The sequence below is a fragment of the Myotis nattereri genome (assembly GCF_964212035.1).
Source record: "Myotis nattereri genome assembly, chromosome: 8".
Taxonomy (NCBI): Eukaryota; Metazoa; Chordata; class Mammalia; order Chiroptera; family Vespertilionidae; genus Myotis; species Myotis nattereri.
Window position 1 is genome coordinate 35,123,856 of NC_138083.1, and position 555,737 is coordinate 35,679,592.

Sequence of the window (555,737 nt, forward strand, 5' to 3'; positions counted from 1 at the left end):
AATTCCCAGTCAGGGCACATGCCTGGGTTGTGGGCTCAATCCTGGGGATCATGCAAGAGGCAGACAATCAATGATTCTCTCTCATAATTGATGGTTCTATCTCTCTCTCTTTCTCTGTGAAATCAATAAAAATATATTTTAAAAATAAAAAAATTTAAAAAAAATAAAAAAAAGAATTGGTATCTGTGTTATCACCAGCAACTGTGATCCAGCCAAGCCTTGGCCAGCCTTGAAATGACCCTCCCTTTCAAGAGTCAGCAGTCAAATCACTTAGCACTTAGGGCTTGACAACAAGGGAGCCTCAGGGCTCAGCCTGCTAAGCCACCTTCTGAGAAACCGCTCATGTGGGTCCTGGATTAGCAGAAAGAAGTCAATGGCTGCCCCACCTCTTAGGGTTGAGGGAGAGAGAAAGGACAAGGAACCAGGAAGCCACAAGGGGACTTCAAAGGCTACATCCTGGATGTGCCCCGCCCCACGCCTGGAGTAGGGTTCATTCCTTGGGTCCAGAGAAACCATTAGCAACCATTAGCAAAATCAAGGGCCACACCCACTAATGGGTGTCACAAATTTCAACTAAAGGATCATTCACTTTCCCTCAAATGTCCAAGAAAAATAAGATCCAGGACAGTTGGGTTTTGTCCTCCTTATCATCTCGTGTAAAACCCATGGTTCTAGTCTCTGGGAAAAGGTCAACTATTGTTTGTTCTATGCATCTGACATTTCAGCAAATCCCAAAATGGGGCCTTTGGCAACCAGAACTACACTTGAGGTCCACAGTTTGAGAACCGCAGTGGGGTTGGCAAGAGCCAGGCAGCAAACATGCTGAGCCTGCTTGAAGGCAGGAACCCAAACCAATGCCCCCACGTCAAGTGAGCAGAAGCAGACATTAGCCACGCTCTCTGTCAAAATCATCTCCCTCTCCCACACTCTTCCTTTGTAAAGCTGTGATACACCACACAGCAAGATGGTGACAAGATGCACAAAATCACAAAGATCCTAGTGGTAGGAACTGAACAGATGACTGAGAACAACCTCTTAAATAGGGGAAAGCCTGAGGCCCAGGGAATGGGCTCTAGAATTTTGGGAGCCATTAAATAAAGAACAGGTGAGAGGAAGCCTCACATAGAGACTGAAATTTCTAAAACAGAACTGAAAGGACAGCGGACATCTGAGAACATTTCACTCTCATCCCAGAGGCCTTCTGGGAAAGGAACGGGGGCTGAGCAATTTCTGTAACAGCCATGCTTACAATCCCCAGGCCCGCATTCAGGCTCTCGCCCACTTCAGACACTGTGTACTTTCCAATCCTCCTGCGTCCATCACTTATTCCTAAATCTGTGCATGTTTGAATATGTCCTATCACACACACCTGAGGTAAAATATTACTTAACAGGGAAACACCCTATCCAAAGTGACCCATGCCCTCCCTCACAAGTCCTTGCCCTAGAATTGGTCTCTCAATGCTGAGTGCATAGCATGGACAGGGCCCAGGACTCGTACCTTTCTAACAGGCTCTCAATGAGTTGGCACCTGTATATAGCCTTACAGACTGCTCTACACTGCCATTCAACCAGCACCCACATGACTCAGAGATAATAGGTCTTTAAAGATTTAAATAGAAATGACAGTACTTGGACAGACAAGCCCTCTGAATAAGGTCTAGGCACCATGAACATCTCTCAGAAAGGCACTGACAAATGTCACAACCATTAGCAGGTGCTGATCTTGGAAATCAGCCTGTATCACGCCTCCCTTATCAGCACACTTGAATGGCATCCCTTCATGTCTGATCACTTCCCCTAGAGACATTGGTCTATAAATGTGGGATGCAGCTTTCCGGCTGACAGTCCCAGCAATAGCAGGAGGAGAGGCAGCTTCCGAAAAAGGTCGCCCATCAACACCGACCCATCGACACTGGGCAAGGTAAGAACTCACTAAATCAAGTTCACAAAAGAACGGGCTGAAATTCGGAGGTGGAAACAAGCTAGGACAGTTCATCAGAGGACGAAAACTAGGGTTTGCATTTAGAATCTCTTCAGCCACCTCCCTACTAAGCCACACAGCACTCTGCCTAGCACAGTAGGTGTCGCAATTGCTGGTTATGCAACTGCTTTTAGAAAAGGGGGATTTGCTACTGGGACTCTCCAAGGGTCCCACTAAAGACAATGTATAACAATATTGCCATCAACTCAGTCACAGGCACAGAATTTTATTATTTTTTCCTCACAGGACACTTACATGTCACCTGAGACAGTAAAGACCAATTTCACACAGAGGAGGGTAAAATCAAAAAAATAATGAAAATGTGACTATTTTTTTATAACACCTAATTTGTTCAATGTGAAGGACTGGAATTGGCTTCTGGTTATGTCCTTCCCAACATTTCTGCAATAGCGATTCTGCTGATGATGCTGCTAAGTGGCAGGCAGCTAGATCTGGGCAATGCCTACCTACCCATGGCAAGAACAAAGGTCCCCAAGTCTGATTTTTTAAACTTGTCTGGAGAGAAAAATCCAAACAGAGAGAACCTCCAAAGTCTACTTGCTTCACTGAGGGCAAACGCCCTAAGACACAAGCCTCCATGTTACCCATGATTCTCAATGACAGCCAGACTTTGAGAATCATGGTAAGGGAGGAATCTGACAGCCAGGAAAGGAAGTGATCCCACTGAGTGAACAGCTGAGCTCAGAGTCAAGTGGGGCTTTCCTGTCTGGGAGTGCACCCAGCTCTCTGCCTTCAGCTGGAAACAGCAGTAATAATACTACCTAGTGCCTGGACTTGCTGGGAGGATTGTATAAGATGTTGCAGATGTTAGCACAGTAACAAGTACAAACACTGACCAGTACTCAATAAGGATATATGTACAGCCGAAACCGGTTTGGCTCGGTGGATAGAGCATCGGCCTGCGGACTGAAGGGTCCCGGGTTCGATTCCGGTCAAGGGCATGTACCTGGGTTGCGGGCACATCTCCAGTGGGGGATGTGCAGGAGGCAGCTGATCGATGTTTCTAATTCTCTATCTCTCTTCCTTCCTCTATGAAAAATCAATAAAATATATTTTAAAAAAAAAAAAAGGATATATGTACAGACCCATCCCATGCAACAGAGGTAGAGTTGAGACTTACACATTTATACAATCACAGCAGTTATGGCTGCTCAACCCCAGCCAAGAGGAAGAGGCCATGTGACCTGCGGTCAACAGGATCACCCATTGCCCTGCACACAGAACGGGCCACAGAAGGGGGATGGCCTGGTTAACTCGATCATTCACTCACACAGGGAGCCCGATTTGTGCTGAGAACTAGTACAACTGTGTGAACTGGCTCATGCCACCACTGAAACATACCAGTGCTCTCCCAAAACCAGAACAGGCCTCAAAAGACAGAGTAGCCCTTAGATGGTTTCACTCACAAGGGGATGGCTCTGGCCTCTGCTAACTGAGTTAAATTGCCAAGACAGCCCAAATACCAAAATGGTGAAGAATGCCAAGCCTGGGAATGGTTGATTGGGTGGCTGAATGATCCTGACCATGGTAATTACTAGGGGGCTGGACAATGAGCCAATCTGCCACCTGTATATAGTGGTGCCTGCTTATATAAGTTTCACCATCTGAATGATGAGGACACAGGCCTTCCTTCTCAGGGTTTTACAGAGAGTTTAAAACAGCTCATATCACATCATTTGTACTTCAGAAAGAGATGGGCACTTGGTAAGCTCACACCAACAAAGACACTGCTTTATACATTACCTGACCAAAAGCAGGGAGAGAGCTTGACCACTGGAGAGATAATATAGGGTGTCCCAAAATTCACGCAAGAAGTAATTTTGATAGAAAACACAGGTTTATAATTAAAAATTGTAAATTTTTTATTGATTCATAAAGTATACAGTATAGGGTTATGTATGGAATAGCACATTGGGTAAATGGCCTCCACGGCTTTGCTGGCACATACGCAAAGCCATGGTCTTCATTGGTCTTCATTGTCCCTGCTCCTGGGCCATCATTGGTACTTGGTAATGCTTATCAAATTGAAGGGATTGAAGTCAAAGGGCAACAGATATTAGAATCTGATTCAATAAACCAAGAAAATTAGGCTTTTATTTTTTGTTGTTGTTAATGCTCACGCAAAATTCAAATCTTGTGTGAATTTTGGGACACCCTATATTTGTAGCTGAAGCATTCAAAACTCTCCAGTTACCCAGAAGTTGACTCAGACCACTCCAAGGATGTTTGAGTCAAAAGGGCTGGCAGGAGGATGTGGGACGCCACAGGTAAGGCCTATAGTAAAAGGGCAGGCCTGTACTCAAAGGATGCCACCAGCCCGTAGATACATTTATGCAAAGGTGAATAGAAGTGAAAAAAATGCCCTTATCAAGATATTGACTTCCATGTGATGAAACATTGCTCCTTGAATACACTATGCAGGCTAGAGTACCTGCAATGTGAATGACACCCCCCTACAAGAGGTAGGATCTTGTGTGTACATCCATTATAAACATACTGGCAGCTCTATGGTCCACTGGGAATGTGGTGTCTGACGAAGCCCTCCTTTGCAGATATCAGCCGCCAAGATGCTAACCCTCCTGGCCCTGGCCATCACACTGGCTGTCCAGGCACAAGCGCTTGACCTGTTGACCCCACCTTCAGTGCTGGGAGAACTTCCTGTCAAAAGACCCCTTCCACTTCCCGTACAGTTCCGCAGACTTCTCCCAGCTCCAAATGGTTCTCCCCCTACAAGACGTCTAGCTGAGACTCCCCCTGTGGTCAAGAACATCATGTCTAGCAGCAAGCTCTATGACTGTAAGTAAAAATTATTTCATCTATAGTTTGACTTTCACATCCCTCACAGTTTCTCATTTCCAAATTCAAAGACTATTCATTCCTTCTTAACAGTGATTCTCAAAGAGAAGTGGTAGAATCAACTCAGGAGCTTGTTAACCAAACAGCTGCCTGGGCCCTGACTGGTGGCTCATGTGGTTGAAGCATTGACCCATACACCCAAAGGTTGCAGGTTCGATTCTCGGTCAGGGCACATACCTAGGTTGCAGGTTCAGTCCCCAGTTGGGGTAAGTACAGGAGGCAAACTATCAATCTTTCTCTCTAACTTCAATGTTTCCCTCTCTCTTCCTCTCTCTCTAAAAAATCGTGTGTGTGTGTGTGCGGGGTGGGGGGGGGGTGTTAAAAAGCATATACTCAAGTGAGATAAATCCCTGGTTAGGCTCGGGCTGCCTGTCGCTGTGTCCAATAACAAAGGCAGGGTAGAATCATATTAGGTGTTTATTGAGAAGGCTAGCCAACCAAAAGACAGGGTGCTTACAAGCATCAAATCCTGCCTCCAGCAAGGTGTAGGGGGCAGGATTATTAGGGGGAAGGGGATAGGATGAGGAATACAGCTACGTGCAGGCCTGGGGGTCTGCAGACATTAGCTATTGTAATTAGTCATCAGGCGATGAGATGATGTTTTGACTCCTGGTGGGTTGGTATGACCATGCTTATTTGTTCTGCTTGCTGGATTCACAGCTGAGTCACCTCCTTAATCGTTTTGCACAGGCCTTGAAAAGGAAACTTTAAGAAAAACTTAACCCCTATTCATATATTAGAAAGTTAACCCTCTATTCACATAAGTACTAGTATATGTGTTCTAAGATTTAAAATAATGATTATTTTTCATATTAATTCAGGTGCTCTAGCTATTAGATTATAAATCCCCCCTACCAAGATTAAAAAAAAAAAAAAAAAAAAAAGCTGCTGGGGCCCCACTCCCAGACATTCTGCTATAGCAATAGCACAGCAGTACTGATTTTCTTTCTTTTTCTTAAATTTTTTAAAATATATTTTTATTGATTTCAGAGAGGAAGGGAGAGGGAGAGAGAGAAACATCAATGATGAGAGAAGAGCATTGATCTGCTGCCTCCTGCACACCCCACACTGGGGACCGAGCCCAAAACCCGGGCATGTGCCCTGACCGGGAATCGAACCATGACCTCCTGGTCCATAGGTCCGTGCTGAACTACTGAGCCACACCAGCCTGGCTTTTTTTATTAATTTTTATTTATTGATTAGAGAGAGAGAGATTTGTTGTTCCACTTATTTATATATTCATTGGTTTATTCTTATATGTGCCCTGGCCCTGAATTGACCCGCAACCTGAGGGATCAGGGCAATGTTCTAACCAACTGAGCTACCCAGTCAGCAGTAGTGGTTTTCTAATAAGATCAAGATGATGATGAGGCTCTTGTCTGCAGTCCACACATTGGTTAGGACATGTCAAAGCAAGCTTGGAGAAGGGAGCTTTTGGATCCAGCAACCTCTCCATTTGCCTGCCTTTTATGACTCTTATCACCTGAACACTGCCAGGAAATCTCAGTTTCTCAATGCTGGGCCCAGAGCTCAGCCCAGACACCCATAGGTGCTTAAAGCATCAACCTGCTTGACAGGAGCCAGAAAATAAGAAATCCAGGCCCACGTCCAAATCCCTTGACCAGCTTCGTGCTCAAGCTCCCTTCTCAGTGTGGACTTCTGTCCCCCAGCTATTTCCCAGGGCCTGAGGACAAAGTTAGTCAGGAATTGCAAAACTTGGCAAAGAAGTTAGTCCATTTGGGGAATAAGAAGGGAATAGGACTCATCATCAAACAAAGGCCACAGGTAAGTCCTCATGGCTACCATTATCGGCCCTATAGTCATGGCTTAGGTCAACCTTCCAGCATGACAGGCCAGGGTGACAGAAAGAAACTCGGCAACTGCCTACTGACCACAACTCACCCATCACTGCATTTCTCTAAGAACATGTACCCCACTCTTCTGACCATCCTGCCTTATTATGCAATACTTCAAATATACAGAAAAGTTCAGACAGTGGTACGAAGGACAGCTATGCACCCATCAAGCAGTATTTGGCGGTAGTGGTGGTGTTGGTGAATTTCATTGTCAAGCATACAAACACTGAAAAGATATACGCAGCAAATACCTTTGTAATCAAAATCTACATTCAGAATAAAACCAGGCATTGGGCTGAAGGTAATGTGACCTGGTTAACTCGATCATTCACTCACACAGGGAGTGAATGTATATTCACAGTCCTGTATATTCTTCCGGCCTCCCCTCTTTCCCAACCAGAGGAAGCTTCTAGCCTGAATGTTTTTCCCTTGTCATTTCTTTATTGTTATGTCATATGGCTACTCACTCTGAATCTAAAATTTGCACTACATGTCATAAAGTTTCTCAAAAGGTGGCCTGCTTGACTGTCTCTCATATGTATGTATGTGACATGTTTTATCTATGAGGAAGTTCTGTCCATTCTGCATTTCTCTGCAGAAATGCAGTGACATTCTGCCTGATAAATTCTCCGGGATATAAACATCAACTGTGTTTTTGTCCAATTGTGTTCCACTCTGAACAATGCTGACCAAAACACTCTTGTGTGGGTCTGGAGGTTCATACATGCAAAAGATGGAGGCGCGTCCACATCACCCCACACAGGCAAAGGCCCTCCAGACTGCAGAGCCCGGGGCACACGGAAAGCAGCAGCAAGGCCCCAAAAGCCATGGCCTACAAGCTTCACAGGGGCTGGTACTAACAGACTTCTCCCTCCTGCTACTCTACTGGAACAAGAATCTTGTCCCTCAGTCCAATTCACTTTCCTGCTAGGCAGCCAAGGTTGACTGTCGTCCAGGTGAGACAGCTCTTCTGAGTTCCTTTCTCCAGCCATCAAGGGCAGCGTAATAGGATAGGACCCTGTGACTTCAGCTCTACTACTTGGCTCTTGACCGTCCTTTCCTTCCACACCTTCTTCTAGGATTCGAGTTCTCCCTGACTTGCTTGTCTCCAGTGTGGAGGCAAACCCATGGTTACCGCCTCCTCCACCCTGATGATAATGCTGCAGGTGCTGGCTCTCCAGCTGGGAAGGTTCCTCTGACTAAACCAGCTGTGCAGCTAACAATAGAAATGTGTCTCTTCACCATATTCAGATCTGAACACCACCCTGCCACCGCAGATTGAGAAGATGCTGATGTGTGCAGATGTGGATCTGGCCGGTGTGCTTGGAACAGTGTTAGACACAGTGTCCAACCTGGACGTGCTGTCTCTGTTAGACCTCTCTTCCTCCCTCAATATCCTTGGTGACAGTGGCCTTACTGGTGTCCTGGGCAAGGGGAGCAACAGCAAGTCCTCAAAGTCACCATTGCCTTCGCTCTCAAAAGCCACTGATGCTGTCAGCAACCTGCTACCCTTGGCCCAAGGAGCCCTGAGTGGCCTACTACCCAACACTGTGGCGGGGGATCCTGCAAAAAAAGCTGACCAGGACTCTTCTCTTCTCTCAAACCTTCCCCTGCCCCTGGGTGGTGTGCTCAACAAAGTCGGCGAGCTCAAAGAATCCACCGAAGGCGTACTAAAGAGTGCGGTGCCAAGTGGCATCAATGATGCACTCTCGGGCGTGCTGGGAAACATTAACGTGAAAGATCTCTTGATAGGGTAAGTGCTTCCTTGCCCCTAAGGTACGGCACATGAGAAAAGTGATGTTTGGGGATACTGAAGTTCAGCCTCCTACAAACCCATGGAAAGGGACAGCCATGTTTTCACAAAGCAATATTCCAGCTCTGTGTCCTTTGGGGGGAAATATGAACAAGATTTCTTGAGCGTAAGGAACGGGGCGGCTGACAGGACTAGGCCATCCGGGGGATGGATGGGTTGGTAGGTTGTTAATTGGCTGCTTGAAAGGCATTTCTCCTGCTGTTCAGGTTGATTACTTGAGTCAGGACTGACTCTGGATGCTGTCATTTTGCAGATTAGAGGTTCAAAAAGCGACTGTGGAGAACATGGTGTTGACCATGACAGATGATGAGATCCTCGTTCAAGCTGTGACTACCGCCTTCATAGGTGGAAAAGGGTGAGCCTGTCTCCAAATCAGTCTGCTGAGTTGCCCTGGACAACACCCTTAATATCCAGTATCCAAAGGGCCAGGCAGGGACAACACAGAGAAAGGCAGGATGTCTGAGGATGGGGCAAATTAGGCACTGGGCACAGCTGCCCCTCTCCTCCAGCCCAGAGGACCAAGGAGGGATAATGACTCCATGGAACTCCATCTTCAAAGAGTGTAAACAAAGCCAGAAATGCAAATTCCTTGTGAAACATGCACATTTATACAGATGGCCAATGTAGAGAGAAGCCACAGAGTGCACCTCCTACTGACCGCACTGGATTCCTGGGAAGTGTAGCTTCCAAACCACCTGCACTCTCCAAAGAGCAGCAGCCCACTCTCACAAACACTGTCCTAGGCAGTTGGGGGAGACAGAGATGTTTCATTGCACTCCAGAAGCTACCAATGCAAACATGCATGCATGCACATGTTCATTCATCCACCTATCATGTACTACTTTGTACCAGACACCATGCTGGGCACAGAGGGAGGAACTAAAAGTGGGCCCTGTACTTGGTGAGAGTCGACATGTGGGAGAGGAACACGTTCACAGGACAGGCCCAGGGCACACAGGAAGGCATAAGAAGGGCAGGAACCCCCCTAGGAGAAGAAAACTCCTTGGACTAACTCCCAGCACTGATATCTCTCACTGACTGAGCTCCATCCAGGCACTTAACTGAGGCACTCAACTTCCAAAGTCTCTTGACAACCTCATCAAGAAAGCAGTCCTGTCTCAAGATTGGGAAACCAGTTGAGACCCACAAACTGCTTATAAACCTTGCTCAATGTCACACAGCTGACATGTGGCAGTGACAACACCTGAATCCAGGCCTTCTGCCTCCACAGCCCATGTCTGTGACCAACACCATTAGCAGTGGTAGGAAGAGCCATTTGTCTTCTTCAGAGCATGTGACGTTAATAAGACCAGGTGTGGTAAATGGTGGGTTTTCTTACGCTGTCACTCACACAATAGACAGCTGGGGTGCTGGGCACAAAGGTGAACCTGTAATGGGCATCCAGTTACAAGGAAGCCTGGTGCCTCCAGGAAAAAAAGACTTCCTGAAGTTTGGTCAGGAGAGGGATTTTCCAATGTTTATGGAATGCCAGCCTCTGAGTCCTGTGTACTGGGGATGTTCAACCTTGGCTCATGCTCATTAGAAAGCACCAGACTTTCCCTCTCTATCTTGTTTCCATAGATAGAGGTTTCACCTCTATCTTGTTCTCCACAGCCTGTTAGGACCTGTAATCAGCATACTGGGATTTCAAGTAAATTGCGATGTGACTCTGAAAATTGGTGTTTCCACAAACGACACCCAGTGTGTCAGCCTCCAAGTCCAGGACAAGGTCATCAAGGCTACGAAAGTGTACCTTCAGTTGGTGAAGACGTACGTGAGACCATTTTTCTCATTTTCTGGATCAACAAGCCTGTATGTTAGAATGTCCCCCTGGTACACAGGAGGTTACCCTCATAGATCAGCTCAGCCAACCCAATGCTTTCAATGATCTATAAAAGAGACCCAGAGAAGGGTCTCTGCTTAAGAACAGACCACTATGTGGAAACAGCCATCCCTCACTTGGCCTACATTCTACCTACTAAGCACACATTTTATTTTGTTCCAGTTTTGTTGCATAGCCATGCATTTACCTGGATCAAAATTCAAAAGATACAAAAGGCTATTCAGTGAAGTCTCTGCCCATCCATATACACCAGCTGGCTAATGGTACTCCCTGGAAACAACCAATGAATCTATCCTTTTTGTTATCTTTCAGAGATATTTGCATTGGCAATAAATATGCGTGAACATGCACACACTCTGAAATGGGCAGATATTATAGACGCCTGTCTGCACTCAATTTGTTTCACATAAAACATTTTTTTCATGGAATTAGTTGCATCAGTAAATGGCTTCTTATGTTAAATCTACCTAGAACTCCATTATGAAGATGCACTATAATTTATTTAGCAGTCCCTTATGAAATAGTGGATTTTCTTCCAATTATTAACTTTCTGCCCAACTCTAATTACTAAGGTACCATACATATCTGCTCATTAATGTGCACAGTATCTGAAGGATAAATTCCTCCATGTGAAACACTGGGTCAGATGTCCAGCTTTGGTGATTTTCCCAGGTATCCTTGCTTCTTCCTTCATGACTATAACCAAAGGTGAAAGGGCTCAGGTGGTTGCAAATTGTAAGCAGCAGGACATCATTGCAGCTGTATCATCAATGGATGGATTATCTCCAATGTGGGACAAAATCCAGAAATGCAAAATCACACAGCTCTCCACATGTATCTTCCCAGGGTCACAGATACTTTGCCTCTCCCTATCCCTCTGCCCTTGGATGATGTCATTCCTCAACTGCTGACAGTTGCCATAAAAGAGAAAGTAAGTCATAGGAAATGGGCGGGCACCACCACAAAGGTCTATGTGATTTGTGGGAAGACAGGAAGAAGCCCTTTCCTCAGCTAAGACCTGATGCTGGGAAAGACGTGGGGAGGACACATCAGCCTCCAGGAGTCCAGAGGCTGGGGGATGCAACATTCCCTCTGACCCCAGCAGTGGGATAGGACAATGCTCAAGCTGGCGGGGACAGGGGGAGAGGATGAGTTCTGCCAAAAAGAAGGCCAGGAAATAGAAGAGGGAGAAGGGAAGGAGGAGAGGGAAGAAGGAGAAGAGGAGCTGGGGTGTGGAGATGGGTGGGACGGCTGCATGTCCTCTGCAAAGCTAACTGGTGGTTAATTCACAGATGAAAGACTCAACCTCATGTGACATTGACCTCAGTGATTTCAGCGAATGCAAGAACTGTGAGTACAAACACCTGACTTCCCTGGGGCTGCCCGGTCAATGCAGGGAGACGGCCAAGCCCCATAGGAATCCCGTTGGGTGACAGACAGAAGATGGGGCTGTGAGCTGCAACACTGGGTACCTCCAAGCATCCAACCAACTCCTCAGCACACTCAGGGCACACAATGTGGCAGCCTACCTGCTTCTCCAAATTACTGAGACTCATTATCAGGACATAAAGGGAAAAAAGCCCCTTAGAGGCTCGGTGGTAGCTCCCCAGGCCCAGATGGTTTGCAAAGTGCACAAGTGCAGGGAGCCTGAGCAAGGAGCAGTTCCAGGCCCTCACACCAGGGAGGCTGAGAGGCAGAAATTCCTTTCAATGTCCCAACCATCCCAGAAAATTGGAATAATAGGAGTTGGTGAGACAGCAGCCAACAAGACAGTCGAATGAGGAAAACGGTGACATTTTACAATGCCCAGAGTAGAAGAAAAACAGAGTCTGTGCAAGGAACCTTTTCCTACCTGTGGAGGTTTTCATTCATTAAAAACCATTAATAGAATGAGATGTTTATTTAAATTTGTCACCAGGAAAACAATAAATGATGAGGGGGGTAGAACTAGGGAAGGCATATAAAAGAGTAAAAAAGTTTAAAATCCCTATCACCCTTAGATATTCCATTCTTAATAAATGTGCTTCATGAGTGTAATATCTGACAAAAAAAAATAATAACTTCTTTTATGTTGGCTCAAACCTCAGAGGTTGTATATTCCCACATTTATTTCAACCCCAAAGTCCTATATCTGTGGCCAAATCAATTACTAGAGTGGAGAGGGTGGTGAAATCAGCATTTGCCTCAGTGTTGGTGTCCTACCTCCGGCTCCTACACCCCATTCCTCTGGGTGGCCTGGGACCCATCACTTAGCCTCCCTAGGTCAGCCTTGAGTCAAGGGATTGGATCAGATGAATGCCAGCTGTATTTCAGCTACAAGTGGCAGAAAGCACAACACAAACTGGTGTAACAACAATAAAATCGTCAGTCCTGCACATTCAGAGACGGTACTAGCGTCAGCAGTGGCTCGATTCCGGGCCCAAAGGATGACACCAGAATCCATGTCTTGGCTCCACCACTTCTGGGTGGGCTCTATTTTGGCTCCATGTGGAGGTCTCCCATCTACCAGGAGCTTCACCATCCAATTCTTTCTGGAATAGCTCAAATGACAATCACCGAGAAATAACCACTGGGGCTCCCGCTGGCCTGACTTGCTCCCTATCCCCATCCTCAGGGCAAGTGCTGTGCTCAGGGAGATGGAAGACACAGCTGGCACCGCCTGTGCCTGCAGCCAGCTTATATATTAAGAGTATAATTAGTTATTTTATCTCCCCACAGAGAGACCTTCAGGCAGCAAACTAAACCCAGCACGTGGGATACTAAAGAATTTCCGAGAATGAAAGCACTCTGAAATATCTCTGAAGAAATATGGAGTGAGAGCATCCTTGTGATTAAGGAGCCAAGTTCAATAGTGTTCTGAACATATCAACTACTCTTTGGAATTTCACCAGTGCTACCTTGAATTAACAAGTGCAAGAAAATCAAGAATAGGGTTTTGGGCATTTTGTAATCATTTCTTTAATAATTATCCTGTTTTCATGCAGAAAATGACTCACGTGTCTTCAATTCCTACAAAAAGGAGTTTTGTAGTGTGTTCATGTTAAGTAAAAGCACTACACATACTAAAATCAATAATGAGCCCAGCCAGTGTGGCTTCGTGGTTGAGCGCCAACCCATTCACCAAGATGTTGCCTTTTCAATTCCCAGTCTGGGCACATGCCTAGGTTGTAGGTTTATTCACCATCACGGGGTGTGCAGGAGGCAGCTGACTGATGTTTCTCTTCCCCCCCCACCCCCCCCGCCCACCCCCCGCCACCTTCCTCTCTCTAAAAAATAAACAACAACATTTTTTTAAAATCAATAATGCGAATGATGAGGCAACAATGGCCAGGATTAATTTATCTAGGGCACTAAGGGGCAATCATGACCATGATTAAGACTTTTCTTCCCATACCTGTGCCCTCCCCTCTCCAACTCGAAGTGCTTTCTTTTGCCCATTGGCCCAACATGAAAATCACACTAGGATCCAATGTCCCCATCACCACATGTTACACAGGGAAAGGCACAGACCAGATGCTAAAAGATATATGAAACAGAGCAAGTAAGAGCCTGGTGCTACCATGAGCAATACGGCAAAGGATCTAGGTCCCAGCTCAGCAACTGCAGGCCATGCCAAGTGGCTGTTAGAGGAAGCCAAGCCAAATAGGAAACCTGTAAATAAAGAGAACTCCAGAAAAGGGTGCTGAGAAACACAACTGTGACCTCTATACCAGGCAGAGACCCTCCGTCCTATGTCCAGTGTCTGCATAACATATCTGCTCTGGAAACAAAAGAGCTCAGACTGTGGACACCAAGACTAGAGGTGCCAAGCAGGACCAGAGACTGGGCTTTCCTCACAGTAAAGGGCAGCACCCCACAAAATAAAGTCCAAATCACACTATCACATTCAGCTCTGTCCAAACCGTAGGACTTGATTTCTTCCCAGGCCAGTACCTCACATAGTCAATCCCATCTTGGAAAACGGCAGTACAATCCACCCAGCTTTCCTAGCCAGCCACTTGAGAATTGTTCTCCATTCCTCCCACTCCCAGGAACAGATCCTGTCCTGTTGATTTTTCCATTTTTCCCCATTTTTCTGTTTCTTTCCATCACCATCCTAGTCCAAGTCAACAACATCATTTAGTAGGGCTACTGACTCCCTGCCCTTGTCACCTATAATCCATCCTCCACCTGGCAGCCAGAGTGCTCTTTATAAAAATACACATTCCCTACTTGAAAACCTTCCAACCAGTGCTCATGAGTCTATGAAAAAATCAGAACCCTCATGCATTGCTGGTAGGAATGTAAAAATGGTTCAACCTCTGTGGAAAACAGAATAGGCAGAACATAGAGGAATTTTAGGGCAATGAAACTATTCTGTATGATACTTTAATGGAGGATACAAGTCATTATACATTTGTCAAACCCCGGAGTGTATACCAAGAGAGAACCCTTGCATAAACTATGGACTTTGGGTATTAATGGTGAGTCAAGGTAGATTCATCAAATGTACACTCTGATGTGGGACAGTGATAGTGAGGGGGCTATACATGTGTGAGGGCAGGAGGTAAATGGGGATTCTCTGTGCTTTCCAGTCAATTTTGCTGTAAACTTAAAACTGCTCTAAAATAATAGATCCTTTTTTTAAAAGTTAAAGAAAAAGAAGATCTTGAATAAATAAACTATCTTCCACCTGAAGGCCTAGAGAAAGAAGAACCAACTAAACCCAAAGGAAGCAGAAGAAATGAAATATAAAGATTAGGGCAAAGACTAATGAAATAGAGAATAGAAAATCAAAAGAATTGATGAAAACAAAAGTTGATTCCTTGAAACAATCAACAAAATTCACAAAATTTTAGCTAGACTGACAAAGAAGAGAGAAAACTCAACTTACTAAATCAGAAATGAAAGAGGAGCTATTACTACCAATCTTAAAGAAATAAAGGGATTATAAAAGAATACTATGACGAATTGTATGCCAACAAATTAGATAACCTGACTGAAATGAACAAAGTCCTTGAAGCACACAAACTACCAAATCTGGCTCAAGAAGAAATGGGAAATATAAGTAGATCTAAAACTAGTAAGGAGATTGAACTAATAATCAATACATTCTATTAGCATTACATTGACATTATGCAGCCATTAAAAAAGAAGGAATAAGCCCGGCCGGTGTGGCTCAATGGTTGGGCATCGACCTATGAACCAGGAGGTCACGGTTCAATTTCCAGTCAGGGCACATGCCCGGGTTGCGGGCTTGATCTCCAGTGTGGGGTGTGCAGGAAGCAGCCGATCAATGATTCTCTCTCATCACTGATGTTTCTGTCTCCCCCTCTCCCTCCCTCTCTGAAGTCGATAAAAAAATATATATATATTTTTTTTAAATATATTTTATTGATTTTTTACAGAGAGGAAGGGAGAGGGATAGAGAGTTAGAAACATCGATGAGAGAGAAACATCGACCAGCTGCCTCCTGCACATCCCCCACTGGGGATGTGCCCGCAACCCAGGTACGTGCCCTTGACCGGAATCGAACCCGGGACCCCTCAGTCCGCAGGCCGATGCTCTATCCACTGAGCCAAACCGGTCTCGGCAAAAAATATATATTTTTTAAAAAGGAACGAAGTACTGACACAGTATGCAACATGGATGAACCTTGAAAACACTGTGCTTAGTGAAAGAAGCCAGACACAGGCCACATATTATACAGTAGGTCCTCGGGTTACATTGGAAATCCGTTCCTATGGGACACGACGTAACGTGATTTTTGCAATAAATTGGAACCCACCTACATAAGCACTACATCACTCACATGGAGCACATACACAGCAGTAATGAAGTGAAACAGTAAAAAAATTTACAAAAAAGTTAACAATTCCTGACCTTTATTTGTGGTAAATAAATAATAAAAAACATAAAAAGCACATATGTATATACGTTGAAATGATGGAACTTTTTTTTTAATAAGTACGCCCTGACCGGTTTGGCTCAGTGGATAGAGCGTCGGCCTGCAGACTCAAGGGTCCCAGGTTCGATTCTGGTCAAGGGCATGTACCTTGGTTGTGGCATATCCCCAGTAGGGGGCATGCAGGAGGCAGCTGATCGATGTTTCTCCCTCATCGATGTTTCTAACTCTCTATCCCTCTCCCTTCCTCTCTGCAAAAAATCAATAAAATATATTTAAAAAATAAAAATAAAAATAAATGGGAGATGGCAACGTAACCACGAAACAACATATGTCGAGTCTGATGTAACCCGAGGACTGTCTGTATTATTAAATTTATACAAAATGTCCAGAATAGGCAAATCCAGAGACAGACAATATAGTAATGTTTGCCAATGGATAGAGGGGCGGAAAAATGAAGAGTGACCACTAACATATATGGGGTTTCTTTTGGAGAGATGAAGATTTTAGAGAATTGGATAGTGGCGACAGTTGCACAACCTTGTGAATATACTAAAAACCAGTGAATTGTACACTTTAAAATGGTGAAATCAATGCTATGTGAATTGTAATCTCAATAAAAAGGGAGGGAAGGAGTCAGCCAAAGTGGTTACAGTAATATTAGACAATGTAGATTTCAAAACAAAAGATATTACTAGGGTTAAAGAGGTCATTTTATAATGACAAAGGAATCAATCAAGGGAACATAAAAATTCTAAATGTTTATTCTCCTATTAACAGAGCTTCAGAATACATGCTACTCAGAGAATGGCATAACCCTGGTAGTGAATGGGCCAAGAATGAGTGTCCAAAGCCTACTAATAGCTACTGATGCCTTCCAAAACGCCAGGTGCTATCAGCCCTGAAGGCAAGGAATGAATTGACGGCTAAAAACGAGGCCCAGAGGGAAATCCTCAGGTAAAATATGAGAATAAAATGAGGAGATAAGCAGGTGAGTCAATGTCATCAAACCAAAATGTTAGAAAGATCTAGAGCAGTTTTCCCAAGCAAATGATTCTCTCCACCTTGGCCTCTTCTTCAGTTTCTAATTCCTAGGATTCAGGGGAGAAAACAGAGGGGTTAGCAGTGTCCACAGCAGAAAGTGGCTTGGGAATCACTTAACACAGACATTCTAGAGAAAATCCCAGGAACACTTACCAGTGAAGAAATGATAATCACGTAGAGAGACAGAGGGACCACTTTAGTTTAGATACATTTAATGATTATAACAGCTGTTCATATAGCAGCAACGAGATGCATTTTTCCATTTGACAGAGTTGCTTCACCACTTGCAGCTTGTCTTCAATGCTTCATTACTTCTTTCATTAGTGGCCAGTCATATCCCCCTTCCTGGTGGAAGGACTGCCCCCATCAACTCTGCAGCCATCACTCAGGTGAGCAATGGGCTGAGCAGTCCTTCAGAGTGGTCCTGCAGAGCACATGTCCTCTGAGTGTCTGAGAGCTGGCGGAGGTAATCTGAAAGGAAACCAGTCAGGAGAAGGCAAGGTAACCAAGACTGCACCACAGGTATATAACGTGGAGCCTCCAGAGGAGCGGCCACAACAAGGGACCTGATGGGGGCGCCAGGCCAGCAGACACTGTGTGGTTCCTGTATGCCCCCAATCCAGGGAGGAAGAGATGTTTGATGCAATGGTAATGCATATGATTTTAAAAGTCCAAAAGCAGTCAGTCCCAAACAGCCTTTTCTTTTCTTTTGGGAGATGGCTCCTCCCCAGCACCAACCAAGGTTCAGCTGTGAGCTGCCCATCACAGACCCTGCCCTCCTAACTCCAGGGTAAACTGTAATCCAGGCTGGACCAGTCAAATCCTTCCTTAGGATATTTAAGGCCAAAATTTGGTGAGAAAGGCTCTCTTTCATCTCTAATTAAGAGCTAAAAGCATGTAACCCCAAAGGTACCAGTGGGTACCTTTCTAAAAAATCAATGGAAAAATATCCTCAAGTGAATATTAAGAAAAAAATGGTAGTCACTTTGGCTATTTCTTTTTTTTAATTAATTTTTTATTGTTGACAGTATTACAGATATCCCCCATTTCCCCTCCCCATCCCCCCTTCCACCCTGCTCCCACACCATCCCAGGCCTTCACCACTCTATTGTCTTAGTCCAAAAGCTATGCATATATGCATATAAATTCTTTGGTTAATCTCATCCCATCTCCCCCTCCCCTCGGCTATTTCTATTATACAAACCCTATAACCCAGCAATTCCAAGCCATATAGCCAACAGAAAAGAAAATGTATGTGCACTAAAACTCACATACAGGAACAATCATAGCAATTCCACTCGTAATAGCTCCAAACTGGAAACAACCAAAATGGCCAACAACAGTATAATGCATAAATAAGCTGTGGTATATTCATATAATAAATACAGGGGTAGGCAAAATTAGGCTTACAGTTGTGAGTACCTGAAACACAGATTTAATAAAGCTATTGTAATCATCATAACTTGCATGTCTTCTTCCATATGAACAACTACAAACCTACTTTTGCCCACTCCTGTATAATCATGGATGAACTGCACAACATAAGTTTGAGGGAATGAAGACAGGCACCAAAAATATATACTGGCCCGGCCGGTGGCTCAGTGGTTGACCACTGACCCATGCACCAGGTGGTCACCAGTTCAATTCCCAATCAGGGCACATGCCCAGGTTTCAGGCTCAATCTTCAGTAGAGAGCCTGCAGAAGGCAACTGATTGATGTTTCTCTCTCATCCATGTTTCTATCTTTCTCTCCTTCTTCCTTCCTCTCTGAAATCAATAAAAACTTATTTTTTAAAACTTTTAAAATTTTTTAAAAAAACTTTTAAAATTTATATGTACTGTATGATTTAATTATATAACAATAAAAAATAGGCAAAACTAAACTATGTCATTAGAAATCAGGATGCAGAGCAACTAGCAGGAACATAAAAGGGGTGTCTGGGGTCCTGAAAATATTCTATTTCTTGACTTGGGTGTTAGTTACATGAGTAGGTTCACTTTATGATAATTCACCAAGTAGTACACTTATAATGTGGCAATTTTCTACATTTATGATATACTCTAATAAAATAATTCAATTTTAAAATACAGAAGCAGAAGACCAGTGAAGAGGATACTGCAATCTCCCAGCTACAAAACGATGGTGACTTGGAAATGAAAAGAAATGGTCAGGTTCAAGATATACTCCATAAGAGCTGAAACAGATGGACTGTGGATGGGAGTACAAGAAAGTAAGTATCTATGATGATTCTCAGATTTTTGCCTTGAGCATGTGAGTGGTGCCGTTTATTAAGATGGAGAAGTCTTAAAAAGACAAAAATTGCAGGAAAGTGGGAAGAATTCATTCTATTTTAGCCTCATTAAGATGCAAGAGAGAAAGGAAAGTGAAATTATCTTGAGAAGATGGGAAGGGAGAGAAGGTACAAGGAACAGCACTGACAGAAGATGCAGATGCTCCCTGCAGAGTGCCAGGCGAGCAGACGGCATGTATGGTAGAGATGTGAGTGAGCTGGTGGAAATAATGACACAATGAGGTTTCATCTGACTGTATCTATTTTCTCTATAAAATATACAGCAGACATCAGCTGAGACTAGGGTTTGGATAGGTAGATGAAGATTTAAGAAGAGAATGGGAGCCCTAGCTGGTTTAGCTCAGTGGATAGAGCATCAGCCTGTGGACTGAAAGGTTCGATTCTGGTCAAAGGCACATGCCCAGGTTATGAAAGGCCACATTTCTCAGATTCTTTGAAGCCTGGTGAGGTATGTTATTATGGTAGAAATAGTGTGTGGAACTTATGCAGTGTCCTGAAAGAAAGAGGGCATGCCCTTCCCCTTTCTTCTTCCTCCTTCCTGCTGCCTAGAGTATGGGGATGGTAGCTGGAGCAGCCACACTGTATCATGAGGCAACCTTCAGAACGGAGGCGACACACACAGAGAACACGAACAGAAGGGCCCTGGACCCTTTATGATCATGGAGCCATCACAATCACCAGTCCTGGACCTTCTATATCTAGATTTTTATGAGAAGGAGAATGCTTACCTTATTTAAGCCCCCTATTTTGAGTTTTCAATCACCATCATCTGACCTATCCTACATAATACAGGTTAATTTTGTGCTTTCACCCAGAAATGTTCAGCTGATAGGGTGGCAGATGGGGATAACAACTTTTACCAGGGTTAAGGTCTAATCAAATAAGCACCAGAGAAGAGAGATAAGAAAGTGAAATTTATGAGGGAGTAGTACAATGGTTAAAGCACAGCCCAGAAACTTTAAGTGAAGACAAAGGAGAAAAGCAGAGATGAGCAACAGAGAGCAAAAGCCAACAGATCCCTGGTTCCATGGCTCTTTTTCATTTTAATGCTCCCACTAAATCTGACTTGTGGGGCTTATGTCACTTAGGAATAAAAGAGAGTTACCAAGCAACACAGCATAACTTTCCACCTTTCTTAACAAATGGAATTTTTCCATTTTACAAAAGAATATCATACTAACACTAAAACCCAGCCCACCAACCTCATTCCTTTTTTCAAATAACCCTTAGCTACAGTGTAAAGACAGGAAGAGGTTTGGGAAGGCAACTGAAAATGAAAGAAACAAACATTCAAAAGAGAGATAAATAAGAAAATAAGACAATGTAAAAAAAAGAACAAGTGTAGGGACTGTTTCTAGATGAATCATATTGCTGCCTAGTAGGAATTATTCTACTTAGAAAATGTGTAGGCAACGTTTTAGTAAAACAATCCCCAGTCAGGACAAGGACAGAAGGGAGTGGGATCATAAAGTCACCAACTAGCTAAATGATTGTGTTGTAAGTTTTTGTCAGATGGACAGACAGAAAAAGTACCGTGTTGGTAAAAATTTCCTGGTCAATTCAAAAAAGTTATGTGCCAGGGAATGAGCCTCCCTCAGCTACAAGCCATGGACCATGGCTCCCATGATTTAAGACGAAGGTGACAGTAAGAGCAAGCACGGAAAGCAGAGTAGAAAGTAAGGCACTAAGAAATAGGTAAGAGAACAAAACACTGATCAACATAAACAGAAAAAGAAACCCCTCTCTCTGCTCTCCCTTTTGCAGATGCTCCAGAGCTCAGTGTTGGAGAAGCAGCGTTGCTCCTGCCTGCCTCATCAGTGTGTGTCCTGCCAGCCTCTGGTTCTGGAGCAAAGTGGACATGAGGACCAGAAGAAAAGGAAGATGGCAACAGCAGACCTGTGAAAGAGTAAGAAGAAAGGAGAGAAGAAAAGAGGACTATCCCAGTGAAGGGGAAGGGGTTGGGGGGTGGGAGTGGTGGGGAAGAAGAAAGGCAAAATTCCACAGCCATTCAGCTAGATCTGTCAGTCCAGGGAAGAGACCCAGGAAACTGGAGCACATGTAAGCTAGGGATGCCTGGAGCATCAGAGACCTTGAAGGGCACGCTGATCTCTGGCAGAGAGAACTATGAGAAAGACTGAATAGTACGATGGTTAAAAATGCGGACTCAGGATCTGAGCTGCCTCAGTTTAAATCCCTACATTACCACATGCTGGTGTGTGACCCTGAGCAAGCTACTTAAACTCCTGGTGCTTCGGAGAACTACCAACCCACTAAAAATCACTTACCCTTCCTGGCCTCTCTGCACCCAAAAACTATATGCTACCATGTACTCCAACCTCACCAAATTCCCCCAAAGAGAAGAAAAACAAGAAGGCATTAGTTAGAAACAGTCTAAAATTTAATTCAAGGTGCTCTTCCATTGTTTAGATTGAGAAGAGATTTTTATTTTACTAAAGAATTTCTCCAAGAAAAAATTTCATTTCCCTAAATTACTCAATCCAACACCCCACTCACAAGGCAAGCCAAAGCCCAAAAGGACACCTTACCTTCACCAGCACATAGTCCCCAGGCTGAGCTCTGACCCTGAGCCCAGCGTCAGTGGCATCCTCCATCTCTACATCAGGGAATATCACCTTAAGGTTTCCATCATTCCGGCCGCATAGCTCAGTGGCAGAGCGTTTACTGAGCTGCAGAAAGAACAGAGACTGTATGAACCTGTCATAGTCATCAGTTCTTGGAAAGCAGAAAGTACACCTTCTCTGTCTCAGACCCCAAGGGTCTTACTCAGAGAGCATTCCTTCACCACGGAATCTCTGAAGAAGACTAAGTGTTGCCACTGCCCCACCAACAAGGGCAATACGTGGCACACAAGAGAAATTCAATAAAGTTTTGCTGACTCTACATTAGTGAATGACTCAATCAATGAGCCTGATTACAGAACTCGTTTCAGCAGGAATGGCCCTCAAACCGGCCTGAAACCAAGGACATATAGGTGACGCTCTTCGCAAACCAACGTTCACTTTACCCAGCAGTTTCACAGTAATCACTCAGGAATGTTCTGGGGTTGTTTGGCCCGGGTTACATACCCCTGATGAACAGATAGGCTTGAAACCAGAGTCTCCATCACACATGCAGAAAACAAGGCCAGGAGAATAATAAAACCAGAATGATGGAATTAACTTCTAGACTATATACAAATCTTTTTCTTACAGCCATGATGAAGTAACAAAAACCAAATTTATCCTCAAGCCTTGAGTAATCAGGAAACTGGACAAAAGGTATGAAATAACTTTTTTCAGATTTTGAACAGAGATCACATAAGACTATGATCCCCAAGAGAAGGAAAACAAATGAGATGAGCCCTCCAATCACCCCTGCGTTTTGCCAGAAGGCACGGAGTATGCAAGGCAGGGAGGGAGATCTCAAGGCAGAGCATGGTGATTTCTCTGCACTGAAGGACTGGAGTACAGGAAGCCTGCATAACTAGAAATTGTGGGACAAGTTCTAGACACGAGGGAGATAAGCAGAAAAAAGCTATGGAAGTGTGCATAGGGATCCCTTGAGTCTTTGCTGAATACTACTACATGCTCCTCTATAGAGGGAAACTCCGTGAAGTCGGGCAAAAGGAAGTTATTGAGAACTCCCAGAGCTCACATGCGGCTGGGAATCATTTGATCTACCTCTCAATAGTCCTCATTGATTCCTTGGGACATGCAGTATTGACTCCACAAGAGCCAAAAACTAGTAATGAGGCTAAACTATCCCTATAACAAAAAAGCTTTTCTAACAAAGCTTAAAAACAAGCCTTGAAAGGATCAAACGGAACTGTAACATCACTGCCTATCAGAACAAAGCCAAACGCAAAATCCAGACGCTCATAAGTGAACACTGCAATGTCCAACATCCAATCAAAACTCACTAAATATGCCCAGAAGCAGGAAAATGTGACCCACAATCAGCAGAAGAACCAGTCAATAGAAACAGACCAACCGAGTTCTGGTCAAGATGACAGAGTAGATAAACACTGTGCTCGCCTCCTCCCACAACCACATCAAAATTACAGGAAATTATAAAACCACCACCCTTGAGAACCACCTGAAGATGAGCTGAACAAACTCCTATAACTAAAGAAAAAAAGAAGCCACATCAAAACTGGTAAGAGGGGTGGAGATGCAAAACAGACTGGTCCCACACTCATGTGTGGCAGTTAAGATTCAGGGGAAAACTATGCTGTACACTTGAAAGTAATATAATATTGAATGTAAACCATAATTTAAATTTTTTTTTTAATTAGAAGATTCGGGAGGTACATCTCAGCTGTGGAGGTTCCCGTGAGGAGCAAGGGGACCCAGTCCAACACTGGGCTCCCCAGCCCAGAGCACCAGTGCCAGGACAGAGTCCCTACAACATCAGGCTATAAAAATCAGCAGAGACTCGACTGGGTGAGACAAAAGATTGCTGTAGACCCGGGCATCCTCTTAAAGAGCCCACACAGGGCCGCACTGACTCATACTCACCCTAAGCTCCAGTGAAGAGACAGCAGCTCAAAAAGCACCAGGAACTTACAGGGAGGAACTGAATTGTCTAGCTTCAGAACCAGGGCTGGAGGGAAAGCACGCTCCCAGACAGAAGTGCTGGCAGGGACCGTGATTCCTTTGTTGAGCCCTCCCCACACACAGCCCACAGGCACAGGCAGAGGAGGGTGCCAAGTCTAAGCCTCCATCAAAATGCCTAACACCCTGGTGATTGATTCCCTGAGACCCCACCCCAGCCAACTCGTGCTGGAGCAGACTCTGTTTTAGTGGCAGTCCTACACAAGTGGCCGGCTTCAGCCCGTGCTGAGGGCTTTCCTAAAATCTCTCAAAGGTCCACAAACTCCAAACAATGGCTGGTCTTGGCATATACTGTACCTCTTGTTAAGCGGACCCAAGCCTGGCACTAGTGGCAGCCGACCTCAGCTCACAGCTAGCCTCACCCAGGCATTCTTAAACCCAGAGCAGGCATATCCAACTGCGTATCACTTTGTAGCTCCTCTGAGGTGGACCCAGGCCAGGCACAGGCAGCAAATGACCTGGGAGGTCTAGACCAAGAGCCCCTACCAAGAAGCCCAGGAACAAAATACCTGGTGACTGGCCTCAGACCAGAGCAGCACACAATTAGCTGCACAAACAACACACACAAAGGGTGAACTCAGGAGGCACCCGAGCCCTGCTTCAGCGAATTCCACTCCCACTCCGTGGGGTCAACCCCCTCACTACAGCTCATCTGCTATAGTCACGGCCAGTTCTCACAGCCAGTCAGGCTGAAAGTCAATCCCACCCACTGATGTGCCGACAGCAATCAAGGCTCAGTTAAAACAGGAGGGCATACACAGCCACACAAAAGACACCTCTGGAGCACCAACCTCCCAGCCCAGGAAATCTGCACCACTGAGCCTCACTGGACACCCACTACATAAGGCCACACTGCCACAATGGAGAGACGTAGCAGATCTAACTATCATACAGGAAAACACACAGGGAGGCAGCCAAAATGAGGACACAAAGGAACATGTCCTAAATGAAAAAATAGGACAAAATTCCAGAAAAAGAACTAAACAAAATGAAAGCAAGCAATCTACTAGATACAGAGTACAAAACACTGGTTTTAAAGGTGTTTGATGAACTTAGGGGAAGAATATATGAAATAAGTAAGAACTTGCATAAATAGATAGAAACCATAAAAAAGAAACAGTCAGAAAAGAAGAATACAGTAACTGAAATGAGACACTGGCCAGAGAGCTCAGTTGGCTACAGCATCATCCCGATACGCAAGGTTGTGGATGCAATCCCCGGTCAGGGCACATACAAGAATCAACCAATGAATGCACAAAGAAATGAAACAACAAATAGATATTTCTCTCTTTCTCTCCCCACTTCCTCTCTTTCTCTAAAATCAAAAAATTTTTTAAAAAGAATCTACCAATGAATGCACAAATAAGTGGAACAACAAATGAATGTTTCTCTCTTCCCCCCTCTCTAAAATCAATGAATTAAAATAAATAAATAGATAACCAATGAAAATATATTTTAAAAGGTAGATGAAAAAACATTTTTTTCAGACCAACAGAAGCTGAGAAGATTCATTATCAAAAGATCTGCAGTATAAGAAATGTGAAAGGAAGTTTTTCAAGCACAAAGGAAATGATAACAAATACAAACTTGAATGTACACAAGGGATTAAAAAAAGGGGGGTACATACAAAAGATTTTTTGCTCATTTAAAAAATATCTTTAGAAAATACTTGTTCAAACAAAAATATCAATATATTTTGGAATATAAAGTAAAAATCTATAACAACAAGAACACAAAAGATAAGGGGAAAGGACAGAAGAACATTACTGTAAGGGTCTTACATTATACAGGTTGAGTGATGCCTTGACTGGGATAAAAACAACTGGTCAAAACTCCAGCCCAGCTGGTGTGGCTCAGTGATTGAGTGATGACCCATGTACCAAGAGGGCACTGGTTCAATTCCCAGTCAGGGCACATGCCTGGGTTTCAGGCTCAATCCCTGGTGAGGGGTATGCAAGAGGCAGCCAACAGATGTTCTCTTTCATCAATATTTCTATCTCTCTCTCTCCCTTTCCCTCCTCTTTCTCTAAAAAAAAAAAAAAAAAAAAAAAAAAAAAAAAATCAATAAAAATGTTTAAAATAATAATCCAGGCACACTCTCCCTCCCGCTCTCCCTCCCAGGAGCACGCCTTCACCTCCCCCTCCCTTCTTTCCCCAAAGGTGTAAAGAAAAAAATAATAATAATAATAATCCAAAGAGCACATAATCTGCCCTTAGAAAATCAAGCTCTGACTACATGTTATTCTTAAGTGATCAAAGACACAAGGAGGAGCTCGGCTGGTGTGGCTCAGTGTTTGAGCATCAACCTATGAACCAGGAGGTCACAGTTCGATTCCCAGTCAGGGCACATGCCAGGGTTGCAGGCTCGATCTCCAGTGTGGGGCTTGCAGGAGGCAGCTGATCAATAGTTTTTCTATTTCTTCATGTATAAAAGTTGGCTAATAACAGCACTACCTCCAAGGACTGTGGTGAGGCTCATGTGTTGATGACCATTAAGTGTATATCTCCTGGCAGACATAAGTGCTCAGTATACATGCGTTATCTTTATCTTCTCTGCCACTCTGGATATAGCAATCTAGCCCCAAGTGAATAATGGCTTATGTGCGATGCATAAGAAAACCTTGTTTTGGTTCATTTAATTACTATGGGCTCTCTGTGGGGCCAATGAAATCAGGAACAAAGATTAGCAACATTTCAATACTTACCCTTCATTCATTCAAAAGACAAGTACAGTATACCTTTTGTGACGAGAGCTGGGAATATAATAAGACCTAATTCCTACTGGATAAAATGTAGATTGCTAACAGACATGAACACGTACACTTCTCCAGAATTACAACTGACACAAAGCTCTCAGTGAGGCAAACACCTTCCGAAGTATTAACCAGCTCAGCAGCACCATCCATCAGCCACAGCTGGACCGAATCACAGGAAAATCCCTAACCTAAGCCAAACTGATCAGGTTCCCACTCCTAGAAATTTGAATTGAGGCTGAGAGATAAAACTTTGGTCTGTGAATAGCTGGAATAATAACATGAAAATGCATGAATTACAGGACTGCTCTATTCTGCCACCCAAATGAAGAAGCAGGAAAAGCGGGTCTAAGGAGACAAGAAAGTCTGAGCCTCAGGGCTTCCCAGGCTGGAGAGAGACCCTTCCAGACCCTGACAGTATTCCTGCCCTCGGGCTCCATAAAGTTTTGTACCAAAAAAAACCCCAAAACTCTTTTTAGCTTAGCCTGAATGACTTGAACAAATTTCTACTGTTACTCACTGCCAGAGAGTCCTAACAAACACGAACACCAGGCAATTGGTGGCTTTGATGCTGCTGTATCCTGCGGCATGGAGCAGGAGTCTCCTCTCCCAAACCAGAACTCGGAAAAGGTCACAGAAAGGGCTTCTCTCTTTTCCCTCTTCTCCACTGGCTGCAGCATGCAGCTTCACAAGTGGTCAGGGTCCCAAACTCACTCCTTATCCCATCTGTTTAGTGCTCTCCCTAAATGATGGCAAGGTCCCCAGGCTTGACCACAGAAGCCTACAGAAACCACAAACTTCCTGAAATTCAGTACATTTCTAAGAAAGAATTAAAGACAGACAGTAACTTTGGTTCTAAAAATATACATATGATACAGCTTCCAGAAAGATGGAGCACACATACTTTCCCCTAATGCTTTCACTTAGTACAAAAATATCCTTCAGAAACGAACGGAGAAATCAAGACATTCTAAGATAAATGAAAATAAAGGGAATCTGCTGCCCGAGGTTCGAAAGGAAGTCCTCTAAACCAGTGGTCGCCAACCTTTCAGACCTCACAGACCACCAGTGGTCCGCGGACCATCAGTTGGCAACCGCTGCACAGAGAAAGGAAACAATAACAGGGGGAACCCTGGAACATCAGGAAGGAAAAAAAACATCTACACAGAAAACTACCCGAAAAACACCTAGGCCTATTAAATGAATTCAGCAAGGTCACAGGATACAGATAAACATACAAAACTCAATTATGTCTACATTATGGCAATGAACATACAGACACCTGAAATTAAAAACAACAGCCAATTACAATACCTTAAAAAAAAAAAACAACAGGAAATACGTAGGTGTACATCTACCAAAACATACACAGGATCTGTATACTTGACAACTACAAAAACTGATAAAAGGAATCAAAGAAAATCTAAATAAAGGAAGTCATACTATGTTACAAAAAATAAACAAAATGTATGTAGATACATATGGTCTCACCCCCTCCACCAGCACCAGCTGGGTACAACCCACAGAGGTCTTGTTGGCTTTCGTTGCTTCTTCTCGGAAGACAGTGATAAGTTCCTCCAAACGCCTTAATTTTACTTCTTCCAGGACATCATCCTTCAGCCTGTGATATGCCCGCGTCTTCTATAAAAAACATTTTTTAAAGAGGGAGGTCACCAAGGACCTATAGAATTCACAGCGGGAGACCATGTTCATTCCACCTGCAAGTTACAGACATGTGTACAAGAAACCCAGGCCCTCCCCCGAGGGTTCTCTAGTTCTGAGAGCCTTCTAAGAGAAAAAGGTAGCTATGCAGTGGAATCACCATTTTTGCAAGGACTAAACTTTAAATTTAGCACATGAAAATTACAGACTCAAAATTGTTTTCGACGTTTTTATAGAATGTCCTAAGAATAAAGATTACATTTGTACATATACTAAGTAACTCATGTACCAAGTTACTTAGCCATGTGTTTATAAAGTCACAAGATGCAAAGCAGCCTAAATGTTTATCAATAGGTAACTAGTAAAACAAATTATTATTTACATAATGGGATATTATACAGTTGTTAAAAAATAGTAAGATTGTTCTATATATACTGATATGATTGCTCTCCAAAATATACTTTTTTTAAAGATTTTTTAAATTGATTTTTAGAGAAAGAGGAAGGGAGGAGGGAGGGGGAGAGAGAGAAAGAGAGAGAGAACAATGTGAGAGAAAAACATCAATTGGTTGCCTCCTATATGCGCCCCAAGTAGGGATCAAGCCCACAACCCAGGCATATGCCCTGACCAGGAATCAAACTGGCAAACGTTTGATGCACAGGATGACACCCAACCAACTGAGTCACATCAGCCAGGGCCCCAAAATATACTCTTAACAGAAATAAACAAGGTACAAATGAACATGTATAATAAATCTGGGGTACAAAGAATACATATAAATATGTTTTAAATACATGAACTATCTCTAGAAGTTTGCAGAAGAAACTGCTAAGAGCAGCTGCCTTCAGGGAAGGAACTAAAAAACTAGGCAACCTGGGAAGAAATCTCACTACATACGATTTTGACCTTTTGAGTTTTATACCATGAGCATATATTACCTAGTTCAAAAAAAAAGAAAAGAAAATTTATCCTTGGCCAGCTGGTGTGGCTCAATTAGTTGGGCGCCATCCCAGGCACCGAAGGTTGCCAGTTCAATTCTAGTCAGGGAACATACAGTAGTTGCAGACTTGATGACCAGTAGGGGGTGTGCAGGAGGCAGCAGATGGGTGTTTCTCTCTCTCCCTCTCCTTCTCTCTCTCTCTAAAAATCAATAAACTATTCTTTAAAAAAAAAAAGAAAATGTATCCTTGAAAAGCCTTTACATCATCCAACACCATGGTATGCGTGCATGTTTATACTAGTACACACACACACACACACACACACACAAAGATCATAACAGCCCCAACTGGTTTGGCTCAGTGGATAGAGCATTAGCCTGCGGACTGAAGGGTCCCAGGTTCGATTCTGGTCAAGGGCACATGCCTGGGTTGCAGGCTTGATCCCCAGTAGGGGATGTGCAGGAGGCAGCCAATCAATGATTCTCTCATCATTAATGTTTCTATCTTTCCCTCTCCCTTCCTCCCTGAAATCAATAAAGATATATTTTTTAAAAATCTTAACACAGTTGGAGAACCAATGAGCAAGACAAAAGTATGGAATAAGAGAAAAATCAATACACCAAAGTCTGGGTATTCAAATCAATCTGCCTTTGAGAGAACTACAAAATCCAGAAAAATATGGAGAATAGGTAGAGAATCCTAAAATGTAATTCACTTACAGGGTTTACGCTATTCTGTCTTATTAACAACTTACTTCTATTATACACTATCTTGGGTGCTTTACACATATTATCTTATTTAATCCTCAAAACCACCTGAGTTAGTACTAATGTTATCTCCATTTCACAAATGAAGAAACCACGGACCTTTCCCAAGGTCACATAGTTATTAAATGAGAGAAGAGTCATTTAAGTGCTTGCTCTCTTCTACAGGCTATTTGATTAAGTCTCTATAACCTAAACCCTAACCCAGGAATTAGATCCCAAAGTGTACACTCATATTCAATGCCCAATGCCCATAGAATATGCTCCCATAACACACTTAAAACCCATTTCCCAAATCTAACTTTATAAGAATTCCTACGGCATGTTTGTGATGTTCATGGAAAATAAGCAAGAGCTCCTCCGAAGCTTCATCCCTGAAATAATTCTGTAAGAGACATGAATATACACAGCAGCCCACGTACACTGCTGCAGAACACGGGACAGTGGGCTGTAAAATAAATGAGTTAGCTTGGCTGATGGCAGCTGAGTTGACAGTGGCTAAGGTCACAGGTTCACTCATTCATCAGTCAGCTTTCCTGAGCCCATGGCAGCAGAGGCTCCTCAAACTCCAGCCCAAACACAAGGCAAGTTACCCCCAATGTGACTGTGGGGATAAGAAATGACCTAGGCCAGTGGTCGGCAAACTGCGGCTCGGCAAACCGCGGCTCGTGAGCCACATGCGGCTCTTTGGCCCCTTGAGTGTGGCTCTTCCACAAAATACCGGCTCTTCCACAAAATACCAGCTTCTGTGCATGGGCCATGGAGTTTCAATCGCACTGTACGTGCGCACCCGCACGTGGTATTTTATGGAAGAGCCACACTCAAGGGGCCAAAGAGCCGCATATGGCTCGCGAGCCGCGGTTTGCCAACCTCGGACCTAGGCAATTCATCCCTACCACCAAGAAAAAGGCAGCAGACCAGGACTATCCCCTTTCTGCAAGAAAACATTATTCTCTGTTTCCTTTCTCGTCTCCTTCCGTATTGTTTACCTGGGAAACTGTTATAGGAGAAACTCCAAAGTGGGTATCAGTGAGTTCACCTGACCTATAAAAATGGAAACTAAAAATAGTTGAGGATGGCTGGGAGGGTGACAAGGAGCCTCTAAAACAAATCATGTCTGTAGGCCAAAAGGAAGTTCTGCATGTTGAAAAATGAGCTTAGATTTCTTGTAAAGAGAATAATGTCCCTCCCTCCCCATTCCAATTCTAAACAATCTACACATAATTTCAAATATTCTAATAAAGAGAAATGTTGGCACAGGTAATTATTATTCGTCTCCAATTGCTGAATGATGTAAAACAGCAGACAGGTGGATTAGATAGAATAAAGAAATGAATGGTAAGATCCTTGTGGCTTCTCAAGGACTGCCTTGCTGCCCTTTATTTTTCTTTCCAGTTATCTACAGTGAACCCCAAACTGGTCAGAAATGAGGTCAGTCTCAGCGCAGAAGTAGTTACTCCCCCATCCCGGAGCTCACCTGTCTCATGCTGTAGGCAAAGAGGAAGCCCATGTTGTACTGAACTTCCCGCAGCAAAGACACTGTCTGGAGGTGGTCGTCCTCGGTCTCACCACAAAAGCCGGCAATGAAATCACTGCTGAGGCTCACACCTGCGACACACAACCAAGGACAAAGGACAGCTGCTTACTTCCAAGAGAGGCTTTTGGAGCTTGCAGGCTACAGAGGGAGGGACAGCAATTGTAAGGGCTTTCGGAGCTATTCAGCCCATGCGCAGGTGTCATCAGGTCACTGTGGAGCGAGGAGGGAATAGGCCTGCTTATCTACAATGTGCCCATGCCAGAGCCTGGCTTCTCAGGCTACATTCCCCTCAGTACCAGAAAAGGTATTTTCACTTCAAATGTGGGATTTGGGAGCACAGTAGGAGTCCACATTTTCAATTGGTCCTGCTTTGTACTTTTATCTGGTAAAAACATGGCAGTGCCCCATATAAATACACTTTTGAAGTTAGTTTAACACAATGCTCATTTAAAATAGTAACAATGACTACTATTTACTGAATACTTACTAAGTGATACACATTACTATCTATTTAACTTAACCTATTTATTTTATATATATATATATATATATATTTTATTGATTTTTTAGAGAGAGGAAGGGAGAGGGATAGAGAGTCAGAAACATTGATGAGAGAGAAACATCAATCAGCTGCCTCCTGCACACCTCCCACTGGGGATGTGCCCGCAACCAAGGTACATGCCCCTGACCGGAACCGAACCCGGGACCCTTCAGTCCGCAGGCCGACGCTCCATCCACTGAGCCAAACCAGCCAGGGCAACTTAACCTATTTAATTACCCCAAAATCCAATGAGGTGAGTAGTATTTATTGCATTTTATAGATGAGAAAACTGCAGTCCAGAGAACTTCCACATTATCCTGTCCCATCAAAATGAAAGTATTTATGCATAATACAAGTTACAATCATTAGAAATTTGGACAAAATGTAGACATTATCAACCAAATCTAAAATAAAAGACTACAGAGTAATTTCATTAGGAGGAAAGAAAAAGGGTTAAGATAAATAGGAAAGGAATAACCTCTAAGTACACATTTTTAAAGATATCAATTGCCCCCAAATCAGAACTAATTCAGACCATATATAACAGTGCCAACTAACAAGAAAAAACAAGGTCTCTCCCATATGCTCAGAAACACAAAAACTATAGAAAATGAATCTCTTTAGCCCTGAGGCCATAAGCTGATCCACATCTCTGAGTATTTCTAGCAAGACCAAAACATTAAAAAATCAGAAAGAAGTAAAAGAGAGAAAGAGCCCTGGCTGGTGTGACTCAGTTGGTTGGAGCATTGTCCTATACACCAAAAGGTCGTGGGTTTGATTTCTGGTCAGGGCACATACCTGAGTTGCAGGTTCGGTCCCCGGTTGGGGTACATACGAGAGACAACCAATTGATGTTTCTCTCTCGTATCGATGATTCTTTCTCTCTCTCCCCCTTCTTCTAAAAGACGAGAGAGAGAGAGAGATGAAGAGAAGCAAAATAAGTGTAAAAGGTGTCACAAGATACTGCCACAGGTGTTGCCTGTATCTAAGACTAAGGTCACTGTAATGTGCTCAGTAGAATACATTTCTTAAATGTACCTGGAATAGACTCTCTGACATGATGAATTAACTCCACATAAGCCTCTCTTGAATAGCTGCAATAAAGAACAGAAAGAAAAGACTTAGGTGAGCCAATCTTCTTTAAATGAAAGCTATAAAAAGATAACACTATGAACTACCACATGTAATCACTTCTCACCCACACAGGACAGTACCATCAGTTAAACTATCCAAAAGATCTTATGATCCAAAACTTATACTGTAACCTAATTTAGGGCATATGAATGTTTAGTTCAAGAACATAAATTATTTTAAATAGCCTTCTGCATTTAACTAATAATGAAAATAGATTAAATATTTCAAAGGATCTAGATGATTTTATATGCTCTCTAGTTCCAAGATGATGGCCAGAGGGATATCAAGATCACCAAGAATAATTTGGAGGTTGACAAGGACTTGTTTAACAGTGTTTTCAAGTCTGCCTGAGAACTCTGACCTTTGGGGGGGAGTGGAGGGGCCGATTAAAAATAAATAAATAAATATCTAAAAGTCTTTGCCAATGTCAAAAACACTAGTTCCATACAGCTTGCCATCAGTCACATTCTCCTTTCAGTCTTATCTCTGCAATATTTATTATCCCCAAAGTAAGTGAACAGATAGAGCTATACTAAATTCCAAGACCTAAAAAACCTTCATGTTAAAATTTCAGTGTGCCACATGGTAGATGCTTAATAAAAAAACATGCTAAGCAAATGAAATGAGTGATCCAGTCCTTAGTCTATACATTCTTAGTGAACAAAAGCAAATTACAATGTCCCTGGGTTTATTCATATAACAAATATTTATTGAGCAGTTACTATGTGCCGTACACTATGCTAGAATTTTAGACACTGTTTGCTCCTAAAGGAGACATTGAAAAGCTGTACCCCCTTCTCATGGCTTCCAATACACGGCTACTTCCACTCTGGGCTGGTAGGTGGATCTGTTTACAGATGTTGTCTCTCTCATGAATCAGCTGCAGAACCTGGTCAAATAGAACACATTAGTCATCAAAGTCTCACCAAAGAATCTTACAGAAAGGAATACCCACCCCCTCTGTTCTTTGCCAAAGTTAATTTTCAAGTAATTAAGAGGCTAATTAAACCAAACACATGAATTACCCAAATGCTCTACTTTTGCTCAAACCATGTTCTGTCTGTCCCAGACAGAAATGCTTAAGGATACTGATAGCAGTTTGGCACAGTTAACTGTCAATATTTACCTCATCAGGAAAATCCTTGGGGTGGGGAGAGGTAAAACGAATCCTCATTTCAGGATCTATTCTGGAGACCTGATCCAGAAGGTGAGCAAAACGAAGGCCCCCTTGCTTGGTTTTATAGTTGGTGGAGAAGCCACGGCTGAGGTTGGTGGGCACTGCATTGTTGAACTGGACCTCTGAATTGTCCCGATAACTATTAACATTCTGACCAAGCAGTGTCACTTCTTTCAGCCCCTGAAAAGCGGGAAATAAATACTTTGAGAGCAATTTAAAATAGTTTGGTAGCTTCATGCCAAATCACTAACTAAAATTAGCTGTGTCATAATGTTAACTTTAAAAAACAGGATACACTAAAAGCAATGTGGATCCTGGACTGGATCCTGAAAAAGAAAAATGACATTAAAAAGTGGCAAAATCAGGAAAAAAAGTCAAAAGTTAGTTAATAGCAATGTACCATATTTGGTACATTTTAGTTTTGACAAATGTACCAAAGTTAAGTAAGATGTTAACATTAAGAGGTAACTTGATCTTTGCAACTTTTGTGTAAATTTAAAGTTATTCCAAAACTTCATTTTAAAAAGTGTATTAAAACAAACAAAGAAGGATATAAAACTAAGTAAAATGCACACACATATAAAAAGACATAACCGTCAAATGGAAAGAGTTACGGGACAATTAAGAAAATCTGAGTATGAGTGGGCTAGGATTAAAATGATATTAAGCAATTTTTGTTAATCTCAGAAGAATTATGGTAATGAAAATTTCCTTATTTTTTAGAGATGTATTAACTTAAGGGTGAAATGTCATGCTATACTTTGAAATATTTTATCAACAAAAAAAATAGATAAGGCAATTATGGCAAAATGTAACAATTATTACATTTAAGTGATAGTTTTGTTTGTTGGAGCCTCATCCCATGCATCAAAAGGTTGTGGGTTCGGTCAGGGCTTACTTAAATACCTAGGTTTCAGGCTCAATCCCCGGTTGGGGGGCATACAGTAGGCAACTGATTTATGTTTCTCTCTCACATTGCTAGTTTTTTTCTCTCTCTCTTTCCCCCCTTCCTCTCTCTCTAAAATCAATAAAAACATATCCTCAGGTGAGGATTTTTTTTTAAATAAAATTAAATTTAAAAATTTAAGTGACTGTTAGCTAGGGAAAAGGGGCCACAATACTATTCTCTCTTTCCTGTGTAAATTTTTTTCATATAAAAAGATAATAAAGAGGCTTTAAAAAAGGCTGCTTACTTAAATGACTTCCAATCAATAACCATTGTTTGAATGAATAAACAACATTCTGTTAAAGGAAAATATTCTATTCTCTTTGTAACTGTAGTCTAAAAAATCTAAATGAAAGAAACATCTTTTAAAAAGTTACTCTAGTCCTGGCCAGTTGTTCAGTGGTTAGAGCATCAGCCCGAGGACCAAAGGGTCTCGGGTTCGATTCTCAGTCAAGGGCACAAGTCTCGGTTACAGGTTTGAGCCCCAGTCAGGGCATGTGGGGGAGGCAACCAATCGATGTCTCTCTCTCTCTCTCTCTGCCTTTCTCTCTCTCCCCTTCATTCCTCCCTTCCACTCTTTCTAAATAAAAAAAAAAAAAAAAAAATCAGCCGAAACCGGTTTGGCCCAGTGGATAGAGCGTCAGCCTGCGGACTGAGAGGTCCCGGGTTCGATTCTGGTCAAGGGCATGAACCTGGATTGCGGGCACATCCCCAGTGGGGGATGTGCAAGAGGCAGCTGATCGATGTTTCTCTCTCATCGATGTTTCTAACTCTCTCTATCTCTCTCCCTTCCTCTCTGTGAAAAATCAATAAAATATATTTTTAAAAAAAAATCAATGGGAAAAATATCTTTGGGTGTGAATTAAAAAAAAAAACACACTCTATAAGTAAAATAAATAAGTGATTAACAGATCCTTTAAAACACAATGCAGAATCATAGTTTTTCACAAGTTAGTGGGCTCTGAGTTCACTAAGACTCACTTTAATGTTAAGTTCCTTTTGTTATATGCAAATACGATAGAAAGGTTAGGGAGTTTTTGTCATCACCTCAGTTTACTTAAACAGAATTTCGCTATCTTGAGAGAGTGAGTTTTGGTACTGTGGGGTAGATGGAAGAGGAGAGGAAGGAGACAACTTTAGACCAGGAAGCACTTTAGAGGTAGTGTATGGGGAATACCTCACAGTGCCTATGTGAGCAGTCAGGGAACAAACTAGGAAAACTGAGAATTAGGGGGTGGGGGGAAAAGGAGAGCACTGACAGAGTAAGAAAGCAAGCAAACTGCTGACGTAGAACTGGAGGAGGGGCTCGCCTCCCTTAGTGAGGAAACAGAGACTCCGGAAGGAAAACTCCACATTCCCACCTCCTGTCCTACTCTGCACAGCTGGAAGACTTGTGCCGAGGGTTGAGGAGAGACCTCCGCAAGGGAGAGGGACCAGCTCCCAATAGGAAGAAGGCAGTAGGTACCTAGCCTCTGATCCGACTCACTAGCCTCATCTATTCTCTGCAAGCGGGCCCACTGGTAAAATGAAGAAAAGATATGGGAGGTTTCCCTAGAATGGACAAATCAATAAATCATTCTGTAAAAAATTACTATTGCCAGATAGTTTAAAAACATTTAAACTACCTTCCAATAGCAATCCTTCCAATAATCTGGCAAGAAAGGTATTATTTTATCCTCTTTCATAGATGGGGAAACTATGTTTCAAAGAAGGTAGTTAAATGACCAGTGCCCAGGCACCGAGCCAGAGAACGGTGGAGTCAGAATTCATACTTAATCATCTGATTCTACACTCATGCTCTCATACTCTCTCCAATCTTCTGTGTTGACTCCTAAGCAAACTTCACAGTGGATCTGCCTATAATCTGTGGCATTGATGTGGCATGTATTTCTTTCTGGCCAGGTACCGTTTTAAACTTGTACAGCTTAAAAACAGCACAGGCTGCAAAACTAGAAAGCTGTCCTCATCCTCCCATAAACACACTCTCCGTAAGGAAGCCTGGAGAACTTTTCACCTGCTCAGAAAGCTTTCTCACTTCCTCGAGAATGGAGGCAACAGGCCGACTCCTCTCCCGGCCGCGCGTGAAAGGAACAATGCAGTAGCTGCACATGTTGTCGCAGCCTCTCATGATAGACCTGGGGGCAGAGAACAGGACTCAGTAACAGCAGCAGCATGTCTTGGTCCAACCCAAGGAGCGGGTCACGATTCCCTTGGCATATCCTTTGGCTCTAAATTCTCTTGACAAGGTACTCACACTGGACCAATACGAGATCTAAGAAAAACTAAGGCAGATATTTTTTGATCTTTAAAAACTATTCTTTAACCCCAGGATAGAAACCAAACCGTTACTGGTGGATATAGTGATTACCCTGAGGGACCAGTGGTGAAGGAATGGGTGAAGACATACCACACTTGGGCTTGCTACTGTTTATATTTACATATTATTTGAACTTCCCATTTCTACACCAGAAAAATAAATAAATATTATAAAGTGTATATAAGGAGCAGAGACATTGGATTTAAAACACAGGGGTCTGCAGCCCTGGCCAGGTAGCTCAGTTAGTTGGAGCATCATCCCATATAACAAAAGGTTGTGGGTTCAATCCCGTCAGGGCGAGTGTGGGAGGCAACCAATAATGTTTCTCTCTCATCTCAATGTTTCTCTCCTCTCTCTCTCTCTCCTCCCCCGCCCCTCAAAAAAAAAAAATCAATAAAAACATAGCCTTAAAAATAGGATTTTTAAACATAGGATTAAAAATAAAACATAGGGGTCTGAATTTCTCACATTCATGGTCCAAATGCTAGGTATCTAAGTTAAGTCACTTTCTTTCATTTGCATCTTGTATACATGAAAGCCTCAATTTATTGTAAGGAAATAATTACCCTAATATGTATCAAAGATGTTCATTGAAGAATTGTTAAATAAATGTTAGCTATTATTTTGATTAAGCATTCTAACAACAGAGTATTGTCTAGCCATTAAAATGAAAATGGTTGGCAAACTTTTCCTGCAAAAAATGATATAGTAAATATTTTAGGCTTTGCATACAATCTCTGCCACATACTCAATTCTGCTGCTGCAGTGATGAAAGCAGCCGCACGCTATGTAAACAAATGGGCACAGCTGTTATTTCAATAAAACTTTATTTATTAAAACAGGCTGTAAGCCAATTTGCCAATCTCTGTTAGAGAAAATATAATGACATAAGAAATGTTCACCACTTTAAATAACAAAAGGTTATAAAACTGCCTGGCAGGCATGGCTCAGTGGTTGAGCATAGACCTATGAACCAGGAGGTCATGGTTCGATTCCCAGTCAGGGCATATGCCTGGGTTTGGGGCTTGATCCCCAGTGTGGGCATGCAGGAAGCAGCCAATCAGCGATTCTTTCTCATCATTGATCTTTCTCTCTCTCTCTCCCTCTCCTTCGCTCTCTGAAATCAATAAAAATATTTTTTTAAGTTATAAAACCAATTACACAAAGAGCTATTTTTTTTTATAAACAAACACATACACAAAGCATACACACATAAGCACTAAGGACAGGGCAGCAATGAAATACACCAAAATGATAATAATAGTGTTTATCATTAGGTGGTACAGGTAGAGTTAATTCTTACTTTCTTCTTTATGTTTTTCTATCTTTCCCACATTTTCTTCAACAAATATAAACTATTTTGTCAATTACTTTTTTAACTTTAAAGATCAGGGAAGAGAAAAAAGAATCAGGAAAGCCTATGTGATAAAATAAAAGTATAGAAGGGAGGGTAGAAAAGACCTCATTTTATGTATATGAATACATATGCGAAAAACACTTCTCGCTCTAGCTGGTTTGACTCAGTTGATAGAGAGTCAGCCTGCAGACTGAAGGGTCCTGGGTAAGATTCCAGTCAACAGCACATACTGGTTGCGGCTTGATCCCCAGCCCTGGTTGGGGCACATGCAGGAGACAGCCAATCGATGTGTCTCTCTCATATCAGTGTTTCTCTCTGTCTCTCTTCCTCCTTTCCACTCTCTAAAAATCAGTGCAAAAATATCCTCAGGTGAAGATTAACCAAAAAAAACCCACTTCTCAAAGGATTATACAAGAAACAACTAGCATGCCACCTCTGGGATGTGGCCCAGGAGGCTGGAGATGATAGGTGTGAGGAAGTCTTATACATCATTTTTTGTCTTTTGTACTGTGTGCATGCATTACATTTTTTTAATGTTTTCATTAATTTTTTAGAGACAGAGAAAGGGAGAGGGAGAGAGAGAAACATTGATTGGCTGCCTCCTGCACACCTTCTCCTGTGGATCAAGCTTGCAACCTGGGCATGTGCCCTGACCAGGAATTGAACCAGCGACCTCTTAGTGCATGGAATGACACGCAACCAATTGAGCCACACCAGCCAGAGCTTAATTTTTTTTAATGTAATAACATTAACATGTTATTTTTATTTATTTTTTTATCCTCACCCAAGGATATTTTTCTATTGATTTTTTTAGAGAGAGTAGAACATAGAGAGAACAATAGAAACATCGATGTGAGAGAAACACATTGATTGGTTGCTTCCTGCACAAGCCCCAACCAGAGCCTTTACCAGAGAGGAGCCTGCAACCAAGGTACATGACCTTGACCGGAATCAAACCTGGGTCTCTTTGGTCCATAGGCCGATGCTCTATCCACTGAGCCAAACTGGTTAGGGCAACATGTTATTTTCAAAGTGAGAAAGAAGTTTACTCCCTGTCTCTTGGTCAGTGACTCACACAAAAGCAGAAGTAGCACTGGGGCTGGTATGGACTGGCATGACATCAGCATAGGTCTCATCCAGAGAAAGCAGCACATTGGCAGCTTGCTGGCCTGACTCAGCAACAGTCAGCAACCGAGGAAGGTCCCGATAGGCATCTGGGCCAGCCAAAATATCCACCATTTTCTCCCTATTGAGGATCTCCTCCTTCAGTCTCTCAGCCATGCAACCTGGGAGGGAAAAGAAATAAGCACCTGTTCCCAAATTCATCGGGTCTCCTGGCTTCTCGCCACACATTATCTCCAGCTGGATTGGAGGCCAGGGCACAGAAATTTCTCCAAGACTTTAGCATCATCCCTCATATTTGCCCAAACATTTGCATAGCATTGGAACCTGCTTCTTCCACAGGGAAAGGGCTCAAGAGCAATTCAATTAAATGCCCAGAAAAAAACTAAATCACCATTCAAACACCTTTCTAAACATGAACCACCTCTTTTTTTCATTGAAAACTACTTGCTGTTACAAATAAAAACATTTTGCATCAGAAATTTATTTTTAAAAATAAAGCTTAGCCCAGTTGGCATGGCTCAGTGATTGAGCATTGAACTATGAACCAGGAGGTCACGGTTCGATTCCCAGTCAGGGCACATGCCTGGGTTGCAGCTCAATCCCCGGTAGGGGGCATGCAGGAGGCACCCAATGGATATTTCACTGTCACATCGATGTTTCTCTCTCTCTTTCTCCCTCTCCCTTCCTCTCTCTCTAAAAATTTTTTTTAATCTTTTAAAGAACTATTCTTGGTTGTACACCCATGTTCATAGCAGCATCATTCACAACAGCCAAAAGGTAAAAGCAACCCAAGTGTCCATCAATGGATGTGGTATAAACATACAATAGAATATTATTCAGCCTTACAAAGAAGGAAATTCTGACACATAATTAAAGACATTATTCTAAGTGAAATAAGTCAGTCTCAAAAAGATAAAATTGTATTATTCTATACGTGAGGTACCTAGTCAAATTCAAAGAGGCAGAAAGTAGAATGGTGGCTGCCAGGGACTAAGGTGAGGAGGGAATGGCAAGTTATTGTTTAACGGATATAGAGTCTCAGTTTGGGAAGAGGAAAAAGTTCTGAAACTGATGGTGGTGATAGTTGCACAACAATGTGAATGTATTTAATGCCACTGAACTGTACATTTAAAAAGGGTTAAAATTGTAACTTTTATGTTACATATTTTTACCATTTAAAAAAAACCTTTTTGAGGGATTTCTAAAATTCCAATATTTACCCAGGGATTTCTATAATGAAGGAACTGGAATGAAACAAAACATTTCCACTAACCCTTCCATCTTCCTGTATCACTTAACACATTAATCTATGTAAAAGAATATACTCCAACTGTGTGTTGAACCATCAAGAGGAATTTAATTATTCTACAGGGGACACAGTCTGTTTTAAGGTTGCATACATTAACTAAATTCTAGAAACAAGAGGGTACAGAACCTTTATTTTTGAAATATGCTTCCAAACTATCTAGATGAGAGCTGTCCAACAGAATTTCTAAGATGATAGAAATGTTCTTTACCTGTGCTATTCAAACTGGTAGCCAGTGGCTACTGAGCAGTCACTATGTGGCTAGTGAGACTAAAGAAGTAAAATTGTAGTATTACTGAAGTTTAATTAAATAACCACATGTGGCTACTGGCTATTGTATTGGTCAACACAGATCTGGATCTTCACCCGAGCATGCTTCAGGAGTCAAGATGAAATGTGCCTACACTGTAATGCTTGCAGCCCCTCAGACTCCCAACGCTCTCCTATCCATAACTCTGTCACCATGAGCCACATTAGACTCCAGGAAGAATAGACCACTTTCTGAGTACCTATTACTTCAAGGCATTATAAAAAGCCATTTTATGAGCTTTATCTCATTTAATCCTACAGTCTCTGACATTAAGTACAAGAGTTGCATGAGGTATATAAGATTTCTTCACACACTGGGAATCTGGCCTCTAGGAGAAACCCTAGTACATAAAGCTACATGGAGCCCAAGTCTCAAAACCCACAAAAATCTGCAAATTACCAGATACCTAGAATCCCAATCTTCAGAGGTACTCGGGAACGGAGCCGTTTTGTCTTCAGGGCTTTAAGCTGATGTAGACGATTCCAGATGGTTTGTTCAGCCTTCTCCCTGCAGAGATCAAGAGGTAGACCTAAGCCTGCGAATAAACTACACAGCAATCTAAAAGCGTAGGACAATGGGAATAAATAAAAACCTTCAACTCTTTAAATGAATACCTAACCTTAAGGTTTAGGGAAGGTAGGCAGGGAGCCAACTGAAGAACCACCATTTGCTATAACATTCCTAGAATGACGCCCTTGCTGCCCATCTCCAAATCCTGATAAGCCTTTAAGCCAAACTCAGAAACAATCTCTTTCACAAAGCCTTCCCCAACACTACCGCTGGAGTGTTTATCCTCCTTCCTTTTAACTACTCTGTCACTTTAACTGTATTTTCCCAGTACTTAGCATTGATCCTTTCTGGTTTTTTTGTTTTTTTACCTAGTGCTTTTCACCAGATGTTAGAGCTACTAATATATTTATCTTAGTTCCCATATGAGACTAAGCTCCTAGGCTCCATATGAAGGAAGAGTTCATTTCTGAATCTCCCAAAATACCTAGTTCTGCATCTTGTAACAGAGACAACCCTCTGAACAAAAATGTTGGGCCGAAACCAGTTTGGCTCAGTGGATAGAGCGTCAGCCTGCGGACTGAGAGGTCCCGGGTTCGATTCTGGTCAAGGGCATGTACCTGGGTTGCGGGCACATCCCCGGTGGGGGATGTGCAAGAGGCAGCTGATCGATGTTTCTCTCTCATCGATGTTTCTAACTCTCTATCCCTCTCCCTTCCTCTCTGTGAAAAATCAATAAAATATATTTAAAAAAAAAAATGTTGGATTAATTGATAGTACACCCAGTTGAGAAAACATTAAGAATAACATGCCTTGTACACAGAAACAAAGTATGAAAGATGGTATGTTCATCTCTATGGATGCCACTCATCTGCGTTCAGAAGAACTCTGTCCTCCAGCCACTGACTGCACACTGACCCTTACGATGTGAACATCATCATAAACATGTGCCATTAGCTACAAGAAAAACCTTAGAAGCTGGGTGACTCAGCACACTCTCAGTTTCCTCACCTATACAATGAGTTTGATAACATCACCTAACCCATAGAGTTGTTGTGAGAATTAAATTACTTAGTGCATGTATAGTGCTCAGCACAGGACCTGACAACAGCCATGCTCAGCAAATGTCAACTAGTTCTATCATTACTGTCTCCAGTGCATAAAATTGCAAATCCATTGGCTCATCTCCACAGGTAGGACAGCCTGGCACCGTTAGCTCTGGCATCCTATATAATAAAAGGCTAATATGCAAATCGACCAAACGGTGTAACTACTGGTCGCTATGATGCACACTGACCACCAGGAGGCAGACACTCAATGCAGGAGCTGCCCCCTGGTGGTCAGTGCGCGCCCCCTGAGCTGGGCTCACGGCTGAGCGCAGCAGTGGTAGTGGGAGCCTCTCCCACTTCTGCGGCAGCGCTAAGGGCTAAGGATTGTCAACTGCCAGCTTAGGCCCACTCCCCACAGGGCGCAGGTTTAAGCCATCAGTCAGACATCTCCCAAGGGCTCCCAGACTGTGATAGGGCGCAGGCTGGGCTGAGGAACCCCTCACCGAATTTCGTGCACTGGGCCTCTAGTTATAAGATATATTCACTCTCTAGGTAAAGAACAAATTCCCACCTGATAGAGCAGGTGACAAGGAGGATCACATCAGCCTGAGTAAAGAGCAAGGGGAAAAAAGAAAATTATGAAATTAGCTTTATAGAATCACTGCCCATGACCCTTTTTTTTTCCCTGCTTATAAACTTTTATGGAAAATACACTTTTAAGGAAATGTAAAAATCTGAGTACTTCATCATCAGTGAAAATGAACTACCATTAACATATACAGTTTCTGGTTTTGGTGATAAAAAAGCTTTGGAATTAGTGGTCATGGTTGTACAACATTGTGAATATTATTAATGCCACTGCATTGTACATTTAAAAATAGTTAATTTATGCAAATGTCAATTCACTACATTATACACCTGAAATTAATATCATAATACTCCATGACAGCTATACTTTAAATTTTTAAATGTTACCTTTTAAAAAAAAGAAAGAAAATGAACTACATAGTAATGTCGTGATAACAGAGCTTATTATGAAGCCAAAATCTGCCCTAGCCGGTTTGGCTCAGTGGACGGAGCATCGGTCTGTGGACTCAAGGGTCCCAGGTTTGATTCTGGTCAAGGGCACATGCCCAGGTTGTGGGCTCGGTCTCCAGTGGGGGCATGCAGGAGGCAGCCAATCAATGATTCCCTCTCATCATTGATGTTTCTATCTCTCTCTTCCTCTCCCTTCCTCTCTGAAATCAATAAATCTACACTAATAAAAGAGAAAAATGGTAATTGGCATACGGCGCTACCCTTTTCATTGGCTAATCAGGGCTATATGCAAATTAACTGCCAACTAAGATGGCAGTTAACTGCCAACAAAGATGGCGGCTAATTTGCATATGTAGGCACAATGCAGGGAGGCGAAAGGGAAAGCAAGAAGAAGCCCCCTGCCACTGACAGTGATTGGAAACCCAGGGGGGAGCTAAGAGGTGGGGGGCAGGGCAAAGGCGGCCCCCCAGCCATGATCGGAGAATCAGGCGCCTTTGCCGCCCTGGCCAGTGATAGCAGGAAGTAGGGGTGGAGCCAGCAATGGGAGCTGGGCACAGTCGAAGCTGGCAGTCCCGGGAGCTAGGGGTCCCTTGCCTGGGCCTAAAGCGGAGCCCACGATCGCGGGGCCGCTGCAGCTGCGGGTCCCTGCTGCCCGAGCCGGACGCCTCAGCCAGAGGCGTCCTGCAGGGGCAGGGTGGAGCCCGCGTGATCGCAGCGCCCCCCGCTGCCACTGCGGGTCCCCGCTGCCCGGGCCGGACGCCTAGGCCAGAGGCGTCAGGCCTGGGCAGGGGCGAAGCCTGCAACCGCGGGGAGCTGGGGGTCCCCTGCCCAGGCCTAATGCTTCGGCCAGAGGTGTTAGGCCTGGGCAGGGGCAGAGCGGGAGATCGTGGCGCTGCTGCCACTGCGGGTCCCCGCTGCCCGGGCCGGACGCCTCGGCCAGAGGCGTTAGGCCTGGGCAGGGGCAGAGCGGGAGATCGCGGGGAGCTGGGAGTCCCCTGCCCAGGCCTAATGCCTTGGCCAGAGGCCTCAGGCCTGGGCAGGGGTCAGAGCCAGTGATCAGGGGGAGATGGGGGTCCCCTGTCCAAGCCTGACACCTCTGGCGGAGGCGTCAGGCCTGGGCAAGGGGCTGATCAGGCGATCGGAGGGTGATGGGGGTCTACACCTCTGGCCAAGGCATCAGGCCTGGGCAAGGGGCAGAGCCAGCAATCGGAGGGGTCTGGGGGTCCCCTGCCCAGGCCTGACACCTGGGCCAGAGGCATCAGGCCTGGGCTGGGGGCAGAACCAGTGATGGGGGGAAATGAGGCGTCAGGCCTGGGCAAGGGGCCGATCCTGCGGTTGGAGGGTGATGGGGGTCAACGCCTGAGGGCTCCCAGTATGTGAGAGGGGGCAGGCTGGGCTGAGGGATACTCCCCGCTCCCCCCCCCCCCCCCCCACACACACACACACACACACACCCAGTGCACAAATTTCGTGCACCGGGCCCCTAGTATATATATATTTTTTAAAAAGCCAAAATCTAGCAACTTCTAAAATGATAGGATAAAGATTTGTCTGAAGTCCATGTGTTTTGGTGTGGTATTAGATCTTATTTTCCACATACTAGGCAAACATCTTTTATTGTGGAAAAACATATATCTTTTACCATTTTAACCAGTTTTAAGTGTACAGTTCAGTAGCATTAAATACATCCACCTTGTTATGCAATTATCACCATCAACCTTCCATAGCTAAAACTCTGTACTTATTAAACACTAATTCCCAACCCTGGCCCTGCAGTCTATCTTTAACTTAGTTCCTTGCCTGAAAATGAGCACCACCATAAGATTTTCAAAAATAATGAAACAAATGTACACCTTGGTCCCATTCTACATACTTTACTCAAAAGAACTCATTCTCACCAGGCCATACCCTGTTCCTGAAACTGCATCTAAGAATTGGCACATAAGTAGAGTTTAGCTTAGATCCAGGAAACAGGGAAACAGGCAATACGTGTACCTCTTGGAGATTACTGGTCCGCAGGTAGCCACTCTTCTGTAAGATGGACCAGGCTATCTCTGTGTCATTCACATTCATCTGGCAGCCATAGGTCTCAAGGTAGACTGCAATGAGAGGGAGATTCCATGGTCGGCAGACGAAAAGGGACCATATGTCTCAAAGGTCTCCTTCCCAAATGTCCCAGAAATATTGATGCTACTGGTTATCCACTAAGTCCTCTGTTGCCTCAATTCTAAGACACCATTAATTGCCAGATGTATCACCAAATTAACGACAGCTTTTCAGAACAAAAGAAATACTACATTATATACACACACCAAATATAAGTCATGTCACTTAAAATATGGGGAAAACATGCACCTAAGCATCAGGAAATCTATCTATATATATAAAAACCTAAGTGACCGTTCGACTGGTAGCTATGATGCGCACTGACCACCAGGGGGAAGAGGCTCAACGCACAGGCATGGAAACATGGAACTGATGAATCTCAGAGGGAAGGGGAAAGGGCGGGAAGAGATTAACCAAAGATCTTATATGCATACTAGAGGCTCGGTGCACGAAATTCGTGCACGGAGGGGTGTCCCTCAGCCCAGCCTGCACCCTCTCCAATCTGGGACCCCTTGGGGGATGTCTGAATGCCGGTATTCGGACATCCCTCTCACAATCCAGGACCGCTGGGTCCTAACCACTTGCCTACCTGCCTGCCTGAATGTCCCTAACTGCCTCTGCCTTCCAGCTTGATGCCCCTAATGGCTCCCCTGCTGGCCTGATCATCCCCTAACTGCTCCCCTGCCAGCCTGATCACCCGCTAAATGAGCCTCCAGCCACTGGGCAGCCACCATCAGCAGCTTGCCTGAGCCACAGGCCGGCCCTGGGCAGCTGGGCAGCCACCATCCCCGGCTTGCCTGAACTCGCAGCCACCATCCTCGGCTTGCCTGAGTCTCGGGCCGGCCCTGGGCAGCAGCAGCCACGATCCGTGGCTTGCCGGAGCCTCAGGCAGCCTCTGCGGCTTTGTCCAAAAGGACGTCTGGATGGTCGTCGGAATATATCCGGTCTAATTAGCATACTACCCTTTTATTAGTATAGACCCGTGGTCAGCAAACTGCGGCTCGCAAGCCACATGCGACTCTTTGGCCCCTTGAGTGTGGCTCTTCCACAAAATACCACATGCGGGCGTGCCTACAGTGCGAATGAAACTTCGTGGCCCATGTGCAAAAGTCGGTTTTCGGTCTGGGCGAGTCTATTTTGAAGTACTGTTGATACTTGGCTCTGTTGACTAATGAGTTTGCCGACCACTGGTATAGACTAGAGGCCCGGTGCACGAATCCCTGGCCTGCAGGGATCAGGCCAAAACCGGCAGTCTGATATCCCCTGAGGTGCGAGAGGGTGCAGGCCAGGCCAAGGGACTCCACCGGTGCACAGGGGCCTCTAGTATGGTTATAAAAACAATCAGAAAAGCAGGATTAGCTGACAGCATTGATTATCAATCCAGAAGAAAAACAAATTTAAATCCACGCATAGCCCAGACCAGGTAGCTCACTTGATTAGAACATCATCCCAATATATCATGGTCAAGAATCAACCAATGAATGAATAAATAAGTGGAACAACAACAAATAGATGTCTGAGAGACAAAGATAGATAGATATATAGATAGAGATGTAGATATAGATGAGACACATAGTATTATTTATAATATAAAAATTTGGAAGCAACCTAATGTCCAACTATAGGGGACAGACTGAGAAACATCATGATATAGAACAAATGCGATATTTTGCACTTATTTTTTAAAATTTAATTATAAATAATGTAGTTTTGGGGAAAATGTTAAATGAAAACAAGTTACAAATAATTTTCACCTTATGATTGCAACCAAATCTTTAAGAACTATAAAGGGAAATAGTTTTTTGAAACAGAGCACGGGGGAAAGGTCTGATTGTCCCTTAATTTCTCTACAAACTTTTTTAAGGCATTTAACTGATTGCATAATGTTTCTAAGGAAACCTCTACCTAAGTATAAAGAGTGAATACCAATTGTGAAAGCTGCCTTAAAACTTAAAGACAATCTAAAAATTAGAACAGAAAGTACAGGATTTCCAAAGGTAACCAAAGAGAGGACTACCCAGGACCCTATCCCCTAGTTGTGTGTACCAACACCATAAGTTCCTTCATATTAATGTTACTTGGTGGAGTTTAATGAATCCTTAACTTAGCAAGCCTTCCCACACTGTTAAACTTCCAAAGCCAGGTATGTAATAAAAGAACAGTTAAGAATCAGGCTATGGATGCTGGAAAAGAGCAAAGCAGAAAGCCCAAAGAGAGACAAGAAATAAAACCAACCTTTTCTCTGCCTTCCTAAAAGTTCATCCACTGTGAGATATGGGGGTGGGTCCACCACATCTGAAGAAGCCAGCTTCTCTTGAGGAACTGAAGCACTTCTTAAAAAATGCTGAAAAGTTGGTCCAGTAGCCAGCCTGGAGCTGAAATCCTCCCGAACTCCATCCTCCTGCTGTCCCTCTGGACCGGGACATGTGGTGCTGGAGAAACTGCTGTGTGCCCTGCAGGTCCGGAGCAGCAGCCAGGACATGGAGGCCAAGGGCCCCCACCCCAGACACCTCTGTGCTTGGAGGATACACTGTAAATGATGCATGGCGCTAAAACAGCTCAAAGTCTGCAAAAAAATAACAGACATCATCAACATTTATTGAACACAATGTAGAGGGCACTACTCTAAGTACTTCAAGTAGATGATACCTTTAACAATAGTATCCCTATTTTTACAGGTGAAAACACTGAGGCAGCTTGCCCAAGATCACACAAAGGAGTCCCAGAGATGAGATGCAAATCCAGGCAGTGTACAGTGGGGCCTTGACTTACGAGTTTAATTCGTTCCGTGACGGAGCTCGTAACTCAGATTACTCGTATGTCAAATCAAAAAGTGAACGAGTGAGACACGTGATGCTGGACTGATGTTGTGGCGTTCACCGTGACGTTTGCTGCGCCAACTAGCGGTGGGGTATCTGAAGCTGGCTCGTAACCCGAATTTTAGCTCGCAACTCAAAGCAAAAAATTGGCTGAGAGACGGCTCGTATCTTGAAAAACTCGTCAGTCGGGACACTTGTAAGTCAAGGCCCCACTGTATTTTCAAAACAAAGGGGTGGCAGAGATGAGATGAGAAGCCCTGACAAAATAAAGTAGCACCTTGTACAGGAACAATTCGAAAGGCTTTAAGCATATTTACTCATTAAATCTTCACAGCAATCCTAAGCAACATAGGCAACAGACACTATTATTATGCCATTCAGAGATGAGGAAAGACACAAGAAAGGCTGCGGAACTTACCTAAGCTCCCACAGCCAGTAAGCAACAGCGCTGGCCACCTTCCTCACTGTCTCCCAATACTGTGAAAACCAAAGGAATATATCTAATATGGGGCACCATATGCCTGATCAATGACTCCTTCTACCCTCCATGAGTCTCAAATTACTGCCTTCAAACTTCCCACCCATGGCTGGTGGGATGGAAACTGGCACAACCTTTACATGGGGCAATGTGCCATTTTCCATCAAATTAGACACACACAAACCTTTTGACCATGCAGTTCCCATTCCTAGATATTTATCCTACAGATATACTCTTACATAGACAAAATGACCTACTTATAAGGATACTTGTTGCAGTAGTGTTTCTAATAGCAAAAGAATGGGAGATATCAAATATCATCAATAGGGGACTAGTTAAGTAAGTCATGGTATATCCATACAATGGAATAAGATGGAACTGTCAGAAATGAGGCTGAATCTATACATGGCAAAAGCAAGGAAGCAGCCCTGGCCTGTGTGGTTCAGTTGGTGAGAGTGTTGTCCCGTATAACGAAAGGTTGTGGGTTCAATTCCCGGTCAGGGCATGTAGCAAGGTTTTGGGTTTGGTCCCTGATCAGGGTGTGTGTGGGAGGCAACCAATCGATATTTCACACTCACATCGATATTTCACTCTTTATCTCCCTCTCTCTCTAAAAAAAATCAATTTTTAAAAAATGAAAAAAAGCACCCGGCCAGCATGGCTCAGTGGTTGAGCATTGACCTCTGAACCCAGGTGGTCAGAGTTCAATTCTGGTCAGGGCACATACCTGGGTTGTGAGCTCAATCCCCAGTGGGGGATGTGCAGGAGGCAGCCAATCAATGATTCTATCATTGACTAGAGGCCCAATGCATGAAATTTGTGCAAGAGTAGGCCTTCCTTCCCCCAGCTGCCAGCACCGGCTTCCCTCTGGCACCCGGACCTGGGCTGGCTTCCCTCTGGCCACCGCAGGCACCTGGGACCCGGGCTTCCCTCGCAGCCCCGGCTTCATCCGGAAGGATGTCCGGTCTAATTAGCATATTATGCTTTCATTATTATAGATGTTTCTATCTCTCTCTTCCTCCCTGAAATCAATAAAAATGCTTTTCTTAAAAAAACTAAAACAGCAAGGAAGCAAAGTGCTAGAGACTACCTACAGTATGCTATGCTTGAATCTGTGGGGGAAGGAAGGCGGAACATTAAGGTGCATATTTGTAAGTATACACAGTATCTCTAGAATGCATAAGAAACAGTAACTGCCTCCCAGGAATAAACCCAGATGATTCAAAATACAAGATTTGGAGACATACTTTCCACCACATTTCTTAAGGGACTGCCTCACTCCATCCATACCAGATACCTTTATACTGATCGCCACTAGTTTTCTAGGCTTTTACCCATGCTGTTCTCTCTGGCTGGTATGTCTTCTCTCTACTGCCTTGGGCAACTCCTATGATACTTTTAAGGTCTCTGTTCCCTCCTGGAAGCCTGTCCTGGCCACCCCGCCTCCCAAAATCTAGGTTGGGGTCCTCCTCTAGGTCCCCAAGGCCTCCTTATACCTTTCTTTCACAAGAGTCATTACACTTTGCCATCTCTTATAAGCTGGAAGGTGCCTGAAAGCAGAAAACCAATCTCATTCATATTTACATCAGGCACTGTACGTGTAAATTGAGCAGACGTGGCCTGTTACCTCGCCCAGCTGATCACCTGCTGTATATGCTACCAGTACTTTAGGCAGGAACAGTGCTAACCTACTTTCAAGTGTCAGAGAACAGCAGCTTTTAGTGTGAGCTTTAAAGTTACCAATTTCTTACTTGTGTGACCTTGGGCAAGTCAAATCCCTGCCTCTGAGCTGTAAAAGAATAAAAGTAGCACCCACCTCCCAGAGACGATGTGAGCATTAAAGAAGACTTTAAAAACCCAGCTTGGCACGCGGCAAGTGTTCGGTAACTTCACATCTGCAGCCCACATCCCCTCCCATGGAACACTGTGGTTAAGACCCTATAGTTAGAGTCTGACCCAACTGCCCCCCAGCCGGGTAACTATGGGCACCTGGGAGCTTCTTACGCTCTGGGAGCTTCCATTTCTTCATGGGTGCAATAGGGGTAACAGTACTACCTCTATGTCTGTTGTGAGGCTCAAATGTGATCCTACAAATAAAACGCTTGCATGGCACAATAAGGGGCTCAGAAATTAATTGGTAGTCGGCAAAAACCATGAGACAGCAGCCTCGTCTCCGTATATCTAAACATAAACAATGAAGCATCCCCAACATTTTACTGGGTGGTTACAATGTGGGGCTAAGCGTGTCCCATGGATTACCGTATTTAATCCTCACAGCAGCTTGGGAGGCAGGTTCTAATAGCATCCCCTTCACAGGTGACGGAGCTAAGGCTCAGGGTGAAGAGGGTGACCTGCCTAAGGTCACAACGAGTAGGCAGCGGTACTGGGGTGTGAACCCCGACAGTCTGACACCAGGGTCTGCACCGGGACCGGCAAGCCATCCCCACCCCCCACCCCCCCGAACACCGCGCACCTCGGAGCCTCCGCAGCCCCTCCTGCCACCGCGCGGGTACGCAGCACACCTTCGTCCAGCGCGCGGCTCACCTCCCGCAACTGGAGCGCCCAGCGCGCAGCGAAAGCTCCCGGCCTGACCCGAACAGCTGCGGGCGCACACGCGACTTCCGTTCCGCCGCGACTTCGGTCCGGATGGTTCCAACGGAAGTGCCTCCTCCGAAAAGGTCCGGGTGGGTGCAGGTTCCTTGTTTTGAAAAACCTCCACTACTCGGTGAACTATATGATACCCAGTAGCCGGCATGTGGCAACTGAACGCTTGAAATGTGGTGAATGCAAGTTAAGTGGGCTCTAAATGTCGAACAAAGAATGCAAAATGTCTCCTCTTTATATATATATGTTTTTATTGATTTCAGAGAGACGAAGGGAGAGAGAGAAACATCACTGATGGGAGAGAATCGTTGATGGGCTGCCTCCTGCAAGCCCCGCAACTGGGAATGGAGCCCTCAACCCCGCCTGTGCCCAAAGGGGAAATCAACCATGACCTCCTGATTCAACCACTGAACAATACCTGCCAGGCTCTTTTTACTTTTTAATGTGGCTACTGGGAAATTTTAAATTACATAGTTGGCTCACATTCTATTTCTGTTGCATATCGCTGTGCTATAGGTTAAAGAATTCCGGATTCAAGTCTCCAGTTCTCACCCCAGTTGGAGTTACAGATCCACACATAGGACTCAGCTATCTAAGTGGTACCTGTTCCTGACCAATCTGACCATCTCAGTGAATGACCCCAGCATCCTCCCAATTTCACTAGGAGAAACCGAAATCATTTTTGTTTCCTTTCCTCAATCTGTCATCAAGTCCTCCTGTCAGCTCTAACTCCAAAATGTTTCAAATCTGTCCACTTGTCATTTTTCTATTCTGCCCTTTCCCTTGTTTTCTACAGACCATTTCCCACACAGAGCCTAAGAGGGTTTGTTTGTTTGTTTGATTGTTTTGTTAACTCGGATCACATCACTCCTAGGCTGACAACTCAAGGTGGCTTGCAATAAATTCAGTTTCCTGTTGTGTCCTAGGAACTGCATGGTCTGGCCTCTGCTTACTTTTACTTCTCCAACCACTTCTTACTACTTACTTCTAGCATGTTCTCTCTAGTTGACTAAACTGCAACTACATAACTTTATTTCATTCCTTCAATATCCCAAGCACATGTTTATCTCAAAGCCTTTGTACTTGCTATTCTCTTTCTGAAATGTTCTCCTGAATTATTTAATGGTTGGCCCCTTCTCATCCTTCATGTATCAGCTTAAATATAATTTCTTCAGAGAGGCCTCTCTGACCACCCCATATACACTGCTTCTGTCACTGTCACATCATTTTCCTCACAATACTTGTCACTATGCAAAATGATAGCTCTTTTTGTTTGTTTTTTTGTTTGTTTGTTTGTTTTTAGTTGTCTTTGCCTATTCCCAGACTTTTAGCTCCTTGAAAGCAGGGACACATTCTGTCTTATTCACTGCAATATCCTCAGGCTCTAGCCCAGAGTCTCATTCATAGAAGGGCTTAATAAATATTTGTTGAATTAATAAATGATGTTTTATGTCTTCACTTGGGTTCCCCAGAAGCATACCCTGAGACACAGATTTTAATGCATATTGGTGATCTCAGGAAACACTGATGGAGTAGTCAGGGAATGAGACAGGGTAGGGGAGACAGCCACAAGCCAATCTGATCCCAAAGCACTATTCTTACTGACGAATTCAAAAGTCAATCTGATTGGGTTCCCATTGAGGCTCTGATGCTTACCATTATAGCCATGGTCAAGTTAGTTACCCCTGCTGACTCCCAGTTTCATTGCCTATAAAGTGGCTGCTGTGTGGAGAATACACTGCATTGGGAGTGGGAGTGGGAACAAGTCAGGAGAGCATTTAGGGAGCTGTGCCGTTGTCGAGAGTGTGGATTCCTGGACCAGTGTGGTGTCTGGGTGCAGTGAGGATGATGGAAACAAACCTGGATTTCAAGGGTTTGAGCATACTGCAAAAAGTGTACATGAGGTGGGGTGGGCATTGGGTGGAGGGCCCAAAAAGGGAGAAGTTGGAGACATCTATAATACTGTCAACAATAAAACAAAAACATTTCTAAAGTTTACACTGTGTCCTTAGATGATTGTTGGGTGCTGATTCAGTCAAATATACAAAGGCAAACACTGGCAAAAAAATTGTATTATGGTTCTTGTTTTTTACTGTGGTTCTCCAGATAATTTAGGATGTGATCGAGTCATTTGGGGGAATTATCAGCACCATGAAAGTACAAAATTCCAGAATTCCCCCTGAAAAATTCTTAAACTCTAAAGACAAGTTCCTAGACACCCTGGGATCTAAAGATTCCCAGTGGAGAAATATTCGGGTTTACTGTCATATTTTGTACTGCCCAGGGAAGATGTCCTGTCCTAATTTGACCATGGGGAAGCCCCATCATGGTGGCAGCACCTACGTCCTAATAGAAGTTATGTTGAGGGGGTTAGCCTCCCACCCACCACAGTGAGTGAAGAAAACATTCCTTCTCCTTCCCTGGTGGCCCCCAAGCACAGAGCCTGTCCTTCCAGGCATAGCAATTCCCTTATTATTTCACCATGGCCCCTCCCTCTTTATTCTCAGTCTTATCTTCTTAGAATCACAGAAGAGAGGAATTCTAGAAGAGAAGGAAGCCACTTTTAGAGCTTCCAATGCAGAAGTCAGGGAAGATTTGAACCCAGGTCTCCTGACTTCTTAGAACTGTGCTCTTTCCAATCTGGACCTTCTGCTAGCAGTCCCATGGGAAGGTGTCACCTTCTCCCTTTGTGGCCAGAGGAGGGGGCATCTGGTCAGAGGATTTTAGAGCTACTCTTTACTAGCTCTAACTACCCCTGGGGCAAAGCTGGCAGTTTGAGGGATGTTGTCTGGTACCTATTATGCTGCCCCCCCCCCCCCCACACACACACACCAGTCATTCCCAACATCTCTATTATCCTTCCCCCCACACATACTAACCCACATGGAGGCGAGAGACCATTGCCCCCCCCACTCCCATCACTCACCACATTCCGACCACAAGGGTCCACTTTCAGTAGCCATGTTGTGGAGTCTTGTACAGTGTTTTGCTTGAGCAGTGAAGGTGATGAAAACAAATCCTGCACCAGGTGTTTGGGAGTGCCATGTTCCATCCCACCTTGGGATCTGTTACCTGGGATACTATTACCCTTTCCACCTGACTAACTCCTACAAGTTGATGATCATTCTCATTGCTACTGAGCAGTTACTCCTCCCCCATGACGATAGGCTCCGCCACATGACTTGTTTTGGCCAATGAAGTAAGAGTAGATATAATGCAGACAGAGACAGAGGATGTAAATGTGCTTGTGCAAGGTGCTTGTCTTTGAACTCCAGTGACTTGCCATGAGAGAAGCCTGCCCTGAGAGCTTATGCCCTACATCCTGGGCTCCAAAAGGAATGAACATAGAAGAGACCTGAGCCCAACCCCCAGCCTGGACCAAAACCACCCAGCCAAACCCAGCTCCTAATAGTCAAATTGCAGTCAACTGCAGCCTCAAAAGCATGAAAACAAATGCTTGTTGCGATGGCCACTGAGATTGGGTTGTTTTCTTCCACAGCATTATTGCAGTAGTAACTGGTCTTTAGCGTGCTCCTTCAGATGGACATCAGCTTCAGGTCTCCTTCTGAAACTACTCTAACCCCCCAGAGCAAGTCGGATCCCCACTGGCCACTCTGCTAGCTCCATGGGTCTGCCCAATCTGAGTCACACGTTTGATTATGAGAGCTTCTGCTGGCTTTCTTTACCCTGCATGTAGGGACCTGTCAGTCTGGCTGCCAGAAAAGCAGCTCCTGGCCCCAAGGACAAGAACAAAGTAGGTGAGCACTAGATATTTCTTAAATGAAGAGTGGATTAACCGTCCGCCTAGTGTGGGTCAGTGGTTGAGTTGAAAGGTCACGGGTTCGATTTCTGGTCAGGGCACATGCTGGGGTTTCGGGCTTGATCTCCAGTAGGGGGCGTGCAGGAGGCAGCCAATCGGTGTTTCTATCTGTCTATCCCTCTCCCTTCCTCTCTCTCTCTAAAAATCAATAAAAACTTTTTTTTTAAAGATCGATAGGCAGATGGAAGGATGGATGGCATTTCCCCAGGTTTCTAGAACCACTCTGTCTTGTTATATGACTTAATGTGGGCCTCGGTGTCCTCTTGCAGAGGTTTGACTGGAACTGCTTAGCCTAATACAATAGCCTCTAGACATATGTGACTACTGAGCACTTGATATGCAGCTAGTGAGGATGAGGAACTGAATTTAATTTAATTTAATTTTAATATAAAAACTGATAGTTTAGTTATAAGAAAACTTAGGAACAAGTTATATATATGAATCTACTTTTTAAACTAAATTTTATGAAATCTAAATACAACTGTTGGGGGGCAGGAGGTAGGGGGGTAAGAGATCAACTAAAGGACTTGTATGCATGCATATAAGCATAACCAATGGACATAAGACACTGGGGGATAGGGGAGGCTAGGGGACTGTCCAGGGTGGGGGGATAAAATGGACACATATGTAATACCCTTTGTAATACTTTAAGCAATAAATAAAAAAAAATTAAAATACAAATAAGTTTTTCCAAAAAAAAAAAAAAAAAGATTGATTCTCACATGAAGATATAAAGAGGTGAAATAACTACATATGATGGATGTGAATAGCTTAGGAATGGTGGAAAAATGTCCTGCAGAAAGAAAAATAATAATAAAATAAAAATAAAAATAAAATTCAGGAAAAAAAAAAAAGTATTTCCTATGAGAATTTGGCATCTAGAGATGTGTGTGCCCTAGCCGGTTTGGCTCAGTGGATAGAGCATTGGCCTGCAGACCGAAGGGTCCCGGCTTCGATTTTAGTTAAGGGCATGTACCTTGGTTGCAGGCTCCTCCTGGCCTGGGCCCTGGTTGGGTCTCGTGTAGGAAGCAACCAATCGATGTGCTTCTGTCATATCGATATTTTTCTCTGTCTTTCCCTCTCTCTTCCACTCTCTCTAAAAGTCAATGGGAATATATCCTTGGATAAGGATTAAATAAATAAATAAATAAATGTATAGGTGTAAAATATACACAAGATTTCAAAGACTTAATATGAGGAAAAATCGTAAAACACTTCATTAATAAATTTTTATATTATGTGTTGAAGTGTATTTTAGACCTGTTGGGTTAAATACATTATTACATTTATTTTCATCTTTTTTTTACTTTTTTTAGTACTAGAAAATTTGCAATTACATGTATGGCTTACATTATATTTCTAATGGATAGTGCAGGGCCAGAGAAAGTCTCTAAGGTGAACAAGGGCTTGAAGTCAACAAGACCTACATTGAAAATTCAAGCTCAGACATTTCATAGCTGTATGACTTTGGGCACGTCACTCCCCCCCCCCCACCCCCCCCATCTGAGTCCTAGTGTCCTTACTTGTAAAATAGAGATCGTTGTGCCTACCACAAAGATGTGTGCTAAGGATCTGGGGAGGAAATATATGTACATTGTCTGGCAGACAGCAGCCACTTTTTCATTACTGTTGTCACGGTGATTTTCTGGACAATGTAAGCAAGTAGGTTGTTAAAAACATGGCAAACTCATATCCAGCCAGCACAGTACAGCTTCCAAAGAATGTTCCACTAAGCAGGTCCAAGTGTCCTCCCTTCTGCAGGAAAGCGGCCTGCGACTCTCTCTGATGATGTTAAAATAGGTCCACAAAGTCACTGACATTCTTTTCTTCAAGAGGTGGAAACTAACCTGGCTGTAGCTCAGTTGATTAGAGCATCGTCCCAATACACCAAGGTGCTGAGTTCAATCCCAGGTCAGGGCACATACAAGAATCAACTAATGTATGCATAAATAAGTGGAACAACAAATCAATGTCTCTCTCTCTCTCTCTCTCTCTCTCTCTCTCTCTCTCTCTCTCCCCCCCCCCACCCCCCTGCTCTCCCACCCTCGCGCCCTCCCCTCTCTCCTCTCTCTCTCTCAAACCAATCCATCAATTAAAAGGTGGGAATTAATACCCCTCTCTTTGAGTGTGGGCTGGGCTTACCGACTCACTTCTAATGAATAGAATAAAGCAAAAGTGACATTCAAGACTGGATCATAAGAGGCACTGTGGATTCCTCTTGGCTCTCTCTTCTGTGTCACTCACTCTGGTGGAAGCCAGCTGTCATGAGCATATTTAAGCAGCCCTATGATTAGGTTCATGTGGTGAGGAACTGGAGTTTCCTGCCAACAGCAATGAGTGAGCAATATTGGAAACAGACCCTCTAGCCCCAGTCAAGCCTGCAGATAAGTGTAGCCCAGCCAACATCATGACTATAACTTCATGGTAGGACCTGAGACAAGAACAACCCAGCTTAGCCCCTCTCAAATTCCTAATCCAAAGAACTTGAAAGATAATAAATTATTGTTTTAAGCTGCTAAATTTTGGGGGAATTTGTTATGCAACAATAGAAAACAAATACACTTTCTTTGATCCTGTGCTTAAAGGCCTGCTTTTCTCCCAGGAAAGGAGCCCCAGTCTTGGGTCTGGTCCTTCTTGGGAGTTTGGGGACCACCACAGGACCCAAAGATCAAGGCACAAACCACAGACACTAGGTCAGGCTGCCTATGTGCTCACAGGTTGTTTATTTGTCCAAGAATAAGGAGGGAAGAGAAGGTGAAGGGGAAAACCACATGCCCCAAGGTGGTGGAGCTGAGGGTAGCAATGAACAGAAAGGCTCTTCTTTCTCTTGCTTCAGACTCCAGGGAACTCCAGCTTCAGATGGGGCCTCTGGGGTGGCTTTGGGGCCTCTAGGAGGCTTGGCAGTTGCTGGCTGGGGTCAGAATCCCCACAGGGGCAGTCCCAGGCTTGGAATGGCTTCTGTGTACACAAAATATCTCTCTGCAAAGGCACTGGTGGGGAGATGGGGCAGGGGCAACAGGGAAACTACCCCATCACAGCAGGATCCACTGTCCTGAATCTGGGTCCCAGTCCCCAAGACTATCCCAGCCTCCTCAGGGGCTGGGGGTCTCTGCACCCTCGTTCCTTTCCTCTCCTTTTCCTCAGCCCAGTGTTGAGCAGGCAGTCAGTGGAGGGCCAGGGCAGGCCATGGGGTGGACATCCCGTCCTTGGGGCTAGTGCGTCTGGCGACCTCTAGGCCAAGAGCCCCAGGCGGGTGACTTTGGCCGAGAGGAAGGAGTGGATGATGAAGACCATGGTTTTGGGGCACGAATGCAGGTCCAGCTGCTGCAGGGTGGATGGAGAGAAGGGTCAGGAACTCCATGTGGCCTGGCCTCCAGGAGACCATAGCCCCCCGCCCCCTCCACTCACAATCTCTCCTTCAGCACCCCCGAAGTCCAGGAACAGGAGACTGGCGCCATCGTCCGAGGACATCTGCAGCTTCTCAAAGGGCTGTCGGAGCAGCACAGCTTGGGCCGCACCTGGCTCAGCTGCCCACAGTGTGAAGCCCTTGTCAATGTGCACAGAGAGGTTGCAGGGACGGCCGTTCCACGTGCAGGCTGCAGGGAGGGCACATGGGCATGGGCAGGGTGTGTGGAATGGGCAGAGCTGGCCCTCAGAGACCACAAGCCTACCTCCAACCCCAACTGGCAGCTCCAAAAGTGGGGCTTGAATACCGCCAGGGATGGGAGGCTCACTACTTGTCATGCCATCTGTATACCCACCCCACACAGAGACACCGCTACCCTAACATAAGAAAGGTGGGCCCTAGCCAGTTTTGCTCAGTGGATAGGGCATTGGCCTGTGGACTGAAAGGTCCCGGGGTTCAATTCCAGTCAAGGCACATGTCTAGGTTGCAGGCTTGATTCCCAGTGGGGGCCGTGCAGGAGGCAGGCGATCAATGATTCTCTCATCATTGATGTTTCTCTCTCTCTTTCTCTCTCCCTCTCCCTTCCTCTCTGAAGAGAAGAAAGAAAGAAAGAAAGAAAGAAAGAAAGAAAGAAAGAAAGAGAGAGAGAGAGAGAGAGAGAGGGAGGGAGGGAGGGAGGGAGGGAGGGAGGGAGGGAGGGAGGAAGGAAGGAAGGAAGGAAGGAAGGAAGGAAGGAAGGAAGGAAGGGAGAGAGGGAGGGAGGGAGGGAGGGAGGGAGGGAGGGAGGAAGGAAGGAAGGAAGGAAGGAAGGAAGGAAGGAAGGAAGGAAGAAAGAAAGAAAGAAAGAAAGAAAGAAAGAAAGAAAGAAAGAAAGAAAGGAAGAAAGAAAGACTCACAGAAAAATTATACCCCACTTCTAGTCCCACTTCCAGTAGCACCAAAAGTGGAAAGTGCGAGTTTAAACTCTGCATGGACAGGAGGCTCACTTCCTAAAAAGGCATCAGCAGACCCACCAACATGGCCCTTGGAGGCCTTAGACCAGGGGTGGGCAAACTTTTTGACTCGAGGGCCACAATGGGTTCTTAAACTGGACCGGAGGGCCGGAACAAAAGCATGGATGGAGTGTTTGTGTGAATTAATATAAATTCAAAGTAAACATCATTACATAAAAGGGTACGGTCTTTTTTTTTTTTAGTTTTATTCATTTCAAACGGGCGGATCCGGCCCGCGGGCCGTAGTTTGCCCACGGCTGCCTTAGAAACATGTAGAATTGCTCAGTCAAATGTGAATTTCAGGTAAACAATGGATAATTTGGACATTCTTATACTTAAAAAAATATTTATCTATAATTCAAATTTAAGTGTGTATCCTTTATTCTGGCAACCCTATTCCAAATACCATCTCTCAAATTCTCATCAGCAGACTCACAAAGCCTCGGGGAAGGAAAACCCTGTGGGGTGGGGGGAGTCTCAATTACCGGCCAGGGCACCTGCATGCCCAAAACAGAGGGCCCTCAAAGACCCCAAACCCTATGTTCCACCCACCGCAAATACCCTAAAGAAAGAAGCTTGAGCCCTGGCCACTGTGCTCGCTCAGTGGTTAGAGCATCGGCCCCAAGCACCAAAGGTTCCACACCCAGCCCCCATCAGGGCATGTGCGGGAGGCAACCAATCAACGTGTCTCTCTCACACCGATCTCTCTCTCTCTCATTCTCTCTCTCTCTCTCCCTCACTCCCCACCCCCGTACCTTCCACTTTCCACTCTCTAAAAAAAAATCAATGGAAGAAATATCCTCAGGTGAGGATTAACAAACAAACAAACAAAAAAGAAGCGAGCTTGAGTGTCTCTGGGGATAAGAGACTCACTACCAAAGTGGCGCTCTCAGACCAACCTACCCACCTGTAGACACCTCCTGCACACCCTCAGCGGCCCGGTGACAGCCATCCACCAGCTGGCGGGTCCAGGCAGCCAGCTCCTGTGGTGACTCCACGCTGAACAGGTGAGTGTCCACACCGTGGCGTGTGCCCGTGCGCAGGGCAAAGGAGAGCTCTGCGTCGTAGGGCACCGAGCCCTTGGAAGGGCCTGAGTGCACCAGCCTGGGGCACAGGAGGGGGAGGGCAGAGGGCTAAGCATGAGGCCTCGGGCAGCAGGGAAATAGCTCTTGGCCAAGAGGCAAGTCCTGGGAACGGACCCTGTGACTCCTTCACCACCTAATGGGGGGACAGGACTTCCAGACCAGCACTGACTGGCTTATAGGAGATCATCTTCTGCCACCCTCCTCCTTGCTCTCAGCTCCAGCTACACCAGTGTCTTCAGACACGCCAAGCACACTCCTGCCTCAGGACCTTTACACATGCTGTTCCCACTGCCCAGTCCGTTCTTCCCTGATTATCTACATTGTTCATCCCTCACTTCCTTCATACCTTTACTCAAATGTCACCTCTCTCTTTATGTTGGTTTTTTTATTGTCCTTTTCACTAGAATATCACCTAGGGTACAAATTTTTAACTAATTTGTTCACCACTATTTTCCCAGCAACTAAAACAATGCCTGTCATGGGTCACAGCCTAGCCCAGGTGACAAGGGCTCAAAACCTACTTGACTCCCACTTGCTGTGTAATCTCGAGCAGCTCACTGCCCCTCTCTGGGCAACAGACTTCAGAGTTCTAGGCTGTAGCCCTCTTTGCTCTTCACCCTATACCCTCTCTCTTGGAGCTTCAGATTCCCCTTGGAGCTTCTGGTGATACCTAGTCCCCCACTTTCCAGCCCTGAGCTACAGACCCACAAGTCCCCAAGCTTCCTACCCAAGCTCCCTACCCATCCCCCACACACTCTGGACTCAACTTAGCCTCTTGCTCCAATCCCCTCCCTTTATCTTCCCACCCCTAGTCCCACTGTCTGCTCAGACACCAGCTCCAAGCCTCCCGTTCATCTGGACACCTCCCTCGCCCTCCCCATCTGGCAAGTACTAACCAGGGTTAATTTTACCACCCATGTGTTTTTCAATGCAAATGTGGCCTTTCTTCTCCATCTGCTGCCTCTACCCACTCTCTCTCCTGTAGGACTGCAGCAGCCTTCCAGCTTCCATCCTGCCTCTCAGGTGCATTTTCCACCTGACAGCCACAGGGGTTCTTTTAAAACACAACCCGGGTCACCTCCACCCAGGCTAAAACTCTTCAACTCTGCCACAACTCCTCTGACAAAGCTAACATTTCTTAACTGGCAACAGAGGCTCTGCAAAATCAGGCCCTGCCAACTCTCTGTCTCATTTCTCTCCATTTCCTGCATAGATTCTACACACTGGTTATATATAGCACACTCATAACTCCAGAGCACACGATAGCCCTTATGCTTCTGAACATTTGACTATGTTGTTCTCTATGAGATGCTCTCCCCCTTTCTTCAACAGCAAATGTCTTCTCATCTGTCGAAGTCCAGCTCAAATGTCACCTCCTGCCTGAAGCCTTCCCCCACCAGGCCAGGTAATTCTGCAATTCTGCTTTGTAAAGGCTGTTCCCCACCAGACCTGGTGCTCCCTGAGGGCATAGACCAGTGGTCGGCAAACTCATTAGTCAACAGAGCCAAATATCAACAGTACAACGATTGAAATTTCTTTTGAGAGCCAAATTTTTTAAACTTAAACTATATAGGTAGGTACATTGTTATTAACTTAATTAGGGTACTCCTAAGGCTTAGGAAGAGCCACACTCAAGGGGCCAAAGAGCCACGTGTGGCTCACGAGCCGCAGTTTGCCAACCACGGCCATAGACTATTGGGGTTCAGCTCCCTGTCCCCCAAACCATGCAGCACAAGGTTGGACAGAGTAGGTGTCAATGAATGAGTGACTTGTGGGACTTCACATCCTTCTGTTTTAAGCCCCCATTCTACAGATGAGGAAATTAAGACCCAGACAGGGTAGAGACTAGCTTCAGACCACGGGGGGAATACCTCAGAGCAAAATAGGGCTAAAGTCCCCAACTTCTGAGGCCCGTCTAAAGCATCATCCCCCCGAGCTCTGGGTGATGCTCTCCTGCCTGCCTGTGGGTACCTGGTGGTGATGAGTGGGGCAGTCCGGGCTGGCCGGCTCAGGGCCTCACGGGTCTGGGGGAGACAGCTGTAGAGGAGCAGCTCCTTTTCAGTCAGCAGGGCCAAGGTGGGTGCTGTGCCCCCATTGGGCAGCTGCAGAAGACAAAGCAGAGTGAAGAGGGGCAGGGAGGGGGAAGGTCAGAGGGCCAAGGTGGGGAGACAATGGGAATGGGGTCAGCTCCAGGGGAGGGGAATAGAGGAAAGAATAGGTCCCTGGCCCAGCAGGCACCTGCTCAGTCAGCCAGCCGATCTGCTTGATGTCCTGGCTTCCAGCTGTGCTGGTAGCTGCCAGCAGTGCCTGCAGCTCGTCCTTGACCCAGGGCATTAGAGCATTGATTTGGGCTTGGATGGCAGCTGCCCACGACCTTGCACTAGCCTCCTCCATGGCCCTCAGGAAGAGGGTGTCTTGACCATCTGCCGAACAGATCTCCAGATACCTGCAGGCACAAATGAGGTGTCCATTCCTGCAGCTGACCAACCCTGAGATCTGGCCCAAGAAACCCTATCTACCACAAAACCAGAAGAAACCACAGGGGTGTCCATGAAAGAATTAGAGCAACACTTGCTGCTGGGGATCCAGCCTTGTAACCTTGGGCAGCTCACTGCCCCTCTCTGGGCAACAGACTTCAGAGTTCCAGGCTGTAGCCCTTGCTGCTGGGGATCCAGCCTGTAACCTTGTAACAGGCTGTGTTCCTGTTATTGAGGCCTCATGAGGTCTAGTGACAAGAGACCATTAGATACACACACATAGGCAAACGCACACATAGGCATACACACACAAATTCACACACTCAAAATACATATGATAGGGGCCAAAATTATCACTGTGTGAGGATTCATTATCTTGCCCTTTTTTCCCTGGTTTCTAAGGAGAACTGTCTTGCTGAGTCAGCTCCCAGGTTTCCTTTATGATGCACTGATTAGGCCAAGCTGGTCTACATAAAAAGAGCTAGAGTAATGGAGTAGGGAAAAGGGAGGGAGATGAAAAGCCATGCAGGCAAGTGTTGGGGAAGGTTTTCAGGGAGGTACCCAGAGGAACAGTAACAGGGAGAGGGTTTTTAAATGTTTTGTGGGACATTAAAGATTCGCTCCCCTTTGGCCTTTCTGTAACAGATAAGGTGGGACATAAACAAAATTATGGCTCTCACAACACCCACTCCAACCCCCTTTACCTTTGCCTTCCTCTACTGCAGAGCTAGAAAGCAAAATACTTTAATTCTCAGACTCCCTTGCAGCTAGGGCTGGCCATGTGATCCAGTTGTGACCAATAAGATATAGATAGAAATCCCTTCCTGAATGAAGGGTAACACTTTCCTGGATGTGGCAGTCTCCAAAGATGGCCTCCAACTAATCTATCCCTCCCTGTACACACAGTCCAAACTTCTCTCATCAAGAGGGGAAGTTTATTTATCCTCTCCTTGACCTTATAACTGATTTAACAAATAAAATGTGGCAAAAGTGACATTTTGGCATACTCCCAAGCCACCATGAAATCCAACTACCCTGAGAGGGAGAACAAGATAGCCACCTGGAAAGGCCATACAGAAAGAGGAACGCTCAGCCAGCCCCTCGCTGTTCCAACCATCCAGCCGAAGCAGCAGACATGTGAATAAAACAGACATCTTGGGCTTCCAGCCCCGGCAGATACTGCATAGAGCAGAAGAACTTGCCAGTTGAGCCAGCCAGAGTTGTGAGAAATCATAAACCATTATCTCCTAAGACACTAAAATCTAAGATGCTTTGTTTATGCAGCAACAGAACAAAATACCAGGAGAAAAATTCCTTTCCCTTTTGCCTTCATCCTGTCAAGAATATGGACATCTGCTTGGAGGTGCAGCCACCATCTTGCCTCAAAGAAGAAGAAAACCCACAATAAAGATGACAGGAGAGCCCTAGGCAGTTTGGCTCAGTGGATAGAGCGTCGGCCTGTGGACTGGGGTGGGGTGGGGTGGGGGGGGGTCCCTGGTTCCATTCCGGCCAAGAGCACATGCCCAGGTTGCGGGCTCGATTCCCCACTAGGGGGCGTGCAGGAGGCAGCCAATCAATGATTCTCTCATCATTCATGTTTCTATCTCTCCCTCTCCCTTCCGCTCTGAAATCAATAAAGAAATATATTTAATAATAATTTAAAAAAGATGACAGGAGAACCCAGCCATTGTGGGTCAGTGGTTTAGCACTGACCCAGGAAGCAAGAGGTCACAGTTTGATTCCTGGACAGGGCATATGCCTGGGTTGCAGGCTCAGTCCTTGGTTGGGGACATGCAGGAGGCAGCCAATAGATGATGTTTCTCTCTCATCAATGTTTCTATCTCTCTATCCCTCTTCCTTCCTCTTTCTCTAAAAATCAATAAAAACATATTTTTTTAAAAAGATGGCAGGAAAAAAGCTGAAAACCTGATCCCTTGAGGGCATTCTTGAGCAGTGATAGAACCTAAATAAACAGCTAACCCTAGACTTTTTAAATATGTGGAAAAATAAATCTCTCATTTATTTAAGCCATTGCTTGTTAGGGTTTCTGATACTTGCAGCCCAATGTAACTCTAAGTAAAAGTAAAATATTATTCATTATATTTTAGTTAACAGACTGTGTTCCTTGGACTGGGATATAGTGCTGATATGGAACCCCAGTTATATTCAATTTACACATGTAGTTACATATGCACGCACATGGTCAAGCACATATGCGTACATGCATATACACATATGAGTATTAACATAAACACACAACACATACATTAATCTACACCAATATCCTTGCAAATGCTCACATATACACACAAACACTTGTATTTACATGTCATCTACACATGCACACACATAGAAATACATGCACACACATAGAAATACATGCACACACATGCTTCAGGTAACATCCAAGGTGGGCTGGAAACCACGATTAACCTAAGGTTCTATGAGTCTCAGAAAGGACTAATAACCCTCACCTTCACCTAACACAAAAGTCCCTTTGGTGGAACACCTGTAAGTGACCTGTGAATTACCACTTCTTGCCTCATGGGGGCAGGGTAGGGCTGGGTCATCAAGTAGGGCCAGAAGATTTGGATGCCAATATTGGGCATTTGACTGACATTGAACCTTAGCTATAACTCGGACCCACAGCACAACCTTTTTTGTCACTCCCAATGTATACACCACCCTCAATACCGCATACCCCACCTGATCAATATACACTCCATTCAACCACCACCATCACTCAGGCACCCATAGCTTCTAAAGCAGAGAGAGCTACCTGGAAAGAGGCAAGTTCCATCTCTTCCTGGTTGTGTGATTAACCTTGGGCAGTTTACTTCCTCTCTCTGTCCTCATCTATAAAATGGGGTGAAACAATAGGACTTTGTTCATAGGATCGCTGTGAGAACTAAATAATTTTGTTTGTGGTAAACACAATAATGTTGGCTGGTATCAATCTTATCATGAATGAACTGTTAAGGGCTGCTCAGATGTGAAGGACAATGGCCCTGAAACAAGTATTACCAGACATCTCAGAATCACAACAGAGTCGGTAGAGATTTGAGGGTATCACTGAGTCTGACAACCTTATTTCACAATGGGAAATCTAAAGGTCAGTGAGGAAAAGGGACTAGTTCAAGGAGAACCAGGACTGGAATCCCATTCAGGGCTCTCCATATTCAAAGTTCCTCCTCAGATGTGAACTGCCCAGAGGAAGAAGAAAAAAGCAAGCACACCCTCATCCCCATAACTTCACTCTTGCATCCAATCAACAAACATTTCTTAAGCACCTACCATGTTCAGGCATTGTATCTTTCCTTTGGCCCCACCACCTAACACCAGGGCATGACTGTCTGAGGTTCCCCCCACTCCAGGCTTACCTGGGCTCTGGGTCACTGGGGGTACACCTTCTTGAGATATATGCCATCTTCAAGGACATGTGTTTGGCACCGTTGAAGTCTCGGGGTGGGGGACCAGGGGAGGAAGGCTGCCGCTGAAGGGGTGAGGCAGGAGGCGAGTCCCAGCCAACCGAGGTCCCACTGGCAGAGTTCTTGAAATATGGTGAGACTTCCTTCATGTACTTGACTGGTCAGGGGACAGGTCAGCAGTTACCACTGTGACATGGGCTCCCATGCAGCACACATCACAATTTTCACTAATTCATTAAGACTTCAATTTATGACTAATATCACTATCCTCCCCTAGGCTCAAGTCTCTGATTTTATGGTAGAAAATACTAGATGCATTCCATCATCCATTCTCTCATTTTTCCCCAATTTATAGACACATGGCCACCTGGAAGATAGGCTACATTTCCCAGCCTCTTCTGCAGCTAGGTGTCACCATGTGACTAAGTTCTAACCAAGTAAGTAGACGTGTTTGGACCTTTGGGATGACTGCTTAAAGGGAACTGACAACAGCTACAACAAGAGGGAAGTTAGGAGATATGACTGCTCTGCCACTATCCCATTGTCTGCCTCTCTCTCTTCAGTCTTTTCATCTTCAGAAAAGAGGGGTTGAATGAGATAGTCGTGTGGTAGAGGCTGCTAACTGTCCTCCAGTATAATGATAGCCTCCCAGCTTAAGACTTCATTTCCCAGTCTCCCTTGCAGCTATATAGGTGCTCATGTAATCAAGTCTGGCTGATAGGGTCAGAGCAGAAGGGGTGTGTGTAACAATCAAGTTCTGTCTATTAAAGAAAGGGAAAGATCCTTTCCCCCACTTCTTCCCCAACAGGGTTAAGTTGGCTAGAACAAAGGCTGGTGGAGCATTATCTTAACTATGAGTACATGAGCCACACTCTAAGGAAGGCTGACACTTTAAAGATGTCATGTCAGACTTGGATGCTACTAAGAAAGCAAGGAGCTTCTATTATATTTAAGCCATAGTATGTCATGAGTCTCTTATTATAGCAGCATAACTTGTACTGTAACCAATATAGGTGCCTAAGGGCCCTCTTAGCTCTGAACAATCATCACTGAGTATAGTGGACGCCTTAGAGAATAACATTGTCCAACAGAGCTCTCTGTGATTATGTAAATATCCTCTCTCTCTATATATACACTGTCCAACACAGTAGCACTAAACCACATGTGATTATTGAACATTTGAAATGTGGCTAGTACAAATGAGGAACTGCAGTTTTTATTTTATAAGTCAGATAAGGTCCCCGCCTTCACAGTGCTCTCAGCCTAATGGGAGCTCCACACAGACACAGGGAAGTGGGCATTTTATTTAATTGTAATTAATTTAAAATTAAATTCAAAAGTCACATGCAGCAAATGATGACCATATTAGACAGTACATCTTCATATTGCTAGAAGAGCAGCCCAGACCTACTCCTCTGCCCAACTGACCCATAAAGTCATGTTCTGACATGTGATCCTGCTCTCCTGGCTATGCTAGCTGGACCAGGGGTGACCATCTAACCCACTCTAGGCTACCCAGTTGAGACTGGTGTCTTGAATAGATTTGCTATGGGAGTCAACCACCTTCTGTGTGGGGACAAAGAAGAGGAAAGCTGGTCTGCAGAGAGGTAAAATTAGTGGAGATGCATGCCAAGAAACAGAGGGAAACACCTGCTAATGTTCCAGTTTCTAATACTTGTTCGTTAGAAAGTCAGGCTGCCATGTCAACAGAAGTTATGACATTTGCAACCAAAAGAGTCGTGATCAGGACCTGGATCTCATGACTTTCTAGAAAAAGAAGATCTCACGAACACTGGCAGCTAAAAGTAAAAGGCAACATGATGACAGGGTTGATCTGAGAAGAGCTTTGTGGGGGTAGAGATTCAGAAACAAGTCCGTTTTCTTGAGCACCTGCTACGTGTCAGGTACTGGACTGGCCCTAGGTAGGACTGGAATGGTAAACATATGACACTTACACTACCACTTCTTTATCCCTTGCTCATGGAATATATCATTAATCAATAACAGTGTTCTATGGCAGCCATTACCAATCAATTACGGTTGATTGGTAATAAAACATTTTGGTCATTCTTGCTATATCATTTGTTGAAGTCTGGCTGCAAATAATAGAACATATGATAACAATGCCTTAAGCAATAAAGATATTTCTGATTTCACATAACAAGAAGTCTAGAGGAAGGCAATTTTAGGATCGGTTCAGTGGCTCAATGACACTGGATTCAGGGTAAGCCTTTGTGCCACTCTCTTGGCCCTGCCATTCTCATGACCACACAATGGCCACAGCTCAAGCAAGTCAACAACACCCAAAGCAGAAAGGGAAGAGACAGGCAGAAAAGAGACTGTCTCCTAACACCTTCTTCTTATCAGAGAGGGAAATACTAGTATTTCCATGAAGCCTTATATCTCATTGATCCAAGTGGGGTGCAGGCCCACTTCTAGCACAATTATTACCAAGAGGAAATAGTTATGCCTGGCCAATGTGGCTCAGTAGTTGAACATCAACCTATGAACCAGGAGGCCACAAGTTCGATTCCAGGTCAGGTACATGCCCAGGTTTCAGGCTCAATCCCCAGTGTGGAGCATGCAGAAGGCAGCCAATGGATGATTCTCTCTCATCATTGATACCTCTCTCTCTCTCTCTCTCTCTCTCTCTCCCTCTCTCTCTGTCTTCCTCTCAGAAATCAATTAAAAAAAATTTTTTTAAGAGGGAATAGTCATGATTTAGACCAATCACAATTCAGCGTCTGGAAGTGAGCATATTTCCACCCAAAAAATCAGGTTTCTGTTAGCAAGAATGAAGGGGAAATGATTGAAGGCAAGCAACAGTGTCTGCCACATGTGCCCTGGCATCGGAACTATTCCCAATTCTCATGAGCAGCAGTCTCCTCACCTCTAAAATGAGCTACTAGGAAGATGGTATATCAAGACTTATAAGCACTACTCTCTCTTCCCCCAGCCAGGTGGTCCCCTCTACTGCCCTACTGAAGGTACCTATCCCTGTTACCCCTTGAGCAGCCTTCCTTCCTCTCCCCTCAGCCATCTGGTTTGCTAGTCATCTGATGTATGCAGTCAAGGCCCAACCAGTATGTTCTTCCTATGAGCGGGCAGACGAGATGGAGTGAAGAAGCAGTTCTTAGCCCAGATCCCTGGAAGAACCAGATAGGAAGCTAGTTCTGTCACAGGAGACTGCCCTTGGAGGCTCAGCTAGGACCCAAGGCAAACAGGGGTGAAAGTGAGAGGGAGTTAGAAACTTTACTGAGGTTGAAAGAGAAGTTTTGTTGAAAATAAGAGTAGGTTTTTGTGACAGAACTAAGCCTAAGCCCAAAGTTTTGGGGACTAGGACTAAAAAGAGCTCAGCATCATCATTATAGCAATGACTTACCCCAGAACTGAATGTTGGATTATGTCTCAAGGGACAATGAAGGTGGGACGCATCACAGCCTATATGACATTCAAGCCATCCCCCTGCTCTTTTCTCCTTGCCAACAGAACCCTTTCTATCTCTCTCTCTTCCTTCCTCTCTGAAATCAATAAAAATCTATTTTAAAAATAAATAAATAAATAAAAATTAAATTTTTTAAATGCCCTCAGGTGAGGAATAATAATAATAATAATAATAATAATAATAATGTAAGAGGAATGACACTGCCGAAACCGGTTTGGCTCAGTGGATAGAGGGTCGGCCTGTAGACTGAAGGGTCCCAGGTTCGATTCCGGTCAAGGGCATGTACCTGGGTTGCGGGCACATCCCGGTGGGAGATGTGCAGGAGGCGGCTGATCGATGTTTCTCTCTCATTGATGTTTCTAGCTCTCTATCTCTCTCCCTTCCTCTCTGTAAAAAATCAATAAAATATATTTTTTTTTTTAAAAAAAAAAGAGGGGTCCCGGGTTCGATTCCGGTTGGGGACATGTGCCTGGGTTGCGGGCATATCCCCGGTGGGAGATGTGCGGGAGGCGGCTGATCGATGATTCTCTCTCATCGATGTTTCTGACTCTCTGTCTCTCTCCCTTCCTCTCTGTAAAAAATCAATAAAATATATTTAAAAAAAAAAAAAAGAGGAATGACATTGTCTACCTTAGAGAGAGGTTAGAATTAAATGAGATTATGTAAAACATATGGCACAGCCCTGGCCGGTTTGACTCAGTGGATAGAGCATCGGCCTGTGGACTCAAGGGTCCCAGGTTCGATTCCAGTCAAGGGCATGTACCTTGGTTGCAGGCACATCCCCAGTAGGGGTGTGCAGGAGGCAGCTGATTGATGTTTCTCTCTCATTGATGTTTCTAACTCTCTATCCTTCTCCCTTTCTCTCTGTAAAAATCAATAAAATATATTTTTTTAAAATGTGGCACAAGTTAAGGACTCAAAAAACATGTTTCTTAGCTATCAGCCACCTCTGCCTACACTTCTGAGAACTCTATTGTTATTTTGTGCATTGGGGTTGTCTCTCCCACCAAAATGGAACTCACAGAGAACAGAAACTGGGCTTGATTCAAACCCAGAGTCAGTTTCCATGAATGCCAGGGCAGGACACATTTGTTCACCAGGAGGGAGAAGGTGCCACACTCCAAGAGGTCCCAGCTCAGCTCAAACTCACCCTCTCTAGGTAGCCTTCCCAGATGCCCACACTGGTTCCACCTCAGCCATCACTTCTGCAGTCCCCTAGATCCACTCTCCTGTGTCTGTGTGGAGATCTGTCCCCCACCAGGATGGGAGCATTGTGAGGATAGGGACCTCATCTGACTCATCTCTGTGTCCCCAGAATGCAGCAGGGATCTCCTATCCTATGTGCTCCACAAATGAACATTTGTCAACTCCGAAGTCAGAAAAACTGCTAGAGCCCCTGCTCACCCAGGTCGTTCCAGAACTGGGTCCTCCTTCTCCTTTCCCACAAGAACAGGCTATAAATGGACAGCACACCAGCTGGCACTCGATACAGGGCTTGGATTTCACAAACCAATGGCCTGCCCCAGGATGGGGGTGGGGTCGTGGGGGCCCCGGAGTGTGACCATAAATAGCCCTGCTCTGAGTCTTCCTCTCTGCTCTGATTTCTACCTGAGTCACCCAGCAAGCAGGGCCAGGTTGCCTAAAGATGATGGCCTGGAAAGCTGAGGGCACGACCATGGCCCTGTGGCCAGCATTCTTGAGACTCCAAGGATAGACACAGTTGGTATCCACACCCACCCCAGCCAAGATCCTGGCCCAGAAGCCTGATAAAGCAGTGACACATGGGCCCTTCCTCTTCAGGGAAGCTGACAGATACAAACATGAGATTCCATTACCGAGGCCCCAAGTCCCATCTCTCCCAAGGAGAGAAGCCAGGGCCCCAAGGATCCAGGCTTCTCTAAAAACACAAGGAACAGATGCCTAGCCGGTTTGGCTCAGTGGATAGAGCATCAACCTGTGGACGCAAGGGTCCCAGGTTCGATTCCGGTCAAGGGCACACGCCCAGGTTGTGGGCTCAATCCCCAGTGGGCAGTGTGCGGGAGGCAGCCAATCAATGATTCTCTCTCATCATTGATGTTTCTATCTCTCTCTCCCTCTTCCTTCCTCCCTGAAATTAATAAAAATATATTTAAAGCCCTAACCGGTTTGGCTCAGTGGATAGAGCATCGGCCTGTGGACTGAAGAGTCCCAGGTTCAATTCCGGTCAAGGGCATGTACCTTGGTTGCAGGCACAACCCCAGTAGGGAGTGTGCAGGAGGCAGCTGATCGATGTTTCTCTCTCATGGATGTTTCTAACTCTCTATCCCTCTCCCTTCCTCTCTGTAAAAAATCAATAAAATATATTTTATATATATATATTTAAAAATAAATAAATAAATAAATAAATAAATAAATAAAAACACAAGGAACAGATAAGGCAGGACCATTTGCCTGGCCCAGGGAGCAAAGAAAAGGAAATACATCTGCATTTGATCTTAGCCAAAAGGCTGAGAAGAGATAGGGGATGCATCTGTTTTGGCTCAATACAGTATCCCCAGTATTTATCCCAGTGCTCAATAAACGTTTGGGACTGAGCATCTTGGCATTGAGTCTTGGCTGAAGCCTGTTCTCTTAGCTGAAGCTGTTCCTTATCTGTTCAGTGGGTGATCACTTACTCGCCCCCGCCTGAAATTACATGATCTGTCCATTTGTTTACTAGTTAATGGCCTTTCTCCTCCAACCAAAATATCAGCCCTGTGAGGGCAGAGACATGTTTTCTTATTCATTAGGGTAGCCCCAGCAGCTACAGTAGTACCAACATATACCAAGTACTCAGTAAATAAGGAATTTGTTAAATGAATGAATATTGACAGGCCTGGGGCTTCTCAGCCTGAAGAGACATCAGATTGGGCTCTGGAGTGATATAGGCTTGGGTTTTACTTCCTTGCTCTGTGACCTTGGACAGCTGACTTGACTTTTGTAAGCCTCTATTTTCTCATCTTTATAATGGGAGCAAAATATATCTACTTCAAGCATACTGATATTCAACACCTGAAAGGCACTTCGCCCCGCCTGGCATGGAGTAGATCTTCAATAAGTAATATAGTTATTCTTTCTGCTGCTGTTCTTAGTGTAACAGTATAAGGGGATGAGCTCACAATGTGGTTACAGACAGACAAAGATTTTAATCCAGGCCCTGTCACTTGCTCTCTGGTCTTGGCAAGTCTCAAGGTCTCTCTGAGCCTGAGTTTCTCTGCCTAAATAATGGGCACTTGATACACCAGCTCTCTGAGTAAGGCACTATAAAGATTCAAGTCAGGGCTGCCCACATTCCCACCCAGGATGGTATGGAGTGGACATGAGATTCCAACAGGCTCTGGAAGGGCTGACCTTTAAAGTCCTGCTGGTCTAGCAAGGCTGGACTATAAATAGTCCCCAGCCCCTGGCAGGCCCTGAAGCAGGACTGAACAACAGAGCCTAGGTTGCCACACTCTGAGCCAAAGAATCTCACCTCACCACACCCTTATGCAGCATAAGGGGCACCACCTACCAAGATCCTAAAGGCATGTGAAAGCTTTGATCTAATAATATCCTTTGCAGGAGCCCTGCTTCAGATAAATGCTCATAAGTGCACAGAGGGGTCACAGCACCATTGTCTTTGGTCCAAGAGACTAGTGACAACTTGAATGTCCATGGGTAGAGGCTGCTAAATATAAGAAATGAGCTTTCTGACTCAGTCTTTTTTTTTAAACTTTATATTTTTTAATTTAGTTTTAGAGAGAGAGGAAGGGAGAGGGAGAGAAACATCAATGTGAAAGCAAAACATCGATAGGCTGCCTCTTGCACCAAGCCCGCAACCCAGTCATGTGCCCTGACCAGGAATCGAATCGACAACCTATCGGTGGACAGAACAATGCCCAACCAACTGAGCTCTAGCCAGGGCTCCTAATTCAGTTTTATTCTTGGCTATATCACCAGTGCCTACATCTAGTCATGGAACACAGACAGGACTCAGTAAATATTGGTTAAATCAATGTACAAATATCAATAATACTAGAGGCCCAGTGCACAAAATTCATGCAGGGGAGCGGGGGTTAGGGGGGCGGGTCCCTCAGCCCTGCCTGTGCCCTCGGGGGATGTCCAACTACTGATTTTCAGGAGGCAACAGGTAAGGCGCTCGCTGACCAGCCCCGCCCCCCGCCCCCCCCATCACTGCCGCTGGTTGCCTCCTTCTCAGGGGGCAGTGCGCATCACAGGAATCTGTTGTCTGCCAGTCGTTCAGCCGTTTGGTTGATTTGCATATTAGGGTTTTATTATATAGGATGATATTGTGCAATCATTATAAAGAATGAAACAGAGCCCTAACTGGTTAGCCCTAATATGCAAATCGACCAAACGGCTGACTGAAGGGTCCCAGGTTCAATTCTGGTCAAGGGCACATGCCCAGGTTTCGGGCTCAATCCCCAGTAGAAGGCAGGCAAGCGGCAGCCGATCAATGATTCTCTCTCATCACTGATGTTCCCATCTCTCTCTCCCTCTCCCTTCCTCTCTGAAATCAATAAAAACATATCTGAAAAAATACAAGTACGAAACACTGAAATTCTAGTTTCCTAGAACTTCTTAAAAACAAACAAAAAAAGAACGAAACAGAGTTACATGTACTGAGTTGGAAATATGTCCTCAACTTGTTAAATGATAAAAACAAATGTGGAAATTTTCTGGAAGAATGCGAAAATATCAACTGCAGTTATCTCTATGAAAAGACAATTGCATTACACTCATTCTCCTGGGTTTTTAATAGGCATATATTACTTTCTATATTTTTTTGAAAATCTACTTTTTAAAATGTATGTATAGCCCTAGCTGGTTTCGCTCAGTGGATAGAATGTCAGCCGGTGGACTGAAGGATCCCGGGTTCGATTCTGGTAAAGGGCACATAGCTCGGTTGTGGTCTCGATCCCAGGCCCTGGTCAGGTGAGCACGAGAGGCAACCAACCCATGTGTCTCTCTCACATTGATGTTTCCCTCTCTCTCTGTCTCTCCCCCTCCTTTCCACTCTAAAAATCAATGGGAAAATATCCTCAAGTGAGGATTAACAAAAAAAACCCAAAAAACAAAAATATATAACACCACATTCAAAATAATCTAAGCCAGGATTTGGGGATGAGACCCTCATCAACCCTTCCAGAAGCAAGGCGTTCTAGGATATTAAAATGAAGTACTTATTGAGCGCCTACTATATACCAAACACCAACCTTAACTCTCACAAACACATCTTCATCTAATCGCACCATTTCAAGAAATGGATCTATGTCCTTACTTAACAGTTGAATAAATTGAACAAGCTGAGTCTCTCGGGGGTTAATGACTTGCAGTGCTGTGTCAATATCTAAGAACACGGGTTCTGACATCTGACCGATCGGAGCTCAGATTCTGTCTCTGCTACTGTGTGACCTTGGGCAAGTAGCTTCCCTTCTCTGAGCTTCATTGTTCTCACCTGCACAGTGGAATAAACAATGTACCTACTTCACAGAGACAACATATGGAAGACACTTAGCACAGTGTCTGGCACACCATAGGTCAGTGGTTCTCAACCTTCCTCATGCCACGACCCTTTAATACAGTCCCTCATGTTGTGGTGAACCCCCAGCCATAAAATTATTTTCGTTGCTACTTCATAACGGTAACGTTGCTACTGTGATGAATCGTCATGTAAATATCTGATAGGCAGGATGTATTTAGGCGACCCCTGTGAAAGGGTCGTTCGACCCCCAAAGGGGTCGCGACCCACAGGTTGAGAACCACTGTTGTGGGTATCCCATGAACAGCAGACACTACATCATTATTATTTCCTCTACCACCATCAGCAGCCAGACTCACACAGCTAATCAAAGCCAGAACCCCCCTCCAGAGCCCCACAGGAATTTTAATCAAGATCCAGAGAACAGGCCAGGGCTGCATTAAGCCGAATTTTGTCTGTGGGGAGTCACATGGCCTAAAACTGTGTGGGTGTGGTACGGTTTATGGTGTGTGTGGTGTGTGTGTAGCCCAATAATGTTCCCTTGAAAACAATGATTAGAACAACAAGTCTTTGTGGCCATGGGAGGACTGAATAGGAGCTACATTCTCGACTCTGTTCCCAGGACAAGAGTCCCACAGGCACCTCAGGAGCATGGCATCACTTGGCTAAGCCAACTAGGGTGACCGCAAATCAGCTGCAACCATTAATAACATCCCACTTTTGATGGTGGTGATGCACTGAGCCAAATTCAGTCAGGACACCTGGCGTGTCCATCTCCCAGGGGAGAAGTTGGCAGGGGCCTAGACGTGGAGTTAGAAGAACTCATCACAGAAATTCTCAGTTAACCAGTGTCACCCCAATAAATTCAATGGAAAGGAAAGAAAAGAAATTCTCAGGAGTCAGTCAAGCCCAGCTTGAGTCTTGAGCCTCACCTTAAACATTTAGGAAAGTAAACTGCATTCGACAAGGTTAAAGATAAGGTAGAAAAGGTCAGAGATGTACCTAGTAATCATTCCCTAAACACTCACCAAGATCTAATGTGTGCTGGGCCCAGTGCCAGGCCGGGGGCTCTGAGACAAACTACACATGATTCCTGCCCTCAAAGGCCTCGGAGTTTACTGGAGAAAACAATAATCTGCTGATGCTGATGTGATGATAATAAAGGCTGACTTTTATTGAATGCTTACCATGTGGAAGACATCATGCTATGCACTTCACGCGCATTGTCTCATCCTTATAAACAGCAAATAAAATGAATAAGTATATACTCTGGGCACTGGCCTCAGCATGTTACACACACTTTACATCTATTATTTTTTAATCTTGCAAATAACTATACAGGTAGGTATTATTCAAGACTGAGGCAATGGTGGCCTCTGCAACCAAACTGACCTTGGTTTCAATTCTGAGTCTGCCAATTTACTGGTTGGATGACTTGAAGGAAGTTATTTATTCTCAACAAACTTTGGTGACTTTGCCTGTAACAGGGATGATAGAAATTCCTATTACGGCATGTGCCTTTTATATACATGTTACTCTATTCCTGTGACTTTAATTTGTTTTTAAATGATTCTTTTTTAAAAATATATTTTTATTGATTTCAGAGAGGAAGGGAGAGGGAGAGAAAGATAGAAACATCGCTGATGAGAACAAATCATTGATTGGTTGCCTCCTGCACGCCCCCTACTGGGGATGGAGCCCGCAACCCGGGCATGTGCCCTTGACCAGAATTGAACCCGGGACCCTTCAGTCCACAGGCCAACGCTCTATCCACTGAGCCGAACCGGCTAGGGCTATTCCTGTATCTTTTAAAAGCCTGATCTTTCTGTGGAATGTACTCTCCATTTGTACAAAGTACCAAAATTGACTTCATTAATTTGCACTGTCCTTTAGTATTATATATATATATATATTTTTAAATATATTTCTTTATTGATTTCTGAGAGGAAGGGAGAGGAGAGAGAGATAGAAACATCAATGATGAGAGAGAATCATTGATCGGCTGCCTCCTGCACACCCTCTACTAGGGATCGAGCCTGCAACCCAGGCATGTGCCCTTGGCCGGGATCGAACCTGGGACCCTTCAGTCCCCAGGCTGACGCTCTATCCACTGAGCCAAGCCGGCTAGGGCTAGTATTATATTTTAATGCATCACAGGCTCACTGTTGACTCTGTCTTGCCAGCCACACTGGAGGTGGAGGGAGGGGGGGCATTTGGCTGTTCCCCTTTTCCCACAGGCTTGGTCTCCAAGGGCCCAGGCTGGCCCTGGCTCCAGGTCTGTGCACACAATGGGTCTCTCTAAGTAGCAGGCAAAGGTATGTTGGCTGCCAGCTTGGGCCCAGACTGGTCACAAACACACCCCTGTGACTGAGAGCAGGTTCAAGACATTTGTGTAAACCCCTGACCTCGCAGAGGAAAAGGTACAGAAGGTAGACTAGGGTTGCTATGCTCAGATGAGCCCCTGACTTAGGCCAAAGAAGTAGGGCTCTGGCTGGCACCCAGAGTTTGTCAGTAATGTCTGTCCTTCTAGGACATTCTCAGGAAGCTCTGTACCTACCAAGACCCAGGCCTCAGGAAAGATGCCCAGCCGCCCTGCCAAGTTCTCATCCAAAGGATAGGCCACCTACCCGGCCGGTGTGGCTCAGTGGTTGAGCATCAACCTATGAACCAGAAAGTCAAGGTTCAATTCCTGGTCAGGGCACATGACCAGGTTGCGGGCTTGATCCCCGTTGTGGGCATGTAGGAGGCAGCCGATCAATGATTCTCTCTCATCATTGATGTTTCTATCTCTCTCTCCCTCTCCCTTTCCATGGCCCCTTGGAGATAGCTTATGAGTGAGATAGGGGCAGGGAAATTCTGAACAATGTGACCAGTGACTGGGTTCTAGCAGAGAACCTAGGCCCAGAGAGGCTCTCAAGAGCACTGGCTCCAGACTCAGGCCACTGCCCAGTTCTTACCTTCACACAGACTCCTCCAAATCTCAAGGACCAGCCACAACCCAGCATCTTAGCTCCCTCACCTCCTCCAAGCTTCTCAGATCATCCATGCAACTCAAAGATTCTTGACCCCAGTGCCCACTCCCACTCCTTTACTGCCTTGGTTGAAATGACCTCCTTCTGTAAGTTTGCTGGGCCAGGAAAGCAACTCAAAAGAAACTTCAACTAAGAAAAAGCCGGGGGGAAATTAACAAAGAAGGCCACAACCTCCAAACTCTTCTTACGCAAGCCTGCTTAAATCAAACCACCACCCTCTCCCTCCTGTTCATGGCCCCATCACCTTCTCCCTCCTGTTCATGGCCTCGCCTCCGCGTTGCCATTGAGCATCTATTTGTGCCTCCCTCCTAACCAGAGTGATGCTGCTAAAGCTCAGAGCTGACCATGTGAGCCCTGCCGAACACCTTGTAATGGCTCCTCCTTTCTCTCCAGAGAAAGTCCAGCTCCTTTTGTCTGGCTCTGCAGAATCTGTCAATCCAGTTAGCCTCCTCTTTTTTTTCCACTTCCTTCCTCACACCATAGGCTCAGATAAAGCTGAATTATTAAAGTCAAGTCACTTTACCCCTCTATGGTTTTGCTCACACAGTTCCCCTGCCTGGAATGCCTTCCTCCACCCCGTACTCACCTCTGCTTATTGTTCATAAAGTGGCAGCAACCCCTTCTCCAGGAAGTCTTTCCTGACAACCCAGAGAGAAGAAACCACTTCCTCCTCCAATCCCTGCGCAGACCCTATCTCAGCATGTGTGACATGTTGGTGACCTGGTAGATTTGCTCAGCTCTCTCCCCCATAAGACTGAGAAGTGCCCTCCAAACCACTGAGTAGAGCAGCATAAAGGGAGGGGAGAAAAAGAGAAAGCAAAAGAGGGCTCTCATCTAAAAGGCAGAAATAATAAATGACTTTATGTCGATAACTCTGACACCTTGTATGAAAAGGACAAATTCCTTGAAAGACAAAAACTACCAACGTTCATTCAAGGAAAAAAATAGATCCTCTAACTTACCCTATTAACAACATTAAAATCAGAGTTAAAAACATTTCTATAAAGGTGGCTTCCCTGGAGAATGCTACTAAACATTTAAGGAGGAAATAATATCAATTCTATATAAATGCAGTGAAACAGGAGGGGAGTTACTAACATTAATAAAGTGCCTACTATGTGCCAAATCCTATCTTGGGCAACAGAGAGGCCAAGCTTGCCAGGCCAGTATGGCTTGACCACCAGAGAAGGTGACATTCAAAATGAAAGCTATCGGTTATCTCTGATCTAATCTAACCTTAGCCAATATGGAAACTGAGGCCCAGAGAAGCAAAGGTCTTTCCAAGGCCAGAGATTCGCCACAAAGTAGATAGGAGTTTAGAAACTGATTTTTAAATAGTTTGTGTAGAAGAGACAGTGTTTATGTTTTATCTCTCCTACCAGATGGTGAGCTCCTTCAAGAGAGGCCTGCGTCTAGCTCAGCTTCTAACTCAATGCTCTGCACACCAGGTACACAGTAGGTCTCTGCAAATGTTTCTTGACTTAGTGAGGAAGGAATAAGTTAATGAGTTAGATGGAAGGTTTGGATATTAGCTCCTAAACCAGGAGATGCTTCAACTATCTAACACTCAGAGATGCTACCTTCTCAAAATGATCCACACTCAGAACCCAAATAGAAACATTCTCAACCTAAAGGTGAGGGGCTGAGGGGGACCTCCATGTGGATTAAAAATGTGTCTATAGTAGAAATTTTGCCACCTATAGGCTAGACTTTCAAACAGCAAAAACTAAAAGAGCTTTTCAAGTCAGCCAAAATATGACAATTTGATAAATTTCAACTGTTTCAAATTGCATTAATGGCTGCAAATATCAAAGTAACAAGACATCTGGGAGAAAAAGTATCTTATAGCCATATCATTAATGCAACTTTGCTGTTAAAATATGATTGATGTACTTATGCTTTTAGGGACCAACACTGCAGCGTCAGCTTTTTAAAAATATACACTGTAGGTGCGCTCTCTCCCTCAGGGAGCACTCCCGCGCCTTTCCCTTTCTCCTCTTCTTCCCCCTCCCCCCCCCCCCCCCCCCCCCCCCCCCCCCCGCAGGCATGCATCTCCTAAACCAGCCGTGGGCAAACTACTGGCCGCAGGCTGGATCCGGCCTGTTTGAAATGAATAAAACTAAAAAAAAAAAGACCGTACCCTTTCATGTAATGATGTTTACTTTGAATTTATATTAGTTCACACAAACACTCCATCCATGCTTTTGTTCCGGCCCTCCGGTCCAGTTTAAGAACCCATTGTGGCCCTCGAGTCAAAAAGTTTGCCCACCCCTGTCCTAAACTCTAAGGTCCTCACAGACCTGCAACCAGGGGAGCAATGGGCTGTAACCCCCAGAACTTGTCCCCAAGGCCCCCTTTTCTCTGACTCTCCAGTGAGCTGACAGCAGCCCCGCCTTGGCTCACTTCTTTCCCGTAATGTTTCTAGAGAACCAAAGCAGCCCCACCTGGTCTCTCTCCTGTTGCTTCTTCTATCCTAGGCTCTTCCTTGTTCCACTGCCCCCAGCTTCACTAAACTTACTCTCTAAATAAATAAATAAATAAATAAATACACTGTATATGTTGAAAGTGCACCAAAAAATAAAAACTGCACCAGGAGCATTCAAATAGATACACCTAAAATGTAAAAGTAAAACAAAACTGAGAGCCCTGGCCCATGTGGCTTGGTTGGTTGGCGCATCGTCCAATGCACCAAAAGGTGGCAGGTTCGATTCCGGTAAGGGCACATACCCAGGTTGCAGGTTCAATCCCAGGTCTGGGCGAGGGCAAGAGGCAGCTGATTGATGTTTCTCTCTCACAGCAATGTTTCTATCTCCCTCTCCCTCTTTCTCTTTTCCTCTCTCTCTCTAAAAAAAAAAAATCAATTAAAAAATATTAAAAACAAAAACTGAGAGAGAACAAGAATGCCAAAGATCACCCAGAGACCCAAAGCCTGTTTATTTCTGTGGCCTCTTAGAGACCCATTTGGGGAAACAAAGGCAACCTGTCAGGATCTGGGCCTGGGGCTCAGCTCAGCATGGCATTCTCCATCAGCCACCGCCACCTCCCTGTGCCTGTTCTGGGCCATGAGCCAGACACATTCCTCAGGCCCCCACAACTTCCGGAAATTGCAGGCTGAAGTTGAAGGAAAGGGCTGAGCAAAGCAGAAATCTCTTGAGAGAGACGGCAAAAGGCAGATACGCAACAACCACAGCAAGAGGCCTACAACAACCAATGGGGAAACGGAGGCCTAGAGAAGGCAAAGGTCTGATCCAAGACCACACAGTGAGGGGAGAGTGGAGGGGAACCACCCACAAAACAAACAAAACAAAAAAACGCCTCCTCTCTGATCTTCGTTCATTTGACATTCTGCACATAAAGGCCAAGTCTTCTCCCAAATGAGAATGGGTGTCAGGGTCTTAGGGCCCCTGAGTGCTAGAAGAACTGGAACTTCAGAGCTTTCCTGGCTCCTCAGGGAAGAGTCTTAGCAGTTCCATCTCCAGTCCCTTCTCTCTTCCCCAGAGTCACTCATGGAGTGACAAATCCTGCCTTTTGTTCTGTTCACACAACCCAGCAAGGCAGAAATTACAGACCTGACTTACAGATGAGGAAACTACAGGGCAGGGACTTACCCAAGGCCACAGAGATAGGGAGCGGGGCAGAGGAAATGAAAACCAGGTCTGCCTGGCTCTGCGCCGGCTCTCCCACCATCCCATGCAGTCTCAAGGCAGGTCGCCAGGTTCTGCTTCTGTTTTCAATCCTGCCCACCTCCCAGACCCCACTGCTTGAGGCCTGGAGGAGGTAGGGACGAGCTAAACACCCTGGGTTCCCCAGTGCTTACCCTCCAATACCACTTCCTTGCCTGTCTTCTTCAGAACCTGCACCGCCTCGTCATGAGTGGCAGAGGAAAGGTCTTCCCCATTCACAGACAGGATGGCATCCCCAACAAAGAGGGCCTCTGTCTGGTCAGCTGCCAAGCCTTTGAAGATCTTGGAAATGAGAATAGGCATCTTGTTCTCCCGGCCCCCTGCACAGGCACAGAAAGAGGATGAAATTGAGGCAGACATTCCAACGCTTAGGTGTCACATGGAGGCAAAATTATTTTTGAAGGCCTCCCGCAGTGTCCAGCCCAGTGCTGGGAAAGGGGAGATAGGAGGGTAAAGAGAATTTCAGCAAAGAATCTTAGAAGTTTGGGACATTAATAATACTAATAAGTCAACCAAAGGGCTTGTATGCATGTGTATTAGCATAACCAATGGACACAGACACTGGGGCGGTGGGGACTTGCCCAGGGTGGGAATGGTTGGGTGGGGGTGGGGGGTCAATTGGGGGAAAAGGAGACATATGTAAAACTTAAGATAATAAATAGATAAATAAATAAATAAAATAATAATAATGTCATTTTTGAAGGTTAAAAAACATTTTGTTTATAAAGACTGAAATGATTATATGCAAATTTGAGCAGCTAGATTATACAATAAATTCTTTGAAAATTCCTTTTTTGCTGTCTTCCAAGAGTTGGATTCCATTATACATGCTTTGTTCTTTCTTTAGACCTGGAAAAAATATGCAGTCTTTCAACAAGTGATTTATTCTTTTCTTTTCCATGATTAGAAATCCTATGATCCCTTAGACCAGTGGTTCTCAACCTTCTGGCCTTTTAAATACAGTTCCTCATGTTGTGACCCAACCATAAAATTATTTTCGTTGCTACTTCATAACTGTAATGTTGCTACTGTGATGAATCGTAATGTAAATATCTGATATGCAGGATGGTCTTAGGCGACCCCTGTGAAAGGGTCGTTCGACCGCCAAAGGGGTCGCGACCTACAGGTTGAGAACCGCTGCCTTAGACAGTTCCTTCTGGAACAAACTTTCCTCTTCTCCCCAGCCAGCCGCAGTGGGTTCACCTCGACAGGCTCTGGGACTAGGACAGGAGTTAAGACATGCGAATGTTTCCTCACTGAGACAGTCATTTTCTAAATTCATAATGTTATAGTTTGGTCACTGGATCTTTTGGTCCAATGCTTTGAGTATTCACCAGTGTTTGAGTAATTTACAAGGGGCTTCAGTAATTTTCCCTTAAATACATATTTTGGGTTTTAAGCAATTTTCCCACAGTGAGGGAAACCCATTGATACCCCCTAATCTGGCATTATGATGAGATTAGCTATTGCCATGGCTCCAAATTTTGCAATCCAGTATATAGACCTAGACCTTAAAATCTAGAGATTTCAAAAGCCTAGATAAATAAGTAAATAGCTAACACCTTTTACTGAATTGCTTTGTTGCTAAATTCTTGAATGTCCTTTTAAAATAAAAATAAAAATAGTGATAATAGTTACTGTTAGTTCCAAGTGCCAAAGAGCTAAATGTTGTCAATGGTGTTTCATTGCATCTGCACAACACCCCAATCACACAGACATGTTCAGTTTCCGATGAGGAAAACTGAAGTGTGAAGAGAAGCCCCTTACCCACCGTTGTCCAGTTAGTAAGTGGCAAAGCCAGTATATATTTGAACGTAGGTCTCCTAGCTTCAGAACCAATACTGTTAACTCTATGGCAGACTGCAAGTAGGACCCTCAGGTATCACACCACTGGTCCATCCCTGAAATACTGAAGATGAACTAGTGGCGTAGAGAGGGGTGGTCATTACCCCAAGATCACAAAACAAATGTGTGGCAGCTGTAGAATTGGAAGTCTCTCCTAATTCCCATGTAGACCTAACCGTTTGCTTCTTGTTCTGCACAGAGCTTGAGGCCAAGGAAAGGAAAAGGTTTCTATTTATATCTGCCCTGCTTGGCCTGGAACTGGGAACTTCAGTTCAATGTGGAACTATGATCATTCCTGGCTGCTTGGGCTGGACTGGACCCTAGAGGGCAGGTCATCATGGCAACAGGAGTGCAATCTACATACATGAAGAATTAAATGGAGCTGGCACTTCCCCTGATGCCTCCTAAAAGTACCTTCATTACCACCTGGAAGTATGGCGCTAGGGTGTAACTTTATGTGACCTTGGAAAGTCCCTGCTTCTCTCCTAGTCTGTTTGTCTATCTACAAAGTGTAACTTTATATGAACTCTAAGTTCCTTCCTGCTTTGACACATTAAGTGTACAATTTCTGGATTGATCTGTTTTTACCCCACGCTAGAGTTTGGGGCTAAGATGGGTGCTCACTCCCTGGATTCTCATTTTCCTCTTTTAGACCCTTTTGGTTCACTACATGGGGATTTGCCCTTCCATGGGAAAGAACCAGCTCCCCTGGCACTATCTAGTGGCCTGATAATTAAAGTTCAAATCCCAGCTCTGCCACTCATTGACTGTGGAATCCTGGGGAAATTGTTTCTTTTCTGAATCTCAGTTCCTTATCTGCAAAATATTGATTTATGCTCCCTACCTTTTACCACTTATTGCCAGGATGAAGTGGACATGAGCCTAGAGTACTGTAGCACTTAGCACCACCATCCCCACCCTCTCACCCAGGCCAAAGGGTCTGGAAGCACAGGAACAAAGCATATCCAGAATGATAGCAAGGTTGGCCTGAGACCCTGAAAAGTAATTGTGGTAGGAACTGTGAACCCAGCACCTGGGGGTGTGCAGGGATTTTAAGCACTACTTTTCGTTGATTTGGGAATCTCTCCTGGCCTCCATTTTCCCTCTCATCTAACAGCCATAATTAACCTGGCACCTACTGTGTGCTGTCAGGGTGAATGCTTTAGATTCCTGTGCTCATAGAAAATCACAACTATATTATTAGCCTCACTATATAGTTGAGGAAACCGGGGTTCAAAGATGGGAAGTGATATGAGTTCACACAGTTGATCCTGGACTCAAAAACAGTCTGCTTGCACCTTAAAAAAAGCTGTCAGGCACAGCCGGTGTGGCTAAGTGGTTGAGCGTCCACCTATGAATCAGTTCAAGGTTCGATTCCCAGTCAGGGCACATGCCCGGGTTGTGGGTCATTCCCCAGTGTGGGGCATGCAGGAGGCAGCTGATCAATGATTCTCTCTCATCATTGATGTTTCTCTCTCTCTCTCTCTTCTCTCTCTCTCTCCCTTCCTTCCTCTATGAAATCAATAAAAATATTTTTTTACAAAAACTTATAAATATTGGGATCTGAGAGCTCCCAGAGAGGAGTAACAACTCTATGTCCACCCCTCTCAGTCCTGTGCAAGGAGACAGTAAGATCAGGAAACTCAAACCCACCTCTTTGCCTAGGTTCACAGCCTTACTAGGTTCTCATATTTCTGTGTCTTTTCCTGCCCCCGGTCTGTGAGCCCAGCAGGTGTGTCCAACTGACCCCTATACTTTGAACTCCAGGTCTTACCCACAGCTCCCACCTTGTTGGTGTCTCAGGGACTTCCCCCTCCCGGCCCTAGTAACCTCCCAGTCCCAGGCCCCAATCCCTTTTCTCCATCCTCTGCTTTCCTCGGGCCCATCTTGTCCTTGATGTCCAAGCAACCCCTGAATGGTAACTGCTCTCAGATCTCTATGCCTCCACACACAACTCCCCACCCACGTGTCCTTGGTACGTCCCCAACCCCCTCCACACCTGTGCCTTTCGACTGAGACACCGGACTCTTGAAACCCTCTCCGACGACCTTGGTGCTCCGGTTCCCTCTGTCCTCTCGAACCCTCTTACCCCCAGACAGGAGCCCTCCAACTCCATGTCCTCGGTGCGCTGCCAGCCCCCAAGACCCCTACGCCCTCGGTGCCTCCTCGCCCACCTTTGATGCTGATGCCCAGCCCGCCGGCATCGGCCTTGCGCACAGTCACACGGCGCCGCTGGAGCAGCAGCGCCTCGGGAAGCTGCGGGGGCGCCGCGCCCGGCTCCGCTGCGCCGTTGAGCTGCGCGGGCTCCGGCTCCCGCGGGGCGCCGGGCTCCGTGCCGGGCTCGCCGTCGGCGGGGCTCACGGTCAGCGCGTCCTCCGCCAGACTAAGCAGCACCCTCTGCCACCGCTCGCCGCCTGCCCCCGAGCCCGCCCCGGTGCGCAGGTCCAGCAGCCCGGTGCGCGGGGCGCGCCTGCCAGACGCCATCTTCGAGCCCCCGGGCCGCCGCGTTCGCCCTGCCCCGCAGTCCCCTGCCCGCTCCAGCCAAGCGCCCAGGGCAGAGGGCAGCGGGGGCCCGGCTGGGCCAGCCGCCACCCAGCCCAGGACCGCTGGGGGTGGAGCCTCTGGGGGCGGGGCTATCTGGGTGTGGCTAGCGGTGGGGCGGGGCGGGGGCGGGGCCCAGGATCCGAAGATTGTAAAGTGTGGGACCACTTGGAGAGTGGGATTAAAAGGGCATCGGGGCGTGGAGCCGGTGAGGTGTGAGAGCTTGGCGGGGACTCACGGGGGTGGGCCTTATGTTGGGAGCGGAGCCCTAGGATCCTGTGGGGCAGACACTGTGCTGGGCACGGTCATCGGGGTCCGGGGCCATGGCTCACGCACGTAGAAACAAGAAAAAGACCCAGGAACCCCGGTGCAAGGCTTTGGAATCCTGTAGCAGGGCTACGTTTGTAGAGCACTGGACTCCAGGGTCAGGGCTTGAGTTTACCAGCTAGGAATTGAGCCGCGAGCTTGGTTGCTAGGGGAGATTTGGAAGGAACGGGTTTCCCACGCCGGGTCTGGAGCTTTTGTCTGTGGGCGTGTCTTGGTGTGGGCGTGGCTTATGGCGGCCACGCCTGCTGGGATGAGAGCACGGCTGGTTCCGTTTAAGGTTCAGGGAGGATACAGTCCCCCACTTCCACGGGAGTTCAGAAGATTAATTCCCTGTTCTGTTCACAGTCGAATACAGAAAAGCCTGAAGTCCCACACTGAGAGACCTGTCTGGATAAGAATCCAAAACCACTCCCGGTGTGAGGGAAGAGGACTGGGAGGTGGGGCTCTGAGTCTGGACGTCTAGAGACCTGGTTTAGGATCCCTGCTCAGACATTGTTAGTTCCATGTCAACCTTGGTCTCATCACTTCAATTCTCTAAGCCTCAATTTCCTCATCTGTGAAATGGGAGTCATAATAATGTCTATTTCACAGGGATGTGTCAGGATTAAATCTATGTGAAGACGTGTTGAAAACTGTAAATTCCAGACTGAGGGAAGGCAGGGGTGTGGGTGGGTGGGTGTGGAGAGATTAACCAGGGAACATATTTGCATATATGCATAGTCCATGGGCACAGACAGTAGGGTGGTGAAGGCCTGGGAAGGTGGAGGTGGATGGGGGTCAATGGGGGAAAAAGGACACATCTATAATACTTTTAACAATAAAGATAATTTTATTCTTTTTTTGCAAAAACTTTAAAATGTATTTATTTAGAGGTCACCTCAGCCCTCTTGGAAAGCAATTTAGTTAAGATCACTGATTGGGAGGAAAATCACGCTTTTAAAGGCAGAAGCAGAGACACCAGATTGGTGCAGAGCAGCCCCTCCATTGAAGTTGTTCATTTATGACCCCAGCACGCGAACACGTGACAGAGAACCACGTGGCGAAGGTTCAGTTCAAAATCCAGAACTAGAAATAGGCCAGCTCGTCCTGCTTGGTCTTGTTGGTCTGATAATTGTGCAAGGCCAAGGCCTTGTTTTCATGAGGGAGACTTTCAAACACTCGAATGTGCACGAAGTCATCATCTTCAACTTGAACCTTGATGAAGTAGTTAATCCCTGCGACCACCTGGCTCTTGTACTCGGTGGCCTTGAAAGTGGGGTACTTCTTGTTTTCCTTCTCCTCCAGCTGGGACTTCACCTTGTCGGCAATGGCCTGGATCTCGGCTGTGGCGGGCCGGGTTTCGGAGGGCCCGCCAATCAGCCTCCGGGTAGCGCTCATGGCGGAGCAGCGGGCACGGAGCAGCACGCACAGAAGAGCAGCGGCACAGAGCAATGGCCTGCGAGTGAGATTCAGGATAAATTTTTAAAAAAGAAAACTATAAATCCCTATAGAATCAATATCACTTCCATTTATTGAATGCTCACTACTGGCCAGGCCTAAGTCAATATTTTTCATGTGTAATCTCATCTTTACAGTAGACTCACAGAGTATCTCTGAATACCCGCAACATGCAAAAGGAAAAATCTGGACTGAGAAGCTCTAATTGGCCCAGGTCACACATTTGTGAGTGGGAGTAAAGCTGGGATTCAAACTCATGCCTCTCTGACACCAGTACCTGGAGACTGACCCACTCTGCTTGACAGTTTCCAAATATAAAGTGAAGCGTAATGGTTATCAGAAAAATCTCACACATCTGCACACCTACCCGGGTTGCGGGCTTGATCCCAGGTGGGGGGCATGAGGTAGGTGGCTGATCGATGATTCTCTGTCATCATTGATGTTTCTATCTCTCTTTCCCTCTCCCTTCCTCTCTGAAATCAATAAAAATATATTTGAAAAAATATGAAGTGTAATGATCTTGGAACACAAGCATCAATCAAATAGTTTTATAGTTATAAGTGTCAAAATAGGGGAGATACAAGTAAAAAATAAAATGAACCCAGGGCCCAGCTGGTGTGGCTCAATGGTTGAGCATCGACCTATGAACCAGGAGGTTACAGTTTGATTCCTGGTCAGGGCATATACAGGCTCAATCCCCAGTGTGGAGTGTGCAGGAGGCAGCTGATCAATGATTCTCTCTCTCATCATTGATGTTTATATCTCTCTCTCCCTCTCTCTTCCTCTCTGAAATCAATAAAAATATATTTTAAAAATAAAATGAACCCAGGGTCTGGCATACACATGATATTTAACAAGTATATGGAAGAGAGAGAGAAGGATGGAAGCATGTAGGAAGGAAATATAGCATTACTTATGCATTGATATTTTAAAAGTATGATGGTGCTTAAAGATTGTAGAGGAGCCTAAGAAATATGGGGGTGAGCACTTGTGATAAATGAGAATTACAATCTACTTGGTTTTTGGAACTTCGGAAGGGAGAAGGGATCAGGCAGGAGACAAGGGACCAGGAGGAGGTTAGCTTTCTTTCCCAGGACCAAAGCCTGGAGCCAGATCCTTAAAAGTCCCCCCACGTACTGCCCTGCTTAAAAAAGACTTAATGAGCCAAACTTGGTGAGAAAGAGCCCTAATACAGAGTTTCTGCCCTAGGGGACTATTTTTTGTGGTTATAATGTGAAGAGAAGAATGAGAGGTGTGATGTGTGCAGAATAAAAGGAGGCTAGCAGAGAAGAAGGCTGTAGAGTCAAAGAAAACAGTGATATGAGTGTGTGTATGTGTATGTGCAAGATCACATGATATGGGCAGTGCCAATCAGCTGTGTCCCTCTCAGCCCACCCACAGGAACACTGTAGCTAGAGAAATGCTCTTCTTCTCCCTCCACTCTGATCAGCTGATGCCTCTCCTCTGTGGCTCAGAAATTGTCCACACACACACACACACACACACACAGGCCTGGCTTCCCACCAACCTCAGTCAGGGTAGAGCTTCCAGAGGAAACCAGTTCACTACAAAGGGACAAGAGTGGGGAAAGGAGCCCTGACCAGTTTGGCTCAGTGGATAGAGTGCGGACTGAAGGGTCCCAGGTTCGATTCCGGTCAAGGGCATGTACCTTGGTTGCGGGCACATCCCCAGTAGTGGGTGTGCAGGAGACAGCTGTTTCTCTCATTGATGTTTCTAACTCTCTATCCCTCTCCCTTCCTCTCTGTAAAAAAAACAATAAAATATATATTTTAAAAAAAAAAGAGTGGGGAAGGGGAAAGGAAAAGGAAGGAGGGAGGGGAACTTTCCAGTTCACCAGTTTCAAATTCCCCACTGAAGGCCCTGCAGGCTCAAGCCTTTGGGCCAGGAGGCCAGGAGAGGACTCTGGTCAGACAGAGAGGTCTCTATGCACAAGCTCCAAGGAAGGGAGCAGAGATTCTTTACACTCCTGGCCTCCTAGACCCTAAGATGGCAGCAATAATGAAACTTAACAGGACTAACTGCTTGGATCATCTCAATTAACCTTCAAGACAGTCCTAGGGCCCAGCTGATGTGGCTCAGTGATTGAATGTCCACCTACAAATCAGGAGATCAGGGCACATGCCCAGGTTGTGGGCTCAATCCCTAACTGGGGGAGGGGGACGCAGGAGGCAGCCGATCAATGATTCTCTCTCATCATTGATGTTTCTATTTCTTTCTCTCCCTCTCTGAAATCAATAAAAAAAAAATATTTTTTTTTAAAAAAAACTCCTCGGAAGTAGGTCCTAGTATTATCTCCACTAAGCAGATGAGGAAACTGGGACTCAAACACATGATGTAATAAGCCCAAGCAATCTGGCACAAGAGATCACTGTGACACCATACTGTACCCCAGGCGAGGTTTGGATCTTAGTGGAGGCTGGGAGGCTTCCAAAGTCTAAGACTCCATGGTGTCCTGTGGGATGGAAACTAAACCAGCGACTTGTCCAAGGTCATACAGGCAATAAATGACAGAACCCGAATATGAAACAGATTATTTCTGATTTCTTAGCTTTAGCCCCTTCTACTGGGCTACTCAAGATCCTAGTTAAAATAAGACTCTCAGACTGTCAGAGAATTCAAGTTGTACGCTTGTGAAATTTAGAGTAAAGCAATGCTAGTACCATAAAATATTGGTGTTTAAGAGGGGACCCACCAAATGTCACCAAGTCTAATTCCCTTACCCCAAGCAAGAAGGCCCTTTATAGCATCTCCAAGAGCTTTCCCTCTAGCCTGAGCTTGGATGCCTCCAGTGACAAGGAGCTCACCTCTCCACAAGGCGGCCCATTTCAATTAAGAAGCTACTCCCCACCACCCAAGCCAAGGCAGGGAGAGGGAACTCATACTTCTTGATTTTGCTGTCCCAGTGCTGTCGCCTTAAAAGGCCTGTTCAAATCAAGGTTGAGAGAAATTTTAATAATTCTCCCATAACTATTCTATTTATTTCCTTCACAGGACTCATAACACTTTGCACTTCATGCTTCATATATTTACTTATCACCCATCTCCCCACTATATCTCAATAAAACTGTGTATTTATATAGTTCTAGTTTTGCTACAATTAAAGAAAGGTTTAACATTTTCAGAACCAAAGATTCCACTGTCATACTTGACTCATGTTCCCAAATATGATAGAAACCTAAAATGGATGATACAATCACTCTTGTCCAGTCATGACTGAGATTTACATGTAGCAAGCCTTAACAAATTTATAATCTCCTTTATTTACGTCTTATAAGTTGTATGATTTAGATGGTGCAGAAATACTTGTGAATCAAAATAAATTTTGCACTCAAGCTGGGTGACTCAGTTGGTTAGAGTGTTGTCCCGTGCACCAAAAGGTTTCGTGTTTGATTCCCTGTCAGGACACATACCTAGGTTGCAGGTTCGATCCCCAGTCAGGACACATGTAGGAGGAAACCAATCAATGATCAATGTTTCTCTCACATTGATCTCTCTCCCTCCCTCCTTTCTTACTTCCCTCCCTCCCTCCCTCCCTCCCTCCCTCCCTCTAAAATCAATAAACATATCCTCAGGTGCGGATTTTAAAAAAATACATTTTGCCATATCCCTTTCATGCTTAGCAGCTCAGTAATGTATGTTTTTAGATTTTACCCACCACTTATAGATTTTTTGGTTTTTTTTGTTGTTTGCTTTTTTACCAAGAGAGTTGTTCAGATTAGCTAATCCTCTAAACCAGGGGTTCTCAACATGTGGGTCTCAACCCCTTTGGCGGTCAAACGACCCTTTCACAGGGGTCGCCTAAGATCATCCTGCATATCAGATATTTACATTACGATTCATCACAGTAGCAACATTACAGTTATGAAGTAGCAACGAAAATAATTTTATGGTTGGGTCACAACATGAGGAACTGTATTTAAAGGGCCAGAAGGTTGAGAACCACTGCAAACTGTTAACTGAGCACTCACCCCAACCTGCAACCTGGGCGTGGGCCCTAAACTGGGAATCAAACAAGCGACCCCTCAATGCACAGGATGACGCTCAACCAACTAAGCCACACTGGCCAGTGCTGATTTATATTTTTAAAAGATCCTTAATGGCCACTAAACAAAATGTGGACAATGTGAGGGGGAATGGATTGATTAGAAGCAAAGAGATCATTTAGGGAAGTATTCAGATTATATATTACTGTGCAAAATACAACCCCACTTAGAGGCTTAAAACAATGACAGTCAATTATATTTCTCACTGTTTGCCTTGGGGCAGGGCTCAGTGGGGACAGACCATCTCTGTTCCACATAATGTCAGATGGAGTGGTTTCTAGTCCTCCCCATGTGCTGCTGGGCTTGCCCACAGCACGGTGGTTGGGTTGCAAGTTCTACTGTTCAAGAAAGCAAGGTGAAAGGACATAGTGTTTTTATGATCTAAGCTGAGAAGTCATATCAACATCATTTCTGTTGTACTCTATTGGTTAAGACAATCACAAAGGTCTTCCCAGACTCAAGAGGAAGGGAATTTGACTCCACCTCTTGATGGAAGAATGGCAAGATTCCAGAAGAGCACATGGCATGGGAACTATTGTTGCTGCCTTCTTTGGAAAGTCCAATCTGTACAGAGACTGCTGAAGTTGAGTATGGCAGATGGTGGTGACCTGGACTAGGGAGGTGGCTGAAGAGAAGATGGAGAGGAGTAAATATAATTAAGAGGTAATGAGGAGGTTAAGACTTGAGGATGACTTGTGTGAAGAAGATTAGGGAGAGTCAACAACAGACGACTTTTAAAGTGTGTGACAGTCTAAGACAGCCGTGGGCAAACTACGGCCCGCATCCGCCCATTTGAAATGAATAAAACTATTGAAAAAAAAGACCGTACCCTTTTATGTAATGATGTTTACTTTGAATTTATATTAGTTCACACAAATACTCCATCCATGCTTTTGTTCCGGCCCTCCGGTCCAGTTTAAGAACCCATTGTGGCCCTCGAGTCAAAAAGTTTGCCCACCCCTGGTCTAAGATAACTTAGGAAGAGAATGTAGAAAAAGAAAATAAACCAAGGGTTTGAGTCCTGAGTTAGAAATCAAGAAGAAGAGGAGTAGATGATCATCTCAGGAAGCAGGACATTTGCTGTTGGGTGTTTGTTTTTTTGTTGGTGGGAGGATGTAATTAAGAGAGGGTTTTTCTCTTAAACCAGACAATAATCCTAAACCCTCTAATTCTGGACCCAGGACAAGAAAATAAAGCTTGGGGCGTGGGGGGCGTGGGGGGGGGGTAATGGTGATGGTTTGAGCTGGGCTTTGAGGATGCTCATGTGAGGATCTAGAGCAGTGGTTCTCAACCTTGGCTGTACATTAGAATCACCTGGGAATCTTTTTAAAATCCTGATTTCTGGGCCTCATCCTCCGGAAATTCTGTTTCTTTGTTATGGGGTGAGGCCACAACATTAGTAACAAAGAAAGACTTTCCGGAGAATGAGGCCCAGAAATCAGGATTTTGAAAAGATTCCCAGGTGATTCTAATGTGCAGCCAAGGGTGAGAACCACTGATCTGGAGGCTTTTCAGAGAATGGAAGTATAGGGAACAGGAGCCAGGGCAATGGGTTTGGTTTTTTCCCTAAAGATAATGAGGAGCCAGGAAGGTGTTAACCTTAGCAGAAGGAGACTCATAGTCATGGTCTAAGAGTTTTTATCCCAATCCAGCATTTGATGAGGGAGGAACCAGAGGCCCTAGAGAGTTTCACTACCCCTGTACCCCTAGCCCACTATTAGTCACTTGAAAAAGACATTTGTCAATGAGCTGGAAACAGCCTGACGCTGGAGCCATATAGATTCAGCATCCTAGCACCACATCTGATAGATGACAGCAGAGGGCAGCAGAGAGTCAGGGCTGCAGGGTCCTAGGTAACTGGCCATCAAGCCTCCACAGAAGAAAGATGGGAGTCTAGAATGGTGCGGGAAGTGGGGATCCTTAAACTTCCCACTTCTGAAGCACCTTCTTCCCGTCCTTATATGAGGAAGTGGGATTATTATCATGCTTACCATTATCATACCAGCTACCATTTACTGAGCCCATCCCATCTCAGCACCTGCACCCCTCAGTCACAGACCCAGCCAATGGAAAGAGAACCACTTTGGGGGTCAGGCAGACTCGGCCTCAAACCCTGGCTCTTCCACTGACTCACGTAACTCACTTCCCCTCTAAGTCTCACTTGCCACATATATGAAAGGGGGATAATAAAACAAAAGCCCGGAGGGTCTGAAAGAATTTTTTTTAAAAAAATATTTTATTGATTTTTTACAGAGAGGAAGGGAGAGGGATAGAGAGTTAGAAACATCGATCAGCTGCCTCCTGCACACTCCCTAACTGGGGATGTGCCCGCAACCAAGATACATGCCCTTGACCGGAATCAAACCTGGGACCCTTCAGTCCGCAGGCCGACGCTCTATCCACTGAGCCAAATCGGTTAGGGCCTGAAAGAATTTTTAAAATTATATTTATTGGGGTAGTTCGGCCAGCGTGGCTCAGTGTTTGAGCGTTGATCTATAAACCAGAAGTTCACAGTTCAATTCCCAGTCAGGGCATATGCCCAGTTGCGGACTCAATCCATGGTGGTGGGGGAGGGGGTGTGTGCAGGAGGCAGCCTATCAATGATTCTATCATCATTGATGTTTCCATCTCTCTCTCCCTCTCCCTTCCTCTCTGAAATCAATAAGAATACATTTTAAATTTTGTATTGTGGTAACATTGGTTAATAACATTATATAAATTTCAGGTGTACAACTTTATACTATGACCTGAGAAAATTAAAGGGCCCCAACCCCCAACATACACACACAGAGACCCAGAGTTGGGAGTTCTACACACTGCCCCAACCCCCCAACCTTAACTGATTCCAGGAGGAGTCACATGCTGTGGAGGGAGCACGCCTGGGCCCAGAGCTCACCCACCCTCATGTTGCATTCAGAACAACCCTTTATTCCTTTCTTCCCACAGATGTTTCACTCACACTCCCCTCTGCTCTGCAATCCCCTCAAAATCATTCACGAGTAATTTTTCCAAATCACAGTAATTATCTCATTACTTTGATATTAATAGATTTCATTTGCCATCAAGGAGACAACTGAAAAGTTCCCAGGCCCTATGTGTGGGGAGGGACCCCTGGAGTCAGCTCTGCGTGAAAGCTGGCCTGGCAGCAACCCTGCGGTTCATTTACCCCAGCTCACTTCCCTACTACCCACCTTCCCTCACTCATGCTCTTGCCCATGTCAGAGACAAGCCTGACTCCTGAGAAATGGTAGAAATCAAATTGCCCAGTCTCCAGAGGCCTCGAGTCACACAGCAAAATAGAGGCAGCCCCTAGAAGGGGACCTAGGGTTGCTGGTCACCCAGGGACTTCCCCTCAGCTACACTTCAAGACAGATCTGACTTGGAGACACTACAAAGCTTAGCTAGAGGAGGAACGTCACAGATGACAGGTGTTAGGGGCATCCAGGGCCCACCCCAAAAAACTCCTTAGCAGACCTTCCCCAAGCTCCTCCCCTTCCCTCCCAATAACAACTAATATTTATTGAAAATGGTCCATAACCTTTCGGGGGGATAACTTACTTAATCCTCATAGCATCCTTGTTATTGAACCTATTTTACAAGTAATTTTTTAAATTTAGTGATTGATTTCAGAGAAAGAAAAAGGAGTGAGAGAAATTTCAATTCATGCATTCATTGGTTGCATCTTATATGTGCCTTGACCGGAATTGAACACACAACCTTGGCATATGAAGATGATCCTCTAATCAACTGAACTACCTGGCCAGGGCAGGACTCTTTTTTTTTTTTTTTTTTTTAATATATTTTATTGATTTTTTACAGAGAGGAAGGGAGAGAGATAGAGAGTTAGAAACATCGATGAGAGAGAAACATGGATCAGCTGCCTCCTGCACATCTCCTACTGGGGATATGCCCGCAACCCAGGTACATGCCCTTGACTGGAATCGAACCTGGGACCTTTCAGTCCGCAGGCCGACACTCTATCCACTGAGTCAAACCGGTTTCGGCATCTTTTTTATGATAAAGATTTACTAGTAATTAGCCCCATGTTAAATGAGGAATGAGAGTTTATGTAATCTGCCCAAAGACTTAGTCTCTCAGTATCAGATCTGGAATGAATTCATGTGGACCTGACTCCCAAGCCTATTCTCCTAACCATGAGACTCTTCTGCAAGCATCCTCCTCTTTAGGCCTCAGTTTCTCTATCTGTAGTAACCACAGGGACCATTCATGGATGAAAGCTCACTACTTGCCAGACACCAGTTTGCCCCAATCCCTCGTGGCCCATTGCACTTGATCTTATTAATGAATTAGAGGCCTGGTGCATTCGTGCATGGGGTTGTGGGGGAGGTGCCCAGCGTGAACCCTCTCGCAATCCAGGACTGCTGACTCCTAACCGCTCATCTGCCTGCCTGATCGCCCCTAACCCCTCTGCCTCAGCCCCATTACCATGGTTCCATCTGGAAGGACGTCTGGAATGACGTCCTGAAGGTTGCTTGCCTGCTGCCTAATTGCCCCTAACCACTCTGCCTGCCTGCCTGATCGCCCCTAACTGCTCGACTGCCTGCCTGATCGCCCCTAACTGCCTCTGCCTCAGCCCTGCTGCCACAGCTTCATCCAGAAAGACGTCCAGAATGATGTCTGGAAGGTCGTTCGGCTGTCCAGTCTAATTAGCATATAATGCTTTTATTATTATAGATTTGAATCTGTGACCCATCATAACCATGAAGTAACATGCCTTAGTCATACCCACTCTCAAGTGGATAAGTGGGTTTCCAAGTCCAAGGCTACCCAAGAATATTGCCTAGGATGGGGGAAGGGACAGTCTCAGCAGAAAGGCTGCCCAGGGCAAGGCAGACCAAGGCTGACTGATTGGGCAATCAGAGACTAGACTAGCCAAGCTGGTCAGCATGGGGAAGCAGAATAGAGGATCCTTTGTCAGGCCAGAAACTGCAAGGCTGCCCCATCCCCACCATCTGGCTCCAGCTACAGCCCAGTGATGCATGATGGGGAAATGGAGGAGGGGGGGTGCGCTGGAGGCTGCCCACCTGCTCTGTCTCCTGGGATAAGCCAACCCAAGACCTCCCAGGCCCATCTGGCCAACACATCCCCAAGCCCTGACCATCCCTGGGGACTCCTTTCGACAGGCTGAAATTGGCTGGGAGTGTGGCCAGCCTGTCGGGGTCGCAGGTCACTGTTAATCTGCCAGAACAAGGGAGGACAGGCGGGTGGGCAGGCAGCCGGTGTGGGCAACACCCTGGCAGTCCTGCTGTCTGATCTGGTGGCCCTGGAGGGAAATCTTTCTCCTCTGGAAGTCAGGGAAGTGGGCTAGAAATACAGAACTCGAGGAAAATTGCAGATGCTCACAGCTTGCTACCTAGCAATTTCACTTCTATATGGGACTTTAGAGAAAAGGTCAGGCACACGCTCAAGGTGTCATTGCAGCCCTGTGTGAGATAGTGAAACACTGGCAGTAACATGACACCAGTAGGGGACTAAATAAATGCAAGGACCTAGACCATCTTTCTCTTTTTGTTAATAAATTTTTTTTTATTAATTTTAGAGAGGAAGGAAGAAGCAGCAAGAGATAGAAACATCAATGATGACAGAGAATCATTGATAGGCTGTCTCCTGCACACTCCCCACTGGGAACTGAGCCTGCAACCTAAGCATGTGCCCTGACTGGGAATTGAACCGTGACCTCCTGGTTCATAAGTGGACACTGAACCACTGAGCCAAAATGGCTAGGTCTAGACCATCTTTCTTAATGGTACTCAACTATTGGGTCTGAGAACTGAAGCCCCATGTCAGCATGACTTGATTGTTTGTTCCAGGAAATTCTTACCTTAGAACAGTGGTTCTCAACCTTGGCTGCACATTAGAATCACCTGGGAATCTTTTTAAAATCCTGGTTTCTGGGCCTCATCCTCTGGAAATTCTGTTTCTTTGTTACTAATGTTGTGGCCCCACCCTATAACAAAGAAACAGAATTTCCGGAGGATGAGGCCCAGAAATCAGGATTTTAAAAAGATTCCCAGGTGGTTCTGATGTTCAGCCAAGGTTGAAAACCACTGCCTTAGAAGGTAGGACTGTAAACCAATAAATAACTTCACTATTTGCCTCAGGAAATTCTTGTAAACCAATTTGTTTAGGCAAATACTTTGCTCACCTTGGCAAACACCTTTCTTGCAGTCTGCTATTATTAATAACTAGAGGCCAGATGCACGAAATTCGTACAAGAGTAGGCTTTCCTTCCCCAGCCAGCACTGGCTTTCCTCCGGCACCAGGATCTAGGCTTCCCTCTGGCTGCCGGCAGGCACCTAGGACCGAGCTTCCCTCGCAGCTCCGGCTTCATCTGGAAGGACGTCTGGTCTAATTAGCATATTATGCTTTTATTATTAATAATAATAATATTGGAAAGAGCAAAGAATAATAAATGTCGGGGTGGGGAGAAGAGTCAGGACAATACCATATTATAGCTAAGACTCAGAAGGGGAAGAGGTAGAACTGAGGCCTAGACACAGTCACTCCAGAGTCCTCTGATTCCATGCAGCAGAGAGAGGACTATGCAGGTTCCAGACCTGATTGGAAGAAAATCTGGAAATGGGACTGGCTCAGCCCAGGTGTGCCTTTGAGCATTATATTTTCACCACACCGTCTGCTGTTGAAACTCTGGTGTTAGCACTCAAAGGTAGAGAAATGGACCCTGAAAGGTTGTCTAACCAATTGAATGGCTGGGTGAAGGACAGGTTCCAACTCCCAACCTCTCCATCCTCCTTCAAGAGTATCCTTGTACATGCTCCTTGTTCCCTCCTCCTGGGCATTCTTCCTCCCTTACCTGGTTAACTCCCACTGAACACTGAGAATTTAGCTCCCCAGCTGCTTTCACAGGGAAGGTTCCTAATTAATTAGAATTTCATGGCTTCAGAGTTCTTTTAGTTAGAATTCACAACCAGAGAATTCTATTGATTAGAATTTTATGGCACCAGGGAACTATTGATTAACATTACATGGCCCCAGAATTCTATTACTTAGAATTTTATAAGTTGAGAATGCTATTGATTCTAATTTCATGGCATCTTAGTGTTCCAGCAATGCATGCCTCCCCCAGATAGCCACATAGGATACTCAGCTCTCAGCTCAAACTGCGACCCAGAAAGAAAGGAAGAGAGGGAGGGAGGAAGGGAGGGAGAGAGAGAGAGAGAGAGAGAGAGAGAGAGAGAGAGAGAGAGAAAGAAAGAAAGAAAGAAAGAAAGAAAGACCGTCACCTTCTCACTCTCACCTCACTATTTCAAATTGTCTGTCTGCCACCTGCTCCTGCTTTATTTTACTCCATGGTGGTTATCGCCACTTCATATCAAATACATTACTTACTGCTTCCTACACTAGAATGTAAGAAGCTCCACCAGGGCAGGGATTTTTATCAGCCTTATTCACTGCTGTATCCCCAGGGCTGGAACAGTGCTTGTCACACAGCAGATACTCAATAAATATTTGTTGAATATTTATAAATGAATAAACTGTTGCAATTATTACATAAAAGTACCATATAATCATTTTTATACTTTTTCTAATAATTTTTGTTTGTTTATAATATATTTTACTAGTGCTTTAATTTAATTTTTAAAAATTTAACCTGCCGAAACCGGTTTGGCTCAGTGGATAGAGCGTCAGCCTGCGGACTGAGAGGTCCCGGGTTCGATTCCGGTCAAGGGCATGTACCTGGGTTGCGGGCACGTCCCCGGTGGGGGATGTGCAGGAGGCAGCTGATCGATGTTTCTCTCTCATCGATGTTTCTGACTCTCTATCTCTCTCCCTTCCTCTCTGTGAAAAATCAATAAAATATATTTTAAAAAAAAAATTTAACCTGACTGGTGTGGCTCAGTGGTTGAGCATTGAGCTATGAACCAGGAGGTCATAGTTCGATTCCTGGTCAAGGCACAGGTTATAGGGTCAATTGATCCCCGTTTGGGGGTGTGAGGGAAGCAGCTGATCAATGATTTTCTATCTTCACTGATGGTTTCTATCTCTCTCTCCCTCTCCCTTCTTCTCTGAAGTCAAATAAAAAAAATATTTTTTAAAATTTGATTTTAGAGAGAGAGGAAGTGGGGGGGGGGGAGAAAGAGAAAGAGAGAGGGAGAGAGAAACATTGGTCGGTTGCCTCTCGCATGCACCCTGACTAGGGATCAAACCCACAACCTGGGTATGTGCCCTGACTGGGAATCAAACCCACCACCTTTGGTATATGGAACAATGCTCCAACCAACTGAGACACACCAGCCAGGGCTCTAATCATTTTTTTAAAATAGTGACTGTCGTCCTGGCTGTGTTGCTAGATTGGTTGGAGCTTTGTCCTGTACAACAAAAACATTTTAGATTTGATTCCTGGTCAGGACACATACCTAGATTGTGGGTTCAGTCCTCTGTCAGGACTCTACTGGAGGCAACCAATAGATGTTTCTCTCTCTTTTCTCTCTCTCTCTCTCTCTCTCTCTCTCTCTCTCTCTCTCTCTCTCTCTCAATAAACATACCCTCAGGTGAGGATTTAAAAAATAAAATAGTGACTGTCAACTTATCTATATACCTTTTCTAGCATGCTGAAAAAGGGATTGTCTCTCCCCTCTCTCTCAATGCTCCTCTCTCCCTGAAACAGAGAGATCTCACCTGAGTCAAGATCTAGGCTCCTAGGAGAGGGAAAGGAATTACAATGAAGGGGATTGGGGAAAGGTGAGTCTCAAAGATCTAGAACCTACTACTTTTTCAGACTTCCAAATGTTACCATCACTTATAGCAGCGGTTCTCAACCTGTGGGTCGCGACCCCTTTGGGGGTCGAACGACCCTTTCACAGGGGTCGCCGAAGTCCATCGGAAAACACATATATAATTACATATTGTTTTGTGATTAATCACTATGCTTTATGTCCAATTTGTAACAATGAAAATACATCCTGCATATCAGATATTTATATTACGATTCATAACAGTAGCAAAATTACAGTTATGAAGTAGCAACAAAAATAATTTTATGGTTGGGGGTCACCACAACATGAGGAACTGTATTAAAGGGTCGCGGCATTGGGAAAGTTGAGAACCACTGACCTATAGGAAGCTCTCTCTAATGGCCAGATTAACTTGGCTCTCCTGTCAAATGCTCTTTAACTTCCAAGATCCCTGTTCACAGCTTTCTCTACCTTTTGTATTTAGAGATTTGCTGGATGATTGTTTGATATCTGCAGATAAGGACCCTATCTGCTTTATCCCTCATGCCTCAACCAGTGTCTGGCACACAGTAGGTGCTCCAGAACAATTTGTGGAATGAATGCATGAATACCATATCATAGTCCTGCTGACAGGATGGATCAGGACCTGCTAAGGGAAAGAGCTGCCAAGGGTCAGGGAATGCTAGAGGGAGGAAAACCCTCAGGGGACTGTGAGTGTGGGTCCCCAGCCTCCCCTCGGGAGCCATCTCCAGGGTTAAGAGGTAGGGTAGGTAGGGATGGGCAACTTTTTCTATAAATGGACAGATAGTAAAACATAGTCTGCCTGCTGTTGGAGCAATCAACTTTAAAACCATTTTTTAAAAAATATATTTTATTGATTTTTTACAGAGAGGAATGGAGAGAGATAGAGAGTTAGAAACATCGACGAGAGAGAAACATCGAACAGCTGCCTCCTGCACATCTCCTACTGGGGATGTGCCCGCAACCCAGGTACATGCCCTTGACCGGAATCGAACCTGGGACCTTTCAGTCCGCAAGCCGACGCTCTATCCACTGAGCCAAACCGGTTTCGGCGGAGCAATCAACTTTAGACAATATTTAAATAAGCATGGCTGTGTCTCAAAAAACAACAACCCTTACTTAAGGATGTTAAAGCTTAAATTTAATGTTTCACGCGTCACAAACAACATTCTTACTTTGATTTTTCCAACAGTTAAAAAGTGTAAACACCTCATAAATTTCCAAAATCTCAAAATAAGGCTTTATTAAGTAGAAAGTAAGGGTGGGAAACTGAGGTGAAGAAGTTTGCTCTCTGGTCTGTAAAGTTGGCCAAGTCACTTGACCATTCTGAGTCTTGGGCTCCTCCAGTGGAAAAGAAGATAATAAAAAACTTTAGTTCCTAAGGTAGTCTAGACTCTAGTCTAGAGTATTAACTAAGATAAAGCCTTTAGCTCCAGCCAAGCCAGCTCAGCATGAGACTCTAGATTACTATTGTTGATAATGATTATTATTATTACCAGGGGAACTTTGGTAGGAGCAAATGGAAGGATGCAGGCAAAAACCGCAGCTCCAAATCTCGCACACCAAGACCTCCAGAAACCTCCCTAACCTCCCCTGTCTCCCACCCTAACTCACTCCAGAGAGACCTCCCCAGCATTCTCCACCAGCCCCACAGGCCTCGGCCAAGACCAGAGACATGCCCATGGCAGCTGGCCAAGGTGGGAGGAGAGGGCCCAGTGTGGAGGGAAGAGCGTTCTGACCAGGCCCCCTACGCATTGTCTAAGCCTGCCAGACCATCAGCCCGCTAGCCAGCTGATGTCCTCAGTTGCCGACACCAGCTGGCCGGCCCCACCCCCACCCAACAACCTTTCCTCCCAGGTCCCTCCCTGTCACTCAGCCTCCGCCCCCACCCACCCACAGCCTAGAAAGACTCCAGGTCGACCAGAGGGTCTGAGCTTTTGTCCCCTAAATATAGGATGATTTGCATTCCTTTAGCAATTTGCACACTTCATTCATTTGTAGAGAGCTAGATGCTGCAAAGCCTGCAGGGACCTTTGGGTTTATTTTACTTGAGTGGCGTTTTAGAATGTGATTTTGGGCGTTCGCTTTCAGCCTTCAGCACTTCCTTATTCTGGAACTTTGGCTAAGTGACTTTGCCACTCTGATCCTCAGTTTCCTCATCTGTAATAATAATACCTTTCCTCTAGAGTGGTTGTGAGAAATAAATAAGAGAACGCATGCAATGTACCTGGTACAAAGTATGAGCTTAACAGATGATAGCTGCTATTAAACATATTATCAGCATCCTAATGTCCTCCACAGTCAAGTATTAAAACCTATGATGTCCAATAAGATAGCCACTAGGTGCATGTGGCTACTAAAATTCAAATTGAATTGAATTGAATTAAATTAAATAGAACTTTAGTACTTCAGTAGCACCAGCCACATTTTAAGTGCTCAACAGCCACATGTTCTGGTGGCTGTCCTACTGAGCAGCACAAATATAGAACAACTTCAATTATCCAATAAAGTTGTATCAGACTATGCTGATTCACACTCTGTATTCCCTTGAGCTTTTCTTCCTTTCCCTCCCATCTGCAGTCTTTTTCCCCACCCCCATCAAGGTAATGACCTTGGTGAGTGGGTGTTCTTTTGTTCTCTGCACCTGGGCAGGAGGTAGAGAACAGGTGTGGAGCTGTGCCCTGGAGGACCTAGCGGGTGGGCGCAATTGTCTGTGCTGTAAAGCAAACAGCTGCACCCAACTCCCTGCCACCAGCAGGAGCCTCCTTGGGTCCGGATGTAGATGAGGGCCCTGTCCTCACCACCTCCCAGAGGCAGTTTAAGGTCACGCAACACGTCTGGGCCTGGATGAGCAGTTTCCAGCACAGCTGACACCTGGGGAAGGTGTACCAGATGGGAGGCCCAGTGTGGAGCGGAGGGGAGGATTAGCAACCTCTCAGTGCCAAGGCTTAGCTGCACCAGAGGCTGAAAGGAGTAAATGGGTCACATTCAGACTATTTCAAATTATATACACCAACCTTACTGCTGGAGTTTTAACCACCACAGCAAGAATTGTAAAACATTCCCATGTGATGGTCTATTACAGCGACATTCAACCAGTGTACCACAAGATTTTTAAAACATGCAATACTTGACTATTTAGTCAGGGATACTGATCTCTTTTCCCTTAGACTGTCAAATTAAAAAATGACAACAGCCAGCACAACAATAGCAGCCCTGTGTGAACGATCAAAATTTTTTTGTCAGATCGGAAAAAAATATATTTTTTGGTGTGCTGCAGAATTTAGTACATAATTAGTTTATGTGCGCCATGAAATGAAAAAGGCTGACAATTGCTGGCCTATTGGCATCTCTAAACCTGAAGTCTTGATGTTGCTCCCAGGATGTGTCTGTTAATCCCACAGTTGTTCCCATCTAAAGGATGGCTGCCCCATCCTTCCAGCTGTCACCCCCAAAATGAGAATGTTGGTACACTTGAAGTTGTCTGATAGGCTCTTTACATTATCTTCATGTTTTTTGGATTCTTTTTGTTCTTCTGATTGGGAGATTTTTGCTTCCTCATATTCCAAATCACTGATTTAATTCTCAGAATCCTCTATTCTATGTTGAAACTCTGTAAATTATTCTTTATTTCAGTTAGTGTGTGCTTAATTTCTGACTGGTCCTTTTTCATGTCCTTGTCATCCTCACTAAGATCTATGAACGTCTCACTAAGTCCTTTGAAAGTCTTATGAAGGTCCTTGAGAAACCTTATAACCATGGTTTAAAACAGGGGTGGGCAAACTTTTTGACTCAAGGGCCACAATGGGTTCTTAAACTGGACCGGAGGGCCAGAACAAAAGCATGGATGGAGTGTTTGTGTGAACTAATATAAATTCAAAGTAAACATCATTACATAAAAGGGTACGGTCTTTTTTTTCAATAGTTTTATTCATTTCAAACAGGCCGGATCCGGCCCGCGGGCCGTAGTTTGCCCACGGCTGGTTTAAACTCTGTATCTAGAAGTTCGTTTGCTTCCATTTCTTTCATTTATGACATGTTTCTTTGTCTCCACATTTTGGCTGCTTCCCTATGTTTGTTTCTATGTATTAAGTAGAGCTGCTATGTCTCTTGGAATTGGTAGAGTGGCCTTGTGTGGTAGGTGTCCTGTAGGGCCCAGTGGCTCAGCCTCCCCAGTCACCTGAGCTGGGCACTCTAGGTGCACCCCTGTATGGGCTGTGTGTACAGTCTTGTAATTGAGGGTTGATTGCTGTCGGTGTCACTGGGAGGATTTGATCTCCAAGCCAATGGCTGTAAGGACCAGCTGTGACTACAGTGGGAGAGCTGCTGTGCTGGAAAAACTCCTATGGAGGACTTGCTTCAGTGGGCATTGGTGCTCACTGAGTCTGCCCCTTGAGTGTGTCACTTGTGGATGTGTAGAACATTGATCTGGTATGGTCTGAAGCTGTCCACTGAGTGCACTGGTTCTAGGGGCTCCAGGGTGGTGTAAAGTCAGCTACTGACTGGGGGCCACCTGGCAGGTGCTACAGAGAGATCTGCAGATGGCTGCTATTTGTATTAGGCTTGGAAATACCCAGGCCAGGCCCAGTTCTGAAGCAAGGCAGGCTGGTGCTGGTACTGGGCCTTGGGCCTTTTATTGATAGGTTTGGGGCACATTGACACCAGCTGCAACTTGTTTGAGAGATTTTAGTAAAGTCTGAAGCCTGATCCAGGACAGACCATTCATATGGAAAAGCTGCTGCAAACAGCTTGGGTGGGGCTGCAAATTGGATGGGGCAGGTCTCAGGAAATCATGAGGGCTGAGCAAACAGTATGAACCAGGCAGATGGAGACTCAGATATGGCTCCTGCCAATCAGCTCTTCAACAGGGAGGTCCCAGCACAGGAACAATGACCCCTGTGAGCACTCCTGTCTGGGAGAAAGCTGCCCCTGAGTTCCTGCCCTGATGCCAGATAATCCAGTTCCTCCCCGTATGTGTCTGGGTCTCCCAAAGCTGTCCAGCACTGGAGCTCAGAGGGATGGAGTCCAATTGCCGCCCTTTAAAAGTGACATGTGGGTCTCCAGCAGCCTCCGTGTCACTCAGCCACAAACCCCACTGCTTTTTACAGCCTGCAGTTATGGGGACTTCTCTTCCCAGTTCTGGTACCCTGGGCTGGGGGGCTGGTGTGGAGCTTGGCCCTCGAAGAGATGATCACCCTCCCAATTAAAAAAACAGTACAGTCCTAGCTGATTTAGCTCAGTGGATAGAGTGTCAGCCTGCAGACTGAAGGGTCCCAGGTTCAATTCTGGTCAAGGGCACATACCTGGGTTGTGGGCTTGATCCCAAGTAGGGGGCATGCAGGAGGCAGCTGATCAATGATTCTTCATCATCATTGATGTTTCTATCTCTCTCTCCCTCTCCCTTCCTCTCTGAATCAATAAAAATATACATTAAGTATATATATATATTAAAAACAGTACAGGTGGGTGTTAGACCAGCCCATTCCACCACTCCTACCAGTCTCAATGTGCTTTCTTCTTACTCCTCTAGTTGTAGGACTTCCATTCAACTTTCAGGAGGTTCTGAATGATGGTTGTTCTGTATTTTAGTTATTTTGATGTGGTTGTGAGAGGCGGCGCCTACCAACATTTACATATGCTGCCATCTGGGTTTTCTCTGAAATTAAAACTTTTTAAACTAAAAAGCAGTTTATGGTGGGTAGTCATGTCTCAGGCCAGTGTCATCCCTGACAAAGGTCAATCTTTACTTTTCTTTTTAAAATATTTTTCTTGATTTTAGAGAGGAAGGAAGAGGGCGAGAAAGATAAAAACATCAATGACGAGAGAGAATCACTGGTTGGCTGCCTCCCCCATGCTCCCTACTGGGGACTGAGCCCACAACCTGCGTATGTGCCCTTGACTGGAATCAAACCTGGGACCCTTCAGTCTGCAGGCCAGCACACTATCCACTGACCCAACCCAGCCAGGGCATGGTCAATCTTTACTTTAACTGAGCCTGTCTATTGTCTCTTTTTAAAAAATATATATTTTATTAATTTTTCACAGAGAGGAAGGGAGAGGGACAGAGAGCTCGAAACATGGATGAGAGAGAAACATTGATCAGCTGCCTCCAGCACACCCCACACTGGGGATGTGCCCGCAACCAAGGTACATGCCCTTGACCGGAATCGAACCCGGGACCCCTCAGTCCGCAGGCAAACGCTTTATCCTCTGAGCCAAACAGGTGAGGGCCTATTGTCTTTTTGCATCCACAATAACATATCGTTGGAATGTCAAAGTAATTTTCCTTTTTCTGACCCCTCCAAGCACAGGCTCGTTGGACACCACAATTCCCCTCATTGTTATTGAGTTAATTGTTGGCTATTAACTATCCTGGCCCCACCTAAGTAAAAGAAGTATGTGTCTATCATTTTACTTTTTCTTTAATCCCAGAGGTTTCCCTGCTTTGCTTTCTCCGGCCTCCCTAATCTATTACCAATGGATTTCATGTAACCCACTTACGTCTCCTCTTTTGATTGTAATGTATAAAACAAGGTGAGTTACTGCCATTTTCCAGGGCATTATCTCAATCCGTTGAGATATGTTTCCCTGAATTTGTGGACAGTTTGGCTCAAATAAACTCACATTCTTTACGATTTGAATGTTTCTTACATTGACAAAATACATCTCAAATTCAACCCCTTCTTATCATTTCACTGCATGCCACCACCCTGGTCTAAGCCACCACTGTCTCCCTCCAGGATTAGTGGCAGCTTCCCACCTTTGCCTCCTCCAGTGTACTTTTTTAACATTAATTTTTATTTATTGATTTGAGAGAGAGAGAGAGAGAGAGAAACATCGATTTGTTGTTCCATTTATTCATGCATTCATTGGTTGCTTCTCTATGTGCCTGAGTAGAGATCAAATCTGAAATCTTGGCATTTTGGGAAGACTCTCTAACCAACTAAACTACCTGGCCAGGGCTGTGTTGAATTGTTTAAAGTAGGGGCCAGAAGGGAAAACAAATCAGACCCCTGTAGGGCACACTTGAGACCTTTTGCATTCTCTTACCTCAGGCTGTGACATACCTTCCAGGATCTCCAAATGGCAGCCTGGAGCCCAACTATCCTACCGAAATCACTTTCTTTCCCTGCAGCCTGAACTTGCTGAAAGGGGTGTGACTGACAGTCTAAAAAGCTCTGAGGGTGGGGCAAGGAAAGAAGAGGTAAAAGGGGCCCTGGCTGGATTGCTCAGTTGGTTAGAATATCATCTGGATATTCTAAGGTCGTGGGTTAGATCCCTAGGCAGGACACAGGCAAGAAACAACCAATGAATGTATAAATAAGTGGGACAACAAATTGATGTTTTTCTCTCTTTCTCCAAAATCAAATAATTTTTTTTAAAAAAAGAAGAGGTAAGAGGGAGGAGGAGGTCTGAAAGATAGGCAGGGGTCATGTAATTAATATAGGACTTTATAGGTCCTCACTGGCAATTTAGATCTTATTTGTATTTTTTACTGATGTTAGAGAGAGGAAGGAAGAGAGAGAAAGAGAGAAACATAGATTTGGTTGCCTCCTGCATGAGCCCCAACCATGGGTCAAACTGGAAACCCGGCTATGTGCCCTGACTGGGAATCTTGGGAGTATGCTCCAATCCACTGAGCCAGGCCTGCAGGGGCAATTTGGATCTTATTTTAAGTTCACTGAGGAGTCTTGGAGGTGTTTGTTATTTTTGTTTGTTTATTTTATTACTTTTTATTAAGGAAAAAATATATAGAAAACAAATCCCAAATGTGAATTTTTTTAAGCTCAACACCCCCTCACCCCTTATGATGGTCCAGCACCCAGATCAAGAATCAGAACTTCACGAGCTTCCAGAAGCCCTCTTGGAGTGCCAACCTACTCAACAGCCTTCCCCCAACCCAAGGGTCACCACTATCCTGACTTCTAACAGTGTAAATTAGTTTTACTTATTCTTAGAACTTTACATATAAACTAGAGGTCTGGTGCACGAAAATCGTGCACTGAGGGGGGGGGGTTACTCAGCCTGGCCTGCACCCTCTCACAGTCTGGGAGCCCTCAGGGAATGTCTGACTAATAGCTCAGGCCTGTTCCCCGCCAGCAGTCAGACATCCTTAGTGCTGCTGCGGAGGCGGGAGAGGCTCCTGCTACCACTGCTGCACTTGCCAGCCTTGAGCCCTGCTCAGGGCTTCTGGCTGATGGGCGCTCCCCCTGTGGGAGTGCACTGACCACCAGGAGGCAGCTCCTGCGTTGAGCATCTGCCCCCTGGTGGTCAGTGCACATCATAGTGACCGGTCATTCCTCCATTCGGTTGATTTGCATATTAGCCTTTTATTATATAGGATGGAGTTTGTATATACTCTTTTGTGTTGGCATCTTTCACTCAATATGTGAGTTTTATCTCTATTGTCTCTATAGTTTCTTCATTTTCATTGCTATGTAGTATTCCATTGTGTGAGTATATCACAATTTGTCCTGTTGACAGACATTTCGGAACTTTCTGGTTTGGGCTTTTGTAAATAATGCTCTTTGGAATGAACTCAAAGAGTCTGGAGGCTTTGGTTAGAAATAAATGATAAAGATTTGTTCAAGGGTCTTAGAGTTTACAAACTGGGAAAACAGCTAGGCGTATACTCAGAAGTGCTCAAAAAAGAAAGAAAAGTTAAGAGTTCTTATAGTAAAAGTACATGCCAAAGAAATATCAGTCTTGCATTCTTAGCCCTAAGGTTGGTCCAGGATGGTTATCAGTAAAATGTCAGGCAGTCTGGAAGATGGATGCCAGGTGGTTTGGATAATAGATGTCAGGTGGATGTCTGTTGGCCTGGATGCCTGAGTCCTTCAGGGGGTAATCAGAAGACTATCTGGAGGTCTGCTGTATATCCAGATGTATATCCAGGAATTGATGCATAACTGGGAAGTTCAAAAGTTTAAGTTCCCAGGCTAGTTAGGACAAGAATAGTCTTTCCTCATGCCTCAACCTTCAGAAGTTAATAATTTTAGCAGCTTGGTTGAAGTGACTCCATTTCATACATCCTCTATCTTCACTCATTCTTAGCTCCTATAAACAGTTGTATATATGTGTTTTCGTGCTCACATGGCAGCATTTCTCCCCAGTATCTGTCTGGAAGTGGAAATGCTGGGTCATAGAACAGGCATGTGCTTAGCTTTACTAGGTACTGTTTTCCTAAGTGGCTGTACCATTTATACTCCCACCATCAGAGTACGCGAATTCATGAGGATTTTAGGCAAAAAGTGATACAATCTGAATCCTGGTCCACCATCGGAAATATCAAATGTTTGTTGAAATATCAAATGAATACACAAGCACAAGCTGAAAAGGGAGACAGTTCTGACTGAGGCTGGCTGAACTCTCCTGAGTGGCACTTTCTCATCAGACCCATCCTGGGCCCAAAGACCAGACAGAAACAAGAAAATGTCCCTGATGCTAAGAAACAAACAGCCTATATGGAGGACTTAAAATTGTGCTCCAGGCTGGTGTGGCTCAGTGGCTGAGCATTGACCTAAGAACCAGGAGGTCACAGTTCGATTCCCAGACAGAGCACATGCCTGGGTCACAGCTCTATCCCCGGTAGGGGACGTGGAGGCAGGTGATCAATGATTCTCTCTCATCATTGATGTTTCTATCTCTCTCTCCCTCTCCCTTCCTCTCTAAAATCAATAAAAATAGTAACAAAATGTCTAAAGGAAGACAAAAAAAATATATAAAGCGGCAACAAGAACCTCACCCTGAAGAGTGGAAGTCACTATGAGTAAGACATGGATTCTAGTGGTATTTATCAGTGAAGTCGCTGAGATGATGTGGCACTTCTGAGTCTCATGACTTTACTTAACCATCAGGGAACAATATTGGCCATTAACAATGTGCCATATTTTCACCTACAAATCTGGAAATGTAAAATATTTTTAATACTCATTGTTAAGGGTGTTGGGAGATGAGCATGCTCAACCAATACTGGTAGAAATATGATTTGCTGAAACTGAAAATGTTGTTATAATTGACCCAATAATACTGTAGTAGGCAGTTAGGCATGAGCAGAGTAGGAACCATAGGCCAGGTAAGGAAGGTCACCAGGGAGGAAAGCCCTGTGTGCCTAGCAACAGCCTACTGTAGGAAGAGACCTCCTCTCCAGGATGACCTTTCCTCCCCATCATATCGCTGGTTATGCAGTTTAGACCCCATGACCTTTCATATCCCTAGTCATGTGGCAGACCCTGTTAGAGTTGGAACAAGGAGACTGGAGTATAGCCTTATATGACTCCCTTGTACAACTACTCCCTTACATTAAGCCCTAGAGATAACATCTGGGCCTCAGTTGTGTTTCAGCTCCAGGCCCAGAAAAACAGCAAGGCCAGGTGGGGTGACATCATGGCTGGCATCAGGACCAACTTCAATGACTAATGACCCCCCTGCCCTGGCGTGGACCAAGACCCTGAAAGGACACACCTGAAAAGCTGATGAATAGTCTATTGAGATCCTCCCCTGAGACCTCTAGATAAAACCCCTTAAGAGGAAGGACCATCACTGGAGCTCCACCTCTGTCTGTCTCTGGAGCATGCCCATGCCTTTCCCCTCGCCTTCCCCCAGGCACATTCATTCTCTGTTTTTCTTTTTCCTAAGCTCCAAGGGCCCTTCTTTTGCCTCTGTAATTTGTTTCCTGAGCCCATTTCTCTTATGATGCACTTCATGTACCTCTGTGACTTTCTAAATAAACTTGGTCTTACAGTTTGAGTCTTAGCTCTGAATTCTTTCTTAGCCAGAACTCAAGTGCTGAGGTTGCTGGACTGAGGTCCAGTTGCTGGTAACATTCTGGTACTGTTTTTCCCCTAACAATACTATTTTGAAAGCCTACTGAGCCCAGCTAGCATGGCTTAATGGTTGAGCGCTGACTTATGAACTAGGAGATCACGGTTTGATTCCCAGTCAGGGCACATGCCTGGGTTGTGGGCTTGATCCTCAGTGTGGGGTGTGCAGGAGGCAACCAATCAATGATTCCCTCTCATCATTGATGTTTCTATCTCTCTCTCCCTCTCCTTTCCTCTCTGAAATCAATAAAAATATATTTAAAAATAAATAAGGTATATAAAGTATTATTTTTTAAAAAGCCTTTTGAAAGAATCAGAAAAGAAGAAAGTGTGATGCACAGTGATGTTCAATAAGACATAATTTATAATAGAAAAAAAGAAAAAGAAAAAAGCAGCCCTAATGGCTATTCATATCAGATTCTACCAAAAACAGAATGTCATGTGGCCATCTATCAAGTAATATTTATGAATAATTTTTAGTGACACAACAATAATGCTGACATCTATAATAGTGAAAAAAGAAGCAAGGCAGGATGCAGAAATGTATTATCAGTATGATCTCAGTTATATAAATACCCATTAATAAAAAATAGTTGAGCCCCGGCATGGTGGCTCTGTTGGTTGGAGCATTGTCCTATACACCAAAAAAGGTTATGGGTTTGATTCCTGGTCAGGGATCATACCTAGGTTGCAGGTTCAATCCCTGGTCAGGATGCATACAGAAAGCAACCAATCAATGTTTCTCTCAGGGAATGTTTCTCTTGGTTGCTTTCTCTTTCTCTAAAAACCAATAAACATATCCTCAGGTAAGGGTTAAAGAATGGTTGAAAAAAAGTAGCTGAGGGGGACTCTTTCCCCCTCCTCATGTGGGAGTCTGTATTTGTTCTTCAATAAATTTTCACCTTTGCTATAAAAAAAAAAGTAGCTGAGAAGGATATTTAGTAAAACGGTGAAAGCAATTTATTTATTTATTCATTTAGATTTTTAAATCGATTGTTAGAGAGAGAGGAAGGTAGAGGGAGAGAAACATCAATGTGTGAGCATAATATAAATCCAATCGGCTGCCTCCTGCATGTCCCCTGCGGAGGATCAAGCCGGAAATGGGAAATTGAACAGGTAACGCCCAGGTGCCCAGGACGATGCCCAACCAACTGAGCCACACTGGCCAGGGCAGCAATTTATTTTTTAGTGTCAAGAATTAAGAGTGGTTTTCATTTTCTTCTTAATCTTGTTGTGTAGTAACAAATTCCTCACCATTAGTATGCTCACATTCCTCTCATAATCATAAACAATAATGAATTTTAACAATAGAACCTGCGGTCAAAAAGTCAACATGTTTATCTCTTAAGCTCCTGTGCTCTTCAGCCTCCTAGGGAGAAAGGGTCTTGCTTATTGGAAAAGTCCCACCCATGCCAAATACTGTACTTCTCTGGTGCACAGAAAGGCTTTCTAAAATGCCATCGGCGCCCTAACTGGTTTGGCTCAGTGGATGGAGAGTCGGCCTGCGGACTAAAGGGTCCCAGGTTCGATTCCAGTCAGGGGCATGTACCTTGGTTGCGGGCACATCCCCAGTAGGGGATGTGCAAGAGGCAGCTGATCGATGTTTCTCTCTCATCGATGTTTCTAACTCTCTATCCCTCTCCCTTCCTCTCTGTAAAAAATCAAAAAAAATAAAAAATAAAATGCCATCGGCATTACAGGCCCCTATTCACTCAATAAAGACCATACACCTTTAAATTAGCTTTCCCTCACTGACACTCAACTGGCTGGGCCTTGTGTTTATCATTCATTAGCAGAAGGGGCATGGCCAGGGCAGACGGCAGGCAGCATGCACTTCTCCCTGCCACCCATCTTTATCCTCTTTGTTACTGAAGAAAAACAATTACTTGGTTTGGACAAGAAACAGCCAGGGCTCTGAGCAATTTCCTTAGGTCTATAGAGACTATAATTCCTTTACAAGGTTGTGAAAAGAATGTCAGAATTCAATTCTGTCACTTGAGACTAAACTTCTCACACAGGCAAACTTTATGGTAAGTCTCTGAGTCTCAGTATGATCATTATCAGTATGATCTCAGTGTCTTCAGCTGGAAAATGGAACAGTTGCAAAACTGAAGTCAAATTGAGTTTGCAAGGCACCCAGCCCTGTCTCTGACTCTATTTTTTGTTGTTAATCCTCACTGAAGGATATTTTTCCATTGATTTTTTTAGAGAGAGTGGAAGGGAGGGGGAGAGAGAGAGAGAGAGAGAGAGAGAGAGAGAGAGAGAGAGAAACATGGATGTGAGAGAGACACATTGATTAGCTGCCTCCTGCATGCACCTGGATCAGGGCAGGAATGCAGCCTGCAACCGAGGTACATACCCTTAACTGGAATCAAACCTGGGTCCCTTCAGTCCGAGGGCCAACACTCTATCCACTGAGCCAAACCATCTAGGCCCTAGGGCACCTTGTCTCTTACTTTTTTTTTTTTTAATATATATTTTTACTGATTTCAGAGAGAGAGAGAGAGAGAGAGAGAGAGAGAGAGAGAGAAAGAAACATCAATGTAAGAGCGAATCGTTGATCAGCTGCCTCCTGCATGCCCCATACTGGGGATTGAGCCCACAACCTGGGTATGTGCCCTTGACCGGAATCGAACCTGGAATCCTTCAGTCCGGAGGCCAATGCTCTATTCACTGAGCCAAACTGGCCAGGGCCTCTTACTCTTAAATGTTAGTGTCTCAGACCCTATAGGCCTTAGGTAACCAAAGAATACTGGCAGTGAATGGAGGGATGGGGCAAGTTTTGGACAACTGGAAGATTGGACATTTCTTGCTATTACTACTACCATCTCTCTCTCTCTCTCTCTCTCTCTCTCTCTCTCTCTCTCTCTCTTGATTTCAAAGAGGGAGGGAGAGGAAGAAAGAGGAAGAAACATCAATGATGAGAGAGAATCACCGAATCATTGATGGGCTGCCTCCTGCACATTCCCCACTGGGGATTGAGCCTGCAACACGGCATGTGCCCTGACTGGGAATCAAACTATGACCTCCTGGTTCATAGGTCAATGCTCAACCTCTGAGCCACGCCGGCTGGGTTGCTGCACATAGTTTATCCCTTTATTTTGCTTGTAAAAGAACTCTGTCATTGTACATAGAGGAGTTTGGCATTTTTAACCTTTTGTTTTAATTTTAGTCCCTATTTTTGAGTCCTTAGGAGGCAGAATAGTTCAGAGTAGCTCAAAGTACTAGGTCTGAAGTCAGGAGTTTCTGGGTTCCAGTCCCATATCTGCTTTTTGCTAACAGTAGCCGTGGGCAAGCTGACTGATGGGAAAGCTCTTCCCATTCGTGCAGAAAATGAAAAATAATACCGCTCTCCTTTATTGTGAGCATTAGCCTGATGGAATGTATAAAAACAGGACCTGAACAATGATAATAACGAAAACTAAACGATATTAATATAATGACGATGACATTTTGCACTTTTGGAACACGGTAGGCCAAAAAGAAGTGACTTACCCAGTCACAGGCTCAAAGGCGACCAGGCCTTAACGCGGAGAACTCAGGTGAGGCGCCGTCTCCTTCCTCCCTAAGCTCCGCCCCTAGGACTCCGCCCCGGTCCCCGGGCCTCGGCCGACGCTCGGGCCTCTGCGGGAAGCTTGGTCCCTAAAGCGTGAGCCTAGCGTGTGACCAGCGCGAGTGACGCAGGAGGGAAGGGTTTGAGAAGCAGGATGCTCCGGGATAGGGCGGTAGGTTCGCGCGGAAGGGGCGGGGCAAGTCAGGGGGCGGGGTTTAATGGATGCTGATCTTTGGACCGGGCTTCTGCGTGCGTGGGTCAGGCGGGCGGGAGCGCGCGTTGGGGGCGTGCCCGGGGGCGGGGCGGAGCCAACGGGGGGGCGGGGCGGCGCGCGGCCTAACGGCGGCGGTAGCTGCGGGTGAAGCGGCGACGCTGGGGTTGGCGAGCTTGGCGGCCACAGGTCCCGCGGCGGCGTCTGTGAAGGACCCTGGCCGCGGGCGGAGGCGGGAGGCTCGCGACGGAGGCCCTTGGCGATGGTGGGCGTCCCTGGAGCGGCCGCCTTCCAGCGTAAGTGGAACGGAAAGGCGGGCGGCTGAAGGGGGGCGTGTGAGAGGCCTGTGGTTCCAACGGGCGCGAGCTCCGAGAGGCCCCTGGCGCGAGGCCGGGGTAGGGAAACTGAGGCCCGAAGCCGGGCGGCGGATCCAAGGTCATGCGGCGGGCAAGGGCCTTCCTGGGCTCCCGGGGGCCGCCTGGGCACTTCCAGCGCCATCCGGAGGGCTCGGGGCTCACGGTGAGAGCGAAACTGTGTGGACCGCGGCCTCGAAGCCCCAGGCGGGGCCGGCGTCCCTGGGACTTGCCCACGGACAAGGATTGTTTTGTTCTCCCAGCACTGGGGCCGCTAAGTCCGGCTCCTGGGGGGATGTGACACGCTTCTGATTTCGAGGGGCACGGGGCCGGTGGTGGAGGACACGAGGATGGTTCTTCTGAGAAGCCTGTGGAGTGCAGGCTCAGGGGTCGGACTGCCGGGGTTCACATCCCGGCGCCCCCACTTAGAGTTACAGGCTGCGACCTTGGCTCTCGACGAGCCTCGCTTCTCCCGCCTGTAACGTGGGGCTGTGAAGATCGTCTTCATACCCGATCCGACCCCGGTGGTTGGGTTTTGTGAAGCCAGTAGAGCGCTTGACACAGACTTGGGCACCTAACGCAAGCGTGAAAACTGTCATGGTTTATCAACCTCATCCTGGGTGAACCTTACTCCGGAAAGCCCGGAATTGGGCCGTGGTTGTAGATTTAAGATTTTATTTTGTTTTTGTTTAGTCCTGTTTTACAATCCAGTTGCTTTTCTTACCTCCATTCCAGCATTTATCTAGTGTTCCTCCGGGAATTGTGAGATCCTTGGGTGAGGGGTGGGGTCTCTTAATACAATAACATTTTAATTGTTTCTCGCCAACATTTTTTTGAGCAGCAGGCATTTTGCATTTCATTCATTTAATATTTATTAAATAACCTATTAAGTAAAAAGTACCATTCTTGGCCCTGAGAATATAGCAGCAAACTAGATAGATCAAACTCGGACTTTGAATTTACTAGTAGTTGGGGGTGGGGGAGAGACAAGTCCATTTTGCATGCTTTCTCTTATTTAATCCTGGTGACTTATTTATGAGTTAAGTACTTGAAAATGCCCATTTTGCAGAGGATGAAACTGAGGAACAGAAGAATCCCTACAATCTAATGTAGCCTCAAAGCCCATCTTCTTCAACACCTAAATAGGAGGCTTTATACAGCCTCTCTCTCTTTTGTGTGATACCCATTAAATGCTGGATTGAAGAAATGCAAAGTAGTTGCCCCCAGCTGATGCCTCTTCATAGTCAAGTCTGCAGTTGGAGCTTTTGATAGCTTAATTCCTTCCTCTTGGCGCTTATAACTAAGGAAAGGCAGACAGAGGTGACCTTTAGGTCTGACAAAGGTGCACCATCGCTGTAGTTGACAGAACCTTTAATCTGAACTTAAATTTTTTATGTCCAATCTCTTTCATGCAGTTTTCAGTTTAAAATATGCCCCAAAGTACATATTTGTATTCTATTATGTAACTAATGAGGACATAATATTTATTTATCTAAAAAAAATTTTTTGGTGTTTCTAAGGCAATTCTATATTCCTAGGCAGTGTGCTTAGTATATTTTTTCTTTTAATCTGGAAACATATAGTAAGTTACATTAAAATATTGAGAGGATTTTTTTCAATGAGATTCTCATGATACAGTTAGATTCAGCGTTGACCATCTGCTAAGCACCAGGCCCTGTGGTGTTGCAGGGCTTCAGAGGTGAATGAAAGAGCAGACTCTTGCCTCTAGTCTAGAAGCTTACCTATAGTCTAAACATTTGGCTAATGCTTTTAACTGAAGTGCTGGGCAGAGAGAATGTAGGAGCTCAGAGTCCCTAGGGGAAGTAATCTAGAGCAGTGGCCTCAAATGTTTTTAGTGTTCTCTTAGTAAATAGGGTTGAGTATTACACACACATTATGTGAATGCTTGTTTTAAATTACAATTATGGTGTTGAATGTACTCTGTATTATGTACATTTTTTTTTATCCTCACCTGAGGATATGTTTTGTTTGTTTTTTAATTTTTATATATTTTTTATTGATTTTAGAGAGAGAGGGAGGAAGAGGAAGAGAGATAGGAACATCAGTGTTTGAGAAAGAAACATAAATCAGCTGCCTCCTGCACACTCCCTACAAGGGATTGAGCCCAAAACCCAGGCATGTGCCCTGACTGGGAATCGAACTGGTGACTTCTTGGTGCATGAGCCAACCCTAAACCACTGAACAACACAGGCTGGGTGGGAGGATGAAGATATGTTTTATTGATTTTTTTTTAGAGAGAAGAGAGAGAAACATTGATGTGAGAGAGACAGAATTGGTTGACTCCCATTATGTGCCCCAACCAGGATCAAACCCGAAGCCCAGGTATTTATGTGCCTTGATGGGGAATCAAACCCGAGACCTTCTGGTGATGGGGGGATGCTCTAACCAACTGAGTCACACCGCCCAGGGCTGTATTATGTATACTTTATAATGTGCAAAAATAGACATTTTACAAAAGGCTGAGCTAAAACAAATATAGTTAGAGGTTCCAGTATTGTCTTTACATCCCCCAGGGCAGGGGTCCTCAAACTTCGGCCCGCAGACCACATGCAAATACAAATATTGTATTTGTTCCTGTTTTGTTTTTTTACTTCAAAATAAGATATGTGCAGTGTGCATAGGAATTTGTTCATAGTTTTTTTTTTAAACTATAGTCCGGCCCTCCAACGGTCTGAGGGACAGTGAAATGGCCCCCTGTTTAAAAAGTTTGAGGACCCCTACCCCAGGGGGTAAATAATAACTATGCCCTCTGCGATGGAGACCATTGGTCTTGTAGTGAGACCTTCTCAACCCTGTTTATATTCAATTCTGGAGTTGTGGCTAGGTTGAAATCTTGGGGTCTAATTCTTATTAGCTTTGAGACTTTGAGCACTTTAGTTACTTAACCTTTCTGTGCACTTTATTTTCCTCATTTATAAAATTGAGATGATGAGAATTCTAACCTCATTTGTAGTTTTACTGTGATAATTGATGATATGTATACGTTAATATGTATTTTGGTAATACATGTAAAGTACTCATACTGTGTTTGACACATTATATTTTGGGCGCTGTGAGTGGCTGAGGATTCAAAGCTGCTTTACAGATCTCACAGTCTAGTCCTGGCCAGATAACTCAGTTGGTTAGAGCAGCTGTTGCCAATCTTTCAGACCTCACGGACCACCAGTGGTCTGTGGATCACCAGTCGGCAACCGTTGGGTTAGACTCGGGCCTGCGGGCCGGATCCGGCCCATTTGAAATGAATAAAACTAAAAAAAAAAAGACCGTACCCTTTTATGTAATGATGTTTACTTTGAATTTATATTAGTTCACACAAACACTCCATCCATGCTTTTGTTCCGGCCCTCCAGTCCAATTTAAGAACCCATTGTGGCCCTCGAGTCAAAAAGTTTGCCCACCCCTGGGTTAGAGCATCATCCCAAGGGCACATACAAGGAGCAACCAAGGAATGCATAAATAAGTGGAACAGAACAACAGCCTGGTTGGTGTTGCTCAGTGGTTGAACATCAACCTATGAACCTGGAGATATCTGTTAGATTCCGGTCAGGGCACATGCCCGGGGGCACCCCATCGATGATTCTCTCTCATCGATGTTTCTACCTCTCTTTCTCTCTCTCTCTCCCTTTCCCTTCCTCTGAAATCAATAAAAATATATTTTAAAAAATAAGTGGAATAGATTGATGTTTCTCTCTCTCTAAAATCAATAAATAAAAATGTAAAAATAAAAAGATTTCACAGTCTAGTGGGGGACCCTGCACAGGTACGCATGGATAATAAGTGCTTTAAGTGCTTGAAGCAAAGGCTTTTGGGATTGCAGAGGAGGCATAAACTAATTGTTCCTTGAGGGTCTACATAAAGTTAAGGTAAGGAGGTGACATTTGAACAATCCTTAGGAAGCAGAAGGGCTTTTTCCAGGAGGTGGAAGGGTCGATCTTATTAGCTGAGGGTACAGTGGAAATTTGGAGGCTGATGGGGGTTTGATGAGCAGTACTCCAGATCTGGACCTGCAGGGAACCTGATTGAAATGTCTATAGTTTGTTAGTAGGATAATAGTGAGTTCTGGCTAGAGTTGTGCCTGGCAGGGGCCAGATGGCTAGAAAGCCTGTTCCAGAACTTTTCACAGTACCACAGCTCTTTTCTCTCTGGTGGCACTTACCTCATTGTGCCTTCTTAGTTATCTAAGAATATAACCCCCTCAGTGTAAGTTCCTTGAGGGTTCTGATAGTATCTGCATTTTTGTGATTTTTTATTTTGCCTAGCAAGGTAAGGGAAAGTTCATAAGCATGGGGAAAGTCCTATAAATCATTGGACCTTCAAAGAATTCTGAACAATTAAGAATGGAATGATAAATAACAATATTTACTAGTTAAAAACATGCTTATAAATATTTTATGGTAGATAGGCCCTGTGCATTACCATTTAAAAGGGGTGAGAGCCCTAGTCGGTTTGGCTCAGTGGATAGAGGTTCAGCCCGAGGACTGAAGGGTCTCGGGTTCAGTAGTGGTTAAGGGCACATACCTCGTTTGCAGGCCCAATCCCAGCGCCCGGTCGGGTCCGAGCATGTGCGGGAGGCAGTCGAAGTGTCTCACATAGATGTTTCTCTCTCTAGTCCCCTTGCTTCCACTCTCTCTAAAAATCAATGGAAAAATATCCTCAGGTGAGGATTAAAAAAAAAAAAAAAAAAAGGCGAGAAATGTCCTGTTCAGTAACTCTTTCCTTGTCTGGCACTTACCCATTAGAATAAAGAGATGTGAAAGTGCACCAGAAAGACCTCTCAGGTTGAAGTAGGTGCCTTTCATTTGCTCTTCTAGATCTACTCTCCTTCCTTTCCCACCCTGTTCTTTGCCCTGGGATGCTGACTTACCTACACGGACTATTACTTCAGTGGACTTCCTTTCCCTCTGAGGTTGTGGGATTTAATTACCCTGCTTCATTTTTATGGGTTTTGTCTTTGGCTGGCTGTGTCCCTTGGTTGAAGATTGCTGTTCCACTAAAGGTGGTTCTTTCCACATGACACGCTCCTACGTTTATTTGGAAAGTTCTATTTCCTTTGTTCCTTGGGCTTAGAGGTGCTCTAGTCCCAGGGTACTAGAACTGTCCCTTGTGATTATCTTGTATCCTGTCTGCCCACACCTTTCTTGTTTATAGTCACCTTTTTAAACCCTCCGTGAATTATCCTTAGTGGAGTATGCTATCTTTCCTGGTGGGACCACAACTAATTGAAACCTATACCTTGTTAATAGGATAACTCCTCAAACTTTAACTAAAAGCTTGCTTTTATTCTGCACATACTTTAAAGGTACTTGTTTCAGCCCATCTTATAGCAAACTTAAGGCAACAAATCAAATGGAGAGGAGAGGAGCTATCCCAGATAAGCATACTGACAATGAGAGACAGGGTCTCATTCTCTCCTATGGTCCTTACCTACTGTGCCACATTGATGTGTTTAGTCACCAACTTCCCCTCCCCTTACCATATTATTGGGTAAGAAAAACAATGGGGAAAAAGAAAAAGAAAAACAATGGAGTAAGATTAAAAGTATTATAATCTGTGACTATACAATCAAGACAAGTTAAATTGCAGTTAGCCTGTCAAAAAAGGCAGATATGTACACGACACAAGTGGTTTGGCATAATGGAAAAAGGATTTGGAGGCAGACTGGGCTTGAGGCCTAGTTCTCCTGGGAAGTTATTCAACCTTTGAGACTCAGTTGTTTGTTTAAGCTATAGTTGGGGATAATTCCTGTCTGATAATTATAATGACTAATATTAAATGTTTATTTTGGGCCAGATACCATGCCAAGTATTATACTCACTGTGCCTTTTAATCCTTCACTCTTTTAGTTAGGTATAAATCCTTATTTTACAAATTAGGAAATTGATTCAGATGTCATAGAGCTAATAAATAAACAAGCCTAGATTAAAATCTAGATTGTTCTGACTACAGAGCCCGAGCTCTTAACATTAAGGTAGCTCTTATTTAAAATGGTTGCCCCTGGCTGGATGCTTTGTCCTATGCACACCAAAAAAAAAAAAAAAAAAAAAAGGTGGCCGGTTTGATTCTCAGTCAGGGCACATAATTAGGTTGCAGGTTCAATTCCCAGTCGGGGCTCCTCCCTTCTTCCCTCTTTCTCTAAAAATGAAATGAAATGAAATGAAGAAATTAAATGAAATAAATGAAATGAAATGAAATGTGTTGGGCCATCAGTAAATGGGAAAATCCAGTCCTCATTCCTATACTGTGTCACTGTGAAGTTCCTACATTTTATTTTTGTTGTTCTTTTTTTTTTAAGTTCCTACATTTTGAAAGGTCACTTAAGTTATAAAAATACGGCGTTTATAAGGTGGAGAAAAAACAGTGCTTGTAGATATCTATACATTACTGCATTACAGAACTTTACTGTCTGTTTTTTCCCTTTTGGGGAAGTATATTCAGAATCTGTTGCCTCATGTCTTATACATCCCATCCTCACCCCTCACCTCCCACATCTACCCTGTGGTAGAGTTGAGTGAAATGAGCTAAAGGCTTTGAGAGTAATATTGTTACAAAAACTTAATTACTTAATTACCTGCTATCTGCATATTAATTTAGAATTGACAGTTTAGTGAGTTCTTGTGTAGGATTGGGCATAAGTTTTACTATTAGGAACAAAGTTATCCTTTGAGGGTTTTTTAAAAATTTAAAAAAAATTTTTTTCTTACATTTATTAGAGTGACATTGGTCATCATGAACATACAGGTTTCAGGAGTGGGTTTCTATGTTACAAGATCTGTATATTCACCTTTTACCCACCACCCAAAGTCAAACTTCTCCTATCATCATGTATTAGGATCCTCTTCTCCCCACCCCCTTCCCTCTGCCTTTGATGTTGTTGTGAAGGTTTTTGACTTTGCTTATTTTGAGAATTGAGACTTACTAAACGGAATCATGTTTTAGACACTTGTAATGTTTTTTGGTCTTTGTCTTTTACTTTATTATTATTATTTTAAACGTTTTTATTGATTTCAGAGAGGAAGGAAGAAGGAGGGGGGGAGAGAGAGAGAGAGAGAGAGAGAGAGAGAGAGAGAGAGAGAGAAACATCAATGATGAGAGAGTAGTATTGATTGTCTGCCTCCTGCACGTCCCCTACTAGGGATCGAGTCCGGAACCTGGGCATGTGCCCTTTACTGGAATCGAACCTGGGACCCCTCAGTCCGCAGGCGGATGCTCTATCCACTGATCCAAACCAGCTAGAGCTGTCTTTTACTTTAGAATACATTTATGCTGGTTTGAAACTGATTGGCTTTCCTACATAGCAAAGATTCTAAAAATAAGCAGAGACTGACTTTAAGGTTGTTCTTGAGGATTAAGCCTGTTGTGTATGGTATGCAAATCTAGACTTTATGATCAGTTATTGAATGTAATGAATACTTTTAGGCAGGGAGGATCATTTAAATGAATACAATGAATGAATGCAGCACTAGGATAAAGGTGAGTTAATACACTAAGCTTATACCTCTTCCAGGATAAGGAAAAAATAGGATAAAAGAAATGGGGAAGAAAGATTTCTCGCCTGCCAGTTTTATCCTTATTCCTTAGTTTTAGAGTATTGTTTTGAACCTCATATTACAGAAAGCGATTACTCAATTGTAAACATTTACTTCAAATTCCTGGAAGTTTGAAAGTTAACAAGGGAGAATCTTTCCCCTGCTTATTGTTTAAGCTTTGGTAAGAATACCAAGAGGGGTCTCATTAGCACTGTACTGACTAGCCCCATATCATATGCAATATGAGCTAGTGTAAGTACATGTGACTGAGCCTGTCTCTGGGTTTTATTATAGTTGGTTAAGTAGCTTTTTGCCCCTGTCTCTGGTTTCTGTCTCTGACCCATTGAAGGCCTTGAGGCTATCTGGAGTTATAGCGGCTGGGACACCATAAATTAAACTTGTGAACTGAATCTATTGCAGATACGTCAACTGAATCTGGCTTTTTTAAGTCCAGTTGAATTCTTTAAAAAAAGTCTTTGCTATATTTTCTGCCGGGTGCTTTTCACATATGTCATTTCATATAATTCTTAGATCTACCATGGGAGGAAGTTAGTATCTCTGTTTTACAGATGAGGAAATAAAACTCAGAGAATTAAATAAATTGCCCATGGTCACACAATTAATCAGTAGCAGATGCACTGTTTAAACTTAGTTCAATCTGGTGTTGAGTTCATTCATTATACATTGAGATCTGAGTCCAGAGCCCACTATTTTTTAACTCTCTATCACATGGTTCCTTCTTTTTACTAACTAAACAAGAGGTTTTTAGATCTATGTTCAAGAGGATCCCAGAACTCCCTGAAGATACTTGATTTTCCATCTTTGACAACTTTCCGTAACATCTTTTTTTAAAATATGTTTTTATTGATATTTTGAGAGAGAGAGGAAGGGAGAGGGATAGAAAGATAGAAACATTGATGAGAAACATCGATCAGCTGCTACCTCTTCCATGCTCCCCACCAGGGATTGAGCCTGCAACCTGGGCATGTGCCCTGAGGGAATCTAACCAGCAACTACTGAGCCACACCAGCTGGGCTCTAACATCTTATTAAAATATGTCCTATGGCCCTGGCCAGTGTGGCTCTGTTGGGCATTGTCCCATGCACCAAAATGTTGATTTGGTCAGGGCACATGCCTAGGTTGCTGGCTTGATCCTGGTAGGGGGCATGCAGGAGGTAGCCAATCAATGTTATGCTCTCACATTGATGTTTCTCTCTCTCTCCCCCTCTCCCTCTCTAACAAACAATAACAAAATCTTTAAAAAGCCCTGTCCAGCTTCATTCAGTGGTCAGAGCATGGCCCTCAGACTGAAGGGTCACAGGTTTGATTTCCTGTCAGATGCACATACCTCAGTTGCAAGTTTGATCCCTGGCGGGTCAGGGCACATGCAGGAGGCAACCAATCTATGTGTCTCCCTCACATAGATAGAGAAACATCTATCTCTTCCCCTCCCTCCTCCCCCTCTCCTCTTCCTTTCCCTCCCCCTCCCCCTTCCTCTTCTCCCTCCCTCCCTTCCACTCTGTCTGAAAATCAATGGAACTACAGTAATATCCTTGGTGAGGATTTAAAAAAAAATCTTTAAAAAAAAGTCCTGCCCTAGCTGGTTTGGCTGAGTGTCGGCCTTCGGACTAAAGCAGCGGTTCTCAACCTGTGGGTCGCAACCCCTTTGGGGGTCGAACGACCCTTTCACAGGGGTCGCCTAAGACCATCGGAAAACACATATATAATTACATATTGTTTTTGTGATTAATCACTATGTTTTAATTATGTTCAATTTGTAACAATGAAAATACACCCTGCATATCAGATATTTACATTACAATTCATAACAGTAGCAAAATTACAGTTATGAAGTAGCAACAAAAATAATTTTATGGTTGGGGGGGTCACCACAACATGAGGAACTGTATTAAAGGGTCGCGGCATTAGGAAGGTTGAGAACCACTGGACTAAAGGGACTGGAGGGTCTCTGGTAGTTGCAGGCTTGATCCCTGCGAGGCGGGAGGCAACCAATCATGTGTCTCACATCTATCTCTCTGTCTCTGCCCCTCCCTTCCACTCTCTCTAAAAATCAATGGAGAAAGTGCCCTCGGGTGAGGATTAACAACAACAAAAAGTCTAGGAATGGGGATGTGATTTATAGGGCTTGGTCTTGGTCAGGGGTATCCTGAATTGGTCTTAGAGATGAATTAAAAAAAAAAAAAAAAAAAGGTAGAAACTCTTCAGAGCTTTTACTCATGCATCCTGTATATTTACTGATCTTAGCAGTGAAGCAGATAGATGATGGCAATAAACATCGAAAGCCTAGGAAATGTCCATGCTAATTTTGCTTGGCCTTGTGAGGAACTGTCAAATATGGATCATCAAGTATAGTATATGGACTATGCAGTGAACCTTTCACTTTGTGGCTCTTCAAATTTGATTCTACCCCTCTATTTTGTATTGCTTTAATTAAATGCAGAAATCAAAGTAAAATTTAGACTAACCCAGGGCTAGCTATCCTTTTGTCTGAATTTATAGCTTTGGAGTTGGCTAGATCTTTCAATTAAATTAGCTGATGGTGACAAATATGTAATCTGACTTCTCCAGCAGCTCAAGTGAAATGTTAATACCAGGCATTGCATAGCTCCCTTGACACACTACTTTGACCTTTTCCTCTCTTACAAATGTTTCCCTTATTCTTTTGTTAACTTAGCCATCTTCATGCAGACATCCTGCCTGCTTTTAATTTTTTGGAGCCACATGGGAAGTCTTTCAAACAGCACCGATGTATTTTTTACCTTATATCCCTAGAGCTACACTAATCATGCCATTTCCTCATTTACATAGTAGTTTTTAGCTAGTTTATTGTCCCCTTACACTACCTTTTCCTCCCAACCCTCTCAATAAAAGCTAAAATACTATAGACATTTTCCTCCACCAAAAATATGCCAGGTTTTTTTGTTTTGTTTTGTTTTGTTGTCCTTAGTATTAAGAAAGTGGTTGTCTTTCATTTTGTTTTCCTCTGGAGAAGTGGAGCCAAGAGGAGGATGCAGGCAGAAAGCAAGTCCTCTTTATGACTGAGATTAAAGGTAGACATGGTTTAGGAGAGGGAAGTTCTCAGTGGTAAAGGAGAAGTAGGGGAAGAGGCAACTATTCTCTGGCATTCATTCTCCTCCAGCAGTCCAGAGCTGCTTAGAGCTCAGCAGCTCTAGTTCTCATAAGCTCCCCTTTAATCTTCCTTGGTGGGTTGGTCTGGCCAAGTAGTTTAAACTATACTCTTATCTCTTCTTAAATATATTACCAAGTACCATAAGCTGCTTTAGGAAAACAAATATATGCTAGGATTGTGATCTGCAGTATAAAAAATATTTATACTCCTTTTTCTTTAAACTTTGTATTTTGACATTTCAAACTTAAGAAAAAGTTGCAAGAGTAGTGTTAAAATTCTTGTATGCCATTCTCTTTGAGTTCCCAAATGTCAACATTTTACTATATTTTATATATTCTTCTTAAAAATTTTTATTGATTGATGAGAGAGAGAGAGAGAGAGCGAGAGAGAGCGAGAGAGCAGGAAAGAGGGGGAGGGAGAAAGAGAAACATTGATTTGTTGTTTCATTGGTTGATTCTTGTATGTACCGTGACCGGGGATCAAACCCATAGCCTTGGCTTATCAGGAGTATCCAACTGAGCTATCTGGCCAGGGTTTTATATTCTTTTTCTCTTTATATATGTACTAGAGGCCCAGGGTATGAAAATCGTGCACAAGTATGGTCCCTAGGCCTGGCTTGTGATCAGGGCCATCTTCCCCGACTGCCAGCAGCCGGCCCTGCCCCCGCCCCCCACCCCTGATTGCCTGCTGGCCGGGAGGAGAGACCAAGAGGTTGGCCGTTCTGCCTGCTCACCAGCCCCACCCCACCACGGGTTGCCCTCTGTGTGTGGAGTGACTGGCGGGGTGAGGGCCTTGGCCTGGTGTTGCCCGCATCCCCCGCCACCCACCTCTAGTTCCTTGTTCGCCATCGGGCAATCTGAGCCTGCAAGTCGGGGGGAGGGACCAAGAGATCGGCCATTCTGCCTGCTCGCTGGCCCCACCCCCACTGCCACCACCCTCGGTTCCCCGTTTGCCAGTGGGCAATGGGAGCCTGCCGGCCAGGGGAAGGGACCCAAGAGGTGGTCAATGCACCTCATAGTGACTGGTCAAGCAGTCTCTCTGGTCGTTCCACCTTTAGGGTCAATTTGCATATTACCATTTTATTATATAGGATATTATTTTTTAAAAATATTGTTGAGTAAGTTACAGATGTGCTACCTCTTTACTCTAAATAACATAGTGTTTGTTTCCAATAAACTAGAACATTCTCTTATGTACTTAAAATATACTTATCAAAATTAGGAAATACAGCTTTGATACAATATTTCTAATATCCAAACCTTACTCAAGTTTAGCCATTTGTTCCAATAATTGTTTTATAGGAAAATATTTTTTTCTTGTCTAGTGGCCAGTCCAGGAACACATTGTATTTAATTGTCCTATCTCTAGTCTCCTTCACTTTGGGAGAATATAGTTCAGTATTATCTTTCATAACCTTCACTTTTTTGAATGGTATAGGTCAGTGGTTGGCAAACTGCGGCCCCTTGAGTGTGGCTCTTCCACAAAATACCACGTGCGGGCGCGCACATACAGTGCGATTGAAACTTCGTGGCCACATTCAAGGGGCCAAAGAGCCACATGTGGCTCGCAAGCCGCAGTTTGCCGACCACTGGTATAGGTCATTTATTTTGTAGAATGCCCCTGAATTTGAATTTGTCTTCTTTTTCTTTGGAAAAATTTTTTTTGAATTTGTCTTATTTATGAGTAGATTCACATTATACATTTTGGAAGGAATATCACAAAGTGATGTATTGTTCTCAGTGCTTCATATCAGGAGGCCCATGGTGTCCATTTGTTCAGTACTGATGATGTTAATGTTGATCACTTGTTTAATGCAGCTATTTTCAGTTGGTGTGCCCCAAGAGGCACATTGGTGTGCTGCAAGAATTTTTAAAACATACAGTACCTGACTGTTTAGCCAGGGGCACTCACCTCTTTTCCCATAGATCAACGGTTCTCAACCTATGGGTTGCGACCCCTTTGGCGGTCGAACGACTCTTTCACAGGGGTCGCCTAAGACCATACTGCATATCAGATATTTACATTACAATTCATCACAGTAGCAACATTACAGTTATGAAGTAGCAACGAAAATAATTTTATAGTTGGGTCACAACATGAAGAACTGTATATAAAGGGCCAGAAGGTTGAGAACCGCTGCCATAGATTGTCAAATGGAAAAATGACAATAGCCAACACAACAATAGCCATCCAGTGCGAATGAATCAAAATTATACCTATTTTTTGGTGTGCTGCAAAATTTTAGTAATTAGTTTATATGTGCCATGAGATGAAAAAAGTTGAAAAATACTGGTTTAAGGTGATGTCTGCCAGATTTCTCCATTATAGGGTTATTATTTTTAACTTTTTAATTAGTAAAAATTTTGTGGGGGGATGCTGAGCCCATATAAATATCTTGTTTCCCTCCAATTTTCATCCACTGATTTTAGCATATGATATTTTCATATGATATTTTCATGAGTTAATTATTATGATAGTCATAGTATGATTTTTCTGTTTTTGTCATTTCTTACAAATCATTCTGCAGAGCATTTGATTAACTTTATTTATATGCAGGGTGGGGCAAAAGTAGGTTTACAGTTGTGAGTACATGAAACATTCTTGTATTATTTACTAGAGGCCCGGTGCACGGATTCATGCACATGAAAGGAAATTAATTAGAAGGTGGCCAGCAGGGTGAGACTGGGCTGGACACGCCCTGGAGCCAATCTTCCATGGTCCCTCCCCAGCTGGCCGTACCTGGGGTGGCACTGGGGCTCGAAGGGCATCTGCAGAGTGAGCGGGGTCTCTCTGGAAGGTGGGGTCCCTTGGCCTGGCCTGCAGGGATCAGGCTGAAACTGGCAGTCTGACATCTCCCTAGGGGTCCTGGAGTGCAAGAGGGCACTCTGCAAAGTTGCTGTTGCTCTACAGCTCCTGTGTTGAGTGTTGGCCCCCTGATGGTCAGTGCACGTCCTACCTACCGGCCAGTTGGCCGGTCGCTTAGCCTTTTATATATATAGATTGTATTTTTCATATGAACAACTGTTGTGAGTACACGAAACACTGTTTTTGTATTATTATTTATTGTATTTTTCATATGAACAGCTGTACTTTTGCCTCACCCCTGTATGTTTTTAAAACATAAGCAATACAGGTAAAGTAAAAATCCCCTGCCTAGTCCAAGTGAAATCATTCCTTTAACAACTGTATTGTGCTGCTCTTAGATGCAGAGACTGTGCTAAGTGCCTTGGGGCTGGTAAGGTGGATAAACTTTAGTCCTAGTTCTCAAAGGTGTTCCAATTTATCTTTCCTTCTGTGTCCTAACACTTTGTCCGTTGCTCTTCTAATGAAAGCCTTGACAACTGGGTTTAATTAATGCTTTGGGGGCCAGTTGTATTGGGAAGCAGAGATTCCTTTAATCCATGAGGCAGAGGATTTCCTAGGAAGGAGCTAGAATGCCAAACATGACTCAGAGTCCCTGAGCACCTACCTGCAGCTGTGGGCATCAACACTTTGCTTGCTGTGAGTTTTCTTAACGTCTCTAAATAGTACATGCTGATTTAGTGGCTGTTGCAATCTGAGGAATGATGTGGTAAATGAGGAGAGTTTCCATAAAAACCATAATTATTAAATAGTGATTTGAAATCCTAAAATCAATTCCTGATCATCTTTATGTGAATGCCCCCCCCCCTTTTTTTTTTGCAGTATTATTTTAATTCATTTGCCATATCAGCCTCTTAGCTTTCTTTACTATGGTAGTTGAGTTCAATAAATCATTTATGTGAGTGGCCTAATATTTGTATTCTCCTGGAAAGACAGACAAGCAGCTGATTATACCAGAAGGTAGGCTATAAGAAATTATCATTACAGTGACTCAAGATAATTGATTTTCTAAGATACTCTTGACTTCAAATACTCATTTACCTTTACCAATATTTTTTGAGCCCTTAGTCCCAGATGCTGAGGGAAATAAAGAGAGTCTAAGGCCTTGGAGAAGTTTAGATGTAGTCCAGTAGTGGAGAGAGACAGATTGATTGAATTTCAGTACTAAATGGTAAGCAGTGATAATAGCATGATAAGAACCACACAAGATAACCATTTGACCTAATTTGTGGGCATGCATGTGTGACTGTGTTTCAAAAAAGACTTTTTAGAGAAATGATACCTGTCTTGATCCAAATCTGTTTCTTCCTTTCAACAAATTTTTAAAAATTAATTTTTGGACTGACAATGGATTTACATAATTCAACATTTAAAAGGTAAAATAACAGGTTCCCTCACCTCTGTGCTTCAGTCACTCTTCCCCTCCTTGGAGGCAACTAGCATTATCAGTTTCTTCTCTTTTTTTGTATTTTCTTTTTTTTTTTAAATTAAATCTTTATTGTTCAGATTATTACATTTGTTCCTCTTTTTTCCCCCCATAACTCCCCTCCTCCCAGTTCCCGCCCACCCTCCGCCCTCACTCCCCACCCACTGTCCTCATCCATAGGTGCACGATTTTTGTCCAGTCTCTTCCCGCATCTCCCACACCCCTTTCCCCCCCAAGAATAGTCAGTCCATTCCCTTTCTATGTCCCTGATTCTATTATGATCACCAGATTATTTGTTCACTTGATTATTAGATTCACTTGTTGATAGATGCATGTTTGTTGTTCATAATTTGTATCTTTACCTTTTTCTTCTTCTTTCTCTTCTTAAAGGATACCTTTCAGCATTTCATATAATCCTGGTTTGGTGGTGATGAACTCCTTTAGCTTTTCCTTATCTGTGAAGCTCTTTATCTGACCTTCAGTTCTGAATGATAGCTTTGCTGGATAAAGTAATCTTGGTTGTAGGTTCTTGGTATTCATCACTTTGAGTATTTCTTGCCATTCCCTTCTGGCCTGCAAAGTTTCTTTTGAGAAATCAGCTGACAGTCGTATGGGTATTCCCTTGTAGGTAACTGAGTTTCTTTCTCTTGCTGCTTTTAAGATTCTCTCTTTGTCTTTTGCTCTTGGCATTTTAATGATGATGTGTCTTGGTGTGGTCCTCTTTGGATTCCTTTTGTTTGGGGTTCTCTGCGCTTCCTGGACCTGTAAGTCTATTTCTTTCACCAGGTGGGGGAAGTTTTCTGTCATTATTTCTTCAGATAGGTTTTCAATATCTTGCTCTCTCTCATCTTCTGGCACCCCTATAATTCTGATGTTGGTACGCTTGAAGCTGTCCCAGAGGCTCCTTACACTATCTTCGTATTTTCGGATTCTTTTTTCATTTTGCTTTCCAGTTGGGTGTTTTTTGCTTCTTCGCATTTCGAATCTTTGACTTGATTCTTGCGCTCCTCCCGTCTGCTGTTGGGTGTCTGTATAATATTCTTTATTTCAGTCAGTGTATGCTTAATTTCTAGTTGGTTCTTTATCACAACATCGAGGGTCTCATTAGATTTCTTGAGGATCTCACTACATTTATCGGCAGTTTCTAGAAAATTATTGAAAGACCTTAAAATTGCGGTTTTTAGCTCTGTATCCTCCATTTCTGTCATGTTTCTTTGTCTCCGCATTTTTTATGCTTTCTTGGTGCACCCCCTTGTGGTCTTTGTGCGCAGTCTTGTTGTAGTTAAGCCTTGATTGTTGTCGGCAATACTGGGGGTGATTTGACCTCCTGGCCAACTGGCTATGAGAGTCCTATCAGTTTCTTCTGTGTCCTCTTTTCAGATATATTCCTGTAGGCCATATAATATCATACATAAAAACTTCCTCATTTTACATTGTACTAGTATATCACTGTATGGTTGCACAGTATTTTTTTCTATAGTCCACTGCTGATGGATATTTTCATGCCAATTTTGGCTGTTACAATGTTTCATAATTTTGTAAAAATATGTTACTTCATAAAACTGTAAATAAATTCCTAGAAGTGAAAGCCCTGAGGCAAAGAGTACTATCATGTAATTTTGCTAGATTTTGCCAAAATACTCTCAAGATGGTATCAGTTTTTGTGCTTCTACCAGCAAAGCATGTAAGGCAAGTTGGAGAATGGGGGAAGTTAAGACTGGACCAGGTTTGCAGGGGACTAGAAGTATTATGTAATTGGAGTATAAGGTACTAGGTAAGGAATGGCAGGAGCTGAGACTAGAGGAGCAGGCAGGGGCCAGGTTTTTGTTTTCTGTTTTTTTAATTCATTTTTTACAGAGAAGAAGGGAGAGAGAGAGTTAGAAACATCAGTGAGACAGAAACATCCATCAGCTGCCTCCTGCACACCCCCCACTGGAGATGTGCCTTCAACCAAGGTACATGCCCTTGACCAGAATCGAACCTGGGACCTTTCAGTCCGCAGGCCGACGCTCTATCCACTGAGCCACACCAGTCAGGGTTGGGGCCAGGTTTTTATGATGGATTTTATTCCTTAACTAATGAGAGCAAAAGAAAGAATGAGGGAATAACATATTTAAGATTATATACTAAGTAGAGCATTTGATGACCCATGAAGATGGATTTGAAGGGGCAAGACTGGAAGCAGTAAAATAATTAGATTAATGTAGTAGTCTTGTCAGACATGAGTCTCAATTTTGGGTTTGGATACTATCCCTTGTGACTAAAAGGGATACAGTGTGCTAAGGAACATAGAGATAAATTTAAGAGAAAGAGCATATCTCATTGAAATTAGTAAGAAAGGCTTCATTGAATAGTCAGTTGCATTTTGATGGATGGGTAGATCTCAGATTGGTGCTTATGCAGAAATGGGATAAAGGAAATAATTTTTGGGTTCTGATATGATAATGGAATAAACTAGAGTGGGCAAACTTTTTCTATGAAGGGTAAATATTTTTGGTTTTTGGAATGCATATAGTCTGCCATATATTCTCTTTTGTTTTTTCCCCTTCAACCCTTCAAAAATGTAAAAACTACCCTTACTGGTTTGACTCAGTGGACAGAGCATTGGCCTGAGGACTGAAGGGTCCCAGGTTCGATTCCGATCAAGGGCATGTACCTTGGTTTCGGGCACATCCCTAGTAGGAGGTGTGCAGGATACAGCTGATAGATGTTTCTCTCTCATCAATGTTTCTAACTCTCTATCCCTCTCCCTTCCACTCTGTAAAAAATCAATAAAATATATTTTTTTAAAATGTAAAAACTGTTAACCACAGTTCTTAATTGAAACAGGCGTTTAACTGGGTTTGCATGGGGGGAGTAAGTGGTGGGGTGGGGATGACATTAGTTGCTGACTCTTGGAATAAGCCAAGGCATCCAGACTGGAAGGTGCAGGATATATTTAGTGAGTAAAACAGTACAGTAGTCCCTCTTAGTTCAAGGTTTGGTGTTTTGTGATTTTAATTTCTCACAGGCAACTGTTGTCTAAATATATTAAATGGAAAATTCCAAAAATAATCAGTTCATTAGTTTTACATTTCATGCTATTCTGAGTAGTGCGAAATCTTGCGCTGTCCTGCTCGGTCCACCCATTGTGAATCATCCCTTTGTCTAGCATATCCATGTTGTATACACTACCTGCCCTTTAGTCACTTAATAGCCCTCTAAGTTATCAGATTACCTGTTGAGGTATCTCAGTACTTGGTTTTTTTTGTTTGTTTTTTTGTAGCAAACCTCATGGCAATTTTATTTATTTTTTTTAATTAAATCTTTATTGTTCAGATTATTACTGTTGTTCCTCTTTTTTCCCCCCATAGCTCTCCTCCACCCAGTTCCCACCTCACCCTCTGCCCTTACCCCTCCCATTGTCCTCATCCATAGGTGTACGATTTTTGTCCAGTCTCTTTCTGCACCCCCATACCCCTTTCCCCCCAAGAATTGTCAGTCCACTCCCTTTCTATGCCCCTGGTTCTATTATATTCACCAGTTTACTCTGTTCATCAGATTATTTATTCACTTGATTTTTAGACTCACTTGTTGATAGATGTGTATTTGTTGTTCATAATTTGTATCTTTACCTTTTTCTTCCTCCTCTTCTTAAAGGATACCTTTCAGCATTTCATATAATACTGGTTTGGTGGTAATGAACTCCTTTAGCTTTTTCTTATCTGTGAGGCTCTTTATCTGACCTTCAATTCTGAATGATAGCTTTGCTGGATAAAATAATCTTGGTTGTAGGTTCTTGCTATTCATCACTTTGAATATTTCTTGCCACTCCCTTCTGGCCTGCATAGTTTCTGTTGAGAAATCAGCTGACAGTCATATGGGTACTCCCTTGTAGGTAACTAACTGTTTTTCTCTTGCTGCTTTTAAGATTCTCTCTTTGTCTTTTGCCCTTGGCATTTTAATTATGATGTGTCTTGGTGTGGTCCTCTTTGGATTCCTCTGGGTTGGGGTTCTCTGCACTTCCTGGACTTGTAAGTCTATTTCTTTCACCAGGTAGGGGAAGTTTTCTGTCATTATTTCTTCAAATAGGTTTTCAATATCTTGCTCACTCTCTTCTTCTGGCACCCCTATAATTCGGATGTTGGTACGCTTGAAGTTGTCCCAGAGGCTCCTTACACTATCTTCATATTTTTGGATTCTTTTTTCTTTTTGCTTTTCTGGTTGGGTATTTTTTGCTTCTTCATATTTCAAATCGTTGACTTGATTCTTGGGATCCTCTTGTCTGCTGTTGGATCTCTGTATAATATTCTTTATTTTAGTCAGTGTATACTTAATTTCTAGTTGGTCTTTTTTCGTATCCAGGGTCTTACTACATTTATCGGCAGTTTCTAGAAAGTTCTTGAAAAACCTTAAAAGTGTGGTTTTGAACTCTATATCCAGTCGTTTACTCTCCTCCATTTCTGTCATTTGTGACCTGTTTCTTTGTCTCCGCATTTTTTATGCTTCCCTGTGTTGGTAGAGTGGCTTTGTGTGCTAGGTGTCCTATAGGGCCCAGTGGCTCAGCCTCCCCAGTTACCTGAGGTGGACACTCTTGGTGCACCCCATTGTGGGCTTTGTGCACAGTCTTGTTGTAGTTATGCCTTGATTGTTGTATGATCACTGGGAGAAATTGACCTCCAGGCCAATTGGCTGTGAGAATCACCTGTGTCTATGGTGGGAGAACTTCTGTGCTGAAGACACCCTTCTGGGGCAAGACTTGCTTCAGTGGGGCTTTGGTGCTCACTGAGTCTGCCCCCTGAGTGTGTCCCTTATGGATCTGAGGAGTTGTAATCTGGATGGTCCCACTTGGACCACTGGGTACACTGGCTCTTGGATCTAAGGAGGTGCTAATTTAGCCTCTGCCTGAGGCTACCCAGCAGGAGCTACAAAGAGATCTGCAGATTCCCCTTCCTTGTTTGGGGTTTGGAGTTGCCCAGATGAGGCCCAGCTGTGAAGCAATGCCAGCTGCTGTGGGGCCTTGGGCCTTCTCTTGGAAGTTCTGGGTCTGTCTGGCCCAGCTGCAGTTTGTTAGGTAATTTTCTGATTGCAAAGGGCCAGGGCATTCATATGCAAAAGCCTCTGCTGCAGCTTGGGTGTGGCGGGGTCTCAGGGAATCAACAGGACGGAGCAAACAGCTATGGCTGCCCCTCAGTCATACGGTAAGAGGCCCCGCTTCTCAGTATCCCGGTAATCGCTGCAAGCACCTCTGAGAGAAAGCTGCCCTCGAGTTCCAAGTTCTGCCGGCTGTCAGACAGTCCAGTTTCTCCCCATATGAGTCTGCGTCCCCAAAGACTTCCCGGAACTGGAGTTCAGAGGATTCAGGGGCTTGTGACTCCCTCCTTATTCAAAAAGACAGCCGTGTCCTCAGTTGCCAGCCCTTGCCATGTCCGCCTCCGTAGCTCTCTGCACTTTACTTCTGCACTTCCTCTGAGGCAGTGTGCATTTCTCTTTCCTTCTAGTTGTAGAATTTCCACTCAGCCAGCCTTCCCGTAGTTCTGGATGATGTCCGTTTTGTCTTTTAGTTGTATTTTTGAAGTTGTTGTGGGATGTAGCAATTTCCAGTGTTTACCTATGCTGCCATCTTGGTTTCTCCCCGGTATCTCAGTACTTGTGTTCAGTAACCCTTACAGTGGCCGAATGCTAGGCCACAATGCCTAGACCACAATGCCTAGACCACAATGCCTAGACCACAATGCCTATGTCATTTACCTCACTTCATCTTATCTTGTAGGCATTGTATTATCTCACATTATCATAACAACTCAGTCTACCAGGTGAGTTCAGTACAATAAAATACTTTAAAAAGAGAGACCACATTCACATAACTCTTATTGCAAGATATTATTTCAGTTGTTCTATTATATGGTTAGTTATTATTAATCTCTTACTGTGCCTAATTTATAAATTAAACTTTATCATAGGTATGTAGGTATCGGAAAAAACATAGTATACATATGGTTTAGCACTATCCACGGTTTCAGGAATCCATGGGGGAGCTGTCTTGGAATGGATCACTCTCAGATAAGACAGGGGGTGGGGGGGAAATCCCTCTTGCTCTCTTGGAATAGATCCATAAAGGCAGATTGAGGCAGAGCTCTGGGAAACTTTGAGTGTTAGACTAAAGAATTTATCCCTATGGTTAGATGCATTGTGGAGTCACCTATTGACACCAATGGTGACATTTTGCCCGGTACTGTAAACTTAACTGTATTACAAGCTATAAAAAGCCTGGCTGGCAAAATTGCCTTGTTTAGACATTTGTATTACATATGGTGCTGCTGATGTGATGAATTGCCCTTGGCATGAAATGCTGAAGTCTGATCCACTCACTGGGGCTATGAGTGTGTTAGTGAGTGACTTAACTCAGAATCAAAGAAGTAGAAGAATATTATAACTCAAAATTTCAGAAATTCTATAGTTATTGCTAACCTTCCTCACAAAATTTTTCCCCCCTCGAAGTTTTGAAGAAGCACAAGTGAAATGTACAGCAATTTAACTGATTGTTTCATTAATCAGATCCCCTAACTCAGTGGTCGGCAAACTGTGGCCCCTTGAGTGTGGCTCTTCCACAAAATACCACGTGTGGGCGTGCACCTTCAGTCCGATTGAAACTTCGTGGTCACACTCGAGGGGCCAAAGAGCGGCAGTTTGCCGACCACTGCCCTAACTATATAATCTCTTAGTAAGCTTTCCATTGTTTTAAGCCTCTGGTTGTAGGCAACTAGAAAACTGCTTTTCCTCTGGGGTGAGAGTCAGAATTACTCCAGGAATTTATTAGAATATCAGTGTGCACACATATTATGGTATATTCTGAGGGAGGATGCCTGGTATATTTTTTGAAATAGCCTACCAGGTGATTTTCTATCATGTGTTCCCCATTTAAAAGCCACTGTTTGAACGAATTCCTATCCTTTCCCTTCTGCTCTCACTTTGTATCTAGTGATACTGTAGGGTTACATTTCTTTATCTTCTAGCACGAAGGAAGAGTTGAGAATGGAATTTTGCTATCACATAAAGCAGGGGTAGGGGAACGTCCAGCCTGAGGACCATATAAGACCTGAGAAATCATTTGGTCTGGCCCTGCCAAGGCATTAGGGATGAGTTAATTAAATGTTTGACCAATATATAGCAGGCTGATTTTTCCCCCCAGAATATATTTTTATTGATTTCAGAGAAGAAGGGAGAGGGAGAGACAGAAACATCAATGATGAGGGAGAATCATTGATCAGCTGCCTCCTGCACACCCCACACTGGGTATCGAGCCCACAACCCAGGCACATGCCCTGAGCAGGAATCGAACTGTGATCTCCTGGCACATAGGTCGATGCTCAACCACTGAACCATGCCAGCCGGGCTGTGTGATGGTTTTAAACTTGTTTTAAGGGGAGGATCTCTCTGTATGTTTATTCATTTGCCAGATCAATTCTGCCTACATGTGAACCTTCTCGATTACAGGGAAAACAGGTAGATAGGCAAACAATCCATGTCAATTCAATATTAGAACTGATAGCAGTCCCACAGATTAAGGGGAAAATAGGGCTTCTTGTTTTATTAAAATTACCCTGAATGATGACATTTAAAACAAGAAATTTTGGGGGAAAGATCTGTTAGTAACAGATGAATCAATTTTTCTTATTTAAAAAATTCCTTGTATCTAGGTAGACAGTATGTCATATTGAGAAAGGATCTTTGAATTGGCTTTGTCAACACTTGGATTCCAGTTTATAGGTGGCTAAAGATGAGGCTTTAGCCAATTACTTAATCTTTTTTTTATTATTGATTTCACAGATGAAGTGGGAGAGAAAGAGACAGACAGACACACACACACATCAATGATGAGAGAAAATCATTGATCAGCTGCTTCCTGGAGATCGAGCCCGCAGCCTGGGCATGTGCCCCGACTGGGAATCAAACTGGGACCTCTTGGTTCATAGGTCAACATTCAACCATTGAGCCATGCTGGCCAGGCCAATTACTTAATCTTGAATAATATATATATTTTTCTAGAAGCTTATCAAATATTGAATTATATTTTAAATGAAAAATTTTTTACTTATAGCTAATCATAGAAGGATTTTATGAAAGAAAAATGAAAATATTAACTGTAATAGCTGTTTGGAATACAGCTTGACAGTGTTTCTTTTTTCTTATAATTTTTTTCTATCCAAACCTTTATTAAACAAAAATGCATAAATCATAAATGTATAGCTCAATGAGTTTTCTAAAAAAAAAAATTAAAAAAAAAATAGAACATTAACAGCAACTACTTCAGAAGCCCACTTCTCTCCTGCCAGTTACTATCCCTCCTTCTCCCCCAGGATAACCAGTATGCTGATTTCTATCACCGTACATTAGTTTTGACTTAAAAAAAAAAAAAGAACTTATATAGAATCATATACTGTGTATTCTTTTATATCTGACACTAGAAGCCCGGGGGGGGGGGTGTCCCTCAACCCGGCCTGCACCCTCTCCAATCTGGGACCCCTTGGGGGATGTCCGACTGCCGGTTTAGGCCCGATCCCATAGGGATTGGACATCCCTCTCACAATCCGGGACTGCTGGCTCCTAACCGCTCACTTGCCTGCCTGCCTAATTGCCTCTAACCCAGGGGTGGGCAAACTTTTTGACTCGAGGGCCACAATGGGTTCTTAAACTGGACCAGAGGGCTGGAACAAAAGCATGGATGGAGTGTTTGTGTGAACTAATATAAATTCAAAGTAAACATCATTACATAAAAGGGTACGGTCTTTTTTTTCAATAGTTTCATTCATTTCAAATGGGCCGGATCCGGCCCGCGGGCCGTAGTTTGCCCACGGCTGCTCTAACCACTCCCCTGCCAGCCTGATTGATGCCTAACTGCTCCCCTGCTGGCCCGATTGCCCCCAACTGCCCTCCCCTGCTGGCCTGTTCGCCCCCAACTGCCCTCCCCTGACGGCCTGATTGCCCACAACTGCTCTCCGCAGCCGGCCATCTTGTGGTGGCCATGCACAGCGCCACCTAAGCTTTTATTATATAGGATGTTTTGCTCAATAGGAATGACACATGTGCTGTCAGTAGTTCATTCTCATTGCTATATAGAATTCCTCTATAAAACAATTCCTCTAAACCACCATTCCTCTATACCACAATAACATTCCTCTGTACCACAATTTATCTGTTCTATTGTTGATAGATGTCTGATTGTTTCCAGTTTTTGGCTATTAGGAATAATGCTGCAAAGAACATTCTTTTGTGTCTTTGAGTATATATCTAGGAGTGGAATTAGAGGGTCATTGAATGTGCATATATCTAGCTTTAATAGATAGCTGCTTGAGTTTTCGTACTAGTTTATACTTGTATCAGGAGTCTTAACATTTTGCTGAGCTTCTACTTTGTACAAGGCAGTAGTAAACCAAACACAGCCCTCTCACAGATCTTGAAATTTAATGTGATGAAAAATATATTTTATACACACATTTTAATATCCAAGTGGTGATAAAGTTTTAAGGTATGTTGTATATAGAGAGGAGGGTGATGAGGAGTAATATTAGATACAGTAGTTAAAAAAGACTGATCAAGCCCTGGCTGGTTTGGTTCAGTGGATCGAGTGTTGGCCTGAGGACTGAAGGGTCCTGGCTTTGATTCCAGTCAAGTGCATATGCCCAGGTTGCAGGCTCAATCCCCTGTAGGGGGCGTGCAGGAGGCAACTGATCAAGGATTTTCTCTCATCATTGATGTTTCTATCTCTCTCCCTCTCTTTTCCTCTCTGAAATCAATAATATATATATATATATATATATATAAAAGACTGATCAAGTAACATTTGTGCAAAGACGTGAAAGAAGTAAGCTAGCTATGTGGATATATGGAAGAGGAACAGTCCAGGCAAAGGGTCAAAGCATGCTTGATATGTTCACAAAACAGCAAGGAGGCTAGTATATCTGGAGCACATTGAGCAAGGGCAATAGTGGTAGAAGCTGATCTGAGGCAGGTAAGTAGGGGCCAGAACATATAGGACCTTAAGAGTCAAGGAAAGGATTTGGGATTTTCTAAATGAGATGGGAAGCCATTGGAGGCTTTTGAGCAGAGTGACATTATTTCCTTTACCTTTTAAAGAGATCATTCCATTCTTGGAGAAAACACTCTAGTGGGACAAAGATGGAAGCAAGTGAATTAAGAAATTATTGCTGTAGGCCAAGAGTGGGAGGTTGGTGGTTTAGATCATAATGTTAATGGTGGAGGTAAGGAGAAATAGATGGAATCAAGCTATTTTAAAGGTAGAGTTGATAGGATTTGCCCAAGTGGATTGGATATGGGGGTTGTGTGTCAAGGATGACTCTAAGTTTATTGGCTTAAGTTGCTAATTTACTGGTTTGAGAAAGACTGGGGAGAGGGTGAAGGCCCCATGTAGGTTTGGGCTTGGGGTGGGAACCAGGAATTTGATATGGGACTATATGATATCTGTTACATATCCAATTAGAGATGTTGAGTAGGCAATAGGATACAGAGTGGAAAAATTGATTTACAGTTGTTCATATGGAAATCAATACAATAAATAACAGTACAAGAATAAACTCTGTGTTTCCAAGTATTCACAACTGTAAACCTACTTTGCCTACCCTGTATAAATGACATAATGAGTGAAAATAGAGGTTGGGCCTAACATGACCTTTGGAGTGATACAGAGGGAACAGATAAATTCTCTTTGTCATTTGAACACTTTTAAAGCTCATTATTTAGAATTTAAATTGTGCACACTTTTATTTTTGTGAGAGCTATTTGACAAGGAAGTAAAATATCAGGAATTTATTTATTGAGAAAGTTCGTGGGCCCTGGCCCATGTTGCTCAATGGTTAGAGTGTCGGGTTGGATTCCTGGTCAAGGGCACATACCTGGGTTGCAGGTTAATCTCTGTCCCAGGGTGCATGCAGGAAGCAATCAGTCAATGTGTTTCTCTCACATTGATGTGTTTGTGTCTCTCTCTCCCTTCCCACTCCCTCTTTTCCACGCTCTCCAAAAACAAAATCAGTGGAACAAATAACCTTGGGTGAGGATTAACAACAACAACAAAAAAAGTTCCTGGGTTCTTTGAATGATTCATTACTGAAATTTACTAGACTTTGTATTAATTCTAGTCATTTCTATTATTGTTATTTTGTGTAAAATGATCATTGCTGTAATGACTTAGGAAGCTGAAGAAAGCTTTAGCTCTATAGTGTTTCACATTGTATTTTAAAGTATATATGTAATATGTAATTTGAACAATAATAATTTACATGGGGATTTCACATATATTATTTTATTCACTGCTTACAATATCCTGTGAATTGAATACTATTACCATCTTCACTTTATAGTTGAGGGAACAGACTGCATCGCATGGGTGATTAATTGACTCATGGAGGACATGTTTCTATGGATAGTAGTAGAGACAAGCTCTGAACCCAGGTTCTAACTCAGCCGTGGGCAAACTACGGCAGATCCGGCCCGTTTGAAATGAATAAAACTATTGAAAAAAAGACTGTACTCTTTTATATAATGATGTTTACTTTGAATTTATATTAGTTCACACAAACACTCCATCCATGCTTTTGTTCCGGCCCTCCGGTCCAGTTTAAGAACCCATTGTGGCCCTCGAGTCAAAAAGTTTGCCCACCCCTGTTCTAACTCCACAGCACTATCACATTCTATTTCTCAGTTATACTAAATGAATTGCAATTTATTGTAGAGTATCCTGCTTTGATGCTGTAATTTTTATTGAAAAATATCTTTTACAAAAGTAATATAAGACATTCATATAAAAATTGCAGCAAATAGAGTAAAAAGTAAAAAATCCCTTTTATGTCATTACTGAAAGTTTATATATTTTCAGACTTTTGGATGCCTTTACACTTACCTGTAATACACAAATGTATAGTGTTTATCATAAACAAAATCATACTGTACATAATTTGTGCAGTCTTTATAATTTTCAGTCAGATGGGAAGTCCACCAAATTGTTCTGTCAGATCTTTGCTTTAAACAAGAGCAAAGGCATTTATCTCTTCTGTTGTTTTAAGTACCTTGGAACAGATTTTATGAACGACAGCAACATTCAGTATTGATTTGTTCAATGTTAGTAGTGAGAGCCCTTTAAAATGATCACACCTTTCAGAGAACTTCCCAAATGCTCTGTAAAAAGACAGATATATGATTGACTGCTTCATGGAGCTGCCCAGCACTATTTCAAGTCCTTTTTCCTTTTTCAGAAAGTGCAAAGTCGTCCATTTTGGAACATGTGATGCACCTATTACCTGTGGTTGTAGGAGATGATGTTTTCCCATCTGTCTGATAGGAATTAATGAACCTGTAACTAGACCAAACTGTCCTGGAAATTAAAATAGGTATTTTCCACTATTGATGCCATAGAGCTTCAGGTGGATCAAACTCTCCAGATTTTTTTTTTTTTTTTTTTACGCCAGCTATTTTGGTGATTATTTCCAGCACTGTAAACTAATACATATGATAGATAATGCATTTTGCTTTTAATGTAAATTTTAATGATGTAACCACCAAATATCCATGCTGTTAATGCTTTCCTCAGAAGGAAAAAGAAACTGAATTGCTATTGTGGGATAAATTCAACATTTACACAAAACCTGCTCTGGAGGAGAGAGTGGACTAGGAATTCATATTGGGAAGATAATGAAGTAGGTAGGCTCTTTCTGAAGACAGGACAGACCAAACAGGAAGTGATTGTATGTGTCTCAGAATTCCAGAGAATGAAGGTGAATTAATGTCAAGTAACTGGCAAATGTAGGCTGATATTAAAATAGTGGTTAAGGAGGAAAAAATAACTGTATTCAGCATATACTTTGGTGTGCATCGAAGCATCTGGAAAGCTTGTTAAACGCAGTGTTTAGGATTTCACCTCCCAGAGGTTTAAATTCTGGAGGTTGGGAGAGGGCCCAAAAATCTGCATTTCCATCAAGTTTTCTAATGTGTGCCGGCAAGGAAAGGAGGAGCGGGGGAAGCAGGGAAGCACGTGGTGGCTGGGCACTGACGATGGTGACGTCAGCATCCGGTTTCCATTCATTCTATGACCGGTGCCTCCTCTCCAGCCCAGCCCTGATTGGCCTGGCCCCAATAGGCCCTGATTGCCGGCCAGGCCTAGGGACTCCACCCATGCACTATTTCATGACTGGGCCTCTAGTCCTATCTAATAAAAGAGAAACATGGTAATTGGCATACGACCGCTACCCTTCCCATTGGCTAATCAGGGCGATATGCAAATGAACTGCCAGCCAAGATGGCGGCCGGCAGCCAGGCAGCTTAAACTGAACATGAGGCTTGCTTGCTTCAGTGAGGAGGACTGCAACGTTCCCCGCCTGCCTTGCCGGCCTCTGAGCTTGCAGTTTAAAAAACATTGTAACAAATATAGAAGCTAAACAAAACCCCAGAAACCTGCTTTCAGAGAGCTGGGATCTCAGAGCTGGAGTTGATACAGAGTTTCGATTATAGAACTGAAACAAACCAGATACCTGTTTTCAGCAGCTGAGGCCTCAGAGCTGGAGCCAAGCCTCAGAGCTAAAGCTGGCCCAGAATAAAAAAAGAAAAAGAAAAAAAGGAGCAGTTGGGAGCTTCAGTCCCAGCCTGAAAACAGCCCTCAGCCCCTCACCCAGACTGGCCAGGCACCCCAGTGGGGACCCCCACCCTGATCCAGGACACCCTTCAGGGCAAACCAGCCGGCCCCCGTGCACCAGGCCTCTATCCTATATAGTAAAAGGGTAATATGCCTCCCACCACCGGGATCAGCGGAGCCGCGAGGCCTCCCGGCACCAGGATCAGCGTGACAGGGAGCAGCGCCCAAAACCCCTGATCGCCCTGCGGCTCTGTGTATGACAGGGGGCGGGGCCACAACCTCCCTATCGGCCCTGCTCTGTTCCTGACAGGGGAAGGCGCCCCAACCCCCTGATCGGCCCTGCTCTGTTCCTGATGGGGGGAGCTCCCCAACCCCCTGATCGCCCTGCGGCTCTGTGTGTGACAGGGTGCGGCGCCCCACTCCCCCCACCCGAAGGGCCCTGCTCTGTGTGTGACCGGGTAGAGCCATAACCTCCCCATTGGCCCTGCCCTGAGTGTGAGAGTGGCGGCCCCCCAACCCCTGATCTGCCCTGCTCTGTGGGTGATAGAGGGCGGCGCCCCAACCTCCCCCTCCCCCATGGGCCCTGCTCTGTGTGTGATGGGGTAGAGCCATAACCTCCCCATCGGTCCTGCCCTAAGTGTGACAGTGGCGGCGCCCCAACCCCCTGATCCGCCCTGTTTTGTGTGTGACCGGGGGCGGTGCGCCAACTCCCCTATCGGCCCTAATCTGTGAGTGACAGAGGGGAGTTCCTTAACCCCCTGATGGGCCCTGCTCTGTGCATGACGGGGGAGCTCCCCAACCCCCTGATGGGCCCTGCTCTGTGCATGACAGGGAGGAGCTCCCCAACCCCCTGATGGGCCCTGCTCTGTGTGTGACAGGGGAGAGCTCCCCAATCCCCTGATTGGCCCTGCTCTGTGTGTGACAGGGGCTGGTGCCACAACCTCCCCATCGACCCTGCCTTGAGTGTGACAGGGGGCGGTGCCCCAACCCCCCAATCGGCCCTACACTGAGCATGACTGAGGGTGGCATCGCAACCTCGCGATCCGCCCTGCTCTGTGCATGACAGGGGTCGGCGCCCCAACTCCCCAATCAGCCCTGCTCTGAGCCCGACCAGGGGCTGCACCTAGGGATTGGGCCTGCCCTCTGCCACCCGGCAGCAGGCCTAAGCCAGCAGGTCGTTATCTCCCGAGGGGTCCCAGACTGCGAGAGGGCACAGGCCGGGCTGAGGTACCCCCCCTCCCCCCCGAGTGCACAAATTTTTGTGCACCAGGCCTCTAGTCTATATAATAAAAGCCTCAGTGACCGTTAAGGTGGAATGACCAGAATGACCAGTCGCTGTGATGCACACTGAGCAGGCAGGCAGGCAGGTGAGCAGTTAGGGGCAAGCAGGCAGGCAGAGTGGTTAGGGGTGAGCAGGCAGGCAGGCGAGTCGTTAGTGGCGATGAGGCAGGCAGGCAGGCCAGCAGTTAGGAGCCAGTGGTCCCAGATTGCGAGAGGGATCCCAGATTGCGAGAGGGTGCAGGCCGGGCTGAGAGATCCCCTCAACCCCCCCGTGCATGAATTTCATGTACCGGGCCTCTAGTAGGATATAAAAGCCTAAGCGACCATTTGACCAGTAGCTATGACACGCTCTGACCACTAGGGGGCAGACGCTTAACACACAGGCATGGAAACATGGAACAGATAGATGAATCTCAAAGGGAATGGTGAAACGGGGGAGGAGGGAGGGCAGGAAGAGATTAACCAAAGATCTTAAATGCATACTAGAAGTCCTGTGCATGGATTCATGCACCAGTGGGGTCCCTTGGCATGTCCTGCAGGGATTGGGCTGAAACCAGCAGTCCGACATCCCCCAAGGGTCCCAGAAAGGATCCCGGATTGTGAGAGGGAGCAGGCCAGGCCTAGGGACCTCACCAGGGTACAAATCTGTGCCCCGGGCCTCTAGTCTTCCTATAAATGTTCTAAATTTAGTAGTTTAGGAAGTGGTTATGACAATCATATTTGTAACCTAGGATTCCCACTATTTATAATAATTCATTTTTGTTTAATCCTCACCCAGGGATATGTTTTTTAATTGGTTATTTATTTGAGAGAGGGAGGGAAGGAGGAGAGAGAGAGAGACATGGATGTGGATGTGAGAAGAAGTATCAATCAGTTGCCTCCTGTACCCACCCAGCTGGAGATCAAACCTGCAATCTTTTTTTTTTTTTTTAATATATTTTATTGATTTTTTACAGAGAGGAAGGGAGAGAGGAAGGGAGAGAGATAGTCAGAAACATCGATGAGAGAGAAACATCGATCAGCTGCCTCCTGCACATCTCCCACTGGGGATATGCCCGCAACCCAGGTACATGCCCTTGACCGGAATCGAACCTGGGACCTTTTAGTCCGCAGGCCGACGCTCTATCCACTGAGCCAAACTGGTTTCGGCAAACCTGCAATCTTTTGATCAACTGAGCCACCTACCTAGGGCTGTAGCTATAACAATTTTTTTACATTTTTGTAACTTTTTTTACTATTGTTAATTCTCACTCGAGGATATTTTTCCCCATTAATTTTTTAGAGAGAGTGGAATGGAGGGGGAGAGACAGAAACATTGATGTGAGAGAGACACATCGATTGGTTGCCTCCTTCATGAGCCCCAACCAGGGTCTGGGGCCCAGGGATCAAGCCTGCAACCAAGGTATGTGTCCTTGATCAGAATCGAATTCGAGATCTTTGAGTCCTTGGGCTGAAACTCTAACCACTGAGAAACAGGTTAGGGCTATTATTTTAACTTCTTTGACATTGTCGTATTGGGAATTAAAGGCATATTTTAGCATCCAATCGTTAAAAATGATGTTGATTTTACTCAGGGCAAAAAAATGAAAATGCTGACTTGGACTTGCCTGATTTGTAGCTAGCATTGTTCTAGCAAGTTTCATGGAATGGATGTACACGAACCAGGTGTTTTATTTAAACTGCAGCTGTACCATCTGTGGGAGCAGGTGGACAGATTCTATGTCCTCAGGAAAACACAGCCGATGAGACTTAGGAGAGCTAATTGATTAGTTTTCCTCAGCTAAGCACAACTTTTACCTGTGCATAGGTGTTGACACTGGTGAGGACAATAGCAACAACAAAAGTGAACAAAGAAGGTGTAAGTTTGGCTGCTTGTGTTTGTTTTTTTAAAAAATATATATTTTATTGATTTTTTTACAGAGAGGAAGAGAGGGATAGAGAGTTAGAAACATCGATGAGAGAGAAACATCAATCAGCTGCCTCCTGCACACCCCCTACTGGGGATGTACCCACAACCAAGGTACATGCCCTTGACTGGAATCGAACCTGGGATCCTTCAGTCCGCAGGCCGATGCGCCAAACCGGTTAGGGCTGTTTGTGTTTTTATTTGATTGGCACTGAGAAAGATAATTTAGGGTTTCTTAAGTTTAGTTTTTATTTTTAGTTACTTCAGGATATTTCTAGTTCATTATATTAATTTTTGAGAGAGTTCCTTTAAGGATAGTTACATATGTATAATAATATGTATATATAGTTTATGGCAGGCTCTTCTCTCTGGAGAGCTGGGAAGTAAGCAAAAAGGGCCTTTCATTAGGAAAAACAGGGAGTAAAATAAAGATCCTAGATCACATGCACTGACTAATAGAAGGATAATATAGACTGTAAGTCATCGATTCTTGGAAGGAGAGATTAGAGTGCATTCATGACCTTCATCCCTATTTCACAGATGAGAAAACTAAGACCTAGAGAAAATACTTCCTCATATACCAGGGCCTGGTTCCTTGGAGAACTGGGTTAAAATTCAAAGTAACTTTCATTCTGAAAAATTGGGTCAATCCAGTGATATTTTACAAAGAAATAGCAAAGTGAGTGAGCTAATTTAATATAGTGAACAACCAGCTATGTCCATAATTTCAGCTCATCTAGGACTACACGCTAAAAATGAGCCTGTGTTACAGTATTGTTTCAGAAACAGTCATTTTACTGTTGGGCTGTGTGAAGGAGTTAAGAGTTTGCTCAATCATACTTAGGATTTAACTTCATGTTTATGTACCCCAGTTTAGGAGATATATGTGGACAGCATTTGAGACGGTTCAAAGAAGATCCCCAAATATAATTAAGAAAAAGAAACTCCAGTTGAAAAGTTTAAGAAGCTGGTGAAGAGAAAGCCTAGAGGATTGATAAACCTTTAAGGATTATTTTGCAGAAATTATCTAGATGTAAACTTAGTCCCTTTAGAACTAGTCAGGCAGGGGCAGGCACCATCAATTTTACTTTAGCCATAAGGAAAGTAGGTACACATTGTGTATTCTAAGGAACAGCTACATCTTTGTCACTTATGAGCTTGTTTAAAATGCAGGCTCTAAGACCCTGTGAGGCCTTGGGTCCCAGGGTCATCATGAGAGTCAGGGTTCCAGGGGCCCTCATGAGACCTCAACCAGCCTCTTCCAGCCATGTTCCTGTCCCTTTCCACCCCAGTAAGTTTGGCATTGCTCCCACACTCATCAATTTCAGAAGCCCCTCCAACTGCCCCTTCCTCCTGGGGAGGGGGGTGGGATGCAGGCTCTGGCCCAGATCTGCTGAATTTGCATTTTAATAAGATTTCCCCAGGTGATTCATATGTACATTAAAATTTGAGTTGCCCTAGCCCTGTGGTTGGCAAACTGCGGCTCTTTGGCCCCTTGAGTGTGGCTCTTCCTAAGCCTTAGGAGTACCCTAATTAAGTTAATAACAATGTACCTACCTATATAGTTTAAGTTTAAAAAATTTGGCTCTCAAAAGAAATTTCAATCATTGTACTGTTGATATTTGGCTCTGTTGACTAATGAGTTTGCCGACCACTGCCCTAGCCGGTTTGGCTCAATGGATAGAGCATTGGCCTGTGGACTGAAGGGTCCTGGGTTCAGTTCTGGTCAAGGGCATGTATCTCAGTTGCAGGCTTCTCCCCGGGCCTGACCTTGGTCAGGGCTCATGCAGGAGGCAACCAATCAATGTGTTTTTCTCTGTCTTTCCCTCTCTCTTCCACCCTCTAAAAATCAATGGAAAAAATATCCTCGGATGAGGATTAAAAAAAAACCCAGAGCTGTTTGGAGTTAAACCATAGTCTTTATAATGAATTAAGATGATTAATTCTCATTTTCCAAGAGCACTTTTTAAAAAATGGGGATTCTTACTTGGATAAGAGAAGTAAGAAGCCCTTGACTGGGAATTGAACCTTCTACTCTTAAGTATATGGAACAATGTTCCAACCCACTGAGCAACACCAGCCAGCGCTTCTTTAAAATTCTTAACCCATCATTGCTCAAAGTCTCCTAAAGGCCAATGTAATAGACTCATTTTAGAGTTTAAGGCCAGAATGAGCTGATATTGGTGTCCTTGCTTGGAAAGAGAAAAACTGTGTATATAACCCATAGTTTTCACAGTGGTCCCTACTCTGCCTTCCCTGCTTAGAATCTCTTGTGTTTCATATTTAATTACTAGTGCCCTGGTGCATGGATTCATGCACATTGAAAGGAAGTTAATTAGAAGGTGGCCAGTGGAGTGTGACTGGGAGAGACAGGCCAGACATGCCCTGGAGCCAACCTTCTGCTGTCCCTCCCTGGCCGCACCTGGGGCAGTGCCGTGGCTCGAAGGTCATCTGCAGAGTGAGTGGGGTCCTTCTGGCAGGTGGGGTCCCTCAGCCTGGCCTGCGGGGATCAGGCCGAAACCGACTCTTCGATAGCCCCCGAGGGGTCCCTGATTGCGAGAGGGTGGTTCTTGGGTGATGGACCCTAGAATCGGGCTCCCTCCTCTCTGGTTCCAGGTGCATCACCTGAGCACCGCACCGGCCAAGTCACTGGAGCTTGGCAGTTCCTGCATTGATCTTCTGCCCCCTGGTGATCAGTGTGTGTCATAGCTACCAGTCAGATGGTCAAACGGTCAGATGGTTGCTTAGGCTTTTATATATATAGATTGTATTTTTGCTCAGACTAATATTATTTCCCTTTATCATCTCACTCTACTACTTTATCCTTCAAGAAAGGTGTAAATATTCAAAAAAATTAAAAACTGTCGTGCCATGAATCATGTGGGCTAAATTCTTAGGTAGGAAAGAAGGATGTGAAACCTAAGTAGACTAGGTGACCTTTAGATGACTTTTTGAAGTTCCTTCTTTTGTTCCCCTTTTCATATTATTGTGACTTTTGGATCCTTGAAAAGGGTGTTGGAATCCAGAATTGAGAGTTTGAACAGAGAAGTAGTCCCTCACTCCTATTGCTTAGGGAACCATCTATATGACTGTGGCTTTGGAATAACTAAAGGTTTTCAGACTGTGGGTTTTTGAGTGATGGGAAACATTTCTCTTCTTTGTTGTTTTCATTTTCTTCTGGAACTTTCCTAGATGGGCAAGCTACAAACTTGAAATGCTCTTATCCTATCTTAATAAAAGAGAAACATGGTAATTAGCCATACTTCCGCTACCCTTCCCATTGGCTAATCAGGGTGATATGCAAATTAACTGCCAGCCAAGATGGCGGCCGGCAGCCAGGCAGCTTGAAGCGAACATGAGGCTTGCTTGCTTTGGTGACAGAGGACTCCAACGTTCCCCGCCTGCTGCTGCCGGCCTCTGAGCTTGCAGTTTGAAACATTGTTACAAATATAGAAGCTGAACAAAACCCCAGAAACCTGCTTTCAGCCAACTGGGATCTCAGAGCTGGAGTTGAAACAGTGTTTTGATTATAGAACCCAAACAAACCAGATACCTGCTTTCAGCAGCCGAGACCTAAGAGCTGGAGCCAAGCCTCAGAGCTAAAGCTGGCCCAGAATAAAAAAAAGAAAAAAAGGAGCGGTTGGGAGCTTCAGTCACCCGCCAGCCTGAAAACAGCCATCATCCCCTCACTCAGGCTGGCCAGGCACCCCAGTGGGGACCCCCACCCTGAAGGGTGTGTGACCAGCTGCAAACAGCCATTATCCCCTCACCTAGGCTGGCCAGGCACCCCAGTGGGGACCCCCACCCTGAAGGGTGTGTGACCAGCTGCAACCAGCCATCATTCCCTCATCCAGGCTGGCCAGGCACCCCATTGGGGACCCCCACCCTGATCCAGGACACCCTTCAGGGCAAACCAGCCAGCCCCCACCCGTGCACCAGGCCTCTATCCTATATAGTAAAAGGGTAATATGCCTCCCAGCACCGGGATCAGCAGAGCCACGAGGCCTCCCGGTACCGGGATCAGCGTGACAGGGGACAGCGCCCAAACCCCCTGATCGCCCTGTGGCTCCGTTTGTGACAGGGGGCAGGGCCACAACCTCCCTATCAGCCCTGCTCTGTTCGTGACAGGGGAAGGCACCCCAACCCCCTGATCAGCCCTGCTCTGTGCCTGATAGGGGGGAGCTCCCCAACCCCCTGATCGCCCTGCGGCTCTGTGTGTGACAGGGTGCGGCGCCCCAACCCACCCCCACGCCATGGGCCCTGCTCTGTGTGTGACAGGGTAGAGCCATAACCTCCCCATCGGCCCTGCCCTGAGTGTGACAGGGTGCGGTGCCCCAACCCCCTGATCCGCCCTGCTCTGTGTGTGACAGGGAGCGGTGCCCCAACTCCCCTATTGGCCCTGCTCTGTGCGTGACAGGGGGAAGCTCCCCAACCCCCTGATTGGCCCTGCTCTGTGTGTGACAGGGGGAGCTCCCCAACCCCCTGATTGGCCCTGCTCTGTGCGTGACAGGGTTCGGAGCCCCAACCCCCCTGATGGGCCCTGCTCTGTGAGTGACAGGGGGCAGCGCCCCAATCCCCTGATTGGCCCTGCTCTGTGCGTGACGGGGTGGCACCACAACCTCCCCATCGACCCTGCCTTGAATGTGACAGGGGGCGGCGTCCCAACCCCCCCAATCGGCCCTACCCTGAGTGTGACTGAAGGTGGCATCGCAACCTCCCGATCCGCCCTGCTTTGTTCATGACAGGGGGCGGTGCCCCAACTCCCCAATCAGCCCTGCTCTGAGCCTGACCAGGGGCTGCACCTAGGGATTGGGCCTGCCCTCTGCCACCCGGGAGCAGGCCTAAGTCAGCAGGTCGTTATCTCCCGAGGGGTCCCAGACTGCGAGAGGGCACAGGCCGGACTGAGGGATCCCCTCTCCCCACCGAGTGCACAAATTTTTGTGCACCGGGCCTCTAGTTCTATATAATAAAAGAGAGACATGTAAATTGACCATCCCTCTGCTATGCTCACCTGCCAGTCAGGAGTGAGTATGCAAATTAACCCAACAAAGATGGTGGGCCTGTGGGCAGTGCGCACATGCACAGGCGCCAAGTGGCTGGGGCCAGGCGTCCCACCCCACCCCACCCAGGCCCCTCTGGGCCTGTGGGCAGCATGCACGGAGAGCCTCTGGGCAGGAGAGGTGGGCCGGTGGAGTGCGGCCTGTACTCCCCACATGGCAGTGCTGGCAGCTGTGAGCGTGCCAAGCAGAGCCTGCGGGCTGAGCTGAAGTAGCACTTGCAGGCCATCAGTGCCGAGGAGTGGCTGCGCAAGTCACACCTCCTAGCCCAGAAGGTGCGTGGTCGCAGGAACAGCCATTGTGGCAGGCCAGACTGATGTCCTCCTGGCCACAGCATGGGGGTTTGCGGATCTGCGAAGGCACAGGCCTCCGGTGCGCACATCCTCTCTCCCCCCCCTGGTGTGCGAATGTTCCCCAGCGCGCTGTTACCTTCGCGTGCCTGCAACAGTCCCAGACCAAGGCGTGTGCAAATCCCCACCCCCCCTCCGCCGCACTTATATGAACCCCAGCATGCCTACGTCCCCCACAGGACGTGAGCATGTCCCCTCCGACATGCTCATGTCCTTTGGAGAGTGTCTGGGTGTTCTGGATGCTGAGGTTGGGCGCCTGTGAGATGACAGTGAGAGGGCGGAGTGGTGATGCCCTGTTCCTGCAGAGGCCAGTGCAGCGACAAGATCACCTCTGTGGGCTAATGCAGGTGCTGAGGCGGGAGCAGATGCAGACACACACCTGGTGGGTGCGGGTGGCCCTCGCTGAGGTGCCTTTGGTCAGCGTTCAAGATCAGGAACTCAGAGGAGGCGAGAAGTTCTGTCCTCTCAGTGAAATGGTGGGATAGTCGGGGCAACTGCAGAGGAGGAATGTGCACTTTGGGTGCCAGCACCCATGATCGAAGGCTGCCCTGACTGAGCCTCGCTCGTGTGGGGCCTAGCACACTCCTGCCGGGCAGCGGGTGACAGGACGTGCTTTTCTGAGTTAATGAGAGAAAACATTGATTCCCGCTGCCCACGAAGGTGGAAAGTGAAGTGGGGAGACATGTGGGAAGTGAGGTTCCCTATCTGGGGGTTCCAAATCCGCTGTTGGTTCTTTTCACCACTGACTAGAGATATACAGGGTTTCCCCCCAAAATGTATACACACTTTGAATACCTACTAATTCCAATGGGTTTAAGCATGAAAAGAAAGAAACAACAATGGAGCTGTCATCTGTTAAAAGTGCGGGCACAAACAGGCAGTCGGACATTCCCTTAGGGGTCCCGGATCGGAGAGGGTGCAGGCCAGACTGAGGGGCCTCCTTCTCCCCCCAACCCCCCCATGAGTTTCATGTACTGGGCTACTAGTTTTCAAATAATGTCAAAAGAATCTTGTTGCAAATTTGTTTTTAAGCATTTTTTCCTTATTTAAATGTTTAATTATACACTTTTAATTTCATTTTATTTCTTATCCAGGATTAATTTAATTTTAGAAACAAATTTTCAACCTAACTGAGCAGTCTGTCTACTTGTGATATAACATACATCTTTACAACTTTGGTGGCTCCAAGTTTTTTTAAAAAAGGCATTTCACAGAAAGGAAAGAAATAATATAAAGAAATATACTAACAAGCAAAAACATATGGAGAAAGAGGAACATATAGTTTTGCACAACTCAAGAAACTGGTCTACATAGGAAAATGTGCACCCTGGAAAGTCAGGTGTGAAGATTTTAGAGAAGGAATTTCTATAACTTGAATCTCCATGAGCAGTCTTATACTTCATGGCTCAGATACCTATCTCACTTGGCTCTATTTCTTCCTTCCTTCTAGCTTTTACTTAAATGAGTCTGAAAAACTTGAGGATATAGCAAAAGAAGAAACATAAGATAACCACACACAATATTTCCCTTTTGGTGGCTACTTTAGATCTTTGTTACTAGGACATTCTTTTTTTTTTTTTTTAATATATCTTTATTGATTTCAGAGAGGAAGGAAGAGGGAAAGAGAGATAGAAACATCAGTGATGAGAGTCATTGATCGGCTGCCTCCTGCATGCCCCACACTGGGGATTGAGCCTGCAACCTGGGAATGTGCCCTTGACTGGAATCGAACCTGAGACCCAGCCCACAGGCCGATGCTCTATCCACTGAGCCATACCAGCTAGGGCACTAGAACATTCTTGAAGAAAATTTAAATATAAGTCTGTGGCTTTGCTGAATCACGTTTCCCAGTTAATATTTAGAACCCTCAATTTGGGCTAATAGCATTATTGATGGTACCTATTATAAAGGGATAACCGCACAAAGTCTGGGTCTCAAAAATAGTGTTAAATCACTATCAGGGTTGAGAGGGGGAAAAAGGAGAGTCTAAAATCACAAAAAGTGCAGATGTAGGTGAGACCCCTGTCCTTCTGGATCCACACTTCTTCAGAGCCTTTTTAAAAGAAATATTTTTTTATTATTATTGATTTCAGAGAGGAAGGGAGAGAGAGAGAGAGATAGATGTATCAATGAGAGAGAATCATTGATCAGCTGCCTCCTGCATGCCCCACACTGGGGATCAGGCCCTTAACCCAGCATGTGCCCTGACCAGGAATCAAACTGACCTCCTGGTTCGTAGGTCACTGCTCAGCTCCTGAGCCACACCAGCAGGGCCCTTCAGAATCTTCATCATTATAAAAGTTCTCTGCCATTTGACACTCTAGCATGACATTTTCTTCCGACACAGAACAGATCACCCCAAGGTTCATTGGGATTCTGGGAGAAAAAAGATATCTTGGCAGTGTGACTACCCTGAATAAACAACTCTAGTGGCCAGTCTTCTGCATCTTCCAGGGATTGTTTTTCTCTAATTTTACTTAAATCTCAGACATTCAGTCTGTGATCAGTACCACTAGAAGCCAAAATAGTCTCATTTTGAGGTGACCACTGAACCTGGAATATTTTATCCTTATGTGATGCAAAGGCAAGCAATTAAGTTTCACATTTCTCAGATCCCACAAGACAACAATCTTATCAGTTGATCCTGTGACAAGAATGAATACACTGTAAGGCAGTTCACTTTAGCTAAGTCTCTGGCTTGGTTTGGAGGTATTGTTTGAACGAGTATCCCAGATCATACGTTTTTTATTTTTGGAAGTTTTATTTATTTATTTTATTTTTTATTGATTAAGTTATTACATATGTGTCCTTATCCCCATGTTACCCCCCTCCACCCCACTCATGCCCTCACCCCCCCCCCACCCCCCCGTTGTCTGTGTCCATCGGTTAGGCCTGTATGCTTGCATATAAGTCCTTTGGTTGATCTCTCCCTTTTATCCCCACCCTCCCCTACCTTCCCTCTGAGGTTTGACGGTCTGATTGATGCTTCTCTGTCTCTGGATCTGTTTTTGTTCATCAGTTTATGTTGTTCATTATATTCTGTAAATGAGTGAGATCATGTGATATTTTTCTTTCTCTGACTGGCTTATTTCACTTTGCATAATGCTCTCCAGTTCCATCCATGCTGTTGCAAATGGTAAGAACTTTTTTACTGCAGCGTAGTATTCCATTGTGTAGATGTACCACCATTTTTTAATCCACTCATCTGCTGATGGGCACTTAGGCTGTTTCCAAATCTTAGCTATGGTGAATTGTGCTGCTATGAACATAGGGGTGCATATATCCTCCCCAATATTTGTTATTATCTGTCTTTTTAAAAAAATATGTTTTTATTGCTATTGAGAGAGAGAGAGGAAGGGAGAAGGATAGAAAGATAGGAACATAGATGGGAGAGGAACATTATCGATCGGCTGTCTCCTGCACGCCCCCGACTGGTATATTGAGCCCACAGTCTGGACATGTGCCCTGACCAGGAATTGAACCATTGCCCTCCTGGTTCCTGGGTCAGTGTTCAACCGCTGAGCCACACTGGCCAGGCTAATAACTGTCTTTTCTATTATTATCATCTAGTGGGTGGGAAGTGTTATCACATTGTGGTTTGATTTTCATTTCCCCAGCGACTGATAATGCTGAGCATCTTTTCCCGTGCTTATCACCATTTGCATATCTTCTTTGGAGAAATTTCTGTTCTTTGCCCAGAATATAGCTTTTTAATGGAACCAAAACATCTGTTTGAATAAATTTATTTTATGGCAAAATTATAAATTTTAAGTTGTCAAAAACACAAATTCAGAATTATAAATTAGCTTATTATTATAGGATGCTGATATATTGTGGGTACTCTTACCTCTTTTCACTAATGCCAAATAAATTTTTTTTTTTATTGCTTAAAGTATTACAAAGAGTATTACATATGTCTCCTTTTTTCCCCCCGCCCTTGACAATCCCCTGGCCTCCCCTACCCCCCAGTGTCTTATGTCCATTGGTTATGCTTATATGCATGCATACAAGTCCTTCGGTTGATCTCTTACCCACCCCCCTCCTGCCCTCCCACCCTCCCCGGCCTTCCTGCTGTAGTTTGACAGTCTGTTCGAGGCAAAAATTTCAAATGGATTGTAATACAGAAAGTATATGTTTTAAGCCATATTTTCATGTGAGGAGGTCTGTGCTCTGAACACCACTTGGAGAGAAATTTATCCCCGTCTGCTTTTTTAATGATTGGAGGCCTTGAAAGTTCTAGTTCCACATCTTACTTATCTGGTTTGAATTGTAATATTTAGGATAAAAGTTGGGCCACGAAGCCACATACTCAAGTGAGTGCAAGTAAGCATTTGAATGATGGTCTAAGCAGATCTTTGTATGTATCATTATCTAAGTGTGTGATCATTCTAGTATTTCCTAATTGTATTTTATTTACTTATTTATTTTAAAATATATTTTCTTGATTTTTTTAGAGAGAGTGGAAGGGAGACGGATAGAGACATAGAATCATCCATGATGAGAGAGCAACATTATCCATCTGCTGTTTCCTGCACTCCCCTGGCAGGGGATCAAGCCCACAATCCGGGCATATGCCCTGACCTGGAATTGAACCAGGGGCCTCTTGGTTCCTGGCTTGATGCTTGCTCAGCAGCTGAATTACATTGGTCTGGCTCTAGTGTTTCCTAATCTACACTAGTAAAAGACAAACATGCAAATTGACTGTACCTTTGCCATGCCTTAAGCCACGCCAACCAGCCAATCAGAGCGACTATATGCAAATTAACCCAACCAAGATGGCGGCCGGCAGCCACAGAGCTGGAGTGAGCAGGAGGCTTGGTTGCCCCAGTGATGGAGGAAGCCAAGCTTCCCTCCTGCCACGGCCGGCTCTGAGCTCCACTCAAGGCAACAAAGTTTCAATTATAGAAGATAAATAAACCCCAGATACCTGCTTTCAGCCGGCCGTGGCCACAGAGCTGGCACGAGCAGGATGCTTGGGTTGCCCCTGGCGATGGAGGAAGCCAAGCTTCCTGCCCGCCCTGGCCGACTCTGAGCTCCATTCAAGGCTACAAAGTTTGGATTATAGAAGGTAAATAAATCCCAGAATAAAAAAAGAAAAAGAAAAAAGGAGAGGCTGGGAGCTTCCGTCACTGGGGGGCTTGGGCAGCCTGAAAACGGCCCTCAGCCCCTCACCCAGACTGGCCAGGCACCTCAGTGGGGACCCCCCCCCCACCCTAAAGGGGGTGTGGCCAGTCTAAAAACAGCCATCAGCCCCTCACCCAGGCTGGCCAAACCTCCATGGGGTGAGGGTCCCCACTGGGTGGGGGGGGCTTGACCACTCTGCATACAGCCATTAGCCCCTCACACAGGCTGGCCAGGACCCCAGTGGGGACCCCCACCCTGAAGGAGGTGTGACCAGCTGCAAACAGCCATCAGCCCCTCACCCAGGCTGGCCAGGCACCCCAGCGGGACCCCCACCCTGATCCGGGACACCCTTCAGGGCAAACCAGCCAGCCCCCACCCGTGCACCAGGCCTCTATCCTCCTATATAATAAAAGGGTAATATGCAAATTGACCCTAACAGCAGAACCACTAGGAATGACTGGTCACTGACACACACTGACCACCAGGGGGCAGATGCTCAATGCAGGAGCTGTCCCCTGGTGGTCAGTGCGCTCCCACAGGGGGAGCTCTGCTCAGCCACAAGCCAGGCTGATGGCTGCCAGCACAGCGGTAGTGGCAGGAGCCTCTCCTGCCTTCTCAGCAGCACTAAGGATGTCCGACTGCAGCTTAGGTCTGGTCCCTGCTGGTAAGTGGACATCCCCCGAGGGCTGCCGGACTGCCAGAGGGATGTCTGACTGCCAGCTTGTGCCAGGGAGTGGGCCTAAGCCAGCAGGTGGACATCCTCCAAGGGGTCCCAGACTACAAGAGGGCATAGGCCGGGCTGAAGGACACCCCCCCCCCCTCGCAGTGCACAAATTTTTGTGTACCAGGACTCTAGTTTTATAGAATCATTTGACAGTAAGCTGCTTTTGTTAAAATCCTCAGCTACTTTACCAGTCTTGTGGGACCATATTGAGCTAGCTCTCTTTATGTATATTTGATAAGGTTTACTAAATCCAGGAACCTTATTAAAAGTATTGGTCTCCTTTTTTTTTTTTTAAATTAAATCTTTATTGTTCAGATTGTTACAGTTGTTCCTCTTTTCCCCCCCCATAGCTCCCCTCCACTTAGTTCCTACCCCACCCCCCTTGCCCTCACCCCACCCACTGTCCTCATCCATAGGTGCACAATTTTTGTCCAGTCTCTTCCTGCATCCCCCACACCCCCCCCCCAAGAATAGTCAGTCCAATCCCTTTCAATGCCCCTGATTCTATTATAATCACCAGTTTATTCTGTTCAGATTATTTATTCACTTGGTTTTTAGATTCACTTGTTGATAGATGTGTATTTGTTGTTCATAATTTGTATCTTTACCTTTTTCTTCTTCCTCTTCTTAAAGGATACCTTTCAGCATTTCATATAATACTGGTTTGGTGGTGATGAACTCCTTTAGCTTTTTCTTATCTGTGAGGCTCTTTATCTGACAGTTCTAAATGATAGCTTTGCTGGATAAAGTAATCTTGGTTGTAGGTTCTTGGCATTCATCACTTTGAATATTTCTTGCCACTCCCTTCTGGCCTGCAAAGTTTCTGTTGAGAAATCAGCTGACAGTCGTATGGGTACTCCTTTGTAGGTAACTGACTGTCTTTCTCTTGCTGCTTTTAAGATTCTCTCTTTGTCTTTTGCTCTTGGCATTTTAATGATGATGTGTCTTGGTGTGGTCCTCTTTGGATTCCTTTTGTTTGGGGTTCTCTGCGCTTCCTGGACTTGTAAGTCTATTTCTTTCACCAGGTAGGGGAAGTTTTCTGTCATTATTTCTTCAAATAGGTTTTCAATATCTTGCTCTCTCTCTTCTTCTGACCCCCCTGTAATTCTGATGTTGGTACGCTTGAAGCTGTCCCAGAGGCTCCTTACACTAGCTTCGTATTTTTGGATTCTTATTTCATTTTGCTTTTCAAGTTGGGTGTTTTTTGCTTCTTCCTATTTCAAATCGTTGACTTGATTCTTGCGACCCCCTAGTCTGCTGTTGGAACTATGCATAATATCCTTTATTTTAGTCAGTGTATGCTTAATTTCTAGTTGGTCCTTTATCATAACCTCGAGGGTCTCACTAGATTTATGGAGGGTCTTACTACATTTATCAGCAGTTTCTAGAAAGTTCTTGAAAAACCTTAAAAGTGTGGTTTTGAACTCTATATCCAGTCGTTTGCTTTCCTCCATTTCTGTCATTTGTGACCTGTTTCTTTGTCTCCGCATTTTTTATGCTTCCCTGTGTTGGTAGAGTGGCTTTGTGTGCTAGGTGTCCTATAGGGCCCTGTGGCTCAGCCTCCCCAATTACCTGAGTTGGACACTCTTGGTGCACCCCTTTGTGCACAGTCTTGTTGTAGTTAAGCCTTGATTGTTGTAGTTATCACTGGGAGGAATTGACCTCCAGGCCAATTGGCTGTGAGAGTCAGCTGTGTCTATGGTGGGGAACTTCTGTGCTGAAGACACCTTTATGAGGCAAGACTTGCTTCAGTGGGGCTTTGGTGCTCACTGAGTCTGCTTCCTGAGTGTGTCCCTTATGGATCTGAGGAGTTGTAATTGGATGGTCCCACTCTGATCACTGGGTACACTGGCTCTTGGATCTAAGGAGGTGCTAATTTAGTCTCTGCCTGAGGCTACCCAGCAGGAACTACGAAGAGATCTGCAGATTCCCCTGCCTTGTTTGGGGTTTGGAGGTGCTCAGATGAGGCCCAGCTGTGAAGCAATGCCAGCTGCTGTGGGGCCTAGGGCCTTCTCTTGGAAGTTCTGAGTCTGTCTGGCCTAGCTGCAGTTTGTTAGGTAATTTTCAGATTGCAAAGGGCCAGGGCATTCATATGCAAAAGTCTCTGCTGCAGCTGGGTGTGGCGGGGTCTCAGGGAATCAACAGGGCGGAGCAAACAGCTATGGCTGATCCTCAGCTCTGCACTAAGAGGCCCTGAGTCTCAGTGTCCCGGTAATCGCTGCAAGCCCCCCCCCCCCCCCCCCCCGAGAGAAAGCCGCCCTTGAGTTCCGACCGCTGCCAGGCAGTCCAGTCTCTCCCTGTATGAGTCTGGGTCCCCAGAGCCTCACCCGGAACTGGAGTTCAGAGCAGTCGGGGGCTTGTGACTCCTTCCGGATTCAAAAAGGCAGCCGTGTCCTCAGTTTCCAGCCCCTGCCGTGTGCGCCTCCGTATCTCTGCACTTCCGCACCTCCTCTGAGTCTCAGTGTGCTTTTCTGTTTCCTTCTAGTTGTAGAATTTCCACTCAGCCAGCCTTCCTGTGGTTCTGGATGATGTCCGTTTTGTCTTTTAGTTGTACTTTTGAATTTTTTGTGGGAGGCAGCAATTTCCAGTGCTTACCTATGCCGCCATCTTGCTTCCTCTTAGTATTGGTCTCCTTGATCTCCTAGATAAATTTTTATACACCATTTAATTTGTATATGTTTTATAATTAGAGTTTGGTTCTGGTTATTTAAATTTTATACCATTGAGTTCTGTAGGTTGTGATTTGTCAAAATTTCAAAAACCAGAGAAAAAATATATTTTGCATGTTTCATGAAAGGCAGAGAGCTACGAATTCTGCATAAGTTTTCCAGATATTAAGCTACTTGATAACTTGTCAGAGGTGTATGGCTTGTGCAATCAAGTAACTGAGTGAGACAGTTTAAAATGAAGACATATGAATGGAATAAAGGAGATGATTAGTAAAGGTTGCATGTGGAAAATGTCATTTGAACTAGGCCTTGAAGGATAGCTTTCAAAGTGATCTAAAGAAGAGCAGATCACCACTCAAATTTTTTATTGGCTTGATTTGTTTGTTTGGCTGTTTTCCCCTTTTCTCTGAGTCAGAGGATCCCAGATGAGGCCTTTGTTATCAAACTTTGACTCAAATGTCAGTTATTTCTGTTCCCTATTCTTGTGTGTGGAATCAGGCATATGACTTAAAAGTTATATACTCTACACCTTTTTGCCAGAGTTGTGTGTATAACCTTCCTTAACATGTCCACTCTTTTGAGCAAGAATCAAGGCTATCTGCCCAAGAACCATCATAATCAGTCTGTTCCATCCAATACCAAGTCCTGGAGCTAATGGTGCCACCAGTTGGCTTATTTGAGAAAATCTGAACCTTTTCCTTTCCCCACTGGGAGTTTGTACTGCCTGTGGCCCATTATTTTCACGTTACGACATTTCTTTCACATTCATGTTTTTGGTTTTTGTTAGTAACCTTCCATTCCTCTTTCAATTTTAGTTTCATTACTCCAGGAGGTCTTCCAATCTCTCTCTCTCCTTTAGTTTGTTCTCTTTGTGAGTTAAGAAAAAGAAAAACAAACAAAAACTAGGCATAAGATTATTCCCAGTATCTTTGGATCAAGAAAGAAATCAGTAATACTTCAAACTTCTAAAAATGAAAATAGAGATTCAGATATGACTCACAGTTCTAAGTATAGGGGGGAATATTGACAAAAACTCAGAGGTGGGAAAGCACAAGATATGCTTATAAGATGGCAAATGCTCTCAGTTAGGCCAGAATGCATCTCACATACTGTTATTGTATGTATATCCTCATTTTGTGTCCGGGGATTCTGAAAATATATTTTTTGTTGGATTATTGCCCCATTAGAAAAAAATTCTCATCTGTTGCACTTCAATTTGAAACTGCTTCATTCTGGATTCCTTATCCTTGGACACTCCCAATAATTTATGTGGTCACATTGCATCTGATCTGTTCCTGCGGTAAATGAAAGCACACAAGCACAGAACTGTGTAGGCATAAATGAGAGGCATATGGCAGTGGTGTAAAAGGAAGGAGTCTTCATATGCCTGGGTGGGCGAGCTGAACTAATAGCTCCCAGCAATTCTTCTGAATCAGACATTGTGGAGCCAAGAGTCTAGCATTTGGAATTCCACTGCCTGTGCAAAAGGTCTGTCTTTTATCCTTCAAACCACCATTTGTTAAATGGCTAATGACCCAGTGGACCTGTTGACAACAAAGGAGGAAGACTGGCAAAGATCAAGTTTAAAGGGAAAAGGAAAGAAAAGTTCAAAAGTAGGAAAGTAAGAACAAAAACGGTTTGATCGTATCTTCACTTACCCTTTATTATTATTTTTAACCAATTTATTGTGGAGAATTTTGAACATGCACAAAGTTGACAGAATAATGTAGTGAACTTCTATGTACTTTACACCTCGGCCCCAGTCATCTGCAGTTACCACACTTAATGAAGGGAAACCAGAACTCTGGTGAGCCTTGGGTTTGGTTTGTAGGCCTCTCTAGATCTTGTCACTTCTGGCCTAATGCTATCACACTCCTATTTTTCCTATTTCAGCACTTGGTGTGTACAGAACACTGTGTTTAGGATTTGTGACGAGTAGATCATTACTTCTAATAGCTTAAGGAACTAAGTGCTGTTGTTCAAGTATAACTATTCTATCGAGAGCATAGTGAAGAGGGGACTTAGGAAGGCTTTACTGAGAAGGTGGCATTTGTGTTTACTACAGGAGAGTGCAGCAAGGAGGTAGGATCCAGATAGCAATGTAAGCTATATTAGCTGTTTTCGCTGAGCTATTTATTTAGAACGTGATATTTTTGTTACATTTATAACACAAGATATATTTTAGACTAGCTCTTCCTCCTTGCTTTTTAGAAATACAAGTCAGGTTCAGATATTTTCTGCTAAATTGTGTATCTCCTTGAAAGCTTATTTTCAAGATTAATTCTGCAAGGTGTGTTTTTATAGGTTCTTTTGAGCAATACCATTTCAAAGCAAGTTGAGCCACATTTGATTGGAGAACTTGTGAGAAGATGTGGGCTTTGTCTGCATCTCTTGTTTCAGATGTATTTATCAGTGAAATAAGCCAGGAGAGCAGTCTTTTGTATTTTAAAAAGCAACAGGCCAAGGGGAATATACCATAAATAATGTTATAGATTAATGAGGTATGGAGCTAACCTGGTACCTTCCTCTGCCTTGTCCTCCGTCATCTGCTATTTCTCAAGGAATTATTCCTTTTTGTGTTTCAAGCCCATGTTTCTCACTGTCTACAGATGATGTTTGGTTTGGATCGCTGTCTTCTCATATTCAGCTGTTTCGAACTGCATGGATCTACTCACTCACTCCTGAACAAACAATGCTTCTTCCTGACTCTTTCTTAAACCTTTATCACTTTTCCCTTGCATATATTTTGTTTTGTTCTATCACTTTTTGAGAAATTCAGGTATCATGGACACACAATAAACTAAATATACTTAAAGAATACAGTGTAAGTTTTCACATGGATATACCTGTGAAACCATCACCACAATCAAGATATCATGAACATATCAATCACTCCTACAAGTTTCTGTTAAATAGGAAAAGGGTCTCAAGGTCTGGATAGTTTTAAATATTATGTCTTGCTAAATGTTAAAATGTGGTGTAGTATTTTGTAGATGCAGCTGTAAATAGGAGGAACTGACAGGAACTCAACCTGATGAAAGTAGCCAACTGCAAAAATAAGTAAATAAATAAATCAGCATGTAATTGACCAAATAATGTATGTAAGCATTGACTGAGGCTCCCTTCCAAGACAGAGCTTTGGATAGAAATCTCCGGTCTCCTTTACTTGCTGCCAAGTAAATGAAACTAACTTGTGATAACCATGTCTCATTTTTTAATAGAGCACCCCTAAGTGGCAAACCCCTTAAGTTTGGCACCATTTCCCTGTACCCCTTTATAATCCCTCCCTCTCACGCTGAATAAGTTCATTCCTTTCCCCATACCCCTCTCTCCCTCCCTTCCTTTGGCTTTCATTCAGCTTAAGTATTTTAAGATTTATATAGTAGTAGTTCATTGCTTTTTATTGTAGTACTAGAGGCCCGGTGCACAAAATGCATGCACTGGGGTGGGGGTGGGGTGGGGGTGTCCCTTAGCCCAGCCTGCACCCTCTCCAATCTGGGACCCCTTGGGGGATGTCCAACTGCCAGTTTAGGCCCAATCCCTGTGGGTTGTTTATTTTCTTTTTTTTTTTGTGAGAGTAGGTTTTTTATTTTCTTCTTTCTTTGTCTTAGAATTAAAGGACAAATCATCAATTCAGAAACCACAAATTATATTATAAATTCACATATTACCTTTCTTTACAATACTTTTTTTTTAATTAAATCTTTATTGTTCAGATTATTACATTTGTTCCTCTTTTTTCCCCCCATAACTCCCCTCCTCCCAGTTCCCGCCCCACCCTCTGCCCTCACTCCCCACCCACTGTCCTCATCCATAGGTGCACGATTTTTTGTCCAGTCTCTTCCCACATCTCCCACACCCCTTTCCCCCCCAAGAATAGTCAGTCCATTCCCTTTCTATGTCCCTGATTCTATTATGATCACCAGATTATTTATTCACTTGATTCTTAGATTCACTTGTTGATAGATGCATGTTTGTTGTTCATAATTTGTATCTTTACCTTTTTCTTCTTATTCCTCTTCTTAAAGGATACCTTTCAGCATTTCATATAATACTGGTTTGGTGGTGATGAACTCCTTTAGCTTTTCCTTATCTGTGAAGCTCTTTATCTGATCTTCAGTTCTGAATGATAGCTTTGCTGGATAAAGTAATCTTGGTTGTAGGTTCTTGGTATTCATCACTTTGAATATTTCTTGCCACTCCCTTCTGGCCTGCAAAGTTTCTGTTGAGAAATCAGCTGACAGTCGTATGGGTACTCCCTTGTAGGTAACTGAGTTTCTTTCTCTTGCTGCTTTTAAGATTCTCTCTTTGTCTTTTGCTCTTGGCATTTTAATGATGATGTGTCTTGGTGTGGTCCTCTTTAAATTCCTTTTGTTTGGGGTTCTCCGTGCTTCTTGGACCTGTAAGTCCATGTCTTTCACCAGGTGGGGGAAGTTTTCTGTCATTATTTCTTCAAATAGGTTTTCAATATCTTGCTCTCTCTCATCTTCTGGCACCCCTATAATTCTGATGTTGGTACACTTGAAGTTGTCCCAGAGGCTCCTTACACTATCTTTGTATTTTCCGATTCTTTTTTCATTTTGCTTTTCTGGTTGGGTGTTTTTTGCTTCTTCGCATTTCAAATCTTTGCCTTGATTCTTGCGCTCCTCTGGTCTGCTGTTGGGAGTCTGTATAGTATTCTTTATTTTAGTCCGTGTATGCTTAATTTCTAGTTGGTCTTTATCATAACATCGAGGGTCTCATTAGTTTTCTTGAGGCTCTCACTACATTTATCGGCGGCTTCTAGACAGTTCTTAAGAGACCTTAAAAGTGTGGTTCTGAACTCAATATCCTCCATTGACAGTTTTGTCCTGTTTCTTTGTCTCCGCATTTTTTTATCTTTTCTTGGTACACCCCCTAGTGGTCTTTGTGTGAAGTCTTGTTGTAGTTAAGCCTTGATTGTTGACGGCAATACCGGGGGTGATTTGACCTCCAGGCTAACTGGCTATGAGAGTCCGCTGTGTCTGCAGTGGGAGAGCTTCTGTGCTGGATCTCTAGGGCGGTGCTAATCTAGCCTTTGCCTGAGGCTATCTGGCAAATGGCTCTGCACAGGGCTTGGGCGGGGCGGGTCCCAGGGGATCTACAGGGCGGGCCGGAGGGAGCAGTTATGGCTGCTCTTAGTTACGTCCCTAGGGGCTCTGCCTCACAGAGTCCCAGCAACCGCTGCAAACCTCCGAGAGAAAGCTGCCTTCGAGTTCCGACTGAAGCCAGACAATCCCGCTTCTCCCGTTTGAGTCTGGGTCCCTAGAGACTCGCCGGGATCTGGAGCTCAGAGTCTGAAACTCCCTCCCGATTGAAAACAACAACCGCGTCCTCCGCCGCCAGCCCGCTCGCGCACACTCCGCACCTGAGTATTTCACTTCAGCACTGCGCCTCCTCTGAGTCTGGGTATGATATTCTCTTTCCTCCTAGTTGTAGAATTTCTACTCAGCCAGCCTTCCTGTGGTTCTGGATGATGTCTGTTCCGTCTTTAGTTGTTTTTTGAAGTGGTTGTTCGAGGCATGAATCTCCGTCGTTAACCTATGCCGCCATCTTGGTTTCTCCTCCCTCTTTACAATTGGGTTGTTTATTTTCTTAATGAGTTTTGAGAGTTCTTTATATATTCTGGGTGTAAGTTCTTTATCAGATATTTTCTGCCGGTCTGTAGCTTATCTTTTTCTTTTCCTTTTTAAATATATTTTTTTATTGATTTCAGAGAGGAAGGGAGAGGGAGAGATAGAAACAGCAATGATGAGAGAGAATCATTGATCAGCTGCCTCCTGCATGCCCGCTACTGGGGAATTCAGCCTGCAACCCAGGTATGTGCTCTGACTGGGAATCAAACCGAGACCTCCTGGTTCATAGGTCTACGTTCAACCACTGAGCCATACCTTTGGGCCTTTTTATTTTCTTAGTCATGTTTTCTGAAGTGTAGAAGCTAAAAACTTTTTATAAAGTACAATTTATCAATTTTTTCTTTTATGGGCTGTGCTATACTTTTGTTGTAGCTAAGAAATATTTGTCTAACGCACTCTAACCCAAGGTTGCAAAGATTTTCTTATATGCTTTCTTTTAGGACTTGTATAGCTTTGTTTTTACATTTAGCTCTTTTGTTAATTTGTAGCTCATTTACATATGTTGTGAGAGATGCATCAAAGTTCTTTTTTTTAAAAAAAAATATGGTTTTTTAGCCCTAGCCAGTTTGGCTTAGTGGATAAGAGCGTCGGCCTGTGGACCAAAGGGTCCTGGGTTTGATTCTGGTGAAGGGCACGTACCTTGGTTGCAGTCTCCTTCCTGGCCCAGGCCCTGGTTGGGGCTCGTGCAAGAGGCAACCAATTGATGTGTTTCTCTCACATCAATATTTATCTCTGTCTTTCCCGCACTCCTCCACTTTCCTTAAAAATCAGTGGAAAAATATCCTTGGGTGAGGATTAACAAAAATAAATAAATATGATTTTTTAGTATGTTTTACAGAGAAAGGAAGGGAAAGGGAGAAAGAGAGATAGAAACAATAACGAAGAGAGAATCATCTATCGGTTGCCTCCTGCACACCCCCACTGGGGATTAAGCCTGAAACCGGGTATGTGCCCTGACCTCATGGTTCATAAGTAGATGCTCAACCACTGAGCCAAACTGGCCAGGCTGTTTGTGGTACTGCCTATACCACGCATTTTGATTTACCATAATATAAAGTCAGGTAGTGTTAGTCTTTCTACTGCACTCTTCTTTTTTCAAAGTTGTTTTGGCTACTTTAGGTTCTTTGCATTTCCAAATAAATTTTAGAATCAGCTTGCCAATTTCTACATAAAAAGCATGCTGGGATTTTCATTGGGACAACATTGAGTCTTTTGGGAGGGGGGATTGACATAGCAATATTGAAATTTCCCATTTATGAACATAGTACATCTCACCATTTATTTAGGTCTTCATTAATTTTTCTTAGCAATGTTTGAAGTTTTGAAGTACTTATATATCTTTGTCAAATTTCTCTCTTAAGTATTTCAGTTTTTGATACCATTGTAATTTTAATTTTTTTTTATTTACTGATTTGAGAGAGAAAGAGAGAGGAGAGGGAAGGAGAGAGAAACATTGATTTGTTGTTCCTCTTATTGATACATTCATTGGTTGATTCCTGTATGTGCCCTGGCTGGGGATCAAACCTTGGCAAACCTGAATGACACTCCAACCAACTGAGTTACATGGCCAGGGCTCTGTGTTCTTTTAATTCTTGAAAAGCAGAAAAGGTGGTTTTGGGTTTTTTTTTTAAATTGCTTTTATTGATTAGAGGGAAAGAAGAAGAGAGAGGGAGAGAGAAATATCTTATCAGCTGCCTCCTGCACACCCCCTCCTAGGGATTGAGCTCACAACCACAGCATGTACCCTGATGTGATATCAAACTGGCAACCTCTCCATACACCGCACTACACTCAACCATTTGAGCCCCACGGCCAGGATGGGCTGTTTTTGTTTTTAATTTCAACTTGGATTACTCATTGTAACTATGCAGTTGGTTTTTTTGTATATTGATCTTAAATTCTGCAACTTTGCTAATAAATTCACTTATTTCAATAGCTTTTTGTGGATTCCATTCAGTTGTCTACACCATCTGTAGATAGTTTTACTTCTTTCTAATTATCAATTATTTTACTTATTTACTTAATACCAATATTGTCTCTGTTGTCACAACTTCAGAGATTCTGTCCTCTTCCATTCCCTCTTGTTATCATCTTGGTTCTAGCCTTTTCATATCATATCTTTTTATGATATGTATCACTAATCACTAAATCATTAATTAGTCTCTCTAATACCATTCTGATCTCATATCTGCCTTGCTTGTAGCTATGAAAATTTGTCTTCAGGAAACACTGATTTCATTCTGTTTAAGTGCACTTCGTGGTTCCCATGTAGTCCTGACTTATTTATTCCTCCACATTGGGATCTTTCCTTTCCTGCTAATAATTAACTTGTGTTCGCCTGTCCATCTTATTCTAGTCTAGTCCCCACCTAAAACAATACATGGGGGTGATCATTAGAGTTGAGATTGAGAATTTGGTTTAAATTCCTGCATTGCCACTTAATATCCATATAGTCTTTTTGTGTGTATGTTAATCCTCACCCAAGGATATTTTTCCATTGATTTTTAGAGAGAGAGAAACATTGATGTGAGAGAAATCCATCAATTGGTTGCCTTCAGCACACAGGGATTGAGCCTGCAATCGAGCTACGTGCCCTTGACCAGAATTGAACCAGCAACCCTTCAGTTTGCAGACTGATGCTCTAACCATTGAGCAACTGGATAGGGCCATGCAGTCTTTAATAAGGTCCTTAATCTCTGGGTACTTACTGTGTGCTCATCTGTAGGAAGACACTAACATGAGAAGGTCCTCACAGTATGGTTTTGAAGGTTAAAAGAAAGAACATAGTAATCCTATCTGTGTGCCTGGAACACAATGTGGGTAGTCATAAATATTTAGTCTGACACTATTGTGGGCACTGAGTGAATGAATGAGTGCTTGCTTGCTTATCCTGTTTCTGTAACAGTTGTTTATCATGTTATCCCATCTCAGGATACCCTCTTCATTTTCCAGATCCTTTGAATTCTTCCTCATATTTCAGGGTCAATGAAGTCTACTTTAGTTACTCATTTTCCTCCATTCTTTACATCCCTGTTGAGTTGCTATCTTACTGAATTAAGGACTGGAACTTTTTAAAACATTATATTCCTCGAAATGAGTAGCACAGGCATATCATAGTTTCTAAAATAATTAGTTGGAAGATAAATATCACATGATCTCACTCATTTGTGGAATATAATGAACAATATAAACTGATGAATAGATCCAGAGACATAGAAGTGTCGAACAGACATCGAAGCGTCAAAACTCAGAGGGAAGTCAGGGGAGGGTTAGAGAGGGGAGTGAGCAAGAGACCAATCAAAGGACTTGTAAGCATGCATATAAGCATAACCAATGGACACAGTCAGTAGTGGGGTGAGGGCCTGTGCTGGGGTGCAGGAGCGGACAGGGAGAGGTCAATGGGGGGAAAAGGAGACATATATAATACTTTCAACAATTAAGAATTTAAAAAACACACCAAAAAACAAACAAAAAAATAATTAGTTGGTTCTATAGTTAATTTAGAAGCAACAAAATGCTTTGTAAAATTTGGGTTTTGGAAGGGATGAGATTAAAATTTCAGGGGAAAATAAGTTGAATTTTATATGATATAATGGAAATGGTAGGAATATTTTCTCATCTGTTTAATGGTGAACTTTAAAGAATAGTCATTAACTTTTTAAATTTTAATTTTGGTCATCACATTGAGTCGTCATGCAACAGGATGGAAGTTTGGGGTAACTAAATCACATTGTTTCCCTGGCTGGTTGGCCCAGTTGGTTGAATGTTGTTCCATGCACTGAAAGGTCATCAGTTCGATTCCCGGTCAGGGCATATTGCCCAGGTTGCGGGTTCAGTCCCCAGGTCCTCGTGCATACAGGAGGCAACCGATAAATGTTTCTCTTTCACATTAATGTTTCTCTCTCTCCCCCTCTCCCTTTCTCTTGAAAACCAATAAAAGAATATTGTTTTTTAAAATCACATGGTTTCAGCTGAACTAGACTGTGTAGTACTTTAAGGGTTACATATATATTTACAGTTTAAAAATAGTAATCTGATTAGTATGCACAAAGAAACTTCCCTTATAACATGCTATTTGAAAAACAGCTTAAGACTTTTCAGATTCCATTAAAAAGTTCTGTAGTGCCCAGCCCCTATGGCTCGGGGCACATGCCTGGGTTTCAAGCTCGATCTCTAGTAGGGGGCGAACAGGAGACAGCTGATCGATGTTTCTCTTTCTCTTTCCCTCTCCCGTCTTCTGAAATCAATAAAAACATGTTTTTAAAAGTTATGTGGTGCCCTAGCTGGTTTGGCTCAGTGGATAGAGCGTCAGCCTGTGGACTGAAGGATCCCAGGTTCGATTCCGGTCAAGAGCACATGCCTGGATTGTGGGCTCAGTCCCCAGTGTGGGCTCAGTCCCCAGTGTGGGGTGTGCAGGAGGCAGCCGATCAATGATTCTCTTTCATCATTAATGTTTCTATCTCTCTCTCCCTCTCCCTTTCTCTCTCTGAAATCAATAAAAATATTTTTTTAAGAAGTTCTGTGGTAAAACTGCTTATTAGGAAAAGATTTATTGGACTATTTAATATTACAAAATAAGGGGCTTGAAACACAGAAGATGATACAGTTTACTTTTATTTGTTATGTTAAATATACACAGTAATCATTCTAAGCTGTTAGAGTTTTCCTTAATACTTCGCAAATAAAGTATGGTAATAAAATCTTGACATCCAGGATACTTGTTGAAACTCCTGATCACTGTTCACATTGTATTCTGAAATTGTGCTCTAGGGGGTGCTGTTCACATAGAATATAATGTGGAAAGTAATCTCTTAACAGTTGTGCAAGTAGCAGGTATTAACGTAATGCCTTTGGCTCTAATAAGTCAATAAAGCAGTTTGAATATTGCTGAGAGCTAGAATTCAAGATGCATTGAGGGATACTGGAAAGGGTAATTTTCTGGCATCTTGGAGGTCTGGATGCAGGAGCCCATCACCAACTAACATCCAGCCTTCCCCATGGTACCATGAAGAATTTGATTAGATGTCTCTTTCATGGCTAATTTTTAAAAATATATATTTTTATTGATTTCAGAAAGGAAGGGAGAGGGAGAGAGAGATAGCAACATCAATGATGAGAGAGAATCATTGACCAGCTGCCTCCTGCACGCCCCACACTGGGGATCGAGCCCGCAACCGGGGCATGTACCCTGACCAGGAATCGAACCGTGACCTCCTGGTTCATAAGTGGACGCTCAATTACTGAGCCATGCCGGCAGGCTGAACTCATATTCTACTACTTTCCCAGTTCCAGCCACACAGATCTTATAGTGGTTTTTTTTGTTTTGTTTGTTTTTTGTTAATCTTCATGTGAGAATATTTTTTTCATTGATTTTTAAAGAGAGTGGAAGGGAGTGGGGGCAGGGGGAGAGAGGAGAGAGGGAGATGCATCGATGTGAGAGAGAAACGTGCACGTGCCTGACTGGGGCTGGGGATCGAACCTGCAACCCAACTTGACCAGAAATCAAACCCATGGCCCTTCCCTCCTTAGGCGAATGCTCTAACCACTGAGAAAACTAGTCAGGGTGGATCTTTGTATATATACTAGAAGCCCAGTGCACAAAAATTTGTGCACTGGCAGGGGAGGGGGGCCCTTCAGCCCAACCTGTGCCCTCTCAAAGTCTGGGACCCCTTAGGAGATAACCACCTGCTGGCTTAGGGCCGCTCCCCAGGTAGCAGATGGCACACCCAATCTCGCAGTGTCTGCCCCGTCTCCCCCGGTCACAGTTGGCAGGCCCGGATCCCACGCTGGGGTGGGCGGTGGCGGGGGATCTCGCCGCTGCCCACCCTGCCCACCCCGCCCAAGACACTGCAGGCCCAGATCCCTCACTGGGGCGAGCAGCTGCTCAGATCGTGCTGCCACCCACCCCACCCACCTCGCCCAAGACACTAGGCCCGGATCCCCACTGGGGCGAGCGCAGCTTGGATCACACTGCCGTCCGCCCCTGCCTGCCCCTCCCTGCACACGGCAGGCCAGGATCTCGTGCTGGGGTGGCACAGCAGGATCTGCCTGCAGTATGCGAATTAGCCACCATCTTTGTTGGTGGTTAATTTGTGTATCGCGCTGATTAGCCAATGGGAAGCGTAGTGAAGGTATGGTCAATTACCATGTTTGTCTATTATTAGATTATATATATATATATTTTTGATTTCAGAGAGGAAGGGAGAGGGAGAGAGAAATAGAAACATCAATGATGAGAGAGAATCATTGATCAGCTGCCTCCTGCACGCCCCCTACTGGGGATTGAGCCCGCAATCCAGGCATGTGCCCTTGACCAGAATTGAACCCCGGGACCTTTCGATCGCAGGTCGACACTCTGTCCACTGAGCCAAACCAGCTAGGGCAGGGTGATCTTACAGTTATTTTAATATTCTAGTCCCTATCTGGAGTCAGGATTTTTACCTAGACTGCTCTTTCTCCACCTATCTATCCTATGGCTCATTTCTAATCTTCTCAGTGGGGCTAAACAGGCTACCCAATTTAAAATTACACCCTGCCTCTTCATCCCCCTTTACCAGCTTATCACTTTCTAATGTACTGAATATTTTAGTTACTTATTTTGTTTATTGTCTGTCTCCGCTTGCTAGAAAGTAAGTTCCAAAGAGGACAGGGATTTTTGTCTGTTTTTTAAACTTCGGCTCCCAAGCCACATGCAGCTCTTTGGCCCCTTGAGTGTGGCCACGAAGTTTCAATCGCACTGTACGTGCGCACCCGCACGTGGTATTTTGTGGAAGAGCCACACTCAAGGGGCCGCAGTTTGCCGACCACTGGCCTAGAACATCGTCAGGCATGTGGTAAATATTGGTTGAATGAATGAATGAATGAACAGAATAGAAAGCACAGTAGACATATTGTCCCTGATCTCATAAAGTTTACAGTTTATAGTGTGCTTTTCCTAATGAAGTTATCCATATTTTTCTTTTTTCTTTTTTGTTTGGTTTAAATATGTGTAAATCAAAATATTTGTGAAATAATAAGCATTTAAACTTTAGAAAACGCTATTTCTATTTTTTATGTGTTTTTATTGATTTTAGAGAGAGGAAGGAAGAGGGCAAGAGAGATAGAAACATTGATGAGAGAGAAACACCAATCAGATGCCTCCTGCATACCCTCACTGGGGATCAAGCCTGAAACCTGGGCATGTACCCTGACCAAGAATTGAACCGGCTACCTCTTGGTGCATGGGTTGATGCCCAACCATTGAACCACATTGGCCAGACTAGAAAACACTATTTATTAAAAAGAATGCTATCTTGTGTTGTGCTTTTAATCACATAAGAACTATAAAACATTTAAATAGAAAAGCCATGTGCCAGAAAAGGTGATGACATGACAAATATTTGAAAAATACTGTTAGGTTACCTAGGATCTTAATTTATTGCTGTGGAGCAATTAATTACAAAATGTTCTATTTCCTTGCAATGAAAAGCAAAATTTTTGGCTGACAGGTGGGATTCACAAGCCAAATGATTTTAGCTCTCATTAGGGTTCTTTCTTTCTTTTATTGATTTCTGAGAGAAAGGGAGAGGGGGGGAGAGATAGAAACATCAATGATGAGAGAGAAACATTGACCAGCTGCCTCCTGTATGCCCCCTACTGGGATCAAACCTGCAATCCAGGCATGTGCCCTGACCGGGAATCAAACTGTGATTGCCCGGGTCTTAGATCAATGCTCAACCACTGAACCACACCGGCTGGGTGGGTTCTTTATTTCTTTATCCTTTTGCAATCTACCATTAAAAAATACCCTAAATTCTATTTAAACCCCAAATTCTATGATAGAAATCAAATATGGAAGACTTTTGAACAAATATCCAGTGTTGAAGCAAACATAAACATAGATATCATATAGATGCCAACTGAGGAAATATGACTAGATTTAGTCAATAAATAAATCTGTTAACATAATCTGCCATGTGCCAATTTAAATAATGAAAACATCACTGCAGGAGGCTGTTTTGTTCAATGTCCTATAAGGCCTGTGTCTTCTGTGCAAGCCTACAACTTAATAATCCTATGTAATAAAAGGCTAATACGCAAATTGTCCCCTCAAACTCCAGAGTTCAACCAGAAGGCAGGGCTGGCCAGCCAACAGCCCCTCCCCCCTAACTGGCCCCACCCCTGATCAGCCGCCTCCCACCCCCCACCCCCAATAGGGGGTGGGGCTGGCTGGCCAACCTCCTGCGTCCCCACCCTCCCCCCAAGCCAGTCCAGCCCAATCAGCCCTGAGCGGAGCGGTCTAGCTGGACCCCACCCATGCATGAATTCATGCACCGAGCTTCTAGTCTTCTATAAAAGCCTAATATGCAAAGTGTCCCGTTGGGAGTTTGACCAGTCAGGAGTTTGATCGCTTGTTATGAGGTGCACTGACCACCAGGGGGCGGCACAGAATGAAGGAAGGCCCTGGCTGGCAGCCGGCAGCTACTAGGGACCCTACCAGTGCACGAATTTTGCACACTGGGCCTCTAAATAATAAGACTAAGCTTTCTGCCTTTTTTTTTTTTTTTTTTTAATATATTTTACTGATTTTTTACAGAGAAGAAGGGAGAAGGAGAGGAATAGAGCGTTAGAAGCATCGGAGAGAAAGAAACATCGATTCAGTTGCTTCCTGCACACTCCCTTCTGGGGATGTGCCCACAACCAAGGTACATGCCCTTGACCAGAATCGAACCTGGGACCCTTCATTCCACAGGCCGACGCTCTATCCACTAAGCCAAACCGGTCAGGGCAACTTTCTGTCTCTTCAGTTGTTTAGTTGAGGGAAGAGATAGTTATTTGTACATGAAACTTTAATGGGGCTGCTAATATATCTCCTCTATTTGTGACTGACACTTTTCTTTTTCCTGAGTATTTGCCATGATTTCATAATAAACAGTTCTGTGATGGCTTTTATATTTTTAAGAAATTAAGATAGCCCCAGCCTGTGTGGCTCAGTTGGTTGGGCATTGTCGTGTACACCAAAGGTGATGGGTTCATTTCCTGGTCAGGGCACATACCCAGGTTGCAGGTTTGATCCTCGGTTGGGGCATGTGCGAGAGGCAACCAATTGAAGTTTCTCTTTCACACCTCTCTCTAAAATCAATTAAAAAAATTAGATAGTGAAGGTTATAAAGCTTTGCCTTAGGGGCCATCCCATAAAAACCAAAGTAAATACATTTTCAGTGTATGTGAATTTTGAGTTTCTATTTGTTTACTTTGAAAAATTACTTTAGCTCATTATGGCCTGTTTGGATGTATTTCTTTGAAATGAAAAGTTTACCACGTATAATAGCAAAGAAAATTAAGTTTTTGTTGCCTCTCTGTTTAGTTTCATTTCAGAGCTAGAACTTGTTAAAAGTGAAATATTGCCTTAGCCGGTTTGGCTCAGTGGATAGAGCGTCAGCTGGGAACTGAAGTGTCCCAGGTTCGATTCCAGTTAAGGGCACATGTTCTAGTTGCGGGCTCAATCCCCAGTGGAGGGTGTGCAGGAAGCAGCCGATCAATGATTCTCTCTCATTGATGTTTCTATCTCTCTCTCCCTCTTTCTTTCTTTCTGAAATCAAGAAAAATGTATTTTTAAAAAAATTAGATAAGTAAAAGTGTGAAATATTAGGCTTTAAGAGAATTTTAAGGGAATGTAGTACAAGTAAAAATTTCTATGAAAATATACAAGAATAATTGGAATGAACTGAAGAATTTGTAGGGTTTTCCAGCAGAATATATGAATATCTGTAGGTTCTATTCTTATTTTATAAAAGTAGGAACTAGCTGAAACCGGTTTGGCTCAGTGGATGGAGCGTCGGCCTGCGGACTGGGGGGTCCCGGGTTCGATTCCGGCCAAGGGCATGTGCCTGGGTTGTGGGCACATCCCCAGTGGGGGATGTGCAGGAGGCAGCTGATCAATGTTTCTCTCCCATCGATGTTTCTGACTCTCTGTCTCTCTCCCTTCCTCTCTGTAAAAAATCAATGAAATATATTTAAAAATAAAATAAAATAAAAGTAGGAACTATTAACCTTAATATTTTGTGTTTCCCACAGAAAAGTTGATTGTATGCTTGAAATACTAAATGGTTTAATTTTTCTTATGTCTCATGTTTCTTACTCTGTCACGAGACAGGAAGTAAAAAGGCTGCTTGGCAAAAAATTAACTTAGATATAAGATAAAAATCTGTATAGGCGCTTTTGCTTTTTTTTTTTTTTACCTTTTATTTATGTTTTTTTGGTATTTCTGTCTTTTTTTCTTTTTTTTCTTTTATTGTTTTATTTAATCTTTATTGTTCAGATTATTACATTTGTTCCTCTTTTTTTCCCCCCATAACTCCCCTCCTTCCAGTTCCCACCCCACCCTCCGCCCTCACTCCCCACCCACTGTCCTCATCCATAGGTGCACGATTTTTGTCCAGTCTCTTCCCACATCTCCCACACCCCTTTCTCCCCCAAGAATAGTCAGTCCATTCCCTTACTATGTCCCTGATTCTATTATAATCACCAGTTCATTCTGTTCATCAGATTATTTATTCACTTGATTCTTAGATTCACTTGTTGATAGATGCATATTTGTTGTTCATAATCTGTATCTTTGCCTTTTTCTTCTTCTTCCTCTTCTTAAAGGATACCTTTCAGCATTTCATATAATACTGGTTTGGTGGTGATGAACTCCTTTAGCTTTTCCTTATCTGTGAAGCTCTTTATCTGACCTTCAATTCTGAATGATAGCTTTGCTGGATAAAGTAATCTTGGTTGTAGGTTCTTGGCATTCATCACTTTGAATATTTCTTGCCACTCTCTTCTGGCTTGCATGGTTTCTGTTGAGAAATCAGCTGACAGTCGTATGGGTACTCCCTTGTAGGTAACTGACTGTCTTTCTCTTGCTGCTTTTAAGATTCTCTCTTTGTCTTTTGCTCTTGGCATTTTAATGATGATGTGTCTTGGTGTGGTCCTCTTTGGATTCCTTTTGTTTGGGGTTCTCTGCGCTTCCTGGACCTGTAAGTCTATTTCTTTCACCAGGTATGGGAAGTTTTCTGTCATTATTTCTTCAAATAGGTTTTCAATATCTTGGTCTCTCTCATCTTCTGGCACCCCTATAATTCTGATGTTGGTACGCTTGAAGCTGTCCCAGAGGCTCCTTACACTATCTTCGTATTTTCGGATTCTTTTTTCATTTTGCTTTTCCGGTTGGGTGTTTTTTGCTTCTTCGCATTTCAAATCTTTGACTTGGTTCTTGCACTCCTCTGGTCTGCTGTTGGGAGTCTGTATAGTATTCTTTATTTCAGTCAGTGTATGCTTAATTTCTAGTTCTTTATCATAACATCGAGGGTCTCATTAGATTTCTTGTAGATCTCATTAAGTTTATCGGCGGCTTCTAGAAGTTCTTGAGAGACCTTAAAAGTGTGGTTCTGAACTCTGTATCTTCCATTGACAATTTTGTCCTGTTTCTTTGTCTCCGCATTTTTTATGCTTTCTTGGTGCACCCCCTTGTGGTCTTTGTGCGCAGTCTTGTTGTAGTTAAGCCTTGATTGTTGTAGTTAATACTAGGGGGATTTGACCTCCAGGCCAACTGGCTGTGAGAGTCAGCTGTGTCTGCAGTGGGAAAACTTCTGTCCTCTGGGGAGGTGCTAATCTAGCCTTTGCCTGAGGCTATCTGGCAAATGGCTCTGTGCAGGGCTTGGGCGCACGGGTTCAACAGGGCGGGTGGAGGGAGCAGTTATGGCTGCTCTCAGTCCCGTCCCCAGAGGCTCTGCCTCTCAGAGTCCCAGCAACCGCTGCAAACCTCCGAGAGAAAGCTGCCCTCGCGTTCCAACCGATGCCAGACAGTCCCGCTTCTCCCGTTTGAGTCTGGGTCCCTAGAGACTTGCCCAGAACTGGAGCTCAGGGCCTGAGTCTCCCTCCCAATTGAAAACGACAACCGCGCCCTCAGCCACCAGCCTGCTCCGCACGCACCTCCGCACCTTTGTATTTTCCGCACTGCGCCTCCTCTGAGTCTCGGTATGTTGTTCTCTTTCCTTCTAGTTGAAGAATTTCCCCTCAGCCAGCTTTCCTGTGGTTCTGGGTGATGTCCATTCCGTCTTTTAGTTGTATTTTTGAAGTGGTTGTGCGAGGCAGCATTCTCCGGTGTTTACCTATGCCGCCATCTTTGTTCTCTCCGCTTTTGCTTTTTGAATGGAGGCATTCCAACAAATCTAGTTGTAAAAATCTCTCTGAAGTGAATTTTTCCCCACTAACGTTTATTATAAACCAGAAACACCTTTCTAACGAGTAAAAAGAAGTAATAATCCCAATATATAAAATGGGAAAATTATAAGGAAAGCATCTCTGTATTCTGGTTGTTGTATAAGTGCTAGGCCTCTTGTGAGTTTTAATCTTCCCCTGTAAGTTCGATTTTACCTTGAGAACTTGGAGTTTTGGTCTCTTAATTACTACTACTTCTCTGGTCTTTGGACTTCAATTTCCTTTGGGTAATAGGCTTCAGCAATAGGGTTATGTATCTTTTTTCTTTTCTTTTCTTTTTCTTTTTTAAGAGAGAAGAAGGAAGAGAGGAAAAAAACATTGATCGGTTGCCTCCTGTATACTCTGACTGGGGATCAAACCCAAAACCTAGGTATGTGCCCTAACCAGGAATCAAACCCACAACCTTTTGGTATACAGGACAATGCTCCAATCAACTGAGCCACCTGACCAGGGCGGCAATAGGTTCATGCATCATAGTAAGGATGTGCTTTTAATTGATTTCAGATGTGATTAGTAAGAATAAAAAAAATTGTCCCTACTCATCTGCTAGCTTCACCCATAATTTGGCACACTGTTTACAGAAATCACTGCTTTTATTTTTCTTTGTATTATGGAAAATATCACTAAATATATAAAAATTCTATTTGGACTTAAGAATGAGCTAAAAAATGAAACTGATAGTACTAGAAAAACATAGTGTATGGTTTTTTTTAAAACTTATATTTTATTGATTTCAGAGGGGAAAGGAGAGGGAGAGAGAGATAGAAACATCAATGATGAGAGAAAATCATTGATCGACTGCCTCTTACATGCCTCCCAGTAGGGATTGAGCCCAGGTTCGATTCCTTGGTTGCACGCTCCTCCCCGGCCTGAGCCCTAGTCGGGGCACATGCAGGAGGCAACCAATCAATGTTTTTCACTCATATCAGTATTTCTCTCTCTTCCACACTCTCTAAAAATCAATGGAAAAATATACTTAGGTGAAGATTTAAAAAAATAATAAATAAAAATTATAAAAACGGGCAAAATTGTACTGTATTTTCCCCAGCAATGTTATTCAGTAACTACAAATTAAAATAACCCAAATGTCCATCAGCTGGTATGTGCTATGTTCATCTGTTATTGAATAAAAAGAAATGAATACTGCCTTGGCCAGTGTTGATCAGTTGGTTAGAGATTGTTCCATACACCAAAGTGTCACGGGTTTGATTCCCAGTCAGGGCACATACCCAGGTTGTGAAGAGGCAGCCAATCATTGATGTTTCAATCTTTCTAAAATAAATAAAAACATATTTTAAAAAAATTTTCTTAAACCAATGCCTTTGGGAGCATTTGAAATCTTGCTTCCTGGAATGTCCTCAGTTTGACTCAAACTCATAAAATAAACTAAAAACCAACAAAAAAAAAACCCAAACCAATCCCTTTATAAATTCTATTGTAAAGCAACCACGTAAGCAGTTCTGTTCACTGTTCTGATATATTGCAATGTTGGTTTCTCATCCTTTATTTGTTTATTTTAAAATATACTTTTATTGATTTCAGAGAGGAAGGGAGAGGGAGAGAGAGAGAGATAGAAACATCAATGATGAGAGAATCATGGTTGGCTGCCTCCTGCATGCCCCCTACTGGGGATTGAGTCCACAACCTAGGCATGTGCTCTTGACTGGAATTGAACCCGGGACCTTTCAGTCCACAGGCTGACACTCTATCCACCTAGCCAAACCAGCTAGGGCTATTTTATTTATTTTCAATCCTGCCCTGAGGACAAGCTTAGAGAGAAGACAGGCGGGGCGGGGGGGGGGGGGGGGGGAGCGGGGAGATATCAGTATAAGAGAAACATTAAACATTGATCAGTTGCCTTCAGTAGTGCCCCCAACCAGGGATTGAACCTGCAACCCAGGTATGTGCCCTGACCAGGAATTAAACTGGAACCTTTCCATGCACAGTAGGATGCTTAACCAACTGAACCACTCTGCTGGGGCTGTCATCCTTTATTTTTAAAAGTACATGGTGTATTGACTGATGAATCTCAAAGGGAAGGTGGGGGTGAGGGATAGGTGGAGAGAGGTTAATCAGGGAGCTTATATGCATACTAGTGGCCCAGTGCATGGATTCGTACACATTGAAAGGAAATTAATTAAAAGGTGGCCGGCGGGGCAGGTCTGGGCAAGACAGGCTGGACATGCCCTGAAGCCAACATCCCATGCTCCCTCCCCGGCCTGCTGTACCTGGGGCAGCGCCGGGACTTGAAAGGCATCTGCCGTGACTGGTGACCGCAGCTGGCAGTAAACCAGATTTGGGGCCTACAGTGTCCCAGCAACAACATAACCCACGGCCAAAGATGGAATCCGCGCAGCCCCGCGAGGATTCCGGCTCTCTCCTCTTTGGTTCCTGGGTGCGTCACCTGAGAACAGCAGCTGCCAAGTCATTGTAGCTCAGCAGCTCCTGCGTTAAGCGTCTGCCCCCTGGTGATCAGTTCTTGTCATACCTACTGGACGGTCAGACGGTCGGACTGTCGCTTAGTCTTCTATATATATAGATATTCATAGCCCATGGACACAGACAATGGTGTGGTAAAGGCAGGGAGGGAGGAGCTTGGGGGGTCAGGGTGGAGGAGGTCAATAGGAAAAAAAAAAGGGAGGACTTCTGAAATACTTTCAACAATAAAGATAAAATTTTTAAAAAGTAGAATGTCTATCAATTCATGATGTGGTCAGTGTGGTAAATGAGTATGTTGGTACCACATTAAATAAACCTGTGTCACACTTTAATTCCTTTTGTCTGAGTTTCTTTAAAAAATAATTGTCCCTATTCATCTGCTAGCTTCACCCATAATTTGGCACACTGTTTACAGAAATCACTGCTTTTATTTTTCTTTGTGTTACGGAAAATATCAGACCTAAAAAATGGACTCTCGTGGACTTCAACACCCAGCTCTCATAATTAGCAACTTGGCTCCTCTTGAAAGAAATCCTAGACAGCATATAAACCTATCAAAAAAAATTTCTGTATATATCTCTTAAATGATAAGGACTAAAAAAAAAATCACAAATCTATTATTATACCTTAGAAGCTTAAAATAATTCTTTAATATAACTAAATATCTAGTGAGTCCTAATATTTTCCCAGGTATTTTTAAAGTTGGCTTGTTAAAATCAGGATCCAAATAAGGCTCACACATTGCATTTAAGTCTTTTATTTCTCATTTAATATGTAGGTTCCCCTCCAACTCCCTTATTCCCCTGTTTTTCTTTTTACAGATATGGATTGTTTGCAATAGATTTTCTCATATTTTGTATTTTACTAATTTTATGCCTGTGCTATAATTAACACCTATGTTCCTTCAAGATTCTATAAACTGGTTATTAAATCTAGAGATTCCATCAAATTCAGATTTACTTTTTTGTTAAGAATGCTTTGTAAAAAAGAAAAGAAAAGAAAGAATGCTTTGTAGCCCTGGTCATTGTGGCTCAGTTGGTTGGACGTTGTCCTGTGCATTGAAAAAGTTGCGGGTTAGATTTGTGATCGGGGCACATGCCCGGGTTTCAGGCTTCATCCCCAGTAGGGGGTGTGCAGGAGGCAGCTGATCAGTGTTTCCCTTTCACATAAATGTTTCTCTCTTCTCCCTTCCTCTCTCTCTAAAAAATTAATTTAAAAATAGTTATTAAAAAATGCTGCGTAGGTGGTAGTATGGAGGTACATTAATGTCCATATATCTCTTACCTCATCATAGTGGCAATTGATTGTTACCTAGTTTAATTTTTTCATATGGTATTTGCAAAATGATATTGCAACTATAATTTTTAAATTTTAGTTGGATTATTTCAATAGGGATCAATTTTCACCAACTATCGAGGTACAGTTTACATAGGAAGGTAGGTAAAATGCTCAATTCACTAGTTTCAGAATAATGAATTGGTTCTCTAGTTTCTTTCAAAAAGGGGTCAATTACTTTTTTAATAAGTACCATTATGAACTCATGAATTTAAACATTTTGGTGTGTTTAAATTCACTGTAGTTATTTTTCTTGATGCTCAAATGATCTCATTTTAGTTAGTGGGAGCCTCTTCAGGTTAGCTCCCAAATCAGCCATGGGCAAACTATGGCCCACGGGCCGAATCCCGTTTGAAATGAATAAAACTAAAAAAAAAAAAGACCGTACCCTTTTATGTAATGATGTTTACTTTGAATTTATATTAGTTCACACAAACACTCCATCCATGCTTTTGTTCCGGCCCTCCGGTCTAGTTTAAGAACCCATTGTGGCCCTCAAGTCAAAAAGTTTGCCCACCCCTGTCTCAAATCCTTTGGGCACAACTCCAGAAGCTTTATTTTTTATAGTTGGTTTGTTCAAATCAGAATGATAGCTTTATTACTTTCTGGTATAAGTTTTGTACATTTCCTGCTCCATACCAGGAGCAACTTTTCTAAAGAGCCCTGCTTCCTTTTAGTGGGAAATGGTATTTAGGATACATAATCTGGGTGTGAGAAGTGAAAGAACACTTCTTTTGCCTTTTTAAACAGCAACAAATATTATCTGACGCAGTTCCTATGGGTCAGAATTTTGGGGCAGTTTACCTGGATGGTAGCGACTATGTATATGTGCAAGTTGATGTTGGCATTGGTGACTGATTTCAGTTCCTCACCATGTGGACCTCTTCTTAGGGCTGCCTGTGTGTCTTTATGACCTGGTGGTTGGCTTGTCCCAGAGCCAGTGATCCAGGACAGCCAGTAGCATCTTTTCAATTCATTTCCCTACTAGACAATATAGGGTAATATAATGCTCTGGCTCTGGACCCAGACTACCTGGTGCTGATAACTAGCTATTAAGTAAGAATTAAGTAACTTACTTAATTCTTTGTGCCTTACTTTTTCTGTAGCTGTAACTTTGAGATAATGGTAATGGTCCTGTGAAGAGAAATTAGAACAGTCTCTGATACTTAGTACCTATGGTAAATGCTCAGCCTGCTGCTATTGTTATTACAACTCCTGGGACGAACTAAAGACCTGAAACCTAGTCAGTAACTTGCCCTTGACAAAAATCGTCTCTCTTCCTATTTGTCCAAAATTGCCATGACAGAAAAATTGTTTACAGATTTCCCGATATTCTATGTTAGAAGATTAAGGGTTAGAGAACTGATTATGTGTGTGGAGGATCTTTCATTCTTAATCTGTGTTCATGATGATTTTAGTGCAGGGTATGTGTTCATGTAATTTGGCCCAGGAAGCAGCCAAGCCTCCCCTTGCCCTCCTTTTATTAAATGTCTGTGTGATTTATGTTTTAAATCCTCACCCAAGGACACGTTTCCTACTGATGAGAGACAGACAGAGAGAGAGAGAGAGAGAGAGAGAGAGAGAGAGAGAGAGAGAGAGAGAGAGAGAGAAGCATCCACCAGTAGTATCGGTTGCCTCCCATATGTGCCCCAACCAGGGATCAGACTGCAACCTACTAGTAGGTATGGTCCCTGACTGGGAATTAAACCCACAATCTCTTGGTGCACAGGATGACGCTCCAACTGACCAAGCCACCAGGCCAGGGACCCTTGTCTCCTTTAAAAAAATTTTTTTTTATTATTGATTTCAGAGAGGGAGAGAGAGATAGTAACATCAACGAGAGAGAACCATTGGTTGGCTGCCTCCTGCACACCCCCTATTGGGGATCGAGCTCACAACCCGGGCATGTGCCCTTGACCGGAATTAAACCCAGGACCCTTCAGTTTGCAGTCCGATGCTCTATCCACTAAGCCAAACCAGCCAGGGCCTTGATCTCCTTTTTAAAGAACTTTTATTTTAAAGTATAGATTCATAGAAAGTTACCAGAAAAAGAAAAAGAAAAAGAAAAAGGTACAGGGAGATCCAGTGGACCAAATGGTAATATCTTGTGTAGCTAAGTACAGTATCAGTTTTCAATGATCAATTTTTTTTTTTTTAAATATATATTTTTATTGATTTTTTTTTACAGAGAGGAAGGGAGAGAGATAGAGAGTTAGAAACATCGATGGGAGAGAAACATCGATCAGCTGCCTCCTGCACATCCCCCACTGGGGATGTGCCCGCAACCCAGGTACATGCCCCTGACCGGAATCGAACCTGGGACCTTTCAGTCCGCAGGCCGACGCTCTATCCACTGAGCCAAACCGGTTTCGGCTTCAATGATCAATTTTTACTTAGCAGAAATTGACTGAGCAAATACCTATTGTATGGTAGGTATTTGGGGATATAAGTGATTAAACTCTGACCTTGAGCAGTTCAGTCTTTCTCTCTGGGTTCTCATTGTTACATTTCTAAAAATGTTTTGTGTGGTTTTTTTGGCTCTTCATTTTTGACTTGCATTATTAGTTAAACATTATGTTATTAACATTCCTGCTTGTCTTGTTTTAAAACAATTTTTGCACTGTGTCCCCATTTTTCATTTTATAATCTTTACAGCATCAGAACCACGTTGCCTGCATTGTCTTATATTAATCATGTGCCGGTTTTGCAGTGCTACTAAGTCTAGACCTGAGAGGCAGCTTGTAAATCATTTGCATACATTTCTGTTTATATTCCCCAAATTAATTCACAACTTTACATTTTTCATCTAATTACATGTTTAGAGTAGTTGTTAATAATTCATTTTAAGAAGGAATTTTTTCATGTAGGATTTAAAAACTGGCTTAAAGAGCAGAAGCTATTAAACAATAGCAGAAACCAGACAATATGTAGGACTTTAAATAGTAATTGTTAAACATTTGAATGTTCCCCAAAATGAGTCTGCCTCTGTGTGTTTCTACATATTATTCCACGAGGGACTTGCACAGATAGGTTTTGCACAATATCCTTGCTGTTATTGTCAGCCATAAACAAATTACACGTATTTAACAAGTTAATGTCAGATTGGCCAGGAGCCACCGGGAGGTGTGTACTTAGTGACATCAGCTGGCAAAGAGCCCTAGTAACAGGGAGGGTTGGAAGAGTAGGAGGGAGAGAGAGACAGAGAGACTGACTGTATCTGGGGATTCTGGCAAGGTGAAGAGCTGGTCTGTTTGGCAGGACCTTCCCATCTGGGATCCATCTGTGTTTCCCTGGAATGGGACAGGCAGCTCTAGTCAGTGAGAAATCGCAGATGTGAGAGAGCTGACACATGTCCAGCTAATGAAAAAAAGGAGGAAGGCTGATTTCGGATTGGGCTTTGAAGATTAGGAGGAGAAAAAGAGGGGATTTTTACTATCTATTTCAAATAAATTTGGTATATTAAGAATCTGGATTGTTATAATTGGGCATTTGGGGTAAGTATATTTTAATTTAGTTTTGGGGGCTAATGTGGGCAATTCTCTGCCTTTCAAAGCTTTTCATTTATTTCAGATTATGATGATATGCATGTTTTTTGATATTTGATAGTTCATTATTTAGTTATTCAGTGTTGTTTTGCTGCTTCATTTTGTTCCTATTTCTGTATCATTTTTCATTTGCCACTCTTATTTGAAAGCCATGCTTTTTTGAATGGACATTTGAATCATATGTAATGTATGAATTGTATGGTTAGGGAAGTAATCCTACAAATATTTCTTTAAGTATTCCATACCAAGTCTTTCTGTGATGGAAATTTTTCTCTGTTAGTATGCAAAATACAGATAGGCAGTGTTAAAATGATGCCTTATAAAATACTCTTACTGTTAGATTTTATTTCACCGTATTCAGGCGAATAACAACTAAAAGATATCACAGTAAAACTAACAGTATTTTTTAAATTTTAATGTACTTAGCTTTTTCCCCATTACATTTTACCCCTATGCTGTTTTCTTCTATTCCCACAAAATAAACAAGTAACATCAACAAATCTGACTTGAATGGTGAGTTTGGAGTAGGTTTGTCATGCAGTAAATTCACATGCACATATCTACTGTGTTCTTTGTTAGTTTGTGATGCATAATTTAGCTTTTTGCTATTACCATACATTGTATTCATGTTTGCAGGCCTCCAAATCCATACAACTATGGGAAGAGCATGGGTTTGGGAGCTACATATGCTGTACAACCATTATTTACTAGTTCTCTGATCTCAAGCAAGCTATTCGTTCTCTTTGAGTCTCTATTTTGTACTATGCCTGCCTCATGTCATTATTGGGGGAAATTTGTCTGGCACATAGAAGGCATACAAATTAGTTTAAGAAGTTTTTAGGTATTCATTATTCTGCCATGATTGGTTCTGTAGCCATTTGCATTTTTAACTTCAAACTGGGGTTAAGAATGGGTCTTGACTATATAACTTTAATTTTCAGGATACCTTCTCTCACTGTACTTACCTCCCAGGTTATCTGTATGTTGTTAAGCCTCACTATGGTAAGAAATTATTTGGAAAGCATTCTAAGTATTCTAATGCAAATCAGCCTCTTATATTATGCCAGAACTTCAGAAAGTCAACAAATAAGAATGAGGTACTGAATTATACTGTTTTGTGACATATTATTTAAATTGTAATTTTTGCATTGAAAATTTTACTAGTTCTCAACTAGGAACTTTAAAAAATACTTTTATTCTTTAGAGCTTTTCAACTTTCTCTTATGTCAGCTAGAGGGGATTACAATACTATTTTTTTAAAAACTTTCTAGTCAGATTTCTTGAGGTGGGGGACACTTTTTAAATGAAGCTCTTAGTAAGTATTCTCTTATCCAAATTGACTAAATGACTTCATAAGAATTTTCAAGTTTGTGTTTTGATAGGTGCAATATTTAGTATCTTTGGGGGCTTGTCTGAATATTTGAGAAGATAATAGTGCTTATACTGAGTTTACATGATAATCCTTCAGTAAGCAAGTAATTTTCATTGCACCTGAGGAGACATGCTTCTGGATAGTGTTGAAAGAAAAGGACTTAATGCTAACGTGTAATGTAGGCTGGGGTCTGCTGTGAAGGGGCTAAAAAGGGATTTGCATACTGCTGTACGTCCATTCTAGAAACACTTTTGGTGTTAGAATTTTAAGCGTAAAAAATGATAAACTATGCATTATAAGATGTGAAGACCCAATGAATGCATATACAAATAGTTGATAAAAAGTCCTATTAGGACCACACAGTTCAGGAGAGTAGTTGCTTGTTACTAAGGTAATAACCAAGATACCTTTGACTTGAACACTGGAGAAAATCATAGTACTTTCTGAAGACTATGAAAGTATTCAGAGAAGCTTTACTACTATGAAAAGAGGAAACCTAAATTGACTTCAGTGAATGACCCAACCAAGGATTTTTTTCATAACAAGGGGGGCCATGTTGGACTGAAGGTACATAATGCAATAAGGTCAAAGTGGAGAATGAGGATACTGACATTTAAATTGCATCTTTGGAACATAAAGAAAGAATGCTTTGGAGTTTGAATGAACATATTATATACCAAATCGTGAGAATTCAAGTGGATCTGAAAAATTGGTTGGATCAGTTCATTGAAGGTATTTTAAGGCCACTCAATGTTAGAAGTGTTCATAAGTTCCCAGTGATGATCTATGGAAAAGGTTAGGTTGAAAAGGATCTTAAGAATAATCTAGTCGGATGCATTATTTTCAAGATAAGAAAAATTAAGGGAATGGAAGTGGAGTAGTATAAAGTCTGCATGGCCCAGAGTTTAATACCTTAGTAGGTGGCTGAGCTTGGACTTGAATTGTCTACTGTGTATCCAGGACATTTTACTTTACAAACATTTTTTGATTACATGTTGTGTGTGATAATATGGTAAGGGATAAAAAAAAGTCAGAGAAGATAAAATATACATGAACACACAAAAGAGGAAATTACTGCAACTCAGGGAGTTAGAACTATTTTGGAAGAGGTAGCATTTAAGAAAGCATAGTGGGTGGATGGAAAGATTCACTTTCCACCAAACTCCTCCAGTGCTTTAAATCGGACTTTTTCAAATGCATTAGCTACACAGTGTTAATTTCTCCTGTGTTTTCAATTATACCTACCTATTGTTGCTATCTTTCCAAATCCAAGAGTAATTGTTTCTGAGATACATATCTATATACATGTACATATCCCCATAGCCCCCTTTTTAAAACTTGTGATTTATATCAAGTAGTTCCAATATTTTATTTATTTTTTGGTTTATCTTCACCTGAGTATATTTTCCCATTGATTTTTAGAGAGAGTGGAAGGGAGGAGGAGAGACGGAGAGAAACACCAATGTGTCTCCCTCACACCGACTGGTTGCCTCCCGAATGTGCCCCCAAGGGGCTGGGGATCGAGCCTGCAACTAAGCTATGTGCCCTTGACTGGAATCGAACCCAAGACCCTTCAGTCCACAGATTGATGCTCTATCCACTGAGCCAAACCGGCTAGGGCGGTAGATCTAATTTAAAAGGTTTCTGCTGTGATGGACTGTGTGGGATATTTAATTTTTCCCTCCAAGTTCAAGTCAGTAAATATAGGAATGAGTTGTGGCTGTAACTTGCAGAAAAACAACTCAGTATAACTGGTTTTAATATTTTCACTGGTTGATGGGCTTTCCAAACAGCATTTAACTTTTGTTTCTTGTTAATCCTCACTCAAGGATATATTTTCCATTAATTTTTAGAGAGAGTGGAAGGGAGGGAGAGTGGGAGAGAGAAAGAGAAACATCGGTGTGAGGGAGACACATCAATTGGTTGCCTCCCAAATGTGCAAGTCGGGAGTCGAACCTGTGACCCCTTGGTGCAAGGGCCGATGCTCTATCCACTGAGTTATACCAGCCAGGGCTAAACATCAGTTAACTTTTAAGTCCCATGTGGCATCACATTTATTCTGGGACGTTTTAAATGCCCATGGATTCACTTTTTTTAAAATCATCCCCAAATCTGCAAAAACAACTTTCTGTGCTTTGTTTAAAGCACAGCTAGTGGAAATCCTGTTATTATTCAGTCCTGAAGCAGCTTGTTAAAGATAGATGTCTGGTAAAGTGGAGTGCAATTCTGCATAGAATACACAACACACACACACACACACACACACACACACACACACACACGCATATATCTGCAATTGCTTCACATAGTTGGAGTTCTGAAGTAAATATAGTAATACAATATTTTCATTTGGTTATGGTCGGAGGAAAGACAGTGAAAAGACTGTAGGCTTTGGCACTAGGGCAGCCATGGGCAAACTACGGCCCGTTTGAAATGAATAAAACTAAAAAAAAAAAAAGACCGTACCCTTTTATGTAATGATGTTTACTTTGAATTTATATTAGTTCACACAAACACTCCATCCATGCTTTTGTTCCGGCCCTCCGGTCCAGTTTAAGAACCCATTGTGGCCCTCGAGTCAAAAAGTTTGCCCACCCCTGCACTAGGGTGTGTAACCATGAGCTGATTTAACCTTCACCTCTAAGCCCAAATTTTCTCACCTGTAAAACGGGAGTAAAAATAGCTGTTACTATGGTTTCTAATGATTAAGTTAGAAAGTAATAAGCATGATACTTGCTGCATGAATATTCAGTAAGATTTATCTTTCCACATGATTTTTCTTAGTTCTCCCTAAAGATCGAAGTCACAATGTGTTTTTTGCATATTTTCAATAAATCTCTCTTCAAACTGACAGGGAACCAACCTTGTTTCCTTAACTAATTCCTAGTCATGAGAGAAGAGTGTGTGTAGAGAATGTAGCATCCTTAAAAACTCAAACCTGTTGCTGTGTGGCAAGCTGTTAATGTTTAGGGACTTTCATTACTTATCCTGCTGGAAGAGCTGGGGGATGGGCCGCTTTGTGGGTGACAGATGTGCCCTGTGCTGCCTGCAGGCGCGTGCCGGCTCTCTCCCTCTGCTCCCAGCACCAGGTGCAGCCATTGTTCTGGCTGGTCTGTCTTCATCCGGCCTCGTCTGTTACTCTGCTCTTTCTAGCTCATTGTTTCTGTAGGAAATTAGCATTAAAAACCCATCTGAAACCCCCATGTCCCTCAACTGCAGGTGACTGTTATTGGCCCCAGCTGCCACCCTTGCGCTTGATTACTTCCATATGGGTCTCTGCAAAGAAGTAGTAGCGATTTATTGATTTCCACCACAACCCCCACCTCTATTACTCAAACTATATAATACCCTGAAATCTATTAGACCCCCAGTAGGCTGTATAGCTTAGTTAGCACTACAACTGTGATGAACGTTTTACAAGCAAAACTAATTACACCCTCTTTCTCCCCCTTTACCACCTTCTACCTAAATATTAAATGTAAAAAAAAACAAACAAAAAAACACCAGAGTGTCATAAGTGGAATAGTAAATATTTTAGATGTCTGGAGATGAATCTTTCTTAGTAAAGCTTTTAGACTTTGGATAGGCTTTTATGGAAAATTTTAGTCACTGCTTTAAATATTTTATACCACACCCATAACATTCAAGCAAACCATCACCCAGAGGGCCTCTAGGGTGGGGATGGGGAACACAACATTTTTGGTCATTTGCTTTTCTGTTTATTAAATTTAATCTGGATGGGCAATTGTTAGGAAAGGGCCTTGTTTAAAATGATAATATATTTTTTGAGAAAACTATATGCAATTAGAATTAGTTAAATCCTTTAATTTTGCATTATTGTGTAGTTTGCACAAATTGTTCTTACAGTTTATTTATTGGGATAAATACACAACAAGGAGTTTTTTTCTTCCTTCTTCAGTAAACAAATTTAGTGCTCTATTTTGGTTATTGATCTAAATCAAGGTTGTGACCTCAAACAGGTTACCAGGCTTAAAACCCCAAATTGAAATAGTTATTGGTTCCTGGTTAATTGTATTGTGATCTTGACAAAGTCATATCCCTAGCCATCAAGAGTACGTATCTGGTTCCAGTAGCCTTTATGAGTAAATAGTCCAGAATCAAGGTGGAGATAATTAAGTAAGATCTTTTGACTGCTGAGTGTTTAGCTGTGCAAACCAGTTTTAAGTCTTGAGTTTACAACATTTCAAATAAAGTTATTTAAGTTAACCAATTTCAGTAATTTGAACTTAGCTACATGGTACTTATATCACAAGTAATTATGGAACAGAATGCCATTTCAGTTGGAAATGTCCTTTGCCTGTCTTCCTTTCCTTTCTTTTCCTTTCTCTTCTGGAATTTGGAGTTTAAAAAGGTCCTAGGATTTGAAGAGCCCATGATAGCCACATTTTACATGATCTCTCAGATGAAGGCAAGCCTCCAGGTAAAGCCATGTGGTTGCATTCATTTTTTATTTATCTTTATTGTTGAAATTATTACAGATATCCTCTCGTGTGATTACATTTAGAACAGATTAGGAGTTGTAGTTTCTGAAGAGTCTTTTGTGAGTTTTCTAATTTGCCACCTCATTTAAACAGTGGAGAAATAGAAAGTTAGGTCAGGAAAGGGGAGAGTTGAAATTTAAAACTGAGTTTTCTGACTAAAATTTTAAGTGTGCTTTCATTTGAAGTTTGGAGCTAGTGAAAGTTGGGACTGATTATAAGCATGATATGGCTATAGATATTATTATCTTGAGGTATGCGTACATGTGTTTTTAGTTTTTCTTTTTGGTGTTCATGAAGAACTGGGTTTTCCTTTAGTGTCCTATCTGACAAATATGCTTGTTTTATCACTAGAGGCTCAGTGCATGAAATTAATGCATGGGTAGGGTCCCTAGCGGCTGCCGGCCACTGGCTGGGGCCGTCGTTTATTCTGTGCCGCCCCCTGGTGGTCGGCGCACATCATAGCAAGCGATTGAACTCCTGGTTGGTTGAACTCCTGAGGGGACACTTTGCATATTAGGCTTTTATATATATATAGATGCTAGGCACTGTGGGAAAAAAGTTGAATAGGAAAAGAAGTTTGCAATCTAGCATGAGACATTTTCTGTTCAGCCCCAGGAATGGTGTGAGGTAAATTGTCCCTTACCAATTCTAGGGCTAATGCTACAGAGCCTAACAGTCGCTTTTTTTGTTTGTTTGTTTGTTTTAATGGGAATGGCAAAGCATTCTTCTGTTGGCCCGAATAGGGAAACATGGCAAATGACCAGGTGTGCTTTGATTGCCCAAATAACAGTTATGGTAGAGATTCTTCAACAGGGCTGGGACTAGAGTGAGGCAAATGAGGTACCTAGGTGAAAAATTTGAGACACCCATTCCCCAGGTCAGCCCTGCACTTAAATTTGGGCCCTAGGCACCTCACTTGCCTTATGCCTATCCGAGCCCTGCTCTTTTTTTTTTTAATATATTTTTTATTGATTAAGATATTACATATGTGTCCTTATCCCCACGTTACCCTCTACCCCCCCCCCCCCCCGCTCATGCTCTTACCCCCCCCCCCCCCCCGTTGTCCGTGTCCATTGGTTAGGCCTATATGCTTGCATATAAGTCCTTTGGTTGATCTTTCCCCCTTGCCCCCACCCTCCCCTACCTTCCCTCCAAGGCCCAACAGTCCAATCAATGCCTCTCTGTCTCTGGATCAGTCCTTGTTCATCAGTTTATGTTGTTCATTATATTCCACAAATGAGTGAGATCATGTGGTATTTATCCGCTCTCCAGTTCCATCCATGCTGTGACAAATGGTAAGAGTTCCTTTTTCTTCTTCCTCTTCTTAAAGAATACCTTTCAGCATTTCATATAATGCTGGTTTGGTGGTGATGAACTCCTTTAGCGTTTTCTTATCTGTGAAGCTCTTTATCTGACCTTCTATTCTGAATGATAGCTTTGCTGGATAAAGTAATCTTGATTGTAGGTTCTTGGCATTCATCACTTTGAATATTTCTTGCCACTCTCTTCTGGCTTGCATGGTTTCTGTTGAGAAATCAGCTGACAGTCGTATGGGTACTCCCTTGTAGGTAACTGACTGTCTTTCTCTTGCTGCTTTTAAGATTCTCTCTTTGTCTTTTTGCTCTTGGCATTTTAATTATGATGTGTCTTGGTGTGGTCCTCTTTGGGTTCCTTTTGTTTGGGGTTCTCTGCGCTTCCTGGACTTGTAAGTCTATTTCTTTCACCAGGTATGGGAAGTTTTCTGTCATTATTTCTTCAAATAGGTTTTCAATATCTTGCCCTCTCTCTTCTTCTGGTACCCCTGTAATTCTGATGTTGTTACGCTTGAAGTTGTCCCAGAGGCTCCTTACACTATCTTCATATTTTTGGAATCTTTTTTCTTTTTTCTTTTTCGGTTGGGTCTTTTTTGTTTCTTCGTATTTCAAATCTTTGACTTGATTCTTGGGAACTTCTTGTCTGCTGTTGGATCTCTATATATTATTCTTTATTTCAGTCAGTGCATGCTTAATTTCTAGTTGGTCCTTTTTCATATCCTCGAGAGTCTCACTAGATTTCTTGAGGGTCTCACTAAATTTATCGGCGGTTTCCATAAAATTCTTGAAAAACCTTATAAACGTGGCCTTGAACTCTATATCCAGTCGTTTGCTTTCCTCCATTTCTGTCATTTGTGACCTGTTTCTTTGTCTCTGCATTTTTTATGCTTCCCTGTGTTGGTAGAGTGGTTTTGTGTGCTAGGTGTCCTGTAGGGCCCAGTGGCTCAGCCTCCCCAGTTACCTGAGGTGGACACTCTTGGTGCACCCCCTTGTGGGCTTTGTGCACAGTCTTATTGTAGTTATGCCTTGATTGTTGTAGGATCACTGGGAGGAATTGACCTCCAGGCCAATTGGCTGTGAGAATCAGCTGTGTCTGCAGTGGGAGAACTTCTGTGCTGAAGACACCCTTCTGGGGCAAGACTTGCTTCAGTGCGGATTTGGTGCTCACTGAGTCTGCACCCTGAGTGTGTCCCTTATGGATCTGAGGAGTTGTAATTGGATGGTCCCCCTCTGACCACTGGGTACACTGGCTCTTGGATCTAAGGAGGTGCTAATTTAGCCTCTGCCTGAGGTTACACAGCAGGAGCTACGAAGAGAACTGCAGATTCCCCTTCCTTTTTTGGAGTTTGGAGGTACCCTGATGAGGCCCAGCTGTGAAGCAATGCCAGCTGCTGTGGGGCCTTGGGCCTTCTCTTGGAAGTTCTGGGTCTGTCTGGCCCAGCTGCAGTTAGGTAATTTTCAGGTTGCAAAGGGCCGGGGCATTCATATGCAAAAGCCTCTGCCGCAGCCTGGGTGGGGAGGGGTCTCAGGGAATCAAAGGGCGGAGCAAGCAGCTATGGCGGATTCTCAGCCCTGCCCTAAGGGGCCGCGTGTCTCAGTGTCCTGGTAATTGCTGCAAGCACCTCTGAGGGAAAGCGGACCTCAAGTTCCGAGTTCTGCCCGCTGCCAGACAGTCCAGTTTCTCCCCGTATGAGTCCTGAGTCCCCAGAGACTTCCCGGAACCGGAGTTCAGAGCAGTCGGGAGCTTGTGACTCCCTCCCGATTCAAAAAGACAGCCGCGTCCTCAGGTGCCTGCCCCTTTCTGCGCCGCGAGCCTCCGTACCTCTGCACTTTACTTCCGCAGCTCCTCTGGCTCTCAGTGTGCTTTTCTTTCCTTCTAGTTGTAGAATTTCCACTCAGCCAGCTTTCCTGTAGTTCTGGATGATGTCCGTATTGTCTTTATGTTGTTATTTTGAAGTTGTTGTGGGAGGCAGCAATTTCCCGGTGTTTATCTATGCTGCCATCTTAGTTTCTCCCCCGAGCCCTGCTCTTTAATGTCTAAAGTAGGAGGAGGATGGCAGGCTTGATGAAATTGATCCAGAAATGTTATTTTCCATCTTTATTTTGGAGAGTGAATAAAATTAAAGTGTTTCCTTGTGTTTCCAGCCAAGGGAACCATCTCTAACACCTGATCTTTTAAAAGTGGGGGGGGTGGGGGGGTGGGGGGGGCGGGGCAGGAGAATCACTCAATTTGTCTTGGGAATTTTGTGTTTTTGGTCAATTTCAAATACTATACTACATATATTTGAAGGTCCTTCAACTTTCTTGGTTTCTTTTTAATGTGCCACTTCATTTTCTTGACATTCTGGACAAATCAATATATACCCTGTGCTAGACATGTGAAAATAGTGTGTGAGATAGATATTAGGGGATATTCCATACTCTACTTTTTCTGTTCTTTAAGAGATGACTGCTTAAATACCTTTTAACTGCATTCTGCAATCTCATCTTCTTGTGGCTTTAACCACATGTATATGCTGATGACTACCAAATTTAGAATAGCAAATACTGCCTTGGCCAGGTGGCTCTGTTGGTTGGAGCATCATCCTGTGCACCAAAAGGTTGTAGATTCGATTGCCAGTCAGGGCATATACCTAGGTTGCGGGTTCGATCCACAGTTGGGGCCTGGGAGTCAACCGGTCAATGTTTTTCTCTCACATCCATGTTTCTCTTTTTCTTTCTAAAAATAAAAAAAACAGCCCTAGTTGGTTTGGCTCAGTGGATAGAGTGTTGGCCTGTGGACTGAAGGGTCCCGGATTCAATTCCAGTCGAAGGGCACGTACCTCGGTTACAGGCTCAATGGTTCACATTAATATTTCTCTCTGTCTCTCCCCCTCCCTTCCACTCTCTCTAATCAATGGGAAAATATCCTCAGGTGAGGATTAACCAATAAATAAATAAATAAAATATCAAAAAAAACATATCCTCTGGTAAGGATTAAAAAAAGAGAGAGAGAAATGATCTCTTTAAAAAAAAAAGAATAGCAAATACTTGAATTTTCATTGAATTCAATTTAAAAATATTGTTTTACTTGGTAACTTTGGTCTATATTCAGTGGTTATTTCTATATTTGGACTTACTAGAATCATTTTTAGGTTAATTTTTCCTTTCCTTTCTTTCTTTCCTCTTCCCATGGAAATTGAAAAGTGTTTTCTATATTTCTTTTTGTCTGGATATTATATTTACCTTATTTTGATGGTTCTTCCGTGTGTGTGTGTGTGTGTGTGTGTGTGTGTATGTGTGTATTTTTTTAATTGATTTCAGAGAGGAAGGGAGAGGGGGAGAGAGAGAGAAACATCATTGATAGAGAAAATCATTGATCGGCTGCCTCCTGCATGCCCCACACTGGGAATCAAGCCCGAAACCTGGGCATGTGCCCTGACTGAGAATCGAACCATGACCTCCTGGTTCATAGGTCAACATTCAACCACTGAGCCACACCGGGCAGGCACTTTTCTTTTGTATTTTTTACCTTATGTCTTTGTATTGCATTCTAGGTGATTTACTCAGCTCTATCTTTTAATCTTCATTTTTAAACTGTCTGATATGCTCTTCAAAATGTTCATTGAGTATTTTATTTCTAGAAATTTTTACTTAATTCCTTTACAAATATGCTTTAAGAAAACCTGGGTCCTATTCTCATTATTTTAAAAAATATCCTTAATCACTTTTTAAAAATTAGATTGAGGTATAATTTATATACAGTAAAATTTATAGTTGTACAATTTTATGAATTCTGACAAATGGTACAATCATGTAGCCATCACCAGTCAAGGTATAGAACATTTCTGTCATTTCCTTATGCCCCTTCATAGTCAACCCCCATGCTCTCTCATCCCAGACCCTGGCAAATACTTCTCTGTTCTCTGTTCCTATAGTTTGCCTTTTCCAGAATGTCACTTCAAGTATAAATTGTCTAATCACTATGTTGTACATCTGAAACTAATACAGTATTGTATGTCAACTATAATGTAAAGTATATTTAAAAATATAAATTGAATTCTGTGGTATGTAGACTTCTGTATCTGGTTTTTTTCACTTAGCATAATATATTTGAAATTCATCCATGTTGTTGCATGTATCAATAGTTTGTTTTCATGGCTGAGGAGGTCTCCTAGGAGAGGAGTTTTCCTTTCCCATATAAATTTTAGAATAAGATTTGTAGATTAGTGATATGATAATGTTAGTTATTTCGGTATTTGTACTGTGCTTATATAAGTGAATATCCTATCTTTTAGCAATTACACACTAAAATATTTATGGGCAAAGGGAGAATGATGTCTTTAGTTTACTTTCAAGGAGTCTAGGCAAAAAAGTAGGTAGGTAGGTAGGTAGGTAGGTAGGTAGGTAGGTAGGTAGGTAGGGTGGATGGATGGATGGATAGATGGATAGATAGATGATAGATAGATAGATAGATAGATAGATAGATAGATAGATGATAGATAGATGATAGAATGATAAAAGAAATAGGTCAGTTAATTAGTGAAGGGATGACACTCAACCAACTGAGCCACACCAGCCAGGCATCCTTTGAGATTTAAAAAAAAAAAAGTTTTTAACTTGGGGTAAAAGAAATACAGCACAAAAAACAAAAAGAGAAGGAGAGGGTATGATAGCGAGTGATCGATTTAGTCTGTCAGAAACAGTAAACATAGCTGTTGTCTGAGAGTTATCAAATGGAAGAATATTATAGACAGAGAAAAGCAGTGCAAAGGTTGTATGGTGGGAATGAACTTGATGTGTTCAATGAATATAAAAACGGACACTGTAGTTATACGGTAGTAGAAAAAAGAAGATAGAGAGGAAGAGGGATAGCTTCTGTAGAGCTTTGTAAGCCAATGTGAGGAATTGGGATTTTATTATAAGAGTGATGGGTAATTGAAGGTTATTAGTGGGTAGTAATGTGATCTGATTCATATTTTATAAAGATCACTCTTCTTGTGGTATAGAGAAAAAATTGTATGGGGGCATAGCTGAAAGCAGCAAGAACAGAAATAAAAAATGAATTTGGAGTAGGTTTATGGCAGTGGAAGATAGGAGATGATTCGGTATGTTTTGGAGGTAGGTTGAGTTTTCTGAACTTGTTGATAGATTGCATGTTGAAAAAGGGAGAAGACCTCTTTCAAATAATTGTTCACATCTGCCCTCATTGTTATTCATCCATTCAATTAAATATGTTAAGTCCCCACTGTGTGCCAGGCACTGTGACGTTATATCAGTGAATAAAGCAAAGACTCTAACTTCATGGAGATTTAGTTCTTCTCTGAGAGACAGATAGTAAAGATGATTAATAAGTAATATATATGTAGTCTAAATTATGTTTTATATATATTTAAAATATTTTATAATATGTTGCAAACATGAGAAGTGCTAAGGAGAAAAGGAAAAGTTCTAAGAAGATTCTTGTCCAGCTTAGGAAGGTATATAAAATAATAGGGTAATTAAGGAGGGTGGAAGGATGATGATTTTGAGATGATGGATATAAAATGTTTTAGCACTTCTTGTGGCACATTCTGCCTCTCACTTTTTTTTGGTTAAACCTCACCTGGGGATATTTTTCCCATTGATTTTTAGAGAGGCTGGAAGGGATGGGGAGAGAGTTAGAAACATCCATGTGAGAGAGACATAATGATTGGTTGCCTCCTGAACTGCCCCCACTAGGGCCAGGAATCGAACCTGCAACCCAGGTACATGCCCCAACTGAGAACTGAACTCTGCAACCCTTCGGTCCATGGTTGACACTCTAACTGCTGAGCAAAACCAGCCAGAGATGTGTCTCTCACTTTCTGAGCATACATTATGATGAAGATCGAGGATGAAAGTTCCTTGTGGGGCACAGTCTTGATTCATTTTTTTGAGAAGAGACAGGAAATCACTAAAATGAAAGGCTAAAGAATTTTGAGTAATAGGTGTTTGTGAGGCCTGGAAAGGTGCATGTGAAACATTCATATATTGTAGGGGATTAATAACAAAAACACACTCCTCTAGCCCAGCCATTGTGGCTCAGTGGTTGAGTGTTGACCCATGAACCATAAGATCACAGTTCAGTTCCGGTCAGGGCACATGCCGGGGTTGTGGGCTCGAGCCTCATTAGGGAATGTGCAGGAGGCAGCCGATCATGATTCTCTCTCATTTATATTTCTCTCTCTCTGTCCCTCTCACTTCCTCTCTCTGAAATCAATAAAAATATATTAAAACAACAACATACTGCTCTAAAAGCAGTTTGCAAGGTCTTCCTACTTTAACATTCATCTATATCCAAACAGGTTTTGAGGTGGCATACAATAAAAGACATTTTAAAAACAACTCTTAAAAAACAGCAGAGGGTCAGGACTGAAAGAATTTGGAGAAGGATCCTAAGTGGAATAAAGCTGTTGCCACACAGCCCTATACTAACCTTTCAGACAAAACCAAAAGGAAAAACCCTGGAGTTTTACCTTGTTCTCATCTGGTTTGAGAATGCATACCTAGGAGTCTTCTATCCCAGCATAGTGAATCAAGAAAGATGTTCTGTGAGGAGATGATACCCAGGTCAGTTCTTCATGTTTGAATAAAAGTTAGTCTGGCCAAAACCGGTTTGGCTCAGTGGATAGAGCGTCGGCCTGCGGACTGAAAGGTCCCAGGTTCGATTCCGGTCAAGGGCATGTACCTGGGTTGCGGGCACATCCCCAGTGGGGAGTGTGCAGGAGGCAGCTGGTCGATGTTTCTCTCTCATCGATGTTTCTAACTCTCTCTCTCCTTTCCTCTCTGTAAAAAATCAATAAAATATATTAAAAAAAAAAGTTAGTCTGGAGGAGATGGAGAGAAGAGTTTCAGTAAAGCAGGGGTGGGGAACGTTTTTTCTGCCAAAGGCCATTTGGATATTTATAGCATCATTCTCAAGCCATACAAAATTATCAACTTAAAAATTAGCCTGCTAGCCGTATCCGGTTTGGCTCAGTGTATAGAACTTCGGCTTGCGGACAGAAGGGTCCCAGGTTTGATTCCAATCAAGGGCACATGTCTTGGTTGCAAGTTCCTCCCTGCCCTGAGCCCTGGTCAGGGCAGGTACAGGAGGCAACCAATCAATGTGTTTCTCTCACAACAATATTTCTCTCTGTCTTTCCCTCTCTCTTCCACTCTCTAAAAATCAATGGAAAAATATCCCGGGTGAGGATTAAAAAAATTAGCCTGCTATATTTGGTCAAACATTTAATTAACTCACCCCTAATGCCTTGGCAGGTAGGGCCAGAAAATGATTTCTCAGGCCTTATCTGGCCTGCGAGCCAGATGTTCCCCACCCCTGCAGTAAAGTATGTGGTTAAAGTGGAGGATAATGAGACTGGATAGCTAGTGAAATGTCTAGATTATATAGTGTATTCTATGCTATGTTCAGGAGCTTAGACTTTTTTTCAGTAGAAAACAAGGCTTAAGAGTCTCACAGTTTGTTTTATGCTCTTTTTTAAAAAAAAAAAAAACAGGGAAATGTGACTTGGCATTTTGGTGAATTTCAAGGAGGCAGTCTCAGAGTCAGAGAGACCATTTTGAAATGATTACTGTAGTCAAGGCAAGAGATGAAGGTCTGACTTTTGTCCGTTGTAGGTGGAATAGAGAGGGCCAGAGGACTTGAACTTGGGGTGGTGGTGGGTGGAGGGAAGTGATACAAAGTAATGATTGATTTTAAAATGAAAATGAAAAGACTGAGCTGATCAGTTAATGTTTTCAGTGTAGCCTATAAATGGGTGTTTGTGCATTCAAAGGGAGGTTTAAAAAGAGTGAATAAACTTGGGTACTATATGTGTTTCATTAGACATTTGGCAAAACAATTTCTAAAATATTTCTAGCAACTTTATTTTCATTTCTATCTGCAGAATGAAAAAGTAAATTCTGGGGTTCTTTTTTATTAAATTAGCAGACCATATGGTGTTTACACAGACTGGGAGCTATGGGAAGTGGCTGTTATTTTTCTCTTTTAGGATATGATGCTTTACCTGATACCAGTATTCTGAAACACTTATTTTGTAGTGAACAGTATGTGAAACACTTATTTTAGTCGTCATATTTTTCTTGATGCCTCAATTGATGTCACCATTAATATAGTGTTTAATCCTATTTTTCTATTTTAATATTTTTAAAATTAAATCTTCACTACTGATTTATATAGTGCTCTTCAACCTTTTCACATCATAGCACAAGGAGAAATTGATAATTTCTGATTGGCCATCCCAGACTGAGGAAATCAGTGTCTCAGTATACTCTGATAATCATTCACATCTCTCATTTGTTCCTTTGCACACAGCTTGGGAAGTTCTGCCTTAATTGAACAGGTATAAAAACCTTTCTGTATTGCAATTTAGTTAGTTAACTCAAATTAGGAAAGAGTTATAGTCTATAGTAGTGGTCGGCAAACTGCGGCTTGCGAGCCACATGCAGCTCTTTGGCCCCTTGAGTGTGGCCACGAAGTTTCAGTCGCACTGTATGTGCGCGCCCGCACATGGTATTTTGTGGAAGAGCCACACTCAAGGGCCCGCAGTTTGCCGACCACTGGTTTATACGATGTATCAGATATACTAGGTAGTTGCTATGGTTAAATAGAGAGCTCAGGAAACTCACATGGGCTAATGGAAAGATAGGCACAGAAACAAATTATAGGTGATACAGTATGATAAATGACATTGTACAGATGTTTATAAGGGGCTGTGAGTGCAGATATGGGGGGAGGTTGTTAATTCTTTCAAGGGGCAGTTGAGTGCCTGGGAAGGCTAATGAAGAAGTGAGGTTTGAATTGGACCTTAAAGTAGGAGTTTCCTAAGTACCTAAGATAGGGAAGGCAGGGCAGTTTGGGGAGAGGGCATAACCTGTTTTATGTACTTTAGGCCTCTTTAATTTCTATCAGAGATCTCCTCGAAAAATATAAGTAGATATTGGAACTTAGAAGTTTGCTGTGATGGCAGACATGGTTATTTGCCCTGCCAAAGTGCCCATCTATCTTCCATTTATAATTGTTTGGATTCAGTCCCCACTATAATATAGTCTTATATTTGTACTGTGCTTTTAATTTTCAAAGCTTTTTATCTTCATAACAGCCCCCCAAGGATAGGAAATGAAAACCAGGTGGTTGTTTCTATTTTTATGGAGAAAACAGAGACATCATCATTATATCAGCATCCCCCTTCCACCCTCAGGGTTGTTCATTAAAAGGCAAGAATAGAGCATCTTAAAGAGAAATTTCTATGATGACGATCATCAGTTCCCAGATAAGGTCTTTCTTCTCTGCTTGGTTACAAAGGGTGCTGTCCAACAGAAAGAACCTCTCAGTCCTCTGGTTACAGCAGCAATTCTCAACCATTTTTATCTCATAGCACGCATAAACTAATTACTAAAATTCTGCAGCACACCCAAAGATTTTTTTTTTTTTTTGCTAATCTGACAAAAAAAAAAAAAAAAGGTATAGTTTTGATTCATTCACACCTGACAGCTGTTGTTGCATTGGCTGTTGTCGTTTTTTTATTTGACCATCTAAGGCAATGGTTCTCAACCTTCCTAATGCCGAGACCCTTTAATACAGTTCCTCATGTTGTGGTGACCCCCAATTTCATTGTTACAAATTGAACATAATTAAAGCATAGTGATTAATCACAAAAACAATATGTAATTATATATGTGTTTTCCAATGGTCTTAGGCGACCCCTGTGAAAGGGTCATTCGACCCCCAAAGGGGTCACGACCCACAGGTTGAGAACTGCTGATCTAAGGGAAAAGAGGGCACTGTCCCTTACTAAATAGTCAGGCATTGCACGTTTTAAAAATTCTTGCAGCACACTCGTTGAAAATCACTGGGTCACTGCTATAGTGCTGACTGATGAGGCAGTGACCAGGAGGGAGCCAGCAAGGCAAACAGCATGATTGCTGATCACAGAGCTAGCAGCCCAACATCTGCAAGCTGCAGTTGTAGCCGTTTGCTGCAGCATATTCATATTTCTGTCCACACTGGTGAAGAATCCCAGGGCTTGGAGGAAGAATGCAAGATAAACCATTCCAAACGTATAATGTACTTCATCTCTAGGATTATATTATGTATTGGGTGGAGATCCCATACTTGGTACTTTCCCCAATTCTTTTATTTCCATGTTTATTCCATTTTCCCTATACCGATTTTAGTTTAATGCCGAAATAAGACTGTGCTATCTTAACAGATGAATTGAGTAGGTGCTAATTGCGTCACTGAAATGTTTGCCAAAGAGATTTTATTTTCTAGCTGGTTTTGATCTGCCTCTATTCTTTAGCTGTTCTTGGAAAACACAGTAGAATACCTGGTTATGTTTTAGGGTGTTGTTATTAAAATAGTTTTTTCACTGAGCCATGACAGCTATTGACCCTTTATATTTGTATCTATACATAGAATTTTTCCTTCTTTTTTTTCTAAAGGTACCTGGATTTTTGGAATTAGTGAAGAAAAGAACTTTTTGGATTACTAAGTTTGGTGTGCTATACTGGGAAGAAAAGGATGATTTTGATATGGAGCCAACATTTTCAAACCATAGCTGATTTTTTTTCTTACTCCTCAAGACCATTCATTTGACAGAATGGGCGTGCTTTGTCAGAAGACTCTCTTGTCTTGTTGACATAAGTGGGTTCCTACATAAGAGCTTCTACTTGTCAGTCTTCTAACTTCCATAGAGTCCCGTTCAGCTATAGACTTGTTACATTTATATATTTGTGAAGAAAGACATGAACTCTAGAAGAAGATGAAGTATCTTTGCACTATGACCAATGTTCATACCTTTTATTAAATTCTTAGTCACACTGTACAAACAAACCTCATCAAGTCCTATAATAATTCACTCAGCATCTTTCAATTTAGATTCCTTTTGCTATACTTATGGGCACTGGAGTCCAGCAGAGTTCTCACTTAATTTAAGCTATATGATCTTGGGCATAATTTAACAGCCTTAGTTTCTGATTAAGTAAAGTGGTATTGTCTCACATCATTGTCTTGGTATAAGAGTGCTTAGCCACATTTTTTGCACATACTGTAATAAATAAATGTTATCATTTACAAATGAACAAATGGAAATGGAGAGTAATGGTAGCCATCATTATAGTTGCTTCTTAATTTATCTTTCCCAACAAGAAAGTCTTGCACAACTCAGATCTTGGGTAAGTTGGAAACCTGCTTGCTTCACTATCAGCATGGACTTAGAAAGGTATATAGTGCTCATGGGCATCTGAATAAAGGCTTTTAAATCAGTTTTCCTTTGTTAGCAACTGGTCACTTTTTAGTCGTCATTAGAATAAATGGCTGCATAATACAAATAACATCAAAACACCGTAAGTTAATAGAATAATGCAAACATTTGCAGAAACAATAAAAGATCAAAAGTAAATGACTTCCCATTCCAACCCCACATTTCCCCTTTACAGCTGACTGCTTTGGCATTTGTACACCTATTTCAAAAATTGTCCACATCACCAAAATTTTGTAATGTTTTCTAAGGGACTTTATATGATTGAATTTGTTTATATTGAGCATAAGTTTTCTTGGGAGTATTAATCTTTAAAAAATAGATCTGGTAAAGAGTTGAGAAGTCAAGGCTATAAAAAAGGTAATTGGGGCCAAAGTTGAATATGGAAATGAGATAAACAATTCCTATTTATTTGTAAAATAACCATAAATGAATGTTATTAAATGAATTCTGCTTGCACCCATTTGCTACTATATTTTCCTTCAAGCTTTTAGCACTTTCTTCATACTGCAAGGTTGTTAGAGTTGCTGTACTCTGCAGAGACCCACGAGGCTGGCACAGCAACCCTCTCCTTGCAGTGCCTACAGATATCATCCAAAGGGGCCAAACACATGGCATTGTAGTGAATTTCCAGATGTCATTTTCTCTGTTTGGATGACTTGGAGCTTAAGAAGGATATTTGTTTTTGAATAGGAGCAAAATTGTTACTTTGGCTTAAGGCCCACTCTGGCACCATTCCCACATCTGTTATTGATTAGATGTGAATGCTGGTCACTCAGGATGCAGGAGTGCTAGTCTGATTATCAAGCTCATCCTTCAGGATAAAATACTGCCAGAAATTTGAAGAATGGCATAAACTGGCTATACATAGCTGTTATAGAGACTTTAATTTCACAGCGATTGTACAGAAGTTTAAATTGCATTAAAATTTTTTGATAGTGATGAAATTATCATAACATTAACCACAGAAACTGCCTTTAGAGAAAGGCATGGAATAAGTGGTAGAAGCCTTTTGTACTGCTTTAAAAAATATATATATGTATATAATTAATGTAAACTGCAGATATTTTGTGTAATCCAATGCATTTTCATAGTTGTCTACTTCGTGTAACCTGTCTTTTTTTTTTTTTTAATTTCTTTATTGGTTTCAGAGAGGAAGGGAAAAGGAGAGAGAGATAGAAACATTAATGATGAGAGAGAATCATTGATCAGCTGCCTCCTGCACGCACCCCACTGGAGATTGAGCCCGCAACCCAGACATGTGCCCTTGGCCGGAATCGAACCTGGGACCCTTCAGTTCGCAGGCTGATGCTCTATCCACTGAGCCAAGCCGGCTAGGGCGTAACCCAAGTCTTAAACAGAATTTAGAATACTTAAGTTTACCAGAAAATTCCTACATACCCTCCTGTAACCAATATCTCATTTCACCCCCTGTATTTCTATTTCATGTAGATGGTATCATATAGTGTGTATTCTTTAATGTCTGCCTTTTGTGGTTTTAAGTTTCATACATGTAATTGTGTGAATTATTCCTTTTTAACATTGTAGTATTGCACTGTATGAATGTAACTTAGTTTATCACCTGTAGATGGGCATTTGGGTTGTTTCCAGTTTTTAGCTATTATGAATAAGGCTGCTATAAACATTCCTGTAGTTGTTGTGAATATGTGTTTTAATTTCTCTTGAGCTGGGATTATTCAGTCATTGGGTAAATATATATTTAAGTGCTAAACAGTTCTCCAACAGTCCAAAGTGGTTGTATCATTTTATATTTACCAGCAAAGTTTGAGATATGTTCCATATCCTCCTTAACATTTACTCAGTCTTTTTTATTTTATTTTTTACATTAATCTGTTTCATCTCAACAATCTCTCTTCAAATCTCATTTTCAAAAATTAGGTTATTTGTGTTTTTATTGTTGATTTGTCAGAGTTCTATTTACAGTTTAGATATGAGTCCTTTGTTAGATTTATGAGCTGTGAATAATTTTTCTTAACTATGGCCCATCTGCCCATTTTCTTAATATTGTCTTTTGATGTGCAGAAAACCTTAATTTTCATAAAGTCTAATTTATCAATTTTAAAAAATTTATGGGTTTTTTTGGTGGGGGAGGGGTAACCTGTCTAAAAATTTTGTTTGACATGAGGTCATGAAGATTTTTCTCCTGTTCTTTTTACAGAAACTTACTGTTTCTAAGTGTTAGTGTACCATCCATCTTGAATTAGTTTTTGTAGAAGGATTGACGTAGTATTAATTATTTTCACTTGAATATTCAGTTCCAGCAATATTTGTTAAGACAGTTTTTTCCCCAGTTGATCTGATTTGGCATTTTTACTAAAAATTACTTGCCATTGAGAATTTTGTCTTCTAACCTTGTTCTTTTGACATTGTTTTGACTATTCTATATCTTATTATCATATATAACATTTTAATGTCTATCCCTCTTGTCTTTTTGTTTTTTAATGCAGAGATATTGTTGAATTTCTAAAACTTTTGCAGAATTGGGGATATACACTTTATGTTGTTTTTATGAAAAGTTGCAGAGTAATATTACTGCAATATAATTTCTCTCTTGGGATATATATACATGTAAGGTCATGGGACCAAAAAAAAAGGTATGGAACAAATTACTTTAAAATAGAAAAATGTTTTGGGTTATCCCCCACTAGAAGCAAAGCCAACAATTGCCTTGTTTTTATTTGGATTTAAGTTAAAGTTGAAGTTCTAGTCCTAATTTCACATTCTGAATATTTTTTAACCTAATAGTCTTAATACTAGGAAAACATGATAATTTCTGTATAATCCACTAAGAAATACCTAAGAGTTGACTTAAACTTTTTTTAGAGAGGGAAACATTGATTTCTTGTTTCACTTATTTATGCACTCATTGGTTGATTCTTGTTTTATATCTGTGATCAATATTGTAACTCAGGTTCTTTGTTTTATTTTAATCCAGAGGAACCAGAGGTGTTAGCTTATGTTTTAAAACTCACATTTGGTAGTGGTACAAACAGCTGTCACACTGAATAATTGTCAAGTCATTATGAGGGTTTCTGTTGTTCACTAATCTGTAGGTATAAATCTTGGTTTTAACCACATGTAATTGGTAAAAATTAGTTCTTGGGAGAGTTTATGCCGTGTAGGCCATCTGTTCCTTGTTCTCAAAAACAGAATGAAAAGTTAGCCTTAAAATTTGCAAGCCAGCCTGGCCAGTGTTGCTCACTGGATTGAGCATCGTTCCATGCACCAAGAGCTCACCGGTTCAATTCCTGGTCCAGGCCCATGCCCGGGTTGCAGGCTTGATCCCCAGTAGGGGGCGTGCAGGAGGCAGACAATCGATGTTTCTCTGTCATCGATGTTTCTGTCTCTCTCTTCCTCTCCCTTCCTCTCTATCTAAAAATCAATAAAAACAGACTTAAAAAAATTTGCAGGCCAGTGAACTCAGATGTACGTTAGGAAGGTTGGCTGAGTGTAGTCTCTAGAGTAGACACTTGTAACTTGGAATCTGTATTTAGACATTCTAGATTGGTTGCAGAAGCATTAGTGCATGTGGATATACTCTTCCTTTGATGGACAGGAGTCTTCGTTAGCTGATTCTCAACGGCAGCCATGAAACAACACAGCATCTTAGATGATAAAAAAAAAAAAAGATTTTGATTGGCTTTATAAGATTCAGTGAAATCTTCCTTTTCTTTGTGTTTCACTCCCAATTTACTTGAGGTCCCCTCCTTAAACTCTTTATCACCCAGCGACACCATGAACTCTTGAGGGTTGGAATTGATTTCAGAGAGGAAGAGATAAAAACATCAGTGATGAGAGAATCATTGATTGGCTGCTTGCTGCACACCCCCCATTGGGGATCAAGCAGAAGCCCAGATATGCCTTGACCAGGAATTGAACTGTGACCTGCTGGTTCATAGGTCAACGCTCAACCACTGAACCACACAGGCCTGGCTGGTTCAGTTTAGAACAGGGTTATTAACTTTGTTTCCTGTTAACAAAATAGGTGAGAGGGAGGGAGGGCGGCTTAATTGCCTATTTTATAGTGAACCAGTGTTTTAGGTGTGCTTATTCGTTTAAGCATTTACTGTTTATATATAAAAAAATGATATTCTTTAAACTCATAATAAGGTTTTGATAGTTTATCTGACATGCCTTTGGTCATACAACCAAGTTATTGGGATTGTAACCTAGGGCAGTTGGTCTAAATGAAGAACATGTTTTTACCCATCTATGCTGTGCAGGTAGAGAAGGACTGGGGCCTAGGACTTTTGACTTTCAGATCTTGGTTTTTCTGTCATGCTTTCTATTTCAAATAACCTGCCCCATTGTTCCCTGATCTTAACAGCTTGTCAAAATGTTGGTTTCAAAAATGAGGTCATTGTAGCTAGATCATACTATTTGTGTGTGAAGAAAGACTTAACGTGTTAGGAATGCTTGGCAGCCCAGTGTGTGTCTTATAATTCTTGTGCAGCAAAAAAATATTTAGTGAGAGAGCAAATGAAAATATTTTATAAGCAATGCTTCAGAATAATTCAAGGAAATTGGTATTTACCTGTTATGCCCAGCATGTCCTCAATTCATTTTCACGTTCCTTACTGTGAACATATGTATCAATTTTTAATGAATAATTGTAATCGTAACTGCATTAGGAGGCTCCCCCCACCACTAGTTTTGTACTGTATGCATTTCCCCAAGTGTTGACTGATTTTCATAATTATAATTTTTAATGTCTTCACAGTTCACATTGACATTCAGGTCCACCATTTAATTAACCATTCCTCTGTTGTATAAATTGCTTTTTCCCTGGAGTTATTTTCTTAAGGACAAATTCCCAGGAGTGAGGTTGCATAGTGAAATGGTAGAAATGTTTTTCTGGCAGAAAATTTATGTTTTAACCCACTAATTGAATGTTGGTACTTCAAAATACATTTATTTCTGTACCTTTCTTCTCAGTGCATTAGTAATGGCATACTGTAACAAATGGGCAGTAACAAGCATATAGATAATCTACAAAACCTTACAGTTTGGACTGGAAATACATCATTATTTTCTTTCAAAATTCACTATCTCATTTTGTTATGCTTTGGTGAGTGATGGAGGACTGGCTAAGTGAGGAAATGTGGAGAAATTAAAATGTTGGCCATGGTAAATTGAAAGTTAGAAAAGAATGATTACTCTTTATGGTTGACTATTGAAATATAAATTTAGCCCTCTCTGGTTTTGCTCAGTGGATAGAGCATTGGCCTGCAGACTGAAGGGTCCCAGGTTCGATTCCTGTCAAGGGCACATGCCCAGGTTGTAGGCTCAATCCCCAATGGGGGGCATGCAGGAGGCAGCCGATCAGTGAATCTCTGTCATTGATGTTTCTATCTTTCTCTCCTTCTCCCTTCCTCTCTGAAGTCAATAAAAATATTTTTTAAAAAGAAATATGTTTAATTCTTTTATCCTTCTTTGCATACCAGTCTCTATTTGTACCTTTGTCCCATTACCCTAAAAAGGTAGCTAATTAATGGGTATGATACTTTACACTGTGTAAAAGGACCACTTGTATATGCTCATGTAATTATATCAGCATTGTGGTGAATTATTATCATTGTTATCCTTTATTTTAGAGATGAGTAAACTGAGGTTCCTATTGATATCGATTCTTTACCCAAAACAGTGAAACCTGCTCATCCTTCCTATCTTTCTGTATTTTTTTTTTCTTCTTTTCTCTCTGAAGGTTTTAAGCACAGACTGAATTCATGGAAGCCATTTGTATTCTATAATATGAGTTTAAAATAGAGAAAATCTTAAGATTTTCCATGGTCAATAATTTCTAAATAATCAAAAGTACTTAGTGGTAAGAGCATGAAGGGCCAAGGGGACTCATAATAAGGAAATAACAATAGAAAGGCAGTTCTGAGTCAGAAAAAAGTTGTGTGATTTGATTTTTACTTTTTTTTTCTTTTTCTTAGAAAGTTCATATTAGGGCACAGAAATTCAGGACTGTCCTAATTTGGAAGCTACAAACTTGATTGCTAGCTTTCCAAAAAGTATACAGGAGAAACCTCCTAGAATTGTCCCAATCTAAATCTAAACTTCACTGCTTAAACATGTAATACTCTTTGCCTTTGTTGATTGAAATTATTTTAATTATATTCCCTTAAATGGACTTAGATGGAAAAACATCTTGGATGTTTCCAAAACCAAAAGTTGAATCATTTACATGTATTTCATTTTTAACTTGTTATGTCTGGGCTGTTTGGGATTTAAAGCCATTAATCTTAACTCATGATTTCTGTCCCAAGATAAATGAGAGGCAGATGCTCACAACTGGACCACTTGTTGCAAATGTTGTTTCATTCACATAGTTTAAATTGTGTTAGAAATTTTTAATAGTGATGAAGTCAGGAATTTAGAGTAAATCTTTGGGTCTTCCATTGAAAGGGAAAGATAGAAACTTCCAACTCATTGTAGACATATAGACTCAACTATTACTTTTTGTTGATACTTTAAAATATGTGTTGTTAGTCTGTATTTTAGCTTTGCTCAAGTGTTAATTAAAATGATGAACTTATGAAAGGAAAATAAACATTTTGGAATATGTTCTGTAATTAAAATAGAAAGCTAAAAGCAAATAAGTATATATATATTTTAACCAAAATTGTACCATTCTCATTCAGCTTATATTTCTTTGTTCCTTCACTTCTATCCTGTTTGAAAGACTTATACTGCATTATCTTAGCTTACTGTAATGACACTATATTTAAGAGTAATACAGCCTAGCCCAGCCAGTGTGGCTCAGTGGTTGAGCGTTGATCTATGAACCAGGAGGTCACAGTTCAATTCCCAGTCAGGGCATATGCCCGGGTTGCCGGCTCAGTCCCTGGTGGGGGAGTGTGCAGGAGGCAGCTGATCAATGGTTCTCTCTCATCATTGATGTTTCTATCTCTCTCTTCCTCTCTGAAATCAATAAAAATATACATTAAAAAAATAAGAGTAACACAGCCTAATCAATCAAGGTGATCTCATAATGCAGGGATGGTTTAACATTAAGGAGCTGAAAGGGGAAAAAAATCATTTCTATAAATAGATCCCTTTCCCTTCCTAAAAAAAAAAAAAAAAAAAAAAAGCTCTTGATTAAACTAAAGACCTATTTCTAATTTTAAAAAAATAAGTAAAAAGCAAGTTTGTGGTAGATGGAAACTTCAAGGGCGTAAATGCAAAACATATGGCTTAAACTGGAGCTGAAACTTAAAAATGGTGAAGAACAGCAGAGAAGACAGTTGGGGGCTGTGGAAGAGGCACAGATTAATGAATCTGACATAGAACTTCTGGGTTGGAAGTCATACATTAGAAGTCCAGCCAGGCAGAAAGAGCATAAGGAGGCTATGGAGACACTTTCCCTAGTCTTTATCTGTTGTGGGGATATTTATCTGATACTGCTTCCTCCAGATTCATTATAATAAAGCACCTCATTTGCATATGCATCATACATTCCCCTAAGATTTAGGCCCATAAAAAGTCAGTTATGTGAACTCTATTTCGAGCTTACATTCTGAAAAGGAAGGATAAACCCAAACTATCCTATCTTTAATTGCTTAGCCTGAACAGTATGAGATCATCATTGTTCAGATTTTCCTCAAACAGAAAAAAAAGATAAATTTGTTTCTTTGGTATGGGATCTGTGCTAGTTTGTACTATTTTTATTTCATTTGTTTGTTAACAACAACTCTGGCAGTTGGACAGTATTGACTGCATAATTATAAATAAGAAATCTGAGACTGAGGAGGACTATTCCCCCTATTAAAAGTAGCAGATCCTTAATTTGAATCCTGATTTGTCTGAATCCAGAGACTGTTTTTTTCTATCACTGTATCATATTTCTACATCAAAGCTGTCTAAGGAAGACCCAGAAGACAGATCTATTACCAATTAGTGACCATTGCTAAGAACCATTTCAAAGCTGTCCACCAATGGAACGTGCTATCTTTGCAGTTATAAGGCAAACCTCCCAAACGTCCAAAGTTCCCTAGGAAAAGCTGGATATCAGCCATTCAGGTAGTTCATCCAGGGGCTTCCCATCTCTGAAGAGAGCTTGATCTTTGGTCCCTGGTAATCCCAAGTCTGCAGTTCTGTTTTGTTGGTTATTCATCCCAAAGCAGACACTGATGGACTGGCTGGCCATTCTTCACACTGAGGAAACATATGAATCAGTTTTTTAAATATTAAGGGAAATGGAACCAAATGGAGCCCTAGCATTGGCAAACTCTTTTTAAAGTTTGAAGAATAAATATGTGCAGAAAAATTACATCTTTGTATATCCAACTTAACTGAGAATTGTAATGTGATTTATAAAAAAAGTTAAGTCATCCTTAAATTAAGTTGATGGTTACCTTACTAATACTTGAAAGATGGTATGGGCACATATGCCTTTGCACTGGACAAGCATTTTTACTTAATAGAATATAATTAAGATAACACAAGTTAACAGCCTTTTAAGATTTAGTATTTTTCAGTCTGAAAGAGTAACAGCTGTGTGTATAGGGGGAGGATAGATTTAGATAAATATAGCATTTTGGGGATGGAAAGGCCTTAAGGAGGGAGTTATATGAACAAAAGATTTGATGTCTGTATAAGTCTGTGATATTCCCCACCAATTTAAAAAAGTTATTCTTGTGTAGCTACACGGATATAACATTATACTGATTTCATTATATGCGTGATGATGCATTAATAGTACATGTATTTTTGAGGGGTGATTTTTTTAAAGGGGTACTGATTTATTCATACTTTGTCTCTTTAATGTCAAGTAAAGTTGTATGATTTTTTAATGTGAATGAGACAGTCTGTGGCCTAGAATTTGAGTAAGCATAACTTGCCTATACTTATGCTATTAATATTAACATCATACTTCAGCAGAACTAAATAGCATAATTACCTTTTATGTCTTTTTTTCCTGTTCATTAACTAATAATTGTTATCAAATCACTATTCTTGCTTATAGTGTCCTAGGCTTGGTGACAGATGATGAAAACAGAATCAACAAATTGGAACAAAAGTGTTGGGGAAGATTTAAGTGTATCTAGAGAAGAGAAAGGAGTTCTAGAAATGGAGACAGTATGATCATAGGATGACCACGACTTAATGTAGACCGTTCATGAGAATGGATGCTATGCATGAGTATTTAGCAACTGAGAATTGTGAAGGTCAGTCTGAAGAACAACAGAGAATAGGGATTCTTTTTTTTTCTTTTTTTCTTTTTTTTACAGTGTAAAATTTTTATATTTAGAATTAGGCAGCTGGACTCAGTTTAGATTATTCCAATTTTGTTGGCAACATCCAAAGCATCATAGCCAGGAGCCAGTTGAACATATGCCTCCTTCTCACCATCGGGCCTGATCAGGGTGTTGACCTTGGCCACATCAATGTCATAGAGCTTCTTCACAGCCTGTTTGATCTAGTGCTTGTTGGCCTTGACATCCACGATGAACACCAGTGTATTATCGTCTCCTATCTTCTTCATGGCTGACTTGGTAGTCAGGGGGAATTTGATGATGGCGTAGTGGTCAAGCTTGTTTCTCCTGGGCGTGCTCTTCCAAGGATATTTAGGCTGCCTCCGGAGCCTTAGTGTCTTTGACCGGCGGAAGGTGGATCCTCTTTTTTGTGTGTGTGACTGTGGACGCCTTTCAACACTGCTTTCTTTGCCTTCAAAGCCTTTGTTTTGACTTCGGCTTTGGGAGGGGCAGGGGCTTCCTTCTTAGCTTTCAGCGCCATCTTCGTAAAAAGGGTTTCTGAGACCCGTTCCCTTGGGCTTATAAAGCCAAGTCTCCGAGAATAGGGATTCTTTTTTAAAAAATATATATTTCATTGATTTTTTACAGAGAGGAAGGGAGAGGGATAGAGAGTTAGAAACATTGATGGAAAAGAAACATCGATCAGCTACCTTCTGCACACCTCCTACTGGGGATGTGCCCGCAACCAAGGTACATGCCCTTGACCGGAATCGAACCTGGGACCTTTCAGTCCGCAGGCTGACGCTCTATCCACTGAGCCAAACCAGTTAGGGCAAGACTAGAGATTCTTGATGAAATGGGTTCGTGGAAGGAGTGTGCAGAATAGATTGAATCCCAGGGAGAGTCCAGTTAGAGAAATGAGGGGCTAATCTAAGACAGTGGCTCTAAGAGTAGAGAGAGGGTTGAGGATGGGTATGACGAGGTAGAAGTGACAAGATTATGCTGATTTATTGAAAATGGGGAGCTGTGAGAGAGAGAATATTATTCAAGTTCAGCCAAGCTTTTAGGATGTGCCACTTTTGATTTGGTGTTGCATGCACTAGGTAATGCAGGTGTGGTAACAAAATAGAAAAGGCCTTTGTTTTTCCCAAAGGTGGGCATCAATCACTTGCCTGATTGGTGTGATGGTAATAACTGCAATGAAGAAAATAACTAACATCATGGAATGGTCTGGTAGGGATAGTGGAGCAACTTTAGTTAGTGAAGCTCTTTCTGAGAAAATGATATTTGTGCTGACATCTGAATGATAAGGAGTTAGTCATGTAACAACTTGGTGAAAGCCAATTCTAGGCCGAAGGCACTGAAGTAGGAATTCTCTTGGTGTATTTGAGAAGTAAAAAGAAATGTCAGCATAACTAGTGTATTCTGAGAACAGGACAGGTGTATGAGATTTTAGAGATAGGCATGGGCTAGGTCAGCAGTTCTCAAACTCGTTGGTTTCAGGATCTCTTTGCAATCTTTTTTTTTTTTTTTTACAAACATTTTTTATAGGAAACACACACACCATATTTCCATTGGAAATTTAAAAATTTTAAATATTCTTTTAAAATAATAAACTCATTACATGTTAGTGTAAATAACATTTTTATGAAAATTGATTTTCAAAGCAAACTTTAATTAGAAGAGTGGCACTGTTTCACAATACTCTAATGACTGGCTTACTAGAATATAACTGTTTTCTCATGTCTACTTCTGCCTTACATCTTTTGTACTATTATTAATTATGTAGCCACTGGGGGAAAAAATCACTGTATACTCATGGAAGAATAAGAAGAGTAAATAAGGCAGATAACCTCTTATTATTATGAAAATTGTTTTGACCCTCCAGGTGAGGGTACACCCACACCCATCCAAAGGGTCTACAGAATCCCCAAGGGTTCCCAGACCACATTTTGAGAACTGCTGGATTGATATTTGTATTTAAGCCAAAGTAACGAGTCTCTGTTTTATGTAAGAGCATTGGGAAGTTATTCCAGAAGTTTAAATAGATCTGTGAAAAGATCTCTTTGAGGTTTTTAAATCAGCACTTTTGACTGCTATATGAAGAATGGATTGGAAGGGACAAAAGCAGAAGCAGAAAGAATAGTTAGGGGGCAGCTGTAGTAGTACAGGTGAGAGATGACAGTGACTTGAGCTAAAGTAGAACAGTAGAGATGGATGAGTGATATTATTGTGATATATTTAGAGTTGACCTGCCAGGATTTACTAAAGTATTATTCTTGAAGGTTCTGTGTTCCAGAGAAATTGTAGCACAGATGCATCAGTAAATGAAACCAGAGAGACCTAGTTTTGAATCGTAGGAAAGCTGTGAGAAATTTTATCATTTCTCCCTGTCTCCAGAAAAAAAATGTAAGAAGGAATCCATTTGACTAAGAAGGACTAGAATTAACTTATTCTCTGACAGCCTCAGTTCTCTGAGTTATCTGACTTTGGCTAAATATGTTTGGCCAAAGCAGCACAATGTTAAGAGGTTGAGATTCAATAGATTGAGACTGTGGGTAGGGATAACCTCCATAAGAAGGCAAGATGCTAATCAAATGTAACTTTAAGTCATTTCTGTTCATGTGAGAAATATTAACTTGGTGGAGACTTGAAACAGATGGTGTGCAGTTGGAAATAGATAATATATTATTCCAAATAAACATTTGCTGGAGCTGGGAAGCAACAATCCATATTTCACTTTTCCCTATTTACATTATCAAGTCAGCTAGCTGTGTGGCTGCTGCTTTTAACTTGCATTAAGGTTATCAACAGGGTTTTGATGTTGGCAGGCAATTACAACATATCTTTAAATATTAAAATCATTAACATTGGAAGAGATCCTTAAGTTACTTTCAACATATTAGTGGATACCGATTGTTAATACATTTCTGATGGATAGCTACCTAATATCTTATACTTTAATAGTATAACAGAGTACTTTCTTAGTTGTTACTTTATTGGCCTTTCAACATCTTTCCCCTCCCCCCTCCGTGTTTTAGATGAGAAAAGCAAGGCTCTGGAGTGACTTGCCGAAGAGCCCCCAGCTGACAAGTTGGTAGAACAATCAGGATTCAGTCACATATTTTAGTTTCATGTCCAATGTTCTGTATTCTACATAAGCCTGCCTTTGACTCTTTAAGGACATAAATATCCAGCTGGTTTACAATTTGGTCTACTTGTCAAACTGCTCTTTCCATCTTATGTTTTGCTGCATATAAGCTTTTTCATATTTTCTATATGTTCTATTTCAGCAAAGAGATAGTCTTAAATTGGGGGAGGAAGGAAAATTTTTTATTAACTGTTTTATTTGGCCTAAGGTACTTTAGCCATTATACTTGTTTTGTCCCAATTAAACTCTGGAGTGAGATTTGTGTGTAGTCTCTTAAAATGCTTTTGTATCCTTTGCTACAAATAATATATTTGTTCTAACCTTCTTTGTAATTATATTCTTGTTTGCTGATACTTTGACCAAAGCGAAATTTTTAAAATAATTGGTTTTTGAAGATATTTTCTTAACCATAGGCCTAATCCCTATAATAACCTAAACAGCTAGAATGTATTCCTATGTGAATATTTATATATTTCATCTTGAAATCCAGAGGGCCAGCTACTTGGCTTTTGAGTCCACGCGACCCCCCCCCCCCCCCAATTTTCTTGGCTGCTCATTTTCTTTCTTTTTAAACATTCCTTTCCAGTTTTATTGGTATAATTGACATACAGCTCTATGTAAGTTTCAGATACACTGCATAATGACTTAAAATAGGACCGCTCATTTTTTTTAGATGTTTTTATTTTTATTTTATTTTTTAAATGTTTTTCTTTATTGATTAAGGTATTACATATGTGTCCTTATTCCTCCATTGCCCCCCCCCCACTCCCCCAGACAAAAAAACCTAAGGGAGTTTATCACTACCAAGCCAGCAATGTAAGAAATGCTGAAGAGACTGGTGTAAAAAGAAGAAATAAAAAAGGAAGAAGGAACACAAGCACAAAAAATAAAAATGGCTACAAACAAGTACCTATCAATAGTAACTTTAAATGTAAACTGACTAAATGTTCCAATCAAAAGACATCGAGTGGCTAAATGTGTAAATAAACATGATCCATATATATGCTGTCTACAAGAGACCCACCTCAGAATAAGGGACTCACACAGATGGAATGTGAAGGGATGGAAAAATATCTTTCAGGCAAATGGAAATGAAAAAAAACCTCTGGGGTGGCAATATTTATATCTGACAAAATAGACCTCAAAGTGAAGGCCGTAACAAGTGATAAGGAAGGCCACTTCATAATACTAAAGGGATTGATACAACAATAGGATATAACCCTGATAAACAAATATGCACCTAATGCAGGAGCACCCAAATACATTTAAAAAACTTCTGGAAGATACCAAGGGAGACATCGACAATAATACAATCACAGTAAGGGACTTTAATACCCCGCTGACATCACTGGATAAATCCACTAGACAAAAAATCAGCAAAGAAACAGCAATCCTAAATGACTCACTAGATCAGATGGACTTAATTGACATCTTCAGAACATTTTACCCCAAAGCCATGGAATATACGTTCTTCTCAAGTGCACATGGAACATTTTTAAAGATGACCACATATTGGGTCACAGGCAAAGTCTCTCCAAATTCAAGAAGATTGAAATCATATCAAGCATCTTCTTATACCACAATGGCATAATATTAGGAATAAACCAATAGCCCTGACCAGTTTGGCGCAGTGGATAGAGCGTCGGCCTGCAGACTGAAAAGTCCCAGGTTCGATTCCAGTCAAGGGCATGTACCTTGGTTGCAGGCACATCCCCAGTAGGAGGTGTGCAGGAGGCAGCTGATTGATGTTTCTCTCTCATCAGTATTCCTAACTCTCTCTCTCCCTTCCTCTCTGTAAAAAATCAATAAAATATATTTTTTTTAAAAAAGAAAAAGAAATAAACCAATAAATACAATCCAAAAAATTCAAACACTTGGAAGCTGAATAGCATGCTATTAAACAATGATTGGGTTACCAAAGAGATCAAAGAAGAAATCAGAAACATCCTGGAAATGAATGACAATGAAAACACAACAATCCAAAATCTCTGGGACACAATGAAAAAGCAGTCCTGAGAAGGAAGTTTATAGCTCCACAGGCCTACCTCAAAAAACAAGAAAAAATGGTAGTAAATCATCTAACTCTACAACTTAAAGAATTAGAAAGAGAGCAACAAGAAAAGCCCAGAGTGAGCAGAAGGAAGGAGATAATAAAGATCAGAGCAGAAATAAATGACATAGAGACCCAAAAAAAATTGCAGAAGATCAATGAAACCAAGAGCTGGTTCTTTGAAAGGATAAACAAGATTGATGAACCTCTAGCCAGGCTCACCAAGAAGCAAAGGACCACTCATTTTCAATCTTTTTTTTTTAAGGTTAATGTCTCCTTCATGACCATTTATCTTTTCTTTTTTAAATATTTTAAAATTTATTTTAGAGAGAGGGGAAGGAGGAGGGAGAGAGTGATAGAAACATCAATGCATCAACATCGATAGGCTGCCTCCTGCTCTCCCCATTATGGGGATCGAGCCTGAAACGTGGGCATATTCCCTGACTGGGAATCGAACCATTGACCTCCTAGTCCATGGGTCACTGCTCAACCACACAGGCCAGGATCAAACTCTATCTATCTATCTATCTATCTATCTATCTATCTATCTATTTATTTTTAGTTTTTTCCCCTCACTTTCTTTGATCCCTAAAAATTGGAGTACCTGAATATCAGTCCTTGAACCTCTATTCTATACTCACTTCCTCTAAGATAATCCAGTTTCAGGCTTTAAATAGCATCAATATTTTCATCAGTTGACAACATTTTATCAGGAGCTCAGACTTTCCCACCGCAGGCCTCATCTCTCTACTTTTATATCCAGCTGCCTATTCCAGCATCCCCATTTGAATATCTATTAGGCATTTTAAATTTAGTCCTGGTCTCTGATTAGCCCTCCACCCATTTTCCTTTCATATTTTCACCCTTCTCAGTAGATGGCAACTCCATCCTTCCAAGCTAAATACTGCAGAATTGTTCCTTGAGCTCTATCTTTTACTTACTTTTGTTTTGTTTACTGTCTATCCTCAGCAGTAAGATATCTTGTAATTACTCAACTATTTTTGAATGAATGAATGAGAGAATACTAAAATTCAATTCAGGAAAACCTGGTCAACCTCCTTAATCTGCTTTCTTCATCATCCCTACCCTCACTATTGGGCTGAATTGTGTTCTTTACAAATTTATATGTTGAAGTCTTAATACCCCAGAACCTCAGAATGTGACTGAATTTGGAGATAGAGTCTTCAATGCAGCAATTAAATTAAAAGGAGATCATTAGGGTGGGTCAATATGACTGGATGTTCTTATAAGAAGAGGAAATTTGGACATAGATTATGTATGAAGACACAGGGAGAAGACAGCCACCCACAGGCTAAGGAGAGAGGCTACAGAAGAAATCAGTCCTGTCAACACCTCTGCCTTCCAAATTTTTGAGAAAATAGATTCTGTAATTTAAGCTAACCAGTGTGTGATTCTTTCTTAAGGCATCTCTAACAAACTAATTAAAAAAAGTCATAAAAATAACTATTTTTAAAAATTCCAGTTTATGAAAATAACACCTTTCTTACCATATCCCTTTATCTGTCCTTCTTTCCTGTCTTATGCTTTCCCTGTGAGTGGAATTATCCTAAAAGGGCATTGGTTTGAATGAAGGTGGCCATGGTTAGCTGAGCCTGGCTCTCTAGAATTAGGAACTGAAAGCATCTGCAGAGAAATGCAAAGCAAAATTTTCTGTGGAACAGTATAGACAAATTGCAGAAGGTGGGAAATAATGAGAGTTAGGGGCTTGTAAGCATGTTATAAATATCTGACTTTACAACTAATTTAAAAAAACTAATAGCTTGAAGAAGAGGAATTGAATAAACTATTAAAGTATGAACAAATATTTAGTGTATAATAGTCCATTCTTAACACTGAATATGGAGTAAAACTCAATAGGGAAAAAAATCAGGCATAATTCATTTTATTTGTTTTTGACACATCTTTTTAACCTCTCATAGCCAAAATTTTCTTATTTTTATACTAATAACTCACAATTTTAGACCAGACTTTTCTTTTCAACACCAGACTTCTGAATTTATCAACTAGAACATCCTCTTGGCTATCACAGAGGCATCATGAAAGCAGTATGTTCAATACATATGGAACTCGTCATCTCTCCCCTCCAACATAGCTCTCTAGTTGCCACTATCTCAGTCAGTAATTCCAGATGTTACCCCAAATTATCATCCACATCTAATCAGTCAACAAATCCTTTTCTAACTCTATCCTGTTCTAACTGAATATCTCTGAAATCCAACCCGCTTTTACCATTCCTATTGGTACTCCCTATCTCAGGTCACAATCATTTCTCACTATAACAACCTTATAAGTAGTCTTTGCCTGCACTATGATCTCACTATTTTCCCCACTGTAGCCAGTGATCTTTTCTTATGAAATATATCAAGCTTACAAAATAAGAAGAAAGCACAGTATAACAAACACTCATGTACCCACTTTAAGCTTGTCAGATTTTAATGTTTTGTCTAACATTTTGCTTCAGAGCTTTTAAAGAAGCGAAACATTAGAACTATAATTTGTAACTGTCTGATTCTATCCCTTTCCTTTCCTTTGCAATAGTCATTATCCTGAATATGTTGTTTATTATTTCCTTGCTTATTATTGTTCTTACCTGAGGACATGCTTAGAGAGAAGGAGAGAGAGAGAAAAGACAAAGAGAAAGAAACATTGATCAGTTGCCTTCTGTAGATGCCCCGACTGGGGATCTGGGAATTGAGCCTGCAACCCAAGTATGTGCCCTTGACCTGGAATTGTACCCACGACCCTTTGGTCCACAGGCTGATGCTCTACTGAGCCAAACCAACCAGGGCTGGAATGCAACTAATTTTTAAAAGATTGGGCTTTGATCTAGCAACCTTGTTGAACTTACATATTAATTCTAATACTTGGGTGATAGATTATTTTGGTTTTCTATAAAGTCATCTTGTATGTACAAAATGATAATTTTATTTCTTTCATTTTCTTTTTTTAAAAAAATATGTTCTTATTGATTTTAGAGAGGAAGGGGAGGAGAAAAGAGAGAGAGAAACATGGATGAGAGAGAACATGGACTGGCTGCCTCCTGCATGCCCCCTACAGGGGATTGAGCCCAAAACCCGGGCATGTGCCCTGACCAGGAATCAAACGGGTGATCTCTTGGTGCGTGGGTCAATGCTCAACCACTGAGCCAAGGCTATTTCTTCCTTTTTTTTTTTCTTTTTAACTGTCCTACTTTGACTCTTAAGTAAATGTTGAGTAGATACTGGGCATCTTTATCTTCTTTCTGAGTTGAAAGGCAGCACTTTTAATATTTCATCGATAAGTATGACATTTTAGAGGGAGAAACCAAGATGGTGGCATAGGTAAACACCAGAAATTGCTGCCTCACACAACCACTCCAAAAATATAACTAAAAGACAAAACGGACACCATCCAGAACCACAGTAAGGCTGGATGAGTGGAAATTCTACAACTAGAAGGAAAGAGAAAAGCACACTGAGACTCAGAGGAGGTGCGGAAGTAAAGTGCCAAGATATGGAGGCGCATGTAGAAAGGGCTGGCAACTGAGGACGCGGTTGTCTTTTTTAGTCGGGAGGGAGTCTCAAGCTCCCGACTGCTCTGAACTCCAGTTACGGGTGAGTCTCTGGGGACCCAGACTCATACGGGAAGAAACTGGACTGTCTGTCATTGGGCAGAACTCGAGGGCGGCTTTCTCTCAGAGGTGCTTGCAGCAATTAACGCCGGGACACTGAGACCCGGGGCTTCTTAGGGCAGGACTGAGGATCAGCCATAGCTGTTTGCTCCCCGCACTTGATTCCCTGAGACCCCACCCAAGCTGTGCACAGAGGCTTTTGCATATGAATAACCTGGCCCTTTGCAATATGAAGATTACTTAACAAACTGCAGCTGGGTCAGAGAGACCAAGAACTTCCAAAAGAAGACCCAAGACCCCACAGCAGCTTGCATTGTTTCACAGCTGGGCCTCAGTTGGGCACCTCCAAACCCCAAACAAAGAAGAGGAATCTGCAGATCTCTCCATAGCTCCTGCGGGGTAGCCTCAGGCAGAGGCTAAATTAGCACCTCCTTAGAGATCCAAGAGCCTGTGTACCTAGTGGTCAGAGTGGGACCATCCAGATTACAACTCCTCAGATCCATAAGGAACACACTCAGGGGGCAGACTCAGTGAGCACCAAAGCCCCACTGAAGCAAGTCTTGCCCCAGAAGGGTGTCTCCAGCACAGAAGTTCTCCCAGTGCAGACACAGCTGATTCTCACAGCCAATCGGCCTGAGGTCAATTCCTCCCAGTGATAACCTACAACAATCAAGGCTTAACTACAACAAGACTGCACACAGCCCACAAAGGGGTGCACCAAGAGTGTCCACCTCAGGTAATTGGGGAGGCCGAGCCACTGGGCTCTATAGGACACCTAGCACAGAAAGCCACTCTATCAACACAGGGAAGCAGCCAAAATGCGGAGACAAAGAAACAGGTCACAAATGACAGAAATGGAGGAAAGCAAACGACTGGATATAGAGTTCAGAACCACGGTTATAAGGTTACTCAAGAATCTTCTAGAAACTGCCGATAAATTTAGTGAGACCCTCCATAAATCTAGTGAGACCCTCGAGGATATGAAAAAGGACCAACTAGAAATTAAGCATAAACTGACTGCAATAAAGAATATTATACAGAGATCCAACAGCAGACAAGAGGATCCCAAGAATCAAGTCAAAAATATGAAATACGAAGAGGCAAAAAACAACCAACCGAAAAACAAAAAAAAGAATCCAAAAATATGAAGATAGTGTAAGGAGCCTCTGGGACAATTTCAAGCATATCAACATCCGAATTATAGGGGTGCCAGAAGAAGAGAGAGAGCAGGATATTGAAAACCTATTTGAAGAAATAATGACAGAAAACTTCCCATACCTGGTCAAAGAAATAGACTTACAAGTCCAGGAAGCGCAGAGAACCCCAAACAAAAGGAATCCAAAGAGGACCACACCAAGACACATCATAACTAAAATGCCAAGAGCAAAAGACAACAAGAGAATCTTAAAAGCAGCAAGAGAAAAACAGTTAGTTACCTACAAGGGAGTACCCATATGACTGTCAGCTGATTTCTCAGTAGAAACTATGCAGGCCAGAAGGGAGTGGCAAGAAATATTCAAAGTGATGAATACCAAGAACCTACAACCACGATTAATTTACCCAGCAAAACTATCATTCATAATTGAAGATCAGATAAAGAGCTTCACAGATAAGGAAAAGCTAAAGGAGTTCATCACCACCAAACCAGTATTATATGAAATGCTGAAAGGTATCCTTTAAGAAGAGGAAAAAGAAAAAGGTAAAGATAAAAATTATGAACAACAAACACATATCTATCAACAAGTGAATCTAAAAATCAAGTGAATAAATAATCTGATGAACAGAATAAACTGGTGAATATAATAGAATCAGGGGCATAGAAAGGTAGTGGACTGAATTCTCGGGGGGAAACGTGTGTGGGGGGTGCGGGAAGAGATTGGAATAAATTGTACACCTATGGATAAGGACAGTGCGGGGGGGGGGGGGTAAGGGTAGAGGTTGGGTTGGGAACTGGGTGGAGGAAAGCTATGAGGGGAAAAAAGAGGAACAACTGTAATAATCTCAACAATAAAGATTTAATTATAAATAAATAAATAAATAAATAAATAAATAAATAAATAAATAATAAATAAATGTATGGCATTTTATATGAGTTTTTGGGATAGACCCTTTATCAAGTTAAGGAATTGATCTTCCTTTTCTATAATTATTTTTTAAAAATATGTTTGTATTGATTTCAGAGAGGGGGGGATGGGGGGGGAGAGAGAGAAACATCAATGATGACAATCACTGATTGGCTACCTCCTGCATGCCCCACATTGGGGATTGAACCAGCAATCCTGACACGTGCCCTGACCAGGAATTGAACCATAACGTCCTGGTTCATAGGTCAATGCTCAACCTCTGAGCCATGCCAACTGGGCTATTTCTGTAATTACTGAAATTATTTTATGGTGTTTCTTCTGTTAATATGGTGAATTATACTATCTTTTTCTAATATTAAATTACCTTTGCTTTCTTGGATGAACTCAACTTGATTGTGATTTTTTAAAAAAAAATATGGCTGGCCCTAGTTGTTTTGGCTCAATGGCTAGAGCAGTGACTGCGAACCTATGACACGCGTGTCAAAGGTGACACGCGAACTCATTTTTTTGGTTGATTTTTCTTTGTTAAATGGCATTTAAATATATAAAATAAATATAAAAAATATAAGTCTTTGTTTTGCTATGGTTGCAAATATCAAAAAGTTTCTATATGTGACACGGCACCAGAGTTAAGTTAGGGTTTTTCAAAATGCTGACACGCCGAGCTCAAAAGGTTCGCCATCACTGGGCTAGAGTGTCCACCTGTAGACTGAAAAGTGCCTGGTTCGAATCCAGTCAAGGGCACATAACTCCATTGCAGGCTCAATCCCCGGCCCTGGCCGGGGCATATGCAGGAGGCAACCGATCAATGTGTCTCTCTCACATCGATGTTTTTCTCTCTCTCTGTGTCTCCCCCTCCCTTCCACTCTCTCTAAAAATCAATGGAAAAAATATCCTCAGATGAGGATTAATAAAAAATTTTTAAAAGGCTGAATTTATTTTACTGTTTTTTTCTCAGCTTTATTGTGGTATAATTTATATATAGTAAAATTTGCCCATTTTATGTATATAGTTTGACTTTTAGCTGTTGTGTAAAGTTCTTAGTACCATTGCAATCAAAATGTAGATGAGTTCCATCACCATAAAAAGATTTATTATGTCCTCCATATCCCCCTTCATAATCATTTTTTCCCATCAGTCCCAAGCAGCCACTGATCTGCATTTTGTCACTAATTTTTATCTTGTCTGAAGTTTTATATAAATTGGATAATGCAGTATGTAGCTTTTGTGTATCTGGCATCTTTAACTTAGCCTAATGCTTTTGACATCCATCCGTTATTTTATATCTATCTATCTATCTATCTCAGTAGTTTGTTCTTTTTTGTTGATGTGTTTTATGTTTCTTTGATGACTTAAGTATGTCAAGCATGTTTTTATGTCTTTTTCAGCCATTTCTACACCTTCTTTTGAGAATTGTATTTTTATGTCTTTTTTCCTTGTTCTTTAAATTGGGTTGTTTGTGCTCTGGCCGGTGTGGGTCAGTTGGTTGGGCATAATCCAGTTCAGTTCCTCTCCCTCCCTTCTTCTCTCTCCTAAAGTCAATAAAAATCTTTTTTTAATTGGATTGTTTGTTATTATAGAGTTGTTAGAATTATATCAGATGGCATTGGTAGAAGATAGAGAAAAAAAGGAATGACTAAATTATCATAACAATGAAACAAGTGATTTTTCACAGGTATGCTAGTCATTTTTGAAGTTCTCTTAGATCTGTCTGCTTTTTGGAAGAACATCATAACTAGCCTTATCTTTGCTACCCCTCAGCTCTGACTTCATGTTATTAGTATTGTCTTTAAATATTTTTTTCTGTTTTGTGTGTTATTTTTTTTTAAATAAATCTTTATTGTTCAGATTATTACAGTTCCCCCTTTTTCCCCCCATAGCTCCCCTCCACCCAGTTCCCATCCAACCCTCTGCCCTTACCCCCGCCACTGTCCTCATCCATAGGTGTACACTTTTTGTTGCCGGGTCATACACATGGAAAATGTAGCTATTTCCATCCACGACGTGTCCCTGTGTTTGCCCTCACAGGGACTGTCTCAGACTCGCAGGGGCCGTCTCAGCCTCACAGGGGCCGGTGCAGCCTCGCAGGGGGCGCTGCATCCCGTGTTGGGAGTGAAGGTGCGAGACAAAAGCTCCTCTGTCTCTCCTGCTACTCCCTTGCGTATCGCCGATGTTGGAAGTTTCTGAGAGCAGTCTGCAGGTGCTGGACATCATACTTTAACTGGTCAACACGAAGTTTGGCATTCTGTCTTTTGTTGGGAGGCTCCTTGCTGGACAAAATCTCCAAGCGTTCTTGCTGGCTGAATTATCTGATATGCTTTCTTGGATTTCGTTTTCTACTAAGTGCACAGACTGCTTGTCTGCCATCTCCCGGCGTTCCATGTGAGACTGGATCTGGTGGACCTGTTTGTGCATTTGCTGGTATAGTGGTACCATGTTGCCGGCCCAGCCGTGTCCGGTCCTGGCTTCCTCCAAACCTGATTCTGCTTCTTGAGTGTGTCCCATATGGGTGCAAGGAGTTGGGTTAAGCTGCAAAAGCACTGGTGGTTCCTTTTGTGCCACTGGCACAGCTTGGGCCAGGATGTAAATTGAATAGGGCGGGGTCTCAGGGAATCACCAGGGCAGAGCAAACAGCAATGGTGTCTCCGCGACTCCTCACTTCTCCGCGACTCCGCGTCCCCGAGTGCCGGCAAGCAGCTCCATGAGAAAGCCGCCCTCACTTTCCGACCCCACTGCAAGGCCGTCCCGCCTCTCCCCGTAGGGGCCTGGGACCTCAGAATCCCACCCCAAACAAGCTCGGTGTATTTGAGAGTTTGTAACCCCTTCCGATTGAAAAAAACCACTCATCCAGTTGTAGCCCGCCTGGCGCGCGACTCTATTGGTGCCTCTGCATATCCTACTCAGTCTCAATGCTCTTCTTTCTTTCCTTCCAGTTGTAGAACTTCCACTGGGCTGGCTTCCCCATGGTTCTGAATGATAGCTGTTTTGTCTTATAGTTGGTATTTTCAATGTTGTTGTGGGAGGCAGCACTCACAGGTCTGTACCTTACGCCGCCATCTTGGTTCTCCACCTGTGTGTTATTTTCTTACTGGTCAATTAGTAAAAGTCTCTTTATATCCATTCTTTTCTTTTCTTTTCTTTTTTTGTTAATTCTCAGTGGAGGATATTTTTCCCCATTGATTTTTAGAGAGAGTGGAAGGGAAGAGGAGAAAAAGAGACATCGATGTGAGAGATACATCGATTTGTTGCCTCCACTCGAGCCTGACCTGGGCTGGGGATTGAACCTGCAACCCAGGTATGTGCCCTTGACCGGCAATCGAACCTGCGATCCTTTGGTCTGTGGGCTGACACTCTAACCACTGAGCATTATATCCAGTGTTAAGAAAAGAAAAAATGTTATTCAGGTGAACCACTTCAGTATATGTTATAAATTAAATTTTATAAGCATAGAAATAAAGTAAGAATTAGACATTTGAATTTTTCCAGTTTTTTAATTAGCCATAAACTATGGACTACTGATTAAACTGTGGACCACCCTCTATTTTTGTAAATAAAGTTTTATTGGAACACAGCCAAGACCATTCGTTTGTATATTATCTAGAGCAGTGATTTTTAGCCAGAAGAATTTTTAAAACATGCAATACCTGACTGTTTAGTCAGGGGCACTGATCTCTTTTCCCTTAGATTGTCAAATTAAAAACTGACAGCAGCCAAGACACTAGCTGCCCTCTGTGAACAAATAAAAACTATACCTATTTTTTTGTTATTGTTAGATTGGCAAAAAATAGAATATATTTTGTGGTGTGCTACAGAATTTTAGTAGTTTATGTGTTCCATGAGAAAAAGGGTTAAAAATTGCTGGTCCAGAGCATGCTACAACAGTAGAGTTATATAGTTGTGAGAGAACAATGGTCCACAATGCTAAAAATATTTACTCTCTTTCTCTTTGCAGAACAAGAATTTACTGATCCTTGAATAATAGGGATGTATTAGATAAAATAATCTTCCACAAAGTATTTATAAATGTGGAATGGGAAAAAAAATTTTTGATCTGCATTGTTAGTATACAGCAAAGCATTAATTTATTTTAATTGACCTCCGTCTTTAATGTCCCTTGTAAAATGTCTTCTGGTAATTTCTCTGTGTGAGTCCTTATGCCTCAATTTTTGTTGAATGATAAATTATTTGTCATTGTAAACAGCTATTCCTGGCTGTCTCTGTATATGATGCCTGCCTGTTTTTTAAAAAGTTGGACATGTTCTCAGGTTTGTTTTAGAGCTACAAGGAAGAGAAACGTGTGCTTTGCCAATAATCAGTTTACCAGCCTTATCAGCCCTTGTGCAATAGTATTTTGGTGCTCTTTCCTCTATAGCAAATTAGAATGGTCAATGTTGGAAATGCTTCTCATCTGATAATTACTCCAGAACATTTACCTACCCTTGGCAATAGTTAAAGAGATGCTGTGGTCAAGGGAATTTTTTCTTGATTTTTCCCCACTGGGTTCTGATCTTTAGGTGTACTATTTAAAGTATATCTGTAGTCTTCAGGCTTTTCTCCCTATGTGCTGCCTGGAAAGCCCATGTTAGCCTTCCTATTGAATTACTTAATGGTCTGTAAAGATTTCTGTGGAGTTCATAGAGAGTAACATTTCTACTTCTTTATTTTCTGAGTACTTTTGTACACATTTGAATATATCTGCTTTTCCCATTATTTAGGATTCTGTCTTCTTTTATCTGTTTCTTCAAACCTGGCAAATAGAGGGCAGTCAGTAGCAGGGGATCTGGAGAGCCTCAAAATTCAGCTATAAATGATTGAAAACAATCCAGTTATCCATCAATAGGGGATTGAGCAAATAAACTATGGTACATCCACAATGAAATATTATGCATCTTTTTTTAAGGTTATGGAATTAAGAATTTTAGGACATATTGTAAAATTATAAAACAAAACAAGAACAACAAAAAACCAAGGAGCAATTGAATCTGAATATGGAGTAGAAGTCAATAACCACCCACAATTTGTATAGGTATAGATTAGTTAGTTGCTGTTGGTCGTTTACTCTATAGCAAAGCATGCTAAAACTTAGTGGCCTAAAACAATAAACTTTTCATTTTTTATTTTTTTTTTATTTTTTGCTTATGAGTCAAACATTTCTGCTTTTGGTTGTGGTTACTCATTCACATGTCTTCGGTCAGCTAGCTGCAGATCAGACTCATTATGTTAGGCTCTCACATGTTTGGGGACCAGCTGGCTTTAGCTGGTACAGCTCATCTCCCTCTGCTCCATGTGTTCTCATCGTCTAGCAGACTAGTCGGAATTTGCTTTAATGGCAGAACCAGGGTTCCAAGACAGGCCTAGAACTGGCACTCAGTCACTTCTATCACACTTCCATCATATTACCAAAGTCTGGTTTAGAAGATAGGAATAGAACCCACTTCCTGATGTATTGCAAAAGGGATTGCTACAGGAGAGGCCATTATTGGGAGCGTTCAGTTTAATGTAATTATGTTACTTTTGTATATACATGGGGAGTGGGATAAGAATTTTTTTTTCAAATATATTTTTAATTGATTTCAGAGAGGGAAGGAAAAGGAAAGATAGAAGCATCAATGATGAGAATCATTGATTGGCTGCCTCCTGCACACCTCACACTGGTGATCGAGCCCACAACTCAGGCATGTGCCCTGACCAGGAATCGAACCATGACCTCCTGTTCATAGGTCAACATCAACCACTGAGCTACACCAGCTGCGCTGGGATAAGAATTTATGTTTATGTTTGCTCATTTGTACCAAGAAAGAATGAAAGGATACACAAGAAACCAATTAAAATGGTTACGTATGGGGTGAAGTATGTAGGGACACGGGCAAGGAATATTTCTTTTTATATTGATTTTGAACCATATAAATGTATGTTTATACATACAAAAAAACCAAAATTATCTACCTTCAGCCTCTGCCTCCAAAGATCATTCTCTTTAAAACTTCCCAATTGTTTTTTAGTTAGGAGTCTGATTTGTTTTAAAGAAATGTGGTTTTGCCCAGCTGATGTGGCTCAGTGGTTGAATGTCGACCTATGAACCAGGAGGTCATGGTTTGATTCCTGGTCAGGGCACTTGCCCGAGTTACGGGTATGATCCCCATTTTGGGGTATACAGGAGGCAGCCCATCAATGATTCTCTCTCATCATTGATGTTTCTATCTCTCTCTCCCTCTCCCTTCGTCTCTGAATTCAATAAAAATATATTAAAAAAAAAAAAAAGAAATGCAGTTTTCCTTGGTCAACCTGCTTGGAATGATCAGGATTGCTGTACTATATGCATCTGAAAGATCTATATTCAGCTCATTTTTCTCAGGGATGATAATCAGGAGCATTTGACCATATCTTCTTATACCCAAAAACTCAGCATTGATAAACATCTCAGTGGTACCCAGCCTCCAACAAAAATACCATCTTACATTGTATTTGGTGTTTTTATAACTGCTAAGTTTTGGATCATTCCATGTAACATCTCTGACATTAGATGGATTAATATTGTTGATAGTAAACCTATTTTCCCATGGAAAATAAATGTTAATATTAACTTGGGCATATTCACATGGCTAGTTAAATGGCAAAATCAGAACTTGACACTGGTCTTCGTGTTTTCTAATCATCCTTGCTGTGTATTGAGTACCTTCTTTTTACCTAGCACTAGTCTAAACATTATCTCTAACCCTTAAATCTTTCCTGCCAGGTAGGTTTTATCTCTCACTTTTCCTATCTATATATATAAAAGGCTAAGTGATTGACCATCTGACCGACCAGCCGGCCGGTATATATGACACGCACTGGCAATCCTATGTAATAAAAGAATAATATGCAAATTGACTATCACTCCAACACACAAGATGGCCACCCCCATGTGGACACAAGATGGCCTGCAAGGGAGGACAGTTAGGGGTGACCGGGCCGGCAGAGGAGAGCAATTAGGGGCAATAGGGCCGGCAGGGGAGCAGTTAAGCATCAATCAGGCTGGCAGGGGAATGGTTAGGGCCAGTACGGCAGGCAGGCAGGCAGGCAGGCGAGCATTTGGGAGCCAGCGGTCCTGGATTGTAAGAGGGCAGTCCGACATCCCTTGAGGGGTCCCAGATTGGAGAGAGTGCAAGCTGGACTGAGGGACACACACACACACACCACATGAATTTCATGCACCGGGCCTCTAGTTTAAAAATAAATGTTGACTTATGCATGCGCAATACATATAAAGCTCTTGGATGGATATTATTGAAATACGCCGTGAAATGATTTGTAACAGATCTATTGTTAAAGCTACCTTTGGAAATAGTACATCTATAGATAATATTAAAAATATATCTAAACATGCGATTCTTTGTCCAAAAAATGAGTACGTTCATAAATTAAATGAAGAAATTTTGGATATACTCAATGGAGATTTTCACACCTCTTTGTGTGATGATTCCATTGATTCAGCAGATGATGCCAAAAATGAAAATGTTCCCATCGAATTTCTTAATAGTATTACTCCTTCGGGAATGCCGTGTCATAAATTAAAATGGAAAGTAGGTGCAATCATCATGCTACTGGGAAATCTTAATAGTAAATGGGGTCTTTGTAATGGTACTAGATTTATTATCACAAGATTGTGACCTAACATAATCGAAGCTGAAGTATTAACAGGATCTGTGGAAGGAGAGGTTGTTCTAATTCCAAGAATTGATTTGTTCCCGTCTGACACTGGCCTCCCATTTAAATTAATTCGAAGACAGTTTCCTGTGGTGCCAGCATTTGCAATGACTATTAATAAATCACAAGGACAAACTCTAGACAGAGAGGAATAGTCCTACCTGAACTCGTTTTCGGACATGGTCAGTTATATGTTGCTTTCTCTCGAGTTCGAAGAGTGTGTGACGTTAAAGTTAAATTTGTAAATACTTCCCTTGACTAATAAAAGGGAAATTAGTCAAGCACTCTGAAGGTGTTTTTACAGTTAATGTGGTATACAGGGATATTTTAGAATAAGTTTAATCAACTTACCAGTCGTTTTTATCAATGTTGTTTTTATATCATGTCTTTATTGTTGTTATTGTTATTTATTAATCAATTTATATATTATTTTCATATACATTTTACTAATTTTCTTTAGTCTTTGACACTTCTATTATAGAGAAAGAGCGGATAGCGATATTAAAATATTTCTTGTAATTAATTTCCTTTCAATGTGCATGAATCTATGCACCGAGCTACTAGTGTTGAAAATAAGGCCCCAAAATATTTAATTATTTGATAAAAATTCATTAGTAACAGAATGAGTATTCATAGCAAATCTCTCAGTCTCTGTACTCATGCTTTTTCATTGCTTGAAACATGAGGAAGAACTAGTGTTGCAGGTTTGTGAAAAGTGACCTGAACAAGAAATGGGTAGTTTTAATCTGTAAATAGTACTCTGGGGGCTAAATTTTACCCAGTATCTAAGCTTTTAGTTGGTATATTATTTAGCATTCTGCAGTTGGGCGGCTCTGAGTTTTTCATTCTGCCAAGTACTGAATGTTAAAACACATCTCATTGCTAAGCCTTCCTCAGGCCTTTGGCGCCCTTGCTGTAAAGGCAGGTGGTCTGAAGAAAGGCACCCTCTAGGTTATTGCACACCATACACAACACATAACAGTGCGAGACAACTGTCAGTTCCTTCCTTCCCTATCCCCCGCACCCCCCAATCCTCCAGAAAGCTGGGCCCCAGATGGAAGTGCTGGAAATATGTCAACTTTTCTCTGAAGGGCATTGAGAAAATACTGTCAAAAAGAAAAAGGCAAGCGCAACAGCTCATTAGTCCACTAATCAGACAGGACAACCATCAATTTTACAAAGAAAATGTCCTGGACAGAGAGAGGGGGAAGGCTGGCAGAGTGTTGCCCACATGGTTCTGGGAGAGCTGCACATTTTTGTTGGGGAATTTGCAATTTAGGGGCATTGCTTCCTTGATTGACTTTCTGTATTCGTTATATTTCTTCCCAAAAATGTGGCAAACTGAAGCATTAAAAATATTATTTAGGAATATTTTCCTCATTAGACCATGCGCATGAATGTGTGAAGATGTGCCTTGTCATGAATGCTCTTGTATGTGTTGTGTTTACAACTGTGATGCCACTGAAAGAAATCTTTGATTTAACATTCTCATTTGAACCTTTGGTGTCCATTTCTTGTACTTTACTTGGATTTATTGGAGAATAAGTACATGGAACTTAAGTGAAAAGCTTTGAATTACTGAGAGGCAAATAGCTCAATTTAAAGATGATTATGGTAGCCTTGGCTCTATTATTAACCATGTATATAACAAATTCCCTTTAATATGGAAAATTACTTTGAATATATTAAAATATTGCTCTTCAGAAGCAAATCTTTTTTTAATAATTTTTATTCATTTCAGAGACGAAGGGAAAGGGAGAGAGAGATAAAAACATTAATGAGAGAATCATTGATTGGCTGCCTCCTGCACACCCCACACTGGGGATCGAGCCCGCAACCCGGGCATATGCCCTTGACCGGAATCAAACCTGGAACCCTTCAGTCCGCAGGCTGATGCTCTGTACACTGAGCCAAACCAGCTAGGGCTCAAGTCTTATTTATATGAGCTCAGACCTAATTCTAATGTAATTAAGTATAATCTATCAAATTTATCTTTTCTGGAATTTGTTGCTGTCTAGTGTTATCAAACACTGCTTATGTATTATCCTCATAGGTGAAGTAGCCTGTGCTTGGTTTACAGCCGTGGGCAAACTACGGGCTGCGGGCCGGATCTGGCCAGTTTGAAATGAATAAAGCTAAAAAAAAAAAAGACCGTACCCTTTTATGTAATGATGTTTACTTTGAATTTATATTAGTTCACACAAACACTCCATCCATGCTTTTGTTCCGGCCCTCCGGTCCAGTTTAAGAACCCATTGTGGCCCTCGAGTCAAAAAGTTTGCCCACCCCTGGTTTAGAATCATCTCTATTTTTCATCTTTTTGAACAGATATTATAAGCAACATTTATATGCCTGATGTCAAAGATTTTGACTTCTTTTTTTCTATTAGAATAGTTGATATGTATAAAAATTTAGTGCTTTAGCCCAGGACAGTGTTGCTTGCTGGTTAGAGTGTCCACCCATACACCGAAGGGTCTGGCTTTGATTCCTAGTCAAGGGCATGTACCTAGGTTTCAGGTTCTATCCTGTTTGCAGAAGACAGCCAATCAATGTCTCTCTCTTACATCAATATTTCTATAGATGTTTCCCCCCTCCCTCTCTTCCATACTCTAAAAATCAATGGAAAAATATCCTTGGGTGAGGATTAGCAACAACAACAAAAATTTAGTACTTCATGCATAGTAATTTATATACAACTGATTATATTTGTTTCTATGCCATGCAGTTGACACCTACTGATCTAAATAGTTCCCCATTAGTTTTTCCCCCCTTATTAACTTGATTCATCCATACAGAGAAGTTATACAGAATGTAGTTGGGATCAGCAGAATTTATAAACTGGTTTCTTTCTTTCCCAGCCCCTGTCCTCACTGTTAACTTTCAATCTTTGACCTTGTTGCCTTGTTGTAGTTTTCTAGGATTGTTGTAGTTTTCTAGGATTGTTGTAGCAAAGTCCCGCAGTCTGGGTGGCTTAAACAACAATCTTCTCATAGTCCAGGGGCCAGGGTCTAGAACAGTGATGGCGAACCTATGACACGTGTGTCAGAGATGACACACGAACTCATTTTTTTGGTTGATTTTTCTTTATTAAATGGCATTTAAATATATAAAATAAATATCAAAAATATAAGTCTTTGTTTTACTATGGTTGCAAATATCAAAAAATTTTTATATGTGACACGGCACCAGAGTTAAGTTAGGGTTTTTCAAAATGCTGACACGCCGAGCTCAAAAGGTTCCCATCACTGGTCTAGAATGAAGGTATCAGGAGGGCTGATTCCTTCCTGGTGCCTCAGAGGAAGAATCGATTCCATGCCTCTCTTCCTGGTTTCTCATGCTGGCTGATAATCCTTGCCATCCCTTGGCTTGTAGCTGCATCATTCAGTCTCTGCCTCCATTGTCACTCTGTCCTCTCTGTGTGACTATGTCTTCACGTTGTCTTCTGTTTGTGTATGCATCTTTTCAGCTCTTCTTATGAGGGTTTCATTTATATTGGATTTGGAGCCCACCAGATAATCCAGGATTATCTCCTCCTCTCAAAGTCTTTAACTACATTTTCAAAGACCCTTTTTCCAAGTACAGAAACATTTACAATTCAAGGGGTTAAGGGGTTTGATATCTTTCTGGGGACCACTATTCAGTCTGTTAAACTAAGCATTTTCTTCTCAGTCCTCTAGGAAAATACTGGTATGTTAGTATTTCAAATTATTGTCACTATTTTTATTATTTTATAGAAAACTCTGACCTCTATCTCTTTTATTTTCTACAGTTGGTCCTGAGAAAAGGGTGCCAGCAATGCCTGGATCGCCTGTGGAAGTGAAGATACAGTCAAGATCCTCACCTCCCACCATGCCACCCCTCCCACCAATAAATCCCGGAGGACCCAGGCCAATGTCGTTTACTCCTACAGCATGTGAGAACTCTTAATTACTTTAGTTTATAATTCAGAGTGACATTTGTATCTATGTGACTGACTCCCAGTAAGCCTTCTGCATATACCATTCACAAGATTTCCAAAATGACTATTAAAAGAGATATATATCAGAAACATATATCTGGTTATTTCTTTTATAAATTGCTTTTCCCCTCTGAGAATAGTACTTAGCTAATTTGAGCATTTGGAAATTTAGTAGTCCCAATATTTTTTTTCATACTCTTTGTCTGGGAAGTAGGTATTTTAAATTCTTGAGTTCTAAAATAATGAATTAAAGTTATATTGATTTATAGGAATTAAAGTAAGATTCATAAAGTTATTGAATTATTTCTAAAAGTTTTCCAGGACTGTCATGCTAAGTCTCTATAAAAAAGAGAATATTGTATTAGTTTGCTAGGGCTGTCATAACAAAATACTACAGACTAGGTAGCTTAAACAACAGGAATTTATTTTTTAAAAGTTCTAGAGGATAGAAGTCCCAAGATCAAGATGTCAGCAGGTTTGATTTTTTTTCCCCCCTGAGACCTCTGTCCTTAGCTTGCAAAAGTTGCCTCCTTGCTATATTCTCCCATGTCCTTGCCCCTGTGCCAACTCATTCATGTTGTCTCTTTCTCTTCTTAAGGACAACAGTCATAATGGACCAGGGACTACCCATATGACCTCAATTAACCTTTAAAGGTCCTATCTCCAAAAATAGTCACATTCTGAGTTACTGAGGGGTTAGAACTTCAACATGGGAATTTGTGGGGGACACAATTCAGCTAATAAGAATTATATTAGCCAATAAATCTGAGGCATTCAACTTAAGTAGTCATCAAGGAAATGCAAACTAAAACCTAGTGCAATACCCTGTACACCCACAAGAATGTTCAAAGTGAAAAGGATTGTCAAGTGTTGGTGAGTATGTGTGGAGCAACCTGAACACTCATACATTGTTTAAATATGAGGAAATTGTTTGGCAGTATCTTCTAAAGCTGAATTTCCACAAATTTTATAACTCAGCAAATTCAGTCCTACATAATATTTAAAAAACAAAACAAAAAACCCTCAATTTAAAATCTAAAATCTAGAGAGAGATACACACACCTCTAGATTTTAATTTGTGTTCTGCTTTTCCATGCCCATGCCACATCCAGTTCACATTGACCCTTACAGACATTTGGCCTCATATAGCAGAAAATGTCTATTTGGGTAGTACCCATTCATATCAAATTAGAGCAATGTACTAGGTGCTATATGCATTTTCTTATTTAAACACCATTACACAAGCTTGCACACTATTTTTGCTTAAACATTTATGTTTTCTATGTAAATTATTTTTAACAATAGGAGAAGGGAGTCTAAGAGGTACAGCTTTAATAGAAGCTTTAATTTTTATTTTCTCAAACATTTGAAATTGAGTGAGTGGTATCTGCAGCAGTCTGAGCCAGACTGAAAGAAATAAATTTTGATTTTTTTTTCTTAAACTATGTTTTCTGTCTCAAAGTTATACACTGTAGATATAAGTACTATCTTGAAATGAAACAGATTTAAACCCAAGCTACCATTCAGATTTCAAGATACAGGTGGAGATATGTATATATAAATTTGGTCCTTTTTACCTCCATATTTGACTACTTGGGGGTGGACATGTTTTATTTCAGAAAATGTAATCATAAGCTTTCACCAAAGAGGCCATGAAAAAGCTTGTCTGGGCATCAGAGTGGCTAAAAGCACAATAATGTATTATTCTAATGGGCTGCTTCAAAAGAGGGCAGCTCTCCAGTGGCAGTTGACTTTTCTGTGAACACAAAGAAATGGCAGACCATTGCAACTAATTTTCAGGATTGCTAAGGCTGAGTGTTGAGCTTTCTTTCCAGTGGCTCTAGTGATCTTTTTAATGAAAGACTTAGAAGAGAAAGCACCCTTTTTTTTCTTAGCCTGTTAGTCTGCTTACAGTGAGTCATATTCAGCAGAATTTTCCTGAACACTTAATATTACTAGCTAATGAACAAAGCTAAAGTATATACAGTACACACAGCTTCCAAAACTTAGCTAATTTTAGTATACATGGATATGTAAGAATATTCATCAAGAAGTATACAATAGCCCAACTGGTGTAGCTCAGTGGTTGAGTGTTGACCTATGAACCAGGCAGGATGTCAGGGTTCAATTCCTGATCAGGGCACATGCCCAGATTGTGGGCTCTCTCCCCAGTAGGGGGCATGCAGGAGGCAGCCAATCAATGATTCTCTCTCATCATTGATGTTTCTATCTCTCTCCTTTCCTCTCTGAAATCAATAAAAAATATTTTTTAAAAGTGTGCTATATATTAAGGCAATGCAAGTAAGTATAATTTGGAAATAACATAATGGAAGCATGTGTAGCACATAGAAGAATTACTAAATCTACCTTAAGGCAGAGGCTCAATGAATCCTTAATACAGGTGTCATTTAAGCTATATTGGATGAAGAAGAGTTTACAGATCAAATTTAAATAAAGGTCACTCAAGAAGTAGGAATAGTGTTGGTCAAACAACTATGACTGGCTTGGAGGAAGAAGGGAAGTGAGAGATTTTTCATGATTAACAAGTTGGCATTAGGCAAAATATAAGTAAATGACAGTTTTCTAAGTGAGGTAAAGGTTAAATGATTATGTTCTTTAAGTATGGCTTAAATCTTAACTTAAATTGTTTCTTATGTTTTTAGACACAGCTTTATATTCTTAGATTGGGTATGAGTAAGTGAAAATATATTGACTCTTAGACATTAGGTAATTTTAAAAATTTCACTCTTTAATGAAAAAGGAGATTTTTACTTAATGCTGTTAAGAATTTAGCTCTAGGATTGTGTACCAAATTAAAACTAGCAAAATATGACTAAGAATAATGGGAAAATAGAAAAACTGAAACTAATCACATGTATTATAATTTAAGCCGAAATGTAGAATGGGAGTGTCCTGTGTGGTGTCTAGAAAAATACTTTATTGAATGAGTATTTGGAAGTGTTCATCTAGCACTGTCAAAGCAGAGAAAAACTGACTCTGATGGGCATGAATATTCTGAATAGCCAAGATATATATACCTTACTATAGGAATAAGTCATTAAACCTATAGCCTAGAAAAAACACTTTTTCACAGTAACGACTGTTTTCTGGTGTGTCTTGTTCACATGCTATATTCTAATAGACTGCCTTAGATTCTTTGGGACCCTAAGATTGAGGAGATGTGACATAAATGATGAACACAAGTGTCCATTCATTGGAAATATATTCTTCCAAACTTATCTCATCCAGTACTATTGCAGGAAGTCTTAAAACTACCTACGCACGCCCATGGCACCTGTAGAGTTACATGTCCTTCTCTGTGCTCTAGTAGCACTTTACTCTTCTGTTTTAACACCTTCTATGTTACTCTGTTATCATTTTTTTTCCTGGCAGTATGTCTTAATCTTGTTGAGTAGAAACAGTGTCTTGTGTACTCTTACCATATGCTTTACAAAATTGAAGTGAATAAATGAAGGAGAATGCAGACAAGAAGAATGTATCAAAGATTCTTGTGTTTTGCATTGAGTCTTTCATTTTGGCTTTCTTTTAGTAAGCAATGGCACCAACCATTCTCCTCCTACGCTGAATGGTGCCCCATCACCACCACAAAGATTCAGCAATGGTCCTGCCTCTTCCACGTCATCTGCACTAACAAATCAACAATTGCCAGCCACCTGTGGTGCTCGGCAGCTCAGCAAGTTAAAACGCTTTCTCACCACTCTACAACAGTTTGGCAATGACATCTCACCTGAGATTGGGGAGAAGGTTCGGACACTCGTTCTAGCACTGGTGGTAAGTACAGCATCACTGTCAACAGTTGCCTGAGTATATAGCTCAAAACTGAAGCCAGCAGAGAAGTTGTACATATTTCTGCTCTCTCCCAATCCTGTAGCAATGTGGTAAAATCTACAAACTAGTTATTAATATAATTTGTGCATTTCAATCATGTATAAAAATGTTTTTCAAGCCTGGCCGGTGTGGCTCAGTGGTTGAGCATTAACCAATGAACCAGGAGGTCACGGTTCAATTCCCTGTCAGGGCACATGCATGGGTTGTGGGCTCTATCCCCAGTAGGAGGTATGCAGGAAGCAGCCAATCGATGGTTCTCATTGTTGCTTCTATCCCTCTCTCCCTCTCTCTTCTTCTCTCTAAAATCAATAAAAGCATATTTTTAAAAAAGGTTATCAAATGTTTACCTAATAGTCTTATGCTGTTGATTTAATTCCATTAAGAAACTTTGAATATGCCTTAAAACTGAGTTTTAACAAGCCACTGAGGTTCAACCAAATTAACGACAGGCTACTTAATATATTTGGTGCCTAGTACATTGTTTCCAAGCCAGAGAAAAAGGAAAAGTATCGAGCTTAATTTTCAGAAGAATAATTTGTAAAATTATAAGTTTCATGATTTAAATAAATAGTACCAAATAGTATTAAATAAGTGTTCTACAGCTCCTCATGAAAATACAGTTTCTTTGGAGTTTTTGAGGTACACACAATTTTTCTTTCTAGACTAAGTGTGGTGACCCCATGGTAAAAGGGAGTGATTTTCTGACAGTGACAGCTGGGTAGGGTTTGACTCTCAGTGTCGATAAGGGAAGTTCTGCCAGTTCCCAAAGTTTGTAAATTGAATTCTTCAAGATGTATTTCCAGTGAAAGTACCCCATGCTCCTGCATGTTACCCTCTATAGGTGGTAAAGATGAACCACAGTATTAAACTTTCATGTTGCACTTTTCAGATTGTAATCAGGGATTCTCTCAGACTGTTAGAAATTCCAAGAGATAAAAATTATTTTCATAATCATACTAAGATGTTACTTGCCTTTTCACTCTTATTCTCTCGTGAGTGTATGATGGAATTTTCTAGAGGTTGCTTGATACAAGATGTTGCAACAGATTAAATGCAGAAGCATCTTGAAGAACCCAGCTGTCTTTTATTAAGCTAGATATAAAAGAGATTTGCAAAACTGTAACAATTGTGCCATTCTTCTTGCTACATTTTTTTTGGAAAATATAGCTATTTTAAATGGATTAATAACATTTTTCAAATTCTGTCGTAATTTCTAAGAGGGTTGATAATTGATCGACGGAACCCAAATAAATTAGAGGGATTCTGAGAATACGAAGTTTAAGAACTGCTACCTTAAATGATTCTTGGTCAAGTATGGGTAAAAACAACTTTCATACAAGGCAAAAGCAGTAAATGATTAATCATTTGAGATTCAATCGCTCTTGTTTAATATAGTTGTAGGTTGTTTATTTTCATTGCTGTGTGTTTTATTGTAAGAGTCTGCCACAATTTATACTACTTTTTATACCCCTTGTACTGAGGTTCACTGGAAGAATTCCCAGGACCTAGCACAGAGTCATGCTTACAACTAAGATTTATTACAGAGGCATAATAAGGATACCCAGCTGGATCATAAGGGAGAAAGACACAGTTGGAATCTGCAGGAATCCATGTGCGGGCTTCCTGTGATTGGTCATACAGAACTCACTCTTACCCAGCAGTGAAAATTCAGCAACATGTATGCCATGTTTCTGCCCAGGGACACGTATTAGAGACTCAGTGCCCAAGGTTTTTACTGTGGTCTGGACACATAGGCATTCTTTGCCTAGCACTTAGCAAATTCCAGACTCCCAGAAGGAGACCATTGTTCAGCATAAACCAACTTGATTGCAAACATAGTCCAGGCACAGTGAACCACCGTCATCAATTAGGGCAAGTTTTTTGTTTTGAAAAAATAAAAGTGTTTATTGGTCAAATGTTACAGTACTATGGAAGAAATCTTACTGGATCTAGACTAATAAAGTTGACCTTAAATGTCAAAAAGAGTTTGAACAAAATTGGAAGCAAAGCAGACATCAGAATATTATGACAGTTCCAGCAACAAATTACTTTAAGTAGAGGCTATACTTAAAGATTATTTCAGTAGTAAAAGAAAAAATAACAGACCTTATATTCTTTTGCTCCCTCCAAAAGAAACCCCAAAACATGCATCTTTTTCTAGCTCTGAAAGTATAAATAGTAATCGTCTCTTTTAAATGACCATGCTTTGGTTAACTTTTTATTTTCCTTTTTAAAAAAAAATTCTTTATTGTTTAAAGTATTACATATGTCTCCTTTTCCCCATATTCAGTTCTCCCCAGCCACTCACACCCTCCAGCCCCCTAGTGTCCGTGTCCATTGGTAAAGCTTATATGCATGCATACAAGTCCTTTGGTTGATCTCTTACCCCACCCTCTCCTGCCTTCCTTCTGAGGTTTGACAGTTTGATGATTCTCTGTCTCTGGCTCTATTTTTGTTCATCAGTTTATGTTGTTGATTATATTCTACAAATGAGTGAGATCATGTGATATTTGTCTTTCTCCAACTGGCTTATTTCACTTAGCATAATGCTGTCCAGGTCCATCCATGCTGTTGCAAATGTAAGAGTTCCTTTTTAACAGCAGCGTATTATTCCATTGTGTAGATGTACCACCATTTTTTAATCCACTCATCTGCTGATGGGCACTTAGGCTGTTTCCAAATCTTAGCTATTATAAATTGTGCTGCTATGAACATAGGGGTACATATATCCTTTCTGATTGGTGTTTCTGATTTCTTGAGATATATTCCTAGAAGTGGGATTACTGGGCCAAATGGGAGTTCCATTTTTAATTTTTTGAGGAAACTCCATACTGTTTTTCACAGTGGCTACACCAGTCTGCATTCCCACCAGCAGTGCATGAGGTTTCCTTTTTTTCTACATCCTTACCAGCACTTGTGGTTTGTTAATTTGTTGATGATAGCCATTCTGACAGGTGTGAGATGGTACCTCATTGTCGTTTTGATTTGCATCCCTCAGATGATTAGTGACTTAGAGCATGTTTTCATATGTCTCTTGGCCTTTTGTATGTCCACTTATTTTTCATTTTTAAAAAGAGCTGATATTATTAGGAGGTGGTAAAATACACATAAAATTTATCACCTTAAAGTATATAATTCAGTGGTATAAATATATTCATTGCTGTATATCTATCATTACTATCTACCTCTTATCTTGCAAAACTGAAACTCCATGCCATTAAACAATAATTCCTCATTCCTTCCTACCCCCAGCTCCTGTCAACCACCATTCTACTTGACTAATCTGGGTACCTCATATAAGTGGAATCATACAGTATTTGTCTTTTTATGGCTGGCTTATTTCACTTTGCATAATGTCCTCAAGGTTCATCTATGTTGTAGCTTGTGTCAGAATTTTCTACCTTTTTATAAAAGGCTAAATAATATTCCATTGTGTGTATATACCACAATTTGTTTATTCATTTATCTGTTACAAGACACTTGAAGTGCTTACACCTTTTTGGTTAGGGAAAGTTTTATATCAGTGTAGGAAACTGTTTATCAGCCAAGTTTGTAGATAGCAGCCAATGGCTCAATCTTGCAGGCTTTTCTAAGGTTACTCATTTTGGATCTGCTATGTTAACGCTTTTTTGTATAGGGGCTATTACAAACACTGTTGCTGTGAGCATTGCACCAGACAATGGAATTAGAATTTCGTAGGGAATGCATATATACAAATTTAGTATATAAGGCCAAATGTTTTTCTCAAATGTTATACCAATTTATACTCTAACATACTGGTGTTTTCATTAAACTCAGTGTCTTAGTCTGTTATAATAGAATTCTGTACACTGAGTGATTTAGAAACAACACTTATCTCTCACAATTCTGGAGGCAGGTAAGTCCATGATCAAGGTTCTGGCAGATTCAGCGTCTGGTGAGAGACCATTTCCTGGTTCATAGATGGCTGTCTTCTCACTGTGTCCTTTTACAGAAGGGGCAAGAGAGTTCTTAGGGCTTCTCTTTCATAATGGCACGAATGACCTCCCAAAGGTCCCACCTGCAAATACCAACACATTGGGGATTAGGTTTTAACCGTATGAATTTTGAAGGGTCACAAACATTCAGTCTATAGCAGTTGGTATTAATACTATATATTTGGGGAAGGTGCAGGAAAAAAGGTTTGTAATACCCATTTATTATTTAAAAAACACTCAGCAAATCAGTTGTAGCAGGAACTTTAATCTGATGACTGCTTTATATACATATATATATATATATACATAGACACACATACAAAACACCTATAAGCAAATCTCATGTTTTATGGTGAAATTTTGAGTGCTTTCCTTCTGATATTAGGAGCCAGATAAGGATGTTTTCTCTATTTAGTAATCCTGAACATTCTAGCCTAGCAAATAAGATATAAGGATTGGAGTAAGAGAAATAAAACTGCCATTATTCATAGATTAAATAATTACCTTATGTATGTTGCATTTGAAATTACCACTTAGTTCTTTTTCTTTTAGTTTTGCTACCAGCTTGTCAAAAATGTGTTCTAATTTGGAGGAAAATGGACATCTTTAGATTGTTATGTTTCTCTATTTAAGAAAGCCTTATAAGTCTTTTATTTAAGAAAACAATAATAAAAATATTAGCAGGCATATGTGAATGGAATAGTTGTTCCATGTGGAGGAGACTTCATTAGCTAAGTCAGAAAAGGCCATGCAATTAGGTATCTGGAGTTTACTTATGTTTCTGGTGTGTAAGGTAAAATGGTAGTAGTCCCTAACTATACCAAGGAGCAAACATGGGCATTTTTCACTGCAAGGTAAAGGAAAATGTTCTGTATTCCACCTACTTACTTGGAGAATACACATTTCTGGAGGTTGGCAATGTTCCAGATACTTTAAGCTAGGCAGTTCCTTTGACTGACCAGTTTCTCTCCTTGAAATTCATCCTAACAAAATAATAATCTGCACTAAGATCATCTGTTCAACATTATTTATGATGACTAAAATTTAAACCAGCTAAATGTTTTATAAAAGCCTAAGTTACAATATATCAGATTAATAGAATATTATGTAGTTATTAAATATCAAGTCTGATTCAGAGGCACAATAGAAAGGTATACTTCCTATTCCTCCTTACAGGAAAAAAATCTTAGACTTTATGTATAGAACAAAAATGAGACTGAAAGATGGAGCAAAGGCCAAAGACTGATGACCTTGGGACCCAAGGAAGTACATAGCAGTGAGTTTCCTAGGTTTTACGTTTTCATCATATATCCTAGAGTATGGTTGGAATAAGCTAGTAACCTCCAAGATACAATAGAAAATCACATGTTCAGTTACCAGGACCATCCATACTGAAACGAAAAAAGATAACCAATGGACAACAACTAAGCTGACACAGATGTTGGAATTATTTGGCAAGGATTTTAAAGCAGCCATCATAAAAATGCTTCAATTAGCAATTAACAACACAAATGGGGGGAAAAGAGGTCTCCATGAAAAAATAGAAGATATAGACCTGGCCCGTATGTTTCAGTGGTTAGAGCTTCAGCCTGCATACCAAAGGGTCACTGGCAGATTCATTGTCTAGTGAAAGCCCATTTCCTGGTTCAGTGGTTAGAATGGGGCCAGTGGTTAGAATGGGGCCAGGTATTGAGCCTGTAACTCAGGTATGTGCCCTTGACTGGAGCTCTTTAGCTGGACACTGGGTTGGAAGAATGCTTTTAAGGTGAACCTGCCCAGAAGTGGGACAGGTAAAATGTTTCTGATTCCAACATTTACAATCTAACCAGAGTCAGGCTGCACATTAAGAGTCACTGCTCTGCTCCTGAACAGCCAAGCCTCATACACTCTACAGGACCCCATAGAAGAGTTTTGTATTCCATCTTAAAGACTCTAGTGTTGGAGCTCCAGTGGCGCAATCGGTTAGCGCGCGGTACTTATAAGACTCTAGTGAATGTCTCCCTCAGAACCACACTGCTAGGCCGCAGTCCAGCCAGGATTTGAACTCAGAGCTCTAACATCAAAGCCTGCTGTCTTACCCACTACACTAACACAGCCAAATCAAAAAGTAAAAAAAGAAAATTACATCAGGTAAATTTTTTAAAACTCACCATTTGGTACAAGAGGGACCCTGTATCCACTTCACTTGGTCCCTATACCAGGTGTCCAGCTGGGTAAATAACTACCCATCAAAGAATCCCAGTGGAGGAGGTGGGGCCCTTAGATCAGCCTGGCACCTCACCACCCCTGCTGTAAGAGATGGAATCTTGAAGCATCATGATGGATGAAAGAAAAATGGAAATGGAAAGAATAGAGATATAAAGGAACGCAATAGACTTTTTCCTTCTCCTCTTGAGTTTTCTAAATTATATATTGTGGTTGAAGCAAAAATTATAGCATTGTCTAATATGGTTGTCAGTACATATGAGGGAAATATTTAAGACAATTATATTATAAACCCAAGAGGATCAAGGTAGATAGGTTTATACACTTTGGTATTCTGATTGCAGTGGTGATTACATGAATGCAATAAAATGGCCTGGAACTATACACACATTTTACCAATGTTAGTTCCCGAGTTTTAATATTGCACTTTAGCTATGTAAAGTATAACCATTGGGGGACCCTGGATGCAGGATGCATAGGAACCTACCTATCTATTCTATTTTCACAACTGCTGTGATTATTATCATCTCAATTTTAAAAGAATAAAAAATTTTGTTTGGTCATCTATCTATACCCATTGTCTTCTATGACTACTATAGGTGTTGCCCTTGCAATCCATAGACCAGATCCCCTAACATTGTGCCTTTTTACATTCTCTTTGTTACAAGCATTTTCCCAAGGTTGCAGCTTCACTTCTTCAGATGACATGTCTGTAATCCTTCCTTGTCTATGTACCAGCAGTGTCGTCGGGTACTTCAGTCATAATGTAATGAATAGCTTACTTACATGTTTTTCTACTAGACCAGCAATTTTCAATTGTGCCACAAAAAATTTTAAAACATGCAGTACCTGACTATTTAGTCGGGGTCACTGACCTCTTGTTCCTTTAGATTGTCAAATTAAAAAAATGACAACAGCCCTAACCGGTTTGGCTCAGCGGATAGAGCGAACTGAAGGGTCCCAGTAGGAGGTGTGCAGGAGGCAGCTGATCGATGTTTCTCTCTTATCGATGTTTCTGACTCTATCCCTTTCCCTTCCTCTCTGTAAAAAATCAATAAAATATGTTTTTTTAAAAATAAGAAATAAAAAAATGACAACAGCCAAGACAACAATAGCTGTTCCGTATGAATAAATCAAAATTATACTTTGTTTTATCAGATTGGCAAAAAATACATTTTTGGTGTGCTACAGAATTTTAGCAATTAATTTATGTGTGCCGTGAGATGCAAAAGGTTGAAAATTGCTACACTAGATGATGTGTTAGAGGGGAAAACACTATACTTTTATTTATTAAACAAGAGGCCCAATGCACGAAATTCATGCACTTGGGGGGCGTCCCTCAGCCTAGCCTACACCCTCTTGCAGTCCAGGAGCCCTCGGGGGATGTCTGACTGCCTTAGTGCTGACACAGAGGCAGGAGAGGCTCCTGCCACCACTGCTGTGCTCGCCAGCCATGAGCCTGGCTTCTTGCTGAGCAGCGCTTCCCCTGGTGGTCAGTGTGCATCATAGCGACTGGTCGTTCCCCCATTTGGTCAATTTTCATATTAGCCTTTTATTATCTACTAGAGGCTTGGTGCACAAAAATTTGTGCACTCGGGGGTGCGGGGGGGTCCCTCAGCCCAGCCTGTGCCCTCTCTCAGTCTGGGACCCCTCGGGAGATAATGACCTGCTAGCTTAGGCCTGCTCCCGGGTGGCAGAGGGCAGGCCCAATCCCTAGGTGCAGCCCCTGGTCGGGCTCAGAGCAGGGCCAATTGGGGAGTTGGGGCGCCGCCCCCTGTCATGCACAGAGCAGGGCGATCAGGAAGTTGTGATGCCACCCTCAGTCACGCTCAGGGTAGGGCCGATTGGGGGGTTGGGGCACCGTCCCCTGTCACACTCAAGGCAGGGTCGATGGGGAGGTTGCGGCGCCACCCCCTGTCACACACAGAGCAGGGCCAATCAGGGGGTTGGGACACTGCCCCCTGTCATGCACAGAGCAGGGCCCATTGGGGGTTGGGGCTCTGTACCCTGTCACGCACAGAGCAGGGCCAATCAGGGGGTTGGGGCGCTGCCCCCTGTCACGCACAGAGCAGGGCCCATCAGGGGGTTGGGGCACCGCCCTCTATCACCCACAGAGCAGGGCCGATCAGGGGGTTGGGACCCCGCACCCTGTCACACACACAGCCGCAGGGCAATCAGGGGGTTGGGGAGCTCCCCCCTATCAGGAACAGAGCAGGGCCGATCAGGGGGTTGGGGCGCCTTCCCCTGTCAGGAACAGAGCAGGGCCAATAGGGAGGTTGTGGCCCCGCCCCCTGTCACACACAGAGCCGCAGGGCGATCAGGGGGTTTGGGTGCTGCCCCCTGTCACACTGATCCCGGTGCCGGGAGGCCTCTCGGCTCTGCTGATCCCGGTGCTGGGAGGCATATTACCCTTTTACTGTATAGGGTAGAGGCCTGGTGCATGGGTGGGTGCCGGCTGGTTTGCCCTGAAGGGTGTCCTGGATCAGGGTGGAGGTCCCCACTGGGGTGCCTGGCCAGCCTGGGTGAGGCGATGATGGCTGTTTGCAGCTGGTCACACATCCTTCAGGGTGGGGGTCCCCACTGGGGTGCCTGGCCAGTCTGGGTGAGGGGCTGAGGCTGTTTTCAGGCTGGGGGTGACTGAAGCTCCCAACCGCTCCTTTTTTTCTTTTTTTTCTTTTTTTATTCTGGGCCAGCTTTAGCTTTGAGGCTTGGCTCCAGCTCTTAGGCCTCCACTGCTAAAAGTAGGTTTCTGGCCTTTGCTTACAATGTTGCGATTCTGCTGGCTGAAGCCCGGTGGACTAAAGCAGGTTTCTGGGGTTTTGTTTAGCTTCTATATTTGTTACATAGTTGCTTAGAGTTGCAGCTCAGAGGCCTGCAACGGCAGGCGGGGAACGTTGGAGGCCTCCGTCACTGAAGCAAGCAAGCCTCATGTTAGTTTCAAGCTGCCTGGCTGCCGGCCTCCATCTTGGCTGGCAGTTAATTTGCATATTGCCCTGATTAGCCAATGGGAAGGGTAGCGGTCGTACGCCAATTACCATGTTTCTCTTTTATTAGATAGGACTAGAGGCCCAGTGCACCGTCTCCAATCCGGGACCCCTTGAGGGATGTCCAACTGCCAGTTTAGGCCTGACCCCTGCGGGATTGGGCCTAAACTGGCAGTCGGACATCCCTCTCGCAATCCGGGACTGCTGGCTCCTAACTGCTCGCCTGCCTGATTATCCCTAACCACTCTACCTGCCTGCCTGATGCCCCTAACTGCTCCCCTGCCTGCCTGATCGCCCCTAACCACCCTCCCTTGCCGGCCTGGTGGCCCCTAACCACCCTCCCCTGCCGGCCTGGTCTCCCCTAACTGCCTTTGCCTCAGCCCCCGCCACTGTGGCTTTGTCTGGAGAGCTGTCCTGTCTAATTAGCATATTACCCTTTTATTAGTATAGATAATAATAAAAGAATAATATGCTAATTAGACCAGACATCCTTCTGGATGAAGCCGTGGCAGCGGGGGCTGAAGCAGAGGCAGCCACCATGGCGGACAGGGGCCAAGGCAGAGACGGCCATCATCGCGGGTGGGGGCCAAAGCAGAGGCAGCCACTGTGGCAGTGGGGGGTGGGGGAGGGGCCAAGGCCGCCACGGCAGTGGGGGCTGACCCCCTTAAACGAATTTCATGCATAGGGCCTCTAGTATAGGATAATTGAATGAGAAGAAAGGATAAAAAAACAGTGGCTCATCTCTCTCAAAGGATTGCCTTGCATCTCCAGTACTAATACCCCTGAGTCCATTTCACTGGCCTAAGTCTATTTCTCTGTACCACACAGTTCCTCCTTTATCTATCTACAAGAAAACTTACAGTCATTCATAGTCTTTTCCATAGATTTACTTATTTTCACTTTTTGAGGCCTGATTACATTCACTGTAGTAGGGACAGACTATCATTCTCTTTTTATTCCTGATTACTAGTATCTTTGGTTGCATTATGCAAATGCCAGTATTTAAAACAAGTACTAAAAGTTTTAAAAAAACCTTTAGTAGGAAATGAAGTAAACTGTTCAAATATTTTTATTTAACATGCTTAAATTTGATATACTCTTTTTCTCTTAAGGGAATTTATTTTTACTGAATATTGATATGTTATATTTGGAAAATCCAACATAATTTCACATTCAGAATAATTGCTATTGTAATTGTCCTTCCAGATAGTTAAAATACTGTGTGTGTGTGTGTGTGTGTGTTATTTTCATAAATGGATTTTTGGAAACATACTATTCTGTTTCTGAGTTTTTTCACATAATAGTAAATTACAGACACCTTTCTCATTAATTCATACAAATTTGTCCTGCCCCCCACCTTTAAGTGTTCTGTGAGGTATGATTATAATTTTTAGTTCAGTTTCTTACTGTTTTCCATTTCTTTTTTATATATATATATTTTTTTTATTGATTAAGATATTACATATGTGTACCCTCTACCCCCCCCCCCCCGCTCATCCCCTCACCCCCCCCGTTGTCCGTGTCCATTGATTAGGCCTATATGCTTGCATATAAGTCCTTTGGTTGATCTTTCCCCCTTGCCCCCACCCTCCCCTACCTTCCCTCCAAGGCCCGACAGTCCAATTAATGCCTCTCCGTCTCTGGATCAGTCCTCGTTCATCAGTTTATGTTATTCATTATATTCCACAAATGAGTGAGATCCTGTGGTATTTATTTGCTCTCCAGTTCCATCCATGCTGTGGCTAATGGTAAGAGTTCCTTTTTCTTCTTCCTCTTCTTAAAGAATACCTTTCAGCATTTCATATAATGCTGGTTTGGTGGTGATGAACTCCTTTAGCATTTTCTTATCCGTGAAGCTCTTTATCTGACCTTCCATTCTGAATGATAGCTTTGCTGGATAAAGTAATCTTGGTTGCAGGTTCTTGCTATTCATCTCTTTGAATATTTCTTGCCACTCTCTTCTGGCCTGCATGGTTTCTGTTGAGAAATCAGCTGACAGTCGAATGGGTACTCCCTTGTAGGTAACTGACTGTCTTTCTCTTGCTGCTTTTAAGATTCTCTCTTTGTCTTTTGCTCTTGGCATTTTAATGATGATGTGTCTTGGTGTGGTCCTCTTTGGATTCCTTTTGTTTGGGGTTCTCTGCGCTTCCTGGACTTGTAGGTCCATTTCTTTCACCAGGTGGGGGAAGTTTTCTGTCATTATTTCTTCAAATAGGTTTTCAATATCTTGCCCTCTCTCTCCTTCTGGTACCCCTATAATTCTGATGTTGGTACGCTTGAAGTTGTCCCAGAGGTTCCTTACACTATCTTCATATTTTTTGAATCTCTTTTCTTTTTTCTTTTTCGGTTGGGTATTTTTTGTTTCTTTGTATTTCAAATCTTTGACTTGATTCTTGGGATCCTCTTGTCTGCTGTTGGATCTCTATATATTATTCTTTATTTCAGTCAGTGTATGCTTAATTTCTAGTTTGTCCTTTTTCATGTCCTCCATGGTCTCACTATACTCCTTGAGGGATTCATTAAATTTATCAGCGGTTTCCATAAAATTCTTGAAAAACCTTATAAACGTGGCCTTGAACTCTATATCCAGTCGTTTGCTTTCCTCCGTTTCTTCCATTTGTGACCTGTTTCTTTGTCTCCGCATTTTGGCTGCTTCCCTGTGTTGATAGAGTGGCCCTGCGTGCCAGGTGTCCTGTAGGGCCCAGTAGCTCAGCCTCCCCAGTTACCTGGGGTGGACACTCTTGGTGCACTCTTGGTGCCTTGGTTGTTGTAGGATCACTGGGAGGAATTGACCTCCAGGCCAATTGGCTGTGGGAATCAGCTGTGTCTGAAGTGGGAGAATGGTCCTCCTCTGACCACTGGGTACAGTGGCTCCTGGATCTAAGGAGGTGCTAATTCAGCCCCTGCCTGAGGCCACACAGCAGGAGCCAGGAAGAGGCTCAGCTGTTAAGCAATGCACGCCGCTGCGGGGCCTTGGGCCTTCTCTTGGAAGTTCCGGGTCTGCCTGGCTGGGCTGTAGTTAGGTACATTCACCTGCAAAAGCCTCTGCTGCAGCCTGGGTGGGGTGGGGTCTCAGGGAGTCAAAGGGCGGAGGAAGAAGCAATGGCTGATTCTCCGCGCCCGGAGTCGCGCCTCTCAGTGTCCCGGTAACGGCTGCAAGCACCTCTGAGGGAAAGCTGCCCTCAAGTTCGCCCGCTGCCGCCTGACAGACCAGCCTCTCCCCGTATGAGTCCTGGGTCCCCAGAGACTTCCCGGAACCGGAGTTCAGAGCAGTCGGGAGCTTGTGATTCAAAAAGACAGCCGCGTCCTCAGGTGCCACTCCCTTTCCGCGCGCGCGAGCCGCCGCCGTACCTCTGCACTTCACCTCCGCAGCTCCTCTGGCTCTCAGCGTGCTTTTCTTTTCTTCTAGTTGTAGAAATTACACTCAGCCAGCCTTCCTGTTGTTTTGGACGATGTTTGCTCTGTCCTTTGGGGTATTTTTCAATTGTTGTGGGTGGCGACTATTTCCCGGTGTTTATCTATGCCGCCATCTTAGTTTCTCCCCTGTTTTCCATTTCTTAGTAAGTAATGTGACACTGATGAATAATTTGTATGGTACATGTTAGATTTTTGAACACTTGATGATTTTGTAAAAGTCCCAGAAGTGGTAATTCTTTCAGGGGAGCAAGAATTCAGATTAATGCCAAGTTCTTGTTTTTGCTTGTTTTTAAACTTGTTTTGTTATTGTATTGTGTTTTGGGGAGTTGAAATAAAAGTATTTAGTGAACTTCAAAGAAAATAGTTTTATTTATATATTCCGTTTCACAGAGGAGCTGAGCATACTAGTTTTAAGTCAGACTTTTGAAAAAATACAGAAGAAATGCTAATAACTTTCCTGGGAATACTAATCTACCAATGAGAGTCTGCCTGTTTGGAGGTCCTCTGATTTGAAAACAACTCTTCAATGCAGAAGGCACATGTTTGGCTTTTTTAAAAAAACTTTGAATTTAGGAGGAAAAACCAAGATGGCGGCATAGGTAAACACCGGAAATTGCTGCCTCTCACAACCACTTAAAAATACAACTAAAAGACAAAATGAACATCATCCAGAACAACAGGAAGGCTGGCTGAGTGGAAATTCTACAACTAGAAGGAAAGAGAAAAGCACACTGAGACTCAGAGAAGGTGTGGAAGTAAAGTGCAGAGGTATGGAGGCACACGTGTAAAGGACTGGCAACTGAGGACACGGCTGTCTTTTTCAATCGGGAGCGAGTCTCAAGTTCCCAACTGCTCTGAACTCCAGTTCCGTGCAAATCTCTGGGGACCCAGATTCATACAGGGAGAAACTGGACTGTCTGGAAGCAGTCGGAACTCGAGGGCAGCTTTCTCTCAGAGGTGCTTGCAGCGATTACTGGGACACTGAGAAGCGGGGCCTCTTACCGTAGGACTGAGGAGCAGCCATAGCTGCTTGCTCTGCCCTGTTGATCCCCTGAGACCCTGCCCCACCCAAGCTGTGCGCAGAGGCTTTTGCATATGAAAGGCCTGGCCCTTTGCAACCTGAAAATTACCTAACAAACTGCAGCTGGGTCAGAGAGACCAAGAACTTCCAATAGAAGGCCCAAGGCCCTACAGCAGCTTGCATTGCTTCACAGCTGGGCCTCAGCTGGGCACCTCCAAACCCCAAACAAAGAAGAGGAATCTAAAGATCTCTCCATGGGCCTCAGCTGGGCACCTCCAAACCCCAAACAAAGAAGAGGAATCTGCAGATCTCTCCATAGCTCCTGCAGGGTAGCCTCAGGAAGAGGCTAAATTGGAACCTCCTCAGAGATCCAAGAACCAGTGTACCCAGTGGTCAGAGTGGGACCATCCAGATTACAACTCCTCAGATCCATAAGGAACACATTCAGGGGGCAGACTCGGTGAGCACCAAAGCCCCACTGAAGCAAGTCTTGCCCCAGAAGGGTGTCTCCAGCACAGAAGTTCTCCCAGTGCAGACACAGCTGATTCTCACAGCCAATCGGCCTGGAGGTCAATTCCTCCCAGTGATAACTACAACAAGACTGCACAAAGCCCACAAAGGGGTGCACCAAGAGTGTCCAACTCAGGTAATTGGGGAGGCTGAGCCACTGGGCCCTATAGGACACCTAGCACAGAAAGCCACTCTATCAACACAGGGAAGCAGCCAAAATGCGGAGACAAAGAAACAGGTCACAAATGACAGAAATGGAGGAAAGCAAACTACTGCATATAGAGTTCAAAACCACACTTTTAAGGTTTTTCAAGAATACTCTAGAAACCGCCGATAAAATTAGTGAGACCCTCAGTAAATCTAGTGAGACCCTCGAGATTATGAAAAAAGACCAACTAGAAATTAAGCATACACTGACTGAAATAAACAATATTATGCAGAGATCCAACAGCAGACTAGAGGATCGCAAGAATCAAGTCAAAGATTTAAAATACGAAGAAGCAAAAAACACCAACCAGAAAAACAAAAAGAAAAAAAATCCAAAAATATGAAGATAGTGTAAGGAGCCTCTGGGACAACTTCAAGCGTACCAACATCAGAATTATGGGAGTGCCAGAAGAAGAGAGAGAGCAGGATATTGAAAACCTATTTGAAGAAATAATGACAGAAAACTTCCCCTACCTGGTCAAAGAAATAGACTTACAAGTCCAGGAAGCGCAGAGAACCCCAAACAAAAGGAATCCAAAGAGGACCTCACCAAGACACATCATCATTAAAATGCCAAGAGCAAAAGACAAAGAGAGAATCTTAAAAGCAGCAAGAGAAAGAAACTCAGTTACCTACAACGGAATACCCATACGACTGTCAGCTGATTTCTCAACAGAAACTTTGCAGGCCAGAAGGGAGTGGCAAGAAATATTCAAAGTGATGAATGCCAAGAACCTACAACCAAGATTACTTTACCCAGCAAAACTATCATTCAGAATTGAAGGTCAGATAAAGTGCTTCACAGATAAGAAAAAGCTAAAGGAGTTCATCACCACCAAACCAGTATTATATGAAATGCTGAAAGGTATCCTTTAAGAAGAGGAAGAAGAAGAAAAAGGTAATGATACAAATTATGAACACAAATACACATCTATCAATAAGTGAATCTAAAAATCAAGCAAATGAATAATCTGATGAACAGAATGAACTGGTGAATATAATAGAATCAGGGACATAGAAAGGGAGTGGACTGACTGTTCTTGGGGGGAAAAGGGGTGTGGGTGGTGCGGGAAGAAACTGGACAAAAATCGTGCACCTATGGATGAAGACATTGGGGGGGGGGGTAAGGGCGGGGGGGGTGGGAACCAGGTGGAGGGAAGCTATGGGGGGAAAAAAGAGGAACAACTGTAGTAATCTGAACAATAAAGATTTAATTAAAATAAAAAACTTTGAATTTAGAAGATTTGGGGAACTAATGCTAGGAGATAGGCAGAACCTATGAAGAAACCAACTTCTGAAGGAATGAGGCACTGGGTTGTGTCTTTTGAGTTGACATCGTAGGCTGATCAGAATCTGTTTAACTGGAAACATTGTAAGTTTGGTTTCTGTACCTGAGGTGACTTGCCATGAGTACCGAGGACCTGAGTGCCTAATCTGCAACCCAGGCTGCTGACCTTAGAAGGGAATTTAGATTTGGGCTAGTAAAGAAAGGACAGTCAAGGAGGCTGAACTTCTTTTATAAAGGAAATGATTTGGTTAATCTTTGAGAAGGATCTGAGATCACAATAGTACTCTTAAAATTATACTTTGTGATTTTAAAAGGATTTATATGAGGACAGTGTCTTCTTTTAGAGGTTGAACAAGGTTATTTATTTCTCTTTTCAGAACTCAACAGTAACAATTGAAGAATTCCATTGCAAGCTCCAAGAAGCTACAAACTTTCCTCTTCGTCCTTTTGTGATTCCATTCCTCAAGGTAATTTTTATGAGATAATTACTGAATGTAATTATTTATCTTAACATTTCCTCAAGATCTGCTACTGATCCCTGTTCTGTGATCTAAATTTGGGCAGATTGCACATTTTCATATCTTTATTGTGGGCTGCTAGAAAAATGTGAGTGCAGTCTGCAGGTGAGTCTTACACTTGATGAGAATTACAAAAGCCTTGAGTTGTGGTGTGTATGCAGATTCTGCTAATAACACACAGGAGCTCCTGTGAATGGACCAGAGGTATAAAGGTGGTATGGAGGCTGGGGTCTTAGCAGAAGTAACTAGACACTAAATCTTTGGGTTATGGCCAGAGTGTGAGGAGGCTATCAGACAAAAGAGAGGCCCTTGCAGCTCAGACTCTTAACCCTAAGGCAGTAATTTTCATTTCATGACACACATAAACTAATTACTAAAATTCTGCAGCACACCACAAATATAATTTTTGATGATCTAACCAAGAAAATAGGTATAATTTTGGTTCATTCACAACAGACAGCTATTGTTATATTGGCTGCCGGGGTCCAGCCCCGGGTGTCCAGGGGTTCCCAAAGGTGTGGACGGAATCAACGAGGGAGCGTCATAAGGGCAAGCCTAATTATGCTTCAGAGGACTATGCCCTCTAAGCTGGGACTTGTTTGTGACTTTGCCAACAGGTCAGTCCGAGGTTTAACCCTATAGCGGCTCTCCACAATTGGCTATTGTCATTTTTTTATTTGACAATCTAAGGGACAGAGATCAGTGCCCCTGACTAAATAGTCAGGTGTACTGCATGTTTTAAAAATTCCTGCAGCACACTGGTTGAAAATCGCTGCCCTAAGGACAGGAGAGCATGTGGGAAAGCATTGTATCCCCAGTTTTGTATACCTCAATTCCTCTGGAATTACTGTTCCATGAAACATAGCTTTTGAGATTTATATGTAATACTAGAGGCCCGGTGCACAAAAATTTGTGCACTCGGGGAGGGGGGATTCCTCAGCCCGGCCTGTGCCCTCTCGCAGTCTGGGACCCCTCGGGAGATAACGACCTGCTGGCTTAGGCCTGCTCCCAGGTGGCAGAGGGCAGGCCTAATCCCTAGGTGCAGCCCCTGGTCGGGCTCAGAGCAGGGCCGATTGGGGAATTGGGGCGCCGCCCCCTGTCATGCACAAAGCAGGGTGGATTGGGAGGTTGCGATGCCACCCTCAGTCACGCGCAGGGTAGGGCCGATTGGGGGGTTGGGGCACCGCCCCCTGTCACACTCAAGGCAGGGTCGATGGGGAGGTTGTGGCGCCACCCCCTGTCACACACACAGCAGGGCGTATCAGGGGGTTGGGGCGCTGCCCTCTATCACCCACAGAGCAGGGCCGATCAGGGGGTTGGGGCGCCACCACTGTCACACTCAGGGCAGGCCGATGGGGAGGTTATGGCTCTACCCCATCACACACAGAGCAGGGCCCGTGGGGTGGGGGGGTTATGGCGCCGCCCTCTATCACCCACAGAGCAGGGCCGATCAGGGGGTTGGGGCGCCACCACTCTCACACTCAGGGCAGGGCCGATGGGGAGGTTATGCCTCTACCGCGTCACACACAGAACAGGGCCCGTGGCGTGGGGGGGTTGGGGCGCCACACTCTGTCACACACAGAGCCGCAGGGCGATCAGGGGGTTGGGGAGCTCCCCCCTATCAGGAACAGAGCAGGGCCGATCAGGGGGTTGGGGCGCCTTCCCCTGTCAGGAACAGAGCAGGGCCAATAGGGAGGTTGTGGCCCCGCCCCCGTCACACACAGAGCCGCAGGGCGATCAGGGGGTTTGGGCGCTGCCTCCTGTCATGCTGATCCCGGTGCCAGGAGACCTCGCGGCTCCGCTGATCCCGGTGCTGGGAGGCATATTACCCTTTTGCTATATAGAATAGAGGCCTGGTGCATGGGTGGGGGCTGGCTGGTTTGCCCTGAAGGGTGTCCCGGATCAGGGTGGGCGTCCCCACTGGGGTGCCTGGCCAGCCTGGGTGAGGCGATGATGGCTGTTTGCAACTGGTCACACATCCTTCAGGGTGGGGGTCCCCACTGGGGTGCCTGGCCAGTCTGGGTGAGGGGCTGAGGGCTGTTTTCAGGCTGCGACTGAAGCTCCCAACTGCTCCTTTTTTTCTTTTCTTTTTTTTTTTTTATTCTGAGCCAGCTTTAGCTCTGAGGCTGCAGCTCTTAGGCCTCCGCTCCTGAAAGCAGGTATCTGGTTTGTTTAGGTTCTACAATCGAAACTCTGTATCAACTCCAGGTCTGACATCCCGGCTAGCTGAAAGCTAGTTTCTGGGGTTTTGTTTAGTTTCTATTTTTGTAACTATGTTTCAAACTGCCAGCTCAGAGGCCGGCAAGGCAGGTGGGGAACGTTGCAATCCTCCGTCACTGAAGCAAGCAAGTCTCATGTTAGTTTCAAGCTGCCTGGCTGCCGGCCGCCATCTTGGCTGGCAGTTAATTTTCATATCTCCCTGATTAGCCAATGGGAAGGGTAGCGGTCGTACGCCAATTACCATGTTTCTCTTTTATTAGATAGGATGCCCTTTTAAAAAAATCTTTATTTTGAAATAATTTCATGCTCACAGAAAAGTTACAAAATGGTACAAGAAAATTTTTTCTGTACCCTTCACTCAGACTCCCCAGATGTTAATATTTTATAATTTGGATTATTATTCTCTTTGTCTTTAGATTTATTTTTTTCCTCAGAAATGTTTGAGAATGAGCTACAGACATGATACATTGAATCGCTTTAGTATAATTATCAAATTAAGAAATTAACATTGATAAAACACTATTACTATAGACCTTATCATGTTTCATCAAATATTCCACTAATAATATTTACAGCAAAAGAAAACCTTTTTTTTTAGTTTTTGGATCACATCTTGCATGTATTTGTCATGTCTTTCTTCTTTCTTGTTAATTCTCACCTGAGGACATATTTTCCATTGATTTTTTAGAGAGAGAGGAAGGGGGTAGAGAGAAACATCAACATGAGAGAGACACATCGATCTGTTGCCTCCTGCATGCACCCCTACCGGGGCTGGGGATCGAACCTGCAACCCACGTATGTGCCCTTGACAGGGACTCAAACTCAAGACCCTTCAGTCTACTTAATCTAGAATAACTTCTCAGTCTTTTATGATCTTGACATTGTTAGAGTACGAGATGGCTAATTTATAGATGTACCTCAATGTGGATCTTTCTGACACTTCCTCATGATGAGAATCATGTTATGCATTTAGGCAGTAAATAGCAGCTAAGATATAACTTCTGTCAGGAGACATGGGTGTTAATTGGTCTCATAATTGGTGATGTTGACTTTGGTCACTTGGTAAAGACTATGTCATGCTTTCCCACTGTAAAGTTATTATTTCTTCCTATTAAATAATAATTTTTAAAAACAGATATCGCATCATTATGACTCACAGAGAAAAAATGAATCCATGTCAAAGACTTTATTTAATTCATTATTAGTGAATCAGTAAGGTGTTAGAACCAGTTCAAGGGAGAACCCAAAGAATAGATACATTTAAAATCAGTATTATTGATATGAATGGGCAAACAGAGGTATAATTGACTTCGTCTACAGTGGACAAGAAAAGTTAATTGAATCTCTACTGGACATAGTTTTATGCAAGTCCATAGACAATAATTATTTTCCATTGCTATCAGTTCTCTATAATTTGCAGAGTTATGGATAGCTTAAAGGCAGTGAAAGACTATAGTCAGATATCAGTGTGCTCTAGATCAAGCATAGTTTAAATACCTGTAACCCAAATCTAGCCCGCCACATGGTCTTATACAGCCTTAAAGAGACATTGTGTGCATGTATGCATAATCCATGGACACAGACAATAAGGTGGTGGGGGTGGGGGCAGGGGAGGGCTGGAGGGGGCCAATAGGGGATAAAGGGGGACATATGTAATACTTTCAACAATAAATATTAAAATAAATTATTAATAATTTTAAAAGAATTGGTTTTACAAATGAACATTTGTAATTGATTGGTAATAGGGAACACTATCTTTGAATCCCAATTAAGTTGTTTTCCTTAATCCACTCCCTTTCCAAATTCCATTCTTTTCATTAGCCTGATATTACCAAAAAAACTGTACTCAATTATTTTTATATTTTGACTTTTGTCAAGATAATATTTGGAAACTTGTTTTCCTATCTTGTATATGCATATCCACCTAATATCCTCAATTATGCCCCTTAACTCACAAAGCCTAAATATCTGGCTAGTAAATATGTTCCTCTTATCTTCTTTTGCTTTACCTTCATTTCATACAAAAATGTAATGACATCAAGAAGGTGGGTCATCTGTCCTGGCTGGTGTGGTTCAATTGGTTGGAGCATTGACCCATACACCAAAAAGGTGGCCGGTTCGATTCCCAGTCAGGGCACATACTCTGATCGGGACACATGTGAGAGGCAACAGCTTTTAAAAAAAGAAGATGGCTCATCCTACTAAAGTACTGATACCAGTTTTTTTAAACCTTGTAATGGGAGCCTAGGAGACATGGAGGAAAATGCAGGGGTCTCTGGCGAGCAGCTTGTGTTCTGACAGCCTTGAACACTCAGCCCCTCGTAGCAGTCTGTGGTGCCTTGTTCAGCCCTTAAACAGCTGTGCTAGTTCTGTCTTGCTGTTTTCTGTATGTCAGAGCCAGTAGACAATTATTTCCCCCAAGACGCTGGAATCATGAAGGATTTGTGCAATTTGTGTTATTAGGGAAGAATTAGCTTTCTTTCTTTTCAATTCATCAAAGGGAAAAAAATTCATCAAAGGGTACATACATGTCACAGATGTAAAGATCTGGCATGGTATTTTTTCATTAAGTTTTTACAGTTGCTACAAGATTGAGGTTATAGAATAGACTTTTAAACTGCCTTATATCATCAAATTCCCTATTCTTAACTGTGTTATTTTGGAGAACAGCATGAGGTAGGTTGTTATGGAAGCTTTTTGGCTAGCATTTGGGTTTTTGTCAATTTATTTATGCTTTAAACAGTCACAAATTATGGTGTCTGCTAAATTAACCCTTGGTAAAGGGATGATTAAAACTCTCTTTTCAGCCCTAACCAGTTTGGCTCAGTGGATAGAGCGTAGGCCTGCGGGCTGAAGGGTCCCAGGTTCGATTCCGGTCAAGGGCATGTACCTTGGTTGCAGGCACATCCCCAGTGGGGGGTGTGCAGGAGGCAGCTGATCGATGTTTCTCTCTCATCGTTGTTCCAAACTCTCTATCCCTCTCCCTTCCTCTCTGTAAAAAATCAATAAAATACATTAAAAAAAATTTTAAAAACCCCTCTCTTTTCACTTGTTCATCTTTTTCCTCTGGAATAAAGACTTATGTTATAGGCGTGATCTGAAATTTTTTTAAAAGATTTTTTATTGATTTTTAGAGAGAGAGAGAATGAGAAACATTAATGTGTATGCCCCCACCAGGGATCAAGCCCACAATCTAGGCAGGTGCCCTGACAAGGAGTTGAACCAGTAACCCTTTGGTGAAACAGGACAATGCCCAACCAACTGAGCCACACGAGCCAGGGCTGAATTGTTTTTAAATTTGGGGGGGGGGGATATAATTTTTTTTAAAAGAAGGAATATGAGAAAAGTACCTTTATATGTGAAGTAATTAGAGTTCAATTGAAAGAGTATAGAGTTTTTTTATATGAATTATCCACGCTAATGGTTTCCTCAGTTTGAGGGGAAGGAAAAATAATCAGTACACGATTATTGTCTTTTTACAAAATAAGGAAATGTGCCCAATGAGGGTACCACACTGAGAAATCAGTTCTGCCCCTAGGTAGGTTACCTGTGTATCCGCAGAGCCTAGTCTAAGGCTTAATTCCAGTTATTCCCAGTACTCTTCAGACTGACAAGGAGAGAAAGGCTTTGGTCTTGTGTCATCTTGTTTGAGAGCCTTTTGAGGTGCTGGGCCCTATTGTGAGGGGCCCAACACAGGGAAAACTACCTTCCCATCCCTGCCTCTTTTTTTCAAGGCCAACCTGCCCCTGCTGCAGCGAGAACTGCTGCACTGCGCTCGGGCTGCCAAGCAGACCCCATCCCAGTACCTGGCTCAGCACGAACACCTTTTGCTCAACACAAGTATTGCTTCACCTGCTGACTCTTCTGAGCTGCTCATGGAAGTGCATGGAAATGGAAAGAGGCCCAGTCCAGAAAGGTGAGCAGAGAAGAGCTTGTTCATCCTTCCTTTTTCTGGAACCACTGAGCTTTTTCTTTGCTCGTGAAAGAAAATTTTATTACTGTGGTTATATATAGGTGTGGACTCAGAATGCTTCTCAAATCTATACGTGTAACCTCCAGACATGAGTATTTTTTTGAAATGCTTCAGATGACTCTCTATGCCTCTGGTGAGAAACTCTGCTCTAGAGTAGAGTGTGTCCATTGTTCCAGAACCATAGAAACAAGCTGCCTAAGATATTTTTTTCTGATATGTGAGGTTTTGTAAAAGTGTAACAATTACTTACTAACACATGTTAATGAATCACCATTATTTTGAAGGCTGACGTTATTTTAATTAATTCTGGATATTTCAGTATGAATGTCTACCACAATATTATTGTAATTGAAGCTAAATTACTAAAAGCGCAAGCAATTCACAAGTGTATTATTTATTCAGCCTTTTTCCTTCAATCTGGCGACCTATATTCAATAACTGACCTCCACAGTAGCAAATTTCTAATCATTGTAGAACCATAGTCCTCCATGTTCTTATCAGATAAGAAATGCCATTGTCTCCTCAGTCTCTCATTTGCTCATGAGGTTTAGATATTTCTGCCTTATTGTGGATGAATTTGACCTCTCTTTTTATACTGGACTAAATCAGTTTCCATTATCTCTCTGGCCTCTAAAGACAATTCAGTTCATGTCTTATGTCAAACCTGTCCTTATGTCTTCCTGTTTGTGAAAATGCCTAGCACATTGTAGATGCTCAAGGATATGTTTGCATGAACACTTGTTGATGGGCTCAGATAGCTACTTAATTTTTGCACAGGAGGGAAGACAACGGTTTTGAAAGAGATACAATTCCTCCTGAACCTCCTGCCAAGAGAGTGTGTACAATCAGCCCTGCTCCTCGGCACAGTCCTGCCCTCAGTGTGCCCCTTATGAATCCTGGGGGCCAGTTCCATCCTACACCTCCACCTCTTCAGCACTACACCTTAGAAGATATTGCAACTTCCCACCTATATCGTGAACCCAACAAGATGTTAGAACACCGAGAAGTTCGTGATAGACACCACAATCTTAGTAAGTGACGTAAACCTTTTTCTTTTGTTTTTTTTTTTGTCTTTCATAATCTATTTAAAGGAGTTTTAAAATATATTCTCAATGGTAATTTTTGGGGGGGTGGTTTTATGTCATTTTGTGGCTCCCACACTCTGTTGTGAATCATTGCCTTCGTAGCATGCTCACAGTTTGTATGAATGTGTGTGTTTACTTGATAGAATTCTATTTACTGTATTCTTTACTCTATCCTCAGATTTAATCTCTAATTTCTAATAGGTCTAAATGGAGGCTATCAAGATGAGTTGGTAGATCACCGTTTGACAGAAAGGGAATGGGCTGATGAATGGAAACATCTTGATCATGTAAGAATCTTATGTATAATTTTTTAAAATTTTCAGATAAGTGGGGTGTTTGTTTTTTTTAATTTATTGTTGACAGTATTACAGATGTCCCCCAATTTCCTGCTTTTTGCCCCCTTCCACCCAGCTCCTACCCTACCCCAGGCCTTCACCACACTATCGTCTATGTCCATGGGCTATGCATATATGTTCTTTTTAAATATGTTTTTATTGATTTCAGAGAGAAGAAGGGAGAGGGAGAGAGATAGAAACATCAATGATGAGAGTCATTGATCAGCTGCCTCCTGCACGCCTCCTACTGAGAATCGAGCCCACAACCCAGGCATGTGCCCTGACCGGGAAGGGAATACAACTGTGACCCCTTGGTTCATGGGTCAACGCTCAGCCATTGAGCCACACAGCTGGGCTGCATATATGTTCTTTGGTCAATCTCTTCCTGTCCCCTCTATTTCCCTCCCCCCCACCCCCATGCCTCTGGACCTAACTTGTTCGTACTTCTAATTCTTAATATCACCAATAGTAATAGAGTATGTATGTTTCAAGACACTTAACGAGAGCCACAGTGTCTTTGCAATAAAAGCTGATTTTTCTACTGCTCCCCCAGCTAAAGAGCTAAGAGTAACTCCCAAATCTTTGTGATCACTTCAAGTCTTAACCAAGTAAAGTCAGGTAATAGAGGTTTGTGAGTTCAGATCCCAGCTTTGACACTTCCTATCTTTGTTGTTTCACCATTTTTAGCCTTAATTTTTATAACTTAAAAAAAAAATTCCATTCCCCTTTTTTTTTAACTTGGCCATAAAAATAATGAAATCTTACCATTTGCAACAACACAGATGGACCTAGAAGGTATTATGCTAAGTGAAATAAGTCAGTCAGAGAAAGATAATACCATATGATTTCACTCATGTGGAATCTAAAAAAAACAAACAAAAAACAAATGCACAAACAATACCTAACAGGAACAGACCATAGATACAAAGAACAAACTGAGGTTGCCAGAGAGGGAGGGGTAGGAGTAGGGGATGGGTGAAAAATGTGAAGGGGATTAAGAGGTACAAACTTCCAATTATAAAATAAATGTCATGTGGATGTAATGTACACCATAGGGAATATAGTCAATAATATTATAACCATGTACAGTGTCAGATGGTTACTGCACTTATCATGGTGATCCCTTTGTAAGGTATATAAATATCAAGTCATTATGTTGTATCCCTGAAACTAATATAATATTGTGTATTAACTATAATTTTTAAAAATCTATTTTTTTAAATTAAAACTGTGGTATTTAAATTTACAGGAGGGTTGTAATAATATGTAAGGTGCTTATCACAGGGCCTGGTATATAGGAAGTGTTAACCCTTTGCGGTCATTTGTCTACTCTCAGCCACCAAAGCTTTTTTACCGTTCCGGTCGTATGTCTGCTCTCAGCCACCACAGCAAGGAACCGTACGAATCTTAACTCTATTCATTCGTGTATCAGTTCATAATTTCTCTGAAAGCTTTTAAGTGTCTAAGCGACCTTGTCACGAACCAAAACATTGCCCCGACAAATCGGAGATATCAAAACTCAATATAAACAAATGCGGTCGTTCCACACTCACCATGCAAAACACCGTGGCGAGTCAGTCGCCTTTTGAGAGTGAAGAAATCGACAAGCTTTGGAGATACCTCACAGAATTTCAAATAAAGCTTTACAAATTACGTTTAACTGTAATTAGGCATTCTCGCTTGTTAAGATATTTCAAAATAATACTCCAAAATGGCAAAAAGAAAGTTACCGAAAGAAGTGTACTGCGAATCTGAAAGTAACGATGAAGAGTTTTATTTTGGCACCTTGAATACTGACTCTGACGTAGAAAGTGATAACGTTTGTAGTGATTCTACTAGTAGTGACGTAGTTCCAAAAAAGAATTAATAAATCTTGTTTATCCTTCATAATCTTGCATATTATATATCACTGCTCTTTCTATGGAAATTAATTCCGACCAGTACGACACCCATGTCCAAATTTAATACGACTGCAAAGGGTTAATAGATGGAGCTTCTCCAAAAACAAATGAGAATCAGAATGCAAGCCCAAGTTCTCTGTCTCGTTGTAAGAAAGGTTTTCCCTTCTCACTGAAAAGGGAAGAGAAGATATAGTACTGCATTAAAGTATATATACAGTAGCTCTTTGCATCTTGAGTGATAAAAATTGTCTCTGAACATTATTTCTCTGATAACATTCTTAATAAGTCGCCAGCTTCATCAGATACCTTGGTGTGTTTACGCAAATATATAAGGTTTCACCGTAGTCTTTTTGTTTTTAAGTATTGTTTTTATTCTCATTAATTTATTTTTATTTTTTTTAATTTTTTTTTATTAAATCTTTTTTTTTTTTAATATATTTTATTGATTTTTTACAGAGAGGAAGGGAGAGAGATAGAGAGTTAGAAACATCGATGAGAGAGAAACATCGATCAGCCGCCTCCTGCACATCTCCCACTGGGGATATGCCCGCAACCCAGGTACATGCCCCCGACCGGAATCGAACCTGGGACCCTTCAGTCCGCAGGCCGACGCTCTATCCACTGAGCCAAACCGGTTTTGGCTAAATCTTTATTGTTCAGATTATTACATTTGTTCCTCTTTTTATCCCCCCATAACTCCCCTCCTTCCAGTTCTCACCCCTCCCTCCGCCCTCACTCCCCACCCACTGTCCTCATCCATAGGTGCACGATTTTTGTCCAGTCTCTTCCCGCATCTCCCACACCCCTTTTCCCCCCAAGAATAGTCAGTCCATTCCTTTTCTATGTCCCTGATTCTATTATAATCACCAGTTCATTCTGTTCATCAGATTATTTATTCACTTGATTCTTAGATTCACTTGTTGATAGATGTGTATTTGTTGTTCATAATTTGTATCTTTACCATTTTCTTCTTCTTCCTCTTCTTAAAGGATACCTTTCAGCATTTTATATAATACTGGTTTGGTGGTGATGAACTCCTTTAGCTTTTCCTTATCTGTGAAGCTCTTTATCTGACCTTCAATTCTGAATGATAGCTTTGCTGGATAAAGTAATCTTGGTTGTAGGTTCTTGGCATTCATCACTTTGAATATTTCTTGCCACTCCCTTCTGGCCTGCAAAGTTTCTACTGAGAAATCAGCTGACAGTCGTATGGGTACTCCCTTGTAGGTAACTGACTGTCTTTCTCTTGCTGCTTTTAAGATTCTCTCTTTGTCTTTTGCTCTTGGCATTTTAATGATGATGTGTCTTGGTGTGGTCCTCTTTGGATTCCTTTTGTTTGGGGTTCTCTGCGCTTCCTGGACTTGTAAGTCTATTTCTTTCACCAGGTATGGGAAGTTTTCTGTCATTATTTCTTCAAATAGGTTTTCAATATCTTGCTCTCTCTCATCTTCTGGCACCCCTATAATTCTGATGTTGGTACGCTTGAAGCTGTCCCAGAGGCTCCTTACACTATCTTCGTATTTTCGGATTCTTTTTTCATTTTGCTTTTCCGGTTGGGTGTTTTTTGCTTCTTCGCATTTCAAATCTTTGACTTGATTCTTGGGAACCTCTTGTCTGCTGTTGGGTGTCTGTATATTATTCTTTATTTCAGTCAGTGTATGCTTAATTTTTAGTTGGTTCTTTATCATAACATCAAGGGTCTCATTAGATTTCTTGTAGATCTCATTAAGTTTATCGGCAGCTTCTAGACAGTTCTTGAGAGACCTTAAAAGTGTGGTTCTGAACTCTGTATCTTCCATTGACAATTTTGTCCTGTTTCTTTGTCTCCGCATTTTTTTATGCTTTCTTTGTGCACCCCCTGGTCTTTGTGCGCAGTCTTGTTGTAGTTAAGCCTTGATTGTTGTAGTTAATACTGGGGGGATTTGACCTCCAGGCCAACTGGCTGTGAGAGTCAGCTGCGCCTGCAGTGGGAAAACTTCTGTCCTCTGGGGAGGTGCTAATCTAGCCTTTGCCTGAGGCTATCTGGCAAATGGCTCTGTGCAGGGCTTGGGCAGGGCGGGTCGCACGGGATCAACAGAGCGGCTGGAGGGAGCAGTTATGGCTGCTCTCAGTCCCGTCCCCAGAGGCTCTGCCTCTCAGAGTCCCAGCAACCGCTGCAAACCTCCGAGAGAAAGCTGCCTCCAACTGATGCCAGACAGTCCCGCTTCTCCCGTTTGAGTCTGGGTTCCTAACAACTCGCCCAGAACTGGAGCTCAGAGCCTGAGCCTCCCTCCCGATTGGAAATGACAACCGCGCCCTCAGCCACCAGCCCGCTCCGCACGCACCTCCACACCTTTGTATTTTCCGCACTGCGCCTCCTCTGAGTCTCGGTATGCTGTTCTCTTTCCTTCTAGTTGAAGAATTTCCCCTCAGCCAGCTTTCCTGTGGTTCTGGGTGATGTCCATTCCGTCTTTTAGTTGTATTTTTGAAGTGGTTGTGCGAGGCAGCATTCTCCGGTGTTTACCTATGCCGCCATCTTGGTTCTCAGTGCCTGTGTACTTAATTTTTTTCTATTTTTATTTTTTTATTGTTGACAGTATGACAGATGTCTCCTATTCCCCCCATTTACCCCCCTTCGCTCAGCCCCTACCCACCCACCCACCCCAGGTCTTCACCAGCATATTGTCGTTTCCATGGTCACCATAGACTTTAAAAGGCTATATTATAATGAGAGTCTGGTTACTTCAACCTTAAAGAATCCAGTATTATTTTGAAATCCAAACAAAAAATAAATTAAGTTGTGTGTGTGTGTTTGTGTACATATTTATATATACATTATATTTTAAAAGAAGCAGTAATAAAGGCTTTAACATGTAAACTTGATATTGTGTCTATAAGACACTTAAACCTTCATTATTTATATAATTTGTTTACCTTGATTTGCAATATCAGTGTTTGAATGTCTTCAGCTCATCACTACCTGGCTTCTTCTCTGGTTCAGGCCCTGAACTGCATTATGGAAATGGTAGAAAAAACAAGGCGTTCCATGGCAGTTCTGCGGCGCTGTCAGGAATCTGATCGTGACGAACTCAACTACTGGAAAAGACGATACAACGAAAATACAGAGATGAGGAAAACGGGGAATGAACTGGTCTCCAGGCAGCACAGTCCTGGGAGCGCAGATCCTCTCAGCAGTGGTAAGATGGCAAGACCAGCTTTTTATGTTTCACTTTAAAGGAAGGTGGTGCTAGAATGTGGAGTTAAAAAGGCCCAGATGATTATGAAGAGTAAATGATAAAATAGTTCAAGGACTCGGTATTTAACATGTTCAAGAAATATTGTCTTCCTCATGGAAAATGAGAATATTTGTGATCTTGTTCTGTTTTGTTTTTTTAAATATATTTATATTTTATTGATGTTTTACAGAGAGGAAGGGAGAGGGATAGAGAGTTAGGAACATCGATGAGAGAGAAACATCGACCAGCTGCCTCCTGCACACCTCCTACTGGGGATGTGCCTGCAACCAAGGTACATGCCCTTGGCCGGAATCGAACCTGGGACCCTTCAGTCCACAGGCTGATGTTCTATCCACTGAGCCAAACCGGTTAAGGCTCAAATCAATTTTTTAAAAAATGAGGGAGTCCACTAGCACTAACATTAAAAAACAACAATCAAATGACCTTAATTAGTTTTCACAGTTTTGAAAGCAATAGAACCATTTCTCATAAAATATTATATTTTGCAACCACAGTAAACATACATGATAAGTCACCCTCCACCCCTATGTCTTTCCCAGCAACCCCCGGGATGCCTCTTTATGGTACATTTGACATGCACTGTTGAGACTGTTTTCTTCACTGCTTGGGGGGTTTTTTGTTTGTTTATGAGTGTTTAAAGAAATTTACAGGAAACCTCCTTAAATCACATGTAAGGATTCAGACTTGCCAAGAAAGAAAAGCTATATTCTCTGACATACCTACAGAGCACTTGCCAATGCCCTGTGCATGATGGAGACAGTTCAGATCAATTTGATACGAAAACACACACATGTAACACATAAATATCTGTAGTTATTTATATTTTATGAAGTACCTTAGAAATACATATATGTTCAGAGGGGGAAATAAGGACACATTGATAAGTAAAAAGAAAGTGGAGATCACTTTTTTTTTTAAATTTTGTTTTATTGCTTAAAGTATTACAAAGAGTATTATATATGTCTCCTTTTTTTTCTCCCCTTGACCTTCCCCTGGCCTCCCATACCCCAGTGTCTTGTGTCCATTGAGTGGAGATCACTTTTAATCTCACTACTTGAAATACTGTTAATATCTAAGGCATGCAGGTGTGTGTTTTAAAGTAAAAATTAAGCCCTAGCTAGTTTTGCTCAGTGGATAGAGCGTTAGCCTTTGGACTGAAGGGTCCCGGGTTTGATTCTGGTCAAGGGCACATACCTCGGTTGCAGGCTCGATCCCCAGACCTGGTCGGGGTGTGCTGGAGGCAAGCAGTCAATGTGTCTCTTTCACATTGGTGTTTCTGTCTGTCCTTCTCCCTTCCACTCTCTCTAAAAATCAATGGAAAAAATATCCTCGAGTGAGGATTTAAAAGTAAAAATTAAGTGTGCTGTTTTATAATCAGATTTTATCTCTTATCAGAATATTTTTGCACTACATGAACATATATTTTTGAGTCTTAAGTGGTAAATGAAAGATATGATAAGTTTTTCATAAAAAGAAAACATGCCAATCATAGGTAATTTCTGACCCCATGCTACTTATCTCTCTCCTGTAGATCCTCAGCGGGAATTCAACACTAGGCCAGCAACAGGATATGTACCTGTGGAATTTTGGAAAAAAACCGGTATGTGTCTATCTGCTTAGAGGTTGCATGTACTCACTGACTTGTGCCAGTGCGCAGCACATATCTGAGGGAGATGTGGTTGTCTCATAACAACCTCCTCACAGAACTCTAGGCTCCTGCCTCTTCTCCTCCAGCTTTCCCACACATCTGGATGCCCCTCATGTTACTTTGCAGGTCAAGAATTTGGAATGCCTCCCAGCAGCCTATGCAGGTCCCTTTCACATGCTTCTGGGTCACACTCAGACATTAAGTAACCAACTCTTTCTTCCCTGTTCATTATAGTCTCTGTTTCTGTCCATGAAGCTTAATTTGTTTCTGCCTATTCTGTTCACTAGAATCTACACACACTGTGTTCACACACTACCACATTTCATTCTGCTCTTGAAAAAACTGTCTGTTTTTCCTTTCACCATTACTGTGAAAGGAAGAATAAAGGTGGGACTGCCTATTGTGGTAAGAGAGGGGTTTAAATTAACCTTTCATTCTTTTTTTTTTTTTTAACCTTTCATTCTTAATATTTACCTCATCCAAATTCTAGCTGCCTTTTCTTCTTGCCTCCCATTCCTAGTAACATTTATTTTTAGTCCAATATTGTTTTTTATTTTCTTCCTAAAATAAAATTTATTTCTACAAAAAGTTAATACCTGTCATTCAGAAAGACTCTCAAGAGCATCAAGAACATAATAAATAAGTGGACAAAATATATGAACCGACAAATTATGAGAGATGTAAATACAGTGGGGCCTTGACTTACAAGTTTAATTCGTTCCGTGACGGAGCTCGTAACTCAAATTACTCATATGTCAAATCAATTTTCACCATTACAATGAATTGAATGCTGGGCTGATGTTGTGGCGTTCACTGTGACGTTCGCTGCGCCAACTAGTGGTGGGGTATCTGAAGCTGGCTCGTAACCCGAATTTTAGCTCGCAACTCAAAGCAAAAAATCGGCCGAGAGACGAAAAACTCGTTAGTCAGGACACTCGTAAGTCAAGGCCCCACTGTAAACCTATTGCAAAATGTTTATTTTTACTGGCAATCCGAAAAATTACCATGCACAAGATCTCCATGGTGACTGGTGATTTTCTACTTGGGAGGTACCTTTGGTTAATTATGGTTAAGAACCAGACTATGGTATGAGCCAGCTAAATTTGAGTCCTTGTTCTGGTCTAGTGCCACCTGTTATCTTGAATTATTACCTTGAGCAAGTTAGTTATTCAAACTGTGATTCTTATTGATCTTTAAACTTAGAGGATAAATGTTCTTCAGGGCATTACTATATTGGCTCAATAAGAGAGATTTAACACCTACCTGGTAACTGATAGGATATGAAAGGTAGTTGTGGTGAGCCACAATGAACCGTGTGGATATCAAGAGTAAAGGAGCCCTAGCTGGTTTGGCTCAGTGGGTAGGATGTTGGCCTGTGAACTGAAGGGTCCTGGGTTCGATTCAGACAAGTGCACATGCTCGGGTTGTGGGCTTAATCCCCAGTAGGGGTCATGCAGGAGGCAGCTGATCAATGATTCTCTCTCATCATTGATGTTTCTATCTCTCCCTCTCCCTTCCTCTCTGAAATCCATAAAAATACTTTTTTTAAAAAAAAAAAGTAAAGGAAGCATGGAGTTCAGTGCCAAGTTAACTCAGCATCATTCTTGCTTGGCCTTTGAGATGAAAACTCTCCTTTCTTAAGGCTGGAGCAATAAAATGCAAAGTTCTATGATGGTAGCCTAGAACACTCTGTTTAAACCTCCTTTAAGCATAAGCCACATGCAAGAGCCAAGCAACAAGGGAGTTTCCTTAGGCTTCTGTCATCTTGTGATTTCAGGAGGGAGGTCATTTACATTGGGACTTAGGGTTGAGGCTCAAGTGCATAGTGTGTTATTTGGAGCAGCGGTCGCCAACCTTTCAGACCTCATAGACCACCAGTGGTCCGCGCACCACCGGTTGGCGACCACTGCTCCAAAGGTTTCCTTAAACCAGCGGTCACCAACCTTTCAGACCTCGCAGACCACCAGTTGGCGACCGCTGATTTGGAGTGTCCATCTTATGGAAACCATGCAGAGTGGTGATGATGGGAGAAAGTGATCAGGAGCCAAGTGGGGTAATGGTAACTGGACACGGCTTTGGAAGTCCAGGGTTCCCGTCAACCTGCCCATTTTTCTCTACCTGAGTCAATATATATAATTGACTCCTATTCATTTATACCTGGATGCCCCAGAGGCACCGCAACCTTCTCTTGCCTCCACCCCAGCATTTTGCTTATTTGTTTCGTTGCATACCACTACTGTTCTTCCCCTTTACCTTCTCCTCCAGACCCCTAGATGCTGCTGATCTTGTTCTGCCCTCTCCCCTACTCTGTGCTACTTGCTTCTGCCTAAAGTCTCAGACTGTTCTATCTCTTCTTCTAAATTGTTGCCCAGTCTCTCAATTGGGCAGTCTTCTGTCTTCATTTTTTTCTCCTTGCGTAGAACCCTTTAGAGTTCACATTTTCTTTAGAAAAAGGGCTAAATTCCTTAGCATGAGATGCAAGACTTTCTAAAAATTCATTTCCACCTCCCATCTCAACCAGGACACATACTCTTGTAAAGCTGACCACTTTCCCCTTGGATCTCTTGTCTCTCATACTAACACCTAAGCCACCTTGTACTTATCATAAACAGTTACGAGAATATAGACTAAGTCTTAGTCACCTCGCTGTCCCCAGTCCCTAGTACAGTGCCCACCTCCATCTGTATACTCAACAAATGGTTGCATGAATGGACAAGTGAGTGTAAGAATAAAAGTGAACACATACATCATATATTCATCCCTGTGTGTTTTTTAAAAAAGTCATCTAGTTTCAGTTCTGTCCCTTTTTAGAAATGATGTGGGGTGGGAGGGAAAAGATTTATCGGCCAGTTGATTTTACTGTCACTTTCTTCTAGAAGAAGCTGTGAATAAGGTGAAAATTCAGGCCATGTCAGAAGTACAGAAAGCCGTTGCTGAGGCAGAGCAAAAAGCCTTTGAAGTGATTGCAACAGAGAGAGCTCGGATGGAGCAAACCATAGCGGACGTCAAACGGCAGGCTGCAGAGGATGCCTTCCTTGTCATAAATGAACAAGAAGAATCAACGGAGGTCAGAGTTCTATTAGTCCTGGGGGCTAGGGCTGGGGCTAGGGCTCGGGCAGCTGGAGTGAACCAGCCCATTGCTGTCTTCTCAAGTGCTAGGCAGCAAGATAGAACCGTCTGCTCTTGAACTAGATGATTATAATTAATTATCCAGTACCAGAAGGGTTTTATTTCTCAATTATACAGGTAGTTATTTATATTTTAGGAAGTACCCTAAAAAGTGGGGCAAAAGTAGATTTACTGTTGTTCATATGGAAAATAATACAATATTTAATAAATCATAATACAATAAACTATTTCGCCCTGGCTGGTGTGGCTCAGTTGGCTGGGCTTTGTCCTGTGCACCGAAAGGTTGCCTGTTGGATTCCTGGTCAGGGCACACATCCCTAGGTTGCAGGTTCAATCCCCAATAGGGGATGTGCAGAGGCAGCCAATCGATGTTTTGCACTCACATTGATGATTCTTCCTCTACCTTCCTGTCTCTCTAAAAATGAATAAAAAGTGGTGTTTTTTTTAAAGAGTAAACTCTGTGCTTTGCATACTCACAGCTATAAACCTACTTGTGCCCCACCATGTATTATATTCTTACTATATTGGTTTTAATTTTGAAAACTCACCCTAAAACCAGAGTTTGTGGATTGCATGGTAATGATGACATTCCCCTTCACTGAGTGGGCTTAGGTACTGTGTGTAGCCACAAAGTTAAGTGTGTGTATTGTCTTTTTGATCCTCACAATGATTCTACGAGGTGGGTGTTACTGGATTCTGATTTCACAAGTGAGGAAACTGTGGATTAGGGACTTTGCCCACTGCTGAAGCCAGGGTACAGGAGTGAGGAAATGCAGGCCCCTGTGGCATCTGGGCTGCTTGTAAATAGGGTAGTTCTTTTATGGGTTGAAGTGACAGATGGGGCAGACCTGCCCAACTCTCCAAGACACATGGCCCAGGACTTGGTGATGCTTCTAAGAGAAATAAGACAATCTTGTACCACAGAGGATAAAAATAAACTCAATTTCTACAAATTGAGAAATTAGCTATCTTTGGGACATTCTCTTGAAGTTATTAAAAAAAAAAAAATCCTGGGTATTTCAGTTGATTTGTTTTCTTTATTTAAAAAAAATTGTTAATCCTCACCCAAGGATATTTTTCCATTGGTTTTTAGAGAGCGGAAGGGAAAGGGAGAGACAAAGAGAAACATTGATGTGTCACATTCATTGGTTGTCTCCTGCACGCACCCCAACCAGGGCCAGGGAACCTGCATCCGAGGTGCATGCCCTTGACTGGAATCGAACCCAGGACCCTTCAGTCTGTGGGCCCACGTTCTATCTATCCACTGAGCCATCCACTGAGCCAAACTGGCTAGGGCTGGTTTGTTTGTTTTCTTAAACAACAGGAAGTTTATTTTCTCAATCTTTTTATTTTCTTAATCTTTCAATATAGCAGTGCCAAGCATGGTGATGTAAAGACGAAAATGTCTAAATGTCATGTGACCATCACAGGGGATGTGGAAAATTCCATACTGTAGCATTCTATAAAAGACACTGAGTTGTGAGAAAATAGTTTATTTGATTTACCCTGTAGACTGTGCAGTGATACCAGGTTTCAGAGGAATGAATGGTTATATTGGTAAGAATGTAATTTCTCGAAATTTTTACTTGCTGTCAGAAATGTATGCTGCATTATGTGATCAAAAGTCATTTTTTTAATTGATTTCAGAGAGGAAGGGAGAGAGAGATAGAAACATTAATGATGAGAGAGAATCATTGCTCAACTGCCTCTTGCACACCCCACACTGGGGATCAAGCCCGCAACCCAGGCATGTGCCCTAACCGGGAATTGAACCGTGATCTCCTGATTCATAGGTCAGTATTCAACCACTGAGCCACACCAGCCGGGCCAGAGTCATATTTAAAGTTTAGACTCAAGAGAGGAAAAAGGAAATAGTTCCTTTAACTCTCCCCTTTTTTTTGTCCCCTTCTTTTTTCTTTATAATTGTTTCTGAGCAGTGATATCTTTTTCTTTTGTGTGTATTTAATTCTATATCTATAGCTATTCATATCAATATCTATATTTGTTCATATTTATCTACTTTCATATCTGTGTTTATATTTTTTCTGTCTTTCTCCAAAGAAGGAATGTAACATTTTGGCTTACAGCATGAGTTCTGGATCTGGACTGCATGGTTTCAATCCCAGCTCTCCATTTATAGGAGAGTGCTTTTAAGGAGCTGTAATTTTAAACATAGTACATATTTAAAGTCTAACAGTATATCCCTGGAGTTTGTTGTTCATCCCGTGACAGGGAGCTTAGTATAGCGGAGGGAGCCCAGGACTGGAGGTTAGGAACCCATCCCAGTTGCCCCTCACACTAGCAGTGTGCCCTTAAGGGGTCACTTTCCTTCCCTGTATAATGGGTGTGTAGCAGACCCTCTCTTAGTTTCTAGGAAGATACCATTTGGTCATGGTTGTGTTAGCACTTCCAAACTGTACTGCACTAAATGCACTGTACAGATGAAAGGATTTTCTTATGTGGCTAACAATATGCGTGTGTAAGCTGTGGCAGCACCTGCCTTTGCAGAATAGCTGACTCTAAGGGCAGACCCAGGCATCTCCCTGGAATGCCTCAGGAGGGGGATGAAGTGAGGTCCTCTCATCTCCACCACATGGCACCTTCTGACCTCAGCCTGGCTTCCCTGGCAAACAGAGTGGCCTAGCAGATGATTATAAGATGAGGAATTATTTCTCTTTTGGGCCAGGTTTGTGGTCATGTCAGGGAGGTCTGGGATGGGTCCCAGGAATTTTTGACAAGCCTCACGGAGCTCTGATACAGGTGGCCTCTGGGTCACACTTGGCATAAACTGATGGCCCATACTTGACAAAGGAAATTCTGGCATCCCACTTCTGCCTTTCCTGGCCAGTACTTCAAAAGGTTTATAGCCTTCTCCCATTAACTGTCTGACCCAGTGTGCTGCTCCAGTTTTGAGGAATGAGTATTTGAAGGGAGACTACAATAATAAGCCATTTTTGTCTTACATCGTAGCCAAAGACTCGTGATTAAGTCAGGAAATGTCACAGGGCAAGGGTACACGACAGTGACCTGTTCACCTGGCTGCGCTGACACTTACCACAATGTTCCTGCATGTATAGACCGATCCTGCCTCAGTGGGAAGCTGTTTTCCTTACCTTGTTTTATTATATTTCATAAATTATGAAATAAGCTATTTTAAATAGAATGGCAGCCAAGGCTTACGTTCCAGTGCGTCAGTACTCTGCCCCAGTTTGAGACATTCTTGCAGACTTGGGCAGAGGAGTAAAAGTCTCCCATCAACTAGGGCTGCCCCGTTGGCCTGTTTCAACAGCAGCCCCACATAGACAACCACTGAGGCCCTCCCCACTAGTGGTAATGTTCTGCCAATGCATTGTTTGGAGTCAGCCCATCAGGCTCCAAAGTCTGACATTCTCTGGAATGCAGTTTGCTTGAGCCCTAAGAATTACTTCAGCTTCCTATTTTGGTCCTCTGGTATTTGTGGTGGCAAGTTTAGGCAGTCCTTAGAGTGTATTTCCTGAGAAGCCTGTTGTGTTAGACAGGAGTATACTGCCCTTTCTAATGTCCTTTGAAACTAAACTTCTACATTGAGTATAGTGCAGTCAGGAGGTTCGGATTCTAGACTTTGCAAGTAATTTTTTTTTTTTTACTCACCTGAGGATATGTTTTTATTTTTATTTATTTGTTTGTTTGCTTATTCCTCACCTGAGGACATGCTGAGAGAGAGAAAAACATGGATCGATTGCCTTCCATACGCATCCCAATCAGGGATCAAACCCACAATCCAGTTACGTGCCCTGACCAAGAATCCAACTGTCAACCTTTTAGTGCACAGGATGACACTCTAACCCACTGAGCACTCTGACCAGGCTGTTTTTATTGATTTTAGCAAGAGAGGAAGGAAGGCCCTACATGCCCTGACTGGGAATGGAACCCACAACATTTTGGTGTATGGAACAATGCTCCAACCAAATGAGCCACACCTGCCAGGGCCAAGTAAACATTTTATAACCTTAGGCAAGTCCCTGCCCACTGGTCCTCAGTGTCCTATCTGTACAGCCCCAGAGGTGGGCCAAGTGGCCCTTTTCAACGCTTACTGCCCCGTTGTCACTTGAGCAAGTGTCCTGATTTCATGGGGGATAGTGTCTTTCTTTCCTAGGAGTGGTCAGACCCTGTGACCTTGTGATTGGGCCTTGTGATTGGCTCTGCTATTCTGGAGAACTTGGAGAAAGGGGCTGCTCAAGTCCTTCCTGATACCTAAGAAATCATTGCCTCTCCCTGGTAGCTTCCTCTGGCCAGTGCCATAAGGCTTTTCTCTTGTAAGTGGACCTGGAGACTTTGGGTGCGGAAAAAACACTTGTGTCACTACTGGAGTCACCACTGGAATCCAGAGGAAAGAGAAGAGTACCAAGGAGCAGGTTTCAACGGCCTCTCTCATGGCTGCTCCTTGTAGCTCCCACCACGCCTCACTTGGCTCATATCCTCCATCATAGATTAGTGCATTCTCAGATGTACAGTCCTCCCTCGCCTGTGGTCTCTGCTAGACCCTAGCAGTACCCATCCCCCCTCTAGGAAAGTGCAAAGTAGTAAGAAAACTTCCTGACCTAGACCCCAGGGGCCCTGAGCTCCGAGATACTGCAGGGGCTCCCATAAATAAACCAGAAGTTTCCTCACAACCCCCAGCTCACCTATGACAAGGCACATCTCTGAAAGGAGAATGGATACAGAGGAAGTAATATAACCATCTAAGATCAGGTGTTGTTAGTAAAAATACGGTTATTCCTCTGTTGGGAAGACCGAGAGAGGAGTGTGGTCTCAGAATAGAGAGCTACGGTGGGGGACGTGGGGACAGAGTTAGGTTTGGTTGCTGAGGGATAAATCGTGAGTCAGTGCCTTCAACAAGATGTGGGGCTTCCGCCTGCCCTGCAATGATGCTGTTTGTGTGTTCACATCCCCCTCATCTCGCTGTCCCCTAAGTCGGGGTAAGTTCTCTTCCTATGTTACTCAGGAAACTCAGAAAGCAGAGACAGTAGAATCAGGACAAGGACAGGTATGGGTAGGTCCAAGCCCCCTCTTCTACAGGGCAGGTGATGAATGATGACAAGCCTGCCCCACAATATCCAAGCAACTAACCGATGCCTGTGCCTTGCAGAACTGCTGGAACTGTGGCCGCAAAGCCAGCGAGACCTGCAGCGGCTGCAATATCGCACGATACTGCGGCTCTTTCTGCCAACATAAGGACTGGGAGCGGCACCACCGCCTCTGTGGCCAGAACCTGCACGGCCAGAGTCCCCACAGCCAGAGCCGGCCCCTGCTTCCTGGAGGGAGGTCAGCCAGGTCTGCCGATTGCAGCGTGCCAAGCCCAGCACTGGACAAGACCTCAGCAACCACCTCGCGCTCCTCAACACCTGCCTCTGTGACAGCCATCGACAGCAACGGACTCTGAGCCCAGGCTCCTTCCCCCTGATGACCTCACAGCACAGGGCCGGACCAGTACAAGTAGCTGCTGGGTCATCAGCAAGAAGTGAAGTGGAGGCAGAAAGAGTCCCAGCCCAGCAAACATTGCTTCGCAGCCTCTCCAGACACCTGCCCGCTTCCCATCTGTGTCCTTGGGGGAAATGGGGTGCCGTCCTTTCTGCACACAGGCAGTTGGTGGAGCTGCCTCTTCCATGGCTTTCTGGTTTGTTCCTCTCCCAGCTGGGGCTGGCGTGGCGGGCACCTTTTCAGTGTAGACCACCAGCTCCCCTCCCTGCCTCTTGAGGCAGCAGACTATGTGCCCGGCCAGGCTGGAGGCAGCTGGCCCCATGCACTGTCTCCTGCTCCACTGTCCTCCCGCAGCAGAGGCCTGGAGGCTGCGAGCAGGCTGGGGAGAGTCCTGACAGGGAGTGGCCCCCCTCGTCCCCAGCAGCTTCATGAGCCCATTTCCACCCTCAGCAGATGCCACTGATTGGCCCAGGGGGACTTCGGGGAAGCAAAAAGCAGCACTCAGGGCTCCCTTGACCCTGCTGTTCAGACTTGTTAAAATTCTCAGAAACCACAGGAAAGTCACCATTTTAGGAAAAGCACCCATAACAATAAAAAATAAATAAAACTTTCACCAAGCATCACAGATCATCTTGGACAAGGTTTTCTAACCTGCCTGGCTTCTTCAGTTTAGGACCCAGTTTTCTCCCTCTCTGATTTGATTTTGCTTGTGCAGAAAAGTTTCCAGCACTTGGATTGGTCTGAGGAAGAACGAGACTCAGGTGTAGATTAGTCTGTTCTGAGCATTTTGGCCAACTACTATCATCAAGTTATTGAATGGATCGTCTGTTGGAAACTCAGAACCTCTTGTCACCGCTTGGCTGTTTGCACAGTCATCTTGTTCTGTGTCTTGTCTCAGACCGCGTGTGTCCAGATCACAGTGTGGATCGGTCTCTATCTGGCACCTCTGAAGCCGCAGTTGCCCCGTAAAATGTGATATGGTGTGACTAGGACTCGCCTCACTAATCAGGGCCTGGTTACTTCTGAGCAGCCCTCATGGACCATAAAGAATTCTTCAGACCTCATGGTTTCATGTCATTATACATAACTGCATCAGCTTACTGTTGGGCACACAATCTCAGACTCCCTTCTCGTGTGTTTGATAGATACCCATTTTGAGCTAAGAAATTTTGTGAAATGTGAGAACCATTTTGAGAGAACCTGACCAGTTTTCCTTCCTGTCTTCAGGGAGGTTTCCAGCTATTGACTTGGCGCTCCCAATATGACATCACCTAACCCTGTTTTAAAGTGTTCAGAACTGCCCCACACATTTTCCCTGACCTTTCTACTCTCCACCTCGCCTCCAGCACCTTCTCTCCCCACGGAATCAGTTGGGATGAGTTGGTCAGCTCTACTCCTGCTGGCACTTGAGAGCCCTGCTTTAGATAGCCACCTTTTGTGCACTGACAAGAGTGAAATAGAAGCTCTCATCCTATAAAGGAAAAGTAATCAGCATAGGTAGCATTGTCCTTGCTTTAAGAATTTCTAGTCCCTAATTGACCTTACTGAAGGATGTTTTGTCTTATAAAGAAACGTAATACAAGGCACCTTTAAAATACCTGTATTTCCATTGCACAAAGTAAAGTATACACAGAGAAGGAATAACAGTAATGTTACGTTGATTTAGAACTCTAAACTGCAGTACTTGTGGGGTGTTCTGACTTTAACAGGGATGAAGTCAGCACCCCTGATGGGACTTGCCTATATTTTCATAAGATACGGAATGTCCCCCAAGGAGGTCATGGGGCCTATAAATCGGTTTACAGCAAGAGGGTGTCTCGAGGTGTTCACTGGGTCTGCCCTCAGCTCACTCACTGTCTTTCCATTGGCAAATCAGATGAACACCTAGGCAGGTTCTTTAAAATATATATATAATTTTTATTTTTTAAAAATTGATTTCAGAGAGGAAGGGAGAGGGAGAGAAAGATAGAAACATCAGTGATGAGAGAGAATCATCAATCGGCTGCCTCCTGCACGCCCCCCACTGGGGATCGAGCTTGAAACCCAGGCATGTGCCCCTGACAGGAATCAAACCTGGGACCCTTCAGTCCATAGGCTGACGCTCGATGTACTGAGCCAAACCAGCTAGGACGGGATTCTTTAATCTGACTAGACAGGGTAGATCAGATTTTTCCTGGTTGGAATAAAGACCAAAACCAACAAAATATTATCATAGCTCGATGTCATTTTCTTAAGCTAAGGCATAGGTTTAGTTGTGCAGGTTCTAGCTGGCTCTTTGTGGGCTGTGGTTCCAATGACAGCTTAGTTTTCAGAGTTTTTGTGATGCTATTCAATACTGCTTTGCTCATGTCCTACCCAAAGTCCAAGCTGAAAACCTCGGCAGTATTTGGTCAGTTTCACACACTGGTTGCAGGCATCTGTTCAAGACTTACTATTTAGATGGAAAGAATCCCTTTCTCTAATTTCCTGTCTGAAATTCCCCAGCTCTCTAAATGGGAGGAGGTGATGGCACTGGCAGTGTTTTGGGATGGGGTGATGGCACTGGAGAGGCAGGGTTGAGTCTGAGTTCCCCACTTGATTTCCAGTTTCTGCTAATATCACCCCAGCTACCAGGTGGGGGTTCAAGTTCAGGCTTCCCACCTTCATCTAGTTGGATTTTAAATATTTTTATATATAATCAGGTTTCTTAGAGGACCACCTTTTATAGCTAATATTTGGGGGGACAAAAGGTAGAAGGTTTCAGGGTGATGGTACTGAAAGTGTTATTAAGGCAGTCACAGGCTCTTCAATGTTACCCTAGAAATCAAAAGCAAATATGACACATGTTGACCAGTGTCACCCCAATAAATTTAATAAATTAAAAAAAAAAACTGATACAAGCCTGCCCAACGGTCAGAGCACATCTGGAGGATGAGGCCAGTGTTGAGGGATGCTGACAAGTGATGGGACATCATTGTCTTATCCAGTGAAGAATGGTCGCAGGAACCAGAGAAGACCAAAAGTGACCGGTGTGGGTGCGTTAGATGTTCCAAGGGATACTTGAGGGCTGGCCCCTCAGATCTTCAGTCGCCTTCTGGGTCCCCACTGCCTGCAGCATGCCTGGCTCTACCTCGTGGTGGAAACTGAGTCTGTTCATTTCACCTGTGCAGGAATAGCCACCCCCTTCTGAGATGTGAGTACTCCACTTTGGGGGGCTCTTCAGCTCCAGGGGCCCAGGGCCATAAGGTCACAGAGTGAGTGGATCTTTTCCTGGACAGTGCGGAGTGGTGTGTGTGTCTCAATGGATCTAAGTCTGGAAACAGGACACATCTACCCAGCATGGGGATGTCCAACACTGGCTGCAGTGCCCATCCAGGCCAGCTGTTCTACCAGGAGCCCCTCACTTCTTGGTGTCAATGTGAGCATCTTCAGCTTCTAGACAGAGTCTACACTTGACTTTGTGCAGCCTGTTCCAAAGTCAAATTGATACCCAGTGCTTTCACCTGCTTGCAAGGAGTGTAGACCTTGTTCTTGGTAGCTCCAGAAAAGATCTCAGCAAGTGGATCTGAAGGTTCATCAACTGAGATTGGAATTGTATGGTGGTGAATTCTTCAGAATGAAAGCATAGGTGATGACCAGCTGGCTGTTTGTCCTGGAAATTGTGGAAGGGATTGTAGATTGAATAAATCATTTAAAATAGAATAAATCTTGGAGGCTTTTTTCAGAACTGGTTTCTAGACTCCCAGGTCAGTTGACCAAGCCAACGTCCTTAAATTTATTATTTTTTAGCTCTTTGCAGAAAACTGGGTGGTGTGTTTGAACCAAATGTAAGAAAAGCCAGAGGAACCTGGGCTGTTTCCACATGGGCCAGACAGCCACTGTCAGGAGGAGTCCTGTCCGGGGTGGGGTGGGTACTGGGCCAGCTGCCCAATAGGGCCCTTCCGACTCTGGGTGCCTAGTTCTTGTAAAGCCAAAATGTTGACTCCCTGCCTCTTTGCCCACATGCTTTGACATGCTCATTTCCAAAGATGATGGTGCAGGCGACCTTGTCCACCGAGGGCCAGAAGGTCAGGAGGCCTGAGGGCAGCGGGCCTTGCATCCTCCCTTCCTTCCGCAGCCACAGAGATGGTGCTTCCCCTGCAGACCCCATCTGGTCGGATCCACTACTGCCCAGCGTACACTCATTGATGCTTATACCAAATAGGGCATGTGTGGCTAGTGGCCGGCAGGGACAACCCTGTCCCTGCGGTGGAGTTGGCAAAGAAGCAGCAATACACATTAGGTGAATGGCTGAAAGAGCTGTTTGGCTAAGAGGCCTTCGGTCCACTTTCATAGCTTTCCAAGTTCCTGATGAGGCTACAAAAGCTCCATTTATGAAAGAAAGCCAATCATGTAAATAAGCCTCCAAGCGTGGTTTTTTAAGGGAGACGATGAATGTGAAACCACCCACAGGATGCGGTAGGGTCTGATTTTTCTGTGCTTTGTCATTTCTCTGATAGGAACTTTTGTTACTTAACTCTGTGCATAACTTATTTAATGTACTGTATAAACGAACCAAAACTGTTAAATATGTATTTAGTTTGTTCTACTTAAAGTAGTCAATAAAAAGGCTATATTCCTTTTTTGACTCAAACTGGAATGCCACTGGGAGGGAAGGTGGTAGGTGCACTCTGAGACATCTGACAGGCAGGCTTCTGCGTCCTCTCCCCTTCCTTCCCCGCTTTGGCGGAGGGTGGGGGTGGAAGTGGGCAGACCTCCAGTGTTCCTTGCTACGGCCTAAAGAGCCACCCAGAGGAATGAAAGCAGGATCTGCTAAAGAGACGGTTCCAGCCGCTAGGCCTACGGGAAGACAGCTGAGGGGCCCAGGCCCCCACTGGGCTGGCTGCTCATGCCCATGAAGGGCCTGTGGATAATGCCAATAACAGCTTACAGACTCCCAATTCCTTGTTAGTTTCTTCACCCTTAAGTGATTTAATAAGGAAACAACCACCACAGAAAGTTTGAAATGTTTCATGTCCTTTTTTTTTTTAATATATTTTTTATTAATTTTTTACAGAGAGGAAGAGAGAGAGATAGTTAGAAACATCGATGAGAGAAACATCAATCAGCTGCCTCCTGCACATCTCCCACTGGGGATGTGCCCGCAACCAAGGTACATGCCCTTGACCGGAATCGAACCTGGGACCCTTCAGTCTGCAGGCTGACGCTCTATCCACTGAGCCAAACCGGTTTCGGCTCATGTCCTTTTTATATTGATGTTAAATCATAAGTTCATTGCCTTCCCGTTTACTTGCTGAATGGGTTGAATGCTTTAATCAAGGCCGTCATGTTCTTAATTCTTCACCTCCTATTGAGCATTTGGATTGCTTTCCCGTTTTCCCTGTCAGCATACTGAATGAATGTCTTCCTTTCCTTGATTTATTTCTCTGGAATAATTTTCTGGGATTTCTAGAACTGAACACTTCTCAGACTCTCGAAGCATATGTTCAAACTGCTTTCCCTGAAAGCCCACCAGTTTGCTGTGCCTCCAACTGGCCGGTCATATTTTCCAGGGCTCTGAGATGGTCTAGCCAGCTTTGTGCAGCTGCACCTGTGTGTATGGAGTCTTTGGCTGTTAGTCCAGTTTCTTAGTCGGTGACCTGAGGGCTCACTTCCTAAGGCTCTGGCCCCAGCCTCACTCTGTTGCCTGAATACCCACCTCTGGCCTCTGCCCTAAACCTACTTCCAAGCAGTCTTGCCCAAGACCCTTGTTGGCACCACCTACTTCACAGGCCTCAAAAATGCATTGAGGGGTCGGTTACTAGATCTCAGAATAGGGAGAAGGGTCTGGCTGTGGCCTTGGCCCCAGAAGGCAAGGTGGGGGCTTAGCTTTGTGATCTTCCATGCACAGGGGACCAACTGCCAGTCTCCACAGCTGCCCAGCACTGCAACCCACCACCCAGATCAATTACAGGATCTCAGCCTTGTGACTGTCAGCTTACCACAAAAAAAACATTTGGTAGCCAAGTCAGGAATCCACGGTCTGCTTTAGCTCTGGAAAAAAGGATCCCAGGGACTCTAGTGATAATATAGTAAAATGCTGTGTTAAATTTCCTATAGAAATGGCAGACTGAAAAATCTGCCATTGCCATAAACACCCAGATGCCGGATAATTTTTTTAAATATTTTTTAAATCTTTATTGTTGAAAGTATAAATTTTAATGAGTGTTCTTGTAACTGCATCGCTGAGGTCACAGATAAAATGTAGGAAATCCCCAAGGGCCAGGAAAAACTTGAGTAAACTGAAGCCTCAGAGGAGGTTAAATACAAAAAGAGGGAGCCTGTGCTGCATGGGAGCAAAAGAAAGTCCGAGAAGTGAAGTTTGAGCAATGAGCTGCCTCACGGGAAGGAGAGACAAGGCTCTGAGCCTACTACAAGGAAACAAGACTGGGACCTCCACAAGGCTAGAGGCAAGATCACTTTGGCTTCAGCCACGGGGCAGAGGGGGGGGCGGGGGGGGGCAGACACATGCCTGTCTGCAAAGGGAACTAAGCAGAAAACCTCTCTCTCTCTGCCCCTGCTTAAAGAAAAAGAAAAAAAAAATCTACCAGAGGCTATTAAGTATGTCTGCTCCCTTCGGATTGAGGTTCAAATTTTCATTACTCTAGAGACCTGAGAATCCCTGGGCTGAGGAATTAAGATGATTCTAGGCTTATAGTATCTCCAAGTGTCTGGCAGAAGCAAAAATCCAAATCCTCTAGAGAAAAATACCAAAATAATCATATTGCATACCAAAGGATTATAAACTATTCAAAAAAGTTACTGAACAGCCAATGAAATGAGTCACTCTAAGCAAGAGTCAGCAGATCAATAAACAATTTAGACCCCTGGGACTTCAGATGTTGTTGTTATCAGATACATAATATGAAGTAACTGAAACCTCAAGAAAAGAAATTGGCAAAAAGTATGAGACTAAAAATAACTAGGCAGACAGCCCTCCCAGAGCCTGTAATCTGGGAGAGACAAAGCAATAATCAAGCTCAAATAAAAATAAAACTAGGCAGATTTGAAAATAGAATTCTGGAAATGGCAATCACTGAAATAAATGCTGGGTGCACTATTCATCGCACAGCAGATTCGATGAACCTGAAAATGAGTGAAGCATTACTGCATGATTCTTTGTCAAAGACAGAGAGATGGAAAATAGGTTATTCCTTCTGGCAGGTAAGTTCCTAGGGGAAAAGCCTTTCAAATGTTACCGAACTCGGAGTCACCGAGCCTGGTCAGCAGTGATTCTCAGTAGGAAGAGAAATAATTGGCCGCAGGCGATAAGATTTCAGAATGAGCAAACACGCATCAATCTAAACCCATCTGGCCCATCTGTGCTTATTCCTAACTGTGGAATTTCAGGGTTCTGAGTTGGGGTATCCAGATCCTCCCTCTGAAGGTTGGGGAAACCAACCACAAACCAACACCCCATTCCCCAGGACAGCTTCAGGCTTCATTGCCTGGTGCCAGGTGCCCTCTTGTGGACAATGCCAGACATGCCCCTTTCCAGCCCTCCATCCACAAGCCAGACTCCTATCCCGGGCACACACCCCAGCAACTTTTCCTTTCTCCTTGGTGCACCTTTCCTGAGCCTTTGCACACCTTTCTGCCCCACAGGTTTAGCTAACATCTCTGGGTGCCTTCCTAGGAAATTCCATAAATGATCAGGCCTTGGCCCCATTGCCATCTACCTTCTGAGGGCTGGGAGCTGGATAGCCCCACCAGAGCCTGTGCTGCGCTCCCATGGCTCTTTCTTGCTGCCCCTTCTGCCATCCTGCAGCCCCAGGGTGTAGCCTCACTCTTTCCTTTGTTAGAGCTACCACTGTCCTCCAGCTCTGAGCGGGTTCCCATCATCAGGATGCCCAAGATCTCTCCCAGCGCTATTCACGCTAGACAGCAAACAGCTGTGTGACCCGGAGCACAGCTCATGGAGCTTCTATGTTTCTTCACCTGTAAACTGGGGGTGCGAATGATGCCTATATCATTGGGCTGTTGTGAAATGTGATCAGATGGGAGTCGCCCTAGCACCCAGGAAGCCCTGTAAACAGGCTGCCAGACAATCTGCTTTTCTCTCTGCCAATGTGATTTCTGAGGATTCATCTGTCCCAGCATCCTGCCTGGACCCTGGTCTTACTCAAGTAGTATTTGTTTTGAGAATGACTTCGTGAAGTCCCACCGAATTCTCAGTTCCTTTGTTTCACCCCGTCAGAGGCTGTTAAGCGCACTAGGTGTTCATATTCCCCATGGAGAGCTGGAGCCAGTGGCAGCCACCTAGACTCTAGCACCTGGCCAGTCCCCACCCAGGACAGGTTTGAATGTGTGCAGGTGAGTCACTGGCACAGGTGGGAGGAAGGTGCAGAGGCAGGTGCAGGGCGTAGATGAAAGGGTCGGGAGTGGCAGCTAGCAGGAGCCAGGAGCTCTACGAGCTTCGGTACTCTGACTATCCTTAACCTGGGTGCTATCACCAACCTGGGACATTTCACCATTCCCAGCACCTGCCACAAAGCAGGTGTCGGTGGCTGTTGAAATGAGCTGCAGAGTCACCAAGAGCAGGGTATTGAGGGCAAGGCTTGAGAAAGATAACCCAGACCTGATGGCTTTGACCTGCTACATAAATAAAGGCTAAGATGATGTTTTTGTAGTGAGCAGGGGTGGGAGGGAGAACAAAGGCCAAGAGTAGGGGTGACTGAGGTCATGAATAGTCCAGCTCATCTGGAATGTTTGAGGGACAGGAGGCCGCACATACTGGGGGTGGGGGCTGATTATAAGGGCCTTGAATGCCGAGTCCAGAAATCAAACTTGACCTTGATACTGAAGGCAGTAGGTAGGGGGGCATTGAAGGGTCTTAGTCAAGGGGTGTGGTCACCATGGCAATGCTTTGAAAGCCCCTTCTGCTGTTCCATTATGGGGAATGGACTGTTAAGAGTGGAGTGGGGGCAAGAAGCCCAATGAAGAGGTTGGCATAGTCTTCCAGGCCAGAGATGATGGTGACCAAGACTTGGGGGTAGGGGGATGGCAAGATGGAGATGGGGGCTTGTGAGAGTAAAGCAGTCCAGCCCCCAACCCACCCACCCAGAAACTTCCATCTGGCAACCTCCTGGCTCACCCCCTCTGGTCTGGCCCCCCTTGGCTTGCCTCCAATCCCTTATCCTCCAAGATCCACCTTCTGCTCCCTTTGCCGTATTCCCACTGCCTGTCTGCCTGAACATCTGTCTGGAGACCCCTACTAATCTCTCACAGCTCAAAGCAAACATCACCATCTTCAAGAGGCCTTCCCTGACCCTCCCCAGCACCTCCAAGCCTTCAGCAAGGGAGGGAGGACACAGCCCCTCCCCTTTTTTTTAGGTGTTAACTTTTACAACTCCATTCAGAGAGGCAGGCAAGGGTGCAAAATCTAAGGAGACCCTTGAGAGGTGTCAGCTTGAGGATTTCAGTATCTTTGCTCTAAGATGGCAATGGGAAGTTTGTTTTGTTTTGAGGATTTGCTGTTGCTTTTTTGTGGAAAGAGCGGAAACATTAGAACACAGAACAGAAAGCACATTTACCCTAAGTGGGCTTCTTCTCTAGCAAGCCCACCCCGAGCTGTGGGCGCAGGAGCTGGCAGCGGTTTCTAGGAACACTCAGCAGTCTGGGAAGTTGGGTGGCAGGAGAGCAGCCTGGCATAGTGCTGGCCAAGGAGTCTCAACCCCTGCAGGGGTCACTGGGGAGAAACCTCGGGGAAAACCCTACCTGGAGTCCCAGTCTAGGTCATCTACCCTGAGCTGCCACCATCTGAGCTGTATTCCTGGCCATGCCCCTGTGCCCAGCAAGGACCTGGCACCACTGGGGCATTCAAAACATTGGTGAAATGTCACTCAGCCACTGGCCAGTCACACCTGGCTTCAAGGCTACCACGGCTTCCTAGGATGAAGCACTTTCGAGGCCCTGCCACCTCCCCGCCTTGGTTTCAGCCCATTTCCCCCTCCCCAGCTGCAGCCCACAGCTGGCTTCTTTCAGTTCAACGAGGCAAGTTCTCCTTCCCCTCAAAGCCTGACAACTCCTCACCCAACGCCCCCAGACAAGGTCGGAGGCCATCCTGTTCTTGTGGTGCCACATGCCTCCCTTTAGAGCCCTTATGTCAGTCACCACCCCCATGCCCGCACCCCTCCCCCCAGATGGCTAGAAGGAAGGTTCCCCCAGAGGCTGGACAGGCCAACTCGACCTTTACTTCCCTGGAACTGCTCTATGTTGGGTGGCAGGGGTGGCCTGGAAGGGGGTAGAGGGGGAGGTTCTGTCTGGGGACAGGTTTCACAGAACCCAACTATGCTATCTGGGACCCTGAGAAGGCTCTGTGCTCGGTCCCCAACTCCATTGCACACACTTCTGGCAAAGTGGGGGGTGAAGCTAGAGCCCCCAGCCAACTGTGGGCGGGGGTTGAAAGCACAGACCACGTTCACTCCCAGAACCAGGGCTTGGGGGCATGAGTGGGCCCTGAATTGAGGAGACCTGGGTCAGCGGCGACGAAGTGGCCACCGTCTGAGGCAGGGGAGGTTGAGATGGGAACGGGCTGATTTCTGAAGAAAGGCTTCCTGCCCTGAGCCTACGGTCAGAGATGCAAACCAGCCCCACAGTCCAGCTTTCTTGCCAAGGGAGACAGGAGGCGACACCAGAAGTGACCACTGCCTTTATTGTCTCTCTGCTGGGGTTGTGGGCTGGGGTTCAGGTTCAGAGGTATCTGGGGACAGCAGGTGACTCTAGACCCAAATTATTGCTACTGGGCAAGGTCACGTTGGGGCTTCCCATAGTGTCCTGAGTATGGGTGGGCATGGACATGCAAATTATATGCAAATGACATGCAAACCAACCCAGGATCTTCCAGGTGTCTCTGGTGCAGTGGAGGGTGAAGAGTCAGCAGCTCGCAGCCCAGGAGGGTGGTGGGGATATGCCGGTCCTTCCCCCACAGTGCAGAAAACCCAGCTCAGCCTCAGGGGTCAAAGGTTTGGGGTGGGGATGGGGGTCCCTGAGCATCAGCCCTGGTTCTGTTGCTAGTTGAGGAAGAGCAGAACATGGCCCCAAGATAGCAGGAGGAAAGCAGGCACCCACAGGGCAGCCAGACAGTCCAAGGCTCACGCGGAGAGGGAAGGGATCTGCCCTGGGTCATACAACAAGGCAGAGGCGGAGAGAACCAGAATCCAGGCCTTCTGAGTCAGGTAGAGGCCAGAGTGCCTGAGAGACCAAAGCTACACACAGTAAAATACACTGATAAAGAAAGAAATAGAAAGCAAGCAGACCAGTCCCTGATCCCTGGATTGAGGACTCTCCACCAGCTGGTCTTGGAGGCCTCTGAGAGCCAGACCCCAGGTCTAGGATCAGCAGCATCCTTGGTCTTGGTGCTGAATTGACCGTCCAGAAGCTCCAGGAGGCAGGCAGAGCCACAGGGTCCTTGACTAATGCAGGTCAGGATCAGTTATTATTCATAATCCACCAGGAGGCTGGGGGTCAGAGGTTGGGGGTCAGAGGCCATAAGGGGTACACTGCCCCTCCTCGGGCCCCAAGGCTACAGAGAGGGTTGGGGCTTCAGCACACCTGGAAAGAACACGGTGGTGAGGGTTTCCGGAGCCCGCAGGTGGTCAATGAGGATGCGCTGGAAGGCCTTACTGCAGGCGGACTGCTGGTGCCTGGGGAGGGCCATGGAGTGGACTTGAGCGAGTTCCCCAAAGATCAGTCCCACCCCAGTCATGCTGCCTGGATTCAGGTCCCAGTCCTTCCTCATACTATCACTGAGCCTTAGCTTTCTCTTCTGTGAAATGGGACAATAGTGTCTACTGCAGGGGTCCTCAAACTACGGCCCGCGGGCCACATGCAAATACAAATATTGTATTTGTTCCCGTTTTGTTTTTTTACTTCAAAATAAGATATGTGCAGTGTGCATAGGAATCTGTTCATAGTTTTTTTAAACTATAGTCCGGCCCTCCAACAGTCTGAGGGACAGTGAACTGGCCCCCTGTTTAAAAAGTTTGAGGACCTGGTCTACTGTGCTAGAGACTGTGAGGATTACATGAAGTAACACACAAGTGCTTGACATAGGATGTGACACAATGGTGACGGTGTGTATTCATTGAGCATCTTCTATGTACCTGGCTGTGTTCAGTTCTTTACATATCATCTCATTCAGCTCAAATGAAGATGGAACTGTTATCACTCCCATTTTAGAAAGGAGGCCACTAGGGTGCAGAGGGATTAAGTAATTCTTCTGGTCACAGCCAGTGAAGAGAGGAGGAGGATTTGAACCCAGGCCTGACTCACTCCAGGGCCCATACTCCATAAACATGAGTTGTTAGACCGCCATTCATACCTTCTCCAGGAGGCCTCATCCCGCCAGAACTCGTACAGGGTGAAGGAGGCATTGTCTAGCATCTTCTGAGCAGACACACTGAAGAGCCAAAGAGATGACCAGGCCAGGCCTGGGCTGCAACCACTGCTGCCCACCAGGCGGGGTCTCCAGTGGGCACCTCAGCCCCAATGCTCAGCCCCTGTGTTCCTCCCTGCTCATTCCCCCACCGTGGCCGGCCCACCAGGAGGCTAGGCACTCACTGCAGGCAATGGCTCTGGGCCCCTGTGAAGTCCACATAGCAGCGCAGGGCACGGTAGAAGTCCTGCAGGGCTCCTTCTGCCACTTGAACCTGCCTCTGGGACACGAGGATATGCTGGCAAGAGAGGTGGCCCAGTCAGCTTGGGTCGGGCAGGTCACAGGTGACACACTGGCTGTGGCCGCCGGGAGGACCCCGCCCTGCACGACTTGCATCAGACCTGGCCCATCCTGAGGTCGGGCTCCTGCCCCAACCTGGCCCCAACATCCCTGACTCCATTCTCTCCTCCCCATCACCAAGGATGCTGCCTTGAACCAGTCATTGTCTCTCCTGCAGAAGGCCACCACTTCTTACTGCCCCGTCCAACCTCCGTCTACACTGCCCCAGACTCAGAAATGCAGATAAGGGAAACTGATGCCCAGAGAGGGGTAGTGATTTCTGTGGAGTCACAGAGCAAGGACCAGAACCCAGCACCTGCCTGCCAGGCCTGGGCCGAAGCTGGGAAATCGGAGATGTGTGCAGGGCAGAGGCCGGGTGGGTAGCTGGTTCTGTGAGCGCCCTCACTTCATGATGCCCAGCTGCCTCTCCCTTTCCCGGACTCACCGAGTTGGGTCCCTTGGCAAGCTCCTCTTCATGCAGGGGTTCCAGGAGGGGGGCCTGTGAGGGACGGAGTGTGAGCAGGCACCCAGCATGTGCCTGTCTTGGGCAGGTTCCAGGAAGGTCCACCCCCGCGGAGCACTGGCCACTCAGCCGCTCACCTTGCACTCGAGCTGGTCGATGAGCTCCTGGAGACGGTTAACCTGGAGCCGCCACTGCCTCTCAGCCTCTGAACTCTGCCCTGGGGGTGGGGCCCATGGGGGAGTTCAGGCTGGGAGGTCTCTCGGGATAAACGGAGGGGCAGTGGAGGAGCGGGCATCGGGGCACGGCTCTGACCTCCTCAGCCAGCCCTCCCACCCCACCACAGCACACCTGCGTCAGAGGAGCCAGGAGACCGGGTGGGTGACCGGCTGACGCTCCGCAAGGCCCTGCGCCCCGCCCGCCGGCTGCCACGGGGCCTGCTCTGCACCTCCACTCTCTCTTCATCTGACCTAAGGGAGTGGAGGCTCAGGGCACTGCCGGCAGACCCTCAGGGCCAAGGACTGGGGCCCCCAAAAAGGACCAGGCTTGGGTGGGGCAAGACAGACATCTGGGGACATGGAGGCCCCAGCTTCACAGCCAGCCAGCCCCTCACACCTTTTGGCCTCCCTGCCCAGAACAAGTTGAGTCAGCTGAAACTACTCAATGCAATAAAAGCTGAGGGACTTGAAATGTGGAGATGATGGGTCTTCATGAACTGGACCCACAGGTCGGCAGGGCTCCTCACATACCATGGCCCACGGGTCTGGGCCTGGGCCTCCAGGGTATCTGACGCGCCCTCCAGCGAGCTCTGCAGGGCTTGTAGCTGGCTCACCGTCTCCCGCAGTAGGAAGCGTGTCACAAACTGGTCCACCTTGGAGGCCCGCTCATACTCCTGGGGGCAGAGGGGACAGAGTCAGCACCTCTGGACTCCAAGCATATATTTCTGAATGAGGAGCCATCCCTTGTTCCTCCCCACTCCCCATCAGAGCGACAGTGGCAGCGTGAAGAGGGCCTGCAGACCTGGCATCAGCAGGAGGGCACAGGGACTAGGAGCAGGCCTCCCTCCCGGGGAAGTATGAGGCCAACTCAGAAGGAGTTATCTGACATTCTCCGGGCCCAAGGCCCCTTCCACACTGGGACTACCGCCTTCAGCCAGTGAGGCCCCTGCAGTCAGGCTGGGGTGGGGGTTGCGGATAGGGCAGGTCATAGATACCCAAAGACCTATTCTGACACAAGGCAAAATGATGGTGTGATATGGCCCCATACTCACCAGTTGGCCACAAAGTCACAGTCTATATATGCATGCATGCATTCATTCACTCATCCATGTAACATTTACTGAGCACCTTTTACTAGGAGCTGCAGACACAAGACAGCCAAGTTACTGACATAACACACACACCACAGCACTGAGCCCAACCTATATAACCAGCCTGCTTTTGCCCCTCCTAAAAAGGGCAGAAAGAGGCAGACCATTTGCCAGGCCCTCAGGAGCCATGGTCCAGATGCCTGCTCTCCCTCTTCGAGGGGCCCCAGAGGCACCATCCACCAGGGGCTTTGCCTCCTGCCCATAACCTGCCTCAGCTCAGCCATCAGGGACCCTGCTGGACCAGGCTTATGCGGAGACGTAAGCAGAGAGGAGGCAAGGGCCGAGGGGAGGATGGGTGCTCTCATTCTCAAACAGGCCAGTGGTTTCTGATCTCTCTCTAGACTTCTGTCCTACCCTAGACTTTCTGGCCATGCTCTGAGCTCTCTAAAATCCTCCCAATAAATTCCATTTCGGGCACTTAAAATGACTGGTCAGTTTCTATTGCTTGCAACCAAAGAAACCAGCTGACACAAGCATCTACTCTGTGCCAGGCCCTGTTCAAAGCAGAATTTCACTTAATCCTCATAGCAATCAGAGACCATGACTGACCCTATTTGCAGATAAGAAGACTGGAGTCTAGAACAGTTGATTACCTTGGCCAAGATCTAGTTAGGAACAGAGCCAGAATTCAAACTTAGGCCACAGAAATCCCTCTGTACTCGTCACTAAGCCCCTCCATTATCGGACCAATAATGAAACATCACCTCGTTTATGATCATTAGCCCTTTTACAGTTGAGAAACAAAGGCCAGAAATCACAGAGTGAATGGAGCCAAGATTCACCTGTGGGTTCTGAGATGCTCAGAGCCTGGAGCTGGTGAGGTCACAAAGCGGCCTCTCTGGGACAATGCGAGGGCAGGGGTCCCCTAGCCAGAAGGCAGGGCAGAGCAGCATGGGCCGTGGACCCCAGTGTTAACCAGTCCTGCCATGGGCAACAACAGTTCCCACAAAAGGACCAAAGTGTCCAAGCAGGTTGGCAAGGAGAGGCCACCCGACATGGACAAGGCCTTGGGGAAGCAGCAGTTCTTCAGCCGCTTCAGGCAGAAGCCAGGCGTAAGTGGAGGGTGGGCGGGGGCAGGCGGGGACGCTGGGAGTCTAGGCCTTGTGGTCCAAAGTCCTAGGGCCGTGGACTCTGAGGTCAGAGAATCCCCCCTGAGGATGGGGGTCCCAGAAACGCACGTGGGTATGGATGGGGTCCTAAAAGCCCAGCAGAGAGGATAGGGATTCCAGGAGATGGATGAGACTTGGGAGTCAGAAGGGGATTCTCACAACCTGGATGGATGCATGGGCAGAGGTCCCAGCATGATTGGCATCGCTGGGAGATGAGCACCAAGAGTTTCCTTACGCCCCCTTTCCAACTCCTCGCCTCAAAACATGCTACTTTTCCCCTCAAGCGGGCAGACAGGGACCCCAGAACGGTGGACAGAGCGAGGTCTCAGGTCAGCCTGGGTGGGTAAGGGTTTCCGAGAGGCGGGGGTCCCTGGTGATGGGGCAGAGTAGGGACCCCCGTCCGGGGCATGGAAGGATGGCGGGGTACCGGAAACGTAGAGGGCATGGTCTTGGTAGACAGGCCCAGGGCGGGTAAGGCTCCCAGGAAGAGGGCGGGGCACTCATTTCCCTCCCCGCTGCCCCTTCCCCAGACCAAGATCCTGCTGCTTTTCTCCGCGGACGAGCGGCGGCAGCAAGCCGAGGCGGCGGCGGGCCCGGTCGCGCGGCCCGGGAGGCGGAGCGAGGACTCGGTGGGCTCCCTGGCGGCGGCCCCCAGGATGCGGGGAGCAGGCGACGGCGCAGAGTGGCACGAGGGCGCGCGTGCGGGAGCCCGAGATGAAGCTCCCGGCCCCGGACGCGCAGTTGGAGGCGGCGGGGCTCCGCGCAGCGGGCGGAACCGGGGACGGGGTGCAGGCCTCGCGGAGCTGGCCCTGGCCCTGCACGCGCCTGGGGATCCACAGCGTCTCCGACCCTGTCCAGGAGCAGCCGTGCAAGCGGCGCCGCTGCCCTCGCCCGCGGCCCCGGGCACCTGGTCCGGCACCCGGGCCCCACGACCCCCGGCCACGACCCAATAAAGAGCGCATGGCAGCCCTGGCTCCTGCTAGCTCTGTCAGGTGTCTGGCGCGAGAGCGAGACAGGGATGAACAGCTTGCGCAATGGCCACAGGGGGAGCCAACTGTTTTTTCCTTCCTTGTGACCCAAAAGTTAGAGCCCTGCCCCTGGGGAGGGGACAGCCTACCGCAGTGGAGAAGGGAGGATGATCCTTCCCCCGACAACTCGAGGCCTGGGTCAGACCTTGCCCGGTCTGCAGACCCAAGGGAGGTGAGCTCGAGCAAGCCCAGAGTTGGCCACACTAGGAGGGGCTTGCTTCAGCTGAGCATGGCACCTCCAAGAGCCCAGCATTCACAAGTCATCCTTAGGCAGAGCCACGGTCCCAGGCAAACAGCCACCACCGGGGAGAACTGTGGGGGTCCTGCTGTCAGCAGAGGTGGGGCCTGAGGTACATCCTGCCTGCGGGGGGGGGGGGGGGGGGGGGAGGGGGGGAGGCAGGAGAGGCGCTTGACCCTTCACTGCCATCCCTGCTTGGTAACCCACAAGGGAGCTTAGTCTCCCCACCTACCCTGTTCCATCCTCTCTCCACATTGCAGCCAACGGCTTCTTCAAAATCACTTCTCTACCTGCCGGGCAGTTCACTTTGCTCATGAGCTCGCACTGGTTCTGCACGGCCCACAGGGAAACACCGAAACCTGTTACTGGGATTCGCCAGCCCGACCCCCAACCTAGCTACCTCTCTCGGGCTCCTCGGTGACTCCTCCCCTCACCCCCGCTCTGGCTATATTGCCACTTGTGGGCTCCAATTTTAGGCTCACCTCCCTAATTCACCCACAAGAGGCCCAGCACATTTGCTGTCTGCAGCTGCTTCTCTTCACTGTCCTGGTCCCAAACCCAGCTCCACAACCGAGAGCCTCCCCGGCCCTTCGAATCTGCAGCCCGCTTTCCACTGGCAGCCAACCTCAGAATGGCTTTTGGGGCAGACGCAGCAGGTAAAGGTCCCAGCTCACGAAAGCCACAGGTCCAGCTTCTGCTGAAGATGTGCTTTTGTTACTGTCAGCATCTCCTCCCGTTGCCTGCATCATGCTGGAGGTTTCATGACCCATAGCATCTCCCCTGCTGTAAGAACTGGCCCTTCCCTACCATTCACATAATTACAACCAGAGTAACCAAGTTCCTCAATGTGACTCCACCTCCCGGCCATAGCCATGGGTCCTATCAGCCCCTTCCCTGGGACAGTAATTCAGGGGCTATTTTCTACATGAACATGCATGGGCGGAAGCCAATCTTCAGAAGAATAAAAACACAGACAGTGCACATCCTGGGTTCCCTGCAGTCAGGCCCTGCTCCCAGTCTGCTCCTGAAACCTGATTTCACCCTTGCCTTTGGTATCCATCATACATACAAGATCCTTGAAATAAAATCCTTATTTTAGCGTACACTCTCGTGAGTGGGTCTTCAACTTGCAACCAAAATGGTCCTAAAGAGAATGAGACTCTGCGGAGACCAGAAGTGGCCTCTTGCCTGTGTCTGAAGATTTCTACCTTTTGGAGGAAGAAACTGAGCTCAGAAAGATTAGGACTTGCCTGCACCGTGAGTCAGCTTCAGAACTGAGTCACAAACTCAGGCCCACACGAGTCCACAGGTGGAAGTCCCTGAAGGCAGTCCCTCTGTGGGCTGCCTGGGCCCAAGGATGAGCACAGATACTCCCGAGTGGCTGTAGATGTGTGATTAAGAGCTTTCTCTTCCGCACTGGAAGGGGGGGAGCCGTACACTTGGCCAGAGTAGATCTGATCATCTGAAGTGGTTTGGGGAAAGAATCTGGTTGTGCTGAGCAGTTGCAGCCAGACCCCTAGATGCCCAATTCACTGCCCTTGAGCCTGTCCCAGGAGAAAGGATGGGTCCAGGGTGTTTTCACTGGGGGGAGGGGGCTGCGGAAGCACAGCAGGGGCTGAGGACTGAGGTCACAATTAGTCGGATCCAAGTTCTTTTCCTTCTCTGATGACCCCTCCCATCTCCACAACCAGGAACTAGTGCCGTCAAGCCCAGGTGAGAGGTCCAAGACACGCCTGGGGCTGGACTCCTGGGTTCTCAAGGAGCCGAGAGCTGAAAAGAGACATCCACTCTGGGCAGAAAAAAGCGGTGCCAGAAACTGAGAAAGTAGTTATCTAGTCCGTTAAGGTAGGGCTCTAGTCCCAGGGGACAGAGTCAAGAGCTGAAAGGCGGGCCTTCATCTAGGCCAGTGGGGACAGAACCGCCTCTGGGAGAGCAGCTAAGCCCAGAAGGTGGCGTCAGTGTCGGGGAGGCGCCGGGTCCGGCCGCCCTCACTGGGCCGCATCGCAGTGGTGGTGGACCAGGGATCGGGGTTCACCAAGGCGGGCTTCGCGGGCGAGAACCAGCCACGCCTGGTCCTGAAGAGCTCCAGCCTAGTGCCCCGCTGGGACCAGCCCGTGCTGCCCGGGGCGCTGGGCAGTGAGCTGGTGGGTGGCATGGAGCGGGCACACCCCATCAAGCATGGCATGGTGGTGGACTGGGAGGCGCTGGAGGGGCTCTGGGAGCGCCTGCTGGTAGGCGGTCTGCGGGTGTGCCCAGAGCAGTGGCCGGTGCTGGTGAGCGACTCGCCCTCGGCGCCACCCTCAAGCCGCGAGAGGATAGCGGAGCTGCTGTTCGAGGACATGGCAGTGCCCGCGTGCCACATGGCCAGCACTGCGCTGCTGGCTGTCTGCTCCACCGGCGCTTTCAGCGGGCTGGCTGTGGAGGCAGGAGCGGGGGTGTGCCACGCCACGCCCATCTACGCGGGCCACTCGTGGCACGAGGCCACCTTCCGGCTGGAGGTGGCAGGCACCACCCTCTCGCGCTACCTGCGGGATCTGCTGGTGGCAGCGTGCCCTGATCTACTGCTGCAGACCCTACCCCGAAAGGCCGTCACACAGCTCAAGAAGCGCTGCTGTTACGTCTCGCTGGACTTTGAGGGGGACCTCCATAACCCTGCCCGCCACCATCCAGCCAGTATCTGCTTAGGCAACGGATGCTCTGTCTACCTCAGCAGCGAGCGCTTCCGCTGCCCTGAACCCATCTTTCAGCCAGCTCTGCTAGGCCACATGGAGCCAGGACTGTCGACACTGGCCTTCTGGGCACTGCGGAAGGTGCCTGAAACACTGCGGAAGAGGCTGGCTGACACTGTGGTGCTGGCCGGTGGCTCCACACTTTTCCCTGGTTTCACTGAGCGCCTGGAGATGGAGCTACTAGCGCAGTGCCAGAAGCATGGCTATGGGGCACTGCAGCCACACCTGGTGGTCAAGCCTGGGCGAGGAACAGCCGTGTGGACCGGTGGCTCCATGGTGGCTTCATTGCACAACTTCCAACGCCAATGGATGACCCGGGCCATGTACCACGAGTATGGCTCCAGGCTGGTGCACGAAGTCTTCAACTGAGTCATGCCGGACTGGAAGGGGTGGTGCCACCAGCGGGCTGCAGAGGCACAGGCTTAGCGGGCTAAGCTGAAGCTCTATCAAAGGCATTGAGTGCCAGATAAAAGTGTCAGGTGACTGGAGCTCGCAGAGTCATTGTGTGGTGATGGGCCACCCCCTCTCTATTTCTGGGCCAGGAGGAGGTGGTCTGGGGCCCTCACTATAACCTGCAGTTTGAATTCCCCTAACTACTCCAGCTGCCCACACCCAGGGCCCTGTTTCTATGGCAATAGGAAGCTGATGCCCACACAAGGGTACAGGCCACAGACACAGAAGTTGCCACAATACGCCAACCCCAAGTGGTACAGTACCATTTGGATTCCCATCCCATGCCAGACCCCAAAGGTGACTGACTCTTTGAAAAGCTACTAAATCCCATGTGAAAGCGACCGGAGGGGAAGCATTGTCCTCAGCCGATCATCCACTGGCCGAGGGTGTCGGTTTCCCCTTCTATAGAACATCAGGCACAAAAAACGCCAGGCTTGCTCACTGCTCCCTCCCTGCCCCCTTATTAAAAGCTATGGGACAGAGGGAAGCGTAGACATCTCTTTAAAGGAACACACAAAGGCATGGGTGGTGTGGGCTTTTTGAAGTCACCATACAAAGGCCTGGAGCCCTGGCTGTGAACACTGTTTGTGCTTGTGCACACACGTCCACACGTGCACACAGATGTGGGTGAACACTTGCTGAATCCTCCCTAACGTCCTCAGGCCAGGCTCCACCCCTGCTAAGCTCTGCACACCAGCATGGGCCTGTGGACACATGTGCAAGCACACCGCACCCCCAACCCATCCCTACTGAGTCCTAGGCTTAATACCGTACAATAGTCAGGTCTGGCCAGTAATAAAAAACAGTAGTAGCAGCAGCTCCAGGTATTAAGCACTTACTATGTGCCAGGCAGAGTTCTGAGTGCTGGGGATGGAGAAGACAAACAAAAATCCCTGCCTTCATTCTGATTTACTTGACAAGTGTATGGAGGCAGGCCCTATTTTTATCCCCAGCTTACAGATGAGGGAACTGAGGCCCAGAGAGGGAAAGGTACACAAACAGAAAGTGGGAGAGCCAGGATTTGAACCCAGCCCTCTAGCTCAGTAGCCTAAGACAGTGGAGGCTCCCACAGCACAGCAGACCCCCTGAACTCATTTGGGGCCCTACACCCATCATAACAGCTCTCTCACTCACCAACTTGGTGGTGTCCATGGCAGTGAGCACTGCACGGTTCAGGGACTCCAGCGCAGCCAACACAGGCCTGTAGACACCCAGGTGTTCTGAGAAGTAGTCTGTGGGCAGAGAGGGTGTTCGAAGGTTCCCGCCCTGCCCCCATCTACCCAACAGAGAATTCCTCGACAGCCAGCCAGGCCTCACATGCTGAACCCAGCCCATCCTACTCATCAGGAGACCAGCAACAGCCCCTCATCACACCCAAGTGTCCAGAAGTCCCGGGAGACAAGCGCTCCATTGGGCTTACTCACCACACAGTTTCTCCGTGTCCAGATTGCTGTGGAGAAAAGAGAAGGTGCCCTTCAGACCCTCACATTTTGAGCCTGGTGAACTGGGACTTTGAAGCCAACGTTTCTCCCTCTCCCAACCCAGCTCAGCCTGACAAGGAGGCAACTCCTGACTCCACCCCAGGTTAAGTTGCTCAGTGGCAGAGGCTGTGGGGCAGGGGTGGGGGGGCGGGGGTGGTGGTGGGAGGGAGCAAGGATACTGCTGCCCCATAAAACACTCTCTGAGGGCAGAAACTCAGACCCACTCTTGGCCTCCAAGGGAATTTCAGGCCAAGAGAGACAGATGTGGACACAGGCCAGAGAGGAGTGGTCAGAGCTGGGAAGGGGAAACCAAGGCTGGGAAAATACAGAGAAGGCAGGGTGTTACTTGGTAGGTCAGGGAGGGCTTCCTACAGGAGGGGCTGCCTGTGTCAGGCCTTGAAGGACAAGGAATTTGACTGGAATGTCTAGTGGTGAGGTGCAGGGGGGTGCAGACAATGGGTCCAGCCCAATCCTCAGAATGTATTCTTTCTTTTTGTTGCTGTTAATCCTCACCTGGAGATATTTTTTCAATTGATTTAGAGAGAGTAGAAGGGAGGGGAAGAGACAGAGAGAAACATCAATGTGAGAGAGACACATCCATTGGTTGCCTCCCATAGGTGCCCCGACAGGGCCGGTGATCGAGACTGTAACCTAGGTACATGCCCTTGACCGGAATCGAACTTGTGACCCTTCAGTCCACAGGCCAATGTTCTAACCACTGAGTGAAACTAGCTAGGGCGCTCAGAATTTATTCTAAGGAGATGAGGGGAGAAGGGAAGTGAGAGGGAGGGACAGCTGTGTACGTGTCATACCCACGTGAGGCAGCATAGGGAGGAAGGCATGCAAACTCGTGCCAAGGCTTGTAGATGTGGGAGCACACGTGGGGTGGTATGTGCGTGTTCATGTACCTGCATCCATGGGTGGGAGCAGGCGGGCCCCAACTGTCCCCAGGCATCCTCTGGTTCTGCAGGAAGCAGGAATGGGGAGGGGGGCGCCTGTGGGCTGAACCACGGATGGTGACTCAGGTCTGGCTATTTTAAGGTCCTAGTTGGAGTGTGGTGGGCAAGGCTGAAGCTAGGGAGGCAGTGAGTGGGTGGGTGAAACTTGGCACTGAGCCCGGACACCCCTCCCCCTACATCCCCTCTCCTTCTGTCCTCTGTCCCCCATAAGGAACCATCTACCCACGGCTCTTCCATCTCCCCTTGTACTCACTCAGTGGACTGCCCATCAATGCCGCTGAACAGCTCCCGAAGCTCCCCAGGGCTGAGAACCCCATCAGCAAAGTAATTCCGGAATTCCTCAAATGAGAGCTTCCCATCATCTGGGGGTGGACAGGGAACAGAGTCCATATCCCTGACCCATGGCTGCACCCCTGCCACCAGGTTCAGGCCCCCAAAGGCCTCACAGCATTTCACACCCACCCAGCCAGGTGGAACGCAATTCTGAGCTTGGTGGGGACCTAGCTGTTGGGGACAGAAGGACAGGAGCCGCTAGAGAGGCCCACTTAAGGCAACAGAGACCACTTTGCATGTACCCAAGGGGGGCATTACACACATGGCATTGGGTAGGGACTCAAATGTTTGCCAAATGAAGAAACAAATGAACAGCCTGGGACACAGCCTGATCATGGCAGGGCCGAGATGTCACCTGGAGGACATGGGGGGCTGAGTGTGCCTCACATGCTGGCCAGCCTGGCCCCAGGATGAGGACAGCCTTTGTACTGTGAACACAGGCCCTTCACAGAGAAGCCACAGGAAGGCTGATGAGAGCTTCTCAAGGGCTGGGGCCCCTGTAAGCAGCAGACTGGCTCCAGAGTGAATACCCTCCATCACCGGGGCATGTAGAAAGGCTGAGAGCACTCGAGTGCGTGGCCACAGACACTGGGGAGCTGGCCTGCAAGGTTTCTAAGCAGGGGGATCGGACAGGATGCTCTGATCCAAATGAGACTATGCATCCTGATCAATGGATTGGGACAAATGTCTCTACCAATTTGAAGAGACCTAGAGGGCCAAAGGGTAGGGACAGGACCCTATTTCAAGGAGGCTGAAACATAAGAGGGTCTGAAGAGCCCAATGGAAGAGGGTCTGGCTGCCTCAGCTCAGATCCTCGCCTGGCCAATCAGGGTACAGTGGGCTGTTCTGGGTCACCTGTGGGCAATAACCGGCCTGCATGGTCCCCTGCTTCACTTTCAAGCTTTTCCTAGATCTGCGTCTGCGACTGCCCAGGACCCAGGGCAGGAGGAGCTGATTCCCTGGAGCCAGCTCCATCATGCCCAGGCCCTCCCTGGATCCAGATAGTTGGTCATATGGAATGTTACTGAACCCGCTAAAAATCTAAGAGTAAAACTCCCCACAGGGCCTCATCCCCATTAGCCCACATTTCCCAGCCTCTCACACAGGGAGCCTAGGACCAAGCACCATGTAGACCTGGGTTAAAGGATGTGTGACCTCAGGCAACCTGCTTTTACCTCTCTGGACCCCTGTTCCTTTGTTTGTGAAATGGGGTAGATATCACAGTCATATACAGAAAGGTACAGGTACCTACCTCTGTGCCAGGGCACTGCATGAAAGCCTCTACTTTCAGCCTCTGGCTAAACTACATTCCCTCCACTCTCCATCCAGCCAAACTTGGCTCAAAATAGCACTTCCTCCAGGAAGGATGCCTTGATTCTCTTGCTTTGGGTCCCCCCAAATTTTTCTCCATTCTAGATTGTACCCCCAAACCCCCAATCCTCCCAAGCCTCCATGATGTCCCCCACTGTTCCTCCCACTGTGGGGCCCAGGGAAGGCCACACTCACCATTCTTGTCTGCTCTGCGGAAAACCTAGAGGACAAAGAGACATGGATGGGAGCTGTGAGTGGAGTCTGGGGGGTAAGAGGCCCCTGCCCAACTTGACAGAGCCTCAGCTGGCCAACCCGCCCCCCTGCCTAGCCTTTTCTCCTGCCCAGCCTGGTCCCAACTGCCTGCCCAGCTCAGCCCTACAGGAGCTTTTCCAACGAGGGGGGCAGAGGAAGAGCACACAGCAGGTCCAACTGCTTGCTCACTTTTCCTGCAGGGCTTGGCTTCATGGGGGGTGCTCCAGGCCAGCTCCTTGTACCCCACCTCCCACACTGAGTATATCCTGATTTCTAACTGATGCATCAGCCCTTGGCAGAGTCCCAGCTTGAAGAAGGTGGGGAAATGGGCCAAGATGCGGCCTGAGAATCCTGGGCACCTGTCCCAGACTGAACCCCCAAATCTACTGTGGGCCATGGTCCATCCCCGACTCTGCCCACTCTCGGCTCTTTCCTTGTGTGCTTGTCCTTCCTTTGCCAGTGTCTCAGTTTTAGCCTAGGACCTGACAGAGCAGGCTGGGGTTAACCTTCCAGGCCTGGGGCTTCCTATGAGGCCGACTCAGTGTGTGTGTGTGAGAAGCAGAGATGAAGGGTAACAGACACAGGGAAACAGAAAGGCACAGAGTCAAGACATGCTGCTGCCTCTCCCAGGGACCAGAGACTCCAGATCACCTAAATCGACCCAGTAAAGGGGACCAGCAGCCTGGCAAGGAGGGGCAGAACAAAGCCTGGACAGAGCCCCTAGCAGCTCCAAGTTCTCAGTGCCACTCCCCTCTGCTATTTTCTCGGTACAGGTGAGGCTCAGGAATAAATCTAACTACTAGCCGGAAGCCTGACTCAGAGGTCTGCACTGGCTTGAGGTCACAGCAGCCCAGCATAGCCTGGTTGGGGCAGATGGAGATGCTGAGGGTAGGGGGTATAAGAGTGCTAAGCTGGGAATGAGGACACCTGGGGCCACACCCTAGCATGCCCCCGTCTCCATGTGTGATCTTGGACATGCCCCTAACCCCTCAGGCCTTATTTTTTCCATCTAGGAAGTGGGAGGGTCAGGTCCCTTCCAGCCAAGAGGGCTGTGGTCGAGGTGCTGAGTCACTGGGGGCCGTGGGGAAGGGACAGGAGTACAGCCTTTCCCACAGGCAAGGGCCTCTGGGAGTAGGAGCATGAAGAGGACCAGGTGGGACTGAGCACTGGGGTGAAAGGTGGGGGAAGGGGCTCAGGGCAGTGACTAAGGCCAGGCTATTTCACACTGGTGCCCGTGGGGCCTGCAGACCACCTGCCACCCACAAGAGGAGTGTACAGACCACAGAGGATGACTTTGGGCAACACTGACCAACTGTGGGACCCCACGGCCTCTGAGTCAGGTCTAAGGGGCTCTGGGGTCAGCATTGGGTCTTATTCTTCCAGGCCCCCTCGCTGGACCAGCATCCGGGGGCTGCCATAGAGGGGTAGTGCAGCAGCTCCGGTGCCCAAGTGCTGGTAGTCTCTGCCCCACCAGACACACAGATGGGTGGGGGGCAGTGTCACTGAACCAGACACAAGGAGGTGAGAAAAATGAGACAGAGAACAGGAAACAAAGGCAATGAGATAAAGAAGGGAGACACGGAAACAGAGACAGCAGGATCAGAGAGACAGAAGCCCAGAGACCTAGGCAGGGCCCCAAACAGACCTGGAGGGGAGACACAGACCGAGGCAGGGGCAAGGGGAGAGAGAGCTGGAGAGACACTGCCAACCCCCGGGGCCAGGAGAGCCGACGCCCCCTGCCCCCTCCCGACTCACATCCTGGAAGAGCGCGTGTCCCGCGGAACCGGTGGCTGGCGTGGGAGACCGCGGGGGCTGGGGCGCGGGCTGCCGGACCAGGCACACGGTAAGCAGCCCCGCGCACGCCATGGCGCCGCCGGCTCTGGCTGGGCTGAGGCTCCGGCTCGAACGCCACGGCTGCGGCCGGGGATTGGAGACGGGAGATTGGGAGGGGGCGCCCGCCTATGGGCGCCGGCGCACACGCCCAGGGCCCCACCCCCACAGCCCCGCCCACGGCCCGGGATGCCCACTAACGCCCCTCCCCACCCGCCGGGGAGCCTTCCGAAGCACCTCCAGGGCCCCCGTTTCCCAGTCTGGAAAAGGGGAGCAATCTTCAGCCTTTGGTACAGCGGTTCTCAACCTGGGGGTCAAACGACCCTTTCACAGGGGTTGCCTAAGACCATCGGAAAGCACATATATAATTACATATTTTTTTTGTGATTAATCAATATGCTTTAATTATGTTCAATTTGTAACATTGAAATTGGGGGTCACCACAACATGAGGAACTGTATTAAAGGGTCGCGGCATTAGGAAGGTTGAGAACCATTGCTTTAGTAAGTTAGAAGAGCACAATGGAGATGCCTAATACGATTCACTTTGGAGGTTCTGCCACCAGAGGTTCCTGGAGGGGTGGTCATCGCTAAGGAACCAGGCTGGAGGTCTTTTCCACCTGTCAGTGTGGGAGTACTACACAGCCAGGAACAGAACGTGAGGGGCTGCAATGCCCAACGGCAGGTCCCACACCATTACAGGGTCAGCGAACTGTGACACGTTATGGGTAAAACCAAGTGAATTCACCTGAGCATCTGTATCCTCTTTGCAAAATCAAGGTGATAGCAGACACTCCATAGAATCGAGGATGCAGACTATAAAGGGCTTAGGCAGTGGTTCTCAACCTTCTGGCCCTTTAAATACAGTTCCTCATGTTGTGACCCAACCATAAAATTATTTTCATTGCTACTTCATAACTGTAATGTTGCTACTGTTATGAATCATAATGTAAGTATCTGATATGCAGGATGGTCTTAGGCGACCCCTTTGAAAGGGTCGTTCGACCGCCAAAGGGGTTGCGACCCACAGGTTGAGAACCGCTGGCTTAGAGACTGGCTCAAAGCCCACCTAAAGGTTTGTAAAATAGGTCTGTGTGGACAACCTTCAACACCATCCTCCCCTCTGCCATTCTAAACCCGCTTTGTGAAATTCATTATATTTAAAATGTAAAACAAGACATCACTCCCGGGCTCATCAGTGAGTCTTGTCCCCTGAATAAAGCCCAACTGAACTTCTCTCCACCGGGGTCCTCATCCCAGCCAAACCTGATTCTGTGCCCTGCTCCCTCCTGCTCCAGGGCCTTGGCCCACACTGCCCTCTGCTCGTTCTGTTCATGTTTTCCTCCTCAGTTAACTACCGCTCTCATCTCAAGCACTCTTTCAGGAAGCCCTCCCTGATTTTGTGAGTCCCCCTCGATTATGAGCCTCATGAGAGGCAGGAACTTTTATCCCCAGAACCTGAAAGATCCTGACACAGAATTGGCCAGTTGTGATTATTTGTTGCATGTTTACAAATGCCCAGGAACATAGCAGAGTAGCTTCTCTGGGGCTGGGGAGAGAAGGGGAGTTCCTATTATTGCTCCATTGGATCCGTTTTTAAGTTAGGACAAAAATGGTGGTGGTGAAGCCTACCTTTCTTGGGGCTGTGAGGCTCAAATGAAATGAAACTAAGTAAGGACAGGGAGAAGGGAAGTAGAGAATGGCTGCCCTAGCTGGTTTGGCTCAATGGCTAGAGCGTTGGCCTGTGGACTGAAGGGTCCTGGGTTCGATTGGGGTCAAGGACACATGCCCAGGTTGCAGGCTCAATCCCCAGTAGGGGGTGTGCAGGAGGCAGCCAATCAATGATTCTCTCTCATCATTGATGTTTCATTTCTCCCTCTCTCTTCCTCTCTGAAACCAATAGAAATATACTTTAGAAAAAGAGAGAGAATGGGTATTTTCCCAGCAATCTTGACCTTTGCCACCCCGATTTGCTCCCAGTACACAATCCCAGAACCTGGCCCAAACACCATCAAAACATTTATTAAAACCAAAGCAGAAGGGAACAGAGCTGTTAGGAAGGCAAATCAAAGTGCACATTGGCGGATGGAGCAGAGCAAGAAGTGGAGTGGAGGGGGGCACTTCAAATGCCACAGGAGGGGCCCGTGAGCTGGGCTAGGGAAGTAGGCCCTTTACCCACCCCTCCTGCCCACCCTGTCGGTGAAGGCCCCTCACTCACCTCTCCCATCCCCCATCCGTCCTGGGGGGCCGCTGGAGCCCTGCAGTAACCCCCTGGGGAGGGACCACCCCCTTGACCCACCCATGGCTGTCTGTCAGTCAGTTTTCCTCCCTCCCTCACTCTCCCAATAAATAAAACCGCTGAGGCCTCAACTCCTTCAGAGTGGGGCAAAGAACAGCTCAGGGACCCCTGCCCTCCCTCAGGGGTATAAGGAGTTGGGACATCAGCCCCACAACCCTCCTACCCTTTGCTGGTGCCCCAGGCTTGCCAAAGAGACCTTGATAAATAAATAACGCTCCATTAAAGCTTCAGTCAGAAAAACCTTTAAGACGACAGAAGTGCTCTTGCTGTCCTGCAAACAAACAGGCCAAGGCCTCACTACCTGGCCTGGTCAGCACGCAGGATACTGGGGGCAGGTGGCCACCCGGGCCTTGTGGGGCCCCTGGAGCAAGGAGACCAAAAGTGCAGTTAGAGCCCCCACCATACACACACATGGACTCATGCACACACGTGGACACACTGGGGCATGTTTTCAATGCACGCTCAGATGTGTTCACCTTCATTCCCCGGTACATGCACACACACATGCCCATACACCACTCACCCCGTGTACACACGTTGGGTATTGGGTGCATGCACATACACACCACAAACAGAATCCTTCCCTTTCTGGCTTGCTCAGCCTCTGGGCAATAGCCAGACTCCAGAGCTATAAGCTTCTGGAGACAGAGGAAAGGGGTATAAATTAAACATTTCCAATCAGGCTGGGAGCATGGCCAGGAGCAAGGGGCTCCAGGACTGCAGAGACAGGGTGGGCATCTCAGGAGGCCCTGGTCCCCATAAGCCCTGTCAGAAATCCAGGGGGGTGAGGTCCCCAAAGTCACAGTCGAAGAGGTCTTTGATGCCCTCGCCCTCCTCAAGGCCAAAGTGGTAGTCGAGGGCCCCATGCGGAGGAGACAGGCTGATGAACTCCTCAGGGAGGAGGCTGGAGAAGTCCTCCCGCACATGCTCCAGGAGTGAGTCGGCTGCCACCAGTGGAGACAGGTGGTCTTCATCCATGGCAGCCCGCAGGCCACCCATCCGGGAAAGCAGAGGTTCTGGGGAGATGGGGGAGCATCACAGGCCGGAGATGCCCCAGCAGGGAGGGCAGAGGGGGCTATTAGGCCTGCCCACCACCACCCTTCACCCGCCCACCCACCCTTCACCCACCTTGTTCCAGGCTGAGCAGGGGCTGGCTGGGATCCATGTCAGGGGTTGAGGGGAGAGATGACGGTGGTGGCACTGTAGTGGTAGAATCAGCTGCCCTGTCCTCCTCCCCAGAAGCTGCCCCTTGGGACGGGGTCTTCCTAGGGCTGATCCCACCTGCACTTTCCTCAGGGCACAGGAAAACATCGATGGGGCCTTGTTTGCTCTTAAGGGAGATCTGAAAGGCCTGGTGGGGGTGGCAGGCAGGTTAAACTGAGGCTCAGTTGACCACTATGCCAGCCCAGCCTATCCTGGTCGGACCTGGGATCCCAATCTCACCTCTGAGGAGTCCATGGCTTGAAGCTGGGTCTCAGGAGGGGCCTTGATCACCATGACCATCTGCTCTGCGGGGTCTGCAATGCTACGAAGATCTTGGCAAGTCACGTAGGCCAGGGTTGGTGGAGTCAAGAACCATATAACCTTTGACCTCTGGGGGCCACCCACTCAGACAGCTAAAGTAGCAGCCACACTTGCATAGTCACTCCTGTCCTCTCCATCCTTCACCTGACACAGTTCGTGCTCAAGCCTATCTCATGGCCCTGAGCCTCAATTTCCACATCTGTGTGATGAATCCATGCTGGTGTTAAGAATTTATTCTGACTCATGATCATGTTGTCAATTAGTGGTTGTCTCCAAAATTTATAAACATAATGTGGGTATTCACTTAAAAAAAAAAAAAAGCTTATTTGAAAATAAAGTTTCTATTTTTATGAATGATAAAAATTTGTGTCTCTAATCCTAATGCTACAACCATGTACTGAATCACTGTGCTAAGTGCTTGTTGTTGCTGGTACCGACTTTCTCGTTTTAATCTAGCAATTCTGGAATTGGACTTGTTTCTCCCTTTGGAGATGAAGCTGAGACTCAGATAGATTAAGCAACTTGTTCAGTGTCAGTGAGTCAGTGCTGAGCCAGGACTTGCATGTAAAGCCAGAGCTCACTCTCTCCTGAACCCAGGGCCTGGGATAGTCTCTCTAGTCTCACTTGGGTGGGGCCTGCCCTCCACAGTCAAGGATATCGTTGGCTGTCGGCATCCTCAGAGAGCAGCTGAAGTTGAGTGGTACAGACATGGATCAGGTGGTCTAGCTGCCGCTCATTCTCCTGCAGTTGCTGTAGGTCCTTGGTCAGTCCTTCAAGCTGCCCACCAACACCTACCGTGGCATGACTGCCTCTGTGGAGAGGTACAGGGAGGGTTAATAGATCCTGCACCCTCTGCACCCAGTCTGCTGCTGCCTCTGTTCTGAGACCTGACCCTCTGCACCCAGTCTGCCGCTGCCTCTGTTCTGAGACCCAGGTGAGCCCTTGCTCCTCTCTTGATCTGGCTCCTCAGTTGACAAACCGCAGAGGGCTGAAACAGGGCTCCAAGTCAGACTGGCATGGGCTTAAAGTCAGACCTGAATATCTCTAAACACCCACCTGTCCCTCAGAGGGAGCTGGATAAGTAAATGATGGCACAGACATGCCGTGAAATACTACGTAGCTGTATGAAAGAATGACAACGCATTAGATGTATACATGGAAGTACTTCTAAAGCATTGTCAAGTAAAAAGAAAAAAGATGCAGAATGGGATGATGTATCAAAAACTGAAAAGGCACTGACCCAGTGATTCCACTTCTGGGTATATATCCAAAGAAATCCAAAACACTCATTTGAAAGGCTATACAGATCCTTATATTCATTGCAGTGTTATTTACAATAGCTAAGAAATGGAAGCAGCCCAATGTTGCCCATCAATGGACAAGTAGATAAAAAAGCTGTTGTACATATATACAATGGAATATTACTCAGCCATAAAAGAGAATGAAATCTTATCATTTGTAACAGCCTGGGTGAACCTAAAAGGTATTATCCTAAGTGAAATAAGTTAGAGAAAGACAAATACAACATGATTTCATGTGTACTATGTGGAATCTAAAGAACAATATAAACAAACAAAACAGCAACAGACACATAGATACAGAGAACAAACTGACGGTTGCCAGGATGGGAAACTGAGTGAAAAAGCTGAAGGGACTGAGAAATACAAATTGGTATTTGTAACAGAGTCATGGAGCTGTACAGTACAGCAACAGTCAGTAATATTATAATAACGATGTATGGTGCCAGGTGGGTGCTGGAAATATCGAGGGAAACACTGAAAAGTATGATTGTTTAACCACTGTGTGTGTACCTGAAACTAATACAAAATAATATTGAATACCAACTGTAATTGGGGGAAAAAACAAAGTGAAAAGGCAGATTTGTCAAGGAGACGGAAGGTAGGATGACCGGGGAAAGATGGGAGAAGGAAAAAATAAAACAAGAATTAACAAGAATAAAACAGCTATGTTAGACAATCTCATTTCTGGCAACAGAAACCAGAATAGCGGTCACCGTGGTATGAGGGGTAGGCAATGACTGGGGAGGACACGAGGAAACTTTCTGGGGTGCTGGAAATGCTGTCTCCTGATCTGGATGGTGGTTACCCAGTTGAAGTATGCAAAGCTGCACTAAGCTGGATATGCAAGATTTGTGTACTTCCCTGCAACTGCCACCTCAGGAAAAGACACTTTTCCTCTCTAAGCCTCAGTTTCCCCAGTTATAAGATGGAGATGCAGCTGCCACAGTGGGTCTCACTATCAGCTCCTCTAGGCTGATCTGACCTGGACCTCTGCCTGCCCTCCTGTTTGGCTGGTACCTACAGCCACTGGATGTGGTTCTTGGATTTCTTGGCGATGAGCTGAATGCCCTCCAGGACATTGGTGATGTCGTAGATGCGCCGTTTCTGCACCTTCAGCACCTCAGCTGCCCAGTTCAGATCGACAACACCATCAGCTGAACGGCTCAGCAGCTCCAGGAAGCGTTTGGTGGTCAGATTCAGGGATGTCTCATAGCGCGACTTCTCCCCTGGGGATTTCACACCTGGGGCAGGGGACAGGCAAGACAGGGTCCCTCAGCACCACCCACACACCCAGTTGGGCCAGCCTCCCTGGCAATGTAGGGCAGGAGGATGGGGGTGGGGGATTGACAGATGGCTCCTTCCTTTGGTGAGGCCAAGCAGGGAGGCCCTGTGGCTGCTGCCTGCCAACCACAGCATTCCTCTTCAGGCTGGGGAACTCCCCACCGCCAGGGCCTGGGGAAACCATGCCAGACAGACACTCCAGCTGCCCTTTGGGGCCCCCAGAGGCCTGGCTCAGGCCCAGGCCTGAGAGACCAGAACTTAGTTTGCAAGCATGTTTGTCTATCCACACTCCCAACCTGGGCCCAGGCAGGGAGCCTGCACTAGCCTGAGCTCTGTGGGTACCTTTTCCTGGGTGGCGGCCTCTCCCCCGGGCTAGCCCGCTGCTCTCAGCCAGGTATTGATGGTCAGTTTCCAGGTCCAGCCTCCGCTTTACCTATGGCAAAAAACAATGGGAGGATAACTCAGTACCCAGGAGAGTGAGGCCACAAGAGACCTGGCTGAGGTTCCTGGCTACCCCATCTCAATTTCTCTACCAGGACGCCTTTGTGTGTTAGGGGAGATCCTAGGGGATACAATCCTACCTCACAGGATAGACCACTCAACTGGAAAGCAGAAGACCCAAGTTCAAGTCCCAGCTCTACCACTATACCTGGGGGCTTGTGGTGGTTTTAAAATATGTTCTATAAATTTTTTGATACCCCTCCTTTCAAAAGACGGAACCTAATTCTCCCCCCTTAAATAGAAGCCAGATCTTTCTAATGAACTGCATGTGGCAGAAGTGACATACAGTCACTTCTGAAACTGGATCAGAGACCCATTAGAGCTTCTTCCTTGCTATTTTGGATCACTCATTCTGGGGGGCAGGGTGGGGGCAGCTGCCATGTCATGCTGGTCCTCAAGTAGCTCAAAGGACAGTCCCAAGTGGCAAGGAACTGAGGCCTCTTTCCAACAGCAACATGACTGAGCTTCGAAACAGTCTCCAACCCTAGTCCTGCCTTCAGACAACTGTAGCCCAGGCCAACATTTTAGCTGCCTCAAAAGAGACCCTGAGCCAGAAGCACCCAGCTAAGTCTCCTCTGAATTCCTGACCCACAGAAATTGTGTGATGTTTATTTTAAGCCAGTCGAATACGGAATCCTTGGGCAAGTCACCACCTCTCGGGTTTTTATCTATGAACACGGCAGTAGCTGGTGCTCACCGTGTGCTTTGCATATAGTAAGTAGTTCATTCCATCTTATGGACTAGCAGCACCATAATGGCCCCATTTTACAAATAACACAACCAAACCCAGAGAGGCCTAAGGTCATGCAATCAGGAAGTGGCAGAGCCAGGATTCCGATTTTGCTACACACACGCAAGGATGGAGATTGCCCAGTAAGTCTCACAGTCATCTCAAACACATCCCAAACCAGATGTACCTCCTCCCCTCTGCCAATCACAGCATTCCCTGGCAATGTAGAGCTGGAGGACGGGGGTGGGGTTTCCCAAGCTAGAGCCTCATTTAGCCCTACCACTGACCTCATGGCCTCTATTTGCCAAGAAATCCCATCACCGGATCCACTACCACCTCCCATCTGGACCTTTCAGCTGTCTCCCCACTGGTCTCCCGCCTCCATCTGTCCCCCTCCACCTTTATCCTCATCTGTTATGACTTCTTCACATGAACCTCTGCTGAGACAAGCTTCTTCACAAACCTGTGCCTCCAAACCTTAGTCCATCCTGGTTATTCCCTCCTTCCTGCCCTTCACGCCTGCTCCTGCAGGCAGGTACCTTACCCCTCACTTAAGTCTATAGGATCCTGCAATAGAGACTGCACCTCTCCTCCCTCTAAACTGCCTGGAACCCAACCTTTTCCCACATTGTCTCTCGCTACAAATTTCTACAGATGTGTTTGACTTCCCAAGAAGCCAGGGAGTCCTTTAGAGGCAGGCACTGAGTCTAAATAATCTCTATACACAGTGTCTGCACGGGCCCTGGCATCAACCCATGTCTGCTGACTGAACCTCCCCACATGCCAATGGACCCAGACACTCCCTCTCACACATTCAGGGATTCCCTCGGGTGTCCCAGGGTAAAAGCGCTGGCACATGCTGGAGGCTTCCTGTGTACACCACTAAGGAACCGCTTCTCCTGCACTCACCCATCAAACCCTCCAATCAGACTTGCAGCGGGTGCTAGCTATCATGACCTCCACCTCACAAGGAGCTGTACAGTACCTCAGAGAGGTCACACAAGAGGTCATACAAGATAGTGAGAGGTGGAGGCAGGATTTCAACCTTAATGTAATGGGCTGGCACAGAGCCCACGTTAATATTCAACACAGGTCCTGCCTCCCTAGAACCCAGTCCAGAAGCCAGAGCCAGGCCCCAAAAAGCCAACCAGAATGTTCCCCCTGGCTAGCCTTTCCCCTGCTGCCCGAACCCTTAGCAGGATGACAAATGCATCCCTTGCCTTCTTCCTGAAGGCAGGTGAATACCACACTCTAAAACAAGGGCTAAAGCAGATGGATACCCATTTTTGCCAACATTCTCTAGGGGTCCTGGAAAGCACAGAACACTGGTGAAAAAATCTAATGACTCAAAAACCCACCCATGGGAGGGGGCTACAGAATCTGTGGTTCATCCAGACCCTGGAATATCACACAGCTGTCAAAGACTGAGGCAGGTCAACACAGAATCCTCTCAAAGACACTGACAAGAAAAACATTAGGGCAAAGCATGTATATAATCTTTTTTTGAATTAAAAATGCTCATGAAACCATTTTTTCTCTGGTTCAGTTTCTATTATTATAGAATGCATTTCAGGGGTAACCTATGCATGGGAGAGAGGGCCATGGGGGGATTGTTATCTGCAAAGTGTGGGCGGTGCACTGTTTGAACATGGAAATAAAGAGAAAACTACAGTTTTCAAAATTTTAGAAAAATACAGTCATAACAACCTAAAAATAAAAATAGGCTTAGGAAAAGGAAAAATGGAGTTGGGATTCTGCCTCCTTCAACTTTTTAGTCTCAACTCTTTTTCTATGGTAAATGTGTATTATATTTAGTTTCTTAAAAACCTTTTTAATTAATATTTTAGAGAGAGGAAGGGAGAGACACATCGATGAGAACAAAACATTGGTCAGCTGCCTCCTGCATACCCCCTACTGGGAATCGAGCCCACATGCCCTGACTGGCAATCCAACTGGCAACCTTTGGGTGCACAGGATGACGCCCAACCAACAGAACCACACCAGCCAGACTAGTTTGTTTTTTGAAAGCCATGACAACACGGTAGCGGTAGACAGGAAGGTCCAGGAGAGATAGCTGAGTTGCAGAGCCTGGTATGCAGGAAGTGCTCAATGAGTGCTCACTGATGTAAAAACTGAGCCTGCAGTTTGTTTCAAGAACTTCCCCCCCAGAAACACCAATGCAGTGGGTCAGTGGAGGCAACAACTCATTGGGGGGTTATTGGAGGGCAAAAGCTTCAGCTCCAGGATGGTGCCAGCCCCACTCCTGCCCACCAACCCTAAGTACTATGAGGGCAGAGGCCCCATACTTGCCTCTGTGCCTAGTACCTCATGGGTGCTCACTAAAAACTGTTGAATGAGTGGAATGCTCACTGAGGCTGCCTCGGACACCACTGGGGGTGAAGCTGAGGGCATGTTTCATTGGCCAAGTCCCAGGCAGTCACTCTGAGCCAGGAATTCAGCTCCCTGAGGGCAGGACCCATAGCCCTGGGCCTGCTGAGTACTTGTCAAGTCAGCTAAATGGAAGTTATTTTCCAGGCCCCAAGATGGTACCAACGGGAACAGGCCACTGGTACCCCCACCCTCCACCCCCAAACCATCGCTCATTAGGAGGAAGGGCCCCTGGGCTTCCTTCAACTACTATTAACATCTCTAGGAGGCAAGGCATCCCAATGGTTAGGTTAACCGCTCAGGAGATTTGGACTGGCCCCACCAATTACTAGCTGAATAACTAGGGAAGATTCTAACATCTCTCAGCCTCAGCCTCCCCATCTGTAAAAGGGGACCATTGTTCAGAGGGTTAAATGAGTTAATTGGGTAGCGTGCTTTGGCACCGAGCCTGACAAACAAAACAGTCTCAAAACAATGGTGCTACTATTATTATTATTAGCATCTTGGTGATTCCGGAAGGAAGGCAGCACTGGGCATGGGGCCAAGGGGGTTAGAGGATGCCTCAGGGACCAGCTGCCACCTAGGCCTCCACCGGCAGTTGAGCAGCTTCCACCTCCTTGTCCTGGGCCCTGCCTCTCCCCTCCCACTTGCTCCAAGCCCCCTGCTGAGACCCTATCCAGCCTGGCCTGCTGCCCCTGCCTGCCAGTCTGTGCCCCACCTTCACCCACAAGCTTCGCCAGTCAAACTGGTCTCCACGCCCTGTCCTGCAGCCCACAGGTCCAAGCTCCAGGCCTCCACTCCCTTCTTCCCAGGTAATTCAGCCAGCTCTTGGCCCCCCAATCTGAACTGATCTTGAACCTCTTGTTGCTCGGGGAGCACTTTATCAAGTCATCTCCTCGGGATGTTTACTCTCCTGGCACTGGGGGCCTCCTCTCCAGCTCCCAGAGGCCCAGCCACCCAGTACTTTCAAGGGGTCTGCCTGCCTGATTAATGAGGTTCCATGGCAACCAGAGCCTGGGAGGGTAGAGGGTGGCAGATGGAAGGACAGGCAGAGGGAGGGGAATCAGCAGCTGGCCCAGCCACCCCGCCCTGCAGAGAAGGCCTCCCAGCCAGGCCGGTCCCCAGAGTCCCAGGCCTGCAGCTGGCAGTCGAGCATCAGGGCAGGAAGGAGGGCTTTCTCAAAGGCTCTTCAACAGTCTGGCCCCAGGATGCCCCCCCTTCACCTCCCCAAGTAGCCATGCCCACTACCAAGCCACAAGTTCTGAGCTGAAGCCAGCAGGCCGCAGTTGAAATCCTAGTCCCACCACTTGCAACTGTGTGACCCGGGGCAAGTCACTTCCCCTCTCTGGGCCTCTCTTTAGATGGCCACAGAGACAACACGGAGCTCACAGCCCGGGTTTTGAGCTTTAGCGGGCTCGAAGTCGGCCAGAGGCCTGGCATGCTGGCAGGGCCGGTTGAATACACGTGGGCCATTATTATTATTACTGAGTCTGACCGGCTCTGATGAGGAAGCTGAGGCCCAGAGAACAAGCGAGCAAATAGGAACTGGCCCGAGGTCACCTCGAACCCTGGGGCGGGGCCCGGAGGCACAACCCAGGCTCGGCACCGCCCAGTCCCGGCGCCTCAGCCCACCCCTCCCCCGACCCTGCAGCCTCCTGGCCCCAAACCGCGCCCCGCCGGGATCTGCGCGGGGGGTCCAGGCAGCACACTCGGCCCTGTGTCCTAGGTGTCCGTACCGGCGGGCGGCCGAGCGCCGGGCGCGGCGCGCTGGGTGTGGGCCGGGGCGCCTGCGGCGTGGCGAAGAGCAGCAGGTCGGGGTCGCGGGGGCCCGCGGCGCGCACGGCGGGGCCGGCGGGAGCCGGCGGGGCGCTAGTGTCCTGCGCGGTGGAGATGATGACGATCTGCGAGGAGTCGAGCAGCCGCAACGCGCCGGCCCCGAGCAGGGCCTCCAGCGCCGGCGCGCATGGGCCGCCCGCGGGGGCCACGGCCATGGCGCTCACGGCCCGCGCGGCCCAGGTGGCAGGCGGCGGCGGCGGCGCGGACCCATGGCGGCAGGCCGCGGCGAGAGCTCGATCCCGCTCCGGATCCCGCTCCGCCCCCGGCCGCCGCTGCCTGCAAAGTCCCGGCCACTTTTGCGCGCCAAATCCTTTTTGCCGCGAAAGAGCCACGAGCCGCCGAGCGCTGCCACTATTGGCTGTCCAGGCAGTGACGGAGGCGACGGCGACGGCGTCCATTGGCTGCAGCGTGCCGGACCGGCGGCGGAGGGCGGGACGGGGCAGCGGTGCAAGGAGGGCCGGCCAATCGCAGAACGGGGCGCGCGCAGGCTTTGTCAGGGCGGTGCCAGGCGCGTTCGCAATCCCCGCCCCCAGCTGGGGCGTCCCCTGCGCGAGGCGTGGTGGTGTGACTTGCGCTTCGACACTCATCACCCTGCCCGTCCCATGGAGACCTTTTGGACGGAACGTCCGGTGTATACACCTCATCGTCGGCAGACCCTACTTGACCCCCGACACCTCCACACACACCTGTGGCCCCAGCGCTCTCTAGCCAGATCTCTAGAAATTGCTCCTCCTTTTTTCTGGGTTCTCAGGCCCCGTCCTATGCCTCAGACACATCTCCCATCCTTGCCCCACGTGTGCCATTGACTTTAAAATCCTACCACCAGCTCTAGCCGGTCTGGCTCAGTAGACAGCATCGGCCTGCGGACTGAAGGGTCCCGGGTTCAATTCTGGTCAAGGGCACAAGCCCAGGTTCTGAGCTCCGATCCCCAATAGGGGCCGTGCAGGAGGCAGCTGTTCAATGAGTCTCTCTCCCCATTAATGTTTCTCTCTCTCCCTTTCTCTCTGAAATCAATAAAAATCTATTTTAAAAAAAAATTTTAATCCTGCGCCAGTGGTTCTCAACCTTCCTAATGCCGCGACCTTTTAATATATATAGTTCATGTTGTGGTGACCCTCAACCATAAAATTATTTTCGTTGCTACTTCATAAGTGTAATGTTGCTACTGTTATGAATCGTAATGTAAATATCTGATATGCTATATGTGTTTTCCGATGGTCGCGACCCACAGGTTGAGAACCGCTGGATCCCTCTCAAAGTAGAAGGGGATTTGCCAGGAAATGGGGAGGAGGTCCGTCCCAATAACAGTTGGGGTTTTCCTGCAAGCCCCCTTTTATCTTCTACTAGAGGCCCAGCCTGCCCCGTGGGGGGTGGAGGGGGGGCCCAGCGGGAGGGAGGGGCGGGGTGGAGGGGCTGGGGAGGTTGACTGCCACATGCCAAGCACTATACTGATTGCTGGAGAAGGAAGACATAGTTATTGTTGGCCCATTTTATGATGAGGAAACTGAAGCCCACAGGACATGAGCTTACCTAGCAGGTGAAAAGTCTATTATTCAGGCTTGGTAGGTCAAAGCCAGGGGTTTTCCAAAGCCCTGCCTTCTCCAAAGTATTCAGGTACACACCCTCCACGTAGAAGCAGGTGCCCTCCTTCCCACAATCCCTCTTCCCCTGCTCAGCAGAAAGGAGTGAATTCCCAGAGTGAAAGCAAGGGAGAGATAAGGGCCTTCTGTATCTATTAATACCCACTTGAAAGCAGCAAAGGCCTGATAGATGGGACTCCTTGGCCCTAAGCCTGGCTGATCCTGACAAGGCTGTTCTCAATGTCAACAGTTCTCTTCAGGCTGACAGGCTTCCAAAAAATCCACAATTACTGGCAGCCACTTCCATTGATGATCTCCTTTCAACCCGATAATCCCTAAGTGAAGTTTTTTTATCCACAGGGTGCAGGGAGAAGGAGGCTCAGAGAGGGGCACTCAAAGGTCAAGGTAACACAGCATAACTGCGATGGGAACTTAGCCTGTTCCACAGCAAAACCTAGGTAGGGCCTGCCCTTCATACCCTGCCACCCTCTGTAAATACCCTAAGAGCGGGCTCAGGGCTGTCAAGATTATAATGTGTGGTTTACAAAAGGTATTATGGTAGATAACGGCTTAATTAATAGGTGCTTACCCCTATCACCACTTCTACCAACTCCTGCTCTATAGGAGTCCAAAGACGTGGAAGCTCCTGGGCCCAAGATCCTCAGCCTGGAAACATCTTTCCCTTGATTCTCTCCAAGAGGCAGGATTGTGTAGAAATAGCATGAGCTTCTAAATCAAGGTATGAAAACAGGAACGTTGGTCTGTGTGACCTGACAAGTCAATTCACTTCCTCTGAGCCGCACTCATTTATTCTGCATATATTTATTGAACACCTACTGTGTGTCACAGATTGTGCTAGGTGCTGGGAGACAACTGGAAGCAAAACAGATCCATCTCTGATAGCTGGAGCTCACAGTCCAGTGAAAGAGTCAGAATTGTTTTTATGGACCTACACAGTATGTTTGTTAAGAAGTTTGATAAATGACACAAGGAAGCCAAAGGTATTTATTCCACATATGCCACCTCTCCTAAACATACAATGACTTAATTTTTGTTTATTGATTTTTAAAGAGAGAGGCGGGGGAAGGGGGGAGGAACACCAATTTGCTGATTCACTTATTCACTCATTAGTTGCTTCTTGCATGTGCCCTGATGGGAATAGAACCTGCTCAGAGAGGGGCACGGCATCCTTGGCATATGGGATCAATGCTCTAACCAACTGAGCTACCTGGCCAGGGCTGTGGTAACCTAATTTTATTGAGGGCACAGAGACATCCATTGTTAAGTTCCGGCAGAGGGAGGTGGGAAATTCTGCAATATCAATCACATTTGTCTTGAATGATCCCTTGTTGCTACACTGAGGTCTCTGACTGACAGTTTACTGTCCCTGGACATGTTCTGTCATGGTGTCAGCTCTGGCTGTGTCTGAACACAGACCCCTTACCCATCCAAGAGGCCGTCTGTCATAGGTTCAAACCTTGGAGTCACACAGACCCCAACTGTGTAGCTTGGCTAGATGACCTGAGTAAGTGATTTACCCCCTTGAAGAGCTTTGCTTGCTCCATCAGTAGAACAAGGGGCAAGGCTTCTTTACAGAATGGGTGTCAGAGGAAGTGAGAAAACGGCAAGCAGAGTTTGCAAACAGGCCAACAGGTGTGATTTAATTTGCCTACAGAGTACTTTTTCTGAATTGTGGATTCGTTTTTAAAATTTTCTAAATTGGAAAATGCTATATAAAAATTCAAATATATGTCTTTTCTTTAAAACAGTAATATCTGGCAATACTAGCCAGGCCATCATGGTCTGCCGTCCCCCATTTAGCCAGAGCCTTGACCATCTAGGCCAGTGGTCGGCAAACTGCAGCTCGCGAGACACATGCGGCTCTTTGGCCCCTTGAATGTGGCTCTTCCACAAAATACCACGTGCGGGCGCGAACGTACAGTGCGATTGAAACTTTGTGGCCCATGCGCAGAAGTCGGTATTTTGTGGAAGAGCCATGCTCAAGGGGCCAAAGAGCCGCATGTGGCTCGCGAGCCACAGTTTGCCAACCACTGGTCTAGGCCACCAGAGTCCCTGCTTTGCTTGCCTCACTCAGTGACCTTACTTGCCATTTCAGGTATCTGACTTTGCAAACCCTGATGCCTGTGCCTGGCACAGAGTAAACACCCAATAAATGTTAAATACTATTATTACTGCCAAGGAACCAACCAGCACCAACACAGCTCCTCTGCTTTGCAAGTGACTAAAGAGAGGTGGCCATGGAAGAGTAGGAAAAGTGGGCATTCATGGTGAAACAGAAGAGATGGGGTTTAGTGCCAGTCGACAGCTGTCTGGCTGTGTGGCCTTGGCCAAATCCTTGGCCATTAGTTCGGTCCATATGTTCAGTGTGGTGTGGGCCACAGGGTCCAAGGTCCAATGTAAGCACATAGGTCTTAGGTCTATAAGCAAACCTACCCTTCCCAAACCGTTTCTCTCTGAGCTCATTCTCTGGGGACAGAAGCACAAGAAAGAGCAAGGCCTCTCGAGTTGTAGACTTAGAAGCACCATACTTGCACTTCTGCTTCATTCTATTACCCAAAGCCAGGCACATGGTCAAGTCCAGAGACAGAGGCAGAGGACACTTCAAAGTTAAATGCCCAAGGGGGTGGAGGCAGAGAGGGTAAAAGATCATTCAACCCATCAGCAAGACCTATCAGTTCTACCTTAGAAATACTTTCCACACCTGTCCAATACTCCTTCTGTCTTATTGCTCCCACCACTTCAGTTCACCATGATCTCTCTTACCTATCACCACCTGACTGCTCTGTCCAAATCTTTCCTGTCCATTCCTTCTCAGACCATTCTCAATGCAGCAAGGAGAATAAACTTAAAAAGAAAACCTGCTCTGACCACTCATTTAATTAAGTCTGCCAAATGGTTTCCTATTATTCTCAGGATAAAGGTGAAAATCCTGACTAAGGCCTGAATTGTTTTCAATTGAGGGGTTATTTTAAAGCAAATAGATGAACCTGGTGAAAGGGAGGAGAGTGAAGAGGGAGTGTGGGAAAGAGAGGCTTTGTAATGACTTCCATGTGAGGACAGCCTGGGATCCCTTTCTCCAACCTCATCTCCTTCTATTCTTTCTTTCACTTTATGGTTGGAACACATCATAATTCCCCAACTTATACACTAGTTTAAGCCTCTGGGGTCTTACTTGAATACGACCTAACAACAAGGACTGCTGACCAAAGCACCTGTTATGGTCTCTCCATTTAATTTTGTTTACTTATGTATGATGGCCTCAGGTATACTTGCACAAGTGCTCCCACAAGCAAGGCAGAGTGTGTATTGCCTTTTATTACTCATCCACAAAAATCATCCAGTATCACTTCCTCCACACTGTATTCATTGAAGCAGGCAAAGCTAGCCTAGAATCAAGGGACTGCAAGTTTCACATCACCTCTTGATGGGTGAGTGGCAAGGTCACATTCAGGAAGGGAACATGGGATAGGCGATATGTTTGCTGCCCACTTTGAAAAATATAATCTACCATAAGCTTCCCATCACATGTGGAATAAAATTCACAGTCCTAAATGGATCAATCCAATAAGAGAATAACATTTTTAAAAATTATATCTTTATTGATTTCAGAGAGGAAGAGAGAGGGAGAGAGATAGAAACATCAATGATGACAGAGAACCATTGATTGGCTGCCTCCTGCATGCCCCACACCAAGGATCAAGCCCACAACCCAGGCATGTGCCCTGACTGGGAATCGAACCATGACCTCCTGGTTCCTAGGTTGATGCTCAACCACTGAGCTATGCCTGCTGGGCAGAGGATAACATTTTGCAAATATATATATATATATATATATATATATATATATATAATTGATTTTTTACAGAGAGGAAGAGAGAAGGATAGTTAGAAACATCGATGAGAGAGAAACATCGACCAGCTGCCTCCTGCACACCTCCTACTGGGGATGTGCCTGCAACCAAGGTACATGCCCTTGACCGGAATCAAACCGGGGACCCTTCAGTCCACAGGCCAATGCTCTATCCACTGAGCCAAACCGGTTTTGGCATATTTTGCAAATCTTTATGCAAACAACATAGAAGCACCTAAATATATAAAGCTAAGACTAATGGTACCTGTTAAAGGGAGAAACAGCAATAAAATAGTAGGGAACATCAATATCTCACTTTCATCAATGGGTAGGTCATCCAGACAGAAAAACAGTAAGGAGTCATTAGACTTCAACTTCATGTTAGATCAGATGCACTTAGGCATTTACAGAACATTCCATGAAAAAGCAAGAGAACGCACATTCTTCTCAAGCTCATATGGAACACTCTCAACGATAATGAAACAAGCCTCATTAAATTTAAGAAGATTGAAATCATATCAAGCATCTTTTCTGACCACAGTGGCATGAAACTAGGAATCGATTTACACAAAGAAAAGTGGTCAACTAACAAATATATGGAGATTAAATGAAGCAACCAATGGGTCAAAAAAAAATCAAAAGAAACATAAGACATATATAGAGACAAATGATAATGGAAATATAACATACCAAATTTTAAGATGCAGCAAAAGCAGTTCTAAGAGGAAATTTCTCAACAATAAATGTCAACATTAAGAAATAAGAAATCTCAAATAAACAATTTACTACGTACTTCTCGTTTGAATATCACTATCCAATCAAAGCAGACAGAGCACCTTGGAGAAGTGACTAATTCTATAACTAAGGAAGAAAATACACAAGGGCCTAGACATCTTGCAGTGCCAGCAGATGAAGAAGCACTCAAAACAACAACAAGCCTCACACTGATGGGAGCATGTCGAACTGAAAGAGCCTGGAATAATTTGAGGAAAAATAAAATTAAAATGGCATTGGATTATAACCCAAAGTAGAAAATAAATATACAAAAGTCCTTATTGATATAATTTTAAAAAAGAAATAACTGTATTGTGGAGAAATCTCAGAAACAGTGCTTCAACTAAGTGATCAAGGTCAAAATTAAAATGACCAAATCATGTTAAAGTATTCACCCTTGATATAATGTGGTTATCTTTCTGTGTGATATTACTTCCTCGAACCTATCTATAAGTCCAGGTTTAAATATATTTTATTTATTTTCCACAGAGAGGAAGGGAGAGAGAGAGAGAGAGTTAGAAACATCGATCAGCTGCCTCCTGCACACCTCCCACTGAGGATGTGCCCGCAACCCAGGCACATGCCCTTGACCAGAATCGAACCTGGGACCCTTCAGTCCACAGACCGACGCTCTATTCACTGAGCCAAACCGGTTTTGGCATATAAGTCCAGGTTTATCAGAAAAATTTTAGACAAATTTTATTTATTTTTTTAATATATTTTATTGATTTTTTTTAAAATTAAATCTTTATTGTTCAGATTATTACATTTGTTCCTCTTTTTTCCCCCCCATAACTCCCCTCTTCCCATTTCCCCCCCCACCCTCCGCCCTCACTCCCCACCCACTGTCCTCATCCATAGGTGCACAATTTTTGTCCAGTCTCTTCCCGCATCTCCCACACCCCTTTCCCCCCCAAGAATAGTCAGTCCATTCCCTTTCTATGTCCCTGATTCTATTATAATCAACAGTTCATTCTGTTCATCAGATTATTTATTCACTTGATTCTTAGATTCACTTGTTGATAGATGCATATTTGTTGTTCATAATTTGTATCTTTACCTTTTTCTTCCTCTTCCTCTTCTTAAAGGATACCTTTCAGCATTTCATATAATCCTGGTTTGGTGGTGATGAACTCCTTTAGCTTTTCCTTATCTGTGAAGCTCTTTATCTGACCTTCAATTCTGAATGATAGCTTTGCTGGATAAAGTAATCTTGGTTGTAGGTTCTTGGTATTCATCACTTTGAATATTTCTTGCCACTCCCTTCTGGCCCGCAAAGTTTCTGTTGAGAAATCAGCTGACAGTCGTATGGGTATTCCCTTGTAGGTAACTGAGTTTCTTTCTCTTGCTGCTTTTAAGATTCTCTCTTTATCTTTTGCTCTTGGCATTTTAATTATGATGTGTCTTGGTGTGGTCCTCTTTGGATTCCTTTTGTTTGGGGTTCTCCGTGCTTCTTGGACCTGTAAGTCCATTTCTTTCACCAGGTGGGGTAAGTTTTCTGTCATTATTTCTTCAAATAGGTTTTCAATACCTTGCTCTCTCTCATCTTCTGGCACCCCTATAATTCTGATGTTGGTACGCTTGAAGCTGTCCCAGAGGCTCCTTACACTATCCTCGCATTTTTGGATTCTTTTTTCATTTTGCTTTTCTGGTTGGGTGTTTTTTGCTTCCTCGCATTTCAAATCATTGACTTGATTCTTGCGCTCCTCTGGTCTGCTGTCGGGAGTCTGTATAATATTCGTTATTTCAGTCCGTGTATGCTTAATTTCTAGTTGGTTCCCCAATATAACATCGAGGGTCTCATTAGTTTTCTTGTAGATCTCATTAAGTTTATCGGCGGCTTCTAAACAGTTCTTGAGAGACCTTAAAAGTGTGGTTCTGAACTCTATATCTTCCATTGACAATTTTGTCCTGTTTCTTTGTCTCCGCATTTTGTTATGCTTCCTTGGTGCACCCCCTAGTGGTCTTTGTGCGCAGTCTTATAGTTAAACCTTGATTGTTGTAGCTAATACCAGGGAGGGTTTGACCTCCAGGCCAAGTGGCTATCGACAAATTTTAACAGAATTACAATATAGCTGACCAGTATTCCTCAAATTGCCAAATTTCTCAAACAAGAAAAGTTTGAAAAACTATAACAGCCAAGAGGAGCCTGAGGAGATATGACAACCAAATGTAATGTGGTATCTTGGATGGGATCCTGAAACATAAAAAAAATATATTAGTAAAAACAACAACAAGGAAATCTCAATGAAATATTGAATTTACTTAATAATAATATATTAATATTGGTTCAAGTATTCGGAAGAATGTAGAGAAATTGGAAACTTCATGAACTTCTGGAAGGAATGTCAAATGGTTCAGCCACTTTGGAAAACAATTTGACAATTCCTCAAAAAATTGAAACATAGAGTTACCATATAACCCAGTGATTTTACTCTTAACTATATACTCAAGTGAGCTAAAAACATATGTTGATTCAAATATTTGTATAAGAAAGCAAATGGCAACCTTATTCATAATCACCAAAAAGTAGAAACATCCCATATGTCTATCAACAAATAAATGAATAAACAAAAGTGACATATCCTTACAATGGAATATTAATCAGCCATAAAAAGAAGGAAGTAGTGATACATGGCACCACATGGAGGAACCTTGAAAACAGTATCAGAAATGAAAGAAGTTACATATTATATGATTATATTTATATGAAATGCCCAAAATAAGCAAATCCTTAAAGAAAGAAAATCTAGAAAATGGATTGCCAGAGCCTGGGAGGAAGCAGGAATGGGAGGTGGGTAATAGGTAAAGTGTATGGAGATTTTTGGGGAGAGATGAAAATGTTCTGGAATTAGGTAGTGGTGATGGTTACACAACCTGTGAATATACCAAAAATCACTACATTATACACTTTAAATGGGGTAATGGTGTGGTATTTAAGTTGTATTTCAACAAAAATGCCTGATGTGTATTTTACACTTACAGCACATCTCGATTCAGTGTTTAATATCCACATGTAGTCACCCTATACTGCATTAGCACAATTGTACCAGTAGATCCTCATTATTCTGATAGCTCAAGTGTGTTTTGAGAATCAGTAGCATCAGCCTCACCTGGCAGCTAGTTAGAGCTATGAAATCTCAGGCCCAGGCCAGAACCACAGCATCCGAATCTGCATTTAAACAAGATCCTCAGGTGATTTCTATGTACACCCAACTTTGAGAAGCGCTGATTATGATCATGTTGCTGGCAGCTGACCCTGCTGAATAACTATGACTGCTCAGCAAAGAAGAAATCATTCCTTTAGGTAGATTTAAATTATCTATCATCACATAATCAGCATCTCAACTCTTTTCTACTCACCTCTCACCCCACATGTCAGAATCCAATCTTACTTGCCCCTAATTGCTCCTTAGACTTTAGTCCACCCCTGGCTGAGAGTAACAGTTTGAAATTATTCCAAGCTCAGGGTCACTGGCAAAATTTTAATGAGTCTCTTTGTGTCTATAAATCTAATAAGGATGACAGTGTTTTTTTTGTGTGTTTTTTTTTAATTAAATCTTTATTCTTCAGATTATTACAGTAGTTCCTCTTTTCCCCCCATAACTCCCCTCCACCCTTACCCCCCCACTGTCCTCATCCATAGATGCACGATTTTTGTTCAGTCTCTTCCTGTATCCCCCACACCCCTTTCCCCCCCAAGACTAGTCAGTCCACTCCCTTTCTATGCCCCTGATTCTATTATAATCACAAGTTTATTCTGTTCATCAGATTATTTATTCACTTGATTTTTAGATTTACTAGTTGATAGATGTGTATTTGTTGTTCATAGTTTGTATCTTTACCTTTTTGTTCTTCTTCCTCTTCTTAAAGGATACCTTTCAGCATTTCATATAATATTGGTTTGGTGGTGATGAAATCCTTTAGCTTTTCCTTATCTGTGAAGCTCTTTATCTGACCTTCAATTCTGAATGATAGCTTTGCTGGATAAAGTAATCTTGGTTGTAGGTTCTTGGTATTCATCACTTTGAATATTTCTTGCCACTTTCTTCTGGCCTGCATAGTTTCTGTTGAGAAATCAGCTGACTGTCGTATGGGTACTCCCTTGTAGGAGTATCCAGCTCGCACCCGGCCCACCTCCAGCTCGCACCCGGCCCACCTCCAGCTCGAATGGCTGCAGGAATGGCTTACATCGAACGCATGAATTACATCCACAGAGATCTGCGATCAGCAAACATTCTAGTGGGGAATGGACTAATATGCAAGATCGCCGACTTTGGATTGGCCAGATTGATCGAGGACAATGAGTACACAGCCAGACAAGGTGCAAAGTTCCCCATTAAGTGGACGGCCCCCGAAGCAGCCCTGTACGGGAGGTTCACAATCAAGTCCGACGTGTGGTCGTTTGGAATCTTACTCACAGAGCTGGTCACCAAAGGAAGAGTGCCCTACCCAGGCATGAACAACCGGGAGGTGCTGGAGCAGGTGGAGCGCGGCTACCGGATGCCCTGCCCGCAGGACTGCCCCATCTCTCTGCACGAGCTCATGATCCACTGCTGGAAAAAGGACCCCGAAGAACGGCCCACTTTCGAGTACTTACAGGGCTTCCTGGAAGACTACTTCACGGCCACCGAGCCCCAGTATCAGCCGGGCGAAAACCTGTGAGACAGGGGTCAGCAGAGAGGCCAGTCCCAGAGGCTCCGCCCCTCCCCATTAGCTTTCCATCCGTAGCCAGCTGCTAGGGCAGCCAGAACCGTCCAGGATCAGATTGCATGTGACTCTGAAGCTGACGAACTTCCATGGCCCTCATTAATGACACGTGTCCCCAAATCCGAACCTCCTCTGTGAAGCATACGAGACAGACCTTGTTATTTCTCAGACTTTGGAAAATGCATTGTATCGATGTTACGTAAAAGGCCAAACCTCTGTTCAGTGTAAATAGTTACTCCAGTGCCAACAGTCCCAGTGCTTTCCTTTTTTAAAAATGCAAATCCTATGTGATTTTAACTGTCTTCACCTGATTCAACTAAAAAAAAGTATTATTTTCCAAAAGTGGCCTCTTTGTCTAAAACAATAAAATTTTTTTTCATGTTTTAACAAAAAACAAAAAAAAAACAAAAAAAAAAAAACCGGCCCACCTCCAGCTCGCACCCGGCCCACCTCCAGCTCGCACCCGGCCCACCTCCAGCTCGCACCCGGCCCACCTCCAGCTCGCACCCGGCCCACCTCCAGCTCGCACCCGGCCCACCTCCAGCTCGCACCCGGCCCACCTCCAGCTCGCACCCGGCCCACCTCCAGCTCGCACCCGGCCCACCTCCAGCTCGCACCCGGCCCACCTCCAGCTCGCACCCGGCCCACCTCCAGCTCGCACCCGGCCCACCTCCAGCTCGCACCCGGCCCACCTCCAGCTCGCACCCGGCCCACCTCCAGCTCGCACCCGGCCCACCTCCAGCTCGCACCCGGCCCACCTCCAGCTCGCACCCGGCCCACCTCCAGCTCGCACCCGGCCCACCTCCAGCTCGCACCCGGCCCACCTCCAGCTCGCACCCGGCCCACCTCCAGCTCGCACCCGGCCCACCTCCAGCTCGCACCCGGCCCACCTCCAGCTCGCACCCGGCCCACCTCCAGCTCGCACCCGGCCCACCTCCAGCTCGCACCCGGCCCACCTCCAGCTCGCACCCGGCCCACCTCCAGCTCGCACCCGGCCCACCTCCAGCTCGCACCCGGCCCACCTCCAGCTCGCACCCGGCCCACCTCCAGCTCGCACCCGGCCCACCTCCAGCTCGCACCCGGCCCACCTCCAGCTCGCACCCGGCCCACCTCCAGCTCGCACCCGGCCCACCTCCAGCTCGCACCCGGCCCACCTCCAGCTCGCACCCGGCCCACCTCCAGCTCGCACCCGGCCCACCTCCAGCTCGCACCCGGCCCACCTCCAGCTCGCACCCGGCCCACCTCCAGCTCGCACCCGGCCCACCTCCAGCTCGCACCCGGCCCACCTCCAGCTCGCACCCGGCCCACCTCCAGCTCGCACCCGGCCCACCTCCAGCTCGCACCCGGCCCACCTCCAGCTCGCACCCGGCCCACCTCCAGCTCGCACCCGGCCCACCTCCAGCTCGCACCCGGCCCACCTCCAGCTCGCACCCGGCCCACCTCCAGCTCGCACCCGGCCCACCTCCAGCTCGCACCCGGCCCACCTCCAGCTCGCACCCGGCCCACCTCCAGCTCGCACCCGGCCCACCTCCAGCTCGCACCCGGCCCACCTCCAGCTCGCACCCGGCCCACCTCCAGCTCGCACCCGGCCCACCTCCAGCTCGCACCCGGCCCACCTCCAGCTCGCACCCGGCCCACCTCCAGCTCGCACCCGGCCCACCTCCAGCTCGCACCCGGCCCACCTCCAGCTCGCACCCGGCCCACCTCCAGCTCGCACCCGGCCCACCTCCAGCTCGCACCCGGCCCACCTCCAGCTCGCACCCGGCCCACCTCCAGCTCGCACCCGGCCCACCTCCAGCTCGCACCCGGCCCACCTCCAGCTCGCACCCGGCCCACCTCCAGCTCGCACCCGGCCCACCTCCAGCTCGCACCCGGCCCACCTCCAGCTCGCACCCGGCCCACCTCCAGCTCGCACCCGGCCCACCTCCAGCTCGCACCCGGCCCACCTCCAGCTCGCACCCGGCCCACCTCCAGCTCGCACCCGGCCCACCTCCAGCTCGCACCCGGCCCACCTCCAGCTCGCACCCGGCCCACCTCCAGCTCGCACCCGGCCCACCTCCAGCTCGCACCCGGCCCACCTCCAGCTCGCACCCGGCCCACCTCCAGCTCGCACCCGGCCCACCTCCAGCTCGCACCCGGCCCACCTCCAGCTCGCACCCGGCCCACCTCCAGCTCGCACCCGGCCCACCTCCAGCTCGCACCCGGCCCACCTCCAGCTCGCACCCGGCCCACCTCCAGCTCGCACCCGGCCCACCTCCAGCTCGCACCCGGCCCACCTCCAGCTCGCACCCGGCCCACCTCCAGCTCGCACCCGGCCCACCTCCAGCTCGCACCCGGCCCACCTCCAGCTCGCACCCGGCCCACCTCCAGCTCGCACCCGGCCCACCTCCAGCTCGCACCCGGCCCACCTCCAGCTCGCACCCGGCCCACCTCCAGCTCGCACCCGGCCCACCTCCAGCTCGCACCCGGCCCACCTCCAGCTCGCACCCGGCCCACCTCCAGCTCGCACCCGGCCCACCTCCAGCTCGCACCCGGCCCACCTCCAGCTCGCACCCGGCCCACCTCCAGCTCGCACCCGGCCCACCTCCAGCTCGCACCCGGCCCACCTCCAGCTCGCACCCGGCCCACCTCCAGCTCGCACCCGGCCCACCTCCAGCTCGCACCCGGCCCACCTCCAGCTCGCACCCGGCCCACCTCCAGCTCGCACCCGGCCCACCTCCAGCTCGCACCCGGCCCACCTCCAGCTCGCACCCGGCCCACCTCCAGCTCGCACCCGGCCCACCTCCAGCTCGCACCCGGCCCACCTCCAGCTCGCACCCGGCCCACCTCCAGCTCGCACCCGGCCCACCTCCAGCTCGCACCCGGCCCACCTCCAGCTCGCACCCGGCCCACCTCCAGCTCGCACCCGGCCCACCTCCAGCTCGCACCCGGCCCACCTCCAGCTCGCACCCGGCCCACCTCCAGCTCGCACCCGGCCCACCTCCAGCTCGCACCCGGCCCACCTCCAGCTCGCACCCGGCCCACCTCCAGCTCGCACCCGGCCCACCTCCAGCTCGCACCCGGCCCACCTCCAGCTCGCACCCGGCCCACCTCCAGCTCGCACCCGGCCCACCTCCAGCTCGCACCCGGCCCACCTCCAGCTCGCACCCGGCCCACCTCCAGCTCGCACCCGGCCCACCTCCAGCTCGCACCCGGCCCACCTCCAGCTCGCACCCGGCCCACCTCCAGCTCGCACCCGGCCCACCTCCAGCTCGCACCCGGCCCACCTCCAGCTCGCACCCGGCCCACCTCCAGCTCGCACCCGGCCCACCTCCAGCTCGCACCCGGCCCACCTCCAGCTCGCACCCGGCCCACCTCCAGCTCGCACCCGGCCCACCTCCAGCTCGCACCCGGCCCACCTCCAGCTCGCACCCGGCCCACCTCCAGCTCGCACCCGGCCCACCTCCAGCTCGCACCCGGCCCACCTCCAGCTCGCACCCGGCCCACCTCCAGCTCGCACCCGGCCCACCTCCAGCTCGCACCCGGCCCACCTCCAGCTCGCACCCGGCCCACCTCCAGCTCGCACCCGGCCCACCTCCAGCTCGCACCCGGCCCACCTCCAGCTCGCACCCGGCCCACCTCCAGCTCGCACCCGGCCCACCTCCAGCTCGCACCCGGCCCACCTCCAGCTCGCACCCGGCCCACCTCCAGCTCGCACCCGGCCCACCTCCAGCTCGCACCCGGCCCACCTCCAGCTCGCACCCGGCCCACCTCCAGCTCGCACCCGGCCCACCTCCAGCTCGCACCCGGCCCACCTCCAGCTCGCACCCGGCCCACCTCCAGCTCGCACCCGGCCCACCTCCAGCTCGCACCCGGCCCACCTCCAGCTCGCACCCGGCCCACCTCCAGCTCGCACCCGGCCCACCTCCAGCTCGCACCCGGCCCACCTCCAGCTCGCACCCGGCCCACCTCCAGCTCGCACCCGGCCCACCTCCAGCTCGCACCCGGCCCACCTCCAGCTCGCACCCGGCCCACCTCCAGCTCGCACCCGGCCCACCTCCAGCTCGCACCCGGCCCACCTCCAGCTCGCACCCGGCCCACCTCCAGCTCGCACCCGGCCCACCTCCAGCTCGCACCCGGCCCACCTCCAGCTCGCACCCGGCCCACCTCCAGCTCGCACCCGGCCCACCTCCAGCTCGCACCCGGCCCACCTCCAGCTCGCACCCGGCCCACCTCCAGCTCGCACCCGGCCCACCTCCAGCTCGCACCCGGCCCACCTCCAGCTCGCACCCGGCCCACCTCCAGCTCGCACCCGGCCCACCTCCAGCTCGCACCCGGCCCACCTCCAGCTCGCACCCGGCCCACCTCCAGCTCGCACCCGGCCCACCTCCAGCTCGCACCCGGCCCACCTCCAGCTCGCACCCGGCCCACCTCCAGCTCGCACCCGGCCCACCTCCAGCTCGCACCCGGCCCACCTCCAGCTCGCACCCGGCCCACCTCCAGCTCGCACCCGGCCCACCTCCAGCTCGCACCCGGCCCACCTCCAGCTCGCACCCGGCCCACCTCCAGCTCGCACCCGGCCCACCTCCAGCTCGCACCCGGCCCACCTCCAGCTCGCACCCGGCCCACCTCCAGCTCGCACCCGGCCCACCTCCAGCTCGCACCCGGCCCACCTCCAGCTCGCACCCGGCCCACCTCCAGCTCGCACCCGGCCCACCTCCAGCTCGCACCCGGCCCACCTCCAGCTCGCACCCGGCCCACCTCCAGCTCGCACCCGGCCCACCTCCAGCTCGCACCCGGCCCACCTCCAGCTCGCACCCGGCCCACCTCCAGCTCGCACCCGGCCCACCTCCAGCTCGCACCCGGCCCACCTCCAGCTCGCACCCGGCCCACCTCCAGCTCGCACCCGGCCCACCTCCAGCTCGCACCCGGCCCACCTCCAGCTCGCACCCGGCCCACCTCCAGCTCGCACCCGGCCCACCTCCAGCTCGCACCCGGCCCACCTCCAGCTCGCACCCGGCCCACCTCCAGCTCGCACCCGGCCCACCTCCAGCTCGCACCCGGCCCACCTCCAGCTCGCACCCGGCCCACCTCCAGCTCGCACCCGGCCCACCTCCAGCTCGCACCCGGCCCACCTCCAGCTCGCACCCGGCCCACCTCCAGCTCGCACCCGGCCCACCTCCAGCTCGCACCCGGCCCACCTCCAGCTCGCACCCGGCCCACCTCCAGCTCGCACCCGGCCCACCTCCAGCTCGCACCCGGCCCACCTCCAGCTCGCACCCGGCCCACCTCCAGCTCGCACCCGGCCCACCTCCAGCTCGCACCCGGCCCACCTCCAGCTCGCACCCGGCCCACCTCCAGCTCGCACCCGGCCCACCTCCAGCTCGCACCCGGCCCACCTCCAGCTCGCACCCGGCCCACCTCCAGCTCGCACCCGGCCCACCTCCAGCTCGCACCCGGCCCACCTCCAGCTCGCACCCGGCCCACCTCCAGCTCGCACCCGGCCCACCTCCAGCTCGCAGGCTCACTCAGCTCGCAGGCTCACTCAGCTCGCAGGCTCACTCAGCTCGCAGGCTCACTGTGCGTGCTATGGTTAAATACTCATGGTTGATTGATTACTCGCCGGGTGTGATTAAGTAATTAAGCTGAGGAGCCACTTGGAGCTCAGGTGCCAGGTGTCCATCCTTGAGGTTTTCGCAGAACCTGCTGGGCCAGATCCTCCGCTCCTCCCCATGGATGAATTTGGCAGCCTCGACTCCTCGCAGCCCCCCCACGGCCAGGCCCTCCGCCCCCCCCCCCCCCCCCCCGCTCCATGCAGCCAGGCTGCTGTGGCTTCCATGACCCGGGCACAGCACTGGCCCTGCCTCGCCTGAGCTCAATTCCTGTTGGCTGTGACGCCGTTCCCCCATTTTGCTTCCATTAAAAATGTCTGTGTATTTCCAGAAGAAAAAAAACAACATAAAGGGTAGGGAATAAAAGGGAAGTTATTGTATAAAATTAAAGTTGTAGTCAGTGTAAAATGGGCTTTTATATAAAACTTCAACGGGTGCGAAGTTTTATATAAGCTCCAGTAACCACTCATCAAAAAACCTACAATAGATTCACAAGAGAGGAGAAGGAAGATACAGGAAGAAAGAATTCTACCCAGTCTCAGAGGGTGATGGCCCTTCTGATACCTTGATATAGGACTGTGATGCAATAAATTTTTGTTCTCTTAAAAAAAAACCCCACCTATGTATAACTAACCCATATGTATAAATAATGCATATATATAAATAACCCATATTTATAAGAAACCCATATGTATAAATAGCCCATACGTATAAGTATCCCATATGTATAAACAACCACTTCTTTAGCAGGACACTGAGCATATCCGGCGCGGTGCACATCAGGCTCTTCCCGAGATCACACTTGTTCCAGTGACCCCACAGCTATAAAGCTCACATCCCTCCACATTATTTACTCTTTTCCTTGTGAGAATCAAGTAGAAAAACAAAGTACTATTCAGGGAGTTCAGCAAAAAGCATTTTATCAAGTGTCCTCTAATTCCTTGTCTTAAATTATTAACATAGACAGAAATGACTTTGGAAAGAGATGGGGGGAAAAACAAAGCAGGAACATCACCTTCCGATGATCAGTATGAAACTGCTCACCTGTTAATGATTCACTTGGGACCCAACTGAAAAAAAATTAAATTTACTGCGAATATGAAAAAAAAAAGTTATTTGGGACATCAAAACAAAGAACATATATGCACTGAAGAGGGATGTTTCAGTTGATGAAATGGCTCCAGCAAGCAGTCTGGTGCTTGGCAGTTCATTTGCCACCTGGCATAGACCCAGAATTTTAAAAAAAGAGATTTCAACATTAATCCCTAGTGTATTTTTGTTAAAGTTCCAGTTAAATAAGGTTAGAAAAGGTACACTTGTTAAAAAAATTTTTTTTTCCTGATAGCCACTTGGCCTGGAGGTCAAACCCTCCCTGGTATTAGCTACAACAATCAAGGTTTAACTATAAGACTGCGCACAAAGACCACTAGGGGGTGCACCAAGGAAGCATAACAAAATGCGGAGACAAAGAAACAGGACAAAATTGTCAATGGAAGATATAGAGTTCAGAACCACACTTTTAAGGTCTCTCAAGAACTGTTTAGAAGCCGCCGATAAACTTAATGAGATCTACAAGAAAACTAATGAGACCCTCGATGTTATATTGGGGAACCAACTAGAAATTAAGCATACACGGACTGAAATAACGAATATTATACAGACTCCCGACAGCAGACCAGAGGAGCGCAAGAATCAAGTCAATGATTTGAAATGCGAGGAAGCAAAAAACACCCAACCAGAAAAGCAAAATGAAAAAAGAATCCAAAAATGCGAGGATAGTGTAAGGAGCCTCTGGGACAGCTTCAAGCGTACCAACATCAGAATTATAGGGGTGCCAGAAGATGAGAGAGAGCAAGGTATTGAAAACCTATTTGAAGAAATAATGACAGAAAACTTACCCCACCTGGTGAAAGAAATGGACTTACAGGTCCAAGAAGCACGGAGAACCCCAAACAAAAGGAATCCAAAGAGGACCACACCAAGACACATCATAATTAAAATGCCAAGAGCAAAAGATAAAGAGAGAATCTTAAAAGCAGCAAGAGAAAGAAACTCAGTTACCTACAAGGGAATACCCATACGACTGTCAGCTGATTGCTCAACAGAAACTTTGCGGGCCAGAAGGGAGTGGCAAGAAATATTCAAAGTGATGAATACCAAGAACCTACAACCAAGATTACTTTATCCAGCAAAGCTATCATTCAGAATTGAAGGTCAGATAAAGAGCTTCACAGATAAGGAAAAGCTAAAGGAGTTCATCACCACCAAACCAGGATTATATGAAATGCTGAAAGGTATCCTTTAAGAAGAGGAAGAGGAAGAAAAAGGTAAAGATACAAATTATGAACAACAAATATGCATCTATCAACAAGTGAATCTAAGAATCAAGTGAATAAATAATCTGATGAACAGAATGAACTGTTGATTATAATAGAATCAGGGACATAGAAAGGGAATGGACTGACTATTCTTGGGGGGGAAAGGGGTGTGGGAGATGCGGGAAGAGACTGGACAAAAATCATGCACCTATGGATGAGGACAGTGGGTGGGGAGTGAGGGCGGAGGGTGGGGGGGGGGAAATGGGAAGAGGGGAGTTATGGGGGGGAAAAAAGAGGAACAAATGTAATAATCTGAACAATAAAGATTTAATTAAAAAAAATAAAATAACTTGTGCCACCTTCTCAAGATTGCCTTTAAAAAAAAAATTGCATTTCACATCCTCAGTTTCCCCCCCCCTCCCCAAACACACAGACACACACACACACACACACACACACACACACACACACACTTCAAATTTTTGAACGGGAGAGAATGGGAGGGGCAATTTCACCTACTATACATGGACTTGAAAACTGTCCAGCGGGCTGGCCTGCCTAGGGGCGCGAGTAACGGAAGGTTCTTCCAACAGCCAGATCCATGGAACCCTAAAAAAATAGGCTCAGTGCTCCCATGTGTGGGGTTTTGTGGATCTCTCGGTTGCCCAGGGTGGTGAGTGTGGCGATAACTTTAACTCAGGTCCTCAGAAGCAAAACCTAGCAGTCACACACAAACTCACCACAGCACTCAGGGTTGCTGGGGACCAAGACTGGTTGCTAAGGATGCTGTAAGAGCTGCTCTTAGAGCCAGAATGTTGCTCTTTTAGCGTCTCCTGACTAGGTTTAACCAAACAGGACCTTAAAGTGCAATTCCACCGTCCTTTCCCCGCCTTCACCACATTTGTGTTCAGTATCGAACGAATAGATGCAATTATAGGTGAAAGACCTTCATTAGCTTTAAAATATAATCATAAAACACATGGTAATGATTCGGTTTTAATACTGTACATATGTTAGCTATCTGGCAGTAGCTGCAGCGAGAACTGGAATGACAGTGCCAGTGTCCCCTCAATGCCTAAATACCTCCTCCATAGCCTCGTCCCCCAAAACATAATAATCTACACTTAAAATTAAAACAGCATACTTATACAAAGGTAGCTGTTTCTTTTAACCGAATTGCTGTTCAAAGGCTCCTTTTACATAGAAAATCTGGATCTAATGGTGGATAAACAAAACATCCAGGGTGTTCTGTACGTATTAACTACAAGGGGGCAAATTTCAATTCAAAAGAATGCCAATTTTTGAAGATAGTATCCATTAGTATTTTCTAATTCAAATCCTTATAAAATCCCCTGTCTACCAAGTGACGAGCAACTTCAACTTCAAAAACACCACAAATTTTGAGGAATTCTGATTAACTTTAAAGTTAATTTACAGAGATTGTTCTTGTTAAATAAATTGCCTTAAAATATTAAGAACTTCAAGACACTTTAACTGATGAAAACTTCAGATACATCAATCCAAAATTGTTTCTGTTCATAACAAGGATCAGGTAAGTCTTGTGATTTTATAGCAAATTTTTATATTTTAAACAGAAAGTATTAATCCAAACCAGAATGTATAACACCAAGAGTGAACTCTTAAACTGTGAACTTTGGACAATTATGATGTGTCAAGTTCATCAATTATAACAAATATACCAAATGGTTGGTTATTGATAATGCAGGAGGCTATGCATGTGTGGGGGAAGGGAGAGTATGGTAAATCTCTGTACCTCTTATTGTGTGTGTGTGTGTGTGTGTGTGTGTGTGTGTGTGTGTGTGTGTGAAACTCAAAACTATACTAAAATATAATAAAAATGTAAAATTAATTCACTTTAAAAAGTAATAAAGTTTGAAAAAACAGGAAAGAAAAAAAGAAAGTTAACTTCTGTCCTAGGAACCATTTTATTAGCATTATCCTGCAGCAGTTGTGACCAGGTCAATTCCACATTCTGAAGACCACAGAAGAAAAGGAAGTTGAATTGTAAGAAACAATTCCTTGCCACTGAAACTGCCAGGGAAGAGACAGAATTAGCAATTTTCTTTTTAGAATATGAAATATTTTCCGAGCGTTGAACAACCTGCTGAACAATTAAATATAAATGAATGACTTTTACAAGATTTTATTTTTTATTTTGCGGTAGAACCCTACATGCAATCAGTATTAATCAACAAATTAATATTCACTAGACACGGCTCTACTATATACAAAAAATAGTTTTATTTTAATAGAATTTCAAAGTTGTTTTCCTTTGTTTCTTAGTTATATTACTAAAAAAAAAAAACAAAAAACGAGAGAGAATAAAGCTATTGACCAAGAAAGAATTTGAAAGCACTTCTTTTTAATGCATAAACTATGTTCTTACAAAAATAAAAACTAATTTAGGGAAGTAGCTGTAACATTTAGAGAACCATCAGAGTCCTGTTAAGGATAATGACACATTCACTAAAAAGTTTTCTAGAAATCCAAGGGTCTTTATGTATCTTCCAGGAAAACTAACTTTTGGCTAAGGCAGAACTCAGGAACCAAGATAAGCAAACATTTCATATTTTAATACCTGGGGTTGTGATTCACAACCACTTCTTTGTTGTTTTTTTTTTTTAATTTTCCTTCATAAAAGTAACATAATGCTAAAATGAATTGATTTTTCTCAAATCTCCAACTGTATTTGTTTTTCTCCCCCTCATAATGCCAGACATTATTTTTGGCAGATGATGTTGAAAACAGAAAGTGGTTAGTTTAACCAGTTGGGTTCTTTCCTTTTCTTTCCAATTAATGAATAAGCACTTCCTTCCAGCAAAGAATGGAATAGAAGTTAGCATTTCATTGACCATGTAACAATCTTAAATAAAAACAAGTATCTGAGAGGGAAGAAAAACACCCTCAAGAAATACGTTTATGCAACTCACTTGGAGGTAGCCATTTCTGCACCTGTTTTCAGACGGGAAGAATTCCAGGTCATATACAAGAAATAAACTTATCTTTAAAAGTTGATTGTTTCTAAATGTAGCTCAGTATAAAGGACCCTCACAGTTTGTGTTTTCCTTTCTGCAAAACAAAACAAAACGAAAATTGATAAGGGTTTTGATTTGCAGGTCCAGTCACAGCCACTTGAGAATATGTGTACATCTTTCCTCTCAAAAGTTTCGTTAGTAATGATTAAAGTTAATTCTCTCCCCTCCTCCTATTATTAACCCTACTAGAGGCCTGGTGCATGAAATTCGTGCATGGGTAGGGTCCCTAGGCCTGGCCAGCAATCAGGTTCCCCACCTTCTTACCTCCTCACCTCCTCCTTCTCTCGCTCCCTTAGCGCCTCATGGCTGCTGCTGTTTTGTGCCACCCCCTGGTCATCAGCGCACGTCATAGCAAGTGATAGAACTCCCAGTCTCCTGGTCGAACTCCTGAGGGGACACTTTGCATATTAGCCTTTTATATATATAGATAGTTAACATCATTTCTTGTTTAAGTCCTTGGGGGTAGGGGAGTGAGGAGGGATCCCATCTGCTTAAGTAAATGGCAAATTCAGCAGTGTTTTCAAGGTCACCCTCAATGTGGTCCTCTGGGATTTGGATTGCAGGCTATTTGAATTTTCAAAATGCTGCATCCACAAAGAGAAATGATGCCAAAATGGAAACTACCTTATTCATATTAAACTTGATTAGTTTGAAGGGCCTTCCTTGACAGTTTGAAAGATGTTACCAATAATTGAGCCATTCCAGGCTCTGCTTTGAAATATACCTGTGACCCAGAACTTTTAATATGTAAAGGGCCTGACTCTGTCAATGATCACTTTGTACTTTCTACAAAGCTATTTTGGGGCATATGCTGATTGCTTGAGGGGCCAGGAACACATTCAACTCCAGAACCAGTATTGTGACAGATGGGATTTCATCTCCTTGGGGACAGTCATCACTGTTGATCACCAAGAGACCATTCAGAATTTGTCATAAGTCTTGAGGCAGCCAATACTTTACAACCCTCCAAAAGCACAGTTTGTACTACCCAAAAGAATAATTATGTCACTTGTAAAAGCATAGCCTTCGGAAATGTATAAAAGACCAAACTTCACAGCTATAGAAGTAGTTGGAAAACATATAACTGAAGTAGAATGAATCTAGAAAGGGCATTTTAAGAATATTTGGGTTGTGCCGAAACCGGTTTGGCTCAGTGGATAGAGTGTCGGCCTGCGGACTGAAAGGTCCCAGGTTCGATTCCGGTCAAGGGCATATACCTGGGTTGCGGGCACTTCCCCAGTGGGGGATGTGCAGGAGGCAGCTAACTCTCTATCTCTCTCCCTTCCTCTCTGTAAAAAATCAATAAAATATATATTTTTAAAAAATTTAAAAAAGAAAAATATTTGGGTTGATACTTCCTTTTTTAAGATAAAAGAATGTGAAAGTTTAGATGAAGCATCATAATTTTAAAAGTGGAGGAAGGACCTGTGATGAGGATTGAAATTTTTGTTCACCTGAACACAAATGTTCCAGAGCCTGTAGAAATCTTCAAAAGAGCCCTGATCGGTTTGGCTCAGTGGATAGAGCGTCGGCCTGTGGACTGAAGGGTCCCGGGTTCGATTCCAGTCAAGGGCATGTACCTTGGTTGTGGGCACATCCCCAGTGGGGGGTGTGCAGGAGGCAGCTGGTTGATGTTTCTTTCTCATTGATGTTTCCAACTCTCTATCCCTCTCCCTTCCTCTCTGTAAAAAATCAATAATAATAAAATATATATATATATATAAATATAAATATATATAAGAAATCCTCAAAATAAAAAAAAAATCCTCAAAAGAAATGTGTACAGGAAATTGATATAAATTTCCCAGTTCTGCCCCTCAAAGAGAACAGGGTAGTATTTTGCGATGTTTCTCTTCAGTCTTTTTATATATATATATATATATATATATATATATATATATATACACACACATATATATATATATATATATATATATATACACACACACTAGAGGCCCAGTGCACAAAATTTGTGCATGGGTAGGGTCCCTGGGCCTGGCAGGCGATCAGGGCCAATCTATGGGGTGACCGGTGGGGCGATCAAGGTGGGGGCCCTGCTGGCACCCGCCTTGGCTGGCCTGGGTTCTGTGGGCTGGGGGAAGCTCCTGTATCGAGCGTCTGCCCCCTGGTGGTCAGTGCGTCATAGTGACTGGTTGTTCCACCTGTCAGTCTGCCATTGGGTCGATTTGCATATTAGGCTTTTATTATATAGGATATTTATTGATTTCAGAGAGAAAGGGAGAGGGGTAAGAGAGACAGAAACATCAATGATGAGAGAATCATTCATCGGCTGCCTCCTGCACACCCCCTACTGGGGGTCGAGCCTTTGCAAGACGCTCTATCCACTGAGCCAAACCCGCTAGGGTACTCTCCAGTCCTTTTCATGCAAACAATACATATTTACGTATTTTCTTGTAAGATGTTTGTTATAATTCCTTCCATAGAAACTTGGGACTACATGATGTCCATTTTTGCTCAGTAGCTTTTTTCTTTCTCAGGGGCTCAAAATAATGTTGCACCTCATCTTCAATGGAGTCTCAGAAGTAATGAGATATGGTGTACAAAAAGCGCTGGGCACAGTGCCTGCCATGTCATAAGCCCTCAGATTAGTCTCACGATCTTCATCCTCACCAGCCCATTCGAGGTTGGCCACGGTGGAGTGAGCAGCTTTTCTTTCTTTTTCTCATTTTCTCACTGGCACCTGCTGACCTGCATTTGGTCCTGGATTGACAGGCACATGCCAAATGCGTTCAGGAAAGGGAGTAGAGAGGGCTCAGGATGGGAAGAGAAAGGCTTTTTATAATATATTAAGAGATCCAGAGAAGAGGAGGCAGAGTTGTGTGTATTTTTTTTAACAACAACAACAACAAATCCCTCCTGGAAGCCAGAGTTATATATATGCCAAACAGGCCAGGAATCCCAGCAGGCCTCCTGGAGCTGGCAATGAATGGAAACAGGGGTCTTGTGTCCAGGCCATTGGCTGGCTGAGGGGGCATTGTTAGGGCCTGGCCTCGTCTGGGAAGAGAGGGGTTGAGGGAGGAGGGGGTGTGTGTTCCCATGACTCCCTGGGGAGTGACAACAATTGGGGCCAGCTGGGAAGCCAGAACACCAGGGGCCTGGTGGGCGGGTAGCAGGCCCCAGAGGGGCCATGGAGAGCTGAAGGGGCTGAGGAGGCAAGGTGGGGGACAAGGTGGTAGGGGGAGGCTTGAGAAGGGGGAACATCAGGGTTAGTCACTACACCCTCCTTCCTCACCCCCGCAGCTCTGGGCTGCTGAGTCTCCCCAAATTATACCCCAGATCTGCCACTTCTCTTCACCTCACGGCCCCACCTGGCCCAGGCAGTCATGATCTCTCACGTGGGCCACTGGAGGGCTTCCTCAATAGATTTCTGCTGCCAGCCTGGCCCCTACACTCTTCCCCACTCTTAGCTGGGTCTTCCTAAAATGTAAATTAGCATCACATCACTCCTCTGCTTAAACCTGCCAAAGGCTGTCTTCATACTTAGAAAACTCAAACCCTTTACTCTGGCCCACAAAGCCTGCCTGATGGACCCACCAGCCCCTGGGACTTCAGCTCTAGTGCTCCAACAAGCCCCACCCTGCACTCTGCCTCAGCACTCAGGCCTCCTGCCAGCCCTGGAAAGCGTTCAGCTGGTTCCCTTCTCCAGGTCTGTGTATTTTGCAGATCCTATACTGTAAATGGTTCTAGATACTTTCACTGAAGCATATTTGTGGCAAGCACTTCTGCCACAAACATTTTCGCTGTAAAACTCATTGACCATAAGGCAATTTTGCCATAAAAAAGATAAAATCACAACATTAGAGAGGACATAATGACAATAAAAAACACAATTTTTAAAAAAGGACATAATGGCCCTGGCCAGTGTTTCTCAGTGGTGAGAGCGTCGGCCCTCACACTGAAGGGTCGTAGGTTTGCTTCCAGGTCAAAGACGCATACCTGGGTTGCAGGTTCAATCCCTAGCCCCGGTAGGGGAACATGCAGGAGACAACCAATCGATGTGTCTCTCTCACATCAATGTTTCTCTCTCTCTCTTCCCCTTCACTCCCTTCCACTCTCTCTAAATATCAGTGGAAAAAAATATTCTCAGGTGAGGATTAACAACAAAATGGGTGTAGATTCATGGCAATACTGCGCAAATAACGGATTTTTTTTTGTGTGTGTGTGGATTGTACCTAAGCACTTGTCTTCATTCTATGGGAAATGTGTGCTCCTTTCTTCTCCCTCAAAGAGGGCCCTCCACTTGGTTTTCTCCAAGGTAATGTCTTTCAAAATAAGAAACCAGCTCTTGGGGCGAATCACTGTCATCGGGAAGAAATGGTAACTATTGAAGACCAAGTCTGTTTGTCACTGTATCATGAGAGCTAGCTAAGGCTTATGTATGCAGGCCCTCCTCATCCAATTTTGTTTCCCCGTGGTCCAAAATATTACATGGAAAATCCCAGAAATAAACTTATCTAAGTTTTAAATTGTGCACCATTCTGAGTAGTGAATGAAATTTCATGCTGTCCTGCTCTGTCCCACAAGGCTGTGAATCATCCCTTTGTCCAGCATCTCCATGCTGGATAGACTCCGTGCCCATTTGTCACTTAGTAGCCATCTGAATTATCAGAGCCTGTTCTGGTATCGCAGTGCTTGTGTTCAAGTAGGCCTCATTTTACTTAAGAATGACCCCAAAGCACAAGAGTAGTGATGCTGGCAATTCGGTTATGCCAAAGAGAAGCCATAAAGTGCTTCTTTTAGGTGAAAAGGTGAAAGTCCTCAACTTAATAAGAAATGAAGAAAAATCGTATGCTGAGGTTGCCAAGATCTATGGTAAGAATGAATCTGCCCTGGCCAGTACTTCTCAGTGGTTAGAGCATCAACCCGCACACTGAAGGGTTTCAAGCTCAGTTCTCAGTCGGGGGCATGTACCTGGTCTGGGCACGTGCATGAGGGAATCTATCGATGTGTCTCTCTCACATCAATTTCTCTCCCTCCCTCCCTCTCTCCTTCCCTCTCTCTCTAAAATCCTCTCTCAAAAATATCCTCCGGTTATGAAGAAGAAAAAAGAAATTTGTGCTAATATCCCTAGCTGAGTAGCTCAGTTGGTTAGATCCTTGTCCCAGTGCGCTGAGGTTGTGGATTCAATCCCTGGTCAGGGCACATACAAGAAGCAACCAAGGAATGCATATATGGGCGAAACAACAAATCGATGTTTCTCTCTTTCTCTAAAAATCAATAAAATAATTTTTAAAAAGAACTTTAAAAAAAGAGAAATTTATGCTAATTTTGCTGTTGCACCTCAAACTGCAAAAGTTATGGCCACAGTGCATAAGTGCTTAGTTAATTATAAAAGGCATTACATTTGTGGGTGGAAGACATGAACAGGAAACGTGTTCCGACTGATGACAATGTGTTGGGCCAGAAAGCTTTACGCCTATACAAAGACTTCAGAAGGGATCTCCTGAAATGAGTGACACCAGACCATTTACTGCAAGTAAGGGATAGTTATACAGGTTCAGGAATAGGTTTAGAATGAGAACTATAAAAATTACTAGAGAGGCCAAAACCGGTTTGGCTCAGTGGATAGAGCGTCGGCCTGCGGACTGAAAGGTCCCGGGTTCGATTCCGGTTGGGGGCATGTACCTGGGTTGCGGGCACATCCCCAGTGGGAGATGTGCGGGAGGCGGCTGATCGATGTTTCTCTCTCATCGATGTTTCTGACTCTCTATCTCTCTCCCTTCCTCTCTGTGAAAAATCAATAAAATATATTAAAAAAAACAACAACTACTTTAAAAAAAAAATTACTAGAGAGAACCATATTCAGATAACTTGTATTGCAGTATATTGCTATAACTGTTCTATTTTTAGCTATTGTTCACCTCTTACTGTGTATAATTTATAAATTAAACTTTACCATAGGCAATTATAGGGTAAAACATCATATATATGTTGTTTTATACACACACACACACACATATATATGACTGATTCAGTACTATCCTCGGTTTCAGGCATGCACTGGGGGTCTTGGAATATATCCTCCTTGGATAAGGTGGGACTACTGTAATATAAAAATGGGAGTAATTGTGAGAACTTTGTCAATGGAGAAATGAAACCAAACTAATAACTAGCTTAAATATATGAAGTCTGAAACCAATGAAAAAATGAAATTTACTAAGTCTGAAAACAATGGAGAAATGAAACCAAACAAAAAAACAACACCACCAAACTGTTAACCAGTTATTTTATCTTTTACAAGGCAAAATTGCTTGTGGCCAATCACCCTTTCTCCATCCACATCTTTGCACGACTCTCTCATGATTCAGGTCTCAGAGCAAACATCACCTCCTTAGAGAACCTTTCCCTGGAAAACAGACCTTTTTGTTCTCCCTTCTAAGCCATTCTATTACACTGTTCTGTACTACTGACTTCATAGCACCTACCACTTCGGAATCATCTTATTTACATATTCATTTGTTAGCCCTGGTTGGGCAGGGACTGGCTTCTTTCATTGCTGAAGCCTACTCTCCAATATCACCGTGTACTTAGTACTTACTAAGTACGGGATCAGCCAGGATTAGCCATTATTTTCATTATTCCGTGCTCAGGGTTTGCTAAATAATGGCAGCTGCCATGTGGTCAGACCTGGAAGATAACTCTCAAGTAGGAATTTTGAATCTGAAATCTATGAACTTACGAAAAAAAAAAAAATTACACCTACATTTTCACTAGCCTCTGACTGCAATGTAACATTTTCATCGATTCTAAATGTTGACAACAAACCAGAGGCCTATTAGCAGTAGCTGGGACTTTATCACCAATAGAAATCACAGCTATTTCCATATCCTGCTACAGTTGCTGCAGGTATTGTGAGATTATTTGTGCTATTGCATCTATGAAATCATGGTAGTTTTGGACCATTGTTCTTTAATAAGATAAAAAAAAAGAAGGTGTGGCCAGCCAGGTGTGGCTCAGTGGTGGAGTGTCGACCCAGGAACCAAGAGGTCACCGGTTTGATTGCCGGGTCAGGGCATACGCCCGGGTTGTGGGCTTGATCCCCACTGTGGGGCGTGCAGGAGGCAGCCAATCAATGATTCTCTCTCATCATTGATGTTTCTATCTCTCTCTCTCCTCTGCCTTTCTCTCTGAAATCAATAAAAATATATTTAAAACTATTTTGATTATTTCAAAATTCAATGTAATTGTTGTCCTTTTTAAAATCCTATGTATTTTGTTTTATAGGTTTTAAAAACAGCATTAAGAGAAAGGTCCATAGGTTTCACCAGACGCCAAAGGGGTTCATGACACACATGAAAGGTAACCTGAAAGAGCTGATGAGGCCTGTCCCTGACCCTTCTCTCAGCTGGTATGCAGCCCACGAACAGAGGCTGAAGGGAGAAGCCCGGAAGAGCAGTGAGAACAAGGTTTCTAAAAGAGACCCCATAGCCCAGGGGTGGGCAAACTTTTTGACTCGAGGGCCACAATGGGTTCTTAAACTGGACCGGAGGGCCGGAACAAAAGCATGGATGGAGTGTTTGTGTGAACCAATATAAATTCAAAGTAAACATCATTACATAAAAGGGTACGGTCTTTTTTTTCAATAGTTTTATTCATTTCAAACGGGCCGGATCCGGCCCGCGGGCCGTAGTTTGCCCACGGCTGCCATAGCCTCTGTTTCCTGTCTTATGTATAAAATCGTGATTTCTGCAGCAGCTTTGAGCAGAGACCTGTACAGAAAATGGGGAGCCCTCCGTTAGAAAGCCCTCTCTAAAATCAATAGAGCCCTGGCCACATAGCTCAGTTGGTTGGAGTGTCATCCTGATACACCAAGGTTGTGGGGTTGGTCAGGACGCGTACAAGAATCAATGAATGAATGCATAACTGAGTGGAACAACAGATCTCTCTCTTCTCTCTCTCTCTCTCCCCTTCCTTTCTCTAAACTCAATTAAAAATAATACTCAGAAGAACACCCAGCTTTCCCTCTGTCCTCCGCCTGACCGTGTGGCCTCCAGCTCACAAGAGTGAGTCCTTCAGGATACTTTTTGGTTAAAATTAAACTTCTCACCCAAAATGCTCTTCAAGGCTGAAGCAAGACACACTCTCTTCCTATGACTCTGGAACTAGACAAGGGGAGAGGGGGGGAATGACTTTTTTTTTTTTTTTAAATAAATACTCTCTAATCCATTAAAACAAGAAACCTATCTGAAGTCACAGATTGTGGACACGTGGGGTTTGTTCCAGGAAGTGGAGCACAGCACAATGTTCTGGTTTAAGTTTAAAGCCTGATTCTTATAAACCCAAAATGCACTCGTGGGAGTGGGAGAAGTGAACAATATACAAAGAAACACCATCTCCTGGGTCCTTTCTAGAGCGCGTGGAAGGTGGGAGCAACAAGCATCATGAGGCAATTTCTTGGCATCTCAGCCTGTGAATCATTGCTCTCATATAGGTTCACTGAAAGATCTCTAATTTGGGAGCAGAGCAGCAGAAGGGCCCCAAATTACCTTCGGCTTTGTCTTTCCTCTTTCACTTGGTGTTCCGTGAGCCTGAATGTTGGGTGTTGTCTCTGATAAGGCTCAGGATATCTAGGGTGGTTCATCTTCATGCTCATTACAGTAAGGATCTGCCCAAGATATTTGGGGGGTAGGGGTTGAGTTGAGGGAACCAGCTCAAAGAAAGAACGCGTATCAGATTAGTAATCAAAGAGAAACTAACAATGCAGAGGACAGAGAGGAAATGCTAAAGTTGTTGAGATGACAGTGTAATGTAATAGGTTCTTATGAGACAAGGACAGGGGGCTGTGCATGGAATATCTCTGGAAGGCAGTACTGGAAAGTGCTAACAGTGAGTGGCCCTGGCAAGAGGGGAGGAGCTTGGGTTGTAGGATGGAACCTGACTTTTCTATTACACAACTTTTATACCATTTAAATTTTGTACTATGTGTACATATTATTAATTTAAAAGTTATTGTCTACAACCCTGGCTGGTGTGGCTTAGTTGGTTGGGCATCGTCCAGTGCACCAAAAGGTTGTTGGTTTGATTTTCAGTCAGGACACATGCTCAGATCATGGGCTCAGAGGCAGCTGATCGATGTTACACTGTCACGTCGATGTCTCTCTCTCTCTCTCTCTCTCTCTCTCAAATCAATAAAAAATATTTTTAAAATTAAGTTATTATTTACAGTCCCAGAAGGTTTTGTAGGAATGTGGCAGATGCTTAATAAACAAACATGCGAAACCACTGTGCTGTTTAAGGAACCAGTATTTATGGAGTGCCTACTGTGTGCCCTTTGGCAATGCCCATTTTACTGATCTTAGGAAGGAGCCGAGTGGGGACTCCTTTCAGGTCTGCTGGAAGCCAGCACTTAGCTCCTCAGCAAGGTCCACACCGCCTTCCTCCCTGGAGTGAGCAGTTGGAGGCAGCAGATGCTCTGGCAGGATCCAGGGAGATGCCATCTGTCAGGGAAACCTATTCTTAGAGAGCAGAGACAGTCGGTGGCGGAGCTGGCCAACCCCCAGTGGCAGCGGGGGGATGTGGGGAGGGCAGGCAGCCAAGGCTTTACCTTCAGCTGGAGGGCAGGACAGGCTGAAAGCAGGGTACTCAGTTCTCAGGACCACGCTTCCTTCTATGTTTGAACACTATTAGAAATAACTGCAAACATTTACCGAGTGCTTACTTTATGTGTCATATTTAATCCTCCAGATCACCCTATAGAACACCTTCTTTACAGATGATGAAACACAGGTACAGAATAGTTAAGTCACTTGCCCTAGGAAACAACAGAACCAGAGCTGAGCCCAGACATTGGCTACAAAGCCTATGTCCCCAACCACCATGTTATACTACCTCTCAACCTGCTATACCAGAGGCCAATTTTCGTTTGGGTTCTCCGATAGCAGACCCCAAGTGCAAGTGGGTTACATTAGAAGTGGTCCCAGGAAGCACTGGTAGGGGCCTGAGGAAGGGAGACAGGAAAGGAGGTGTTATCGAGCAAGTGACCACTGTGGACAAGAGGCGCTCAGTCCTGCTGGGGTGCCCAGAGAGCCAGAGTGGAGCATGCCTACTGGGCGAGGGGAGTGGGAGTGGGGCTATTTATCAGGCATTGATTGAGAGCTGTGCCCTGGATGTGTTAATCCCTCAGCACTGCAGGTCTGCTGCAGGGTGGCAAAGCAGGTGCCAGTGGCAAGTGATGCCCTCAGGCAGAAAGACACAAGGGGTGGCTGTTGGAAAAGCTGCTGGTGTGCACTAACATGGTAAACTAGAAGAGATATGGGCAGGGCCCCCCTACATCTGCCATAAAACCCACTTGCTGATGATGACCCCCTCCTCTCCCATAACCTTAGGATCTCATTCACCCTCCACAGAATGAACTAAGGGAACTTCAAGATCACTTTCTCCAGGTTGGCAGTGCAACATCGTGGCTGAGAACACAGCTGTTAGAGTCAGACCTAATCCCTACTCTGTTACCTAACAGCTCAGCCCTGTTTAGTTCAGTTTCCACATGTGTCACATGGGATAGCAGTTGGCCCCATATCATCCCCTACTACCTTGCTACTCAAGGTGTGGCTCAGATCAGCAGCAGCAGCAGCACCTGGGAGTCTGAGAGACAGGCAGAATATTCAGGCCCCACCCCAAACCCACTGAATCAGAATTTGCATTTTAACAAGATCTCCAGTGACTCATGTGTACATTTCTACTAGTAAGTTCTAAAATATAAAGAGACTGAGATATTCCTATTAGGCCAAGGGACTCCAATTAGTGGGTCACGGACCAAATCTTCCTGGAGACCTGATTGATTTATCCAGCTTGGTTTTAAAATATCGGACTGGCACAGGCGTCTCCAGTTCACCACGTCCCCATCAGTCCCTACTACATAGCACCCAGAACATGATCATTTATGCCACCGTCAGGCCCCTGCAGGCATCTGAGTTTGTATCCCCTTCTGAAACAGACCCTAGAACTAGCTAACATTTGCATAGCTTAGCTTAGGTTCCTAAATTTAAAGTAAGGCACTTAAAAACACATAGGCTTTGAAATCAGATAAATCTGGGTTCAAACCCTGATAGGGCTACCATACTAACTGTATATCTTGGGCAAGTTACTTCCCTTCTCTGATTCTGTTTCCACATCTGTAGAATGAAAATCAAAATACAGACCTGTAAGGTCATTGTACGGATTTAAAAAGTATGTGCAAAGCACCCAGGAGGAAGTAGGAGCTCACTAAATGATTAGTGTGGGTAACAGCAGTTGTAGTTATTCAAGTCCAACATGGACACCGGGTATTATTACAATTATTCTCATTTTACAAGAAACTGAGGGTCTGGGAGGTCACGAACCTTCCTCAAAATTACACAGTGATGGAGTGGGGACTCCAACCCATGTCCTCTAGCTCTATATCTGCAATGCCCACTAGAATTTTCTGTGATGATAGAAGTGTTCTATATCTGTATAGTCCAATACAGCCACGACTAGCCACATGTGGCTACTTACTGAGCCTTGAAATGTGACTGGTCTAAACTGAAGCATGCTGTAAATGTAAAACACCTACTTGATTTTGATGACTCCGCATAAGAAAAAAGAATATAAAAGACCTTATTTTCATGGTAATTACAGGTTAAAATGATATTATTTTAGAAATTTGGGCTAAAATATATCAAGATTAATCTCATCTGCTTCTTCCCACTTTTTTTAACGTGGCTACTAGAAAAATTTCAATTACATATATGACTGTCATTATGTTTCTATTGGACAGTGAAACTCTAGAGCTTCTCCAATAGAACACTCGAGAAAAGGAACTTAATATTTTGTAAAAACATATTTGCAAACCCACTGCCCACCAGCATAAGAACAGTCAAAGAACATACCCACCAGAAAGAGATTTCAGGGCCCTCCTCTGAGCTCCATGACCCCTGAGGCCTAGAGAGAAGGGTGACTTTCCCAGGTCTCACAGAAGTGAGCAATACGCTGGAACCATGCCTTAGGTTCCTCAGCCTGACTCAGCCTCTTACTCCACCATTCAAGAGTACCTAATGAGATTGGAAAATTGGTGCTTCTGCTTTGGACAATGGAACCCTGGGTTAATGAAAGTTGGAGTCTGAGAGCCATGATCTTGAGAAATCAGGATCCTCTGGGAGGTTTCACTGATGGAGCCAATCTCAAGCCACAACTGGACACCGCCCAGAGCCTACTCAGGTAGAAGCCCCCATAAGCACCTCAGGGCTGTGTTACTCTGAGGGACGGCTCTTGTTGTAGATGAGGAAGTCCGAGATGTCATGCCACACATTGCTGTCCTCGTACAGGTAGGTCATAGAGGACTGCAGTGAGGGCTGCAGCGTGGGCCGGTGGTATTCAAAGAGCCACAGCACCAGCCCCCACACTAACGCCGTGAACAATGGGAATGGGTCCCACTTGGGTTCGGGAATGTAGCCCTTCTCCACTCCCAGGCGGCACAGGGCAAATAGGACGCGTGACAGCAGGTACATGTTGATCTGCAGGGAGGGAATGACAGGGGATTACAGGTGTGCACATCCACTGGGAACCTTCTGCCCACCCCCATGCATGGATTGGTGTTTTTCAAAGTTGGTGTGCAAGATGAAGTGGTATCACACATTTTAATAGTACTATATTATTTATTTTTTTAAGGTTGTTACCCCACTTTTATTTTATTTTTTAAAAATAATTCTTTATTGCTGAAAGTATTACATATGTTTCCCTTTTCCCCCATTGACCCCCTCCAGCCTACCTCCCCCGCCACCCCCAGTCTTTAGCACCCTATTGTCTGTGTCCATGGGTTATGCATATATATAATAATAAAAGCGTAATATGCTAATTAGACCAGACATCCTTCCAGACGACCTTCCAGACGAAGCCGGGGCTGTGAGGGAAGCCGGTGCCAGCAGCTAGGGGAAGGAAGGCCTAGTCTTGCAGAAATTTCGTGCATCGGGCCTCTAGTATGTATATAAGGTCTTTTGTTAATTACCTCCCACCCACCCACCCTCCTTATGAGATTCTGCATTCTGTTCCATGCTTCCATGTCTTTGGATCCACTCCATTCATCAGTTTATTTTGTTACTTAGATTCCATATGAGTGTAATCATGTGATACTTATCTTCCTCTGACTGACTTATTTCATTTAGCATGACACTCTCCAGGTCCCTCCATGCTGTCTCAAAGGGTAAGAGATTCTTCTTTTTTTACTGCTGCATAGTATTCCATGGTATAAATGTACCACAACTTGTTTATCCACTCATCTACTGATGGGCACCTGGGCTGTTTCCAGATCTTAGCTATCATAAATTGTGCCACTATGAGCATAGGGGAGCATACATTCTTTATGACTGGTGTTTCGGGTTTTTTAGGCTATATTCCTAGAAGTGGAATCCACTGGGTCAATGGCAGTTCCACATTTAATTTTTTGAGGAAACTCCATACTGTTTTCCATAATGGCTGCACCAGTCTGCATTCCCACCAACAGTGTACTAGGGTTCCCTTTTCTCTACATCCTCGCCAGCACTTGTCATTTATTGATTTGTTGATGTCTGAGATTTTGCTGCCTATGATTTCTTCTAGGATTTTTATGGTTTTACAACTTACATTTAAAAGTCTTTTATCCATTTTGAGTTCATTCTGTGTATGGTATAAGTTGGTGGTCTAGTTTCGTTTTTTGCATGTATCTGTCCAATTTTCCCAACACCACTCTCTTGACTCCATTGTATGCTCCTGCCTCCTTTGTCAAATATTAATTGAGCGTAATGGCGTGGGTCGATTTCTGGGTTCTCTGTTCTGTTCCATTGATCTACATGCCTGTCCTTGTGCCAGTACCAGGCTGTTTTGATCACAGTGGCTTTGTAGTATAACCTGAAATTTGGTATTGTGATTCCTCCAACTTTATTTTTCTTTCTCAAAATTGCTGCAGCTATTTCTGTTTTTTTTTATTCCATATAAATTTTTGGAGTATTTGTTCTAATGCTGTGAACTATGCCATTGGTATTTTAATAGGGATTGCACTGAATCTGTAGATTGCCTTGGAAGTACAGACATTTTAAATAGTACTATTTTATATCTTTATCATTATTTATTTAAAATTTTTTAATTAATATACTTAGATGGTTCAAAACTAAAAAGTAACTTGACACCAAAAAAATACATAAAAAAATTTTTGATAAACTGGATCTCATCAAAATTAATTATTATTTTTTGTTATGAAAGCCCATGTGAAGAGGAAAAAAAAACAAAGCTATAGACTGGGAGAGAGTATTTACAAAAAAAAAAATCTGATAAAGACTACTATCTGGAATATATTTTTTAAAAACTCAAAACTCAACAGTAAAAAAAAAAAAAATCCAATTAGTAAATGGTCAAAAGACGTGAACAGATACTTCACTGAAGAGGTTATACAGATGGAAAATAAGCACATGTAACGCTGTTTAACATCATTAGCCATCAGGGAAACGCAAATTTAAAATCACAAATGAGATGGCACTTCACACCTATCAAAATGGCTAAAATTAAAAAAATATATATATGATTAGCCAAATACTGGCTAGGATGTAGAGGAACTGAGTCACCTGTATATATTCCTGGTGGGAATGTAAAATAGTACAGTCACTGTGGAAAATAGTTTGCGAGTTTCTTATAAAACTAAACATGCATGTACCATTTGATTCAGCAACTGTACTCTTGGGCATTTATCCCAGAGAAATGAAAACTAATGCTCACTCAAAAACGTGTACAAGAATGTTCTTAGCAGCTGTATTCCTAACAGCCAAAAGTTGGAAACAACTCACATGTCCTTCTGGGGATAAATGTTTAAACAAACTGTGGTATATCCATGCAATGGAACACCACTCAACAATAAAAATAAATGAACTCCTGACAGACTCAACAACTTGGATGAATCTCCAGTGAATTATGCCGCGTGAAAAAAGCCAACCCCAAAGGCTGCATACTGTAGTGACTCCACTTACATAACACTGTTGAAATGAGAAGATTTTAGAAATGGAGGTCAGAATAATTATTGCCAGGGGCCAAGGAAAAGAGGGGAGGAAGAAGGAAATGGTGTGACCAGGATTCTTAGCCTTTGGATGTGAAATTTCTAACAAATATAAAAATTTTCTCAGAACACAAAACACTCACATTCACAGACTCCATAATTCCATGTCTAGGAACTTTTGAACAGACTGACACATATGCAGGAAGAGGTCCAAACAAAGATGCAGACCGCATGTGTGCAATGGCAAAAGGCTACAGACCCCCTAAATGCCCACTGAGAGGAGATTAGCAAAATCAAGGCTGGCCCATCCACCCACCCAGCAGTGGAGGGCTCTTGATATTAAAAAGGCTGAAGGACTGACAAGAATGGTCTCCAAGATACATTATCCCATGGAAAAAAAAAAAACACAGTATGATCTCATTGGTGGAAAACTCCTGATATGTACACTGAAACAAGCATAGACAATTTCTGAAGGGCTACACAAGACACAATTAAAGTGACTGTCCCAGGACAGTGGCTTGACAATTGGAGGAGGATAGAAACTTTCTTTTCAATTTATTTTCTACTTTATTATCATGTATCCCAAGCACCTAGACATATGCCAGGCACATAGAGGCTGTTTAATCTGCATTTTTTTAAAAATATATTTTTATTGATTTTGTACAGAGAGGAAGGGAGAAGGATAGAGAGTTAGAAACATTGATCAGCTGCCTCTTGCACACCCCCTACTGGGGATGTGCCCGCAACCAAGGTACATGCCCTTGACTGGAATCGAACCTGGGACCCTTCAGTCCGCAGGCTGATGCTCTATCCACTAAGCCAAACCAGTTAGGGCTAATCTGCATTTTTTAAAATGTGAAAATAAAACTGTTTTTATCATTTAAAAATATTTAATAAGCCCTGGCCTGTGTGCTCAGCGGTTAGAGCACTGACCCATGAACCGAGAGGTCACCAATTCATTTCCTGGTCAGGGCACATGCCTGGGTTGCAGGCTCGACCCCTGTAGAGGGCATGCAGGAGGCAGCCGGTCAATGATGTTTCTCTTGCATCAATGTTTCTATCTCTCTATTCCTCTCCCTTCCTCTCTCCCTCAAAATCAATAAAAACATATTTAAAAATAAATAAATAAAATAGAAATCTTGATTTTTTTTTTTTTATAAAAAGGTGGCAAGCTCAATTCCCGGTCTGGGTACATGCCCAGGTTGCAGATTTGATCCCTGGTTTGGGGAGCGTGCGAGAGGCAACTGATTAATGTTTCTCTTTCTCTCTCCCCCACCCGCCCTTCCTCTCTCTGAAATCAATAAAAGTAAAAAATAAATAGAACTTTAACCCAGAAAAGGGCAAGTTACAGAATAAGAGGCAATTCTTTAATAAATATTGTTTTATGAAAATCATATTCCAGGGTCACTTTTCTTTTTTCTTATTTCACTGCAATGATTTTTTAAAAAATATATTTTATTGATTTTTTTACAGAGAGGAAGGGAGAGGGATAGAGAGCTAGAAACATCGACGAAAGAGAAACATCGATCAGCTGCCTCCTGCACACTCCCCACTGGGGATGTGCCCGCAACCAAGGTACATGCCCTTGACCGGAATCAAACCTGGGACCCTTGAGTCCACAGGCTGACGCTCCATCCACTGAGCCAAACCGGCTAGGGCTGCAATGATTTTCTTTAAAAAAATAAAAACATCTTTGCCCCCAGAGAGCGGTACACATTGATTTTGGGAATCATAACATTCCAATAAACTGCTTGATTTACAGACGAGGAAACTGAGGGGGAGGTGACCTTCCCAAGATCACAGGGGGACTGGTGAATCACAGATCCTCAGACTTGGAAGGGAGCCAAGAGCTCATCTTCTTTGATCCCCCCGACCCCCAACTCATACCTGAGCCATATCCCACCCCAAACCCAGCCAGCCTCCACACACATCCCTGGGGAGGATCTTTACCTGGCTGTTGATGTTATTGTTCTCTCTAAACACCAGCAAGCCCCCGATGAAGCCAGCCAGGAACGAGTGCACCGGGTGGGTCTCTCCCTGCAGGTGGGACTGCAGGGCACAGAGGCCCTTGTAGGTGAACACGAAGCAGGCCAGGTTAGAAGAGTGGATGTACGTGGCCTTCAGGATGGCCCGAAGCTTCTCCTGGAGGCTGCACAAAATTAGGGAATTACCATGAGCGCGCGGGCTCAGCCATTTGGAGGGCATTCACCCACTGGACATGCAAAACTAAACCACACAAGGAGCTCAGGGCCTCTAACATCCATGTCCTGAGGGCTGCTGGCATCCTTGATTCAGGCCTTAACTTCATGCCACTTCCTCAGAGAGTCTTTCCCCGAACACCCTACATAAAAGAATGCCCATCACATCTGTCCCCTTACCCTACTTTTTTTCCCTTCATAGGTCTTATTGCCACCTGACTTGTATATGCTCGTTTATTATCTTCCCCACTCCCACCCCATCGCAGTGGAAGGTACCAGAGAGTGGCATCTACAACTGACTTGTTCATCCTTAGGGCCCAGAACAGGGTCTGACAAAGAGTAGGTGCTCAATAAATATTTTTTTGGAGTGAACATGAGGAGAAATAAATGAATGAGGGAGTTAGTGCCTACTGTATGCTGGATCTGGGAATACAATTCTGGGGGGAAAAGATCTGCTTGCTGCCCTCATGAGGTTTATGATCTAATCAGAGAGGGAAATACAATCACAAAGCAAGGGTCAAACTTTGACCCTGACAAGAGATAATCGTGGGATCCGAAGGATGAGGAATCAATGTGGTCAAGAGGGGAGAGGAGTTGCATCCCAGGCAGAGGGATCGGCAAAGATCCTGAGGAGGGACAGGGAGTGGGCAGTAAAGGACAGAAAAATCTGAGCAGAGAATGTGTGGGCGAAGGATGGAGGGGATGGAGGGCAGCAGGTAAGGCCATTCTAAGTTTTCTCTTTATCCTGAGAGAAACAAACATTTAAGTAGTGTAGGTAGTTGATTTATCCTTTAGAATTAAATCACTCGGAACCTGTCTGGGTAGCTCAGCTGGTTAGAATGTTGTCTAAGATTGTGGGCTCAATCCCTGGTCAGGGCACATACAAGAATCAACCAATGAACGCATAAATAAGTGGAACAAGAACACTCAAAAAGAAAAAAAAATCACATGTTATAATGCGTTTTGACTTCTTGTTAGAAGTAAGACAACACAAGTTTTCAGGAGACCTAAAAATTTTTTGATGTTTTTTTTTCTGTGTTCTTGTAATGGTAGCATTTTGCAAAAATTAAAAAAATTAAATGAAAAATAAGTAGAACAATAGCCCTAGCTGGCATGGCTCCGTTGGTTAGGCATCGTCCAGTGCACCAAAAGGTTGCCAGTTTTACTCCTGGTCAGGACTCAATTCCCAGTAGGGTGGGTGCAGGAGGCAGCCAATCAATGCTTTGCTCTCACATCGATGTTTCTCTCTCTCCCTCCCCCTCTACCTTCCTCTCTCTCTAAAAAATCAATTTTTAAAAAATGAGTGTCCTGGCAACGGTGGCTCAATGGTTGAGCATCGACCTATGAACCAGGAGGTCACAGTTTGATTCCCGGTCAGGGGACATGCCCGAGTTGCAGGCTTGGTCCCCAGTGAGGTGCATGCAGGAAGCAGCTGATCAATGGTTCCCTCTAATCATTGATGTTTTCTTTCTCTCTCTCTCTCTCTCTCTCTCTCTCTCTCTCTCTCTCTCTCTCAAATCAATAAAAATTTAAAAAATAAATTAAGTTAAATCACTTGGGGGCAGTGGGAAAAACACAGGGAGGAGTACAGAGTGTACTCTGGGAGATCAATTCAGGAATGGTAAACCCAAGTGTCCTCAAAGCTAAATGAGGACCTTGGAGTGGGTCTACTAACACTGGAAATCTGTCAGGTGAGTGGACATAGCCAGAAATCAGCTGGCTCTTGCCCCATAGGAACATGGGCCCAGTGTTGCCAATTCTAAGACAAGTTAGATTTCCCAGTTTTTAAGTGTTAACACTAATCCTGCCTTCAAATTGTTTCTAGAATCTGACCATTTCTAATCTCCACTGCCATCAGTGTTACTCACCTGCATTATTGCCACAGCCTCCTATTTTACACTTACTTCTGCCCTTGGCACCCTCACCCATCTGTTCTTAATCTGGCAGCAAACTCTTCACTCTCACAGTACTAAAAGATAGGGCAAATAGTACCATATCCCTGCAAAAGAGCTTACAATTTCCTGTTTCACATAAAGGAAAAGCCAAACTCCTCTTTAAAGTTGGACAGAATGGGCCCAGGTTACCTTCCTTTGTTCTCTCCCCATCAACCCCTCCCCTCCAGGGTCCTCAGATTCACCAGGCACGACCTCACCTCAGGGACTTTGCACTGGCTATTGCCAGGGGTCCTCAAACTACGGCCCGTGGGCCACATGCGGCCCGCCGAAAACATTTGTTTTTTTTTACTTCAAAATAAGATATGTGCAGTGTGCATAGGAATTTGTTCATAGTTTTTTTAAAAACTATAGTCTGGCCCTCCAATGGTCTGAGGGACAGTGAACTGGCCCCCTGTTTAAAAAGTTTGAGGACCCCTGGGCTATTCCCTTGGCCTGGAACACTTTTGCCTAATGCCCATGTGGCCAACTCTTTTACCACCTTAAAGTCTTCACTTGAACATGACTTTCTCTCTGAGGCCTTCCCTATTTAATTCTGCAGCCTGCCTTTCCTCCAGCACTCCTGATCCCCGTTCTCTCTTTCCTTGTTCTAATTTCTACTTCCCACAGCCCATGTCACCTTTCCACACATACTCTCCTTATTGATTATGTTTTTTCTTCTGCCACCTCCTGCTAGAAGGCAGCTCTGTGAGGGCAGTGAACATTGTTTTGTTCACTGCTGTATCCCAGCATCTAAAACAGTCTGATCCACAGCAGATACTCAATAAGTATCTACTGAATGAATGACTGAGCTCAATTAGAAAAAAAAAAAAAAAATGAATCAGAGCACAAAAAAACAAACCAAACACAAGTAAATTTTAGAAGTAAAAATACAAAAAGAGAAAATCTTGAAGCTGAATTTGGCCAGAAGGCTGTCCATGTGTGATTCTTATAAGCTCCAGGTGAGACTACATACATTAAAAACTAGATCATGCCCTAGCCCAGTGGTTCTCAACCTTGGCTGCACATTAGAATCACCTGGGAATCTTTTTAAAATCCTGATTTCTGGGCCTCATCCTCCGGAAATTCTGTTTCTTTGTTACTAATGTTGTGGCCCCATCCCATAACAAAGAAACAGAATTTCTGGAGGATGAGGCCCAGAAATCAGGATTTTAAAAAGATTCCCAGGTGATTCTAATGTGCAGCCAAGGCTGAGAACCACTGCCCTAGCCAGTTTGGCTCAGTGGATAGAGCATTGGCCTGTAGACTAAAGGGTCCCAGGTTTGATTCTGGCCAAGGGCACATGCCTGGGTTGCAGTCTCAATCCCCATCTCTCGCCCCCCACCCCCGCCGAGCAGGGGATGTGCAGGAGGCAGCCAATCAATGATTCTCTTTCATCATTGATGTTTCTATCTCTCTAGCTTTCGCCCTTCCTCTCTGAAATCAATAAAAAAATATATATTTTTTAAAAGCCAAGAGCTTTCTTTAAAAAAACAAAACAAAACAAAACAAAACTAGATCACAAGCTGGTTTCTGAGAAATGCCTTGAGGGAAGACTTGAGATATCAGAGGAAGACCAAGAAGTCTGAGCAAAGGGAGGTCATGAGAAAGTGACCCTCAGAGAACTGGGTTGCTAAGAAGGAAATAAAGGTGGGGTAGAAGAGGAAAGGGAACTCCTGGCAGGGGGGTACTGCATGAGCAAACGTATGGATAGAACCACATGTGGCATGTGCATGGAATGACAGCAAGTCCTGTGTGCCAAAGGCACCCCAGGGTGAGCATGGGAGAACAGGGTGGGATGCAGCGGAGGCCAAACTGGAGGGTCTAAAGGCCACACCTGGAAGCTGGGCTTCTTTGGAGGGAGTGGGAGCGAGGGGAGGTTTCCAGCAGGGACGTAGAATCAGAGTTGTACTCTAGGACGTGGGTGTGGGGACAGGCTAGACCCAGCTAGGAAGCTACTGCAACAGCCCTGGCACTGAGGCCTGACCACATTTTCTCCCAGTTTAAACAGTGTGCTGATGGGGGTGGGTACCTGCCACTCCGGAAGAGAAAGGTCATGACCAGCGCATGAGGGGCCCGGATTTTGGCTCCATAGCTGTAAAAACAAAAGAAAACAGTTACTACGGCATCACTGTATTAATGTTTTTCTGGGCTATTTCTTTGATCCCCTTCCCCCCCCCCCCCCCCTCCCTAATCCTAACCTCATTTTAGGAAGGGAAATAATGCTAGCTTTTGAGTTAGGTCTAGGTTCAAAGTGGGTCGCAGAAAGGAAATAGTACTTGGTGTCCAAGTCCTGCCACGTTTTGCTGTATAAACTTGGATAAATGACTTAACCTCTCAAAGCCGCACTATTCTCATCAGTAAAAAAGTATTTTCCATTTCAGAGCTGCTTCTGGCAGGTAAGGACATAGCACATGTGAAAGTTCCTAGTTCCCCAAATGTTAATGTCTCTTTCTTTCTTGTTCTTCTTTATTGGACTCGCCTTTCCCTCACCAAGTTCTCCAACTGCCAGGCCCTGATCTGACCAGGCTACATGCTGTAAAAATCCATAGCATCCTCCTTGAAACAATGGTCATGAGCCATATATTGTTGTCATATGAGTACCTGTGAATGTTCACTATAGGCTTGTTTGAAATAGCCAAAGACTGGAAGCAAACTGGGGGTCTCTCTGCAGGGGGTGTTATTGGATAAATAAATAACGCTCTATCCATTCAGTAGAATACTAAACAGCAGTCAAAGAATGAGGCGGCTTGCCCAGCAGGTGTGGCTCAGTGGTTGCGTGTCAACCCATGAACCAGGTCACAGTTCGATTCCCCCTGCGCCCCCCCTTTCAGGGCACATGCCGGGGTTGCGGGCTTAATCTCCAGTAGAGGGCGTGCAGGAGGTAGCTGATAGATGATTTTCATCATTGATGTTTCTCTCTCTCCCTCTCTCTTCTTCTATGAAATAAAGAAGAAAAAAAAAATTAAACAAAGAATGAGGTGGCTTTATGTGCACTGCAGGGTTTTACCAGAGCAAGGTGTGTAACATGGAAAAGTGTGTAAAACGAGAAAATTCTTCTATAAATCTAAGCGTATTTCAAAATAAAACGTGTTTAAAAGGTATGGGAGGAGAATGTACGGATTTGTCTACGTAGACAATATTTACGGAGGGAGACACGCGGCTGCACACAGAGGCCTCCGACAGGGAGGGGGGCTATGTGACAGGACAGGGTGGGCAGAACTTTCTAGCATTTAACTTGTTATGGCTTTTCTGAATGTTATGTAATTTAAAAAATAAACTACCAACATGAAAATGTTAACAAGTTAAAGCCTCTCTTTTCCCCTGCCTTGCAGTGGGCAGGACACCCATCCTGGCCCCACAAAGCTCTTTGCCCCGCCTCATCCAAAGCGATCTCTTTCTCTCCTGAAGAAGGACGCCCTCAGCCTCCTCCAGGTGACCAGGGCTAAAAGGACCCTTCCTTATGGCCCAGACACAAGCAGAACAGTGCCCGCAACTCCCTAAATCTGCCAAGCCCCCTTCCCAAAGTCTTCAAATCAGGGGAAGCTGGCTACTACTGTTCACAGGATTACTCTGTGTCCTGAAAGAAGGGATGCCCTAGATTTAAAAAGACTTAAAGGACAGAATGGCACAGGTGTAATGTGATGTCCTGGAGGATCTGGTCTGGATCAAGGCTGGAGAATATCTGGGAGACAGCTGAAACGATTTGACTACTGGCTGGACAGTAGTCTACATTATAGGATTACTATTAACTTACTAAATGCAATCATGACAATTCAGCCATATAAGAAAATGCTCTTATTCGGTGAGATGTACATTGATATGTTTAGGCGTGGAACACCAAACTGAGTTAAATTTTACAAAGTTCACATGCTCAGTCGTCCAGGACTGTCTCCCTAAATGGATGGCCTTTCTTCACGAACAGCATTCTTTTCCACCTCCAGGCATTTGTTCAAACCATCCCTTCTACCTGGGGTGCCCTTCTCCCCCTGGCAAACTCCAACTCAGCCTTCAAAATATCAGCATCATCTCTTCTGTACAGCACTCCAATCACCTGGCACTGCCATGACAGTTTCAAGATCAGTCTGCCCGTTGGACTCCAGATCCTTCTGGATGGGCATGGTGTCTTAGCTAACCAGTATAATGGGATCACTGCTTAGAAAAACCCCTGTATAGGTGAATTTGTTCCCATTTTACAGGGGAGGAAACTGAGGCCAGAAGAGATGAAGGGCACCCAGCTTTGAAATGAGGGAACTGGGATTTGAGCCCAAGGGCTTGACCTTAGCCTTCCTTGGCTGGGAAGGTTCCTGAGATCACAGGAAGAGTTGAGTGGGAGCAGGTGTACAAAGCCAGCATTGGGCAATGCCTGCTGGCACCAGGGCTTGTGTGACTCCTATTAACTCTTGCTTAGTCCTAAGAATATCTTGGCAAAGGGAAACTGATGTTATCTCAGGGTCCATTCCACCCTCATCACACCAAGGCATGGCTCAGCAGGAATCAACTTCTACCTGAAACTCTGGGTGCCCAAGGAAGTCAAGAGCCTGGTCTTGGGCATCCTTGGGTTTAAATCCTGGCTTGGAACCTGACTAAGTGACATAATCAAGAGTAATGAATTTACCTCTCTGAGCCACAGTCTTCACATCTGGAAAATGGGGACAATGACAATTCTTACCTTGCACACTTACTCATTCATTCAAGAAATATTTGGAAGTCCTACTATGTACCAGGTACTAAGAATATACCAAAGGACAAAGTAGATAAAAATTTCTGTCCCCATGAAGCTTACTTTCTAGTGAGAGACAGAGTATAAAAATAGGATACATGCCCAGCTGGCGTGGCTCAGTGGTTGAGCATTGACCTAGGAAACAGGAAGTCATGGTTCAATTCCCAGTCAGGGTACATACCTGGGTTATGGGCTCAATCCCCAGTGTGGGGCATGCAGGAGGCAGCCAATCAATGATTCTCTCTCATCATTGATGTTTCTACCTCTCTCTCCCTTTCTCTGAAATCAATAAAAATATAAAGAAAAAAATAAAACAGGATACATGAGTGAACTACTGAGTGTTAGATGGTGACAAGTACTATGGAGAAAAATTAAGTAGGGAAGAAGGTGGGGAGTTCAGGGATGGCCTCACTGAGGAGGCGACACAAACAGAGGCCTGAAAAAGGTGAGGAAAGTGAGCCGGGTAGAATCCATGTGAATAAACAATAACAGCAGCCAACAGTAATACATGTATATAAGGCATTGTGCTAAGCATTTCATACATAAGCATTACATACATATTGACTCAATTCTCTGACAGTGTAAGTCCTATTATCATCCCTATTTTATAGAAACTGAGGCTAAATAACTTGCTCAAGATCACACAGATAGGTGGCACCAAGATTCAAACTGAGGCCGTCCACATCCTTATCACCAGGCCAGGCTGCCACTAGGATGCCAACTCCAGGAGGATAGAGATCTTTGTTCAGTTTGTTCTCTGCTGCATTCCCAGTTCTAGGACAATAGGCTCTCAATAAATGACAGCTGTTATGCATGAGGTTAAAGGAGGCCGAGCTCCCCTCCAAGAACAGGCAGTGGAAATTACCCCAAGACATCTTCTGCAGGACTGATAGCCAGGGTGGAATCAATCTGCCCAGCAAGTACTGCATCTGCAACTTTTTAAAACATTTGCTGTCACTCCTGAGGCTTATGACCCTGGAGTCCCTGTGCTAGATGGGGATTTAGCGCTAGAGTTATGCAGATGGGGAGTGAGAAACCGGGTGTGAGCCCAAGGCCAGGTTAATGGGGGAGGCGGGGTGGCGGGAGCATAGGCAGAGGTCTGCTAGAGGCCAGCTTCCCTTTGTGCAGATGGGGCCACTGAAGCCAGAGAGGCCCAAGGGCATACAGCGGAGGGGGAGGGCAAGGGAGAAACTAGACTTTAAAGCAGGGAATAGAGAGACTGGCGTGGGAGGTGGTCAAGGCGAGAGGACCAGGCTGCAAAGCACGAAGTACCCAGAAAAAGCATAGTGGGATCTCTGGCTCAGAAGGCGCGCGGGACCCAGAATCCAGCGCCCACAGCAGATAGTGGACACGGACGCACTACGGCTGCTCAAGGGCACACAGCGCAGCGACGCCAGGCCGGGAACCCGCGCCGCTGACCCGAGCCAGGCCCGTCCCCGAGCCCCCGCCGGACTTAGGCCCACTCACACTGCTCCGTTCCGGAAGCCTTTAAGCACGGCCAACGCAGCGTGGTAGCGACGCTTGCGCAACAGCGCGTTCACAGCCAGGAGCAGACCTCGCAGCTGCGGCGGGGCGGCCATAGCGAGGGTATCACTCGAGGGTGGAACGCTGAGTCCGACGCGCACTGACAGCCCGGCTTCCGGGGGCACAGCCCTCAACTACACGCAGCTCGGGGCCGCGCCTCCGCATCTTCACAACCATAGGCTGTGCCTTCTGTCACTCAGATATGAAGACCCAGTCATGGGGCACACGCACCGCACAAGACTCACGCACTCTCCCGAGTAGAAGTCTGATTGGAAGAAAGGGAGAGCTTGTAACCAATCACAGTGGGCTCCGCTAAGGCATGTTAGAAACGCTACTGGATTTGTCCAATCAGAAAGCATGTTCCTTTGGATTTGGAAGGAGGTGTGTCACCGGTAAGTTTCCAAAGTTTCGAAAGAGGGGCCGCCCGTCCCGAGTTGGAACGGTGACACTGGGAGGAGCCAGCTTTACACAACATGACAGTTTTAATTGAGTAACAGTGATCCTAGCGATCTTCTCTGAGCATAAATCACTTGGCACCATCAATGTTTTCCATTTGTTTTTCAATCCGAACTCCTTCCTGTTAGGGTGAACTACCCCTAATCTCTCCTGCTTGGACATATTTTCTGAAATATATATTGTTATAAGCCTTTTCCCTAGCTTGGGGCAGACGGACGGCACCTGCAGAAGCAAGATAAGAACTCTCCGCCTGACTGACCTGTGCATTCTCCTCCTTTGCCTGCCTTGACTGACTCATGCACTCCCCTTCGTTTGACTGGCTGGTGCACCCACATCCTGACCTTATATTGCATACTTTTACCCTATATAAGAGGATCTATCCAACACACTGGTCTCAGCCCGCTGTGCGGGAATGTAATAAAATTTCTTAAACTCTCAACGTCTCTCGGCCTGGCTCTTTTCCGCCTGGACCTAACACTTCCCACCGCCCCAAAGACAAGATTCTGTATAAGCAGACCCCTGTTTCCCCATCTAAACTCATGTCGTGTCACTTGCCTCCTCATTCGTTCCTCTCCAGCCAAACTGGCTTCCTTGCTGTTTCTTGAGCATTCAATAACATTCCAGCCCCAGTTGCTATCTCCCTGCCTGGTATGCATCACTTCCAGTTTTTCCCACGGCTGGTTCTTTCTCAACCTTCAGGTTTCAGCTCAAATGCCACCTCCTCAGAGAGGCCTTCCTAGATATCTCATCTAAAGTAGCACTGCCCACTCTTTGATTCATTCTTTTCTTTTTATTTTCTTCATAGAACTTTTCAGTCTTTTGTCGTGTTTTCTGCTGCAACCCCAGCAATTAGGACATGGTAGGCGCCCAATACATGGTTGTTGAGACAATGCAGTTTGGGTTTTCACCTCCCAGAGCACTGATAAGTGGCATCTATGTATGATGCTACTCTGTGGAGTTGTCACTGGATAAACAGGTATGCACTGAGTAGTAGTACTTGGGCCATGTGTTATTTATCGCTGATATTATTGCCTAGATCAGTGTCATGGAATGATGTCAGAGATCAGTGAAGGAGAAATTATGCTAGGCCTATTTTATCACTGAAACTGGATTTTCTTTCTTCCTTTTTTTTTTTCCTTTCTCTTTTTTCAGTATGGTAGATTGGTTATTTCAGGTAATCCTTCCTCTGAAAATAGTGGTAATATTAAATAAAGTATTAAAATATCCTCTGAAAAACACTGAAATGCTTAAAGCCTGGGGAATGTCTAGGTCAATTATTGTTTGAAAACTGATAACCAGTTAACAGAAAGATTGGATTATTGGAGGACCAAAGCTACTTATGACATGAGGGCATTTGCCAATATTGAACCTGTGAGTTTCAGTTCATTAGCTACATAGGGCAAGAGGGACAGAACTGAAAGTCCAGGGCCTGCCCAAGGTGGGGAGAACCTCTCCTCACACTGAGCTGAGACCCCCAAAGTATTTCACCCTAAAGTTTTATGTGATAAGAACCTACTGCATACCCCACACTACTTGAACCGCGTACAGTACAGCCAGGGGTGAACCTGAGGAGGGGTGGTGAAGGATTAAAGAAGACAGACAAGCGAATACGGTTGGAGCTAGGTAGGATCACTGTACCTGGATGAGGAAATAGTGACACAGCCTGTAAGCCGAAGCTTTATTTTATAGTCAGATCACACAAAGCAAAACAAGGGGCGTGGTCAACATGTTTATAATGTTCTTATGAGTTTCAAATCTATTTCCTTACTCAAGCCTTGTTTTGGCAGCACTTGCTGCACCTCCACAGCCCATTAGCTACCTAGGAGCAAGGGAGGACTATAAAGTCAAGCTTAATTGCTCTAGAGGGCTCTGCCCTCCAAGCTGGGGCTTGTATGTGGCTCTGCCACAGGTCAGTCCGAGGCTTGACCCTATAGCCGCTCCCTACTGCTACCAGCTCCAAGTGAGTTCAGGTAAGTTTGCCTTGATGCTGAGAACAGTTGAAGGAAAGTCTAAGATCAGGGTGTTTGCAGGTTTGGTTTCTTTTGAGGCCTCTCTCCTTCACTTTCAGATGGCTAAGTTCTCACCATGTCCTCACATTACTGTTCCTCAGTTGACTTTGCCAAATCTCTTTTTATAAGGACAGCAGTCATTGGATTAGGGCCCACCTACATGGCCTCATTTAATATTAAATGTCTCTTTAAGGGTCCTATCACCAAATATGGTCACTTCTAAAGTACTAAGATATCAACATATAGGATGTCAACATATGGATTCTGGTTGACACTGAATTCAGTCAGCCCATAATGACCACCATGCTTTGCTGCCTCCTACCAATACCAACAAATCTAACAAGCTGTCAGGGCCCAGCATTATTTTGTATGTCCTTTCTTTCCCTTGCAACTGGAGTCTGGTTTAAGCTGCTCATGATTTCTCCTGTCCCCACAGGGAAGTTAACTTTTGGGGGTGGCTGGAGCACTCATTATGGAGGGGGACACTGGAAGTTTCTTAAATGTTCCCTCCTCCCTGTTTGGCTCTATGCCTGTAATTACTACATTATTTACTCCAAGAGTCTCTAAGCTGTGATTGGATTAGGTTCAGTGCCAACCAGCTGGCCCTGAGGGAATGGGACATGGAACTGATAGATTTTGGTAGAGGAAAAGATGGAGGTAAGGAGTCAAAAGTTTGAAGCAGGGAAAGCCTGCCCGGAGAACCTGTTGGAGAACCTCCCTGTAAGCTCCTTCGGTTGTTCCACCAGCCAGGGAGTCAGTCAACAAGCATATTTCCCAGGTTACCTCTGTGCCAGGACCTGAGTTCTAACCAGAATGAATGAAGGACCTCCCCTGCTCAGAGGGCCCCCTATTGAGGGGGTAGAGAAAATACAAACTTCCAAAGGCTAAAGATTATCACATGACAGGGGATCTCATCCAGGGAAACCAGGGAGAGCTTCTTAGAGGAGGCAAGAAGACAAGCTTCTAATGTTCCAAGGGTGGAAGATGACATTTTGACAAGAGAGAAAAGCAAGTGCAAAGGCCTGAAGAGCAGATAAAAATCAACTATTTGTATATGCACCTGGATATATAAAAATATGTGGAAAGCTGCCAAGGCTTGTGTTGGTAGAACTGTCTGCTGTCCAGTGCCTCCCAATGGCCCTGTTCACCTCTCCTTCCTCCTTCCCCTGTACCCATACCTCACTTATTACCCTATTACTCCTTTTACAGTCCCTGGACTCCTTTCATTTTGACCTTAGGGCTTTTGCACTTGCCCAAGAGGCCTCTCTGTTCCCTTGTGATGTCTCTCATGAGCCAAAGCCTCCAACTGGGCTACCGTAGATTTGTCTTTAAATATTTTCATTATATTTTAGCCTCATCCAAAGCAATCATAAAAATCACAATTTTTATTTTCTTATCTTTACTAAGTAAATGTATAACTCCTAAAAGTAATATATATATGCCATAAACTCCTTTGTCCTGGAACACCACCAGCCCCTGTTCCTGTTAAATTGCCTTACAGACCCTCTGCTTATGTTAGCGGCAGAAATGAGTATTGGAGACCAGCTATAATTATAATTAATATTAAGCATGCTCTGTTAACCATGATGGTTCTGTTCTGATTAGAGGAAGTACATTCTAACCTGGCTGAGAGCTGTACACCCTGGGATATGGGAGCTAATATCAGAATGCAGTCCATCCTCCTTTCCTGAGAACTGCTATCATTATGGAAAGATTTACAACCTCATGGCTGAAATCTAGTTCTGGAGGCACCCACTCTTTATAACCCCCAACCCCTATTGCCTGTAATCTGGTCTGGGCACCCAGAGGTGCCCACCGGTTGCAAACACCCACAACCTCCCCACCCACCCACCCAGCCTGCATGACTTATACTTTACCATGCCTATAATTCCTACTTCCCCCACGTAATCTTTGTCCTTCCGCCCAATATAAGCAGCTGGCTTATGGTGGGGTGCAGAGCAGATTTTTGTGGATGACCTGCTGCTCTCCCATACTGCCGGAAATACTGGAATAAACGCTCATATATGATTCCACCCTGCCTCTGTTTAATTGGCTGAAGTAGTGATAAGCAGCCCGGACCCCTTGGTTGTCTGGTTACACTTACACATGCCTCAAGGCTTATTTCTACCAGTAAACTCCCCATCCTGCCCTGAACACTATCCCTGTACCCCACACTGCTACCTCCTTCTCCTTCTAGTCTCCCCTTTGCACAGTGAGCCCTGAGCAAATGTCCCTCACAGAGAACCCACCCTCCTACCAGCCTCCATGCCCCACTCTCTTTTTTGGGAACCATGGAGACCTAGGCCCCACCTCATGCCCTAAACCCCCCTTCTCATTGCCTCTCTGGCAGGAATAAGGCCAGTGTTCCCTCCTTCCTATCTTTCCTTTAACATCCCCATTGATCCAATGGCCTCAGATTCTCATTCTCTCTCCTCTGCAAGAATTTCTCAATATAACTGTCCTTTAAAAAAAATTATTCAAGTAACATATTAGTACAGTCATATTCATTTAATTAATTAAAAATATTTAACAGGTGCCTATTGTATGCTAGGAGGGACACATCCATGAACAAGAAAATAAAAATATTTGCCTGGTTCCCTCTCCCCGCACCCCATACACACCCTAACTCTTTCTTTTCGTCCAAGTGTACTTCTTTGAAACCACGATCACACCTTGTAATTAAATAATTTTAAAGACCTCATGCTTGTCTGCTCCTCCCACCCCTAACTCCATGGGCATGCACCGATGTGTCCTGGGGATACTGCTGTGTAAGACCCAGGTAGAGAAGCCCTCGGCAGCGGCCGTGAAGTGTCTGAGGGACGGAGGAAGGGGCAGGAGGATCCTGTGAGATCTGCACGGGCTTTCTATGAGGCGGGGCTGGAGGTGGCGGAAGCGGGTATAGGGGTTTACGTGACAGAAATGGGGTCCCTGAGAGGCAGGGATGGAGGGAGGTCTGTGTGAAGAGGAAGTGGAGATGCTAAAAGGTGTGGATGGGGAGCGGGTTAGGCAATAGCCGCTGGTGAACCTCTTGAGATGACGAGGGGTTAAAGGGGCTGAGATGGGAGCCACAGTGGCTTCCACTGGGCCGACAGGGCTCCCTGTGGGAGGGGATGGGAGTCTAGGACAGCGGTTCTCAACCTGTGGGTCGCCTAAGACCATCAGAAAACACATATATAATTACATATTGTCTTTGTGATTAATTACTATGCTTTAATTATGTTCAACCTGTAACAATGAAAATACATCCTGCATATCAGATATTTACATTACGATTCATAACAGTAGCAGAATTAGAGTTATGAAGTAGCAACGAAAATAATTTAATGGTTGGGGGTCACCACAACATGAGGAACTGTATTAAAGGGTCCGGCATTAGGAAGGTTGAGAACCACTGGTCTAGGACGAGGGACGGGCTCTGTCGCACATTGGGGAGGGGTCCTGTGTTCATCGGGGGTCCCCGTGACAGAACTGGGTGGCCCGGGTGAGGTGGGAAGGGGGTGCAACAGTGGGGGATACCGTGTGCAGTGGGAATAAGGTCCGTGTGGCGGAATGGGGGGGGCTCACATGCCACGTGCCGTGGAGACGTGTGTGCGACAGAGTTGGAGTTAGGTCCAGTGTAGCGGCGATGGGACGGTGTGCAAAGTTGGGGGATTCAAATAAGGCGGGGATGGGGTTCCCCATGCGCCGGTGACTGGATCATCCAGGCGGAGCTGGGGCGCCCCGGAGGCTGGGGTTCCCGCGGGCCATGGCCAGGTTCCAGGACTGGGGGTTCGGCGGCGGCTCCCGGGCGCCCCCTGGCGGCCCCGACCTCGCCGCCGCCGCCGCCGCCGCGGCTCCCACAATGCTCGCGTGGCCCCGCTTGGGTTCCCGTGGCGGCGGCGGCTCCAAGATGGCGCAGACGATCTTCGAGGCCCTGGAGGGTGAGCGGCGGCGGCGGCGGCGGCGGCGGCGTGGGAAGCGGCTGTTCCGCGGTGCGCCCCCTCCCGCCGCGCCCTCGCAGCGCGGGGCCCAGGGCGCGCGGCGGCCGCGGGGCGGAGGGCGCCGGGGCCGGAACAGCCGGGGGGAGGGGCGCGGGCGGGAACAGCCGCGGGAGCCGGGGCCTGGGTGGGAGCCCCGACCCGGAACGGCGGCGGAGAGGAGGCTCCGTGGCGGGCGGGCGGGCCTCGGGACCGGAACAGCCGGGCAGAGAGCGCCCTGGGAGGGAGCGCTGGGGCCGGAACAGCCGGGGAAGGCTGGCCCGGCGGGGAGGGGGCCTCGGGCCGGAACGGCACCTGCTGCCGCGGCCGCGGGAAGGCTCCCGGAGGGAACAGCCGGGCGGGTGGGGCCGTCCGGGCCGGGAGCCGCGGGCGAGGGCGGCAGCCTCCTGCGGTCCGTGGTGTGGGAGCTTTTATGGGGCCGGAGCCGCCAAGCCAGGCGTTTGACCACGAACTAGTATTGAGCCTGGTGCTGTGACATGGTCTCCAGGAAAGGGCAGCGGCCTCCTGCGTGCAAGGCCAGGACTTGGTGCTCACAAAGCCGGCACACACCAGGCGCCTATTTTATGCACCGTCTCGGGGTGCAGAGTTTTACAAATGAAGACCAAGAAAGGATGGGTGCCAGGGTTGTGCTTGGCTGGGACGTGGTGTCCCAGGCCCACACCAGCAGACACTGGGCACCCACTGGTGGTCTCGTGCTCTGCAAGATCCTAACGTGGGAGTGGGCCTCGGGCACAGGGAACTGTGGGCTTTGGGGACAGCAACGCTCAGAGCCCACTGGCAATCGTGGAGGAAGCCTCAGCGACTTCAGGGCCCCGTCATAGGGTTGATGTTGGGGGGCGGGGGGGGGGTGCAGACCCACAAGTGTTCTTGGAGGGTGTGATAGGATGAGCACACACATAATTAGGGTGCAGACTGAAGGAAGGCCGGACTAATGGTATGTGGGTGAGGCTTTGAGTGCTGCAACTCCCCCGGAGATCTCAGCCATGTGCCTTCACTTCTTGGAGGATTGGAGTTCTCACCATGATATGGGTGTAACCCCCCCCCCCCCCCCATCTACTCTTTGAACCAGACAGTCCCTGTCCCATAGTCCAGTGGAGAACAGATAGAAATGATACAAGGAGCAATTATAGGATTACCATACAAAAAAGACAAACAGTAAAGGAAAGTAACCTCAGCTGGCATCACTGCTATGATGGTGATGGATGTGGAGGGCCAGGGTCAGTGGTGGTTCTCTCTGGGGAGGCAGGGGGGGGGGGCGGGGATAGGATGGGGTGAGGCCTGCTTTCGCTTAGGTTCCATGGGACTTATCAGTGTTTGAATTTTTACTGCAAGAATGTGTTCATGTATTGAGTGGTGAATAAATTAAAGAAAAAATCAGTTCTGAGGACAGTGTGATGCATGCTGGGCTAGGGGGAGAGCAGCAGAACTGTGGGCATCTAGAGATGACCTGGGCAGGGGAACTGTATTTGCTAAGCTCCGAGGCGAGAGAGGTCTTTTAGGGATTCACAGAAGTTCACATGGGTGAGCAGCTAGAGATGAGGCTTGTGAACTTTATCTTGGATTCAGAGTGGAGCTAAGAAAGGATTTTCAGCAGGGGAGCGCACACTGTGATACATGTTTTATAAAGTTCACCCCGGCTGCTCTGAGAACAGACTGGAAGGGGCCAGAATAGCAGCAGGAAGGTGAATGAAATGACTGCGGTTGTCCTGCTGAGAACTGATGGTGGTGTGGGCCCAAGGGACTGCTGTGGGGTTGGAGAGAAAGTGAATGTGAATGATATTTAGGAGGCAGAGTAGGCTAGATTTGCTGAAGGAATAGAAATGGGGGAAGGGGGAGGAGACAGGCCGAGGGGAAAATCAAGGGGCGCCCCGGAGGCAGCGGCTGGGTGGACAGTGGTACCCTGTTCTTGATGAAAATTACTGGAAGAGGAACAAACTGGGGGGTGGTGATGACATTTAGTTTGAGTTCAGTTTATTTTTATTTATTGACTAGAGGCCTGATGCATGAAATTCGTGGAGGGCCTTGGCCCCCGCCCCTGCCCCTGCCAGGGGCCTCTGCTGCGGCCCCCCCCCCCCACCCGCTGTGGCTTTGTCCGGAAGGAAGGACATCGATCTAATTAGCATATTACCCTTTTTTTATTATAGATTTTAGAGAGAGAGGAATGAGCAAGAGAAACATCGATTTGTATTTCCACTTATTTATGCATTCATTGCTTGATTATTGTATGTGCCTTGACCAGGGATTGAGCCTGCAACCTTAACATAACAGGATGACTCTAACCAACTGCCTCTCCCTGGCCAGAGAAGTTTGAATTTAGTTTAGATAGGCACCACTTTTTGAAAAAAGATTTTATTATTATTACTTGTTGTTGTTAATCCTTACCTGAGGATATTTTTTTTTTATTGATTTTTAGAGAGAGTGGAAGGGAGGAAGGGATGGGGGGTAGAGAGAGAAACACCGATGTGACAGAGACACATGGATTGGTTGCCTCCCGCATGCGCCCTGACAGACCAGGATGGATAACTGCAACACTGGTGCATGCCCTTGACTGGGAATCGAACCTGCGACCCTTCGGTCTTTGGGCCAATGCTCTAACCACTGAGCAAAATGGCCAGAGCTATTTTGAAATAATTTTTTTCTGAAGATTCACATGCAGTTGTAAGAAATAATACAGAGAGCCCTAGTTGGTTTGGCTCAGTGGTTAGAGCATTGGCCCGAGGACTGAAGGGTCTCGGGTTCAATTCCAGTCAAGCGCACACTCCTCGCTTGCAGGCTCGATTCCTGGCCCTAGTCGGGGCACATGCAGGAGGCAACCAATCATTGTGTTTCTCTCATGTTGCTGTTTCTCTCTCTTTCTCTCCCCCTCCTTTCTACTCTCTCTAAAAATCGATGGGAAAAAAATATCCTCTGGTGGAGATTAACCAAAAAAAAAAGGAAAAAAGAAATAATACAGAGAGAGCCCATGTACACTTTACCTAGTTTTCCCCCAATGTAATAACTTGCAAAACTATCCTATCATATACAACCAGTCAACAACACACAGAACAGTTCCTCACTACGAGATGTTGCCCTTTTATAGCCACACCCACCTCCTTCCCCGGCCCCCTATCCCTGATGCCCAGCAACCACTAGTCTGTTCTCCATTTCGAAAGTGTTTTCATTTCAAGAATGTCATGAAATGAAATCACACAGTATATAGTCTTTGAGATTGGCCTTTTTTCATTTATCATAATTCCATGGAGATTTGTATACTGTTGTGTATATCAAAAGTTTTGTTCCCTTTTATTGCTGGATATACCACAGTTTTTGGTTTTTATTTTCCTCCCAATATATTTTTATTGATTTCAGAGAGGAAGAAAGAGGGAGAGATAGAAACATCAGTGATGAGGAGAATCGTTGATCAGCTACCTCCTGCACGCAAACCGGCACGTACCCTGACTGGGAATTGAAATGTAACTTCCTGGTTCATAGGTTGATACTCAGCCACTGAGCCACACCAGCTGGGCTGTTTTGTTTGTTTGTTTTGAGTCTTTTTTTTTTTTTTTTAAAGCTGGGGCAGTGAAACAAGGAAGGGCTTAGGATAGAAGAAGCAGGAGAGAGACCAGGTGGGGCTGCTTTGGTTCTCTAGAAATATGGGAAAGAAGTGAGCCAAGGCGGGGCTGCTGTCAGCTCAGTGGAGAGTCAGAGAAAAGGGGGGCCTGGAGACAGGTTCAAGGGGTTAGCCCCGGAGAGCTGCCGCTGCCCATTGCTGCCCTGGTTGCAAGTCACCTGGGGACCCTTAGGGTTTAGGAGATGCATGCCTGTGTGGAAAGAGGGGAGAGGGGAAGGGAGAGCGAGCCTGGACATATCAGGGTTTAAACATTCACTTGTTGAAGGACATTTGAGTTTGTTCCAGTTTTTTTACTATTATAAATAAAGCTGCTATGAATGTTCATGTACAGGTTTGACACAAATGCTAACATACAATTTTGCATAAAGCCGTAGAAGACTTACTGAAGCTCATTCAGGGAAGCATGCACTGTGATATTAGGGAGAAGGAGTCTGGGGGTGAGTGAGGCTGCCCAGGGGGAGTGTAAGAGGGGAAGGAGAGTCCGGACAGAAGGAGCCCTTCAAAATAGAAACATTTAGGGAACAGGCGGGAGAAGCAGAGAGTAAAGGAGGCCGGGTAGGAGCGAACAGAACAGAAAGGTGGGAGAGGACCCAGGAAGGTGATGTCCTGAAGCCAAAGAAGGGAGTGCTTCAGGAGGAAATGTCTGATGCCGCCAGATGGTCTTCGGTGGTATTGGGGGGATAGTGGGTGAAGGAGGATTGGGAGGTGGAGGATGTTAGACGGCTCTCATCAGATGCTTGATGTTGAAGAAAAGAGGAGAGATGGGAACATGGGTTCGAGGAGGGGCATTCTAGAGAGACCTGTGTCCTGGCTCATGGGAAGGAGAGGGGCTCGTTGGTAGCGAGTGGTTTCTGAGGGAGCAGGAGGGGATGGATGTAAGGGTGGCCTCAGCGGGGACACGGCCTGCATGGTAACAGGGGAAAGTGTGGATTCACTTTGGCTGTGGGAGCTAATGGTTATAATTGGCACTGCAGTTAGAAGCTAGCAGGTGTCCAGGTAAGAGCTGAGAAGTTGGGGACAGAGCATTGGCTGTGGGGACAGAGAGAAGGAGGCACCCTCTGGGTTATTCGGGAGGAAGCACTGTAGGTGTGACGAGGCCTGTCCTCCAGCTAGTGACATGGCTGGACAAGTTTACTACTGTGAACCTCAGCAGTGACAACTAACTGGAAAACATGGAGATAGTCTGCTTCTCAAGAGTCCCCTGACTACAAATTAAGATTATGCTATTTACTGAGGAACAAAAAAAGACAAGCATGCATTGGAAAACAGGGGAAGCAAGGATACCCAAGTGCAAACAGATTTGTGGGGTTTGTGGGGTGTGAATGGGGAAGACTTGGTGATTTTCAGAGGAGCTGTATTACTTAGGATTAGATTCAGCCATGATTAAGAGAGCAGCTCAGCCTATCAGTGGCTTAGATAGGCTAGAAGTTCATTTCTCTCATATGGGAGTTAGGAGGAAGGCAGTCCTGAGCTATGAGGGTGACTGTGTTCTGCAAGATTCTCAGAGGCCCAGGATTTTTCCACTTTTTTGACTTGCCCTGGGGCATGGCCCTTGTCCTCCTGATCTGGGATTCTTATTTTAGGAAGCAGATGGAGGGTAGGACAAATAAGGGGGTCGAATACCAGGCAGCTTTTAAGAAATTTTCCCAGAAACTGCCATATGCATCCCATTGGCCAGAACTTAAACATTCTTTGGCTGCAGGAGTGGCTGGGAAGTGTAATCTTTATTCAGGAACCATGTTTTTTGGCCAAAGTCTTGGGTTCTATTGCAGTGGAAGTGGGAGAGCATGTATACCAGGGCACAGTCAGCTGTCTTTGCAGTGGGTCTGGCTTGTAAAGGTGATGTCAGAGCAGGATCCTGGGCCCACCTTCCAAAGAGGTTGCATTTATTCTTTCAGGAATGGACAATCAGACCGTCCTGGCTGTCCAGTCGTTGTTGGATGGTCAAGGAGCAGTCCCTGATCCAACAGGCCAGAGTGTCAATGCACCCCCTACTATCCAGCCACTAGGTGAGTATCTGCTCAGGTTCACCAGTGGGAAGGGTCAGTGGCTCCCCATGAAAATCAAGTGGTACTCATGAGAGGATGTGGGAGTGGACTGCCCCCTGTGGTCCCCAGGATGTGCTCTGGTGTCTGAACCTTCTCCCCTTCCTCCCAGACTGGATGCTCAGGCTAATGCCTTTTTCTTTTCTTTTTTTAAATATATATTTTTATTGATATTTTTACAGAGAGGAAGGGAGAGAGATAGAGAGTTAGAAACATCGATGAGAGAGAAACATCGATCAGTTGCCTCCTGCACACCTCCTACTGGGGATGTGCCTGCAACCAAGGTACATGCCCTTGACTGGAATCGAACCTGGGACCTTTCAGTCCGCAGGCCGACGCTCTATCCACTGAGCCAAACTGGTTAGGGCTAATGCCTTTTTCTGCTCAACTCTAAGAATACCCTCTCTCAGTCACTTAGTGCAGTGGTCAGCAAACTGCGGCTCACGAGCCACATGCGGCTCTTTGGCCCCTTGAGTGTGGCTCTTCCACAAAATACCACGTGTGGGCGCACACGTACAGTGCAATTGAAACTTCGTGGCCCATGCGCAGAAGTCGGTATTTTGTGGAAGAGCCACACTCAAGGGGCCAAAGAGCCGCATGTGGCTCGCGAGCCGCAATTTGCCGACCACTGACTTAGTGAATGTGGGGATCATGACACCAGGAATGGCTAGGAGTCCTGATGCTTGGCAATGTTTGTACCTTTGACCCAGAAGTCGTTTCTCAGTCTCCCCTCTATGGAAAGAACAGGATGAGCATGACTCCCTCCAATCTACAGGCCATACCCCTAAGACAGAAAAGTTCTTTTTCTTTTTTTAAATATGTTTTTCTTGATTTTAGAGAGAGAGGGAGAAAGAGAGAAACATGGATGGGGTGCCTCCTAGGGATTGTGCTCTGACCAGGAACTGAACCAGTGACCTTTTGGTGCATGGGATGACGCTCAACCAACTGAGCCACACTGGGCAGGACAAAGAACTTTTAGAGCCCTGTGTGAGTCTGTGTGTTCAGTTATTTATTCCACAAGCATATTTGAGTACTTGGTAACCATGTTGGGAACAGAGAGATACACACCTGGGTTTGAATCCTTGTTCCTGGCTCTGTGTTTTTGGACAAGTGAGTTAACCTCTCTGTGTCCGAGTTTTCACATCTGTGAAATGGGGGTAATAGTCCTACCTCATAGGAATGTGAGGATACTTGGGATACTTTTGTAGCTGTTATAAATAAGAAATGCAAGTTTCTTGTGGTTTTGTTATCAATGAGTTTGTGTTCTTATTTCCTGATATAAAAGAATTTAGAACAGGAACACTGATAAAAGCAAAGGCAGATTTACTGAGGCTTTGCAGAAGGTAAGAACACTGAGATAGGGTCCCAGGTTCTGCACACCAAATGTGGGTCGTGGGGAGTTTTATTCCTTGGGAACACAGAAGTTGCAGGGGTTAACCAACCAGAGTGTAGGTTGGCTGGCTTTTTCCTTTGTAGGAATGCTGGGGTCCCACTGAAGTATGGGTACATATCAGTAAAGCAAGGCATTCTGGGATTGTGCAAGACTTATTATGGGATGCAGGAAGGGACTTTCCCAACCAGGTATTGAGTTTGTCTCTAGGGTTTGTGGCTTGGCTTTAAATCTGAAAAACAACTTAAAAGAAGTCACGTTAGCCCTGGCCAATGTTGCTCAGTGGTTGGAGCATTGGCACATGCACTGAAGGGTTGTAGGTTTGATTCCTGGTTGAGGACACATACCTGGGTTGCAGGTCCATTTCCCACCTCTGGTCAGGTGCGTGCAGGAGGCAATCGGTCGATGTTTCTCTCTCACATCCATGTTTCTCTCTCTCTCTTTCTCTCCCTCACTCCCTCCCTTTCACTCTCTCTGAAAACCTATGGAGAGAATATCCTCTGTAACAACAACAAAAAAAGAAGTCAGGTTAATTCCTGGGCCATTGTTTTATAGCTATCTATTGATAACTGCCATAGTTCTGGCTTGGCTTAACTCGATGGAGCAATTTTTGGGAACATTTTATTCTACCTGTTTTAGTTTATACAAGATTAAAGTTTATTTTTCTGTTATATGAAGTACCGATGGGCATTTGGGGTGGGCATGTTGAGACCCAGATTCCTTTCTTGTGGCTGTACTATCCTCAACATGCTGCCTAGGATGCGTGCTCCAGCCTCTCACTTCCATTTCCACATTCCAGCCAACATGAAAGGAAGAAAGATGGAAGTGTCAGTCATACTCCTTCCTTTTAAGAAATTGCATAGACACTATACCTCTGGTCTTGTCCTGTTGGTCAGAGTTCAGGCAGTCACAAGACATGTCTAGCTGCAAAGAAGGCTTGGAAACACAGTCTTTAACTAGACAGCCATGTTTCACACTGAAAATTGTATTGAGAGTGAATATTGAATGACAGTTTGACATTTCTGCCACAACATGCCAAGTACTTAGCACAGTGAGTGGCCTGTGGTAGGCCCTCAGTAATGTGCCCTGTTAAGTAGCTAATCATTTAGTTTTTAATTCATTCAGCAAACATCCACTGAGGGCCTCCTGTGTGTCCAGGAGATACTGTAGTTACGGTGAAAAGTAAGACATATTTTTTCCCTTGGGGTCTCACAGGCTGGTGGTGATGGGAAAAGTGTGATATGAGAAGGCGCTGTGGCCACTGCTTTAGGAAAGCTTCCTAGAGGAGGTGACATCTGAACTGAGCCTTGTAGAATGAGTTGGTCTGAGTGAGGCAGCTTGACAGATGAAAACTGGATGCAAAGCCACAGAGGAGTGTGATCCTGTGGCCTACTGGGCAACTGATGAATAAATTGAGGCAGGGTAAAGATTCTGAAGTTCTCAACTTTGAAGCAAGCTCTCTTTACTATTTCCTGATGCTAATTTTTCGATACCTTCATGCACACGGCTGGATACTCCCATCGGTGCCTATGTGGCTGTGAAAGCTCCTAGGAAGCACAGAATTGGCACTTGACTCATGCACATGGAATCACAGAATGCTGTTAGGTCTGCTGTCCTCCTGGTCCAGATGCAGGTCTCCTCCCATTTCTCACTGTAATCCCTGCTCCTTTATTGCTTTTCTTTTGTTATTCTCCTGCTGCTGCTGTGTGGTGTGACCCCTAGATGATGAGGATGTCTTTCTCTGCGGGAAGTGTAAGAAGCAGTTCAACTCACTGCCGGCGTTTATGACCCACAAGCGGGAACAGTGCCAGGGGAGTGCCCCGCCCCTGGCCACAGTCTCACTGGCCACCAACAGCATCTACACGCCTTCGGCAGCACCCACAGCAGTCCAGCAGGCCCCACCTCCTACGAATCGCCAGGTATTCATTCAATTGTTTATTCATCCATTCAGCAAGTTTTGTGGGGGTTTTTTGAGCACCCGCTGTGTGTCAGGCACTGCAGGCATTAGGGGTACAGTTACGGACAAACAGACCAAGTCACTGCCCTCATGGGTCTGAGTGAGGCAGACAGTACCCAGATTTGTAGAGAGATACTTTTTTCAGGATGTTAAATGCAGGGGGATAGAGGATGTCATGACAAGGGTGGGAGTTTTTGCCATTTTTGTATATGGTGCTTGGGAGAAGGCTCTGTGAAGAATTGACATTTGAGCAGAGACCTAAGAAGATGAGAGAACGAGTCTAGCAACCAATTTGGGGAAGAGTATTCTAGCATATGTGGTCAGCAAGTGCAAAGGCCCTGAGGCAGTTGTGTGCTGGGTTTGTTCTAGGAACAGCCAGGAGGTGAGAGTGGCTGGATTTGAATGAGTGAGGAGGAGGGTTGGAGATGATAAGCTCAGGGAGGCAACAAGGGGATCTTGGTAGATCATGTGGGACTTGTGGACTTTTATTCTGAGAAATAGGAGCCATTGGGGGGGGGGGGGTTGAGCAGAAGAGGGATAAGGTCTGATTTACACTTTAACTAGGTCACACTGGATGCTGTACAGAGAACAGAGTTTGATGGCAGTCAAGAGAGAAAGCCAGGAGTCAATATCCATGACTATATTGCACCATTGTACAATAGGAGACTGTTGTACAAATCCAGGCAGAGGGTGGTGGCTTGATCAGGGTGATAGTGGTAGAGGTTGCGAGAAGGATGAGATTGTGGAAATATTTTGAAGAGCTTGTGAGTGTGAGGTGTGAGATCAAGAGAGGTCAAGGGTGACTCCAGAGTTGGAGTTGCTAGTAACCAACATGGGGAAATGGCTAGGAGGAGATTTGAAGGGATGATAGGAGTCCAGCCGGACATGTTGGATTTGAGATGCCCATTAAACTTTTAAGCGGAGGCCGCTGTGAAGATGCAGACAGATACACAACTCTGGAGGTCAGGGGAGAGGGCCCGGCTGGAGGTATCTGGAGAAGCTTCCAGAGTCCTCAGTCAGGAACACAGTTCTGGAGCAGAGACACCCAGGGTGGTGATCCGTGAGGTCTGAAAGGTTGGCGACCGCTGCCTTAAAGGATTAAAGAATCTTTATAAAGGGAGCTGGGCATGTCTCAGGATCCAGGTCAAGGAGTTAAATTTCCCTGACTTCCTCCTTATTTCTTTAAAACATTATCTTCATTCATTGTAGTAGACATAATTCTTGTCATCAAAATGAAAGACTCATGCCCAGGCCCATAGGACATGTAGACTGAAACTTTTCAAGTTGCTACAGACATCTAACACTGAACACAGTTCTTTTTCTCACTCATTGAGTATGAGTTTTGTTATTAGCATATATTTCCCCCTCACCTTTTTTTTTTTTTTCAATAAAAGGAGAGGGAAAAATTCTTCCAGTCTTAGGCGAGAAAATAACACAATCGGCCCTGGCCGGGTAGCTCCGTTGGTTAGAGTGTCATTCTGATACAAAGGTTCGGTCCCCAGTCAGAGCACATACTAGAATCAGCCAATGAATGCATAGGTAAGTGAAGCAACAAATTGATGTTTCTTTCTCTCTCCCTCAAATCAATAAATAAAAATTAGAAAAGAAAGCAACAGGTAAACAAAACAAAATACGCTGTCCATCTACTGATAGGAGCAGTCCCTGGCAGCTCCTTGTCCCCAGGTAACTACTGACAGGTATCCTTCTCGACCTTTCAAGATACTTTCACATACTTATTTAAGTATTCACAGGAATTATGTAATAGTATTATTTTGGATTTTTAAAAATAAGAGTACAAAAAAAATAAGAGTACATAATGCACATGTTGTTATAACATTTGATTTTTCATGCAGTACCTTTTGCCTGCTGTATAGTATTCTACCCATGACTATACTGTACTTTCTAATCCACTGAATTATAAGAAACAACACTGTGCAGAATACTCTTGTTCATGAACTCCCTGTGGACGTGTGTGCTTCTCTAGGATAGATACCAGAAGTATTATTTCTGGGTCATAGGTTATGTGCCTTACAGGGAAGTATGACTTATTACTCTAATTTGATAGATAGGAAAATGGAGGTTCAGAGAGGTAGAGTGACTTGCTCAGCGTCACACAGTAGCAGGGAGCATCAGAGGTGGAAATGGAATTTAGGTCTGTGGGACTTCGGAACCCAGATCTTTTGCATCCTGCTCTCTGCTTCTTTCCAGAGCCTCACATATGTTCATTCTTCTCTCTCTCTCTCTCCCTCCCTCCCCCCACCCCACCCACCCAGATCTCCACGTATATCACAGTGCCCCCGTCCCCACTGATCCAGACCTTGGTGCAGGGGAACATCTTGGTGAGCGATGATGTGCTCATGTCTGCCATGTCAGCTTTCACATCCCTGGACCAACCCATGCCCCAGGGGCCCCCACCTGTGCAGGTAAGAAGGGGGCTAACTTTTCACAGGATCTTATTCCAGGCCTGCATGTTGCCTCCTGCAGATTCAGAATCTTGCAGAAAGAAGGGGGCGGGGCCCCAACTCTCCCCCATGCTGAGGAGGACAGCCAGCCTCCCCTTGCCCAGCCCTGTGGGTGGGAAGGCTGCCACATTAATGGGGACCCAGAATGTGACTTTGGAATTTCGTAGCCACAGTCCAGCTATTTTGACTCCTGTTTTTATTCTTAACAAAAGTGATCCATGTCCATTAGAAAATACACAAGAAAAGTAAAAAAAAGAAAAAGAAAAGTTTATTCATAATCTGGAAAGTAAAGTGATAATGGTAACCGACTGCAATGTGTGTTTCTTGGTTGGATCCTGGGTTGTGGGGGCTGGAGCCATAAAGGCATTATTGGGGAAATTAGAATATGGAGGAATTTGAATATTTTAGATAATAGTATTAAATTTACATCCAACTAGAGGCCCAGTGCATGAATTCTTGCACGGCTAGGGTCTCTCAGCCTTGCCAGCGATTGGGGCCAATCGGGGTCATCTCACCCAGTCCCATTCGGGGCCGGCTGGCCCAGAGGAGGGACCACAGGAGGTTGGCCGGCCATGGGAGGTTGGCTGTGGCCTGTATTGAGCATCTGCCCCTGGTGGTCAGTGTGGGTCATAGTGACTGGTCGACCGGTCATTTGGTTGACCCGTCATAAAGGTCACTTAGGCTTTTATATAGATAGATTCCTGAGTGTGATGTTTGAATTTTGGTTATATAGGAGAATATCCTTGTTTTTAGGAGATGTATCTGAGTGCAGTTTTGAGGAACTAAGTGTTATGATGTATGTAGCTAATTCTCAGGTGCCTTGATGAAACAACATATATATGTGTGTAATAACTGAGTGAATTAAATGAAGTATGAAGAGTGTTCAGTATATTCTTTTTTTTAATAGAGGTTTTTGTTTTTTTTTTAATTTATTGCTTAAAATATTACAAAGGGTATTACATATGTGTCCATTTTATCCCCCCGCCCTAGACAGTCCCCTAGCCTAATAGAGGTTTTTTTAAAAATATTTTTTTTAATTGATTTCAGAGAGGAAGGTAGAGAGAGGGAGAGAGAGAAACATCAACGATGGGAGAGACACATCGCGTGGCTGTCTCCTGCATCTGCCCCAACCAGGGCCGGGGACTGAGCCTGCCACTGAGGTGTACGCCCTTGACCGAAATCAAACCCTTCAGTCTGTAGGCTGATGCTCTATACACGGAGCCAAATCAGAAAGGGCTCAATGTATTCTTTTTGCAATCTTTCTATAGGTTTGGAATTTTTCAGCATAAAAATTGGGAAATCAATCAGTCCCTCATATTCTCTCCACTCAAAGAAAGCACTATCAGAATTTTGGCTTTCCTGACCTTGAATGCAAATAAAATTAGAAATAGGTTTTAAAAAACATTTATAATATACACACCTGTCTAAATGGGTCATGTTATATGCACAGTTCTGGAATTTTCTTTTCTTACTTTGCCTTTTGTTTAACTTCATTCTCTGTGCCTATAACTGTACATCAATATTTCCCAAAAAGTTCATTGGAACACTGGCTCCTTGGGATTTTCCAATATATGAAGGATCTCTGGTCAAACCAACCTAAAGTGAGGCATCCTACTTCTTCCTTTGCTTTGTCCCTGTTTTTTTCCTGCAGTAAAGAAATACTTTTGATTTTGTCATCCCAGATTTTTCCCAAAATATATTTGACTGTGGAACCCAAGGAAGAGCAATTAAAAGGAGCATCCTTTATGAAATGCTGCTCAGCATCATCGTTTTAACAGCTGTAAAGGATTCCATCATGCGATGGGTCACCCTCTACTTAGCCAGGCTTCTGTGGATGGACATGTAGGTTGTTGCCATTTTTTGCTGTAATAAAAACTGCTGGAGTAACATCCATGTGTCGATATCTTTGTCCACCTGCTTGATTATTTTTGTAGAATAAATTCCTAGAATCCATGGCTGTGTTTCAGGGGTCCATAGCCACCCACCTATGTGGTGACTCCCTAGAAAGACTCCCAGGATTTAGGATGGTTGTACTCATGGCTGTAGTTTATTACAGCAAAAGGATGCATAGCAGGATCAGAAGGGAAAAAGGCACATCAGCTGGAGTCTAGAGGAATCCAGGTGTAGGTTTCCAAAGTTCTCCTCCTTGGAGGATGAGGAAGAGGCTGCACAAAGCACACTTACTCCTCCAGCAATGAAGAGCAACAACACATGTGCAGTGTTTCTGCCCAGGGAAGCACACCTAAGACTCTGAGACTCAGGCTTTTACTGGGATTGGTCACAGATGTCCAGCCTTGATGATAAAAACTCTAGACGTCCAGATGGTAAGGAAGTGTTCACCATAAATCACATTTTTTGTGCAGACAGTCTAGGTGAGTTGATACAATATGGTCAGTGCCCCCGTTGGGCAAAAGAGCCTTATCTACAAGGCAGGTTCTCGGATGCCAGTTAAGAGCCAGTCCTACAAGCCAGCCTTTCTAGAGACAGCAACATTAGGCCTGCTGTGTGAACTCATTCCTGCACAAACTGGGCCATTTTTGCTGACTTTCACAAAGGAAAGAAATAGCAGCACCTCGCTGATGGCTCCTCTGAATTCTCCCATAACTTCGTTTCCAAGCCCCCTCTCAGCATTGTCCTCTGAGCTGCCTTGGGAGTGGCCGTTCTTCCCACATAGCTAAGGCATATGTCTCCTCACGGATAAACAAGACAGCTGGTGTCAAGAGACTATGACGCTTTAATTTTCTCTTCTGATTTCAGAGCAGCCTGAACATGCATTCTGCGCCCAGCTACCTCACCCAGCCTCCACCCCCGCCTCAACCCCCTCCACCACTGCCCCCACCCCCACCCCCTCAACCCCCACCCCCACCACCTCAGAGCCTGGGTCCCCCCGGGCGTTCCAACCCCGGCGGGAATGGCGTGGTGGAGGTGTACAGTGCCACGGCACCCCTGGCTGGAAGTGGAACAGTGGAGATCCAGGCATTGGGAATGCAGGCCTACCCACCCTTGGAGGTGAGCAGAGGTGGGGTTTGGGGTGGAGGGGTAAAAACTGGTCAGGGTCATTATGGGTAACCCAGACCTTTCCTAAGCACCAAACGTGTGCCAGACACTGCTGGAGATACCATGGTGGTGGGGGGGGTTGCAAAACCAGATCATGTTGTGTACCACATCAGGGGAGAGAGGGACTTTAATCAAGCCATCACTGCTGTCAATGTAAAATGCAAACCATGAAAAGGTAGTGTGAAATAGAGGGTGTAGCATAAATACAAGCAGCCCTCAGGGAGTGCTCAGAACAGAGAATACCTGTTTGTTGGGGAGATTCCAAAAAGTATGTATCTGTTACTTTTTTAAAAAAAACTAGCAAGATATATTAGTTAGCTATGGCTCTGTAAGAAATGTCCACAAAGCTTCAGTGGCAATTAGGGAAAACCGTTTCTTGTTCTCACATCTATCGTGGTCAGTGTGGCAACTGCTGATCTTGGCTGGGCTCCCCCTGTGTCTGGAGGTTGGCTGGTTGTTGGCTGCTCTAGCATGGCCTGGGGTGGGATGAGTGGGGTAACCCAGCTCTGCTCCACACATCTTTCATTATCCAGCAGGTTAGCCAGGCAGTGGTGGAGATGCAGTAGTGCAAGCAGAAGTGCTCAAGGCTTCTTGAGGCTTAGGCTTGTAAGTAACACAGTCTCACTTCTATTGTTCAAAGCAGGGCTAAGGCCAGCTTAGATTTAAGAAATAAGGAAGCTCTGCCAGTGTGGCTCAGCGGCTGTACATTGATCCATGAATCAAGAGGTCACTGGTTCAATTCCCGGTCAGGCACGTCCCCAATAGGGGATGTTTCTCTCTCATCCATGTTTCTATCTCTCTATTCCTCTCCCTTTCTCTCTCTCTAAAAATCAATAAAAACATATTAAAAAAATAAATAAGGAAATAGATGCCATCTCTTAATGGGAAAAGCTGCCAAGTCACACTGTAAAGGGCATGGGCGAGGGAGAGGTAAAGAATTGAGGCCATATGCAATCAATACACCATATAAACCATGCTAACTCCCTGCTGAAGAGCTCTTCTGGGCTATAAGCAGTCTACTCTCCAGGTGATAAGAGTTCAGAATCTTCCTAGACGCCAGTGCTAGGGGCATGGTTATGACAAAGAGCCTGCCTGCATTTGAGGCCACATTATCCCAGTCACCTTGGAGTCATTCATCTGACATATATTCCATGTCAGATGGCATCTATATGTAAGGAGAACCAGATAACCTCCAAGCATGTGATGTTATGAGAGCCTACAAGAGGATTTGCTGTAGTCTGGGACTTTGTTGAATTAAAAAGGAAAAGTTAAGTCAGTGAGATGTTGAGAGGATGGTGGTGGCCTGGCAGGCAGAGGGGCCAGTACAGGGGGAGCTGCCATTTTTTATTTTCTATGCAGAAGAGCGTGGTCTTTGAGGTTGGAGCCTGGGTCTTTGATTTTGCATCCTTAGCACTTAGCAGAGTACGTGGCCTATAGTAGGTATTTGAAATAGGGCTCTCTGAGTTCAGTTTCTTCTCTAAAATGGGAACTCCCCTGGCAGAGCTGTTGGGGATAATGAGAGCTAACCCAGTGGCAGTCACAAAATTGCTCAGGAGTAACTTGAATGATGGGTGAATTCATTCATGTGACAACTATTTATTGAGTGTAGTATTGGCCAGGAAAATAGAAACCACTCTAGGTGTTTCTGGCAGAAGGATTAAATGCAAGAAGTTAGGTGCTTACAAAGTTGATGGAAGGGCTAGAGAAGCAAAAGTCAGGGCTGCATAACTGGTTTTCAGATTCACTGTTGTTGCTTGGTCCAGAGAGCCAGGCACAGCTGCTGCACAGAGGTGAGGGAACTGTAGGGTGCCACTGTGGTTGTCCCAGTTGCCCTGCCGTCCTTGGGGCTGGTTGTCAGGAAGGAGATGGAGAGTTCAGTCAGCTACTGCAGAGCTCCTGACTAAATCCACCTGTCTCAACGCAGCTGCTGGGGAGTGGTCTCTACCTCCCTTCTGCCTTCCACATGTCGTGCTTCTTGTGAGCAGAACCTAATCTGTGTTCAGAACTGTGCTGGCAAGGTAGTCTAGGACTGTGGTTCCAAGCTTCCCACAATGCGTTAGTGTCATGATGTTAGTTTAGTGTTAGCTAAGTTTGAATGGCTCAATTAATTTGCTAATTTCTTGTGGTTTCAATGTCAATTCTTGGTGTGGTGTCCATCAGGGTTACTTAAAAAGTGGAGTAGCAGCCCTAGCTGGTTTGGCTCAGTGGATAGAGCGTCGGCCAGTAGACTGAAGGGTCATGGATTAGATTCTAGTCAAGGGCACATACCTCAGTTGCAGGGAAGCAACCAATCGATGTGTCTCTCACATCAGTGTTTCTCTCTCTGTCTCTCTCCTTCCCTTTCACTCTAAAAATCAATGGGAAAATGTCCTCGGGTGAGGACTAACAAAAAATAAAAAGAAGTAGAGTAGCTGGTAGGGGTCCACTCCTTTCTGACTTCCTGGTTCTTCTGTGCAAGCAAGCTACAATAATAATAATATTGGCAGTAACAATAGGTTAAGTTTATTGAGTACTTACTATATTTTAGACACTATTCTAAGTTCTCATTAGTTCATTGAATCCACACAGCAGCCCAATGAGAGGGGAACTGTGATTAGCCGCATTTTACAGATGTGAGAACTGAGACAGAGAAGTGTAAAGACTTGCCCAAGATCTCTTAGGTTTTGTTTTGTTTTGTTTTTCAATCAATGTTAGAGTCAGGATTTGAACCCAAGCAACCTGGCTCCAAAGCTGCCTCTAACCTTCTGACTTCATGAAGTTCAAAGGGGTTTTGGGAGTGACTGGAGTGACTGAGCTAGGTGGGGGAATTAGGATGGTGCTGTAGGTGGGGAGTGGCTGAGATCAGCCAGGGCCACTCTGAGGGTCCTCCAGGCTGGGGTGGTTTTCCCTGTTCCATCCCAGAGCTCTCTCCCTGACTCTGCTGTCCTTCTAGGTGCCAAACCAGTGTGTGGAGGCTCCAGTATACCCCACCCCCCCAGTGTACAGCCCCGGCAAACAGGGATTCAAACCAAAAGGACCCAACCCCACTGCCCCCATGACCAGCACCACTGGGGGCACCGTGGCCACCTTTGACTCCCCACCAACGCTGAAGACCCGACGGGCCAAAGGTGCCAGTGGACTCCCAGAAGGTGGGCTCACAGCCTGAGCATCTTTCCTCAGCATCGGCCTGTACACAGGCTGCTTCGTTCTAGTCTTCCCTTTTATGATGATTAGGATTAAGTTTGTTTGCATGTAATGAAAAACCCAAAACAAGAGTGACTTCAAAATGATAGGATTTTTTCTCCTGTGCAAAACCAGGCCAGAGGTAGGCAATCAGGAGATCGTGTGCCTGTATGGCCACCAGGGACCCACATATCCTCCACCTCTCTGCTCTGCCACCCCTGATGTGTGGCTTCTGCTATCAGGGTGCCTCGTTGTGTAAGATGGTTACTAGCGCTCCAATCATTAATTTCATATTCTAGGCAATAAGAAGGAAAAAAGGGGCATCTGCCAGCTTCTAGCAGTTCTCCATGATGCTTTTGCTTACATCTCATTGGTCAGAACTTAGTCACATGAGCATATCGAGCAGCAAAGGAGGCTGGGAAATGTTCCCCTTAGGTAGAGCACCTGTGAGGAAAGAAGAAGGGGAGAATGGATATTAGGCAGGCAAGAAACAATGTCTGCCACTGGTATGGGTTGGAAGCAGAGTCAGAAAATGCTGGCGGGTGAGAAGGGCAGAGAAATTGAGAAATTTTCAGGGCCTTCCAGTCACCTACTTCCACACTGCCTTTCTTTCACAAATATATGTTGAATTTGGTGTCAGGCACTGGGGATCTAGCATCTTGTTCCAGGATTTCCCTATCCTCAGTTATCATAGTTTAATGGAAAAGACAGGGAATAAATAAGTTATGGGTTACTCTAGGAAGGAGATAAATGGGGTACTATGATTGAGAATAATGCTACTTATCCATCTGGGAATGAGAAGGAAACAGCCTTGTGTCTATCTGAAGGACAAAGATGCCAGATAAGGGGAATAGCAGGTTCAAAGGTCCTGAGGTGGGATCATGTTTGAGGTCTTTCAAGGTTAGCAGGGAGTCTGCTGTAGCTAGATGGAGAGAATAATGAGGTTGGCAGGAAGCAGAGAATGCAGAGCCCTGTAGGCCACAGCAGAGAAGTCGGATTTTATCCTAAGGCAGAGGGGAGCCTCTGAGGGGTCTGTCCTGCTCACCCAGGCAGAGCAGGACCTAGGCTTTCCTCCCCCAGCATCTGGAGAGACTCACCTGTGCCTCTTCCCCCGCCTGTCCTTGAGTAGATCTCCCAGGGTCTGGGATTTCTGGCCCTAGGCCCCGGGAGTAGAGTGGCTGGAGGCTGCCCTTGGCACCCATAGTTTTACCCCCAGCCTCACCATCTCACTCCTCCTACTTTGCCTTTCAGCTGCAGGGAAGCCAAAGGCTCAGAAACTCAAGTGCTCATACTGTGACAAGTCATTCACCAAAAACTTCGACCTGCAGCAGCACATCCGAAGGTACCCAGGCTTGGTGGGGCAGGTGGCTCCCAGGCAGCCCTGGCTGGAAGCAAGGGTCCCTTCCCAGCCTCCTAACCTGGGTGGTGTCCAAGGCCCCATCTGTCCTGTCATGGTTCTCAGAACTTCAGTCCAGGTCAGGATGATTTTCCCTCTTCTTTTCCAGGAGTAATGGGAGGGTCTGTGAAAGCTGCGGGGCCTGCCCACTATGATGGGGAAGGTCCAAATGGGGTGAGGTAGGGGGAGAAGTGGACCTGAACTGATAGGGGCTTTGCAGGCATGAGGAGTGGTACCCAGTCCTTACCTCTGCAGAAAGGGCTGGCCTCAAGGACTGCCATGCTCTGTGTATATGACTCTGACTGCTCACTCAGGACTAACCACAATACCTCTTGTTCCAAGTACATACAGGGAACCCCTCTGGTCCTCAGGTCTTATTCTATGAAGTAGAGGGGTGGACTTGTTCAGTGTTTCTCAGAGTGGGGTAATTGGTATATGAGATGATTTTAGGTGGTTCTTGGACGTGGCTGCGAAAAGTTCTGAAAGACAGTGAAAAAATTATTCTCTTCAATTTCTTTCAGTTCTTGGAGAGTCAAAGGAGAAAGCCTCAATTTGATGCTAGTCTCTCCTAATGCCTCTCACATGCTAGCTCATGTTTTATGAGGAAGAGAAGAGAGAGAGAGAGAGAGAGAGAGAGAGAGAGAGAGAGAGAGAGGAAATGAATGAGTGCACACGTCACAGATTCCAGAGAGAGAGAGAGAGAGAGAGAGAGAGAGAGAGAGAGAGAGAGAGAGAGAGAGAGGAAATGAATGAGCGCACACGTCACAGATTCCAAACATGGCAGGCAGAATCTTCCCTTTAGAGCAGGCTTTCTCTGCCTTGGCACTATTGACATTTTCTGTCACATCATTCCTTTCTGTGGAGGTCTGACCTTGCCTGGTAGAACGTTTGCCAGCATTCCTAATGTATAACTATTAAATGCCAGTAGCATTCCTCATTTGTCAGCTGTGACAAACAAAAGTGTCTCCAAATATTGCCAAGTCCCTGGAGGGCAAAATCAATCGCATTTGAGAATCACTGGTCTACCCTGGTGCTGTCCAGTAGAACTTTCTCATGGAAATGCCCAAAACGGCGCTGTCTAATAGGGTACCACTAACCATAAATGGCTGTTGAGCACTTGAAATGTGGCTAGTATGATTAAGAAATTGAAATTTTTATTTTAATGAATTTAAATTTAAATAGTCCATGTGGTTTATGTCTACCTTATTGGGCAATGCAGCTCTAGATTGTTTTATAAATTATTGCATTTTGGTTACTTCATATTTATGACAAGTGGTTTTCTGTATACAATAACAAGTGGAAGCTTCATTTTAAAATATTTTAAGTTTTAAAACATAGAATTGGCCCTGGCCAGTATGGCTCAGTTGTTTGAGCATTGTCTTGTGCACCAAAAATTCGCCAGTTCAATTCCCGGTCAGGACATTCCCAGGTTGCGGGTTCAAACCTTGGTCGGGTGCATACAGGAGGCAACTGATCGATATTTCTCACATCAATGTTTCTCTCTCTCTCTCTCTCTTCCCCTTTCTCTAAAATCAGTAAAAACATATTTTAAAAAAAACATGTAGAATTTATTTGAAAGAAAATAGTAAATAATGATACAAGTGCTGTGCTGTGATAGCTAGGATATTTCCTCCTTCAAATAACAGAAATCCCTATTTTTATTTATTTATTTATTTATTTTAAATATATTTTATTGATTTTTTACAGAGAGGAAGGGAGAAGGATAGAGAGTTAGAAACATCGATGAGAGAGAAACATCAATCAGCTGCCTCCTGCACACTCCCTACTGGGTATGTGCCTGCAACCAAGGTACATGCCCTTGACCGGAATCGAACCTGGGACCCTTGAGTCCGCAGGCTGATGCTCTATCCATTGAGCCAAACCGGTTAGGGCCACAAATCTCTATTTAAATGGGCTTAAATTGTTAGGAAATGTTTCATCTCACAGTATAAGATGGTCATGGAGAAAGTTAGCTCCAGGGTGGTTGATTCAGCAGCTCAGTAATGCCACCAAGAGCACAGGGTCTTTCTGTCTCTGGTCTGCCTGCCTCAGCAAGCGGGCTTGTCCTTATGGTGTCAGAATGGTTGCCAGCAACATCTAGATGTTCTGTCTGGGCTTCCTGGTGGCCATGAGCTCCTGGGTTGAGGTCACATCTCCATTCCTACAAGGGTGCTGACAAGCCTTGTTTCCTGCAGCCACACTGGTGAGAAACCCTTCCAGTGCATTGCATGTGGCCGTGCCTTTGCCCAGAAGTCTAATGTCAAGAAGCACATGCAGACTCACAAGGTGTGGCCTCCAGGGCGCAGTGGTGGCACCATCTCTCGCAACTCTGTGACTGTGCAGGTCATGGCCCTGAACCCCAGCAGGCAGGAGGATGAGGAAAGCACAGGTGGGTTGAAAGGGGGAACCTCACTCTCCCTATACCTCTCCTCTGCAGCTTCATGAGTTTTGTTTCTGTATGGCTTTGGGCAACCTCCTTGACCTCTTTGGGCTTTAATTTACTTCAGTGATAAAGTGGGGCATAGATGAAAGGAGGGATGACAAATATACGATTTGTGTGGTGTTACGCTAATGCTGTAGCCATGGCAACCATCACTAATCAATCACCTATCATTTTTGCTGAGTTTGGATACCACCTCAGAATCTATTTTCAATAGATGGCTCTAGAGGCAGTCACTCTCAGTTTATCTGAAATTGAAATCTATTTGGCCTCTATGGGCAGGTGATCTCCGAAGTTCTTTATAGTTTGTAAAATTGTCATCAAAGCCATCACTTGTTTCTGAACTAATGACCTTTTCCTTAATATTGGTTTAATTAGAGTAACACTGTCCAGGAAAAATATAATATGAGTAACATATGCCATTTAAAATTTTCTAATAGCTACATAAAAACAATATAAAAAGCCCATCTCCCTGGGCGCTTCGCCATGGCTGCCTTCAGTGGTGCCAGCGAGAGCCTCTGCCATGCTGAGTACTCCCTGCCCTCGACCAAATGGCCTGACGCGGACATCCACCAGGGCCTGGCAAGAAGCTTGATAGCTGTAGCACTGGGTGTTGCAGCTTTTGCATTTGCAGGTGGCTATGTATTTCAGATCTGGAAACCTCTGGAACAAATAATCACAGAAACTGCAAAGAAGATTTCAACTCCTAGCCTTTCATCCTACTATAAAGGAGGATTTGAACAGAAAATGAGTAGATGAGAAGCTAGTCTTATTTTGGGTGTAAACCCATCTGCTGGCAAGGCCAGGATTAGAACAGCTCACAGGAGAATCATGATTTTGAATCACCCAGATAAAGGTGGATCTCCGTACTTAGCAACCAAAATAAATGAAGCAAAGGACTTGCTGGAAGAAACCACCAAACATTGATTGATGCTCAAGGACTATTCTGAAGGGAAAAAAGGGGTGCTTAAAAAACAAAGTCCCGTGTATTTAATGTAAACCACCACTGACCATCGTAATTCCCATACATGTGCATGTGCTAACTCTAAATAACTTATTCCACTGTTAGGTGGTATAATAATAAAAGATTAATAATCTCTTTTAAAAAAACATAAAAAGAAGGTGACATTAATGTTAATCATATATTTTATCCTAATATATTAATATTGTCACTTTAGCATGTAATATAAAGAAATTATTAATGAGATATTTTATATTCTTTTTTTATGCTAAGTTTCCAAAATCCGTTTGCATTTATTGGCACATCTGGATTTGGACGAGCCACATTTTGAGTTCTCAGTTGCCACATGTGGCTCTTTGCCACTGTACTGGACAATGTGAGGCTGGGGCTTTCCTGTGCAGCCCCATAGGTGAGCAACACCTGCCTCATGCCAGCCAATGAAGGGGTGTGTTGCTGTGCCAAAAGCACATGGCCACTTTATAGTGGCCACTTCCCAGCATTGGAGTAACACCACACATCTCCCTGTTGGATCCAGCCCTCCGTGTATTTAGCCATTCTATGTGTGCACTTTGAGTCTTTGTGAGTTCCTTGGAGAAGAAACCATTTTTTCTATTTCTTTTAAACTCCTAAATTGCCTAGCACCAAGGGTTCAGTCATTTAGCAAACATTTATGGAGGCCTACTCTGTGCCAGGCCCCTGTCCTCAGAGAATGTGAGGGAAGGGCAACCAAACAAATGAGTGTAATTAGAACAAGGAGCTGGGGAGGCATGATGAGTACAGCTAGGAGCTGTGTTCAGGATTTTTAACAACCATGGAGAGAGGTCTTGAGTGTCCGAGGGGGCGGTCAGGGACGGGAGACCTGAGGCAATAGCTGTTCATCAATTGGAATGAATGTATTTCAGTATTTTAGCACCAGGAAGTGTGGTATCAGTGCACACCAACTGTATGTGAGTGCAGGGCCTTGAGAGCAGTGTCCAACACCAAGCACGTGGTGGGTGCGGGGTGTACGCAGTGGAGCGCGGAGGAGATGTTCCGTGATCCTTCCTGAGTGGTCTCTGTGTCCTGGTGCTTCCTCTGCCCTTCTCAGCGACTTCTATTCCTGGCTTTCTCCATAGGGTTGGGCCAGACACTGTCGAGTGCCCCACAGCCCCAGGCCTTGCCCACAGCAGGTGAGGATGAAGGGGAGAAGCTGGAGGGCAAGCAGGTGGTCCTCATCGATAGCTCCTACCTATGTCAGTTCTGCCCCAGCAAGTTCAGCACTTACTTCCAGCTCAAGTCCCACATGACCCAGCATAAGAATGAGCAGGTAGGTGGGGAGTGGGCAGCGGGGTGGTTGGGGGTACTTCCATCCTAGTCATGAGCCTTGGCTGATGCTGGGGTCTTGAACATGGCCTAGAAAGGGGATGGGGATGGGCCTCATTTAGTCTGAGCCACTGTCTAACCCAGCCGTGGGCAAACTACGGCCCGCAGGCCGGATCCGGCCCGTTTGAAATGAATAAAACTAAAAAAAAAAAAAGACCATACCCTTTTATGTAATGATGTTTACTTTGAATTTATATTAGTTCACACAAACACTCCATCCATGCTTTTGTTCCGGCCCTCTGGTCCAGTTTAAGAACCCATTGTGGCCCTCGAGTCAAAAAGTTTGCCCACCCCTGGGACTCTAACCGTTCAGGATGGGGCCAAACTTTCCCCTGTATTCTGCCTTGTTGGGGCCAACTTACTGGGCCATTATGGTGCTGAGGGAGGAAGCCCACCTCTCAAGGGTCATATAATGAAGGAATCAGAGAGAGGAAACATTCTTAATACCCTGAAAAAATCAAATGTCTGTGGGGATTTAGGACTACAGTCTTTTTTCCCTTTTAATTGAGATATAATTCACATACCATAAAATTCACCCTTTTAAAAGTGTACAGTTCAGTGGTTTTTAATATATTCATAGGTTGTACAGCCATTAACACTAATTCCAGAATGTTTTCATCACCTCAAACAGAAACCCTGTACCCATTAGCAATCACCCTCTGCCCCCAGTCCCTGGTAATCACTCATCTCGTTTCTGTCTCTATGGATTTGCCTGTACTGGACATTTAATATAAATGGAATCGTATAGTGTGTGGCCTTTTGAGATACTGTTTTTAAGGCTTATCCATGTTGTAGCATGTACCAGTACTTTATTTCTCTTTATGGTAGAATAAATATACCAGACTGGTCGTTACAGCGTTCCATTCACTGGCTTTTTATATATAGAGATATGTTTTCAGTTCGCTTGGGTATAAGCTTAGAAGTGAAATTGCTGGGTTACTTGATAATTCTATTCTAGTGTTTATTTTTTTTCTCATATGTTTTTATTTATTTCAGAGAAAGGAAGGGAGAGGGAGAGAGAGTCATTGATCGGTTGCCTCCTACATGCCCCCTACGGGGGATCAAGCCCGCAACCTGGGCATGTGCCTTGACCGGGGATCGAGCTGTGTCCTCGGTTCATAAGTCAACTACTGAGCCACATTGCTGGGCAGTACAGAACTATTTTATCCTACAGAGCTCTCCCTTGTGTTGCCCCTTATTAGACATCCTTCTCCTCCCCAACGTACTTAGCCTCCGGAAGCCACTGATCAGTTCTCTATCTCTCTACTAGGGGCCCGGTGCACGAAATTCGTGCACTGGGTGTGGAGGGGTGGGGAGAGTGTCCCTCAGCCCAGCCTGCCCCCTCTCACATACTGGGAGCCCTCAGGCATTGACCCCCATCACCCTCCGATCGCCTGATCGGTCCCTTGCCCAGGCCTGACGCCTCCGCCAGAGGTGTCAGGCTTGGACAGGGGACCCCCATCTCCCCCCGATCACTGGCTCTGGCCCCCGCCCAGGCCTGAGGCCTCTGGCCCAGGAATCATGCCTGGGCAGGGGACCCCCATCTCCCTCTGATCGCTTGCTCCACCCCCCGCCCAAGCCTGACGCCTCTGACCCAGGCTTCAGGCCTGGGCAAGGGGACCATCATATCCCCCCAATCCCCGGCTCCGCCCCCCACTCAGGCCTGATGCCTCGGCCAGAGGAGTTGACCCTCATCACCCTCCGATCACCAATCACCGAATCGGCCCCTTGACCAGGCCTGAGGCCTCCGGCAGAGGTGTCAGGCCTGGGCAGGGGACCCCCAGCTCCCCGCGGTTGCAGGCTCCGCCCCTGCCCAGGCCTAACGCCTCTGGCCTAGGCGTCCGGCCCAGGCAGCGGGGACCTGCAGTGGCAGCGGGGGGCACCGTGATCATGGGCTTCGCTTTAGGCCCAGGCAAGGGACTCCTAGCTCCTAGCTCCTGGGACTGCCAGCTTCGACCATGCCCAGCTCCCATCGCTGGCTCCACCCCTACTTCCTGCTATCACTTGCCAGGGCGGCAAAGGCGCCTGATTCTCCGATCATGGCTGGGGGGCAGGGCAAAGGCGGCCCCAGGGCCACCTTTGCCCTGCCCCCCAGCTCTTAGCTCCCCACTGGGTTTCCGATCACTGTCAGTGGCAGGGGGCTTCTTCCTGCTTTCCCTTTCGCCTCCCTGCATTGTGCCTACATATGCAAATTAGCCGCCATCTTGTTGGCAGTTAACTGCCATCTTAGTTGGCAGTTAATTTGCATATAGCCCTGATTAGCCAATGAAAACGGTATCGCCGTACGCCAATTACCATTTTTCTCTTTTATTAGTGTAGATAAGTTTGTCAGTTTGAGAATGTTGTATAAATAGAGTCATCCAGTATGTGACCTTTTGAGATTGGCTTTTTTTGACTCAGCATAAATTCTCTTGAGAATTGTGCTATTTTTTTAACCTAATTTTACATTTGAGTATTTTCTCATGTCACCATTATTTTTTTGAAGGACAATTTTTATTACTTTTATGTAAAGAAAACCCAACAGTGTACACGTAGCCAGTTTGGTGGCCAGTTTAGCCTTTGCCATTTCCAGCTTGGCAATGGTCGCCTCTGACTTGGACCCAGGACGTTGCCTCTCCAAGTGATGGGTCTCTGCATATCTGTTGTTGTAATTAGAACAGATAGCTCCCACCAGCTTAGCCAGAGCTCCTTTTTCTTCCAAGTTAACCTGTGTGAAGGCAACAGTGGTGCAGGTCTTCCTGTGGACGAGACACCCAGCCTGGCCTTCCCCTTGCTCATGCAGTAGGGAACCCCCATCTGCCAGCACAGGCAGGGCAGGCAGACCACCAGCTGGATGGGATCCACATTGTGTGTAGTCACCACCAGCCGAGTCGTCTTGTTCTCTCACTGCAGGGTGGTGACAGTGTTAACCCCTGCTCAAAGGACAGGTGGCCTCTTGGAGGGGACATCCCCTTTGCTGGCGGCTTTTTTCTCAGCCTGAGCCACCAACCTCTGCTTCTTCTCTTGCTTTGTCTCTGGTCTGTACTTGTGGGCCAGCTTCAGCAGTTGAGTAGCTGTTTGGTGATCCAAGGCCTGAGTGAACTGGTTAATGGCACGTTCAGACATGTATAGAGAATAGCCCTTTGCTGCTGTAGCTGAATGTAGGTAGCAGGGCCATTTGACAAAGCAGGTGAGGTCCCTTTTGGGTTTGATGTCCTGTCCAAGGCCAGAATTCCTGGGCCTTTTCTCAAACAGGGGATTTACCTTCTTGGCCTCCTGCTTCTTCATGACAGCAGGGGCGGAGCCACCTTCTTCCCCTTGGCCTTCTTTTCTTTCTGCACTTTGGGCTACAGGAAAAGAGAGAAAGAAAAGGAAATTGTGGAAAATACATAGCTCACATCACTATTTTTAAACACATAAATTTAATGGCTACATTTTTAAAATTCTATAGTTAAACTATTACTTCCTGAGTTTTGCTATTATAAACAAAACCATGGTGGGATCATTGTAATCAAATATTTGTTCACATCTCTGATTTTTTTCTCTTATGATAGATTCCTAGCGGGGGTAGGGGTTGATGGAAGTTAGTTAGGGTACCTTTGGTGACAAATCACAGAAACCTTTGATTCAAACTGGCTTAAACAATTAGGAAGTTTGTCATCTCATTTAACAAGCAAACCCAAAGTACAGCAGTTCCAGGCCTGAAACAGTCAGGCCTGAACCCAGCATCAAGGACCCTGTGTTTTTCAACTCGTCTCCACCAGCTCTACCATGTGGCCTTGTTCTCTGCTGATGGCTCACTGTGGTCCTGGGATAGTGGCCATTCTTTCTAGGTCCAGTTACAGTCTTACCTATGAGCAAAAAGGGGCTATCTTTTTCTGTGTCCTTTAAAAAAGTGTTTTTATTGATTTCAGAGAAAGGAACAGAGAGGGAAAGAGAGATAGAAACATCAGTGATGAGAAAGAATCATTGATTGGCTGCCTTCTGCACAACCCCCACTGGGAACCAAGCCCGCAACCCAGGCATGTGCCCTGACTGGGAATCGAATTTTGACCTCCTGGTTTATAGGTCAATGCTCCACCACTGAGCCCCGCCTGCCAGGCTTTTCTCTGCTTTTTTAGAAGCAAGGAAACCTTTCCTTGAAGATCTCTTGTTGGTCAGAGTAAGTGCATGTGCTCTGTCATTTAGGAATGCATTATTCTGCTGCAAATAATAGAAAACTGGCTTACTACTCAGGGTTTTATTTCTCTCACATCAGAAGAAGTTCTTAAGTAGGCAGTGTTGGGCTTGTATAGCAGATCAGATATGTCATCATGGACGCCGGCTTTTTCTGGCTTTCTGTTCTGCTATCCTTAGCATGTGGCTTTTATTCTCAAGATTGCAGGATGGCTGCTATGATATATCTTCAGCCATCACATTTGTATTCCAGCCAGGACAAATGCAAAAGGCAGAGGGGATTTTCCTAGGAAGCTTTTTTGCCTTTTTTTTCTGGAAATGATGCCTTCCCTAAAGACTACTACATATCATTGGTAAGAAAGGAGTCATATGGCTGACACTAGATGCAAGGGAGACAGGGATATGGAATCAAATGGTTTTTGTTTTTTAAGAGAGAGGAAGGGGGCCCTACCTGGTTTGGCTCAGTGGATAGAGTGTTGGCCCGGGGACTGAAGGGTCCCAGGTTCGATTCCGGTCAAGGACACATGCCCGGGTTTCAGGCTCGATCGCCAGTAGGGGGTGTGCAGTAAGCAGCTGATCAATGATTCTCTCATCATTGATGTTTCTATCTCTCTTTCCCTCTCTGAAATCAATAAAAATATATTTAAAAAAGAGAGAGGAAGGGGGAAAGAGAGAGAAACATCGATTGGTTGCCTCCCACATGTGTCCTGACCTGGGATCGAATCTACAATCTGGATATGTGCCCTGACTGGGAATTGAACTCACCACCTTTTGGTGTACACAGGATGACACTCCAGCCAACTGAGCCACACCAGCCTTTAACTGAGCATGTTACCACCCTGAGCAAATCATGGTTCACTTTGTTAGGAAGAATGAGCTTGTGTGCCTGGCCGGTGTGGTTCAGTGGTTGAAGGTTGACCCATGAACCAGGAGGCCATGGTTCGATTCTCGATCAGGTTGCTGGCTGATCCCTGGTAGGGAACATGTGGGAGGTAGCCAATCAATTATTCTCTCTCATCATTGATGTTTTTCTATTCCTCTCTCTCTTTCTCTTCCTTTCTCTGAAATCAATAAAAACATATTTTTTAAAAAACTAAAAGAAAAACGAAAGCTTGTGGAATTGTTTAGGCAACCAGGAGTGTGTACCACTTGTCAAAGTATAATTTTCAAAATGTTAAAAACATGATTCTCATGTAAATAACATAATGAATATGAGTCAGAATTTTATGTAACTCATTAATGAGGGAACTGGAAGGATGAGAAAGTTCAAAAGAAGATATGAGACACTAATATTTATACCTATATAGTACTATCAGGGGAAAAAGGAATACTGAAATGAGATTGCTAAGTTAGTATCTTAGAAATCTACACCTGAAACCTATATGATCCTATTAACCAATATCACCCCAATTTAATTTTTTAAAAAAGGATTGCTGCCAAAACCGGTTTGGCTCAATGGATAGAGCGTCAGCCTGCGGACTGAAAGGTCCCAGGTTCGATTCCGGTCAAGGGCATGTACCTGGGTTGCGGGCACATCCCCAGTAGGAGATGTGCAGGAGGCGGCTGATCGATGTTTCTCTCTCATCGATGTTTCTAACTCTCTATCCCTCTCCCTTCCTCTCTGTAAAAAATCAATAAAATATATTTAAAAAAAAAAAAAAGGATTGCTAAGATAGATACAAATCTGGTTAATGTCCTACAGGCAACAAAACCTATAAGGTTTGGGGTTATCCTTTCTACCTGACAGAAGTCATTTATATCAGATCAGTTTTGTAAAAGTTAATACGTAGTTTTAGAGTCTGGATTCTAATCAGTGGTAAATAGTCAAAACAATGCACATTCCCCCAGAGATGACCCCAGGTAGGCTTGCTAGATAGCAGTTCTCAAAGTGAGGTCTCTGGACCAGCATCACCTGGGTACTTGTTAGGATGCGCATGTTCAGGCCACCAGACCTGCCTAATCAGATACGCTGGGGGTGGCGCCCAGCAATCTGTCACTGTCATATGCGCTCAAGTTGGGGAGCCACTACTCCAGTATGAGATTGGAAGGCCACAATGTCATCTTTTTACTGTATTTCCAGAGCCTGAGGAAAGGGTAGTGTGGTCATTATGACTGACTGAGAGGAGAGGACCCTCCAATCAAAGTAAAAGCAGGGGAGTAGGGCCATTCACCAGCAGTGTTCCAGGTGGATGCCACAGGGCAGGGGGCAGCCGTGAAGGCAGCTCTGCTGCCTCCCCTTTAACCTGCTCCATGTCTACCATCAAGGTGTACAAGTGTGTGGTCAAAAGCTGCGCCCAGACCTTTCCAAAGCTCGACACTTTTCTGGAGCACATCAAGAGCCACCAGGAGGAGCTGAGCTACCGCTGCCACCTCTGCAGCAAGGACTTTCCCTCACTGTATGACCTGGGCGTGCACCAGTACTCCCACAGCCTCCTGCCGCAGCACAGCCCCAAGAAGGACAGCACGGTCTACAAGTACGTGTCTTCCACTTCCCCTCCCACAGGACTGTCAGAACCTCAGAGGGGAAACAGTCTCTGGGCTGGCAGAGTGGGTTCTGAGCCTTAGCACTGGTGGGGAAAAGATGCTGGCCCTCCTCATAGCATTCTTTAACTTGGCAGATATTCATCCTTAAAAAAGGGGGGGCGGGGGGACCAGTCTTTCCTTGTTACAGTAGAAAAAAAATTTTTATTTTTTTATACTAAAGATATTATGAAAATATTATTTTGTCTGTTAATCTACAGAACTTAGGTTACAGTGGGAATGGTACACAGATTCTTAGAATGAAAAAACAAATTAACAAGCACATTTGAAAGCAAAAATCATAAAAATAAGGTTCTATTTTTTTTTTTACAATATGTAAAATTTAAGTTAAAGTTGAAGCTATATGCTGATTCTTAGAATGAACAAGGAATGCTTCAAGTGTAGATTTGATTTGGGGTTATTTTTTCTGACTGTCCTTTACATCACCTTAGTTTTCTGTTACAGTCATAAAGAGGGTCCCTTTGGCAGAAATGATGGAAGGCTCCCTCAGTCGTGCCACATGCTTTTAACCCTTAGGTCAGGGGTCCTCAAACTACGGCCCGCGGGCCACATGCAAATACAAATATTGTATTTGTTCCCATTTTGTTTTTTTACTTCAAAATAAGATATGTGCAGTGTGCATAGGAATTTGTTCATAGTTTTTTTAAAAACTATAGTCTGGCCCTCCAATGGTCTGAGGGACAGTGAACTGGCCCCCTGTTTAAAAAGTTTGAGGACCCCTGCCTTAGATCCTCAAATCATTCTCTTTGGAGCTATCATTCCTTGATCAGCCTTTGAGTTTCTCCTCCTTAATTGTTTTCTGGCTCCTCCTCTAGACTCTCCTTTGTTGGTGGGCTTATTTGCAGATATCCAGTATCTCTTTTTTTTTTTTAAATTAAATCTCTATTGTTCAGATTATTACATTTGTTCCTCTTTTTCCCCCCCCATAACTCCCCTCCTCCCAGTTTCCACCCCACCCTCCGCCCTCACTCCCCACCCACTGTCCTCATCCATAGGTGCACGATTTTTGTCCAGTCTCTTCCCGCATCTCCCACACCCCTTTCCCCCCCAAGAATAGTCAGTCCATTCCCTTTCTATGTCCCTGATTCTATTATAATCACCAGTTCATTCTGTTCATCAGATTATTTATTCACTTGATTCTTAGATTCACTTGTTGATAGATGCATATTTGTTGTTCATAATTTGTATCTTTACCTTTTTCTTCCTCTTCCTCTTCTTAAAGGATACCTTTCAGCATTTCATATAATCCTGGTTTGGTGGTGATGAACTCCTTTAGCTTTTCCTTATCTGTGAAGCTCTTTATCTGACCTTCAATTCTGAATGATAGCTTTGCTGGATAAAGTAATCTTGGTTGTAGGTTCTTGGTATTCATCACTTTGAATATTTCTTGCCACTCCCTTCTGGCCTGCAAAGTTCCTGTTGAGAAATCAGCTGACAGTCGTATGGGTATTCCCTTGTAGGTAACTGAGTTTCTTTCTCTTGCTGTTTTTAAGATTCTCTCTTTATCTTTTGCTCTTGGCATTTTAATTATGATGTGTCTTGGTGTGGTCCTCTTTGGATTCCTTTTGTTTGGGGTTCTCCGCGCTTCTTGGACCTGTAAGTCCATTTCTTTCACCAGGTGGGGGAAGTTTTCTGTCATTATTTCTTCAAATAGGTTTTCAATATCTTGCTCTCTCTCATCTTCTGGCACCCCTATATTTCTGATGTTGGTATGCTTGAAGCTGTCCCAGAGGCTCCTTACACTATCCTTGCATTTTTGGATTCTTTTTTCATTTTGCTTTTCCAGTTGGGTGTTTTTTGCTTCCTCGCATTTCAAATCATTGACTTGATTCTTGCGCTCCTCTGGTCTGCTGTCGGGAGTCTGTATAATATTCGTTATTTCAGTCCGTGTATGCTTAATTTCTAGTTGGTTCCCCAATATAACATCGAGGGTCTCATTAGTTTTCTTATAGATCTCATTAAGTTTATCGGCGGCTTCTAAACAGTTCTTGAGAGACCTTAAAAGTGTGGTTCTGAACTCTATATCTTCCATTGACAATTTTGTCCTGTTTCTTTGTCTCCGCATTTTGTTATGCTTTCTTGGTGCACCCCCTAGTGGTCTTTGTGCGCAGTCTTGTAGTTAAGCCTTGATTGTTGTAGCTAATACCAGGGAGGGTTTGACCTCCAGGCCAAGTGGCTGTGAGAATCAGCTGTGTCTGCAGTGAGAGAACTTCTGTCCTCTAGGGAGGTGCTAATCTAGCCTTTGCCTTAGGCTATCTGGCAAATGCCTCTGTGCAGGGCTTGGGCGGGATGGGTCGCACAGGATCAACAGGGTGGGCCGGAGAGAGCAGTTATGGTGGCTCTCAGTCCTGTCCCCAGGGGCTCTGCCTCTCTGAGTCCCAGCATCCGCTGCAAACCTCGGAGAGAAAGCTGCACTCGCTCTGACCGAAGCCAGACAGTCCCGCTTCTCCCGTTTGAGACTGGGTCCTTAAAGACTCGCCCGTATCTGGAGCTCAGAGTCTGCAACTCCCTCCCGATTGAAAACGCCAACCGCGCCCTCCGCTGCCAGCCCACTCCGCGCACTCCGCACCTCAGAATTTGACTTCAACACTGTGCCTCCTCTGAGTGTCTGTATGCGTTTCTCTTTCCTCCTAGTTGTAGGACTTCCACTCAGCCAGCGTTCCTGTGGTTCTGGATGATGTCCGTTCCGTTTTTTAGTTTCACTTTTGAAGTAGTTGTTCAAGGCAGCAAACTCCGGCGTTAACCTATGCCGCCATCTTGGTTTTTCCAGTATCTCTTTTCTAATTGTGAAATACTGCGGTTTTGCCCTGCAGTTATTTTGCTGTGCATTTGCCCTGTGTTGCTGTCTCACAATGCTCAGCAAATATGTGGGGATAGATCTTAGTGAAAACAGGGACTTATTTGAGGACTCCTTCTAGTCGTTGGTGAATATTTTCATGTTAAATGACTTTTGCTTCTTTGTACAAAATTGTACCTGCAAGGCCCTGGCCAGTTTTGGTCAGTGGTTAGAGTGTTGGCCCAAGGACCGAAGAGTCATGGGTTCGATTCCCAGTCAAGGGCATGTACCTTGGTTGAAGGTTCCCCTGCCCTGGTAGGGGCACATGCGGGAGGCAACCAATCAGTGTGTCTCTCTCACATCAGTGGTTCTTTCTTTCAGAGTCTCTTTCCCTCTTCCACTCTCTCTAGAAATCAGTGGAACTGCAGGGACTTGGCTGATGACCTCTGTTAGGGGGCCCTACTGTAATTCCTGGGTGAACTTCTGATGTTCAGAGAGTAGTAAATATAGACCATGTGCTGCTTAGGGAGACAACTATATAAATATTTTTACCATATATTGTGATAAAATGCTATTTTATATATATAAAGTAGAAGCACGGTACACGAATTCATGCACGAGTGGGGTCCAGCTGGCCGCCCCATCTCAGGGCAATGGGCCGGGTGGGTGCGGGGAGGAGAAGGGGCCTCAGGTGGTTGACCTGCCCCACCCCTGGGAGGATGAATTCCTTTAGCTTTTTCTTGTCTGTGAAGCTCTATCTGGCCTTCAATTCTAAATGAGCTTTGCTGGGTAGAGAAGGGTGTGGCAAGAAATATTCAAAGTGATGAAGAGCAAGGACCTGCAGGCAGTGTGACCTTCCTTTTGAAAGGACGTGGCTGCTCTGGGGCCGAGGGTTCGATCGGTCTCATGAAACCCTGGTCAGTCTTTGCATCTGGCAAGTGGAATCACTGAGGCCTATTTGAGAGTCGCCAAGGCTGGGAGCATGATCTCAGAACAGTTACCACGTTCCTGAAGGGATGTTATGGGTCCTCTCGCATCAAAAAGCCTGTGTGTCTGTGTACACCACAGGGTTGCTTTAACATTGAAGCCTCCATCCGCAAGCCCACCTGCCTCCAGGAGCTGGTGGAAGGTTGAAAGTGGCTGCGTAGATGAGGCCGGTGCCAGGCCACCTGCCAGGTGTAAGTGGCTCAGCTGTCTGAGCCCCAGGGAGGGGGGAGGGGGACTCTGACATCACCACTGTGCGGAGGATTTGACCGCATGGGCAGCGGCAGCCTTTGCAGCCTCCTCAGCCAAGAGCATGCCTTGGATATGGGTTCTCACGCAGCTGGACAGAGTCCTGTTTAGAAACGGGTGGTTCTTGCATTATTTGTGCTATTACCGACAAAGAGGGTTTTAGATTCTGGTACGTAAATATGTTTCCTGCTTATCCACAAGGGCAGGAGGCCGAGCACGGCCACAGGCACAGCCACAGTTCTTCACTCCTTCACGGGCCTCCATCCAAGGACGGCGAGGCAGGCGCTTCACACACAGAGGGGGCCAGGGAGCAGGGTCTGGCAGCAAATGCAGAACACAGCCATCCGTGGCCCTGCTTTTCCCAGACCTTCTGTCTCAGTCCGGATCTTCCCCACCCTGGATCTGTAGTGGATTCAGACGTCTGCGGGACATGATGTTGATCACATGCTGTTTCTCCGTGTGGGTGGTCAGCACGGGGTTCCTGAATCAGCCTGCCTTCGGCATTGTGGTGGTGGTGGGGTGACAGCATAAAGGTGGGAACACAACCCGTGTGGACTCCTCCCTGAGCACCTTCTGTATACCTGGCTGGCTTCTCCCCTCAGAAGGGTGCTGACAGCTCAGTCGTATGCTCCCTGTGTCCCTGACCAGCAGGTGCGGAGGTGGGGGGGCCATTTGGGGGCTGGGCGGTTGGCTGCCACAGTGCGGGTCATAGCCACCGGTTGTTCCGGTTGTTCTGCCGTAATGGTCACTGGGCATAGATATAGATATAGGTATAGATATAGATATAGATATAGATATAGATATATAGATAAAATCTGATATAGAAATACCACAGTGGGAGGTAGGGAAGGTATCCAAAGCAATGGTATCTGAACTGGGTTTTGAAGGATGAGTAGGAGTTTGCCAGGTTGGCAGTGGGTCGGGTGGAGTGCATTCCTAGCAGGAAGATGAACAAGTGTAGAGATATGAAAAAATTAGCAAGTGGTTTGGTATGACTGTTGCGTAGAGTACAAGTGGAAGGTGATATTTACATGAAGGCTGGGGGAGGAAGTGGTGCCAGGGCCTGGGAGCCTTATAGAAATCACGAGATTTGAGAAGTTGGCAGGGGGACTGTGACTCATGAAATGGGGTATAGAGCAGCTGGCCCTGCGGGAGATTGGGAAATGGAGCCAGAGAGACAGGAAAGCCAGATGAGGCTTTTACCAGCCAAGGGGATGGAAATTTGTAATCGGAGGACATTTGCTTTTGCTCTTCCAGACTGTGGCTTATCTATAAATTCCTTTGGTTTTGTGGCCCTCTGGACTGAGATGCCAAGTACAAGGAAGGGAGCACCTACCATGTGCTGAGTGCTGACTCTGTGATATTGATCCCTACAATCCTGGGGGGTAGGTTGTGTTAGTCAGCTCAGGCTGCTATAACAAAATACTATAGACATATGAGAGAGGGGGTGGGTGCCTTATCTCTCTGGTCTTTTTTTATAAGGGCACTAATCTCATCATGAGGACCCCACACTCATGATGTCATCTAATCTTTAACCACCTCCCAAAGGCCCATCTCCAGATAACATTACATTAAGGGCCAGGGCTTCAACATATGAATTTTAGAGGCACACAGTTCAGTCCATAATGGTATCCTCCCCATTTTGAGCATGAGGACACTGAGACTCAGACAGGAGAAGTGACCTGCCCACAACATCAGCAGGGATTCAAACCTTGTCCGGGACCCTGGAAGCTTCATAGCTCTGGTCTGGGAGTTTGCAGGCTGAGGGTTGAGCTCAATGCTGAGGGCCCCTGTCTGCAGTCAATCACTTCTATTGTGTTGGAGCTGATGGCTCAAAAGTAAGAGTAGGTGCAGGGAGGCAGGCCACTGTCTGGATGGCCTAAGGGCGAAATGATGTCATGGTACCGACAAGGGCTGTGGAGCCACCTGCTTGTGCTCACACCTCAGCTTACTACAAACCCGATGGAAGTCCTTGGCAAGGCATTCAACCACTCTAAGCCGCAGTCTTCTCATCTGTGAAATGAGGATGCGATAGTGCCTACCCTATTGGATTATTTATTAGGATCAAGTAAGATGAGTATGAGGTGCTTAAACATGGTGCCTGCAACATAATAGGTGCTCAGTAAATATTATTGCTGTAATTTTTTATTTGTTTAATTTAGATATAGGTTTGGTTACTTGCAATAGAGACAAAAATAACAGTGGCTTAAACAAGGTGAGAGTTTATTTCTCTCTCATGGTAACGTTTGAGCAGGTGTGGTGGCGTCATTCCATTTTCAGGGGCCCAGGCCCCATGGGTCTGGCTGCTCTGCTTTGGGCCACATTACCTTGGCCTGCTTATGGTGCCTCCCCAAACCCCTCAAGTAAAATTCATGCTATATATTTACTTTTTCCTCTTAAAAATAAGATTTATTGATTTCTTTTCTAATTATAAAATTCATGTTCAATGCAGAGAAAAAGATCTTTTAAAAACCCACACAGAAACAAAAAATAAAACCCTGTCACCCAAGATAACCCTTATTAACCTCTTGGTACATGCCTTTTGGTATATATCTGTAACAAGCATGTCTATAGGTATGGATATAGATATAAATATCACAGCTATGTTTAAGTCAGTCATCCCAAACACAGTCACCAAATTTGATATAAATGTATCACACCATCTTCCTATTGCACAACTTCTGACAGACAGACTAAAACTTAAGAGGATCTCTCTGGCCCAACTGGCGTGGCTCAGTGGTTGAGCATCGACTTATGAACCAGGAAATCATGGTTTGATTCCGATCAGGGCACATGCCTAGGTTTCGGGCTTGATTCCCAGTGGGGGGTGTGCAGGAGATAATCAATTAACAATTCTCTCACATCATTGATGTTTCTCTCTCTCCCTAGCCCTTCTTTCTCTGAAAAAAAAAATTACAAACAAACAAATAAATATAAAAATAAAAACTACAAAAAATCGTAGAGGAATTTCCCTTCCACCTTGACCCACCCCATCCCACATACGGTCGCTTTCAGGAAGTGTCCTTTTTCAACTTATTTCGACATAATTTCAGACTTCCAGAGAAATTATAAGACTAGTGCAAAGAATTCCCACAGATACTTTTCACCCAGACTTCCCAGATGTTCTTTTTATGACATTTGCTTTATCCTATTCTGAGCCATTTGAGAACAATTTGCCAACATGATACTCCCTTACCCTTTCTTTTTAGTGTGTATTTTCTAAAAACAAGGGTAACCTCTTATATAGACATGGTGTAGTTATCAATTAGGAAGTTAAATCAATACACTTCTGTTATCTAATCTACAGACCTCACTCAAAAATTTCCAATTGTCCAAATGCATCCTTTATAGACAAAGAAAAAGAAAAGAAGTTTTTCTGGCGCAGGATCCAGTCCAGGACCACACACATTTAATTCAGTTGTCATCTCTCTCTTTTTTAAAATAACTTTTTACTTATTGATTTTAGAGAGAGAGAAAGAAAGAGAGAGAAGGAGGGAGAGAAATATCAGTTTGTTGTTCCACTTATTTATGCATTCATTGGTTGATTATTGTATGTGCCCTGACCAGGGATTGAACCTGCAATCTTGGCATATTGGAACTACACTTTAACCAACTGAGCTACCTGGCCAGGACAGTTGTCATGTCTCTTTACTTTCCAAGTCTTCAGTCTGTCTTTGTCTTTCATGACCTTGATATTTTTTTATATGTTTTTGAAATATATATATATATGTTTTTATGGTTTGTTGTTTTTTTAAAATATATTTCATTGATTTTTCACAGAGAGGAAGGTAGAGGGACAGAGAGTTAGAAACATTGATGAGAGAGAAACATCCATCAGCTGCCTCCTGCACACCCCCTACTGGGGATGTGCCCGCAACCAAGGTACATGCCCTGGGACCTTTCAGTCCGCAGGCCGACGCTCTATCCACTGAGCCAAACCGGTTACGGCAGTTTTTATGGTTTTTAGAGAGAGGAAGGGAGAGGGATAGAGAGATAGAAACATCAATTAGAGAGAAACATCATTGATGGGCTGCCTCCCGCATGCCCCCTACTGGGGGTTGAGCCCACAACCTGGGCATGTGCCCTGACTGGGAACTGAACTGTGACTTCATGTTTCGTAGTTCAGCATTCAACCACTGGCTGGGTGATGACCTTGATATTTCTAAAGAGTGTAGGCCAGTTATTTTGTAGAATGTCCTTAGTTTAGATTTGTCTAGATCCAAATTCGTACATTTGGCAGAAATATCACAAGGTGATGCTGTGTCCTTCTCAATGCATTATATCAGGAGGTACATGATGTTGGTTTACCCCGTTGCTGGGGATGTTACCTTGGATGACTTAATTAGGGTGGTTTTTCTTTCAGGGAGTTTTAAGTTTAGGGGTTATTGCTAAACTATTTCCCACACAAACCTGTGTCTCCTCACTGCTGGAGCTGGTGCAGTTCTTAACCTCTTCCTCACACCAGCTTGTGAGGTTTCTGCCCTCCTGGTAGCTCTCTTCCCACCCCCACCCCCTCCTCTTTCTTTCTTGCTGTGGAAGCATTTCATTGTGTGGTTTGAGGGGGGGTCCCCTGCTCCCTCCACAGGTGCACCTGCCTGCTGCTTTCCCATGGTGGCCCTGGCATATAGTTGGCAGGGCCCTTGTTTTTGTTTTTGGCATGAATTGCCTACTTACCTTTGGCATTCCTCACTGGTACGGCATCGTAATTGGTTTTATTTGCTGGAAAATGTTTTCATGGTGGGGAGACAATGGGATCTTCTTCAGGTTTGTGGCCTGAGGCTGCTATTTTTAAGGCATGTCAGCCACAGTGATATAAAGACTGTTTACACTAAAGACATGTCTATCTATAGTGCTTTGCAATTTATGAACTATTTATCACAGTTGTGTCCTTTGACTCTCATGACAATCTTAAAAATGAGCAAGGGGCATGTCCATTTGGGATTCCCACCCCATTTTATGGATGAGGAAACTGAGGGTCAGAGATGGGGAAGAACCAGGCTGGGATCATTGTCTCTCTGACTCTCATATAACAGGTTGTTACTGCTCAGAGCAGTTTGTGAAAAGGACAGATATGGTTCCTGTCTCCAGAGCCCATTTACTGGTGGAGGAGATAGATAATAATCAAGTAAGCAAACAAATAAAATAATTCTAGGTAATGAGTGCTGAGAAGAAGATAAACCTGGGTAACATAGAAAGAGTTGGGGGTGGACAGAGGGAGAAAATTAAGACAGGGTGGTCAGGGAGGGCCTCTCTGAGGAGCTGAGACACGAAGGATGAGAAGATGCTGCCTAGGGGAAGACTTGGGGAAGGGTGTTCCCGATGCTAGAAACAGCAAGTACAAAGGCCCTCAAGTGGAGTCAGACTTGGTGTGTTTGAGGTACATTAAGGAGGCCAGAGTAGCTGGAGCAGAGTGAGTGAGCTGGGCAGTGAAGAAAGATGAAGTTTGGGAGTAGCAGTAGATCAGGCCAGTAGGGCCTTTAGACTGAGGTGGGGATTTTTTTATATATATATATTTTTTTTATTGATTTCAGAGAGGAAGGGAGAAGAAGAGAGAGAGATAGAAACATCAATGATGAGAGGGAATCATTGGTTGGCTGCCTCCTGCATGCCCCCTACTGGGGACTGAGCCCACAACCCGGGCATGTGCCCTTGACTGGAATCGAACCCAGGACCCTTGAGTCCACAGGCCGACGCTCTATACACTGAGCCAAACCAGCTAGGGCTAAGGTGGGGACTTTTAAGCAAGGGTGTGACATGATCTGATTTTTATTTTATTTTTTTTAATATATTTTATTGGTTTTTTACAGAAAGGAAGGGAGAGGGTTAGAGAGTGAGAAACATCGATGAGAGAGAAACATCGATCAGCTGCCTCCTGCACACCCCCTACTGGGGATGTGCGTGCAACCAAGGTACATGCCCTTGACTGGAACCGAACCCGGGACCCCTCAGTCCGCAGGTCGACGCTCTATCCACTGAGCCAAACCAGTTAGGCTGATTTTGATTTTTAAAGGCACTTCTGGCTCCCCTATGGGTAATGGACCTTATAGAGGGTAGGGTAAGGCAGCGGGGGTGGGGGGTGAGGGGGGGTGGTGAGGGGCAGTGAGGAGGCTACTGCACATGTCCCAGTGAGAGAGAATGACAGCTTGGACTAGGATGGAGACAGTGGCTAACGAGAAGAGTACGCTGATTTGAGAATGAATTAAATGTAGAATTTTGCCTCCTAATGTTGGCCCTGGGGGAGTGGAGAAGCTGATTCTTGGACCTGCTGGGTGAGTCCAGCCCCCCCACATTACTCTCACTTCTGCTCCTTCCTATTTAGATGTGTCAAATGTGTGAACAAATACTCTACCCCTGAGGCCCTGGAGCACCACCTACAGACCGCCACCCACAACTTTCCCTGCCCACACTGCCAAAAGGTGGGTATCCCTGCGCCAACAGGGGCAACCGGTGGTGGAGTGAAAACCTCACTGTTTCCTTCTCCCCGTCTCCCCTCCTAACCCCATGAAGGCAAAGCTTGGAGTTGTCTCCACAGATGACACTTCATCTTTGAAGAGTAAGAGCTCTGCCTGGCCTCTTACCCATCAGATACCACACATGGCCATCTGGTGCTGCTCCTGGGCTGACAAAGGATGGGGCCTGTCCTAGGCCCAGGCCCCGTGTCTGAATAGTGGCCACCAATTTCCTGATGTGTTATTATCCTTGTTATTTATTTTTAATTTAAAAAGATATATTTGTATTGATATCAGAGAGGAAGGGAGAGAGAGAGATAGAAACATCAATAATGAGAGAGAATCATTCATCAGCTGCCTCCTGTATTCCCCCTACTGGTAATGTAACCCACAACCTAGGCATGTGCCCTGACCAGGAATCGAACAGTGACCTCCTGGTTCATAGGTCTACACTCAACTACTGAGCCACACCCGCTGGGCTATCCTTATTATTTCTTTTTAGCAAATCTGAAAAGTCTCATTGAAACCTATCCCTTCATCCTATCAAATATCCAGGCCGTGTTCCAATTGTATCAAAAACATCATAATTTTTGTAAAGTTTGTATCAGGTCTACATATTGCAGTTGGTTGATATGACCAAAGTTTCTTTTAATATAGAGGTTTCCCACACCATTGTTCCTTTTATTTCCCTTTCAATTTATTTGTTGAAGAAACTAGGCAATTGGTCCTGTGGAGTTTCCCGAAGTCTGGATTTTGCTGATTGTATCCCCTTGGTGTGTTTAACTTGTTTCTCTGTTCTGCTCATTTTCTTACAACCTGACATGGCAGATTTTCCAGGACAGCCCTGGTTTCATTTCAGCCTCATTGTAGGTGTTTCTAATTATATAGTCTAATTTTGAGCTTTGTAATTTGTTGTTCAAGTAATAGATATGAATCAAGCAAGAACCATGTGCCAGATACTGTTCTGAACATTTTATCTGAATTGACTCATTTAACCCTAGGAGGTAGGCACAGAAAGGTCACCCAACTAGGAAATGGCAGGGCTAATAAGTACTGGGCAGTTGGGTCTGGGCCCCTTGACCACTTCTCTATATCAAATGAAAGAAAAAAAATGAATGAATGCCTACCCTATATCTGGAAGGAAGGAGATTTGGGCTTCTATGTTTTCTGGCTTTTTATTATCTTTTCATTAATTTCATTAGTTATTTGTTCATTTTATTCATTTATTCTTTTACTTGTCAGTCAGTTGACTCAGGCCCTATGCTGGGGAATGTAAGCCCCTTTCTGTTCTTGGAGATCCCATATAAGCAAAGGGCTGTAATTCAGTGGGTTAAATGCGACTTTAAAAATGTAGGTGTATATTCAAGGGCAGAATTTGCTTTGCCTGGTGTGGCAAGGTGGAGTCAGAGAGGGCTTCAAGAAGCAGTGACACCTGAGTTGGGCCTTGAAGGATGAATAGGCGTTTGTCAGGGTAAGAGAGAAAGGCCCTCTGGGTAGAAAAAAAAAACAGCCTGAGCAGAAGCTCAGAGCAGGCATGTTTTGACTGGACTTACAGGTAAGTAGTGGGAACCATGATGTTCTAAGGGCTATGCCTGACATTGTGGGCTCAGAAAAGGAGTTGTTTCCATAAAGAAATGTTGGAAATGTGGGGGAGCTGAGAAGGTGGCAAGGGCTAGTGAGTCAAACTTGAAACTGATTTATTTCTTCTGTCAGGTGTTTCCTTGTGAGCGCTACCTGCGGCGTCACCTGCCCACACATGGCAGCGGGGGCAGGTTCAAGTGCCAGGTGTGTAAGAAGTTCTTCCGGCGGGAGCACTACCTCAAGCTGCATGCTCACATCCACTCAGGTGGGTCCCGAGCTCCCCTCCAGCTCCTGCCTACTTCATTGCCCCCACCCCCAACCCCCTCTTTGTTCCCCTTCCCATCCCTATCTGGTTTTCCTCCTCATCTCCTTTTAGCTCTCTTCTGTATCTGCCTTCTGCCCCCTTTCCCTCCTGTCTCCTTCTTGGCCCCGTCCCCACCTGCCCACCAACACTAGAGCAGAGATCAGCCACTCACTCAGGTGGAAGCTGGGGGTGTTCTTTTGGCTCTGCCCCTTGAGAGTCAGTCCCCACAGACCATTGTGAGCCCTGGGGGGTGGGGACGCTTTTTTCATCATAAAATTATCACTGGAACCTGGACAAAAGCCCCTCTCCTTGGTTCCCCGTGGAAACACATTGGCTTTTTTTTTTAATCATTAAAATTTTTATTAGTTGGAAAATTCTGGGGTTTTTTTTATTGAAGAGGATCAAAAGATTGAGAAAACCTTAGGAAAAAGTCCTCGACAATACAAAAGCATATAAATGAAAATGAACTCCCCCTCTCACCTCAGATGGACAATCCAAATGTTTCTCAATTCTTTTTTTTTTTTTTTTTTTGCTATGACCTATGGCAAAATATACATTTTTTTTATTGCAACTCAGAAAACACATCTATATACATAGAATATATTGAAACAAAAGTTTCACAAAGCATTATTTTCTCTTCTATTCTGTTTAATTTTAGTTGTTAAAATAACCACCAACAGCTTGTGACTCCCAGTTTGCAGTTTGAAAAATACTCCTACCAAAAGCAACACTCTCCCCCAAAGACAACAGCTAAGCTATTAGTGGCATGCCTGCATCATTCTAGCTTTATTTTACATCTATATAAGGTACTTGCTTACTTTTCTACAAAGGAGCACATACTATAATTCTATTATGTACCTTTTTTCTTCACTTATCATTATACCTGGAAGATGTTCCTTAATGCCACCTTTTTCTCAGCTTCATAGTATTTTTCTGCATTTACCATCTTTTATTCAACCAGCTTTCTATGGATAGACACTTAAATTATTTTCCAGCTGTTGGTTCGCATACACAATGCTGTGTGGGTCCCTTAGCAAGCCTTTGGTAGTATAGCGATCGTGTATATTCTTAGAGGAAGTGCGAGGTTAAAATGCATATGCAGCACCAAGTTTCAGTTTGGGATGCTGAGAATGTTCAGGAGATGGATGACGAAGATTACTGTACAACAGTGTGAATGCCACTGAACTGTATACTTAAAAGATAGTTAAAATGGTAAATTTTATAGTAAAAGAAGAAACAAGATAGGTATGTGCATTAGTAGTTTTGATAAGTATTACCAAATCAGTCTATCTATGATTTTTAAATTTTTATTATTCATCCCTGGCTGGTGTGGCTCAGTTGGTTGAATGTTATCCCATACACTGAAGAGTCACAGGTTCAGTTCCTCGTCAGGGCACAAACCCAGGTTGTGGGTTCCATCCCCGGTTGGGGTGCATATGTGAGGCAACCAATCAATGTTTCTCCCTCTTCCTCCCTCCCTCTCCCTTCCTCTCTCTCTAAGATAAATAAAAACATATCCTCGGGTGAGGATTAAAAGTATTATTATTCAAAAGTAATACATGCTTACTTATATGCATGCATATAAGCATAACCAATGGACACAGACAATAGGGGGGCGAGGGCGTGTGCTGGGAGGTGGGAGCAGTTGGGAGAGGTCAATGGGGGAAAAAGGAGACATGTAATACTTACAACAATAAAGAATTTTTAAAAAAGTAATACATGCTTGTTGTTAATATGGAAGTAGTACAGAAGTGCATAAAATCAAATGTTAAATTCCTCCTTCAAATCCTAATTGCTACAGATTGTACCCTCCCCAACTGTTCTTCCTGCTTATTCTGTGTATATACAAACTCATATAGCTTGGGCTTTTTTTTGAGTGTCAGGATTGTATTTTTTTCTTACGAAAATGGGACTATATTAAGCTATTCAATAGCTTTCTTTTCCCCCTTAGCAATATATCTAGGAGATCTTTCCAGATCAAGAAACACAGGTGTAACTTAATCTTTTTAATAACTGCAGAGCATTCCATTGTAAGGACCAGAATTTCCTTAATCACTGGGTGGGGGGGTGGCATTTTTCAAAAGTAATTTACTCATTCCAGAGGGAGAATAGAGAGGAAATAATGGCAGGAAATTAAAACAGCCCAGTGGCAGTCCTTTCCTAAGGGCATGTTGTGAGCTGTCAGGTGAGAGCTGTTCCCAACCCCCCTCCCCCCAGTGTTTCTGCGGCAGGGCAATCAGGCTAAACTGAAGTGGACTCTGGATCATACTGCTGGGCTAGAATCTTAGCTCCCTCAACCACTAGGTATAGACCATGAACTTCAGTTTTTTCATCTATAAAAAGGGATAATGATAGTACTTATCTCATGGTTTGGTGTTGCAAGGACCCAATTGGATAAGATGTAATTCCCCCCTCCCCCACGGTGTACCTCATTTCAGTAAATGCCAGGACCACACACCCTGTCACTTGACTCACCTTTGTCTCATTCTAGACTCTCCCCTTCTTACACCCCACAACCAGTCCATTGGCAAGGGCTGCCAATTCTGCATTCCAGCACAGCCTGTAGTGACCTCTTCCCATTTCTTGTACCAGCCTCCTTCCTTTCTCCTCCCTCAGCCCTAGTCTCTTCTCTACATGCAACCAGAGGGGCTGAGAAACCCTGGTCAGACCCTGCCCCTCCTCTGCTCAGCCCCGTGGCCTCTCATCAGGTTCAGAGCAAAAGCCAAAGTCCTTGCTTGGCCTTCTAGGCCCTCCCTGTTGGGCCAGGAAGCCTCATTGACCTCATCTTCTGCCTCATTCTCCATCCCCTACTCAGTGCCAGCCACACTGGCATCCTTGTTGTTCCTCAAACATCCCCCTCCTTCCCTTCTGTCTGGGACCCTTACTCCCAGATTTCCACATGGCTCGCTGCCTTACTACCTCAGGTCTCACCTCAACTGTTGCCCAACAGAGAGGCCTTTCCTGGCCACCCTGTCTAAAATGGCTCCCTCTTGGCAAAACCGAGTCACTAGGAATGGAAATGGCTATTTTCTCCCAGGCCACCTTCCTAGAGGAGCTGCTGCCCTCTAGTGGGGAGCTCTCCCCACCCATGGCTCATGCTCAGACTCTGTCTCATGGGATCCTCATCCCCTGTGTCTGCTTCTCCTGCAGGTGAGAAGCCCTACAAATGCTCAGTGTGTGAGTCCGCATTCAACCGCAAAGACAAACTGAAGAGACACATGTTGATCCATGAGCCATTCAAGAAGTACAAATGCCCCTTCTCGTGAGTAGAGTCTGGCATGGCGGGGGCATGGGTTTACCCACTAGTGGGACAGGGAGATGTCAGGTCTGAGGACTGGAGGCCCTCCCTGCTTTTATCCTGTCCTGGGCCCTACCTGCTGGCTCCACTCCCCACCCTGCTTCTTTGCCCAGCCATTAGGATCCTCATGCTCAGGGTTAGCAGAGGGCCCAGCAAGAGGGTTCTGAACTTGGCAAGCACCCCCTGACCAGTGGCTTTGGGTTCTAGGACACACACAGGCTGCAGTAAGGAGTTCAACCGGCCAGATAAGCTGAAGGCTCATATCCTCTCCCACTCTGGTAAGTGGCCTTGGACCTGCCGGGAGGGTCTGGTTCAGCTAAGCCCCCTGGGGCAGACTCCCAGGCACATCCCATGAGACTTGTTATTCCTGTCTGGTACATGCCAGCCAACAAACGGTTGCTCATGCGAGCCATGAGCCAGGCTTGTGTTTAGGGTCTTTGGGGTGCACAGAGGCGAGTCAGACACAGTCCCCCAGGCTGAGGGAGAAGCCGAGCTGAGAAGAGATAACTATAAATCAGAGAGGTTCCCAGTGTGACCGAGGTGTGGATCAGATGTAGAGGGAGATCATATTCTGACTGGGCCCAAGATAAGGACAGGAAGTTTCTTTGTCCCCTCGGCAGAGCAGGGGTCTCCACAGCACTCCTTGGTTTTCTGGGGTTTCACAGAGCTTCCCCTAAACTATATTCTTTAGTCTAGAATGGGTTTCGCAACCTTGGCACTATTTATTATTTGGGGCCAGATAATTCGTTGTTGTAGGGGCTATGCTGTGCACTATAGGATGTTTAGTAGCATCCCTGGCCTCTACCCAATAGGTGTCAGTGGCATCTCTCCACGTTTTTGGCAACCAGAAATGTCTCCAGGGGACAAGCCAAACGTCTCCTGGGGGCTAAAATCACCCCTGGTTAAGAACCTCTGGTTTACAGAGAGGATTTAATGGCTAAAGAAAGTTTGAAAACAGAATAAATCAGGACTTAGAGGCAGATGGCTTGGGTTTGAGCTTTGGCACTGCCACTTGCCTCAGGCAAGTCACTGCCCCTCTGTAAGCCAGGGAGGTTGAGGGGGCTATGGCTCAGGCTGAGTGTGGGCTGGAGTGACTGCATATGTTCGTGGAGGCACCAGTGACTTATTCAGTGAGTGACTATTGAGAACCTACCATGTGTGAGCACTGAGGGAATCAGGAAGAACCCCACCCCACCCTCCTGGGGAAGCTTCGATTTAGTAGTGGAGATGGAAAATGAACAGCAGACCAATAAGTATGTGCTGCAAAGTATGCTGAGTGTAAAGATGGAGATAAACAGGGTAATGGGGCAGAGAATGAAGAAAGGAGCTGACATGAAAAGAGCCAGGAAATGGCTTCCAGGGTGAGGGAGCAGCAAACGCAAAGCCTTGAGGTAGGGAAGGGACTGGGGGTGTTTGAGACAAGGAAAGGCGAGAGGGAGGTCTGGAGCTCAGAGAACAAGGTGTGGGGAGGGAGGGGAAGCTACTGAGGGGTGAAGGAGTAGTCAGACTGTATGGGGCTTTGTGGGAAATTTGGGGAATCATGAAAGGGTTTGGAGCAGGAAATATCATGATCCTTTATGTGTTTTCCGAAGATGTCACTAGCTGCCCTGTAGGAAATGGTCTTAGGGGGCCGTGTGAGGCAAGCATAGCAGAGAGGAGATAGATGATGGACCTTGGAAAATTCGGGGGCTGGACGCATTGTTCTGGGCAGAGGGAAACAGCAAGTGCAAAGGCCCAGAAGGAGGAACCGGCTTGATGCCGTTGAGGAGAGCAAGTGTGGTTGGCACAGTGGCTGGGAGAAGGTGAGAGATGAGACTGGTGGTAGGAGAGCCCAGATCACACAGATGCTTTTAGACAAGCCGAGAGACTGGGTTTTCTTCCAAGTTCAGGGGCACTGTTGCAGGGTAAAGGGTCTGGGTGACTCTCACTGACTTCCCCTCCCCACCAGGCATGAAGCTCCACAAGTGTGCCCTGTGCAGCAAGTCCTTCAGCCGCCGCGCCCATCTCGCTGAGCACCAGCGCGCCCACACAGGCAACTACAAGTTCCGCTGTGCTGGCTGCGCCAAGGGCTTTTCCCGCCACAAATACCTCAAGGACCACCGTTGCCGCCTCGGACCCCAAAAGGATAAGGACCTGCAAGCCCGGCGGCCCCCCCGGAGGAGGGCAGCCCCCCGCAGTGGCAGCAGTGGTGGACACAAGGTGGTGACCCCCCTGCCTGACCCACTGGGGCTGGAGGAGTTGAAGGACCCAGGGACTGGGCAGGTGCCCGAGGCTGCCCCAGGCAAGCCACCCTTCTCAGAGCCGGATGCCGTGCTGTCCATCGTAGTAGGTGGCACGGTGGGCAGTGAACCTGAGCTGGTAGTGCCTGGGCATGCCGAGGGCCTGGGCCCCAACCTGGCACTGGCAGAGCTACAGGCAGGGGCTGATGGCCCGTGTGCCATGCTTGCTGTGCCTGTCTACATCCAGGCCTCTGAGTGATGGACCCATGGTGTTTGCTCCCATAGCCCAGCCTGATGCTCACCTCTGGGTCCACAGCCTCTGGAGACAGATAAGATCCTTCCCAGTGGAAGCGAGCTGTCAGCAGAGATGGCCTGTGACTGCCCTGCTGTGTCTCCCTATCCTTCTGGAAAGCCCTGTAGCATTCTGGAACCTGGGGCAGGGCTGCTTATGGCTTCCAGGCAGGAGTGATAGCAAGAGAGATGGCTGAATCTGAGTGGCCCAGGGTTTGGCTGGTGCAGGCTTGTAGTTGGGGTGCCTAAACAGAAAAGACAGGGTGGCCCTGCCCACCCCGCTCGGGGCTGCCTTAGGGCTGGCCTGCAGTCGGGTTGCTCTTTGAGCAGCCTGACATGGTCAGAGCCCTTATCTGCTATACCTTTTTCATATGGTTCCTCACAGCATCTTCAGATGACTCTGATGTAGGCACTTAGGAGGCACTTGAGTGCTGTGGTTAGAGTGCAGCTATCAGCCAGATCTGGCTTCAAATTCAAGTGCTGCTACTCACTGCTGTGTGACCTTGGGTAAGTCACTCCACCTCTCTGAGCCCTGTGTTCCTCATCTGTACAATGTGGGTAATGACAACACTACCTCTAGGGCTGTCGTGGGGATCTGGTATGATGAAATATGCAAAGGGTTCACATAGTGCCCGGCACTTGGAAAGTGCTCAGTGAATGTTTCTGTCAACATGTGTGTCCACATGGCTTGGACCCTAGCTTTGGCAGTTTCCTTCTTAGTCTGTATGTGGCAACATTCTCCCCTCCAAAGTGTTTGGGGGCTGAGGGGGTCTTGGTCTCTCATAGGACTGTCTGCCCCATTAGCCTTGGAGAAGTTTTGTGCCCCCAGAATGGCTGTTTCAGAACATAGCCCTTGGAAACACCCAGAAGGAAGAGTTTCTACTCTCTTTTGAAAATGCAGGCTCCTGGGCCTTGCCCCCAAACCCTTTGGAATCAGAAACTCTGACTAGAGCCCGTGGTCCACCTTGAGCAGGTCTCTGGATGGCCATAGATGCCCCTGCATCCAGCATCCCCTTCCCCATCACCAGCTAGTCCAGGGGTAAGTAAACCAGGCTCGTTGGGAGGCTGGGAGAGAAAAGGGGCCTTGGCTGAGTTTCCTAGTTCATTTTCACTACCACCCTGCCGGGCCACATTGCCTCAGTTACAGACGAAACTGAGGCTCAGGAGGGGACAGGGCAGGATGTGGCAGAACTGTTGGACTCAGTTTGATAACCGAGTTTCCTTGAAGGCTAGCACATCCCTCAGACATTTGTGCTGGGGCCCAGAACTGGAGCTCAGAGCAAGCCTGGCTTCCTCACACCCTCAGGAAGGGTAGGAAGCAATGGGAGGGACAAATGAGTCCTCTGAGGGGGTGAGAGCTTTAAGTGTACCCAGCCCTCATGAAAGCCAGGAGAGGGGCTGGTGGAGATGGGAAGTCTCTTTGAAGGACATGACATTTGAGCTGGGCCTTGATACAGAGTAGGTTTGTGTGTGTTTGTGTGTGTTGTTGTTTCTTTTGTTAATCTTTGCGTGAGGATATTTTTTCCATTGATTTTTAGAGAGAGTGGACGGGAGGGGGGGGGGCAGAGAGAGAGAATAACACCAATTGGTTGCCTCCCACTCGCGCACCTGACCGGGGTAGGGATCAAACCTGCAACCCACATACATGTCCTTGACTCAAACCCAAGACCTTTTGGTGCATGGGCTGATGCTCTAACCATAGAGCAACACCAACCAAGGCGATCAGACTGTTGGATAATTAGGGGAAAGCAAGGTATGAGTAAAGACTTCCAGGTATGACAGTGCAAGGCCTGTTGCATTCTGGTGCCAGTGAATGGTCCAGGGTGACCAGAGATTTAGAGGCAGTGGGTAGAGCATGATAATCGCTATGTTCAAGCCTCTACATGAACATATTATGGACACACTGCTCAGCCTTTTACTTCATATCACTCAGCCCAATTAGGTGAAAATTGTTACTTTCCTTATTTTATAGATGAGGAAGCAGAGGCAAACTTCCTTGCCCAAGCTCATAGAGCTAGTAAGTCACAGAGCAGGTATTCAGGCTGAGAAGCCTGTCTCCTTGTGCTGTTAGCCACTTTGCTCTATTGAAATATGGATTAATATTGAATCAGAGACCCTTGGATATGGGGTTAAGGAATTTGGACTTTATTCTCCATATAATAGACAAGTCATGGGAGGCATTAAACATTATTAATTGTGACATTAAAGGAAATGTTAAAAGCCATATTTTTATCCTAATACAACTATTTAAGTTACATTTCTGCCTCTTCCTGTCAGTGCACACATGCATGCACATTTACCAGAGGATTAATGTTTACTGGGTAGGCACTTATACTGTGCTTGGCATGTCCTGAGCTCTTCTAGGTAAGTGCTGTGTTTAATCCCATTTTACAGCTGAGATGAGGCAACAGGCACATTGAGGTTAAATAACCCCAAGTCAAATAGCAGTAAGTGGCAGAGCCAAGTCACAGAACATATCAAGATCAGGTCTAATATTTAATAGCTGCAGAGTTGGACTACAGGGGAGGAAGCTGGGTCAATATTGGGGTTCCCATAGCTGAACCCCTCCTAGGTTGGCAGATGATACTACAGCCCAAGAGGAAGGCCCTTAGTCAAGGGTCACTCAGGACACCAGGACTCCTTATAGAGCCCCAAGATACTGGACAGAATACAGTATAAAATGGCTGTCCTGGGCATCCATGGTCCCACCGATTTTGGCATCAGGAAGAGTTGGGTTTGAATCCTGTCCCTGCCTCTTCCCAGCTGTATGACTGTGGCAAGTCACTTCACCTCTCCGAACTTCCCTGTCTTCATATGTCAAATGGGGAGACTAAGTACCCAAGGAAGTTGTCACAATTCAGACAGAGAATTCAGGTAAAGTAAATATCACAAATTGGCAGCCCATAGCTTGATTCCAGCCTACAGAGAAACTTGGTTTAGCTTGAAAAAGTAAGCCAATATTTAAAAATAATGAAATTTAGCCCTGGCCGGTTTGGCTCAGTGGATAGAGCATCGGCCTGCAGACTGAAGGGTCCTGGGTTTGATTCCAGTGAAGGGCACGTACCTTGGTTGCAGGCTCAATCCCCAACCCTGGTTGAGGCGCATGCGGGAGGCAACCAATCAATGTGACTCGATGTTTCTCTATCTTTCCTTCCCTTCTACTCTCTAAAAGTCAATGGAAAAATATCCTCTTTAAAATATATAGATACGAAATTTAAAACCTGCTATGCTAAAAAGTGAGATGTGTTTCCTCTGTGTTAGGAACAAGACAAGGATGCCTTCTATTGTTACATCACCATTATATTGGAGGCCTAACCAAAGCAATAAGGCAAGAAAAAGAAATAAATGGTATAAGGAGAGGGTGAAATAGTAGCAAGATCAATATACTGTGTTCCCATATCCAGAAGCACTTAGAAAATTCAATTAAAATTGGAAGATTTGCCCAGCCAGTGTTGTTCAATGGTTGAGCTTCAACCTATGAATCAGGAGGTCACAGTTCCATTCCCAGTCAGGACACATGCCTGGGTTGCGGGCTTGATCCCCAGTGGGGGTGTGCAGGAGGCAGCCAATCAATGATTCTCATCATTGATGTTTCTATCTCTCTATTCCTCTTCCTCTCTGAAATCAATAAAAATATATTTAAAAAATAAATAAAATTGGGAGATTTCACCGAAAAATCTGGATTTCTGTCTTCTAAAATTAAAATTGGGATATCTCACAGTGGGGAGCAGTCAGGTGAAGCTGCTAGCCAGTCCCTTTCCGTGGGCACATGCATTCCATATGGCCATAGTGACCATTCTTCACTGTTGTCTCCCTGACATTGCAGCTGAATATTGATTGCTACTTACTGTACTTACGTTGATTTATCTAAGAGTAGAGAAATATTTCTAATTTCCCATGTCTCTCAAAAGTGGGAAAACAAGATGACTAGAGAGAACCACATGATTTTTCATGCTCCTAGACCACTTTACTCATCCATCTTACTGTCTGGACTCTGTGGGTATATGACTTGAGAAACTCCTGTAAGTCCTGCTTCCTTTTCTCCCTTCCCCTTCCTCTGTCTGCCTCTAAGCTAGCTGGCCTCTGTTTCTCTAGCAATAAATGTGGGGAATTGAGTTGTTGCTAACTTTACTGTCTACTACGTGCTAAGCCCTGTGCACTGTGCTTTATTTACTTGTCACTGAGTCCTCAAGACACCCCCTGGAAACAAGCTGCCATCATTCTGTTTACAGACGGGGAAACCAAGGCTCAGAGAGGTGGAGCAACCTGCCTAAGGACCCAAAGCTAGAATGTGTAAATCTGGGCTTCAGACCTGGGACTCCAAAGTTCCTGCCTGGTCTTAGGATTTCTAAAGCTCTCACCTGCTCGGATAAGCCAGCGTTTTATTTGGAACCACTTCTTTGAGGTTCCAACCCCTGTTCATCTCCTCGGTCACCACTGTCCTGTCCAGGCTGCCAGCCTCTTCTGCATGAGTGACTGTATCAGTCTCTCTTTGGTGTCCCTATTTTCCCCCACCCTACCATAATCCATTCTCTTGACAGCAGTCTGAGGGATCTTTCTAGAGACTGAATCAGATTATGCCACTTTCCTGTTTAAAACCCTCTAGTGGCTTTTGATCTCTTCCAGAATGAAATATAAAGTCTTCCCTGTAGATCTCAAGGTTCTACATGACACAGCCCTGGTCTCCTACCATCTTTTCTTCTTTCACTGCAGCCACACCTGCCCTCTTGTTGCCCCTCCATCATATAAGCTAGTTCCTGCCTTAGGGCCTTTGCACTTGCTGCTCCTTCTGTCTAGAATGTCTTTCCCCTTAGATTTTCACATGGCGGGCTCACACTCTATTCACTTTTGTCCAAAAGTCATTCCCTCTGAGAGGCCTTCTCTGGACAGTCTGTCTAACATAGCTCCCACCCCACCACCATCATACTCTAGTATTCATCATCCTTGACATTATATTAGACATTTCTTTATTGTCTGTTTCCCTCATTAAAAATAAAAGGTCCACAAGCACAAGGTCTTTTGTCTGTTTTATTCACTGATATTTATGTAGTGCCTAGAACTGTCCAGGATTTGCCCAATCAGTATTTCTGGAATGAATGAACAACGGCACTTTGAGAGAACAAGACTCATTCTACCTATCTCCTTCTCTTGTCCCACAGAGGTCAAGGGTGAGTTTTTCCCAGTAAGATCTGCCATGTAGGCTGAGAAATGCTGACCCAAAACTCTGGAAGTTAATGTCTGATATAAAGGACACTTCCATTTTCAGAGGGAGCTAAAAATATCTGGGACAAATGACAGGTGGTGGCTTGAAAGTCTCAGTTGACAGAGCAGGTATCCTGTGTGGCCCAGGAGAACTGGTTGGACCAGTTTTGTCTCCCCTGGGGAAGAAGGAGTAGAGGTGGCAGCTACAGGTGCTCCCAAACCCCAGGGCTGCCAGCAAGTGACCCTCAGGGATTCTCAAGGACTTGAAGGGTGGTAGCTGCACCCCCACTCCCTTCCAGGTTAGCAGATTCCATCTGAGTTGGGAGTGACCCCCTACTCACCAAGGATGGCTGATGCATGTTCAGGCACAGAACTCTGAGGCAGGAGGCAGAGTTCCAACTTCAGGGTCTTGAGCCCTTTGTAGAATCAGAATAAACAGACCCAGAAAAGGAAAGGGTCTTGCCCAAGGTCTCATTATGGCAAGAACGAGTCCAGACCCAGTTCTCCTGCCGCCAAGTCACTTCTACCTCAGTCTATTCATTTATTCACTTGACAAATATTTATTGAACACCTACTAAATGCTAGGTATAGTTCTGGCATTGATGATACATTTTAAAGCAAACTATGATCTGTGGAGATCCCCTGTTGAAGACGTACATAAACAACAAAGTAAATAAGCAAGTTATATGATATGTTAGAAGGTGATGAGTATTGTAGAAAAAGAAGAAATAGAGGAGAGTAGAGGTCTCGAGAATGTAGGTGGAGGGAAGTTGCAGAATTATATGGATTGGCCTGGAAAGCCTCACTGAGAAGGAAACATTTGGCTCTAGGGCACTGTGCCTGCTGTGTGGCCTGCACATGCTCTAAGGAATGGAGTAGGCTGTGTAACTCCCCATTAGCTCAGGTACAGGGGTCCCTCCAGTGTATACTCTTCTCCCACTCCACACATGCCCCTCTCGGGTTCTGCCAGGTCCCTCCTACCCCTATTCCTCAGGGAGGTCACTCATGCTCCCAGGTCCATCACACTTCATTTATTTATGGGCTTTTGTGCGTGTACCTATTTATACTGGACACGGGACCTGGCTCTGAGCAGGTCTGCCTAGGACTAGCCAATAGTATGTGGGCTCTTGACTTTGTGTAGGAAAGATTTCACATTACGAGTCCAGGTGACTTTGAGAGTACACTTATTAAAGCTGGGCACAATGAAACAAGGAAGGGCTTAACATAGAAGAAGCAATAGGAGCGCCTCGGTGGGACTGCTTTAGCTCACTGGGAAGTCAGAGAAAAGGGGGCCTTGGAGACAGATTCAGCAGGTTGGTTCAGGGGTTAGCCCAGGACAAGCTGCCACTGCTCATTGCTCACCTGGTTGCAAGTTTTGTGGGGTCCTTAGATATTCCCTGTGAGGGAAGAGGAGGGAGGGAGGGAATGACGTGGGGCGTGCTCCCCAGAGGGAGAGCACACCCTGGGCCCTTTGTCTTTTTTCTTTTTTTTCAATATGTTTTTATTGACTTCAGAGAGAGAGATAGAAACAATGATTAGAGAAAATCATTGATGGGCTGCCTCCTGCACACCCCCTATTGGGGATCGAATGGTGACCTCCTGGTTCATGGGTTGATGCTCAACCACTGAGCCACACTGGCCATGTGGGGCCCTTTGTCTTGAGGGTTTTATCTCTCTTGCAAGTGGGGAGATGTCAGAGGAAGATTTCAGCAAAATATTTGTTAGTTTTCTGGGTGTGCCCTTTCAGGGTCGTGGTCTCTACTGATTGGTCAGCACCAGAGCAGGGTTCATTGACCATTGGAGCTGGTCTTGGTGTCACCCACCTGGTTTTGCTGCTTTTCTGGACCTGGAGCTGAAATACCACTGAGGCCTAGATGTTATCTCTAGGGAGGTGACCTATATCTGGCTGTAAATTGCTTGGCCAGTTTATTCAGATATTTCAGCTTCCCCATTCTATTTGCTAAGGAATTTTCCTAGCTTCTTACTATCCTGCCTCATAATCATTCATTCATTTGGATGTAGGCAACATAGCATAGGGCTAAGCAGTTTGTCTTTACAGTAAGAATTCAGCTCTGCCCTTACAAGCTTTCTGCCCTTACAAGTATGACCTTGGGCAAGCTGTTTAACTTCTCTGTTTCTCCAGCACCTACTCTATAAAACAAAGACAATAATAATGCCCACTTAATGCAGTTGCTTTGCAGGCTAAAAGAGCATGTAAATGCACAGCTCAGCGTCTTGCTTACCATGAAGTGCTCAATAAAGATTAAAAAAAAAATTTTTTTTTTTAAATTGAGGGAGAGAGTGAGAGAAACATGGATGTGAGAGAGAAACATTGATCAGTTGCCTCTCTGAGGCACCTGACCAGGGATGAACCTGCAACCTGGGTATGCCCGGACCAGGAATGGAACCTGCGACCTTTTGGTGCATGGGATGCTGCCCAACCAACTGAGCCACACTGGCCAGGGCCCTCTTGACATGTTTTTAAAGAAAATTACAAATATATAGCTTTAATCATGTGACCTTGGCAATTCCTACTTCTGTGGGCCTCAGTTTCCTCAACTGTAAAATGAAGATGGTATAGTAATGCTTATTTCATGGGTTGTGGGTGAATGGAGATAAGATGGGATTTTTGTATGCAAAGGTACTTTGCAAACAAAAAAAAAAGTGTTTCTTTTGCTGCTCTTATGAGAGAAAATTTTTAAATTGTGATATAACATGTATTTAGTAAAGTACACAAGGTATATAAAGGGCAGTGATCTTAAGTATAAAGACAGATAAATTTGTATATACCTATGTGAACACCACTGGATCATAATATAGAACCTGTCTAGCACCTCGCAAGGGCCATTCTGCCTGGGCTACACCACCCTCAGAGGTGACCACTAATCTGATTCCTATCACCATAGATTTGTCTTGCCTGGTTTTGAATTTTGTATTAATGGAATCGTACAGGCTTTTGTGTGTGATTTCTTTCACTCAGCATATCTGTGAGTCATCCAAATTGTTGCATGCAATGGTCATTCTTTTCACATACTTTTAAATTAGCTAATACCTGTCGGTCACAGTTGGAAAAGGTTGTGTATTTGCCCAAGAGACCAGAAAAATAAAACCCAGGGCTCTGCAGTATGGAGTCATTTCATCCTGTGAATCTCTACTAAGGCAGCTGGATCCTCAGCCAGGATGGCAGTTACCTTGCCCAAATGCCACCACTTCCAATCCCACACTCTAGGCAGACATCACAAATCTATCTCAGCACATTATTACAAGGAATCCTGATGCAGCCTCAAAATTCTCAACCTAGCAATCCAAGTGATTCACACCAATTGATTTGGGTTGATAATTAAGATAAAATGAGTATTGCCTGACGTGTGTGGCTCAGTGGTTGAGCATTGACCTATGAACCAGGAGGTCACAGGTTCGATTCCCAGTAAGGGCACATGTCTGGGTTGCAGGCTCGATCCTCAGTGTGGGGTGTGCAGGAGTCAGCCAATGATGATTCTCTCTCATCATGGATGTTTCTGTCTCTCCCTCTCACTTCCTCTGTGGAAAAAAAAAAAAAAAAAGATAAAATGAGTGTTCTGCTATCATATCTTTAAGATGTTTTTCTGGGCTCCCAAAGTTATGACAAGGGGCTCCACTATCATCCTCATTTACTCCCCAGCAATATAAGACTGATGGTGATAAGGCCTACAGGATGTGCCTATTTTTAAAAAGGATGTGTTTTTTTTAAAAAATATATTTTATTGATTTTTTTACAGAGAGGAAGGGAGAGGGATAGAGAGTTAGAAACATCGATGAGAGAGAAACATCAATCAGCTGCCTCCTGCACACTCCCCACTGGGGAGGTACATGCCCTTGGCCAGAATCGAACCCAGGACCCTTCAGTCCGCAGGCTGATGCTCTATCCACTGAGCCAAACCAGCCAGGGCTAAAAAGGATGTTTTTATTGATATTTTGAGAGAGAGAGAAAGAGAGAGAGAGGGCTTAGCTGAACCAGACCCTCCCAGCAGGTCCAAGGCCGAGAGAGAGAGAGAGAGAGAGAGAGAGAGAGAGAGAGAGAGAGAAATATACACATGCCCTCTAATGGGGATTGAGCCCCAACTCTGACTAGGAATCGAACTGGCAACCTCTTGGTACATGGGACAATGCTCAACTAACTGAATCTCAACTGAATCACACCAGTCAGAGCAGGGTCTTCCTATTCATATATTCTTTGGCTCATGGTTCAAGCCCAACAAGTGTTTTGCTACCTGTGTGCCTGGTTGCAGCATGACTTAGATAAGAGGGGAGGAGGCCCTGGCCAGGTGGCTCAGTTGGTAGGAGCATCCTCCTGTTGCTTATTCAATTCCCAGTCAGGGCACGTACCTAGGTTGCAGGTTCAATCCCTGGTCCCTGTGTGTATGGGAGGCAACCAATCCATGTTACTCTCTCATATTGATGTTTCTCTTCCCCCACCCCACTTCCTCTCTCTCCAAGCATATCCTTCAGGATTTTTTAAAAAAAAAGAGGATGAGGGGCAGATTGCTTGGATATGGAGGGGTGATTATATCCATAAGATGGCTTGATTGAAGTCTCTTCGTTTTTATTTTTTATTTTGATAAAAGTAAGCACTTTCCATTTCCTAGCTACATAAGCTTTAAGGTGGTCCTGTTATCTTATTCGGTTTACAGTTTCCACAAGAGAGCGGTACACAGGGTAGAGGATGCAACTTGCCCAAGAAAGTATTTCAAAGAACCTATTAGGTGAATAAAAAGTAGAAAGGTGCCCTAACTGGTTTGGCTCGGTGGATAGAGCGTCGGCCTGCGGACTCAAGGGTCCCAGGTTTGATTCTGGTCAAGGGCATGTACCTTGGTTGCCGGCACATCCCCAGTGGGGAGTATGCAGGAGGCAGCTGATCAATGTTTCTCTCTCATTGATGTTTCTGACTCTCTATCCCTCTCCCTTCCTCTCTGTAAAAAATCAATAAAATATATTTTTAAAAAAAGTAGAAAGGTATTCCAGGTAGAGGGAACGGCAAATGCAAAGACAGGACTAATAAGTTAAAATAGTTAATCACTCAATTTCTCAGTCTTGGTTACTCACCTACGAAATCAGAACAGTATTATTTGTCATAGGCTTGTGAGAATTAAATGTGATAATGTATATAAAGTACTTTTCACGATGCCTGGGTCACAGAATGTGCATAATGTTAGTTACAGTGTTGTGGGTTTTTTTAAAGTTTTTTCTCTTTCTGTTCTTCCCCTGCTGAGTGGGTTCCCAAGGGCACTACATTTCCCAGCATTCCCTCTCGCCCTTTAACCCTAGACAGACCAAACAACACGGGTCACCCAGCGCCTCAAGCCGGAAGACTATAGCTTCCCGGCATGCCATGCGCCTCTCTTCATCGTATTTGAGGCACAGTCGGCGCGTTGCACCCTGGGAGTTGTAGTAGGCGGCGCGTTGCCCTGACGCCAGCGGAGCCGGGCGTGGGGGCCTATGGGAGGTGGCACGGCCGGGCTCAGCTGCGGGGCGGAGGCGGTGGAGAGGCCTGCGGCAGCAGGGAGCGGCTGGGCCGGGAGCGGGCGCCGGAGCCGAGCCGAGCCGGAGCGGACGGCGCAGGCCGGCGCGGCGAGCAGCAACCATGTCGGTATTTGGGAAGCTGTTCGGGGCGGGAGGGGGAAAGTCTGGCAAGGGCGGCCCGACCCCCCAGGAGGCCATCCAGAGGCTGCGGGACACGGAGGAGATGCTAAGTAAAAAGCAAGAATTTCTGGAGAAGAAGATCGAGCAGGAGCTGACGGCCGCCAAGAAGCACGGCACCAAAAACAAGCGAGGTGAGTCGGCCCGGCTCCGGTAGACTCCCCTCAGTTCCCGGGCCCGGACTCCACCTTCGTCAGACGCGCACCAGGATCTGCTCGGATCCCGGAATCTCCCGGGTCAGACTCCCTTCCGTGTCGCCCCGAGCATCAGGCTCTCATTCCAAGCGCTCTCCCCCCAGGCCCCTCCAGACCCTGTTCTCACAACACTGTACTTCTCCCTCACTCTTTTCGTTTCTCTTCCGCCTTTTCCTCCTCCCTCTGGCCTGCCCTCGCCCACCCTTCCCAGGGACTGCCGATTCCCCAACACTTGTCCTTTCCTGGTCCTTCCCCTGCCCCTCTGTGGAGTCCATGAGCTGCCCTTGGCTCTTTCCACCCTCTGACTCAGAATTACCCTTGAGAAGCCGCCTCGACGGAGGGGAGAGGGGCCGGGGGGAGAGGAGACGCCGGCTCCGGCTCTGTTCGCTGGCTGAGTGGACTTGAGCAAGTTACTTTTCCTCTTGTCTCATTTTGCCCCATCCGTCCGCCAAGGTTTTGCCTCCGTGAGGCCTAGGGTGCTTTCCAGCTCTGCGATTCGCTTCTTGGTGCTTCGGAGCCAGGTCTTCCCGGAGTTTCACAGAGGCCCAGCCTGCACCCCGTGACTCACCGCTTCCCCATCCCTCTAGACCAGAAATACCGATCCCAGTCCTCCATTGGCCAGGACTCCTCCCCAGTCCCCACTGCTGTGGTTAAGGGCAGCGGGACTGAACCTTGAGGCACTTTACTTGTATGGCTTTCTGGGTAAAAGCTTTATATTCTTTTTTCTTTTTTGTATTTGCTTTATATTCTTAAGTAAGGTGAATGTGGAAATGCTTTAATAATTGTAAAGCAATGTAGACATTTAATTTTTCTTGCTATGGCAATATGAGAGTGAACCATACGTAGTCTGAGACCCTTCCCCTAAGAGGGGGCAAAGGTGAGAGGGGCTGAGAAGCTCTAAGTTACTTAACTTGAACTCTGGCAGTCCCTAGCCCTGTGACCTTGAACTAGTTAATTTACCTTTCCGTCAGGGAAGATTATGGATTTACAGTGCCCAGCACATAGGACGGGCTAAATAGAAGTTTCCTTCGTTTTAACGTAAGAACAAAGTAGCCCATCCTGAGGATGTTCCTTTGTCAATAGTCTACAATTCTTTTGGAAGTTTGTGTGCTTTCATAGGGTGAACAAAACACAGCTTCCACTCTAATGAGGGAGAAGACAGAGACAGGGAAATAAATCAAGAAAATATTGTCTTGTTGTGATGTGTAGGGAAAAAGTAACTGATGGGGAGTGATGGGGTGGAAATGGGTGTCACTGTAGTTAGAGTGGTCAGGGAAGTCCTCTTTGAAAAGGTAAATTTGTTCTTGAGAAGGAACCAGCTCTGGAAAAATCTAGGGGAGGGGCCTTTGGGCCCGGAGAACAGCATAGGAAAAGGCCCAGAGGTTGGCCTGTTTTAAGAAACACAAGACCTGGGTTTCTAGAATGTAGTGATTGAAGGGGGGAGTGGTATGAAATAAGGGGGTGGGGAGTAGACGGACCTTGAACTTCCTGGTAAAGAGTTTGGAAAGAGTTTATTTCAAGTGATGGAAAGCTGTTGGAGGGTGTTATGCATGTCCTAATTGTCCAAATTATTGATAATGGTTTTAAAAACACCATCTGGCTGCTCTTTGGAAAATAGACTGGTGGAGGGAGTGAGGGTGGGAGCAGGGAGACCCGTGAGAAGGCAGTTGCAGTCATCTGTGGCCTAGACTCCAGTTGCAGCTCTGGAGATGGAGAACAGGGTCAGATTTTGCTGTCTCTAGCTTTTTTGGGGATGACTCTCAGTCAGGAAGGTCCTCTGTTGTTCATGGTAATTAGAGGCACTGTTTTTACTGGTCTGCATTTGGGAATGCTTTGCTCGTTTCAGGGTGGTCAGGAGGGCGTCATTTTACGTCATCCCCCATCACAGTGCAATTCTCCAGTGGTCTTTTGGTCTGAAGCTACTAGTTTAGTTTCTGCTGTTTCAGAGGTGATTGAATTGGCTTTCAAGAGGCTTGGAGGGAGGCTCCCAGCAGACTATGGAGCACCAATCTCAGTTGTAATAACTTTGCTGAAAGCAGTCTATCTTGAGTTTTCCTGAGAGGACAGGAGCTACTGCCCTTCTTTATAGCGTCCTCTGGGGGAAAGGCCATATCTGCTTATTGGGATAGTGCTGTGAGGTGTTAACGCCACCCCTTACCACTCATTTAGTCACTTACTGACTTGATGCTGTGCTGGGACCTAGAGAAACAGAGATGAAAATACATTGTGCCTGCCCTCCAGGGACTCAGGATTGGAAGTGTGTAGTTTTGTTTTGTTTGAGTTTGTGTGAGTTATGTGTGTGGTATGTGTGTGTGTGTGTGTGTGTGTGTGTGTGAGAGAGAGAGAGAGAGAGAGAGAGAGAGAGAGAGAGAGAAGGAAAGAAACATACTTGTCAGTGCCGAAACATGAGTGTGTACGTATTTGGGGCCAAGGCTAAAGAGAAGGTTTCTGTCTGGAGGCGAAGGGCAAAAAAGGCTTTGCAGAAGAGGGAGATGTGAGGTGGGTCAGCAAAGAATTTGGGGAGCTGTGAGAGTGTGGTGGGACAACAAATAGGTAACACAGGAGTGGCCTGTGGCCTTCAGACTTTAACCTGGAGATGGTGAGGAGCCACTGGCTGTCTTAAACCAGAATATACAGATCAGCTTGGATTTTTGAAAGAACACTCCAGCAGCAGCATAACGGAAAGACTGTAGACCAACCAGGAAAGAACTGGAGGCAGGGATCCAGTAACAGGTAAGGGTTGAATCTCATAGATATAGATTTGAGCCTTAGCTGTGTGCACCTTGGGTAGGTTGCTCTGCACCTCAGATTCATCTATAAATAAGGTTAGTAGTATTTACCTTATTGGATTAAATTACGTTATGCATGCAAAGCTCTTAATACAAAGCCTGACATATGGTGAGTGATCAATAACTGCTTGCCATTATCATTATTACAAGACTTGTACTTATTCAGGTAGGAACAAAGTGCCTAGTGTAGAAGCATGGAAAACTAGACGAGAAGTGATAAATGACAGAGACTTTTTTGAAGGACAATCAGAAGAGACTTGGTGATGGATTAGAACTGTGCGCAGGATGAAGGAGAGAGAGTTGAGGACAATTCCCAAGTTTAGAGCTTGGACAGTGATTAGGGGGTAATGCCATTAACCAAGTTGGGAAGCACAGGGATGAGCAGTACTTCATAATAGTATAGTTCTTGGAAGTTTGTAAAAGTCCTTTTTTTCATATGAGTCTCACAGGGTCCACTGAGACTGTGAGTTCCATGAGGCATGAATGTTTATCACATCTAGCATAGTGCCTGGCATGTGATTAATGCTTAGTATTTATTAAATTAATTAAAACAATCTTGTGAGTGTGTTTTCTTGTTATTCCCATTGCATAGAGAGGAAAATGAGGCTGGAGACAGGAAGTAATGACTCAGAGACTAGTTCTTCTGGTGGCTGTGGGCATCTTGTGTTCTATTTACTCTCATGATGGCTGAAGGCGTCATCATGACCTTTGTCATTGCTCAGATCACTAAACGCCCTCCTGTGCAAGGTGTGGTGCTGAGTGGGAGAAAAATAGTTCAGTAGGATCAGGCCCTGCCCTGTGGAGTTTATAGCCAAATGTGGATGGTATCTTTGTGGCATACACATTAGAAAGATGATAGATTGTCCTTTGAAACAAACCTCTGAAGCTCAAGTAGATTATTTGCAGTGTGCAGGTGTGTTCCAGGCAGTGGTTTCAGTTAAAAGCTTAGAGCAAAATTTGGATTGAATATTTTTTCCAAATTTCTTTTCCTTTCTGTTAGTCAAGCATTCATTCTTAAGCATGTGGTAGGCTCTTAAACTGTGTCTTAGGCCACATACTCAGTGCTGGGAGCTCAGTACTAGGAATGTACAGACACTAGACATGATCCCTGCCATCCAGGAGACTTAAGTGTCATCACTTTCCTTTTCTACAAAGTGGAAATGATATACATCTCACATGACCATATGGTGAGGATTAGCTAAGATAACGTATGAATGAGTGTAGCACATTGTGGATATTGAGTAAGTATACTTTCCTTTTTGTTAATCAGACTGCTTGGGTTTGATTATCAGAATGGAAAAGTTCGCCCTAACGGGTTTGGCTCAGTGGATAGAGCGTCCGCCTGCGGATTGAAGGATCCCAGGTTCGATTCCGGTCAAGGGCATGTACCTTGGTTGCGGGCACATTCCCAATAGGGGGTGTGCAGGAGGCAGCTGATCGATGTTTCTCTCTCATCGATGTTTCTAACTCTCTATCCCTCTCCCTTCCTCTCTGTAAAAAATTAATAAAATATATTTTTTAAAAATGGAAAAGTTCTTTCACTGAGAACTAGATGGAAACCAGGATTGCAGTCTAAGTGAAATGATAAAAATCATTGAAACTTGGGTCTCTTTTGGTATCTCCTGTTGGTTTTCTTCCTAAGAAGGTTGATCAGATATCTGAGATTCTTTTCTTTTTAAGGCACTGTAACTAGTTATGAAGTATCTACTCTAGGTGGTTCAGATTTTCCTTTTGTCCTGTTTTACTAAAGATGAAAACAGTTTATAGAAAGGATCATTTAGTTTAACAAGAAAATTGCATGAGATTGGGAAATGGAGACTGGGTATTTCAAACACACTACAATGGTACATTTCTTTTGGATTTATGGATGCAAATCAGTTCATTTACAGGTTAATTTAGGTTCAGCTGGAAATGTCTTGATCGATGCAGAGAGGCCAGGAGCTCACGGAAATATGTCTTCATTAAGTCTGCGTATTGCTGGAGCCAGGTGGTGCTCTCATGTTTAGTAATGTTGCTGTAAAACATTAGCATGTGGGAAGATATCTTAAGTTAAATTTATAGTGAATGTGGCTTTTGGTTCTCTGGAATCAAGGTATCAGGTTGAAAATCACAGCATCTTTTTTTTTTACTTCAATAGTCAAACATTTTATTGAGCTCTAAAACTCTCCAATAAATTCATTAAAATTTTTTTTTATTGTTTAAGGTATTAGATATGTGTCCTTATCCCCCCTCTTGCCCTCACTCCCCTGGTGTCTGTGTCCACTGGTTATGCTTATATGCATGCATACAAGTCCTTTGGTTGCTCTCTCCCCCTTACCTCCACCCTCCCTCTGAGGTTTGACCGTCTGATCAATGCTTCTCTGTCTCTGGATTGTTTTTGTTCATCAGTTTATGTTGTTCATTATATTCCATAAATGAGTGAGATTATGTTATATTTGTCTTTCTCCGACTGGCTTATTTCGCTTAGCATAATGCTCTCCAGGTCCATCCATGCTGTTGCAAGTGGTAGGAGTTCCTTCCTTTTTTTTTTTTAGTTCCTTCCTTTTTATAGCAGTGTAGTACTCCATTGTGTAGATGTACCACTGTTTTTTAATCCACTCATCTGCTGATGGGCACTTAGGGTGTGTCCAAATCTTAGCTATTGTAAATTGTGCTGCTATGAACATAGGGGTGCATATATCATTTCTGATTGGTGTTTCTTGTTTCTTGGAATATATTCCTAGAAGGGGGAATCACTGGGTCAAAGGGGAGTCCCATTTTTAGTTTTTTGAGGAAACTCTATACTGTTCTCCACAGTGGTTGCACCAGTCTGCATTCCCACCAGCAGTACACGAGGGTTCCTTTTTCTCTGCATCCTCGCCAGCACTTGTTGTTTGTTGATTTGTTGATGATAACCATTCTGACAGGTGGAAAATCACAGCATCTTAAATGGTGGATATGCCAATAGGATCTCCTCTCCCAGAAGCCCAGGGATGGAAAACCTGAAACCCACCTGGGGAACTGAGCAGTGGGAATTTCCCTTGGTGACACTTAAGTTTCTTGTTTCAAGAAATGGTTGGCTAGATTGGGTTTGGTTTACTTCTTAAGACAGATGGAATATCAGAGAGGCCTTATGTGTTGACTGTCCAAACGTGCTGGGGCCTTTGATTCAAATGATAATTTTTTTTTTTTTGACCTCATTTGGCAGGGAGATTAAATATTTTTAAAGTGCCTGCCAGTGGGTTTATAATGTGATTTAAAATTCAAGATAGATTTTGTTTAGAAGTTTAGCTAAATGTGAGGATCTTTGAGTTGGACTGTTATATTCAGGGAACTTTTGAGTGTGGAGAATGAGGCCTTTGAGCATGTGTGTGAGTGTACATCTCTGAGGCAGAAAGCCAGGAGCTGCTTTGTTTACAATGGTCCAGAGCCCTGAAATGGAGCCGCAGCCCACTAGGAGGAGGGATGGAGCCCTTGGGGCCTTAGGAGTTCTTTTGGGTGTGAAGGGTTTATGAAAACAGAGTCCTCTTGCCCAAGATTGTTTTGTGCTATACCATTGTCTTTTATTTTTTAATTTTTTAAATATACTTTTATTGATTTCAAAGAGGAAGGGAGAGGGAGAGAGAGATAGAAACATCAGTGATGAGAGAAATTACCAATCGGCTGCCTCCTGCACACTCCCAACTGGGGATTGAGCCCGCAACCCGGGCATGTGCCCCCAACCGGATTCGAACCTGAGACCCTACAATCCGCAGGCCAACGCTCTATCCACTGGTCCAAACTGGCTAGGACTATATCACTGTCTTTTAAAAAGTGAGACAGAGGATATTCAAACAAAACAACTTTATATTGCTCATTTTGAGGATGGATGGCTATACTTAGAAGAAAAATTTAAGCATCATAATAGGAAACAAACTACAGCCCTAGTTAGATATAGTACTGCCCTGTTTTTAAGGTATTTGTCTCAAGTCAGCAGATGTTTACTGAGTTCTTTCTAGGAGGGAGGCAGCATAATGTATGGTGTAGGCAAATATTTCTCCATTTGAATGCCAGCTTAACCACTCACGAACAGTACCTTGGCAGTTATTTACTCTAAGTTTCAATTTTCCCATCTGTAAAAAGGAATAACAATAATTCTTAGGGTTCTTATAAAGATATGGAATAAGTTGATATACGTAAAGTGCCTAGCAGAGTGCCTGGCACAAAGGAGGGACATAAATGTCCTTAGTTTCCCAGGTATAGTCTTAGGCACAAAGGTGATATAAAGATGGCTGAGTCCCTACTTCTCCCTATAAGGCAGCGGTTCTCAACCTGTGGGTCGCGACCCCTTTCGGGGGTCGAACGACCCTTTCACAGGGGTCGCCTAAGACCATCGGAAAACACATACATAATTACATATTGTTCTTGTGATTAATCACTATGCTGTAATTATGTTCAATTTGTAAAAATGAAATTGGAGGTCACCACAACATGAGGAACTGTATTAAAGGGTCTCGGCATTAGGAAGGTTGAGAACCACTGCTATAAGGGCTCACAATTCAGTGAAGAACACACACACGTACAAGTAACTGGTAAAAGGCAAGTTGTGGTAAGTGTGTAAATGAAATGTTAGAGGAAAACGCAGCAGGAAGAGATTAATTCATCTCTGAGGGTTGGCAAGTTCATCTCACCCAGCCACCCATCCATTGCCCAAATTCCCTTTGCAGTATTCCTGCCAAGGGATTAACCTCTGATTGAACCTCTCTGCTGATGGGATTTATATTAGATGCTCCATCCTCCTACACTACAGCATAGTCTGTCTTTGGACACTGACTATAAAATCGCCTTTCTTATTTGGAACAGATCTGTCTTCCTGTAGTGCCTACCTCCAGTTCAGATTGGGGTGGTAGCTCCATAGAAGCAGCTTGGGAGGTGGCAAGAAGGTGGGATCTGGAGTTAGAAGCATGGAGGGGGCAATTCTGAGCTCGGACATAGACAGTGTTGGGAAAAGAGGTTGCTCATTCTGCTTCTTGGGACCTCAGAACAGGTCTAATACTCCTTTGACAGGAATGATCAGGGAAGATGGTGCTTATGTCTCAAGCCTGCACTTCCCTAAGACAGATCTTCTCTCTTGCATTGACTACTCTGTTGCCTGGTGTTTCTGTTCTTTCCTTGTTATCCTCCCCTGGATATTCTCCTGCTCATCATTGTTGCTTTTAAGGTGTAGAGTGAATACTCAGAATAGTCCAGCCAAGGCCTGAACAGCATAGCCCAGAACACGCAGGTCTAGCCATTTGTTTAGGATTTAATTTGGTTCTGTGTAATTCCCATATCACTGAGACAGTTGTTTTTCTTTTGAAAAGCAGTTATATTTTGCAGTGGCCTTTTATTAGTAAAGGAATGAGTATCTAGCAGCCCCTAAAGTTTGTTTGGTTCTTCTTCAGGAGTCTTAGCTGAAAGATTGAAGGATTGAAGTTCTTAATAAGAGCAGCTGGCTGGTTTTGATTCTTTCATAGCTGATATTTCTAGCTCTATCTCCTCCTTCTTCCTTACAGGGCAAAGCTGGCTAGAAGGCTTATTTGAGGAATTCACAAAAACTATACATCTCTGTGGTTGTGACTGTTTAGCTCAAAAGGTTAGTGGTATGGTATGGTATGGTATGGTATGGTATGGTATGGTAGAAAAGGTGTTGGGTTGGGATCAGAAGACCTGAGTTTACATTTCACCTCTGCTACTTCCTACTTTTGTGATCTGGGGCAAGTCTCATATTTCTGAGCACCAGCTTCTTCGACTGCAAAAACAGGATACTATACAACTTTGCTACTCAAAGTGTGGTCTGTGGGAGCATTTGGGAAGTTGTTAGAAATGCATAATTTCAGGCCCCCCAAGACCTTCTGAAGCAGAACCTCCATTTTTATGAGATTCCCCAGGTCTTTGTATGCACATTAAAGTTTGAGAGACACTTCTTTTTTTTTTTTTCTTTTTTTTAAATATATTTTATTGACTTTTTACAGAGAGGAAGGGAGAGAGATAGAGAGTTAGAAACATCGATGAGAGAGAAACATCGATCAGCTGCCTCCTGCACATCTCCTACTGGGGATGTGCCCGCAACCCAGGTACATGCCCTTGACCGGAATTGAACCTGGGACCTTTCAGTCCGCAGGCCGACGCTCTATCCACTGAGCCAAACCGGTTTCGGCAGAGACACTTCTTTATAGTTATTGTAGGGATTAAGTGAGAATGTTGGGCATTTTTCACAGGACCAGGCCAGTATTCATTCCCGGACAGTGAAGATGCTGTCTCCCTGATCAATTTGCTCACTTTTTCTTGCTGCTCAAAGACTAAACTCTTATCCAGCTCACCTTATTCCCAGATACCTTCAGTTACCTCAAAATCTGACGAGGCCTCGGAAGAAGGACGATTTAGTAGAAGTTCATCTTCCCCTTCTTGAAAAAAAACTTGAAGCAAATGTCCTACTGATTGGGTAACAGCCTCCTTCATGAAAGACGACAGTCATTTGGGTGACTGGCAGACATTCAGTTATGTGTTCTGTCATGAAGATCCACTGGCAACCCCAGTAGTAAGTTAGAGAAAGTTCCCATCCTCAGGGAGCATTACTGCCTGGTGGGGGGGAACCAGTTAGTAAAGAAAGAATTTCCAACTAGCAAGGCTTGTGTTGAATGTCTTAAGAACCACAGGGGTAGGGGCTAGGAAATGCCTTTTTTAAAGTTATATCTTTTTCTACTAGAAATTATTTTTAAAATAAATTTTTATTGATTTTAGAGAGGAAGGGAGCGGCAAAGAGAGACAGAAACATCAACGATGTGAGAGAATCACTGCTGCCTCCTGCACGCCCCACACTGGGAATCGTGCCCTGACCGGGAATTGAACCACAACCTCCTGGTTCCTAGGTCAGCCAGGCACCAGAAATGATTTTTTGAAGAGTCCTAATTTCCTTGTTTAATGGCTTTTTCCTAGTGTGTTTATATGATATTGCTACTGTTCTGCTATACCAAGTTTTCTACAGCAGGAGGGACAGGTGTTCTGTTGAGTGCCTGTTCTGTTCTAGGAGCCATCTGAGATGCCATGTGGATTTCCTGGCCCAATGGGTCCTACAGCAAACAGATCTGTGGCTCTCTCTCTAAGAGAAAAAAGTTATCACAAATAGCTTCTCAGATAGGGGAGAGAAGTTAGGTGGGATGATAAAGCAAGACATTCCATCGTTAAACTTGCCCTCTTCAATTCTATAAGATGACATTTTTTTCTGGATTTTGGGGTGATAGTGAATTTTTGAGCAGGGATTCCTAATTGGGTTAAAATCCAGCAAAGTGCATTGTCTTCTTTTCAGCCTTGAACCAAAAAAAAATAACACATCCCCCCCCCCCCCCACCCCCAATAACACAAGCAAACAGGCGGTAAGCACCAGGTTGCTCAGGGGGCTTGGCACAGACTGCTGAGGACATCTCCCATTGAACACTCAGGGCAGTTGAGTTTGCTGAGCTAGGAGGCTCTGAGTCCCAAAGCAGGCCCAGGTGTGAGGCCCTGCCCTACAACCACGTTCTCAGGAGGCTCTTGGTATGGGGATAAACCCAGGATAGGAGTAATTAAAGTCCAAAGCTGGCTGTAAGTACCACCCACAGGAGCACCCTAAATGGAGCTTTGTGGAGATTTGAAGGAGGGAGCAATTGCCACAGTTTAGGGTTGGGGGTGACAATGTGATTCTTTCCATTAGTCCTTAAAGAAGTAGGCAGTTATGGGATGAGGTAGAGGTTGGGTGTAAATACTCATGTTGGTATGTGACATCACCTCAGATCTAGAGTTACAACTGGAAATTGCAAAAGAACATTGCTTTCATCTAGCTGTGTTGCATAAAGAGTAGTGTATTTGAGAAAAGGAAACTAAGATTTTGAAACAGATTGGATATTGTGTACTGTTTAGGGACTCTGATGTTGAGATTCCAATTTATTTATTTATTTTTTGGTCTTAGTGCTGCATAGATAGAAATTCACATTTCATTTCAGATGGTCCATTTTTAAAGAAGGTAGCTAGAAACTTGCTTCATATACTTGATTGATAAGTATATGTTATCTTGAGCTGTGTGCCAGATACTGTGCTAGTTTACCGGGTAAATGCAGATGAAGACAGGTCATTGCCTCTGAGATGCTCATATAGAGTGACAGACAAGTAAACATATGTAATCAGGATACAGTGTGATCTGTTCTAGAAGCATATTAAGAATTCAGAGCATAGGATATACAGTGGAGTGTGTGTATTGTTTAAATCTGTGTTTTAGTAAATAGGTATTTTGGAGAATTCTAGAATATTAGAGCAGAAGGGAGCTCAAAATGTATGAATGCTTGAAGTTGATTTAATAGGAAATGTTTTTGAGAAAGAAAAACCAGGAACATGGAAATACATGCAGTACTTTTGTTTTTTATTTTTTTTTATTTATTTATTTTTAAATATGTTTTTGTGCTTTGTTTTTTGGTGTGGGTTTTTTTTTTTTTGGTGTTGTTTGTTTGTTTTTGAGAGAGAGAGAGAGAGAGAGAGAGAGAGAGAGAGAGAGAGAGAGATTGGTTGTCTCCTGTAAGCACCCTGAGCAGGATGAACCCACAACTTGGGCATGTGCCCTGACCAGGAATCAAACCGAAGTACTTGGCAGTGGGCGGGGGGGGGGGGGGGGGGGGGGAATATAAGAATGAATAAATGCTTGGCTTAGGTTAGTCATAAAATAATTAGCTTTAGAATACTAAGTTTAAAGTACAGCTTATTCTGATAATTATTACACATTTGCTTTGTCTACATCCGGCAAAAGAAGGTAGGGACTAATAAACCTGAGGAGTGGATTCTCTACTATCTGCGTATGCAAGAACTGTAAGTTGCTTGTTTGTAATCTTTGTAAGACTGATAGTTGTAAAAGCAAAAATACGATTTGTACATGTGTGTAGCCTGGCTGCTGTTCTCTGGAGAGGTTTGAAGAGAGGGGTTGCTACTCAGACATAGCCACCTGGAAGACTCCCATTAGGGTGAGGAGTTTGATCATTTCAGTGTTCCCAGAATTTATTAGACTTGGAAACGTTGACTGACAAGGGTGACATTTAAATCTCAAATGATTGCTAGTTTCTTAATTCTCCATCAGGTTGATCAGTTGCTTTCCCCTCTCCAGAGCATTTTTTCCCTTTAGAATCTTGCACACTGGGTAGTAAGTGGTTGCAGGTTGCTTAGCAAGTCTGGAGTAGATTTGGTTGTTGAGTTGTAGTGGGCTCCGGTAGCCTTCTCTGACCATGTCCAAGGAAGGAACTATCAGCCTGGCATTCAGCTTTTGTTCTTAGCAGACAGGCTATTGGGCTGGTGGCTGCAGACAGCTCTTCTCATGCTTAGATTTGAGAGGTAATTTTGGAGGTATAATGGACAGATGGCAGAGTAGGAACACCTTTTCTTAAATTGTTTCATCATTCTAAGAAAGTTATATTTTAAAGTAAAAAAAATTTTTTTCAGGAGAAAAATCTTCAGAAAATGAAAACCTTCCTCTATCTTTGGGAAATGCCATGCACTTTAAAACCTTGATCACTTTTGATTTTTTTCAACAACCCCTTGCATTAAGTGGTATTACACCTCACCCCCATGCTTTAGAGATGATAAAGGTGAGGTTTGAATTATATGAATCATAGCACTCACCCAGGAGCCTTGGGCATTGTGAGGTAGGCTGTATCACAGTGGGTTCTGGTATCTTTGATGTTCTCATGGGACCAAGACTCTATAGCCTTTAGTGCTTATAACTTATCAATGGACAAAATCTGCCATTGGAAATCAATTTTTATAATATTCCCTCCACAGTGTGAATGCCTGTTATTCTGCAGGGAAATACTTCACATTTGTACAGGGTTTTATGGCTTACAAAGCACTTCCACATACATGATCTTCTTTGAAACTTGGAGAAGCTTTGTTAGTTAGAAAGAGCAGGGTGTGATTTTTAACCCCATTTTGTAGGGGAGGAAAGTAAGGCTCAAAGCAATTAAGTGGTTTTCCTAGGGACTGTCAAAGCTAGAGCCCTTCTTTAGGCTCCCAGCCTAGTGCTTTTCTACATTGTTCTGCATCCCTCTTATTAATGCTCAGTCTCAGATTCCCTTGCCAGCTTCAACAAGGCTATGTGTCCGTAATGGGTATGGGCCAGGTTAAGGAGGACAAGGTTGGGGGTCCTTAGAGTGACTGGCTCATCTTATATACAGTGGGACTAGTGCCAGAGAGACCACTGTATTAATTTATTTCACTGTATTAATTTATTTACAGTCTGCGACACCATTAGCTTGTGTATTTCCCAGCCTGGTTTCCATTTCTTTCACCACAATAAGCTAGTTTTCTCAATGGCCTCTAGAGCAGTGTTTCTCCACCTTGGCACTATTGATATTATGGACTGGATAATTCTTTGTTGTGGGAGGCTGTCCTGTGCATTGCAGGATGTTTAGCAGCATCCTTAACCTCTACTCACTAGATGTCCATAGCATCCCCTCTCCAGTTTTGACAACCAAAAATGTCTCCAAACACTGCTATTGGGGTGGTGGCTGCAGACATCTCTTCAACCAGTATTTATTGAATACCCACTATTTGTTTCTCTATCCTAGGACTGTGTCTGACATGAATGGTAGTAGGTGGCCACGTGGTAGCTGTTTTTATTTTTGTGTGATATATATATTTGTCATGTGGTACACAGGCAGTGCACTGGGTGTCCACATATACAGAGCAGTGGAGTGATAACTATGAACCCAATGGGCTCACAGCCCATAGGTTGGGAATGAATTGGTGCATTATACCATGAGATTTTAGAGAATAGCAAGCCTGAAACTCTGGGCTTTTCTTGAAACCATGAACTATCTCCACACTCGATGGAAATCTCCACACTCTGTGGAAATAAAAAGCCAACAGGCTATCTGGAGTCCTCAGTGTAGCTCCCTCAACAGCTATACTCTAGGGCATTTGTGATAAAAGAAGAAGCATTGGTTGGAAACAAACTTTCAGTTCCTAGCATTAGTTGGTAAATGGTGCATGTGTCTAAGGGGAGTTTAAACTCATGGCCTTGAACTTGAGAATCTGTTTCCAGAGCCTCTCATCTCAAAGCACTTAGCTTCTCTAACAAGTACTATTTCTCTCTCTCTCTCTCTCTCTCTCTCTCTCTCTCTCTCTCTCTCTCTCTTTCTCTCAATTTTTTTTGTTAATCCTCACCCGAGGATATTTTTTTCTCATTGATTTTTAGAGAGTGGAGGTGTGGGGAATAGACAGAAGAGAGAGAAACATCCATGTGAGACACATGGATTGGTTGCATCCCCCACACCCAGATGGGGGCAGGGATGGAGCCTATAACCAAGGTACGTGCTCTTGACCTGGAATGAAATCCATGACCCTTCAGTCCCCGGGCCAACGCTCTAACCTCTGAGCCAAAGCAGCTAGGGTACTATTATTCTTATTTCAGAGGTAAGCGGCAGAGAGGCCAGACCACACAAATTGTCTCTGAAAGAGAGCCAGCTACTCCCAGGTTTAGGAGCTGGGACTCTGGTTGGCATTCCAGGATAGGGCTGTTCACTTCTATCAGATGATGGTGAGAAAAGGAAAAGGGTTGCTGGATTAAGTTCCACTCAATTCAGCCAACATTTTGAGTGCCCACTGTGCAAGAGTCCATGTGAAGGGTCTGTATGGGACATAGATGATGGAACACAGATGAGCAGGATTGGGACAGAGGAAGGGGTGGGTGGGCCATTCCAGCCAGGGGGATTGTGGGAGCCAAGATTAGCATATGTTGTGTGTGTGTGAGGGATGGGAGGATTATGGAGTATGGTTGAGGAGTAGTGGTGGCTCAGGTCAAGTGAAAGTTGAAAAGGTAGGCTGTGGCTTCTCTGAGGAGGCCCTGGATTCCCAAACGGAGGGATCGATGTGAGATTGAATTTAGTGAGTATATCAGGTTACATGCTGAAGGTAAGCAGACACATCTTCCCTATTTAAATTGGCTTGACCCAACCTCATTAATCAGGTTCTTGGCTGTCTCAATACTGTACGTTTCCTCTTAGTGCCTGGCTGACTAAGTCAGTTAGTTGTGATCTTTGAGATTATTTAATCTTCTCTTCATGTTTATCTTTGATCCGAGAGAGAGAGAGAGAGAGAGAGAGAGAGAGAGAGAGAGAGCGCGATTGCGCGCGCTAGTTATTTCCCTTAGCTGATGACAAGGACCTGTGTTTCTGAGGTCATACATTAGGTTCAGCCCAGACTCTATCTGCTATCTTAATCACAAAAATCTGAAAAGGAACTCCACCCCTTTTTTCCTGAGCTTCCAGTTTCCTGTTGGCTTTCCCATTCTCTGGGTGCTCCTTCCATCACCCAGGATGGTCAGACAGAGCTCTAGGACTTAGAGATACTGTACCCTGGTTCTAGTTCTGACTGTGAACTGCTGTCTTTGGGCAAGCGTCTTCCCAACTCTGGGCTTTTGTTTTATTGACAGTAAAATGAGAACGATGGATTGCATGAACGCTAAGATTTGTTCCTGCTCTAACATTCTCTGAGTCAACAAGTGTCCACTGTACAGTAACCCACCAGAGAACCAGGTATGCTCCAGGCAGTTTTGCTGCATAAAAAGATGGAGCAGCTCAGCATTCATTTTGTCTGTTAACAACTTGGGTACATCCCTCCTCTTTGTAAAAGCTGAGAGCAGCCACAGACTGTTTTGTAGAAGGTGCTGGACATTTTTTCCATTTTGATTCCCTGGTTCAGAGACCAGAGCTGATTAATGGTTTTTAGTGGATTCCCTGAGCCTTTTTCCAAGCAAGCAACACAGATGCTGGAGGGGATCTGTCCTGATGTCTGAGCCTCGTTTGGGTCAGTAGCCTGCCTCTGATTTGACTGCCAGACTTTTAGCAAACCAGAGTTACAGATTTCTGCTGGGGCTGAGCAGGCTCAAGCTCTGCTGGACAAAAACTCAGTAGTGACCAGTTAAGCATCCTGGGAGTGTTTCCTTGTGGCAGGACTTGACTTCCTCACAGACCCACCTTTGGGACACAGGATGCAGACCATTTGTCTCCTATGAGCAGAATAGAGAAAGGAACCAACTGCTAAGGGCTGGTCTGACTTGAATCACTTTAATTAAATCTGCTCTTTAGGATGGTGATTGAAGATGATGCTGGTAGTCTTGGGGAAAGCAGTGGGCTTCTCTGGAAAGGCCTCTTGTGCTTAGTGTGAATCCTGGTGCCACTATGAGCAGCTAAGCATTTTAGGAATATGGAAGACATTTACCCACTGGGTTCTAAATTAAGGTCTTTAAAACCTCAAGTCCCAGCCTTAGCCTGATTAGTTGGAGCATTGTTCTGTTTTCCAAAAACGTTACAGGTTCAATTTCCGGTCAGGGCACATGCCTAGGTTTTGGGTTCAATTCCCCTGTCGGGAGGCAACTGATCAGTGTTTTTCTCTTTCATCAATATTTCTCTCTCCCTTCTTTTCTCTCTAAAATCAGTGAACAGCCTGGCTGGTGTCGTTTAATGGTTGAGCATCGACCTATAAACCAGAAGGTCATGGTTCAATTCCTGGTCAGTGCATATGCCCAGTTTCAAGCTTGATTCCCAGTGCAGAGCATGCAGAAGGCAGCAATCAATGATTCTTTCTTATTATTGATGTTTCTATCCCTCTTCCTTCCTCTCTGAAATCAACAAAAATATATTAAATAAGTAAATAAATAAATATCCTCAGGTGAGGAATTTTTAAAAATTAAGAAATAGATATATATTTTAAATGTCACAGCTCATGAAGGCAAACCTGGGACTAGACCCATGGTTTCTACATCCTCATTCCAGTGAGTTCTGCTGCCTCATTGCTTCTCAGTAGACACTGGTGGCATGTTCACAGTCCTGCCATAATGGTTTTGAAAATAAAATTAAAGTTGCCATGCAAAAAACCAGCTGACAGGAGAGACGGAGCAAACAGTTGCTATTTTGGGGGGTTGTTTTCTTTTGAGTTATAACTGGCTGTTGGTGGTTTGGTGGACTGGCACAGGCTGGGTGGAGGGTCATAAACTCCAGGGTCTTGTTGTTGCTACATTCCTGAGTCTCTGTGTAACCAGATTGTCTTTTCCCGTTCCCTGGGGCTGTGTGTACAAGGGTTCAGAATAATTCCCACTTTTTACCCTTTTTATAGCACTCTAGGGAGGACTAGGAAGTCTATAAAGAGACGTAGGAAAGAGTTGGTGTATAAATACTTAATTTTTCATGCTTCTTGTTTTTTGTTTGTTTTTTTAATTGAGGTATAAGTTATTTATAGTAAGGCAGACAGTTCTTAAGTGTACAGCTCAGTGAATTTGTTAAAAGTTTTTTTTTAAAGTATTTTTTTATTGATTTTAGAGAGGAAGGGAGAGGGAAAGAGAGAGAAACATTGATGAGAGAGAGACATTGATCAGCTGCCTCCTGCACGCTCCACACTGGGGACTGAGCTCGCAACTGGGGCATGTGCCCTGACTGCAAGTCAAACCAGTAGCTTTTCAGTGCACAGGATGACACCCAGCCAACTGAGTCACACAGGCCAGGGCTACAGCTCAGTGAATTTTCACAAATGTATATACCTACGTAACCACCACCCAGATCATACAGAACATTTTCAGCACTCCAGCAGTCTTGATAATTTTTAGAGTAGCTTAGGACTTGAGAAGAGAGCGGGATATTATCCTCTATTACTCATTTAGTGTCTGTTTCCCAAACACCTGTGCAGGGCTCTGTGTTAGGTATTACTGGGAGTACAGAAGCTGGTAATTGTTGGCCGCTGTCTCAGTCTCACCACCCATCAGGGATCATGACTAGTGTCCAAGGGAGAAAGTGAGAAAGGCTGTGAGAGGCAGCTTGAAGGAAAGAGGCTGCCTCTTTCAGGGAGAAGAGGGTGTGTATATTTATGTAGACACAGAATTTTCCCCGCCCTTCTGTCTATAAATACAGCAAAGGAGCCAGATTATGGATTTTCAATCCCTTAGCCAGTTCTTGTATTCTCAGACCTTGTTGGGTACTTGGAGAGGTGCAAACCCCGCTGAAAATCCGCATCTGTAGTATTTGCTCAGCCTTACCTTCTCTTTTGGGAAGCAGGAGAGAACACAGACAGTATGGAGGAAAGCAAACACAAGAGGCACTTTCTCCCGCTTCTTTGGCCCCCCAGGCTCTTAGGAGCTGACTTCCTTCTGTCTTGGGTTTTAAGACTCATAAGACCCATAAGCCCACAAGTCAGTCTACCTTGAGTTAATTTTGGCCTGAATTTTTCTGCCCACTTTGATCCAGTAGTTTAAAACATAATTTTCTGTATCTTAAGTGAAAACAGACTCAAGAAAGACTTTCCTGATCTTTTTCCTGTATGAGAAAGCAGTTTTTATTTGGTTTTGTTTTAGTTGCTAATAAAGGCATACAGCTCTGTGGTTGGTAGGAGGGAAAAGGTCATGTCCAAAGCAGATACAGAATGATCCCTTTCTTTAAAGAAATAGTCTCCAAGGTCGTGAAGACCAGTGCCTGACAGTCAGCATGAAGACATGCTAGGACAACTGGACATTATAGAGCTATATCTTGTTCGTGGGTAGACAGTAGATAAGAAAGAAAGAAGGGTGGATGACTCAGCCTAGCTGATGAGTTACTATGTCTGGGAAACACGAGACTTCGATCATGTGGGTCCGTTCCCTACTCCCATTTTACAGATAAGGAAAATTAAGTCTTTGATTTGACCAGAGAGCTGGAAACAGAACTGTCTGTTGGGGTACAGAGATTGTCTGGAGTGTTCAGTGGGATTTGGAAGGAAGCTTGGCTGGGAGAGGGTGGTGGTGAGGCAGAAGGCAAAGGGTGAATGGAGTGGCAGTTTCCCCTTAACATTTGGAGCCGGAAAAACCAAAGTGCCAGAGGTGGGGAGACAGAGAAGACTCTGAGGCTGCCTGTCAATCTGTGTGGAGAGTCCTGGGAGCCCTATCGTAAAGGGGCTACTGAAGCCAGGATAAGGAATTTTAATTGGCTAGAGAATTTTCAGCATTTATCCTCTTTATCTTTTGTTTTCTAATTGCTACAAGGGACCCTAAGCCTTGGTAGGAAGCCTGCTTTCTGACATTACTTTCTTCACAACCAGATTGTAATCTAACACTTGTGTATATTGTTTAAGAGAATATAAATTATTTTCCCCCAAGTATTTTGGTTTCTGGTTATTCTGTTCAGTTTGGAGTTAGTGCTCCAGTTTTATTATTCTCATCCTATCTAATAAAAGACAAAAAGGGTAATTAACTGTACCTCCGCTACGCTTCCCATTGGCTAATCAGGGTGATATGCAAATTAACTGCCAACAAAGATGGCAGCCACACAGCTGAAGCGAGCAGGAGGCTTGCTTGCTCCAGTGATGGAGGAAGCCAAGGTTCCCTGCCTGCCACGGCCCGGCTCTGAGCCTGAAAGCAACAATGTTTCAATTATAGAAGGTAAATAAATCTCAGAATAAAAAAGAAAAAAAAAAAGGAGAGGCTGGGAGCTTCAGTCACTGGCCAGCCTGAAAATGGCCCTCAGCCCCTTACCCAGGCTGGTCAGGCACCCCAGTGGGGACCCCCACCCTGAAGGGGGTGTGGACAGCCTGAAAACAGCCATCAGCCCCTCATCCAGGCTGGCCAGCCACCCCAGTGGGGACCCCTACCCTGAAGGGGGTGCGGGCAGCCTGAAAACAGCCATCAGCCCCTCATCTAGGCTGGCCAGCCACCCCAGTGGGGACCCCCACCCTGAAGGGGGTGTGACCAGCTGCAAACAGCCATCAGCCCCTCACTCAGGCTGGCCAGGCACCCAAGCGGGACCCCCACCCTGATCCGGGATACCATTCAGGGCAAACCAGCCGGCCCCCACCCATGCACCAGACCTTTATCCTATATAGTAAAAGGGTAATATGCAAACTGACCCTAACAGCAGAAAGACTGGGAATGACTGGTCACTATGGCACACACTGACCACCAGGGGGCAGACGCTCAATGCAGGAGCTGCCCTCTGGTGGTCAGGGTGCTCCCACATGTGGGAGCTCTGCTCAGCCGCAAGCCAGGCTGATGGCTGCCAGTACAGCGGTGGTGGTGGGAGCCTCTCCCACCTCCTCAGCAGCGCTAAGGATGTCCGACTGCAGCTTAGGTCTACTCCCCGCTGGCAAGTGGACATCCCCCGATGGCTGCCGGGCTGCCAGAGGAATGTCTGACTGCCAGCTTACGCCCAATCCTCTGGGGAGCAGGCCTAAGCCAGCAGATGGTCATCCCCTGAAGGGTCCCAGACAGAAAGGGCACAGGCCGGGCTGAGGGACCTCCCCTCCCCCGAGTACACAAATTTTTGTGCACCGGGCCTCTAGTATATATATGAAAGCCCAGCAACCGAACAGCTGAATGACCAGAATGACCAGTTGCTATGATGTGTACTGACCACCAGGGGGCAGACACTCAACACAGGAGCTGCCCCCTGGTGGTCAATGTGCTCCCACAGTGGAGGTGCCACTCGGCTGACTGGGATGAGTGGCTGCTCCTGACGGGGAGGAGTGGCGCTCCTACAGAGGACCGATCCCCGCGGGCCACACCCCCCACCAGTGTATGAATCTGTTTACTGGGCCTCTAGTATGATTATAAGCTACACTAAAGGCTCAGTGCACAAATTCTTGCACCAGTGGGGTCCCTCGGCCTGGCCTGTGGAATCGGGCCAAAACTGGCTCTCTGACATCCCCCTTAGGGGATTGCGAGAGGGTGCAGGCCAGGCCAAGGGACCCCACCGGTGCACATTTGGGGCTGGGGAGGGATGTGGGAGGTTGGCCAGCTAGGGAGGGACTATGGGAGGGCTCCAGGGTGTGTCTGGCCTGTCTCGCTCAGTCCTGATCAGCCAGACCCCCAGCAGCAAGCTAACCTACTGGTCGGAGCATCTGCCTCCTGGTGGTCAGTGTATGTCATAGTGACTGGTTGACTGCTCAACTGTCTGCCCCCTGGTGGCCAGTGCACATCATAGTGAGCAGTTGAGCAATCTTAGCATACCATTAGCATATTACGCTTTGATTGGTTGAACAGATGACCGGATGACTAGACACATAGCATATTAGGCTTTTATTATATAGCAGTGATGGCAAACCTTTTGAGCTCGGTGTGTCAGCATTTTGAAAAACCCTAACTTAACTCTGGTGCTGTGTCACATATAGAAATTTTTTTATATTTGCAACCATAGTAAAACAAAGACTTATATTTTTGATATTTATTTTATATATTTAAATGCCATTTAACAACAAAAAATATCAACCAAAAAAATGAGTTCGCGTGTCACCTCTGACACGCGTGTCATAGGTTCGCCGTTACTGTTATATAGGATTGTTCAGCAGGGAAGACCAGATAGCAAACTCATGAACTGATCTATATTTTTTTGTATGTGTGTTAAAGTATATGTAACATAAAATTTACCATTTAAAAAAATTAAATCTTTATTGTTGAAAGTATTACATGTGTCCCCATTTCCCTCCCTCCCCCCCCATTGACCCCTTCTAGCTTGCCCCTAGCTTCCCCCCTCCAGCCTCAGACCTTCACCACCCTATTGTCTGTGTCCATGGGTTATGCATATATACATATAAGATCTTTGGTTGATCTCTTTCCACCCAGTTCCTTCCCCCCACCTTCTCTCTGAGATTTTGCAGTCTGTTCTATGCTTCTTTGTTTCTGGATCTATTTTGTTCATTAGATTCCACATATGAGTGAGATCATGTGATACTTGTCTTTCTCTGACTGGCTTATTTTGCTTAGCATAATACACTCCAGGTCCCTCCATGCTGTCTCAAAGGATAAGTGATCCTTCTTTTTTACTGCTGCATAGTATTCCATGGTGTAAATGTACTACAGCTTTTTTATCCACTCATCTACTGATGGACACTTGGGCTGTTTCCAGATCTTAGCTATTGTAAATTATGCTGCTATGAACATAGGGATGCATATGTTCTTTATGATTGGTGTTTCGGGTTTCTTAGAATATATTCCTAGAAGTGGGATCACTGAGTCAAATGGCAGTTCCATTATTTAATTTTTTAAGGGAACTCCATACTGTTTTCCATAATGGCTGCACCAGTCTGCATTCCCACCAGCCAGTGTACCTAGGGTTCCCTTTTCTCCACATCCTTGCCAGCACTTGTCATTTGTTGATTTGTTGATGGTAGTCATTCTGACAGGTGTGAGGTGATACCTAATTGTCATTTTACTTTGTATTTGCCTGATGATTGGTGACTTTGAGCATTTTTTCATATGGCTATTGGCCATTTGTATGTCCACTTTGGAGAAGTGTCTATTTAGGTCCTTTGCCCATTTTTTAATAATTGGATTGTTTGTCTTCCTTTTGTTAAGTTGTATGAGTTCATTTTATATTTTGGATATTAGCCCTTTATCAGATGTATCATTGCCAAATATGTTTTCCCATACAGTGGGCTCCCTTTTCGTTTTATTGATGGTGTCTTTTGCTGTTCAGTAACTTTTTATTTTGATGTAGTCCCATTTGTTTTATTTTCTCCTTAATTTCCTTTGCCCTAGAAACAAATGAAACAAGGTCAGATTTACTCTCCAGGAGTATGTTTGTCCAGCCAACCATTTCTCTGAGCACCTACTCTGTACCAAGGATACTGAGATAGGGAGATAGTCCCTTCGTCCAGGAGCTCCCATTCTAATTAAATTACAGGCAGTGTGAAAATAGAGATGTGCACTAGAGTTCCAGGACTCTGAGGTGCTCTGTCCCCATTTTGGGGGACTAAGGCAAGTTTTTCTCCCCAGAAAGGCACCAGATTCTTGTGGCTCCTTTTGCCCTTCATTCCTTGCTGCTATTTGGTCAAGGAGAGTGATTTGTCTCTACAACCCATCATCATGTCTGATTCTAAAAGGAGAAAAGGCTGATTTGGTTTTCCTCTTGCTTTGGAAAAACACTGGGAAGTGTTTTTCTGCTGGCAATTTCCCCCTCCCTATTTCCCTACAAAAAAATCCAGCCCCCGACCTCTGTCGTCGCAGTTGCCAGGGTGCTTTCATGCTTGCTCAGGCAGAAGGGGGCTCTTGTTGGTGTGGATTCAGATGGAAGTGGAGGAAGAAAAGCCAATCAGGAAAGAACCATTTCATCGCAGCCTGGGAATGGAAGCCAAGGACCTGGTCACCCCTAATAAGCCCAGCTAAGAGCATCCAGCCTCAGACCTGGCATGTTGGGAGATTGGGGAGAGGAGCACAATCAATGCCTTTACTCCACTGGTGGGACCAGACCACAGCTCCAGTGCCAGGCATAGTTAAATTGTTCTAAGTAAATATTTGCTATTTTAACTATAACTGCCTTTTCATATCTAGGGATGGGGAATAAATTGGCTATTTTATTTAAGTTACTTTTTTGTTTATTTTGATTAGATGTATTGCAAATAGTACATAATTTGCAAAGTTCCTTTCCTGCCCTAGCCATTCAGGATGTCTCCCAGAGTAACCAATTATAAGGCCCAGAGATAGTCTCTGTAAATTATAAACACGTACTAGGTATTCTCCTGACACATACATTCATAAGTGGTAATGGTTAGGTTACCTTTGAATCCTGTGCTCTTTTCAGTTTAATAAGAAATTATTTAGCCCTGACCAGTTTGGCTCAGTGGATAGAGCATCGGCCTGTGGACTGAGGAGTCCCAGGTTCGATTCCGGTCATGGGCATGTACCTTGGTTGCGGGCACATCCCCAGGAGGGGGTGTGCAGGAGGCAGCTGATGGATGTTTCTCTCTCATGGATGTTTCTAACTCTCTATCCCTCTCCCTTCCTTTCTGTAAAAAATCAATAAAATATATTTTTTAAAATTATTTAGATTTGAACCACTCAGAAATTCCTGAACTTTTCTATCTTGATCATATGGATTTAGAAAATTTTAATTCAGATTTCAGCTACTGATCTAAATTTTGAAGTCCAGAGCCTCACAGAAAGACCTGGGGGGAATGGTTTCTCCTTTCCTGACCCAGCTGCTGTTCTCTAAGTCACTAGTCTCTCAGAGGAATGGCATCTCAGCCATCCAGGTTCTCCTGCTGGGAACCTGTTCTTTGTTTCTGACTCCCTCTCCTTTTCTTCACCCTGCGTATTCAAACAGGTTTGCAGGCCCGTGGGATCTTCCCTCCTAGTGTCTCTCAAGTTGATCCTCTTCTGGTCAGATCCTCTGCTGTGGCCTTAGTTCAGGTCCTTGAAATCCAAACCCTGTGGATTAGTGCAGTGGTTGCCAGTCCTTTCTCCCCATAGCAGCCAGAGGGATCTTTCTGAAATGCAGATCTGATCATGTTGTTTTTGCTTCAGCTTTCATCTTTCAATAGCTTCCCTCTAACCTGGGATCAAGTCCAACAGCTCCTTAACAAGACAAAGAAGACTGGTCTTGAGTTTCTTTCTGGAGCTTTTTATCATTCCTTGCCCCCTCCCCCATTCTCTCATGCCTCTTTTCCTCCTGCCTGGGATATGTCCCTCTTGTCTATCTTTTATCATCCTTTAAATATGTGATAGCTCCAAAGATTAGGTTCTTTTCCTCTAGGCTCCCAGAGTGCCCTGTTGTTACCTCTGTCATCATATCACATTGTCCTCTCTGATGGTTAGTGAGTTTCTTCAACCTTGGGAGTGTATCATTTTTGTCCCTGCTTCCATAGCAAATTGCTAACTCTCCATCTGTATTAGTTCTGGGTTACTTAGAATTGATTTGATTTTTCTCTGTGTTACGGATAGTATTCACCCGCTTCTTTGCCTGGTAACTTTTGATTGGGTGTTGAATGTAAATTTTACCTTGTTAGGTACTGGGTATTTCTGTATTTCTATAAATATTCTCAAGCTTTGTTTGGGAATAGTTTATTCCCTTGGTAACAGTTTGTCCTTTTTGGTCTTATTTTTAAGATGTTAGTTGGGCCCAGCGCAATGTTTATCTAATACCAGAGGCCCGGTGCAGGAATTCGTGCATGAGTGGGGTCCCTCGGCCTGGTCTGCGGGATTGGGCCGAAACTGGCTCTCCGACATCCCCTGAGGGGTCCCGTATTGCGAGAGGGCACAGGTGAGGCCGAGGGACCCCACCGGTACATGATCAGGGCCAGGGAGGGACGCGGGAGGTTGGCCAGCTGGGGAGGGACTGCAGAAGGACTCCAGGGCATGTTCGGCCCATATAGCTCAGTCCCCAATCGGCCAGACCCCAGCAGCAAGCTAACCTACTAGTCAGAGCATCTGCCCCCTGGTGGTCAGTGCACGTCATAGCGAGCAGTTAAGCGGCCTTAGCATATCATTAGCATATTATGCTTTGATTGAACAGATGACCGGACAGCCGGACACTTAGCATATTAGGCTTTTATTATATAGGACTAGAGGCCCAATGCACAAAATTCGTGTAAGGGGCTGAGCTCCAGCCACCGCCACGGCTGCCTCTGCCTCAGCCCCCGCTGCCATGGCTTCATCCGGAAGGATGTCCGGTCTAATTAGCATATTATGCTTTTATTATTATAGATAGGGCTAGACCAGCCGTGGGCAAACTACGGCCCGCGGGCCGGATATGGCCCGTTTGAAATGAATAAAACTAAAAAAAAAAAAAAGACCGTACCCTTTTATGTAATGATGTTTACTTTGAATTTATATTAGTTCACACAAACACTCCATCCATGCTTTTGTTCCAGCCCTCCGGTCCAGTTTAAGAACCCATTGTGGTCCTCGAGTCAAAAAGTTTGCCCACCCCTGGGCTAGACCCTACTATTGAGACAAGATCCTTCTGAATACCCCAAACCCATGAATTAGGTTTTCCAATATGACTGAAGAACAGGCCCTGTAACTAACTGGACCCACCTGAGTATCCTGCGACATAGTACCCTGAATATCTTAGGTTTATTTATGGGCATAATGAGAAAGGAGAATCTGAATGATTATTCCCTCAGCTTTACTCAGCACCCTGCCTGCCAGGAACCCTGCCATGACCAGCCTGCTGAAGGTTCTTCAGAATTCTCCCTTAATGTTACATTTGTGTGTATGTTCATGTTTGCTGTGTAGTTCATGCTGGGACTGAGAAAGAAGCAGCACCTTCTTCCTTCCCTCTCAGCCCTTATGCCTTTTGCTAGATGAATTCAGATGTAGAACCTTGGGTCTTTGAAAGAACTGTAGACACCATCATTCAGTTAGTGAGAGGGTATGGTATTACTGGACCTTCCTTCCCACCAATGCTCAAGTCTCTCTGTATACAAGCAATGAGTGTGCAGTTATGACTTCTTAGCATCTATTGAGATGCCCTGGGCTAATGACCCTGTACTAAATGCCCCAAGTCAGGGCAAGCAAACTGACACTCCTCAGAAACCCTTGAAAGAGAAGTCAAGTCTGTTTTTGCCTAGAAGAAAGGAATGCCCTATCTAGTTGTATTGAACTGGTGTGTTCTCTGAAAATGGTTTCTGTACAGTTACTAACAGATGCCTTTGCAGAAGGAGTTTCTGGTCTTGGGTGAATATCTTTTCCACTGGTCTCCCTGCTTTTTAGGGTATCTCTTCTGTATTTTTTCTTCAAGTAGCTGTTCAAAGTGTCTAATGAAGCAACTGTCTGGAGACCAATGTTTATTTCGACATGGTTGAAGTTGTTTTTGCTTCAGCTTTCAGAGCCAATAAAGCTGGTTATTAGATTCTGTAATTACTCTCTTGGAACCAGCAAAGGCATAATTAAATGTGGAGATTCTGAAGACTGTTTTTTCCCATCTAAAAGCAACCTCTTTTTTTAAAAAAAAAATTTTTATTGATTTTTTACAGAGGAAGGGAGAGGGACAGAGAGTTAGAAACATCGATGAGAGAAAAACATCGATCATCTGCCTCCTGCACATCCGCTACTGGGGATGTGCCCACAACCAAGGTACATGCCCTTGACTGGAATCGAACCCCGAACCCCTCAGTCTGCAGGCCGACGCTCCATCCACTGAGCCAAACCAGTCAGGGCTAAAAGCAACCTCTTAAACTGCTATTGGTCTGGGTTAGATTTCAGTTAAAGCCATTGTGCTTAGGAATGACACTGAGGTTCTTTGGCAGAAAAGGGATCTCTTTGCCCCTTTGAATATTTGGTTTATATGCACTCCTTGTTAACTCAGTACATGGGTTATTTTTTCCATTTCCCCCAGTTTTATTGAGATATAATTGACATAATATCGTATTAGTTTTAGGTGTAGAACATATTGATTTGATATACATATATAATACTAGGGGCCCAGTGCACGAATTTGTGCACCTTGAAAGGAACTGTGGGTTGCGAGGCTACGGTAGGCACAGGGGCAGGTCTCGGCCCATCCTCCACGCCCCCGCCCAGCCCCTCCCGCTACGGCCCCCAGTCCCCTGTCTGCCGGCAGCTCTGCTCCCGCCACTCCCACACACTGACAGTGCTGGCCCTGCTTGTACCCGCTGATGGCACAGAGCAATCGGGGCCGGTGCCGTCAGCAGGTGTGAGTGGCGGCTGCTGCCCCAACTGCCTCTCAGGAGCAGGGGGAGGTGGAGAAGCCCGGAGGTGTGATCGGGGCCAGCAGCCACTGCTCATACCCACTGACAGCACCGAGTGATCAGGGCCAGCGCTGGCAGCAGGTGCAGGTGCTGGCAGCAGGTGTGAGCACCCGCTGGGACTGCAGCACATGGGAGCAAAGAATTTTCAGTAACCAGCGGAGGCTCATCCTAATGACAGCGACCGGCGCCCCGCCTTGGTCTGGCGCCCCCACTCAGCTGTTCCACCATCCCACCACGGATGATGCTCGCCATATTCTGTGCTCTGCCACCTACTGCCGACACCTCCCATGTTCTGCATGCACCCCCTGGTGGTCAGTGCACGTCATAGTGATCAGTTGTTTGGTTGTTCCGCTGTTCGGTTTATTTGCATATTAGGGTTTTATATATATATATATATACGAGAGGCCCGGTGCACAAAAATTTGTGCACTCGGGGAGGAGGGGGGCGTCCCTCAGCCCGGCCTGTGCCCTCTCGCAGTCTGGGACCCCTCAGGGGATGACCACCTGCTGGCTTAGGCCCGCTCCCCGGGGGATTGGGCCTACGATGGCAATCAGACATCCCTCTGGCAGCCCGGCAGCCCTTGGGGGATGTCCACTTGCCAGCGGGGAGCAGGCCTAAACTGCAGTCGGACATCCTTAGCGCTGCTGAGGAGGCAGGAAAGGCTCCCACCACCACCGCTGTACTGGCAGCCATCAGCCTGGCTTGTGGCTGAGCAGAGCTCCCACATGTGGGAGCACCCTGACCACCAGAGGGCAGCTCCTGCATTGAGCGTCTGCCCCTGGTGGTCAGTGTGTGTCATAGTGACCAGTCATTCCCAGTCCTTCTGCTGTTAGGGTCAGTTTACATATTACCCTTTTACTATATAGGATAGAAGCCTGGTGCACGGGTGGGGGCCAGCTGGTTTGCCCTGAAGGGTGTCCCGGATCAGGGTGCGGTCCCGCTTGGGTGCCTGGCCAGCCTGGATGAGGGGATGATGGCTGTTTACAGCTGGTCACACCCCTTCAGGGTGGGGGTCCCCACTGGGGTGCCTGGCTAGTCTGGGTGAGGGGCTGAGGGCCGTTTTCAGGCTGGCGGGTGACTGAAGCTCCCAACCTCTCCTTTTTTCTTTTTTTTTTATTCTGGGATTTATTTACCTTCTATGGCTGTCACTGGAACTGAGAGCTGGCTTTAGCTCTGAGGCTCGGCTCCAGCTCTGAGACCTCTGCTGCTGAAAGCAGGTTTCTGGGGTTTGTTTAGCTTCTATAATTGCAACATTGTTTCTTAGAGTGCAGCTCAGAGGCCGGCAGCAGCAGGCGGGGAACCTTCGCTTCCTCCATCACTGGAGCAAGCAAGCCTCCTGTTCGCTTCAGCTGCCTGGCTGCCAGCTGCCATCATGGTTGGCAGTTAATTTGCATATCGCCCTGATTAGCCAATGGGAAGCGTGTTGGAGGTATGGTTAATTACCATGTTTGTCTATGATTAGATAGGATAGATTATAACATGATTATTATAATAAGTTTAGTTAATATCCGTCACCTCATGGTGATTAATTTATTTTCTTGTGATGAGAATAAAGTACTTGTTTTTTTAATTAACCATCAGGAATTTGGAGAAGTACAAGGCATGACACTAAGATCCAGCATATATTTATGTGTACGATATTGGGCTTGGCTCTTTGGACTTTGGCTACATATAGAAGCAGATTTTGTTGGTCAGAAATAAGGTTGGGATGGAGGAATATTGTAAGATACAGAGTAGTTCCAGTGCTGTGAATATGTTTGCACATATTCTGCAGCCCAAATGCTGACCCCATGTCTAATTTTAAGGTTACTTTACTCAAACCATGTATGGAGGAGAAAAATTAATCATGTACCCTTTCTCTTAGGAGTTCTCAGTTACTTAAGAAATACACATAGACATTAGATTAAGGTAAATCAACTATCCCTGCCAGACACCATCCTGGAGAGTTCACTGCATGGAAAGAAAGAGACTGTGAATTCTACAGGTGGGAAGGGGGAACAGTGAAGGGTCGTGCTATATATGTACCTCACAACAACCCTTTAAGGTAGAAATAATCACCCTTTTTAGCAGATGAGGAAACTGAGGTTCTGCTTCTTACCACCTGGTGACCTGAGTTAATGCCCGCAACCCAGGCATGTGCCCTTGACCAGAATCCAGCCTGGGATCCTTTGGTCCGCAGGCTGATGCTCTATCCACTGAGCCAAAATGGCTAGGGCTGGCAACTGGTTTTTAGGACATAACCCTAGGCCAGTGTTCAGCAAACTGCGGCCTGTGAGCCATAAGCGGCTCTTTGGCCCCTTGAGTGTGGCTCTTCCACAAAATACCATGTGCGGGCGCGCACGTACAGTGCGATTGAAACTTGTGGCCCATGCGCAGAAGTCGGTTTTCAGCCTGGACGAGTCTATTTTGAAGAAGCACTGTTGATATTTGGCTCTGTTGATTAATGAGTTTGCTGACCACTGGCCTAGGCTAACAGGGAGTGTGAGTGGAAGGAGCATGGAACCTATTCATGTAACATATGGAGGAAATGATTGACTGTTGCTTAGAGCCTACAGGAGATGACTCTAGTCTGAAGCCCGTAGGCATGAGGGGCATGCATGCTTGGGTGCATATGTATGTCTGTATGGATGTGAGGCTAATGCTGTCCAGGCCAAGGCAGGGGCTGGGCAGCATTCCCAACTCAGCCCATTCATTCTTCTTGAGTCTGTGCTGAGCTTCCTTTCTGGCTTTGATGCCCATCTAAGATGTGTGCTAAAGACCATTTTCAGTGTAAAGAGAAAATTGGGACAGTAAGCGAGGAAGCCTGGGTTTTGAGTAGGAAATGTGGTTTTGGCCCCTGTGCAGCCACAAATTCACCATGATTAAATTGCCTATCCTAACTCTGATTTAAAGCAAGATTATCTCTATAGCCTTAACATTCCAGAAACCAAGATAGGTGATGACATTGACTTGACTGAATGGTCACACTCTAGATTTGTCCCTGGCAGGGAGTTCTGTCTTTATTCTGTTGTGTTTTCTATGATAGAGAATGCTATAGTAACCATCTTCAGTCATGGGGCTTTCTGCTTTTGTTGAATAGATTTCCAGAAGGAAGTTACTGAGTCAGAGGGCAGGAATGTCATTATGGCTGGTGCTGTGTATTGCCATGTTACTTTTCAGAAGCATTATAACAAGTTACAGTTGTCAGCTATGTACAGTGAGATAGCATTTTAACCCTAACTGATCCATCACTAGGTAACGTCATTATTTACTGTTTTTGTAATTTAGTTGACATAAAATGATACCTTAAAATTGCCTTATCATAATTAGAGCTGCTGTGTTTTTGTGTGTGTGTGTTTTTAAAATATGTTTTATTGATTTTTTACAGAGAGGAAGGGAGAGGGATAGAGAGTTAGAAACTTCAATGAGAGAGAAACATCAATTCAGCTGCCTCCTGCACACTCCCTACTGGGAATGTGCCCGCAACCAAGGTACTTGCCCTTGACCAGAATCGAACCTGGGACCCTTGAGCCCACAGGCCGACACTCTATCCACTGAGCCAAACCGGTCAGGGCTGTTGTGTTTTTTTTTGTGTGTGTGTCCACTGTTTAATGTTTTGCTAGGTTGTTTACTATGTTTGCTATGTTCTCTCATTTACTCCTCAATTGGGGAAGCTAAGTAGCTCACCTAAGTCTGTGAACTGGGTTTTGAACCTAATGTGGTTTGACCTCAAAGCACATTCTTTCTCTGAACACCTCTTTATGATTTGATGTGTGTGTGTTTGTGTGTGTTGGGGGGTGCTATCAGAGAATGTGAACTTTTGCCTGTTTGCTTGGTTGCACGTGAATTTTGTATAGTTTCTCAGAAAACTGAATATGTTCTTTGTGTTATAGTGGAAACAACAACTGAGGTGCATCCATTAAAATTTGAGAGAAGGGCCCTGGCTGTTGTAGCTCAGTTGGTTGAGTGAGGTCACTGGTTCAATTCCTGGTCAGGGCACATGCCCTGGTAGCGGGTTTGATTCTCAGTAGTGGGTGTGTAGAAGGTAGGTGATGAAAGTTTCTCTTTCTCTCTCTCTAAAATCAATAAAAAAACATTAAAAAAAAAATTAGAGAGACTCCCTAGCCAGTTTGGTTCAGTGGATAGAGCGTCGGCCTGCAGATTGAAGGGTCCCAGGTTTGAGTCCAGTCAAGGGCACACGCCTGGGTTGTGGACTCAATCCCCAGTAGGGGGAGTGCAGGAGGCAGCCAATCAATGATCTCTCAACATTGATGTTTCTCTCTCTCTCTCCCTCTCCCTTCTTCTCTGAAATCAATTAAAAAATATATTTTTAAAAAATTACAGAGAAGACTCAGGTGAATCCGGAACGTTACTTCATGTCTAGACTCTCTGAAACTCTGTTTTCTCCCTATGCAGCGGCCCTCCAGGCACTGAAGCGCAAGAAGAGGTATGAAAAGCAGCTGGCACAGATTGACGGCACACTATCAACCATCGAGTTCCAGCGAGAGGCCCTGGAAAATGCCAACACCAACACCGAGGTGCTCAAGAACATGGGCTATGCCGCCAAGGCTATGAAAGCCGCCCATGACAACATGTACGTGGCCACTGGCTGGTGGAGGGGGGCACTCATGTGGGAGGGCAATGCTGGCCCTGTAATGCCTGGAGCTCAGGCCATGGCCTTGGCAGTCCCCTTGACTTATCCATTCAAGCACCTCAGGTTGTTTTAATTTGTATTCTTTTTGAAACTCCTGCTAAAATGAATTATGTACCTTGCTGCCTTTGGAAGCAGATCTCATGGAGTGAAGCAGTATTTTCTGAGTAACTCAGAGTTACTGTGATGAGCAGAGTTTCAAGCTGGAAAGGTTCTTAGAAGGTCTTCTCACCCAGGCCTCTGATTATCAAGGTGGGGAAGTCATGTCCCAGAGAAGGGAGGTGATTTGCCCTGGGTTATGTATGAGCTTGAATAGAACTGGGATTAGAACCAATGTTTGTGACTTTTTCCTGATGCTATCGGGGGCCCTGAAAAGTGTACATCCAAGGGCATTGGATCTCTCTATTCTTATGAATGCTTTCTTTTTTTAAAATATTTTATTGATTTCAGAGAGAAATGGAGAAGGAGAGAGAGGGAGAGAGAGAGAGAGAGAGAGAGAGAAACATTAATGATGATAGAGAATCATTGATTGGCTGCCTCCTGCATGCCCCCTACTGGGAATTGAGCCTGCAACCCAGGCATGTGCCCTGGACTAGAATTGAACCTTCAGTCCACAGTCTGATGCTCTATCCACTGAACAAAACCGGCTAGGGCCTTATGAATGCTTTTGATGGAAGTTTCTGCCTCCCCCTTGCTTTCGGGCTTTGGCTCTCATATTGATAGTGTTCTTGATTTAGCAGCCCCTCCTTTAGGTAGCTACTCCTCATATACATTGGCCTAAGCAACTAGATAATCAAACTTGTTACAATCATAAAGGCAAGGGTAACACCAGGTTTCAAATGAGGGCCTCTCCCATGAACAAAATTGTTGCAGTTTTTTTAGTGCTTGAACGTGGCAGCATATATTTAGCGGTGCTTAGAGCCCCTTTTGGCTTCCTTTTGAGTACTCAGCCACGCTATAGAATAGGGATTGGCAAAATGTAGCCTATGGGCCTGTCACCTATTTTTGTAAATAAAGTTTTATTGAAACACAGTTGTGCCCATTAATTTACATATTGTCTATGGTGTTTTTTGTGCTACGCAGGGTTGAGTAATTGCCACAGAGATCAAATGGCCCACAAATTCTAAAATTTACGATTTGGCCCATTACAGGAAAAGTTTGCTGATCTTTGCTCTAGAAGTGTGGGGCTGCAGGAAAAGTAGCCTTCAAATACTAAGTGACGCCGAAACTGGTTTGGCTCAGTGGATAGAGCGTCGGCCTGCGGACTGAAGGGTCCCAGGTTCGATTCCGGTCAAGGGCATGTACCTGGGTTGCGGGCATATCCCCAGTGGGAGATGTGCAGGAGGCAGCTGATAGATGTTTCTCTCTCATCGATGTTTCTGACTCTCTCTCTCCCTTCCTCTCTGTAAAAAAATCAATAAAATATATTTAAAAAAAAAATACTAAGTGAGGTGTTATCTCGGGGTGGGTGTTCATTGGACTGAGCTTCCTCAGTGTGGTCCATGTCTGCTTCATTTCTGTGTTCTCCAGGATGGCCAGTACAGAGCACAGCTCAGTAAATACTGTGCACACTTTGAAGTATATGTATATATACTATGTTAATTGTATGTTTATATGATTGAGGTTGACAGTGTATAGGAAATAATTCTGCATGTTTGCCTTTTCTTTGGAGTCTAGTAGAGGACCACACATGTATTTGAGTTGATGGGAAGGACCTGTCAAGTGGCGAGGCTACATTTTGACTTGTGACTTTATGATTTGTTGCTTCCACTATAACACAAAGAGCACATTCCCCCATCCTAGACCCTGTTCAAGAATTTCCCTTGAGCTTGAAGAAGAGCTATTGGCCCAGCAGTTAAAGTCCTGTGGTCTCATCTGACATGTTTGCTGGTTTGCCTGAGAGACGATGACTGTAGCCCCTAGCTTTGCTGAGCCTTATTTCCTTCGGTGTTGGATTAAGTTGATACCTAAGGACACTTCCATCCTCTTGATTCTGTGCTTCTCTGTTTTAAAGGGCGAGTGGAAGAGAATAAAGACAAAAAAGTAATTCCTTGCAGAGAGTAATTGTAGCGGGTGGAGCTGGGAGCAGATGGGTGGAATAGAGTTTCTATTCCTGTCTCACAGAATCTCTTTTCATAGACAGATCATTAATATGACATCTGTCCATTTCATTTACAGGGACATCGATAAAGTTGATGAGTTAATGCAGGACATTGCTGACCAGCAAGAACTCGCAGAGGAGATTTCAACAGCTATTTCAAAACCTGTAGGGTTTGGAGAAGAGTTTGATGAGGTGAGTGTTTTCATGCAGATCACACAAGCTTTACAAATGACACTGGCTGCCCTTTGATGTGCTAGTGAAGGAAGGCTCTCTCGCAGACAGAATGTGGTTTCGAAATCACCAGTTCTTATCCCTCCAGAGATTTGTACAAATGGGGCATGGTATTAACCCTCCCTAATTCTCGAATTTGAGGGACGCTTTTCGCGTTGGGGGTAGAAGGTTAGGTGAAGTAAAGGAACCTTTGTTGGGACCCAACAATAGGTTTTAGGTCAATAATTGGTTTCAACAAGTAGTTACCTGCACATCTGAGTCCTGAGGGAATTGGTCTGGAACTTGGCCACCTACCAGTTTCTGCAATAGCAAGTAGGACTCTGGTGAGTCTCATAGATTTTTGAAATACAGTAATAGACCCTGTTGAAGGTACTTCATTCTGCCTTAGGTTTGAGTCCACTGAGTGTCAGACCCTCTTCATTGAACCCGATTCTTTGTGCTATCTGATTCCCATGGTGTAGCTGATTAAACAGCCTGTGGCTCCTACCCTAAGCTGCCACTACTAGGGTTTTCATGTTTTCCAGCTGTAGTTTGATAGACTAGGCAAGTTTATTTCAATTCAGCAAACATTCCTACACATTCACTTAGTGCACCCAGTTCTGAGATAAAGAAATAGGATGAAAAGATACAGTCCTTTTTCTCAAGGTGCGCACACCCTAGTGCAGGACACAGACACAGACAGAGACACCAGTCTTACTCGATTGTGTATTATGTTCACCAATAGAAGCGAATTGAGTCACAGAATGTGGACCTGGAGTTCATCTCTTCTCTGACCTTCTCAGAAGGGGTGTGGGTCCCCTCAGCCATCGGGCAAGAGATACTGCTGTGGAGGCTGGGATTCCCAAGGGTATCTAATTCTTATGTTTCTTTTTACCAGGATGAACTCATGGCAGAATTAGAAGAACTAGAACAGGAGGAACTAGATAAGAATTTGCTGGAAATCAGTGGACCTGAAACAGTCCCTCTACCAAATGTTCCCTCTATAGCTCTACCATCAAAACCCAGTGAGTACTTCTTATCCAGAGTCCTGACACATCCATGACGCCACGTGGTCATTTGGCTTCAGTTTGGGTCCAGAGTTGAGAACCAGGTGGGATCTGTTGTGATGGCCCCAGAGACAACTGTCCTATCCTAGTTCTCTCTAGAACAGGGTTTCTTATCCGTGGCACTGTTGACATAGCCAGATTGCCCTTAGGGCTGGGGCTGGGTGGGAGGCCTGTCCTGCACATTGTGCATGTTGAATAGCATCCCTGGCCTCTTCTATCCACTAGATGCCAGTAGCACCCCTTCCGAAATTGTGACAAACAAAATTATCTCCAGATATTGCCAGATGTCCCCTTTGGGATGTGGGAGGGTATCACCCCCAGTTGAGAACCCAGAATGATTTTCCCTGTGTCACCAAATAAGGCCTGGGAGAAGGTGTGAGAGTTTAATTCCAGGACAGCTCTTGCTCCCTGTCTAGAATCCTGTGCTGTATGCATCTGTAAAAGCCTGGGGCCTCGGAGGCCATCACTGTGGGAAGGAAATAGCTTGGCTTTTTAAAAGTCCTGGTTCTATAAGACTTTCATTTCCTTCTGCCTGTTCCTCCTTCCCCTTCCCTTCCCCATTATTTTACGCTTGGGTGGAAGTATTCCACACAGAACTAGAAAAGGTGAAGCAGTTTGATTTGGCATAGAGAGTACCCGGGGAGCAGAGTGACTAGTCACCTCATTCTCCTGGTTTCAAGGAGGAGATGGCCCTTCGAGTTGAGTCAGCTGTTCAGGTGGGGCTGGAATAGGGGCAGAGGAGTCCAAATGTCCAGCAAGTTGCCTACAGGTGTGGAGAGGTGGTTCAAGACACTTGAGGGGGAAAGGGAAGTGGCAAGGATTTGATCTGTTCTGGTATTTTTCCTTCTCTTTCTGACCTTGGATACTCTGGAACTGAGGCCTCCCCTGAATCCTGACTCTTAGTGTAGAATCCTTGTTTTGTCTGGCCCTGATGCTGGTGGAAGGGAGGTGTTGGGGAAAGTGTGCCTGGTTATCTGGAGTTTTATGTTGCAGCTTTTAGGCACAGAGTGGCAGTCTGCTGATAGCCTGGAGATGAGGTGGCTGCAAGGGCAGGGCTGTTTTTGCAGATACCATGTGGCACAGTCCTGGCACCCAGCCAGAATGAGTTGAGAGGACTACAACTAGCCCTTCTAATTTACCTTTTCTCTTGTCACAGCCAAGAAGAAGGAAGAGGAAGACGACGACATGAAGGAATTGGAGACCTGGGCTGGAAGCTTTAATTAATTGGTCCATTGCAAGCTGGGCCCAGACAGACTCTGGTGACCTGCAAATGGGCAGGCATTTGCGTGTGCAGGGCAGGCAGGACGTGGTGCAGGCAGGTTCCATCGCTCTCGAATCTCCCTCCAAAGCAGTAGGGCTGCATCACTGCTCACTCTGCATAGCATGGTCTGTACCCAGCGGGGTGGGCGGGGTTAAGGGTGGGCGGGTGGGATGGGAGGTGCCTGCTGTTTATAATGTTGAATTTCTGTAAAATAAACTGTATTTGCAAATCCAACATTGAGCTTCTGGACTACGCTAACTCCACTGCTGAACCTCAATGGAAAGGGTCAACTGTTTGCAGTTGAAATGATCTGAAAATGTAGCCTCTGTCTTTTTAAGTCAGTTGACTTGTCGCACATCTCTTTGTAAGACTTGTATGGTACTGGCAGAAAAGTCGTTTTTTAAAAACCATAGGCTTTTCCTTGTCCTTAGCTGTAATAATGCATCTGATTTTGGTTTCCTCAAGAGCTGTATTTCTGTCCATCACCTGTGTGCTGGCCCCTGTGTTTCCTATTCTAGCCTACTCCTCACTTCCACTTCCCTGGTCTTTTGAAGTTTGTGATACTGATATGAAATGGATGGTGTTCTCTTGAGAACAAGTGAGATTGTTAGAGTTAAATTCCAGCTATATGTTTTTCTAACATAGCTCTAAGGTCCTTGTTGCTGTTTGTGATAACTGATAGATAACTCATTGGAAACATGTGCATACATTTATATTCAGATGAAATTATGGTTTGCACTGTCTATTAAATATCTCAATTAATTTTCATACTTTGCCGTTGTGTTCAATCTCTCATTTGCTTTGGGAGTTGACCCTTTCCAGGCTAGCATGGTCCAGTGGAGCCTGTGGAAACATATAGAAGACTTGAGCATGACCTAAATCAACAATTTGAACCAAAGAGCAGAGTGTATCTTGTTAGAAATGTGTTTAGGCTCTGAAAGCCATGCATCTGTGGCCTTCACCTTGCGTGGGGGCCTTCTGGGAATAGTTTAGGAGTGAGTTGCTTCTTTGTAGCTCTAGAGTCTTCCCTAGTTCTTCTCTATCAGTGTCCATAGGCAATGCCAGCAGGAAACGCGTTGGAAACCATGGTGTTTCTACTAACTAGGCCCTTCAATCAGGTGCATTAAAGAAAATGGCCTTTCCCATGAGGAACAAGTGTAGGGCAGTAATTGAGAATCTAGGACACAAATTGTAGTCTCAGATCTGCGGTGACTTGCCATTGACTTTGGCCTGGACTCTTCCACTCCCTCCTCTTCTTTAGTCTTGTACTCCCTTGAGAATCTGATGAATGCTATGGACCCTCTCCCTCATAAAAGTAGATCTGTGCATATTCATCTTTAATTCTGCATGCAGATTGGCAGAATTGAGAGCTCACAATTAAACACTACCATGAATCAGTGGGTGCCCTGGGGCAAGTTTGCCCCCCCTTTGGATCTCATTTTCTCACCTGTGAAAAAAGGGGCTGGGTCCTATCTGTGAAGTTGCGCATGCCTTGTTCCTCAACCCTCATTGTTCCTTTTCCCATGGCTGCCACGCATAGAATTGGTACTTGACCACAGTGGCTTGAAATTTCCTGACTTATATGGAGGTTGGGTCTGGCTATTGTCAGAAAGTTTCTTTCCACCTCAAGAAGAATGTAGTAGCAATGCTTGCTGCCAGCTTTTACCTCCTCAGCCTGCAGGTGGTGGTCCCTGGGCATCATTGGTGTGCGAGGTGGACATTAAGCTCTTATCAGCTGCCTCAGGGGCTTCTCAACCAGGTGTGAGTGACAGGGACTAGAGGACTCCCTTTTCTGTCTCTTATATGGACACTTGTCATTGTTAGGGCCCACCCTAAAGTAATATGATCTCATCCTTGATCCTCACCTTAATTACATCTACAAAGACCTTATTTCCAAGTAGACATGAATTTGGGCACACTATTTAATGCCCTATGCTGCCTCATATAGCTTGTAAGGTCGCCCAGCATGGTTTAGAAAGTTCTGAGATAGAGATGGGAAACACAGGGATTATGGACCCCATGTGCTAGATGGGAAAACCAAAGCTTAGAGAAGCTTTGGATTCCACTGCTAATAAGTGACAGAAAGACCAAGCAAATGAATTTCTTGTCTCCTGAAGGCCATTTATTCAACAACTGTATTTAGGACACCTTTGTGCCAGCTCTAACAAAGCTCATGGTTTGGTGGGAAGGGTAGGCTCTGGTCATCTTCCCCTTCATCATCATTGCCACCACACACACACTGGGTAATCGATGTAGAATAATCCATTGAGAAAGGGGTGACTGAACCAGAAGGGCTTGGGAAGGAAGCACTGTCCCATCCAAGGTTGAGTGGTGCTAAGGACTCAGCGAGGGAAAAGACAGGAAAGACAGAGATAGGAGGATAGTTTTTTCGTTTGTTTGTTAATCCTCACCTGAGGATATTTTTTTCCATTGATTTTTAGAGCAAGTGGAAAGGAGGGAGGGAGGAGGGAGAGAGAGAAACATCAATGTGAGAGAGACACATGGATTGGTTGCCTTCCACAGGGCCCCGAAAGGGCAGGGATCCAACCTGCAATCCTGGTGCTTGCCCGTGAATGGGAATTGAACCTGCAATCCTTTGGCTCTCTAACCACTGTGCAACCGGCCAGGGCAGTAGGATAGTTTTTACCGGTATGTAAAAAGGCCTGGGGGACCACTTTGGGCACCCTTGTGGGCCTGAGCTGGACAATGACGCAGAATCAATACTTTTGGTAAGTATTTATGAAATGAATTATAGATGGGGAAATGAGGTAACAGGTATTTCAAATCCTATAGCAAGTATGGGCAGAGCTAAGATAGGAACTCAACTTCCCTGTTTCCCCATCGAGGTCTCTTGTGTGAACTGGGTACCACCCTGCAGAAATAGTTTCCTTCTGCCTGGCAGGTGTGCTCAGTGGTTGAGCATCAACCCATGAACCAGGAGATCACACTTTGATTCCTGGTCAGGGCACCTGCTTGGATTACAGGTACGGTCCCCAGTAGGGGGAGTGCAGGAAAAAGCTGACTGATGATTCTGTCTCATCATTGATGTTTCTATCTCTCTCCCTTTCCCTTTCTCTCTCTGAAATTAAAAAAAAAAAAATTTTTTTTAAAGAAAACATAGCTTCCTTTCTTCCTGCTGAGCTGCATCCTGGCTTTACTCAGTGGAGACAAGTGGAGCTGGGATAGAAGCATAGAACTTGTTTCCTGCAGCTCAGACTGTACCAGTCCTAGACTAGATTTCCATGAGGCTGTGGCTATACTGGGCCCACATTCCCACAGGGTGACTTGGGCTGAAGCAAAAATGTTCTGCTCACAGTGACATTACTTGTCTGGACTTTTTGGTTTTCAACATGAGCAACAGTCCCAGCCAGGCTGGGTGTGACTCAGTGGTTGAGCATAGACAGACCTATGAACCAGGAAGTCACAGTTGGATTCCTAGTTAGGGCACATACCCGGTTGCAGGCTCTATACCCAGTGTGGCATATCTAGGAGGCAGCCAATCAATGATTCTTTCTCATTGATGTTTCTATCTCTCCCTTTCCCTTTCTCTCTGAAATCAATTAAAAATATATATAGCAACAGTCCCAAAAGAATGACAGACTAAGGGAGCATTTACTAAGACTGGGCACTTAAATCTGCTTCATTTTATTTAATCCACACAGGAACTGTTTTCAGGGCAGGACTACTCATTGCCCGATTTTACTGCAGAGAAAACTCAGGCTCAGAGGGATAAAGTGACTTGCCCAAGGTCACAGAGCTGGTGAGCAGTGGACCCACAAAAATCCAGCCCTGGAATACCTTTTCTGCCACCGTGGTGGGGAGGGGCAGGTTCACAGTCTCTTCCCTTTCTCCCTTAGAATGTGCCAACTAAATATGACCTAATACTTGGGTCCTGAGAGGTGGCCAACTCTCTTGGAAATCTTCCTGCTAAGAGTAAAAGGCCACAGGCAGCAGGATCTGGAACGGAGTGGTCGGGTCAGAACCAGATGGCAAGTTAGACTCCTAGCTCCTTCCACAAGGGGCTTTGAAGGTGGGATCCCTCTGGGGCTGGTGTGCTCTCCCACCCTGAGTGAGGCCTCACCTCTTTTTCCCCAGACCATCTCACTGACACTACCTGTTTCCTTCTCTGCCTCTCAGTATGGGCAGCTATGTGGGGACACTTGGTTCCTTCACAGAAAGTGTGGAAGACGACACTATGGTACATAATGATGACAGTACCTCTTATCTATTGCTTCATAATAAACCATCCTGAAACACAATTGTGAAAAGCAATTATTTCATTATGCTCATCAATTCTGTGGGAACAACGTATCCCTGTTCTGTGATAACTGGGAAGACCTGCAAAGACCTGAAGGCTGGTGGTGACTTCAACAGCTGGAATCATCAGATCTCTTCAGTCCTATGGTGTGTGGGACCATTGATGCTAGTTGTAGGCTGGGACCTCCCCTGGGCTGTCAGCAGGAGCATGTGGCCTCTCAATATGGCTTGAGTTTCCTCACAGTATGAAGGCCTCAATGTAGTCCGAACTCAGGGCTCTAAAAGTGATGTCCAGGCTCCATATATATATATATATATATATATATATATATATATATATATATATATATATATATATTACGTGCTCAAAAAATATATACCACTGTACCAATGTATTGTGTACATAATACACAATCCCTTGAGGTTTTAAAAGGCTGGGATAAACAATAAATGTAATCAGAAATGCCAATGGATTCTCATATTCCAAAGGATTTAAAGAATTTATCTCTGCCCAGCTGGCATGGCTCAGTGGTTGAGCATGGAGCTATGGACCAGGAGGTCACAGTTTGATTCCCGGTCAGGGCACATGCCCAGGTTGTGGGCTTACTTCCCAGTGTGGGGTGTGCAGGAGGCAGCTGAACAATGATTATCTCTCATCATTGATGTTTCTCTCTCTCCCTCTCCCTTCTCTGAAATCAATAAAAAATATATATATATAAAAATTTACCGCCCTAACCGGTTTGGCTCAGTGGATAGAGCGTCGGCCTGCGGACTGAAAGGTCCCGGGTTCGATTCCGGCCAAGGGCATGTACCTTGGTTGCAGGCACATCCCCAGTAGGAGGTGTGCAGGAGGCAGCTGATCGATGTTTCTCCCTCATTGATGTTTCTAACTCTCTATCCTCCTTTCCTCTCTGTGAAAAATCAATAAAATATATTTAAAAAAATTTACCTCTAAAATCTGTCCCCTCTCCTCCACTGTCAACACCCAGCCCAGGACACCACTGCCTCATCTGGGTGACTTCAGCAGTTACCTCCCTGATCTCTCTGCCACCCACCTTGTCCAACCCCCACCAACCCTTTCTTCATAGTAGCCAATGCCAGAGTGATCTTTCTAAAGAAGCTGTCACCTTCCAAAAGCTCCATGCCCTCACCTGGCTGGTGTGGCTCAGTGGTTGAACACTGATCTATGATCCAGGAGATCAAGGTTCAATTCCCTGTCAGGGCACATTCCCAGGTCGTGGGCCCGTTCCCCAGTGTGAGGCATGCAAGAGGCAGCTGATCAATGATTCTCATCATTGATATTTCTATCTCACCTTCTCCCTTCCTCTCTGAAATAAACAAACATTTAAAAAATTATATAAAAAAAAATAAAAGCTCCATGCCCTGGCCCAGTAGCTCAGTTGGTTAGAGTGTCCCAATGCACCAAGGTTGTAGGTTCTATCCCGTGAGGCACATACAATAACCAATGACTGCATAAATCACTGGAACAAATGGATGTCTCTCTTTTTCTCTACACCCCCTTTCTATCAATCAAGAATAAAAATACTGGTAAATAAATTAAAAAAAAAAAAAAGCTCCTGTGTCTTCTGCCCTCTGGATAGAGTCACAGCTTCCTCACTCCCGCTATGATCTGGCAGGGCCCTGCCAGGCCTTGAGTCTGGTTCCTTTGGTGTTTTGTTTCTCATGCTGGGGTTGGCAGAACATCTGCATTAGACTCTCTCAGAAACTAACTCCACCTGCAGGTTCCTGTATGGATCAGAATTTGTGGGGAGGTTGGGCCCTGGAAACTGCATTTTAAACATGCTACTAGGTGATTCTCTTTCTCATTAAATTCTGACACTCCCACCTGAGCTTTGAGACACTCTCTTCCAGTGCAATACCCTCGCCCCCATTCTGCAGGTGAGGTAACAGGCCAAGAAAAAGTAACTTTCCCATGGTCTCAGTGTTCATGTTAGGGAATCGAAGGGTTAATTCAAGCCAGGCTTTGGGGGCAGATATGCCCCGGACAATCTCCAAGGGGCATTTTCCAAACTTCTTGATCAAGGTGTGGGTTCCACCGAACACGTTTTGGAAAGGTTCCTTCCCGGTCCCAGAGCAGCGGGAGACAGTGTGATGCTGTATTGGGTTCAGTGCAGGAGCCGGACCAGGCCCCTAGAGGGCGGGTGTGTGTGTGTGTAGGGGGTGGTGTGTGTGTGTGTGTGTGTGTGTGTGTGTGTGTGTGTGTGTGTGTGGCGGGGGTGGGGGGGGCCTCTCCGCCCCCTCCTCCCTGGTTTGAGGGACCGAAGCCGCAGAGCTCCCAGGAGTCTGTAGGTGGCGCCATCGCCCAAGCAGTGAGACCCTGAGCGTCGCAACAACCCGCAGAGGGTGACTTTTCCCGGGTGGTCTGCGCTCCTGGAAGGATGGGCGAGAGCAGGTGGAGTGGAGGTGAGGGTGTCTACTTAGAATCGACCCCCGTCTCCCCGCCATCTCCACCTACCCCCCTTGCTGGGGTTCTCTGATGCTAGGCTGCCAGGGTCCCCGACGTGAAGCAGTGGTAGGGAATGGATATGTGGTGGTCCCAGCCGCTGTCAGAGCTTGCGGGGAGATGGAGAAAGGAGGTTGAAGGGGGGGGGCGGGGTACGAGAGGAAAGGGTGTAGGAGAAAGTGGGCAACCCAGCCAGGAGGCAGCCTTGCCAGGAGGCGAGGCCATTATAACAACAACATTCGTAATAATACTAGTAATAGTTATTTACTGTGCGCCCACTCTACAAGGGGCCATTACGCCGTGTGCATCTCAGAAGGTCTCTGTTAAAAGTCCCTGCCAGCAAAGTTGGGCAGCACTGTGGATGACGCCTCCCCCTTGGGCTGGGCCTCCATGTGGGAGGGTAGGGGTGGGTCCCAGGCCAAGAACCTCAGTATCGGGAACTGCTGCCCCTCGACTCTCTTGATGAGCTGCCACACCTACAGCTCAAGCAGATTTCCTTTTCCAACTCCAAAAACCGGTTTCCTCTGCTCCTGTTTCCAGTGGAGCTTGTGGACCCACTGTGTAGGGCCTCAGCCTTCCTGACCCGGCCCTGCAGCCTCGGGGTTCAGGAATCAGCCAGAGCCCCACTCTACACTCTGCAGGGTGACCCAACAGAACTGGGGAGGGCTGCCCAGAAACTACTATTTTTAGCACACTGCTAAGGTGGGCCTTGAACACACCCTGGGAAAACCCTGATGAAGAAATGTCTTTTTTAGCCTGGCAAGTGTAGCTCAATAGTTGAGCCTCAACCTATGAACCAGAAGGTTGTGGTTCGATTTCTCATCAGGGCTCAGTCCACAGGAGATTTTTTAAATTTTTTTATTTTTGATTGATTTTAGAGAGAGATGAAAGGGGGTTTGTAGGAGGCAGCTGATCAATGATTCTCATCATTGATTGTTTCTATTTCTCCCTTCCTCTCTGAAATCAATAAAAATGTATTTTAAAAAAAGGAATGTCTTTTTTTTTTTTTTAAAGATCCTGACTAGTGTAATGTTTGCTGATTTCTATGGTGTAAATACTTTCATCATGACCAATTTCAAGCTACCAACATAACACAAATCCTCAAAATTGAACAACCGGCTCTCCAAGCTGGTAGAAACCAGCTCCAGCAGACCAGTGACAAAAGTCATACTTTGAGTGTTTGAGATCCTTTCTCAGCTTTGATCATGACTTTCTGGAATTTGTCAGGGTCAGTGCAAAATGAAGTATGGGGTCCCTTGTTCAAAAAGTATTAAGAATTCTAAGACAGTGACAACAGCATTAAACCAAGTATAGGGCCTTTCTGCGTGAGGGCCCTGTGCAGTTGTACAGGTCTCACACCCATGATGCTTGCCATGGCTGTGGTCCAGGTTACCAGCATCACTCATTTGTCAAGGCCTCCTCACTGGCTTCCCTACTGTCTCTCGACCCCTACAAACCATTCTCCACTCAGCTGCCAGAGGTACCTTTTAATATCTAGGCCAGATGTTGTCACTCCCCTGCTGCCTCTTGTTTTTTGTTATTTATTTTTTTAAAATATATTTTATTGATTTTTTACAGAGAGGAAGGGAGAGAGATAGAGAGTTAGAAACATCAATGAGAGAGAAACATCGATCAGCTGCCTCCTGCACATCTCCTACCGGGGATGTGCCCGCAACCCAGGTACATGCCCTTGACCGGAATCGAACCTGGGACCCTTCAGTCCGCAGGCCGACGCTCTATCCACTGAGCCAAACCGGTTTTGGCTTGTTGTTATTTTTTTACTTCACTGTTTTAATACCACAAAATACAAGCCAAAACACTGTACAAGTATACTTTTTACCACATGGAAGTGGAATAATACATTTGTGTTTTTACCGGAATCTGTATCACCCACTACTATTCCTATAAGTTTTTTTATCATGAATAAAAAAACACAAATCTTTTTACCGTTGTTGAAAGAGAAACCAGGGACTCACTTGCTTCTGGTGGCCTGGCAACATCTCCTGATCCTGGGAAGCACCACAGCTCTTACCTGCGAGGCAGCATGTCCAGGTGGCCTTTGAAGCAGATAGATCTGAGTTCGAATCCCTGCTCTGGAGCTAACCAGCTGTGTGGTGTGGTATATGGCTTCCTCTTTGGTGTCAACAAAAGTTTGCTGCCACCAATCTAATGCCAACAGGAGTCCCCAATCTGGGGTGAGTAAAAGGAGAAGCTTTCTTCAGTTAAACGGTTTGCAAATCAGGGAAACCGCTATGGTGGAAACTGAGAGTGTACACCTCTGAGACAATGGGGAGACAGCTTTTTGTAGAGAAAGTCCCCACGCTGGTCCCAGATTGGTCCATTTTTTATGAATGTGAGGAATCCAAATTTGCACAGTCTGATTGGTCCAAATAACACTGTCTTGATAGGTCAGAATCACACGTTCTGATTGGTTGTTATAGAGCTGCTCTGATTGGTCAATAAAGATGCAAATGAGGATATTGCTGTGCAGTTCAGATTGGACAGGGCAGGTCTCAGCCCATTGGTTGAAGACATTCCGCTCCCTTATAAGAGCCAGCTGAGCCAGCAGGAACACGGTAAAAGGGGCTGGTGGCTCAGTCTGCGGCTTTTCCTGGAAGCCTGCATGCGTGTGTGCGTGCGTGAAAGTGCGTGAGTGCGTGCGTGAGTGCGTGCGTGAAAGTGCGTGAGTGCGTGCGTGAAAGTGCGTGAGTGCGTGCGTGCAAGCGACGGAGTGTGCTGAGAGGCCTGTGTGTGCAGTGGCTGCTAGGCCGATTATGGATTTGGGCCCCGTTAACCACAGGAACCCTTATGGCAGGTATGTTCCTTCTCAGCGAGGCAATGGATGGGCCTGGGGCTTATGGAGGAAGGAGAGGTGGTGGTCCCAGCGTCCGGCAGAGAACGGCTATGAGGGATCTTAATGATTTACCCCGGGCGCCTATATTAGAGGAAAACGGCACCCATGAGGGGTCTCTTTCCTGCCCTTCCTCCATGGATCCCAGAATTGGTTCTTTTTCTGGAGTTCTCTAACCATTGCCCACCCTGCTCCTGGTGAGGAGACTGCCGGGGTGTATGTAGCACAAGGACGGACAGCGTCCTGGTTCGGGTCCCTTCCTTGCCACTAGATGACACCCTGCCCCTTTCCGGGCCTCAGCTTCTCCGTCTCTACTGTGCTCTCCTTCCGAACCGGTGAGGTGCCAGAGTAAAGAGCAAATGTGAGCCCGAGTCCCAGCTCTGGGCCGCCACTCCCCCCATAAAAGAGGGAGTGTACCAGCTTCCTGAGGCTGCTGCAACCATTTACCACACACGAAGTGGCTTCAAATAATAGTTTATTCTCCCACAGATCGGGACCAAAGTCCAGCATCAAGATGTCAGCAGGGCTCTGAGGGAGAATCCTTCCTTGCCTTCTTCGCTAGCAAGCCTTTGCATTCCTTGGCTTGGAGCCTCCAGCCTCAGCTCTGCCTTCATATCACCTTCTCCTGTCTCCTCTAAGGACACTTGTCGTTAGATTTAGGGCCCACCTGGGTAATCCAGGACGATAGCATCTTAAGATCCTTAATTTAATTTTATTTTCATATAAGGTCACATTCACAGGTTCCAGGGATTTGGATGTGGACGTGTCTTTTGTGGGGACCACCCTTCATTCAGCTCACCACGGGGGTCATCATAGTCCTCACACCTTGCAGGCATGCTGCCAGAGAAATGAAAGTGCGAAGCAGAGGATTGGTCTGTGCTGTATGCAGTGTGGACCCAAAGGAAGAAATTGAGGGGGAGGGAAGAAAAAGCCACTGGGCGAGCTGCCCTGGTGGTACTGAGATGCTCCCCCTTTGCATCTTATCTCTGTGCGTGGGTCACGCTGAACCTCCCTGGCACCCAGGGCCTGTCTCTGGGCTGAGCCCTGGGTGGGCGGGCATCTCAGAATCCCTTTCTGACAGAGTGTTACCCAGAAACATATTTTACCCATAAACAGGCCAATTAAGAAGGTAAATGTTTTCAAACAGGAGGATTTATTGGCATAGAATGCGCCATCCCTCCGAGCGGGAGGAGTGGGTGTGCATATGGAGCCATCTGGAGGGGAGTTGTTTATCATATTTATGTAGTTAGGAGTTGCTGGTTTGGAACTGGCAGGGCTTCATTAGGTGTGAGCATGTATCTCTGAGAGTTTGCACAGATCTGGGTGGCTCTGTGAACACACATGTGCCTGCGTGCCTGTGTCTCTGCAGACACGGATATCTTTGTGCTTGAGTGCATGTGTCCTCCTGCTTGCACGTGGGTTCACGTACATGCTCACATGTGCACAACCCTTCATTATATTCTTTGTGTGTGCACACGTGTCTCACTGTGCAAAGACATGTACACATGAATGTAGGTGGACCTGCACACATGTTCCTGTGTATGTGCATGCATGTATGGCCTTGTCTGTACTTGTATGTCACCAACCCTTCATGCCTGTGTGACGGAACTTCCGGTTAGCATTAGATGTTGCTGATCACACCCTCCTTAAAAGTCTCTTCCCTGACAACTTCTCATGTCACCCTCCCTGTCTGATCTATCTTTCTCTCTCTCTCTCTCTCTCTCTCTCTCCCCCCCCCCATGTGTTCCTCTTTTCTTTTTCTAGAGTTCTCTCACCATTGCCAGCAAGCCCTGTGAATGAGAGAAGACAGTGTTGCCTTGTTTTGCATATTAAAGGCAAAGAAATTGTCTTGGCATTTGCAATGACATATGTTCTGTTAGTGCTTGAAGCGCTCTCAGAGACCACCCTTTATTTGAAAGAGGTGTGGGACATGGAAATCATGGCAAGGGCAATGATACTGACCATAGGACTGCTCAGCCTCACGTTCTGCAAGACAATAGGGGGTACAGGGACTGTGGTGATTGGGCAAGCACATGCCCTGTCTAAGGGAGAAATGACTTCTTAGCTACTTCGAGCAATGGTGGTTCTCGAGAGTTTCTAGCCCAAGTTGCCAGATCTCCTGATTTTCCAAGAGAAGCCAGAGGTTTATATTTTTAATCCTCACCCGAGGATATTTTTCCATTGATTTTTAGAGAGAGTGGGAAAGCCAGAGAGAAATATCAATGTGAGACCAGCACATCGATTGGTTGCTTCCTGCAAGAGCCCCGACCAGGGATCAGGGCCTGGGCCTGGGAGGAGCCTGCCAATGAGGTATGTGCCCTTGACCAGAAGTGAACCCAGGACCTTCCAGTCTGCAGGCCAACCCTCTAGCCCAGGGGTGGGCAAACTTTTTGACTCGAGGGCCACAATGGGTTCTTAAACTGGACCGGAGGGCCGGAACAAAAGCATGAATGGAGTGTTTGTGTGAACTAATATAAAGTCAAAGTAAACATCATTACATAAAAGGGTACGGTCTTTTTTTTTTTTTTTTTTTTTTTTTTTTAGTTTTATTCATTTCAAACGGGCCGGATCTGGCCCGCGGGCCGTAGTTTGCCCACGGCTGCTCTAGCCACTGAGCCAAACAGCTAGGGCCAGCGATTTATATTTTTAAGTGAGTGTGCTTAATTTTTAAAAATTTGGCTCAAATATTTTTAAAAGAAATTGAGGGGGAGGGAAGGAAAAGCTACTGGGGGAGCTGCCCTGGCAGTACTGAGATGCTCCCCTAAACTGAACTTGTGTATGGGACCGATGAATCCCATGGCTGCTCATTTGCAGGCTCTCACCCACACTCTTCTCGGTAAGCCCCACTGCTCTGTGGTTTATCACCAAGGGATTATCACGAAGCTGACAACCAATAGCTGTACCTCTAAGTTGAGCCCAGACCTGCTCCCGAGCCAAACCCTCTCATCTGGTTCTTACATCTTGTGAGCACCATGAGCCCAGCATGTCCACAGTGCAATGTAGTATCTTTGCCCTGACCTGTGCCTCCCATGGGTCCCCAAGGCAGAGGCAGCCCCACCATCAATGCTGGAGAATGGAATCTGGATGTCATCCTTGAGTCTACTCCTCACCTCACCCTCCATGGGCAACCACTCTGTCACCCAGTCCTGTTGACTTTGTCACCATGATACATCGCTCTGGGCTCCATCATCTCTTGCCCAGATGACTGACAGCTCACTTTGGCATTTCCAGGCTTCTGGGTTTTGCCTGTAGTCCCTTCCCCACCCAGCAAGGTCCACAAAACTCTTGACCCCTGTCCACTCCCTCAACGTTGTTCTTCCCCTCGCCTTGATGGCACTTAAACTTCAGCAATACCAAACTGCTTTTATTCTACTGATTGTGTCTTGCCTTTGTACATGCTGTTCCTTCTTCGTGTAATTCCTTTTCAGAGCCTCCCCTTTCCCCAGCTAACTCCTTCAGTTTTTGAGACCCCCACAGGAAGCCCCCTCTGCAAGTGGGTGAGAATGAATTTCAGTTCACAGAATTGTTCTCAGGATTCCACCAGGTCAGTGCCTGGCACACAGTAGGTGCTTAATCAACGTGATTGCCTGCCTCCATCCGCCTCCCTTGGCTGCCACTCCCTGTGCAGGAGGAATGCGAGAGCCTATGGGAACCTGAGGGATCGGATGGTTTTTGGCCCCTGGATAGGTGAGCTCCCAGCCTTTTCCAGGCTTGGGCCCCATGTGACATCAGCTATGGAACTTCACCTGCGTGTGGGTTTTTCCAATCAACCTTTTCCCTTTAACTAGGCATTTTATATTTTCATTGGACACATATTAGTCATGGAGAATTCTGATTTTTATAGTCCGTGTTTTAGAGTCTGGCATTCTTGGCTGTAAAAATATAATTGGCTCTCATAAGAGATGGTTTCTCTGGAGCTAAAGGGGGGCTGGTGTGGTGGCTGCGTGAATGGAACCCCAAGTGTCTAAAGTGACTGTTGCAAGTCCCCAGAGCCACAATTCAATCAACTGCTCCAAACGTGAAATTCAACAGCCAGTGTTAAAAAGATGGAGCTGATGAAAATGAAAAAAGAAACAACATTCAAGAGAGAATTGAATTTTGGAGTAATTAGATAGAACTTTAGAAATGAACAATAACAGCCCCCCCCCACCACCCCGCCAAGTACATCACGTACATCATCTTTAGCTTGGCTAAAGGGGAGAGGGTTTGCTTTCTCAGGTTCTGGCAGATCCTTTCAAAGTTAATTCTTCTTTCCCCTCCCTCCTTCCTTCTTTCCCTCCCCTCCCCTCCCCTCCCCTCCCCTCCCTCCCTCCTTCCCTCCCTCCCTCCCTTCCTTCCTTCCTTCCTTCCTTCCACAAATGTTTCCTGAGCACCTACTATGAGCTAGGAACCACATTAGGCACTAGGGATATAACAATAAATAATTAAGATGTTGTTCCTGTTCTTAAGGAGTTTATAGTTCTCCCTTACTGTTAGGCATTTGTGGTGTTTCCAGCTTTTCATAATCCTATATAATAAAGAGGTAATATGTAAATTGACTGTTACACCCTTGCACAAGATGGCCACCCCCATGTGGTCACAAGATGGCTGGCAGGGGAGGGCAGTTGTGGGTGACCAGGCCAGCAGGGGAGGGTAGTTGGGGGCGACTGGGCCAGCAGGGGAGGGCAGTTGTGGGTGACCAGGCCTGGAGGGGAGGGCAGTTGTGGGTGACCAGGCCTGGAGGGGAGGGCAATTGAGGGCAACCGACTGGCAGGGGAGGGCAGTTGGGGATAATCAGGGCGGCAGGGGAGCAGTTAGCCATCAATCAGGTTGGCAGGGGAGTGGTTAGGGGGTGATCAGGCTGGCAGGCAGAAATGGTTAGGGCAGTGGTTCTCAACCTTGCCTGCACATTAGAATCACCTGGGAATCTTTTTAAAATCCTGATTTCTGGGCCTCATCCTCCGGAAATTCTGTTTCTTTGTTATGGGGTGGGGCCACAACATTAGTAACAAAGAAACAGAATTTCCAGAGGATGAGGCCCAGAAATCAGGATTTTAAAAAGATTCCCAGGTGATTCTAATATGCAGCCAAGGTTGAGAACCACTGGGTTAGGGACAATCAGGCAGGCAGGCAGGTGAGTGGTTGGGAGCCAGCAGTCCTGGATCGTGAGAGGGATGTCTGACTGCCGCCCCTGTGGGATCGGGCCTAAACTGGCAGTCGGACATCCCCTGAAGGGTCCCAGATTGGAGAGGGTGGGCTGAGGGACACCCCCTCCCCCGAGTGCACGAATTTTGTGCACTGGGCCTCTAGTTATAGATAATAGGGCAATGAACAGTTTTGTACACATACCAGTATGAGTCATGGAACAATTTCCTGTTACCCCAGCAGTGGCAACTGAGGCCAAAGCTATAGGCAAAAGCATCAAATACCCCACATTCTAATTTTAAAGAGCGCAGTGAAAATTGGGGCCAGATACACTGTTCAGGGCTTATAAAAGACAGTCCAGCAAATTCTGTTATCCCAGCTGCTCCCTGCCCCCACCCTTAACACTTTGTTCAGTCTCCATAAGCAGAAAAGCAATGAGAGACACACAGAGAGAACTATTGGATTGTAAATTGTTGGCCCTAGGGGAGGAGTGTGGATTATTGTCCCCTCCTTGTGGGAGAGGAGAGGCTTTCAAAAACAGAGCACTGGCAGAGATGGGGTCCACTAGAAGGGCAGATAGGCATCTCGTGCCACATTACAGGGCCTGATTAAGCAGTTTCCCAACCTTTCTGTGCTGGACAAGATATGGGTAGGCAGGGAGGGCTGCATGGAGGAGGCTGTGGTCAAGTGGACCTGAAGGGAGGAAAAGGCTTGCTAGAGCTGTCTGCTGGGGCAAGAACTCAAGGGGCAACAAGAGATCTGGGGTGCGCTGCCAGGGGTAGGAGCTGAGGGCTAGAAGGGGCAGAGCCACAGGGGTTGAACTGCCCTGAAGACTGCAGGCCTGTTCCCACCCAGAGGTACAGGGCATGGCTGAGGAGCATCTTCACACACACTCTTTCCTCTTTACGACCCTCTTCTCCTAGAAGCTGTCTCTACCTGCCCTCTCTTGCCCCCCCCCGCCCCCCCCCGTCCCCGTCCCCTGTCAGCCAGGTTGGGTCAGTGGTCTTCTCTGGGCTCTCCCTGCTCAGGCTTCCTGCCACCTCAGCATCAGCTCCTCTGGCCTGTCCCTGTCTGGGACGTTTCATCTCTGGCTGACAGCAAAGCCTTTGTGGTCTTGTTCGTGGTTGTATCTTAGCACCTGGCACCGGGCTCAGACGCAGGCACTCACTGTGTGTTTGTGGGAGGCACCTTTGTTGTGGGAACATTGAGTTGATAGGAGCTACTGGCTCAGGGCCCCTGGGGCTGGATGATGGCTGTCTTCTGCCTGTGTCTTTATCATGCCTTCTCTCTGCCTTATGCCCAACCCCAGCCTGACTTTCACTTTACAACCAACTAAATCAATCTTTATCCTCATTGAGAGCTGTTCTCTGGGCAGTGCTCTGCAGAATTGGAAATGCACCCAGGCCAGGTTTATGTCAAAGAAGCCACTGGAAGGAGATTTTTAGAGGCTGGGCTGGGCTGGGCCCCTGTTGGAAAGTGCAACCCTAGCCTTTGCGGATGCTGTGTTCTCTGCCTATTGCGCTGTCCCTCTTCTGCTGGCTGAATACCTGCTCCTCTTTTAGGCTTGACTCAAAGCTGGCCTCCCCCAGGAACCAGCAAGCCCATGGCTGTTCAGGGGTGTAGAACCCAGGCCTACTGCCAGAGTCTGATGGTCTCACCATCAGCAATCACTCGGGGAAGAGAGGGTTGAGTGGTGCAGAGGAAGTTGCTGGAAGGCAGGACGGAGACAAGATTTGAATTTATGTGCAGTGGAGGCTTCAGGACCTTTCTACTGAGGCTGCACCCAATTCCCCCAATATCTCCCTCTTCATGCTCCCTGTACCTCGTTCGGTCTGTGAGCCTACAGCTGCAGGACAGAGCAGGTGGCCAGACCAGTGTCTTTGCTGCAAGAAGGGAGTGAGTTCTTCAATGAAGAATTGTGTCCTTCATATTGTCCCCTACATTTTACGCTACCCTGTAAAATTTTCCATTAATTCCTCAGAATAAAATGTAGTGGCTGTTAATTTTTGACGCCTGGGAAGTAGCCAGCTGAATGCTCTTTTACTAGTATGCCTGAAACTATTTTCCACCAGTAGCAAAGGATAATAAAAAGTTTTCTTTCTTTTTTTAAATTTGATTTTTTAATTAGGCCAGAAGGTTTTAGCAGCTCTGCTGTCAGGTTGTGGCCAGCAGCTGGGAGCCCAGAAAGTAGCAGAGAAAGGACACAAACACTTTCATTCTTCAAATGGCATGCCTACAGGCAAGCTTCGCCTCTCTGAAAACCTGGAGGGATGAGGTCTGGCCCAAATCATAGTAACCGCAGTCTTCATTACTTTTCCAGAAAGGCCTTTTGTGAGAGGTAATGTGGGGCTGTAAGAAGTTTCTGTTCTTTGTATCTTAATTGTTCTTTAGAGCTTCCTTTAGGATTAAGTTTTTTTCTTTCTAATATATTTTTTAAATCCTCACCTTAGGATATTTTCTTCTTCTTTTTTTTTTTTTTTGTGAGAGTGGAAGGGAGGGGAGGAAGAAGAGAGAAACATCAATGTGAGAGAGACACATGGACTAGGGGTGGGGAGCAAACCTGCAACTGAGGTACGTGCCCCTGACTGGGATTCGAACCATGACCCTTTTAGTATTACTTTTGACAATAAAAACTTATTTAGATTTGCCATCATGCTTTACCAAAGCTTTGTTGACCATTTCTTCCTTCTTTTTATAAATAAATTTTTATTTATTGATTTGAGAGGAAAGGAAATATGGATCTGTTCTTTCACTTATTTATGCATGCATTAGTTGATCCTTGTATGTGCCCAGAATGGGGATCAAACCCGCAGCCTTGGTATATGAAGTCTATGCTCTAACCAACTGAGCTACCTGGCTAGGGCATCAGTTTCCTTCTTATTTAAGTGCACCCTTTAATCATATTTTCAGCAAGAGCCAATGAGAAGTAACCTATCTTATTCGTGCATGTCTGGAAGCTTCTTTACTTTAGTCTCATTCTCTAATGACAGTCTAGCTAGGTATAGAACTCTAGGCTAAACTAGAATTTTTCACTTTGTTTGGAAACATCATTCCATTCTTTTCAGGCTCCTATTGTTGCTAATTAGAACTCTGCTTGCTTAATTGTCAGATTGTTGATTCTTTGAAGGGAATCTTCTCCCCCGCAACCCCTGGCATCTTTAAAGGTTTTCTTTTATTCTTAATGTTGTTCACTGCAATAAAGTGTGGATTTGCTTATTTATCCCACTTTGAACTCTATGAGGACTCAGGTCTTTCTTCAAATCTGGAAATTCTTATCTATTATATTTTCATATATTGCCTTTCCCATGTCCTTTTATTGTCTCTTACTGGAATTCCTATTAGACATATAATGGATTGTCTCATTTCATCTTTGAGCTTAAACTTCTCATTTATATTTCACATCTCTTTATCTCTCTGTGTGTTATATTCTGAGCAATGGCCTCAGATAAATCTTCTAGGTAACAGCCTTGTCCAGACTACTGTCAAACCCATATACTGAGTTTAATTTTAGTTTATGTTGGATGATGATTTTTCTTCCATGGCCCAGGGCAGGAAACTCAGTTCTAGGTTACAGTCCAGGATTATTGGCAGTTGTTATCCAGTCTCCCTTCACAGAAGAAACAGCTAATTTCCAATGTCTGCTTTATCTAGGGATCCTAGTTTCAACTGGTAGCCTCTCACAAGCTCTAGAGCAGTGGTTCTCAACCTTCCTAATGCCACGACCCTTTAATACAGTTCCTCATATTGTGGTGACCCCCAACCATAAAGTTATTTTTGTTGCTACTTCATAACTGTACTTTTGCTACTATTATGAATCGTAATGTAAATATCTGATATGCAGGATGTATCTTCATTGTTACAAATTGAACATAATTGAAGCATAGTGATTAATCACAAAGACAATATGTAATTATATATGTGTTTTCCGATGGTCTTAGGTGACCCCTGTGAAAGGGTTGCTTGACCCCCAAAAGTTGGCGACCCACAGGTTGGTAACCCACAGGTTGAGAACCGCTGCTCTAGAGCCTCATCTTTCCTCCTCACAGAGTCATTAAAACCCCAACTCTTGCCAACTGGAAGTCCAGATATGGCGCAGCCCCAGGCTGGTGTGATGCCCTATGATGCCGACACCTTGGATTTTCCTACTCCACCACCCTCCAGCTATGGCATTTACCTTCTTCTTGCGCTTCTAGGCATCCCATCTTTGAAATCCCACCATGACTTCTGTCTTATCTCATTGTCCAGAACCAGGTCACATTGTCCAGGTGGCCCCTAGTTGCAAGGGAAATGGGGAGTTTTTTGGTGGTCCCATTCTTTCCCACCAGGAAACAATGCTGTTCTCTTAGTAAGGTAGTAGAACAAGTGGGCATGAAGCTGTTAACTTGTAACATCTACCACACAGAATGTTATTTATTTAGGTGAAGAAATTGCAGCTCAGAGAGGTATGGTGACTTACAGTTCAGATTTAACTGCACTGAGTCCATGTTCTTTCTGCTGAGCCCTCACCGCTCTCACCCTGTTCTGACTGGGATCCTGGCCTGACTCTTGCCTGCTGGGCTTTCCCTTGTCACAGTGCACGGGCCTTGTGTGATGGATGACTGGGCTGCCTCATTAAGCACAGAGGTGTTTTGTTTTGTTTTTTTGTTCCCGAAGTTCACAGGAGCAGCACGACCTGGGGATCTGGGAGCAGAGAAACTGAACAGGGCCCCATCTGTCCTGTTCCCCAAGCCCCCTGGCTCTTGCTCAGACAGGCATTTGTCAGCCATGGCAAGAGGGCAGACCCAGTCACTTCATCTCTCAGCAATTGCAGGGGCGTGGGTTGTACACGAGAAGAATAATGACTGGCTATTGGAGAGGGAGTGGGGGTTTATCAGGGCCAGTGTGAGTGGGTGGGGCTCAGGGCTTAACATCCACATCTCTTCTGAGCTGGCTGACACCCTCCTGCCCCACAGGGGAGGCCTTCTTAGCTCTGCCTTCTGTCCCAACCCACCCCTCTCTGATTGTCCCTCCACTCCTCCAACTCTGCTCCACCTACCCTGGATCAGTGGCAATGCGCTTTTTTTGATTGATCACATCTGCCTTCTCAGTGCTGCTCTCCCAGCCCCTTGTAAACCACCCCCTGTACTGGCCACTGACAAATTTGGTCATGTCACACACACCTCCTCCTTCCCCCTTTTAGATCCTTCTGTGGCTCCCTTCTGTCCACATAATGAACAACAAACTCAGCCCCGTAGACCTCAGCTCGTTTCTCATCCTCTGTACTCTTGTTACACTTGCTATTCAATTTTTTACAATGGGTTATTGTGATTTATAGTAAATATATATTTGGTCTTCATTTCATACCTAAAACTCTTGCAATTTCCTAAGTGATAAGAGCTATAAAAATGTCTTCTGGCCTGGCCAGTGTGGCTTAATGGTTGAGGGTCAACCTATGAACCAGGAGGTCATGTTCAATTCCCGGTGAGGGAATATGCCTAGGTTTCAGGCTCCATCCCCAGTGGGGGGCATGCAGGAGGCAGCCGATCAATGATTCTCTCTCATCATTGATGTTTCTCCCTCTCCCTCTCCCTTCCTCTCTGAAATCAATATATATATATATATATATATATATATATATATATATATAGTCTTCTGATATTCATAACAAGCCCCTTTCACCGAACCTGAGTTAATTATTTAATCAAGTGACTTTTTGGAAAGCCTAGCAGGTTGGGGCTGATCACCAGAAAGACCAAGTGATTAGAGAGTTGGAACCTTCAGCTTCACCCACCCACTTCTGGGAAGGGGGTTGGGGCTGGAAATTAAGCTCCATGAAAACTCTTGGAACAACATCATGAGCTTCTAGGTTGGTGAACACACCCACATGCTGGGAGGATTGACACACCCCAGTTCCTTGGGGACAGAACCTCCTGCACCCTTTTGGACCTTGCTCTATGTACGTCCTAATCTGGCTCTTCATTTGTATCCTTTATAATAAACTGGTAACTGTTTCTCTGAACTGCTCTAGCAAATTAATCCAACTTGAGGAGGGAGTCATGGGAACCTCTGATTTATAGTTAGTTGTTCAGAAATACAGGCAACAACCTGGACTTGAGAGTGATGTCTGAATGGGGGTAGTCTTGTAGGGCTGAGCCCCTTCTTAACCTGTGGGATCTGATGCTATCTCCAGGTAGACAGTGTCAGAGCAGAGTTAAACTGTCGGACACTGGGTAGAAGGTATGTGGGAAAGCTATTCTCTGTTGTCCTGGTACTACCTAGGTCTAAGATACAAACTCTGTCCTTGGGTCTTGGGGTGGGGCTCTCTCAGTGATTCAGCCCCTCCCTCATTGGTATAGGGGTTTTTCTATTCTCTTCCCCTAGTTGCAGTGGCACTGAGGGTGACAGGATTTGTCTTCCTACTGCCCCCCCCCCCCCAGCCTGCACCGCTAGGCAGGCTTTCTCTGATCTTTCACCCAGTGCAGTCTGAAGAGAAGGGTTTGTGAATGGGTGCAAATTTCCCATGTGTTTGCTGTTTCCAGGGTCCATATCCCTGTACCAGCCCACACTTAGCCTTAGAAGCTTATTAAAATTTGTACTTGAATTCTTACTTTTACTTGTATTTTTTGTTTGCATGGCACCTGGTTTCAGCCCCATGTAAATAAGGGCTCAGGTCCCATATTCCTTGGAGGTGCTTCATGTCTTCCCAGCCCAGGCCACAGACAACATGGAGCAGAGAAAAGCCACGCCTATCATGCCCTGTCTGAGTTCCTGATCCACAGAATCTCTGAGCCTAATTAAGTAGTTGTATGCCAGTAAGTTTTAGGGTAATTTGTTACACAGCAATAGGAATCAGAGCAGTAACTTGTCACCACAGACTTGTTTATTCATTCATTGAATGCCTGTTCTAGGCCTGATACTGAGGAAATAGAGACAGAAGAGACCCCAAGCCTCCGTCTTCCCAGAGCTCACAGTCTAATGGGGAGGCAGACAATTGCATGGCAGAGCATGAGGATTGTGATGGGGGGGACTGTGAAGTCCAGAGCTAGTTAGAGCCCTTGACACAGCCTGGGTGGGGAGGAAGGGGAAAGGAAAGCTTCCTGAAGGAGGTGACTCCTAAGCTGATACCTGAAAGGTGAAGAACAAAGGGCAGGAGAGTTCAGCTATGAGACTATCTTGGACTAGAAGGCCATTGGGCAAGAAATGTGGCACTTTGGAGGGGCCTGAACAAAGCTTGATAGGGCTGAATGAGAGCGTGAGGGTGTGAGGCAAAATATGTGGCAGGGTTGTTGCCATTGCAACCTAAAGGGGTGCCAATTTAATATCCTCATTTTACAGATGAGGGAACTGAGACTTGCCCATGTCCCACGGTACATAGTAGAGCAAGGATTTGAACCCACGTTAGTCTGACTCCAACTCTTCCCACTCCTGAGAGAGGTTGGGGAATAGGGTTAGATATGGAGTGTGGAATGCCCAAGCCTTGGGAATGGCTTCTGTTTGTTACTTTATCACCCCTATCTGAGTTGGGGGTCGGCAGAGAAAGGATGGAGGCAGCTGACAACAGGAAGGGTGAGCGAGGGGCCTTGACACCGCTCTGCATATGCTCGATCAACCCTAACCAAATAGGTGCCTGCACGATTCTCATCTGTCGTATTGACACGTCTTGCCTTGGAGGCCAAATCAGCCCCTAATCAAATTGAATTCCTTATTTCTGGCGATAAAGAAACCCAGGGAGATCAATAATAATAACAGAGACATTCAGAGAAGTACACTGCCTCTTCAGAAAAATGAAGGGAGGCCCAGCTGGTGCTGCGCAGTGGTTGAGCATTGACCTATGAACCAGGAGGTCAGTTTGATTCCTGGGCTGGCTGCATGCCCGTGTTGAAGGCTCAATCCCCAGAAGGGGCGTGCAGAAGGCCAGCGGCTGGATGATTCTCTGTCATCATTGATGTATCCATCTCTCTCTCCCTCTCCCTTCTTTTCTCTGAAATCAATAAGAACGTATCTAGAAAAAGAAAAATGAAGGGAGTTTCTTCCAATTCTATCAGGACTGGGCCAAGGACAAGTGTGTGAGCAAATGGACATGATGGTTTTGTTGTTTAACTGTCTTGGCACATCCAGTAGCCATTCAAATTCTCCAGTGCTAGTCTTAGGAACAGGGAACAACAGAACTTCACTCACACTGCTCTGGGCGGCTCCACGGTCATCATTAGGGATAGCAGCCATCTAGTGTATTAGGTAAGTTAACTAGTCGTTGACAGATGACATCTGATGGGTAGCAACTATTTTTGTGAGCTGAGAGGAAACGCCCTGGGACTTGGTGAAATCCTGGAATCTTTGTCACAGCTCATTTGGTCACATATCTGTAATGTAAGGTCCCCTGTAAAGTTTCAGTTATTTCAGTGGGTTCAAAGTAGTTTGGAGCTTAAAGATCCCTCCCTATGATGTATCGATTTCAGGTCTACAGTTTAGATGAATGGTTTTATCTCATGTGGTAAACCTGACCCGGTGGTAGTGGCAATCTGGAGTGCTGTGTTGAGGGTTCTTTCCAGGCTTAGCAGGAAGGAACATTGCCATGGACAGAGGTGGCTGAGTTGGAGCCGGAGAGGCTGTGAGCCCAGTGTCCTAAGTTTGTAATCAGCTGGCGTCTTGGTCCCAAGGAGTTCTAATTAAAAGATCTTTTAGAATAGAAATGCCTGGTACTCAATTTTAAGTTGCTTCCTAATTGGATTCTAACTTCTCCATTATCACAAAAACCCTCAGTAAAAGCTGGTTACATATGACTGTCTGTGTCCAAGGTGTTTTCAGGGAATGAGGTGGGTTATGTCCGGTCATGGAGTGATGCTGAGAAGAGGAAAGGCTGCAGGGAAGGAGAGAGACATGGTTCCTCTGGACTTCCTGGCAGGACCCAGGCCATGTTTTCAAGACTCCTATTAAAAAAGCCACAATTGTTCCTGGGTTCAGACCTCTAGGTCCAAAGAAGGTCATTTAAGGGAAGGTACATTCCTCTTGTCTCAGCTTAAGCAGAAATTACCCCTTCCTCCCACTTTTTGTTCTTTTTGGGTCCTTTGGAGATACCCACCACACTGGGGAGGGCATCTACTTTACTCAGTTCACTAATTCAGATGTTAATCAATCCTGGAAACATCCTTACAGACCCACCCAGAAATGGTGTCTCTCTCTGAGCATCCCTTCACCCAGACAAGTTGACACATCGAATTAACCATCACAGCCAGTGTGGAATGGGTTGCTATTGCTTGTTCTAATCTAGACAATATACTCAATGGCTATGGCTGGTGGGAACGTGAGGTCCCAGAGAGGGTATGATGAGAAGTGCTGCCTAAACTGCCTTTTTGCTGGGACCTTCTCCACTCCTGTGGAACCCAAAGGTGTAGCTTTGCCCTCATTGTTCCTGAGGCCCAGACTTCAAATGAACAGACCCTCTGCCCAGTGGGGAGTTGTGGCAGGACAGAGTAATACCACTCCCCCTCAAAAATATCTGCTCCTGAAACTTGCTCAGTGAGGCAGCCTCTGATGTGGAGATTTGGGGATGATGGAGAGTGGAAGAAAAGATCAGAAATAAATCCCGCCCAGCTGGGTGTGGCTCAGTGGTTGAGTGTTGACCTGGGAACCAAGAGCTCACTGGTTCGGTTCCAGGTCAGGGCACATGCCTGGCTTTCGGGCTTGATCCCCGGGAGGGACATGCAGGAGGCAGCCGATCAATGATTCTCATCACTGATGTTTGTCTCTCTCTCCCTCCCTCTACCTTCCTCTCTGAAGTCAATTTAAAAAAGAAAAGAAAAATAAATTATATTGGCTGTCTTCCCAAACTTTGTGGACATCCAGGACATGCTTAATGTATGAGGCAGACTATCATTCCCAGGGACCATCCTAAACCTCTCTAGGTGTCAAACATTATAAAGTCATGTGTTTTGACACCTATCTGTATCTTACATTTGATAAAACTCACGCAATGGCATTGGGAAAAATAAAATGGGAATAAAGACACCAGGATGGATCATGGCAGGAATATCAACAGCTCAGCTGCAAGCCCGATAAGCAGTGAGTGAACTGGATGCCTGATCTCTGCTAGGCTGCAGGAAGATCCCCCAGATGCGGGAGCAGCAGTGGACAAGGTCTTAGATTTTAGAACAGGGTAAGGCTTAAGGAGCCTGCTTTGTCATCTGGCACCAGGTAACTGGAAATGCCAGAAACTGAACCCTGGAGGACCTGGGGAGAGGTTGAGATCATTGCCCAGGTGGCCTGTTATTCAAAACCACTTCATCTATAGACTCCTATCTCCCTGGGTTCCCCAGTGTACTTCCTCTGCCACAATCAGGCTGATTTCCAGCCCCAAGCTTCATGCTCATTCCCAACCTGGTGCCTTGGCTTGTGGTAGATCCCTAGCCCTCCTGGAATGTTCTTCATCATTCTAACCCAACTCTCTCAGCTGGGCTCAGTGGGACAAGTATAGGACAGCCTATTACAGCTGCCCAGGATGGGCACTGCACCGCTTTCGGGGATACCATTCACAGTCCAGTGCTCAACCTGTGAAAACTCAGCAGACTATTCTGCAGGAGGTTCAGAGCCAGGCTTTGGGATTAGATGGACCCATGTTTGAATCCTGGTTCTGCTCCTATTAGCTATGTAACTTGGGGCAAAACATTAACTCTTGTTGCCTTGGTGTTTTTATGTGCAAAATGGGGATATGACATACTTTATCGATCCTAAGATGTACAGTTTTTCATATTTCACATCTCGGAAATTGGGTTGTATCTTAAAATTGATAGTATGCCATATTTTTAATCAGTAGCACTTTTTTCTTTTTGGTTGTAGTAAAGTCATGGTGTATATTACGAATGATGCCATTGTAGACTTGTGAAAAATAGTGTCTGTCTCACAGGAGGATGAATAAGATTTATCCATAACCCATCCTGGGGGTCACCTGAAGTTTTAGTGAATAGTCCCTATAAACCTTGTGCAAGTCATTTCTTCCCCCTTTTCTTTGTTTCCTTGTCTGTGAAATGGGTAAATAATAGCACCACCTCATAGAGTTTTATAAGGACAAAGTGAGTGGGAGCATGTGAAGCAGGCCGGCCTGTGTACTGCCCCACAGGCTGCCAGGCGCGGGTCTCACAGCTTGGGCTGAGAGCAGAAATGGCAGTGCAGTCACTGTCTGCCTGGCTTTGAGTCGACTCTGGCTGTTGATAAAGTAGGAGGTGTCTTGTCATCCCAGGTAGGCAGGCAGACCTGTGTTGGAGTTTTTGCTCTGCCACTTTCCAGCTGATGAACTCAGGCAAGTCTCACCACCTCTCTGAGCCCCAGCTTCCTCATCTGTAGTACTGGTATCTTGGGCTTTTTGTGGGACTGAAAGGAGATAATGGAGGTAAAGTGCTTGGCACATGATAGCTACATAATTTTATCTTATTAAATTTTTAAATATTTATTGATTTTAGAGAAGGAGGGGGGGAGAAAGCGAGAGAGCGAGAGAGCGAGAGAGCGAGAGAGCGAGAGAGAGAGAGAGAGAGAGAGAAAGAAAGAAAGATGGATGGTTGGTTGATTGATTCTGGTATGTGCCCCTGACCAGGGATTGAATTGAATGAACCCTTGGTGTATCAGGATGATGCTCTAACCAACTAAGCCACCCAGCCAGGTCCTAGCATAAGTTTAATAGCACTCTCAGAGCTCCTCTCAACCCACCTCTAGCCAGCTGAGACTCCAGGATTGAAAGCCTAAAGCACTGTGGTCAACCTGGGACATTCCTGCACCCAGGCTGGAAGGACCCCAAATCTCCAACCAAATTTCCCTCTCCGAGCAAAACCCTCTCTCTGCCACCTTGCTCCACAGACTGAGATTCCACTGCTGTCACTCACACTTCCCTGACTTCTCAGGCTGAAACATTCCTCACCAGTTTAATCCTCCTTCAGACACTTGAACCTCTTCTATGACATCATTGGCAAGGAATTGTATGGTCTCAGCTTGAATACCCCTAACCACAGGGAGCTCCCTCTCTCATGAAACAGCCTGCTCCATTAGAGGACAGCTCTATTCACTATGAAATTGTTTCTCATATTCAGCTAATAACTGCCTCTCTGAGGCTCCCCATCCTCAGTCCAGGGTCTGCCTCTCTCTCCCCTCCCCCATCACCTAGAAGTAATCTGCTCTTCCCACATTTCCACCCCAACATGGATAAATTTTTCCTTATAGGACCAGGTATCTCTGTCATTCTTTATATATATATTTCAGAGAAGAAGGGAGGGGGAGAGATAGAAACATCAATGATGAGAGAGATCGACTGCCTCCTGGCACACCCCCTACTGGGGATTGAGCCTACAACCTGGGCATGTGCCCTGTCTGGGAATCGAACCATGACCGCTTGGTTCATAATGCTCAACCAGTGAGCCACATGAGATGGGCTCTGTCATTCCTTTTTAAAAAATATGCCCTTTTTTGCCCAGCCAGTTTTTCTCAGTGGATAGAGCGTTGGCCTGTGGACTGAAGGGTCCCTGGTTCGATTCTGGTCAAGGGCACATGCCTGGGTTGCAACTCGATCCCCAGTTGTGGTTGTGCAGCCGATCAATGATTCTCTCTCATCATTGATGTTTCTATCGCTCTCTCCCTCTCCCTTCCTTTTTGAAATCAATAAAAATATATTTTAAAAAATAAATAAAAACAAAAAAATATGCCTTTTTAAAAAATGTAGAAAAGTAACCCATGTGCACTGTGGAAAATGTGGTAAATTTAAATTTTTTAATTGATTTATAAGAAGAAGGAGGAGGGAAGAGAGAGAGATATCCATTTGTTGTTTCACTTATTTATGCATTCATTGGTTGACACTTGTTTGTGCCCTGACCAGGGATCAAACCCACAACCTTGGTGTACTGGGACGGTGCTCTAATCAACTGAGCTACCTGCCAGGGCTGAAAACTTGGTACATTTATAGCAAAGTAGAAAGACGATAAAAAATTACCCATAATCCCACCCCCTAGAAAGAACCACCATTAACTTTTACTTCTGCCTTTCCTATTCATTCTTTTTGCATTATTGTGTACATAGTGAACATAAAATTTGGTGCCTTGCTTCCCCCCCCACTTAACATTATTATAGGAATATCTCTCCCTACCATTAAAATCTCTTTGCAAACATGAATTTACTTTTACTGATTGTGTGACACACCATTGTCTGAACAATTTACTGATCATTCCCTTGTTAGACATTTGGGTTGTTTTTAAATTTTTACTTTCACATTACAGTGCTGTGATTAAAACAGACTTTGTATATAAAGTTCTTTTATTATATTTCAAATTATTTCCTTAGGCCCTGGCTGGTTTGGCGCAGTGGATAGAGCATCAGCCTGAAGACCGAAGAGTCCCAGGTTTGATTCCAGTCAAGGGCACATGTGAAGGTTGCGGGCTCGACCCCCAGTAGGGGGCATGCAGGAGGCAGCCAATCAATGATTCTCATCATTGATGTTTCTGTCTCTCTCTCTCCCTTCCTCTCTGAAATCAATAAAAATATATTCTAAAGAATTATTTTCTTAGAATCACATCCTAGAAATGAAACCAGGGGTCCAAGTGTTGTAAACATTTTAGTGATGATAGCTCCCATTTTTGACATTAACATTTTTAATGAAATGATAAATGCAGATTGAGAAACATATTGACCTCAATATATTAAACTGACAATAAAAATGCATACATCATTTTATAAAGTTTTATTATTTGTTTTCAATGTTTTCACAAAGAGCCCTTACTGTAATGATCACATATCACTCACATAATGGCAGTAATGATCCCTTAGCAGCATCTAGGACTGAGGTGTCCTGAGGAGAATAGAGGCAGAGGCGGAAAGTCTGCTAAGAAAAGACTGTAAGCTCAACCCATTTTTTTAAAACCAATTTTACTGCCCTAGCCGGTTTGGCTCAGTGGATAGAGCATCGGCCTGTGGACTGAAGAGTTCCAGGTTTGATTCCGGTCAAGGGCACATGCCTGGGTTGTGGGCTCAATCCCCATTTGGGGGAGCGAAGGAGGCAGCTGATCAATGATTCTCTCTCACCATTGATGTTTCTATCTCTCTGAAATCAATAAAAAATATTTAAAAAACAAACAAAACACCAATTTTCTTGTACTAACATTTATGAGAGTGTCCGTTATATCTACCCTTTCCAACATTAAATATGTATTTTAAATATTTGCTAGCTTGATGGGTAAAAATAAACACTGCATTTTTCATTCTCTCAAAATATTTTAAGTTTTAGTAATACTAAACATTTTAATTTATATTTATTGGCCATTTGTATTTCTTCTTGTGTAAACTGTCAGTACTCTTGGTTCATTTATCCATTGGGTTCTTGGTATTTTTAAAATATAAAATATAATTGCTGATTAACCGTATTCCACCTATAGTTTAATTTTGTGTATATTTTGAGTGGAGGGTCTAGGTGAATCTCTTCTTAAAATTTCCCAATAGTAAACCAATTACACATAAATGGTGTGGGGTACTCCCACCAACTTAATCACTCATGGAACAAGTGCCAGTTACTTCTTGTCTCTCTGAAAGTGTGGGGACCAGCACAGGAACAAATAATTTTTGAAAAATATAATGAAAACCCAAGTTAGATTCTTTTCAGGCTTTCTTATCATAACCCTGAGATGGGGATTGTCATCCCCAATTTACAGATGAGAAAACTAAGGATCAAAGAGGTAAAGTAACTTGCCTCAGGTTGCCGGGGTCCAACCCCAGCGGGTCCAGGGGTCCCCAAAGGTGTGGACGGAGTCGGCGAAAAAGGAATGACACGGAGACAGCGTTCAGTTGATCAGCAGCCTAGCCAGGATCTCCAGCCAAGTTCTGGTCTGGATCTCCAGCGAAGTTCTGTTTAGGATCTCCAGCCAGGTTCTGTGTCCATGGTCTCTTGCTAGGTTCTCCAGCCAGGTTCTCCAGGTTCTCCAGCCAGGTTCAGTCACCAGGTTCTAGTCATGTTCTCTTGCCAATTTCTGTAGTCAGGTTCAGTCCAGGATCTTTTGCCATGTTCTCTCCAGCGAAGTTCTTCTGTCTCTAGAGAACGTTCTGTGTAGGTTCTGTGCCATTTCTGTCTCTCCCGTTCTGTCTTCTTACATCTGTATTTATACCAGTTGATTCCAATCCTATCAATCTCTATTTCAAAGGTTAGGGCGTTTCTTATCTCCATTCCAGGGAGTAAAGATTATGTAGTTTAAGCATGATTGTTCGTAGTTAAAGTGATTAATTACCCACCTGGCACTTAGTTAAGAGGTTTTATTCCCTCCCTAACTTCAGGGGAAAATTCCTACCTGGGGAAACAACCTTTCTCAGAGACCTTGGTTAAAACACATAGTGCCAAGAAGGTGAGCAAACATATTAAGAACAGTATGCCATATATGCCAGGTCCCTTGAAACAGCAAGCATGGACCAGCTCCCGGCATCAGGTAACACAGCTAGTCTGATACAAGATTAAAACCCAGATTGTTTGGCTACTCTATCTCAGGGCCACCCTCTCAAATTTGACCCTTCCTGTCCTTGGGAGCAAATTTCTGGTGGATGTTGCACAGTTCATGGAGTGGAGTCACACTCAGATCCCCTCAATCCTTTTCCCATTTCTTCATGCCCATTCCCAGCGTTTGGGTGCTTCCTTTAGACAAAGCACATGGGAGATTTTTTCCCCCGAGGATTACCCTTGGGTTGACTGGAGCCATTTCCTGTCACCACTGTATTCCCAGCGTGTACCACAGTGCCTAGCTCATAGTCAGTGCTCAAGAAATAATTTGTTGAATAAATGAAAGAACAAATTTAAGCTACTATCAACTCAAAGTAAGTTGTGGTGGAGTCGGGACTAGATCCAAATCCTCCTGACTTCCACCATCTATACAAGGTGAGAGTCCAAAGCCCTGCGGACTGGGAAGGAGACAGAGCTGCAGGTGCTGGGTTGGTTTCAGCATCCCGCTGTTCTTTGAAGAAAAAACAGTTCCTTTCCCTCTCTTGGCCGGCATTGTCACAGCTTGAAATACTCTTTTGATTATGAGAACATTTCCCATTAAGTGTGTGTCCCCAGCTCCTCCCACCCCCAGTATTTATGAGCTAATAACTCCAGGATCTGTCACAATCAATGTTGCAAAAGTGTATTGTATGTAATGAAATAATTCGAAGAGAAATGTGGCAAGGAGATAGTCAGAATTTTCTCTTGCCTTACAAACCATCCCCAGGGGACGGGTGCATATAAATCAGCACCTCCCTTAATTAAGTAAAACATTTTAAGGAAAAAGCAAATTAATTACCACTTCGTGGCACCACCACAGCTGATTATCCAAATGGTTCACGTTCCATAAACCTCTCCTGAATTTAGAACTAATTATCGCTTTTTTGGTTTGTTTATTCTCCTGATACAGCAAAGATATGTATTAAAAGTGGCTGGTGTGGGATGATTTTTCCTCTACTTTCAAGATAATGTAAATTGTCATAAGAACCAAGAAGTCTTTTTTTTTTTTTTTTTTTTTTAAGCTGAAAACACAGAGTATGTAGCATGTGGAGCATCCAGAGGGGGAGGAATAGAAATTATTTTGGGGTATTCCAGGGTGATAGGGACAAAATCCATTGGGTACAGAATGTGTGGGATCTTGGCCTAGATCAGTTCCTGACTTGCTGCGTAACCTTGGGTAGGAACTAGATATCTCTGGTCTCTGTTGGGGCTGGCTGAACATCTTTCATCCCCTGCCCCACTTGAGGCCTCACCTCCTGGCATGTGGTCCCAATAAGAGATGAAAATCCTGTTATCTCTGAGCTATTGTCCAGCCTGACCTGATATCCTTCCTAATGTTCCTTCCAGCTGACTCTGGCTTCACCCTTGCCATGTGGGCCTCGCCCATTTCATCTTTTATCCAGACAGGTCCCTGTGGCCAGGGCATCTGCTGACTATGCTTCACCTGTTGCCACACTAAAGTGACCCTGCCCATCCTGGCCTCTCGAATCTGGCTGCCTTCTGACTTGTCCAGTGGCCTGATGGAGCAGGCTCTTTTGGGGTGCATGTAGGAGCAGGGTCCTCAGTGGCATCAAGCACAATTGACCCTGGTTAGCCCCTCTAGCTGTGAGCTTTGTTTTAAGTCCAGAGCCATGTACCAGCTCCTTGTGGGTAGACAGCCAAGCCCTAACCCTTCTTTGCTTCTGCCACTTGCCTAGCATGAGTAGCTGTGCACACTGTAGGCACTCAATCAGTGCTGAATCATCATCTAAATTTTAGTTAAAGACATGGATAACCAGAAAGAAATAATAATATAATTCTTCCAAACATTTTTGTTAAGGCATGAGCTGTACATAGTGAAGTGTATACATTCTAAGTGTACAACCCAATGAATCTTTACTTTGTGTACACCCATGTAATCTCCACCCATGTCAAGAGACAGGATATTTTCAGCCCCCAGAAGTTTCCCTCTCAATCAGTACCCCTCAGAGATAACAATTATCCTGATTTCTATCATCATAGATTAGTTTGTCTGTTCTTGATTTTCATATAAATGCAATCACCTAGCTCAGTGGTCGGCAAACTGCGGCTCGCGAGCCACATTTGGCTCTTTGGCCCCTTGGGTGTGGCTCTTCCACAAAATACCACGTGTGGGCGCGCACATACAGTGTGATTGAAACTTCGTGGCCCGTGCGCAGAAGTCGGTATTTTGTGGAAGAGCCACACTCAAGGGGCCAAAGAGCCGCATGTGGCTCATGAGCCGCAGTTTGCCAACCACTGACCTAGCTCATCTGCTTGTGTATATGAGATTCATTCTTGGTGTATATGGCAGTGTTCTTGAACTCTTTTTTAGATCAAGATTTTAAAAAGTGATTAGTGATTGCTGGTTATTGGTATCTACTTTGACAGTATGCTGTTCTTTTTAAAAAGAACCAAATGTCACCCAGCCTGTGTCACTCAGTGGTTGAGCACTGACTTATGAATCAGGTGGTCACGGTTCGATTCCAGGTGAGGGCACATGTCTGTGTTGCGGATTTGATCCCCGGTAGGGGACGTGCAGGAGGCAGCTCATCAATGATTCTCTCTCATCATTGATGCTTCTATCACTCTCACCCTCTCCCTTCCTCTCTGAAATCATAAAAATATATTAAAAAGATAACCAAATGCCAAGATATTTGTGGATCTAATACTGCCATGATAGTATGCACCCTCTGCCCCAGTTTAAAAAAAGAAAATATTTTGGTTTTGAGAGTATTCAAGTTCATTCAGGTTCCAAATGAAGCAGGATGAGTTTGATTATAAAAGGTGTCTGACCACATTCTTACTTTCTTTCTTTTAAAATATATTTTTATTGATTTCAGAGAGGAAGGGGGAGGGAAAGAGAGAGAGAAACATCAACAATGAGAGAGAATCATTGATCAGCTGCCTCCTGCAAGCCCCCTGCTGGGGATCGAGCCCGCAGCCCAGGCATGTTCCCTTGACCAGAATTGAACCAGGGACCCTTCAGTCTGCAGGCCGACGCTCTAGCCACTGAGCCAAAGCAGCTAGGGCCACATTCTTACTTTCTTGAGAGCATTCCAGGGCATATTCCTGTTGCTTTAATTCCCATTTCTTGAGTTACTAGAGAGGTCGAGTATTTTTTTTTAGGATCATCTGTCATCTATGTTCCCATGTTATATCCCTCAGGGAACCTTTGCGGAGGACTGGGAGAGTTAGGAAGCTGGAGGTTGCTCCGTCAAGATTATGTATGAGGGAGTGACCCAGACACGCCTTTGAATTGTCACCAAAAGGGCCACTCACCCCCAGACCCAAGGGAAATCAGTGTTCAGGGAAGGTGGGAAGAGTCAGGCTCTACTCTCTCTCAGGCCAGATTCAAGCATTGTCTGTTCTGATGGAACCCTTAGTGTCAACCCCGACCTTTAGCCCTGGCAGCACATTTGATTAGAACCTTGTCGCAGTGCACCAAGGTTGCGGGTTTGATTGCACCTGGGTCAGGGCACATACAAGAATCAACCAATTATTGCATAAAGAAGTGGAACAAGAAATAGTTGTTTCTCTCTGTCTTTCTAAAATCAATTAATAAAACAAAAACACCTTTAACCCTAAGAGCCTCTGAGCAGTTGATGTTTGGGGCCACACTGGAGGCTCTGACTCAGCAGGCCTAGGTTGGGTCTAGGAATCTGTTATTTTATTTTATTTTTATTTATTTATTTTTAAATTAAATCTTTTTTTTTAATTAAATCTTTATTGTTCAGATTATTACATTTGTTCCTCTTTTTTCCCCCCCATAACTCCCCTCCTCCCAGTTCCCGCCCCACCCTCCGCCCTCACTCCCCACCCACTGTCCTCATCCATAGGTGCACGATTTTTGTCCAGTCTCTTCCCGCATCTCCCACACCCCTTTCCCCCCCCAAGAATAGTCAGTCCATTCCCTTTCTATGTCCCTGATTCTATTATAATCACCAATTCATTCTGTTCATCAGATTATTTATTCACTTGATTCTTAGATTCACTTGTTGATAGATGCATATTTGTTGTTCATAATTTGTATCTTTACCTTTTTCTTCCTCTTCCTCTTCTTAAAGGATACCTTTCAGCATTTCATATAATCCTGGTTTGGTGGTGATGAACTCCTTTAGCTTTTCCTTATCTGTGAAGCTCTTTATCTGACCTTCAATTCTGAATGATAGCTTTGCTGGATAAAGTAATCTTGGTTGTAGGTTCTTGGTATTCATCACTTTGAATATTTCTTGCCACTCCCTTCTGGCCTGCAAAGTTTCTGTTGAGAAATCAGCTGACAGTCGTATGGGTATTCCCTTGTAGGTAACTGAGTTTCTTTCTCTTGCTGCTTTTAAGATTCTCTCTTTATCTTTTGCTCTTGGCATTTTAATTATGATGTGTCTTGGTGTGGTCCTCTTTGGATTCCTTTTGTTTGGGGTTCTCCGCGCTTCTTGGACCTGTAAGTCCATTTCTTTCACCAGGTGGGGGAAGTTTTCTGTCATTATTTCTTCAAATAGGTTTTCAATATCTTGCTCTCTCTCATCTTCTGGCACCCCTATAATTCTGATGTTGGTACGCTTGAAGCTGTCCCAGAGGCTCCTTACACTATCCTCGCATTTTTGGATTCATTTTTCATTTTGCTTTTCCGGTTGGGTGTTTTTTGCTTCCTCGCATTTCAAATCATTGACTTGATTCTTGCGCTCCTCTGGTCTGCTGTCGGGAGTCTGTATAATATTCGTTATTTCAGTCCGTGTATGCTTAATTTCTAGTTGGTTCCCCAATATAAGATCGAGGGTCTCATTAGTTTTCTTGTAGATCTCATTAAGTTTATCGGCGGCTTCTAAACAGTTCTTGAGAGACCTTAAAAGTGTGGTTCTGAACTCTATATCTTCCATTGACAATTTTGTCCTGTTTCTTTGTCTCCGCATTTTGTTATGCTTCCTTGGTGCACCCCCTAGTGGTCTTTGTGCGCAGTCTTATAGTTAAACCTTGATTGTTGAAGCTAATACCAGGGAGGGTTTGACCTCCAGGCCAAGTGGCTGTGAGAATCAGCTGTGTCTGCAGTGAGAGAACTTCTGTCCTCTAGGGAGGTGCTAATCTAGCCTTTGCCTGAGGCTATCCGGCAAATGCCTGTGTGCAGGGCTTGGGCGGGGCGGGTCGCACAGGATCAACAGGGTGGGCCGGAGAGAGCAGTTATGGCAGCTCTCAGTCCTGTCCCCAGGGGCTCTGCCTCTCTGAGTCCCAGCACCCGCTGCAAACCTCGGAGAGAAAGCTGCACTCGCTGTGACCGAAGCCAGACAGTCCCGCTTCTCCTGTTTGAGTCTGGGTCCCTAAAGACTCGCCTGTATCTGGAGCTCAGAGTCTGCGACTCCCTCCCGATTGAAAATGCCAACCGCGTCCTCCGCCGCCAGCCCGCTCCGCGCACTCCTCACCTCAGAATTTGACTTCAGCACTGCGCCTCCTCTGAGTGTCCGTATGTGTTTCTCTTTCCTCCTAGTTGTAGGACTTCCACTCAGCCAGCGTTCCAGTGGTTCTGGGTGATGTCCGTTCTGTTTTTTAGTTTCACTTTTGAAGTAGTTGTTCAAGGCAGCAAACTCCGGTGTTAACCTATGCCGCCATCTTGGTTCCCCGGAATCTGTTATTTTAAAGCTCCCAGGTGATTCCAGAGCCACACTGCCTGAATTCGAATCCCACCTCTGCCTGTTATCACTGTGATCTTAGGCGAACACTTGCAAAGCATTAGAAGAGCTCCTGCAAAAACAAACACTCAAAAGAGTTGGCTGCCATCACCACCACCATCATTGTCATTTCCGGCAGCACTGAACTGAGGACCAGATAGGAGCATGGGCTTATCCAAAGTCACACAGTGAGTCACAGCTAGTGCAAGGACCAGAAGGCCAGTGCCTTCTCTCCCAGAGACTGTGTTCCCTTGTCCATCCTGCAGCCAGCTAACCATTCTGCACAACATCCCATCACACACTGGGGGCAGGGTGGTGGTGGCTATAGTCTGCAGGGTGGGAACTTTCTGAAGGCTTACAGAACTGGGGGCCTTCCACCCACCACAGCATTCTACTGTCTCCCTCTTCACTCTCAAGAAGGAGACCAGACAGCCCTCTTTTCCTCCTCCTTGGGGGATTTGGGGGTTCGAAAGACCTGAGCCACCTCTGGATTTCTAAAGTTAGGACAAATATCTTGTCATCATTATCAAATCTTGCCAATTCCAATTCTAGAGTATTTCTGGAATGCAAGCCCGTTGCCACACCTGAGGCCAAGCCACCATCATCTTACCTGGAAACTGCACCCTTCCTGGTTTCCCTGCTGATGATTTGTTGCCTCCATTTCATTCTAGAACCACCCTGCTCCCTCCACAACCCCCCCCCCCAGCAATATATATATATATATATATATATGTGTATATATATATATATATATATATATATATATATATACTAATAAAAGAGAAACATGGTAATTGGCGTACGACCGCTACCCTTTTCATTGGCTAATCAGCGAGATATGCAAATTAACTGTCAGCCAAGATGGCGGCCGGCAGCCAGGCAGCTTGAAACTAACATGAGGCTTGCTTGCCTCAGTGACGGAGGATCGTTGGAGGAAACCAACGTTCCCCGCCTGCAGCTGCAGGCCTCTGAGCGGGCAGTTTAAGAAACATTGTAACAAATACCGCAGGACTTCAGCCAGCAGATTCGCAACATTGTAAGCAAAGGCCAGAAACCTACTTTCAGCCGCGGAGGCCTAAGAGCTGGAGCCAAGCCTCAAGGTAAAGCTGGCCCAGAATAAAAAAGAAAAAAGAAAAAAAGGAGCGGTTGGGAACTTCAGTCACTCCCAGCCTGAAAACAGCCCTCAGCCCCTCACCCAGACTGGCCAGGCACCCCAGTGGGGACCCCCCACCCTGATCCAGGACACCCTTCAGGGCAAACCAGCCGGCCCCACCCATGCACCAGGCCTCTACCCTATATAGTAAAAGGGTAATATGCCTCCCGGCACCGGGATCAGCGTGACAGGGGGCAGCGCCCAAACCCCCTGATTGCCCTGCGGCTCTGTGTGTGACAGGGGGCGGGGCCCCAACCCCCTGAGCAGCCCTGCTCTGTGCCTGATAGGGGGGAGCTCCCCAACCCCCCGCCCCCCCACGGGCCCTGCTCTGTGTGTGATGGGGTAGAGCCATAACCTCCCCATCGGCCCTGCCCTGAGTGTGAGAGTGGCAGCGCCCCAACCCCCTGATCGGCCCTGCTCTGTGCGTGACAGGGGGTGGCGCCGCAACCTCCCCATCGACCCTGCCTTGAGTGTGACAGGGGACGGTGCCCCAACCCCCCCAATTGGCCCTACCCTGAGCGTGACTGAGGGTGGCATCACAACCTCCCAATCTGCCCTGCTCTGTGCATGACGGGGCGGCGCCCCAACTCCCCAGTCGGCCCTGCTCTGAACCCGTCCAGGGGCTGCACCTAGGGATTGGGCCTGCCCTCTGCCACCCGGGAGCAGGCCTAAGCCAGCAGGTCGTTATCTCCCGAGGGGTCCCAGACTGCGAGAGGGCACAGGCCAGGCTGAGGGACCCCCTCTTCCCCCTGAGTGCACAAATTTTTGTGCACCAGGCCTCTAGTATATATATAATGGAATATTATTCAGCCTTAAAGAGAAGGAAATCCTATCACATGCTACAATGTGGATGATGCTTGAGGACATTATGAAAGAGAAGCCAGTCACAAATGGACAAATACTGTAGGATTATGAGCACACAGGGACCCGGGCCTGGCACCCCAAGGAGGCCAGATGGCCAGAAGGAATGCTGGACCACAAAAATGTCACCACCCTCCACTTCCTATTCAAAAATGCAGAGGTAATTGATTTTATCTCCCTTCTACCTGCATGAACACTGACCTGCATGCTCAATTGATCAAAGTTTGACCACTGCACGACCTTCCTAGGGTGAAGGTGTGAGCAGTTGCCATTTTAAAAACATTTGTATTTATTTATTTTAGAGAAGGGGAGGGGAGATAGAAACATTGATTTGTTTTTCCATTTATTTATGCATTTAAGAGTTGCTTCTTATATGTACCCTCCCTGCAAGGGGATTGAACCCACAACCTTGGCATATCAGGATGAAGGTCTAATCAACTGAGCTACCTTGCCAAGGCCAGCAGTCCACTGTCTTGGTCCCATAGCTCCAGGCAATGCAACTGGAAAATTCCTGACTCTGAAATGGAAAATTCTGCAAGTCTGCCTTTTTCTTTTTTTAAATTTTTATTAATCTTTATTGTTCAGATTATTATAGATGTTCCTCTCCCCCCCCCCATAGTTCCCCTCCACCTGGTTCCCACCCCACCCCATGCCCTTACCCCCTGCCACTGTCCTCATCCATAGGTGTAAGGTTTTTGTCCAGTCTCTTCCCGCACCTCCCACACCTCCTTCCCCCCAAGAATTGTCAGTCCACTCCCTTTCTATGCACCTGTTTCTATTATATTCACCAGTTTATTCTGACTTAATTTTTAGGTTCACTTGTTGATAGATATTTATTTGTTGTCACTTTGTTGTTCATAATTTTTATCTTTACCTTTTCTTCTTCTTCCTCTTCTTAAAGAATATCTTTCAGCATTTCATATAATACTGGTTTGGTGGTGATGAACTCCTTTAGCTTTTTCTTGTCTGTGAAGCTCTTTATCTGACCTTCAATTCTACATGATAGCTTTGCTGGGTAGAGTAATCTTGGTTGTAGGTTCTTGCTATTCATCACTTTGAATATTTCTTGCCACTCCCTTCTGGCCTGCATGGTTTCTGTTGAGAAATCAGCTGACAGTCTTAATGGGTACTCCCTTGTAGGTAACTAACTGTTTTTCTCTTGCTGCTTTTAAGATTCTCTCTTTGTCTTTAGCCTTTGGCATTTTAATTATGATGTGTCTTGGTGTGGTCCTCTTTGGATTCCTTTTGTTTGGGGTTCTCTTCGCTTCCTGGACTTGTAAGTCTATTTCTTTCATCAGGTAGGGGAAGTTTTCTGTCATGATTTCTTCTAATAGGCTTTCAGTATCTTGCTCTCTCTCTTCTCTTGGCACCCCGATAATTTGGATGTTGGTACGTTTGAAGTTGTCCCAGAGGCTCCTTACACTATCTTAATATTTTTGGATTCTTTTATCGTTTTGCTTTTCCAGATGGGTGTTTTTTGCTTCTTCGTATTTCAAATCTTTGGCTTGATTCTTGGGATCCTCTAGTCTGCTGTTGGATCTCTGTATATTATTTTTAATTTCAGTCAGTGTTTGTTTAATTTCTGACTGGTCCTTTTCCATTTTTTTTTTTTGCATTCTCATTAAGATCCTTGAAAGTCTCAATAAGATCCTCGGAGGTCTCATTAAGTTCCTCGGAGGTTCGTAGAAGATTCTTGAGTAATCTTATAACTGTGGTTTTGAACTCTATGTCCTCCATTAGTTTGCTTTCCTCCATTTCTTTCATTTTTGACATATTTCTTTGTCTCTGCATTTTTGGCTAACTGCGAGGACCCACTGTGTCTACAGTGGAAGAACTGCTGTGCTGGAGACACCCTTATGAGGTAGGACTTGCTTCAGTGGGGCTTTGGTGCTCACTGAGTCTGCTTCTTGAGTGTGTCCCTTATGGATGTGAGGAGTTGAAATCTACTATCTGACCAGAAGTACCCTGGCTCATGGATCTCCAAGTCAATCACTATGTGAGTCCATCCAGCAGGAGCTACAACAATATCAGCAGATTTATTCTCTTTGTTTGGAGTTTGGAAGTTTTGGAGCTCTCTGACCCAGCTGCAGTTTGTTAGGCTGCAAAAGTGCAGGTGATTGCTTTGCACTGCTGTGCACCACTTGGGTGGGGTGTAAATTGAATGGGGTGGTATGCCACACCAGCACAACCAAGGGTGATCCCGAGTGGGGCATGAAAGGATTAAGGAAAGACAGACAAGAGAATAATAGCTGGGTCTCGGTGGGACGCTGCTCCCTGATGAGGAGACAGCACCAGCACCCACAAGCCGTGTCTTTTTTTATAGCAGATGCCACGAGGCAAAGTAGGGGCGTGATCACGTTGTTTACAGCATTCTCGTGAGCTCCAACCCTACTCAACTACATACACCTGAACTCGAGCACAAGGCACATGGGGCTACGTGTTTGGACCATAGGTTCAAGCTTACAACCACAGCCGTTGGCTATAATTGTGCTGGGAGGGCCCTGCCCTCCAGCTGGGACTTGCACGTGGCAATGAGAGGACCCTGTCCTTTCATTAGTCCGAGGCTTAAACCTGGCCAAAACACCATACCCGCACCCCACAGGGCGGGGTCTCAGAGAACCACCAGGGCGGAGCAAACAGCAATGGCTGTCGTCAGCCTTCTCCGCAGACTCCACATCTCTGCGTCCCTGAGTCCTGCGCCCCCACAGCAACAATGATCCCTGCGAGCAGCTCTGTGAGAAAGTCACCCTCGCTTTCCGACCCGCTGCAAGACAGTCCAGTTTCTCCCGGTAGGAGTCTGGGACCCCAGAGTCTCGCAGTAAATGAGTTCAGTGCATTCGAGAGCTTGTATCCCCTTCCGATTGAGAAAAACCGTGCACCCAGGTGCAGCCGCCTCACGCGTGCCTCCATACCTCTGTTCTTGGCACCTCTGTACCTCCTACTTGGTCCAATGTGCTTTTTTCTTTCCCTCTAGTTGTAAAACTTGCACTCGGTCAGCTTTTCCATGGTTCTGGATGATAGCTGTTTTGTCTTATGGCTGTAGTTTTAATGTTGTTGTGGGGGGCGGCACGTACAGGTTTGTACCTTATGCTGCCATCTTGATTCCTCCTGCCTTTTTCTTTTTTTAAATATGTTTTTATTGGTTTTTAGAGCGAGAGGAAGGGAGAGGGAGAGGGAGAGAGAGGTAGAACGATAGGCTGCCTCCTGCATGCCCCTTACTGGGGATTGAGCCTACAACCCAGGCATGTGCCCTGACAAGGAATTGAACTGGTGACCTCAACTAACTGAGCCATACCAGGCGAAGCCCGCCTTTTTAAAAAAGCCCACCCACTTTGTCCTCCGCTTATAGAAGCAGCCAAGCAGAGCCAGCCCAGTGCCACTTCAGGGGGCCTTCCTTCTGTGCTGCCTCCCTTGTGCATAAGTTTAATAAAATCTTTCTGGAAATTTCTCTGGGGTTTCCTCTCGATTTTTATCTTGGGGAACACCAGTAACAATTCCACTTTAATGAGGTATGTAGGGTAGTCAAACTCAGAAACAGTAGAATGGTGGTTGCCCTGGGTACGGGTTGGGAGGAGGGGCAAATGAGGAGTAGTTGTTCAGTAGGTATAGAGTTTCAGTTTTGCAAGATGGGTGAAATGGGGATATTAGTAGTGTTGGGAGAATAAAATGAAAACGTTTTAGAGCTCTTTTGCACAACAGTGTGAATATAGTTAACACCACTGAACTGTACACTTAAAATGGTTAAGATCATAAATTTTATATCATGTATTTTTTTGCCATCATTTAAAAAAATCCTCCAAGGCTCCCCATAGCCTTTAGGGTAAAGCTGGACCCCTTCAGCTGGCCTCTGAGACCCTCTGCACACTGAACGCTCCTTCTTCATAGCCACCTCCCATCAGTGCCCTCCAGCTCCATATTCTCCAGCCCTTCCAAGCTCTTCAGTTTCCCCAAACAGCTCACACTGCTCACCAACCAGCTTTCCCCTGGCTGTTTTCTTTGCCTGCAGTGTCCTTCCCTGAAGCTTCTCAGGTTTTTAAAATTCTAATCATCTTTCAAGAACCAGCTCAAAATGTGTCCTCCTCGATGAAAGCTTCTCTTAACCCCTTCTCCTCTAGGAAGAATCAAGGCCCAGAATGTACGCCCCTGACAGTTTTTACATCACTGCCATCACCACCTTAGTTACCATTTACTGAGGGCTCACTATGTGCTGAGCACTGTGCCAAGTAAAACATATGCATCAGTATTTCATAATCTTCATGATAATCTTATATCATCCCCATTTTACAGATGAGAAAACTGAAACTCAAAGAGGGCCTCAGTTAATATAATATCCAAGATCACTCAGCTAGGAAGTTGTGGCATTGAGACTTAAACCTTCCTAATTCCAGAGGAAAGCTTTTAACCAATCAACCCCATTCCCTACCCCACCCCCCCAAATTATTGCATTGTCCATGTAGTGTTTTTCTACCTCCCTAGTTAGGGGTGGGTTGTGCCTTTGTCATCCTGGCCTTGCACAGAGGGGGTGCTCATTTCTTGGGAGTTTTGTCACATACCCTCCAGTAAGTTAGTGTCAATGCCAGCTCCCCTAATTCCACCACTTCTATTTTCCCTAATTCCACCACTTCTATTTTCCCTCCAGGAATTGGCAGATCGCAAAAGAAACATCCCCAGCCAATCAATAAATAATAGTGTTGGATAATTTAAAATAAGAATCCGGGTTATTGAAGTTACAAATCTTTGGTCTTTATACCTTTAATAAAACATGTATCTATTAATAATGGATACTGATTTTGGCCTGCTTATGCTGAAAAGGGGAAAAAATGTCCAGTCAAAAGATGCTAATATTTTTTCTCGTTATCCAGCTTGGCTGCCAACTGCTTCCCTGAAAAATTGCTCATTATTAAAAATGTTTAAAAAATTTAACAGTATAAAAGGGAAATTGAAGGTGGGATGTTCAGCCTTGTAGGCCTTCTGGAGACATCTCTTTTCTGGGTTTTGGTGGACCCACCTCTACGGGCTTCTCTCCTAGTCCTGAGGCTGCACCTTCTCAGGATCACCTATTTTGGCCAAATTCTTCCCTGCCCCCACTCTCCCCTTCTCTCCCCTCCCCACCTCTCTTCTCACTTAACTCCCTTACCTTGAGCGACCTCACCAACTCCCATGACTATCAGTCATCTTTGCATGAAGGGAAATCACTCCCCCGTAGAGAAGGTCAGAGAGGTAACAAAGGGACAGGACGTACGGGGGCCTTGTAGGCCAGGTAAGGACTGTTATTTCAAGCATAAAGGAGCCACTGGCGGTGCAAACAGAGGAAGGCGTAATGTGACTTACAGCTTGAAAACATATCTGGAGGCTGTGATTCAAATAGGCTGGAGGATGATACAGGCAGAAGCAGGAAAGCTATTTAGGAGAATATTATCATAATTCAGGCAAGAAAAGATGGTAGTTTGAAACAGTAGAAACAGTGAGAGACTGTGAAGTGGTTGGGTACAGGATATAGTCTAAAGGCAGAGGCAATAGGATTTGCTGATAGATTGGCCGCGGGTATAAAAAAACAAGAAAGAAGTCAAAGCTGTCTCCAAGGCTTTTGTTCTGAGCAACTAAAAGGTGAGAGTTTTCATTTTCTGAGAGGAGGAAGGCTGTGAGTGGATCAATGTTGGGGATAAGGAATTCAGTCTTGGAGGTGTTTAATTTGAGATGACTGTTGGATACAATGTTATGAACTAAATTGTGTCCTCTTATTTTTATTTGTTTTCTTTTTTTAAAAAGTAGTGTCCTCTTAAATTGGAGTTAGGATCTTCAAGGAGGTAATTAAGCTTAAATGAGGTTGAAAGGATGGGGCCCTTATCCAATAAACCGGTGTCCTTGAGACACCTAGCAATCTCTCCATTGCCATGTACAGAGAAAAGGCCATGTGAGGACACAGGGAGAAGGCCATGTGAGAAGCTAATTGTCTACAAGCCAAGTCTCACCAGAAACCAACCCTGTTGGCACCTTGATATTGGGCTTTCAGCCTCCAGAACTGTAAAAAAAAAACAAAAAACGTCTGTTGTTAAAGTCATTCAGTCTGGGCCATCTCATATGGCAGCCTGAGCTGACAAATACAGATGTCTAAGAAGAAATGTCAAATTAGCAGTTGGATATATGGGTCCAAAGTTCAGGAGAAAGGCTAGAGTTATAAATTCGGGCATCATTATCAGAGAGATGGTATTTAAAGTCATGAGGCTAGATGAGATTGCCAATGGAGGCAGTGTAACAAAAATGAGAACATGACAAAGGACCAGACCCTGTGACCTTCCTATGTTGAGAAGTTGGGGAGTTGAGAAGACTGAGAAGTGGTCAGTGAGTGGGAGGAAGACCAAGAGAGTGGAAGGTCCTGGAAGCCAGATGACAAAGGGTTTTCAGAAGTAGAAAGTGCTCATCTATGTCCAGTGCTGCTGGTGGGATAAATAAGGTGAGAACTGAAGACTGAGCCATTGGATTTAACAACATGGAGGTCATTTGTGACCTTGACAGGAGCATTTCATTTCAATTTGGTCCCCTGGAGATAGAAGCAAAAAGGAAACCAAATTAAATCCATAACTATCATTTTTTTCCACTAAGAAATCTCCCAATTTTTTAAGACACCCAAACTTTTTCTGGGATATTATGTGAATTTTTGCAAAGGGGGCATGGGTAATATAATGAATATTGCCACAATGATAGGAGATTTTTGCCCTCTTTCCCTTCTGACAATTTGACCCAGGTACAAATGGCCATCCTGTGTGTCCATCTTAGTCCAGTTATGGATGGTCCCACATGGAGAAACTTTACATGTTAACCTATCCCAGGGGCATAGGGGAAGGAGTGATTAAGTCTGCCTTGGGAGCTGAGAAAGAGGAGATACCATTGAGATGGGCCTCAAGAAGATAAATAAGAATCCTCAAAAAGAAAAAGAGGCAAAGGACATTTTATGTACAGGAAACAGCATGTGCAAATTCTAGCATGTACTTTCACTAAAAATTTATTTTTTTCTTTATTTTTCTCCCTCTTTCTCTCTCACAACTCTGTATTCACAAACATGCCATATAACTTAGAACTCTTGTTTTCAATTAACAGAAAACCCACCTCAAAATAGCTTAAATAAAGGGCATTTTTTGGTTCATGTAATTGAAAAGTCCAAGGATAAATTTAAGAAGTGGCTAAACTCAGGGACTCAAACAATGGTACTATAACCTGGTCTCTCTCCATCATCTGGCTCAGCCTTGCTCTATTCTGGATTAACTTCACACTCCACATGGTGCCAAGATGGCTGCCAACAAGCCTAGGTTTAAATCATCCCAAGGGAATTAAACAGAGCAGCCTCTCTCTCCTTTGTGCTTCATTGGCTCTGATTGAGTCAGGTGGCCATCCCTGAACAAATCACTGGTCAGAGAATTGAGATGTTTTGATTGCTACAGCTGAGAGACAGGCCCACCCCTAGCACTAAGGGTGGAATCAACTATGTTTAAAGTACAGGGACTGAGAAATGGAAGGTAGAGGTCCCCGAAAGGAGGCCAAAAGCAACCTAATTGTTGGCAAAGAAGGTTGAATGGGCCCGGCCCACGTGGCTCAATGGTTGAGTGTAGACCTATGAACCAGGAGGTCAGGGTTCAATTCGGGGCACATGCCCAGGTTGTGGGCTCGATCCCCAGTGTGGGGCATGCAGGGGGCAGCTAATCAATGATTCTCTCATCATTGAAGTTTCTATCTCTCCCTCACCCTTCCTCTGTGAAATCAATAAAAATGTATTTTAAAAAAAGAAGGTTGAATGGACCTTTGACCACAAAAGCTTCGTATGTCTCCTTTCACGGAGTGGGATGCTGATGCTCTCCTTGCCATATTAGAATCCTGTTGTAAAGACAATTAGGTCTTTTTAAAAATAAATGTTTTATTGATTTTATGGATAGAGGAAAGGAGAGGGAGAGATAGAAACATAGATGAGAATCATCATTGGCTGCCTCCTGCACGCCCCCCTACTGGGGATCGAGCCGATGACCTCTTTGTGCAGAGGATGATGCTCAACCACCTGAGCCACTGGCTGGGCAAGAACACTTAGGTCTTGATGATTACGTAGCTCACAGGGCAGTGGAGCCTGCAGGAAGGCTGAGCTCTGCGGCACAAGAAAGGGAGAGGCAGAGAAATGTGACTGGTTCCGGGCTTAGCGGTCGTCTAGCCTTTGAATTGGAAAGATAAGGGTATGAGACCAGAGAGGGTGAGGAACTTGTCTGAGGCTACAGCAAGTTCAAACAGAGCTGAGATTTGAACCCAGTTCATGTGAAGGCCAGAACCAGGCTCTGTATGTGTGTCTGGTAGCTGTCACATTCAAAAGCTCCCTGACAGCTCCTTATTTCCCTGTATATTTTTACAAGGTTGTTAATTACCAGCCATCAAGCTCGGCAAACATTTTGATAGGCTTTAAAGGCTCATGAAAACAACATTACATTTTAAGGCATGGTTTCCTAATTAATCTAATTAACTGTCAGCCTCATTTCCTGCTGGTTCTCAGACAAGGCAGACTGTGCTTTTCAGCTTCTGATTCAGCCCCAGTAGATAGGGTTTGGGGCTTTCCTGGTCACAGTCTCCAAGTCAGGAAACTAACCAACATGTGACCTGAGGTGTGGGCTGTCTGAAGCAGAGTCTGTCTAGATGCTCAGCGTTTTGCTGACTTATTTTCCTGGATGATCTATCTTTAGGACGAACACACAGTGGTTTGGAGATGCCCCAGATTAAAGCAAGCACATGGATGACTGGCCACCTCACTGAGGACCATCCAAGAAGGCCAAGGTACAGACAGATTTTGGGCTCCTTTCCCAGCGATGCTCCCTCTCCAGAGATCTGTCCTCACTCACAATCCTAGTCATGTGCATCCCCACCCTGCCCCCGCCCCTCAAACAGCTGATTTGACTGAGATGGTCACCTGACTCAAAGATGGCTCAGTTACTTCTGACCTGTGGCCTGACTCGAAAAGATGAACTGAGCCAATCAGAGGCAAGTCTGGGGATGGAGAAACAGAACTAGGGAAGGGTGAATTAGTTTGCTGGGGCTGCCGTAGCAAAGTACCACAGAATGGGTGGCTTAAACAACTGGAATTTATTTCTCACAGTTCTGGAGGCTAGAAATTCAAGGTGCTGGCAGGGTTGGTTTCTCCTCAGGCCCTCTCTCCTTGGCTTGCAGATAGCTACCTTCTCTCTGTGTCCTCATATGTTTTTTTTTTTTTTTTCTCTGTGTGAGCATCCCTGGGGTCTCTGTGCATCCAAATTTCCTCTTATTATATGGACACCAGTTAGATCAGTGGTTCTCAACCTTGGCTGCACATTAGAATCACCTGGGAATCTTTTTAAAATCCTGATTTCTAGGCCTCATCCTCCGGAAATTCTGTTTCTTTGTTATGGGGTGAGGCCACAACATTAGTAACAAAGAAACAGACTGTCTAGATCAGTGGTTCTCAACTTTGGCTGCACATTAGAATCACCTGGGAATCTTTTAAAATTCACCTCATAACAAAGAAACAGAATTTCCAGAGGATGAGACCCAGAAATTAGGATTTTAAAAGGCTTCCCAGGTGATTCTAGTGTGCAGCCAAGGTTGAGAACCACTGAGTTAGATTGAAGTAGACCCCACCCTAACAGCCTCATTTTAACTTCATCACCTCTTCACAGACCCTTTCTCCAAATACAATCATTTTCTAGGGTACGGGGGCTTAGGCCTTCAATGTATGAATTTTGGGAGGACATAATTCAGCCCATAACAAAGAGCAAGCACTAGTGATGAAAATTCACATAGCACTTGGGCTGGGGCGAGGGAGCCTTCATGGCTGATGCACTGCCCATAATTGTGAGGCCTCCTGCTCTGAACGCCTGGGACCTGCCACCTTTTGCCTGGTACCTGCCACCTGCTGTCTTAAGGGTTTTTATCTGGCTGCTTTCTGCTGAGGGCATTTAATCTGCATGCAGGGAGAGCCAATGTGTCAAAGTGTTAATGCCCAGAGAACAACCCTCCACTAATGAATGATGACAGTCAGGGATAAACACCCCAGCTCCCCAGGCCCTTTGGTGGGGTAACTCTGACCCATGCTCTCTCCAGAGTTCTCTGGTAGCGTCAAGCTCCATTGCACGTGGTAACTGAATGGTCATGCATCCTTCCTTTCCCTGTCTCATTTTCCCACTACACAACCAGCATTTTCTGGGGGCACCTCCTAAACAAACTATGTGCACTTAAATCCTTGTCTCAAGGTCTGCTTCTGGGGGTGGCATGGAGACATGATGTGGCAATGGGAGCAGAGGAAGCTAGCCAGAGGGAAGGAGAGAGAAAAAGATTGGATCCCAAGAAAAAAATAAATAAAATAAAAGGTCTCCTGTGTTCCTAAGGCTCTAGTTCTGTGTGAGGATGGCCTTGAGTTTATCTCCCTTGGCTCTCCAAGTAGTCATAAAATGGGTTGTGAGGTGTTTTGGAACATAAATTAATTTAGCCACTTCCCTATCTGTGAAGCAGATTCTCTTGGACTTTTCTAGAAACTTGCCTTTGAAATATGCAATTATAAGGCGAGAGTTGGTACCTCTTGTTCTGCAGGAAAGGTGTGCCACAAAGGATATTCTGTGGCTTCCATAAATATGCCCCTTAAAGTAAACCCTTGGTTTATACAACTGAAGCTGGGGAGGAGTTGCAAATGGGCCAGGAGCTACCTGGGAAGTCAGGAATCTAGGCTCTGTGCCCCACCCTCTTTTTTTTTGGTGGGAAGAAACCAAAATTATTTGGGAGAAAACAAAATTTATTGGGGGAGAAACAGCTTGGGGGGATATATGACCCATTCTATATGACCCAAATGGGTTATCCCTATGCCCCCTTTTTTTGAGATAAAACACAATCACAACCTTTCTGGTTGATCGGGATGAGTCTGTCTAACTGAAGCCCCTAAAGTAAAGGACATAAAGACCCACAGGAAAAATGGCCTTTAACTGATGAGGAAGTCTGTCCTGGTGCCCAGTGTTCAATACCGGCTATTGCATTTTATAGGCTTTGTTCAGCAGCTTTCACAACTGATGCTTGGAAGGTTTGTTGTGGGAAAATGGGTTCCTCTAATGAAGGAATCTAGTCTGCTCAATTAGAACATTCCATACTTTTTCCCTCCTGCCTATGACCTTGGGCATGTTATATTGCCATTATCAGCACAGCTGAATGTTAAGCTGAAGGATTAAGATCAGAACCTAAAAATAAGGCCTAGGAGTCTGAAGTATTTCAGGGAAATGAGAGTATTATTATGACTGCATTTCTAAAATCCAAACATCCTACTGTTTAACACTTTCTATAGAAATCCCTTAGACTTTTTAGCCCTCAAACAGCATGTGGTGCGCATGGGTACCTTATGCCCTGTAGGGAAGAGGGGGAGGAATAGAACCAACACGGGCAGGGTCTGGGGTCACGGAGGAGTAGTGGGGCAGTTGGCTTCTGGGCTAGAGGAGTTCTCATTCTGTCACAGTCGCAAATGAGGTGTTTCCCAGGTGATGGGGAAAAGCTTAAAAGCAGCATCCATCCCTTGGGTGAGGTATAGCATATTTACAATGATAATGATGGTGAATAGGATAATAGCCATAACATTTGATTACAGATGAGAAAGCTTCACTCTCAGCAGTGCTGAGTGTCAGGTACAAGGTATAAAATCAGATTCTAAAAAATATGATTCAATGGTCAGAAGGTAGGATGATGGAGAACGAATTAAGAAACGGAATTGTATTTGGGTCAGGATGAGATATTGGGGACCAAGGCTGTGAACACTTTGGGGGTGCCAGAAGCCAGCTTAGAGGTTGGACTGGCTCTGGGAAAGGCCTGGTTCTGGTGGCCCGAGGCCCAACAGAACTGAACAGGAAAGTCCTTCCAGTGGCTTCCATCCTTCATCCTCTAGCGCTCCCTGGCCCCCACCCTGCTTGACACTCCCCTGATGGATTTAAATTACTACTCTCAAAACTGCAAACTTAGGGCTGGTTCTCCCTCTTCTGTCCACTCACCTTCAAGAATTTAATGAGTTTGTCCAGGTTAAAATGTTTTATTCAAGCCCAATGCCAGTGGTATCACTGAGGAAGTAAATCCTAAACTAACAGAAGCTGAGTGTAATGTAAAATAGCAATTAGTCTCTGTTGCAGAGAGTAAGAAAAATTAATAAACTGCTGTTCAAATATTTATTAGCAGGAAAGACTAGACAGATACCCTTATTCTATAACTGGGGGCAATTGAAACTCAAGGAGTTGTCTCGTCCTACATGGGAGAATCGGGCTCAGAAGTAATTCCGGGGAGCCAGAGGACCAGTGGCAGGTCAGAATGGGGGAGGCAAGGTCTCCAGATACTTCTCCCTTTCCCCTGCTGAAATCCGATTATGGATGTCCATCCTGACATGACTGTCCCTGGCTCACCTCTGTGACACTTCCAGCCCCTTCCCCAGCCAGGGGCTCTGTCCTGAACCTCAGCGTTGACCTTCCTACCATTTCCTTGCCCCTGTGTTCCCTTCATCCATACCCGCTTTTTGAAAGCCTTGGCAGTTCTTGATTACTCCTCTCCCTACACGTGCTGGAACTCTCCAACAGGCATCACCAACCACCTGTCTTGTCCCAGTCAGCCCCCCACCTAAGAGCTAGATAGAGGTAACTATAAAGACTGGCATTTGGAAGAAAAGAGCCTAGACTTTCTGTCTTGTGGGACATTGTGTCCAAAGATGGTCACCAGCCCTAGCCGGTTTGGCTCAGTGGATAGAGCATTGGACTGAAGGGTCCCGGGTTTGATTCTGGTCCAGGGCATGTACCTCTGTTGCAGGCTCCTCCCTGGCCCGGGCCCTGGTCAGGGCATGTGCAGGAGGCAACGGATCAATGTGTTTCTCTGACATTGATATTTCTATCTTTCCCTCTCTCTAAAAGTCAATTGAATAATATCCTTGGGTGAGGATTAAAAAATGACAACAGAAAACTAAGATGGTTACCAGCAATGCCTCCCAGCCCAGAATATGCATGCTGCCCTTTCTGTCAAGAGGTGGTGCCATTTCTTCTCCCTGGAATATGGCCTGGCTTCGTGACTTGGCTTTGAGCTGCTGCTGTGCCAATTCTAGGCCTTGCCCTTAAGAAACCTGGAAGTTTCTACTCGTTTGGAGCCCTGAGCTACTGAGAAAGAAATCCAACTAACTTGCTAGAGAGTGAGGCCCAACCAGCCCCCAGTTGTTCAGGCCACCCTGGATGCTATCTTGATAGATCCAGCCTAGGTAAACCCCCAGCTGAATGCCTAACTGACCCCAGCTAACACCGCATGGAAAAACTGCCCAGCTACCAGCCTTTGGAATTGTAAGAAATAAACGTTGTTTTGAGCTCTAAGATTTAAAGTGGTTTGTAAAATAGTGACAGATAATTGAGACACCAACCCTTCTAGAACTGGAGCCTGGCTCCTCCCTGCCATTTAAAAAAGTATATATATATTTTATTGATTTTTTTACAGAGAGGAAGGGAGAGGGACAGAGAGTTAGAAACATTGATGAGAGAGAAACATCGATCAGCTACCTCCTGCACACCTCCTACTGGGGATGTGCCCGCAACCAAAGTACATGCCCTTGACCGGAATCGAACCTGGGACCTTTCAGTTCTCAGGCCAATGCTCTATCCACTGAGCCAAACCGGTTAGGGCTCCTCCCTGCCATTTTAGATGTTGCAAAATATACTTTGACAATTTCAGGACCCCTGATTGACACATGTATTGGACCTTCTAATGCTAGCCACCTGCCAGAACTGCTCTGTTGCCCATCGAACTTCAAGCCCAAGTGCAAACACTGATTCATACCTACTACTTGAACCAAGTCCTGTTTGGCCACTGAGGATTCAGAGACACGCTGTCAGCTTCCAAAGAGTTCACAGGCCAAAGGAGAGACAGGCAGGAAGATAACTTACTAAAATTCAGTGTGCAAAGTACTGAAATAGTAGTAGGACAAAGTACCATGAAAGTACTGTGAAAGGTGGAGGGGAGCCCGGCCAGCATTGCTCAGTGGTTGAGCATCAACCAGGAGGTCAGGGTTCGATTCCCGGTCAGGGCACATGCCCTGGTTGTGGGCTTGATCCCCAGTGGGGGTTATGCAAGAGGCAGCCAATCAATGATTCTCCCTCATCATTGATGTTTCTATCTCTCTCTCCCTCTCCCTTCCTCTCTGAAATAAACAAAAATATTTTTTTTAAAAAAATAAGAAAGGTGGAGGCAAGCAGTTATGCCCAGGTAGACAATTTGGGTAGGAGTTTTTGAGTGATCAGTGGAGAGTTCTGTAGGCATTTCATTTCCAGGTCATCATGATTCTGTGCTGTCCCCTGTGACCCTTCTCAATGCCACTGCCTGTCCCACTACCCCTGGGTCTCCAGGGCTTGGCTTTAAGGTGGATTGAGAGGTGCCAGAGACAAGAACTTAGTGACGAGGCAGGTGAAGTGATTAAGGTGACAGAGTCTGTGCTAGGATAGAGAGCTTAGGATTCAGAGGTGCTAGGCAACCAGCCCAAAGGCCATTGACTCCCAATTCAGTGCTCATTCTACTGCAGAGTGATGAAGTGTAATTCTGAAAGTGAAAAATACACAGGATTTGGTGGTAGGTACAAGCATGCTCTTGGCAGCTTTGCGATGTTAAGAAACTGGAAAGAATTTAAATGTCTACCAATAGAAAAGTAAGTAGTACATAACTTGTACCTACAATAGAATATTACAGAGGAGCTAAAAAGAATGAACTCATCCTATATAATAAAAGGCTAATATGCAAATTGTCCCCCTTGACTGGGAGTTCAACTGGGAGTATGACCAGGGGGTGGGGGTGGCCAGCCAACCTCCTGTGGCCCCTCCCCCCAGCCAGCCTGGCCCTATGGGCCCCCTACCTGTGCATGAATTCATGCACCAGGCCTCTGGTCTATATATAACATGGATAAGTCTTATGAACATGTTGTTGCATAAAAAAGTTTCATATTGTAAAAAACCCCATGTATCACTAAAACTACATAAAACAATGTTACATATTTTCTATGGGTCTCTATAAAATATGTAAGTGTATTTTTAAAGGGTCTGGAAGGCACCTGTCAAATTCAATATTGGGGAAGGTGATGTAGAAAGGTGGGTAAAGAAGACTTGTGCTTTATTTATAATGTTCTGTATATGTTTTTTTTAAATTGTTAATCTTCACCTAAGGATATTTTTTCCATTGACTTTTAGAGAGAGTGGAAGGGGGGGAAGAGAGGAGAGAAAGAGAGAAAGGAGAGAGAGAGAAGCATCAATGTGAGAGAGACACATTGATTGGTTGCCTCTTGCACGCGTTGGTTGGGTGTCATCCTGTGCATTGAAAGGTTGCTGGCTCAATTCCCAGTCAAGGTACATGCCTAGGTAATGGGCTCAATCCCTGGGGGCATGCAGGAGGCAGCCAATAGATCTCTCACCTCTCTTTCTCTCCCTTTCTTTCTCTCCCTTTCTTTCTCTCCCTTTCTTTCTCTCCCTTTCTCTCTCTCTCCCTCTCCCTCTCCCTCTCCCTCTCCCTCTCTCCCCCCTCCCTTCCTCTTTCTCTAAAAATCAATAAAAATATAAGAACTGATATAATGAAATACTAATTAAAATAGAAAATAATGAATTAAGGATTTGATTCATGAACATTGTTACTCTCCCCAAATAATCAGCTCAAACCTGTACTCTCCAAGCCCTCATGGAGCTGAGGTTTTGCTGATGGGCGCCCCTTTCTTTTGTGTCAGTCTCTGAGTGGTGGGAGAGTCCCTGAAGGAGAGGATGAAGATGTGCGGAGCCCCCATTGTCCAGCATCCCTGTGTGGGCACAGGGCTGGTCGGGTGTCACTGAATCATCACAAGAATCCTATGGGGTGGGTATGACTCCTGTACAGATGAGGCATGAGAGGCTCAGAGAAGTCAAATAAGCAGCTCAGGTTCACACGGCATACTCGTAGAAGGATTTGAACCCAGGTCTCTGTTATTCCAAAAGCCATATCCTCTTCTCTGTATCCAGGAGCAAGATGAAGAAGATAGGTATGGAGTCACCAGGGAGCTTGTAAAGCACACAGGTGCCCAGACCCCACCCTCAGAGATTCCCATGTCATTGGTCTGGGGTGGGGTCTGGGCTTTTTATTTATTTTTTATTGATTTCAGAGAGGAAGGGAGAGGGGAGAGAGATAGAAACAGCAATGATGAGAGAGATCATTAAGCATCTGCCTCCTGCATGCCCCACACGAGGGATCGAGCTCACAACCTGGGCATGTGCCCCGACCAAAATTGAACTGTAACCTCCTGGTTCATAGGTCGATGCTCAGCCACTGAGCCATGCCAGCTGGCGGGTCTGGGCTTTAAAATTTTTTTAAAAAAATCTTTATTGTTGAAAGTAATACAGCTGTACCCTTTTCCCACCATTGACCCCTTCTAGCCCGCCCCCTCCCCCCACCCCAGGCATTCAGCACGCTATTGTATGTGTCCAAGGGTTTTGCATATATGCATATAAATTCTTTGGTTAATCTCTTGCCACCCACCCACTGGGCTTTTTCTTTTTTTAAGACTCTGTTCTGCCAGACTTGAGGACACTGCCTTAAGCTATTCATTCTCTCATTCCCCCTGGACCAGGTATCATGGGGGTGACCCTTCAACTGTGCCCTGCATTACTGAAGTGCTGTCGTTTTGAACTATGACTGTGAGAAGTAAATGTTTATTAAACTCTGGATTGCATCTTTTGCAAGATGGCTCACAAAGCCAGTGTCAAATTTTGGTTTCCATTTTCTCATTGTTTTTTATTAGGGAATGTGAGACATGTTCTTCAAGAAAAAACCCTGTATCCTTACCTTGCTTCTTCTTTTCAGCTGAACAGAAGAGCCCATAGTTATCTAGCTGATGATGATCTCTGCCTCTTTAGGGCAGAACTCAGGGTCTCATTTTTAAATCCTCACCCCAGAATATTTTTCTATTGAATTTTAGAGAGAGTGGAAGAGAGAGGGAAAGACAGAGAGAAATATCGACGTGAGAGAAACACATCGATTGGTTGCCTCCTGCACTAGCCCCGGGGAGGAGCCTACAACCAAGGTACGTGCCCTTGACTGGAATCGAAACTGGGACCCTTTGACCTAGCCGGCTTGGCTCAGTGGATAGAGCGTCAGCCTGCGGACTGAAGGGTCCCAGGTTCGATTCCATTAAAAAAAAAAAAAGAAACTGGGACCCTTCAGTCCACAGGCCGATGCTCTCTCCACTGAGCCAAACCAGCTAGGATAAGGGGGTCTTGTTTTTTGAAAAGTTTTCTCCTTATAACCAGCGGAGTCTTTACTAAGGTGTGAGGTATGAAAGGAACCCGTGTGGAAAGAGACTAGAAAGAGAATTATTTTCACTGACAACTCTAGTCCTGGGTTGGGCCTCTCATGATGCAGCTCTTTGGGCTTCTCACTGTCTTCACCCAAGAGCTCTGTCTAGAAACTAATGAGGTATAAACAAATGCTGGAATGCTGGAATAAACCTCAATGCTTTCTGTTACTTACTATTTATGGGATGGAATGAAATAATGGATGCAGTGAGATGTAAACAGGTCCCTGGATGAATGGGGCTGCTCTCTATTTCAGGCAATTTGGAATCTATTAGAAAGGAGTGGAACAATGCCATGCAACCATGGGTAATTGCTCTGACAGCACCTCGATATGCAATGCACTGTGGCCTCATGCATTTCTAATTTGTCTCCACCCAGGGCCTGGCACTTAGCAGGTGCTCAGTAAATGTGTGACGCTGAACTGTGAATCTGGCTTCCACACCTAGCTAGTTCCACTTCCTGGAGACCCAGGTAAGTGAGGTCTCCAGGCTCAGGCTTCAAAGGAAGTCTCCTTCTGGTATCTGGACCAGATGGGGGTAGTGGTGCTATTCAAGTCTGATGCCCTCAGCCCAGAACTGGTCCTGTGTTGAGTCCCAGTTGCCAGAAGCACCTACATCAAAATTTTCTAAGGGCTCCTCTGGGGCTAGGATGGCTAGGGCTGGCAGTACCATCCGGGTGGGCCCCCCGGAGCCTGGGTTTAGGGCATCAGTAAAGTTCCAGTGTCACTTACAGAGAGAACTACAAAATCTGATCAGTTCACTGTAGCCATTGCTTCTTGAAGTCATACTGTGTCGCTTTTGAAGGCTGGTTCTGTGTAGTCCCAAAGGATGCTTGTCCATTGCTGTTGGATGTCCTTGCTTCCTGAGGTGAATCTATCCCATTCCTGTCACCTTGGGCAGGGAATGTCACCTCCTTAACCCTGGGTTTTCACATCGGTTTATGGGAATAGTGCCAGCCACATACAGTAGCTATAAAGTGTCAATGAGAAAAGGTACAAGCCAACATTTTAGCTGGGTCTGCCAGCCCCTTGAGCTTGGCCCAAGATGAGTTCAAATCTTCCACTTGCCCTTCTATGAAAATTAGTGCTTGTTAAGGGCTTAGAACAGTACCTGTTAGAAAGTGCTAGAGAAAGTCTATTTTATGAATCACTTCCTATACCTCTGACTCCAGACTTCTGGTGTGTCTGTATTGGGAGGTGGTGGGGTTCAGTGGTTAAGGGTGTGGATTCTGGCACAAACTTTTTTAAATCTCAGCTTCAGTATTTACTCTAGGTGTGATCTTGGGTGAGCTCATTTCTATGGGCCTCAGTTTCCTCATCTGTAAAATAGATATGATAATAGCACCTACCTCTTAAGGCTGTTGTAAAGATGGATTTAGTCACTATGTGTAAAGCACCCAAAATAAACAAGTTATCTATTGTGATTCTGCACTAAGTTGATTTAGATGTGAAATCTCTCCCTTCCTCAATTCCCACACCTGAACTCCCAATCAAAAACATTTTTTGTTAAGTATAGCACAGTTTACTAAAAACATTTGGGTGCAATGGGGAGAAGGGGTTTACCGCTTCTTACACAAATGGCTGCAAGTTGACCTTTAGACATGGCACTTCCTAAGCCTCAGCCATGCTTCCCATGACAGCTCCTCACCATGTCACCCCATATGGTCTTCACCTTCTCACTTTTTTCTGCTCCTTCTTTCCCTCCCCCTTCACTCCATGTCTTCTTCTCCACCTTCCACCTTGGCTCACCCCCATCACCCCTGTCCAAATTCTTCTCTTTCTGGTATGTGGAATAAGTCTGCTCCCCTCAGACTTATTCCCTGCACAAGCACACTCGACAACCCCCCTCCAAGGTGCTCAGCCAAACACAAAGGCCTTTCAGTTAACTGACCCCCCTCCTTGAAAAGCAATTTTAATCACAAAAAGAAATGCTAAATCTTATTGTAGGCATGTAAAGGCTACAGATACAGTAGAAATTACATAGGTTTTATTTCTGGGTAACTATGTATTATTTTAGGTTTACCCTCCTCACTTCCTTTCTCACTAGTCCTGGGTTCTCACTGTACCAGGGAAAGAGAGTCAAAGCTGAATGGGAAGAGAAACCAAAGAAGTTAATTCCCAAAGAAGTTAATTTCCAAAGATTAAAAGGCAATTTATGCAGAATTTTCAATAGTAATTTTGACAATAAGTAATTTTCACTTTATAGTGTTGAAATTAGGACATAACCCCCATGTGAAATCGACAGCTGAATAAGTATTGATGGCCTTTCCTTAGAAGAAAGAGAATCAGGCCTTCAGTAGAGCAAGAGAATAAAAGGGACCATGAAATCTTTTTTTTTTTTTTTATGAAAGAAAAAACATCTTTACTAAAGATCATAAACCAGAACAGACGACAGTAAGCAATTTGCAGGCTGGTGAATTAGAAAGTAAAACAATTCATAAAAACATAATGTGAGACCCATAATGACCCTGAAAGTGATAGCATTCCTTATCTGAGGATGGGTGCTCTGGACAAACCCTGGGTCAGAAGCATTCCCTAGTCAGAGAGAAAGGAATGAAGATCCCATCAAGAGCTTGAAGTAATTATAATTTTCTCAAGCACAAGTGAGAACACAGAATACATTTTCCCAGAGCACACAGGGTTTGTGACTGATGCATGCTCTTCAGGTGAGCCAGGTGGTAGAGGTGAAATCTCTTCAGCCACAAATGCTCGCTGTGACATCAATCGGGTAGTAGGTCTGGGCATGTTAGCAAGTACAAATGCAGCTCCTTCAATCCTCACTTGTACCTGAAACTTATGAGGAATATATCAGAGTACATGTTCCATTAAAAGGGGTTTAAATTCAGCAAAACAGGTCCCAAAGAGCTGCCTTCTTATACTGAGAAAAGTAAAACATTTGCTGCACATTTAACACCTCTCTCCAGTGTGATCTCTCAGGTGTCTAGTAATGCTAGATTTGTGATTAAGATTTCCCACATTCAGTACACTCCTATGGCTTCTCTCCAGTGTGAACTCTGAGGTGTACAGTGAAGTGAGACCATACACGAAAGGACATCCCACATTCTCTACACTTATAGGGCTTTTCTCCAGTGTGAACTCTCTGGTGTTATTTGAGGTTATACTTATTACTGTAGGATTTTCCACAATCACAGCACTCATATAGCTTGCCGCCACTGTTAACTGTCAGGTGTGTAGTAAGGCTGGATTTTTGGCTAAAAGACTTCCCACATTCAGTACACTCATATGGCTTCTCTCCAGTGTGAACTCTGAGGTGTGCAGTGAGGTGAGACCTTAGACGAAAGGTTATCCCACAATCTTTACACTTACAGGGCTTTTCTCCAGTGTGAATGCTCTGGTGTTCTTTGAGGGTTGTTATGATTGAACGACTTTCTACAATCATAGCACTCATATGGCTTGTTGCCACTGTGAACCCTCAGATGTCTAATAAGGTTATCTTTTCTTCTAAAAGCCTTCCCACATTCAATACACTCATATGGCTCCTCTCCAGTGTGAACTCGGAGGTGTACAGTGAGCTTAGACCTTTCACGAAAGGACATCCCACATTCTCGACACTTATAGGGCTTTTCTCCAGTGTGAACTCTCTGGTGGTGTTTGAGGGTAGACTCAGCACTGAAGGACTTTCCACAATCACAGCACTTATATGGCTTGTTGCCACTGTGAGCTCTCAAGTGTCTATTAAGGTTAGATTTCAGGCTAAAAGACTTCCCACATTCAGTACACTCATATAGCTTCTCTCCAGTGTGAACTGTGAGGTGTTCAGTGAGTTGAGCCTTTCAATTAAAGGACTTCCCACATTCTCTACACTCATACAGCTTTTCTCCAGTGCGAACTCTCTTATGTTGAATGAGGTTAAAGATTTGTCTAAAAACTTTCATACATTTGTTACACTCATAAATCAGGTCTCCAGAATATACACTGTGACATTGAACAACTTTCAGGTTGTGGCTGGCAGCATCTTTACATTCAACCCAATGGTGATGACTTTTTCCATCGAGAAATTTCTGTGAAATCTCATGGCCACAGGTAGCTCCTCAGTGTTGAGAGTGGCCTGGTGCTGGAGAAGCTCTGAGTTGTATTGCAAGACTTCCCCAACCTCCCTGCTGGCTGAAGGCACCGAAGATAAGTAGAAGCTGGACCTGCTCACAATGGAAGCCCTGTCCATAGTTTCTTTCCAGGGCTCGTCTCCACATTCATTTCTCTGTTGCTCATGAGAGTTTGCACTGAAACAGAAGTCTTCAACACATGTGTCACTACAGAAGGCTTTCTGCTCAAAATATGCTGCATGTGAACCCGAATATTTTAACCTTTTAACACAGAGAAACATCGCTTACACAAAGGGATCTTCTGGGTGGCTGGAGCTTTCTTAGAAGCCCTGACCTGAGACTCTCCTTGTATAAATATAGAACAGGCCTCGTCACTATTGATTTTATGCCAACAACCTACAGATGACACAAGTACAAACACTTCCAGCATCACATCCCAGTACAGAAGTCTCTGAGCCTCATCAAGAAGCCCCCATTCCTCCTGAGAGAATACAATGGCCACGTCCTCAAAGTTCATAACCTTATCATTTACAGGACTTCTCCTTCCTGTCCACAACTGCTGTCCTCTGTCTTCTAGGCTGTTCTTCCTCATTCTGCGCGCTGGGACCTGGGCGGTGGGGCCTGAGAGGCCGGTCCCCAAGGCTGGAGGGTGAAATGGGGTCCGGCTGCGGGGACGCTGTGAACAGAGAGGAGTCCGGGAGGCACGGGGACCCCAATCTCAGGCTGTTGGGCTCAAGGAGCCTCAGACACACCCCGCACAGCAAGCGCGCTGCCTCCCAGGCCTCCTCCTCCTCACGACCAGCGCCCTGAAGCCTATCGGGACCATGAAATCTTTACATAGTTATTTGGAAGTGAGAACTCTGAATTTGGCAATGTGGTCTACCAAGTGTATGTAGACCCTTGATTCAACTACATGTATAGAGGAATGCTGGATAAAAGTCTTAAAACATATCTTTTAAATACATAGCTGAGTTTAAAAAGAGAAAAGGGAAATCCCCAAGTATCTGAAAATCAGAGTGATCTTAAAGCAGGAACAGTTCTGCTTTAAGCTGATGTTGCAGTAGCCCCCCACCTCCCCCTACCCATACATCTATGCACTTCAGAGACTAGGGAAAGAGGTCTTTTTTTAAAAAAAAATTAATTTTGTTTTATTTCTTAAAGTATTACAAAGAGTATTACACATGTCTCCTTTTTTCCCCCCATTGACATTCCCCCGGCCTCCCCCACCCCCCAGTGTCTTGTGTCCATTGGTTATTCTTATATGCATGCATACAAGTCCTTTGGTTGATCTCCTACCCAACACCCCCAACCCTCCCCAGGCTTCCCACTGTAGTTTGACAGTCTGCTCAATGATGCTCTGCCTCTGTATCCATTTTTGTTCATCAGTCTATAATGGTCCTTATTATCCATAAATGAGTGAGATCATGTGGTATTTTTTTCAGCTTCCCAGGGGCCGTCCCAACCTCACCGGGGCCGTCTCAACCCCACTGGGGCCGTCTCAGCCTCACTGGGGCCATCTCAGCCTCACGGGGCCGCCTCAGCCTCACGGGGGCCATCTCAGCAATGCCAAGTTTGGCATTCTGTCTTTTGTTGGGCGGCTCCTTGCTGGACAGAATCTCCAGGCGTTCTTGGTGGCTGAATATCTGGTATGCTTGCTTGGATTTCGTTTTCTACTAAGTGCATAGACTGCTTGTCTGCCGTCTCCCAGCGTCCCATGTGAGACTGGATCTGGTGGACCTGCTTCTGCGTTTGCTGGCACAGGGGTTCCCCGTCGCTGGCCCAGCCGGGTCCGGCTCCGGCTTCCCCTGAACCTGATTCTGCTTCTTGAGTGTGTCCCTTATGCATGTGAGGAGTTGAAATCTGCAGTTTGTTGGGTTGGGCTGCAAAAGTGCAGGTGGCTCCTTTTGTGCCACTGGCACAGCTTGGGCGAGGATGTAAATTGAGTAGGGCAGGGCCTCCGGGAATCACCAGGGTGGAGCAAGGGGCAATGGTGTCTCCGCGACTCCTGCCTCTCCCATGACTCCGTGTCTCCGCGTCCCTGAGTGCCGGTGAGCAGCTCCGCGAGACAGCCACCCTCGCTCTCCAGCCTGTTGCAAGGCTGTCTCGCCTCTCCCCATAAGGGTCTGGGACCTCAGAATCCCGCCCCAAACAAGCTCAGTGGATTCGAGAGTTTGTAACCCCTTCTGATTGAAAAAAACAGCGCATCCAGTTGCAGCCCGCCTGGCATGCGACTCCTTACCTCTGTTCTTGGCGAATCACCAGGGCGGAGCAAAGGGCAATGGCGACTCCTCGCCTCTCTGTGACTCCGTGTCTCCGCGAGGGAAAGAGGTCTTAATATTCAAGCAGGTCAGGAGCTGTGGCTTCAGGGTCCTGTGAAACAGTGATCCGGAGTAAGAAAAGACCCATTCAAATCAGAGCTGGAGCCTGGAAAGACTGTCCTCCCTGTGAAAAGGGGTCAGAAGTCTTCCAGCCCAGAACCAGACTCAACAGGCTTGGGGACAGGGCAGGCGACTAGGACAGAAATCCAGACACACAGGTCAGGGCACAACCCATTTGTCAGTGTGTGAGCTCCATCAGGGAAAAATTGTGTCTCAGAGTCCAAGATTGAATCATAATAATGAGAAGGGCCATTTATTGTGCACCTCCTATGTCCCGCACCCTATGCTAAGCACTTTACATTTAATTCTCCCAACAATCTGACTGGGATAGGTACCACTAATGTTGCCACCGGGAGGCTGAGGCTCCACCTTGGGGAAGGCTCTCATGGAATAGTCAAGAGGGGCATTCTGGAGATAATTTCTCAACCCAGTTGTTTTTAAACTGTGCCTGGTGGAAATTCAGGGCTGCATTAGGCAGCAAGGGGAAGATTCGCTCTGTGCGGCTTTGTCTCACCCATCCTCCTTCAACCAGAGCAGCTCCACTGATTCATCTTTTCCATACCGTGCTTCCTCCTCATGAAATTTGCTTCACTGGAAGGGTTCTGTAGCAAAATATAATAAAAAATAAACTACAATGAAGTAAAGGAAAATTAAAGCCTGAATACAAAAAGTGACAATTAGATGAGGTGTCTAATTGCTATCACACAGCTGTCCCGTTCCCTCACAGCACCCCATGATGCTAATTATGTTGTTAGTCCTTGTCTCGTCGTCGTTGGACCGTACATAGGCTTGCAGGGGGTTTGCTCTCTGTGGTTTCCCCAGCATCTGGCCCGGAGGAGATCCTCGACAAATGTGGAAGAAGGAATCATGCCAGGATTTCTACTCTCATGGCAAACCCAGGGTGCCATGGTAGAGACTTGGAAGAGAGGGTCTGTCTACAAGGTGTTGGCTGTTTGTCATCCCTGGGTGCCTCTCCCATAGCAAAAAAGAATAAGGGTACATTTACTGTTCATTTTATTTACCTAAAAGGGAAAACAGGCTCTGCCTCAGGAAAACCCTTAATTGCAGCTTTATAAAGAGGCTCAACATGCAGAAAAGGGGGGAAATTAATTGGTCTTCCAGGGGCAGCTGAATGAGGGCTGGTAATTGAATTTCACAATGGATGCCTCTCTCTGGGTGGCCTGCGTGTGACCTGGAATGGATATTTGAAGTTTTCCTCATATAAATGGTTTGGGCTCCTCAAGGTTTATATTTTTTGGTGGGCATTACTCATTTACACTTTCACCTTGGGGAAGATGAAGGGAAATTTACATCACCTTACAAATTAAAAAATGAAAGAAAGGAAAGAAAAAGAGGTGAGGGAGCCTGTCTTCATCTTGAGATGCATTTGGCAAATCCTTTGCAAAGGTTAGAAGAGCCAATTCTGAGAATAAATTTTTACTCAAATGCAGGGTGCCTCAGAGTGAAGCTGTAGACCCAGCTGGTAGGTTCCAGAACTTGAGGACTTCGTTCCAAAATAAATGAAGAAGGTGAGATCTGGGGATACCAGGTCATGACAACTTGAACTTGTAGATACCAGGTCATGACAACTTGAACTAAGATGACCCACTGATGATTTCGCTAGCATAGTGACCTCGGGAAGACTTAATTTGTGTGTGTTTTCTTGTCTTAACAAAACAGTTATCAGCAAATCACCTTGTTCTTGGGAAGGGCATATGAGGTTACTCCCAACCACTCCCATGAACAGGAAGATATCAGACATTTTGGGTTTCTAAAGTTTAGGTCAGCACTAGAAATAGAGTACATATTTCTATAAATATATAGAATACATAGTAATATAACATGAGCCATAAATGCGAGCCACATATGTAATTTCAAATTTTCTAAAGCAGTTGCTCTAATAGTCACATAAAAAATACAAAGTAACAGGTAATATTAATTTCATAATATATTTTATTTAACCCTACATATTAAAAATATCATTTAAACATCTTATCAATATAAACATTATTAATGGGAAGTGGCTACAAATGTGTATAGGGTTTCTTTTTGGTATAATGAAAATGTTCTGGAATTAGTTAGTGGTGATGGTTGCACAATTTCATAAGTATACTAAAACCCATTAAATTGTACACTTTAAAATGGTAAATTTTATGACATGTGGGTAATTCAATAAAAAAAAATACATGCATTGAAAGAAATCCATGGACTTAAAACACAGTAAAATTGATTAAAAATTTGTAAATTATAACTTTGTAGCCCTGGCCAATGTGGCTTACTTGGTTGGGCATCATCCTGAGCACAGAAGGATTGCTGGTTCGATTCCTGGTCGGGGCACATGCCCAGGTAGTGGGCTTGATCTCCATTAGGGGTTATGCAGGAGGCAGCTGATTGATGTTCCACTATCACATAGATGTTTCCCTCTTCTCTAAAAATAAATAAATTACTCTAGAAACGCCCCCCCCCTCTATAAATATTGTTTAAAAAAAAAAACAACTTTGGGAGACTCTTGCCCACTTCTCACGTGGGAGTCTGTGCTTGTTCTTCAATAAATTTCCACTTCTGCTATAAAAAAACCAACAACTGTGGGGAAAAAGGAGACATATGTAATACTTTAAAAAATAAAAATAAATACAAATTTTAAAAAAAAACTTGGGTAAAAAGAGAAGAGGTAAGAGTGCTATGCTAATGTCATAATTGTTCAAAGTGGGGAGATAGACAAAACTGAAACATAAAATTTTAAATAAAAGCATAATGACTACAACTTTAATGTTTTTTAATCTCTCCTTCATAAATGTATTTATTTTTTGTTGTTAATCCTCACCAGAGGATATTTTTTCCATTGATTTTTAGAGAGAGTGGGAGGGAGGGAAAAGGGGGGGGGGGAGAGAGAGAGAGAGAGAGAGAGAGAGAGAGAGAGAGAGAGAGAAACATCATTGTGAGAGAGGCACATGAATTGGTTGCGTCCCACACATGCACATGCCCCAACTAGGCCGGGAATGGAACTTGCGACCCTCAGTGCATGGGCCCACGCTCTTACCATAGAGCAATGCCAGCCAGGGCAAGGGCTCTTCTTTATAAATTTAGAAGACTATTTTAAGAAATTAAAATAGAAACTTTAAATTTTTAAAATTGATTTGAGAGAGAGAGTTATATTGACTTGTTTTTCCACTTATTTATGCATTCATTGGTTTATTCTTGTATGTACCCTGACTGAGGATTGAACCTGCAACCTTGGTGTATGGATGACCCTCTAACCAACTGGACTACCCAGCCAGGGCAAGAAACTTTATTTGACTTTCAATAATTCCTTTAGTTTCTCTTTCTTCTAATAAATTATAATAAAATAATGTAAATTTTTTTTAAAAAGTGAACCTATAATATAATCTCATTTTAATAAAATATTTCTATCTCATCCTCCCAGTTTTTATATTGGCATAGAAAGATGTTTCAAATAATGGTCATCTCTTGTAATTTCTAGACGACAGAATTTGGTGTTGGGTTTTTTTGTTTGTTTGTTTTTCTGCTTTTACCTTCAGACTTTTCTACTTAATTTGAATTCTTTAGATAGGGCTGTATCATTTTCCCAAAACTATAGAGTTAAGTTTCTAAATGACTGGAAGAAAATAAGCTAAGACAGTCCATGGCAAAATATGGATTATTGATATTTTTTTCTTTACATTTTTCCGTGTCTTTAAAAACCCCACCAGAAGAAATGGACCCAATCCTTAAGCTAGAAAGAGAGGAAGATAATTGTGGTTTTTATAAGGGAATGATAGATAACTAACTTCGGCACGAAGCCTCCTGGGCATCTGTCCTCTAGAGGAAAATGGCTGTTTGTTTACAAGAACTGTGACTTGGGAACTGGTGTCAAACATGGCCCCACAGCAGTAGAGGCACTTCCATCCAAGAACCACAATAGCCGATGCTGGGAGCTGGGCGGGGAGAGGTGTGGCTGCGGCCTGGAGAAGCAGCACTTAAGGACACAGGTGAGCCGCAATACGATAGCGCCTCTTTTGGAGGGGAGGAGCAACAGCAACAGTAGTGCTTCTAGACTTCCCGCCAATGTTGTAGGGGTGATGGTTCCTATCACTTTTGGATTTAATTTAAAGAAATAAAATAGACTCTACAGCAGTTGCTCTCTTGAGTTGCGGAATCATTTACCAGTACAACTGTTTCGAATAGAGCATTACAGGTTGCAAATCCACTGTCACATCCATTATTTAATCTTTTAAAACAGTTCTGTGGGGGAGGCAATGGTTACAATCCGTATTTTATGGGTGAGAAAACTTGAGGTTTAGCAGAGTTCAGTGACTTCTTCAAGATCACACAGCTAGTATATCTGTAAAACTATGTGCCCAAAACAGAAATCAAAGTGAGGCCTGGCTCCATTTAGAGTTTTTAGAAAGAAAATTTAGCCAGAGGTTATAGTAGGTGAGAATGAATTAGGCACCCAAAAATGGGTCCAGAGCACAGCGCCAGGGAAGTCAGTGAGCTCCAAAAGCTCTCTTTTTGTGACTCTTCTCTTCATTCTTGTTTTTTATTTTTTTTGTTTTTTTAAGAGAGAGTGGAAGGAAGGGAGAACGGGGGTAGGGAGAGAAAGAGAAACATCAATATCAAAGAACCTGCAACCAGGTATGTGCCCTTGACAGGGAATGAACCCTTGACTCTTTGGTGCGCAGGCCAATGCTCTATCCACTGAGCAACACCTTCCCTCTTAATTCATTCACTGCTCCCCTGGTGAGTTCTCGTTTTTTAAGATCTGTCTGTTTCATCAACCAATGCCCATAATTCAATCATTTTCAGAAACTTGCCTTTAAAAGTGTGTGAAATTATACATAGAATTAGGAGAAACCATACATACTAGCCTGATCATAGACACTGGAAATAAACAAAGTGAGTTTTTCCACCGCTCATTTAATTTATGAGACCAGCTTGCCATTGGTGTCAATGTCTGTAACAATTAAACATGTAATCCAGATGTACTCTCAAGTCTCTCACCATGGGCGATCTCAGTAAGACTGGCTCGTGTTGTAGGTGCACAGATCTCTCTCCGAGAGTCTAGAGACCCCCAGGGGGCTCATGTGCTCAATAACATTTGCCTCTGGAGGCCTGGTTCTGGCATGAATCTCTGTGACCCAGATGTGAAACTCAGACACACACACACAGACAAATAACCACTCATCACCAAAAGCATTCATGGGTATAATTAGATTTTTTTCTCAGTTGGTAAAAATTTTAAATACAGGAAAGAACAGAGCATAATCTAACAAACGCATGTTCTCTAACTCTCAGAATTTAATCTTATCGTTTTATAGTATTTGCTTCTGATTTTTAAAAATCTGATAGGGTTAAAAGTGAAATCTATGTACATCTCCCTTCCCAAAGGAATTCACCATCAGGAATTTGGTGTTTGTCCTTCCAAATCTTTTTTTTAAAATATATTTTTTATTGTTGATAGTATTACAGATATCTCTCACCCACCCCCAACCCCCTTCCTCCCAGCCCCTATGACCCCCAGGTACAAATCTTGAGTTTATACTTTTACTGTATACTAGTGGCCTGGTGCTTGGATTCGTGCACATTGAAAGGAAATTAATTAGAAGAAATATTTTAATATTGCTATTCACCCTTTCTCTATAATAGAAGTGTCAGAGATGAAAGAAAATTAGTAAAATGTATATGAAAATAACATATAAGTTGATTAATAAATAAACAACAACATGATATAACAACAAAGACATGATATAAAAAGAACAAAAACATGATATAAAAATAACAAAAACATTATATAAAACAACATTGATAAAAACAATGACTGATAAATTGATTAAACTTATTCTAACATTGAGGCCAGTGTCAGACGGGGACAAATCAATTCTTGGAACCAGAACAACCTCTCCTCCGCAGATCCTGTTAATACTTCAGCTCCGATTATGTTAGGTCGCAATCTTTTGATAATAAATCTAGTACCATTACAAAGACCCCATTTACTATTAGGATTTCTCAGTCGCATGATGATTGCACCTACTTTCTTTTTTTTTTTTTTTTTTTTTAATTAAATCTTTATTGTTCAGATTATTACATTTGTTCCTCTTTTTTCCCCCCCATAACTCCCCTCCTCCCAGTTCCCGCCCCACCCTCCGCCCTCACTCCCCACCCACTGTCCTCATCCATAGGTGCACGATTTTTGTCCAGTCTCTTCCCGCATCTCCCACACCCCTTTCCCCCCCAAGAATAGTCAGTCCATTCCCTTTCTATGACCCTGATTCTATTATAATCAACAGTTCATTCTGTTCATCGGATTATTTATTCACTTGATTCTTAGATTCACTTGTTGATAGATGCATATTTGTTGTTCATAATTTGTATCTTTACCTTTTTCTTCCTCTTCCTCTTCTTAAAGGATACCTTTCAGCATTTCATATAATCCTGGTTTGGTGGTGATGAACTCCTTTAGCTTTTCCTTATCTGTGAAGCTCTTTATCTGACCTTCAATTCTGAATGATAGCTTTGCTGGATAAAGTAATCTTGGTTGTAGGTTCTTGGTGTTCATCACTTTGAATATTTCTTGCCACTCCCTTCTGGCCTGCAAAGTTTCTGTTGAGAAATCAGCTGACAGTCGTATGGGTATTCCCTTGTAGGTAACTGAGTTTCTTTCTCTTGCTGTTTTTAAGATTCTCTCTTTGTCTTTTGCTCTTGGCATTTTAATTATGATGTGTCTTGGTGTGGTCCTCTTTGGATTCCTTTTGTTTGGGGTTCTCCGCGCTTCTTGGACCTGTAAGTCCATTTCTTTCACCAGGTGAGGGAAGTTTTCTGTCATTATTTCTTCAAATAGGTTTTCAATATCTTGCTCTCTCTCATCTTCTGGCACCCCTATAATTCTGATGTTGGTACGCTTGAAGCTGTCCCAGAGGCTCCTTACACTATCCTCGCATTTTTGGATTCTTTTTTCATTTTGCTTTTCCGGTTGGGTGTTTTTTGCTTCCTCGCATTTCAAATCATTGACTTGATTCTTGCGCTCCTCTGTTCTGCTGCCGGGAGTCTGTATAATATTCTTTATTTCAGTCAGTGTATGCTTAATTTCTAGTTGGTTCCCCAATATAACATCGAGGGTCTCATTAGTTTTCTTGTAGCTCTCATTAAGTTTATCGGCGGCTTCTAAACAGTTCTTGAGAGACCTTAAAAGTGTGGTTCTGAACTCTAGATCTTCCATTGACAATTTTGTCCTGTTTCTTTGTCTCTGCATTTTGTTATGCTTCCTTGGTGCACCCCCTAGTGGCCTTTGTGTGCAGTCTTGTAGCTAATTCCAGGGAGGGTTTGCCCTCCAGGCCAAGTGGCTATGAGAATCAGCTGTGTCAGCAGTGAGAGAACTTCTGTCCTCTAGGGAGGTGCTAATCTGGCGTTTGCCTGAGGCTATCCGGCAAATGCCTCTGTGCAGGGCTTGGGCGGGGCTGGTCGCACAGGATCAACAGGGTGGGCCAGAGAGAGCAGTTATGGCCGCTCTCAGTCCTGTCCCCAGGGGCTCTGCCTCTCTGAGTCCCAGCAATGGCTGCAAAGCTCGGAGGGAAAGCTGCACTCGCTCTGACCAAAGCCAGGCAGTCCCGCTTCTCCCGTTTGAGTCTGGGTCCCTAAAGACTCGCCCGGATCTGGAGCTCAGAGTCTGCGACTCCCTCCCGATTGAAAACGCCAACCGCGCCCTCCGCCGCCAGCCCGCTCCGCGCGCGCACTCCGCACCTCAGAATTTGACTTCAGCACTGCGCCTCCTCTGAGTGTCCGTATGCGTTTCTCTTTCCTCCTAGTTGTAGGACTTCCACTCAGCCAGCGTTCCAGTGGTTCTGGGTGATGTCCCTCTGTCTTTTAGTTTCACTTTTGAAGTAGTTGTTCAAAGCAGCAAACTCCGGCGTTAACCTATGCCGCCATCTTGGTTCTCCCAGATTCCCGATTGCACCTACTTTCAATTCTAATTTATGACACGGCATTTCCGAAGGAGTAATACTTTTAAGAAGTTCGATGGGAAAATTTTTCCTTTTTGGCATCATCCGTTGAATCTAGTATTATTGTCTATTACACTGTTGTCTCTGAGTCTTAATGCAATAGCCGTTCCCCAGCCTTTTTCACCATGTGGGGAAAGAATAGGATAGGTCATTGCATCTAATGTAGGAAACAGGATACTCATTTGTTTGATTTTAGTGCCATTCAGATTATTGGGATCTGGTTTACAATGAATGAGCAAGTCCCTTTCAAAAGGAGGTTCTCCATCTTTGTTTCTGAAATGACGGCAACTTCGGTTAAATGGGGATAATTATATCTAACTGGATCACTATTACGATCATATTTAATTACCATTGTTACTTCCATGCAACACTGCCGCTTTCTTTCAGCTTCAGAATGTCAACAAAAACAAACAAATTCACGATCGACAATGACAGATGGAAACACTTGCGTGCGATTGGCGCCAGTGAGAGCTTTATATGTTTCGTGCATGCGTGAGTCAACTTAGTCTTTTATATATGTAGAATAAACTTGCTTAACTAGACCTGCTTTCTGATTTAGCTAAACTTTTTCCAGCCCAGTGAAGTACCCCAACTTCTCTTTCAGGTAATTGTCAGCAACACAGCAGTAAATATCAACACTAAGCAAATTATTATTGTAGGTCATGCAGGGAGAACAAAGCATAAAATATTTAACTGCAGCAGTGTTTGACTACATTCTGCACAGTGAGAAAACCTGAAGTCATTTTCAAGGTCCACCATTTCTTACTTCTTTTCAGTCAGGTCAAGTTTTGAAGTTTTCTAAATCTTAATTTTCTGGCTAATGAAAAAAAAATAGGATTCCACCAAGTCTCCTATCTACCTACTCCAGGACTTCTGTGAGGATCAAATGAGATGAAGCATGGGAAAATGCTTCACAGACATTTGGTTAAAGTGTAAAATGTGTGCACCTGGCTATAAAGCAAGTCATGTTCCTAGGCTGAAGAAACTCCAAGGAGGCTAGTTGCTAGGGAGAGGAAGCTGGGCATTGCTACATGACATCATTACCTGGTGCCCACAGCAACCGTTTCTGGGCTGGGTTGGGCTGGGCTATGGGCTGCATTTTGCGCCTTGGGGTCTTGGCAGCATCGGCTGTGAATTGGTGGGCTGTCACTCCGGGTGGTGGCGGGGCCTGTGTCCCATTTAGGGGAAGCTGAGTGTTGCTTTGTGGGCACCAGGTCTGCATTGCTGTTTCTTTGTAACTGGCCAGTGTGCGTCATGGCAGAGGCCCAGTGCAAGAGATTTGTGCACTTGGGTGTGGGGGTTCCTCAGCCCAGCCTGCACCCTCTTGCAGTCCAGGAGCCCTCGGGGGATGTCTGACTGACAGCTTAGGCCCACTTCCTAAGCAGTCAGACATCCTTAGCACTGCCGTGGAGGTGGGAGAGGCTCCCGTCACCGCCGCTGCACTCACCAGCCATGAGCCTGGCTTCTGGCTGAGCAGCACTTCCCCTGTGGGAGCTCACTGACCACCAGGGGGCAGCTCCCATATTGAGCATTTGCTCCCTGGTGGTCAGTGCGCGTCATAACGACCAGTCATTCTGCCGTTCAGTTGATTTGCATATTAGCCTTTTATTATATAGGATAATGTACCCATTAATGCTTGTACATTGCATTGTGTGTTTTGTATGGTTTTAAAATGCACAAGAATGGTATCATACTTTATTTTCCACAACTTGCTATTTTATGCCATGCGTTTTTGAGATCTATCTTTGATTATATATATATATATATATATATATATATATATATGTATATATACACACGTATCTAGGTCGTTTATATGAACTGTTATATAGTATTTTATTATATGACTATTTAGAAATTCATCTACCTAAATAGCTCTACTGGTAGGCAATTAAGGTTTTTCCAAATTTCCTCTCTCACAGACAATGCTGTAAAGAGCAAACATTCTTGTATGTGTTTCCTGGTGTGCATGTGCAAGATTTCCTGTAAAAACCTATAAGTAGAATTGTAGGGTCAAAGGACATGCACATGTTGTACTTCACTAAATAAATACTACCAAATTGCTTTCCAAAGTGCATGTGCCAGTTTTACACTTCCACCAGCAAAGTAGAAGAGTTCCTGTTTTGTAGGATTTTAGAAGACTGAATGAGATGCAAATAAACAGAGAAGTGGTTACATCAAAGAAATGCAAAGAAGTTCAAAATAACTATTAAGCTCATCTGTGCTTAAATGCCCTGCCACTCCACCTCCATGCATATGGACTCAAACCCTCTGGGGTATTTCAGCTGCAGCTTCCACCCATATTGTACACAGTCACTTACCAATTTTCTCCTTTTCTCCTTTTTACACTTCTACCCCCTTATCTTTCTACCTCCTTCACAGGGTCAAAATATAAGCTGCTTAATCAATCATCCCTTGTGTTGTTTGGGGCCTGATGCTCCTGCTTCTACAGTTTTACTTTCTATTGTATCTTCTCAAAGTGGTTTCTCAAACACATTTCTCTCTTGAATCATTTAGGAATTGCTTTATAACAAACGCACCCAAAACTTAATTGGCTTAAAATAACACTATTTATTAGCTCATGATATTCTGGCTCAGCAATTTGGGCCAGGCTCAGTTAAGTAGTATGTCTGGTCCTGGCTAAGTTCATTCTCATGCATTGTGGTCAGTTAGATGGCTCTGCTTCTGGGGGTTGGTAGGTTGTCAGCTGGGGAACAGCGATAACTTGACCCTATGTCTTTCATGCTCCAGGCAGGTTAGCTTGGGCTTACTAGTATTCTCATGGTGGCAGGGCTCCAATAGTGAGAGCAGAAGCATGCAAGTCTTCTGAAGGCTCAGGCTCAGAGTTGGTACTGTATCACTTCTGCCTCGTTGTGTTAACCAAAGCAAGTCACAAGGCCAGCCTAGATTCAAGGAGTGAAGAAAAAGCCTCCTCCTGATTGGAGAAGCTGCAAAGTCACATTCCAATGGGTGTGGCTATAAGGAGGGGTATGTGGAGGATAGCAGGCTGGATTCTTTGCAGAGTGGATTCTGACATGGAGATTAGCATGCGGGAAGTTATTTAGGGAGTACTCTTGGGATCAACAGCTGTGGAAGAGAAAAGAAGAAACAGAAGGGAGCCCTAGCTGGTTCGGCTCAGTGGATACAGCATTAACCTGCGGACTGAAGGGTCCCAGGTTCGAATCCGGTTAGGGGCACGAGCCAGGGTTGCAGGCTCGATCCCCAGTGGGGGTGTGTGCAGGAGGCAGCCAACCAGTGATTCTCTCTCATCATTGATCTTTCTATCTCTCTCTCCCTCTCTCTCTGAAATCAATAAAAATAAAAAGAATGAAACACAACAGAAGGGAGAATTCTGAATTATGATGTCTGAACAAAGGCTTCTACTGACCCCATGGGAAATTCTGAAGTTTGTCTTCAAAGTTGTCCTGAGTTGGGGCAAAAGGACCAGGCCTCTCTGCTCCTAAGTTGATCAATCATTGTATAAAGGCTGCCTCAAAAAAGCAGCAAAGAGATCCCCAAAAAGGCCTTACATCTAGGGGTCATCTGCCAACAGTATTCCTGGCAACTAGTGGAATGAATCCTTCATTCCTCAAGGGTGGTGGTGGTGGGGTATCTGTATGGAATATCAGCGTCCACAACATTGGCAAGTCTCCCTATGAACTGTGATCTAATTTTTTTCATTGTCACTTGTTATATATGTACACATTAATCATTTGTGATCACTTATTAAATGCATTGCCTAAACTATGCATAAATTTTATATGATCACAATGTTAAAAGTCACTCCTTTGAGCTCAGTCTTTATAGTTTTATTGCTCATTTATTTAAGTCATCCACTCAAAACTTTAAAGAATGAGGAGAAACTTTGCTTTTTCCATCAGAAATCTAGGCAAGAACAATTTCAAATCATGATGGCAGTAAGTCACCAAAGTGCAATTAAGGTAGAGACATGCTGTTGTTCTTTGCAATAGGAGAGATCTGGGCCATGGAGAAATGATCACTCAAAGGGGAATGTGGGAAGCCAGGATGGGTATTTAGTTGGAGGATCAAGTTGTGAGAGGATAAAGAAACAGCCCATCAAGGTAGCTCTTCACATCTGGGCAGACATTTTATGCCTTAAAAAGACAAGCTGCTTCTTTATGGAATCTAATGAACAAAATGAATTGACCAACAAAATAAGACCCAAAGCAGGGAGGCATGGAACAGATTGACATACCTCGGTATGGGGTTGGGGGGGACAAGAAGAGGTAAACAAAGGAACTTATATGCATAGCCTGTGGACACAAGCAATAGGATAGTAAAGAACCTCAGGGGCGGGGAGGGGGGTTGGGACTGGTAGGAGGTGGGGAAATGGGAGCTATCTGTAATATTATCAACAAAAAAAAATATATTTTAAAAATGGGTGAAAATAGTTGCTGGTATGGCAAACTTCCAGAGGAGTCACCAAATCATAATTGGGGGAGCTGGATGGAGAACTCTTTCTACCTGCAGCAAAGGAGAATCCCTAAGGCCACTTAGGAGAAAGGAGGAAATTACAAGTCAGCAGATAGACTTGAGAGAACTACAAATTATCAGGGCTCCTCAGTTTAAAGTGGAGAGACCGGGTCAGAGTAATTAACTGATAGAACTGAGATTACACCATGGGTTGTAGGCTATTCTAGAACTCTACAGATCTCTCCACACTCTCCACCTGGGGGTGCTGTGTCGGCTCACCTCTATGAAATATGTCAACAGGATCCTTCATTTTCTAACTTCCATTTGGATTTGCCTGTGGAAGGTACCTGCAGGAGACTAGAGAAATCAGAGTATTTATTCTCCCTAGATCCCTCCACACTGGGGCTATGGATTGGAGTCATTCTAGAAGACCCTCTTTCCACATTCCCATCGCATCCTCTTTTCTTGCCCCTTCAGGCCTGGAATAATAATGTTCCTCCAAACTTGGGTACTTCCCCATCCCTTACTGGTTTCCCTTAATTCTTCTTGCACCTTTATAAGTTCTTTATTAATTGCTCCTTGAGTGTGCCATCCCTTTCCCAATGCAATCCTGAATGATATATCACTTGAGTTAGGTAGTTTAAAAGTTTTCATGGATAGTTGTCTCTTTTGGCTGCCCAGACTCAGAAGCCCATACTTATGTCTGGAAAATTTTCCACCATGTGAGTCTTCTGGGAAGCTCACTTCTCAATGTAGAATGTAGAAGGGCTACTACTTGCTTTCCCAGCCTCCCTTGCAGCTAAGGGTTTGTACATATGACCTGGGCTCAATCAGTCAGAGAATCACACTGGTCTTTGAATGAGAAGCCAGTGACATGAAGACACAAGGACCAAGGAGAGGCCAAATCTGGTGGTGGCAGCCATAGAAGCAGCAATATCCTGTCTCTGGGGCAGCCCAGGCAGCAAGGCCAGTGGCAGTCCGTAGTGTCCAAGTGTGAAGTGTTAGCAGGGTCAGAGAGGTGAGCTGAAAGGTCTGGCAGTCTGGGGTGGGGGCAGCAGAGTTCTCACCAGACTAGCCCCAGGTTTCTGCCAGTTTGGCAGCCAGGTCTAGTTCTCCAGCCTTTCCAGCAACTCAGAGTCTCCCCAGTATCTTTTCCACTGATTACTCTTAAATCTACCAGTCAGTTTCTACTGCTTGCACTTATGAATCTTAACTGGTGGTTATTTCCATGGAGTGCAAGTGTGGAGTGCATCCAGGCCTCACAAGGAACCAGAAAACAGCCAGGGACCAAGGGAACCACTCCCTACCTCCCACTCTGGTGCCTCCTACTCTCTCTGTGCATCTGCCATGTCCTTTTTCAGCTATAATTTTGCTTTAATTCGTGAAAAAGCTGTATAGCCTGTTAGTTGGAAAGTACCCACTTTGACATCAGAATGCTTGGATTTGAATCCTATACAGCTTACAAACTGTAAGGCTTTGGTCAGGTTACTGCACCTCTTTCCTCATCTATACACTGATCATAGGGCCTTCTCCTTGTTTTGAAGACTAAGTAAGATAATATACATAAAGCCATCACCATGCTACTTGGCTCATAGTAACCACTGATAATTGTTGCTTTCGTTATCTTTATCAACAGCATTATTTTCATCATCATGATTCAAGGGCCTAATGGAGACTAATTAAAGCAGATGTCTTAACTTAGGTGCCTACAGGAGCCAGGCAGGCAACAGGAATACGTAGAAGTAGAGCCAGGTGTAAGAATGCACTGGGGCAGGGTGGAAGCTATAGAATATGGAAGAGTGTGTACCTGTCTAGAGAGAATGGCCACATTTCAGCAGCCTTCCTTTCTTGCCAAGCCTGATGATGCCAGACTTTCCACTATTTCAAGAGAAGTCAGAAATCCAGATTTTTATAGAAGTCAGATGTGTTCTAGTATCAATAATCTAAAAAAATAATGTAGAAGCAAATACCTCCCAGGGCCGTGATGGGCTGCAGTTGCCAGTTTGTATGTTCTGAATAAATGTCCTGGTCCAGTTACAGTTCTCAGGGTCAGGTTTATCCACTGAATCAATCAGCTGTGGCTATGGTACACTGCTTCCCAGTGAAAACTCTCTGAGAAGCAGGTACGGGCAAGAATGTGGTGATAGGCACAATTCAGAAAAGAGAGGCAAGGACTGAGGAGGTTCGCCAAGAGTGGCTTCTCTGTGGATCCCAGGGGTTTGGAAAGCAAATGCATCAGGAGTGCAGTAAGTCCAAATAACTGCAAACTTAAGAGGAGGGCTTATTTTTCTTATATCACAACATGGCTGGTACCAAAGCTCAGCTATAGCCACACGATTCCAGAATCCTTCCATCTTTTCACACCTCCAATCTAGCATGTCAGCTTTTGTTTTCCTGCTTATCACCTCATGGTTGCAAGATGGCTGCAGTTGTGATCCTTACAGCTATGTTACAGGAAGGGAGAAAAGTGATGGAATTGCAAAGAAGTAAGTGATGGTCTCAGAAATCCCCAACATATTTCTTCTTCTGTCTCATTGGCCATAGCTGGTTCGCACACCCATACCTAGCCACAAGGAGATTGGGAAGGTATTTTTAGCTTGGTACATTGCATTCCCAAATGATGTCAGGGTTTTGTTCATTGGAAACAAGAAGAGAATAGACATAATGTAGGCAATAAGCAACCTCTACCACCACCTCTGAATAGGTACTATGTGCCATGGTGTCCCCAATGCTTACCCTGGCTAAGCATTGGGGACACCAACCTGAAAGCCACAGCTTGCACAGCAGAAAGATACAGAACTGGTTGTGAAACCCAGTGCAGCTGGGTCTGGTTCCAAAGTAAAAAAAAAACCCAGATTCTGGTGCATTACTGCTCCTCTATGTTTTCCATCCTTCCTGATCCCTCCTGGCCCTTCTGCTGACAGTGTGGCCCCACCATGGCAAGCATGGTGGGAAGAATGTGTGATTAATACAAGTAGCAGTTTCAGGAGGCACCCAAGAGATGTTCCAGGGAGAAATATGTAACCAACACATCTGGTTTATAATGTATATCAATCCCTGACATGTAATCTGACTAATATATGTAAAGCAAAAAGTCCAAGTGCTGATTTAGAAGCCTTATTATTACCCTGTCAGCAGAATTCATGTTCTATTTGCACCCTGCTTCGGGGCCTAGCATCTCATCTAGGGCAGCAGGAAGGAGAAGTCTTTCTGACTGATGCCAGCTGATGCTGGAGGCCCCCGCTGATGGGGATGGAACATCCGTCAAGTCCTCGGAGCCTCCAATAGAGCTGGCAGGAACTCACGTTGGTAAAGAGGACTGAGGAACTGGACCAAGTTTCAGTTTGGTCTGGGGCAGAGCCATCCCCATCCCTCAAAGGAAGAAGTCTCGAAAACTGGGCTTTGGGGTTCAAAGCCTGCTCTGTCACTTTCTTACCATATGACTTTGGACAAATAGCTTCAGGCCTCTGAGCCTCAATTTCCCCATCTGTAAACAGGAGCCATACTAGTATCCATCTAATAGACCTGTTGTGAGGTTTAAATAAAAACATTAACAACAAAAAAGCAAACTAGGTACTGAGCACTGAAAGGTTGCCAGTTGGATTTCCGGTCAGGGCACATGCCTGGGTTGCAGGATCAATCCCCAGTATGGGGCGTGCAGGCGGCAGCCAATCAATGACTCTCTCTCATCACTGATGTTTCCATCTCCCTCTCCCTCTCCCTCTCCCTCTCCCTCTCCCTCTCCCTCTCCCTCTCCCTCTCCCTCTGAAATAATATATATACACATATATATTTTAAAAAAACACTGCTCCTTTAACATGAGTGGAGGCAGTGGGCTCCAGGATCCTAGACACTGTCACAGTCAATGAGATTATATGACAGACATGGTCCCTACCATCCTGGAACTGTCAGTCTGGGGGGGGGGGAGAAGGATATTAAACAGGTAACTACTCAATTAATTATTTAATAACACTGAGTATATGCCAATATCACAAGTAATAAAATGGCAGTTAGAGAAAGTGCCTTGGAAGCCCTCAACAGAGCAATTAATTGTGAATGGGGTGTTAGGAGATGGATTGGTCAGAGAAGCATCCAGAAAGAAGGACAAACTTGAACTTGGTCTTAAGAAGTTGAAGATTGTAAGGGTGAGGTGTGCGGGAAGGGCATTACATGCAGCAGGAACAACATGGGCAAAGGCACAGAGGTGCGATAATACTTTAAGAGTTCAGACAGAGGAGAGCTTCATGATTCAAGGGTCAGTGAGAGAGGATGAGCCTGGAAAAATCAGCTGGGGACCACACTGTGAAATGCCTTGAGTACCACGCTGAGCTGCTCGCCTTTATCCTCGGGGTGAAAGGGATTTCAAGCGGAGAGCAGATAGATCTGTTTTAAGAAGCAGGCTAGGCTGCATTGAGAGTGTAGAGCGCTGCTGCTCGCTGACTGGGTGAAGCCTCCTTTCTGGTCTCTTCAGTACAACCCTTGGCCCCTCTAAGCCACTCTCCACACGGCAGCTAGAAGAATTTTTTTGATGTTTTTCCTATTGTTCAAAAGCCAAGCATTATATTTACCTCTTCTACCTGCCCCCTTCTCCATCCACCTCTTCCCACTCTCAGGGAGTCACTTTTATTAGTTTCCTGTGTATCCTTCCAGATTTCTCTATGCATGTGCACACTCACATTCTTTTGACTCCTTTCCTATCACTTAACAGTGAGATCCTTCCACATTCATATAGAAAGCGTTCTCATTCTCTCTCCCTTTTTTACATAAAACTTTTGTAGATTTACATGCAGTTAAAAGAAATAATACTGAGAGATTCCATGTATCATTTATCCAGTTTTCCCAAGGGTGACATCTTGCAAAACTATAGCACAATATCACAACCAGCATATTGACACCGATATAGTCAACATTCAGAATAGTTCCATCACCCCAAGAATCTCATGTGTTGCCCTTTTATAGCCCAACCTACCTTCTTCCCCACTGCTTTCTCACCCTTATCTTCCCTCACCCCTGGCAAGCACTAATCTGTTCTGCACTTCTATAATTTTTTTGTTTAATAAATGCTATACAAATGGAATCATACAGTATGTAACCTTTTGGGATTGACTTTTTGTGTTGTTAATCCTCACCTGAGAATATTTTTTTCCATAGATTCTTAGAAAGAATGGAAGTGGGAGGGGGGAGAGAAACATCAACGTGAGAGAGACACTTTGATTGGTTGCCTGCCTCATGCACCCCAAATTGGGCTGGGGATTGAACCTGCAACCCAGATACATGCCCCTCCTCTTTTAAAAATATTTTTATTGATTTCAGAGAGGAATCACAGCTTGTTTGATCATTCACACCATTGGGCTAACCAGAACATACTTCTTTGCTGGCCATGGCTAAACTGCAAGAGAGCATGCCAAACTCAAGCACAGTTCAAGCCCAGTGGCCAAAGCAAGTCTCAAAGTCAAGCCCAAAGTCAAGGGATGAGGAAATATACTCCATCCATGAAGGTAGAGAGGAAGGGAGGAGATGTTCCTGGCAACAATCTAATCCATTATTTATCAAAAGCCAATGGTTCCTTTTCTCGTCATTTTTTTACTCATAGGACCTCAATACCCCTATACAAGTCTTCCCCATGTTCTCCTTTCAATCCCAAAATATCAAAGTACAATTAACCCTCAAATGATGAATGTTCATAGGAAATTCATAGGATGAGCTCCTCTCCCACTTCCTAGAACAGGGCTTTAGAAAAACTTACTCTCATTTTTCTCACTTAACCAACATTTCTTCCCAATAATGAAAAAGAAATAAAATATTGATCCCAAGTTTATGCCTCTAAGCTCCCTCCTCTACCCACCAGGCAGACCCTGCTCTTGAAGGATCTGACAAATAACCTTGGTGCTTTATGTCAAGCTTTTACATGCATGTGAAATCTTCTGTTTGAGAGGAGCTATGTACTGTGCCATTCCTCATAAAGAATGGATCTGTTCTAGTTTTAATGGTTACATAAGGTTATGAAAGGTAATAAATTAATTTAGAAATGCTAAGGAAAAGAGACAGAGCATGAGTCAGAACAATAACTAAAGTGTCTGTTTTCTTTGCAGTGAGATCCTTTACATAAAAGCATCTTGAGAGAGAACATAACTAGAGCCTGGGCTTTACAGGGGAGTTAAATAATAAGTACTGACTCAGAATGTTGTGTTGTGGCAATACCTTTTCTTTAAAGTGCTTTCTCCCTTTATCCCAGGAGAGATAGATAGATAGAGGCAGGGAGGGAGGGAGGGAGGGAGGGAGGGAGGGAGGGAGGGAGGGAGAGAGAGAGAGAGAGAGAGAGAGAGAGAGAGAGAGAGAGAGAGAGAGAGAGAGATGAAGAAGGAAAGAAGGAAAAAGGGAGGAGGAGGAGGAGGAAGAGGAGGAGGAGGAGGAGGAGGAGGAGGAGGAGGAGGAGGAGGAGGGGGAGGAGGGGGAGGAGAAGGCAAATGAAGAAGAAGAAAAAAAAGCAGGGGATACGTGTATTCCTAGGAGTCTCCAGAGGTATTTCTTACATGCTTAGTACCAGCTATTGGCAGTCATCCTTATGTGGCCCTTCCTTTCTTGTCCCAGCCTCTGCCTGTGAATATCTGTTGCCTGGGAGGCCACTGGAAGGCTCTTCATCTTTTTCATTGCTGGGGATATCTGGATCAGTCAAGGATTCTTTGTTGGAAGTGATAGAAACCCCATTCTCACTAGTTAGCAAGAGAAGGGGATTTATTGGCTCACATAACCAAACCATGGACATCACAGGGTGGAGCTGATCCCAGCAATGACTCGATTCAGATATCCAAATGCCATCAGGCTCTTCTCTCTGCTGCTCTTGTCCTGTTAGAGATGAACTTCCTCCACAGGGGTGGGAATGTGGCCTCTGGCAGCTCCAGCATCACAGACTTTCGGCGTCAGCGCTTCTGGAGGATACAGAAAGTCCCTCCCTGAGCTCTGGTGTGAAAATTCCAAGAGATGTCTCTAGTTGCTTGGCTTGAGTCACATGCTCATGGCCTGGACCAGCCACCATGACTCCATTTTCAGAATAAAGGTAGGGAGCCCTGGTATGGCCACTGGGGAAATCATTGTGAAATGACTTTAATTTATATGAATTATAATGCTCCTTATGAGAACTATGAAGTTGGTACCAAGCCCTTTACCCAGTTGGTAGCTTAGGAAGCCCATATGTATAATGGCAGGGTTGGGTGATCTGGAAAACCTTCCCACACAAATATCCTGTGACCCTTTCATAAAATAACACACTATTCTCTCTTTTTAAAAATTAATCCTCACCTGAGGACATTTTTTCCATTGATTTTTAGAGAGAGTAGAAGGGAGGGAGGGAGGGAGGGAGGAGAGAGAGAGAGAGAGAGAGAGAGAGAGAGAGAGAGAGAGAGAGAAAGAAACATTGATGTGAGGAAGACACATTTATTAGTTGCACCCACACTGACGGGGGCCAGGGATTGACCTGAAACTCAAGTACGTGCCCTTGGCTGGGAATCGAACTCAAGACCCTTCGGTGTGGGGCCGATGCTCTAATCACTGAATAACACCAGCCAGGGGACTTCTCACACTCTCTTTTGGGGGTCCTCTGGTTTTGGTCCCTGTGAGTCAGTGAGTGGGTCAGGTTTAATGCCACCAAGTAGCTGGCCTGGGATGTGAAACTAAACAGCAGTTGCCCACTGTCGCTGGGCCCCTGGATGGCTGGTTACTAGCCAGCTTCACCACAATTGTGCATTTTAAAGCTTGGGGCATTCCAACCTTGACCTGAGGATTGGGACAGAGCCTTGAGTTCTAGAGCTGGCTCTTTGTCATGTCATTGATCAATTCCCTTCTGTCACATCCTTGCCTCTACTTCAAGCTATCCCCAAGCATATCTCTATTCACCTAGAAGCCTTAGTGAGCAATGTGGAATTTCCTGAAGATCGGCCTTCTGGCAAATTATTGGCCCTCTGTCAAAAGGTTGGCAACTAACTGTGCAATTATTTATTTTAAATTAAACTAAAATGTTTAAGGTATGTATGTGTCATATATTGTGATTAATCTACATTTGAACTAATACTTTTATTAGTTCAATTACCTGTCTCGATAATATGAATAAAGGGGCTTCTTCCATATTTGTATTTTTGTTTGTTTATCCCCAGTAGAATATGTAATGGGTATTATACTTAAAAATATTGAATATGTGATTGGTTTCCTCAGATGCAGGCCTTGAGACCAGAATTTGAGATCAACTAGTTTATTTGAGGGATGATCCCAGAAAACACCATTGGTTGAGTGGGGAGTGAGGCAGGGAAAGAAAAGCTGCCCCAAAATGGTCTGTGATTAGGTAACTTACTATTGTGAGCAAATGGAATCTAATCTTACCAAGAAACTCAATGAGGCAATTAAGAATGCCCCTCAGAGCTATCCCATATGAGGGATGAGGACACGGGGGTCACCATCAATTCTCCATTGGTCGTTGGTTGAAGGATATTTCTATAGGCATTACATTGTCAGTACTTTTACCTTGTCCAGTCCATGAGCCAAGTGTGCTCCTGTGGCAAGGGGTTTTCCCACCCTAACATTGATTCAGTGGGGAGGGGAAGGTGGTCCATATTTGAGTACACATGCTGTCCCCAGCTTTTGCAGGTTAACAGAGGACAGCACAGGGATTCATGTGTTGACTGGCTGACACCCAGAAACCATCTTGGGTAGAGAAAGGGCACAGAAGGACAACCCTTTTACTCCAAAGATATATAGGCATACCTCTGGGATACTGCAGATTCAGTTCCAGACCAATAAATTGAGTCACATGATTTTTTTTTTTTTAGTTTCCAGTGCATATAAAAGTTATGTTTACACTATACTGTAGTCTATTAAGTGTGCAATAGCATTATGTCTAAAAAATGTACATACTTTAATTTAAAAATACTGCACTGCACCTTGGCCAGGGTGGCTCAGTTGGTTGAGCATCGTCCTATGCACTGAGAGGTTGCTGGTTCAATTCCTGCTCAGGGCACATGCCTCACTTTGCAAGCTCCATCCCCAGTAGGGCAGCCAATCAATGTTTCTCTTTCTCTCCCTTCTTCTCTCTCTAAAATCAATAAAACATTTTTAAAAACCAAAACTCTATTGCTAAGAAGTACTAGCCATCATCTGAGCCTTCCAAGAGTTGTATTTTTTCCACTGGTAGAAAGAAAAGCTGCCAATAAATTGCCTCAACTTTGATGAAAACACACCTGTGAAGTGCAACAAAATGAGGTATGCTTGTATTTTATCTAAGTGAGACCATTTTAAACTGGGAGAGACTAAGTTATTGTTAATAATCAGGTTTATATTTTTCTCAATAATAGGGGAGGCACAAGAAAAAAAAGTTAATTATAAAAAAATAAAGAACCTATACTTTTTTTATGTCTGAGTTGTGAAGGTAGGTTCCAACCCTGTTACAAATATAATCTCCATGAAGTCAGGGCCTTGACCTATTTTTGATCATTGCTATACTTGTAGCTCACAGCTCTATGCGGGGCACAGAGATGCTGAGTAAATATTTGTTGCATGGATGTATGCTCTGTATTTTCCTACTAGTGGCCCTTTCCCTTCCCAGATCCAAAACATTGTATTTCAATTAGTTTATTGTAGCTTCACCCGAAGCTGGGCAGGAGTACTGTTATTTTCTCTTGGACAATTAAGTGTATTAGTAGAGAGCCAGGGTGTGAGGGGTTGCTTTCTGTGCCTCATGCAACTCCTGCTGGACTTGTAGAGAATGGTGAGCCTGTCAGAACACTGGCTGGTAACCGAAGGGCTGCAAGTATCCCTTCAATTGAATGCCCTCTTAATTAGTATAATGGCTGGGTTGTCCCTCACTGCCACTTGACTCTTTGCTGTCTCCAAGGCTCATTATGATCAGGAATGAACCGCCCCCCTCTCACCCTTTATGTCCACACAATCATGGAATAGAGCTAGATCCTAGGCACAGCAATGTCCCTTTCTAGTTGGACGACCTTGGGTGAGTCATGTTCCCTCTCTGAGCCTCAATTATTCATCTGGATGGCACAGTAGCCTTGAGAATGGCTCCAGCCTTTTCTCTCTGCATAGCCTTTCCCCACGGCACAAAAACTGTGACTCTTGCCCTAACCGGTTTGGCTCAGTGGATAGAGCGTCAGCCTTCAGACTCAAGAGTCCCAGGTTCAATTCCGGTCAAGGGCATGTACCTTGGTTGCGGGCACATCCCCAGTAGGGAGTGTGCAGGAGGCAGCTGATCGATGTTTCTGTCTCATCGATATTTCTGTCTCATCGATGTTTCTAACTCTCTATCCCTCTCCCTTCCGCTCTGTAAAAAATCAATAAAATATATTTAAAAACAAAACAAAACTGTGACTTCAACACTGCAGGCCACTTACCTCTTTACCCACAGGGATCCCCTTAATGATATGGATCTGGAGTCAGCCAGACCTGGGTCCAAATCCTGGATTCAAATTCATTACCTCTTCCTGGTTGTATGGCTTTAGACAAGTCACTTAACAACTATGAGCTGTACTTTTTTCTAATTAAAAAAAGATAGATATACACACACATATCCCCAGATGCCAGACACTGTTCTAAGACTGTTAAGTTTGAGTCCTGGATTTGCTGCTTGTTAACTGTATGACATTGGGCAAGTCACTTAATCTTCTAATGTTTAGTTTCTTCATTCTGTTAAATGGGAGTAATAATTGCATTTTCTTCCAGGGTTTCTGTAAGGAGTAAATGAAATAATATATGAGAAACACTTGGAACTGTGCCAGGAACATAGCATGTGCTGATAAATGTTGGCTGTTATTATGGTTACTCATCTCATTGAAACTTTACAACCCACTCTGGGAAGAAGTCTGACTTTCCCTACTTCTAAACTGAGGATACTAATACCCACAGCATAGGGTAGTTATGACTATAACAATATAAGCAGAATAACAATAGCTAATATTTATTGAGTACTACAGTGAACCAGATATGCTGTATGAGTCAGAAATACTCTCGACAGCAAGAAACAAAAATCAAAAGTAACAGTGGCACAAATATATGGGACTTTATTTCACATAAGAAGCCTGGAGGAATCCAGGCTCTTTCTGTCTTTCTGCTGTACCATTCTTATCAAGTCAATACAGTATTTCAAGATGGCTGCTGTGCCTCTGTGCATCACCTCTCTGTTCCCGGCAGAACACAGGGGCAAGTGCAAAAGGCTGAGGAATGCCAGTTGAGCCTGTCTCTTAAAAAACAAACAAACAAAGAAAACATTTTTGGTCCAGCCAGCGTGGCTCAGTGGTTGAGTGTCATCTATGATTCAGGAGGTTGATTCCGGTCTGGGCACATGCCGGGGTTGCTGGCTGGATCCAGTCAGGGATGTGCAGGAGGCAGCCGATCAATGATTCTTTCTCATCATTGATGTTTCTATCTCTTCCTCTCTCTCCTCTCTGCAATCAATAAAGATATATATTAAAAAACACATACAACTCTTTTGGTTAAGTAACTAAGCAACTTCCACTTGCATATCATGGCCAGAACTCTTTCACCTGTTAGGAAATCAAGCAAGCCTTCATGGCAAGGGAGGCGGTGTTCAGGGGGTGATATTTAGGCAGAGACCTGAGGCATAAGGAACCAGAAGTTAGAAGAGGTGGGGGAAGAACGTTCCTGGCTTTGGTCTCTGTCACCTTCTCTTTAATCTGGTTTCTTTTCCTTTTGAAGCGAGACACGGAGTTCAACAAAAAACACAAGTGGAGCTATAACTGCTGTTCTCGCAGAGCCAAGGTTCAATTCAAGTTCTGCCAGGCTCTCCGGAATCCAGGCTCTTAGGTTCTGGAGGAAGCGATGTGAAAAATACAACCACGATATCACATATGGGACGACGCATGGAGAATCTGGACAATTCCCCGCCCTCAGGGAAGTCTGTAGCTAAGGACTGAAGGGCAGTGGTCCCCGTGTGCTCTTGGAAGACCCTTGCGTCTGAGTCGTGGAGGCG

The 555,737-nt window shown here is 44.9% G+C and overlaps 11 protein-coding genes and 3 pseudogenes across 19 annotated transcripts; 6 read left to right on the forward strand and 8 right to left on the reverse strand.

The window, feature by feature from the left end:
* The first annotated feature begins 1,851 nt into the window (after positions 1-1,851).
* LOC308523248 (vomeromodulin-like) lies at positions 1,852-13,436 on the forward strand. Its single transcript, XM_081096998.1, has 8 exons — positions 1,852-1,923; positions 4,557-4,800; positions 7,968-8,469; positions 8,783-8,884; positions 10,144-10,299; positions 11,219-11,303; positions 11,665-11,722; positions 13,091-13,436. Coding segments are annotated over exons 2-8 (1,134 nt in total). The 5' UTR covers positions 1,852-1,923; positions 4,557-4,571; the 3' UTR covers positions 13,093-13,436.
* Positions 13,437-15,925: 2,489 nt separating this feature from the next.
* CDK5RAP1 (CDK5RAP1 mitochondrial tRNA methylthiotransferase) lies at positions 15,926-52,723 on the reverse strand. 2 transcript variants are annotated; one of them, XM_081096999.1, is made up of 15 exons: positions 52,637-52,702; positions 50,033-50,091; positions 49,031-49,361; positions 46,685-46,788; positions 44,223-44,257; positions 42,502-42,602; positions 40,430-40,640; positions 37,695-37,815; positions 34,684-34,914; positions 34,349-34,446; positions 33,462-33,517; positions 31,823-31,953; positions 28,470-28,619; positions 22,159-22,299; positions 15,926-17,771 (listed from the first exon to the last, which is right to left on the reverse strand). In XM_081096999.1, exons 3-15 carry the CDS (start codon positions 49,338-49,340, stop codon positions 17,682-17,684), a joined length of 1,779 nt encoding a protein of 592 aa, XP_080953125.1. In that variant the 5' UTR covers positions 49,341-49,361; positions 50,033-50,091; positions 52,637-52,702; the 3' UTR covers positions 15,926-17,681. The 2 variants fall into 2 exon arrangements, with proteins under 2 accessions (XP_080953125.1, XP_080953126.1); XM_081097000.1 differs by lacking the exon at positions 50,033-50,091 and having other exon boundaries at positions 52,615-52,723.
* Positions 52,724-59,210: 6,487 nt separating this feature from the next.
* On the reverse strand, positions 59,211-88,017 carry SNTA1 (syntrophin alpha 1). The gene is made up of 8 exons (XM_081097001.1): positions 87,584-88,017; positions 83,699-83,884; positions 67,857-68,061; positions 64,238-64,445; positions 63,971-64,101; positions 61,822-62,018; positions 59,925-60,112; positions 59,211-59,840 (listed from the first exon to the last, which is right to left on the reverse strand). The coding sequence occupies exons 1-8, from the start codon at positions 87,891-87,893 to the stop codon at positions 59,748-59,750; spliced, it is 1,518 nt and encodes a 505-aa protein (XP_080953127.1). The 5' UTR covers positions 87,894-88,017; the 3' UTR covers positions 59,211-59,747.
* Positions 88,018-89,090: 1,073 nt separating this feature from the next.
* LOC308523251 (cystatin-B-like) lies at positions 89,091-117,016 on the reverse strand. Of its 2 annotated transcripts, XM_081097003.1 has the most exons (3): positions 116,835-116,919; positions 90,082-90,187; positions 89,091-89,712 (listed from the first exon to the last, which is right to left on the reverse strand). In XM_081097003.1, exon 3 carries the CDS (start codon positions 89,652-89,654, stop codon positions 89,343-89,345), a length of 312 nt encoding a protein of 103 aa, XP_080953129.1. In that variant the 5' UTR covers positions 89,655-89,712; positions 90,082-90,187; positions 116,835-116,919; the 3' UTR covers positions 89,091-89,342. The 2 variants fall into 2 exon arrangements, with proteins under 2 accessions (XP_080953129.1, XP_080953128.1); XM_081097002.1 differs by lacking the exon at positions 90,082-90,187 and having other exon boundaries at positions 116,835-117,016.
* Positions 117,017-117,196: 180 nt separating this feature from the next.
* On the forward strand, positions 117,197-282,680 carry CBFA2T2 (CBFA2/RUNX1 partner transcriptional co-repressor 2). Of its 2 annotated transcripts, none has more exons than XM_081097004.1 (11): positions 117,197-117,399; positions 238,437-238,580; positions 242,176-242,417; positions 258,440-258,529; positions 264,535-264,716; positions 265,551-265,804; positions 266,060-266,145; positions 271,075-271,270; positions 272,862-272,930; positions 275,855-276,045; positions 281,236-282,680. In XM_081097004.1, the coding sequence occupies exons 1-11, from the start codon at positions 117,366-117,368 to the stop codon at positions 281,527-281,529; spliced, it is 1,782 nt and encodes a 593-aa protein (XP_080953130.1). In that variant the 5' UTR covers positions 117,197-117,365; the 3' UTR covers positions 281,530-282,680. The 2 variants fall into 2 exon arrangements, with proteins under 2 accessions (XP_080953130.1, XP_080953131.1); XM_081097005.1 differs by having other exon boundaries at positions 275,858-276,045; positions 281,236-282,625.
* LOC308523612 (large ribosomal subunit protein uL23-like) lies at positions 216,143-216,612 on the reverse strand (annotated as a pseudogene). The gene has a single exon. The product of its transcript is annotated as a large ribosomal subunit protein uL23-like (transcript).
* Positions 282,681-292,214: 9,534 nt separating the features above from the next.
* On the reverse strand, positions 292,215-308,013 carry NECAB3 (N-terminal EF-hand calcium binding protein 3). Its single transcript, XM_081096719.1, has 13 exons — positions 307,778-308,013; positions 305,966-305,990; positions 304,380-304,488; positions 303,111-303,136; positions 302,821-302,918; positions 295,510-295,652; positions 295,112-295,230; positions 294,901-294,980; positions 294,746-294,799; positions 294,147-294,259; positions 293,908-293,985; positions 293,139-293,230; positions 292,215-293,044 (listed from the first exon to the last, which is right to left on the reverse strand). Exons 1-13 carry the CDS (start codon positions 307,886-307,888, stop codon positions 293,016-293,018), a joined length of 1,077 nt encoding a protein of 358 aa, XP_080952845.1. The 5' UTR covers positions 307,889-308,013; the 3' UTR covers positions 292,215-293,015.
* On the forward strand, positions 300,865-301,681 carry ACTL10 (actin like 10; the record flags this gene model as incomplete). Its single annotated transcript, XM_081096720.1, has 1 exon — positions 300,865-301,681. The coding sequence occupies one exon, from the start codon at positions 300,865-300,867 to the stop codon at positions 301,600-301,602; it is 738 nt and encodes a 245-aa protein (XP_080952846.1). The 3' UTR covers positions 301,603-301,681.
* A 1,844-nt stretch (positions 308,014-309,857) lies between the features above and the next one.
* Positions 309,858-319,951, reverse strand: E2F1 (E2F transcription factor 1). The gene is made up of 7 exons (XM_081097006.1): positions 319,612-319,951; positions 314,599-314,689; positions 313,997-314,216; positions 312,333-312,485; positions 311,594-311,708; positions 311,279-311,501; positions 309,858-311,166 (listed from the first exon to the last, which is right to left on the reverse strand). The coding sequence occupies exons 1-7, from the start codon at positions 319,864-319,866 to the stop codon at positions 310,919-310,921; spliced, it is 1,305 nt and encodes a 434-aa protein (XP_080953132.1). The 5' UTR covers positions 319,867-319,951; the 3' UTR covers positions 309,858-310,918.
* A 20,973-nt stretch (positions 319,952-340,924) lies between these two features.
* Positions 340,925-367,114, reverse strand: PXMP4 (peroxisomal membrane protein 4). Of its 2 annotated transcripts, XR_013996314.1 has the most exons (5): positions 366,926-367,114; positions 362,768-362,830; positions 358,557-358,755; positions 353,483-354,102; positions 340,925-341,645 (listed from the first exon to the last, which is right to left on the reverse strand). XR_013996314.1 is itself a non-coding variant. In XM_081097007.1 (4 exons), exons 1-4 carry the CDS (start codon positions 367,036-367,038, stop codon positions 353,839-353,841), a joined length of 639 nt encoding a protein of 212 aa, XP_080953133.1. In that variant the 5' UTR covers positions 367,039-367,097; the 3' UTR covers positions 353,224-353,838. The 2 variants fall into 2 exon arrangements, 1 of the variants encoding a protein (XP_080953133.1); XM_081097007.1 differs by lacking the exon at positions 340,925-341,645 and having other exon boundaries at positions 353,224-354,102; positions 366,926-367,097.
* Positions 367,115-373,321: 6,207 nt separating this feature from the next.
* Positions 373,322-422,081, forward strand: ZNF341 (zinc finger protein 341; the record flags this gene model as incomplete). Of its 2 annotated transcripts, none has more annotated exons than XM_081097535.1 (15): positions 373,322-373,367; positions 378,933-379,043; positions 382,192-382,388; positions 384,700-384,849; positions 387,646-387,897; positions 390,878-391,073; positions 392,359-392,449; positions 394,699-394,892; positions 397,020-397,210; positions 403,687-403,895; positions 414,291-414,387; positions 416,134-416,266; positions 419,456-419,567; positions 419,811-419,881; positions 421,552-422,081. In XM_081097535.1, the coding sequence occupies 15 exons, from the start codon at positions 373,337-373,339 to the stop codon at positions 422,079-422,081; spliced, it is 2,565 nt and encodes an 854-aa protein (XP_080953661.1). The 2 variants fall into 2 exon arrangements, with proteins under 2 accessions (XP_080953661.1, XP_080953662.1); XM_081097536.1 differs by having other exon boundaries at positions 373,337-373,367; positions 390,878-391,052.
* Positions 395,430-395,870, forward strand: LOC308523512 (dnaJ homolog subfamily C member 15-like; annotated as a pseudogene). The gene has a single exon. The product of its transcript is annotated as a dnaJ homolog subfamily C member 15-like (transcript).
* LOC308523617 (large ribosomal subunit protein eL8-like) lies at positions 397,259-403,357 on the reverse strand (annotated as a pseudogene). The gene is made up of 3 exons: positions 403,292-403,357; positions 399,796-400,592; positions 397,259-397,296 (listed from the first exon to the last, which is right to left on the reverse strand). The product of its transcript is annotated as a large ribosomal subunit protein eL8-like (transcript).
* Positions 422,082-432,791: 10,710 nt separating the features above from the next.
* Positions 432,792-470,467, forward strand: CHMP4B (charged multivesicular body protein 4B). The gene is made up of 5 exons (XM_081097955.1): positions 432,792-433,125; positions 464,826-465,003; positions 467,239-467,353; positions 468,270-468,396; positions 469,595-470,467. Exons 1-5 carry the CDS (start codon positions 432,936-432,938, stop codon positions 469,660-469,662), a joined length of 678 nt encoding a protein of 225 aa, XP_080954081.1. The 5' UTR covers positions 432,792-432,935; the 3' UTR covers positions 469,663-470,467.
* The last annotated feature ends 85,270 nt before the right edge of the window (positions 470,468-555,737 follow it).

What these genes read in the sequence shown, in the direction of transcription:
- NECAB3 (XM_081096719.1), bottom strand. Translation starts at nt 307,888, where the DNA reads ATGGCGTGCGCGGGGCTGCTTACCGTGTGCCTGGTCCGGCAGCCCGCG. An exon ending in CCGCAGAGCAGACAAGAATG is followed by an intron (nt 304,489 to 305,965) that starts GTGAGTGTGGCC and finishes GTCCACCCCCAG; the next exon opens with ATGATGGGAAGCTCTCATTT. An exon ending in GCCCAGAGCCATTGCCTGCA is followed by an intron (nt 293,986 to 294,146) that starts GTGAGTGCCTAG and finishes TTGGCTCTTCAG; the next exon opens with TGTGTCTGCTCAGAAGATGC.
- PXMP4 (XM_081097007.1), bottom strand. Translation starts at nt 367,038, where the DNA reads ATGGCCGCCCCGCCGCAGCTGCGAGGTCTGCTCCTGGCTGTGAACGCG. An exon ending in GGCTTCCGGAACGGAGCAGT is followed by an intron (nt 362,831 to 366,925) that starts GTGAGTGGGCCT and finishes TTGTTTTTACAG; the next exon opens with CTATGGAGCCAAAATCCGGG. An exon ending in TTTCTCTTCCGGAGTGGCAG is followed by an intron (nt 358,756 to 362,767) that starts GTACCCACCCCC and finishes AATTTTGTGCAG; the next exon opens with CCTCCAGGAGAAGCTTCGGG.
- E2F1 (XM_081097006.1), bottom strand. Translation starts at nt 319,866, where the DNA reads ATGGCCGTGGCCCCCGCGGGCGGCCCATGCGCGCCGGCGCTGGAGGCC. An exon ending in AAGAACCACATCCAGTGGCT is followed by an intron (nt 312,486 to 313,996) that starts GTAGGTACCAGC and finishes ACCTCTCCACAG; the next exon opens with AGGCAGTCATGCCACGGTAG. An exon ending in AAGCCATGGACTCCTCAGAG is followed by an intron (nt 311,502 to 311,593) that starts GTGAGATTGGGA and finishes CACCCCCACCAG; the next exon opens with GCCTTTCAGATCTCCCTTAA.
- CDK5RAP1 (XM_081097000.1), bottom strand. Translation starts at nt 49,340, where the DNA reads ATGCATCATTTACAGTGTATCCTCCAAGCACAGAGGTGTCTGGGGTGG. An exon ending in CCAAGGATTTTCCTGATGAG is followed by an intron (nt 34,447 to 34,683) that starts GTAAATATTGAC and finishes CTATTTGACCAG; the next exon opens with GTTCTGCAGCTGATTCATGA. An exon ending in TTGGAAGCCATGAGAAGGGG is followed by an intron (nt 33,518 to 34,348) that starts GTACAGCTTTTC and finishes TCTTTATTGCAG; the next exon opens with CTATTCAAGAGAGGCTTATG.
- LOC308523251 (XM_081097002.1), bottom strand. Translation starts at nt 89,654, where the DNA reads ATGAGCGCTACCCGGAGGCTGATTGGCGGGCCCTCCGAAACCCGGCCC.
- SNTA1 (XM_081097001.1), bottom strand. Translation starts at nt 87,893, where the DNA reads ATGGCGTCTGGCAGGCGCGCCCCGCGCACCGGGCTGCTGGACCTGCGC. An exon ending in TCGGCTGGCTGACTGAGCAG is followed by an intron (nt 64,102 to 64,237) that starts GTGCCTGCTGGG and finishes TGTCTTCTGCAG; the next exon opens with CTGCCCAATGGGGGCACAGC. An exon ending in GGGGTGCTGAAGGAGAGATT is followed by an intron (nt 59,841 to 59,924) that starts GTGAGTGGAGGG and finishes TCCACCCTGCAG; the next exon opens with CAGCTGGACCTGCATTCGTG.
- CHMP4B (XM_081097955.1), top strand. Translation starts at nt 432,936, where the DNA reads ATGTCGGTATTTGGGAAGCTGTTCGGGGCGGGAGGGGGAAAGTCTGGC. An exon ending in CGGCACCAAAAACAAGCGAG is followed by an intron (nt 433,126 to 464,825) that starts GTGAGTCGGCCC and finishes CTCCCTATGCAG; the next exon opens with CGGCCCTCCAGGCACTGAAG. An exon ending in TTGGAGAAGAGTTTGATGAG is followed by an intron (nt 467,354 to 468,269) that starts GTGAGTGTTTTC and finishes TCTTTTTACCAG; the next exon opens with GATGAACTCATGGCAGAATT.
- LOC308523248 (XM_081096998.1), top strand. Translation starts at nt 4,572, where the DNA reads ATGCTAACCCTCCTGGCCCTGGCCATCACACTGGCTGTCCAGGCACAA. An exon ending in GTGAAAGATCTCTTGATAGG is followed by an intron (nt 8,470 to 8,782) that starts GTAAGTGCTTCC and finishes GTCATTTTGCAG; the next exon opens with ATTAGAGGTTCAAAAAGCGA. An exon ending in GCCTTCATAGGTGGAAAAGG is followed by an intron (nt 8,885 to 10,143) that starts GTGAGCCTGTCT and finishes TGTTCTCCACAG; the next exon opens with CCTGTTAGGACCTGTAATCA.
- CBFA2T2 (XM_081097004.1), top strand. Translation starts at nt 117,366, where the DNA reads ATGGTGGGCGTCCCTGGAGCGGCCGCCTTCCAGC. An exon ending in AAGAGGCCCAGTCCAGAAAG is followed by an intron (nt 264,717 to 265,550) that starts GTGAGCAGAGAA and finishes ATTTTTGCACAG; the next exon opens with GAGGGAAGACAACGGTTTTG. An exon ending in TGATAGACACCACAATCTTA is followed by an intron (nt 265,805 to 266,059) that starts GTAAGTGACGTA and finishes AATTTCTAATAG; the next exon opens with GTCTAAATGGAGGCTATCAA.